The 576,716-nt window shown below is 42.3% G+C and overlaps 1 protein-coding gene and 1 long non-coding RNA gene across 11 annotated transcripts; one reads left to right on the top strand and one right to left on the bottom strand.

The window, feature by feature from the left end:
- Positions 1–106,378: 106,378 nt before the first annotated feature.
- LOC126365509 (protein unc-13 homolog 4B) lies at positions 106,379–557,366 on the bottom strand. 10 transcript variants are annotated; one of them, XM_050008152.1, is made up of 24 exons: positions 557,125–557,335; positions 194,525–194,828; positions 153,024–153,185; positions 152,873–152,939; positions 151,428–151,539; positions 151,188–151,232; positions 150,953–151,112; positions 144,219–144,398; positions 144,058–144,141; positions 142,092–142,313; positions 141,732–141,853; positions 132,908–133,060; positions 132,637–132,774; positions 132,128–132,179; positions 129,939–130,096; positions 125,643–125,859; positions 125,479–125,553; positions 124,971–125,078; positions 124,632–124,847; positions 124,219–124,428; positions 122,605–122,908; positions 108,960–109,083; positions 108,683–108,879; positions 106,379–106,716 (listed from the first exon to the last, which is right to left on the bottom strand). In XM_050008152.1, the coding sequence occupies exons 1-24, from the start codon at positions 557,283–557,285 to the stop codon at positions 106,625–106,627; spliced, it is 3,663 nt and encodes a 1,220-aa protein (XP_049864109.1). In that variant the 5' UTR covers positions 557,286–557,335; the 3' UTR covers positions 106,379–106,624. The 10 variants fall into 10 exon arrangements, with proteins under 10 accessions (XP_049864109.1, XP_049864108.1, XP_049864113.1 ...); XM_050008151.1 differs by lacking the exon at positions 557,125–557,335 and adding an exon at positions 357,302–358,309; XM_050008156.1 differs by lacking the exon at positions 557,125–557,335 and adding an exon at positions 299,597–299,673.
- Positions 123,191–134,229, top strand: LOC126365616 (uncharacterized). The gene is made up of 3 exons (XR_007566253.1): positions 123,191–124,011; positions 126,558–126,684; positions 133,997–134,229. It is a non-coding gene; the product is annotated as an uncharacterized LOC126365616 (long non-coding RNA).
- Positions 557,367–576,716: the final 19,350 nt, after the last annotated feature.

Below are 576,716 nucleotides of genomic sequence, written 5' to 3'. Positions count from 1 at the left end.
ACATCTAAAAAAATGCGACTGATAGGAAGTGCAAAATGGCTGAGCAGGAATGACTGGAGGACAAATGCAAGGATTTAGAAGTATATACAACTAGGGGAAAGATAAATGCCACCTACAGGAAAATTAAAGAGATCTTTGGAGAAAACAGAACCACCTATGTGAAAATCAGATGGAAAACCGGTCCTAAGCAAAGAAGGGAGAGCAGAAAGGTGAAAGGAGTATATAGAGGGTACACATAAGGGAAATGTACTTGAGGGCCATTGTGGTAAAGGAAGATGAGATGGGAGATATGATACTGCTTGCAGTATTTGACGGAGCATTGAAAGACCTAAATGAAAACAAGGCCCCGAGAGTAGACAACATTCCGCTAGAACTACTGATAGCCTTGGGAGAGCCAGCCGTGACATAACTCTTCCATTTGGTGAACAAGATGTATGATATAGGCTAAATACCCTCAGACTTCGAGAAGAAATAATAGACCCAAGTCCAAAAAAAAGCAGGTGAATATTACCGAAGTATGTTTAAGAAGTCACTGTTTCAAAATTCTAACACGAATTCTGTACAGAAAATGGAAAAGCCGAAAAGATACACCTACGTTTATAACAAATGTAGACTCAGTGAAAGCTTCTGACAATGTAGACTGGAATACTCTCCTTTAAATTCTAAAGGTGGCACGGGTAAAATGTAGGGAGCGAGAAGCTATTTAAAGTTTATACAGAAATTAAATGGCATTTGTAAGAGTCAAGGGGTGTGAAAGGGAAGCAGTGGTTGAGAAGGGAGTGAGACAGGGTTGTAGCCTGTCCCTCATGTTGTTCATTCTGTACATTGCGCAAGCAATAAAGGAAACCAAAGAAAAATTTGCAGTAGGAACTAAAGTATAGGAAGAAGAAATAAAAACTTAGAGATTTTCCTATGACATTGTAATACTGCCAGAGACAACAAAGGACTTGGAAGAGCAGTTGAACGGTATTGGCAGTATCTTGAAAGCAGAATATAATATGAACATGAACAAAAGCAAAACGAGGATAAGTGAATGTAGTCGAATTAAATGAGGGGTTTAGATTATGAAATGAGACACTTAAAGGTAGTAGACGAGTATTACTACTTGGGAAGCAAAATAAATGATGGTAGCCGAAGTAGAGGGGGTATAAAATGTAGATTGGCAATGACAAAAAAAGCGTTTCTGAAGAAGAGAAATTTGTTAACATTGAGTATAGTTCTAACTGTCAGGAAGTCTTTTCTCAAACGGCCTGTATGGAGTGTAGCCATATGTGGAAGTGAAACATGGACGATAAACAGTTTAAACCAAAATGGAGTAGAAGCTTTTGAAATGTGGTGCTAGAGAAGAACGCTGAAGATCAGAGCAGTTGATCACATAACTAATGAAGAAGTACTGAACAGAACTGATGAGAAAAGAAATTTGTGGGACAGCCTAACTGTTTGGTAGGAACTGTTTGGTAGGACACGTTCTGAGACATCAAGAGATCACCAATGTAGTACTGGAGGGAAGTGTGGGGGTAAAAATCGTAGAGAGTGATCAAGAGATCAATACAGTAAGCAGGTGCAGAAGGACTAAGATTTCAGTAGTTACTCAGAAAGGAAGAGGCTTGCCCAGGATAGATCTGAATGAAATCAGTCTTCGGATTGAAGGCCACAACAACAACAACAGCAAATGACTTAGGACTGGATTCTATTCTTATCACAAGAAACCTGGCAACCATGCAGGCTGCGACACTGAATTGGGAAGTTTGATAACAATGCAGATTGCGCCATTATCCCCTTGGTCCTCCAGTTTCATCTACATCTACATGACTACTCTGCAATTCACATTTAAGTGCTTGGCAGAGGGTTCATCGAACCACAATCATACTATCTCTCTACTATTCCACTCCCGAACAGCGAGCGGGAAAAACGAACACCTAAACCTTTCTGTTCGAGCTCTGATTTCTCTTATTTTATTTTGATGATCATTCCTACCTATGTAGGTTGGGCTCAACAAAATATTTTCGCATTCGGAAGAGAAAGTTGGTGACTGAAATTTCGTAAAAAGGTCTCGCCGCGACGAAAAACGTCTATGCTGTAATGACTTCCATCCCAACTCGTGTATCATATCTGCCACACTCTCTCCCCTATAACGCGATAATACAAAACGAGCTGCCCTTCTTTGCACCCTCTCGATGTCCTCCGTCAATCCCACCTGGTAAGGATCCCACACCGCGCAGCAATATTCTAACAGAGGACGAACGAGTGTAGTGTAAGCTGTCTCTTTAGTGGACTTGTTGCATCTTCTAAGTGTCCTGCCAATGAAACGCAACCTTTGGCTCGCCTTCCCGACAATATTATCTATGTGGTCCTTCCAACTGAAGTTGTTTGTAATTTTAACACCCAGGTACTTAGTTGAATTGACAGCCTTGAGAATTGTACTATTTATCGAGTAATCGAATTTCAACGGATTTCTTTTGGAATTCATGTGGATCATCTCACACTTTTCGTTATTTAGCGTCAACTGCCACCTGACACACCATACAGCAATCTTTTCTAAATCGCTTTGCAGCTGATACTGGTCTTCGGATGACCTTACTAGACGGTAAATTACAGCATCATCTGCGAACAACCTAAGAGAACTGCTCAGATTGTCACCCAGGTCATTTATATAGATCAGGAACAGCAGAGGTCCCAGGACGCTTCCCTGGGGAACACCTGATATCACTTCAGTTTTACTCGATGATTTGCCGTCTATTACTACGAACTGCGACCTTCCTGACAGGAAATCACGAATCCAGTCGCACAACTGAGACGATACCCCATAGCTCCGCAGCTTGGTTAGAAGTCGCTTGTGAGGAACGGTGTCAAAAGCTTTCCGGAAATCTAGAAATACGGAATCAACTTGAGATCCCCTGTCGATAGCGGCCATTACTTCGTGCGAATAAAGAGCTAGCTGCGTTGCGCAAGAGCGATGTTTTCTGAAGCCATGCTGATTACGTGTCAATAGATCGTTCCCTTCGAGGTGATTCATAATGTTTGAATACAGTATATGCTCCAAAACCCTACTGCAAACCGACGTCAATGATATAGGTCTGTAGTTAAATGGATTACTCCTACTACCCTTCTTGAACACTGGTGCGACCTGCGCAATTTTCCAATCTGTAGGTACAGATCTATCGGTGAGCGAGCGGTTGTATATGAGTGCTAAGTAGGGAGCTATAGTATCAGCGTAATCTGAAAGGAACCTAATCGGTATACAATCTGGACTTGAAGACTTGCCCGTATCAAGCGATTTGAGTTGCTTCGCAACCCCTAAGGTATCTACTTCTAAGAAACTCATGCTAGCAGATGTTCGTGTTTCAAATTCTGGAATATTCCATTCGTCTTCCCTGGTGAAGGAATTTCGGAAAACTGCGTTCAATAACTCCGCTTTAGCGGCGCAGTCGTCGATAACAGTACCATCGGCACTGCGCAGCGAAGGTATTCACTGCGTCTTGCCGCTTGTGTACTTTACATACGACCAGAATTTCTTCGGATTTTCTACCAAATTTCGAGACAATGTTTCGTTGTGGAACCTATTAAAGGCATCTCGCATCGAAGTACGTGCCAAATTTCGCGCGTCTGTAAATTTTAGCCCATCTTCAGGATTTCGCGTTCTTCTGAACTTCGCATGCTTTTTCCGTTGCCTCTGCAACAGCGTTCGGACCTTTTTTGTGTACCACGGGGGATCCGTTCCATCTCTTACCAATTTATGAGGTATGAATATCTCAATTGCTGTTGCTACTATATCTTTGAATTTGAGCCACATCTCGTCTACATTCGCATAGTCAGTTCGGAAGGAATGGAAATTGTCTTTTAGGAAGGCTTCTAGTGGCACTTTATCCGCTTTTTTAAATAAAATTATTTTGCGTTTGTTTCTGATGGATTTGGAAGAAATGGTATTGAGCCTAGCTACAATGACCTTGTGATCACTAATCCCTGTATCAGTCATGATGCTCTCTATCAGCTCTGGATTGTTTGTGGCCAAGAGGTCAAGTGTGTTTTCGCAACCATTTACAATTCGTGTGGGTTCGTGGACTAACTGCTCTAAATAATTTTCGGAGAATGCATTTAGGACAATCTCGGAAGACGTTTTGTGCCTACCACCGGTTTTGAACAAGTATTTTTGCCAACATACCGAGGGTAGGTTGAAGTCCCCACCAACTATAACCGTATGAGTGGGGTATTTATTTGTTACGAGACTCAAACTTTCTCTGAACTGTTCCGCAACTGTATCATCGGAGTCTGGGTGTCGGTAGGAGGAGCCAATTATTAACTTAATTCGGCTGTTAAGTATAACCTCCACCCACACCAATTCGCACAGAGTATCTACTTCGACTTCACTACAAGATAAACCACTACTGACAGACACCAACACTCCACCACCAATTCTGCCTAATCTATCTTTCCTGAACACCGTCTGAGACTTCGTAAAAATTTCTGCAGAACTTATTTCAGGCTTTAGCCAGCTTTCTGTACCTATAACGATATCAGCTTCTGTGCTTTCTATTAGCGCTTGAAGCTCAGGGACTTTTCCAGCGCAACTACAACAGTTTACAACTATAATTCCGACTGTTCCTTGATCCAAGCACGTCCTGTAATTGCCAAGCACCCTTTGACATTGCAGCCCATCCCGCACTTTCCCGAGGCCTTCTAACCTAAAAAACCGCCCAGTCCACGCCACACAGCCTCCGCTACCCGTGTAGCCGCCAGCTGAGTGTAGTGAACTCCTGACCTATTCAGCGGAACCCGAAACCCCACCACCCTATGGCGCAAGTCAAGGAATCTGCAGCCAATACGGTCGCAAAACCGTCTGAGCCTCTGATTCAGACCCTCCACCCGGCTCTGCACCAAAGGTCCGCAGTCGGTTCTGTCAACGATGCTGCAGATGGTGAGCTCTGCCTTCATCTCGTAAGCAAGACCGGCAGCCTTCACCAAATCAGATAGCCGCTGGAATCCAGAGAGAATTTCCTCAGATCCAAAGCGACACACGTCATTAGTGCCGACATGTGCCACCACCTGCAGCTGGCTGCACCCTGTGCTCTTCATGGCATCCGGAAGGACCCTTTCCACATCAGGAATGACTCCTCCCGGAATGCACACGGAGTGCACACTGGATTTCTTCCCCTCCTTAGCCGCCATATCCCTAAGGGGCCCCATTACGCGCCTAACATTGGAGCTCCCAACTACCAGTAAGCCCAACCTCTGCGATTGCCCGGACCTTGAAGGCTGAGAATGATCCTCTGAAACAGGGCAGGCAGCTGCATCTGGCTCAGCCAGAGACAGTGCCTGAAACCGGTTTGTCAGACGCACCGGGGAGGCTTTCTGATCAGCTTCCGGGGACGCCTTTCGCTGCCTGCCACGCCTTGGAACGACCTCCCAATCAACCACAGGCGAGGGCTCAGCCCCACTGCGGGCAGCAACCGGGGCAACCACAGCGGCAGACCGATCTGGGGACAGACGGGACGAGGTTGACATCCCCGTGATACCCGAGTCCGGCTCCCCACAGTGGTGCCCATTGGCAACAGCCTCAAGTTGCGCGACCGAAGTCAGCGCCGATTGCAGCTGTGAGCGAAGGGATGCCAAGTCAGCCCTCATCCGAACACAGCAATCGCAGTCCCTGTCCATTCTAATCGATGTTTAACAACAGTTACTGAAACACGAGTCGGTGCCTAGATAACGCAAGCGGAACACGCAAAGAATGTATCAACTAACTTGTACAAATGCCTAACGACTGCGCTACAATCTGCTGAATTTACGATTACAGTAACTAAAACTCGAAATTGCACCTCCTATACGAAGCTCACACGCAATTTCAATAAGAATCTACGAAGTAAACACTAAAGCGCGATGCTACAACTGTCAAATACTATAATACGCCCGAAATATATGAATTAAACAATGCAAGTACCCAAAAACACGCAAAGAAATTAATTAAACTATCTAACAAATAAGTAAGCTAGGGTTATACGACTTGCTGCTGCAGCTGCTTATCCAACGGCGGCAGGGCTGTGCAGTACACCCTGGTATGACATCTTTGATCGCTTTCTTGGATTCTGACATCACAGGACTGGCCAAAAGAAGTCTACTGATGTAAAACATAGACCTTAATTTGAGGAAGAAATTTCTGATTATGTATATTTGGATCAAAATGTTAAAAATTAGGAAGTCTGATAAGCTAAGGAATAGAGAAGTTCTCTGCAGATTCAGCAAATAAAAGCATATAAGGTAACACTGACAGAAGAAGTGACAGGAAGAGAAGACATTTCTCAAGGCATTGGGAAATTATGTCCATGGCACTAGAGGGAGCTGTAGAGGATAAAAGCTGTAGGGGATAACAGAGGACAGAATACATCCAAAAAATAACTGAGGATGTAGGGTGCAGGCATCTTGGATTCTGACATAATAGGTGTGTGGTAATATCCCCAGATCAACCATTTTGGACTCTGACCTCAGAGATCTATGCTAGCAATCCCTGCTTTGCCATATTAGATTTTAGACCAACAGAACAATGCTCGATTTTGAAGTTTTGAACTCCCCAAAAATTCACACATGACAAAAGCAGCTATCTTCCTCAGTAATGTAATATGAGTGGAGGGAAACTCTGTCAATTTTAAGTTTACCAGTAATGTTTGAATATCTCTCCACTTTATATGTAGGGAAATTGGCCTATAGTAGAGGAAGGAAGAGGGAGATAAATGTGGGAACAGTGTGACATCAACTATGATGCCATAGAGGAAGGGTGAGAAGGGCGGAGGAATATCTAGCAACAATGCAGACTGTGCCAAAACTGGTGCAGCTATGCAACTGAAAGTATAGGGGTTGAACAAAAATATAGAAACAGAACAAGAAATGCACATTTGAAACAAATGCAGATACTAGCGAAGCCTATTGGTTGCATGATAGTACTTTATCACGAAAGGCCCTGAGCAATTTGCAATATGTTGCAAGTGTCAGTTGTTGTCAGAAGAGTGTCCTGTGCAATTGTGAGCGCATTATGTCGGAGCTAAGTGAATTCGAACGTGGGCAAATTGCTGATGCTGGTACAGTTGGTGTTTCTTGAGGAACAAATCGAATTTTTATACCGCATACAGGGAAATTGAAATAAACAACACACGTAAGTCACAAGTTGACGGAAGAATGTGTTGAGTGACGTTAATTGAAGAGAATTGTTACGAAAAATAAGAGGACGATAACTCCAAAAGTCACTGCAACACTGACTGTCGAACTCGCGAGCCCTGTCAGCACCAAAACAACACGAGAAACTCCAGAAGCAGGGAATTGCAGGGCGAGCTGGAATTCCAAAACCACTCTTCAGTGATGCAAATGGCCGTAACGGCAAACGTGGTAACGAAGCCATAAAACTTGGAATATTAACCAATATAAGAACGTCATTTCGTAGGATGAGTCTTGTTTCACGCTGTTCCCAACTTCTGGCCGAGTTACGTCCCAAGAGATAAACATGACGGAAGTTCGGTGAAGATTATCGTGGTATTCCATCGACCTCATGGTTACTCTGGAAGACTGGAATACCGCGAAGTATTATGGAGTCATGCTGGCCGATCAGGTCTATGCCGTGTTACAATGTTTGTTACCCAATGGTGATGCTGTGTTTCAAGACGATAGGATCCCTTTTCACGCCCGCTCGCAACGTCCAGGACAGGGTTTTTGAGCACGAGAATGAACTGTCACAGCTGCCCTGGCCAGTCATCAGATATCAGTATTTCTGAGCCTCTGTGGGAATTTCTGAGCTTCAGAGGGAATAGTGCGTGATCGCTACCCATCTCCAGCATCTTTACCGGGTCTTGTCGTAGGACGAATGGTATATGATTTCCTTGAAAGCTTTACAGGGACTGTATTTATCCCTTCCGAGAAGGCTGGAAGCTGTTTTGGATGCCAACGAGTTTTCTAACCACATTAGGCGTAGTAATGTGTTGTGTTTTTGGCGTCTCCACATTTTTTTCCAACCCTGTAATTGTCAAAAACGGGTCATAAACCCTAACTAGGTGCGTTTATAGACCCCGTGCTTCAGAAACAGCAGTGACAAAACATTTCATGGAAACCCTGGGAATGGTTACGTGTAAATTTTCTGGTCATGTTATAGAGTTAGGAGACTTCAAATTACAAACCAGGGCTTGGGAGACACAAGTGGTTGGAGCATGTTGTAGGGATAGGTGTAGTGTGAAGTTGTTCTAAATGCTTTATCCGAAAGTAAATTTGAGCCGTTAACCAGAGAACCGACTCGACAGCTCGACAGGGTAACAAGGCAAAGGTCCTGAGTTCGAGTCTCGGTCCGGCACAGAGTTTTAATCTGTCAGGAAGTTTCATCTTAGACCTAGTTACAAATACCCCCGGATTTTTCGACTTAATTAACATAGTAGAGGGAATCAGTAATCATGAGGCCGTTATAGCATCAGAGAACCTACTTTCAAATAGGGTTGTAAATATAGGTAGAAGGTTAGCAGGTGTGAAACGAAACATGTCTCAAATTACCTGAGTCGTCAGCAAGTAACGTTCATACCTGAGTCTGTACATATTGAATATAAATGAATCATATTCAAGAAACACTAGAAGGATTCGAGATTACTTACGGGCGTAGCAACTATCTCCCCCCATACCTCCCTCCCCCCCCCTCCCTCTCCACCATTTACGACTGGAATGGGAAAGGGGAAAAGCGACTGTAGCATATATAAAGTACCGTACGCCACACATTATGACGTGAACTGCGAAGTATGGATGTAGACGCAGATCTAAACTGTGTTCAGCAGTTTGTAGCAGAGCCACCAATCGGATTTAAAGCGATGGAGTGCAGATTGGATAACTGAAAGTAAACCTATACTATTATCTTACTGTAACGTTTATTATTCAAACCGTAAAGTTGCTTCTCGATAATCAATGACCAGTTGATCACTTAGCTGAGAGAAAGATGCATTCTCGTTGGAATCCGTACAATTTGACAGAGGCTCAAAAATAGATTTTATCAATTACTGTAAGCAAATACTTACAAAATTCGACCGAAGACATCCAATATTTGTGAACGACACTGTAACATGACATTAATCTTGTATATTAGAGCCTAAAAGCAAGCAGCAATCAACTCTTTCTTAAAAGTTGAACCAAACCCAACAAAAATGATTCGTTCGTGAAGCACTTCCAAGAAAATGATCTATTGCTTCTTCACTTACACTGTACATGCAGCGACCAACGTTCTACATCAACTTATATTAATGTTTTTGATAACCGGAATCCTTCTTAATGTTTGCATTTACCGTGGAATGTCTGGTTTCTTTTTGTAGCATGTTTATCTGTAAACTGATTATTTTTAACAAAAGTTATAATTATTTAAAATAATATATACCTGCTTCAACAAGCAATTTCAAAAACTTGATGAAATTAAAAATTCTAAAAGAAACTTAATTTCAAAATAACATAATGAAACAGAAATTATAATTTTAAATTTTAATGAAGTCAGGAGTACTGTTTCTTATCTACACAGGTATATTTAATTTAAGGCTTTATGGGTGAAAGTTGAATTACAGTAACGGGTTCGGTATCGAGTCTGTTGCGATATTGATTTTTTATGAACACGTAAGCTGAAAACCCTGTCTCGTATATATATATATATATATACGAGGGTTGGAACTTAAATAGTGGCAACTATTTATTCACAACCAATACAAAAGAGTTACACGTTTACACCTGTTACTGTCATTCAGAGTACTCACCAGCGTTGTGTAGAACCCGTTTCCAGCGATGTTTGAAGGCGTAGCATACCGTTAGCAGAGCCTGTTCTGTTGATGGTGTGAATGGAGCGGGCTACTGCCTGTCGAATCTCTGGGACAGTTCTGAAGCGAATGCCACGAAGTGAATCCTTCATCTTCGGAATCAAATCAAAGTCACAAGGACTTAAGTCCGGGGAGTACGGTGGATGGTACAGTACTTCCCAGTCCCATCGACCGAACAGAGCAGCCACAGGTTGCGATGTATGCGTCCACGCATTGTCGTGCAAAATGATGAATGGGTTGCGCAGAAAGTGTCACCGCTTCTTTCGCAAATGTGGTCGTAGGTGACGCTCCAAAAATGAGCAGTAATACTGTGCATAGACGGTCTGCTGTGGAGGAACATAATGCGTTAGGATAAAACCATCACAGTCATACACGAGAATCATCATAACTTTCACCATACTGGGACTCTGACGCACGTTCGACTTTCGCGGCAATCCATAATGACGACATTCGTTTCAGTTTTGGCTTCGTGGCATTCGCTTCAGAACTATTCGACAGGCAGTAGATCATTCCATTCGTACCATCAACAGGACATGCTTTGCTAATGGTGTCTATGCCTTTCACATCGCACGCAACGGGTTCTATACAACGCTGAGGGACAGTAACAGATGCAAACATCTAACTGTTTCGTATCGGTTGTGAATAAATAGTTGCCACTATTTAAGTTCCAACCCTCGTATATAGCTACGAACGCTAAAAGTAACGGCCTTTGGTAACAGCTGAGTATATTCATGATTTAAACTGCACAGTATTTCCCCTAATGGCATTCACTGAAAGTTTTTCTTCCAACTATGGATTAGATTTCAGAGCAAGAAAAGTTTCTTGTTCTTCTGCTGGTACGAGCAATATACTCGTATTATGCCGCCGCCCCCCCCCCCCCCCCATACCACAACACCTGGACAGCTAAAACGATCATGTTCGACAGTGTTCCTGGGTACATCACGTGCTCCCACATCTCCTCATATATAGGCACGCAATCACCCATGAATATTGTCGATCGTTTTGCTGGTCCAGGTATTACGGTGCAGGGATGCACAATGTTCCATCGACGGACTGACCTCGAAATCTTTGAACTGTTTGTGGCACCATACTCCTTCGTCCTGTGCATCTCAGTGATGCATTCGGCCCTGGCATCTTTTTCGTGGATACACCGAACTGCGCACGCGGAGAAGCTCTTGGAACGAGATGGATCGGTCTGTCCGTTCCCCCGACTTAAATCCAATGGAGCGCAAATGGGACGCGTTGGGGAGATGTACTGCAGGACGTGCACGTGCATCAGCCACCATCCACCTGTCGTCAGGATGGACCGCCCTGCCACAACAACTCCTTGCCACCCTCTTGGCCAGCACTGGAGCACTGCCGTCCGTGGTGGTCACGCACCTTGTTAAGATCCGTGTTCCGCCTCTTGTAATGGTTGTTCCAATGTGCTGCTACCATTATCGAGTCATACGCAGTCGTTCCCTCATTGTTGGGTTTGCCGCCTGCGAAGTTCCATCTAATCTTTGGAAAAATAGACTCATTCGCTGTCGGTGTCGCATGCGCACCGACGATCCAAACTGGTTGGTGGAAGCGATAGTTATTTGTTGTTCTATTTCTTAAATGTAGTAGAGGTGCTAAATTTTATTATTTTTTGAAGGTTGTTTACCTGAATGTTATGAAAAAACGCACGTAAGTCTTGTAGAAAGCTTGAATGATCTCCGCGCAAGTGCAGCTGTCCGTCCACCGACCTGAGTTTAAAAGACGCTGCAGAAGAACAATTAACGCTGAATGACGTACAATAATTTGTCTGCCTCCACTCATCAAAGAAACCAGGAAAAACGACCGAAAAAGTCGCATCATTTTTCATAACAACATTATCTGTTACACAGCACATCAAATAATCGACAGCTGATGGAGAAAAAAAGACAGAAAATTTAACCCACACTTCATCATGTTACCGTAATTGATAAAGTGAGCATACGGAAGAACACCTATAGCGTTGACCTCACTGAGTTGCCAAAAAGAGGGTACCGGGTTGTAATGGGTTTCCACTGGTCGTGGAGGCACAACTGCCTCTTGCTGTCCGTCCAGTAGAACCCGTTTCCAAATTCGGTCGACTGTTGCCAGACACTAGTATTCCAGAATATTCGTTGCAAACTGGTTGGCGTGTACCCAGAACAGGTCTAAGGACATTCCTTTGCGATCAGGCTTCACTTTGGGAGATCCTCCAATACGATTAGCAACTTAAATTACAGTGGACATCAATTGATATTCTCTGTCGCGATGTCATTCACTTTATCAGATGGATGGATGCTACCCCCGACAGTATAACATGGAAATATACACTACTGGCCATTAAAATTGCTACACCTCGAAGATGACGTGCTACAGACGCGAAATTTAACCCACCGGAAGAAGATGCTGTGATATGCAAATTATTAGCATTTCAGAGCATTCACACAATGCTGGCGCCGGTGGCGACACCTACAACGTGCTGACATAAAGAAAGTTTCCAACAGATTTCTCATACACAAACAGCAGTTGACCGGCGTTGCCCGGTGAAACGTCATGATGCCTCGTGTAACGAGGAAAAATGCGTACTATCACGTTTCCTACATTGAAGAAGGTCGGATTGTAGCCTATCGCTATTGCGGTTTATCGTATCTCGACATTGCTGCTCGCGTTGGTAGAGATCGAATGACTGTTAGAAGAACATGGAATCGGTGGTTCAGGATGGTAATACGGAACGCCGTGCTGGATTCCAACGGCCTCGTATCACTAGTAGTCGAGATGACAGGCATCTTATCCGCATGGCTGTAACAGATCGTGCAGCCACGTCTCGTTTGCAAGACAACAACCATCTACAAGAACAGTTCGACGACGTTTGCAGCACCATGGACTATCAGCTCGGAGACCATGGCTGCGGTTACCCTTGACGCGGCATCACAGACAGGAGCGGTGCGATGGTGTACTCAGTGACGAACCTGAGTGCACGAATGGCAAAACGTCATTTTTTCGGATGAATCCAGGTTCTGTTTACAGCATCATGATGGTCGCATCCGTGTTAGGCGACATCGCGGTGAATCACCATTGAAAGCGTGTATTCTTCATCGCCATACCGGCGTATCACCCGGCGTGATTGTATGGGGTGCTATTAGTTACATTTCTCGGTCACCTCTTGTTCACATTGACGGCACTTTGAACAGTGGACCTTACATTTCAGATGTGTTACGACCCGTTGCTCTACCCTTCATTCGATCCCTGCGAAACCCTACATTTCAGCAGGATAATGCACGACCACATGTTGGAGGTCCTGTACGGGCCTTTCTGAATACAGAAAATGTTCGACTGCTGCCCAGGCCAGCACATTCTCCAGATCTCTCACCAATTGATAACGTCTGGTCAATGGTGGCCGAGCAACTGGCTCGTCACAATACGCCAATCACTACTCTTGATGAACTGTGGTACCGTGTTGAAGCTGCATGGGTAGCTGTACCTGTACACGCCATCCAAGCTCTGTTTGGCTCAACTCCCAAGTGTAAGGCCGTTATTACGGCCAGAGGGGGTTGTTCTGGGTACTGATTTCTCAGGATCTATGCACCCATGAAAATGTAATCACATGTCAGTTCTAGTATAATATATTTGTCCAATGAATACCCATTTATCATCTGCATTTCTTCTTGGTGCAGCAATTTTAATTGCCAGTAGTGTATATGCTCCAAGTAGTAACGATTATGTCAATGTTTTAATAAAATCATGACTGCCATATTTTCTAACCAAGAAAAATATCCTGAAGGTATCATGTAGTTCAGCAGTGAACTCCCAGCTCAGCTGCTTTTGGTTCTAATGCTTTTGTGAATAATGTTTTCTGAAAATGATATCTAGTTTGAGATCTTTCTTAATGCCAACGAGAACAGTTGTGTAACAGAAAAAGGAAATAGGACCAGACAAAGATGTTAGTTTGGCTACAAGTATCAATTGTACTATATTGATAAATAGCCCAACAACTAACTCAAAGAAGAAATATGTTCATTTAGAAGACTAGACTTCGGGAAGGAGTTTGATAGAGTTCCGTCCTGCCGTCTAATGACAAAAAAAAAAAAAAAACCGCACGGAATATCAGACCAACGTGTCCTTGGACTGAAGAGTTTTTAGGAAACAGAACATAATATGTCGTTCACGACGGAAAGAAATCTTGAGACGTAAAAGTAGCTTGGGGTGTACTCCAAGAGAGTGTCATTGGACCATTACTTCTCACGGTATACATAAATGACATAGTAGATGGCATCGGCAGTCGCATGAAGCATTTCGCGAATGATGCTGTTGTTAATAGAGAAGTCGCAATGTTGTAGAGGAATGCAAAAACACTTGCAGAATATCGACGCTTGATGCAGGGAGTGGAAAATGACGCTAAACGTTAACAAACGTAACGTATTGCGAATGTGTAAACAGAAACGTCTTTTATTGCATGACTGCACGGTTGCAGAACAATCACTGGAAGCAGTTACTTCCACAAAACATCCAGGAGTAATTTAAAGTGGAACGAGCAAATAAAATGAATTACTGGTAAGGCAGTTGCCAAACTGAGAATCATTTTAAGACTCCTCAGAAAACGCAGTCCATCGAAAAAGATACATTCGTTCGACCAGTATTTGAATATTGCTCGGTAGTATGGGATCCATACCAAATAAGATTGATACAGAAAGTAGAGAAGATCCAAAGACGAGCAGCACGCTTCGTTACTGACTCATTTTGTGTAAGTCCTAAAGTGACACGGAGATACTCAGCCAAATCTGGTGACATGCGCTGCAAGAGAGACGTTCTGCATCACGCTGTGGTTTACTGTTAAAGATCGAGAGCTTCCGTACCTAGAAGAATCAGCCAATATATTGCTTTCTCTTAAGTATATCTTGTGAAAAGACTATGGAGATAAAATTAGAGAGATTCTATGCCACACGAAGGCTTAGCAGCAGTCGTTCTTCCAGCCAAACAACCGCGACTGGAACAGGAAAAGGGCGAAGGAACGCCGGTATACCAAGCTCCACCCGCCTCACACCATAACGTGGCTTGCGGAGTGTAGATGTAGAGGTAGGTATCCTTTTAAGAGCGTTCCTAAGTTTGAACATTCAGCTTCGAAATTTATTTACGTACTTACAGTAGAACAGAGAAGTTAATGCGCGAGATAACAGTGACGACACTTCCAGTACGTTTATGTGAAGAAACTTCTGGTCCTAAATGACACGCCACAGCTCTGCTTGTCTGATTGTCCACTGGTTAGCCAGAACGGTTCTGATAAGAGATCAGAACGACCACACGCTCTTCACTTGCCCAGACATATTTTTATGAAGTTACATCGAAGCGTATTTTCTACGCCTGTACAAGAGTCAGTTGACAGGATTCGACTGTACAAATACACTGATCAGCCAGAAAATTACGACCACCTACCTAATAGCCGGTATGTCCAGCTCTGGAACGTATAACAGCGGTGACGCGTCGTGGCATGGAACATGGAAGGAGTGAGGTCTTGGTCGGTCGCTGGAGTTAGTTGGCACCACATCTGCACACATAAGTCACCTAATTCCCGTAAACTCCCGGGGGGCGGGGGGGGGGGGGGGGGGGGGGGGGGGCGCTGAGCTCTGACGCCACGTTCAATCACAACCCAGATGTGTTCGACTGGGTCCAGATCTGGCGTGTTGGTGGGCCAGCACATCAATTGGAACTCTCAATTGTTTTACTCGAACAACTCCATCGCTCTTATGGCCTTGTGATATGGCGCATTGTCTTGTTGAAAAATGCCACTGCAGTCGGAAAACATGATCGTCACGAAGGGGTGTATGTGGTGTGCAACCAGTGTCCGATACCCTTGGCCATCATGGTGCCTTGCAAGAGCTCCACTGGACCCATGGGTTTCCACACGAATGTTCTCCAGAACATAATGGAGCCGCCGCCAGCTTGTCTCCGTCCCGCAGTATAGGTGTCAAGGGTTGTTCCTCTGGAAGGCGACGTATTCCAGCCCTCACTTAGGCATGATGAAGAAGATATCGGGAGTCATCAAACCAAGCAACGCTCTGCCACTGCACCAACGCCCAGTGCTGATGGTCACGTGCCCATTTCAATCGCCGCTACCAATGTCGTGGTGTTAACATTGGCACATGTCTGGGTCGTCGGCTGTGGAGCCCCATCATTAGGAGTGTTGGGTGCTTTGTATGTTCAGACACTTTTGCACTCTGCCCAACATTAAAGTCTGATGTTAGTCCCGTCACAGTTCGCCGCCTGTCCTGTCTTGTCAGTCTGCCCAGCCTACGACGCCCGACATCTGTGACGAGGGGTAGCCGCCCAGTGCCACGACGCCTGGACGTGGTTTCACCGTGGTTTCGCCACTCGTCACAGCACTCTTCGAACATCCGACAACTCGTGCAGTTTCCTAAATGCTCGTGCCGAGCCTCCGGACCATCACAATCGGCCTTCGACTAAACATCCGATAGATCGCGGGCCTTTCCCATTCTGCACACAGACAGCACGCTCACTGATACCACACTCGCCGTGCGCTTGGCTGACGCTGCTTTCGCCAGGATGAATTTATATCGATTATAGGTTGGCGGTCACAGTGTTCTGGCTGATCAGTGTATTTGCCGCTTGTGAATAAATTCAACATAAACTTCACTTTCTGTTTCAATATAAGTTATCGCTCTAAAATTATAGTGATTTAAACTGTGTAAATACTACGTTGGTAAACAGGCCTCGCAAGGAGCAGTGTGTCGCGATCCGAACCGATAGAAGCCAGGGCGTCAAGTCGTTGACAGCGCTCCCAGCTCTGTACCTCCGATATGTGACCCAGCCAGGCTCGACCAGAGGAAAGTGCGTGTTGTAAGGTAGCACTAAGACTCCATGCAAACGGAAACAGGACTTTTTCCTACATAAGAGACACATTTACGAATTGTGTGCCATTAGATTCGTGAATTGGCTCAGAAATATCAGTAACATAATTCATGTGTGTATTTCGTATTTAACAGCGGTTGTTATTTTAGTTTCCGACGTGCCCATGAAGTGATTTTGTAAGAGGTCCATGATTAAAGTATTTGTTGCTAGTGCACTCGAGCAGATGTAATTTCGATGGATTATTTACGTGCTGGAGGTCCATGATTAAAGAATTTGTTGCTAGCGCACTCAAGCAGATGTAATTTCCATAGATTGTTCATGCACTGCCTGCGATATGTAAACTATAAGAGAATCTCAGACCAGAGAGCAGTGTTGTATGCAGTAAGAGCAGTGTCTGTAGCAGTTGTAGTGGTAGTAGCCATCAGTTGTGTGTGTGGAGTTGGCTGGGTCGGTCGTGGGGAGCGATGGCGGGGCCTGATCGATATAATACACTCCTGGAAATTGAAATAAGAACACCGTGAATTCATTGTCCCAGGAAGGGGAAACTTTATTGACACATTCCTGGGGTCAGATACGTCACACCATCACACTGACAGAACCACAGGCACATAGACACAGCAACAGAGCATGCGCAATCTCGGCACTAGTACAGTGTATATCCACCTTTCGCAGCAATGCAGGCTGCTATTCTCCCATGGAGATGATCGTAGAGATGCTGGATGTAGTCCTGTGGAACGGCTTGCCATGCCATTTCCACCTGGCGCCTCAGTTGGACCAGCGTTCGTGCTGGACGTGCAGACCGCGTGAGACGACGCTACATCCAGTCCCAAACATGCTCAATGGGGGACAGATCCGGAGATCTTGCTGGCCAGGGTAGTTGACTTACACCTTCTAGAGCACGTTGGGTGGCGCGGGATACATGCGGACGTGCATTGTCCTGTTGGAACAGCAAGTTCCTTGCCGGTCTAGGAATGGTAGAACGATGGGTTCGATGACGGTTTGGATGTACCGTGCACTATTCAGTGTCCCCTCGACGATCACCAGAAGTGTACGGCCAGTGTAGGAGATCGCTCCCCACACCATGATGCCGGGTGTTGGCCCTGTGTGCCTCGGTCGCATGCAGTCCTGATTGTGGCGCTCACCTGCACGGCGCCAAACACGCATAGGACCATCATTGGCACCGAGGCAGAAGCGACTCTCACCGCTGAAGACGACACGTCTCCATTCGTCCTTCCATTCACGCCTGCCGCGACACCACTGGAGGCGGACTGCACAATGTTGGGGCGTGAGCGGAAGACGGCCTAACGGTGTGCGGGACCGTAGCCCAGCTTCATGGAGACGGTTGCGAATGGTCCTCGCCGATACCCCAAGAGCAACAGTGTCCCTAATTTGCTGGGAAGTGGCGGTGCGGTCCCCTACGGCACTGCGTAGGATCCTACGGTCTTGGCGTGCATCCGTGCGTCGCTGCGGTCCGGTCCCAGGTCGACAGGCACGTGCACCTTCCGCCGACCACTGGCGACAACATCGATGTACTGTGGAGACCTCACGCCCCACGTGTTGAGCAATTCGGCGGTACGTCCACCCGGCCTCCCACATGCCCACTATACGCCCTCGCTCAAAGTCCGTCAACTGCACATACGGTTCACGTCCACGCTGTCGCAGCATGCTACCAGTGTTAAAGACTGCGATGGAGCTCCGTATGCCACGGCAAACTGGCTGACACTGACGGCGGCGGTGCACAAATGCTGCGCAGCTATCGCCATTCGACGGCCAACACCGCGGTTCCTGGTGTGTCCGCTGTGCCGTGCGTGTGATCATTGCTTGTACAGGCCTCTCGCAGTGTCCGGGAGCAAGTATGGTGGGTCTGACACACCGGTGTCAATGTGTTCTTTTTTCCATTTCCAGGAGTGTATAAGGAAAAAGCAGCCTCGCGCATATGTACTATTGTTATGTCAAGCCCCATATAAATGTTTTTAAAAAATCTCTTAATAATAATCTTTCTTATAAAAAATTAACTTTTGATAATCATTCATCTCAATTTAAAGAACTTACTAATTTCTCCAATCCATGGTCATCCCGATTATTGTAAAGAAAAATCAGTTGTTTCCTTTTATACATGACAAATCTATCGGCCAGCATTGCACAGGGCTGTGCCAGAAAAATTTCTTATAGGAGCAGATATTTTCGCGTTATCCGGCGACCTTATTGGGGTAAGAATTTTCAATTTATTGAGAATGATCTTTCAGGGCCATGACGCAGCACTGCTGACGTCCAAAATTTACCAGTTTAAATTCACAGTCAATTATTGAAAGGTTATAAGTGAGCCACAATTTTTTATTGAGAGATTACTCACATTTTCTTATTGATATGTTACGCAATTTATTTTTTGGGATGTTACGCTAATTGTAAATGTTATGGTTATATTTTTACTGTTGGGAGGTTTCGGAACTTTTACTGTTGGGAGGTTATACTAAATGTGAATATTATTCATAATATTTTTACTGTGGGGAGGTTACAACTTACGTGGTTTATTTAAAAATTAGCTTATACCCAAGTCATTACTACAGTTATACTATTTAAGGCTGATAAGAAGTAGTAACTGCGTCGTAGCGATACGTCACGCCACTCTGCGTCTATTTACGTCTCCTATCAACACAGCGAGCTCTTATCCATGTGCCGGCCCCGGAACACCGACCATAGCTTCGCTACTTCCGGTGTTTCGCTACTTCCGTCGCTTAGCATATTTTTATTTGTTTTTCGTTGCTGATGCGCCCTCTGTCTTTCTGCAAAACGTAAGAAAATACTCCTCGATTCTTCCACCATCAGTCAACATCATTGGTTGAAGGTGACACGCAGGGGTTTCGTAAGCGTTGCTGACATCAACTCAAAGGTTGATTTGAACACCGCGGTGCTTTATTTATGTAATTCTACTGGAGGTAGTATGCGTTGTCTTCCGTCTGCCTTTTGAACTGACATACACAGGAGGCAGCACAGTTTAACGTGAACTGCGAACTAGGCTGCAGGTGGCATTTTTCGCTTTAAAAAATCACTACCTGATGTGTAAGAAGCAATAATTCACAGACAACCAGAGTCATTAATTAATGCATTGTCCGAGAACTTCGACAATGTATCACAATAGTACCATTTGTTCGCACACATTAGAAATGGACGATTAGTTACATTAATTTCTTCATACTGACAAGGACAACGACGCTTCAGAAACGCTATTCAAACGAACTCCATAATTAAACAAGGAGGACACTTGAAAGATATAACCGAACCTGCAAAAAATATGATTTGGCCGAATATGAAAGTTTATGTGCCTGTAAAATTCATTTCATTTCTATTTTTCGTCTAAGACTCATCTATTCTTGGAGGTTGTTCTGTTCATTTAACGGCGCAAGAGTGAACATGAAGTATCACACCACAAGAATTCTTCGTTCAGCACAGTAAACATAAAAAATATATACAAATTCTGCATATCTGGCTGTAACTGATGCTAATGAAAATTACCGTTACTTAACCAGCAATATATATTTAAAATGAATAAGTAATTCCGGAGGGGCAAATCTGTAGATAAAAAATGATCCTATTTCGATATATATTATTCTTCCAAATTGGTCTGAGGCAAATCATTATTAACCTGGAAGCGATCTACATTTCTTGTTGCTGCTCTATTGCTAACACATTTAACAGAGAGACAACGTGGATAAATACAGCGAGCAGGTGCACAAGTGTTCGTTGTAATAATCTCATGGCAATTACAGACGCCATTTTACTCAATGATATCGTACAGATATTTTCTTTGCAGCTTCGGATATATGGCTGATTTAATGAGTTCTCCTCAGACAGATGGAAAAGAAGGTCTAAGTCATATTTTGTTTTTTCCATAGTTTCAACGAACCTACAGTGATCCATCGCAAACAGAGTAGTTTCCTCTTGACCATGGCATTATGGAAAACGCTCCATGTTTCGAGGAGATCTTGGCTTCCATAGCCATCTGATATAGTTTGCGTGCAGGCTTTCTACAGTGAAGAGCCAAAGAAACGTATAGGCATGCGTATTCAAATACAGAGACAACAGGCACAATACGGCGCTGCCAACGGTGACGCTTATATAAAACAACAAGTGTCTGGCGCATCTGTTAGATCTGTTACTGCTGCTACAATGGCAGATTACCGAGATTTAAGTGAGTTTGAAAGTGGTGGCGAAGGAGCGAAGGAACACAGCATCTCCGAGTAGAGATGAACCGGGGATTTTCCCCTACGACCATTTCACAGGTGTATACGTGAATATCAGGAATCCGTTAAAACATCAAATCTCCAACATCACTGCCGCCGGAAAAAGATCCTACGAGAACGGGACCAACGAGGACCGAAGAGAACCGTTCAACGTGACAAAACTGCAACCCTTCAGCAAATTGCTGCAGATTTCAGTGCTGAGCCATCAACAAGGGTCAGCATGCAAACAATTCAACGAAACGTCATCAATATAGGCTTTGGGAACTGAAGGCTCACTCGTGTACCCTTGATGACTGCATGACACAACGCTTTACGCCTCTCCTGGGCCCGTCAACACCGACATTGGACCTTTGATGATTGGAAACATGTTGCCTGGTCGGACGAGTCTCGTTTCAAATTGTATCGAACGGATGGATGTGTATGGGTATGGAGACAAGCCCATGAATCCATGGACCCTGCATGTCAGCAAGGTACTGTTCATTCTGGTAGAGGTTCTGTAATGGTGCGAGGCGTGTGCAGTTGGAGTGTTATGGGAACCCTGATACGCCTTGATACGACTCTGACAGCTGACACCCATGTAAGCATCCTAGCTGATCACCTGCACCCATTCGTGTCGATTGTGCATTCCGATGGACTTGGGAAATTCCTGTAGGACATTGTGACACCCTGCACGTCCAGAATTGCTACAGAGTGGCCACCAAACTCCCGAGACATGAACATTATTGAGCATGTCTAGGATGCCTTGCAACTTGCTGTACAGAAGAGGTCACCCCCTCGTACACTTACGGATTTATGGACAGCCCTGCAGGATTCATGGTGTCAGTTCCCTCCAGCATTTCTTCAAACATTAGTCGAGTCCACGCCACGCGGTATTGCGGCACTTCTGTGAGCTCGCGTGAACCCTACTGATAATAGGTGGGTGTGCCAGTTTCTTTGGCTCTTCATTGTATTAGAATTCTCCATGACGCACTTAGTATCCAATCGACCATCTTTATCTTCTTTAATTTAACGTATACAATTTAAATATATTGACGAGCAATCATATTAAAGGTAAGTGGCATGTCGGAGAAACAGCGTTCTTTACTTTGGAGTAAGAGCTGACCTGTCCCATTTAACTTCATAGCGTGCATTCTTATGTGTATAGTAAGCACCACATTGTATGAATATTGTGAATACTTACGGCTTATATACCGTAAGATTAGTCTGACAGTATTGCTACACGTTATCGCATTTAATTTTGTGATTAATATTTCGAATATTCAGCGATACATTATCAGAGGAACAACAATGTGTATAAGAAAGAGTTCTGTACCGTCCCGACTATAAATAGGTTTCTCATTTGTCGGGTAGCATACAAGATTGAGAAATTCTAGCTCTTGCTTCCACATTTGTTTTATTTTTCTTAAAGTTGTAAAAGGACGTTTCTGTACAAGTTGGAGATTAGTGTTTTGTGGTATACGAGACAATGCGAAACATATGCTACCGCTAAAAGATCGGTTATGCAGAACGAACTAGCAGTAAAACGTATTGCAGGAGAAGATTCGTTAAAATTCGCCGTGCCCTACCGCCTGTGTTGTAACGTAATTGGGAGGCGTCTCTGTCTTCTCATCAGCACAGCAACCGATGCAAGCAACGATATGTTTCATAGTCAATACGATGACTTCACTTACTTTCATGAAAAAGAAAACGAGTTCAATGTCAGTAGTTACTCTACTTGTCAAATAAACGTAATATATCATACTTATTGTTACTCCCGACGGAATTATTAAGTTTAATGAATGTCTTTCAGAATGATGCGCGTATGTCTTCAGTTGATTAATTTGCAGTAAATAACGTAGTAGCATCAATAAATTGAGTTGTATTTTTCAACAGACCTGATAATATGCAATATGTGTCGCGTCTGTGGTACATCATAAGTAATGTGTTTAGAAAATCTGCCAAGTGAATGTTATTATACCTATATTGAGCAGTGTAGTCACTTTCTTGTTGTCACTTTGATTATTTTCCAGTGAGCACAAGCCCAGAAAGCCACACGTGCTATCCGCGCAGGTTCTCGGTCTGCACTGTACAACTGTAAGCTTCCTTCTTCTGGGCACTTCAGACACCCTGTTGGATTACACCGTTTGCCAGATCACCCTTCCAGCACAGTCTCGATCATTCCGTCACAGACCGGGGAACAATATTTACACACGCCATAATACATGACCAACTCCATTGGGTCAGCCTGCTGTTTACTGTGTTCGTAATCACATACCTGCTCGAAGTATCATAAACTTTTTACTGTGTTCGTTGCCTCCATTCATCTCAGTATTGAACAGGTTGGAACTCTTATGTTTCTGAGGCGTACATTACAATTGGACGAATGGCGGTGTCGAAAATCTTTATTTTTCTTCTGTGTGACAAGAGTATTGAATCTGAGAATTTTTCGCTGACAGAATCATTTTGCACATATTTATTTTAAACTGAGGACGGTTTTGAATTCCCCACAGTTTTTCACATATGTTCTACAGCAACATGTTACCTCAGTTGTCATTAAGTGAAATTTAAAATCACGGATGCAAATTCATTCTCTGCTGAGAACTTCTGATACAGAATGTTCCAGCACTTTGTTTTTAAAACGCAGCACAGAGAAAGGAATGTGTGAGTTAGGTAGCGGCTATTAAACAAGCAGTGATCTGCCTCATTCATAGCCAAGCCCCAGATATATTTTTGTTTCTTTGTTGTTATTTCAATTCCCCACAAACGAGGGCAGGCTGGCAGCGGAACAAAACCGCTCTGCAGCTCAATATTAGTTGGGTGTCAGGACTCGTTTTGTGATTAATGTATTGCATTCGGAGGTACTCTGGGAAGAGAAGAATGTGCGAGAAGTGGATAAGTTGGTACAGGATGCGAGTTGGACAAAGTAGGCAGATGCGGAAGACGAGGCAAAGTGCAGGTCTTTCCAAAATTTTAAGGGTACTGTAGAATTTGGGGGAGGCGGGGGATCCAGGTAACGCCGGTGTAGGGGTGAATGAGGGGTTTATAGGCAAGGATAATGGTAGAATGATGCAGACTCCAGGGTTAGTCCTAAATACTTCACTGTGTTAGTCAGAGGGATGGATTTGTTGTAGACGGAGAGATGGAAATCTAGATGAAGGGCACGCTGAGTGGTGCGGCCAAAGATGATGGCTTGGCTTTTCTGTAGATTTGCTTGCAGACTCTTTATATTACACCACTCGACCAGGAGAGTCAAGATTTGTTAGAAGGCGGCGCGGGAGAGTTTAAGGGAGTGGTGAGAGGCTAGGTAGTCGGTGTCGTCAGCATATTACAGGAGGAAGAGTGAGTGCTGAGTTTGAGAATGCTGGAGTGCACAGGAAGTAATGGAGGGGGGACAGGACAGATAAAGCCTTGAGGCACACCTGCAGCGGGGTGAAATATTTGGGAGAGGGTGTGGTTGATTGTGACATATGTAGGATGATGGTGAAGGAAGGATGCTACAAGTCAGATACAGTGAACTGGGAGTACATAGGTCTGTAGCTTGAAGAGCAGTCCAGAATACCAAATCTGGTCGAAGACTTTTTGGGTTATCAAGGGAGACAAATATGGTGGATTTCCGTTTATTGAGTTGAAGGGGGATAAAGTACATAAGGTAAAAAAATTGGTCGTCTATTGCATAGTTTGACTGGTCGTAGCGAATGTTTGACAACTGATTTTGGTGTATGTGTCGTAGCTGGTGTTGTGGCTGGCGGTGCTGGGGCTGTTCTCGGTGATGGTGTGGCTGCTACTGTTACTGGTGATGCTGCTGGCAATGGTGTGATTGTTACTGTGATAGCTGGTGGTAATGGCGATGGTGCTGCGTCGTGCATGGTCGGTGGCACTCTTGGTGATGCTGGAGTGTTGTCGAAACGTCCTGTGATCGTTCGACGTATAGTTGTTGCCCATGTTATTGTCCAAGTAGCAGGCAGTGTCATGTAGGCTGTGGGTGTTGTTGTTGTGGCAGCAGTACGTGGTAATGTCCTCATTCTGATGGCTTGGTTGTAATAGTACAATCTGACGACGAAGGTAGTGTCCCTCCATGGCAGGAGAAGTAGACCTCTCGGCGTTAGTGTTGCGAAGATGGCTTGCGATGTATGTAGTGGCAGTGGCGATAGTCCGATGTCATAATAGAAAGGTTTTAACTGATTTCAAGTGTACAAGAATATCTTCTAACACTTCAGGGACTCCAACCCTTGCTGATATTTCTGACTGAAACAGCCATCATGCTTCCACCACATTTGAGAGTAAAAACCGTTTATATAAAGTTACAAGGCGAATCATAACCATTAAAAATGTGGTAAATGCATGTGAAAGGAATAATGTGTTACGAGAGTAATGGTCTGTAACATAGTAGTGTGCAGTGGTTTAAGAGGAAAAAATGTCAGCAGTGGTAGGCACAGAACCACTATCTCCTCCTCGTGTACAGAAGCTGAACATTGTAGCCACAAGCCAGTCAAAGGAGTTCGTGTGAGAACGTGCCGCCCGCATTTAGGAGATACGTGTTATGGGTCTGCCCAAACCCTAGTAGAACAGCGCCGCTCTGACCCAGCTGGCGCGCCCTCTGCCGCACTGGAGCTCTCTAGCAGCAGCGGTATTCTATCGAAATTTGCTACCTTTGTTGGATTCAAGTTTAACGTGCTGTGGTAAAACTGCTTGTTAATGTTTTCGCAAAAATTCTCGAGAATAAAGATGGAAAATGACAAAATAGTAGTAAACATAATACGATGGAACTTTACTGCCTGAACGAAAATAGTCAAACAATGTAAATAGTTCTGAATGTTTCAGCGAAATATTTCTAACAAATAGTTCGTGCAAATATCTATGAAACTCACTGTCTGAATTAGAATGGCAATGACATTTAAAACCTGCAGGGTACCCACGGGCAAACCTTACCTTGTATTGTAGTCATGTGACTTAGCAAACAGTTGAGGAATCTAAAGGTGTGACTGATTAACATGATCAAAGAGCACACTTCAAGAGTGTCAATATAGATGGAGCAAAACATAATAACCGCATGCTTAATAGCATGCTGCTCCACCTTTTTGCTCCGAATACAGCGTGACATGGCATTGACAAGTCCTTGACAGGTTGAAAGGAACTGAAATGTGTGACTTTTGAACAGTTAGACCAGTCTTCAACTTCTTTAGTCAAATACATTCAGATGAAAATGTTTACTATTGAATCTGACTGACCCTCATCACGCGAGAATATTGTAATTAAGTCACAGCCGAAGAAATTGCTGTGTTTCTAATTTGCACAAAAATTAGAATGCATCCTATAATGCATAGTATTATCCAATAAGAGCTGCCAAAGACCGATCCCTTGGTGCTTAGAACGAGCACTTGGTAGGACGCCTTTCAACTCTCTGAAAGTCTCAAGAACGTCTTCCACATTTGAATATCAGGATGTCAATAAATACTTTACGTATATGTCTCACAAAAGTGCGTATGTGGGATTGTCTTGCTTAGCACAGTGGACGCACAGAGATGAAGATCTGCAGTTCGTGATTTCAGTCATTCAGCTGCGGACCAGTGCTTTCCAGTGGTTAGGATCATTATGATTTACACCTAAAGGAATCGATGAATCACTTCACATATTCTCATTTCTAAAATCATAATTTGTAGCTCAGTAGAATTAGGGTGAAAGTCTTGTATCCGCAAGTGCGCTAAGTAGTTCTAGATGTAGCCCACTTTATGAGGGGCATATCAAGCTGCATATGTAATGAGCAATGACAAGTGTCCAAGGTTTGTGACTGAAGGCAATTTGATGGCACTGTACACCCATTTGGAAGCATTGCGGCATTGCGGCAAGTTAATTGTCAGCCATAGACATCAGATACACTATGTCATCAAAAGTTTCTGGACACATCCAAAAACATACGTTTTTCATATTAGGTGCATTGTGCTTCCACCTACTGCCAGGTACTCCATATCAGCGACCTCAGTAGTCATTATACATCATGTGATAGCAGAATGGGGCGCTCTGCGGAACTCACGGACTTCGAACGTGGTCAGGTGATTGGTTGTCACTTGTGCCATACGTCTGTACGCGAGATTTCCACACTGCTAAACATCCCTAGTTCCACTGTTTTGGATGTGATAGTGAAGCGGGAACGTGAAGGGACACGTACTACATAAAAGCGTACAGACCGACCACGTCTGTTGACTGACAGAGACCGCCGACAGTTGAAGAGGGTCGTAACGTGTAATAGCCAGATATCTATACAAACCATCACACAGGAATTCCAAATTGCATCAGGATCCACTGCAAGTACTATGACAGTTATGTGGGAGGTGGAAAAACTGGGATTTCATGGTCGAGCGGCTGCTCATAAGTCACACATTATGCCGGTAAATTCCAAACGACGCCTCGCTTGGTGATAGGAGCGTAAACATTGGACGATTGAACAGTGGGAAAACGTTGTGTGGAGTGACGAATCACGGTACACAATGTGGCGATCCGATGGCAGGATGTGGGCACGGCGAATTAATCTGCCAGCGTGTGCAATGCCAACAGTAAAATTCGGAGGCGGTGGTGTTATGGTGTGGTCGAGTTTTTCGTGGGGGAGGGGGGGAGGCTTGCATCTCTTGTTGTTTTGTGTGGCACTATCACAGCACACATCTACATTGATGTTTTAAACACCTTCTTGCTTCCCACTGTCGGAGAGCAATTCGGAGATGGCGATTGCACCTTTCAACACGATCGTGTACCTGTTCATAATGCACGGCCTGTGGCGGAGTAGTTACACGACAATAACATCCCTGTAATAGAATGGCCTGCACAGAGTCCTGACCTGAATCCTATAGAACACATTTGGGATGTTTTGGAACGCCGACTTCGTGCCAGGTTCCACCGACCGACATCGATACCTCTCCTCAGTGCAGCACTCGGTGAAGAATGGCCTGCTATTCCCCAAGAAACCTTCCAGCACTTGATTGAACGTATGCCTGCGAGAGTGGAAGCTGTCATCAAGGCTAAGGGTGGCCAACGCCATATAGAATTCCAGCATTACCGATGGAGGGCACCACGAACTTGTATGCCAATTTCAGGCAGGTGTCCCGGTACTTTTGATCACATAGTGTATTTGCACAAGATTTCTAAACCATTCCTGAAGATTTCAGGTGTGGTTCCCTCAAAATGGGCGTTTGTCTCGACTGTAATTAGACTTACATGTGACTCGCATTGCGTGATTCCGTTGAGGGACTAATAAATGCAGTGGACTGAAAATGCCAACTTATACTGTTATGTTATGGGTACTACATGAGACATCACTACATACAACAACATTTTACAGGAAAATTGTAATATATTACTCCAGGTTACAGCAACGTTGTAACAAACTACCCCATGTGACATCAAAATTATAACAGAATGCTCTAAGTTACAACAGCATTGTAATAAAATATTACATTACTACATTAAAAGTTTATTATAATGCCTCCATTACAGGAAAATTGGAACAAACACAAAGCATGTTCAGAATGTAAGTGTACTAAATTTTTATGTTTTTTAGAAAGATTGCACTTCAAAAAGTTACAAGATATTGTTGATACACATTGTGACTATTTTCCACATAATCACCATCCAGTTCAAGCTTCTCTCTGTCTCCTTGAATAACTCTCCTGTTATCTCCTTCCCCCTCTTCTTAACCTCTTCCTGCAATGGCTCATCAGTTGAAAATTTAATTCCAATCATGAGTATCTTCAGGGAGATGAAAGGATGAAGTCTGAAGGCGCCAAGTCAGAAAAAATATAAAATATGGCGAGGGGAGGGGGGGGGGGAAGTGGCTCAAAACATCCCAACTAAATGAGTCCAGGAGCACCTTGGTGATGTAGTCATGCAACAAACACACACCTGTCGTCAGCCTTCCCTCCTTCTGTTTTGAATGCTCCTTCTGAATATTTTTAGGGTCACACAATATCATTGATGACTGATGGTTTCCAAATGAGGTAGAAATTCAACCAAATGATGCCTTTTCAGTCTCAAAGCACTGAGGTCATGACTTTTCTTCCCAAAACTCTGGTTTTGAATTTTTTTACAGATGGAGAGTTACTGCGTGTTAACACTGACTCCAAGAAAGGTAGCAAATTTCGGTAGAACATCACTGCTGCATGAGAGCTCCAGTACAGAGAGCGCGCTTTTTGTGTCAGAGCGTTGGGACAGTATGCGGAGTGTGTATAGTTGTAGGGATGGTTGGATGTGTTTATAAAGGTGCGGCAGCATACCAGGGTGGTGACCAGAGCGAAAGAATACGGTTATTAGAATCTAGTTTGCAGACAGTAAAGTATAGGTAACGTGCATGAGGAGAGGTGGGAGTTTGATGAGATGGTAGAGGATTTATGTGAAAAAAGTAGGCAAATGGAGAAAGAAAAATGGTGTTCACGCCATTCGAGGATCTGGAACGACTTACAGAACTTTGGTGGCCCAAGTATCCGGGCTACATTTCACAGAAACAGATGGGTCAGAACAAGGTTCTGGAGGTGCTTAGTCCTCAATTTCGGCAGATTTTAGATTATTATGGGCTTTCTGTTGGATGGTTGGTAGGTGATCTATCCGTGTTAGTTGTGAGTCGATGGTTAGTCCAACATATATTACTGTTTTAGCTAACTGAATAGGACAGTCGTAAATAATAATGAAGAAGTCATGGAGACAGATGGTGCAAGGATTATTGCCTGCGTTTTGGAGCCATTGGTTACACCAAGAAGTGTACTGTTTGAGGTGGATGTGGAGGAATCGTTGTGATTTCTGGAGTGCTGGGTAGAGCGTGGGGAAAGCAGTGTCACCAGAATACTGAAAAAGATGAACTGGTGGGATCAGTTTGAGTCTATCAGTAATCTGGATGTGATAAAGGAAGGGAGAGAGGATGGAGGCTCGGAGCACTACTATAGTGGGCTAGAAGATATGGGAACTAGTATTGTTAATAGCGGCAAAGGGTGGGTAGTCAGATAGGAAGGCTGCAATAAATTGGACATAGTCACTTGTAAGTGCATATATTTGGAGTTTCGAAAGAAGACGGGAATGCCAGGCACGATACGCGAGGTCGAGGGAGACACAAATAGCAGATTTAAGGGAGTTGAGCTGGTGGCATAGGAGATGCGTGAGGTGCAGCAGCTGGTCATTAGAGGAGAAAATGAGACAAAAGTCAAACTGGTTAATGGGAAGGGAGTGACGTTGGTTCAGTTGTAGATGGGTTGGTCAGGAAAAGATAGATTCGAAGACCTTGTTGAACAGTGAGATGAGGCAGATATGACACTAGCAGAAGGTATCAGTAGGGGACTGATGCAATTTCAGCAAAAGTACAACCTGTGGAGAGGTTGCAAGGGTGACTAGAAAGCAGAGGCGGCAACTTTGAGGTGTCAGTAAGTAATGCAGTCATGACTGGAAGGAACTGTTGAGTCTTCTGTGGAGTACTTGTTTTGTGTCGTGTGTTGAAATTGGTATAGTTAATTCTACTTGTATTATGTTGTCCAAATACTGAAAGCTGAGAGCCAATGGTGGGACAGCAATGTTTGTGTATTTATTGATGGTAGCGAGGAGGAAGTATTCGAAATGAGGGTCATCAGGGATGGAGAAGGTATCAGAGAGATAGGACGCAAAGTGGGCAGTTTTACTCAGATTGTCAAGTGAAGATTGTTGTGGAGGAGAAAGACGTGAGGATTGGGGTTATTGCCAGTGAGTCAATGGAATGTTTTCCAATACTTGACAGAGTTAACAGGGAGTGTAGCGCTGAGTCTAGTGTGTGGCACCAGTCTCGACTTTTCTGTTTTTTATTTAATAAATTTCTGATGTGTCTCCGTATTTGCCGACGGCATGTGAGTGTATCCTGATCATGAGTCTGCAAGAAGGAACGATACAATCGACTGGATGCTCGATGAATGAGTAAGGACTGTGGATGGAGGGTGAGGCGGTGAAGATACGTGGACTTGGTAGAAATGGTTGCCGATATGGCGTCTGACAAGGTTTGCTGCAGGAAGAATGTGGCATGAGGGATATCGTCAGGTTGCTGGATGGTCAGGTGGTGGCTTTCAGTGTGGGCTTCTATGATTCTAGTTTCCAGATTAGTGGACTTGAAGAACTCTTGTTTGGAGATTGGGATGGGTGCAAGGAGATTAGGTAGTGAGTATATGATATCGAAGATATTACATGGGTGGTCACCTCCAATTGGATCGAGGACTTCCGTAGTGAAGCATCCAAGGCGGTTTGTAGACGCTAGAGTGGCTGAGAAGGGTGTGATAAGGCCATTTCATCCTATCCTGAGTCTGTATGGGTGAGAAACGTTGAAACTGCTCCTTGATATCACAGATACTGGCACTGGGACACATAGTCTTTCGAAAATAGGTCTGAGGACGCTGCTGGCCTAAGGAGTACCTCAACAACGTCATGCATAGAAGAGCATCGTTTTGTTGACAAATGGCATGATGATACTGTTGCATGAGAGATAGCACATGAGGGTGTAGGATGTCTGTGAAATAACTTTGTTCCATCAGAGTTCCCGCAAACACTATAATCTATGACGTGAAGTCATACTCGATGGCCAGCACATCATATCACAAGGAGTGACACTGATGCGCCTATCCAGAACATTGGTAGAATGGATTCTCTTCAAGGTCGCCTCCATACTCTTGGACAACCGTCATCTGGGATGGTCGAGAACTGTGCTTCACTATTGATCACAGCGTGACTACAGTAATCAGCAGTCCATACTTGCGGGTCATGGAACGACTGCAAATGCAACGGTTTGTGTTTCGGTGTAAACAGCACCCTAAACGTGGAATGGTAATTCCCTACTCCAGTTGATGCTTAAGTCCGAACAATAGCTGGAAGAAAAGATAGAAGAGGAGAAAAAAGAATTAAAAATAGGCCTAGGAGAAGAGATAGAACAGGCGCAAAAAGAATTAAAGAAAGGGCAAAAATTACTTGCTGATAAAATAGAAGTAACAAACGAGGAGACAGCAAAAATTAATGGTAAGTTTAAATATTTTGAGAACTGGAATAATTCTCATGAATCTAGAATAGAGGCTTGTGAGAAAAGAACTGAAATTGAGAGTAAAGAATGGGGTCAAAAATAAGATGACTGTAATCAAGAGGTTAAATCATAAGACTGATGATCAAGAAAGAGAAATAAATGATCTCATGCAAGGTCAAGGTACTTTTGTATTGTCCATTAGGGAGAAGTCATTAAATTAAGAAATGATTAGAGTAAAATAAACAAAATTTGCAAAGACGCCCACGAAAGGCAATACAAACAAGTTGTAGACTCAACGGACGAAAATGCAGTCCTTAGTCGTAAAGTATCACGAATAGAATCTATTTGAACTGGTAATACAAATACAACTCAAGGTCGTTTCAGAGAAATAGAACAGAAGGTAGAAAACTTATCTCAACTAAGTTGAGTAATAGTATAGATAATATGGAAGTTGCGTTAAAATAGAAACTCGAAGCGTGGGATGAACAGGAAAAACGTAAAGATGTTGTTCATTTTAATGAAATAGTCTGAAATGACAATGCTTACAATTTTCATAACTTTTCTAGCAAAGGTAGTACACATCTTGTTGTTTTCATTCGTCAGTTTGAGGGCGTCATATCTGACAACATTACAGAAGAGGAAAAATCAAATTTGTAGCCAGTCGTTTTGAAGGGGACGGAGTATCATGGTGAACAGAAGCCAGTAACACATGTGAAACACACCAAAAGTTTCTTAGAGCATTCTTAAACCAATACTGGTCCACAAGTACGCAAAAAAGTATAAGAACAGAAATATATGAAGAAGGAGTTCTTTCAGTACTACTGGAAAAAGAACCGATATTTATCTGATCCTTTGGTGAATCTGACCTAGTAGAAATAATAGTTCTTAAGTTTACAGTGTCTGTACAGGAGGAACTAATTCATGTCAACAAGAGTGAAGATAACAACCTGTTGTATTATTAGAACAGCTGGACGTGGCTTCAGGGAACAGACAAGTGCCGTAAGGCTGCCGTAAAAACAGGTGGCGTACAGACCGCCGCAACCACCACCCCAACAGGAATAGCATGTCGAACAATAATAGCGAGCAAGGTAGAAGGAAGGAAGAACAGTAGTCCATCTACAAGGGGAAAAGGTGGATTTCGAAGAGGATTTAGGAGCGGATTAGATCAGATTATATTAGATTAGTACTTGTTCCATAGATCATGAATACGACTAAGGATGTAACCGTAACGGTAGCAGGGAATATTATAGTAATAACGATCAGTTTCGAGGCAGAGCTCGTACTCCGGAGAGGGGAAGAAATCAAGGGGAGCCGATAAACGTGTAGGTGGTTCGAACATTGTCCAGTCGCTAACGGCCGATATAAGTGGACCAGTAATGAGATTCTTGGGCTATGAGGAGAGGGATAACATTAAAGATGCACTTACGGAAGAGGATAGGCCTGAGGTAGGGGAAACGTACCAACAAGCTGTTGTAATTGAAGTTTAAAACATTAAGACAGTTGCGATTCTGGACTCAGGTAACGAAGTTAGTGCAACCTCAAGTGACTCTTAGGAGAGAGTTAAAAAAAAAAAAAAAAAAAAAAAAAAAAAAAAAAAAAAGAAGCAAGTACCAGAGTTATCTGTGGGGCCCGAAGCAAGGTTATAAAGAAACAGATTTTATTGGAATTCGCAGTGCAGGAAAAGACATTCACATTAATGCCATTCTAGTGACCGCCCTGTATGTAAGTTTAAGCCTGGGAACAGATTGGTTATTTGCTAATAGAGCAATGCTAGGTTTTGCTGCAGGTGTAATGAAAATGAAAAAGGGACAGGAGGAAAATGTAATGTAATAATGTAATGTTGTAGGGAACCAGGGACCACAGTGTGATGAAAGTAATGCCAGAATACGAATACTCAGAGGGTGACACTCAAAACGCTTCCCTGAGGAACACCATTCTCCTGCACGTACAAATCAGATAGCACATTACCAACCCGCTACCGAAAGAGGCGGTGATAAAGAAAGGACCGAATGAACATGGGGAGACGGCCACGAAAGCCCCACTCATGGAGTTGATTGAGGATAAGGCGGCGCCAAGTAGTGTCATACGCCTTATTAATGTCAAAGAAGACACCTAGACAATGCTGGTTACGTAGGAATGCCTGCTGGATGGCGGCCTCAAGCAGGGTCAAGTTGTCTATAGTGGAACGACATCTCCGAAAGCCACACTGAGAGGGGCTAAGGAGCTGCCTGGTCTCGAGCAGCCAAACCAGGCGTCGGTTGACCATGCGTTCCAACGTCTTCCGAACACAGCTCGTCAAAGCAATACAGCGATAACTTCTGGGATGCGTTCGGTCCTTCCCTGGTTTGAGGAGGGGAATCAAAATCGCCTCCCTCCAAGAGTCAGGGTACGTGCCGGATAACCATATCATATTAAAAGAGTTCAGGAGAAGTTCCTTGGATGGCAGCAACAAGTGCCGCAGCATGCTGTACCGGATTTGATCATGACCAGGCGCAGTATCATGAGCCACAGACAGCGCAGAATCCAGTTCCCACATTGTGAAGGGGCAGTTGTAGAGTTCAGAATTTAGAGACCGGAAATCCAAGTGACCCCTCTCGATGGCAGTGCGGTAGCGGCAGAAATCTGGATCACAGTTAATAGTGGCGGTAGAGTCCGAAAATGCATGGCCAGTGTCTGGGCAATGTCTCTCGGCGCCGTGAGGAGACATCCCTGATGCAGCAATGAGGTGACAGGTAGTTGGCTGAGTTTCCCGGAAACCCTCCTGATGGCTTCCCATACTTTCGTAGAACTAGTGGAGCGAGAGATGGAGTTCAAGAACGATTGCCATGACCGTCGTTTGCTCTCTTTAATCACTCGCCGCGCTTTGGCCCTTGCCACCCGAAAGGCCGCAAGATTGTCAGCTGAGGGACGGCACTTGAAGCGGCGCAGAGCTGCACGGCGGGCTCGGATGGCTGAGCGGCACTCAGTGGTCCACCAAGGGACAGAACGCCTCTTGGGATGACCGGATGACCGTGGGATTGACAATTCAGCAGCATGGGAGATCACGGCTGTAACATGGTCTACCCATTCGTGGACGCTGGCACGGTGTTCCAAAACAGCCAGTTGGCTGAAAAGTGTCCAGTCAGCTTTGCAGAGGTGCCACCGGGGCAGCACTGGTAATGCCACAGCCTCATCCAGGAGGCGAATCCAAAGGGGTAGAGCCCCATAAGACATTATGAGCATTGAAGTCCCCCAGAAGAAGAAATAGGCGGGGGAGTTGGCTAATAAGATCTGTGAGAGCCTCAGAGTCCATTGCATCCTGAGGCGGTAAATAAACTGAACAGACTGTGAGCCTCCGACCCACAAAAATGTCAACTGCAACTGCTTGCAAGTCGGTGACGAGAGGGAGCTCAGATGAGGGGTGCATGTCACGGATAAACCGCAACACCACCCTTTGCCCTTTCCCCCGTCAGATCATCTTTTCGATATACGGTATAGCCCCGTAAACAAGGAGCATCAGTGGCCCGAAAATGTGTCTCTTGGAGACATAAGCACAAGGGGCACTCTCGTATAAGGAGTTGTAATTCGGCCACATGCGTCCTGAACCCATTCAGGTTCCACTGTAATATGGGAGCCAGTGATCAGGGTGGCTGAACTTTCACCCTGCCTCTGTGCTTTGGAGGAGAGCCCGTACTGGCCGGAGATTTATTCCTGGGGCGAGAAGATCGCCCCCGGTCGACATCAATGTCCATAAGGTCCGAAGACGACCCACGGGAGATGTCAGACAGTACGATGGCCTCGTCATCGGACCGACGCTGACTAGTCTCCTCAGGTGGCAAAACCTTCACCTTCTGCGGCCTTGTCTTGGGGGGCTTAGAATGCAGAGCCTTGGCAACAGTTGGAGCTTTACTCGCCTGGGCAGAAGGTGCCATATGGGGAGGGGCAGGAAGTACCCCAATGTCAGCAACCACGGCCTTGTCCGACGTAGCGGGGAGAGCCGCAGGTTGCAAAACAACCGCAGCAGCACAAGTGCACTGGCAAGCGCAGGTATTAGTGCTAACACTAGCAACCTCCGTTTGCGTAGCAACAGTGGCCATTTGTACCGGTTTTTTCAGAGCGGAAGCGAAAGATGTTGAAAACACAGGAGGTTGCATCGCATTAAAGAGCTTCTTGGCCTCGCCATAGGAGATGCGCTTAGATGTTTTAATCTCCTGTACCTTCCGTTCTTCGAGATAGATGGGGCAGACCCGGCTCCAAGCAGGGTGACTCCCAGAGCAATTCACGTACTTCACAGGCGATGAACAATCGGCTCCGTCATGGGCAGGCTGACCACATTTACCACAAGTGGCTATCCCATTGCACCCCATCGTAGTATGCCCAAAGCGCTGACATGTAAAACAGCGCATTGGGTTGGGGAAATATGGCCGTACTGGCAAACGTAAGAACCCCGCTTTAACATGCTCTGGGAGTCTCGGGCAACTGAATGTGAGAATAAACGAGTAAGATTTGACGAGGTCCCCAGCGACTCGTTTCATAATATGCTGCACGTCAACAATACCTTCGTCAGCCCACTCAGATTTTAACTCGTCTGTGGGGATATCCACCAAGTCTCTACACGTCACAACACCCTTACTATAATTCAAAGTGGAGTGGAGCTCGGTCTCGATAGCGTACTCTCCTAGACAGGTTGCCTTCCGAAGGGCAGCGACTTGACGGGAACTAGAAGTCTCAACTAACAGAGTCCCATGGCGCAGTCGCTTCACAGATTTCAGTGTTCCTGCAATTCCCTCAAGACCCTTGTGGATGTAAAAGGGAGAAACCCTCTCAAAGCTACCCTCCATCCTTTTAATAATCAAACACACATTCTGATTATCAGCATGAGCTCCGTTACTACAGTTTGTTAAATCTCTAGCAACACCAGGCGCTGGAGGACTCGCAGCGCGTAGTCGCTTTTTCGATGGGGTGTGTTTTCCTACCAGCGGCCCACCGAAGCCACTGGTAGGGGGTAATGTAGAGGTCGAAGGGTCCATTGCGGTCCCACGAGCAGCTAGGGAACTAAAGGTCCGCTCAGACAGAGCCCCGCGTGCCTGAGTAAGCCTTATACAACTGGGCTGCGGCAGGTGCCCCAGAGGTTGTCCGCTTGCGACTGTTCCACCCCAACAGCGATGCATCTTCTAGGCACGGAGCACACCGAAAGATTGAGGGGTTTTTATAGATGTTGGCCTTCCTCGCAATCCAGGCGGTGAAGCCAAGATTACCATTCCCCGCAGCTCACAACAATTCACCGCCGCGCCGTACGGTGGTCGCTGAAGCAGGTCCGGGGGTTACGGTGACAGGACACTGGCGGCGCAGACCAGTCCCCAGCTCAGGACCCCGGGGTCGCCAAGCCCGTACTCAGCAAGAGAATGCTGAGCCCCTGGGGGACTGTGGACAAGGAAATTAAAAACATGATTGCATGGAAAGTAATAGAGAGCTCCCAAAGTAATTATAGTAGCCCTCGCGTCATTGTAACAACGAACGATAACTCAGAATTACGCTCGATGCCAGGGCATTGAACAAAATAATACAGCCACAAATGGATCGGCGTGAAGTGTTGGAGGAATATGAGAGACTGTGGTAAACGATTACTGGTATTGAGAAAAAGCGCAGTATGACTTGCAGGGAAAGCGCTATTGCTGAATTGTTGCTTCTGCAGGTACAAATTAAAATTCATTAATGGCGGAACAGTTACTGTTCTTCAGGAAGGAGCCTGTGACAGAGGTCTAACAGGCGCTTTATACTAGTAAGAGGCGCTTTATCTGTTGATTAATATCGGAAAACAATGTAATGAAGGCAAAACGTCGTGGGCTTAATTTATGTAGCTGTATGTAGCTGTATGGCCATACATTTATTAGACAAGTGCTAGATAAATTCGGTAGTATGGAAGTACCCTGCCAGTCCGACCAATGAATGTAGACATATTTCGACCAACTGCATCTGCAGGTAAGATTTATATTTGACAGCCTGAGTCATTATCTCCAGATTACACGTATCTCCCAACAAGTGAGGTTATTTTGAAGTAGTCACAACAGGATACACCGGTACCTATGACGCAGACAAGGAGTATGTGCGATTAGAATTTTACGAGGGTCGTCCACAAAGTAAGTTCCGTTTGGTTATATAAAACAAACGTGTAAAGATACAGAAAAAAATATTTATTGTACAAAAATCTACAACTATTAAACTGCTTTGCTACATACCTTCCTAAATTTTGTAGGCACTTGTCATAGAGTGGGAAAAGTTTTTGTATGCCTTCTTCATAGAAGGTTGTCGCCTGTATGTTCTTTCAGTTCGTCATCATCGTTGAAGTATTGACCACCAAGGACAGATTTTAGGTGTAAGAAGAGATGAAAGTCGCTAGGAGCAAGGTCCGGGCTGTACGGAGGATGATCAAACGCGTTCCAGTGAAATTCCGGTGAGAGTTGCTTGGTCACATTCGCCGTGTGACGTCGGGCATTATCGTGGTTAAAAAAGCAGCTTTTGACAGTAATCCTCGGCGCTTGTTCTGTATTGCGCGGCGCAGTTTCTTAATGGTCTTGCAGTAACCATGTGCACTGATAGTTTGGCCTCGTGGTAAGAGATCAATCAGCAAAATGCCTTTTCTGTCGCAAAAAACGGTGCACATAACTTTTCGAGCTGTCAAGATTTGCTTAGGCTTAACCTACGTTGGGGATGAAGTGTGCCTCCGTCCCATTGATTACCGTTTTGTTTCAGGGATTCGTACGATACCCAACTTTCATTCCTCGTAACTATCCGAGAAAGAAAACCATCACCTTCTTCATTGTAGCGGTCAAAAACTGAAGTGCACTGCCCATCCTTTGTTTTTTGTGTTGTTCAGTAAGGGTACCCAACGTGAGCAAAGTTTTCGAAATTTTAGTTTTTCAGTAACAATTTCATGTATTATTGATCGTGAGATTTGCTGAACTTACAGTTGTGCTTAATATTCTCTTCAATTGTGTGAACCAGTTCGTTAGTAAAACCACAGACGGGCGTCCACCTCGTTCTTCATCGAGCATTTGATTACATCCTTCATTGAACAGTCTGACCCATCTTCTAACCATTGAATCACACATAGCATTTTGTCCGTAAACCTCGCAGATTTGCCGAGGAATTTCCTTTTGGTTTAACATTCTTTGCATTTAAAAAACGAATCACAGATCTGATTTCACACGCGGCAGCATTTTTAATTACAGCTGACATTATAAAGAAGCACTATAAAGCAGACGTTGGCAGCAGCGATCTGAAAATGGCGCACTTGTCATCTCCTTGAGTCAGAGTAACTGACGCGCATGCGCGGAACTGCGATCGTAGCACTGCCGCGGATAGAAATAGAAACGGAACTTACTTTGCGGACGACCTTCGTAATTTCATCAAAGATGAACGAAGATTAAACACATGCCAATAATAAGTAAAGGTGGAAAAATTTCGTCTGTAAAAGTATTTCAGCATATGGTAAATCGCTAAATTGGCGCATGTCCTAGCTTCAAATTGAACGTTCTCGTGATATACTTTGGCGTTACGGGAAGTAATATCGCAATACTGATGCAGCAAAATCAGTTAAAACAGAAACTGGGATACGATAAAGTCTAATACTAAACCTAAATGTGGTGATGGCTGTCTCTCGAGTAGGATCTCTCTGTAGTAGCAGTGTACTGACATTCAAAATCTGCATAGCTCTTACGGACAAACATTAAACTGCTGCAAATACTCTTCTCGGGTTTGCCGCCGGATTGTATTGTGTAACTCGCACAATATTTCGTCGATGCAACTGCTCGACATCATCAGGTGGTGGTAGCTGCTGTTATCACTGCTGCAAGGTGCTACGTGCCCCACCGAGCAAATTCAACATCAGCTCAGCAGAAAGGAAGGCTCTGCGAGACTTGAGAGCGGACAAAGAACTCGTCATTTTACCTGCCGACAAGGGGAACGCCACCGTCCTTCTCTCACGAGTTGAATACAACAGCAAGATGGAGGCGCTGCTCGACGATCCTGCCTATCGCAAGCTAAGGGAGGATCCCACTCGCAAAACCCAGAGAAAAACGTTAGATCTTCTCAAGAAGAGTTCCATTCCTTCTAAATTGACCAAAAGTCTACGCCAAAAGGCTGCAGTCCCCCCAAGACTCTACGGCCTACCCAAGATACACAAGGATGGAACACCACTTCGGCCAATTGTGAGCAACATTGGAGCTCCCACTTATTTTCTGGCCAAACATCTTGCTACACTGTTGGGTCCTCTCATAGGCAAGTGTGATCATCACATCCGGAATTCAGAGGACTTCATAGGACGCCTGAAGACACTTAAGCTACAAGCGTCGGATATTTTTGTTAGTTTTGACGTTATATCTTTGTTTACGAAAGTACCTCTGCAGGATTCGTTAGAGCTTATCAGTAACCAGTTTGAGAGAGACATGGTGGCATTATTTAAACATGTGCTTACCTCAACTTATTTCTTATTCAGTGACCAGTATTTTGAACAAGTGGACGGTGTTACCATGGGAAGTCCTCTGTCTCCAATGGTGGCCAACTATTTTATGGAAGACTTTGAGGAAAAAGCACTGCAGTCGGCAAGTCTCAAACCTTCTTGTTTCTGGCGGTATGTAGACGATACCTTTGTGGTGTGGCCCCACGGAATGGAGACATTACCTGTGTTTCTCCTTCATCTGAACTCGCTCCATCCGAACATTCAGTTCACCATGGAAGTGGAAAAGGATGGCATCTTACCATGCTTCGATGTCTTAGTCAGGAGAAGAGCGGATGGTACATTGGGACACAGCGTCTACCGCAAATCAACTCATACGGAGCTATATTTGCAGGCCACAAACTGCCATCACCCTGCGCAACGCGGTAGTGTCCTACGCTCTTTGGTGCATAGAGCACATGTAGTCTCAGATGTCGACAGTCTACCTGGTGAGCTGCAACACCTGAGAACGGTATTCCAACAGAATGGCTATTCCAATAGGCAGGTACGCCATGCATTCCGTTCCAAGCAAATTCGAAGCAGGGATGTAAATGAAAATGAGGAGGCACCCACTGCAACAGCGTTCTTGCCCTATTTTGGCGGCATGTCTTCGAGAATAGAAAGAATCCTCAAAAAGCGCGATATCAAGTGTGTATTTCGGCCACCAGCAAAATTGAGGAATTTATTGTGCTCGGTCAAAGACGATCTTGGCCTTAGGAAACGTGGCGTGTATAAAATCCCATGCCAATGTGGAAAATCTTACATTGGACAGACATGCCGAACCGTACAAGAACGTTGCGTCGAACACCATCGTCACACACGCCTGGGGCAACCCGATAAATCAGCGGTAGCGGAGCATTGCCTGGACACGGGACATCGTATGCTGTACGAACAGACGGAAATTTTATCCCCAGCGTCATCTTTCTGGGACTGTGTTGTCAAGGAGGCTATACATATCCGTACAGCGGACAATCTTACCAACAGGGATGCAGGTTTTCAACTAAGCGCCGCCTGGAATCCAGCACTGGCTGCCATTAAATCGAAAAAAGGGAAACAAGAACTTCCGATCCGTCAAGTGACGAAACGCGCAACTGAGGTTTAGTTCGGACTTTAACCACAGGAGCGTCCGGCAGCACAGTCTTTGCCCACAGCGCACGCGCGGATGGCCATTCTGCGGCTCCCAGCAGGGGGCACCAGGAGCGCCGCTTTCCTCCAACTACCAGCGTCTTCCCGCGCACGCGTATTGCCTGCTCCCGGCATGATAAATTCCGTCGCCGCCGTGCGATTATCATCAGTAGCACCTTGCAGCAGTGATAACAGCAGCTACCACCACCTGATGATGTCGAGCAGTTGCATTGACGAAATATTGTGCGAGTTACACAATACAATCCGGCGGCAAACCCGAGAAGAGTATTTGCAGCAGATCCGTCGGGAAAGCATGAAAAGTCACATTAAACTGCTGTGTATTCACATGTCTGTTGGGGTACATCCGTCCATTTATGCGTGATGCGCACCGTTATGGCTCAGTGCAACGAAGCCTCTATTATCACGGGACGCACTTACGTATTTTCTTGGAGCAATCGGGACGCAGCTTTATGGAACTAATGTTTCTTTTTCCGTTTTGAACTCGCGCAAAATAGCTGCCCTGCAAATTGAAAAACAGAGCCCCCCATTGATATAGAGATTTGACTCTTATTTGTCAACGCCGAAGCCTTAAACTTTTGTTGTTTCATTTTTTCGGAAATTCTAACTGTATTGACTGTGCCTTTGACATACAGTTTTTTTTTCATTGGATTGTTTGATAAGTTGGGTCGAATCTATTACAAACTCTCACGGTCGTCTATATAAGAGAACGGTGGGCAGTATGTGCCAGCGGGTAGTATGGGCCAGTTGGTATTTCAGCTATCCACTACCATGTAGGAGCACAGTACACAGTGTCATCTTTGCCGCTAGCGCCATTTCGCCATGTGCAGAGAGTTTGTTTGATTGCCTGTGTCATATCGTCTGTGAGTGATTATTGTTTGTTTGTGCTCCTACAAGCTGTTGTCAAAGGTACTTTTTAACATCGCTCTGCATTAGTACAGGTAAGAATATACTTATGAAACTAGAGCTGTTATTTAGTTTACTCTATTAATATAAGACAGTGACAGCTGCATTTCGTTTGCTCTTACAATGTTTCGCTTAGTACCATGTTTTCATATAATTGTGAATTGGGTAGTATGGACCATGCGACATTCACGTGGTATGGGCCACGGAACTCATTTCCTCTTTTTTTGTTTCTTTTTAGGATACTATGACAACATTTAAGAAAAAAAACCCTAAGCTTGCTTCCCAGGCAGACTCTACAATCACTGCTGGAGAAACCACCACTTCCTCCAATGCACTACACTAAAGCCAACATTCTGATTTTGCATGTGTTTTAACAGAGGTGTCGCCTCTTCCCTCCTGCAGCGAAAAGAGGCTGACATGTCGGAAAAGAAAGGCAGAGAGAAGCGAATTATTGACATCAACTCCAATAAAGAATATGCTGACAGATAAGAAAGATTCAGAAGAGCAAAAGGAAAAAGCACAACATAAAAAAGACAAATGAAATTTTGAAAACAAGAACAAAGAATGATCAATAAGAAGAATAAAAACGAACAAATCAAATTTTTTTTGTAATGACAGTCCTATACCAAGCACTTCTCAAGATGATGTAGATGCAAAATGTATTGTGTGTGGAGAAAGCTATTGGTGGGGGAAACTGGATTCAGTGCAACAAGTGTGAAGGCTGGGCACATGAGCTTTGTGCGGACACTGACGACTTATTTTTTTACTTTTATGATCACTGTAAACTAAATAAATCATAGAGTAAATGAGCAATAAAAGTTACACATTTTATATACACTCCTGGAAATGGAAAAAAGAACACATTGACACCGGTGTGTCAGACCCACCATACTTGCTCCGGACACTGCGAGAGGGCTGTACAAGCAATGATCACACGCACGGCACAGCGGACACACCAGGAACCGCGGTGTTGGCCGTCGAATGGCGCTAGCTGCGCAGCACTTGTGCACCGCCGCCGTCAGTGTTAGCGAGTTTGCCGTGGCATACGGAGATCCATCGCAGTCTTTAACACTGGTAGCTTGCCGCGACAGCGTGGACATGAACCGTATGTGCAGTTGACGGACTTTGAGCGAGGGCGTATAGTAGGCATGCGGGAGGCCGGGTGGACGTACCGCCGAATTGCTCAACACGTGGGGCGTGAGGTCTCCACAGTACATCGATGTGTCGCCAGTGGTCGGCAGAAGGTGCACGTGCCCGTCGACCTGGGACCGGACCGCAGCGACGCACGGATGCACGCCAAGACCGTAGGATCCTACGCAGTGCCGTAGGGGACCGCACCGCCACTTCCCAGCAAATTAGGGACACTGTTGCTCCTGGGGTATCGGCGAGGACCATTCGCAACCGTCTCCATGAAGCTGGGCTACGGTCCCGCACACCGTTAGGCCGTCTTCCGCTCACGCCCCAACATCGTGCAGCCCGCCTCCAGTGGTGTCGCAACAGGCGTGAATGGAGGGACGAATGGAGACGTGTCGTCTTCAGCGATGAGAGTCGCTTCTGCCTTGGTGCCAATGATGGTCGTATGCGTGTTTTGCGCCGTGCAGGTGAGCACCACAATCAGGACTACATACGACCGAGGCACACATGGCCAACACCCGGCATCATGGTGTGGGGAGTGATCTCCTACACTGGCCGTACACCTCTGGTGATCGTCGAGGGGACACTGAATAGTGCACGGTACATCCAAACCGTCATCGAACCCATCGTTCTACCATTCCTAGACCGGCAAGGGAACTTGCTGTTCCAACAGGACAATGCACATCCGCATGTATCCCGTGCCCTCCAACGCGCTCTAGAAGGTGTAAGTCAACTACCCTGGCCAGCAAGATCTCCGGATCTGTCCCCCATTGAGCATGTTTGGGACTGGATGAAGTGTCGTCTCACGCGGTCTGCACGTCCAGCAGGAACGCTGGTCCAACTGAGGCGCCAGGTGGAAATGGCATGGCAAGCCGTTCCACAGGACTACATCCAGCATCTCTACGATCGTCTCCATGGGAGAATAGCAGCCTGCATTGCTGCGAAAGGTGGATATACACTGTACTAGTGCCGACATTGTGCATGCTCTGTTGCCTGTGTCTATGTGCCTGTGGTTCTGGTTCTGTCAGTGTGATCATGTGATGTATCTGACCCCAGGAATGTGTCAATAAAGTTTCCCCTTCCTGGGACAATGAATTCACGGTCTTCTTATTTCATTTTCCAGGAGTGTAGTATTAACCAATATAACGTTGATTCAAAACAATGTTTTAATTTAGAAACATAATCTTTTTTTTGGCCCATATTACCTTCCAATTTTTAAGATGCCCAAATTGCAAGTTTAATTCTAATTACTTTTTGTGTTACGTTCCCTTCATTAAAACGTCTAGGGTACTTTCCATTGACCTAGAATCATGAAATTTGGCAAGAAGCAAGGTTTCACAGTACAATTAAAGGAAAAAAAATCTGAAAATTGTTAATTTGTAATTAATCACAGAAAAAATTTTCCATTACTAGTGTTTCATTCGTAATCTGTCAAAAAATCTCAGGAACTACAGTACTGATTTTGATCCGGTTTCCAGTAGTAGGTAGGTTGATTCACTAGGAAGAATTTTGTATATAATTTACAAATATTTCGTGCTAATTGGCTGAGCTACCATGAAATAAAGTCCACCGCCACTATGAAAACGATGCCTAGTGGCGGTAGGCGGGTAACTGTCTGACTACTGTGCTGACAGTATATGCCTAGTACGCTTGCGGTATCAGTAATATATCAAAGCAAAGTAATACTGCTAATTGATGCAGGATTCCACTTTCGTTGTTTGGGATGTGGTTCCGATATCCCACAAAACATACACTGAAGCATTACACAGGCCAATTCGACGTGTGCGTAACATCAATAACCCTGTGAGCGCTTGTACTATTTTCTTCTCTCGAGACTTCCAACAGATCTTACAAATAATCGCAACAGGTATGAGAGCAGACGAAGTCAACCCATCTGCAATTGCCATTTAGTGTAACAAGTTAATATAACTCCAACATTAATGAAATAAATGTGAAAATCAAGGTAGCGAATGCGAGGTAGCACAAAAAATTTAAACTTGAAATTAAATCATTTATGTAAGACTTGGAACTCCCAGGATATCTTAACAGTATCGGTACCGATAATAGGCAAAAACCCTCAAGATTTCTTATTTCTGGAATGAATGGACTGTCTATATAGGTAATTATTTTTGTATCGAATCCTTAATGCGTGAGCCCTACTTCCACTTATCCATACTTTTCAGTTTCTCAACAAATAGTACATAAGAGTTGCTGATCGCTATAGTAATCTATTCCTGAATCAATAACATTGAGTCCAGTCGGAGCCTTTAATATACACATCATATCGCTGGGTACACATTTTATGAAACTGTTTATCCCATGATAGCTACATGAGAAACCAGGCGTCAACACGCTATTGCTCTCAACAAAATCTTTATATCATGTACGACTGTATGTCTTCAGCATGACTCGTGCATGAAACCCCTGGTACAAATGTAGACATGATTTTTACAGCTTTTCTATACAATCTGTTAGTGGTTGTCATTGCTGCTGTCGGTTGAGTTTTACCCAGCATCGTAATCATCATCGTTGTACCATCGTATTTGCCTTTTGCTAAATCTTCCGTGTGTCAGAAAACTGTGAGTGAATGTGTACTGACCTTTTCGGGTTGTACAGTTTGATTAGCTGAACATTCCTTGGATAGGCAACTTAAAGTTCTGTGATAATTTTTTGAGTGGAACCTTGATTAATGAACACAACTGTGGACATTTCTTCGTCGTTTAATGCCAACAACTGATTGCTGCAAATAAAATAAATTTAGCTGGTAGAGCCCAAGGCCTCAGTTAGTAACAGCAGTAACCTATTTTCAAGCCGGCTATGTCTAGGTTTCCTGCTACGGCCTTGCAGATCAATAACTCTAGTACGAAGTAGTGGTTCGTCTAGCGCGACAGCATTAGTTACGAGATTACATTGAACCGCTTCAACTGTCTACATTTACATCCACACTCTGCCAACTACACAGTGCATGGAAGAGAGTATTTCCCACTGTACCAGTTACTAAGGCTTCTTCCTGCTCCATTTACGTATGCAACACAGGTAGAGTGATAGTTTAAGCGCCTCTGTACATCCCGTAACTAATCTAATCTTGTCTTGGCAATCACCACAGTAACGATACACAGGGAGTTGTGATATATTCCTAGATTCACCATTTGAAGCTGATTCTTGAAACTTTGTAAGTAGGCTTTCATGGGATAGTTTGTCTTATCTTCAAGTGTCTGCCAGTTCAGATTTTTCAACTTATTTCTCATGGACAATGGAGGTTGGAGATCATGCGCTAATGTGCTACAGCAGACTGTAAATATTGCACTAAAATCACGCCATTTCTCTTCGAATGGGTGCTGGTATGCTAACAAAATGATCGAAAACATATTTTGTAGTGCTTACTCCACAACAACTAGAAATCAGTGTCGAGCGCTGAAATGAGGCTTAGCCGCGCTACGACCAACTGAGAGGAGGGACGCAGCTGCCTGTTTCCGACTGTGCGTGCTCTGATGTGACGTCATCCCTGACAGCACTGTCGGGGCTACATTGCTCACGGCACATTTTCTTTGAACACTCCTTGGAAAGTATTGGGCGAATATAGAGTACGATGGGTTTTGGACGAGAAATTTTCATAGTGGCGCCATGGCCGACTGCGAATTCGTCGGCGCGGGTTCGATTCCTGCTGTTACCAACAGTTTTTTTTTTTAAATTTAGTTTCATTCCTCACAATGTTAAACTATTGCTTATACAGTGTAACCCTTTGATTGCTACGAATGTGCTCTCTACATTCTGTGCTGAGAGCAGCTTCATTGTTGCTGTACTGCTCGCCTAATGCTGCTACCTGTGCTGAGAGATAGCGTTACGGCCCCTATAAAATACTTGTCATCCAATTTTAAGAAAACTATTGCGTGAAAAATTTTGATTTTTGCACATCTTATAGATTGACACCCGAGCTCGATAAAGGACCTAATTTCTTTTCTTTGTGCATTATAGTTACCGTGCTACGTCAGATGAAGTAAAGCGTTTCACGAAATTTTCAAGAGGATGCAGAGCTGCAAGCGCACTGTGTAAACTGTGTGTATGGTTGGTTTTAGCCCTTGCATTGCTGGGCATGAAATGTAGATAAGATATCCAACTTTTTTATAAAAAATTGGGAGCAGAACGATATCTCATTTCGTCCTTGAGTTATTGGTTTCTATATCCGGCTGACGGTCATGTGCGATTAGCCCATTTCCATTCCTGTGCATCGGGAACTATGTGGTCATAACAATCGTCATATTTCATAAATGGTTCAAGATATCGAAGCTAGATTTTTTTTTTGCCAATGGATAACGCGGAAAGAGGCGCATATGTTATATGATGCTTTTTTATTCACCAGGATATGGAAGTACCTCGTCTATAGCAGCGAGAGGGTAGGCGGGATTGGACACATAAACAAGTCAGTAGTACCAATGTTCCATTACTCATACGGTATTAGTGAGTTTTAAGTATTGGTACATGTATGAGCCCTATAGCCCTTTGGTACCGGACACGGTAGCTCAGCGTGTTCGATCAGAGGGTTAACTGCTCTCTGTAATAATAATAAAAAAGAAACTGAGTTAATAAATCAACGTTGGACAAGAATATGCATCATGGGACGTCCGCCCCGAACAAATACAATGACCATTAACGGACAAAATGAGATAAGAAAAAGGTGGTCAAGCGCACCGACTGCCAGTTCGTTGGCTCGGCTTCGATTTCTTTTTCCTCATTTTATTTCACTCCTCGAAACGTTAAACAATTAACTATAAAATTTAAAAAGTAAGATTAAATTTAAGTAAGATTAATATATTCAATTTAGTTACGATTACCACCCTCGTAATTCAAACTGTAGTCACCACATTACTAAAATTTTGCACAAGTTGCCACTGCTCATGTTTGAAGCACACCTCTCACCATCTGTGCTGCCCTTCTCTGTTCACGTTCAGTATCCTCGGCTGGCCTCATTTGGGATGGGTCCCACACAAGAACAATGCTCTAAGATGGGTCCTATAATTCATGTAGAGGAGACAGGGTCCACAGGAGAGAAGAGTACTTGAGGCACCTTTGGCGTCTCTGGTACTTGACAAACGCATTTACAGAAATTTTCCAAGCGTTTAACAGGAGTCCGTCCATTTCCCAGATGCTTGCAATGTCATCTAACTCATCCCATGTTAGAAGACAGCGTTCACAGTGGGGTTGCATTGTGTCAGGAGCAGTGTTTTACGCAGTACTGCACAAATAACTTTAAAATAAGCTTACTGATTCTCTTTTAATTTTTGTATCTGTAAAGCCAAAAGTATCACTATTTTCCTTTAAGAAATGAAGCACTTAGCATGCAAAACGTGATTTCTATAAAGTCAACGGAGCAACTTGGTGGTAAAAGTTACTAATCTTCCGAAACTTTGAGCTTATAGTAGGCGTCAAACTTGAAAACAGCTTTAATTTACGTTAAATGGAGATAATGTACTCCATTGTTGAAAGAGAAAATTAAATGTAACACGACAGCTTGGTTATAATATGTGCTACATTAATCGTAAATCACAAACACCAATTTACTACAAAATTCATTATGCACAAAAGTCGTAACTTCCAAAAACGCTCAGAAATATGCGTTTATTAGCGTTGATATACATTGAAATTCGTGGTGGACAGTTCTTTTAAACGAGGGCACTATTGAAACTTCCTGGCAAAGTGCTCTACCAGCTGAGCTACCCAAACACGACTCTCGCCCGTCAAAAAAAAAAAAAAAAAAAAAAAAAAAAATGGCTCTGAGCACTATGGGACTCAACTGCTGTGGTCATTAGTCCCCTAGAACTTAGAACTACTTAAACCTAACTAACCTAAGGACATCACACACATCCATGCCCGACGCAGGATTCGAACCTGCGACCGTAGCAGTCGCACGGTTCCGGACTGCGCGCCTAGAACCGCGAGACCACTGCGGCCGGCTCTCGCCCCGTCCTCACAGCTTTACTTCCGCCGGAAGTTACATATGAGCTCACACTCCGCTGCAGAGTGAAAACCTCATTCTGCAAACATCCCCCAGGCTGTGACTAAGCAATGTCTCCACGCCGGAACGCTAGCTCAGCGTGTATGGTCAGCGAGCTGGTTGGCCTCTGTAATAAAAAACTGAGTGGCAGGATCAACAAAACCAACTTGAACGGATGTCATGTGACGTCCACAACGACCAAACACAACGATCAATAAAAAAAAATGGTAGGGCACTTTCCCGCGAAAGGCAAAGGTCCCAAGGTCGAGTCTCGGTCCGGCATACAGTTTTAATCTGCAAGGAAGTTTCATATCAGCGAACACTCCGCTGCAGAGTGAAAATCTCATTCTGGAGAGGATACTATTGCTAAAATTGTACAAAATAGGAATTTTGATTTACAGCTGATGGTATAGGACAAAATTCGAGAGACAATTCATAAATACAGCACACTAATTTTCAATGTCTTTTTACAGTCTTTCAGTACAGTCTGCCCCCTTCTCCATGACTGCATCCCAACGTCTCGGAAGCTGTAGTATTGCATCCAGGACACAATTTCTGTTCATCTGTCGAATGCCTCGGGTAAAGGTGGTAGCTAGCACTTGCAGAGAAAGGTGACGTCCACGCATACGATTTCTCAACTTCGGGAACAAGTAAAAGTCTGGAGGACTCACGTCCGGACCACAGGAAGGATGCGGTAACACTTCCCATCCGTATTCAAGCAGTTTTTGGGCTAAAACACTGCCGATATGCGGGCAAGCATTGTCGTAGACAGTGAGTGGCCCAGTCTCGAGCAACTGAGGTCGGGTTTTGTGCATTTTTCTGCGCAGTCTTGCATGAAGTTACGACAATACACTGCTGTGACACTTGTTCCACATGTTTCTCTATCTGTCATGATGATTCCTTGCTGATCATAAGCAAAAATCGTCATCATTTGCTTGAGCTTCGACTGAGCACATCGAAATTTTTGGGCGTGGAGAATCTGAACCTCTCCACTCACTGGACTGTGATTTCAACTCAGGTTTAAAGTCTCTATTCCACGTTTTATCAACAGCGACAGTTCGACACAAGAACGCTTGAGCTTCACGGTGGAAGCATTGTCTGAGCAAGGTTGCAATGTCCCGGCGTTTCTACTTCAATTCACCAGTCAAACATAGTGGGACCTATATCACAGAAATTTTTCTCTTCTTCAAATCATTTGTGAGAATACCGTAATTCCCGTGGCTACAGAGAGTTCCTCACACGCCGCATTCCGATCATCTTCAAGAGCATCTGCCCCAAGTTCCACACTTCGTTCATTTGTTGATGTTTTTGTCCTTCAAGGTCTTGCATTATTGTCGGTTTTCATTTGACCACCGCGAAAACAATTAACCCAACGTGAAACTGTACTATGGTCCACTTTAAACTCACCTCAATCCTCCATCAACGCACTATGGATTTCTGTCATGTTTTTTCCACGTAAATCTTTATGTACGACCTCCGGCCTTCAGCAGTCACAGAACCCGAGTCTCCTGCACGGTCCATTTCTAACTCTCGCCAATTTTATGTTAGAGTACACAACGAAAAAACAAAAACACATGCTTCTTCCTCAAGTTCCCAACTACATCTCACGTAATTTTCATTGTTGTTGCATCAAACAGTCCACAGTAATACCAACCTGTGCATTATTTATGAAATGTCCTTCGTATATTTTTAGTGGTACTCAACATACACAATACATCACAACACATGGACGAGTTTTGATACATAAAACGCGGAAAACGCATTCAAATTTTGCGTGAAGTTTTTGACCTTAGCTTTCGAGGCGAATTTATCTGGCATTTGATTTTATTAGTACACAAAGGAAAAGCCGAAAGGCACGGATATTGCACTTAATTGGTTTCGCGACGCCTTTTACACAAGCGTGCCAAAAATGAACATTGTTGCATCGTATACCTTCCTCAAGCGACTTAAAATGTGGAGCACAGCAGACCATAGCATCTGCATGGGACAGATGATAATGTATTCTCACTAAGCAATCAACCGTTATATATATATATATATATATATATATATATATATATATATATATATATATATATATATCATTTTTGTTGAGACGTAATTCTGCGAAATAAGGGAACTATCATTTTCCTTGCAGCCACATCAAATCAGTAAGTGAAAATGTTGCAAATGGAGTCAAAGTATAACTTTATTTTACTGAAGGTTGAAAATGGCTCCAGAACCCGTTGGAATGATCTAGGAATAGAAGAAACCAGCGTTGGCACTGGGATGAGCGAGGATATGAGCCGAGCCATTGTACCGAGGCAGTTGTCTTCAATTACCAAGCCATTACAACGTGTGACACGAGATCTAACGTGACGTAATCTGGACGAAGCCAGCACCCCCGCGAGAGCGCAGTGCCGTAAATTTTTCCTCGTACCAATTGACGACTAACAAGCAGGGAACCATGACGCACCCGGCGATAGCTGATCCATGCCCAAGGTTCTTTCCCGATAAAGTAGCAGCTTTGAAATGAACAGCAGCATCTTCGTGGAGATCGGTCTTCCGCTTTCTTCGCAAATCTAAGACAAATTATAGATATTTAAAGTGATGAAAACCGCTACGGCTGCGTCAAAAGGATTTATTAATCACGACTACTTTCATACCATTACAGCCACATCTTCAGATAATAAATTGCTGGCGTAAAGAAGATACTAAAATCGTAATTGCAACTATCGTAACTACCTTTTTGACGCCATCTTCGTGCAGGAATATAAAGGAGTACTATTACCTACCCTTATGGAGATTTTAAGGTCATTATGTACAGAAAGGTTCACATACTTCACTTGCTAAATCAATATTATGTTAATTGGATAGTTCCTGTTTTTAAGGTAGTTCTAATTACGATTTTTGTATCTTCTTTATGTCAACTCTTTGTTACCTGAAGCTATGACTATAATCTCATGAAACTTGTCATGACTAATAAATCATTTTCATAATTTGAAATATATCAACTCACCTTTGGTTGCCCCTATTACCAAGTGTTTTGTAACAGACGTGGGAAACCAACAAAAATATGGATCAGGAAATTTATTTCCATCCCACATCTACGCCAGGAGCTGAGCTCCTGATAGTGAAAGACCGCGCCGGACGGAGTGGCCGTGCGGTTCTAGGCGCTACAGTCTGGAGTCGAGCGACCGCTACGGTCGCAGGTTCGAATCTTGCCTCGGGCATGGATGTGTGTCAAGTCCTTAGGTTAGTTAGGTTTAAGTAGTTCTAAGTTCTTGGAGACTGATGACCTCAGAGGTTAAGTCGCATAGTGCTCAGAGCCATTTGAACCATTTTTTTGAAAGACGGCCTCTAACGGCCAGCGATCCTTTTAGGCCATTTGCCACAATGGTGACGGCCAGCAGCACAACAGAGGCCTATTTTGATACCCTGATACTTTTACGCTATCACTGACCAACTAGGAACGCGCCCTTGCGTATCAATACACTTATCAGTTATAGCAGTACTTTACACATATTAATTCAGCGAATGGTCATTTGCCTGTACATGATAGCCACAAATGTTAAATTCATTTTTTAAGAAAAGTGTATTACACAGCCGGACCATATTTATATAATTTTTTTCAGCGATCCAAAATAAAAGTTGACGCCTAAAGAGCGTCAAGATAAGAAAAAACTAGTATATTATATGCCCAAAAATGGGGTACACCTACAGAAATTAATCAACGAGCAGAAGACTTTTCTTGTTAGAAAATGTTTGGATGGCACATTTGGTACAAGAAATGGAAACAAAGTTCTTTTTTCTAGAAACTTTTGCAGTCTATGTAAGTTCAGGTTAGAAACCTGCTTTCTTTTTTGTAAATTCTGTTTCGAATGACTGAGCATTCGTGCATTGTTCTCTCTTGTTTGCCCCCAACTTGACTGGACTTTAGTCTAAAGTGAATGGGGTTCACCACACGTTATAACATTTTTTACAGTAGGTGCAATGTGATCGAAACATTAAACATCACTGCGTTCATCAAATCCGAAATCCTGTTTATTATCAAAGTGTTTGAGCACTTTGCTACAATTTATCCCTGAGGATGGCCAGATGCCTACAGATTTCTTGTTCGTTTTCGATCCCATATTCTTCTCATTGAAGGTGGTAAAGTGCAATTTATAACTGAAAGCATTTACTGCTAAAGTATTCTTCATTTTTTGATCTCTTTGTTTTTGTTCGTGTCATCCCGTGTACGGTTGTTCATTGACAATTGGCCATCACCTTGTGACCTTACTACTTATCAGTAGCTAATCCTGAAAATGTTGGTAACGTATGCAACATGAAACTTATCGGTTTGATTTGTATACTACAGGCCATTAAAATTGCTACATCACGAAGATGACGTGTTACAGACGCTAAATTTAACCGACAGGAAGAAGATGCTGTGATATGCAAATGATTAGCTTTTCAGAGCATTCACACAAGGTTGGCGCCGGTGGCGACACGTACAACGTGCTGACATGAGGAAAGTTTCCAACCGATTTCTCATACACAAACAGCAGTTGACCGGCCTTGTCTGGTGAAACGTTGTGTGATTCTTCGTGTAAGGGGGAGAATTGCGTACCATCACGTTTCCGACTTTGGTAAAGGTCGCATAATAGCCTAACGTGATTGCGGTTTATCGTATCGCGACATTGCTGCTCGCGTTGGTCGAGATCCAATGACAGTTAGCAGAATATGGAATCAGTGGGTTCAGGAGGGTAATACGGAACGCCGTGCTCGATCTCAACGGCCTCGTATCACTAGCAGTCGAGATGACAGGCATCTTATCCGCATGGCTGTAACGGATGGTGCAGCCACGTCTCGATACCTGAGTCAACAGATGGGAACGTTTTCAAGACAACAACCATTTGCACGAACAGTTCGACGACGTTTGTAGCAGCATGGACTATCAGCTCGGAGACCATGGCTGCGGTTACCCTTGACGCTGCATCACAGACAGGAGCGCCTGCGATGGTGTACTCAACGACGAACGTGGGTGCACGAATGGCAAAACGTCATTTTTGTGGATGAATCCAGGTTCTGTTTACAGCATCATGATGGTCGCATCTGTGTTTGGCGACATCGCGGTGAACGCACATTGGAAGCGTATATTCGTCATCGCCATACTGGCGTTCACCCGGTGTGATGGTATGGGGTGCCATTGGTTACACATCTCGGTCACCTCTTGTTAGCATTGACGGCACTTTGAACAGTGGACGTTACATTTCAGATGTATTACGACCCGTGGCTCTACCCTTCATTCGATCCCTGCGAAACTCTACATTTCAGCAGGATAATGCACGGCCGGAATGTTCGACTGCTGCACTGGCCAGCACATTCTCCAGATCTCTCACCAATTGAAAACGTCTGGTCAATGGTGGCCGATCAACTGGCTCGTCACAATACGCCAGTCACTACTCTTGATGAACTGTGGTATCGTGTTGAAGCTGCATGGGCAGCTGTACATGTAAACGCCATCCAAGCTCTGTTTGACTCAATGCCCAGGCGTATCAATGTCGTTATTACGGCCAGAGGTCGTTGTTCTGGGTACTGATTTCTCAGGATCTATGCACCCAAATTTCGTGAAATTGTAATCACATGTCAGTTCTAGTATAATATATTTGTCCAATGAATACCCGTTTATCATCTGCATTTCTTCTTGGTGTAGAAATTTTAATGACCACAGCGTATTTTACAAGAGGTGCAATGTGATCGAAATGTTAAAGATCACTGTGCTCATCAAACCCCAAACTCTGTTTACTCTTAAAGTGTTTGGGCACATCGTTACAATTTATCCCTTACGATGGCCAGATGCCTACAGATTTCTTGTTTGTTTTCGATCCCATATTCTTCTCATTGTAGGTGGCAGAGCGCAATTTATAACTGAAAGCATTAACTACTAAATTATTTTTCGTTTTCTTTGATCTCTTTGTTTTTGTTCGTGTCATCCAGTTACGGTTGTTCATTGACAACTGACCATCACCTTATGGCCCTGCTACTTATTAGTGGCGTATCCCTGAAAATGTTGGTAACGTATGCAACATGAAACTTACCGGTTTTATGTATATGTACATTTCTCACTCATCGTGGTTTTATGTGTGGGGTAACTCCACTCTGCATTTCTTGCAGATCTCCTTAGTAACGTCGTCGGAGAAAGCGTTTCGAACTTTTATCTGCACCAACAGAACTTTATAAGTGGACACGATGGAAAGTGCAGACAGACGACTTCATCGTTTCACATCCCTAATGAAGGTCTGTATTCTTTTCAGTCCGTAAATGATCGCTCCAGTGGTGACGATGTAGCCAATTTAACACCACTTCACAGAGGTTACACAGTTCTGGAAGTCCTGTGTGAAGCTCATTGTGATGCAGGAAACTTTGTTATTTCTTTCATAGAATTGGCTACAAGATGATCAGACGTAAATATAGTACTCACGTCAGACTTTAAGCTAAGAATACCAAGAAACTTCCCATATGCTGCCCTTAATTTTTCTGACGCCTCCTCGGGCAACACATCTGCATAGTTTGAGAACTTCTTTAGTCAAACATTTCAATAAACTTTAAGTCAGGCAGCAAATAAAATCTGATATTGAACTGCGTGACTGTAGTGCATAATATGCAAGCTACATAATCCAGATATCGTCCTTTACGGATGTTTCGATGCAGTTTTCCTTTCTTCCCTTCCTTGGAGTATCACATATCGTTTCGGCCTTGCACCATATTTTCTGAAGCCGCACTACCTCTTAGAGTGCACCTTTTCTTTCCGGTCGTCCAGTTCCTTACTACGAAGTGTAATGTCCAGGGGCTGTGACTGCACAATGTTAAATGTTACGTTCGTCAGTTAAAACAGTTCTTTAGACAGACACCAAGTAAGTTAAACTGCAAATCTCGCGACATTATGGGAAATCCACTTGCTTCAGTAATAGCAGCGGTGTCCCAATTTTGTAGATTTACGAAAAAGTACTCGTACTTATCTTCAGGTTCAACCCTTTGATGTGACACAGTTTTACCAAGCGACTTGAATAACTCTATGTTGCTAGTACAACTTTTGGAAACCTCTTCCGCACTGCTGTATCTAACAAGTTTGTTCTTTTCAAGGAATGGACCAAAATGTTAGAAAACCATTAACATTAGTAAAAAAAGACCCTCTACATGCACTCATTCACGATACTGACTGTTATAAAACTAAAATTTACCTTGTGAGCATAGCAGTATACAAATACAGTATTGCATGTGGAATTATTTCTCTAAATTTTGTCTGAACGCTGTTTGATGTTCCGCCATGACGGTCGCCACATCATGCGTTTGTGCGACCAATTAGTGTTTGCACTCAACTTCTTCAAGACTGTTTACTGCAACCTTCACTGTGGTGTTGCCGACCTATCATGTCTAACCTCGGTAAACCTTGCTAATCTTTCTCAAATCCATCCCGTATGTATGTCTCACCTAGTAAAATAACAACAACTGTCACTGTTTTCATCTGAGTCTCTATTTCCCAGAGCACAACACCATATACGCTTTGAATTAAATTGTGTTGAATGAGAGGAGTTAATCCGTTGAACACAAAGGCTGTAAACGAGTGGTTTCTCAATTTGTCCTCAAACTCAGCCAATAAATGAACGAACTCCATATAAAACTGCCTCGCTTGCTCGAGTCTCAGCTTTCCCTGTATCCTCGAAATGATAATACTTCGTTGTCCTAAAAAGGAGGCGACTGCTGTCAATCCCAGTTCTGTTCAAAAAAAAAAAAAAAATGGTTAAAATGGCTCTGAGCACTATGGGACTTAACTTCTGAGGTCATCAGTCCCCTAGAACTTAGAACTACTTAAACCTAACTAACCTAAGGACATCACACACATTAGTGCCCGAGGCAGGAATTTAACCTGCTACCTTGGCGGTCGCGCAGTTCCAGATTGTAGCGCCTAGAACCGCTCGTCCACCTCGGCCGGCCCCTGTTCTGTCTCACTCTTGATTGTGCTTTAAAATGCTTGCAAATTTCTGTTCATATAATTGCAAATAATTTCTACTTTTACCATATGCGCCGAGGGCTACCTATGCATGGGAACGAGATTCTGGTGTTTCATGCCTTGAAACTGCAGTGGTGTGCAAATTATTAACATCCAAATAACCTCGGTCTTTATTGTTTCAAGGTTGTCCTTTCCAAGCAACAAGTTCTCTGTCATTAAATTGCTAAGATACTGGGTAGTTCGATCATTTTCTACCTTTTCACTGAATGGCCGTGAGTTGAGACTACCGAAGGGCCATGTTTATGCGTTTCAAGAACTATTACGTCGAAGTGCCCATGCAGACGCGCCGCCTCTTGTGAAGCACATAAACTAGCATTCAGTTGAAACGACAAGAAATAGGGACTATGAAGTAGGTGTTATATTATGATTTAATTATTACTGATGAACTTATTACGTGTGTGTGTGACTTTGCGACTCGCATAACTCATTGAACATGCAATGCATGCATTGCGTTCCTAGAAGATACGCTCCTGTGATTTTTTTATGTCGACTGCTGGTCTGCTGTAGCGATCCCTATCACCTGAACGCCTTCCAAGTTGGCGAATCAGTGTAGGTGGAAATTCTTGACAGTTTAGGCACTTGGTGAATTCTTCTTCAAACTCTTGAAAACTTCCAATTCATTTACGGCTTCGTGCAGGTAATAAGTTGAATGTTCATTAAGTCTGTTGCCTCTGCAAATGTGTCTTCGTTACGTTGTCCCATTCGGCGTATCCACAATCCGTGACTCGTCCGATACAGGGGCGGAATATACCGAGTCTGCATTTGATTGATAGTACAGATCTTTCAATGACCACAGGACACAACACCCATTTTTGTCGTTTTACTGCAGATTCCCTTATGTACTATGCAACGTGAGTACACGAGTAGTGTCCCAGGTGACTCCTAAGTATTTGACAACTCCAATCCACTGGATCGGTTAAACCAAATAGCTTTTCGTCTGCATGCTTGATCGTTGACACTTTGTCAGGACCACAGCTTGGCCAATAGCAACATTCGTTTCCACACGCCGTTGGACTGTCCATGTTTCAAGATCTTGACATTCTTCTTGGAGCATATGGTATATTGCATGTCACCATATAGTTCTGCTGAAGAAGGATATGCATCTGCATAGATTTTCCCGCTAATTTTAATGACTTCGGGAGGTCGGCTGTGTGGACACAGCACAGCACTGGCCTAAGTACTGAATCCTGTGGCACTCGAACCTGAATTCCTCGTTCGATAATGTCGCCTCTCCTGCTACGTTATTCGTCGACGTGCAGCCACAAAACTTGATGTTTTACAGCCACATCCAACAATGAGTTACATAACACTGAAGTCAGATAAGAAAGAGTGGCCGGCCACGGTGGTCTCGCGGTTCTAGGCGCGCAGTCCGGAACCGTGCGACTGCTACGCTCGCAGGTTCGAATCCTGCCTCGGGCATGGATGTGTGATGTCCTTAAGTTAGTTAGGTTTAAGTAGTTCTAAGTTCTAGGGGACTAATGACCACAGCAGTTGAGTCCCATAGTGCTCAGAACCATTTGAACCATTTTAAGAAAGAGTGCCTACTTTCCTTTGTTAACTGAAAACCCGGTCGTTGGCACCCATTTTCCCAATTCTACCTCGCGCATCATTGTGTGAAACTCAGACTATACCGACGGTCTTGGCATTTATATGTAGCATATGTCGTGCGAAAAGTTTCACTTCACGCTGTAAATGCATCATATTACTACCTTCCTCTTTGCAAGGTCTTTCAAAAGCCATTAAAATATTACATAGCTCCATTTTTAAAGGATTACAGTCAGTTTGTGTATCATGATTAATAAAATTACGAATATTAATTTTACTACCACAAAAAATCGTCGCACCGCTTCATAATTGTCACTTACCAAAAATCTCGTTTCGTTATTCGTAACTATATAATACATTAGGGCTATTCACAGTGTCTAAAATTATAACATAGGGGCTACTGAACGTTAAAGAACAAAGCCCAAATTAATTGTCAACTACAAGGGAAGTCATCTGCAATTTTTTATATAGATACCAGAGTTGAAGAGGTCAATGAGAGAATGATTTGTACCCACAAGACGTCGATGGGCTTCCAAGAGCGTACTTCATCAAGTAGTGGGACTAGTGTGGCTTAAAGTAATAAAATACAGGTAGTTTGTAAATGTAAATTTAGATGACATTTTTAGCCTCATGTCGAAGCTAGGGTTGGAAACTGATGAGGTGTACGTAGCATGATTCTCTTAGTAGTGGCATGCTCTTGGCTTCCTCTGTCAGAATGGGCTACCTCTAATGCAAACAACTAAAAACTGTCCTTTGTCAAACATATGTTGCGATTTGCTAGAATTCCTTACCATACATGTGACTTTTAGTCTTCCTGCTGCTTTATTTTCCGAAAGTTAGCTGGGAAGCTTGGAAACTGATATATGTAAAAATATAAATGTTTGCAGTAACATTACATACTCAACAAATTTCTAGCCATGCTTGGAGACCATATAACATAAATTTTACCGCTCTCAAGTAGTAGTGAAAACAGTTTCTGGCACACTTAGTGCCAGTTGCGTACTTTCAGGGGCAAACTTGATTGATTTATGACCCCTTCCCTTTCACCTGTTGTTTTGCCACTTGATTTATGACCCTTGAGGATAACCTGTGCTTCTGAGAAACTCCACAACCCCCTCCTTCCCCCTCCCCTCCCCTCCCCTCCCCTTCATTCTCCACCTCGACCTTCCCCTCCATCTCCTCCCTCTGTGAATCCCCAACACTCCTCCCCTCCCCCTCGCCGATGCAAGCCCATTTTTTTATATCAAATTAATTGAACAATTAAATACATCAACAAAATAATTGACCCCTTCCCCTGTCGAAAATCCCCCAGCGCTCCTCCTATCACATAGTACCTCTTCCTTTGCCTTAAAGGAAATTGGTGAGAAAAGATTTCATGTGTGCTGGAGGAAGGATCTCATGACACAAAGTTCAAATCAATATCAATTACATGGCAATGGATATAATGTTTATTTATAAAAATCAATTCCCAGGGGTTAGTTCTCTTTATTTGGCAGAAAAAGCTCATCATTGTCTGTTGTTTTGGAAGATGTAGTTCTCGTAAAACTCATCGAAAAAATAGTAATTAAATACGTAGATAGATCACCTTTTTCCGGTCACGGAAGGAATACTATCATGAAATGGACGTCAACATAAGTCACCGCACGTAATTATACTGTTCCAGATCGCATTAAACATACCTGTCGGAAAAATAGTTTTCATCGCGATAGCGAAGTGCGCGCCAGCCACTGGGACACACCACACACAGACTGCTCCAGGCTAATGGCCACACGTGCTTTGAAACGCGGGCAGCGACGGCGGGAGTGCCGGTCCACCATCGGCACCAGTCTCTGGTCGCCTGTTACTTAATCACCGAACAAAACATCAGATGCCAGCACCCCTTTGGTACCGGACTCACTCCCTGTTTTGCTCCCAAACACTTACCTTCCAGATCAGGTCAGTGGAAGCAGCTGCTCTGTGTGCTCACCCTGCTATTCAGATACTGACTGAGTTCACAATACCACTGGCAGGGAACACCTCTCCACCCCTCCTCCCTCCAATCCGCTCCTCCCCTCCCCATCACATCAGGTAGTAGTAACCATTTGATGCTGCCACCTGGGAAATTCCTATCGAAACACATGCTCCCCCCCCCCACTCTCTCTCTCTCTCTCTCTCTCTCTCTCTCTCTCTCTCTCTCTCTCTCAAGTAGCTACTTCCTGTTTGTGTGTGAACCAGTGTCTTCAGTGCCTCTGTCTTTTACTTCAACCATCCTGTGTGTTGTAGCAGCAGCTAAATTTATACCATGTGATGTCCAGCTTTCTGTGAGAGCCAATGGATAGAAACATGTTAATGCCAGTTTACCACTTGACACAGACCTCAAAGTCATGGTAGAAAACAATGAGTGACAGTATATGAAGCTGTAGTCTTACACTGCTCGGATGTATTAGAGCAGAAAAATTATGTATCAAGCTGTCTATGAAAGAACAACACAGGAACCCTCTCTTGCAGGTTATAGTCTGTCGAATATGGCCTTCCTACAGTACAGGTGACAGAACTTTACATAGTTCTGCAGGTCTGTGCAAGCGACTTTGATCACTGGCCACCTAATCCAATGGACCAATACATGTGTATTTAATAGGATCACCACATTTGCTCGACGTCAACATCCAGATGGTACTTGTTTCGATGTGTAGGAAAAGAGAGATATGTATGGTTCTCTACTGGGTAACATTAGCTAAGTGTTTAGAGGTCATAGTTTTACTATGTTGGATGTTATAAAAATGATGAGGTGTGTGTGTGTGTGTGTGTGTGTGAGAGAGAGAGAGAGAGAGAGAGAGAGAGAGAGAGAGAGAGAGAGAGAGAGTGAGACTCTGCTGCCAATGAAGTCTCTCACACCATTACACCGCCATATTTCTAATGTAGTAATTGTAGGAATATGATAAAGATGATTGGGATATGTACAGGGTGATATTTATAGAGTGCAATTCGATATCAATGAATTATAGGTGTTATGCTTCTGAATTACTTAGTGCTATACACATATACTCTGAGTGATTAGGAATTTCCTCCTGTATGTTAGTGCGCCATTTTTTTTGGTTGTGATAGATCTCTGCACAGTCGGAGATGAGTGGGAGACTAGACAGCCTTCTAACTAATGGAACAATGCTGTCAGAACTTGATGGATATTCAAGGGAATTAGCAGGGGTCTGTGACTTGGTTGGGCACATCTCTCAATCGTGGAAATCAGGTAGATTCATATGCTACATATTGAATACTGGAAGATTCGTAAGAATACAGCAGGTACGAAAGGGAAGTTGAGAGGTGAGCTCTATACCGCACCTTCTAAGTAATGTGGGCAAACATATTACAACCTCTCACATACATCTTGCGAAGTGACTGCAGTGAGAAAATTAGGTGCTAATACAAAGACTATTACCGGGAGACAATCAGCAGCAGGAGTTCTGTCTATTGTTTTCTCGGTAAATAAGAGACAACATTCTTTTGTGAGGTCTGTGTGCCTATAAATGGATGGAGTGACATCTTATTAAGTAGACTAATTTTACATATACTTCTGTATGCTTACTTCACAAGCCATCTACGGTGCATGGTGGAGGGTATCCTGTAGCACTAGTGGTCATTCCTTTCCCTATCTCACCCACAAATAGAGAGAGGGAAAGAGATTGCTTATATGCCTCCTTATGACCTGCAAAGCCATGAATCCTGACAGTTGGTGGATGTTAAATCCTTGCAAATAGTATGTGTGTGATCGGTAGGATTTTTCGCCAGATACGTTTAGTGGAAACGTTGCAGTGGAGGAGAGTGCTTGTGTTCCCAAATGTCAGTGCATACAAGCTCTCAGGTATATTTAACACTATGATCTATTTGTGGTATAAATTTAATTCCTTGATTTGCATAATGCTTGCGTGTGATATTCAGGCACTGAAAATGTGTTTTATTTCAAAGAAGCAACAATATAAGGTGATGGTGAGTGTTTTAAGCAATCTATTTGACTGCTGTAAATTGTTAAACAATTACTTTGATAGGGCAGTGAAACTGGACTATTTCCTTTGCATAATACCTTAACAATTAACCCCCAATATCATACCTTTTATTTTTTTCTCCCTATTAATTTCTGTCAATGTTTTCTTTTCCTCATTAGTAATAAGAAATTTGTACACTGCCACACAATACCGCAAAGATAGGGTTTTAAAATTATCTTTATAGCAAAAGAACATTGTCTGGGGGATACTCAACTTCTGTTTCAATCTCACTTGAGAGTGCTTATGTTTTAGATCCCACACAAAAAGGGTATCTAATTTATACTTGTGTGTCAACAATGTGTGTATCAAACGTTATGTGTGATAAAAATGCAAGAATATATATATATATATATATATATATATATATATATATATATATATATATATATACTCCTGGAAATTGAAATAAGGACACTGTGAATTCATTGTCCCAGGAAGGGGGAACTTTATTGACACATTCCTGGGGTCAGATACATCACATGATCACACTGACAGAACCAGAACCACAGGCACATAGACACAGGCAACAGAGCATGCACAATGTCGGCACTAGTACAGTGTACATCCACCTTTCGCAGCAATGCAGGCTGCTAGTCTCCCATGGAGACGATCGTAGAGATGCTGGATGTAGTCCTGTGGAACGGCTTGCCATGCCATTTCCACCTGGCGCCTCAGTTGGACCAGCGTTCGTGCTGGACGTGCAGACCGCGTGAGACGACGCTTCATCCAGTCCCAAACATGCTCAATGGGGGACAGATCCGGAGATCTTGCTGGCCAGGGTAGTTGACTTACACCGCCTAGAGCACGTTGGGTGGCACGGGATACATGCGGACGTGCATTGTCCTGTTGGAACAGCAAGTTCCCTTGCATGTCTAGGAATGGTAGAGCGATGGGTTCGATGACGGTTTCGATGTACCGTGCACTATTCAGTGTCCCCTCGACGATCACCAGACGTGTACGGCCAGTGTAGGAGATCTCTCTCCACACCATGATGCCGGGTGTTGGCCCTGTGTGCCTCGGTCGTATGCAGTCCTGATTGTGGCGCTCACCTGCACGGCGCCAAACATGCATACCACCATCATTGGCACCAAGGCAGAAGCGACTCTCATCGCTGAAGACGACACATCTCCATTCGTCCCTTCATTCACGCCTGTCGCGACACCACTGGAGGCGGGCTGCACGATGTTGGGGCGTGAGCAGAAGACGGCCTAACGGTGTGCGGGACCGTAGCCCAGCTTCATGGAGACGGTTGCGAATGGTCCTCGCCGATACCCCAGGAGCAACAGTGTCCCTAATTTGCTGGGAAGTGGCGGTGCGGTCCCCTACGGCACTGCGTAGGATCCTACGGTCTTGGCGTGCATCCGTGCGTCGCTGCGGTCCGGTCCCAGGTCGACGGGCACGTGCACCTTCCACCGACCACTGGCGACACATCGATGTACTGTGGAGACCTCACGCCCCACGTGTTGAGCAATTCGGCGGTACGTCCACCCGGCCTCCCGCATGCCCACTATACGTCCTCGCTCAAAGTCCGTCAACTGCACATACGGTTCACGTCCACGCTTTCGCGGCATGCTACCGGTGTTAAAGACTGCGATGGAGCACCGTATGCCACGGCAAACAGGCTCACACTGGCGGCGGCGGTGCAAAATGCTGCGCAGCTAGCGCCATTCGACGGCCAACACCGCGGTTCCTGGTGTGTCCGCTGTGCCGTGCGTGTGATCATTGCTTGTACAGCCCTCTCGCAGTGTCCGGAGCAAGTATGGTGGGTCTGACACACCGGTGTCAATGTGTTCTTTTTTCCATTTCCAGGAGTATATATATATATATATATATATATACATATATATATATATATATATATGAAGTGTTATCATAGATGCAAGAATATTTTTAATGCTGGTTCACACACCAACAGGAGGTAGCTACTTGAGAAGGAGAGGGAGAGGGAGGGGGAGCAGTATGCGGATGCAGATGCAGAGGTGGAGGGGGAGGTGGAGGTGGAGGTGGAGGCTGAGGTGGAGGGGGAGGCAGATTGGGAGGGGGAGGCAGAGGGGGAGGCAGAGAGGGAGGCGGAGAAGGAGGGGGATGGCGAGCCAGATGCAAAGGCGGAGGCAGAGGGAGTGGTGGAGGGGGAGGTGGAGGGGAAGGCCGATGGGGACAGAGAGAGAGAGGCAGAGAGGGAGGGGGAGGGGGAGAGGGAGGGAGCATGTGTTTCGCAGGTATTTCCGAGGTGTCAGTATCAAATGGTTATTACCACCTGATGTGATGGGGAGGGGAGGAGGGAATTGGAGGGAGGAGGGACGTGTTCTCTGCCAGTGGTATTGTGAACTAACTCAGTCAGTATCTGCATAGCAGGGTGAGCACATAGAGCAGCTGTTTCCACTGACCTGGTTTGGAAGGTAAGTGTTTGGGAACAAAACAGGGAGTGTGTTTGGTTTCAAAGAGGTGCTGGCATCTGATGCTTTGTTTGGTGATTAAGTAAGAGGTGACAAGAGGCTGGTATTAATGGTGGACCGGCACTCCTGCCATTGCTGCTCACGATTCAAAGCACGTGTGGCCATTAGCCTGGCAGCAGTCTTTGCATGGAGTATTCCAGGGGCTGGCATGCACTTCGCTATAGGGATCAGAACTTTTGTTTCAGCAGATACGTTTAGTGCGATCTGGAACAGTATAATTGCATGTCGTGAATGTGTTGACGTCCATTTCATGTTGGTATTCATTGTGAGATCGGAAAAAGGTGCTCTTTCTACATATTTAATTACTGTTTTTTCGATGTACTTTACAAGAACTACATCTTCCAAAACAACAATGATGGGGTTTTTCTGCCAAATAAAGGGATCCAACCCCTGGGAGTTGAATATTATAAATAAAAAGTATATCCATTGCTATGTAATTGACATTGATTTGAACTTTGTGGCATGAGATCCTTCCTTTCCAGCACACATGGAATCTTTTCTCAATAATTTCCAGGTGGGTGAGGGGAGGAGGAGTGTGGGAGGAGAGGGGAGGGGGCTGGGAGATTTCGCAGAGTGGGAGAGGTTAATTAATTTATCGATTTAACTAACTGGACAATTTGATATCAAAATTGTATTGGAAAGTGGGTTGGTTAAGGATTTCACATACAGGTGGGGGAGGTGGAGGGAGAAGGATGGGAATGGGGGATTCTCAGAAGGATGGATTATCGCCAGTGGGTCATAAATCAATTAGCATAACCATAGGTTAAGGGCAGGGGTCATAAGTCAATCAAGTTTGCCCCTGAATGTATGCTACTTCATTGACGCCAATCTACTGCTGCATCTTCCGCATACAGATCTCTGCAATAGGTGCAGCAAATATGTTGGAAAGACGAAACTTATAGTGGCATAACGCATGCTGTATACATGATGCTTTAACAAAATACGAATTGCACCATAGATAATCATAAATGGCTAACACATCAAGGAACTCTGCCAGCTTAACTAGGTACAGGTTTGGTGTACCACAGGTTAGAAGCTGGGTCCAGTACATGCATCCAGACCTTGGACACTTCGAACATCTGAACATGCTTCAACGGCTGCCACTGGGTGAGACAGCTGCTTGGCTTACCAACAGTCAGTGGCAACTCTAAGAGGGCACCACTGTAAGACGTGTCAAAGGCTGAGCACACGATCCACCACTAAAGTCATTATCAATGTGCTCTCTTAGCTACTATACTTCTAGTTTCAATCTGCGTATAAACATGGGCAACAGTTCCATTTTATATGGTTGGCTGGCATTTAAACATTTCAGATTCACATATTTCACTGACTCACCCTTTAAACTCAACTGAAATTAGCAACATTGTCAAGGATTTTGCGAATACTCGAGTTCAAAAATTAAATTATTTGCAAATATTCCTGTTGAATATGAAAACTGAATGACTAACTAGCTGTACGTTTTAGATTTGTGTGTGCAATGATAGATGGAGATTGTACGAATGTGTACTTACAGAAACGCCTAAACAAAATTAATATCCAAAAACATTTGTCAATACTAGGGCTGGATTAGCTAAACATCACTCATGAATTAGGCCATAGGCCTATTTAAACTGGCCAACTGCTGTCTAAAAGGCAATATGAAAAGCTATGGCATCTATGATCTTAGGACAAGATGAAACCTGATGGTGTTGGTGCTTGTGTATTTAAGCAGCTTCTCATTTGGCCTCACAAGTGCTGAGTGGATCCTATACCAGACTTCCCAACCTCAGGAAAAAATCGGAGGAGGTACTGGGAACTAAACCCCAGTTCTTCCACACTAAAGGCAGTGATGATAACCATATTTTTATTGAAAATAGCACCATTTTAATGGGAAAATATTGATTCAACATCTGTTTATTATAATTTCCACCTGACAAAGGAACATACAATTTAAAGAAAAGCGAAAAGAAAGAAAATTTTACTGTTGAGAACATTCGAACCAGAGACTCATCTGTTACCAAACTATGGCATTATCCTTTCTTTCTATGACAGCACTGTATTTCATTAGCAAACTATATAAAACAGAATATAATCAAACTAAGGGTACCCTTCCTGTTGTAGTATGTAAGAATGTCGACCACACAAGAATATCAGAAAATAAATGCTGTCAGGGCCAAACACTCCACAGCAGGGACTCACGTATGTCTATTCAGAAAACAGTCTTGCTCAATTTCCCATTTCGAGATTCAGATCAGTGTCTAACAGAATCAACTTCTATTACCCGATACCACCCAGCTGCAGGGGGGAGCCGGGGGATACTTGAATAAACTGTTTCAGTAATTAACAGAGGTTTGATGATATCTGGAAATGTACTTCAATGGATTGGGTCATTCCTGTAAGAAAGTCCAAAAGTCAAGCACATCTTTGAGGCAGTCCCGAAAAGGGTAGTACACAGAAAGTCTTTTGATTCAGTCAGTCACATGTGTCTTTGATGAGGTAGAGTAGATCTTAACCAGGAGAAGGAACATTTTAAGCTCGTTCATGTGGGGCTGCACTTAGATATAGAAGGCAAGCATCTTCTGAATTAGAAGCCATACATTTACAAAAGCTCCACATTCCAGGTAATGTTCATCCATATGTGTCACATGACACTGCATGCTCATTGGGGGAGTCCGCTAGAGCAATGTTGTGCAGTCTATATCTTGTTATGATGATGTACCAGGTGGTGCAGATCTCCACTGTAAAATATCGTTGATAGATCACACACCATACTGCAGACCATGCCACTTCTGGGCGGCGTCTTTCAGTCACATCCTGAGGATGATTCATCACCAGCTGGCCGTACACGTCATGCACCATAGGTGCCCTGATACGGGGGACATTTGTGTGCACATAGCTATAATTGAGGTAGAATGTTTCGATATGGGAGAGTGAAGGTGCTATGTGAGCAAGTCCAATAAGGGGCAGGCAGTATGGAGTCGCCATTTCATCATTGAGGAGACTTTTGAAACTGTATCGGCAGTGGGTCCACATCTTGATCATGGTGTTGATGTTAAGAGCCATCACACATGCTCGAACATTGATGACTCCGAGTCATCCAGTGTGAGGTGGTAAGGTGAGAGCACTGTTTCATACCTTGAAGAGAAGTCTATTACCAACAAAGTAGCCAAAGCACTGGATCCGCTGTGCCATCACAGGAGTCATCAGTAGGATCTGCACCAAGAGGTATCTGGGATGCCATGTTGATGTTAATGAAGGCAATCCTTTGGACCATATCTAAAGCTCAGGTGGCATCGGACACCTATGTGGAGGGCTTGTAAAAGGCATTTAGAATTCAATACCATCAAACAGTGGACAACTTTTGTAAATATGATGCCCATACATCAAAGTGTATCCATCATCTGCAGTTGGCCACACTCCCCTCTGTCGATTTTCATGGCACAGGACTTGACCATGTTCAGTTGCTGCCTACCACATCATCATACTGCTGAATCTCCTCCTCAGAATGGGCGAAAAGGACTAGTCCATCTGCATAAGTGTGGCACTGGAATGTGTGTCCTCTCAGGATGATCCCCTAAAGATGTTCTTTCAGCCCACAAAGAAGCAACTCTGTTGCTATTGCATAGAGGATCATCAAGAGAGGACAGCCTGTTGAACCAAACGTAAGACAGGGACTTGTCCTTCCACCCTACCGTTAATCACCACCCTCAGTGAGGCACCATGGAGAATGCACATGGTAATGCAGGTAAAGGCAGCTAGGACAGCCATCCAATACATCATGACAGCCAGGAAATAATGGCTCACTTTATCAAATGTGTGATCAAAGCCAATTGAGACCAGGACACTGCGCTCCTAAAGGCTGACACAAGGGCGATCACATCACGATAGTCACTAAGGGTTGTCTGGATATTACTGTCTCCCCCTCCCCCCCCCCCCCCCCCCCCCCCACACACACAAATTTTTGTTCTTATGAAATAAATTGATGCAATACTTGCTTAAGACGAATCGCCGAAATTCTGGTGAAGATCTTGGAATGTAGGTTAAGGAGGGTGAGCGGGCAGTAATGTTCAATCCGTGTGCTGGTTAGGGCACTAGAGCAACGAGACCTCCTATGAAAACTGACGGAATGGCGACTGCTAATTTCAGCAATTCTTGGTATATCTCCTTCCACTGTGGGACCATCATACACACTTAAAGGTCCAGTAAAAGTCCACCAGAAAACTGTCTGATTTTGCTGATTTATTAACTTCCCCCTCGGCAAGAGCACCTGCAACATCATCCTTCGTGATCTCCTCTAAAAGGGATGCTGATGCCGTATCAAAGTGTGCCAATGTGGGTCTGTGGAAATGCCGCAAGGCCGCATCTTCGTGGTGCACCTCATAATATAGTCGGCAATAGTGATTGATGAACGAACTTCACAAAGAAAAAATCATGTCTGTGCGTAGTCGTCAAGAGTGGTAAAAGGAAATGGATCCTTTCATACTCATAACTCTAATGATACCTTCTCTATCTCCAATACATTAATATAGGTAACTAAAGTGCTACCAACTCCCGCCCTGCAACCGATGATGCTATGGTAGAAATGACATGCGAAAGTAACTACGATTCGTGAAATCGCATTCTATGGACGTACATGGTTACATAGTTCATTTACAGTAACACACGCATACGAGGCAGCTGCAGTACGACAACTACGGCAGTGGAAATAAAAATATCACAGTGACGAAGTCTGTAAATAACGTTGTATATTGGTGTCGTTATTTCGCTTACTTTTCTGTACGAGTAACTATGAGGTGATTTGCTACCATTACCAGAAAATTTGAAGTAAGTTCCTGATTTTTAATTTCTACATTTTTAATAAATGTGATTCAGATTTCTCTTCTTATACGGAAACTATGTTTGTTGTAGGCTATGCCTCAAAGAAGGACACAGATGAACTGAGAGACAAATAGTTAGATATAATTTTTTTGCGTAGGCATATTAATAGGAATAATGTGGGCATTAATAATGAAAACTCTATGGTTGTTTTGAATGATACATTTAAATGTACACTTAACGTAATTCCAAATAATATTGAAGGTTATAATTGCGGTTTGGCGAATGTACAGTCCAAATGTTGTAATGGAAATCACTTCGCATCGGTGATCACCGGTACTTTAGTGGTACAACGGTATTCATATTGTGTTTCCATAACAGAAAAGTTAATTTGCCGCCATTAATATAAAATTTATTTTTCAATGCCCCGTATCAAGTACTCACTTCAAATGATCGAACTTTTAAACAGAAACCAAAGAATTAATTTCAGAATACTCGTACCTAAAATGTATTAGCTGTGGTTCAGTTCTGAGGCTCAAATCTCTGACACAGGTTTGCTTGGGGGTGTGTTACTTGAAGATACAGGAAATTGTCACAGATCAAGTCCACCAACTTAAATGGTCGAATTTCGACCACAGACGATACCAGAATAACTGAAGTGTTTTTATCTAAAGTGAATTGCTGCATTTACCTTTCCCTAAAGTGTATTTGTCTGTTTCAGCATAAATTTGAGACGAGGCATCGTGGAACTCTTGATAAGGTGATGAGATTGGTCGGCCCTTGTGTGTAAATTTGAGCCTTCAACCATAGAGCCTGCCTTCATTATCTTTACATGATTCACGAAGTTCGATTACAATTTGTTGTGCGCATTTTTATGCACGCCAGTATTGCCGATTTACAACTTTATTAACGATACACGGTCTTGTATCACTCTTTTCAAAATTAAACAGTGATTGTCCACCCAAAGTCATCTTGAATACGTTCAGATAGTTAAACAAATAAATCTTGTAAGTTTCTCTGCCAAATTCTCTGTATGTATATTTGAGCCTTCAACCGTAGAGCCTCTGTGAGATTATAAAGTTGACCCTTTAATCAAATATGCAAAACACCATATTGTCAGGAAAGACGAATGGAATTCAACGTGAAACAACAACTTCTTACACGCCAGAACAGAATGGTGTTGCAGAACGCTTAAATCAGACAATCATTGAAAAAAGCAAGATCAATGTAAATAGATGCAGGTCTAAGTAAACAATTTTGGGCTGAAGCTGTAAAGGCAGCAATTTATTTGAAGAATCGATCTCCAACAAAAGCTGTTAAGAATGTCATTCCTCAGGAATTATGGGAGTGGTCGTCGGATAAATCGGAGTCATTAACGAATCTTTGGATGTCGAGCATTTATACATATACCAAAAGAAAAAAGGACGCAATTAGAAGACAAATCTAAGGAACTTATCTTTGTTGGATATTGCTAAGATTCTAAAGTATATCTTCAGATTGATCCAAATTCACCAAAGACAATTGTGAACGCCCGTGATGTGCAATTCATCGAAAACTCAAAGTGCACTTGTGGAAACAGTATTCCAAACAGTAACCCAATTGACGATAATCGTATAGATAGTCGTCAACTAGCGCCAGTACCTAACATCATTGAAGAAGCAACTGAAGTGACACCACCTGCCGGAGTTGACAGAAATGCAGTTTATCTTGAATTAGCACAAAGTGACACTGAGTAAACAGTCAATGGCAACGTACATAGCCACACGGAAGTTGCGCAACCAGAAATGCAACCAGAAATTAGAAAATCATCATGTGAACGAAAACCAAATACTAAATATTTTAATGATGATTTTGCTTGTCTTGCTTGTATTTCTGAACGAAATTCGTGTGAAGAAGCAATGAATTGTGATGACTGTGACAAATGGAAAGAAGCCTTAGATAATGAAAATAAATCTTTACTTGAAAATGAAACATGGATTCCGATTGATTTACCACCAGGCAGGAAGATAATTAATTCGAAATGGGTGTTCAAGGTGAAAGAAACGTCAAATGGTGAAACTGAACGTTATAAGGCTCGTTTTGTAGCAAAAGGTTATTCCCAAATACCAGGAATAGGCTTTGATGAAACGTTCTCGCCTGTTGTTCGTCATTCTTCACTTCGCATCCTCTTAGCTTTATCAGCTGAATTTGATCTTGACATTGAACATATGGATGTTCAAACTGCATTCCTAGATTGTGATATCGATGAAGAAGTTTACATTCGTCTACCTGACGGCTACGTCAAGAAGGGGGAGGAGATGAAGGTTTGCAAGCTGAAGAAGGCAATTTATGGTCTCAAACAGGCGCCACGCGTTTGGAATATGAAATTAGATGTGACATTACATAAAATGAACCTAAAGAAGTCAGAATATGATTCTTGCATTTACTTCAGAATTAAGAAAGAAGATATACTCATTACAGCTGTTTATGTTGACGAATTGATCATTTTCTCTAATACAAACAGTATGTGGAAGAAAGAATTGAAGAAAAGATTAATGAATCAGTTTAAGATGAGAGATCTTGGTGAACTTAGTTGGTGTCTTGGCATGAGAATAACAGGAAAACAGGAAAAAAGGGACGACTAGTATTGATCAAAGCAAATATGCAGCAAACATACTCATGAAAGTTGGTATGAAACATTGTAATCTGGTTGCATATCCATTCCTGGTTCAAAGCTGCAAAAATGTGAAAATATTTGACAGATGAGGAAAACCTTGTGTTGCATCGCATTCCTTATCAGCAAGCCGTAAGATCACTACTGTATTTATCCCAAAGCACAAGACCGGACATTGCATATGTTGTGGGGGTTCTAAGCACATTCAATTCTAATTATCGGAAAATCCACCGGGAAGCGGTCAAACGAATTATGCGATACATTAAAGGCACAGTCAATGTAGGACTAACTTTCCGAAAAAGTGGAACAACTGAAATTGAAGGTTTCTGTGATGCTGATTATGCATCAGACCTCCACCAGAGGCTATCAACGACCGGCTATATCTTCAAGTTAGCTGGGACAGCAGTTTCCTGGACTTCAAAACGACAACAAACCTTCGCTCTATCAACTACAGAAGCTGAGTATATGACTCTATCAGCAGCAGCGCAAGAAGCGGTATACCTTCAAGGATTGCTTCGTGAATTGTATGTTACGCATAGTGAAAAACCAGTAAGTGTATGTTGTGATAATAGAGGTGCCATTGCACTGAGTCACAATGGTGTGCATCACGCTCGGACAAAACACATTGACGTGATGCTCCACTATATTCGTGAGTTAGTTAAAACAGGAAAATTCAGTGAGAAACCTATAAATACCGATAAGCAGCAAGCTGATTTTTTGACAAAGGCAATACCTAAAGGTAAACATCAGTGGTGCTGTCAAACTGTGCGACTTTCAGAGTTCACGAATTGACATCTCGAGAACTTGTGGGGGTGTTGGGAACATTCATTTGTTGCTCTTTGATGTGTTATATGTATAGTAGTTTATGTTTTCTCCATGATCTTCGTTATGTACATCGCTGAATAAATGGTCTCTAAAAATGTGTGTTCCTGGCAATATGGTGTATTGCGTATTTGATTAAAAGGTCAACTTCACAATCTCACAGAGCACTAATTAGAGTCAATATCTAATAGATAATGTTGCAAAAGTTACGAAATGATTTTAAGAGTTTTAATACAGGACAGAAAAAACAACCCAATGAATAAGCAACTTTAATGGCTAATTTTAATAATTTGTCTATGCAGTACAGTATCCTGTGTGTCACAGCTGAAATCAGATTATTGTGATATTCCAAATGCTATTACAGTTTTGCCAAAAGAGAAAAAATAAATACACGGTACCACAAACGAAACAATTTAAAGACCAGTACTAATTCATTCTTGATGATTTGTTGCAGTGGCCGACAAGTAATGATATAGAAATAAATGATCAATTAAATTCGAAACAGAAACAAACCCTGAGCAAAACAGTCACTCCTGCTCTGTAGAATTGTGTCGATTCTGGTGAATCTGTTACAACAGATTAAAAACACTTTAAGTAAACATGATATGAATGTGTGTTTTCTGTTCTTTTGAACCTTTCTGAGATAACAGACACCATGCATTTTACAATCGATTCACCTCGATGGCTACTGAATCCACAACCTTTGGTGCAGATGCGCACTTACATTTGACCTCAAGTGGGAAATTAAAATTACTGAGCATGCAAGACATGAATAGGGACTGCAGATAGGTGTACTGGGTAGGAGTGTGAAACAGGTGGGGAACGTGCAGAGATGTCCACACATTTTCTATAAACACTGTGTCCTGGTGGCACAGTGGTTAGCTAGCTACCTAATAAGCAGGAGATCCCAGGTTCAGGTCCTAGTTCGGCATGCATTTTCACCCATTGCTGCTGATTCTGCCGTTGCAGCTGATGCCATTAGTTCCTTCCCTCCTCTTCCCTTTTATATTAGGTTGATTCATAATTTTGTTCATTTTGCTCATGCATTTCTTGTACAGTGCCTGCAAACCCAGCATCTACCATGCTTCCCAGGGTAACACAGTTGTCTAACTGACCCTATGGCATAGATGTCGACACCCTGACACACCACTGCATGTGTCAGCGTATGTTTGTGCCTGGCATTGGATGGAACAGCATGAACATGTGTTTACAAGCTATGGAAAGCAAGAAGGAAGATTTCAGACATCTTGTGCTGTTTTACTATCATGACTCAAGACCTGCCTCATAATGCTGGCAGATTTTCGCTGTATACGAGGATGATGCAGTAATAGCTCAAGCGTGTGAAAAGTGGTTTAGTCAGTTTTGAGCTGGGAATTCCGCCCTAACATAGAAACCTCGATCTGGACAGCCAACAGTTACGGACGTGGGGTGGCTTAATGACATGATAGTGAACGACACACGAATTCAATGCGGTTGTTGGCACTGGAGCTCAGTGTTGCTCATGCTATTGCAGGCAGGAACTTGAAGCTGAGTAATGTCAGTATTCGTGGTGTATCGGTTCCTCGTGAACTGAGTAAAGCAAATTGTATTCAGCATGTGTCCATCTGTGACTCGTTATTGAGATGCAGTCAGAGTGCTCCTTTTCTGGAGTGGCTGGTAGCTGGAGGTGAGAAGTGTACAAAAATGCCTGGAAGACTAAATCATGACACAACACGGGGCAGACACCAGTATCATTTCCTAAACCAGGGTTGCATGCAAGAAAGGTTCTACTGTGAATCTGGTGGGACAGCAAAGGTGTATTGTATTATGAACTTTGTCCGAATGAGACTACCAATTTCGAAAAATACTGTTCGCAGTTGGATCATCTCAAGGCAGCCGCTAATGATGAACCTCCGGATTTGGGACTTGTGTCAATTTTCACCTTGACAGTTTCGGACCACATATCTCTATGACGACCCATTGAAAGCTGCGTTCTTTTGAGTGAGATGTGTTACCACAAATGCCGCATTCATCATACATTGCCCCTTCCGACTTTCATCTATTCCATTCCCTGCAGAATTTCTTGAATGGCAAACGCCTGACCTCCTTGGAGACCTACAGACTGAGTCTCCAAAAGTTCATCAAGCTGGAAACCCCCACATTTTGGAGGGTGGATTTATAAGCTGCCAGAGAACTGGCAATATATTGTCGACAATAATGGTGTATACTGCAGGAAATAAATAGTTTATTTACGAAATCTATCCACCTTATTTAGTTATGTTGTAAATGAATTTGTATGCGAAATTGTAAGCAAACAGGCCAGCAACCACGCAGTCGAAGCTGTGTTGTGAGAGGTGTGTTCCCAGGCGGTGTGTGTGTGTGTGTGTGTGTGTGTGTGTGTGTGTGTGTGTTTGAGGTTTACGGGCGCTAAACAGCGTGGTCATCAGCGCCCAAATCCATAGAAACAGGAACACATGCGGTGAAGGGACGAAGACGGACACCGAACAAGGAGAACGGCTAAAAGACATAGGCCTGACGCAGTTCCAAATGCTCACATACAGAGGCAAAACAAACACTAAAAATGGAAAGGAAACACAAGGAAAAGAGAACAGAAACCGAAGGGAAACAAGGAGGTAATCGTGACTGGCGGACCTCTTACCTAAAACCTAGGTGAGCCAGTCACCCAGCAGCACATTAAAACCCTCTCCCTAAAATCCGAGGCAACAGATTGGACAGGACACAAAACCGTAAGACCTTAACCACAGTCGCTGCGTCGTCTTGCAAAATAGAGGGCAAATCCGGTGGCAAAGAAACCACCGCCCTCTGGTCAGAGAATAAAGGACAGTCAAGTAAAATGTGGCGGACAGTAATCTGGACGCCACAAGCACTGCGGATTGGGGGGTCCTCCCGCCGGAGTAAAAAACCATGCGTTAAGGGACTGTGCCCGATGCGGAGGCGAGTAAGGAGAACCTCATCCCGCCTGTATGACTGGTAGGACGTACGCCATGGTCGCGTAGTGGCCTTTACCAGACGCAGCTTATTGTCAGAAGTTCCCAGGCATTCTTCGTGATTGCACTCTAAAGAAAAGTTAATGAACTTATGAGACAACCCAGCATTTAAGTAAAGATTTACGAAAACGGTGTGGCCATATGACTGCACAGATTTTAGCATATAATAAGAAATATTTACTGTCAAAAGTTTAGTCTGAGGCGCAGCACTGACTGCAAACCCAATATGTAGTGATAGTATTAATCCCACTGTTCTTCCTATGCCGTCCGTTAATGCTATGACTAAATCTTAAACATGGCAAACGCCTGACCTTAATTTCAATCTATTCTAGTGCTATGACTTCCAGTGGTTTGTTACCGAGTAATGTACTGTACGAAATACCTGATACCTGCAACACCTATATTTCACATCATCTTGTTTAAAGAGAGCCTGCTCAAACACACGGTTCCAACATTGTATAACAGAAAAAAATACCCCTCACTCGATTGTGTTCATTAAGGCCGGCGAAGGTGTGTTGCTGCTGGCCTGGTCAGAGCAGCAAAAAATATGCTTCACAGCGGCATACATGCAAGGAGATGGAGCTGTATGGGTGACACAAATAGCTGAGAACTATCAAGCTTAGCCTCGAGATCGTCATGAAAAAACTTAGAAAACAGGTTTTTAGCCCATAGCAATTCTATTCGAAGAAAGGTAGTCTCCAATACTACTTCAAAAAGTATTTAAACAAAACGAAGCCAGTCTCATACGAGGAAATGCTAAGAAATCTGAATGCAAAATGGCCATTAAATATTCGTGTAAAGTTAATAAAAGAGCCGACAGACGATCTAGAACACTTTGTCGGCTCTGGATTCCAGTGACGTTATACGTGATGATGTGAAGGCTAATAAAAATAACAATAACGGCTACAATAGTGCGATGGCACCGACACCGCTGCATGTGCAGCAACACAGCAACAGCTGGCCGAATGGCTTCTGTGGACCCCTGTGACATCACAGCTGATGACGTGATGTGATCTGATCGCCCACAGAATCTGAACGGAAATAAGGTGTGGTCTCTCAAACCGCGTCAAAGGTTTCGATTTCCCTCTGCAACTTCAATTCTAGCGGAATGCTTCTAAACCTCCCCTTCCCTCCTTAAATCACCAATCCTGTTACGTTTTGCTGTAGGTTGCATCATTGCCGTCTTTCATTTTTGATTTTAGGGCCCAAAACTGCTACGGTCATAAGCGCCCGGTCTATGACTTAGGAAAAGCTAAAAAACGAAACTGGAAACCAGCAGCAATGGGAGCAAAACTAAAAAAAAGAGTGGAAACCAAAACAGAAGGAAAGCTTAAAAAAACCGCTATAGAAGTGGGGTTGTTTGTCCCCAAAAAGAGCTTCAAATTACTGACGTCATCTCACTGGCACTAATGAACTCGAGAACGCGATCGCCTGAGCGCGTGTCATGTGCTAAAATGGAAGATATGTCAGGCGACAGCTGTAGACGGGCACGTAACGGAGTAAAATAGGGACACTCAAGTAAAAGATGTCTCACTGTCCACGGCTGAGAGCAGTGGGGACAGAGTGGGGGAGGATCGCCGCTTAAAAGATGTCGATGGCTAAAAAGACAGTGCCCTATCCGGAGTCTAGTTAAAATTGCCTCCTCCCGACGACGAGTTCGGGAGGAAGAGGTCCAAGCAGAGGGAAGAGCTTTCACGTCCCGCAATTTATCATTGGGAAGTGTCGACCAATGTGCGTGCCATAAAAGAACAACACGACGACATAAAACACTCCGTAGATCGGCGAAGGGAATCACGCCAATAGCTGGCCGAAGAAGAGAGACTGCAGCCTTGGCCGCTATATCGGGCGCCTCATTTCCACAGATACCAACATGCCCTGGGATCCAGAGGAACGCCACAGAGACGCTCCTCAAGTGGAGACAGTCCTGAATCCGGTGGACCAGAGGGTGGACAGGGCAGAGACTTTGGAGACTGAGGAGAGAGCTGAGAGAGTCTGAGCAGATAACGTACTGTATCCACCGATGGCGACGGATGTATTGGACAGCTTGGAGAACAGAGTAAAGCTTCGCAATATAAACCGAACACTGGTCGGGAAGCCGAAATCGATTTGGGGTTTCGCCAACAATATAGGCACTCCCTACACCTAACGATGTTTTTGAGCCATCAGTGTAAATAAATGTGGCTTCCTTCATTTGTGCACATAGAGCAGCAAATGATTGACGATAAACAAGTGAAGGGGTACCATCCTTGGGAAATTGACAAAGGTCACGGAGCAGGCAGGTCCGGGGACGGAGCCAAGGCGGAGCTGTACCCCAAGTTGTCAAGAAGGTTTTAGGAAAGCGGAAGGAAAGAGAGTGGAGCAGTTGACGGAAGCGGACTCCCGGTGGTAGTAGGGAGGAAGGGCGGCCTGCATACCCTGCATACCCATGGGCCCGATTAGCAGGCATGGAAGACAGATGGCTAGCACAACGACTCAGGACAGCTGGCCGATTGGACAGCGGAGGTTCAGCAGTCTCAACATAAAGGCTTTCCACAGGGCTGGTGTAAAAAGCTCCAGACACTAAACGTAATCCACGGTGGTGGATAGAGTCGAGACGCCGAAGAATAGACGGACGAGCAGAGGAGTAAACTATGCTTCCATAGTCCAGTTTCGAGCGCACTAAGGCGCGATAGAGGCGGAGAAGGACCACTCTGTCAGCTCCCCAGGAGGTACCATTCAGGACACGGAGGGTGTTGAGGGATCGCAGACAGCGAGCCGAAAGATAGGAAACGTGGGAGGACCAGCACAGTTTTCTGTCAAACATAAGACCCAAGAATGTAGTGACGTCCGAAAACGGAAGACGTCGTTCAAGAAGGTGGGTCCGTTGAGAGCTGTAGTAGATCACAAATTCGCCCACAAAGTGGGAGCCGGAGACATCAGGAAGGAGACAGTCCATAATTGGATTGATGGCAATGGCAAACAGCACAACACTTAGCGCGGAGCCATGGGGTACCCCGTTTTCTTGGGAGAAAATACGGGAGAGAGTAGTGTTCACCCGCTCTGCCATAAATTCGCAAAGAAAGAGGGGCAGCTGACCTCGAAAGCTCCAAGAGATCAATGTGTGGAGGATGCCTGTCCTCCAACAGGTATCTTAAGCTCTCTCCAGATCAAAATATATCGCCACTGTTTGGCGTTTCCGGAGAAAATTGTTCATGATGTAAGTGCAGAGAGCAACAAGATGGTCAACTGCAGAACGATGCTTTCGGAAACCGCAGTGGGCAGGTGTTAAAAGACTGCGGGACTTCAGCCACCAGGCTAAACGGCAATTTACCATACGCTCCAAAACCTTACATACACTACTCGTGAGAGAAATGGGGCGATAGCTGGAGGGGAGATGTTTATGCTTTCCAGGTTTCGAAACAGGAACAACGATACCTTCCCGCCATCGTCTGGGAAAAGTACTGTCGGTCCAAATTCGATTATAAAGGCGAAGGAGGTAACGCAGACTATCGTACGATAAATGCACCAACATTTGTATGTGGATACCATCCGATCCTGGGGCGGAAGAGCGAGAAGAAGAGAGTGCATGTTGGAGTTCCCGCATGGACAAAACAGTATTGTAGCTTTCGCAATTTTGAGAGGAGAAGGCAAGAGGTTGCACTTCCGCTGCACGTTTCTTCGGGAAAAACGCTGGCGGGTAATTTGAAGAGCTCGGAATCTCAGCAAAGTGTTGACTCAATGAGTTAGAAATTGCGACGGGGTCCACTAATTTATCATGCGTAACAGTGATCCCAGAGACCGGGGAGAAACTAGGCGCTCCAGATAACTGCCGAATCCGACTCCAAACTTTCGAAGAGGGAGTGAAGGTGTTAAATGAGCTAGTAAAGAAGTCCAAGCTTGCCTTATTGCTATCGCGGATGACGCGACGGCGTCGCGCACGGAACTGCTTATAGCGGATACAGTTGGCCAAAGTAGGATGGTGTCAAAAACGCGAAGAGCACGTCGCCACTCACGTATTGCGTCACGGCATGCCTCGTTTCACCAAGGAACTGGGGGGCGCCGGGACAATTCGGAGGTGCGTGGTATTGAACGTTCCGCAGCTGTAAGAGAATCTCCAGTAATATGAGTGACCTCATAGTCGACGCTAGGAAAGTGACGGTCATTGAATGTCGCTAGAGACGAAAAAAGTGTCCAATCGGCTTGGGCAAACTTCCATCGTCTCTGGCGCATATATGGCAGTTGTGGCTGCAATCGGGGGACACATGGAAAGTGGTCACTCGAGTGTGTATCAGCAACAGCGAACCATTTGAAGCGCTGAGCTAGCGGAACAGTACCGACCCAAAGGTCCAAATGAGAGAAATTTGTCTTGGAGGCAGACAAAAACGTAGCGTCCCCAGTGTTGAGGCAAACAACATCCGCTTGGTGGAAGACGTCTAACAATAGTGAGCCGCGCGGAGAAGGATGTGGAGATCCCCTTAACGGGTGGTGGGCATTGAAGTCCCCAACCAGCAAATAGAGGGGCGGAAGCTGACCAAGAAGATGAAGGAGATCAGCTCGTGCCATTGGTGTGGACGATGGAATGTAGACAGTACAAAGAGAGAAGGTGTATCAAGAAAGGGAAAGACACACAGCGACAGCTTGGAAGGAAGTGTTTAAGGGGACTGGGTGATAATGGAGAGTATCATGGAGAAGAATCATGAGTCCTCCATGTGCTGGAGTGCCTTCAACAGAGGGGAGATCAAATTGGACTGACTGAAAATGGGGGAAAACAAAGCAGTCGTGGGGACACAGCTTTGTTTCCTGAAGACAGAAGATGACCGGCGAGTAGGATCGTAAGAGGATCGACAATTCATCTCGATTGGCTGGAGTGCCGTGGATATTCCAATGAATAATGGACACAGGGTGGACAGAAAATGGAAGAATGTGACCAAGGTTGCCCTTAACTCAACGACTGCTCAGAGCTTGCGATCGACAGCGTGGAACGGCATTCAGCCGAAGGCAAAAGATCCAGATCCATAGGTTGTTCGGGAGGAGCTCCTGCCACTAGCGATCGGCCGGTTGATCGGCCTCCAGCAATGCGCCTCGGCGTTACAGAGAGCGGTTACCACTAGGCAGTGCTGTAGAGGAGATACGCCGTGGCGGAGAAGGAGAGGAACTGGGTTTCTTATTAGCCTTTTTGGAAACAGAACGTCGAGATGAAGGAGGAACCGATGGTTGAGAAGTTGGGGTACGTAAAAAATCTTCACGAGTAGGCTCTCTTTTGGAAGTCCGGGTGTCTCATTTTGGGGCTCGAGATTTAGCAGAACCCGATGAAGGGTGAGCCATAGAGTGAGCAGGTGAGAGTGGGGAGGTTGAACGGGCGGTCTTCGCGCTGGCCGATCTGAGACCGTGGCACTAAAGGTGAGATCACAAGTCTGCATGGCTGCCTCCTTTGTTGGCGGAGGAGAGGCAAGGACAGTGCTGTATTTACCTGTGTAAGGCACAGTGGGCTTTCTACTGGCGAATAACTTTCGAGCAGCAAAGGTCGACACCTTTTCCTTCACTCTGATTTCCTGAATGAGCCGTTCGTCTTTAAAAATGGGGCAATCTCTAGAGAAAGCAGCATGGTCACCCATACAGTTGATGCAACGAGGAGATGGAGGTGGACAAGCACCCTCATGGGCATCCTTGTCACACGTAACACATTTGGCCGGATTGGAACAGGACTGGCTGGTATGATTGAACCGCTGACACCGATAGCAATGTGTAGGGTTTGGGATGTAAGGGCGAACGGAAATTATCTCATAGCCCGCTTTTATGTTCGATGGTAGTTGAACTCTGTCAAATGTCAAGAAGACAGTACGTGTTGGAACAAAGTTCGTGTCAACACTTTTAATGACTCTATGAACAGCCGTGACGCCCTGGTCACGCAGGTAGTTTTGAATTTCCTTGTCAGACAATCCGTCGAGGGAGCATTAATAAACGACCCCACGTGATGAATTTAAAGTGCAGTGCGCTTCCACCTGGACAGGGAAGGTGTGTAGCAGTGAAGTACGCAGCAATTTTTGTGCCTGGAGGGCACTGACTGTTTCTAACAACAATGTGCCATTTCGTAATCTGACACAGGACCTGCAGTTGCGACGACACCTTTCTGAATAATGAAAGGGTTGATCGTCGAGAAGTCGTGACCTTCGTCAGACCGAGAAACAACAAGGAACTGTGGCAACGATGGAAGAACTGTATGTGACTAAGACTCATTGAACTTATGCTTGTGAGCAGACATAGTCGATGATGAGGAAACCATTGCGGAAGTATCCCCCATGATTACCGGCGTCTCCAATGGCACGCTCCTCCCTTGTGGGGGCCCTCTCTGAGGGCACTCCCTCCTTAGGTGATTGTTCACACCTCAGGTCACACCTCCCGAGAAACCGACGGAGGGACCAATTGGCACTTTCTGAAGGTATCAGCTCAGGTAATCACCCCTCTCTGGGCCTGGTCGTTTCCAGGGGGTACGTACGTGTCCTACCTGTCTACCCGGGGCGGGGAATTACGCGTTGCCCCATCACCGGCTACACATGGGAGTGCGTGGTTCGGCCTTCAGACACGCACAGGGAGTAAAAAAGAGAAAGGGGAAAACAAAGAAAGGGGAAGGAAGGAAGAGAGACCTCAAACGCCACAGTGGAGAAAAGGGTGAAGAGAAGAGGCAAGGAAAAGAGAAGGACAAAGACTTGCCAGCAGAGAAAGCGAAGAAGAGAGACTGTTTTACAGTTTCGAGCGTCAGTCTCCGGACGGAGGCACAAAACCTACTTTTCTAGCATTTGTAGACTTAGAGAAAGCTTTTCACCATGTTGATTGGAATACTCTCCTTCAAATTCTGTAGGTGGGATGGGTAAAATACAGGAGGCAAAAGACTATTTGCAATTTGTACAGAAACCAGATGGCAGTTCTAGGAGTCGAGGGGTATGAAAGGGAAACAGTGGTTAGGAAGGGAGTGACGCAGGGTTGTAGCCTATACCTGACATTATTCGATCTGTATATTGAACAAGCAGTAAGGGAAAAAAGAAAAATTCGGAGTAGGTATTAAAGTCCATGGAGAAGAAATAAAAACTTTGTGGTTTGCTGATGACATTGTAATTCTGTCAGAGACAGAAAGGACCTGGAAGAGCAGTTGAATGGAATGGGCGTGGTCTTGAAAGGTGGATATAAGATGAACATCAACAAAAGCAAAATGAGGATAATGGAATTTAGTCGAATTACATCAGATGATGCTGTGGGAGCTAGATTAGGAAATGAGACACTTAAAGTAATAGATGAGTTTTGTTACTTGGGGAGCAAAATAACTGATGATTGTTGAAGTAGAGAGGATATAAAATATAGACTGGCAATGGCGAGGAAAGTATTTTTGAAAAAGAGAAATTCGTTAACATTGATTGTATATTTAAGTGTTAGGAAGTCTTTTGAGAAAGTATTTGTATGGATTGTAGCCATGTATAGAAGTGAAACATGGACGATAAATAGTTTGGACAAGAAGAGAATAGAAGCTTTTGAAATGCAGTGCTACAGAAGAATGCTGAAGATTACATGGGTATACTACATAACTAATGAGAAGGTATTGAATAGAATTGGGGAGAAGAGGAGTTTGTGGCACAACTTGACTAGAAGAAGGGATCGGTTGGTAGGGCATGTTCTGAGGCATCAAGGGATCACCAATTTAGTATTGGAGGGCAGCGTGGGCGGTAAAAATCGTATAGGGAGACCAAGAGATGAATACACTAAGCAGATTGTGAAGGATGTAAGTTGCAGTAGATACTGGGAGAAGCTTGCACAGAATAAAGTAGCATGGAGAGCATGAAACCAGTCTCTCCACTGAAGACCACAAAAACAACAATAATTAGTTACTTATGTTATCTAGGAACTAGCTGTGGTGGAGTAAGATTTGTATGTGAAAATGGTTTATTGTTTCCATGGTATGTATGACCAGTGTGGACATTTTTAGCAATACAAGCAGTTTATCTGAGTAATGCGTGACTACTATGATCCATGAAGAAGTAAGAGCAACAAGGTACATTGTCATTAGTGGCTACTATGACTATTTTCAGAAGTAATATGAATATGTTTGTACATAGCTGTATTAATCTAAGTTTTGCTGTGAGCATAATGCTGACTAAGGTACTATACAGCCATGACTACCAATGACATGAGCTTTTATGGTGAGCACTGAAGAGATTTTCATTATGTAAATGTTTTACATTGAAGCAATACTCTGAATGTATTTATTTTGCTCTTGTGGTAAGTTATATAAGACACTTGAAAGCCTATTTAAGGTATGGGAGTTCTGGATATGGATCATAATATATGTAATAAACAGTTCCCAAGTTTTCTATATACACATATTTTACCATAAAGACTGGTACACATGAACACTGCATGAAGTACAAAGGCAGACTGTATGAAACATGGTGGCTCGTCAAAACAGTTAATATTCCAAAGATTGTAATTTGTGTGGTCGATGTGACCTATCGACGTCATACAGCACCGCCATACAGCACCCCCCCCCCCCCATGCAGTACCGAGTACGGCCTATGAGACTAGAGGGAGGGTCATGTGGGTGTCAGCATTGGTGTGATTGGTGCGAGGTTGCAGGTGCACGACCAGAAGCTCCATCTCTGTCGGGATGGAGTGCAGAGGCGGCCGCTGGCCCAACTCGTAATCCAAAAACGAGCGCCGGGGTGGGAGGTGGGGGGGAAGGGGGGTAGCAGCATGGGAGAGTGGGAGAGGAGGCAGCATGTGAGCATTCCTTCCCCCGAATGCAGACTGAGCTGTCCGAAGAAATGAAAGCTCGAACCCATGACAGGTCGCACTCTTGTAGGAGGGACAAGCTGTGCACTATCTTGACACTGAGTTCCTCGGTGAGGGTCGGATCTGGGCTGTTGCTGAGTAGCACAAGCACACGATTATCTAAGAGCATGATCGACATGTCGTCAATTCGGTCAGGTGGTACGTTGCAGCGTAAAACGAATGACGGAGCGTCCACGTCTCTAGTACCTGAAATGTCTTCAAAAACTGTGAATTGGGATGATGATGACATGCCTGAGGAACCTGAAAACTGTGGTGGTGAATCGCTGGACAGAGAAAACCCAACTGTAGTTTGAACAGACTCATTAGCGGGTTTGTCATAAGTACATGTGCTCAGGCAGTCCGACTAGGACGGCCGAGGGATGTCGGAGTCTACAAAGGGAGGCTTGAGCCTGTGTAGAGAAATAGTTTGCGGGCGATCTTTTATCATAATGCCCCTCCGGAATACTTTGAAGGGGCCAAGATAAGGGGGTTTGTAAGGGTTGTCTGACAGAGTCGTCACTGAGCATGACATGTGACCAAGAGCTGAGTGCGGTCGGCATGTAAGTGTCTGGTGGGAAATGGCTGACAGGTGGGTGTAGCTGGGTGTTTCTAAAGTGTGCACACATCCTTCTGATAAAGGGGGAATCCCCGGAATCTTGGGGGAGAATTAGTTCTCCAGGTAAAACTGGGTTTTTGCCGAAAACGAATTCGGAAATCGTCCCATGTACATCTGGTTTAAATGTAGAACATAGGCCCAGCAACATCCAAGGAAGTGCCTTGTACCAGAGACAGTCGTGGCACCCGAGTGCAGTTTTAAGGGTGCGGTGCCATCATTCCACCAACCCGTTGCTTTGCAGGTGGTAGGCTGTCGAATGAATCTTTTTAACACCCAAAGATTACAGAGAATTGTAAAAAGTCCAGATTAAAACTGTCGGCCCTGGTCGGTTGTGATGGTGGACAGACAGCCGAACCTATTGATCTAAGAAGAAACAAGTCCTTTGTGCACAGTTTCTGCTGTGATGTTGGGTAAGGGAAGGGCTTTCACCCAATGAGACATTTGGTCTATTGTGGACAGGATATACCTGTGGCCCTCTGACGAAGGCAGGGGACCGTTAAGGTCGATATGTACACGACGGAAACGTCCCTTAGGGATGTCAAACTTGCCGAATGGTGTAGAGGTGTGACGTCCTATTTTGTTTCGTTGATAGGAAATGCAGCTGCTTGCCCATGTTTGACAATCCCGTTTCACATCTTTCCACACAAAATGCTCGGTGACGAGGCAAGTGGTGGCTTGGACGCCAGGGTGGGCGAGATTATGCAAGGAGTCAAAAACTGGTCGGCGCAGCATGGGCGGGTGCAAAGGCTGCAGAATGCCCATAGAAGAGTCGCACCACACTTCACCCAAAATGCTAGGACACTTAGCCTTGGTAAACACGAGTGAAGACTGCAGGTTCATGAGCAGAACCTGAGTGTCCTCGTACGAAGAGCCTGTAGAGCGGCATTGAAATGGCATTGATCCACGAGAGGAAATCAGCCTCGATGTTCTCCGTGCCTTTGATGTAGTCTACGTCTGTAGTAAATTGAGAGACCAGGTTGTAGTGGTGGAAACGTTGTTGGGGGGGGGGGGGGGGGGGGGGAGATCCTTTGGCAGGTCGCAAAAGGCATCTGCTAGTGGTTTGTGATCAGTAACAATGAAGAAAGGACGGCCCTTGATGTCAGTGCAGAAATGTTTGACGGCGTCGTACACCACCAGAAGCTCTCTATCAAAAGCGGAATATTTCTTCTGTTTTGTAGACAGTTTTTTGGAGAAGAAATGAAGTGCTGAAACTGTGTCGCCTTTGCTCTGTTGTGATACTGCCCCGACCGCGATGTCGCTGGCATCAGTGGTGATGAACAAATCGGCAGACGGATCAGGGTAGGTGGAGTATGACTACATGAGCTAAAGCTGTTTTAAGAGCCCTGAGACCTTCTAGCATTTGTTCAGTCCAACGGACTGGTTTAATACCCGAAGTTTGTTTGCTATGGAGCGGGTCCGTCAGCAGGGCATGCACTGTGATGGCATAAGGTAGATGACGGTGGTAGTAATTTATAGTACCTAGGAAAAGTCTTGAGTTCTTTGTACGTAACTGGGGGTAGCAATGACACGATAGCCTGCACACGGGATTTGGGAGGCTGTATTCCATCTGCGGAGACAGTATAACCCAGAAATGTCACAGAAGACTGACGCAATTGGAGTTTTTCTTTGTTACCTCGACACCGTTGGATGCTAAAGTCTGGAAGACCTGGGATAAATGATCTTCATGGTCTTCAATCGATTTGCTGAAAAAGAGTATGTCATCCAGGTATGCGAAGCAGAACTTGAATTGTCGTAAGATTGAGTCAATGAAATGTTGCCATGTTTGTGCTGCATTTTTTAAACAGAAAGGCATGAAGTTGTACTGCAACAAACCAAGTGGCGTGATGATTGCAGTCTTTGGAATGTCTTCCGACGCTATGGGAATCTGGTGATAAGCACATTTGCAGTCAATTACACTGAAGATTGTGGCGCCCAATAACATATGAGTGAAACCATTTATGTTTGGCACGGGGTAATTGTCCATGACAGTACCAGCATTTAAACGTCTGTAACCACCACACATTCGAAAAGAACCTTCATGTTTGGTGACTAGGGGAACTGGTGAAGACCAATTGCTATCCCAAGGCTGTAGAATGCCTGCCTCCTGAAGTTCGTTAATTTGCTGCTAGGCCACACGAAACTTAATGGGGTTGAGGAGTCTAACCTTGTGCCTAATAGCATCGCCAGCAGTGGTAATTATCTTGTGTGTCGTTCTATCAGTGACAGAAGACACTGAGAACTGCACACGAGGCTGAGTAATGATCTGACGTGGAGTTTTGGGAGGAGTGGGGTGCGATGAGGCGCAGCCGTTAGCGCAAGTGAGAAAAGGCAGCATGAAAGTCACATACCTATTATGAGAGCATGGCATGCGCTTGTTTGTAGAGGTCGGCTGTGTACAGCACGGAGTGGAGTAGGGCGCCCAGCGACTGTCTGTTGTTAACCTTGCCGTGGGTAACTAGCGCGGCCGAGAGAGGCGCTGGTGCTGCGTGAGGGACAGCGGCGGCTGCCGAATTGCTCGTCTGACTCGCGGGAGAGGGGGATTGTGTACCAATAAGCAGGGAGGCTGCGTGTGTAGTGGGCATGGTCTTGCTGCACAAGCGACTGTTATTAGAGACACTGTTGAAACACGAGGCACTGCGTGTAGTGGGCACTTGGGTGGTGCGGAGGTCACTGAACACGAATCATCACACATAATGAATGTTTTTGAAATAACCTGATGAGTGTTCAAACTGATGCTTGGTGATGAAGTTCGATCCGGAGAAGGAACTGCAGATTGCAGTTTCTTCAACAGCTAGATGCAGGCCACAGCAAGCTCGTGGTAAGTGTGAGCAATGCACTGTTTCAGCTCGTCATCCTCCCAGTGGAGGTGCATTGCTGAGTCATATTCTGAAAGTACGTTAGTGATGCAGGTCACAATCTTGCCCGCAAGCGTGGAACGCTCGTGAACTAAATCCCATGTTGCGGCAGAAATGGAACGAGGAGTATGGGTGCCGGAGCATGGTTTCAGAGTGTTAGATGGGTGGTGTAACACTGAACACTGGACTACGTTCAGGGAGAGCTTGTAAAAAACGTCCATACCAAGAATTGGTTCAGCGATGTAGAAGGTCCATGGGTAATGCAGAGTAGGGGATAGGTGCATCATCACATTCGCAGAACTGACAGTTTGTAACATTGATGTGTTGACAGCTCATAGGAGAGACTTTGTTGGTGAAAAGTCGGTAGGAGCCAATGATCAAGGTATGATAACACGCCAGCGCCAGTGTCAATTAAGTAGACAAATTGCCAGGAAATGTCTGTCACGTATAAACAACCACTCAGCTGAGGGGACGAGTCGGGAGAGTGTAATGTTAGGGGAAGTTCCCCGCATGACTTGGCATCACTTAGTTCCTGTGGTCGGCATTTGGGCAAGGTAACCTGCAGTTCTTGGCCTTAACCCCAAAAATCTTGTGGTACCAACAGTATGGATGAGATGGATGTGGCAGTGGTGGCCACTGTGGTAGTGGGGGAGGCTTGTCCTCGTTGATCTGTTCTGGGATGTAAACCGGGACACATGGAATGTGAGTGAGTCTTGAGTGCTTGGAAAGAGGAGAGAGTGAACGAGTACTGCGTGGCAGCGTTGAAGGAGTGGAAATTGAATGGGCTCTGCCCCTGCCTGCAAACGGCTGGTAAAGAAGAGGTGTAGTGTCACACAGTGATGGGGGATGAGCTGGTTGTTTCTGGTGCAGGAGTGCATACAGGTGATCTGCAATGCATAGGCGAGAACCAATAGACTCTAAAGAGTGCAACAGTAGGTGTATCTGTAGGTCGGTAGGTAACTAGGCAGACCATACTGCTCACAGAGTGACATCTGGCATCGTGTGTTCACTCACGAGTAACCTGAGGTGGCGCCAAAGTTATGATGGAGTGAGGTCCCCCATGTGCTCCTCGTATTGAATCTTGATTATCATTTCCTATGGCGAGCAGTGATATCGGTCCAATATAGTTTTCTTGGTGAACTCGTACTTCAGTGGCAGCAGAAGCCAAAGTAGGAGATCACAATTTAAATCCGAGTGGTCATGAAGGTGTGTGACCAAACATAGGAACTTGGAGTTGTCATCAGTCACTTGATGCAGTTCGAAGAGGTGCGAACCATGAAACTGGATTATCCTCAAGTGGGGGGGGGGGGGGGGGTAGCTTGGGTATGAGGCCTGAAGGTGGAGGCAAAAGTGGCTTCGGCGTATCTTGGAAAACCCGTGGTCGCACTGCACAAGAGTTGCTGGAATCCAGCATCACTGGAGCAGAAAAGTTACTAGCACACATGTTCGGAACAGCAGCTAGTTATAAGGCCTCTGAAGACGCCCGAAAACACAATGCAGCAAGCACGATCGGTACTGTGGGAATGAACAGGCGAGCAGCGTGTAATGAGGGCCCATAATGTTGACTGGAAATTGCAGGAATAGGACTGAGATTGTCCAACTCGGAAATGGTGCGGAAGTCCGGTGTGGCAGACGCAGATGGTACTGCGGAAGGAGAGAGCAGTTGTATGGATGGAATCGAGCCCCCGCCCCCTCCCCCCCCCCCCTTTGTGGGTGAAGGGGAGGGTTGGGGGGGGGGGTGGCCTGGAGCTTAATGTGGCAATAATGAGAGTTTTTCGCACACACTGGCTACGCACCCTTCATAGTAAGACCATAAAACACTGGTGACACCTGTTGGCAGTCGCACTGTCATAGTACAACATTGCTGGGTGAAGAGGCTAAGTTGGGTGCACTCGTACTCACATGTTCATGAAACTGGGTCGCCGATCCAGTGGTTTGTTGTGACGTATTGGATGCATAAAAATGTCTGTTACTGATTTGTGATAAAGGCAAGGTTGGCCCAACTTGGTAGTAGTTGACTGCACGTGTGTTTTGCCCTAATGGTGGCATTGCACATGGCACTACTGTAACCAATGTAATGGCGCATAGAGGATCAAAGCACATGTGCGAATTTTGGTTCCTTTGAACTTTTTACAAGCGATAGATCGTCACACTATTTAGTAGATTGTCCACTTCACTTTTTACTTCTTGTTGTGCATAATCTAGCAAAAACAAAGCCCAAGTCCATTGTTTGAGGTAACTGTGTAACACTCGGTCATTGGGGAGTTGCTGAAGTAGATGTTATCCTCGTCGAAGATCATAGATCATTGTCCATTAGCTGCGAAATAACCGATGGCAGAATGTTGTGTTGGCCTGGTCATAAGGGCTGGGCCCCCAAATCTTCATAAAGAATGTTCGGTGATGTAGCCATGGAATTGGATGTGAAACCCGTTTATTCTATACAACCAAAGTGAAAGTTGCAAAAGATGTAGAACTTTTCTTTCCTCCGGGGTCACCAATATGGGAGTTCTAGATACGGATCGTAATATATGTAATAAACAGTTCCCAAGTTTTCTATATACACATATATTTTTACCATAAAGGCTGACACATGAACACTGCATGAAGTACAAAGGCAGACTGAAATAAACACGGCGGCCCGTCAGAGCTGTTAATATTCCAAAGATTGTAATTTGTGTGGTCAATGTGACCTATTCATGCCACAAAGGTATTTTTCTGACAGCTTTATGTAGAATAAGAAACTAGTAGAGTGTAGTGGACAAATATTTTAGTGAAGTTGATGGTATGTACACTGTCCAGTGATGCTCCATGTTTTCTTTCCTTTGTCTTAGCTCATGTGTGATTTTAGCACTTTTTTTCTGTTGCATGCAGTTATTTCTTGCATGATTTAAGGTTTCCCTATGTCTGAATTTAAAATAGTGTACTGCCAGTATTGTAAAAGAAGTTGTTAAAGTTTTAAGTGAAAGTACAGAATTAGTTCTAATATTTCTTCTCGAAGTCCATAGAGACAAATTTGAACTGTTATTATACCATGGAACAAACTACAACGTGAAAATGGTATGTGGGCACTAGAGTGAAATCTATGGGAAACCATTTTGTGAGAGTGTACCTGCTGTGATGGGTTCATGAAAGTAAATATTTAACATGGACAGTGTCAAGTGTTTGGTATAAGTTGCTAGTTGCAAATGGACTACTTCGCCGACACTCAGAGAGAACAAACGTTTTGCTTATCTGAACTATCTATTATGAGCAGTTGACTACTTGTGGCCTATGGTGTGAGATGCTGGATGGCTATGGACTCTTCATAAGAGCACCATCTTCGCATTTCTCATACAGGAATATGTTAAACAATCTGTGGCTGCACTTAGCTGATTGCTTCAGCACATGTGCATGCCTTGTGGCAATCCTAACTAAATATCACAGACATGACTGTCCAGTTGATTATCATCCAAGTAGTACCACTACAGATTTTCAAGTGACTTAAAGTGCCAATGAATGTAAAGAGAAGGGATAAGTTGGACACTTATATATAGTGCGTGTTGTGAACATTTATGGTGAACTGGGATGATAAAGACAGTTGTGTTGCACTGCAATCACAGCACTTGTGTGGTTACAACATGACGGCAAATAGTAAACAAAAAACTCTACTACTTTAAAAAGGGTCCTGGCCCTTGACAGAAAATTTGACAGATCTCAAAGATAAGTACAAAAACATTTTAACTTTATATCCCTGTACTTGATGTCATGAGTGACTATTTTTTATTTTTATATCTAATGTTTTTCTTGCAGAACAACCATCTTGCATTGTCCTATTGTATCACTGATCCTATTGTGTAACTGTTTCATGATTCGTGAACTTGTTCATCACCTGAGGCCTACCTGAATGACATCTTGGTCATCCTACAATGCAAGATGCGGATCTGGACAGACAACTCCTTGCTTGGGTTCTAATCCCAGCACTGGTACCACTCATCATGCTGTGTTGTCACCCATCATACATGGTGTATGTGTCAACAATGGTTCTATGTTGAGACACAAGAAGTACTGTGATACAGAATCAATGAAGAATTTAAAACTGCAATCTTCATTACTTAATGAAAACCCTTATTTTTGTTAACAGATTATCATTATCAGAGAATAAGTATGTCAAGAAAATTGCACTCAAAAGAATAGGACAATGCAACTCCCAAACTAAGCAAAGGCAATTCTCATGTAAACAAAACTGCCCTTAGTTATTTATGAACTCACATATATGTAACGTGTAAACTCTGTACAATCTATTGGAAAGTAAGTTACTGAATTATTAGTGTGAATGTGTGTTAATAAGAAATGAATATGATGGTAATAGACAGCTGACAGGCACCACCTCACTACATGTTGAATGACATTGCCAAGGTAGGCAATAAATTGCATGATTGTCATTCAGGGGGACATTGTGCCTTTAGTGAGACATCTTGTCTCCTCGCACTCTTCTGTCATAGCTCCAGATGTTGATGCATGCTTTGATAGGCAGTGTAATATTTTCAGTGTGTGTGTGTGTATTTTATGTTAATATATCACTTAAACCCTGAAATTTTTATCTCTGAAGTAAATGCGTGCATCTGCCTTGTTCTAACCTGTATTTACCTGTTTCAGGATTAATTTGAGATGAAGCAATGCTGAAGTCTTGATAAGGTGATGCAACTGATAGGCTGCCATTGTAGCAGCCTATACGCAAATTTGCATGATCAATCATAGAACCTGCCTTTGTTATCTTTACCCAATCTACCAGTCTGATTACAATTTGTTGCACATATTTTTATATAATTCAATTCAGATAATTTTGCCACTGATGAAGTGAAGTTGTCTAAGGGGCTGTTGGTAGCAAAAATAGATGTCCTAGAGGAGGAGGATTGGGATACGTCATGTGTGAGTCAAACTTTTCTTATATTAAAAACAAAGATTCCAAGACTTACCAAGCGGTAAAGCGCCGGCAGACAGGCACATGAACAAAACACACAAACACACACACAGAATTACGAGCTTTCGCAACTGGCAGTTGCTTCGTCAGGAAAGAGGGAAGGAGAGGGAAAAATGAAAGGATGTGGGTTTTAAGGGAGAGGGTGTGTGTGTGTGTGTGTGTGTGTGTGTGTGTGTGTGTGTGTGTGTGTGTGTGTGTGTGTGTGTGTGTGTGTGTACACCTGTCCTTTTTTTCCCCTAAGGGAAGTCTTTCCGCTCCCGGGATTGGAATGACTCCTTACCCTCTCCCTTAAAACCCACATCCTTTCATTTTTCCCTCTCCTTCCCTCTTTCCTGACGAAGCAACTGCCAGTTGCGAAAGCTCGTAATTCTGTGTGTGTGTTTGTGTGTTTTGTTCATGTGCCTGTCTGCCGGCGCTTTCCCGCTTGGTAAGTCTTGGAATCTTTGTTTTTAATATATTTTTCCCATGTGGAAGTTTCTTTCTATTTTATTTACATCATCATTAATTTGAACCAAACTTTTCTTACTCATACATGGTCTAGCATCACAGTATTAATGACTCACCATGAAAATCAGCTATGCTAATTTTAAAATAAAACTTTTATTCATCTCATTGTCTTTCTCAGAATGTCTTATGTTTCCTTAAAATATTGCTGCTCTCATCATTCCATTAGTAAACATTTTTATTAATTACCTCTGAGTCAAAGACTGGTGCTCATCTTCCTGTTCAAACATCATGCCAAAACCGAACTGCAGTGATGCACAGTGGAACTAAGGAGGACAGTGTTCCAGCTGGGGGAAGGTGTCATCAGTGAAGTGCAGTCACAATGTTTGTCTATCTTAAGGAACAAATTGATACTACTGCAGACATTAACACTGAGGCTTAATTCGCACTACATTATATCGAGAGACACTGAGAAGTTACTTTATGTGAGCCGTCTACTGACATTGTGTGTGAGAGAGCCATTAGAAGAAAGTGATGTATTGGACACATGACATTGTTTACTGTGATGAAGTATTGTGCTTGTGCAAGAGAGATATGACAGGAGAGTGATACCATTCAATTCAGATAATTTTGCCACTGATGAGGTGAAGTTGTCTAAAGAGCTGTCCTAGAGGAGGAGGATTGCGATACATCATGTGTGAGCTATGGTCATACACAAACTGCTATTAAAACTGCATTATGTACAAAAGTAGAGCATCTCAAGAGAGCAGCGAGGGTGGAAATGGAAAAGTTGTTATTGGAATTAGAGGATCTATTTAATCCTCATGGTCCATTGCCAGCAATGCCCATAAGCCAACATAGAATTCCAATAGGAAACAAAGCACTGGTATATCGAAAACTGTACCATATACCTTAACATTTACTGCTAGTTATGGAGTACTTACTTCATTAACCACCAACAAGTTGATGGGATGATGAAAGATTGTACTAGTTCGTGGGGCACAGCTGCCATGGTCATACCCAAAACATAAAACATTAGCAGATAGTTCAAGAAAGTGTAGGTTCTGTTGCAACTATTGAAATGGTAAGAGATGCATACTTATTACCCAATATTATGCAGACCATCGATAACTTGGAGCAGTACCAATATCTCTCTAAAATAGATTTAAGAAATGGGTACCAGTAGCTGGAGATTGTTCCAGAGGATTAGCCAAAGATGACAAACTCATTTCCCCGGAGTCATTACCACTACTGAAGAATTTGGATTAAGAAATGCACCAGCAAGTCCTGTGTTGTGGTTGTTGGACAGGATACCAAAGGGTTTGAAACATCAACGATGTAAGTGTGCTCTCAAAGGGTATGAAGGAGCACAAGCAGTGGTTAAAGGAAACTTTACAGAGGTTGCGCGCTGCACATCTAACATTAAGCACTGAGAATTATCATTCTGCTCTGGAAGATATTGGTTATTTGGAGCATATAATTAGTTCAGATGAGGTGAAGACAGACCTGAGGCTAAGACAATAATTTTTGGGGTTGAGCAACAATTATAGGAAATGTTTGAAAGGGTTTACAGATATTTCAAGGCCATTTGTGCAATTGCTAAGGAAAGGAATGAAAATCGAATGGGCAAAGGAAAGTCCAACTATATTTGAGGGGTTGAAAGAAGCTTTGATTCAAGTCCTGTGTTGATTTATCTGACTATGAGGAAGAGTTTGTACTATCATGTGACACTTCCAGTCAGGCATTTGAGTGTGTTTAGAGTCAGGTAATAAATGGCAAAGAGCATCCTGTTGCATATCCTTTTTGGCAGTTGAATAGGTTAGCATGGAGACTAAGTGGGTTTAAACATGTTATTTATAAGCCAGAAAAGAATTCGGGGAATGATGATGTTCTAAACAGGAAGGTTACTATAGTACAAGCACTAGGTCACGGCCTCGTGGAGTGGCAGACAGAGCAAGTTAACGACATCAAATGCAAGTTATACACAACAAAGGCTTGTGCTTGGTGGACTGTTATGCAGGTAAGCTAAGCTGGGATCATGCGTAGTAATACCTGCTAACTTGAGAGAAGAGGCATTGAATGAACTGCATGACTATACGCTATCTGCACATTGGGGTCAAAGGATGGTGAATCTAAGGCTTGAAAAGTGGTACTGATGAAAACAAGGAAAGAAGATGTTGACTAGTACATAAAACATTGTGTACTCTGTGGACAATGAGCAGATATCAGCCATCAGCAAGTAGTACTACAAAGATTACCAGAGACAACTAAACCTTTTGGAATGGTTGAAATGGATATTGTAGGACCTTTCAAGAAGTGTGCACTCAAAGGTATGCCTCTGTCATAGCAACATAGAAACCAATAGGGCAGCTCAAAAACCACAGAATTTCCCATGTGTACTACTTTGGTTTCTGAGCTGCTATATCAGTTTCTATGTACCTAATTGTTGATGACCCTTTGAGTACACATTTCTCTGGCTTCAGGGCTGCCTTCTTGGCTTCAACATTTTTAAAAAATTTATATTTACATGTAATATCTACACCTGCATATAGTTACTTTTTTCTAGGTCATTTGTTTATCAACAAAATAGTGATAATATTTTTGTCATTCATACCAGTGTCCCCTCCAACACTACTTTCTCACTCATTCTGTAAGTTCACTTATTTTTTACATAAGACTCTTTGCCTAATTATTTGTAATGGTTTAACTGCTTATATATTCATACGTGACCTATGAGAAGTTAGTTTGTTAATTTTAAATAACATTGACATTTCACTTTTTGTTGAGGGTTTGTCATAGCCTGGTGGTGACATAATCTGTATTCAGTGTGGAAACTGTACACTATTTAACCAGTGGGTCATGGCCATCTGTTGCAGTTATAGTTGTGCTACCATGAGAACAGTCACCACCAGCCATAGGGGTAAATGCTACATCATTTCTGTATTTTCTTGTAACACCATACCTTTTGTACTGTCTATAACTCTGATATTACTACACATACAGGGCTTACATCTGAAGATGACTATTTTGAAGTTGAAAAAACTTATAACAAATAAATACCATTATGATCCAGACTGATATTTTAAACAAATTACAGCACCAGGTCAGTGTTCTCTTGTGGAAAATGCTGTCTAAATTTATGAATTTAAAAGGGTTATGGCAGAAGCTGCAGCAGCGGTATGCTGAAGACAAGTGGCAGAAAATGGTGGAATGAGCAACCATGATGGAATGAGTCAGCAAGGTAGTGGGAAGAAAGAACAAGGCTGTCACACTGTGATTCCAAGAAAGGACTGAATTAGCAAGGGGCACATAAGTAAAAGAAAAATGAGGGAAATAAGACAGTGGCTGAGAAGAGAAGAAAGCAGATGGAAGAATGTAAAAAGATGATTGAGGAAGATAGTAGAGGAAGTAAGAAAGTTCTGTATGGAAAGGTCAAAATTGAGATAAAAGGCTTGAGAGAGGATGCAACAATGATAGATAAAAATGGGAATGAGATTAATAACAAAGAGACACTGAAGATACACTATTGGCCATTAAAATTAGTACAGCAAGAAGAAATGCAGATGATAAATGGGTATACATTGGACAAATATATTTTACTAGAACTGATATGTGATTACATTTTCACACAATTTGGGTGCATAGATCCTGAGAAATCAGTACCCAGAACAACCACCTGTAGCCATAATAACGGCCTTGACACGCCTGGGCATTGAGTCAAACAGAGCTTGGATGGCGGGTACAGATACAGCTGCCCATGCAGCTACAACACAATGCCACAGTTTATCAAGAGTAGTGACTGGCGTATTGTTGCTCGGTTCGGCTTGGCCACCATTGACCAGACGTTTTCAATTGGTGAGAAATCTGGAGAATGTGCTGGCCAGGGCAGCAGTTGAACATTTTCTGTAACCAGAAAGGCCCGTACAGGACCTGAAACATGCGGTCATGCATTATCCTGCTGAAATGTAGGGTTTTGCAGGGATCAAATGAAGGGTAGAGCCACGGGTTGTAACACATCTGAAATGTAACGTCCACTGTTCAAAGTGCCGTCAATGCGAACAAGAGGTGACCGAGACGTGTAACCAATGGCACCCCATACCATCACACCAGGTGATACACCAGTATGAAGATGACAAATACATGCCTCCAATGTTCGTTCAATGCAATGTCGCCAAACACGGATGCAACCATCATGATGCTGTAAACAGAACCTGGACTCATCCGGGGGGGAAAAAAAAAAAGACGTTTAGCCATTCATGCACCCATGGAGTGAAAGAGGAACCTTGCAGAGCAGGACAGAAATATAAAGTCTAAGAGGGTGAAGGTAAGTGGAGAGAATGGAAAACAAGAAGATTACCAAGAATATACATGAAATGGAGATGTAAAGGAATGGAAACTGTGCAGCGTGGTGGTGGCGGTGGTGGTGGTGGTGGTGCAAGCAAGAAAGCACATTGCCATCCACACTGCTAGAAACGAATTTAAGCTCCAGGAAACAATTTTGAAGGAAAATGCTACCAGCATGTAACCCATGTGGAAACGGATGGATGCTGTAGTTTTCTACACACTTTGTGAATGAAGTTGCTCAGTTTTTAAGTGGTATTAATTCACTCCATCCAAGATTTCTACAACTGAGGGTGTTTCACTCACAGCCATGTAATAAAGCATAAAGACAGTAGTCATAAAAATATGTAACTGACAGAGGTCAGAGATGAATATTATGAATTTTCAACGAGAATTGGTTTCAAATCTGACAGGAATTGCTGCTGTCAGTGAACGCTGGTCTATCTCAAACTGTTCTTAAGTAAATTCTTACCTTGTGAATGTCACTACATACTGTAGTACAACCTGCATGTCTTCCATGAGCCAAATACAGAAACTGTGTAGTGGTTGACTGAGTTGTATAGATTGGATTGAGGACTCATAACTTCACATCTTTTCAAAATAGTGCAAGTTTTTGAGTGAAGCACAGAGATGTGCAAATTCTCCTTCCAGCCTGCCTGCCCCTATCTCCCACCACAACCATTAAAGTAGCTAAACCTGCCACAATAGAGACACGAGAGTACATATGTAGGCTCCTGAAGCACAATGGTTAAAGCAGGCCAACTTTGGTTTCTGCTAGCCTGTCAAGCTTCACAGGATGCGCTAAGCCTGCTGCACCTGCCAACAGGTTGCATTATCAATCCAATGTGACTAGCCAGTTATGTGTTTGTGTAGGTAGTTTCACTGCAAGTCATTTACCACAACAGTGTCTGCCACTGGTAGCTGAGTGGTCAGCGTGACGGAACGTTGTGCCTACCGGCCTGGGTTCAATTCCTGGGTGGGTTGGAGATTTTCTTGGCTTAGGGACTGGGTGTTGTGTTGCCGTTATCATCATCATTTCATCCCCATCGACATGCAAGTTTCTGAAGTGGCATCAACTCGAAAGACTTGCACCAATCAAAGGGTCTACCCAACGAGAGGCCCTAGCCACATGGCATTTCCATTTACCATAACAGTGGGAGCAAAAAAATGAACAAATCAAACTTAAAGGAGATTTAGGAGAAATTAAAAATTACAGAATATGTACCAGTCATGAAACTGAGCCAACAGGAGAAAAGTTCTCATGCATTTGAGGCAGCTTCATATAAATCTGTAGGTGTCTTGTAATGCAAATTGCGTAAAAAGTTAGTAAACAGTTGAGTATGTTAAGACATGTTTGTAAATTTCACTAGTGCGAGTATGTTAAGACATGTTTGTAAACTTCACTAGTAGTTTCCTAACTCCATAAATATTTTGAAAGAGGACAAAGACTAAGTGGCTGGCAAGGGTGTGGAAATGTGTGCTAAGGACTTGAGGCCATTTGACAGTATATGTGCTTTCAGAATTTAGGGCAAACATTGACTGAAATAGGAAAAAATATCACACAGTGTATACCAAGAACCACATTCTGATGGTATGCAAAATAGTGCAAAGAAAGCTTAGTATGAAAGAAAACTTTCAGACACATGCCTTTTAGATGAACGTTACATGAAAAACAAGCTTCATGTTAGCTAAAATGTGTAAGGGGAATTTAGAATAAACTATTCTGGCGTCTGAGAATGAATTCAGTGAACATGCAATACAAATCTTGGAAGAAGTTATTGAAATTGTTAGTAATAGGGCCATATTTGCCTGGAACACATTAATGTTACAGAAACTAGAATTCCAAAATCTTACTTTAGTTGATGTTGCCATATAATAGACATCTTCAGGATCTTAGGAGCAAAGGATCTCTATGAAATGGTTCTCCTCACTACAGAAAACATGCATTAGCAGTGTCCTGATGGTTCGAATTGAGAGTAGCTAGCGTAGTTAGTACTAGTCAAAAGAAGGTGAAGGTGCAGAGGAAACTGTTCATATGGAAATAAATAAATAAGCAAAAAAGGGAAAAGAGGCAAACTAAATCCACCATTCTGTGTTCTACAATGACACAAAATGAATTTCACCGAGTGTCGCCTTCTGATACTTGGGGTATTTTCACAAACTTCCAAACCCTACTTATAATACTACAGTGAAAGCATATAGAATAAACTGCTACCTAGTGTGGCATATAGCAGGAAGACAGGCTAGCAAGAAAAAGAAGCCTTTACCCTGCTTAGGTTGGGCATAGCTTGGCCTGGTTGGGAGCAAAGCAGTATACCCATTCTGCTGATAATGTGCGGCAGCTTGCCAACCTGACTTACAGGGAAGCATGGATAAGTTAAAAGTGGAATTTGTGCACCTCCAGTGCAGTAATAGCCCTCTAGAGTATTTAACCCACCATGCGTGAATGTGGTAGCAGCAAGAAGGGTCACACTATCATACTTGTTACTTGGAAAATTAACTGTATTGTACGCACCAGTGGTCAGGGTGTAGCATCTTTGACTATCAATCAAAACATCAGTGCCTCCAGATTTGATCCCAACCACTGCTTACGCTTTGAATAGAAATCATTAGTTATCATGGTCAAGCACTTCAGGTATAAGGAGTTACCCTCATTCAGCCAATGGCCTGTGGAAGAGTGGACACGCGTTTGGGATGCCCTACTGCACTTGGGGGTGAGATATTGCAACTAAAAGCAGAACAATTGGCAATGATCAACAGCATGATGTTGCAGAAGGCAACATAAATTGCTGCATTGAAGATGTTTTGTGTACATATAGGACCCATGGCCTGTAACTGAAAAAGTGGCATCATGATCTCTCCATTGGTGAAAGACTACAGATTAGTCTGCCAGTCAGATCTCTGGGAGGAAACTGCCAAGAGGTAGCTGCCCACGTGAAAAAGTATGAATAACCAACAAAAAGGTAACATTCTGCAAATAGGAGCACAGAATGTCAAAAGTTTTAATTTGATAGCAAAGCTAGAAAATCTGCTAAGACTTAATCTATATATATAGGGTAAATGGAAAGGAAATGATTTCTGGTCAGATAAATATAGGGCAACAAAAAATGGTTTAATGGGAGCATGATTCATTATGAATAGGAAGGTAGGGTAGACAGTGAGCTACTGCAAGCAGTTCTGCAATAGGGTTGTTATCATAATTAACAGCAAAACAACTTCAATAACAGTAGTTCAGATATAATTGGTAACATCACAAGCAGAAGATGAAGAGAGAAGGAGAAGCTATGAGGATATTGAATAGGTAATTTAGTATATGAAGGGAGATGATATTCTAATAACCATAGAGGACTGGAAAGTGGTTGTGGGGAAAGATTAGAACAACGAGTTACTGGAGAATATGGACTACTTAGTAGGAATGAGAAAAGATAAAAACTAATTAAGTTCTCTGATAAATTTCAACTTAAAATGGTAGATATACTGTTCAAAAATACTAAGATAAGGAGGTATACTTGGAAAAGACATACAGACAAGGGAAGATTCTGGATGGATTACATCATAGACAGAAGGCAATTTTGATATCAGTACTTGATTGTAAGACACAACCAGGAGAGGATATAGATTTGGACCACAATGAAGTATAATGAAGAATACACTAAAGTTTATGAGTCATCCAGAAGAATCAGTATGGGAATAGGAGGACTGATGAATGGTGAGATGCGTTTAGAGTTCTGTAAGGTTATAGCTTCAGTGATAATAGATACTACAACAGATATTTCAGTTGAAGAGGTATGAACATCTTTGAGAATGGCAATCACAGATGATGTGCATAAAAACAAGGAAGGTAACTGCAAAAATATCCTGGGCAGAAGAAGAAATACTTTAACTGATAAACAAAAAAAGGAAGAACAGAAATGTTCTGGAAAAGACAGGGACACACAAGTATGATCTCTGTTCAAAAAATTCTGAGACTGACTACAAAATTTTTATATACTTACCTCTCACCCATACTGCATGATCTCCTTCAAAATACTCACCTCCACAATTGATACACCACTTCCAGTTCCACTTACATTTCCAGAGGCAGTCTTGGTATGCCTCTTGCTGGATCACACGGAACACCGTCTGCAAATTTCTTTTTTCTAGTCTATCATAGCAAATTTTTGTATTTTCAACAGTGTTTTCAGCTTTGGAAACTTTAAAAAAAATCCACAGGTCTGGATAGAACGGATCATAAAGCAGCATAGTGATTTCGTTTTTTGTGCGATAGTCATGCATCAACAGTGATGAATGTGTAGGTGCTTTATCATGATACAAGAGCCATGAACTGTCTCACCACATTTAATGTTGTTTTCTTCTCACATTTTCTCACAGGCATTGCAATATGTCCCGATTGTAAATTGATTAACAGTTTGTCAGAGTAGCACAAATTCATGACGAACTAATTCCTCAAAGTCAAAGAAAACTATGCATGGCTTTGACATTTGACCTGACATGATGAGCTTTTTTTTGGCCTTTGAGAAACTTCCACGACTCATTGTGAATATTGAATCTTGGTCTCAACGTCATAACTGTAGCCCCAAGTCTCATCACCAATTATGATTCTCTTAAGGAACGTCTCGTTCTCATTTTCACAATCCAAAAGTTCTTCATGATTGGAAGGTGAAGGACATTATGATCTTGACTAGTGCCATGGAACCAACTTGTTGACAACACAATGCATTCCAAGATGCTGTGTCAGGATTTCATGACATGAGTCAACTGAAATGTTACATTCTTCTGCACTCTCTGAGAGTCAATCTTCGATTGGGTTGCACAATTTTGCTAACATTCCTGACATGAGCATCATAGGTAGGTGTCAATGGGCTTCCTGAACGAGGGTCATTTTTTACTTCCATCCAGCATTTCCAAGCCACGTGAACCATTTGTAATACTGAGTAAGGCTTAAGCACACATCACCATAGGCTTTCTGCATCATTTGGTGTGTCTCTGTAAAGGTTTTCCTAAGTTTCACACAAAATTTAATGCAGACGCATTGGTCCTTTAACTCTGCCATCTCAAAATTTGCAAACTGTGTGACACAGCACTGAACAATAACTAACAGACATATAACAATGAAGCTTCTGGCAGTTACACATTAAACACAGGCATGAGCAGTAATGACAACTGCATTTCATTCCCAACACACCATTGACACAAAATTATGTTCTGGAATTTTTTGATCAGATCTTGTATGTCATTTAGTAGTGCCATAATATGAAGTGCACAGTAGTGAAGGTGAAATGGCTGCAGGAAAAATGTGAGGAAATCAAAAGGAAATGGTTTTTGTAACTCATAACAAGCTTTGATGAAATTAAAAACCAGGGCATCAACATTAAACATGACAATGTAAATTCCGTTGTGAAAAGCAAAGGAGAGAGAGCATTGAAGGCCTCTATGTGGATGAGAAAGTGTCTGATAATGTAATGGAAAAAAATAAGTGAGAGTTGATATGAAAGACAGAGGATCCAGTATTAGAATGAGAATTTAACCCAGTTTTGAAAGACTTGCAATCAAATAAGGCAGAAGAAACATAACATTTCTTCAGAATTTCTAATATTATTGAAGTAATTGGCAACCGAATGAATATTCCATTTGGTATACAGAATCTATGAAACTGGAGACATAACATCATACTTTTGGAAAATTATCATCCACAGAGTCTCAAAGATAGCAAGGAGAAGTAAGTGTGAGAGCTACTGAACCGCTTTGGTGGTGGTATTTTCTTTTCTTTTTTTTTTTTTTTCTCTCTGTGTATGAAATATGTAGTGTTATTGAAACGAGTTTTACTTAAATTTATTATCCAGTTGGTTATACTGAACTTGTTTATTTCAGTGATGCTTTCAGTTTTACTAAAAGTTTGAGTAATGAAAAGTTTTGGCTGACTGAAAGTTCTACAACAATACATATGGAAAAACATTTTGAACTGATTGGCAGAATCTGAAATATTGCCAGTATCCATTCAAAAACACTCATTCCACTCATTCTGAGAACATACTTAGAAGCTAACTGACATTTAAAGCTCAGATGTTCACAATTTTCCAGTGCCAAGTTTACTCTTGGGCTTACCAGGTTATGAACATTGATACTGTGCTATACTGTACTATTTTCTGAATCAGTTGACAACTGTCACTGACTGATTATACCACTAATAATGATTTTGAATAATTTAACATAATGTTAAATAATTTTCAAGACAGAAGCCTTACCTATGTAAGGTATTACAAACACAGACACATAAGATGGTTTTATATACTTTGATAATTTACTAACCTTCTACATATTCCATGAACTAAATATCGGTTGGGACTTTTAGTCCAGTTAAATCCATCCTAGCTCATTTTAAAAACATTATGTAGATTGAGAATAACAAATACCTGTGTGCCAATCTTTAAATAGCCCACCTCAACCAAAAATCTCTAGTTTCCAGGATCCATTTGTCAAGTTAACATCTTGAGTCAATGTCTTCATCCCAATATTATACACACAACTTCTATATACCTAAAAGTTTGTGACCGACAAGCAATCATGTAACACTTATGTTGGGTTTAGCATTTGTACAGAAAGTAACTATTTTGGTAAGTATGAATTTGTCTCATGCACATTATTAACCATGTAACATCTTTGTAGTGGGAAGTGTCAAACAAGCTAGTGACTGACTTCTCAATAAAAGGTTCATGTAGATTAACACACATTCACCCACTGAGTGGTAATATTGCACAAAAGTTACTATTTCAATGTAGTATTCAATTCTGGTGATTTTATTGAAAACTATAGTGTGTTTACTATTAATGTTATATCTCTAATCCTGCATCTTATGGCACTGTCATGTTCAACAGTTTCTCACTGGGTCAAAACCAAGTTACTAGCACCACCAAAGTGGGCAGTCTTGTCCAAAAGAAATTTCCTAGCATCAAACATCAGAGATAATTTGAGGATAATATTTATGATAATGTGCATTTGGAGCACAACATGTATGGTAGCGAATCATGAAATGTGTGAAAACCAGAAAAGAAGAGAACTGAAGCATCCGGGGTGTGGTATCATATAAGGATGTTGAAAATTAGGTGAATTGACAGCATTAGGAATGAGGAGCCTACACACACAATCATTGAGGAAAGAAACACATGAGAAAGACTGGAAAGAAGAGGAGACAGGTTCATATGACGTGTTACCACATCAGGGAATAATTTCCACAATACCAAGAGCAGCTGTCAAGAGTAAAAATTGTAAGGGAAGAGTGGAACACATCCAACAAATGTGTGAGAACATATGGTGCAAGTGATATTCTGTGACAGAGACCTTGTTACAGGATAGGAATTTGTGGCAGTATGTGCTAAACCAGTAAAAAAAAAAAAAAATGAAAACAAATTTAAAGTACTGCTTGTACATGGTGATATATAATACCACAAACGATGTTTTTAAGTATCAGTTTCACAATATCAATAATTTTTAAGGTTGGGCTTCAACATACACATCTTTAAAAAATGCTGTAACATTTATTCTATCTAGTTATAAATATATATACATTGCAGTCTTTACAAAAGTTCTTAAATACATTCAAGGTACAAATTTGTACAAAATAAGACTTTCAATAAAGTCACAAAAAAGTTCATAAATGAACAAGTTTTTACAGTACATCAGTTTATCATGGCACCACCAAATGAAGTTATTTTATCACATGTAGCTACCACTTCAGCCCTAAAGATTTGGATGGATTATAATTTAGTTGTCAATTATCTTTGCCTTTTGCTTCTTAATAAAATCTTTTGCCAGTTTTTCTTGTCTGTTCTCCAAAGCTCTCAGAACTCTTGACTCTGAAAATAAATAAATAAATATTCTTTGTAAAAAGTTTCCAGAGTAATATACCAAATTTAGGAAGCAATAGATACTAGCATATAAATAGATACAGGCATTGCAGAGCTAAATTTTCATAAGCTGGTTTTAAAGAAATGAATGAACCACATCAGAATCAATTGCACCTGTTATTAAAAACTTTATATAACATCTTTGCTGTAAAATTTTTATGCACACTGTCAGAATGTTTCATACAACTAACATGTGTTCCTCGTAACTACACAAAACAGCTACAGTTTTAATTTTAATTAGTGATACATTTTATTTAAGTTATTTAAATATCTGACATTTAAGGGAGAAAGCTGTGACATTCCTGCCAGCAAGCAGCTACCACATAACTCGCTCTACATATACACAAGAGCACCCATACAATAATGTGTGTGTAAGTAGAAATTCCAATTCTTACACTGTTAAAAACCTGTGTAATGTCAACTTTTAAATCATTTTCTTGGAAGAATAATACCTGACTATACTGTTCATTTTTTTTCTTTTTTCTTCCTTTCTCTGAGAACTTGGGGGGATGGGAGGGGGTGTCCTGGCATCTACACCATCTGCAAGCGACCATACAGTGTACGGCTAGGGTCCCCTGTTCTAGTGCTTGTTATTTCCTTTCCTGTTCCACTTGCAAACAGAGTGAGGGAAAATTGACAATCTATATGCCTGCGTACAAACCCTAATTTCTCTTATTTTATCTTCACAGTGTTTACACGAAATGTGTGTTGGTGGCAGTAGAACTGTTCTGCAGTCAACTTCCGATACCAGTTTTCTAAATTTCCTCAATAGCGGCCCTTTGAAAGAACGTCACCTTCCCTCCATGGATTCCCATTTGAGTTCCTGACACATCTCTGTAATACTTGAATGTTGTTCAGACTTACCAATTGCAAAGTTAGCAGCCTGCCTCTAGTTTGCTTCAATTTCTTCCTTCAATCTGACCTGCTGTGAATCCAAACACTTGAGCACTACTCGAGAACAGGTCACACCAGTGTCCCATATGTGGTCTTCTTTACAACTGAACCACACTTTCCTAAATTTCTCCCAATAAACCAAAGACAACCATTTGCCTTCCCTACTACAATTCTTATATGCTCAATCCATTTCATATCACTTTGCAACTCTACACCTAGACTGTGTCAAGTAGCACATTACTAATACTTTGTTCGAACATTGCATGATTGTTTTTCCTTCTCATCTGCATTACTTACTTTTCTCTAAGTTTAGAGCTAGCTTCCATTCATGACACCAACTACAAATGTTGTCTAAGTCATGTAATATTCTCCTACAGTCACTCAGGAATGACACCCTATGTTGCCACTCTATGTGGCAATAAAAAATTTCAAAGTCCCTCTCTCTTACAAAAATCTCAAAAATCTGGAAGTCACATGTGGTTCAGATCTCTAAAATTTCTCTACTCATATTAAAATTACCTTTTAATTTTAATTAGTTCTCTAGTTATATTTTTATTTTTTACTGAATTAGGTGAAATTATCAAAATATGATAAATATCCCAACTTGAGAATTGGAAGGAACAAATGTTTGTGCATTGGTATATTGTTGTTGGCAGCAGTCCAGCCTGCATGCTGTCAAGTGACAATTAATTCATATAATACTATAAAGTGAAGTAATGAAGTTTAAAGAAAAAAGGAACATTAAAGTTTGACATGCCATTCATTACAAGGTAATTAGAGACTGGGCAAAAACTCAGGGTTTGAAATAAGTAGGAAGAAAATCTGTTACATCCTTTTCCAAGGAACAATTCCTATGTTTACCTGTTGTGTTAGAGGTGTCGTAAAAATAAGCTTATTACTCAACACAGTAAGAGAAATATGTTCGGAGGCATGCCTTTTAAAACAGATGTGCTTTTTTAACAGTAATTTTTATTATAAAATATTGAAAAACTAAAATAAAAGAGATCATTCTGTAGCCTACCAAATCGAGTTGGTCTGCTCAACTTGAGATGAATCTGCTCCAGTTCCTCAAGCCCTTTTGTCATGTCAGTACGTGGAACATCTGCAAATGCAATGTATGCTTCACCGATAAACTGATTTGCCCCAATGAAGTCTTGATCTTTAACCACAAAATGTACAATACCATTTTTGATTCCTTGTTGCTCTGGTGTTAAATTTCTGAAATACAAAATAATGTTCAGTAATATCAGAATATCTTAAGTATATACCTCTAACAAAAGTGCCATCATTTTACTTACATAGTAAATGTTTCATCATATAATGGAAAAACTGTTTTCTTGTGTGTTTTTGTTCTTGGCTTGGTTACATTACCAAATTTTTCCTCTGGCAGTAAGTGTATCTTTACATAAGGGTCACAGGAACCTGAAAGAAATTTTAACAGTTCGATATACTTATGAGATTATATTTGACAATAATACACAAGGAAAAAGTGTCAAATAATGTTTAATCAAATGAATACCAAAGGACTAAATCAAATGGCAGTATTTTGTTTCAGTTATGATAAAATTTTGAGGGAAAACTGAAATAAAAATATTCCTCAGTACCACAGACACCTACGCTGCCTGACAAAAAAGATGAAGTACCTATAGTCATGGTCTAATGTCAGTGTAACTTTGTTCATGTAAACACCAATTGTTATGTAAATGATTAGACTGCAGTTCTCTGTAACAGGCAGAACAGCAACCAGAGTGCATTAATGTTGTTCATGTTTAAGTGTTGTTTGGGTTATCATTGTAATGGAGATGAAGATGCATACTTATGTGATACAGCATTATCAGCAATTGTCAGAATTTGAAAAAGCCTCATTGTGGGTCTCCATTTGTCTCTCATCATGCTACTCATACTCAACATCAAGGTTCCTGCTGATGATGACAGGCCACAAGGGAGGATTGCTGTACTGTGCACCACATTCTGTAATGCTTTCACATGTGTACCAGCCATCCAAGAACTGCAATGGTCTCCCTGCAACATTCTGTGTCATTGCACATCATACTACGCAACCATACTATGGAATTACCATCCTATGCATAGACTGCCATTAACACCTCGACACAAAGATGCATTTAGAATCATGCCATGAGAGGAAAGCATGAACCATTGATGAATGGCATTGCATTATGCTCAGTGATGAATTACAGTTGTGCACTGCTCCAGATGAACACTGTTGATGGCTATCATAGTAACCTGGGAAAATAACCCATTCTTTTACTGTTTTGAAGAGGCACAGCAGTGTTACCCCTGGCATCATAGTGGGGGACACTGTTTATGACTTCAGGTGGTGACTGGTTGTGATAGAGCGAACTATGATGACACGTCTGTATGTCATGGATGTTCTGCATCATCTTAGTTCCATCTCATGTGACAGTATCATGGTGCCAGTTTTCAGCAAGACAATGCTTGTCCACATGAGATGTATTTGTACAAACTGTTTGTGTGATGCTGAGGTACTCCTATCATCTGCAATATCCCCAGCTCTATCCCCAATAGAACATATGTGGAACCAGTTCAGGTATCAACTCCATAACAGTGGAATTATCTATGACAAAGGCCAAATTGCAAAAGTTGTGGGCCAGTTTGCCTCAGGAGAAAATGCAAAGGCTTTATGATACCCTTCCCATCTGAATCAACACATGCATCCTGGCCAGAGGTGGTGCAGTGTCATATTGGAAAGTAGACTCACACTGCCAAGTTCATTGTGAATGCTGACAGTTCTCTGTAATCACTGAAATAACTCCTTAAGTTACACTTTGATTCCTCCCCTCATTCTGGTTGCTTTAATGTTTTTTCAGGCAAGGTATAACTATACCAAAGCAGCGTAATTGTTAATTATGCACTGGAAGCAGACATCATTATCAAGTGATCATCAAAGTCTGCCCTTCATGTCATCTTAGCAGATTCTTTTGCTTCTTGGTATGAAAGATAAGCCATCAATCTGATAACAGTTGCTGGACGAGGGCTGCTAGAGGGTACCAGAAGAAATATTGAATTTAATTGATGAAAGGAGAAAATATAAAAATGCAGTAAATGAAGCAGGCAAAAAGGAATACAAACGTCTCAAAAATGAGATCGACAGGAAATGCAAAATGGCTAAACAGGGATGGCTAGAGGACAAATGTAAGGATGTAGAAGCTTATCTCACTAGGGGTAAGATAGATACTGCCTACAGGAAAATTAGAGAGACCTTTGGAGAGAAGAGAACCACGTGTATGAATATCAAGAGCTCAGATGGCAGCCCAGTTCTAAGCAAAGAAGGGAAGGCAGAAAGGTGGAAGGAGTATATAGAAGGCTTATACAAGGGCGATGTACTTGAGGACAATATTATGGAAATAGAAGAGGATGTAGATGAAGACGAAATGGGAGATACGATACTGCGTGAAGAGTTTGACAGAGCACTGAAAGACCTGAGTCGAAACAAGGCCCCCGGAGTAGACAACATTCCATTAGAACTACTGACGGCCTTGGGAGAGCCAGTCATGACAAAACTCTACCAGCTGGTGAGCAAGATGTATGAGACAGGCGAAATACCCTCAGACTTCAAGAAGAATATAATAATTCCAATCCCAAAGAAAGCAGGTGCTGACAGATGTGAAAATTACCGAACTATCAGTTTAATAAGCCACGGCTGCAAAATACTAACGCGAATTCTTTACAGACGAATGGAAAAACTGGTAGATGCAGACCTCGGGGAGGATCAGTTTGGATTCCATCGAAATGTTGGAACACGTGAGGCAATACTGACCTTACAACTTATCTTAGAAGAAAGATTAAGAAAAGGCAAACCTACGTTTCTAGCATTTGTAGACTTAGAGAAAGCTTTTGACAATGTTGACTGGAATACTCTTTTTCAAATTCTAAAGGGGGCAGGGGTAAAATACAGGGAGCGAAAGGCTATTTATAATTTGTACAGAAACCAGATGGCAGTAATAAGAGTCGAGGGGCATGAAAGGGAAGCAGTGGTTGGGAAAGGAGTGAGACAGGGTTGTAGCCTCTCCCCGATGTTATTCAATCTGTATATTGAGCAAGCAGTAAAGGAAACAAAAGAAAAATTTGGAGTAGGTATTAAAATTCATGGAGACGAAGTAAAAACTTTGAGGTTCGCCGATGACATTGTAATTCTGTCAGAGACGGCAAAGGACTTGGAAGAGCAGTTGAACGGAATGGACAGTGTCTTGAAAGGAGGATATAAGATGAACATTAACAAAAGCAAAACGAGGATAATGGAATGTAGTCAAATTAAATCGGGTGATGCTGAGGGAATTAGATTAGGAAATGAGACACTTAAAGTAGTAAAGGAGTTTTGCTATTTGGGGAGCAAAATAACTGATGATGGTCGAAGTAGAAAGGATATAAAATGTAGACTGGCAATGGCAAGGAAAGCGTTTCTGAAGAAGAGAAATTTGTTAACATCGAATATAGAATTATGTATCAGGAAGTCGTTTCTGAAAGTATTTGTTTGGAGTGTAGCCATGTATGGAAGTGAAACATGGACGATAACTAGTTTGGACAAGAAGAGAATAGAAGCTTTCGAAATGTGGTGCTACAGAAGAATACTGAAGATAAGGTGGATAGATCACGTAACTAATGAGGAGGTATTGAATAGGATTGGGGAGAAGAGAAGTTTGTGGCACAACTTGACTAGAAGAAGGGATCGGTTGGTAGGACATGTTTTGAGGCATCAAGGGATCACAAATTTAGCATTGGAGGGCAGCGTGGAGGGTAAAAATCGTAGAGGGAGACCGAGAGATGAGTACACTAAGCAAATTCAGAAGGATGTAGGTTGCAGTAGGTACTGGGAGATGAAGCAGCTTGCACAGGCTAGAGTAGCATGGAGAGCTGCATCAAACCAGTCTCAGGACTGAAGACAACAACAACAACAACCCTCATCAACATCAGTTCCTTCTAGCTCCTCTGATTTCCTTCAATAAATTTCAGTGAAGAGGTTTTTTTTTAATCATAATATGTGCAATCCAATTGGCTCCTTTCTTTTATTTTCCTTAGTAGATTTCTTGTTTCTTCCACTCTTCTGAAAATTTCATTCTCTGCCTACTGACCTAATTTTAGTAATTCTTTTTCACAATCCAATTTCAAAACTTTGTAAATATATTTCCTCTTTCTTCCTTTTTATCCCTCTTAGTCATGTGTTACTGTACTCCAAATTTATTTTGCAAAACTTTTTCTCATAACAATTTCTATTATTATTGTCATCTCCAGATCCTTTCTGGGGGCTTCCTTTTTGTGGTGTGTTCATTTCTTTATTCCCCATAACTTGAGTCTTTAGCAAACAGGCTTTGTGAGTAAGTGAAACAGTTCATTTCAAGGGGTGTCTTTCCCTCTAGTGTTGTATACACTTATCAGTCAGAACATTATGCCACCTTTGGCATGGATAACAGTGGCAATGAATCATGGCATGGAAGCAATGAGGCCTTGGTAGGTCGCTGGAGGGAGTTGGCACCATATCTACACACACAAGCCACCTAATTCCTGTAAATTCTGGGAAGAGGAGCTATGAGCGCTGACGCCACAGTTAATTACATCCCAGATGTGTTTGAACGGGTTCAGATCTGGAAAGTTGGGGGGGGGGGGGGGGGGTCAGCACATCAACAGGAACTCACCACTGTGTTCCTCCATCACACTCTTGGCCTTGTGACATCGTACATTATCTTGCTGAAAAATGCCAATGCCTTTGGGAAACATGATGATCATGAAACGGTGTACATGGTCTGCGCTTTGGCCATTGTGGTGTCCTTTATGAGCTCCAATGGGTCATGCATGCCCATGTGGATGTTCCCCAGAGCATAATGGATCCACCACCTTGGCTCTGTTCCACATTAAAGGTGTTGAGGTGGTGTTCCCCTTGTTTTCAATTTAAAAAAAGGAGGAAAGTTAAATAGAAGTAAAGATTAGGGATGGATCTTGAGAAAGACAGAGGAAATGCTTTAGTGAAGATTTGAATCTCCATTACTACTAATTATGTAAAAATTCTCCACTTGGTTACTAAACAGTGCAACAAGTGAAATGTGCTTAAAATGTGAAACATGCTTAAAAATAAAACAAAAACAATTAGGAATGGATCACAAAATGTACTTTGCAAACTAAAATTTAATGGCGTGATATTCTTCTTTGAAGGACACAGTCTTACCTCCTAAGAGGTACCAGGGGATTTCACTGACAGACTATATCATAGGCATGAAACTAAACTCATAATGGTGGAACATAACATGTGAAGGACTGGTACCAAGTACACTTTTTGGTAAACTACCTAAATGATTTTTCAGTATCTTTAAAGAGTAAAAACAGTTAACATAAAGTAAACACACAGCTAATTAAGAAGCTAAGTTCAGCATATCTGCTCTTATAACTGTCTTAATATTTTCTGTGGAAGGTCCGAGTTCAGCTCTTGTGGCGCGCTGCTACAAGTGTCCCATGACAGAGGTCCACCCATCTTCCTCTGTTCATGTCATTTCCATTGTGCTCAAGGCTTCTATTCAGCATTGGCATGCTATGAACTGGCTTGTGCATGGTGCTTCCACTGTGTGAATGTTTCTGAAACTATTTCAGCATTCTGAAGGACAACCCTCACTTATTCAAAACCACAGCACTGTCACATACAGCTGTAGTTTTTACAGGTTCCTTGTGCTCGAAACACGTTTTCTGGTAATATGTTTTTGACCATTACTGAGATCAAGAAGCATGTAATTCGTGAGGGGCATTCAATAAGTAAGGTAACATTTTTTTCTGAAAGCAGATTGGTTGCATTCAGAATTGCAATACACCATATTATTTCCTACTCTTTTGGCTACAAAACACTATTTTTCAACATAATTCGCATTCAATGTGATGGCCTTAAGTTGCCTTATTGGGAGGGCCTGTATGTTCACATGGTATCTCTCTACTTTTGATGCCAGAGCCATCATCAGAGTCATGTGTACAGCTGGCTAGTCCTCAGGAGATCAGCCACGTTTGTGCAACATTGTTGTGATAACAGATGCCTTGCTCACTGACTCACCATGCTTTGTTCATTGCCAGTTCTCCACAGAATTCTGCAGGTGCCTCTGAATATCCGCGATGCTCTGGTTTTCCGTCAAAAGAAAACAACAGCTCTCCTTGGAATGCCCCTCTATTACATATGTCATTTTGAAGGCCCTGTATAGTGCCACCACCTATACAGGACCTGAATTGGAAATATTCCATTATGTTCCACAACAAAATATGCACTTTTTCCAACTAAGATTGGCTGAGAAAAAAACGTGTTGCATTACTTGTTGAACTCCCCTCATACTTCCTAATAATCAAAGTGGTACTTCAAATGTAGTTCCCTCTATAGTGCCACAATGCAAGACAAGATGTTTAGTGTTGAAAAATCTTCAGATGTGAAATTACTTGAACTCAAAGAAGAATGTGAATTTGTGGCAAATGTCAATGACAGCAACAGTCCTGTCAACATTTTTTTTCCATTTTTCCCCCTACATCAATGGTAAAGCTCATCAAGGCAGAAATTAAGAAGTATGTGAAACACTGTCCAGATAACATGACAAGCTCAAACAACATGACACCACAAGCATGTGGAGCTCATAAACTGGTGTAAACTAGTATTAGTTTTTCTTTGCTGTTGTAATTTATGTCCACCTAACAAAGAAACACACACTGTGTGTATACTGGGCTACAGATAACTGTTTTCACAACTTTTGTGGTCAGAAATAGATTCTTTGTTACTCTCTTTTGCCTGCACGTAAATGACAATGCCTCATACATACCAAGTAATGAACCTGGCAATGATCCCATGCATAAAATTAGAGATTACCTAAATCTTTTACTTTCACAATTTTCTGAGGCATTCTTTCCCAAGGAATGCCTTATCATTGATAAAGGTGTGTGTTGATTCAAGAGAAGAATTAATTTCCTTGTGTATAAAAAAAAGGACTTGACGATTATAGATCAAATTATTTGTTTTATGCAATCTGAAGACAAGATATGTTTTAGACATTGAAGTTTATACAGGGAAAGAGCAGGGAGACAATTCAGTCACTGTCTTGTTTCAGAGACTTTTCTCTGGCTGCATCAGCAAGGGACACACAATTTATATGGCCAGATATTACAGTTCACCAGCTCTTTCTGATTTTCTGTGGGAGAACAAGACGAAGACTGTGGGAATGTGCATACCTAATCATACAGGACTTCCTGAACAAAGAGTAGTCAACATGAAGCTGGATATAAGGAAGAAACAATTGTATCTAAAGTGGAAGGACACAAGGGATGGTATGTGTTTGTCAAGTCTTCACAAGATCACAAAAACAGAAGTAGTTGTTTTTAGCAAAACTAGGGTGACAAAGAAAATAAAATCTGATGCCATTCTGTTCTACAATCTCAATAATACAGATGTAGACAGGAATGAGCAACTCTTATCTCAATACCCTTTCAAGACAAGGCAAATTAAATGGTGGACAAAACTGTTTTTCCAACTTTTTGTATGGGCAGTAGTGAATGGTTTCATCTTATAACATAAAACAAGAAATAATCAGAACAAAGGCTGCCATTTAACAATTTTTCTTCTTCTGTTAGGTGAGCAAAGAAAGGGAGTGTACACCAACATACTGCTAGTACTGCAAAAGTGTGTAACTACAGTCTTCTAGGAAGGCATTTCTCAGACAGAATTTCTTCCACAGAAAAGAAGATGCACCCCACAAGAATGTGTAAAGTTTGTGAAGAAGAAACAAAACTTTCCAGTGGACAGTCTTCAACAAAATAAACATTATTGTGGTGCCCTGAGTATAGTGTTCCACTGTACATGCCAGAGCATTTCAAATTGTACCACAGAATAGCAAGTATTGTTAAGTATACCTACTAACAAGAAGCTGTGCAGAATTTTGTTGCCAACCATGTACTGAAATTTAAATTTTTTATACTACATTTGTAGTAAATATGCTTCATTTTTTACTAGATTAAAGAAGAACTTTTCTGTCTCCAAAAAATGTATCCATATTTGTACATACAGTTACAAGAATGAAATGATAGATACTTAAAGAGACGTCAAAAATGCCCAGGATTCTACGACGTCCATGCTACAAGGAGCCCTGAACTCTTAAGTGTTTATACAAGAGTGTATTTGCACACTATGCACCTTCTCATTAATAATAATAATTAAATACAAGGGTATGTGCTATTTAGCATTTTCTCACACTTGAAAAGATCGGCCCTAATCCATGGTCAGGCACCATCCAATGGGGGGTTGTGGGAGGAAAGACATGAGGTGCATTCCAGTGAGCAGAGATGGAGATCCCAACAGACGGAAGTGAGACACATGCCAACTGGCAATACCATGCATGTATGGGTGTCAGGAGGGAGACGTCTCTCATTGGCAAAGATCATGGGGTACATGGGTTGGCGATTGTGTAAGAAACCAGGAGTTGGCTCCAAAGTATGTGTAGAGGTGGAATTCCCACTTCTGTGAGGAGACTATCAATGGGACTAGTGCAAAAGGCAGAAACAGCCAGTCACACCCCACAATGGCGAACTGGGTGAAGCAGTTTCAAAGTGGAGGGAGCTGCTGAGCCATAAACCTGACCACCATAATCTAGTCTGGGCAAGACCAGAGCACACTAAAGATGGAGAAAAGTGGTATGGCCCACACCACAAGATGTGTTAGGCAGGAGGCAGAGAGCATTAAGACTGGACTGTGCTACAACATCAAGGAATGGGTCATCCAAATAAAGTTCTGGACAGGGGTGTACTGTGGGTCGATGACAAAATGCATAACCCTCATTTTGGAGGGTGAAAACTGGAAGCCATGGGATGTGGCCCATGCAGACGCCCATGGGACGGTGCCTTGGAGCCTGTGCTCAGCAGATGCTACCATGTGGGAGCTGCACCAGATTCAAAAATTGTCGATGTACAATGCCGGGGTAACCAGAGGCCCAACAGAGGTCACAAGCCCATTGATGGCAATGAGGAAGAGTGTGACACTTACTTAGCACAGAAGCCTGTGGGATACTGTTCTTCTGAATCAAAGGGGTTTTGAGTGAAGTGCCAACTTTAACCAGGAAGAGCCGGTGAGGTAAAAACTCGGGGATAAAAATCTGAAGGGGACCTAGGAAGCCCCAGTCATGGAGGGTAACTAAAATGTGATAGCACAAAGCCATGACTTATGCCTCAGACAAGTCAAAAAAGACCGCAACAAGGTGCCAGCAGTGAGTAAAAGCCGGTTGGATGGCTATTTCCAATCTGAGTAAATGGTCAGTTGGAGAGCGTCCTGTCTGGAACTAACACTGATACGGGGACAAAAGGCCCAGAGATTCAAGCACCCAACATAATCTGAAGCTAATAAACCTATCAAGCAGTTTACAAAGAACATTCATCAGGCTAATTGGGTGGTAATGGTCAAGAGATGTTGGGTTCTTCCTGGGCTTAAGGAGGGGGATAACTATACTCTCTCATCATTGTGATGGAACCCCTGAACCACATTCAGCCTATGGGGAACGTCCAAGTGTTGGCTCATCTGGTTGTGGATGGAATCCAGGCTTGGGGCCATGTCTTGCGAAGAGGTACAAGCCTGCAAGAATTCCCATTCAGTGAAGGGTTCATTATAGGGTGTGTAACAAAACAGTGGGGGTCTGTTCAACACTGCATTTCTGCTGGAGAAAGGAAGCAGAACAGGAAGAAGATGCCGATTCCATCACAAAGTGTGTTGTGAGGTGTTCTGCGAAAACCAGTGGATCAATGCATAGAACACCTTGAAGGTTAACACCCTAGACAGTTGACTGTCACTGGTGGCCCAGAAGACTACGTAGCTTGGACCAAACCTGTGATGAACAGGCATACATCCCCTGGGAGGAAACATAGAGCTCCCAGCATTCCTGTTTACTCTGCTTAATAAGGTAATGAGTCTTAGCATGGAGACACTTAAAAGCAAGGAGGTTGGTCTGTGGAGGGTGTCGCTTAGAATGCTGCAGCACCTGTCAGCAGTCCTGGACAGTGACTGCAACATTCTTGGTCCACCACAGTACTGGTCGATGACAATGGGGCCTGTGGAAAGGGGGATAGCAGTACCAGCAGCATCAAGAATAGTGGCAGAGATGCCTTGCACAACTGCATCAATGGAGTTCAAGAGGGAGGTGTTGAAGTGCACAGCAAACATATACAAAGGCCAATTGGTGGAATGCCCAGTGTGGGGGTCTGTCTGCCTGGGAGCAGCAGTGGAACAATAGAATCACTGGAAAGTGGCCACTGTCACAAAGGTCATCATGGGATGACCAATGTAGGGAAACCACGAGGGCAGGGGAGGATATTGTGAGAACGATAGCAGTAAAGGTGCTATGACTGGCACTTAAGTGGGTAGGGGAACCATCATTGATGAGACACAAATCATGGTCCATACTATGTTGATCAATTAGGAGACCCCTGCCTGTTGAAGTGACACTCTCCCACAGTGGGTAGTGGGCATTGAATTCCCAAAAGAGTAGAAATGCGGGCAGGAGTTGCTGGATTAAGGTAGACAGTGCAATGTAAGGAAATGACCTACCTGGAGGGAGGTAGACATTGCAAATGGTGAGTGCTGGAGTCATTTGCACTGTAATCACTATGGCTTCCAGGTTGGTACATAGGGGGATCCAGTCAGTAATAACATTGGAGCTAACCAGACACCACCAGATGCTACAGTTCTGACAGAACGCCTGATAACCATGAAATGCTTTTCTTGAAGTACAAGACAGAATGCAGAATAGGAGGATTTATGTTTTTTTCTTATTCTCTTTCAGAGGAGGAGGAGGACAGAGCAGAGGTGAGTACAGGATTCTGCAAGATCCAGAACTGAAAGAGCTGGTGACCTGGGGGCCCACAGATGGTGCGTCTTGTGGCCAAGTGGTGGTAGGAGTCATCCAGCTTGAGAGACGCCAGGAAGAGGGATCCTGTGGGGGAACTTTTTCACCGACAGCTGCCGAAGAAGGGGGCATTTCTTTGGCCGGCAGGGGGAGCGGCTCAAAACAGGAGGTTGTGGAAACTGCAGGGGAGGGGGAGGGGAGAGGGAGATGGGGCTGGGGTAAGGAAGAGGTAGGAGGAGGAAATTGAGTAACAGAGGCAAAAGTTGAAGATAGTGACACTGGATGGAGTCTCTCATACTTCTGGCGAGCCTCAGCATAAGACAGGTAATCCAGGGACTTGTATTCTTGGGTCTTCTTTTCTCTCTTTTAAGCCAGGCAATCCGGCAAGTGAGGAGAGTGGTAGTCAACACAATTGACACACACAGTTGGTGGAACACAGGGGCTTCTGTCATGGAGGGAGTGTCCACAGTTGCCACACAGAGGGTCCACCATACAGCTGAAGACATATACCCAAAACGCAAGCACCGCATTGATGGAGTGATGTATGGCTTCATGATACATCTGTAGCACATAACCTTCCCTTGACCTCCTCTGGGAAGCTTTCTCCCTCAAAAGCCAGAATGAAGGTGCCAGTATTGGTGTGGTTGTCTCCGTGACCCTTCTACACACATCAAACAAAATGAACACCAAGCTGTTCCAAATTAGCCCATAGTTCCTCATCAGTTTGCTGGATAAGGTTCCTATGGAGAATCGCTCCCTGGAGCATATTCAGAGCTTGGTGAGGAGTAATAGACACTGGGACATTGCCAAGACATTCACACACACAAATAGCTGCGGGTTGGGTGGCAGGAGAAGTTTTGATCAACAGGGAGTCCAATCACATCTTACTAAGAGACTCCACCATACTTGTCCTAAATATTTTCAACAAAAAGCAATGGCTTTATGGTGGTAAATGTGTACCCATCAGTCCTAGTACAGATGAGTTAATGGGGAAGTTTCATCCCAAGACATTAAGCCTGGCCCTCCCCCCATGATGTCGTCAAGGAAGAGAAGGTTGCCAGGTCATAAGAAGCAGCATTCAGTGACCACTCACCATTCAGAGAGATGGCTGTTTAAGAACTCCCAGATTTTTGCAGCTTGATACGCTTCAGGCACCAAGCATTCGCCCTGATACCACTCACTCTGACTAGGGACTCTTCCCATGGGCACCACCAGGCCACAGCAAGGGCCATCTGGCACGGCAGCCATTGCTCCAAGAAGACAAGAAACCATTCCTTGGCATGCATGGAGAGGGAACAGCTCAGGTATCAGTAGTGTGATGCATGTGTTGTCAGGCGGCTCAGGTGTATGAGTAAGTAACATCCCCACCACACAGACTAGCTACAAGTGCAGGTGGCCTAGCAGGGTGGAAGAAGGCTACAGAGAGAGGGGAAGAAAGGGGGAGAGGAATCCACACCATAGATGCTAGGGAAGGAGTTCTTCCGAAAATGGCTCACACTAAAAACAGGAAATTTTGAAATGGAGGTCAAACAAGTGAGGACATAAATGCCAAAAAGGATGAAAGGACAGACAGAAGGAACAAAATTGCAAGCAATACAGGAAACCAGGTTGATATAAATCAGAACATCAAGAGAGGGGAAGGAGGGGTGAATGGGGAAGGAGTGAGGATAGGGAGGGAGAGCAGGATGAAGGAAATACAGCCAAGGAAGGAAGAATTGGCTGCAATACCTGGGGGCCCTGTGTGCAAAAAGGGGGGGGGGGGGGGGGGGGGAAGGAAAGCAGTATAGTGTTAATTTATTGTTAATATAGTGTACATATCATATTTCTGATTTGCTTGTCAGTTGTTAATGTGTACACTGACGGTTCAACATTTCTAAAAGTTGTCCTCCTTGATTGTATCTATAGGATATGATGACTGAATGCACAAATATATTAAACAGGACTAGAACAATGCAACCTTTTCTCACATCTCTCTCAGTAACAATTTTATATATACCTTACTTCTGAATTTTCACCACTGCTCTCTATCATAGGTATATTTCTGTTATTAGTCTCTCTCTTCCACTACATTACTATTGCTTTCACATTTTAAATATTATTTTCTACTTTGGTACAATGAAATCCTTTCCTCAGTCTGTGAAACATACAGTAATCATTAATATCCATATTGACTTTTATAAGTTCATTAGTTATCAGACTCTTACATCCAATGACTTCTCTTGTTACTCTTCCTCTATGCAATCCATATTAATTTTGTAGTAAGTTGTCTTTATTTTATTTTGCACTGTTCCCCATACTATATAAGATATTTCTCTGTACTTCCGCCTCGACTGACATCTCTGCCCTTACTCTTTGCCTTTAAATATGTCTGCGTGTGTGTGTGTGTGTTTGTGTTTGTGTGGGCGCGCGCGCGAGTTTACACCTGTTCTTTTTTTCCCCTAAGGGAAGTCTTTACGCTCCCGGGATTGGAATGACTCCTTACCCTCTCCCTTAAAACCCACATCCTTTCGTCTTTCCCTCTCCTTCATGAAGGAGCAACCATCGGTTGCGAAAGCTAGTAATTCTGTGTGTGTGTTTGTGTGTTTTGTTCATGTGCCTGTCTGCCGGCGCTTTCCCGCTTGGTAAGTCTTGGAATCTTTGTTTTTAATATATTTTTCCCATGTGGAAGTTTCTTTCTATTTTATTTACATATTTCTTTGACAGTATGAGATATGAAACTAATATTTCTGCAGTCCTTGCACACATTTGAATTTGTTTTCTTTGCTATGGGGACCATGGTTGCCTTAAAATATGTTGTGGCCCTTTTCTAGCTGTCTTTCTTTTTCCAAACAGTTTAGTCTCCTTATTGTAGCTGCTCCTGAACCCTTCAATGCCTTTGCCTGGGATGTTATTTGTGACCATAATTGCCTCTCCCCTCACCTCCCTCCTCAGATTTTCTAGGGCTTTCCCAATTCTCCTTTTGAGATATTTTAGCCAATCCAATCCCTGTTAAATTATTCTTCTTCTATGTCATTGCATTCTTTCATGTAGGTTCAAACTTATTAGTGATTGATATTAGGTATTTCCTTACCATTTGAATCCATTGGTCGAAGGTTCCTGGCATTCATAATTTCTACTCTTAGTAAATCTTCCACAAACTGTGCTCTGATAGTAAGTAACCCAAAGTGTGGTGTCTCCATGGCATTTTGCTCTTCAAGCCTTTCTAAGTGGTAATGATGTATAAGTTCAGATGTCTCCATGCCATGTAATTTCAACATTGAATCTATTTGCTGAAGAACTGGGGAGGTGTTTCTCTCTGCTCCTTGTCTGAAGAAACCTATCAATATATTCAGTGTTTCATGCAGATTTGCAAAAAATGATGGCGGCCTCCTTTTCTGAAAAAATATGTAGATAATAAATCAACATTAGTAAAGGTAATATTACTTTCTTTACATTCTAATGGTATTTTATAAACCAAAAGCTCTCCCATAAGCAAAATGAATCAGTAAGTCTCTTTGAAAAGAAACTTTAAACTAAATCAAAATTTTGGATTATGTTAAATCTGACTTTTCTCTTACCTCTAAAAATACAAGTTCAACAAATATACAAGGATCAATATTTACAATTCAGGACATTGAAGATGCTTCATGAACTCAAATGGGAATTTCTGGAGGGAATGCAACATTCTTTTTGAGGAACACTACTACAAAATTTTAGGGAACCAGCATCTGAAGGTGACTGCAGCATGACTCTGTTGCCACAAACATACATTTTCAATAAGGACCACAAAGGTAAGATTTGAGAAATCAGTGTGCATATGGAAATATACAGACAGTCATTTTCCCCCACATGCTATTTGTGAGTGGAACAGGAAAAGAAATGAATAGTAGTGGTACAGGGCACTATCCACTATGCACTGTGCAGTGGCTTGCAGGGTATGTATGTAGATGTAAACTGTTTGCCCATGAAATTTCCTGGCAGATTAAAACTGTGTGTCGGACCGAGACTCGAACTTGGGACCTTTGCCTTTCACAGGCAAGTGCTCTACCACTGAGTTACCCAAGCATGACTCTCAAACCATCCTCACAGCTTTACTTCTGCCAGTACCTCATCTCCTACCTTCCTAACTTTACAGAAGCTCTCCTGCAAACCTTGCAGAACTAGCACCCCTGAAAGAAAGGATATTGCGGAGACATGGCTTAGCCACAGCCTGGGGTATGTTTCCAGAATGAGATTTTCACTCTGCAGTGGAGTGTGCGCTGATATGAAACTTCCTGGCAGATTAAAACTGTGTGTCGGACCGAGTGTGTCAAGTTCGAGTCTCAGTCAGACACACAGTTTTAATCTGCCAGGAAGTTTCATATCAGCACACAGTCTGCTGCAGAGTAAAAATCTCATTCTGTTCTGCCCATGTTTCTCCATTGGTTTACTCTCTTCTCCCACGCTCTGTCACTCACTTTCTTTCATCTGTACTGTTACATTTATCTTGCTTGTTAAGGTAAGTGAGCTGCCACTGTATTAAAACACATTTGAAGTCAGGAATATTCAGACCACAATAAACCAAACGAAATTGTGTCAGCTGATTGAAGACCACGCAAAAAAAATTAAAAATAAAAATAAAATATACTTATATAAGGCTTTGTCTTCAACAAACAATGTTTTGTAAGAATGGTAGTAAGAATATTTTCTAATACATGTTTCTTACCTCTAGATTATTCTCCACAATATCAAGCATAATGTGAGACACATTCTCCCACATAATTGCAAGGATTCTGTCAAAATTATCTTCATTTAATTGTGAATGAAGTGTAATTAGATTATCATCTAAGTATTTCATTAACCTGTCCAAAGTATTGCTGTCTTGATGTAAAAGTTCTGCACCTTCAAGTAAAAATCTGTGTATTGACGGTGTCATCTGGAAAAATGTTAAGTCACAGTAAGTTCAAAATTATTCCAATCAGAATGAACAAATCAAACCAAGCATTAATAAATAACGAGTTATTAAGTTTTATATCCTTCCACTCCACCTTTCAAGCTTACACACCATCTGTCTTGTTATCAGAGGTATTATGTTTTTATTATTTTTAGTGTAATATAAAGCTACTTATAATGCTGTACCTTTTCGGCAACTGTTTCCAGTAACTCCAGAATTTTATTCCTTACTGTTTCAACATCATTGTCAATCACTAACTGTAATGTTTCTCTGCAGTGTTCAGCTTCTGTTTGACTTCTGAAGTTTGCAAGGGATGTGATTATTTCCTCCATACCCAGTTCTGACACAAAAGGAACTATCGACTGTCTAACATAGTCAATGTTATTGATTGCCAGACACCACTGGAGAAAAAAAAAATAATTTTTTTTAGTGTTAATTATAAAAAGAGAGAAATATTTCATTGTAACACAATTAATCCCAGAGAATGGAAAGAATCTAAAACCTAGGTTACACGGAAAACTCACCTCATTTGTGACTTCAAATTTTGTTTCGTATACATTCCGAATTTCGCCAAGACCTTCAACTTTCTTGCCCATTTTGTCTGCATAATAGACTGAGCACTTACAAATATCCTATAAGGAAGGATAATAAATATTAATTTCGTACCACAGTAGTAATAAATCTATCAAGATGTTCTAAGTTTCAAAGTGAAATTAAAATTTTATCCATGCAGTTAAAAATAGAAAGCAAGGAAATAAATACAAAGATAATTAAACAATACAAGGAAAACTCATTGGATGTTTTTTAGTCTTCTTGCTGTGCCTGTCTAAAACTCAACGTGTCATATTTATGATGAGTAGCAATCTGTCATTTTCCTTATATTATCAAAGAGAATTAAAGAAATATAAAAGACAAATAGGTCAAAAGTTTTCTTTATTCTAAAATAATTTACTTTACAAAAACATACTCTAAACAGAAGAACGAAACAACTTAGGGCCCTTCCTTCCATGAATTCATATTTGGGGTACTTACATCAATTATTTTTGCAACAAAAGTGTAAGAACCTTCTACATCTGGCCAATTTAGCTGCTTCCAGAATATTTTTATCTGAAATCAAGAGATAATTTCATTTTATGTTTAAAAGAAAAAACCAGCAATACAAGGCAAATAAAGGGATTAGGTGTCTCAGTTTTTACCTGATAAAAAATTGCCAGAGTATCTACAGCAGATGAGCTGTATTTAACAGTGCTATCAACAGGTTCCAACTTATCTAGTTCCACTGCCTTATTTATCCTCTGTAACGCCTTGTATAAAGCTATATCAAGCCATTGAGCAACACCTCGATGGAACCACAGATGAAAGTTTTTTATTTCAAAATCATCAGCATCTGCAGGGCATAATCCTATGCCCATCCTGCAATAATATAATTATTAGTAGATTATATAAAACAGGTTTTTACAGTTCAATAATATGACTAAAATGTGGACACTATAATTATCTTTTTTTTTAATCATAACTTTCTTGCTAAGCCACTACACCACTAATCTTAATTACCAGCAATGGTAATTGTTAAAAGAATTCACAGATACTTCAATATGTTAGTATGGAAACAATAAACACACATGAGCAAAGGCTGTGGCTCCATTGTAGATTAATTATGCATGACATTTGACTGATTGAAATGTAAGGTGCAAATCAATATGCAACTAAGAATTATGATCATTTACTAAATGCCAATAAACACTTCTGCCTTCATAATAGCATGCAAGCAATCATTTTACATGTTTATGGCATATACCACATCTGGTAGGGATCTGTTACACTTTTTAGATCATTCTAACAAATTTATTTTTATAAATTTAAATTTTTATATTTCTGACAGATTACAAATATATTATTTGATAAACAAAGTAAAAACAAGAATGCATTGCAGTTCCTATGCAAATACTGACACCATCCAAATTGCAGCCATTCATTTCAAGGCACTGTTGCAGGTGAACAGAAAAATCATCCATTCACATTACAAGCAGAACAAGTGGAAGTTCTCAGGTAATTACTTCTGAAAGAGCTTCAAGAGTCTGTGGTTTTTCAATGTAAATTTGTGATTTCAGATAGCTCCACAATCAACAACTGGAAGAAGAAAGATGTGGAGGTTGATGCGGCCACTCCACATCCCCATGTAAAGAGATAAAGTGACCTGGAAAATGTTCCTTGAGAAAAGCCATGGGTGGGCTTCAGGTATGGGAAGTAGCCCTATCCAATGAAATCAAACATTATAAAGGTCAACCTGATATCTTCTCAATTCTGGCAAAAAAATTCTTTCAGCATCATGAACTAACACTGTTAGCTGACAGTCATGGTCATTTTCTCAGAAAAAATAGGATCCAGTGATACCAAATCAGGCTAATCCATACTAAACAGTTACTTTATCACTATACAGGGGCCTCTTGTGGAGTTCCCATTGATTATTTTCTAGCCAGAACTGGCAATTTTGTTTGTTCCCAGCACCCAATATGTGAAAATGAGCCTCCTCATTAATTATCAGAATATAATGATTTTCCAGTCGCAGTAAATAGTTATTTTACTTAAGTTGTCGAACCACCACAATTTTAAAGGATAAAAATGGAAGTCAAATGCAAAATGTGGTGTACTGACCTGTCTGAAATGCACAAAGTGTGAGCATGTTATACCGCTGAACACTTATGGCTGGCTTCCACAGCTTGTCAAACTTTCTCATTGTTTTCTGCCAATCTAACTGTCCAAACACCCTCCAAAGCTGTTCCAGCTCCCATTGCTCCTCTTATTCTGAACTTTTTGAACCACTTTATTATTGTTGGGTGAGATGGAACAACACTATTCAACCAACATTGAATTTATTACAAAATATTTGCTGCATCTGCACTACCAAATAACCAGTTGCAACAAAGGTGTCACAAACAAAGAAATATTCAACTGACCACAGCTTTATGGCTACTGAAATGGCAACTAATAATGAATATATATCAACAATTGCACATGTGCTAGTTTCCCCACCACTTAAGTGATGGAGAACTTTAAAATGTAACACTTCTCTGCTTGATCCTGTACCTCTGCAACGAAAAATTGGAAATTGTGATGTAAACTCCTTAATATGGCCTCAGTAAAATAGTAACCAAAGAGTATCATGCAAGTGTGTCATAGTAAGGCTGATGGAACTTGTGAAGAACCACTTGGCACAAAAGTATTAGAGGCTTGCCACATAGGAAGTTATCTAGTGTGACAACATTCCAAGAAATGATAGGGTGATTATAATTAAAGTTAAATTTTCAAAACACTGTAGAAATAACACCACTGGCCAGAATGATGTCAAACTGCAATGGAACATTATCGGAGAAGGGGGAAAACATGTGTAAAAAGGAAAAAAAAAGTGTGAAAATTGATCAATAGATGGCACTGTATGTGTCAGAAGATATAAATGAAAACACCTGTCATGCACATGACCCATTGAAATTTGTATAAACAGGCCAGGTACATGGCGTTCCTCCTTTTGCATATGTGATGTTCTCAATCAGATGACACACTGCTTGTAAAGCTGTATTACAAGAATAACAACTGCGCATATGTCGCTCTGCAGAATTTCTAGACACTTCAAGGGTTTGAGAAAAAGGCATTGGTGCAAAGACTGCTGTGGCTGCTGTGGGTCTGGAGAAAATGATTCAGAAAATTGAAAAGATGGGTTCTTTTGGTGTGAAACCTGGTAGAAGGTGGAAACAAACTGATTCAACGTCAGTGGAAGCAGTGGACACAGCAATGCAGGAGGAGACAAATGGTGGTGTGCAAATGTGTAGTGCACGGAGAATTGCCTGAACATTGCTGTACATTCAAAATTACCCATGTGCACGAGGTGCTTCCAGTTGACCTGCCAGAAAGAGAGAACTTTGCTTTAGAATTTCTTGCTCGCATGGAAGTGGACAATAATTGGCAGTGGAAGATTTTGTGCACAGACGAAACCCGCTTTCATCTGACAGGATACGGCAATACACAGAATTGTTGAATATGGGCAATGGAAAATCCACACACAAGTCAACCAGTACCACATCATCCTGAAAAAGTCATGGTATGGTGTAGGTTTAAGGCATCATTTATTATAGGGCCATATTTTTTCGAAGAGACAGGTGTTTCCAGTCCTGTTACCAGTACCGTCGCTATTAAGCACTATAAGGGCCCTTTGAGCAACCAAGTCATTCCAGCTCTCCAACAGTGTGGATGTGTGGATGGGACCATTTTTATGCAAAATGTCGCACCTCAGCACATTGCAAAACCAGTTAAGCAGCTGCCGAAACACCATTTCGGAAATGCTAGAATTATCAGCCGCCGTTTCCCTGCAGTCTGGCTATCCCAATCACCTGAACTTAACCCGTGTGACTTCTGGCTGTGGGGCTATCTAGAAGATGTTTTCAGTGTTCCAATTACAAACTTAGCTGCATTGAAGGCATGCATTGTGCACACATTCTGAATGTGACTCTGGAAGCACTTCAGTCAGTTGTGAAACAAGCTGTTTCTCAATTTCAACTTGTTGCGGAAAATGGTGAACAGCATATCGAACATGTTTTGTACCTGTCACAAGGAAACTGATAATCCAATTTGATTCTGACTGATGCTGCTTACTCAGTTTTTGGCCTCAGGACAAATAAAACCCAAAGTGATTGATGCTTCTATGCTTCTTATTCAGTTTTATACCTCTGGATAATTAAAAACTGATGTGAGTGATGCCTTTTATACATTTTTTTGTCCTCAGGACAATTATAAACCAATTTTTCCCAACCGATATGATACGACCTTGCTGTGGTGGATGGGCTTATGTAACTAACAGTATAGTTTGCTAAACTAACAGTATAGTTTTCTTAACATCGGACGTACACCTTAGGCATTGTGGTATGACCGATTTGTCATTTGTAGTCAATCACTATTAAATTATGATGCTTACAGCACCATCTATTGCTACATATTGAAACTATTTATTTTTATTCTGCCATACATTTTCCCCTTTATCCAATAATGTTCTGTTGCAATTTTACATCATTCTGAACAGTGGTGTTATTTCTACAGTGGTTTGAAAGTTTAATTATAATTGCCCTGTATATGGTGGTTGTGGATCTATACAATACAACAAATAGCTTACATTCACAAAAAGTAATACTGACTATCACTTCTCGGGAAGTGACCTGTTCCCATGTGTGGAAAACATAGCACCTCAGGTCATTATATAAAAGAGTGTGTATGTTCGAACAATGGAAAATCCAGGATGGAATGTGCGTATATTTAATCGTATGAACATTTGTGTAACAATGCTTGCAACAGATTAACATCTAAAGAAATAAATATTAGCATAATCTCTTATCTTTCCTTTTAGGGGATTCTAATTAAAGATGAAATTCTTTTTTCTGATTTTGTTTCGCACTGAAATTTCCCTTGAAATCATTTATTACGAAACTTCTGAAACAAGTACTTACACACAGAACCTTTGGAGAATCAAGTAGAGCTCAAACAATTTGGTGCCCATACTCAGAGGATCAGTATCACCTTCAACAACTTCCATGTTATCGCCAAATTTCAGTGGTTTTAAACACATGCACGCATTTTTAATAACTGGTCCAACTAGTTCTGAAACCTGTAGATAAAATAAAAATGTGCACTTCATAAAACAGTAGATTCTCTGTAAAGTTCTCTAAAGGAAAGAACAACTGCACAAATAAATGTTCCCATTTGAAAACAATCATGCACATTAAATATAGTGTTACTTATGTTTGTTGAAAAATATGTTTGGTTAGTTCACAAAAACTTCTACATGTAATATTACTACAGTTTAGTTCCATGTGTAAAATTTCTCATCCCTTAGCTTTCAGCCATGATATTATAGTGAACTTTCTCTTGAAGTAAGAGAACATTACCAGATTCAAAATCAAGTCAAAATAATATTTTTGTTTAAAAGGCCCTCTTACTAACCCTTAAAAACAATATAAAAAAAGCTTCAGCTTACATGGTAGTAGAAGGTAGGAATTAATAAATGCAGATCTTCCTTTTTGAAAGATTCAAATGAACAGTGCCAAAAAGATTAACTGGAAATACAATATATGAATCCAGATGAAGAGTGACTCAGTGGGACAAGAATAAAACTGGTAATTAACAACACTTAAAAAGTCTCAAATTAATGATAAGTAAATACCTGAAGTTATCAGTTCATTTATCATAAATCCTCAGTTAATGGAGGCAAATCACACTTATTAGCTAATTCAAATAACTTGACAGGAATTGTCACATCTACAACCACATCCATTCCGCACTTATTCCCATTTGGCAAATGGTGGCTGGTATTCTATTTACGTGCTTTTATTATAACAAGTAATTTACATGATATCTTACATCTTTGCTGATACCTTTTGATATTGTGACCTTGACTTTGTGGCCCTGATATGTTGTGTAATAAATATTTTACCTTTTTCACTGATTTAAGAGAGACATTTAAAAGGTGGTCTTATATTATTCATGACATCTCATTATACCTTTTCCCCATTATGGTGGTATGAGGAAATTCATTACTGCAGAAAATATAAGGGGCAGTCAAATGAAAACAGACAGATGGAAAAAAGGAACTGTTAATACATTTATGTCACTATGAGGTAAGATGGCCAATGTCTTAATGGAAAAATGTTTGCAGTTGTCTGCAGAATCATGATTTTATCCAATCCATGGTGCAACAAATATATTTCTTCAGTGCTCCAAAAATATGGAAATTGCGTGGGGAGGGGTTTAGGTTGTATGGAAGATGTGTGAGAGCTTCCCAGCAAGATGTATGCAGTGTAGTCTAAACCACCTGGGCTACAGCTGGGGAGTAATTTTCCAGCAACAGAATGACATCAGCATCTAAATTCCTTAATGTTTAAAACCAATTGGGTGCTTCATTTTTTGCAGCATCCACATATGCTATGCATGTCACAGATAGCTCATGAGCAGTGGGTGCTTGCTGTCAAAGAAAAAGCTCAACATGAATTTCCAGAAGCTGGCATACCTGTTTCGACTACACTGCAGAAATTTTGCTGTTAAGCCCTCACACATCCTCTATACAGTCCCAATCTCTCCACATGCGATTTCCATAATTTGAAGCCCTGAAGAAAGACATTTGTGGCCACTGTCGCTTGGGTACAATTATGATTCTGCAGACAACTGCAGACATTTTGGCTGGAAACTTGCTTTTGTTGAAGAGGTGTATGCCTGGGTGTAGTTATAGGCAACCGCAAACATTTTTCCATGAAGGTATCAACCGTTTTGTCTCACAGTGGATAAATGTAACAGTTATGGGAATTACTTTTGTAACAATAAACAGTTTACTTACTTTTCTCCATTTGTCTTGTTTTTATTTGTCTGCCACTTAAAAAAAGCCTAACATTATTTTCTATCTGCTGTGTGGGTCTCAACCACTGTAGAACAGTGGAAAATTCATAAGGAATTTAGCAGAGTACATACGCATCCAGCAACCAGTCTACTATATCTTTATTGAGTACATTAAATCTTCGGCAGCCAGAGCCTGTGGTCATGAGAGTAGCAATCTGTCCTTTTCATAATATTATAAAATCATTGTACAATTTTTGTTAATTAGAATTACATGCTAAAAACTTTCTGTGTTGCAATGTTTAGTACTTACTTTCGATTCATACAATTTGTACAGTGTCTTTGCATATGGTAGGTGGATTGTCCTGGAAATTAACAGAAGCCAAGATAAGAGAGATTAAACATAGACTGAATAACTGTTTAAAGTATATATACTCAATTCTCACATTAAATTCTCAGCTTTTCAAAAATGATATATCCAAAATGACTCTAAATAATGTTTGAATTATTAATAACTATCCATTAATGTCATAGCATTTTCCATACATGGAAACTTTTAAACCTAACCCAGGTTTGTTAACAGTATTATGATATTTGTATGTCCAACTATTTCAGTAACATTTATTTAACTTGTTAAAATGTCCACTATTTAAAAAATGGGGACAATATTATTCCCTGTGAAAATTCATTATTAATATGCAGTATTTGTACATAGCTTTTTTTTTTTTTTTTTTTGGATGCCAACATGCATACAAGTACACTGCAGTGAGAAGATTTTAGATTATCTACAACCAAAATAGAAATGATTCTGACTGTACTTACTGTTGGAAAATTTTATCATGGTATTCAATTGCTCTCTGAAGATCTGTCCTTACAAGCTGTACAATTTTAATTACATGGTTCAGTTGAGCTTCTTCTTCAGAATCATTTACCTTGTTATTGTCCATTATATGATTATACCTACAAAAATATTCAAGTTATGAAGTCTTGTGCTTATAATACAGAGAACTATTACTAAGCTATTTTTATAAATTTTCTTCATTCTGTCTGTTTCCTTTAGTTTGTGGGTAATGTCCTACTTGTAAGAGCTTACCAGTCACTAGCTCCCTGTGTAACAGCTTGTCTCAATGTCTCTTGTATATCACAATTTGGCTCATCTCCATCATAGTTCAGCCAACCATAAACAGACTGAGGAAAAAGCTCAAAACCCTCAGGAGGTTGTAATTCCTTTAACAATGAGAGAATGCTGAAAAATAGACAGTAACTGTAAGCTCAATAATTAAGCCAAATAGCAGTAACAGTAAAGCAGTCAAAATGTTTTTCATGGATAAAGAGAATTATTAACACCTTTGCAGTATAAAACAGTTTTGTAAATAGCGCAGAAAAATACTATAGATTAGTTTAAGTGAAGTAGCACCTCATGCTGAAAGACTAATACCATAAATGTAAACCAGGGCTGAGATTATGCAACAGTGATGAAACATCTTTGGTTTTTTAGAATATGATTCATTTAGCTTGTGCATCAAAGTACAAGATTTCCACTTTGAATGGGAAGGACAAAACTAGAAATTGTTACAAAATATAAAATAATAATAATAAACAAAATATATATCTGATTTATATGTGACAAGATAAAATTCTGTGTCAAAATGGAGAACTGAACCAATGGATAAGGCCTCAAAGGCAACACACCACTTCAACCCCGCTATTCAAATGAAAATCAATAGTTTATACCTTAATTCTATGGCACTAAACAACTGACAGCATTAAACCAATCAAGAATCAGATGTAACTACAGCATCAGTGCTGTAACCAAAAGTAAATACTGATATCTTGCTGTAACACACAAGGCACTGATTGTGGCAATCTGTCAATCTTACCACATATGTGTATAGCAAACATGTAATATTACTTTTGACTGACTGAATGCTTCACTACTACTTTTGTATTGATTGTTTACTGACTGTGACAAGATAATGTAGTATATTTGATTAAAACTCTTGCAGGGCTTGTATCACTGTCAGGGTTTTTTGACAAATGTTTTATTAAATTTTGAGTCATGCTTTCTACATTTTATAAAAGATATGATACATGTTCCCCAGTACAGATATGTGATCCTAACATTCCATGCTTGAAGAGTAACAGTTTCTGTGGGTTCTACATTCCTTTCGTTTTCTTACAGCACAATGTTGGCCAAGTGTTAACATTGTGAAAGTTGGGCAGCCAGTTGAACACCAAGGAACTGCTGGCTGTAAGCTGTGGAGGAGATATCACGCAGTAAAATCTTGTTGAATGTATGATCAGAAATCTGCATAATGGGATATGAATATCTGCTGAGTTTGTTCTAAAATGCTTCATTACTGAGGAAGAAATGTGAGTTTGATGTTACAAAACTTGTTGATGTCCAATACATGAAAGCAAATTTATTGTAAAGTTAAATCCTAGTGAATAAATCTTATTATGATTAAATAACAAAACCATAAATTAAAGATATCAACAGAAATCACTAGAAACATTTGATTCATTCAGCACATTTATAGTTTTTAATACACACGTAGAATTAGAACTGGATAACTAAACACTGTGGGCATGTCTCAGGATATCTAAGGAAAGCTCATTATTCAACATCAGAACAATAAACAAACTAATATGTGAACATCTGTTTTTTTTTTTCATTTTCTGAGCTGGAAATTTAAGCAATGACAGGCATAGTGTTCAGAAATCATATACTGAATGTGACGCTGTAATGAACTAAACTCTCATCCGAGATTTTGAAGCCCCATAAGAAGAGAGAGTTGAGGGGAACAGAGCTCTTTGTGTATAATTATACATGATCAATCCAGCATTCTGTATGTTCTGTCAGAGAGTAAAAGAATTGCATCAAAAAGGAGGATGACTGGTGATTTTTTTAAATAAAAAAGCAAATGCTGGGCAAATAAAACTAATTAAGAGCTCCAAGAGTGAGTTAAGTATCCTATCACCTTTCTTTTCTCTTTGGAGATTTAGGACATGTGTTTACATCTTCTATCTGCTCATACATATCTTGACACCCATAAGTAATGCAGAATTGACCAGCAGAGGACACAAGAAGTGGAACCAACTCATCTAAATGTGCCCAAGTCAACTCTTGGCAAAGTGAGTATGAAGAGGAAATGTGAAGGAATGACAACAGCAACACCATGAACACGCAGACCTCATGTACAATGAACAGGGCCTGCTGAGCACTGCAGAGGGTGGCTGTAAAAGAAATGTCACATGAAATCAGCAGGAAGAATCACTTGTGAGTTCCAAAGTGCTACCAGTACTCCAGGTAGCACATTGACTGTGTGTAGGAAGTTGAAAAAGAATAGAGTACAATTCTCAAGCAGTTCCTCATTAGCCACACATTTCTGTAGTCAGTGCTAAGCAATGCCTGAGGTATAAAAAGCAACACTGCTGGACAGTAGAGACTGGAAACAAGTGATCTGGAGTGATTAATACTGCTATAGCCTGTCGCAGTCGAATAGAAGAGTTTTGATTTGGCAGATGCCTGGAGAACATTACCTGCTGCCATATGTAGCACAAATAGCAAAATACAGAGGTGGTCATGTTTATTGTGGCTGAAGTGTGGTGCCCGTATAGCACTTAAGAGAATGTTACACCAAAAGATATGAACATATTTCAGAGTGTAGTGTTCCGTGTACAACAGAGGAACAGAGATAATAACTGTTTTTATCAGCATGGCATTGCACCCTGTTGAAGCAGTACCTGTGGGCAAGGGCTTGTGGACAATAACATTCTTGAAATGTACTAGCCTGCCCGGAGTGCCTGGTTTTGGCTCTTAACGGAGAATGGGCTGCCATTCCTCTACCGACATTCAGACGCTTAAAGTGACCACAGCAAAGTTCAGGTGATCATAAAGGTGAAGAGCGCACACACCCCATATTAATCCATTAATCAGTGTCCAGATATATTTTGACAGTGTAAGGCTTCTCAGTAAAGACGTTGTTTCAATGAAATCAACTACCCTTGAATGAGGTTATATTCCACAAAAAGTGAAAATGGAAGAGTAAATACAAATTGTATGAATTAATATTTGTAGTAAATATAAATAATTGTGTAAAGTGTTGTTAGCTAAAATCTTGAGGGAATGTACGTAGGTTATCACACCATCGATAGTTACAGAAAAACTTGAGTAAGAGCAAAGACATTGGCTTTTGCAAGCTTTCTCACTGATGTTGAAAGGGTTTGGGTATTGGTATAATGTCATTCTTGCCACAATCTTCCTACCCATTGTTTCAGCATTGCAGCCAGTTTCCTAAAGAAAGCTGAAACACTGCACCATGAGATCCTGGCAAGAATGATATGATATGAACACTCAATAACTTTTAGCATCAGGAATAATATTTATTTATAATTGTTTCATGGTCCACCTCTGTGGTGCAGTGGTAGCATTACTGCCTACCACACAAGGAGATCCGGGTTCAATTCCCAGCAGGGGACTGGGTGTTGTGTGTCCATCATCATTTTCATCATCATTGAAACGCAAGTCACCTAAGAGGCATCAACTAAAATGACTTGCATTAGGGTGGCAAAACCCTGAAGGGGATATCCTGGCCAATAAATGCCATATGATCATTTCATTTTTATTGTTTCATCAAAAAGTTTCTGTCTCTAATTTCATATTATTATTATTATTATTATTATTATTATTATTATTATTATTATTTCTTTCTTATCTCAGACGTTATGTCTGGTCAGAAGTAGAAAGTGACGTGGACCTTGATCAAGCGTGACTTCCTTTTAACTGTACTGTATATGTTATATTGCATTTAGGAACTTTCTGGTAATTGAACATGTATCAATAATTATGGATTTCTGTGGTTGTATATATAAGTTTGGATGTAGCTGTATTGCATTGATGTACTGGTGGATATTGTGTGGTATGACTCCTGTAGTTGATAGTATAATTGGTATAATGTCAACTTTATCCTGGTGCCACATATCCTTGACTTCCTCAGCCAGTTGGATGTATTTTTCAATTTTTTCTCCTGTTTTCTTTTGTATATTTGTTGTATTGGGTATGGATATTTCGATTAGCTGTGTTAATTTCTTCTTTTTATTGGTGAGTATGATGTCAGGTTTGTTATGTGGTGTTGTTTTATCTGTTATAATGGTTCTGTTTCAGTATAATTTGTATTCATCATTATACAGTACATTGTGTGGTGCATACTTGCATGTGGGCATGTGTTTTTTTTTTATTTTTTTTTTTTTTAGTTGTACCTCCACTTGTGATGTGATCTACTGTTTCTATTTGTTGTTTGCAAAGTCTGCATTTATCTGTTGTGGTATTGGGATCTTTAATAATATGCTTGCTGTAATATCAGGTGTTTATTGTTTGATCCTGTATTGCAATCATGAATCCTTCTGTCTCACTGTATATATTGCCTTTTCTTAGCCATGTGTTGGATGCGTCTTGATCGATGTGTGTCTGTGTTAGATGATACGGGTGCTTGCCATGTAGTGTTTTCTTTTTCCAATTTACTTTCTTCGTATCTGTTGATGTTATGTGATCTAAAGGGTTGTAGAAGTGGTTATGAAATTGCAGTGGTGTAGCCGATGTATTTATATGAGTGATTGCTTTGTGTATTTTGCTAGTTTCTGCTCGTTCTAGAAAGAATTTTCTTAAATTGTCAACCTGTCCACAATGTAGGTTTTTTTATGTTGCTAAATCCCCTTCCTCCTTCCTTTCTGCTTAATGTGAATCTTTCTGTTGCTGAATGTATGTGATGTATTCTACATTTGTGGCATTGTGATCGTGTAAGTGTATTGAGTGCTTCTAGGTCTGTGTTACTCCATTTCACTACTCCAAATGAGTAGGTCAATATTGGTTTTGTTTAGTTTCTTGCTGTCAATTCTGTTTTCAGTATTTTTGTTAGTCTTTGTCTATATTTTTTCTTTTAGTTCTTCTTTAATATTTGTATTATCTATTCCTATTTTTTGTCTGTATCCTAGATATTTATAGGCATCTGTTTTTTTTACATCACTTCTATGCAGTCGCTGTGGTTATCCAATATGTAATCTTCTTGTTTAGTGTGTTTTCCCTTGACTATGCTATTTTTCTTACATTTGTCTGTTCCAAAAGCCATATTTATATCATTGCTGAATACTTCTGTTATCTTTAGTAATTGGTTGAGTTGTCGATTTGTTGCTGCCAGTAGTTTTAGATCATCCATGTATGGCAAATGTTTGATTTTGTGTGGGTATGTTCCAGTAATATTTTATCCATAATTTGTATTATTTAGCATGTTGGATAGTGGGTTCAGAGCAAGGCAGAACCAGAAAGGACTTAATGAGTCTCCTTGGTATATTCCACAATTAATCTGTATTGGCTGTGATGTGATATTATTTGAATTTGTTTGGATATTAAGTGTGGTTTTCCAATTTTTCATTACTATGTTTAGGAACTGTATCAATTTAGGATCTACTTTGTATATTTCCAATATTTGTAGTAACCATGAGTGGGGTACACTATCAAAAGCTTTTCGGTAATCAATGTATGCATAGTGTAGTGACCTTTGTTTAGTTTTAGCTTGATATGTCACCTCTGCATCTATTATCAGTTGCTCTTTACATCCTCGTGCTTCTTTGCAACAGGCTTTTTGTTCTTCATTTATAATTTTGTTCTGTGTTGTATGTGTCATTAATTTCTGTGTAATGACTGAAGTTAATATTTTGTATATTGTTGGTAGGTATGTTATGGGGTGGTATTTAGCTGGGTTTGCTGTGTCTGCTTGATCTTTGGGTTTCATATAAGTTATTCCATGTGTAAGTATATCAGGGAATGTGTATGGGTCTGCAATGTAACTGTTAAATAATTTAGTTAGATGTGAATGTGTTGAGGTGAACTACTTTAGCCAGAAATTTGCTATTTTATCTTTTCTAGGGGCTTTCCAATTGTGAGTAGAATTAATTGCTTTGGTGACCTCATGTTGCAAAATTATCACTTCAGGCATTTGTGGTATCATCTTGTATGTGTCTGTTTCTGCTTCTATCCACGTGCATGCCTGTTATGTTGTACCGGGTTTGACCATATGTTGCTCCAGAAGTGTTCCATGTCTGTTATGTTTGGTGGATTGTCTATTTTAATGTGTGTGTTATCTATTGTCTGGTAAAATTTCTTTTGGTTTGTGTTGAATGTTTGGTTTTGTTTCCTTCTATTTTCACTTTTTTTGTATCTTCTAAGTCGTTTGGTCAATGCTTGTAATTTCTGCTTCTTTTCATCTAATTGCTCTATCACTTCTTGTTGTGACATTTTACCTAACCTTTTTCATTTTTTTTTCTCTGGCATTTGATGCCTTATAAATTGTGTTAGCAGTCCAATGTCTTTTCTCAGTTTTTCTATTCTGATCTGTAGCCTGTGTTGCCATGCTGGTTTTGTGGGTTTCTTCTGTGTGTTGGTTGGTTCTGATCTCTGCCTAGTGTGTATATTTAGTGTAGTGAGTGCTCCTATATAAACCAGTAGTTTTAACTCTTCCATCGTTGTGTTTTCATTTATTTTGTTGTGTATGATTGTGTTGATAGTTTTTATTGTTGTTATTTGGCAGTCTATGCAAGAATGGTCTGATGTCTGTATTTGTGTCTTTGTATTCTATATATGTCAGCTGAAATTTTTCTTCTATATCTAACATGTGTGTCACTTTGTATTCTATTTGTACTTGTTCTGGTGGCAGTCTTAAGATTTTGTTTTCCGCTGAGTGTTTAATTGATGTGTGTTGTTCTTTATTTGTTTGCTCTGGGATGTTTGAGTCCATTACTGTATTTTCTTTTTCTTCTGATTGCACATTATTTTGTTCCAGTATTTGTTGTACTTGTTGTTTGATGTTTTCTAATTCTGACTGGAGTGTCCTGTTATTTTTGATTATTACACGGATCTGATCAGCTAGTCGTTATTATGTTAAAAATTGTAATTCTGGGTATCTGGTAATAGCTGTTGTGTATACTTGTGATCTGTATCCAGTTGTGTTCGTTCCTAGGTTTGTTGCTTGGTAATAACAGAACATGAGGTGTCAATTAACTTAATCTGACCACCTCATCCTCTGTCTGTTTTCCTTCTAGGGTGGTTGCAGGAAGCATATCCTGCAAAACACCTCTATTTGGATTTAAATCATTTTCCAGTTGGCTAGCAGTGTCGTTACCATTGTGGGCGGGCATAGGGTTCAAGCGTCGTCCCCGACCATGACGGCGCTTGTCCGAGGCTTCTCTAGTTGTGTCCTGAACCAACTAATCACACTAAAAGTGGGGGGTTAGCCCTATTAGTGGTTTGTTCTTTTCGTCGCCTTTTACGACTGGCAGAACATACCGGAGGCCTATTCTTTTCCCGGGCCTCCACGGGGATGATTATTATTATTATTATTATTATTATTATTATATTATTCTGAACACCAGGTGGTTATAATCAAACTTTCCCTATTTAACACATTATAACACGGAAAATAATTACTGTATGAGTACCAAACCTGATAGCATTAATATCGGGGATTTGGGGAAGAGAAATAATGCGGAATCAACTCAACTGAAACACCTCTAATGTGTTGCTATGGTACATCATACCATTACATACCAGTATCGTTACTGCTACAAAAGGGACTCAGTAAGGCACCCATCATTATCCCGAAGAGTCTGAAAGCACAGGATTGCATTCTGCGCAGCAGAATGAAGCATGTCAGTAGGTATGGTAGCTATCTCTCTTGATAAGCTGCTCTTCAGATCAGCATGTGTGAATTTTCCTCTGGTAAACTCTGTCCTTCAGGTAGCCCAACAACCAGAAACCACAGAGAGTGAAATCAGGTGATCATGCTGGCCAAGCATTTGGAAACAATCAGCTAATAATTCAAACATCTCCAAATGTGTTTCAGAGAAGTAGATGAACTTCAAGAGCAATGTGCATTGGGGCCCCATCTTGGATGAAAACTGTAGGGTGGGTATGACATGCTGGTGAAGCTTATCACAACAACAATGGCCAGTCACAATGTACATCTTTCATCCTTGAGCACCAGTCTCTTCAAAATAGAAAGGGCCAATGATGAATGTAGCCATGAAGCCACACCATAGAGTGACACATTCAGCATTCTGAGGAACTTTGTGCACAGTGACTGGAGGTCAAGATCCCTACACTTGGCAATTCTGTGTGTTCATCTTTCCCATGAGAGAAATATGAGCTTCATCTGTCCATAGGATGGTCAAGGGCCAGCCCTCAACAACTTCAACCCTTGCAAGAAAGTGGAGAGTGAAGTCAACATGTTGTTGTGCATCCTGTGGTGCAAGCTGCTATATGATATGGATCTTGTAAGGATATTACTTGAGAATGGTTCAAAGGACCTTCCATATAGAGGACCACAGGATATTCACCTGTCATGACACAGCACCTGCACCGCCTGACAATCATGAATTGTGCACAGCATTGTCTGCCATAGCAACAGTGGTTACATCAACCATCTGTGGTGCAATTGGTCATCGACCTCTTTCCAGAGTGACTCCCAGTTCTCCAGTTGATTCAGACTACTACTTCAAGCTCTCCCGAAGTGCAGCTGCAGCATTACTGTTTTTTTGATGATAGAGCATCACTGATAATGCCGTGCTCCTTTTGTCCAACCTCATGTTCACGCATCAACAACTGCACTGAAACCAGTCAGGTGAGTGAGGCTATGAATCACTATGACTGTTCACAGCACCTGGTGGCCATAGTTGAACTGGACAGTGGCACCCTGATGCATGGAAATCATGCACCCCATACTGTTGACATTAATGCTATGAAGTTTGGTACTCTTACAGTAATTACTGTCTTATGTTATAAGGCATTAAATAGGAAAAGTTTAATTATAACAACCCGGTAGTATAGCTTCTGTAAATTACTACTGTAGTGATGATGTATTTACCTAAGAATAGAAGATAACTGATTTAATGTGTTCTTATCACTTGGAGTCAGCTTACGTATTTTTCTTACAGCATTGAGACAAGATGGTAATAACTTCTTTGTGGAATCCCAGAACAATTTGGCCTGGAGAAAACAAAAGAAACAAATTATATTATAAAATGTCAACACCACTTTCAAAATACCACCACCATCAACAATCAACAACAACATAGTTGTTTGTGCATAAAGTGCATGAAGAAATATTGAAAAACTTGAAACCTTATTTATGAGATTGAAGCTTGGATTGTAAAATTACAAATTCCAATCAATTAATTTTAATACATTGATTTGTTCATAATTTATTTTATGTCAAATAACTTACATTATCTCCTGTTATAATTTTGCCTTGGATTGGCTTCTGGAGCTTCTCTAGAACAACTGCAAATAATCTAAAGTTGAGGTGATGGTCAATGTGGACAGTTATAAACTCAGACCACTGAGCTAGTGCCACATCTGCAGGTGACAAGCCACACTGTACTACATGCTGGGTGAGAATAGTCTCCGCTTTCTCTTGGAATGCACCATTCCACTGATAGGGTTGAGTCTATAAATAATTTCAGTTGTGAGAATTAGTATTTTACCGAAACAAATTCTAATCAGAAGATAAATATACCACAGGACTAAAGAAAACTATTACAGTTCTAAGTAGTGTGGTCTACTCAATTTCTCTCTGCAGTCAGCAAATATATTCATAATTGACATACTAAATTAAAATACAGCATGTACATTTCTCTATGAAGTATAGTTTTCAGTTTACTTAAAGGTACAAAATGTAAATCTATATAAGCTTAACATTTAAAAATTGATTGCTGCCCCTACAGCACATAATTAGTTAGTACAGCACTGAAAAACACTAAATGCATATTAGTTGACTAATATCTAGCCTTGCACTAAAATTTTTCCAGATTATGGGATGCTGGAAGCGCTCTGGCAACCTGATATAAAATAATTAATTTCAGTTTGAATACATCTACAACTACACAAAGAACAAAATAACTAGACAGAGTACCACTGCTACGTCTTATACTTCACAAAACAAGTTTTAAGTTACATGATAGTTTCAAGAAATATGGTATGTGAGCAAAGCTACAGAAAGCCCAGAAATGCATACTGCCTGTCTTGTCCACCATATTGCAATTAGAAAAAAGGTATTTATCAGTCTGTATGTCATTAAAGGTAATTTATTTATTTTTTTGTTAGAAGCTTTATACCATTGACTCCAACAGTGTCTGAAGTTGTGAACTATCAGATCACCACAAGACTGAAATATTTCATTAGAAGATGCTCACATGTTTAGAATTCCTTCCTTCATGTAAGCTACAAATTTTAAAATATATCATTTTGTTCATGCAAATTGTAACAAATTTAATGTTCCATAAGTACTGTATGGTTTATATATCTTCAATCTGGATATACAGAAAGAAACTGAAAAGTATTTGCAACACTGTTGTCCAAAATCCACTCACTTTAACTTTGTGAATGTACTCCTGTTGTCAAAACAAATCACATACAGTATCCACAAGTGCAGATAATGTTCCAGAAAACTTGGTAGCAAGTCTGCAAAAATTTATTTTGGTTTAGACTAAAAAGTAGTTGCACTTACATATTTTGACATCAGCTTATACTTGGTGGATACTTGCTTAGATCATTTTTAATTTTTATCATCAGTAGTGGAATGTCTGAGCAAATAATGCCAATGTTAATTGAAAGGAGTCCACATTGTTTACAAACAAATGCTCACATAAAGGTTTGGTTAATATGACACCTAATGTTTTATTTCTAGTGCATCTCATGCAGCTGATAAAGCACAAGTGGAATGAAGCAGAATCAATTTTTGATCAGTCCGTCAGTGCCCAGGTCACACAACAGTTCTGAAATGATACACCAGAACAGTCATGATTGTTGTAAAACTTTTGTGTTGTAGTAATATTATGTGCCAGCCATACTGTAGGTGGACAAGAAATGAAGTTCAAGTCTTTGGTTGGCAGCCTTGAAGTGCTGCACTTCGACTTCTAATTAAGGAAGATATCACTGGCTAGTTTGTTCCACTACTTTTTTGATTTGTGGTTTCTTATAATAATTACATAACTACTTCAAATACAGAACAGTTACATAAGTGCCCCTAAAATACTTTACACAACAGTTTTCAGTAGAAGCTATTGCAGGTACTACTACTTATGACAAGGATTTAAACTTCCCTCAACACTTGAGCCATTGAGAAAAACTCCTCCACCTCACAGAATTCCTGCAGAACAAGCACATAACACATAACAAAAATTTGCACATACTCTTGATAACATTGCTCCATCTGCTTCATCCGATCTTAGAATATGTCGCTTTCCAAACAAAATGTTTAGAACTTTGATGATTTTCTGAAAATTACACATCCATTGTAAAAATATTTAGCAAAGCAACTTCTTATATTATCATTCTTTAATATGAAACCAACCTTTGCTTCTTCTAAATCGTGTAGCAGTAACAATCTTAATAAATGTCTGTGTTCCTGAAGTGCTACCATTGGATTCTTTTCAGCCCCAAAACTTAACTTAATTTTTATGTCACCCTGCTTTTTCCCTTTATTTTTCCTTTCCAAGCTGCACCAGTACATTTGTCCAGAGGAGGGAATATTCTGTAAGAACAAAAATTTAATCTTAGACACACAAAGTATTTATGATTTGTGTACCTTAATTTAAATACTTTTATGAAGTTTTTTAAAACAACAATATTAGCAATTTAAAATAACTGTTAACATTAGATTTTACTCAAAATGCTTTGCTAAATATCCATGCTTTATTCCTGAAAACAAAATAGTAGCTGTGATTACTTTCGCTCCAGTGAGATTATTACACATTCTTCACCTACAGCTATAGCTTGATTCCATTACTCAGTTATGATGGACTAAGTTTTCAAAATAGCTTTATGGAAACTGGTGGCTGGAGTTACATTGTCTGATATATCAAGACCATGTGGTGGGAAAAGGAGTTTGTGTTTGTGCAGTCTGTCTTTGCCCTGTATCACTTTGTACATTAAATTTTTAAGCATTATTCTAAATTTTAGAGCATGGCCTCAAAACAAGCAGGATCCATAATGTGAACACACCATATAAACTGACAGCTGGAGTAACAGTCTTGACTTAAGCCAACTCCTGAACTTGAGTGTTTCTCCCTGTGACTTATTTACCATCATCATGAAGCTCATTTTGAGCAGGAACTAAGATTTCTTGAAATCAAAAAGTAGGACATGGACTTTGTTGCAAGGTAGCAGTTTAACTTGCAACATTTCACCAATTACTGTCACCCCTTTTTTAATTAAGAGTAATAATTGCTGTATCATACCACTACCCACAGACTTATCCTTAAAGTGAGTAGCATCTCAGTAAAACATTCCCATCAACTTCAGAATTTTAGTTACTACAGTGTACAAATCATTCAGGATAACTACCACACTGCCTATTTCTGGGAGGACACCTTTCCCCAGTTTGAGCACAAGGAGAGAAAATCCATTAGATGACTTTTCAACTCTCATATTCTTGGAAATACAGATCATCTCTTGAGTTGTATGTTTATTTCATCAGTTGTGTTTCTGTTAACACCATTAGTGAAGTTATGCAAAACTTTTCCTGTCAGTAACACTGTAGTTGCTTTAAATGCTTTGCACATTAGTGTTTAAACATTCTAAAGTGTGGCATAGTGAGTGGATTTTTCTTTTTTCTCTCTTTTTTTTTTGCACATAATATTTTCAAATTTGTTATCAAATCTGTGAGGGAGATTCAAAATTATTATAAAGCTATGAGGTCTGTCTACATTTGGGCTAAGTGTCCCAGTAGAATCCCCTTGCATTGCATGCTGATGTTGGCAGTTCACTGACACTGGTCATAAGCAATCAGGTGTTACTGTACAGTAGACAATGAGAATCACAGAATCCAATGATTTCTTTTGGTGGAAGATACAAATTGACTACATTTGTTTTCAATATGGAGAGCACCAGAATAATTTTTACCAATCCATTGAGATTGGTTGCTAAACTTTATATTTATTTGGTGACTGGAAAAAAAACTACATATGTTGACAGACTGACCTGCAGCATAGCCCAAAGTCTAGGTTAGGTTGGACTGTGACAAACTTGCTTGTGATTTGTCAAAGCCAATGAATCTTGACATTAAAATATGATTGCTGTAATATTGATGTGTAAAATAGCCTGTGATACACAATAATCCTTGCAGTAACCAACTTTGATGTATTACTTTTGATTTTACTAACTTTATTTGCAAATAATATCAAAATCTGAATTAGCATTTTAACAGATTACCAGTACCCAACTTATACTTGTCATATTTGGTTCTCATTATTCACCACACATGTTGTTACCGTTGGCATGTAATGCAACAGCTGCTGGCACTGCAAGTGCACTTGTAACTACATTTGGCTTTCAAGTACCAGTAGTGTATTTCAATTCCTCACAGTGATATCCTCTGGAAATATTGAAAAATTGTGTAGGGATCATGATGCAATCTGCACAGCCCATTTGTTGCACAGACTCTCCAAGTGAATAAGCTGCATGGCGCTCAAACAAAATCTGAATACTCATTTACTCCCTAAGGGAATTGATTTTGAAAATGGAAAATCTTTATTAGTGGGGTCTACATTATGAGGAATTTTTCTTAAAAGTTTCATATTTTTAGGACTAATCATTTATGATGATTGATAACTCATTTATGCTGTTTGTTTATCCTTTATACATGTTTGGTGAAACATTTTTCTCACAGTTCTTAAGCAAGTGACCTTACAGATTGCACCTACTAAATTATTTCTTTTATCCATGTGTGTGATCAAAATGGAGGGGAGCTGAGAAAAAAAGTAAAAATAAATAAATAAAAAATAATAATAATTTTTAAAAAATAAAATAAAATAAAAATAGTCAGCTATAAAATCAGAATGTGGGAAAGACAGAGAGGGGGAGAGAGAGAGAGAGAGAGAGAGAGAGAGAGAGAGAGAGAGAGAGAGAGAGAGAGAGAGAAAGTTCCAATGGCAAACATGAGACTTGAGGGGTTGCAGTATTAATACACTTGCACTGTTCATAAGATTTGAAACCCACTTCCTTCCATCTATAACTGTATCTGTACAGATTTTAAATGGAAAACAGTCCAATAAAGAAGTAAAAGCAGTGAGAGGGATAATTTACAGACCTTCCAGAATATCCACTTCAGGAACAGAGGACATAGGATATAGGATATAGGATATACCAAACAAAACAAAACTTCTGTTGCCACACCATAAAGTGGTCCAATACAAGAGGACACTTGGTGATGATCATAGAGCTGAAGATTGTTACAATGTAGACTTAACTCAATTATCATATATACTGCTCAAGAAAACTGTTTTACACCTCTTGCAAACTATAACCGTACATAATCTAAGAAAATTCCATGGGATCAGGGAATAAAAGATTAGGCTTACAAAAATAAAATTAAATATAACTTAATACATTTGTTTGCGTAACCATATTCCACAGCAGCTTTTAACATCTGTTACTACAGGTTACCCATCTTAAGCTGACTTCAATCTAATTGAAAAGAATTACACCAGATGTGATTCACTTTTATTTACAAAGCATCTTCCATGGTTATTTGTGTTTCTTTACATAATCTCCTCATTCTGTTCTTTCTAGCAGTTGTTGGTGTGGACAGGCTCAGAGTGCAGAATGAATAACAGTTAAGAAAATCAATTTTAAATAGTGCAATGCAGAAAATACTGCAGAATATCAAAAACTGCCAAGTGGAGATGTGAAATGAAGCCTGCCAACACCAACCACTGCTAGCAAGAAGGGAAGGAGCAGATTGTGTAAAGCAACACCAACAACCACAAAGTTGCTTTGTAAATAAAAGTGAAATTCATCTGGTGTAATTCTTTTTAATTAGGTTGCAGTCAGCTCAAGATGGATAACATATAGTAACAGAAAAAATAACTTTATTGTGAACTGAAAAAGTATAGCAATAACCAAACTATAGGTAGGTTGTCTGACATTGCACTTATGTGAAATCAAATACTGCTGTTGAACAACATTCAATACAGTATTTTCAACTCTGTGCCTTGAACATGATTGGCTTCTCCTTGGTAAGTTTTCCACAAAGTAGTCAAGATGTTGCTGGTCCAGTCTGCCCAATCTTTAACAGTAACTGCCCGTGAAGGGGGTTCCTACAATGACGCACTGCAAGTGTCAATTGTTTGCAAGCACACTTAGTTGGGTACATGTCCGCAGGTACCACAGACTGCTCCAGCAGTTTATTCCTGCCACCTGGAGAAAGGTATTCATGAGAAGCCCACTGTGTATCCATGAATTATTGTGTTTAAATCAGGACTCACTGAAATTTTAGCTGTAGAGTTGGAAAATATACTGGAGAACCCTGTCCAGCATTACCCTTGAGCGTGGTGAGAAGCATCCAGCATCCATTCACAATACTGACGAGAAATATAACTGGTCCATAATAATGCACCCACGAGATTGCACACCAGTGACGTATTGATACCTGGTTGCCTCCACTTGCTGCTAGAGAAACTGTGTTGATTAGTATCCGACGCTTTATTAATGCAGACAGTATGGTCTGCCCAGATTATTTTTTGTTTTCCTGTCATCAATTTTTTTATTTTGTTCATAAATTGCAACACCTAAAATTTTCAGGTTGATTAAGACCATAGAAGCAAGGTCTTTTCTGAATGTACTTCAGACCAAAAAGCAGTTCTGGTAGCAGGAGTTCAGGGATTTTGTTAATCATGCCTTTTGCTTTTTTGTGGTGATAATTCCATAGAAATTTTTATTCCCAACAAATTTCTTTAATATAAATGAGAATTGAAATATCAATTATCATAGATATAGGTTTAAAATTTTATATTATAACAAAATATTTTCTTAAAAATATTTATCCCCTATTTTAACCACTTATGGACTCAATTTCCAAAAACAGTGAAACATATCCTTCTAAATTTTTAATGAAGAAGTCAACTACCAATTTTCATAGCTGTAGCTTTCAAAATGATTATTTTCTAAAAATGTTTCACCCACTACTTTAGGCCCCTAGTGGTTGAATTTCCAAAAATTCTGGAACACACAGATTTTTATTGTGCCTGAGAAACTAAATACCTATTGTTACAACTCTAACTTCAAAATTATCTTAATAGCAATGTATTTTCGAAAAATCCCTTATGTCACCCCCTTGGGAGTAAAATTTCGAGCAACCCCTCCTGAAACGATACCTGCAGTGTAATATCAAGATTTCAATTTTCTGTCCTTGGTTGTTTTGGCTGGATGGTGATGAGTCAGAGTGTGAGTGAGTGAGTGAATGAATGAATGAGTCAGGACATTGCCTTTTATATACAGAAACAATCCAACAACATTGACCCAGATTGCACTAGGTGTTCCCTTGCTCACATATTTCATATGCCATAGTGCTGAGGCTTATTTATTGTTATTTTTAATGAATACCTAGAGAACAAACTGATTGTGTGGGGATGGTGGCATACTGTATGCATCAAGAGCACACTCACTTGCCTCTTCAAATGATGACACCATAGTATATACCAGTTAGGAAGTAATTAACCTCACTGACAACCACTTTACTGTCAAGTGACTGATGACCTTACCAGTTAAGTCCCATAAGCTTTGACACACATTTGAACATTTTGTCAATTGACAATATTTACGCAACCTAAGCTTGAAATGATACTTTGTCCAAAAGCTGTATTCTACCTTTCACAATGAAGACAGCACAGACAATGTAAGTTTACTTTTAACACTATTATGCAGGTGACTGAACATAGAAATCTCCTGCACTGGACTCAGTACTGACAAACAACTTCTCAGACCACAAAATATGTATATGCAAGTCATGACGGCAGCACAAACACTTGTTTTGAGCTATTTAATTACGTGCAGCCAGGATGACAAATAAACAGATATTAAATAGAAAAGTTATCTGATTTCTCTGGATAATATTTATCCCCTAATTATCATCATCTTGTGCAAGGTAATTAGAAGTTACCAATATCCAGATGACCAAGCAAATCACATGAAATGCATACTTAGATGCTAGGATTGTATTCAGCAGTGTAGACAAATGTGGCACATTCAGTCCCACTTCATATTATGGCTTCTGACACGCAATGTAGTTGCACTCCAATTTTACATGATAGAGCATATTTACTTCTGTCCTTTAAACCACTGTGATATCTATTCATATTATAAAATTGTTTAGTGTTAGTAGTAGTAGTAGTAGTAGTAGTAGTAGTAGTAGAGAGGAGTGGAGGGGGGGGGGGGGGGGTTGCTGTAGCTGTAGCTGTAGCAGCAGAGTGATATGTTATTACATGGGAGCATTTATCTTTTTTATCTATTCACAGAAAATGAAAAAATTGGTAACAGCTTACATTTCCAACCAAATCCAGAAAAGGAAAGGGAACTCTTGCTGAATGGAATGATTCTGTGGCCAAGCTGCTTCAGTATATAATTTAAAGGCAAAAATCTGACGCGCAGTAACCTCAAGTTTCTTCATTTGTCTCCGTATATTTCAAGGTATAAACTGTTAATGAATATTTAATCCATAAAAGACTGCATCAAGAAGGTTGTGACAGCTGATAAATATAAATAAAACTGCTTTCTGTGTCAGTAATTTATTTTGCCACTATACATTTCACACTGTCACCTTTAAGAGTAGAATTTTTTAGTTCCATGGCTGGTTTTGGTGAAGAGCACAAATGCCTTTCCAAAGCAGAAGACCAAGTGCAAAGCATATTATGTTTTGCCTTTAGTGGATGATAAAACTATGTTTTTAGAAGTGGCAGTGTTAAAGTAAATAAAAAAACATGAATTTGTGAGTAAACTTTACTCTCACAAATTCATGTCTTTTTTATTTACTTTGATAGGGCCCTTCCTAAAAACACAATTTTACCAGCAGCAAAATATGCAACATAACTTGCCTTGCACTTTGTCTGCCTCTGTAGAAAGGCATCTGTGCTCATCACTAGCACCAGCTATGTAACTAAGCAATACTATACCTGAAGATGATTGAGAGATTCATCAAAATGCATAATGGATAAATTAATAAATGACTCAGGCAGAAAACTGTTTGATTTATATGAACTGCTGAACAATTTCACAGCACAGAACTTTATTTAATCTCAATTTGATACTCACCCTTAATGGAATCTGGACACTACCAACTAGTTCATTATCATGTTTCCCGGTTGATGCTGTCACTGCTATCTCCTTCATTAATTTACGTAGTCCTTTCACACCTTTCACTTCTCCAATCTTCATCATTTTCTCTCTAACTGTCTCTGCAGGATCAAAATCCCTATAAACAAAGGACATAAATTATTTTCTTGCTACGTAATTATGTGGCTGTAACATTGATAAGTAATAGACTTACCATACTTCTACAAATAAAATATCTTCAGATGGATTTTCTACTGGCCTGAAAAATAAAACAAGAAACATCAAGGTCCCATTTCTGCCAAAAAGACATCAGTTATATACTGTAACAGTTTCAAGAAAATAAAAAAAAGAAGACATTACAGATTACAAGTTTACATTAAGTTTTACTATGGGTTGGACATTTTGTTCTAATGCCATAATTTCTTTTTATTCTAAGAGTGCTATATCTACTTACAGAGAAAAATGCTCTTCCCAAACAGGTGACAGTGTTTCAGACTTCACTGAAGTATTGTAGCGGGCAGTGTTGGCTGAATTTAAGTACAATGTGCAAAATGGGTCACAGAGACCTACAACAAAAAAAAAAGTTTCGTTAACTGAGTCTTCTTGTTTTGTCTTCAACTTCTAGGTTTTATTAACTCTTCAACTGAATACTTTAGGTTACTGGAGGTCAGTGATACATTATAAAATCTTAATTAACAACCTGCGTTACTTTTATATTTGTGAAAGTGTTAATAAGACTATTACTATTACAGAATTAATTAAATGCATTGCAATGAAATGACTAGGTTGAAGGGGATGAAATCAATAAAAATTCCATAATGTGAAACAATATCAGTGTAAACCATTGTGGTACTATTAATATGCAGTTTTAATGAACCTGTAGAAACAACAGAACACATCAGTGACCATAAAAGTTTTAGCAAGACCTGATTGCCTATTAGCAAGACCTGGTTGACTAATGGTTGTGGTAAGAAGCAGGAATTTTGTTTCTGGGTCCCATACTGTCATAAATTTTCAAATGTTGCTAAGGGTTTATTACAATTGTGGCACTATTTAATAATCTTATTTTGTGATAAGGAGTAGTTTGTGTAGTTAAGTAATCTGAAGCATGAATGTTCAGTAAAATATTTTGGAACAGGTAAGAATACATCACAATTTGAATGCACTACTGCTCTTAATTGGTCTTACAGTATACTCCATACTAATTTGATTCTAACCAATGCATGTAAATTAACATGCTTTTATTTTTATTTGTGTGATGTAATTGTGGCATCTCCATTCATTTAGCATTTTTGTTTCCTCATTAAACTCGTTGAAATATTTATGGATTCAATATCTTCTCAAACACATTTCAGCATGAAGTACAGGAGAAGAAAAAGGAGATGACAAATGACAACTCAATGGTTGAAAAACCTGAATAATTTAGTGCCTATGAAGGCCTGCATGTAGTTGATTTGTATAAATCAGTTCAGAATTTCCATGGTGTATGTTATTCTTATATCAAACGAGCAAAAATTACTATTACTCTATAAATGAGAGTTATACAGACATCAAAAACAAGAAAATTAAAATTTTCAACAATAGTCTAAGAAAGAGATATTTCAATTCAATTACTGCCGTCGCACTAGGCAATATGCCTCATGACAGGATATTAGATCAAATCTACATTCATCATTCTCATTGAAGAGATGATTGAACACAATGGTATCTCACTATCACTTCCAGCATATTCATTCCTGAAACAGTAACCCAGTAATAGAAAATTGTGAGGAAGACATTGAGACAAGATAAATGATTACTCAGCCATATTCCTGATTCGATGATGATACATTCTGATGTTTATTATAGGACACATTTTCCTGATTTAGAGAGAGAAATGTTTGTTTCAGCAGTACTTACCATTTGCATCCTTTGGTGCTAAATCCTTAGCTTCAATTACTTCAACATTTAGTAAAATGTTTGGAGCCTGAAAGTATAAAAATATGATAAAGAACAGATCTTTTTAGACTATCAGATTTTATAGTTTATACATCTTTATGCATTTACTCACCTCTTTTGACTGTGCTCTCTCTAAAAGATTGGAGTGTCTCTCATTATCTAATTTGAAAGCTTCTTGCAAATAACTTAGCAGAGCATCTCTTTCATCACTTGTGACATCAGAACCCACAGTATGGAGCAGTTCATATAGGATTTCTGAGTAAAGTTCTTCTATCTAGTTAACAAAAAGTAAAGATCTTTGGTTAGACAAACATGAGTACTGTGGTAGTATACATATTGAAGAAAACACTCAACAAATTAAAATATATTGAAATGTTGAAATGCTAGTAAAATTAATTAAGAGTCCAATTTGCCATATTAGCTGTTATATTGTAATCGGTTAAAGACTGGTACAACCAGTTTCATAACATGTGGGTACATCCTCTAATGTATTTAAGGTCTAATTTCTCATGTTGTCTAAGTGGTTTAATGTGTGAGCCAGTGCAATGAAGAACACTAACTGACACAAGCAACAACAGTAATGAAGTGTAATACAATCAGTTGTCACTGATAATTAACATTCAGAGAACACAAGCTCTAGAGGCCCTACTTAAGAGGTGTGATCAAAAAGTGATGCGAATTTTTACATTTGTAAAAGATATATCAAAAAAATTTGCATTAACTTTTGCTTGAAAAATAGAATAAAGTGCAGCACCACATTCAAAATGTTGACCGTACCTTGCGGTGAATCTACCATGAGTAAGAGGAGAGTTTATGAGCGGTATAAACAGGTCAGAGAGGGCTGAAAAGATATTGAAGATGACGACTACCCTGAAGACCCTAGCGTATCAATTACTGACAACAGTGTGGAAGAAGTAAAGAAAATGGCACTGGAAAATCACCATTGTATATATATTTCTGATGTCAGCATATCCTTTGGCTCATGCCAAACAATTTCTCTCTCTCTCTCTCTCTCCCTCCCCCTTTTTTTTTTGCATGAAGTGTGTAGTAGAAAAGTTAGTTCCAAAAGTGTTCAATTTTGATCAGACACAACACCATGTGTATGTCGCTCAGGAATTGCTGAATGAAATCAACAATGATCCAGAACTTCTGAAGAAGGTTGTAACAGGTAACAAAACATGGATATATGGGTATGACATTGAAACTAAGGCCCAATTGTATCAATGGACACTGCCTGAAGAGCCAAAACTGGAAAAAATTCAACAAGTCTGATCAGAACTAACCCAGGAATATAGGTTGGGGAATGCCGTGCTCAATTCTATTTAGGTGATATGTGATGGCCTTTGCAGGTAAGATTGGAAGTAATTCAATGGTAACATGAATTTACAAATGTATCAAGTGTCCTACACTACCACACTTTACAACATAAATTTTGTTTGTTTCATGGGTACCATCTAAGCATAAGACAAGAATAGTGGCAGTAACAGTGAATAAAATAGAGCATGGCATTCCCCAACCTGTATTCCTAGTTTGGCCCATAGAAATGACTGTTTTGGGACTGACAATATCAGCTTTAGACTGTAAAATAAATGCTTAAAAATTTTCACAAAAGTGGAAGAAAAACAGTTCCTGGCTGTATTACTTCTGGATAAAATATTTATTATGGCTTAACTACCAAAACCACATAAATTATGGCATGTAAATTTTCTAAGGGAGATGGAAAATCTGTATCAAAGAACTGAGAAAGGGGGAATATAGTAGGGCTAGAATAGCTCAAGGCATTCATAAAACAAAAGACATGTTCACAACTTACAAAAGAACAGACAAGTATATCAAAAGCCACTAGCTTTACAGAGGCAAATGTGAAAGTGTTGTTTGAAGATTGGATTTTCCTTAAAGAAAATACAAGTTTGACCCACAAGACAGATACATTCTGGATGATACAGCAGCAACCATTGTGCAGAAGCCACGAAAAGTATTGGTTAGTATGGGCTGTAGAGCAGTTGGATAAGCCACATCTGTTGATAATTGTTGCTGTGTCCATGTTGCTTGTGTTTCCTAAGGTGCACTTTGAAAGACCATGTGCTACACAGTGTCTCACCTGTCTTTGTGGGTGGAGCCATAGTCTTAGTCTGGTTGAACAGCAAATTACTTGTACAAGTTGTTCTGCACTTTGTCAAACATTAAATGTTGGCACATGATTCTGGACATTCATGGAAGCCACACAATCTTAGCAGCATTATCATATTCTAAAGACAATGGTAATACTTTGCTGACTCTGCCATCTCACACAAGACATGCTACATTCCTCTTGATTTGAGAGCTCTGCTTATTTCAAGAAATTCCATAATAAAGGACAATATGATCTTCTGGAGGCACAGAGTTATTGATGATGTTGGCTGACTAGCTCACAGAGCATTCCCTCTTATCTCCACCAACCAAAAAGGGCATATGGTAGTGGATAACTGAACACAGATTTTTTGGACCTGAAGACTGTCAGCCGCCCATTTGTGTAACTGACATTTGCTAACTGAATCTAAAGGAAGGTCTGATTTGTCACATACTTCCACTTTTGATGTTTATGACCATGGAATAACTACAAGTCTCAATGTTTCTTAACCTAGTTAAGCAGTCAAAGGCAGTTGCAAAAGAACTGAGGCAATATACACAAAAGACATTCAGCTTCATTCCAAAACTCCTTTTCCAAGAGGAAAAACTAACAAAACTAAATCAATGATTCTGCCACACACCCATCAAAAACAGTCTTGAAGAAGAATCTTGGTTAGCAGAAGAAATTTTATTGAAGAAATACACTGAAGCACCAAAGAAATTGGTACAGGCATGTGCAGTCAAATACAGAGACATGTAAACAGGCAGAATACGGTTCTGCGGTTGGCAACCCCTACATAAGACAATGAGCGTCTGCCACAGTTGTTCGATTGGTTACTGCTGCTACAATGGCAAGTTATCAAGATTTAAGTGAGTTTGAAGATGGTATTATAGTTGGTGCACAAACGATGTGCGACAGCATCTCCGAGGTAGTGATGAAGTGGAGATTTTCCCATACAACCATTTCAAGAGTGTACCATGAATATCAGGAATCTGGGAAAACATTAAATCACCAACATAGCTGCAGATGGAAGAAGATCCTTCAAGAATGGGACCAATGATCACTGAAGAGATGAATGTTGAAAATTAGGTGGATCGATCAGGTAAGGAATGAGTTGGTTCTGCGCACAATTGGAGAGGAAAGGAATATGTGGAAAACACTGAGAAGGAGAAGGGACAGGATGATAGAGCATCTGTTAAGACATCAGGGAATGACTTCCATTGAACTAGAGGAAGCTGTAGAGGGCAAAAACTGTAGAGGAAGGCAGAGACTGGAATACATCCAGCAAATAACTGAGGATGTAGGTTGCAAGTGCTACTTGGAGATAAAGAGGTTGGCACAGGAGAGGAATTCATGGTGGGCTGCATCAAATCAGTCAGAAGACTGATGACAAAAAAGAAAAAGAAAAATTGTAAAGCACACAGAGGATGCAGGAGTTCTGAGCAAATACATTTGTTGTTTATGGTTAATGCTAAACATGCCATATTGATAAAACATGAATACAGTAATGATATACTGAAGAGCCAAAGCAACTGGTCGAACTGCTCTAATACCATGTAGGGACCCTGCAAGCACACAGAAGTGCCACAACATGACATGGCATGGATTCGACTAATGCCTGAAGTAGTGCTGGAGGGAACTGACATCATGAATCCTGCATGGCTGTCCATAAACCCATAACAGTACGAGGTGGTGGAGTTCACTTCTGAACAGCACATAGCAAGGCATCCCAGATATGCTTAATAATGTTCATGTCTGGTGAGTTTGGTGGACAGCACAAGTGTTTAAACTCTGAAAAATGTTCCTGGAGCCACTCTGTAGCAATTCCCAACGTGTGGGGTGTCACATTGTGCTCCTGGATTTGCCAACATCTGTCAGAATGTACAATGGACAAAATTTGCACGCTGACACTTATTGATGGTTCAAATGGCTCTGAGCACTATGGGACTCAACTGCTGTGGTCATCAGTCCCCTAGAACTTAGAACTACTTGAACCTAACTAACCTAAGGACATCACACACATCCATGCCCGAGGCATGATTCGAACCTGCGACCGTAGCAGTCGCACAGTTCCGGACTGTGCACCTAGAACCACGAGACCACCGCGGCCGGCCTTATTGATGGCCCAGCATTGAAATCTACAGCAATATGTGGAAAGGTTTCACTTCTGTCATGTTGGGCGATTCTCTTCAGTCGTTGTTGGTCTGGTTCTTACAGGATCTTTTTCCAGCTGCAGTGATTGGAGATTTGATATTTTACCAGATTACTCATATTCATAGTACACTCGTGAAATGGTCGTATAGGAAAATCTCCACTTCATCACTACCTCGGAGATGCTGTGTCCCATCGCTCAAGCGTCGACTATAATAGCACGTTCAGACTCGGTTATATTTTGATAATCTGCCATTTTAGCAGCAGTAATGGATCTAACAATGGTGCCAGACACTTCTTGTCTTATATAGGTGCTGCCAACTGCAGCACTCTATTCTACCTATTTACATATCTCTGTATTTCAATAAGCATGCCTACAAAAATTTCTTTGGCACTTCTATGCACATTCCAACATAACTTCATCAGTGGCTTTTAATCAAATGGTTGTGAATTAGGAATGTACTAACTTAAATTGTATTGATTAGAAGTACCAGTTATAATTACTATTAGTAAATGATTATTGTTGGAGAAGCCTATAGAAGAATTTTTTTGTTTTGTTTGGGGTCCCGCACCTTGGCCAGTAAAAACAGAATTCTTATGGGATCATTTTTTTGTTGTTGTTGATCCATCCATCATAAGCTAACTTTTCAAAACCTATACATGAACCATCTGCATAAACGTTGGACCTGGTGATTTAGTGATAGAGTGCATGCATGGAAATCAAGAAGTCATGGGATCAAATCTTGGTTGGACCAAGAATTTTTCAGCCTTCATTTTAACCTAGTATTCACCTCTCAACCATGTGTGGAATCAACTACAACATGTCGTTTAGATTGTGCATTAAACGTGGTCCCTTTCCATCACTAAATGAAAGGGGTAGTTTAGGAACATGCAAATGACTGAAGTGGCCTCCAGAGAAAAAAGAAAAAAAAAAATCTTCCACCAGGCCACTGAGCCAGACAGAAGTAATAACAATAATAATAATAATAATAATAATAATAATAATAATAGTATCATCATCAATATACATAATTAAGTTTGTACAGAACCCTTAGAGCATGAGTCCTACTTGTATGTGTCTGGTTTTTTGTTATGAATGTCCAAGTCACAATCCAGCTGAAACGGATTTTTGGAGCAACAAATATTAGTACTCACCGAACACTAACATTTTGTCACTGACTAAGTGTACTGATTACTGCATGTCAAATTATTCTGCTTCTTACCAGTGACTTTCTCCACAGATGGCAACTAAATGTACTGACACTGATGTCTTAATTGGCAGGAGCAGCATTTAAATTCTAGTACACACACATTGTGATTAGGTTCACTATGGTTTTCCTAAATTGATAGTACTTGTGCTCTGATTCTGATTACCTCATTATAGACAGGTTATGAAAGCCTTAAATAACATCCTTCCATCAAACTTATGTCCGACATACCCACTTGCTGGCTTAACCATTACGTATCTAGATGCCATATAGTGTACAGTTTCATCGTAGTGTAGGAGAATCTACTTACAGAAATTGAGACTAATGAGAGATGTTTGTCTTTTATGACTGGAATTTCTGTGAACTGTAATGCACTAGAGCAGCAGTTGTGGAGCAAATGGATAATATGATGGACTACCACATACAGAGTTTTAAAAATCTTTATGTTATGGAATATAATGAGAGATTAGGTAGGAATTTTATTCCTTACCTTTTCATCACAATAAAAAAGATTTAGTTGCAGAAAGATACCATATTGTGTTAGTATAATCCATCACTAGCTGTTATGAGCCCTGCATGTCCTTACGTAACTTTTTGAACAGATGCACTGGTACCACCTATGTGAAAAGGTGTTGGTGTTTACAAAAAAAGCTTATGCTAAAAATGAAAAGGACCCAGAAACTGGTGATTATATCCGGCACTGATTACTCAAAAGGACATGTTAGCAGCTACAAGATTATAGCCACGCTTCAAGAACTTGACAGCCACAGACAATACAGGATGTATATAAAAATCTGCACCTCTAGCACAGACTGTTTCTCAGTATCTTACGATTATAAAGGAAAGCAGTTATCGCACTTGTGAAATTTAGCAGTGCATGATTGAAAGAAGACTAGTCAATCTCATCATCTCTATTTTAAGAGATTCCAACTTCTATTGTTTTAAAGCTTCTTACCAGCCAGTGTTTTTGGATCCCTGTATATTCCCTTCCCCTGCAATATTCTCATTAGAACCTAAGTGCTATGTTAGACAGCAAGTGAAAGTACTCATTTGGGATAAGAGGCTGTTGTTTCTCTGCCCTTTTTAGAATACTGTATAATGATTCCTGTAGTGAAAGTATTGTACTATTCACAATAATAACTGTACATAAGATAAAGCCTGCATTGTGTGCAGATGTTTGCCACAAGACTATGACAGAATAAACACCTATAAAATGGTCGAGACTTTGCTGCCTTGGAAAGACAAGTTGGCCCTACTGTTTTCAGGATGACATCAAATGTGGAATTTCTGTTGCCATCACCACCACTGGAAGCTGAGAATAATCATATTTCTGGAAATATGAGTATTGATCTGATACGTAACTGGACGTATTGGTCAATCTGACAGCAAGATGGTTCAGTGGTTAATGCACTTGCGTAGCAGTCAGGAGGATGGTGGTTCAAATTATCATTCAGTCATCCAGATTAATGTTTCTTGTAGTTTTCTTAATTTCTGTAAGACAAATGCCATAACAGTTCTCTGAAAAGGACACTGCCAATATTATTTCCCAACATGAGCTTGATCTCTGTCTCACTGAAATCACTGATAAAGCATACCCTAATCTTTCACTGTTTTATGCTGTTAGGAACATACATTCATTATGAACACAAATATCTGAATAATGCAGTTCTCCATGACTGTTCTGTTGAAACAATGGTGACTGTGTTTAATGATTCCTAATCATACAATGCCCAGTCAGTTTCAATGATTGGCATTTAAATTCAATGGACTGAACAGCAGACTACTATACAGCAGTAATCCCATTGATAATAAAACAACCCTCAAATTCACAAATGGCAAGTGATTTCATTTCCCATGAAACAAGTCTCTATTAAAACATACAAAAGAAAATACTTAGACAATTTACAATTTCAACAGGGTCTTTCCCTTGGTGCTGTGGCATTGTACATCCAGAGAAGTGGTATGTGCTTGGGTCACTCAGATGAAGGAGTACTGCATCCAAATGTCAGATTTTCAGTCCCAATGAAACTGACAGTGTGACCTTTTCACAAACACTAACACATTAACATCTGTGAATATTGTAACATCTTGAGATAATGGCCTGAATGAAATCAAACTCTGCGGATATGTAGAATAGTGTACCTGTAATATACAGTTAAAATTGTGGTGAAATGGCATCCTCTTACTCCCAGCAGTGCCATACTCTTCAGTGAGAACCCTAGGATGTTATGGAAAGACAAAATCAGATGCCAATATGCCTGCATGGAGCAGAATCTCTCAGAGAAATGAGTTTGTCATACATCAATGTTTCATGTTGTATAGCACTCACTGCTATGACACTGATACATGTGTGTAACCAGTGGGCAGAAGAGCAAAAAACATAATGTCAAGCAGACATTGGACCTTACAATATGACCACCATATGTGATCACCATCCTGACTTCATGACAATGATGAACCATGCAGCTTCATCCACAGTGTAGTGAAATGCTGCAAGGGGGTGTGGAACTATCTCCACAGACAGTTCAATATTGTCTGCTAAAGGAGGCACTGGTGGCACACAAATGCCTTTGCTGGCTTGTTGACCAATTAGCTTTTATTCCGCTTCAGTCTAACTTAAAGTGATGGCAATACATGTCTTCTGTGATCACAATTTGGCTGCCTGAATTTGTTGAGTGGTGTGTCAGGCAGAAGCTAAGTGTGATGGTTTGGGTAAAACAAATACTTTTGTCTTCCATGCAGTTACGAGATATTTTAACAGCGACCACTGAGCTAGTGAGGCTTCATGCCAGAGATACTGTCCCTTCTTCAAAGAAATCAATATGCCATATTTCAGGAGAACAATGGACAGACTCATGTGGTGAGAAATGCAGAAACCTTTTTGAGGAGTACTGCTGGAGCTTACTCCTTCGGCCTGGATGTCCCCTTGACATGGCGACGTATACAGGATATGGTTGGTGAGCAACTCATTAGTCACAGTCTTTCATCAAGAACTCTTGCTTTGTAGGACATAATACAAACAATAAGAGGGCGATTCCACAGAAATGTGTGGCCTCACACTGTAATGGATACTCAAAATTGGAGATAATGGGTAGTTTTGTAATCCCAATCTTAATCCTAATAACATGTAAATTGTCTTTTATCTAATTTGTTGTATAAAGAGCATTTCTGTCACATGCATACTTCTTGGTGTTTTGATTTTCACAAATATTTGTATATTTCCTCTGCAAAGCTGGCAGATGCAGATGAAAATAGATTAGTAGATGGGAAGAGACTAAGTGTTATGAGTACCATAAAACACAGATAAATTGTTACTTTATAGCGGAGCAACGAGTCAAAATTGTGTGCCACACCGAAAGTCGAAGTTGACTCCCCGCTGTCCTCTTCTCCCACCCAAAGGAGTTTGGATGACATGAAGGGAAAGGAATGGCAAACTGGAGCTTTAAGTCGCTACTGATGTGTGATGGGATGATGGTAGTGCTAAACACTGTCTGTAAACAGCAGAGATCCAGCTATGAATCACAGTCCTGCACACAATTTCAAGTGGGCACAAATGATTGCATTCGAGAACTTAATTCTCTTATCTTGGAATAAACACTTCTGGCTTTAAGCAGCTTGCCAGCATTCAGACAGAAGCTTCTTAATCAACTTTTCATAAAATTCTTGTGTGCTATTATGAGTAATCGATAGGGGTACCGTTAGAACAAGAGGATGAAGATAAGGGGAGATGTAGTACTTTTATTATCACCCTCCTCCCTCCCTCCCTCTCTCTCTCTCTCTCTCTCTCTCTCTCTCTCTCTCTCTCTCTCTCTCTCTCTCTCTCTGTCTCTCTCTCTCTCTCTCTCTCTCTCTCTCTCTCAAACAAGGGCGTCCATGAGATAGATAGTAGGAGGGAAGGAGCCAAGACCTGGGAGTATGGAGAATTATTAGGAGTTCCATTTCTAACCTCATTAAAAATCTGCATAATACCTATTTCTTCAGTTATTTTCTTCAAAAAAGTAGCAACTCGCTACACTGTATTTTTTTCCTTTTACTAAAAGCTAGGGCGATGGGGGGAGCTGTACATGGCCTGCACTTGCCCCCGTGTATGGACTCCTCTCTCTCTAATCCACTAGTCAAGCCAGAATATCCAAATCACTTGTAGAACTTGAGTTAACAAGAGATTTCAAAGGACTTCAAGCAAAGCTTTTTTCACTTTTTGGCAGGTAACGAAATGTTTGTTTGACTTAGTCTCACTGCAGTATATCTGGAAGACATAGGAAGTTGGCGATACAGAGGAACTAACAAGGCAATTGATTGATGAAATATTTATGAATCTAGTGAAGGGGATGAGATATGAGTAAAGGATGTTTCAGCTACTATCAGTACTGCAATACACTGCATTATAAGACAGGCCGCTCTTTTCAGTGCCAGTCGATCACAGGATGGAAGAGGGAGTATGTTAGCAGCTTCCTCTGTTATTCCTTCAGATTCTTCTGTACTATGAAACAATTTCGTCCGCACCCCTCCACCCCAAAACATTACAGCTTTAACAAATCGTCAGAAAATCTGGTGTGGAATCATTGAAAGAGAGGAGGGTAATAATAAATTACTTCAAAAAATCAATACTAAGACAAATAGCTGATATTTTAATTCAGATTCAAAAAACTTTTGAGGAATAGGTCTTGAGGTTGAAATAATATGAGTTTGGGGAACATACCTTTACTTGTGGTACGTGACAGCACTGCAACTGTAAGCGCTTTTTAGTTTACGTCACCAATCGAGAAGTAGAAATAAAAATGCTGGTCCCACGACTTGAAGCAGCTGAGCTCGATTGGAAAATATCGAAACAACATCAGTCTATGTTATCTCCTGTTCCTTGTTATTTTTGCTGTGAATGTAGCCCACAATAAAGATCGCTGTTATTTCTCTGACACGGGCTACAGAAAGATGTGTCCGAAGTTTCAAACATTTTTTTGTAAATGCCACAGTTCGAGCTATCGGAGACATCAAAATCTTCGTTTCCACCGTGTTTGTTGATTTGTGAGCCTCGACGTTTAAACAGCGAATAATAATAATAATAATAATAATAATAATAATAAGATGATGATGATGATGAAGGCCGTAGTGATCAGTCAGGTATTTGGCTAGGGATTTAATTTAATTTGCTTGTAAGTTCTCTTTGTTTTTACTTCCATTAGCTGCAAATGAAGCATAAAAAGTTTAAATGATTTCAATAAAATTTTCTGTTGTCTTAAAGTTCAATTTTTTTGATCTAGCAAATGTCTAAACATAATCACGTGCTGATCTCTGTGTTTGACAAGTAGGCTGGTGGATACATTCATTTTTGCGTCATGTTTATCCACAATACTTAAGACGACACTGTTCAAAATCCAGAACAATTTTGTGCCTGAAAGGTTGACAGAACAGTTACAAGCTGTCAGCAGCTGCTAAAAGCTCGTTTCATTAAGTTTCGCTAATCTCTCTATATTAGACGCAAACGAAAAACATGGTTATCAAAGTATAAAACAAATTAATAATAAAAAGCTAATGGCTATTGAAGTCCGATTCGGCAAACTGGAATTAACTGTAGCCTCATAAATGGTGACAAAGTCTTCATAATTAGAACCGAATTCGAACACTGCATATTCCGAGAAGTGGGTCTGGCTATTAATGAATTAGTTGAGTAGCGAAAGTAATGTTTCCTATTTCTTTCTGTCCCTGGTCAGGCAAATGGTATATTTTCCAGCTTCTACTTATTACCAGGTCGTCATGAGAAGATACGCTCAAAAAGAAATAAATGGGGGGGGGGGGGGGGGAGGTAGTAAAGACTAAGAAATTAAATTACAAATCTCTTTTACGAACACACCTATAAGTACACTACATTAATGGTGTAGAGAAGTTACTTTTATTTGCTATTTCATTTCCTAGTATTTTACTACGCAGTTTTCTTTGTTTTTAAACTGATCCTGTCGAGATGACGTGGTAATAGGTCGGAAGCAGTAATGATGTCACTTGTGTGACCTTAGGCTGAAATATACAAGGTGGTTCCTTGATGATATTGCAAGCTTTCAGGGATGATGAAGGCTAAACGTATCAATTTGAGGTAAGGGACCCTAGACCCAAAGCTACCTAGTCTAAAGTTTTAAGAGAAAATTGTTCTGATACCTCTGACAGTGGAATACCTGTACGGTTGTTGCTAAGATTGAAGGGTACGCAACTTTGAGGTGGTAGTATGGACAAAAACATGAAACATATCTGTTCTTCTGAGAAAGTTTAGTAGCGGGACTTTGAATTTTGACGCGCTACACTCGTTCTCTCAGATATAAATTATACCGTCGCAGCGGTATGAGCGCTCGACGGCAGAGAAAATACTAAAATTGTAACCTTTTTTTTGTTTTCTATCCGTCTTTTGTCTCTTGAGAGCCGAAGCTTAATTCAGACGTAAAAACTTATTAGCTAGTCTCGGTCGGCTTGAGACGAAAAAACTCATTGATGTGCAGACGTGTTGTGAAAGTTTGTATGAAATTTGGAGGTTGAAAGCAGCAACGTAAAATATATTGCATTCAACACCAAGATGGTTTTAGTTTGTATACATTATTAATTCCTGGACAATGAATATTTATTGCAAGATTTCGGAGCAGCTAAGACTTTTCACGCAGAATTGAAGCAGGAGATTTTTGAAGACCTGGACGTCGCACGCGAGAAGACATGTTAACATGGTAAAGGATGAACTGTTATCTACGCCATTTCCCTCTGTTAGTCACATTTGTTATTCTCTGTTTTTTTTCCAAATAATTTTTTTTTGTGGAAATTGGTTTGACTTTCGCTCAGAAACGCCACAAGGACCAACCCAACAATAACTTTTATGTAATACGAAGTCCGATTTGCATTTCATTCTTTCCCTTTTTTCGCGGTCATTAACGATTTTAAAACCCCCTTTGTATTCACCATTTCTTCCCACATTTCCAACCTTTTCTTCTCTTTCTTTTTTATTAACCAATACAGTTTCCGTACCTTTTGATATATGCATTTAGAACCCGCTTATTTGCAGAACTTTTTTTTCTTGTTTTGGTCCACGCTACCGCCTCTGAAGATAGCCTACCCTGCAGTCTTAGCAACAACAGTATACCGGTACATGTGTTCCACTGTCAGAGGTATTAGAATGATTTTCGCTTACAATTTTCGACCTGGTCGTTTCCGGACCATCGTTCCTTGCCTTCAATTGATACATTTACCCTTCTCCATCGTCATTGACAATTTGTATCATCATCACGGGGCCACCCTGTGCAACACAAAAAATTACAGTAAGGTCACTGTGTTTCTCTAAGGCAGTACGCGTAGGCTTTGTAATGTCAGTCCCGTTGTCCCGCGACCACTCACAGCACGCGCTATTCCTTCCCACTCACTGTCATGGTTTCGAGGTATATGGTGGCCTGCCTCTTGAGGAATTCCTTCTTGACGCCCCTGAAGATGTTGCGGCGGCGAGGCGGCCGCACGGCCGGCAGCGCCGCGTCGGCCCCGACCAGCATGTCTCCGGCAGGCGGTCAGCCCAGCAGCGGCAGCGGCGGCTCCAGCAGCCGTAGTCGCCGCGCAGCAGCGGCGCCGGCACACTGGCCACGAGGGGGCATGCGCGCCGACCAACCCTGCCTGCCCTTCCCTCCTCTGCCCTTCCCTTCCCTTCCGGCGCCTTATTTATAGCTGCGCCCACTTTACGAAACAAGCGACGCGCTAAATTATTACTTTTTTCTTCCGGCGCCGAGAGGTGGCGAAAAACCAGCCCCCGAGTGTACACACGCGGCAGTGTATCGCTGCGGCCCCGCCGTGGAGCGGCCGGCGAGCCGCGATAGACTGAGCGCTCCTACACACACACACACTGCCGGCGACGGGTTTGCCAAATACTATTTCTGTTGGGGGGCCGGGCGTCGAGCGCTGCCCCGTGCTGGCAGCCACCAGACACTCGGTGCATCCGCTACCTGGGCCAAGGCTGGACACCGGCCGCAGTCCTCCGTCTCACATTCCGAGTACACGCCTGACCGGAAACTAAGCGTGACCGCCTCTCTGCCATGGATGCCTCTAAACCCCAATTAACTCTCATCCAGCTGGGGCTCGTAGATAACGGCTCTGACGATTAGCCACCCCAAAATCTATTAAAATATATTTTTGAACAACACGAGGGGGCGTTCAACAAGTAGCATCTACATCTACATCCATACTCCGCAAGCCACCTGACGGTGTGTGGCGGAGGGTACCCTGAGTACCTCTATCGGTTCTCCCTTCTATTCCAGTCTCGTATTGTTCGTGGAAAGAAGGATTGTCGGTATGCTTCTGTGTGGGCTCTAATCTCTCTGATTTTATCCTCATGGTCTCTTCGCGAGATATACGTAGGAGGGAGCAATATACTGATTGACTCTTCGGTGAAGGCATGTTCCCGAAACTTTAACAAAAGCCCGTACCGAGCTACTGAGCGTCTCTCCTGCAGAGTCTTCCACTGGAGTTCCTATTATCTTCGTAACGCTTTCGCGATTACTAAATGAACCTGTAACGAAGCGCGCTGCTCTCCGTTGGATCTTCTCTATCTCTTCTATCAACCCTATCTGGTACGGATCCCACACTGCTGAGCTGTATTCAAGCAGTGGGCGAACAAGCGTACTGTAACCTACTTCCTTTGTTTTCGGATTGCATTTCCTTAGGATTCTTCCAATGAATCTCAGTCTGGCGTCTGCTTTACCGACGATCAACTTTATATGATCATTCCATTTCAAATCACTCCTAATGCGTACTCTCAGATAATTTATGGGATTAACTGCTTCCAGTTGCTGACCTGCTATTTTGTAGCTAAATGATAAGGGATCTATCTTTCTATGTATTCGCAGCACATTACATTTGTCTACAGTGAGATTCAATTGCCATTCCCTGCAGCATGCGTCAATTCGCTGCAGATCCTCCTGCATTTTAGTACAATTTCCCATTCTTACAACCTCTGGATTCACCATAGCATCATCTGCAAAAAGCCTCAGTGAACTTCCGATGTCATCCACAAGACCATTTATGTATATTGTGAATAGCAACGGTCCCATGACACTCCCCTGCGGCACACCCGAAATCACTCTTACTTCGAAAGACACCTCTCCATTGAGAATGACTCATTTTATTCAGTATCTCAATACACCCCCACTCTTTTGGCTACAAAACCCCGTTCAAAAAGACGGTCTTATGTCACCTTACTATGAAAGCCTTATGCCCGCCTACTACCACTATACTGATCGACGTCGGAGCTGAAGTACTGCTGCATCATTAACCTCCCCAGGACTCACGTATTACTTCCTGAGGAGTGCATCCTTCGTGGAGTCAAAGAGGTGGAAGCGGGAAGGTGCGAGATCTGGGCCGTAGGGTAGATGAGGATGAACAGTCCAATGAAGTTTTATGAGCTCCCCTCGGGTGCGCAGACATTTATGAGGTCTTGTGTTGTCATAGAGGAGAAGCAACCCGTTTGCTTTTTTGTGGCGACGAACACACTAACATCGTTTCTCCAATTTCCTGAGAGCAGCACAATACACTTCAGTGTTGATCGTTACTCCATGAGGGAGGTCATCAAACAGAATAAACCCTTCAGAGTCCCTGAAGACCTTCGACATCACTTTACTGGTTGAGTGTACAGCTCTGAACTTTTTTTTTCTTTCTTTCTTTCTTCGGAGGAAAGGTAGTGTGGTGCCACCCCGTTTTGTTTCCTCTTCGGATGAGGAACCCACGTTTCATCGCCTGTAACGATGTTCGACAAAAAATGCCCAACGACTCATTACGGTTCTGTTTACTGCAATAACTCCGTAGACATTCTGCAAGTGCCTATGTAACTCTGCGATGCTCTGGTTTTCCTCCAAAAGAAACTCAGTGTCAGCTCTCTGCTTGGGACGCACCTCCTTCACATAGCAGATGTTCCACAACAAATTCCACATTTTTTCAACCGAAACTGGCCTAGAAAAAAATGTGTTGGCATTAAATATTGAACACCCCAGGTATACTACAGAATTTAAATTATCAGGAAGAATTTCGAATATTTACTACGTGGACTTAAATAAGGGCAGTCAACGTTTCTACAACTGTTGATACAGAGTTAAGTTTTTCGAACAGGTTATGCACTTACGGCGCCTTCAAATGCGCGTTAGGTCCATATAACAGTGGTTTAGGGGCGTGGCTTTTTACAGGCTCCCACGAGGCTAAAAAAAATATGACCTTAAGGGGTTTTACTACCACTCACAGGGTTTTCACGTTTCGCTGCTTACAACGCAGGACAATTAACAGAGTGACTGATCCTTCACTCTCGAATCCTTATCTCTGCATCTCTATTATGCTGTAATGCGTCATTAATACAGGCGTAATATTAATATTTTGATAGTAGCAACGATGTCTTTTTGTTCCTTGTAGTGGTAATTCTACCCCATGTACTAAAGATGTGATAAGTTTGTACAGTGCACATCTCCTTAGAGTGTACAGAAAGGCAGTGGAGTATTGCCACTTAGTGACAGTTTCAGCAACGGTTAGATTAAATAAGGGCGCAGAACATGTTTTCAAATGCTAAACAGTGCTTTGTTTGAAAACAATATTTGCTTGATAAAGTGCGTTCTTTCTGTTGTTTGAGGTACATTTTGACGGCATTTCAGCATGGGACTGTTCAAGCTGGTGGAGGCTCTGTAATTGTGTGGGGCGCGTGCAGTTGTAGTAGTATGGGACCGGTGATACATCCAGATACGACTCCGACAGGTGACAGGGACGTAAGCATCCTGTCTGATCACCTGCATCCATTCATATCCATTGTGCATTCCGACGGACTTGACAATTCCCGCAGGACAGTGTGACACTCCACACGTCCACAAATGGTACAGAGTGGTCCAAGGAACACGCTTCTGAATTTGAACAATTCCGTTGTCCACTAAACTCCCCAGACATGAACGTTATTGAGCATATTTGGGATGCCTTGCAACGTGCTGTTCAGAAGAGATCTCCACCCTTCGTTCTCTTACGGGTTTATGGTCAAGCCCTGCAGGATTCATGGTGTCGGTTCCCTCCAGCTCTACTTTAGACATTATTCGAGTCCATGCCACGTCGTGTTGCGGCACTTACGCGTGCTCGCGGGAGCCCCACAGGATATTAGGCAGGTGTACCAGTTTCTTTGGCTCTTCAGTGAATGACTCCACCAAGCAGCGGAAGTACTTTCCTCATTAACTTATCCATGACCGCACGAGTTCTATGGGAAACAGTGTGGTTTCTTTTCCTCAACCCTATTTCACGCTCTTTCTTTTCTCCTTGCTTTATCTCTTAGTTCCATAGTCTACTGCTTTCCTGTTCACTTCTTATACTTTTGCCAAGCGTTATTCTGTCTCCCCTCAGTGTCTATACTGTCGTTTGACGACATCACTAATTATTTAATTATTTCCCAAGTGATATTGATACGGCACCAACACCTCTACTGCTCTGCAGGCGTTCAGCATAATTTTCATCTGAAGTTACAACTCAATAAAGACCGCAATTTTAGGTACTGCAGGTTTTGGAATCGTTCTGGTGTCCAATGCTTCCAATGGAAAGATGTGCACCGACTGAAGTTTACATGTGTAATTTACTTTATCTGTCATATTCCCGTATTTGCTTATTTTTGCTGGTCATCGAGGAAAGGAGGTTAGGATTTTGCGTCGCGTCGACGGCGAAGCGATTAAAGAACCAGAACAAGCTCAGGCTCAGAAGGGTAGTGAAAGAAACTGGTCATGTCCTTTTCACGGAACCATCCCAGCATCGCGTTAACTGATTTCGAAAAGCCACGAAAAACATAAATCTGGATGAGTAGAGGAGGATTCGAAGCGGCATCCTGCGAATAAGAGTCCAATGGGCTAATATATAATAGGCCACCTCGCTCAGTTTCTCACTTCTCATCTCATCATATCCCATACAGCTCAATTGGAGAAAAGTCAGGAGATCGTTTTCGTCAGGGAAGTTGATGTATGCCTTCCAGAGCACGCTGTGTTTTACAGACAGTGTGTGGAGGAGCATTATCCTGTTGGAATAATATATCACTTTCCTGTTGCAAGAACTGGCCTAACAACATTCTTCATGTACCGAACGCGTCCCCTCCAGAAATACCAAACGTGAACGAAAGTTGTAGCTTATTGCACCCCAGACCATAAGGCCTGTGGTAAGGCCAGTGTGTGAATGCACTCGAGACAGCGATCACCAGGCCTATGACGTACAGACAAACGACCATCACGTGCGTGCAGGCAAAATCTGCAATCATCGCTGAAGACGCCGCCGCACCATTCTATCCTCCAAGCGACCCTCTGACGGCACCAGTCGAGTCGTGCACGTCGAAGCTGTGTCGGGAGTGGAAGAAGGGCTGGTGGCGTGCGTGTCCGTAGTCCCACTGCTAATAACAGGTTCGCAACAGTTCCTGTTGACACGTGTGGGCTCACAAGCCCTCTTATCTGTGCTGTGGTAGCTGTACGATCTGCTACTGGTGCACTTTGAAAACGACGATACTGGCGAGCGTCTGCAATGTGTGGACGTCGAGAACGTTGTCTACAGGTGGGAGAATGTTCACGTGACCGTTGATACCAGCATCACTGCACAACAGGCGCATCACGTCCAATGTGTGTTGTAATTCTCCGAATGGACCATCCCGCTACTCGGATGCTACAATTTGTCCCCTTTCAAACACGCTCAGTTGGCTACAGGAGGCGGAGTGCGCCTCTGTAGCGTGGTGACGCTACAGAGGCACACTCCGCTTCCTGTAGCCAACTGAGCGAGTTGCTTGCTTCACGCGTTTCTACCACACAGAGCCTTCTGGCTATGAGGAAGACACAGATGGCACTCTGACAGCTATGCCATTGCGCTATCTGTTGGCGGATAACGTTGAAATCATCATCTTTCTGTCCATTCTCCAACAGATCATGTATGCCGTCATCGGATCAAAATCAACATCGTCTTTCCAGGTGCAATAATTTTTTTTTCCGGTAGTTTATTTATTAAGAACACGCAAAAACCTGAAATCTCACTTTTGTTAATCAGTAAAGTGATCATACCTTCAACCTTTTTATTTCAAAGTGAAGCTGTTAATAAAATTCTCCTGGGTTTGGCTGTCTCAAACGCAGAACGATATTTATTGACTGGGACAACCGCCGTGAAAGCCTACGTTTACATCAAAGTGAAGCTCGTTATACCCAACGGTACAATCGTGCGTCTGCTGCGAAATATAACTGTATATCCAAAGTGTTTTCTGTTGCTGTATGCATACATATTAAATTATTAACGTCTCGTTGATCGGAGGAGAGCTACTATCGTTGTAGTGTGTGTGTGTGTGTGTGTGTGTGTGTGTGTGTGTGTGTGTGTGTGTGTGTGTTGGTATATTTCGACCATTTTTAATCATCCCAATTCGAGAAGGTAACTGTCAATTATACTAATGGTATCGTTATTGACGTAATATCACAGCAGCTTGATTTAGAACCTGAATGTGGGCCGGCGACCATGTACAAAATAATGGTTTCTGAAAGATTTATTCAGTGAGTTAAACAACAATCGCTACGTTGAGGCATCAATCAGGAGAAAAACGTGCTACATCGATTTACATAAAACTGATACAAGTTTAGTCCATCAGAGAATGACTGTTATAGCGCCACGTATACGTTCAAAATGTCCCACTTTACAAACTGTGCGGATGGAGTACGTACCGGTCGGGGCACTTTTCTTGCAGAATTATGGAGGTCGTTGAGAAGCTGTACTGAGATTTTGCTATCTTTTTCCCAGTGGACACGGTAAGACGTGAAAACATGCATACATTCTTTCCTTGTTCAGATCAGGAATGGAACAATAAAGAACAATTGATAATGAAGCAATGGCACGGAGTAACCGCACCATCCACTGAGCAATAGTTTGAAATGTGGTGGTGTTGTGGTCTTCATTCCGAAGACTGATTTGATGAAGCTGCCCATGCTACTCTATCGTGTGCAAGCCTCTGCATCTCCAAATAACTATTGCAATCTAAATCCATCTCAGTCTGCTTATTGTATTCATCTCTTGGCCACCCTCTACGATTTTTATCACCCACACTTCCCCCAATACAAATCCGGTGATCGCTTTGTGTCTCAGAATGTGTCCTATCAACCGATCCCTTCTTTTGGTCAAGCTGTGAAGTTGTGCCACAGTTCTCTTGTCTCTCCAATCCTATCCATTATCTCATTAGTAATGTGATCGTGATCGACCAATCTAATCTTCAGAATTCTTCTGTAGCACCACATTTCGAAAGCGCCTTTTTTTTTTTTTTTTTTTTTTTTTTTAATATCATACTGTTTATCGTCCATGTTTCGCTTCCATACATAGTTGCACCCCATACAATTACTTTCAGAAGAGACTGCCTGACACTCAGATCTATATTTGATATTAGCAAATTTACTTCAGAAACTCTTTTCTTGCCATTGCCAATCCAAATTTTACACCCTCTCTACTTTGACTATCAGTTATTTTGCTCCCAAAATAGCAACACTCATCTAATACTTTTAGTGTCAAGTTTCCTAATTCAGTTCCCTCAGCATTACCTGATTTAATTCGACTGCATTCCATTATCCTTGTTGTGCTTTTGTTGATGTTCATCTTATTTCCTGCTTTTAAGACACTGTCCATTCCGTTCAACTGCTCTTCTAAGACCTTCGCTGTCTCTGGCAGAACTACAGGGTCATCGGCAAATCTCAAAGTCTTTATTTCCTTTCCTTGACTTTTCATTCCTCTTCCAAATTTTTATGTCGTTTTCTTTACTGCCTGTTCAATGTACAGAACTTATCTGGCTTTTTTGCAAGTTGTCAATAGCTTTTCGATCCTTGTGTTTTACCTCCACTACCTTAGGAATTTCAAAGAGTTTTCCAGTCCATATTGTCGAAACTCTCACTAGGTCTACAAATGCTTTGGAAGTAGGTTTGCGTTTCCTTGACCTATCTTCCAAAATAAATCAATATTCTCACGCGTCTTCCTGCATTTCTTCAGAATCCTAACTGATCTTCCCCGAGGTCGATGTCTACCAGTTTTTCAATTCTTTTGGAAAGACTTCGTGTTAGTATTTTGCCTCCATGAATTATCAAACTGCTTTCTTTGAAATTGGAATTATTACATTCTTCTTGAAGTCTGAAGGTATTTAGTCTGTGTCGTGTATCTTGCCAACCATGTGAAAGAGTTTTGTCATGGCTGGTTCTCCCAAGGCTATCAGTAGTTCTGACGGAATGTCGTCTATTCCCGGGGCCTTGTTTTGATCGTGTGTTTCAGTGCTCTGTCCAGTTCTTCTCCCAATATCTTATCTGCCATCTGAGTTTCATCTACGTCCTCCACATTTCTACAATATGCTCTCCAGTACAACTTCCTTGTATGAACTATCTATATAGTCTTTCCAACTTCAATTTTTCCCTTTTGCTTAGGAATGGTTTCCCATTAATTTTCCTGTACGTGATATCTGTCTTACCCCTAATGATATGGCCGAGCGATTCTAGGAGCTACAGTCTGGAACCGCGCGACCGCTACGGTCACAGGTTCGAATCCTGCCTCGGGCATGGATATGTGTGTGATGTCCTTAGGTTAGTTAGGTTTAAGTAGTTCTAAGTTCTAGGGGACTCATGACAGATGTTTGGTCCCATAGTGCTCAGAGCCATTTTGAACCTAATGATATAAGCCTCCAAATTCTTAGATTTTTCCTCCAGCCAAACTCGCTTAGCCATTTTGCACTTCCTGCCAATTTAATTTTTTAGACGTTTGTATTCGTTTCGTCTGTTTCGTTTGCTGCAGTTTTATATTTTCACGTCTGATCAATTAAAAGTTTTGAAACATGGACATAAATGGATGAACGGAAGACAAGTCGACTATAACACTTGTCCGTTCTCGGTGATACTATGTAACACCAAGTGTCGTCTTATTGTAGGTACCCGATGTCAGTAGTGGCTAGTGAGTCTTATTTATGTTCCTCAAGAATAACTCTAAATTTTGCTGGGCGCTCTAAAGTATCATCCGATTTATTCATTATCAATTTCATAAATGAATACATTGTCACAGTAAAATGGGGAAGAGAGTTCGCTTGTAGCTCCAACCGTCTGAAATTCCAACCCGAAGCAACTTTTCTATTCTCGCGCACATAAAACCGTGTGCCCGACGGCGGCATAGTTTTGTTCATTCCCCGAATTCTCTCTGAAGGCGAAAGGGAAATAAAACGCTCTAGTGATGAATGCCAACTCTGCGTTCATAGTCACAGTTGCCTCGGCAGTAAACATCGCCGACACCAAATGCTCTGGCAGCTGCAACGCGAGATTGCCCGCACGTGGCACAAAATCAGTGACGTTACAAGCACCCGACTTGTCCGTTTTCAGTACAACTTTCCACATAGATCATCAAATGCAATTTAGATTACGATCTATATGAAACAGAATTAGCACATTAAAAACAGAATGAAGTATTTTTTTTAGGAAGATCCAAACTCTAAGTCATACAAATATGTGAATTCTGGCCATAGGGTTAAGAATTTTCATCAGAAGTCGGCCATCTAATTTCGAGAGAGAGAGAGAGAGAGAGAGAGAGAGAGAGAGACTGCCGCTGGCTGATCGGCATCTTAAATTTTACGTTTATGACATATTGGGTGGTGTAAAAAATTTCATTCAGTACACAATATCGACTTCAAAACGAAACAGGTCAACACTTTGATACACGCCTAAAGCATGAAATGATTTCAGCACTAACGTAGTTGTTGATGTGCACTCGAAGCGACGAATGAAAATTCGTACCAACGGCAGGATTCGAACCCGGGTCTCCTGCTCACTGGGTACGTGCACCAACCGCTACGCCACCATCCACAACTGCATGGACTACCCTCTTACTCCCTCCTCAATTCAAATTCCCATTCACGCCTCTGTCCACTTGATAGTCCCCCTAAACACTAACAACATTGCAGATTGTGCGCCCCTACTAGCATCTTGTTTCTGGTCTCCATTTTCATACTACGGGGAGAAACGTCTCTGATTTACTTAGTTCATTTAACTTACTACTCCTCTCCTCTGTCTTGGATTTATGGTTGTTACGTAGCACCTAAATCCATTGACAAGCTCTACCCTGAGTATTCTGTTATAGCAAACACAATGCGTTGCAAGAATCGAAGATTCTCAGACGGAAAGCACTTCGACCTGAGGAAGAGAGCTTTAGTTCCTGCAGTGATTCGTCATGATTCTTTCTAGTTTCTATCCGTTCACACAGGCAAGCTTTTGCATGACTCACCTAATGAAGCAATCCGTCTGCCGAGCTCCCTGACGCATAGGCGTACTCTTTGAAAAGGTTTGCGTTCAATGCCTGTCAATCATCTTTTATTACTTAGCTCACTGGTAATGTCAAGCTGGCTATTCGTCTAGTTTTCATCACACAATACTTCCGTAGTTAAATTCGAATTCAGTTTAAAAATTATTACATTCTTTCGTAATTACTGCATATTTAACTCTGTGTCATTAAAACACAATTTTGAAAGAGGCGTATTTCTAAGGGCAAACTACTATAAACTTCTTCCTTTTGATAATGAGGATGTAATTAAAACTGGAAACAGTTTGAAGTACCTGTATTACCGTAAATGTAAGACTTAAGCTGCATACTCATTAAAAGAAAGTCCAAATTATATGGAACTTTCAGGACATTCAGAACAGTGACATCTGTAATCGTCAATGTGAAGTGGGTTTAAGGACTGCGGTAAAAGAAAGTGTGACATCATATACACTGGCGAACTTTAGATAGCTGTATCCAGTCAAGCAAGAAATGGCAACATGACCACATTATGAAGTTTGAAAAGCCATTAGTGGTCATCCGTAGCCACGTGGTACACTGCACCGTGAAATTGCATGTCATTCAACACATTGTGGTACTAATGTGTCGCGTCAATGGAAGACGAGTGACAGAAAAATCAGCCGAAGAGTAAAATAAATTGAGGTAGTCTAAACTTGGCGGTAGTTCAGAATCACATTCGCCTCTTCGTATGGAGAGACCGATTGTTGGTAAGTCAGTAGTAGTACAACACAAAGCACTTCTGGGGATGTGGCACTTTGTGCGGCGATAGTTCGACAATGTCTGACGTGCTGCGGCCTGCGTGCAGCTATTTTGCGTAGGATGCACGAGTGGTGTGCTTTTTGGCATCAGATGACTGTTATAGATGTCCGCCCTCGATAGCTGAGTTGCCAGCGAGGCCTAATGCTGTGCAAATGGGCACGGGTTCGATTCCCGGCTGGGTCGGAGATTTTCTCCGCTCAGGGACTGGGTGTTGTGTTGTCTTCGTCATCATATCATCCCCATCGACGCGCAAGTCGCCGAAGTGGCGTCAACTAAAAGACTTGCACCAGACGACCGGTCTGCCCGACGAGAGGCCCTAGTCACGCGACCATTTCATTTCATTTCACTGTTATAGAGAAATCTCACTTTAGTTTGAACTGCACTGAGTGGCCTGCTGTTCAGATGAAGCTAGTCGCCAGGTATGTACCGTATCAACGGAACGCATGAAGATATAACGCGGGTCGTCACGGGTAACACGGAATACCACAGTTGCACCGATTTGCGGTTATTCATCAAGGCAACCGGTGTATCAAGGAAGTTGCAGAAAGTAAAGTTAGGCATTTCCTTCACCGCATTCCTGTAGATGTCGTTCGGTATGTCTGTGTGAATCGCAAGTTTCGAGAAACAGGCGAAGACTGCTACTATATACGACAGATGTTGGTCTTCGCTGGCACGTAGATGGCAACCGGTATATCTTCCATTAATCATGTCTGTAATTTCCTTTCCTACTTGCTAGTGACCCTCATATAGCAGCCAACATAGCTAAAATTTGACCTCGGTTAGACGCCGAGTTGAATGCGTCTGGAAACTTACATTAACAGCAGCGCGAGCTATTTCCACGAAATACATAATCCTGGTCTAGGAATAGATTTAATCGTTTCTAAGTATCATTGCGTTCTATTCAGTTAAATGAATGCGTCTCAATATGCATGTACCAAGACAAGGTTGTAATGAAGCATGAAAATTTTTAATCTCTTGGATAATATGGTAGAATTTCGGTGCAAAGAAAACCAAATATGGTAAAGGTGGTGCAGATACAGAGAAGCTTGAAGTGACAGATGCCTTTGCATTACTGAAAAAGTGGATCGTTTCTGCTATATGAAGATCCTGCAACGGATTTGTAAAATAACATCCGGTGCTTAGAAACGGCCGAAGATTTCTATATCTCGCAGGTGAAGACCCCGGAAACTTGCCGAAAACTGCCCACCTGTTGCTAATGCTAGAAAGCCTACAACACATACTTTACAAGCATTTCCACAGTTTTCAGACATTAACGTCAGCACCAAGCATTTGTGGAATGGCGACCAATCAGTGCTTGAGGGAACCCTGTTTCATCGTCAGATGAACGCAGGTCTCTCTACCCTTGTAACATGCACGCGTTCGAGCACGAATGTTCTGAAATCTTCCGTTTCTGGAAATTCGTGAACATGCTCTATACAATTCATGATATTTGTAACGCATGGGACAGCGTCAAGATATCAACAGCTCGTTGGTGCAAAAAAGTTGGTGCATCCTCGACTGAAAGCAGATGTCATGGTTACAGCAGTGAAAAATGTGCTGCTGCTCGCCTGACCAAGATTGTGAGACAAATTACTGGTTGTGCAGACGTAGACGACGAAAACACCCACGACTGGTTGATGATGTCTGTGAACCGAGGTTTGAGCAGCTACGTGAGGCAGATGTAGCGAACAATGTGTTCGGTAGAGGAAGCGCGCGAAGACGAGGCATCTTCGAAAGCGCAGTCACGAATCCCAAGGCACGGAAATGAGCGTATCTGTCATTAGAGTATGCAAACGCGCTCAGTTCGTTTGACTGTAGCGATTTTTTCGACTTTTCGGAAAATGAGAAGTGCAGTATCTAAGAAAATGAAGGAAAAACATAATCAGAAAATAATTATTTCCCCTAGAACTAAATGAAACTTAATGACAGAAATCGGCGTGTCTTTCGCGTAATATTATAATTAAGTCGAGAGTTTGCGAAGGGTGCGTTCAAATGTGAGCTGTGGCACTTTTTGTAAATACGATAGCAGTTTCTGGTAAAAAGTGTTTTTTTGGATTATCTGCGTTTTTGGTTATCCGCGTAGTCTCCACCTCACGTTAACCTGGATAACTGGGAGCTATCTCCACTTCCTCTTGCTCTGGGTCCGTGTTTATACAGTGAGGTAATGTAAGTCACGGGAGACCTCGTAACATCTTGTCGGACATCCTTTTTCCCGGCGCAGTGCATCAACTCGACATGGCATGAACGCAACACCCGTCCATAATGGCGAAAATGTTGCCGGAGGAAGATTTTGTGCACAAAGTGACCTCTCGATTACTTCCCATAAACATTCGATAGGATTAATGTCGGGCTATATAGGTTGCCAAATCATTCCCTCGAATTGGTTCAAATGGCTCTGAGCACTATGGGACCTAACTTCTGAGGTCATCAGTCCCTTAGAACTACTTAAACCTAACTAACCTAAGAACATCACACACATCCATGCCCGAGGCAGGATTCGAACCTGCGACCGTAGTGGTCGCGCGGCTTCATATTGTAGTGGCCATAACCGCTCGGCCGCCCCGGCCAGCATTCCCTCGAATTCTCCAGAATCTTCTTCAAAATCGTTGTGAACAATTATGGCCCGATTATATGGCTTCTTGTCACCCATAAAAATTCAATCATTGTTTGGTAACATGAAGTCCATGAAATGACCGAACACAACAATTTCAAGTAAATGTTCGATTTAGATGGACCAGAGGACGCATTCCGGTTCATGTAAAAAAATCCCCCACTATTATGGAGCCTCCAGCAGCTTGCACAGTGCCTTGTTGACAACTTATGTCCACGGCTTCTTGGGGCCTGCGCCACAGTCGAACCTATCACCGGCTCTTACCAACTGAAATCTGTACTCGTCTGGCCAGGCCACGGTTTCCCAGTCGTTTAGGATCAAATCGATAGTGTCACGAGCCCAGGAGCACTGTCCTAATGGATACGTTCGTCGTACGTTCCACATTGATTTCTGCGGTTATTTCACGCAATGTTGCTTGTCTGTTAGTACTGACAACGTCGCTGCCCTCGGTCGTTAAGTGAGGGCCGTCGGCCACTGCCCTGTCTGTGGTGAGAGGTAGTGTCAAAGTTGGCATTCTTGACACTGTCGATCTCGGAATATTGAATTCCCTGTTTCCGAAATGGACTGTCCCATGCTTCTAGTTCCAACTACCATTCCGCATTCAGAGTCTGGTAATTCCCGTCATGCGGTGAATCACTTCGGAAACCTTTTCACATGAAACACCAGACTACAACTGACAGCTCCGCGAATACCAAGCGCACGCGATACTACCGCTCTCGGTATACAGAATGCGCATGTCGCTACCCCGTGACTTCTGTCACCTCGGTGTTTTGTCGCCGTTGCTTAGCGGTGCGCGACGCTTATCGGTCCGCCAGACGCCACATAGCGGGTCAAGCACTGGGTCTATGTCCGGAGTGTTTCCCGGTCGTCCCTTTCAGCGCCGCCGGCCGTGTAAACAAGCCGCGGCACAGGAAGCGCGGAGAAAGGGACTGGGAAGTGAATAGCGGCCGCTGTTTGTAGCGGGCTGGCCGGTCACGGCCACACGTGGCGCGCCGTACACGTGTTTACGTTTGCGCTACTGTAGTCTCAGCACGCGGACGCGCCGCAAATATTTGGGACATCGATCATCTATCGGCTCAGCAACTCGTTTCAAGCAGTGTATACACGCGCTCAGCTTTCCACAATATAAAGTGACTTGATAGGGTGCAGAAAATCTTTCTTCCACAAGTTTATTTGCATTCTTTTAGCATAAACTGTGAAATACACATAGCTGCATATTTTTAGTCACGTTGTTGTTAGTGGTTCAGTCTACCGTAGGCATCGGCCAACGTGTGTACGGACGTCATTGTTGTTGTTTAACATCCACCCCTTCCCAACAAACAAAAAATAGGTCAGCGTTCTCCAAGCACCAATTAAGTTTCTACAGGTAGGTGCGTGACTTCACTTTTGTTATTCAAGTAGCTAGGTCAGATTTCTCGTGTGTTTCAACCGAAATCACGTAAATCCAAATCGGAGTGATGGACTCGTGGTAAGATCCGGATATTACGCATGAATTTTATCGGTAGTTGTAACTGGCGAGATATTTCAATCACTCAAAACGAATTTTGTGCGCTTTAACGTCGGAAAAAACTTCGTGACTCGTTTCATATTGGCCGCAACTACTTACTGCCGTCCTTTCGCCGCTTTTGAACTGTGTTGAGGCGGTACATCATGAAATGTAGACACCTATCAAAGGTAGATGAAAATGAAGAAGTAACAATGGAAACATCGTTTGTAGCGTACAAAATTAAGTACACGGTTGTAAGAAATGAATAATTTAACTCTGCGCGAGGGAGAGAGGCTCTCCAACACTCTACCAGGAGAAAAGAAGAAAAGATTTCATTGGCACACTGCAGCTACAAATCGTATGTAGAAAGTCTTTTGTTGTAGAAAATGTCGTATAAAATAAAAATATTTCTTGCTGTATCTGGCGGCATCGAAGCATTCGATGAGTCACGCTTGACATACGGCCTTCAGCACGAGCTGTGTAGTCATCAACGTGCTGCTTTTCCGAAGGGGAGGGGAGGGGGGCGAGGTGGAGGTACAGAGCCACTTGACCATTGTCGGACAAAATGACGTCGCTTGGTAATAAAACCTAATCACCGGTTCAACGTGTTTATTACTATTTGGAATGTTACGTGATTAGTACAGGTGGATGATTCGCAAACACAATATAGGCATATTTCCGAAGAAAATTTCAGCCTGATCAGGATGAAATTTCTTTGATGACATTTCCTGTACTTTCGGCGGGCCGTGACTCACTGGCCGATCCAACGCGACCACATCCAAAAAGTTTTCCACGGATGTGTTGCAGATACTGGTAGATGCGCTCGCTCCTGTACTTCTCAGAACAGATATTTGAATCGACGCACGAACAGCAGTTTTAGGACACTAGGGTGAAATTGAAGGTCATGAACGCTAGGAGATACTAGCTGTAAACTTACAGTGTTGCTATGCGTACAGGCAGATTTTTTCTTAAAATGCAGTCAATCTTAAATTCTAAGCCTGTATTTGGATTGGAGCATCCAAGTTTCATTTTGGTAGAGGGCGAAGAGGGTTTGAGAAAATATTTTTAAATGCCCTATCAAAATGAAGGAAAAGGGTGATTCAATGCATCTAACTAAGAGTAATGAAGCGACTGTTTTCTTTTTTGCATAAATTAATAGACAGATTTGTTGGATTGTGGGTGACTTTAATCATTAGCCACGAAAGCTGCCGTTCCATGCATACTTAAAAGCACTGTAAGCCTCTTACTACGTCTACATGGACACTCTGCAATTCACACTTAAGTGCCTGGCAGAGGGTTCATCAAACAACTTTCACACTATTTTTTTCCCGTTCCTTACTGCAATAGCGTGCGACCTTTGATCAATTTTATTACAGTGATCATTTCTCCCTATGAAGATGGGTGCCAACAAAATGGTTTCGCATTCAGAGGAGAATGATGGAAATTGAAATTTCGTGAAAAGATCTCGCCGCAACGAAAAACTCATTTGTTTTAATGATTGCAACACCAACTCGCGTATCATATCCGTTACTCTCTCTTCCCTGTTTTGTGGCAGTACAAAATGAGCTGCCCTTCTTAAACTTTTTCGAAGTCCTCCGTTAATCCCATCTGGTAATGATCCAATATTGCACTTCAGAATTCTAGCAGAGGATGGACAAGTTTAGTGTACGGCAGTCTATCTAGTTGACCTCTTGCATCATCTCACTGTACTGGTAATGGGAAGCAGCCTTTGATTCGCTTTCCCCTCAGAATATTATCTATGTGATCATTCCAATTAAAGCTGTTCCTGGTTGTACGTCCTAGGGACTTAGTTGTGTCAACAACCTTGAGATTTTTGTGGTTTATCATGTAACCGAAATGTAAAGGATTCCTTTCAGTACTTGTATGGATGCCCTCATATTTTTCCTTATTTCGGGTCAAGTGTCACTTTTCGCATCACACAGATACCTTACATAAATCATTTTACGATTGGTTTTGATCATCTGATGACTTTACAAAACAGTAAATGACAGCTTCATCCGAAAATAATCTAAGATAGATGCTCAGATTGTCTCCTAAACCTTTCATATAGGTTAGGAACAGCATAGAGCCTATTACACTTCCTTGTGGAACGCCATACATCATTTCTGTTTTACTCTATGACTTTCCGACAGGAAATCATGAATCTAGTTGCGCAACAGGGTACAGCTACACACCGTCGACTGTTTTACGCGGTTCCAGGAGTTTGGCGTACTAATTCCGCGGCTGAGATAATCTAACAACTAGGTTCTCTCGAGTATCGACCGGAGTCGCGTAAACTAAGCTCTTCACAAGCCACAAGAAGAAGTAGTCCATTAGTGAGTTACCTGTCTGGCGACAGAACTGGCCATGGAACAGGACCACCACGACCAAACTGAACTTCAATGTGGTTCCTGACACCGAGTGCAAAGTGTGCCGGCGCCCTGTCCTGTTGAAACCACCTAAGCTCACGGATTCTCAGCAGCACATCTCTAGGAACAGTGGGAGGGTATGCTGAAGGAATGTTTTTTACATAACTCCGTTCAGTGTAACAGAAAGAGGTAAGGTCCAATCACCAGGCCATACATTCACAACAACTTCTGTTGATAGGATCAACACAGCAGTGCTTGTGGATTTTCGCCACCTTCTACATGGCTATTTCTACTGTTAAACATGCCCTTTCTTGAGAACATTATCTCGTCTGTAAACAATACGAAAGCACTGAAAACAGGGTATTCTGTACACGCCACTCGAAATGGAAAGTCCACTGACTGCGATTTTTGCACTTCCTGTGGATAATGCAGGCGCAATTGTTCACATAAGACTCAAATTACTTAATTTGTTTGTGTTCAGAGTTCTTACAACACTCTGACTGCTAGAGACAGAATTGTTATCAAACGGTGTAAAACGTTTTCTTCCGTACCCGGTGTTCTAGCGCACCCACTATCTTCCATTCTAACACAGGAGGATCCAGTTTCTCGTTGGCGCCTGTGTACAGAAGCAAATGTACTGTGATGCTGTTGCGCATAGCGCCGTTGTCCCACTTTTCCATCGAATACAGTGAAATCATACAGAAGGTGCATATCAGCCAACACTTCTTAGTAGATCCATCCGAAGTATAGCAGTGTATCAGTGTAAACACACAAATAAAACTGCAAAAAAAAAAAAAAAAACAAAGTCGTAGACAGAAACAAGCAGTACTGAATATCTACTTGAGGGATATGAGATAAGGAGAACATTACTGTTCTCAACAGCACGCGCCGTGAGCGAATCGTAATGTCGACATTTGTACGGCTGTACACTGTTTTGAATCCACTACAGATACAGAGATAATTAGGGCACGAAACCAAACGAAATGCTGTAAGTTTGTGACGAGCCGCCAAATAGTGGTAGTCCTTAGTACCAAAATACTCAGAAGGTATTCGTGCAAAACTTCAGAATGTTTGTAAGCGGATTTCTGATTCAGCTTGTATGTACAGGGTGGCCAGAAATAGTCTGAAAAGCTTGTAATGGTGTTGTGGGTAGGTTGTGTTGATAACTGTTAAGAAAAAGAATCTGTAAGTGTCACCGTTTCCGAGATATTTAGCATTGAAGTTGGCCAATCAGACCGTTCCGCGCGCAAATTCAAGCGCCCCGCCAGGCATAATTAGTGTTTCTCATAGCGTAGATGATAGCGCACAAGGCTGCCCAGCGTTTGGCTCCGGTTCGATCCTTATTACCGCCCCACGCCCAATTTTTGTATCGCTCTCGTTTGGTTTCCTAAAACCAAACGAGGAACACGTTTGGCGACACAGCCTCTGACGGGACAGATGAATTTGAGCGTACAACGGTCTGTTTAGCTAATTTCAAAGCTAATTCACTCGGAAACGGCACCCCATCTCCGTGAACGAGGTCGCTAACGCACGCTTGTGCGATGGCGCTCGACCTAGGAACAGGCCGATTCGAATCGTGGCGGTGGAAAACATGTTCACTACCAGTATGTGGAAAAGAGGTGGTAGCGTGCAGTTCCAGATAACCAGTCTTTGCCTTAATGTGTTGGTATAAATACCAAATCTCTCCGCAGTGTCTCATGAAGTGAGAGCACGTGATCTGTCGACGATGATCCGTCTGTCGGATAGCGACGTTAAGATTGGGGTCCCCCTTGGCCCTATTCGCGAGGAGTAGACCTATGTGACGGCACCAGGTTTCACCCTTTCCCTTCTCTCATGATAATCGTCGCCGTCGCCATCATCGCCATCATCATCATCATCATCATCATCATCATCATCATCGATCATCATCATCTCGATCATCGATCATCGATCATCGATCATCGATCATCGATCATCGATCATCGATCATCGATCATCGATCATCGATCATCGATCATCGATCATCGATCATCGATCATCGATCATCGATCATCCAACACACACACACACACACACACACACACACACACACACACACACACACAATACAAACATATAGTATTACAAATAGTGTGTAATGGAGAATGTTGTAGCCGCGCGGAGTAGTTTAAGACGCCATGTCACGGACTGCGTGGCCCCTCCCGCCGGAGGTTCGAGTCCTCCCTCGGGCATGGGTGTGTGTGTTGTTCATAGCATAAATTAGTTTAAGTAGTGTGTAAGTCTAGGGACCGATGACTTCAGCAGTTTGGTCCCTTACGAATTCACACACATTACAACATTTGAGAATGTTGTAAATAAACTACCAACCAACCAACCCGGAAACGGCGCAACATGTCAAAATTTTTTCTTAACTTTCATCCAGACTGCTTCTCACCATATTCCCAGTATGATCAACTAGAGACGTTATTGTAGATCCTTTTAAATGTTTTACGGCAGGTCAAGTTCATTTACCTTGTATGAACATAAAGAATGCCTCTGAGCACTATGAGACTTAACTTCTGAGGTCATCAGTACCCTAGAACTTAGAACTACTTAAACCTAACTAACCTAAGGACATCACACACATCCATGCCCGAGGCAGGATTCGAACCTGCGACCGTAGCGGTCTCGCGGGTCCAGACTGTAGTGCCTAGAACCGCTCTGCAACTCCGGCAGGCCTGAACATAAAAATAGTGTTATGTATTCACTACTTGTTTTATTGTATTTTCATTTTGATGTTTTTCGTACCGAAAAACTGTCATCTGACTGATCAACGTGAAGCTGTGACAGCGCTGGTGCCTTACTCTGAACAAAGACACCAAAAACGCTGGTACTAAGCTGATTTATCTTTAAGATTTTGTACAAATCAGTTTGCACTTATTGAACGCTTGGGTTCTTTGGAACCTAATTTCGTGGCTATTCCAGCTTGCGGAGAGCAGAATAAACTCCACTGAAGCCTGGTAGAAGTGCGCCACAAGGGTAAGCTAGAGAGGTAGACGCGTGGCGGCCTGGCAAGCGGGTCCCTGTGTGAGCGGTGCAGACTCAGCCGAACCGCCCACGCTCGCGTCGCGTCAGCTTCTGCGTGTGCCGTGCATGCTCGCTGTCAGCCGAAGCAGAACATGACTAACGCCCAGCGGTGCACTCAAGTCTTCACACAAGGTCCGCAGCAACTGCTGTGTAACACAGCAATGCATCACGAACTAGACAAATGTATCGATGAACAGCACTCTTAACAACGCGGATACGTACCTACGTCTACATCAATCGTACTCGGCAAGCCACTCGATGGTGTGCGGCAGGGTATTTCTGGTTCCACTATGTGATTTCCCCCCCACACCTGCACCCCCAACCCCGCCGTTCCCATTCCCTGCTCCATTGGCGAATGGTGCTTGGGAAGAATGATTATCGGTAAACCTCTGTATTAGCTCCAATACCTCTGACTTTCTCGTTGTGGTCATTTCGCGAGTCGTATATGGGAGGAAGTAATATGTTGTCCGACTCTTCGCTGAAAGTACTCTCCCGAAATCTCGACGGTAAATTTTTCCGTGATGCACAGCGCCTCTCTTGCAGCGTCTGTCACTGGAGTTTGTTGAGCATCTCCGTAATCCTCTAGCACCGACTAAACGACCATGTGACGAAACGCACTGCTCTTCCTTAGGTCTTTTGCAACCCTTCAATTACTTTTACCCGAGAAGGATCCCATAGTGATGAGCAATACTCAAAATCGGTGGAAGAAGTGTTTTACAAGCCATTTCTTTTGTGGATGAGTTGCATTTCGTTAACATTCCTTCTATGAATCTCTGTCCAGAATCTACTTTTCCTACTTGTTTTATATGATCATTGCACTTAAGGTCGCTCCGGATGGTTACTAGTAGATATTTTACTGTAGATATTGTTTCCAGCAGTTTGTAAACAACACTGTGGTTGTACAGGTATAGTTTTGTTTTCACCGAACGGCAGAGTGGGAGGGTGTCAAGTGCCGTGGTCTACAGCGCTAAGGATCTCATGGAGGAACAGAGAGAGTTCAGCTTCGCAAGATATCTGCATGCAGAATCCAGGCCGATTTTTATAGAGGAGGTTTTCGTTCTCCAAAAAGTCAATTCTTCAGCACAAAACATGTTCCAAAATTCTACAACAGATTGACGTCAGCGACATAGGAGTATAATTATTTGGGTCTGTCCTGTGGCCGTTCTAGAAAGCGTGAATGACCTGTGTTTTCGCCGGTCGCTACGTACTCTTCATTGTTACAGCGAACTAAGATAAACTGCTGCTACTAGGATGCCAACTTTTCTCGCATAATCTCTGTTGAATTTCACACTTATCTCGTCTGGTCCTGATGCCTTTCTTCCACTAATCGATTGTAGTTGCTTTTCAACTCCACGATCGATTACTTCAACATCTGACATTTCGATGTTTGTTAGGTGATTGAAACGAGGGACCGTATTACGATCTTCCGCGGTGAAACAGTTTCCTAAGACCCAATTCAGTATTTCGGCCTTCTCATCTTCAGTTTCGGTGCTAGCACGGTCCCTGAGTGACTGAGTAGATGATCTCGACCAATTTACTGTTTTACGTAAGACCAAAACCTCTCAGGGCTTTTAATCACTCTGAGTGACAAAATTCTATTTTAGAAGTCACTGAACGCTTCTGTCGTTGCTCTCTTTACGCGTTTTATTAAATCACAGTGGGTCTTTCCCACCTCTAAAGGCCTTGCTCGGAACATACTCGTGCAAGACATATTAATCGATGCTTTTGAATGTTTTCCCATTTGTGTTATACATCTTGTCTCTCATTTGTCTTACCACAAGGATTTAAGGTAGCAACTAGGCGCAACTTGCCCTCACTAAATGCTGTACTGCGCCGGAGACTACAAAAATATAGTCAACGACTAGCTTAACGCCCACTGCTTTACTCGCGTAGACTGTACTGTCTGCAGAGTTTTTTTTTTTTAATTGAATTGTTGTGTTCACACATTGCAACACCTTCTAAACTTTTCACGCTAATTAAAGCCATAGAAGCATGGTCTTTTCCGAACGTACTTCTGACCAAGAATGAACCTGGTAGGTTGAATCCAAGGTTTCTGTTAACCATGACTTTTGCGTTATTGTGGTGATATTTAAATAGGAACTTTCATCTCTTAACACACATTTCTTTATATCCAACCGAGAAGTGATATTCCAATTTTCATAGCTTTAAAAAATTTAAGATAGCCAAATATTTTATTAAAAATTTTATTCACATATTTCACCTCGTTATGGGTTGTATTTCAAAACAGAGTGAAACAGGAATTCAAATGGTTCAAATGGCTCTGAGCACTATGGGACTTAACATCTAAGGTCATCAGTCCCCTAGAACTCAGAACTACTTAAACCCAACTAACCTAAGGACAGCACCCAACACCCAGCCATCATGAGGCAGAGAAAATCCCTGACCCCGCCGGGAATCGAACCCGGGAACCCGGGCATGGGAAGCGAGAACGCTACCGCACGACCAAAAAGGAATTTCATTATTTCTAACAGAGAAGACGAATACAAATTTTCATAAATGTAGCTTTACAATACTTTAGTAGTTCTTTCACAATGATTTATTTTAAAAATAACTTCCGTTATTAGACCCCCACATGGGTTAAATTTCCAAGAGAGCTGTAAACGTATTTCTTTAGTTCCGATCTAGAAACGAAATAACATTTTTGTAGGTGTCTGTTCAAAATTGTCTTAACAGTGACTAATTTACAAAAACTTCTCATCCCCTATTTCACCCTCTTAGGAGTAGGACCTTGAAAAACACATTCTTGAACGACGCCTACAGTATAAGAACAACACCATTTCCAAATTTCTGTCCTTGGAGGTTTTGGGGCTGGGCGATGATGAATCAATAAGTCGGGGCATTGCCTTTTATATATAGATACTGGTAAGTAATGATGAATGAACTTCTGATTCCTTATGGCACTTGAAGGTATTGACCGTAATACCGAGTTTCGAGTTGGTCTCCTCACGACGGAACGACAATTTAAGAACAGCTGCTGACAGGCGCAGCCACGGATGAGACACGTCTACGAAGACATGCCCCCACGCGGTGTGGTACGCAGCTCGCCTCACTCTTTGATAGCCCACCCTGATAGCAGCCTCGTCATCGTTCAGATCCAGCAGCGAGCCTGTGTCGTAAGTCATAACTGTCTACAAAAGTTCATGGTTGAATGTGAACTGATACTTGCAAGTCAAGTCACTTATATTTGTGTTCCACAATTTTATCAAATTTATATGGTCCCCAATAGAGACATGGATTTCTTACAAAGTTTAGTACCCTGTGTTAAAGTGTTTTACTTAAATTGATCCAATGTACACTATACGTTGCACTATCTACGTCTCATCCACAAGTAAAACCTTAGAACTCTCATCTAGGCTAGCTACGACGTATAAAATCTGTTAATGTGTCTTACGTTTTCGTAATACTAAGTGGTTGGAAACTAATTCGAGGCATTGGCGAGATAGCTAAGGAAAAGCTATCCATGCTGCCAAGCACATTTCGATATCAAATTTCAGTTTATCGCTGGGACTCGAACCAGACAAGTAAATGTCAGATGACATAATTTAATCTATGTTGATGGTGCTGACAGGACTGTAAATTTAGTGTATTCTGAATGTAGTTATTAAATCGAATAGGACCTCACTTTGTTCACCATCCATTCACCGCACCAAAATATATCCAATGTACTATCAGCAGTATAAGAGTTGCTATACGAGAAGTAATGAGTAAAAACTGCAACCAAGCAACTGAAAAATCAGATATTTAGAGAGAAATATGCGAGCTTCTAATATGAATTTAGGTACAAAACAATCTTTTAGAAAAGTGTTTTGAGCATATTTTTCTAGACGTACAACGGCGGTAAACCTCTTAAGTTAACTCAAATAGTACATCCCACTACACTATACCACACATTAAGTTTTCTTCCTGCCCCATGCAAGTACAAAGTGCGAGAAGAATGACTGCTTAGACATCTCTGCGCGTACTGTAAATAAGTTAGCCGGCCGGTGTGGCCGAGCGGTTCTAGGCGCTACACTCTGGAACCGCGCGACCACTACGGTCGCAGGTTCGAATCCTGCCTCGAGCATGGATGTTTGTGTTGTCCTTAGGTTAGTTAGGTTTAAGTAGTTCTAAGTTCTAGGGGACCTCGGATGACCTCAGATGTTAAGTCCCATAGTGATCAGAGCCATTTGAGCCATTTTCTGAAATAAGTTAATATAGGTCTTCGAGGCCAACGCGGGAGCGACATGCAGGAGAGTAGTGCATACCTAGACTCTTCTATTAATAATGTTTCTTGAAACCTTGGAAGTAAGATTTCGCATCATCTCCCTTCAAGTGGCTGCCAATTTCTCGGTATTTTCGTGATGCCCGTCAATTAGATGCTATTCTTTATAAGCATTCAGTCATATTTGGTAATCCTGAGCAGTATTGTAGAATGTGTCTCAACAGCGTTTTGTAAGCAGTCTATTTTCTTTACTGACTGAGTTTTCCCAACACCAAAGATCAAATCATGAACTGAAACTGCTTTACTCATTACACTGAGGTGGCAAAAGTTATGGGATAGCGATAAGCACATACACGGATGGCGGTAGTATCTCGTGCAAAAGGTTGTGCATTGGCGGAGTTGTAACTTGTACTCAGGTCATTCATGTAAAAAGGTTTACTACTTGGTTATGGCCGCAGTATGCGAATTAACAGATTGTGAACGCGGAATGGTAGTTGCACATAGGCGCATCAGGCATTCCATTTCGGAAATCGTTAAGGAATTCAACATTCCAAGAGCCACAGTGTCAAGAATGTGCCGAGAATGCCAAATTTCAGGCATGACCTCTCACCACGGACACCTTCACTTAACGACCGAGAGCAGCGGCGATTGTGTAGAGTTGTCAATGCTAACAAAGAAGCAATACTGCGTAAAATAACTGCAGAAATAAATGTTGGGCTACGAAGAACGTACCCGTTGGGACAGTACCGCGAAATTTGGCGTTAATGGGCTGTGGCAGCAGACGACCGACGCGAGTGCTTTTGCTAACAACACGACACCGCCTGCAGCGCCTCTCCTCGACGTCTGGAAAACCGTGACCTGGGCAGATGATTCCAGATTTAAGTTGGGAAGAGTTTATGGCAGGGTTCGAGTGTGGTGAAGTCCCCATGAAGCCATGGACACAAGTTGTCAACGCACTGTGGTGGCTCCATAATGGTGTGGACTGCTTTTACACTGAATGGAGTGGGTATTCTGGTCCAACTAAACCGATCATTGAGTGAAAATGATTACGTTCGGCTACTTGGAGACTATGTGCACCCATTCAATGACTTCATGTTCCTAAACATCGACGAAATTTTTATAGGTGACAATGCGCTATGTAACTGGGCCACAACATTGTTCGCGTTTGGTCTGAAGAACATTCTGAACAATGCGAGGGAATGGTTTGGCCACCCAGGTCGCCCGACGTGAATTCCATCGAAAATTTACGGGACATGATCGAGAGGTCAGTTCTTGCACAATATCTTGCACCGAAAACACTTTCCCAAGTATGGTTGACCATAGAGGTAACATCGCTTAATATTTCTGAAGGGGGGCTTGCAACGACTTGTTGAGTCCATGCTGCGTCGAGTTGCTGCACTGCACCAAGCAAAAGGACGTCCAGCACGATATTAAGAGGTATCCCATGACTTTTGTCCACCTCAATGTTTTGTTTGTCATTAATCCACTCCATATTCACAAAAATTGTTATACTCGACCATTTGTATGACTTCAGTGATTCCAAATGTGACTCACTGACGTTGTAGATCTAGCGTGCCATCAGTGAAAGAGAAAAAGAATTGAAGGATACGTTGAATGAAATGAACAGTGAGTACAGAAAATTGATTGAGAGTAGATCGATGAAAGACGAAAATAATGATCAGCAGCAGAAATGAGATGAACGATAAATTTGACACCAAAATTAGTAACAACGAAGTAGGTGAAGTGAAGTATTATTCGGCCTTGGATGCAAAGTAACACATGACGGACTAATCACGGAGGATGTAAAAAGCAGCCTAGCACTGGCAAAATGGCAATTCCTTGTCAAAACAAGTGCAGTAGCATGAAACATCGGCCTTAATTTGAGGAAGAAATTTGTCAGAATGTAAGTTTGGAGCACAACATTGTATCGTTACGGTAGGAAAATCAGAAAAGAATGGAATCGAAGCATCTGAGATTTGGTGCTACGGAAGAACATCGAAAATTAGGTGGATTGATAAGGGAATAAGGTTATTCCCAGAGAAGAAAGGAACATATGGAAAACATTGACAAGAAGGTGGGATAGGATGATAGGAATTGTGTTAAGACATCTGCAGATCATGTCCACTGCACTAGAGGGACGTATGAATGGTAAAAACTGAAGGGAAAAATAGAGACTGGAATACATCCAACAAATAATTGAGGACGCAGGGTGAAAGTGCTGTTCTGAGATGAAGTGGTTGGCACAAGATAGGAATTCGTGGAAGACTGCATCAAACCAGTGAGAAGACTGATGACTAAAAAACAGCACTCCTTCCTGCGTTTTGTAAACGCACAATTTGATTTTTCTGGACATTTAATGCAAATTTCCAATCTTTACACCACTTGAATGAGTGGATATATGTGCAAATATTTTTCTGCTAGTATTTCATTATAGGTAAGTGCATCACTTGCAACGTTCCTATAAGCATTGTTTGCCCGCTTACTGGTATAGAAAATGAAAAGCGAGGAACTCAACTCACTTCTCTGGGACTCACCGGAAGGAAGAAAGATTACGGTTTAATTTCCCGTCGGCAACGGAAGGATTGGGAAGGAAATTGGCCGTGCTCTTTCGAAGGAACCACCCCGACATTTGCCTTAAGCGACTTAGGGAAATCACGGATAACGTAATTCTGGATGGCCGTCCTCTCTAGTACTAATCCAGGGCCTTATTACTGTTCCACGAAGCTCTGTGAGACGTATGTCGAAAACAAATAACACGCTGCGTCCTCGCTACCAAGAAATTCTTTTGAAAAAGGTGCTGCGGTATTGAATCAAGTGCTGTTCTCCTTTTATTGAAATGAAAGGTAGGCAACAAGAAGCTAAGTTTTTAAAATGTGGTGCTACAGAAGAATGTTGAAGTACAGACGAATACGAGATTCGTCAAAAAATTCCGGAACATTCGTAATTTCGGGCCAATGGTGTTTTGGAGTGAAATGCGGTTGGCATCCTTGGACCCACCTGTGTTTGTGAAACTGCCAGAAGTTTCATTGCTTTATATTTGTTACTGTCCTGTGCTGTATTGACTAGAACGATGTGTCGCTCGACTAGCGAATTTTGATATGGCAGAGTTACAAGGACAACGATTCTGCATTAAATTATGCATGAATCTGAGGAAAGAAGCCTACGGTGATGACTGCTTAAGCCGTACTAGGTGTTACGAATGGTTCACACGATTTAAAAATAGGCGGACAAAAGTTGAAGATGACGCCTACCGACGACGCTCATGTCAGGAACGTCAACGAAATTGTGCATGCCAAGTGGAGACTGACTGTCCGAGGGATTGCAGAAGAATGTAACATTTCAGTTGGATGATGTCACGAAATGCTGATCTTGGAATGCATCGTGTGGCCACCAAGCTACGGCCATGGCTCATTAGTCAAGACAAGAAAGACCTTCGCTTCGCAACCTGTGAATAGCTTCTGGATAGCGCAAATGAGAACGAGATGTTCCTTAGAGGAATCGGAACTGCTAATGAGACGTGGGTCTTCGGTTACGATGCTTAAACCAAGGTTCAGTCTTCACAATGGGTCGGGGAAGGTTCTCCTAGACCAAAAAAATGCTCATCAAGTCAGCTCAAATGTCAAAGCCATGGTGATAGTTTTCTTTGATTTTGAGCGATTGGTTAATCATAAATTCGTGCCACACTGACGAACTGATAATCGATGGTACTATCAGGACATGCTGCGACGCCTATAAGAAAATGTGACAAGGAAACGGCCTGAAATGTGCGAGGATAATTCAATGCTCTTGCACCACGATAACGCATCAGCACATTTATCAGTGTTGGAGTGTGACTATTGCACAAAAAACGAAATCACTGTTCTGCCTCATCCTCTGTACTCTCCAGACCTGCCCCTTGCGTTGAAAGAACGAAGATTTGCAACGATAGACGCTATTAAAAAAAAAAAAATTCGCAGACGGCGGCTCTTCACCAGACCCAGCTAGAGGCGTACCAAGACTGCTTCCGGGAGGGTAAACTTCGTTGGGAGCGGTGTATCAATTGTGAAGGAAAGTATTTTTAAGGAGACTATGCACAATAAGTGAAAGGTAAGAGTATAAAAATTTTGTGGAATAAGTTCTGTAATTTTTTGAACAGACCTCGTACATCGAATAGAGATGAAATACAATTGACTAAAAGATTTGATTTTGGCTGCTCTTCCACTGAGCTAAGTATCTCGCAAATTGGATCATGGTTCTCCCCGTAAGGTACATCGGCAGCGTTGTCTGGAGAACCTCATATTCCATTAGAGCAACAAATCGGCAGGCAGTGTGGGCGTGGACGGACACGGAGGGTACTCACGTTCCAGCCCATGGCGTCCGAGATGAACTGCTGCTTGTCCGTCTCTTCGGGCTCAGAGTCCGAGTCCGTGGGCGGCGGCTGGGCGCCTCCCTCCGCCTCCGCCTCGCCATCGCCCTCGCCGGCAGCGGCGGCGGCGGCGGCGGCGTCCTCCCCCGCCTCCACGTCGGTGCCGTGGCCAGCGTCGGCGTCGCCATCGCCGGAGCCGCCGTGCAGGGCGCGCTCGTCCGCAGCCGCCTCCTGGTCCGCCTGCTCCTTCAGCAGCGAGCCGAACTTCTCGAAGAACCCGCCATCCAACTCCTGGATTCTGGAACACGCACAGAGCACTTCCATTAGATGACAGTTGGGGGTCCCGTGAACACACAGTGGCCGACGAAAACCAGTTAAGAAATGCGAAAAGCACGATCTGTTTACATTTCATCACTAGAATACCAACAGATCGGCAGTGGAGCATCACTGCACCAACCTTCAAAGAGAAAGGAAGCCCTGCTCAGTGTTCTGGTTAACGCCCTGTCAGATTACTATGACATGTGATGAAGATCTTTGAACGCTCTCTTGACAAAAGGATTCGCGAGATACCTCAGATCACAAAGAATCAAGCTGGATCTATGAATAATTGTAGCGCAACTGACGCAATCGATACTGCGCGGCTGTTCGTTGAATATACTGCGAAAAGAACAAGTCACTGTACAGTGCTTTTCTATACCTCGGAAAGGCTTTCGATCGGATACCAGATGTCGTGATGTGGTAAGCGCTTCGAGTCCATGGCATTCCAAGAGTACCTGCGCACGGTTTCTGTACGTAAAACCGAGGAGTTACGTCCAACTGGCTCCAGGAGTGTCAATTGTCTTTGGCATCACAGTATGAATCCACGAAGATTCAGCCGTATCACCACTGTTTATTCTTGTGACGGCCGTAGCAGTGGCTAACTATTGGAAAAATAAAATTTGACCTGGACACGGAAAAGTAAAGTATTCTTGTGACGGACACTGTCACACGCCGCGCGGGATTAGCCGAGCGGTCTTAGGGGCTGCAATCATGGACTGTGCTGCTGGTCCCCGCGGAGGTTCGAGTCCTCCCTCGAGCATGGGTGTGTGTTTTTGTCCGTAGGATAATTTAGGCTAGGTAGTGTGTAAGCTTAGGGACTGATGACCTTAGCAGTTAAGTCGCATAAGATTTCGAACATATTTGAACATTTTTGAACACTGTCACATTAGACCTGCACATGCCACTACCAGGGATACTTTTCTATCCTGATGTAATGTTGGCTGTTGAGAACAAGATTGATCTCCAACAACGAACACGTGCGATATAGCCTGCGACACAGCAGAGTGAAAACTCAGTAGGTGACATCAGGTCAAATAAATGGTTCAAATGGCTCTGAGCACTATGGCACTTAACATCTGAGGTCATCAGTCCCCTAGAACTTAGAACTACTTAAACCTAACTAACCTAAGGACATCACACGCATCCATGCCCGAGGCAAGATTCGAACCTGCGTCCGCAGCGGTCGCAGCGGTCGCGCGGTTCCAGACTCTAGCGCTTAGAACCGCTTGGCCACCCCGGCCGGCGACATCAGATTGGTTGGTTGGTTGCTTGCTTGCTTGCGGAAGGAGACCAGACAGCGTGGTCATCGGTCTCATTGGATTAGGGAAGGATGGGGAAGGAAGTCGGCCGTGCCCTTTCAGAGGAACCATCCCGGCATTTGCCTGGAGTGATTTAGGGAAATCACGGAATACCTAAATCAGGATGGCCGGACGCGGGATTCAACCGTCGTCCTCCCGAATGCGAGTCCAGTGTCTAACCACTGCGCTACCTCGCTCGGTCGCGACATCAGATCCGCGAGACGTTGCGACCATCAGCGTTGACAGAGAAGATCTATCATTAGTATCAAAATTTAAGTATCTTGCTTCTACAATCTCCGGCGATATGCAACTTGCAGACGAGGCCAACAAAAGTATGCTCCCAGCCACGATCAAGTTCCAAGTGAAAAAAGGCGCCACCTGCGATCGTCGGCTTAAGGACCATCTGAAGATCTACCGGACTGTCATTCTTCCTGTTGCTCTCTACGGCCTCGAGTGTTGACCAGCTACAAAAAGAGACAGAACGACGATCGGGGGTCACTGAGACTAAGATGCTTAGACGCACAGTTGCCATCACACGACTGGATCAAGTTCCGAACGACACCATCGGGCAATGTTTCAGGGTCGCACCGATCCAGAAGAAAATGCGAGAAACCCTTCTACAATGGTTTGGACATGTGCTGCGCTCAAGAGGGCGACACCATTGCAAAAGTAACATACACAGTTGAAGTTGTACGAGAGAGACTCGAGGGATGACAAAGACAGCGATGGGGTGACAATCTCCACAACGATCTAAAGGCTGTAAATCTTCCTTCAGACATGATCCACGATCGAACGAAATGAAGACAGCGAATCCACTCAACTGATCCCGGCACTATTCTGGGGGAAAGCTACAGGAGAAGAATATGGCATGCGCTCTCCATGCTGTCAGTGTACCTTTGCTTGGTGAGCTATACACAGCACTGCGAATTGTTACTTTTGACTGACGATATGGAAAAGTAGAAAAGTTAACTTCGAAGCGCTGCAGTAATTTACAGTGATGCGTTTAGTCAGTCAGATTGGTACTGAATGTAAGAATTTCTTCTTATTGCTTACAGACTTATCTTTATGAGACGGTTTTGTTTTTCCAGGAAACACTGCATAAAATGCAACCCCCAAAGGAATGTATGTAATAAAACATGGTTTTTCCGTATTTTTTAAATTTTTATCTCAAAACGTCTTATTTTCTGATAATCCCCGTATATTTTATTCGAAAAATCCAATGAAGATCTGTTCCGTAGAAGGTAGTGTTGTCAGGGCCAAGCTTACGTTTATTTTTTTTCCACAAATATTTCGTGTGGCCTGAGAAAGTGATAAAACACCATTTCTGTGCAAACTGTGGACTGCAGTCAACGGAAAAATTCTGAACCTGATGTCAGCCTTGAAGCAGCATATTTAGATTAACAAATATGGCTGGAAGATTATATCCTGGGGTCATATCTCTAGGGAGATGAGTCATGGGCCGCCCGCAGTGCATCCCAACACGGCCTACTTCAGTTCGTCTTCGTAAGTGGGTCACATAAACCTTCACATGGCTCACAAGACACCCTGCGTGTCTAGAAGACGTCAGAATACAGCAAAACATAAATGTAAGGCTAGTCGTTTTGCTCCTCGCGTTTTTTGCCTGTAGGAATGTCCTCTATGGAAACCGGTTGCCTTATTATTGCTTCACACTTGCTAGACAACTGGATCACAGCTTTTGTTATTGTGGTCTGCAGTCCGAGGACTGATTTGGTTCATCTCTCCATTCTAGTATATGCTGTGCAAGCTTCTCCAGAAATGCTTAGCCATTGCAATGTGCAACTGCTTGAACTTACTTACTGGTCAAACCTTGGAATCCTATATTTTTGTCCGTCACATTTCGCTCCGTTACCAGATGAATACGCCAGAATGCGTCCTATCAAATGATCACTTCTTTTAAATTTTGCCATAAAGCACGTGTCTCCCCAACTCGACTTATTACCTCTTCATTCGTTATTAAAACCAGTGGCAGATACAGAAAAACCTCAATGAATGGGCGCTAAAAATATCTTGAGCTGCTTTAAACTTACCGTAATAAAAAATAATCAAGTCACATGCAAATTTTAATAAAGTTTTATTTAAACTGAAAATACACATATACAAAAAATGTCATCTTACGATATAAGAAAGTTACAATTGTGGTTTTCTTTCTTCAATGATGAACTCTATGCGCCTATTTTTCCTGGCTCAGTTTTTTCGAGAACATTCGCTGCCAGAATGTTCACTTCCAGACTTATGGAGTGTGAAAAAATACCTACTGTGAAAGCGACAAGCGAATATGTAACTTACGACGTATAAGGGCGAGTTACCAGTGATGACGTCATCCGGAAATTTGTGTGTGTGAAACTTTTATTGTCGATTCCGTTCCTTTCTAGTGCATTCGATAGATGGCCTATGAAGGAACATACCTCCTAATATCGTGTCGAACCGCCTTTAGCCAGGTGTAAAACAGTTATACGTGGCTTGGAATCAATAAGTCGTTGGAAGACGGCTGCTTAAATACTGAGCCACACTGCCTCCATAGCTGTCCGTAATTGCGAAAGTGTTGCCAGTGCAGGACTTATAACTGCAGGGACTGACCTCTCCATTACGTCCCATAAACGTGTTTTGGGATTCATGTCGGGCGATTTGAGTGGCCAAATCATTCACTCCATTTGTCCTTCGGTGGACTACGTTGTCCGTGACGAGAGGTAATGCCTCGAATCTGGTAGTCTGGGCGCACTCTTGACCTGTGGATCTCGGAATGTTGAATTCCCTAACGATTTCAGAAATGGAACCACCCATGTGTCTAACTCCAACCGCCATTGTCCATTCAAAATCTCAATTCCCGTGAAGCGGCCGTAACCACGCTGGAAACCTCTTCACACGAATGACCTGAGCACAAATGACAGCTCTGCCAATGCAATGCTCTTATTTCATGTGCACACGATACTACCGCCACTTGTGTATGTGCACATAGCTATCCCATGACTTTTCTTTTCACCTCAGTGTAAGTACTGTACGAAATTCGAATGGGACTGAAAGACGAAATGGAAAGGCTAACGAAATTCAAAAATTCAAATGGCTCTGAGCACTATGGGAGTCAACATCTGAGGTCATCAGTCCCCTAGAACTTAGAACTACTTAAACCTAACCAACCTAAGGACATCACACACATCCATGCCCGAGGCAGGATTGGAACCTGCGACCGTAGCAATCGCGCGGTTCCGGACAGCAGCGCCTAGAGCCGCGTGGCCACCGCGGTCGGCTGTACTAAATTCGAATGGGACTGAAAGACGAAATGGAAAGGCTAGGAAGGTAACAAGCAAAAGTAACTTAATCTGTCTTTCTCTACCGACTTCCGCTCTGTAACATTATTTCGCGAAGGCTGCTGGCAACATTTTGGGAACGAAGAGCTGAAGATAACAGATCTATAGGCGAGAGTCAGGGCGGACACGTGGGAAATTTAACGTGGGCGGGAAACGGGCAGCAGGCACCAGGCGTCTGCCGCCCGCCGAGCTCGCCAGGAATCTGACGGATATGACGCACGCCACACTGTGTTCGCGTTATTTTTACTGTCCGCTGCACCACAACACGGGGAAGATGTGTGCGGTACCGCCTGCAGTGTTGCTTAAATATCCGAACGTGGCATCAAGGAGTTGCTGATCAGCGGCAGCGTGCATGTCTCAGGCGATTACTTCCGTCACTTTTATCTGTAGTATTTAAAAACAACACAGCAATTCTGTCTCTATTTCGAAATCATTCAATCGAAATCACATAAGTATCAAATGATAGCAGAACAGTGTCCAAATTGTATCAAAGTATCAACTTTTTTTTTAATTACTGAGGTTGGGAAAAATATGGAAACTAAAAACAATTCTACATCTACATTTATACTCCGCAAGCCACCCAACGGTGTATGGCGGAGGGCACTTTACATGCCACTGTCATTACCTCCCTCTTCTGTTCCAATCGCGTATGGTTCGCGGGAAGAATGACTGCCGGAAAGCCTCCGTGCGCGCTCGAATATCTCTAATTTTACATTCGTGATCTCCTCGGGAGGTATAAGTAGGGGGAAGCAATATATTCGATACTTCTTCCAGAAGCGCACCCTCTCGAAACCTGGACAGTAAGCTACACCGCGATGCAGAGTGCCTCTCTTGCAGAGTCTGCCACTTGAGTGTGCTAAACATTTCCGTAACGCTGTCACGCTTACCAAATAACCCTGTGACGAAACGCGCCGCTCTTCTTTGGATCTTCTCTATCTCCTCCGTCAACCCGATCCGGTACGGATCCCACACTGATGAGCAATACTCAAGTATAGGTCGAACGAGTGTTTTGTAAGCCACCTCCTTTGTTGATGGACTACATTTTCTAAGGACTCTCCCAATGAATCTCAAACTGGTAACCGCCTTACCAACAATTAATTTTATATGATCATTCCACTTCAAATCGTTCCGCACGCATACTCCCAGATATTTTACAGAAGTAACTGCTACCAGTGTTTGTTCCGCTATCATATAATCATACAATAAAGGATCCTTCTTTCTATGTGTTCGCAATACATTACATTTGTCTATGTTAAGGGTCAGTTTTCATTCCCTGCAACAAATGCCTATCCGCTGTAGATCTTCGTGCATTTTGCTACAATTTTCTATTGTTGCAACTTCTCTGTATACTACAGCATCATCCGCAAAAAGCCTCATGGAACTTCCGACACTATGTACTAGACTTAATACGGTGTAAGAAAGCGGATGTTTCAAACCAGCTTCCAGTCGTCTCCGAATCGATAGATACAGAGCCTGCATGGTTTTCAAGGCAATCTTTTACCATTCTTTCTGCAAATGATTCTGGTGGTCAGGGGTGATGCGGCAATTCATCCTCGTGTTCGCAGAACGAGTCCTGGACGACGCGAGTTGTGTGAACAGGAGGCTCGTCATCTTGGAGCGCTGCATCATCAATGGGGAACCAACAATGTACGATGTGGCGGACTTGATCAGCCAAAATTGTCACATAATCCTTGACAGTGATGCTACCTTGCAGAGTAACCTTGGGGCCCATGGAAAACCACAACATTACTGCCCAAATCTTCACCGAGCCCCAGCCATGCTTCACCCTGCGGACATGAACTCTGCCAATAATTGGAAACGGTGTGCAACAAGGCTCATCCGACCAAATGACTTTTTTCCACAGCTGCACAATCCAGGTTTTATGCTTCAGCAACACGTTTTCCTGTAGCGACCATTTGCATCACCGACAAGCGGTTTTGGAATTCCAAAAATGATTCAAATGGCTCTGAGCACTATGGGACTTAACATCTGTGGTCATCAGTCCCCTAGAACTTAGAACTACTTAAACCTAACTAACCTAAGGACAACACAGATATCCATGCCCGGGGCAGGATTCGAACCTGCGACCGTAGCGGGCACGCGGTTCCAGACTGAAGAGCCTAGAACCGCACGGCCACTCCGAGCGACTTAGGAATTCCAGTTCGACCTGCAATTCCCTGCTTATGCAGATCCCTTCATGCTGTTTTGGTGCTGACAGGGTTCGCGACTGCGGCCTTCAGTCCTGAAGTGACTTTTGCAGCCGTTCACCACTTTTCTTTCTTCAAAATCGTCATCAATGACCGTCTGTCACTGTCACTGAACTCTCACTTTCGTCCGTGTTGTGACTTGGAGGATGATCTTTTTCGGCTTTCTCTGTGTGCGGTATACATTTTCGATATGGTTCCTCTTGAAACAGTGAACACTTCGGCTACCTTGGTTACGGAAGTACCAACCATACGAGCGCCAACAATATGTGCACGATAGAATTCACTTAGCCCTGACATAAAGCACTTCCAAGTACACAGAACAGTGTACTTGCAACGTATTGAGGACATCGCAATGGCGCCCTTCGTGCTCATATACAACAGCGCACCCTGCAGGTTTGGCTATCATATGTATTTATATTCAAGCATGCATTTCTCGCAGTTTTTCCAAACTTTTCTCTAGCCCCCGTAGGTTAATCAACTAAAGAATGTAAAGTAGAAATACTTAGATACCTCAGAGACTGCCTAATGCAGAGCCTAATATAAAGTAAGTAGCAACGTCTTTTGAAAGTCCTGAGCAGCTGTTAGACTGAAGTCCCAGTTTTATCAAATGCGACGCCCTTACTTGGCTGGAGACGTCACGTTGCTCCTAGGGGGCTGAATGAGCAGTTTGCATCTAGAAGGTGCGCTGCTTTGTAAGATCAAACTGCCTGATGCTCTGGCACGTATTCAGCGCTAGGTTATTCCCCACACCTCAACCCTGCTTGCGCTGTTTTTCACGACGGCGCCCTGCTGCCCCTGCCGCAGGTAACACACGTAAAATGTGACTCTTCAACCGAAATACGCTCAGTCCTGAGCATTCACCAAGACCCGAAAGAGTAGTACGCTATCTAAATCCAGCCTATGGTATTTTTTTAATTACAGTCTTCGTATCACCCTACAATTCCTCGACTGCGTCACTCTCTTCTGCGTATTCATTAAACGCTTAGTCGTCAGAGCGAAGTTTTTCTTTCTACCACTCTCTCATCTGGCATGAAGTTACTTGTCGTCTTCAGTGTTATATATCCCCCACCAATCTTTCTCAATAATAAGAGATTTTTAGGGTACTTTCTTCGCATATTCTGTGCAACAAGCTTGCATTTCATACCTCATCTCCTCAATCTACTACATCATTACCATTTTTTCTGTGTACACAATTTCTCCTTATAATATCGTTTCTGTCTCATGTTTCACTCACATAGAGTGATACTATCCTAATTATTTGGTTCAGAAATCTCTTCCTTCATTCTGATCCTGCGTGTGTCATCACAAAATTTATTTTGTTGACAAAAACTGTGGGACGCTCCTTTATTGCCTCTCTTTTGTCTCCCATTTTGTGTAATTTTAGTTCCTATGTAGCAATACAGTCCGCTTCTGTTACTTGCAGACAAGTCCTCCGGTGAAAACGCAACTGAACTGTGCGTCGAGACATCAGCTGACATGACCCAGCCAGCTGTCGCTAGCCAACGCATATAGGAGACGCTGAACTAACTTTCGACTACTGACGACTGACGAAACTTTCTCAGAACTGGGATGTCCTCAGATATTGCACTACTTCGGTGTCCCTGAGACACATTGAGTACTTTACTTGTTATGGCAGCTAAAAGGGTTCCACAACAGTCCCAGAGTTTGTTAGTTATGCACCGCTATACCACATAATGTGCGTGGCTTTAATCGAGAACAGCTTGAAATTAGGTTCTTGGTATGGCCTCCGGAGGAGTAGCGGGAGAGGAGAAGGTGGCAGTGGCAAGATACCTCATTTTTTTTTAATGTCTGTATACTAAGTTTTTCTTGTCTGTTTGACTTGTCATGACTATAGCTTTATCAATACGTGTATGCAGAACATACTTCATTCCGACAGCTGTCATGTAAGTGTCTCTGTACACTCTCAGTCTTAAAGCCGATTTTGGAGACGACGGAGACACTAAAAATTTGTCAAATCAAAGCATCTCAAGTTTGATTATCCATTTCGAAATGGTCTTTAAGAGGGGTTGCCGTCTTTATGTAGGCCTGTACGCCATTCTACCATTAACTTCCCACCTTGTCTCGGTTACACTCAAGTATGTGAAATTACACAAAAAAGACCTCTAGAGATGTTCTTACCTTACAAGTGTTCATTAACTGTCAAAATTATTATACTATTTGCACGAAAATATTCATGTAGTTAACTGTACGTTGTTCCACAGTTATCCACAATCAGTGATGTTTACTCTCGCTTGTGCTAACGGACGTAACATGCCTTTAAGATCCAAATAACGATGAAATTCGAAGATGTTAGTCCGGCTGCTTAGCCAAGTGGTAATGAGCTTGCTTACTATGCATCGGACACGTGATCGATGCCCGGCCGGTAGAAGATTTTCTCCGACCGTGGACTGGGTGTTATGTTGTCGTTATCGTCGTCGTCATCATATCATCACTGAAGCGCAAGTCGCCCAGTCTGGCGTCACCTGAAATAAGACTTGCATCCGGCGGCCGAACGTCCCCGGACAGAGCCTCGCGGCCAAAAATGCCACCCCATCATTTCATTTCATTTCTAAAGATGCTTACCGATCGATGACGCACGCTCGCCGAGATGAATCCCGGACCACAGACTGATCTGGTATGCTGCCTTCGCAATTATGTACTTAATACAATAAACAAGTAAATTAATTAAACAAAATGCGAGTGTCTCTTGTCTGAGTCCTAGATTATCCACTAGAATATCGAAGATGAGTTATGCATATTTATTTGCTTCGTACGTATAAATCATCTTATGAATGAAATTAACAAGCATTGAAGTCTGAATAGTGACAAACAGTTCGCAGACTTCACGAAACGTTAGCTAACACGCCTATTTTATTTCACGGTACTGACTAGTTGTAAAATACGCTTGGAGGCGAAAACTATTGTTCTCAGCGACTGTCGTCGCTCATTCAACGGTGACATCGACAAATTCGAAAATTTCGTATGTAATTACATGATGAGTACAAAATCCAAACTAGTCTATTTCTGCATGTACTTGAGCAATAGAGTACTTCAAAAGACTTATTTCCGTGCGACACTGGTTGACCGCGTGCACATGTAACGCAGTATGAGCGCTTATGTTCAAAATGTCAATATGTAGTCAGCAACCCGTTCACGGCCGACTAGACAGTTTTTTTTTTTTTGCGGGCCTTGAGTCTGTTCTACTGAGCTGCGACAGTGACGTATGGCTAGGCGGCAGCCGGCAGCTCAGCTTGCGGATGTGTGGAGCTGACGTCACCAGAGGTATACGTCACGCAAAGCGCGTCGCCCTCGCACGGCCTCCCGGCTCTGGAGTCTTCACAGCTGACCAGCACCTGGCGTTCCGCGGTCTGAACTCTCGCTCGTGGCTCGTGTTATTTCCTAGCCGTCTGTCACTGGGACTTCGTGGGTGCTTTCAGTGTTCTCTTCCTCGTTTTTAACGTCCTCAATGGTATTACGGACACTTAAAATGAATTGCCTGGAACACATCCGCCTCTGTGACCGATATGACGAAATTAACTTGAAGAAGTAGCTTTCGGCCGTAGTGATAGCGTCGTTATAATACCGTACGCCGGTAATGTAAAGTAAGGGAACCGTAGGTAATAAAGTAACTAACAGCTAATACCAGCCTCCTCTTCCCGAGATTCTCACCACACGGTGGCGACTTCACTGAAAGATCGGGAAATCTCTGGGAAACCGAAATCAATGAAGAAGTTTGAAAAATCCTAGAATTTTGAAACACTGAAGAAAGTGGCAGGGGAGGGGGTGGGAGGGATGAACTATCCGGTGATGGAAAGAAGTATGCTAAATCAAACTTTGTTACGAATCTACCTGAGAGTCTGCTTCGGGAACCGTTGTGGAGTTGCAAAGTCAAGGTGAATATCTGTTTCCTATTGCATAACTGACTGCGACGGAGCATAAAGCACGCGCGAGAATTTATCAGAGAGTTCGTCATTCACAAAACAGCAAAATTGGGCTTTTTGATATGACACACACATTCATTTACGAATAAATAGACGAAGTTTAACACGCCCGAATGGAAAAAAATTCGGACTGCATATCTAGTAATTCTTAGTGTCTACTAAATTCACGGTAATTAAAAATGTATCCGCACTAACTGAATTACGAAATATTGTGACTGAACAGTTTATATAGAAAAACATTTTGCCGGCCGGAGTGGCCGAGCGGTTCTAGACGCTACAGCTGGAACCGCGCGACTGCTGCGGTCGCAGGTTCGAATCCTGCCTCGGGCATGGATGTGTGTGGTGTTCTTAGGTTAGTTAGGTTTAAGTAGTTCTAAGTTCTAGGGGACTGATGACCTGAGAAATCAAGTCCCATAGCGCTCAGAGCCATTTGTACCATTTTTGAAAAAACATTTTGAGTCTTACCTAGATTGAAATAATCATTCAAAACGTTTCATATACGACCAGAAAACTGATTGTGTAAAATTGGTCCTCCAATACAATAAAAAATTAACTCACAGAAATTTGAAATTTCAACCGAGAAAAGCTTAGTAACCACAAAGAAATCTTATGATACAACCGTCGCCATCCTGTAGCAACTGACAGCACTTCATCTGTCAGATGTAACTTACGAAGCGCTTATGCGCGAGTCAATATTCGATCAAATTTTCTTTGCACGAAGTGATTCTGAGAACCGCTTCAACTGCTTTTAGTTTAAATTCAGCACAAGTAATTGCTGGTTTTTCATTACATAGGTCATGTTCCAGAGATCTCCTCGCTTGTCACAATATGGTGAATAATCCGTTGTTATTGGTTACACCTTTCCCGTGACGAGACTTTGCACTTGGGTGGGGGAGTGACGGTTTCCGTCTCATCCTCGTTTCATGGTGTGCAAGTGCCTTGATGTTTTCACTGCTCCCGACCCACGTGCAAAAAGACCGGCTGACAGTTTACAATTAAGTTAACACTTCTCTCTAGTTGATTGTGTGTATGAAATCTTATGGGAATTAACTGCTAAGGTCATCAGTCCCTAAGCTTACACACTACTTAACCTAAATTAACCTAAGGACAAACACACGCACACACAATGCCCGAGGGAGGTCTCGAACCTCCGCCGGGACCAGCCGCACAGTTCATGACCGCAGCGCCTTTAGACCGCACGGCTAATCCCGCGCGGCTACTTGATTGTGCGGGTTCTGTCAGAGTAATTAGTGTGTCTATTTTTAATCTGCTGCATAGTATACGAACATTTATCCAACCCTGTGAATTATTAAAAATGACAACACGCGTTCTCCTTCGAGCACAGCGAAAGTAAGCAATTTACATCAGCTCACGTGCCTTAAATTTATCCCACAGCACTCTTTTGCTGAAGACCTTGTTAGAAAGAAAAACACCTGCCCACAATACATTTTCTCTTTCTCTGAGAGCTAGGGGTATAGGAGCGGCCTTTGCCTCCAGGGTGCTCGATGTCTGTTGTGCGTATTTGATATGGATTCCAAATATTGGAGCAACAGTTCAGAATTCGTTGCACTACCCTCGTGCACATGATTTCCTTTACAAATGCTCTGCAGTTTCTCATACGCACATAAAAGGAAAAGACTGAGGAAGAAGGTACATTACTTAAGATAACACTCAAAGGAAACAAAGGCAAACTGTTCTAAGTGCAATTATCTGTCACCACTGCGGAGTGGCTGATACGTGCCTGCCACCATCGACCGATGCACTCGCTAGACGTCTACATTCTGCCTGTACCCCGCAAATAAAGCGCTGATCTGATACTGCAGGGGTTTTCATGAATAACATTTCAAATGTTGTTAAAAAAACCTTCAACACGTTTAGAACAAACGATCGAAGCAGTCCACATTTTCGATGTTCTGCAGCATCACTGGATTACGCCTACGTGCATTTATTTCTAATCTGAGTTTGTATTTCCTGTCATTCGTTATACTACCCTAAGTTTCAATGGTTCGCTTTGTAGAACAGAAGATGTAGAACATCTTCTTAAGCCTCCGTTATTGCTTCGGACGTACACTACCGGTAGGATTCCAAAAGGCTTTTCTTTCACATTTTAAGAAATGTTAGGACAGGAGCCAGATAAGAAACTTCTTTAGAACAACACGTCATGAATCTTATCAGAAGTCTCTGCCTGGTGCTACGCAACGCGCTTTCTCGCGAATTCGCTCACACCCTACGGCTGCCTGGCAACAGCAAGAAAAGTGGGGACGAGAGACAGTGCTTTTTTCTGGATCACTCTAAAATAATCTGTCTGGAATGGTGATTTGGAGATTCTTGAGTAGCCGAAACAGTCATTCGTTCAACATTGTCACAAGTGGCGTTAAACCGGCAAGCATGAGCTTGTTCCCACAGAGCTCTGATTCCGGCGTGTGCAGCTTGCTGTACGCGTAGTAACAAAGTGCTCATGAGGCAAGGAATGAACGACGTGCAGTGGGCGTCTTCACTGTGTAATTCGCTTTAGCTTCGTTGCACACCACCGCCGTCAATTGTCTTCCGCGTCACGACAAGACTTTAATTGTGCCGTAACAGTTCTCAGTTTCGTTCCTAACCCCAAGTAGAATGATCACTCTTTTATATTCCCCATTAGATAGCATAGATCAGAGTAACAAGTTTTGGTTTTATCAACGTCGTTAGTCCCTTTTGTCTGTGTTTCTTTTATTTGCGGTGATTATTCGGTGGCAGTGGTTAATCAATGAATAGTTGCGAAACTTACAATTAAGAAAGTTTCATACAACGTAGTTATCAGGATTTCGTTGCCTCCACTCAATAACATCTTCTCCACAAGATTTCGTCATACTACAAAAATTAAACATAAATATGCCGCATATTCCATCCCCGTTAACTTTTTTATTTTCACTATGAGACTTGCACAATTATTTGAGTGGTCCTAGTGACTATGCAGAGGACATTTCATTCTTCATTTTAAGATTTTTTACATTAGGCTGAAGGTATACTAATGTAGTGAAAATGAAATACATTCTTTCATGTATTAAGTACTCTTGCATGGAAAAAAAATATCGTTCGTTTCCAGCATGGACGTGCAGCAATTTTTTTTCAATACATTGAAGATTCTTGAGAAATATACAGTTTTAGTATGGAAATGACAATTGTTCACTGCAGAACAGCTGCAGAATTACCCAAAGACTTTGCCATATTTCAGGTTTCATTTTGGTATACTTGAGAGTTTCATAGTTTCATTATTTGTTTAAAGTGAGTCAAAATCATATTTGTTTCTACCAGCTCGCTCTTAAAAATAACTAACAGATCAGTCGCTGATAAAGTGTTTTAATATCGTTTAAGTCACTGTAGATGTAATGGACTCAAGAGAGAGGAACAGCATTCACTACACGATTAAAAATTTAAGACACTACTACTCTTCCGCCACGGGATCCATTCTACACTACAACCATTTGCAACGATATTGTCAAGCATAAAAATCAAATTTGTGGGTATTTATTTTGCAATCGTCCAAGTACAGAAAACTCTAGATCTAATGAACAGATCCTGTTAAGAAATTTTAGCTAGATAGAAGTAAGTATCGTAGTGTGTGTTACTCAACAGAACGTGGAATTTGCTGATAATCCTAAATTAACCATTACTCAAGATTGAAATACTTTAGAAAGGGATTTTTTTCTCTACCAAGTATGAGTTTTCTTTCACGCTAAAACGTAGGGTGTTACACGAAGTCGAAGACTGTTAACCTGTTAACAAATAATTCGACTGCCGGGACAAAGAATGAGGAATTTTCATTCGGTAGTAAGGACATCTTTTGGATTTTTAAGTAATTAGGATTGCGACTGATTTGATGTTGCTGTTCATCTTTTCCTGCCATGAGCTGACCTCTTCATCTCTACGTAACTGTTATACCCAGCAGCCTCTATAGTCTCTTTTACAAATTCTACTTTCCATCTGAACAGCTATTTTCCGTGCCAGGTTAACTACTCTTGGATGCTGTAGTAGATGTCTTACTATCTTGCCCCCTTGCTCTCGCCACTATTTTCGAAAGACTTCTGTTCTCACTTCTCGTTTTATTATAGAGGGGGGGGGGGGGGGAGAGAGAGAGGAGGTGGATCTCAGAAAGGAGTAAGTTGAACATATCGTCCCACTGTAAGAGAACTGTGCAACAAGGGTGGCGCATCGTCAGAATTGAGTACATGTTCTCGGTTTCTTGCAGAGAGAGTTCTGCTGTGATAAGAACAGGTGCGTCATAGTGTGAGAGTGAAATGGCGTGGCGAATGTAAACATACTACAGAGCTGAAGTGCAGGAACAATACGATTCTTGCGAACAAAACGTCTAAATTTGGCACAAATTCACAGTGAAACTCTCGAGTTTATCCCAGCAGAGCCAAAATGTTTCGGGACAGGATTCATAAAAAAAAAGAGAAACGTTAAGATCGCGGTTTTAATGCCTCAGGTGTTCTATATAGTCTCCCGTGGTTGAGTGCAGCACACAGAATGTTCATACAGCCACGCGAAATTGTCAGAAAAACCATTATTTGAGATGTTGTTTAACTCGCGCGTCACATTGACTTTAATGTCGCCTGCGCTATCTGAACGTTGACCCTCTATGTGAATTTCTGCCCTTTGTGGTAGGATCGTACTGATAACGCCTAGTCTCGTCACCCGTCATGATTTTTCCAGAAAAGAGTTGTACACGTTTTGCATTTCAAACAAGCAGCATTAGGCGTCCACGTGTAGTTATTGTTCTGGAGTCAAGGTGTGCGGGACAAACTTTGCACACACTATTCTCTTCTTCGAAGCATTCTAGCAAGTGCCTTAGCACTTGATTTAGAGATGACGTGTCACTGCGATTTGCGAGAAAACAACAACAACACACTACGGTCGCACGTCCGGTGCTTAAACAATGCCTACTGATAACCGACTGGTCAAATCTTAGTCTGTTGTTTATAGTTGTTACTTCACGCTGCCACCATAGTTACAGCGCTGACATCGGTTACGCGCTAAGAATAGAATCACTCTTGGAACTTTTTGGAGGGACCAAATGGAATGTAGCTTCCAGCCATAGCGAAATGGACCCAATAATTAAAAAAAAAAAGAAAAAGTCCTCTCAGACATGGGTGACGGAGATCCGGAAGGAAGACCGTCGACGTCGACCCAGACAGAGTCCAGGAAATGGAGGAACTGTTTCGTAGCAGTCGCAGGTTTCCCGACGATGAGGACGCTCTCACAGAGGTTCTCGAACGGCTACGCGGCCAAGGATTTCTGTCGTTCTTGAACTGAACGATTGGTAAAAAGTCCCGATCGTTTTTTACAGATAGTTGGTGTCTACGCTGAAAAACACTGGCATTTATCTCTCTGAAGTGTTGTGCAGCATTCAATAGAAGTTACTTGGATTACCTTAATACTGTGTAATTTACCTTGTAAAGTCCCCTCGTACCACTTCATATCTTAGTTTATTCGTCTACTTCACGTTTAACGTTCTCAGATAGCACCACATTTTCACATGCTTCCAGTTTCTTCTCCTCTTTATTTCTGATGGCGCATGTTTCACTTCCACACACTGCGGTGCTTCTAGGGATTCCTTCCTGAGTTAAACAGCTGTATAAATGTGGATGCAAGTTTCTTTTGCCTCTGGAAATCTACTACTGACATTTACTTCGCTTCACCCATCTTGTCTGATATTGCTTCCTCGGTAAGAGTCATCACTTCCTCCACTTCCTTGTAGTCCCAAGTTTTGTGTTCAACAAGTCATTTTCCTTTCTACGAATTTTCGTCAGCTTCGTATTTGTCTATCTTTAAGAAAATCCCGCGATAAGTATGTCATCCACTCGTTCTTCTGAGTTATCCTTACATCCCACCACCTAGGTTAAGTCTTCTGCAAGCGTCAGAATGGACATATTCTCTATATACATTTCCGCAGCTGGTGCAACGGATTACTTTGATATTTTTTGTAATATATGCTCAAGTACAAGTTGAATAATTAATGCTTTTACTTAGTTCCCAAGATGGATATATAAAAATCCATGTAAAATGACGAAATTAGTTTCGCATTGTGACGTCAATAATAAATCCATCACTACACGTTGTAGGCTCATACTGTTAACTAGGCAGGCGACGTACGATTAACGTGACGGTAAGAGTAGCACCGACAGTTCCATAATACATTTGCTCAAAAATGGTGCTGGTCAACGACTATTCATCCCTTTAAATTCCGTGTTCGGAGAATGTGGTGTGGAGAGCATCAGAGGTACTTTAGTTTGTCACAGTCGCCACACGCAGCAACTGCTGTGCGGAATAAGCGTCCTGTTCTCCGCTGCTGCCAGAGCATGCGAGGCTGTACTGCAGAGACAACGTAAAGCTCGTTAGTGCTTTCCGAACGACTTGCGCAACGGCCGCCTCCATTGTGCTGAGTCCCGGTGCCGTGAGGCGTACACTCACCTGCAGGGAACGCGAGTCTTTCCGCTCTGTTCGAGCGGTCTGAAGCCTTGTGATCCTCCAACTCTTCATTCTCTGTTAGTTTTCAGCCTGATATACAAACACGTGACCATACTAGCGCCTAAAGAGCTGCGCTGTACGAGTGTGATGACAAACTGTTAATAGTCCTGCAGTTTAACATTTGTGTTGTACATGTATTTCCTGGAAATAGCGAGCCTACTGACTCTTGAATTCCACTGTTGTGTTTGTGGTAGCGGCTCTTTCATCTTCATCGGTATAATCTTAATAAATTGCGGTCCTTTTTAATGATTTAATGGTTCCCCTTCTTGGGTGCATGTTATGACCCTGTGTAGAAGGAAGTCTGAAAGGAAGTGCCTCCTCTCCCCAGGCTGGGCCTCTAAACGCCGCCTCAGCTGAATGCGGTTGTGAAGTTGATTGTACCCAGGAGAGGAGCCTTTGTTTCAGTAAGCACTTTTACTAGAAAGAGCAGAACCCCATCGTGTGTCATCGGCTTTGCTCTAGTCACTTTAGTAGGGCAAATAAGTGTCAAATTGTTGGGCTGAATGATTTTCAGTGCATAAATCTAAAACAGCGACCCTGCGAACAATGCAGATTATAACTGAGTTGAGAAAAGTATAATACGATTTATGAAATACTAACAATGTTTGCTACTATATTTAAGAGTGATGAAGAATTATATTTTTGATTAATAAGAATAATTAGTTACTTAACTTGTGACTCTTATGGGCATATGCATTACCGTACAATAGCAGATAACAGTATTATTTTTGTCTAATGTTTAATAAAAAATGGGTAGCATCCCTATAAACTTCAGAACGTACTATTTCGGTAGGGCAGCCGCAGCCTAATTCTTAGTTCCATTATAACCTCACAGCAAAAGCAGCTGAGTACCTTCGTGCTACCTCTGTGCTGGAACGTCACTACTTAAACATGTAGTCTGGTTGAGATTTTAGAAATTCTCTGTTTAACGTAGCAAGACAGAAGTAGGCTCCATCACGTCCTGTTACTCCACTAAACATAAAAATAGAGACAGTTACACGCCATCTGTTGTTACACTGTGAAGAGAAATGTTTACTGACTTACATTATATTCGGTGGCAATCTGTATTTAACTCCACATTAACGGGGATCATCATATTATGTTCATACACAGAGAACGTAAAATTTTCAGTATCTGAAACTAATATTATAGTTTCGCATGCGAATGTCGTCTGTTAACTAATGCTGGGTGGCAGCACCGAGAAAGCTACCGGTGACGACCAAGGCCACTCCACTTCTGTCGAACCAGCTACTCTGTCTTGTTGTTGATAATGAGCTCACTGTCACGCATGGATTTGTTTCACAGCTGTATGGTTGCTGTACTGTTTTTTTTTCATTAGTTGTACATCACTGTTAGGCAGTGCACTAGCAACAAAATACGCAACTTTTTCGGTAAGGCTATTACGTACAGAAACTTCAAATTTAATATCTGTATTTTGCTGTGCACCGGTTCTATAGTTCATTACTGTAATCAAAGTGTAGTAAGCAAATAGCCTATCAAATTAATTTTTTGCCAGCGCTGCTTAAAAAATTAAAACTGAAATCTTCAACAACTGACTCATTACTGCCTGATACGTAGCTCAACAATAAACAAAGCATTCTCATATTCTTTAAGTTCTCCAGCGTATGACGCAGGCTGTTACGTAAAATATGTGATATTCCGTAATAATTCACAATAACATATTCCTGATCAACAAAATCTGCTCGCTTTAATGTTTTTGCCTTGAATTCTTACACGTATGGTGAGGCCTCTTTCAACACTGACTAAAAATGGAAATTATGTTTTCCATAACTCACTTCCATTTAATTCGTCTATCCTTGGGGTCACGTGTACTTCAGACAGGCACAGAACATCTAAATCGCGGTTCTAATCTTTCAAGTTGCTCCTCAACCTTGTTTTTCAAACCATAAAAGTTATGGTCCAACTGTAACTTAACCGTAATCCAAAACGGCCTCTTAGCTCTAATAAGCACAGTAATATTGCCTTGTGCGATAGTTCCCGACACTCCCCACTTTCCACACATTATTATACACTGAACAGCCAAAGAAATTGGTACACCTGTGTGATATCGTGTAGGGCCCCCACGAGCACGCAGAAGTGCCGCAACACGACACTACTTCGACTAATGCCTGTAGTAGTGTTGGAGGGAACTGACACCATGAATCCAGCAGGACTGTTTATAAATCCGTAGGAGTACGAGTGGGTAGAGATTTTTTCTGAATAGCACGTTGCAAGGCATCCCAGATATCCTCAATAACGTTCATGTCTGGGACGTTTAGTGGCCAGCGGAAGTGTTTAAACTCAGAAGAGTGTTATTGGAGCCATTCTGGACGTGTGGTGTGCCGCATTGTCCAGCTGGACTTCTCCAAGTCCGTTGGAATGCAGGGAGATGAATAGATGCAGGTCATCAGACAGGATGCTTACGTACGTGTCACCTGTCAGAATCGTATCTGGTCTTATCAAGAGTCTCCTATCACTCCAACTGTACACGCTCCACACTATTCAGAGCGTCCAACAGCTTGAACAGTCCCCTGCTGACATGCAGCGTCCATGGATTCTTGAGGTTATCTCCATACCCGAACACGTACATCCGCTCGATACAGTTTGAAACTCCAGCCATCAACAGTCCAGTGTCAGTGTTGACGATCCCAGGCGAGGCGGAAAGCTTTGTGTCGTGCAATCATCAAGGGTACACGAGTGGTCCTTCGGCTCCAAAGGCCCATATCGATGATATTTCGTTGAATGGTTAGCACGCTGACACTTGCCGATGGCCCAGCATTAAAATCTACTGCAATCTGGGGAAGGATTGCACTTCTGTCACGTTGACCGATTCTCTTCAGTCGTCGTTGCTCCCATTCTTGCAGCATCTTTTTCCTGCCATAGCGATGCCGGAGATTTGATGTTCTACGGGATTTCTGATGTTCACGACACACTCCTGAAATGGTCGTACGGGAAAATCCCCACTTCATCGCTACCTTAGAGACGCTGTGTCCCATCGCTATTGCACCGTCTGTAACGCCCGTTCAGACTCACTTAAATCTTCATGACCTGCCACTGTAGCAGCAGTAATCGATCTGATAAAAGCGCCAGACACTTACTTATATATGCGTTGGCGACCGGAGTTCCGTATTCTGCCTATTTACATATCTCTGTATTTGAATATGCATGGCTATATCAGTTTCTTTGGCGCTTTAATGTACTTTCCTTAGAAGTTCAGCTAGTCTTCCCTGTCTTAGGTACTGATCAGCGATAGTAGATTCCCAGATTCCAATTGTGTACCAGTGTTTTTATGGGGCTTGGCTGTAGGCAACGGCAACCCATTCCTCTCTTTTATTACAAGAATCACAGCTGTGTCGGTCATGGCGCTGGAAAGCCTCAACAAAACACGTATGTCATCCAAACATGTATTATAGAATGCCTTAAGTAAGGCATTAGCAAGACAGCAACCTGCTCCTAATATTATGATCAATAAACATTTTCAGTCTAAATTTCTGTACAAGGACCCTATGTTCTTCATTATTTCAGTTAAACATTTTGTTTCACAATACATGTGACCTGGTATATTATACATCACTTTACTTGTAGTATCTGGCCTGCAGCGCTTCCATTACTGCTACCTAGCAGCAAAATTAATTGCTTGTTGTTTCCTTTTGCGCCTCTAATAGCCCTTCCTGATGCATCCCCATTGTTCGAAAGATGAGCGAGTCTCTTAGAAGTCAAACTGGTTGCTGTTCCCTCCCTACATCTTATTCTTGTGACGGTTTCTTATTTTCACAGACTCTCTCTCGACTTACCAACTTTTTAAAGATATATCATTTCTAGATCGGTCGGAAAAGTACAAAACTTCCTTTCCCCTTGGCATGATACTCTTAGTTCCATGGGAGTAGTATCCATTACTTCACTAGTCTCCACACCACAAGCAACACAGTGAAAGATCAACCCCCAACTCGCACATGTTACTCGCAGATATACGACTATACCCATATTTATCTCACATGTTGCTAATTTTTATAGTGAAGTGAAAATAAAAAGTAACATACCTCACGCACTACAACTCCTCCACTGTAAGAACTACTACAAAATTTGAGCAGCACTCATGCACCGAGCAAAGTGCTGCACAGAAAAGTGGCGATGCCTGCTAGTGGATGTACAGTCATCACTTCTGATGTCTGATATTCAATGGAAATTTATTTTGTAAAATCGGGAGCAAAAACTCAGAATCACCTTGTGAACGAAATTGCAAAATATATCTGGTGTGAGAAGGGTCACAGGTAATAATGTGGAATATATTATATATAGGAACTTATTGGACAACAGACTGTTAACGCAAATTCCGTGTAAGTTTGACGACAGTTTCTGACAATATTGCTTAGATGGTGCTGCCTTCAATGACATTTTTGTCGCTTTTGTAAACGGAATCCACCACTTAAATGTAGTTTTCTCAGTATTTAAAATAACGTTGTAACACTATCTGTAGCAAACAGAGTTGGTAGTAAAGATGTAATAAATTAAAAAATCCTGCCTGTGGCTGAAGTTTTACTGCATCAACAGCGAAAATGTAGTGAACGATAAACTTCTATCTTCATTTCACGGAGGTTGTCGGCGAGTCAAAGTTTCACAAAGACTGGAAATTATGTGTGAAGTTTGTTGAATGTCGCCGAATGCTGTCATCTTCAAATACCGAATGAACATTGACTGGATAATTTGCACGCACATTGAGTTGCTCCGCCTCACGGCATATACAATTTCTAACAGTAATACTTGAACTGTAGTAAATGTTTAAAGTCAGGTTATCGCTCTTAGCGAGTACATTGTGGCAGCACTTTAAATGTTTAATTTCGGTGAATAATTATATGAAATTTAGAAAATCAGATTCCTGTTGCCCCTGGAATCCTTTAGATAAGCGATCTGCAGGTGAGGCTACGCAGCTTGAACCGTTTAGTAATGTAGGTATACTCTGAGGTGACAAAAGCCATGGGATAGCGATATCCACAAATACAGATGGCGGCAGGTTTGCGTGCACAGGAGGGCAGTGCGTGGGGGAAGTTTGTCTTTTGTACTGAGATGATTCACGTGAAAAGTTTTCCAACGTGATTATGGTCGCAAGACGGGAATTAACAGACTTTGAACGCGGTATGGTGGTTGGAACTGGACGCACGGGAGGTTCCATTTTGGAAATCGTTAGGAAATTCAGAATTCCGCTATCTACAGTGTCTAGAGTGTGCCGAGGATACCGTACTTCAGGCATTACCTCTCAGCATTGACAACGCAGTGGCCGACGGCCTTCACTTAACAACACAGAGCAGCGGCGTTTGCGTATGGTTGTCAGTGCTAACAGACAAGCAACATTGCGTAAAATAACCGCACAAATCAATGTGGGACGTACGACAAACGTATCTTTTAAGACAGCGTAGAGAAATTTGGTGCCAATCGCCTCTAGCGTCTCTTATGGGTTCGTGGCCATATCCGTCGAATCCTAGTGGACTGGAAAACCGTGGTGTGTCAGATGAGTCCCGATTTCAGTTTGTAAGAGTTTGACGCAGACCCCAGTTCGTGAACAAGGCATTGTGGAAGGTGGCGGTGGCTTCATAATGGTGTGAGTTGTGTTTACATGGAGCTGACTAGGTCTTCTGGTTGAATGGTTATGTTCGGCTACCTGGAGACCATTTGCAGCCATTCATGGCCTTAATGTTCTCAAATAACGATGTAATCTTTATGGATGACAATGCGCCATGTCATCGTGCCACAGTTACTCGCGATTAGTGCGAAGAATATTCTGGACAATTCGAGCGCCCGACATGAATACCGTGGAACGTTTATGCGGGGTTTTCGAGAGCTCACTTCGTTCACAAAATCCCTTACCGGCAGCACTTTCCCAATTAAGGACGGCTATAGAGGCAGAATGGTTCAATATTTCTGAAGGGGACTTCCAACGACTTGTTGAGTCTATGCCACATATAGCAGCTGTACTACGGGGGTCATAAGGAGGTGCAGAACGATATTGGGAGGTATCCCATGACTTTTCACCTGTATGTATAGCGAGGAAAACCATGTAGCAGGGACTGAGCCCGTATTTCCATCATGACTGACCTGACCCACATACAATTCGTTGATATCTTTGTTGAACTGCAGCCTTTTCTTCCTTCAACTTCTGCACTGAAGTCTTTTTGTTACGTATCGAGATCGTGTGCTCCGTAGTGTTCCTTGCCCCAAAAACTAAAAGTTGGCGGTTCCTCCGCGCGGTGCCGCGGTCCTCAAGTGATCATAATAGCTCGGCTCGAGTTCCCCCCGCACGTAGGCTGACGTCACGGCCTGTAGTGGGCGGCGCGGCGCGGCGCACAGCTGACTCGAGAACGCGCAGTGGGGCGGCCGGCCGGCCGGCGCGTTCCTCTCAAGGACCCGGCCTCCGCGCACTGCGCCGCTCTCGCCTTATCGCCCACTCCTCGTGCCGCTTGCTTACGTAAAACCAGCCCCTACCCACTAGATGCCTTCTGGACCATTCTGCTCGCTTTCTGGTACCGTATGTTCACCGATTCAGCAATATTTTTCTAGGACGTGTTCTGTGAACAATTTGATTTAGATATTGGTTTGCTAAGACTGTGTTAAGCCAGCTGTTTAACGCACAATATTATCCGAATACTGAGAAGTGGGTACCGTGCTCATTCACAGAGAACATTTATCTGGTACACAAGGATGGTTTTCTGTCCAGATTAGGCCACTACATACGCCAAGAAGCGAATACGAAAATAGCGCACTTATGCGGTGACTTACCACTAAAAATAGACTACTGGCCATTAAAATTGCTACACCACGAAGATGACGTGCTACAGTCGCGAAATTCAACCGACAGGAGGAAGACGCTGTGATATGCAAATGATCAGCTTTTCAGAGCATTCACACAAGGTTGGCGCCGGTGGCGAAATCTACAACGTACTGACATGAGTAAAGTTTCCAACCGATTTCTCATACACAAACAGCAGTTGACCGGCGTTGGCTGGTGAAATGTTGTGATGCCTCGTGTAAGGAGGAGAAATGAGTACCATCACTTTTCCGACTTTGATAAAGGTACTATTGTAGCCTATCGCGATTGCGGTTTATCCAATCGCTATTGCGGTTTATCGTATCTCGACATTGCTGCTCGCGTTGCTAGAGATCCAATGACTGTTAGAAGAATATGGAATCGGTGGGTTCAGGAGGGTAATACGGAACGCCGAGCTGGATCCAATAGCCTCGTATCACTAGCAGTCGAGATGACAGACATCTTATCCGCATGGCTGTAACGGATCGTGCAGCCACGTCTCGATCCCTGAGTCAACAGATGGGGACGTTTGCCAGACAACAACCATCTTGCCGGCATGAGATGCCGTGCGGTTCTAGGCGCTACAGTCTGCAGCCGAGCGACCGCTACGGTCGCAGGTTCGAATCCTGCCTCGGACATGGATGTGTGTGATGTCCTTAGGTTAATTAGGTTTAATTAGTTCTAAGTTCTAGTCGACTGATGACCTCAGAAGTTAAGTCACATAGTGCTCAGACACATTTCAACCATTTGAACCAACCATCTGCACGAACAGTTCGACGACGTTTGCAGCAGCATGGACTATCAGCTCGGAGACCACGGTTGCGGTTACCCTTAACGCTGCATCACTGACAGGAGCTCCTGCGACCGACAGTGGACGAACCCGGGCGCACCAATGGCAAAACGTCATTTTTTCGGATGAATCCAGGTTCTGTCTACAGCATCATGATGGTCGCATCCGTGTTTGATGACATCGCGGTGAACGCACATTGGAGGCGTGTATTCGTCATCGCCATACTGGCGTGCCATGCGGTGTGATGGTATGGGGTGCCATTTGTTACACGTCTCGGTCACCTCTTGTTCGCACTGACGACACTTTGAACAGTGGGCGTTACATTTCAGATGTGTTACGACCCGTGGCTCTACCCTTCATTCTATCCCTGCGAAACCCTACCTTTCAGTAGGATAATGCATGACCGCATGTTGCAGGTCCTGCACGGGCCTTTCTGTATACTGAAAATGTTCGACTGCTGCCCTGGCCAGTCACTACTCTTGATGGGGTGTGGTATCGTGTAGAAGCTACATGGGCAGCTGTACCTGTACACGCCACCCAAGCTCGCTCTGACTCAATGCCCAGGCGTATCAAGGCCGTTATGAAGGCCAGAGGTGGTTGTTCTGGGTACTGGTTTCTCAGGAGCTATGCACCCAAATTGCGTGAAAATGTAATCACATGCGAGTTCTAGTATAATATATTTGTCTAATGAATAGCTGTTTATCATCTGCATTTCTTCTTGGTGTAGCAATTTTAATGGCCAGTAGCGTATTTTTAATAAAATCTTTATAATCTGGGCAACCACGCCTCCATAAATCAAGTTGAGAAATAAAACAGCTGGAACTGCAAAATCGTTTTATTTTTAGCCACTATGGGTTTCACAGCACTTAAAAGCTGCATCTTCAGGTGCAAACTTTAGTCAAGTTACGATATACTACATAACAAATTGCGGGAAGACCGTCTTCATAGTCATATTCATGGAATATATTATCCATCAGAAGGCATGTGTCCTAAAAGTAATTAATACTGTGGAGAACACGTTCGTAAAACCGATAGTCACAAGCCAGAGGTGAACACCCACTATGACATGCTATCTTGGTTAATGGTTTTTGGTCGGTGGACCGTCGCGTAGGTAGCAAATCATAGTGGGTGTTCACCTCTGCACGGTCAAATTCGGTTTTACGGCAGCATTCTCCACCGTTTCATATTACTTTTGGGACATACACCTTTTTGCAGATAATCTATTCCATGGGACTCACTATGAACACTGTCTTCGCATTATTTCTTAGATATATCATGACTTGAGTCTAGTTTGGACATGAAGATGCAGCTGTAAGCTCTTTGAAACCGGTAGTGCCTAAGCATAAAAGGATTTTACAGCTGAAGCGGTCTCATTTCTCAACACAATATTTTTATTACGTCAGACGATATGTTGAAACAGATACACAGAATATACTGGAACCTTTCCGCCCGACATTACTACCTCTGTACAGATTTCTTTTAATGATTTTTACGTTGTGATATTATGTTATTTGTTGTCCATTGGGAAGTAGCTGCAATCACTTGCGGTTTTCGTTTTTATATGAAACCGCCTTGGGATTAAAAATATGCAAGCATGTGTATGGTGACACGGATGGTTCTAAAACTGAACAGGTTTCATATGAAGAGCGTACTGGGCTGTACTAGCCAATTAAGCATCCTAACACAGCGCGTTTAAAAACAATCGGAGAAAATCGTCGGCAGCAGAAACAGAAAAGTAGAGAGAAGCGAGAAGCTTATCTCAAGAACTCTTACTAAATCCAGAAGGCGAACCTCATAAAACAGCAAATTCACATCTTCATGGAAATATCGCTATTAACTAGGTGTAAAAAAATCTTTACAGCTTAATGCCCGCGTTGTCATTTACGATTTTTTACGGTTAAAGACTTCGGTAGACATGCGTATAAGTCACGTGTGGGTCATGCCGAGTCGAATAAATACAACAGATAAGCCTCAACTTTACCAGCCCAGTCTTTTTTTCTACAAGTTGTAAATGATGTCATAAGTTCTGTTATTGTTGCTGTGAAAGACAGCTATTAGTTCTGTGCGGTTACTTTGCATTTCTTGGAGCTCTCTAGTAAATGCGGGAGGTATACATTTTAATTAATTGTCCTGCCTGATTGTGAACATTCATAATCAATACAACTTTCAAAATCTCATGCGTGACATAAGCAAGTACTTTCCTCCCCCCCACCCCCTGTCTTGCTACTGCTTTCAACACCGACTCAAAGGAAGGCCTCGGTGCTTGTTGGTGACGTCACGTCGGTTAGGCACGGCGAACGCCAGGTCTGTTGCAGGCAAAAACGCCTGGGCGTGCTTATCACTATAAATCTCTTATTTTTGGGCAAAATGTTTCATATTGTTTTGGATTCCGCAGTTTTATTTTGATGAAAGATTTTCTTACTATCGTAAAGCTACAAATGAAGATCATAGTTCTGTATTACTGAATCCTGTCGAAACAAACGTAGATCAATATGAGAAGATGCTTTGCCCCATTGCAAGCTTCGGAAATTTTATATTCAAGTAACTATATTTACTTGATCAATTTTGTTATCGAAACTTACCCCAACCCCGTTACAATTAACTCGTTTCTTTTATTTATTTATTTATTTATTTTCGTTTGACATCGTCACTGGAAATGTGAACTAATTTACATGTAAAATATGGCATTTTAGTCTTTGATCCCTATTTTTTTATTTTCAATGACCGGTTTCAGGCTAGCTGCCCATCTTAAGATCATATATTGCAGTTACAGAGTAACTTGTCAGTACAGAACTATCGGTTCACTGTCAGTGCTGTACTGACAAGTTACTCTGTAACTGCAATATATGATCTTAAGATGGCCAGCTAGCCTGAAACCGGTCATTGAAAATAAAAAACTAGCGAACGAAGACTAAAATGCCATATTTTAATTAAAGAACGATCGCGGAAATCCCATTAAGACAATCATGTCTAGTTTTGATGATTTTCATGTGTAAATGTCCAACTGTTGCCAGTCATTAGATTACAGACGTTTTCAACGAAAGGAATTCTGAACAGGAAACAAAATAACTTCATACATCGAAAGTACTGCAGAGCTTAAACTTTTTTAAACATGCACATTAGAAAAGATAAATATTCTCCTCTTGAAACTGAAAGGAGAAACTTTAAAAGATAAAAAAAAATTTTTTCGATAAAAGAAGAATCACTCTTTTGCCTGTTCTTCTGTCCCCCACCCCCTCCCCCGACGTGTACAATCGCAAGATGTTTCATTAACATTCAGTGCTCCTCACCCCATAGTCAAGCAAGATACCTAAAGAAGAGCACCAATATGTTCACAGTTCCTTGTAAAAGCAACCCAGTACAAAACCTAACTTCCTCGGATTTACGAATAATGTAAAGAAGCACGAATTCTGTTGCTGCTGGACCATGAAGTTGTTTTTGTATGTCAATCGTTAAAACAGGTGGGCATTTAAGTTCAGGAGTACACTATTTGTTAAGAGGTGTAGTGAATTACACAATTAATTGATTGCAGAAATCTCTCAGAACTGTGTGTTGCTCAACTACCGCCAATAGTTTCAAGTTTTCCTGTGTCAGAGAGGGAGACACCGCCATAATGAGTACGCCTGCAACAGACCTGCCGTTCGCCGTGCCTAGCTACGTGACGTCACTAACAAGCGGTGTTACTGCTGTTCACTGAGTTATGATGTTAAAACTACTCCACGCCCGGGTTCCCGGGTTCGATTCCCGGCATGGTCAGGGATTTTCTCTGCCTCGTGATGGCTGGGTGTTGTGTGCTGTCCTTAGGTTAGTTAGGTTTAAGTAGTTCTAAGTTCTAGGGGACTGATGACCATAGATGTTAAGTCCCATAGTGCTCAGAGCCATTTGAACCTTTTTTTTTTTTAAACTACTCACTCACTCTATTCCCTCTCCCCCCTCCCTCACCCCTAGTAACCAGAGACTCCAAAACCATTTTCTTTTAGCTTTTTGTAATCAAACCGCATATTGTTACTCAAGTACAGACGTAGTATTACTTATTCAGTGTAGAAAGAGTTACAACGCGTAGGCAGACAGGAGTAGCTGTTTCCACGGAAATTGTATGACTTCGAATTGATATTCACTTCTTACTGATAGCTTCGTGCGGTAGGCGATCGGCGCTCTACGCAGCCTGACCAGCGACGTAACTGGGCTAGGGCAGCAGGGGCGCCCAAATGAAAGGAACACGGAGAAATTAAAAGGGAGAAAAAACTACAAAATGAAGCATGCATCCAAGTATGTCCACGAAAGTCCAGAGTTTGTTGATGGGCAGCAACGGTATTCCGTACCCAACCTTTCCAATGCAAATAAATGAAGTTACGCGGAGGAGGAAGGCGGGGTCTGCCTTGGGGCGTTCGATGTTCAGACGGTGTCGTAACCGAGTTTGCGCTCATTACAGTTGACTCAAATAGTGTTGATGGTAAGAAACATTTTGTTACTACAGTGGCAAAAGAGCTGGATGTTGTAAAGTACTGTTCGAGGAAAAATATGCATCAGGTACGGACAGCCATGTTCGCTGCTATTGGAAAACTAAAAATTTGCTTCCAGGCATTGGCGATAAAGTCGAATGGAGTGTGGTAGCGTAAACGATGAGTCAGATGTATTCCGTACCCAACCTTTCCAATGCAAGAGCCTTGGAAGTGCCTTAAGATCTGTTTGTTTATACAATAAAATGCGATGCAGATCCTATTACGAACTGCAACGTAAGTGCGTTGGCATTTAATACTCGACTCCGTAGGTTGGCTGCACGCACGAAGAATGGGACGACACAGATCCCTTTCTGGTCGCAAATTGGTATCGCGTACGGTTTACTGAGAAATATTGGGAGTGCTTTAGTGGAAAAAGTAAGAGTGCCCCGACAGTATATGCCTTGCATTCCTGGTTCCAGATTCAACGCCGCATATTGATGAATTAGCATTAACGTTTTACGTCAGTAAAATGAACGGCCCTGAAGCTCTGTAAGTGCCGGAGGAGCTTTGGTACTACAAACCAAATTGCGACGATCTAATGACACAGTTTTGAGAGGTCTACATAGATTACGTATTTATGACTAACGGCATTCATTCAATGTGCACGTAGATTCTACGATTTTATGTTAATGTGATACATACCACTGTGGAACACATATTAGAATGTCAACAGACCTCAACAATCATTCTCAGCACACAGCCGTAGGCCATCCTTACAAAATGGCCTCTTGGTTAAGGAGGCCTCCAAGTCATGATATCACATTTAGGCTCCGTCCATAAGCAAAAGAGGAGTTATTAATGTGTAAATGTGCAAAAGAATGGTGTGTGTATATCAAAGATTTATCTTATGGATATAACATACATTCTTTCTTTCTCTTATAAGGTGGAGACAACAACAGACCCAGCAACCAAAATTACTTACAAATCATTCGTCAACTAATTTAACCTTGTTATCGATATCCTGAACATTGAAGCAAATGTCGCTTTTCGTCGGTGGTTTGTAGAACATCTTATACACTCCGTAAACACACAGTTTTATTTTTATACAATGTTGTGGGGCGGTTTTCAAATTTTAAGCCATCATCAGTCTGAGATTTAATGACGAAAAAAGCCTAAGAGCGTCATAAACTCCATACTTGACACATTACGGCTCTCTCTGTTACAGGATCAACACCGTCTTAAGGCTTATTTTAAGCCTTATTTTATTTTATTTTTAGGTTTAAGTCTAAGTTACTTTTTTATTTTTCTTACACAAGGAATTAAAATAAGGCAATAATAAATTGTTCTCTCTTAATTTCATTGCAGCGCAGAAGCCATAAAACGGATGTTACACAAATGATAGCTGATGAAGAACCTGGTCTTCCATATGATATCATTGAGAAACAAGACTGGATCTGTCTATCCCTGAGAATAACAATAAACCTGTAGAGTTCCTTTTTATACCAGTCGGTAAGCTTTCCATCGCCGGAAACATACTTACGACTAGTTTAATACAAATTATGTGAACTTTTGAAATTGGTAATTCCAGTGTCTAAGCGCCATTATTCAAAGCTAGATGACGTTTCTGCCGGAGTAACCAGATTACCCAGATGATTCTACGGTGAAGTAGCACTAATCTTAGTAAGGCCTCTGACTTTAGATGACTCACTCTACGTGTATTTGCGGTGAACGGTCTCAGCGAGAATTTCCACATGAGTCTACGACTCATATCACAAGCCGTTCCTCGTAAACAGTGATAAGAAAGTCTTTGCTCATCATCTGAGTCAGAAGTAAACGGGCTACAATGGGGCGCAATCCACAGGGCTTACGAAGGATAGAACACACACTCAGTGGAACTTGTGCTATTTATGCGCCAAGGGCCGGAAAGAAACCTTTGTATTTAAGAAGTGCGCAATCACAGATTAACATGGAGTACACCACTATATCATCATCTACTCCTGACATGATTGTTAGAGCTTTTCTATGATTTTCATTCTCTGATTCGTTAACTGAAGCCACTACGCACAAAACATGGGTTATGCCTACAACACTTCGCAGCTTGTAAGAAAGACTGACGTTAGAAGCAACTTCACAGGGAGCTATCAAAGTTAAATCGCATCGTTCAGTCTGATTAAAAAATGTACCTCTCTTCCTTCTGACCGTTTCAGTTTACTGTTTTGATCAGACTGGCCAAATTAGTTTTCGCTCTCCTTAAACGATCTTCACAGAATATACAGAAATAACGAATTTTCTCCAAAATTCTGAACCTCGCATATAGTGAAGATTGGTACTTACGAAGTGTTTCCTTGCTGATAGAGCAAACGTTCAGGCCTTATAGACCAGAGAAAATGTATCAGCTTTAGAGAGTCGTTTCAATACCAGGGTTCGGTGAGTCTAACGTCAAGAAGCCAAATAGGTTGTGGGAAATCTCTTTTAAGGAACTACAGTCATCCCCTAATCGTCGTTTGTAAGACGTAATCAAAAATGGTGCAAATGGCTCTGAGCACTATGGAACTTAACATCTGAGGTCACCAGTCCTTTAGAAATTAGAACTACTAAAACCAAATTAACCTAAGGGCACCACACACATCCACGCCCGAGGTAGGATTCGAACCTGCGACCGTAGCAGTCGCGTGGTTCCAGACTGAAGCGCCTAGAATCGTTCGGCCACTGCGGTCGGCAAGACGTAATCGTTTATTTTATTAAGTACGTAACTTCCAAGATTTTCTGGTATGGGAACACAACCAACAAACAAGCGCACATCATGAGTGGTTGGTGACAGGAAACTATACTAATGCACACAGGCAACGTATGTTAGGCGCTGAAAGTGTACTGCCGATAATCCCTAGTGAAATGTCATTGAACATATTGACAAAGGAACAAGAGCTTCTTTTACAGACCAAGAGATGGAAACTCTAGGGAAGCCGACACATTTTACTGTGCCAAGTATCCACGTAGGAGATAGCTAACGCACACCATTTACCCAAGATTGTTGCACGGTTGAAGTACAGCTCTGTGGGGGGAAGTGATATGTGAAGAATTACCACACCGCTATCGTTTTAATTCCTGCTGACTTAGGACCTTGCGTCGTTTTGAATCATCGGTGCTGCAGTGCTGTATGGTCGAGTCTCTTTTCCACGCTTATTTACGTCTCTCGGATGAAGCCTGTTTCAAAGACGGAATGCAGTCCAACGTAGGAAGTCTATGTGCTACAGTTGTGAAGAGCCACGGACAGAGATTTTGCAACAGACTTGTGAGTGAATATAATAGAAACTTAGTTAACAGGTCCGTATTTTTTTCTCTCAGATAAGTACACCATTGAAGACATCCTACTTGATATTCGTGCACATACGTGGTTCCAGCACGATGGGGCTCTAGCTTATTTTGCAAATCTTGTTTCGTCAGCGGTTCCCTGAAAGGTGAATAGTGATTGCAGGTCGTATTTCGTGACCAGCTCTTTCACCTGATCTGACAGAAATTGATTTTTCTTGTGGGATCATGTAAAAAGTCGTACGAGTCATGTGCTGAGAAATAAGGGGATTCCTGGCAAGAGTTATCGCTGCTCGTGATATTGTTTGAAAAAGACGTGGTTTGTTTGAAGGTACAACAGAACTTGACGTGACGATGTCATGCCTGTATGAAAGATGGCGGATGGAGTTACCTTCATTTAGCTATAATCTTTAACTCAGTCGTCTCCACATTAGACTTAGTTGTTTCAATTTGACAATTTGCCCTTTTACATCATGGTATGAGGGTTGTACCTTCGCATAAATACCTTGTATTTCTGAATGCAACTTAAATAACGTCGATGATGTTCATTTCTGCATTTCTCGGATCTGTTTTAAAATTTCTTGAGTTTTCCTCCCAGCAATAACTATCTAAGAGTCACTAGTGAATTGTACCTTTTTTCCCCTTCATCTTGGATGCGGCTCTACAAACGATAGTGCCCGGTTCCGCTGTGCGTATCAAGAGCAGCTTACTCTGTTTTACAGCACCACACGAGGAACTCCTTAAATTTGCAGTATCGTTCGAGTGTTTTTCTATTGTGTTTACATTAATGCTGCTATGACCTGCTCTCTTTCTTTAACGAATCGTACTAGAAGTGCACTCTTCAGACAATACCAGACTGTAAAGTGGAAGCGACTCTGAAGGTGGTTTATATGGACATGGAGACCTTAACAACGTCATGAAATTAGGGGAGCAGCATTAAAAGCAGGACTAGCTCTGAATACAAATCACGCTACAGCAACGTTCACTCCTGTGACGCTGGCATTTCTCATAAACAATGCAAAGTGGCGCTTAACTGTGTGATTCATTGCCATCTGTAAGGTGTAATTTTAAATCTCTTTCCTTTTCACCGACTAATGGTGTGGCTGTCACAGAAATTAGTTACAAGCTCTTGACGCTAATAAAATATTGGGGTGTTTTTTGGCACTACATTTAGACACGTATAATGGCAGCAGCAGGAAACGAGATGTTGCGCTCTTTCTCTCATTCATCCGGTGTGGAGAATCAGTGACGCGGCTCTCACTGCGCTAGGGAACTCTAGTGGCCCATTGTGTAATGAGTTTCCGGCCGTGGGCTTTCTATCTCTGTGTAGCTGCTGGTGCCTGCATTCACACGCACAGACAGCGCAGTTATGCCATTTGCATAAACGTGCACCGGTAAGTCGTAGCTATCTAACGTAAAATACAAACCAATGCACACATGTCATTTTACGGGTCTGTTATCTTCTGTCAATGATTGTGCTGTCGTTGCTCTAACTATATTCTGCGCTAGAGAAACGAATGAATAAATGGAATAATTCAAGTGTACCGAGTACATGACTGACTCAAGCAGCAAGAAAGTGACGAAGTCATTAAACATAATTTCAAAGGATGAAAGGATATCGACTGTCACAATATTATATCATAAATCATATAACAGGAAGAACGATCGCTTGAGGAAATGATGCTCTTCATCATCATGTCGTTCCTAAAAAATGGTTTATTTCTAATATACTTTCCTTTCACGTGGCAGAATACTGCCGAGTCTGTTCACTTTCTTGAGACCAGAGGCACCTGCGATTTGAATCATACCATATTACCAACGAAAATTCATAGTTTTTTTCATCGGACACTGTTTTCGGGCATCCTATGTGCTACCGAACACTTCCGTTACTTTCCGTCGGGTGTAACATAAAAATCGGAATTTTTAACGTTTTCTCAACAATCATGCAGAATTTTTTCATGTCCCAAGTAAAATAATAGCTTCCTCTCTTACTAAATATTTAGCAGCTCAATGGACTTGCAGATCCGTGTCTTCATAGTTTCCGGTTTCAACAGTAAATGATGAGCAATGGAGTGGAGTAATTTCGAGGAAATTGATTGTCACTGTATTCTCTTAAAGAGCCATCCTATGAGGAAAAAACGACGGCGATTTCTTATGTTCTCGAACATATCCCTGTAATTCGATGATTTCATTATGTCAGAAACATACGTGGGAACAGTCCTCTATTGTAGAAATTAAGTGGTCTGCAAAGAGAATAATTAGGTCCCATCAGATTCGAAGAAGTGAGCTTAAAGTCTTTCTGAGGAGGGACTCATTACTGGCGGAGTTTAGATATACTTGGGCAGGATGGGTGGGGAAGAGCGACAAGGCATTTTTTCCTACAATCCTATCATGCAGTTGAAGCCATTCGTTATAACATAGCTTCATCCATCAAACGATCTTTTTCGAAAGACTGCAATTGTGTCAATAATGATTTAAATAATAAATACTGAATCAGTTACTTTTTCCATGTCTCGCGTCGTGCTACACATGAAAAAACGTAGCCGCTGCAGAAATGTATTATTTACATCACTCAACGATACTTTGAGAAGCTAAATTTTGGATGGATGCACGAACATTTGAAACATTTTGCTTACGAGTGCAGACCCGTATGTTACCTAAGGCATCATCTCACTTGTTAGGCTCTAAGGAAACCTCATTTTCGTTAGTAAAATCACTTTGGTGGAAATTTGAGGAGCACTAAGAAGCACAACATTATGCGGAAGGGCAGCACTGTTTTTTGGTATTATTTATTTTTAAATTGCGAGCTATTCGACTTATACAAAACATCTTAGAATACTTCAGAATTTTGGCACAAAATTAACATTTATTTGTTGCAGCCTTCTTGACAGCTCTTCAGATATGGTAATACCGCAAAAGTTTAAAAACAACCAAATTTTTGTCGAATTCGTTAGTTACTGGCCGGCAAAAGCATGTCGAATATGTTCCTCACTTTCCAGAGTATCACACGCCACTAAAAGCGCAATTTTTTTTTTTTAACTGGGAACTATCCTACCAGAAATGTCAATAAGTAATACAAACAGATGACTGTTGCATCTGCTAAGTATCGGGGTGGGTGTCAGTTCTGTCTCCCAGGAAGCATCCTGATATTTCGTTTATATACAAAAGGACATGCAAACTGCAGGACTGAGAACCTTAGAATACCAGTGATCCTCAGCAAAATGGTGGATGACATCATAAAAGGCAAGTAAAGTCATAAAGATAAGGAGCCTCTCGGAGGTTGCTGTTAGTGGCGAAGGAAGTCTGGCTACGCCGTGTTCAAAGCAATGGGCGGAACAATTCCTGGCACTGTAACAGAATTTTTTTGTTCTGCTTTCCTTTCTCAGTCGCTTCCTGTATCACACGGTGAATTACAGTATTTCCCTCTCCTAAAATTTGCACTTTTCCAAGAAAAATATGACTTGAACGGATGCGTAAATGAAAGATGTTTTAAAACTCAGGTCCCGTAGTGGGCTTACGGAGATCTTTTGTAGGCATTGCATGGGTCGTTTGAAGTACAATCTCACCGTTTGTTATCTTGTTAGGCGATAACAGAGGAATACTGTAGCACAATTTCTATGTCGTATCAATGCGACGCGAGCGAGTAGATTATGATGTACGAGAGAGAGAGAGAGAGAGAGAGAGAGAGAGAGAGAGAGAGAGAGAGAGAGAGAGAGAGAGAGAGAGCGTATACTGTCTTTTTCCTTAAATACACACATTTTCATATTTACAGGCGTTCTTACTGCTCTTACAGTTCTACTTCAAAACAGATATATTTCATTCACAGGTCTGCCAAACCGCTATGACTTAACGCATTTAAATCTCATGACTGGACACATACATTGCGATTATATCAAGGCACTAGACCTGTTTTTGCCAGTTCAGAACAAATAAGATAGGAATTTTTCTCAACAGACTCTTCACAAATGGAAGAGGAATCGGTGGATAGTTCCTGATAAAGAAAGTGTATCGATGGTCTAGATAAGATCCCTAAGCTTTCCGGATTGTCTCATTACATATAAAACTGTTCATGGTGCACTTACATGCTCCCTTGGTCCTGTTTGAGAGGAAAGTTCTACAGGCTGGCTGCGTATATTAGTACCCTTCACTGTTAGGCAACTGTCACACATCGTCCAGGACCATAGTGCGGACTGCAGACAAGAAGTTTCTGGTTCCCTCGAACGACTGATGGTCGAAATGGGTGGAGTGCGTAGGAAAAAAAAAGGAAAAGAGAAATGGTGTACGTCGACATTACTGTGGGTAATGCTCAAAGTTTCGTGGATCACAGAACTGTTGTATAACAGCAAAAAATACCAAGGAAGGAGTATATCTTTTCTTTTTTTTGTACTTGAACAGCTAGTTTTTCGTATGATGTAAGGTTAAGATAATACAGCCATAATACAGGGCCACCAAAATGATTCATTTGTTTTCAAAGTTCTACATTTTCCTACGTATTACTTATGCAAATGTGATTGATGCATGAATAGAATAGTAAACTCACTGTCTTCGCTTTGTGCCCAACACATGGTTTTCCGAATGCAGTGCCTTGACGAAATGGCGACAAAGCCAGAAAGAGTTATTGTGTGTTGGAACATGCGTGATGTGTATCTGTTACAACAGGGCTGTGTGCTTTCAGAAGTGATTATGGAAAAGAACCGCCATGAAAACAGAGTACTGAGCGTTGGTACCGGCACTTTACGGACAGTGGATGTCTCTTTGGAGTACTGGTGGACCAAGTGTGCCAGATTTTACTCGTTTCAGTAAGCTGTGGGTGTAAAGTTTGTTTTATGTCGGAATGTGTCCTTTGTTAAGCCTGTGTAACTTCGTACAGAGGTACGACTTAGACTAATGTCCACTATAAATTGTCAAAACAAATTTTAGTGTAGCATTTCGAGTGTCGAGGTGGCTGTATGGCCACCTTCTGAAAGCCAAGAAATTAAAATGTGCTCGGCGCAACAGCGGAAATGGCGAGGGAAAGATTCGTGAGCAGTCAGAAATCAATCATACGTGGAAACCGCGAAACTTGCAGTACCACAGCAAATTGTGTCGAAGATTTAGCGACGGCGATCCGTGCAGCAATAGAACAGGAAGATAATTGACGGCGCCTTCGATTTAGGGAGAAGCAGCCTTCCATCTTGTGGAAAGGTTAATCGCCACAATGTGAGTTTGGTGAGTGTGGGGACAATGAATATCCTCGTGGGAGATTAACCAAAGGTTAGTGTTTTCTGTGTAATGTCACAAACGAAGCTGTATGAGCCGCTCTGGGGGAAGACTGAGGGTGCCTCTAGCCGTCGTATATTGCAATTGTGGTTGTTTCCACAACTGGCTGCTGATCCCGAGAATCTCACACCCCAGCAAGACTGGGTAACCGTTCATTGAAGCATCGATGTTCGGAGCTGTCCAAACGACGAAATCCGTACCGCTGGATTGGACTCAGATTAATGTTGAAGATGATGTAGTTCTGTCCCTTGGGTCCCAGGTCGCCTTCTGACTTTTTTCTTTGAGGATGCATTAAGGACTGATCACGTACCCCCAGTGCCATGAACAGAAACAATTCAGAGAACTCATCAATGCTGCAGTGATGACTGCTGACAGGCTGTTGCTACGTAAGGCATGGAGCGGACTTAACTACAACTTGGACGTGTGTCGTGTAGCCAGAGTGCCCTTTACAGAACATTTATAGAGCGCAAAATACGAACTGGGTATTTTACGGTTGTATTTCTGCTCCAATCATATTTGTGCACGTAACACTTGTCAAATTTAAAAGCAAGCAGAATGCCCAAGATTGGCAAAGTTTTACAGAAATTCGAAATATAGCGCGTACTTCAGTGCCGGAGGCTTTTAATAATTTCCACAACGAAACTGTCTCGGAATGTGACAGAAAACCCAGAGAGATTCTAGTCCTACATAAAGCACACCAATGGCAAGACGCAATCAATACCTTCAATGCGCGATAACAATGGTGAAGTCACTGATGACAGTGTCACTAAAGCAGTGTTATTAAACACGGTGTTCCGAAACTCCTTCACCAAAGAAGACGAAGTAAATATTCCTGAATTATAATCCAGAACAACTGCCAGGATGAGAAACATAGAAGCAGATATCCTCGGTGTGGCAGAGCAGCTTAAATCATTTAATAAAGGCAAGACGTCCGGTCGAGATTGTTTACCAGTCAGTTTCCTTTCAGAGTATGCTGATACAATAGCTCCATATGTAGCAATTGTATACAACCGCTCGCTCACAGAAATACCCGTACCGAGTGCTATCGACAGGGGATGACAAATTGATTCAGAATTTTTTAGAGTTTCAGAAGGCTTTCGACACCGTTCTTCACAAGCGTCTTCTAACTAAACTGCGTATCTATTGAATATCGCCTCAGTTGTGCGACTGGATTCGTTATTTCCTGTCAGAAAGGTCACAGTTCGTAGTAATAGACGGAAAACAATGTAATGTCCGACGTCCCCCAAAGAAGTGTTATAGGCCATCTATTGTTCCTGATATATTAACGACATAGGAGACAATCTGAGTAGCCGTCTTAGATTGTTTGTAGGTGATGCTGTCATCTACTTTCTTATAAAGTAATCACATGACCAAAACGAATTGCAAAATGATTTAGATAAGGTATCTGTATGGTGCGAAAAGTGGCAGATAACCCTGAAAAAAGAAAAGTGTGAAGTTATTCACATGAGTACTAAAAGAAATCCTCTAAACTACGATTACGCGATAAGTCACGCAAACCTAAAGACTGTGAATTCAAGTAAATACTTAGGGATTGCAATTATACATAACCTAAATTGGAACTGTCACGTAGATAATGTTGTGGGTAGAGCGAACCAAAGACTGCGATTCCTTGGCAGAACACTTAGAACGTGCAACAGGTCTACTAAAAGAGACTTCTTACTCTATTCTGGAGTACTGCTGTGTGGTGAGGGATTCGCTTCAAATGGGACTGACGGATGACACAGAAAAAGTACAAAGAAGGGAAGCTCGTTTTGTATTATTGTGAAATAGGGCAGATAGTGCCACAAATATGTTTCGTGAAGTGAAGTGGCAATCATTATAGCAAAAGCGTTTTTCGTTGCGACGGGATCTTCTCATGAAATTTCCATCACCAGTTTTCTCGTCCGATTGCGAAAACGTTCTGTTGGTACCCACCTACAGAGGAAGAAATGATCACTAAAAAAAAAAAAATAAGAGAAAAAAGGGCTCGCACAGAAAAATGTAAGTGCTCGTTTTCCCCGCACGCCCTTCGAGAGTGGAACGGTAGAGAGACAGCTTGAAGGTGATTATTGAACCCTATGCCAAGCACTTTATTGTGAATAGCAGACCCATCACACAGATGTAGGTGTAGAATACTTAAAAAAAAAAAAAACAGAGAACTCTGAAAACAAACTATTTACAGTCCCCCTGTATTACAATAGGATGAGGAGAAACTGAAGTCGACAGTGTCGATAAATAATTTAGTAGCCCTCTTTCGAAAATCACGATTTAGGTAAAGATGTATAAATCTTAGTAACCAACTTTGATTCCATCAGGAACCGTTGTGCTCAGTGACCGTGTATTGAAAGGAAGGAGAGACACACAGCCGTCAGTCGCACACTCATTAGTGCTTATTATACTTGCAAATTTAGAAAAACTAATGGGATTGCGACTGATTTCTGCGTGCCTCTTTCTCCAATCTTATTGACCATTAATTATTTCACATCTACGTTACACTCCGCAAACCACAATACAATGAATAACGGAGTTTTCTGGTCCACTCCTTTGTGTGTACTGGGTGAAGGACAAGTGACTGGGTACGTGGCACTCTCTTATCTTGCTCTCAAGATCCCTGAGCGAAGCATGTGATGTTTTTTTAAAGGAGGCTTCCTGTAATACCAACTATCTAAACTGACCCCTGAGACGTGTCACAAGAACAACGTCGCCTTCTTTCCAATGAGGCCCATTAAGTTTCCTGACCATCTTTGTCACTTTTTTCGTATGGCCGTAGTCATGTGTTATCGTCCTAGCAGGATCTCTTAATATTCGTCGATGACTGTTGCCATGCTTGATAACGACTCTAAACCCAAAGCTGGAGCATAGCTTCTCAGCTCGTAAAACAGATTTTCTAACCACAAATTGTCAGTTCCATCAAGCACGTAACTATTCTCAATGAACTATTTTTAGTCGCTGTAATATAAAATACTGCATCGACAAAATTTACATATTTTGAGATGACACAAACCTTCTCCCTTTCATTTTTACCTCATTATATTTCAAAACAGTAGCGTTCCACGTCCGTGGGCCTGTCCTTGTGGCATGACATAGGCGTTTACGGAGACATACAAGTGAGGAGAACTATAAAAAAAAAAAAAAAAAAAAAAAAATGTTTTAACAGGTCATTATAGCAAAGTAATAACATTAATTATTTACAGAAGAATGACACGATTGTCAGAAGCTGACCTGTAGGAAGTACAGTTTGGGTTCCGGAGAAATGTGAGCTGCACGTGAGGCAACAGTCGACTACGACTTGTAAGACTGAAGAAATAGATACCTACATTTACATATTTGGGAACAGCTTTTCTCAGTATTGTCTGAAATACACAATTCGAAATTCTTAAGTTGTCAGCGATAAACGTCATCTACAATTTGTACAGACACTAGATTACAGTTAAGAGTCAAAGGACGTGAGAAGAAAGCAGTAATTAAAAAAGGAGTGAGCCAGAAGTGCCGCCTTTCTCCGGCGTTACTTTACCTGTATACTGAACGAGCAGTGAGGGACACCATGGAGAAATTTGGAAAAAGAAGTAATGTTAAGGGAGAAAAATCTTGTGTGTTTACAGATGACATTGTCGTCCTGCTAGAAACAGAAAGGACTTGTAAGGTCGACTGAACGGAATTCATACGATAATGTTTCGAAAATACGTTACAGAAAGAGCATTAAGAAAACAATGTAGAACAGAATATAGTTCTCAGGTGGCGCTGAGACAATTATATTAAAGAATCAGGCAGTAAAAATAGTAGGCGAGTTTTGCTATTTGAGCAGCAAATAAAAATGACAACAGAAGGTTTAAAGAGAAATAAAGTGCCGACGAATAAAAGCAAGAGAAACCTTTCTGGGAAAAAAGTTACGTCGAAAAATTTGTGTTAGTAGATATTTCCTTAAAGTATTAGTCTTGAATGTTCATCTTTTCGTCTCTCTTAATCTATGTAGAATAAGACAAATACTCAGTGGACACATTTAAAAGACGAATTTATACATCTGACACATCAGGTTCAGTTCGGTTCGGTTCAAGTAGATTAACATAAACATTATGATGTCCGCCCCTGGTAACTGAGTGGTCAGCGCGGCCGAATGCTGTGCAAGGGGCACGGCTTCGATTCCCGGCTGGGTCGCAGATTTTCTCCGCTAAGGGACTGGGTGTTGTGTTTTGTATTTATCATTATCATTACATCCCCATCGACGCGCAGTTCGCTGCAGTGGCGTCAACTCCGAAGGCTTGCATCAGGCGAACGGTCTACCCGAAGGGAGGCCGTCGACTAATGGCAAGCAAACATTATGATACCGAATCGGTCGACTGAAAATAACTAGTATATATCGCTTTGTTCTTAGCTTCTTATTTCTAGGAAATAATATCTCTGTGGCGAGGAAGGAGTCAAAGGGAAAATAATTTTGCTTTCGAAACGCTACTGCTGTTTCTCAAACATTTTGTTTGCGTGTGGAGTTTGTGACATCGCAAAGGGACATTTAAACCATAACGGTTCTATCTTTTTTTGCGAATGGATTGTTGTATTTTTCATTCATTACTGTGTACAGGTTTCTTAGAAGACAAATCTAATCATTTTTCCTTCGGATATGTCAAAGTCACTGAAACACTTCCATGAAAATGGAATTCACCGGTAGATACTGCGGCTTAAAATGTCCGCGTAGGGCCAATTCAAAAACATTGCTCGTAGTCTGAGACTCTTACCAGGTAAGACTTGTAGATGAGATCCAAGAATGAGCGGTACGTTACGTCATCAGTATCTGTAGAAACCGCGAGAGCGTGGCGGGGATGGCCAGCCAGTGCAACGGCAGGCGCTGCAAGACAGGCGTCTCGCGTCACAGAGGTTTACTGATAAAATTTTGCGAATGCACGTCCCGAGGGGAGTCAAGAAACACATTACTTCATCCTTCACTTATCTTCTAAAATCACGACGAGTAAATGAAATTCCAACTCCTGAAAGGCTTACCGAGAGTCGTTCTTTTCACTCACCATTACGGAAAGTGGAAACGGAAGGCGGATGATAGTGTTATACTGTAAGGTGGCTTGTGAAGATATATTGATGGGTTCTTAAATATCTTTTTTACTTTCAAACCCAAGTGGATTGTTGCAGACAAACCTTATCAATGAATATACGTACTGCTAGCAGTAGTTATCCAAACTCCAGAATGAGATTTTCACTCTGCAGCGGAGTGTGCGCTGATATGAAACTTACTGGCAGATTAAAACTGTGTGCCCGACTGAGACTCGAACTCGGGACCTTTGCCTTTCGCGGGCACACAGTTTTAATCTGCCAGGAAGTTCCATATCAGCGCACACTCCGCTGCAGAGTGAAAATCTCATTCTGGAAACACCCCCTAGGCTGTGGCTAAGCCATTTCTCCACAGTATCCTTTCTTTCAGAAGTGCTAGTTCTGCAAGGTTCGCAGGAGAGCTTCTGTAAAGTTTGGAAGGTAGGAGACGAGATACTGGCAGAAGTAAAGCTTTGAGGACCGGGCGTGAGTCGTGAGTCGTGCGTCGGTAGCTCAGATGGTAGAGCACTTGCCCGCGAAAGGCAAAGGTCCCGAGTTCGAGCCTCAGTCGGGCACACAGTTTTAATCTGCCAGGAAGTTTCAGTTATCCAAACTGTTTCAAAGCTGTACGATACTCGTGTGTGAACCTCAAGAATGATTTACACTAGGTTCTTTAGTGGATTTACATGAAGTTCCTTATCGCAATGAATACTTTGTTTGATGGAAGATAATACACTGTAGGGCACGAATAATTGGAAACATACGAAAACTTCAACTTACTTACACATATGAACCCATTATCTTATTCCTAAGGTATAGATAGCTGACCTAATACACGATTCTTCGATTGTAAGTTTTCATAAATATGCACGACCAACATTTTAAACTTTTTACACTGATTATTTTTTCTTGTTAATCGATAATTTGTGACAGCAAAAAACTTTATGAGCTGTCTCAAAAATCTTTCTGGGTGTACTGCTGCGTTATCTCAATAAATAAAGAAATAAATACGTCGCTACCGGAAGCCTACGAATTTATATGGGTGAGTGGTGTTTATTCAGTTTAAAGATACCGTAGCCATTTGTCAATAATAATTTAGCAAATTACATATTTGTGTTATTCTTCTGTTCGTGCTTCTTGGTTCAAACTAACAACTATTTTATGATATGCAGAAAGAAATAACTGCGTTTCCTGACTCAAGTGGAAACCTAGATCCTTACTATAGAGCAAGAATAGAATTTGACCCTTCGTTTGAGGAGGATAACGGAAAATCACTTGCACCAGCGCCTTGTCAGGGAAACAATGACATTATTCTGAAGTTGTGTTATTGAAATATTTGTAAGCCCATGAAAATTAAGTTTACACACATTTTACGTTTTAAATCAAGGAGAAGGTATCAATTAGATATCCTTAGAAATAAAGCACTTTTTCATTTTTGTAACATTCATGATTGTTTCGTGCTGCACGCAGAAAGAATACAAGTCCGCCGACTTTCTATATTTCTGTTTTTAAATTTTATTTCCGATGCTTATCCGAAATGAAATCTAAAAATCGAAATATCGACTTTCAATGGCCGTTAATCCGTGAAATATACTTACTTCATTGTCATAACTGTTAAAAAAAGAAAAAAAAACCTCCAGCTCATACGCAGGCCCTCTGCTATGAAGAGCGAACAGTAGCCAAATGCTTCATTTCTTATGTGTCTATTGCTGTATTTTTTTGAAAGATGAGCCCCTTGTGTAGCCTTTCTTCTTCGAATTTAAAATGAGTTTCTTAAATTTACAGGTGATCTTTTAAGCTACATACATAAATGAATAACGTTTACGTGGACGTCTTTTTGTTTTATATATTTTGTTTGCCATGATGTTTTCCCTCAGTCAACTTAATTCAAATTGCAGGTTTCAGGAATAATTTTAGTTAATAATTGTGGGGGTACAATGGCACTGGCCGGCCGGTGTGGCCGTGCGGTTCTAGGCGCTAGTCTGGAACCGCGTGACCACTACGGTCGCAGGTTCGAATCCTGCCTCGGGCATGGATATGTGTGATGTCCTTAGGTTAGTTAGGTTTAAGTAGTTCTAGGGGACTGATGACCTCAGATATTAAGTCCTAGAGTGCTCAGAGCCATTTGAAGTTTGTTGTAAATAATCTACTACAGTTCAAAAGGAACGATGAGGTACTTAATTACATTACTAGAAGAAAAAATGACATTCATTACTCAACATTAAGGTTGTCTTAGTACTGAAGGAGATGCACAACGCTACAACAAAAATTTTTGACCTCTTGCCCAGTAATATAAAATGTCTAACAGGCAGCTTAGTAAAATTTGAAAATAAATTGAAAAACTTTCTCCTTGACAACTCCTATTCCGTAGAAGACTTTCTATGTTTGAAATGTGTAAAAGGTGGTAGGAAGAAATTGCTAACTCAATCTGTATATCTTGTTTTCATTTCGGGAGAAATAATATGGTGATTTTTAGAGCACAAATAAATTTGCAATATGAATGTAAATGACTCGTACATCATGATGATTTATAATTCCTAGGTATTTAGTTGAATTTACGACCTTTAGATTTGACTGATTTATCGTGCAACCGAAGTTTAGTTGATTCCTTTTAGCACTCATGTATATGACCTCGCACTTTTCGTTATTTAGGGTCAACTGCCAATTTTCACACCATTCAGACATTTTTTCCTAAATCGTTTTGCAATTTGTTTTTATCTTCTGATAACTTTATTAGTCGTAAACGACAGCGTCATCTGCAAACAAGCTAAGACGGCTGCTCAGATTGTCTCCCAAATCGTTTATATAGGTAGGGAACAGCAAAAGGGCCTATAACACTGCCTTGGGGAACGCAAGAAATCACTTCTGTTTTTCTCGATGACTTTCCGTCAGTTACTACGAACTGTGACCGCTCTGACAGGAAATCACAAATCCAGTCAGATAACTGACGATATTTCACAAGCACGCATTTTCACTGTCATCTGATCCCAGCTGCTTAAGTAATAGACACTGGGCGAATTTATTTGCTTGCATTAGCATCTTCTTTGGCTCCAGATTTCTGCTTTTTTGCCCTTGTTACCCCTAAAACAGCCAAAGCAAACTCCCGTTTTTGTTTCTGCGTAAAACGAACGGGATCTCGTAGAACATGAACACAATATACCAAATCAAAACAACAGGGCGGCGCTGCAAACACTTAGTGTAGTTGCCGGGACGTGTGAAGGGGTTGCCACGAAACTGGTCTGTCGGCTTGCCGGCCGATAAATTGGTGCGTAAATGGTAGTGGCCTTTATTACAAGACTGGACGCGTGTCATGTAGCGGCGTGCGGGCTGAGAGAGGCCCGGCCGCGTGGTGCTCAGTTTGACAGCCTCTCGCCGTGGCCCCCTGGCAGCGGTGGCGGAGCTAGGCGGCAGCCGGTTTGCGTCGTTGCCAAACGCGGCGTTGCTCTGCCGTTCGTAGCACTAGGCGCTCCTTACATAAACTCCATATCTGCACTGCTCTCACACGAGCCCGGTTCGCACCGCTGTGTGAATTTGTAGGTAGCTCGCGTGCTGTTAGCTCGCATTCGTATTTAATAAGCACTAACCAAGAAAGAGGCCACAGAATACATTCTAGCCATTGTTGACGCCTGAACTATGCAACAAGCTCCGAGGCACATGAAAAGCAGAGCGTATCAGTCAATACGTAATGCGTGTCGGATATTTGTGTTCGTATTAAATGTAGATGGCACCTCTATAGACTGTAACAAATGCAAAATTTCTAGGAATGAATATTGACTCTCAGCTGAAGTGGTGCGAACACACAAAGGTACTTGCAAACAGAATGTCATCAGCATGTTATGCCCTTAGAATTCTATCATCTGTGTGTAACATGCAGTGTCTTTTAGTTACATATTATTCATATGTACACTCAATTCTTAGCTATGGCATTCTTTTTTGGGGAACAAATCCACAAAATATGAACACAATTTTCAAATTCCAGAAAAGAGCCATAAGAATAATAACCAGAAATAGTAGTCGAGCTCATTGTAAAGATCTGTTCAAAACACTGGGAATTTTAACTGCTCCATGTGAACACATTTACCAGTCAGTTGTACACATCAAAAGTAACATTGGCAATTACTGCACAAACAGCTCTGTCCATGACCATGCAACAAGAGATAGACTCAACTTACATTTACCAAGAAAAAATAAACATAAAACTCAAAACAGCATTTTCTACCAAGGAATAAAACTGTACAATAAATTACCAAAAGAGATTAAAGAAATTTCAAAAATACACTTATTTAAGAAGGCAGCTAAAAAGTACCTGTTATGCAATACATTTTATACATTGAAGGATTACTTAGATAAAGCAGAGTAGGGGTTTGATAAAAAAAATGTTATACAAACAAATAATAATAATAATGATGATTATAAAACATCCAATATTCCACATAACACCTTCACTTTATTATTTTTCTTCTTTTTTCCTTTCTAGAGACACTCTCCCCTCAAGCTATGCATAGCACAATACTAACACCTCTTCCTCTTTCTGAGCTCAACATCTCACTCATTACGAAGGGATGCTGACTCAGTTTTTCAGGATAGCAAATGGGAACTTGCAGTACAGAAAATGGCCCAAGGATCACCTGTGTGTGTGTGTGTGTGTGTGTGTGTGTGTGTGTGTGTAGTGAGTGAAGTGTTATGAAACAATGTGTGTATAGTGTGTGTAGTGACTGATAGTGAAATATGAGTGAATAGTGTGGCATTACATTATTTAATGAGTTATTTGTAAATAAATTATTGTATACCAGGAGTAAAATCTAATGATTGTCTCTAACTAGAAGTCTGTAAATATATGTGTATACGAATTAGCTTATTGTAAATTGATCTAAGCTTGTAAATACATTGACATGTCCTATATCCTTGTAAAAAGAGATCTACGGATGAATAAAACTACTACTACTACTACTATTACCCGGCTGTCTGTATTGGTCGCGAGTTTTCATGAACTTTTAAAACTTGCAGGCTCATGAATTGTACGATAACCGCTAGGAAACAAATACTATTCTTACTATTAGACATATAAAGACCTAGTAAACAAACTACACTTCTCCCTTGTCAGTTCTCCACGGGTATCCGTTGCGCACTACAAACCATGCCGCATATCAATAAAAAAATAATGGTGAAGGACAAAACTGACATAGTCTCTCTAAATAGCATCAGGGTACGCTAACAGAGGCGTCATAGATCTTTAATTTCCTAGTCAAAAAGGTGGTGGCTTATATATATTATTCCGGTGAGAAATCAAACTACTGGCAAAAAATTTAAAGGTAATTTAGGCATCTGGTTACTTTACATACCGTGTGTAGCACTTTAAATGCAGAATTTTGTTTTAGTTCATGTAAATTGCCGGGCAGCTAGTTTTTTCAAAGATTCCAGCGAACAGTGTTTTTCTACGAAATATCACGTCGAAGGCCATGTATTGAAAATCTCATCGCTTGAGGAAGGGAAAGCGATAACTGTTACTGAAGAAGTTTCTTTAACTATCTGTCTAACGCGTTGTTACTCACTTAATGGAGCGGACGATGTGAAAGCACGATTTAAACTTCCTGGAGGAATTATAGCAGACGTCATTACATGTGCTGTCTTTTGCGGCGGTAGACGAAGAACGTAATTGTTCGTGTTACGTTAAATAGTGAATATTAATTGTCTGTTACGAATATCGAAGCCTCTGACTTACAACAGCACTATTGTTCACCAAATTGCAAGACGAAAGCGCAGCATTTTGCTACGTATGACGTGGTGGACGACGAATGTAAACATCTATGTTCGGTCTCGCAGGGACTGATTATTGTATGATTGAAATGCACATATGAATAGTGCCAATGGTCACTGGCATAAATGAAACAGCCTTAAGATCCGGACAGAAACACTGACATCTAAGAAAATGCCTTGTCACTGCACGTTGTCGTAAGCACATGGTTGACTGAGGACACACGAGAAAGCGAGTGCAAATATATCAGAACAGTCACACGCAACTCTTTTCGACAGAGTAACAATCACAGTGGGCAGGTAGGAAAGTGGCGGCATACAACAGTGTGTTTACAATGCGACGGCCACGCCGCTACTGACCACACCCGCACCGGAGAGCCGCTATTAATAGCGCGGACGCGGACCTGGGCCAGCGCGGCGCCTCACCTGATGTCGTGCTCCGTCACCTTCTTCTCCTCGGCCTTCCTGCGCTGCTCGTCCTGCAGCTTCTCGTACAGGTTCTTCCACATGGCCTCCTCCTCCATGGCGTGCGACTCGGCCGGAACACGGGACGCAAATGAGCGGCGCGGCCTGCGCTCGCGGCCAGCTGATTCAGCCCTCTGCTCCGCCAATGGCGCGCCGCGCACAGCTGGGAACCGCCGCGGCCGCGGCCCGATCTCCGCGCTACGTCAACTCACGCCCGCACTCCTATCTCGCAACGCAGTGCGTCACGCGCATCCGCGAGTGCTCACAGCAACAGGTGGGGGCGTCGGAATAGGAAGCGTTCCAGAAACACCACGTCGAAGAAATCTGGGACGGACACGGCACACTGAAGAACTCTGAGACCCGACAGTGGTAACTGTAGGCCGAGAAAACAATAGACAGGAGTGATAAATATGGCATTGTTGAGAATGTTGGTCTAAATACGGTGCTGTCAGGTTGTGGGGACGGTATTTCACTATCACCAAGTTGTACGTTCATCATATCCTGCGTTGTTTTCATTTGGGTTGTGAGAAAGGATGATTAGAGAGGAAGCAGTTATTCATCTTGTACAAGGAAGCGAGAGAACCATGGCGTTGTACTTCAAATGACTATAGCGACATTCATCTGAACTAAATTAAACAAACCACCGAAAACTGCTAACTGTATGGCAAGCTGAGAATCTGAAAATCGCTCTTCCCTTATATGAATTCACTGCTTTGACCACCGCGCCTCCTCATTCGATGTTTGGTTTGGACTCACGACAGTTTGGTCGTTACTTCCTTACAAGAAATATCTGTCATCAGAAAATGAAGTGAATTACGAAATTATTTCAGAATGACGGAAATAAGAAGAGTAAATTAAACAAGGTAGTAGATATTTACTAAAGCAGAGACTAAAAATATGCCAAATATTTCCAGCTGGAGTGGTTAAAAAGGGCTTGCTTGTTGACTAAAATACGCACTCCTCCCCAAGGATTCAGCTACCAGGGAGGGGGAGGGGGAATTATTACTCAAACGTACAAAGCGCTTAACATTCTTTGTTTCGTTGTCCGTTATAGATGAAAACTCTCTGGTGCAAGTGTAAACTACTCTCCTATCACCAGAGAAAGTGGTGTGACATCGCGTGAACGACACACACACTTTTGGGTCGTCGTTTCGGAGAAGAAAGCCATGGGTCTCGTTAATGTACTCGTAAGACTAGTTTAAAGGATGGACAGACCACTCACTTCACCATCTACAGGTTGTTATCCCTCACTTTCAACCATTCATCGTACCCCTGTATAACTATCCTGTGTGCCAACGAGTCAGAGCGTGAAGGCAATCATTGTGACTCGTTGTCAGTGCCGGCCGGAGTGGCCGTGTGGTTCTAGGCGCTACAGTCTGGAGCCGAGCGACCGCTACGGTCGCAGGTTTGAATCCTGCCTCGGGCATGGATGTGTGTGATGTCCTTAGCTTAGTTAGGTTTAATTAGTTCTAAGATCTAGGCGACTGATGACCTCAGAAGTCAAGTCGCATAGTGCTCAGAGCCATTTGAACCATTTCCTGTCAGTATCGATTATGCATGCTTCTTACAAGTGGCATCCGCTACTTCATTTCCCTTATTCCAACACAGAAGACAGGTAGCGAAGGCCGTGCAGGGTGGATTATGGTACTTTGTCTACTGGGTTTATATGTCCTGGAGAACTTGAAGTTCCGATATTCCTGCGAATATATGGTGATAACCAGGAACGGAATAGTCCCTTGCCGTACGTAAGGAAACATATTTGTGATCGCCTGAAGACATTTATTTGAACCAGTAGTCCACTTCCAGTAAACGATTCGCTTTGGTATTCCACTGTATTACATCCTTTCCACGTCGTTTGGTCCCACTGTGAGAAATGAACTACACTTTTGTGAGAACACTGAAACCTTTAACCTTAGCGATGCTTACTAAGGCAAAAGGATCAATTTTCCACTTAGTGTCTCTTCAAATTCTAATACGGACCTTGCAAGCGTTTGTGTTCGCCTCGCTTACTCTCACTACAGGCATACGTAACAAAAACCGCGCCAGCCTTTCAGTTTCCATCTACAAAGCGGTTTCATGGCTTTGAGTAGCTGCAACCTTCTCAATAATTATGAAGACACAAATTAAGATTATACAGCGTCGCCCACGTGATGTGAGCGTCAGCAATGTTTTGTAAACATAATTTCAAGTGGTGATAATACCCAAAACGGTTGCAGGTATTTTTCTGCACCAAAATACTTTTCAAGGGGAGTGTTGTTGTCACAAGCAAGTTTAACCACTTCCGAGGAATCATAGCTTAACTTAACTGAGACTGCATTTTAGTAGCAGGTTTTGCCCTCATATCTATTTTATAGAAACATTTCACTGAAAACTATGACCACCAATGAGTCGTCGATTCGAAGAAGGAAGCCATGGTCATGTTGACATTCTTTATCTCGTAATATTAGTTGAAAGGGTGGGCAGGTCGTTGACTTCACCATCTACAGATTATTTTCTCACACTTCCAGCCAGTCATCGTACCACTGAAGAATGACCTTGTGGCTCAGTGAGAGGGTCTACAAATTTTCGCTAACGTGTAAGGCTGTATGAAGGTACTACTGCGTGGTCGTCGAGTACGTCTGATGACTGAACGACTAAAGTGGACCTAACACAGTAAACAGTGGGCGTGATGAGCGTGTGAACCTAATGAAGGGTCCACCAGTGGCTGCCGTGAAACTCCTCATTCTCTACTGTGACCTTGGCGGTACAAGAGGCGTGAGCATGCGTGCAGAGAAACGTCTTCCCCTGCCCTCGACAAACCATGGTTTCTATAACAAAATCACGGCAAATGCAACTAGTGCTATAGCTTGTCGTCTTATAACCCGAGTTGGAAGTTGAATTCTGCCACAATATTAAAAATAATAATGTCAGTATAGTTGTTACTATAATATCTGTACCTTTTAAATAACGAAACTCTACCAGAAGTAATGCAGGTGTGGCCACTGAATAAGACTCGAGTACAGTCCGGCAATTGAGTCACAACACGCAAAATACCCCAAAAAGTGACAGAAGTTTTGGGAAATCTGCAGATTATCATAAGATGACGCACAGTAATGAGTCCTGAACGAAGGAGCAAGTACAACGTGGTTGCTGTGAAGGTATTATGTCCTAATCATTACTTGAGATTGTGAATTATCTTCGTGCAAAAGAAATCTGCTATCATTGGTTTCACGACGATTCCATTGTTTTAAAATTGAAAAACGGAAGCCGAATTCAAATTACTTTGTTGCTGACTTCGATGTTTTTTCGCCATCTATTTCTCAAAAGTTAAGGTATAACCCATAGTTAATGTGAGGATGACGGTGTGTAACAATTATGGTATTTTTTTTTCCTATATGCACTCGGTGCAGCTTTTTTCCTCGATAGGCTTGATGAAAAATTAAGACATGCTAATTTACTACCATACGCCGAACAGTGCCTTAGAAACTTCCTGATCGACTAAATGTGTGCTAGATCCGTGCTTTACTTATTGTTGCATCGAAAGCCGCAACATTTGTAGCGTTGTACTGTATTTTTCACCATGGAACAGAGTAGTTTGCCCTTAAACCTAGCGGATGTCTTTATTTATTTTGCTGGGACATTCTAATTCAGACACGGCCGCATCAGTGGCCTACTGTAATTAAGAGAAAGTAGCTTGCATGGTGCGGACGAGCTCGCGGGATCGGATCGACGCAGGGATGGCCTCTGTTCTATTCTGAGCAACCAGCTGAGGTGTCTCAGCCGGTCGGTGTGACAGAGGCAACACTTAACCACACGTTATCATCTTTTAGGCGCTAGACAATTCTTAAACTTCGGCAGATATTGCAGTAATTGAAACAGGATTACATTAAACAGCTTGTATAAAGAAAAACATGGTACCCTTTTTCTTACAGCATAGCACACACTAAAGAAATAGTGAGACAGATTAAGTGCTCAGAATCAAAAACAAGCCCTTTTCTTTTCGCTGCAGTTATATTACCTTAACTCATACGAGCATGCCCGGAAATGGCTTGGCTTTCTCGGTGTATCCATATTTACCTTTTCCCTCGATTTATAGCTTTTAACTTTCAGAGATATTCTGTTGTGATTCAGTTTCGTAATTACCCACTGTAATTCGTTTTGCAATCTCTCATTTCATCACACTCTTTATAGATGTTCTTCTCTTTTTCTTTATGATTTTTTGTGAGTCTGGATAGTCCTCTCCATTCTTCTGTTGTCGAAACAACTCTCATTTATGATGCTTTAATGTGGTCATCTTGTAGTTAGTTTGTAGTCCGGAATTCGCTTCCGTATAGCATAATCGGAACAGTCACTGCACTCTAAAATTCACCCCTGGTTTGTTTCCGTACATCTCGCAAGTACATATCTATCATTTTACACATAATTCAGCAACCCAACAGCTTTTTATTTGAAATTTTCTTATTTGTGAATTATCATACTGCATGTGCAATTAAAATAAAAAGAAGTGATCTGTTATTGACAATTTTTCGTTCCTTTAGTGTCTTTTACGCTAAACATATAACTTTTGTTTTCTTCTCGGATATTGTAAACCAGATTGTTCACAGATTTTGTTCAGAATACATCCTAATTTGTAAATCGTCTTTATTTTCCAAAAAGGTTGTAAGATACAAAACTTATAAAAATAATCGAATATAATGTAGGAATGACTTATTCTGAAGTTCAAATAGATTTGTTCCTCTATGTTGCATCATATTGTAAAGAGTGAGTCTCGTATGCATTTTATGAGTCCTTGTGATATTATATGCTTACAATGATAATTTAATATAGTGTACCATTGACGTACAACTTTCTACATTCGTCCTGACATCATATGTCGCCTGCCTTATTATGAGCACTAGGTACTGGAACCGCAGTAATAAAATAGTAGATTAGAAGTCAAATCTTCAAGCAGCCAAGATAACTATTGTACGGTATTTATTTTGATTACCGGTTGCAGCAAGTTACGTTGTTGTCTTCGGATCTTACGCAATACATCACAATGAATCTAAACCATGTGTACATTATGCCGTATCGCATCATAAAGAGACACTTCAAGAACACGAAAACCGTAGTATAAAGCAACCATTACTAAAATTCCATGCTTATTGTACCGACTATGCATGTTCTTGTTCCTACAATAAGTGAACAGTGAGTTTTCATTCAGCTATTGTGTGAACATGAGCACGTACACCGATGAGCCAAAACGTTATTATCTCCTGTTTAGGCCGGCCGCTGTGGCCGAGCGGTTCTATGTGCTTCAGTCCGTAACCGCGCTACTGCTGCGGTGGCAGGTTCGAATCCTGCCTCGGTCATGGATGTGTGTGATGTCCTTAGGTTAGTTAGGTTTAAGTAGTTCCAAGTTATAGGGGACTGATGACCACAGATGTTAAGTCCCATAGTGCTCAGTGCCACTCGAACCTCCTGTTTAATAGCATATTGTTTCACTTTTCAAACACAATATAACAGCGATTCTGCTTGGCATGGATTCTACAGGTCCCAGGCAGGATTCCAGAAGTTTGTGACACCAGATGTCTGCGCACAAGTGTAGCAAGTCCCTCGAATTGCGTGATGGTGGTTTGCGGGCATGTACCTGGCGCTCGATATGTGTTCCAATGGTGCTCAGGCGCATTTGATGGCCAAGACATCAGAGTAAGTTCACTATAACGCCCTTCAAAGGACTGTGGTACGATTCTGACACGGACAATTATCCTGCTGGTAGGTGTCATCGCTATAGGGAGAGAGACTTCAAGCAATGATGTGCACGTAGCTCGCTGCTGTAACGATGCCTTCCACTACCACCACAGATCCCACGATAGCTCAACTCCGTGTACCACACAGCACACTTATGCCCTCACCCGCCTGTTTCTGCGGCACGCCTGGATGACGGAGTGTAAGGACACAACCACCAACCTGGTGTAACAAGAAATGCGGTTAATTTGACAGGCGGAACGTTTCTATTGATCCACGGTGAAAACTCAGTCATGCTGTGCCCATTGCAATCATGACTGACGCTGGATCAAGACAGGAACACGTACGGGTCGTGTGATGTGGAGCTCCATGTTGTACAATGGCCTTTGAACGGTGCGCTCCGAAACAATTGTGCCTGCACCAGCAATGTAGTCCGTCGTCGGATCTGACAGAGATCGCTGCCTATCGTGGAGTACACAGTGCGGATCCTCCGATCTTTACGTTTTATAGTGAGACGTGGTCGTCCAAAACCATACGGCATACTCTTTATTTCACCATCCTTAAACCACTTTCCATATACGCTCACGACACGAGTATATCAACAGGCGACCAGCTTCGCCATTTCAGAGATTGTAGTTTCCAGCCGCAGCGCAACAACAAAACCGTTTACATTAGTGGATTTTAGCATTTGCTGCTCGTATCTTCGCTATGACTACCCATTCGTGTCACTTCCTCTTACAATCTTTCCTTACTGTGTCACGTGCACGCAACACCACCAGCAGGCATTCAACCTCGCGTTTGGCAGCGGTCGTAATGTTTTGGCTCACCAATGTGTAGTCGATGTAATAAGCATAGCATTTCATGCAGTAACTATTTTATACCTGACGTGTCGATACAGTAAAGTTTTCATGTTCTTGAAATGTCTTTTTACACTCTACAATGTGTACATGGTCGAGATCCATTAAAATGTGTTACATGGGATCCTAAGATTGCAACAACCGGTGATCAAAATAAATGCTGTATTATAGCGATCTTGGCTGTCTGAAGATTCTGCTTCTGATTTCATATTAATCTAGGTCACTCCCATATTTGAAGAATGTCAAGCACATATAAAAGTAAGGAAAGAGAATAAGTGTTTAACGACCCGTCAACATCGATGTCATTGGAGTCGGAGCACACACTCGGATTGTTTCAAGGATAGGCAAGGAAATCGACCGTGCCTTTTTCCCGGGATTTGGATAGAGTGATTTAGGGAAATAAGGGAAAACATAAATTTGGATGGGCGGACGCGCATTTGAACCGTTGTCCTCCCGAATGCAAGGCCAGTGTGCTAGCGGCATCTCGTCCAGTCTAGAATACATAATATCACTGTAACTAAGGTCTAGTGAAAACTTAAGGATTCCGGTAAATTGCGTCAGGTCAAAGGAGAACAACCGTTTTTTTTTTTTTATTGGGAAGAGATGTGCGTAAGCCTATATAGAGAGAGGAAAAGGCCTAAATAGTTTATGCACCACACCTCATCTGTCTCCAGACCGATTCTTCGTCAGCAGAGCACAAAAAATGCTGCACGAAGACATTTCTGTCGCCGAGATGTTGACTGTCAAGGGGCGGCGGTCTAGAAGTTTTGACGAGACGGCGGCGGCACTTGGAATTCGTGTCAGGCGCGGCGAAGCCCCGTGCCCGCCATGCGGAAGTCAGGGTGCTCGCTGCCCGGCGTATCGATTTGCCGCTTGACATTGACAGCTCTGCGCGAGCCAGTGTAGTGTCCACATCGCCTAGTCGTGTACCCTGCACATGAATTACATTACTTGTATACATGAGTGCTAAGAGTTTCTCAACCTAGAAACGACTTCATCGCGGCTCTGTAAAGCATCACAGATCGACACGCGCGTACTTGTGTCAGGCAACCGAGCGAGGTGGCGCAGTGGTTAGCACACTGGACTCGCATTCGAGAGGACGACGGTTCAGTCCCGCGTACGGCCATCCTGATTTAGGTTTTCCGTGATTTCCCTAAATCGCTCCAGGCAAATGCCGGGATGGTTCCTCTGAAAGGACACGGCCGACTTCCTTCCCTGTCCTTCCCTAATCCGATGAGACCGATGACCTCGCTGTTTGGTCTCTTCCCCCAAAAAACCAATGTGTCAGGCAGCATTATCAGCTCCTAACAAAGTTTGAAAAGGTTCTCGTTGTCGGTCTGCATTTAGTCATCTGGTCCAATCGGGCAATTACCAAAGTTGTGGGATACTCGAATGTGACAGTGACCCGATGCTGGAGTGCAGTGGAAATAGGAGGGCAGGCATAATCGTCGTCAGGGTTCCAATCTACCATGATTGACCGTCACAAGAGAGGGTTGCCATATTCTGCACCAGCACATCGTAACCCCTTCACAACTGCTCCTGTCGTTCGAGAACAACTAATGGAATCCCTATAACATTCTGTGTCATCCCGCATCAATGGTCGGACCTTAGCAGCAGCCGATCTAGGGTACTGCCATTCCATGCTCAGACAGCCGTTAACACCACAACAATAGCGGATGCCGTTGGAGTGACGCCGCAACCGTGTAACATGGACTGCTGCTGAATGGAGTTGTACTGTGTTCAGCACTGCCCCGGATGGCGAGTATGGTGGCGGCCTGGACGAATGCCTCATTCTCCCAGTGATTTTAGAGGCAATTCTGTGTTAGATCTGGCTTCGTGGAATGGGGTGACATCGGGTATGACTCCAGATCTCAGCTGACAGTGACCCAGGAAACTCTGGCGGTACAACGGCACATCACCGACATCCTGCGTCCTCATGTGTTACCTCTCATGCGACAGTATCGTGGTGTCATTTTTCAACAGGAAAATACTCGACAACACATGGCTCCTGTCTCTAAGACGGGTCTGAATGATGTTGAAGTACCCCTATGGCCAACTGTATTTCCAGACCTGTCCCCACTAGACAATGTGTTGGACTAGTCTGGAAGCCTACACCGTCTCAGTGCCTGTATTCGGGATATCAAGGACCAGTTACAACAAATGAAGGCCGACTTGCTTCAGGAGATGATGATGAAGTCCCATACTCCTTGACAGAGAGTAGGGGAACGGTGCCGGAGACCCGCACGGCGGTACTAGGCAAGGTCCTAGTGGAGGTGGTTTGCCATTGCCTTCCTCCGACCGTGATGGGAATGAATGATGATGGTGAAGACGACACAACAACACCCAGTCATCTCGACGCAGGTGAGACTCCCTGACCCCACAGGGAATCGAACCCGGGACTCCGTGCTCGGGAAGCGAGAACGCTACCGCGAGACCACAAGCTGCGGACTGCCTCAGGAGAGTATACAAATATTTTAAGACACACTTTGCAACCGAATTGGTGTATGCATCAAGGCCAGAGGGGGAGTAAAATTGTACTCACGACTGGGCTCGTATTGCCAAGTTCTTTAATTTGACTCGAGCTTGTAATCACTGAAGTAACATCACATACCCTCTCAACCCGCGGAGCTGCATTTCGTTTCCTCCTCTCCTTCTGGATGCTTCACTTTCTTTTTCCACCAGTGTAATTTCGTCTTTTACTGCGATGAAGGAATCGGTGGAAATCGAACGAGTTCGGGCCAGTGCGGATTGTTTGCAACCGTTGCCAACCTTAGCTACTATACAGCAGAACACGTCGTTACATTGTAGCAGGCATTACGAATGCAGTATTGATTCCAGTATGTTGCCTGTCCTGCCAGAAAGAGGCAGGGCTTGTTTCCCCTCCTCTCCACGGAGCATCCCATAAACCAGGTAGCCATCGCATGAGTAACAATCCTCGCGTCCCCGGCAAAATGGTCATGTTATATTGCGCGTATAGAAACAGCGCAATGGAGCAATCGGAACATCTTCAGGCGATTGTGACAATGTGCAACAAAACTTTGCGATAATTATGGAGTGGAACTTCGTTCAAATTCCTGTTCGACTGTCCTTACATATTGCAGGCATTTTCTTTGTTGTACCGTCTGCTATGTTGAATAAATAGTCTTTGATTTATGAGTAATACTTGTTCGTACAAGAAGACTCGTTAGAATTAATGGGTTGGGTTGTTTTGGAGAAGGAGACCGGACAGTGAGGTCATCGGTCTCATCGGATTAGGGAAGGACGGGGAAGGAAGTCGGCCGTGCCCTGTCAAAGGAACCATCCCAGCATTTGCCTGGATCGATTTAGGAAAATCACGGGAAACCTAAATCAGGTTGGCCGGACGAGGGATTGAACCGTCGTCCTCTCGAATGCGAGTCCAGTGTGCTAGCTACTACGCCACCTCGCTCAACTAGAATTAATGACGTTGTATAGATGTAGGCTGTAATTGCCCTACAACACAAGCAAGCAATGGAACATCACGGAAAGTAGTGCAAAAGATAACGTCTTAGCAGAAGTAGACTTGATTATGATTGAAGTGATCAGGCGATCTCGTTGCCATAAGTACTCATGTACTGTCGGAATGGTGCATTGGTTCTGAAGCAGAATAAAAGAAATGAAAGAACACACACCTCTCAGAAATTATTATATTTTACTGAACTTCAGTACAATGACTCGTTGATGAATTCCAGATACAAGTCCTTTACAAATCAGAGATAAGTCAGACACTTCAGCTGTTTACAATGAAGGTCAGTCCCGAAGTATTACTTTCGTAAAGAAAGTTGTGCCTACATTAGGTCGACTCTAGACTGATTTAGACTGGAGTCACACAACAACACACCAAGAACCCGCCTACCACTCCTTAAGAACTGGGCACAACTGCAGTCGGTCGGTCACTTTATCTTGATGACCCATGGCGCCGGTGGCGCCTCAGCTCAGAGGTGTGGCATCGTGCGGCTAGCGGCTGGTATAACCGTCTGCGTGGTATCGATAGTCTATAATACCACAATAATAACTAACGAGAGCTTAATCATCAGAGTTACCGGTAGAACTGCTCAATTAAACCCAGTTGCCTGGCAACTACCGTCCACAGAAGCTGCAAACAAAATATGCTCTCCGGGATGTAACATATTTTGAGATCATTTCGGTTTTTATTCCGATCGGACAGTCAACGGTTTTCAGAAGCGGTCCGTCTCGAGTACCTCGGCAACGAGAGTTGATCATCGGCTACTGTGGTGAGCGGAAGTAGTGTGTATACGTCTCCGCTGCTGCTGGCTGAGCTGCTTTGTAAACTAAAATGGATCACTGTGTACGGTGAAGTACTTTGCAGTTCGACTTTGGATTCGACCAACCTCGCCATAGAATTCCTAACTTCTGCGCCTGAGCTTTTGGTGAAATCGGTATTGGTGTGGACGAGACCTGTGGACTTCAGCATGATTTTGTTCCTAACACTTTCTACGCCACGGTTGTTGGCGAAGAGAAGTGTGCAAGAGTCATGCATTCAACGGGCGGAACTTACACCTTCGTGCTCAGCAACAACGAAGTGTAACGTGCAGATAAGCTGTACTGGTTTTGAGCTGAGGAATGTTAAGGTGTGTAATTTGCCTTTCGAACTTGACCATAATTTCTTACGGTCGGCCTTCTCTTCCTACGGAACTGTATACGGAACTACAAATCAGTGGGGCAGTAGTTCGCAGTTCGGAGTAGATAACGGAATTCCGACCGTGAAATTGATTTAGAGAACCATATTCCCTCATTTTCGTACGTTAAAAGATTCTGGGCACTGACTATGAAACGGCAACCGTGAACTTGTTCGGTTTGTTAACTCTACAGAACTCTTACTGGCCGAATGCACTAGCCCGCCATAAACCTGCGCCACTGACCGCGCCTCCTCGGCTAGCGGGAAACACGGCAGACGGCGCGGCTGCCCCCAGATACTCTGACGTCATACGAGGAAGTAGCGTTCCCGCACTGACTCATGCTGAGATTTCCTCAAGATCAAACCTGTCACCTAACTGTGTTTGGAGACTATAATCTGAATGTACGCCAAACATACGTCACGTCTAAAGCTTGCAGTAGCGCGAAAAGCAATGATACGCCTCTTTCTTCTGTTTCCGACACAAAGCAATCACTTCCGAATTGGATTTAAGAAGCAAGAGAGACTTAAAACAGCTCTTGGAGATCGATGTGGTTTATCAGACGACCCTTCAAAACAGACTGCAAAACATAGTACTGAATCTCTCGACGAAGATAAACTGTCCTCTTCCAACAATAAGAAAATTCGTATCGCACACGGCAGGCTTGCGGGCGTCAGAGAGAAGCGACAAGCAATAATAAACAATACGATCGAACACATTCGAACCCAAGACGCAACTCCTACAAAAGAAGTGACCGTCTGGTCGGATAAGGAAATGCGTGTTGATGAGATTGAGATTCAGCCTGCGACAGGGTGGAAATATCAAGATCGTGGTATGTTGGGCGATACAGCGATCACTTATGGGCAGAATGAAAACCTTTAATACAACCACTCTCAATAAAGTCCTGATGCTATCTGAACTGAAATTTAGACGCCTCGGAGATTTTATGTAGGAGATTTATCGTTTGAACTGACAAATGTGTGGTCCTTCTTCAAGAGGTTTCGACTGAAGATTTTTTTTGCGTATCTGGGTAAAAACAAGTCCTTAATCTCTGTAAAGAGGATAAAACTGAAACTGACATTTTAATTCGCGACGGTTACAGTGTCTTTTAATTGGCAGAGCCATCAAAGTGAATGTTAACGACGTTCAGGTTTTAAATCGTTATGCACCGTCCAGAGGCCAAAACTGTCAACGTCGAGTAGCCCTTTTTCGAACTGATATTGTAGGATTACTTGTGAATTACTGGCCGCGATTTCAACTGCGTCATATTAAATTGGGACCAACTACCAAACCCGAAAAACTGCACTGAACTAGAACACCTCGTACAGTGATAACGTCTAACACCTGGGAAAATACCTTTCAATGATGCACATTACATAATCCATAATATACAATCAACTGTGCTGATTCGGCAAGCAAGCTAGACAAGATGTATGTTTCACCAGAGTTTATTAGCAAAATCTCAAATTGTGACATTGCACCTATGGCTACCAATGTTACATTCATTATCACCGTCAGATTGTATGCCGGAGCAGAGATTATTGCACACCCAATGTAAATCCTCTTAACGACCAGGAAACTGATGGGACGATACAATGGAAATGATAGCAGATCCTTCAACGCAGCGCTCTGAAATTGTGGCTCTATTACGCAAAACCACAATTGCGATTTACCATTATTAGCTACTCAGGACATCTTAACGCTGACAACTGCTGTCAAATTAAAAAATAAATATAAAGCTGAAATTACGAGTATTAGACAACGTCACCTGAAAGGCATTATTCTTGGATCTAAACCGGAAGATGGAGCCGAAGATGAAAATGTACATCTCTATTATATTTTACGATCAGTGCGACGGCGCAATCTGAACAATTGTTACATATATGAGGGGACGATTAAAATGTTTCCTTTCGAAGGTCGTACAGTCTAGAATCGGTACGCCAGTCGGGCAAAATCGCCATGAGCATTGAGGCAATCATCGCACCGACGCACTAGGCTGAAGAAACCCGTTTGTTAATACGCCGTGTCCTGCTGCGTGAAGATGTCCGAACTGTCTGGTGCACACCTCCATTCGACAGGAACCGTTGACCCTCCAAGGCCTTTTGTGAGGGACCGAAGGCTTCATAATCGCATGGAGAGAGATCAGGACTAGAGGCCGGGTGTTCGAGTGTCTCCCACTTGAGTCCGCGTAACTTCCGCATTACGACATTTGCGGTATGGGGAGGCTGATCTCCCAGATCGACCGGCGTCTTGTATCGAATAGCGACCAGCACGGAACTGCGCGTACCATTCCACAACGGTGGTTTTCGACAGACAAGCTGCCCCATACACATTCTCCATTCTCCTATGGATGGTTGCCGTTGCATATCCTTCGGCAACCAGGGTTCAAATAGTTCAAATGGCTCTGAGCACTATGAGACTTAACATCTGAGGTCATCAGTCCCCTAGAACTTAGAACTACTTAAACCTAATTAACCTAAGGTCATCACACACATCCATGCCCGGCATTCGAACCTGCGACCGTAGACTGAAGCGCCTAGAACCGCTCGTCCAGACCGGCGGGCTGGCAACCAGGGAAATAACAGCAGCACGACGGTCCTGTTTGGACGCGTTTGGTAGCCGGCCGCGGTGGTCTCGCGGTTCTAGGCGCGCAGTCCGGAACCGTGCGACTGCTACGGTCGCAGGTTCGAATCCTGCCTCGGGCATGGATGTGTGTGATGTCCTTAGGTTAGTTAGGTTTAAGTAGTTCTAAGTTCTAGGGGACTGATGACCACAGCAGTTGAGTCCCATAGTGCTCAGAGCCATTTGAACGCGTTTGGTAAAAACGTCACCACAGTTCAAGTTTCCTCATTTACCGCACGCACATCGGAAAGACACGAACGCCACACTGATCCCTTGCCTTCATGTCGGTGATTATACTCCCGCATCTGAGCCGCGCTACCTTGCATATGCGCTGCAGCAGCGGACTCAAACGGAAACTTTTTGGTCGCCCCTTATACAATACGAAGTAATGTCTCACACACACGCCTACTTCCCTGATCTTTACCAACAAGTGACAAAACACAGATGAGGAGGTCATTCAGTTTCCAAGGCACAGACAGGAAAATCTTTCGGCTTTCCACAGAATTTCTCCAACATTTTGTCGTATTATCGGGTCATCGCTACTGGATTTGGAAATGACAAATTGCATCCTAACCAAATAGCCAAGGATCTGAAAGAGGAATTTATAGTTGTAATACTACATCTACATCTACATTTATACTCCAAAAGCCACCCAAAGGTGTGTGGCGGAGGTACTTAACGTACCACTGTCGTTACCTCCCTTTCCTGTTCCAGTCGCGTATGGTTCGCGGGAAGAACGACTGCCGGAAAGCCCCCGTTCGCGCTCGAATCTCTCTAATTTTACATTCGTGATCTCCTCGGGAGGTATAAGTAGGGGGAAGCAATATATTCGATACCTCATCCAGAAACGCACCCTCTCGAAACCTGGACAGCAAGTTACACCGCGATGCAAGGCGCCTCTCTTGCAGAGTCTGCCACTTGAGTTTGCTAAACATCTCCGTAACGCTACCACGCTTACAAAATAACCCTGTGACGAATCGCGCCACTCTTATTTGGATCTCCTCTATTGTCAACCCGACTTGGTACGGATCCCACACTGATGAGCAATACTCAAGTATAGCTCGAACGAGTGTTTTGTAAGCCACCTTCTTTGTTGATGTACTACATTTTCGAAGGACTCTCCCAATGAATCTCAACCTGGCACCCGCCTTACCTTTATATTCCTATTTACTTCCATATTCAGGGATGCACTGATTCCGTGTTCTGCGCTTACAGAGTCGAAAAGTTCGGGTCTTTTGTTATCAGTAGGTCCAAGATGTTATCTGCACGAGTCGGTTCTCTGTTTAGTTGCTTGAGATAATTTTCGGATAGTGCACTCAGTATAATGCCACTAGGTGCTTTGTCCCTACCACCCGTCCTAAACATCTGAGTGTCCCAGTCTATATCTGGTAAATTGAAATCTCCAGCTAATACTATAACATGCTGAGGAAATTTATGTGAAATGTAATCCAGATTTTCTCTCAGTTGTTCTGCCACTAATGCTGCTGAGTCGGGAGGTCGGTAAAAGGAGTCAATTATTAACCTAGCTCGTTTGTTGAGTATAATACTAAAAAAGGTAAACAGGAAAACGCCAGAAGGATGGAGCAAATGAAACTTACCACACTCCTCAGAGGTGACTTCAAAATGATAACGTAAGTGTTCTAACTAACGATGGAATCTGTTTTGGCTGAAAGTCTTGGGGACGTATCAGCACTGCGTCATGCCTGGCCAAAGTGTTACAACTGCAATCGTAAAATGCGTTTTAGACAGGTACGTGCCGAGTAAAACTGTGAGGGACGGGAAAAACCCACCGTGGTTCAACAACAAAATTAGGAAACTACTGCGAAAGCAAAGAGAGCTTCACTCCAAGTTTAAACGCAACCAAAACCTCTCAGACAAACAGAAGCTAAACGATATCAAAGTTAGCGTAAGGAGGGCTGTGCGTGAAGCGTTCAGTGAATTTGAAAGTAAAATTCTATGTACTAACTTGACAGAAAATCCTAGGAAGTTCTGGTCTTACGATAAATCAGTAAGTCGCTCGAAACAGCATATCCAGACACTCCGGGATGATGATGGCATTGAAACAGAGGATGGCACGCCTAAGGCGAAATACTAAACACCTTTTTCCAAAGCTGTTTCACAAAGGAAGGCCGCACTGCAGTTCCTTCTCTAAATCCTCGCACAAACGAAAAAATGGCTGACATCGAAATAAGTGTCCAAGGAATAGAAAAGCAACTGGAATCACTCAACAGAAGAAAGTCCACTGGACCTGACGGGATACCAAATCGACTCTACACAGAGTACGCGAAAGGACTTGCCCCCCTTCTAACAGCCGGGTACCGCAAGTATCTAGAGGAACGGAAGGTTCCAAATGATTGGAAAAGAGCACAGGTAGTCCCAGTCTTCAAGAAGGGTGGTCGAGCAGATGCGCAAAACTATAGACCTATATCTCTGACGTCGATCTGTTGTAGAATTTTAGAACATATTTTTTGCTCAAGTATCATGTCGTTTTTGGAAACCCAGAATCTATTCTGTAGGAATCAACATGGATTCCGGAATCAGCGATCGTGTGAGACCCAACTCGCTTTATTTGTTCATGAGACCCAGAAAATATTAGATACAGGCTCCCAGGTAGATGCTATTTTCCTTGACTTCCGGAAGGCGTTCGATACCGTTCCGCACTGTCGCCTGATAAACAAAGTAAGAGCCTACGGAATATCAGTCCATCTGTGTGGCTGGATTGAAAAGTTTTTAGCAAACAGAACACAGTATGTTGTTATCAATGGAGAGATGTCTACAGACGTTAAAGTAACCTCTGGCGTGCCACAGGGGAGTTATGAGACCATTGCTTTTCACAATATATATAAATGACCTAGTAGATAGTGTCGGAAGTTCCATGTGGCTTTTCGCGGATGATGCTGTAGTATACAGAGAAGTTGCAGCATTAGAAAATTGTAGCGAAATGCAGGAAGATCTGAAGCGGATAGGCACTTGGTGCAGGGAATGGCAACTGACCCTTAACACAGACAAATGTAATGTATTGCGGATGCATAGAAAGAAGGACCCTGTATTGTATGTTTATATGATAGCGGAACAAACACTGGTAGCAGTTACTTCTGTAAAATATCTGGGAGTATGGGTGCAGACTCTGCAAGAGAGGCGCTCTGCATCGCGGTGTAGCTTGCTGTCCAGGTTTCAAGAGGGTGTGTTGCTGGATGAGGTATCGAATATATTGCTTCCCCCTACTTATAGCTCCCGAGGAGATCACGAATGTAAAATTAGAGAGATTCGAGTGCGCACGGAGGCTTTCAGACAGTCGTTCTTCCCGCGAACCATACGCGACTGGAACAGAAAAGGGAGGTAATGACAGTGGTACCTATAGTGCCCTCCGTCACACACCGTTGGGTGGCTTGCGGAGTATAAATGTAAATGTAGATGTAGACACTAACCGGATGCAAATCAGGTTTCCTTTAAAAACAAACTGTAACGCTGTTGATCGTTAATTACCTTTGAGAATGGACGTGGTGAGCTGATGCTAGTCAAGGATGCCTCTAAGACGACAATTCGCCATTATCCATACCTCACTGCGTTTCAGCGAGGTCGTGTAATAGGGTTACGAGGAGATGGATGTTCCTTCTGCGTTACTGGAGAAAGACTTAACAGGAATGTAGCCACTGTACGTGACGGACGCAAGCTCTGGACAGCCACGTGGTAATACCGAGACGGAAGACCATCATGGTTAGCTATGGCGCATCGTACTGCATCTGCAGCAGCATTCTGAGCAGCAGTTGGCACCGCAGTAACACCACTGTTACAAATCGCTTACTTCAAGGTCAATTCCGAGCCAGACGCCTCGTAGCGTGGATTCCACTGACGCCAAACTACCGACATTTGCGACTTTAGTGGTGTCAAGCGGGAGCTCATTGGAGGGCGGGGTGTAGGTCTGTTGTTTTCTGATGAAAGCTGGTTCTGCCTGGGTGCCAGTGATGAACGTGGTTCAAATGGGTCTCAGCACTATGGGACTTAACATCTGAGGTCAACTAACTAACCTAAGGACATCACACACATCCATGCCCGAGGCAGGATTCGAACCTGCGACCGTAGGAGCAGCGCGCTTCTGAACTGAAGCACCTAGAAGCGCTCGGCCACCGCGGCCGGCGATGACCGTGTGTTGAGAACCTGCAGCCAAACTGTCTGCGTACCACACGCATTGGACCTACACCTAAGGTTACGGTCTAGGGTGTGATTTCGTATGAGAGCAGTAGCACTCCCGCGGTTATACCACACACCCTGCCTACAAATTTGTACGTCAGCTCGGCGATTCGACTTGTGCTGCCATCATGAACAGCATTCTAATCATTATTATTGAACATCATAACGCTCTTCCACATACCGCTGTTGTGACCCAGCATGCTCTACAGAGTGAAAACATCTTGTGTTGGCCTGCTCCATCACAGGATCTGTCTCCAATCGAGCACCTACGGGACGCCATCGGACGACAACTTCAGCGTTATCCGCAGACAGCATTAACCGTCTCTGTACTGACCGACAAGTGCATCAGGCACGAATCTCCATCCCGCAAACTGACATGCGGCACCTGTGCAACACAATGCATGCACATTTGATTGCTTGCATTAAACAGTCTGGGGGTTACAGCGGTTAATAATGTACCAGCATTCCACATTTGCAGTGGCTTATCTCGCACTTACATTATCTTGTGATCTTGTAATGTTAATCAGTTACATATATTACCCAGACAAATGTATTCCCGAAATTTCGTTACTCTACATTAATTATTTTTTGGTGTTGAGTCTTTTTTTTGTCAGTGTATATAATAGATCACAGAACAGCAGCGTACTGCGACTATTTGTCATGTATTGAAAACGAACACTGGAAAATCACGACATATGCCGCATATACGGAAAGATTTGGTAACATGCTAAAACTTATGACCTTAAATACTAGAAGAAGACGTAGAAGGAGGAGGTGGTGGTGGTGGAGGAGGAGGAGGAGAAGGAGGAGGAAGAGGAGGAAGAAGAGAACAAGAAGAAGAGAATGACGATGAACTACTGGTTGTATTAGTGAGAAAAAACAGGAACTTTACAATGTGTTGAATAATGAAGATATTTTTGGTGTGGCACTAGATGAGAATGTGGCTGTGATATGTTGATAAATTGTACAGTTACTATTAATAAATTATTTTTGAAAACAAAACCCAAATACACTGAGTAAACAACACAGTAGTGAAAACACAAACGCATCAAACTCGTTCTGTTTCGTAAAGCTCAATGTACCAGTATAAGCAACGCGGCCTAATACTACAATTTAAAAAAAAATACCAATATAACGTTCACTCCACAAGTACCCGGGAGATACGACGTTTAAATTCTCGACCAAGCATCTGTATTCAGGTTCTTCGAGGCTTTCCTAAATAATTCAAGGTGAACACGATGACTTTGCTTTAGAGAACGCCACGGCCGGTTTTCTGTCTCGTTTTTGCCCAGTCCGAGTCTGTGTTCCGTGTCTAATCGTCAGCGGGAGATTAAACCCTATTCTTTCTTCTCCCTAATTCGTTTGTCAAGCTTTCTGACACGCTAATACTCCTGAAACGTTAAGCGAACGGAAAAGCTAGTTCTAGACCTCTGGTCAATACAGAGCGTATTAACAAGCGGTATTGGAAAGGTATCGAAAATTTCTACAGACTCTTGTGAAGTAGACTTTTCTTAGAAGGTGCAGATAGGAAGAATATTTACAAAATAGGTTGTGACTAATCAGAAATATTACTTCAAGAGAGAGAACAGGAAATGAACGTTATAAAAGTAGAAACGACAAAACATAGAGGATAAAGAACATGAGTCTTCTACATGACGAGAGAGATATACAATAAAAAGAATATATCCACAGAGGCAAAGATAAGCCACTACAAGGCAACAGTGAGGAATGCAGTATTATATGCTGCTGAGACGATGACACTAGGAAGAAATGGGGCAGAACAACTAGAGAAAGAAGAGAGAAAAATACTGAGAAAAATACTAGGTCCCAAAAGAGGTGGAGAGAGGTGGATGCGAAGACCTAGGGAAGAATTGTACCGGAACATGAGAACAATATCCGGGGAAATAAGACTCAAAAGGGCAAGGTTTGCTGGGCATGTAGTTAGGATGAGTATGGACCGAATGACGAAGAGAGTGTGGGAAACAACAGGAAGGACAAGGGGAAAGACAGGGAGCAAGTGGGTTGTTGAACTGCGGAAGGACTGGTTGGAATTGGGGATCAAGGTCGAAGGAAAGGAAAATTGGAGGAACAAATATACACCGACAAATATGCCGGAGATCAATGACAGAGAAGAATACTGGAAAAGATTTGTCACCAGTGAAGCCGCCAGGAGAAACGGAAAGTGAAGATCTCGGAAGAAGAGCGGGAGAGAAGAAGAGAAAGAATGAAGAGGTTCTGGGAGAAGAAGAGGAAAATGCAGTCCACGATGGGGCTACCCGTGGTCCTACAGAGGCAGTCACACAAAAAGAAGAAGAAGAAACGAGAAATAAAATTGGAGAAATATCGGCACGAGACTTTTTACTGACGTACATATTGAGGTAAGCCCATTGATGGAGAAGCACAGGAAGCGCAGCACTGAAGGCATGGATCAGTAAATTGGACTAAGAAATTCAGAGCTCTCGTCCGGGAATCGTTAGTAAGGGTTCTCTGGCGGTTTCGTATCGCGGCATCACAAAACGCTACGTTGCTTCCGTCTGGAAAGCCGTGAGCAATCTACTTACCGCATCTCTTTAAAATGAAATGTGTTCTGACACTGGGCTAATCAGTACGTCGAATCGAGAACTGACTTGTGTACCCTTCGGGGTATACATTGAAAATAATTTAAAAAATTAGATTCACAAAAGATTATAGACAATTTAGCAGAATCTAAATGTAGCCTCAAGGAATAACTCTTGCCACAGTTAAATACAAAACCAAAAAATATACAGTCATTAATTTTCATGCATCAGTAAATGAAGACAACAGGAAGAACCCGAACAAAACAGAGGCGTTTTCGGATCTTGTGGAAACAGAAATAGGTAAAGTCACTGAGCAAAGTGTTGTAATACTATCAAGTGACTTCAATGCACAAGTAGGCAAAGAAAATAGATTAAAGTATAGTAGTCTATTAGGCACATAAAAGAACGAACGAAAATGGCATGAAGATGATTTATATTTATAAAATTTTTCACTTTAATTTATTGGAATTGGAAAACTTCCAATAAAAGCTAAAAGATGGATGTCAACAAATCCCTTGTTAGAAGAATTCTCGTTCGATCAAACGGCCATTTCTGAAAGCAATATTAAGGATATTGTGAATGTTAAAGTAAACAAAAATAGTGACTTCGATTATTATTACTATCCGTTTCAAATTATAATAAAACTTTTTATTCTATAAAGGCACAAATAGGACAAAGAAATAGAAGCAATGATGCAATTTCAAGATGAAATAACAGTAACTAAGACTGCCAACTGAAAGAGCTACCGGTGAATCTACACTGAGGCAAACAAAACACTTAGGGTAGCCAGAAATAAAAGGAAGCTGTGATGGAATGAAGAGTGTATAAAAGGGGCAATAGCAAGACCAGAAAATGGAGAAAATTGAAAATTCGAAAGATTACGAGCAGTTTAAACAACAAAGAAAAGAAATGTCTAATATGGATAATCGAAAGATCATCTCGAAAACAATAAGTTTTTGAAATGTAAGGAAAGTTAACAAAAGGAGTTCCTGAGATATTTAACACGACTTCAAGAATAAACTGAAGAGGTACCAAGCAACAAGTAATTAAAGCAAGATCAAAAGAGGGAGAACTCGATTAAAGAATTCTGAAAATTGTGAAATTCTTGCAAAGTGTTTTGTGAAACTGTAAAAATGTTCTAGTTTTTATGTAAACCAAAGTATACAGCCAACTACTAAGGAAATCAGAAAAACTATTAAAGGTCTGAAAGATTTAAAGCCAGTAGAGAAGATTCCATAATGGTTGGATATCCGAAGCTGTCACGAACAAAGATTATATTTGATCTGGAAATGGTTTTTAAGAAACATAGAAAACAGAAGTGATGAGAGGAGAATGAAAGTCGCCCAGCGCATCCTACACATCATAAATGAGCCAGAAGATGTCAATAACTACAGTTTTAAAACTGACTCATGATGAAATGATGAAATTGAACTGTAAAATGAGAGCAAAATTAATAAAGTTTAAGGTCTCCTACTTCTTGTATGTGAACACTTATGCAGGTCCAAAAATAATATATATCCACTGAAGGAAATAATGTTAATCATTAGAACAAATGAAGAAACATCTTCTGCTCTTTAATTTGAAACCTTACGCACTAACTAAACCTCTAAAAATTTCCTTCTGAGGTTAGAAGGTTTTCCTTCCAATCTACAACTTTCCTTCTTTCGAACAAAATCATTTGTCCCTATAAGACGCAAACTTCCTTCAGATAATTAAGATACTAAATAACTAATTAATCAATTCATGGCAGACTCCTTATGATGATTAAAGAGTTTTGTTCCTATCACATTCTGTAACTGAGAAGTTTAATCATATAAGAAAAAAAAGCTTGAAACAGTCTAGACTGAAAATCGAACGAATATTAAAGCGAATTAGGAGAAGTAGATCCTACTCAGAACGGATAGTTAATTTCGAATCCATAATCTGTACAGACAAACGAAATCTTAAGACACAGTTTTTACACTTACGAGTTCATGTAGTCATTTAACTGTGTAGGCAGTCTCAGAAGTAAAGTTCATAAGCTCTTTCAAACAGATACAACTCTAAGACAGGGTAATGGCTTTTCTGCTTGAACTATGTGTTAAAAAGGTAATAATGTGTAATGAAGAATTAAAAGTATAGCAAGTATCAGCAATAATATGGAGAAAAAGGAACTGTGTAACGAAACAAAATGCTTGAATTTGCAGGTGAACATGCTATACTACCTGATATTGAGGTAAACGTAAAAAATATAACTAAATTTCTTGGAATAGATAGTCAGAAGACTGGGTTTAAGAACCTCAGCAGAGAAAACGAAATTCCTCACTCACATTAAAAATGGGACAAAATGTTTTCAGGCAAAAAACAGAAAGTGCAAAAGTTGCAAGCATTTAGGAAAGATAAAGTAAAAAAATAGGATAGAAAAATCAGTCATGAATGCTAGGCTACACAAAATGGAAAGGGCTTATGGAATAACAAAAAATATATTCGACAATAATTGCATATCAAGAAATGCAAAGACACAAAATGCCTCTACGCAAATGAATTAGATGGTAAACAAACTGGAAACATTAGAGAGAAGAATCATATGGAAAATTGTACCTCTAATAAGAAGAAAAGGAGCCTGGAAATTAGAAGCAATGATGAAATATAGAAAAAGTAACAGAAGTTATGTGGAAAACACGTCAGGTACTTTTAATATCTTTATACAAGATGAGTGACAATACGCTTACAAAACTAATAATCAAATATTTTTGGGAAAAGAAATTAACAACAAGCTGGAGTCGGCAAATAAAAAAAGTGGAAAAATACGATATAAAAGCAGAAGAAGCAACATAAGCGTATATTTTCAGAAAGGAAGGGTTAAATTTAAAAAGATACAAGGGTAGAAGCAGTAAGAGAACAGAAGTGGTCTGAACAAAAGTAGGAGAGACTTGACGAATAGATGATAGACTATTGGAGGAAGAGAAAAGATCAAATAAGAAGGTGTTGAAATTGTCAGGTAGTTCTCAGTAGGAAAAAGTGAAAAGGGGTATGTAGATACTAGTTACCGTACTATAGGTAAGATCTTAAACCATAGCAAACGAGGGAGGGCATAATAGAATCATGATAAATTTCGACTGACGTTTGGTGCGAATGTAGCCGGCTGATTGTATCCTTAGTGCAGCGAGAGGTGCGCAGTAAAAGTTTTACTGGCGTTCCCGTCACATGCTTAGCTTCAATTACAATCATTTTTATCTTAAGATTTCTCTATTAAAATACTTCAACGATTACTGAAAGAGAGTATTCGACAACCGATTTCTTTAAAACTACAGAGGAAATGGGTAACACCTGAAGATTTATTTCTAAATTTAACCTCTAAAACTGAGCAAAACTCTTCCATGATTACTAAAACGAGTGCAAGTGCGCGGAACATACGTAAATATGGCATTTATATTATTTGTTGTACATGCACTGAGCTCTATAATAGTAATATATATTGACGGACGTGCATTTTAACGTTAGTGCAAAACTACGTCGAATTAAGGAATTGTTCAGCTGGACTGAAGTTGCATTCATGTTCTCATACCAGAAATTTACGTGTATTTAGTGGCAGTGAAGTAGTTAGAACTGTATGTAGAATATGTCTGTCAGTACTATGAGCGCTGATTTTAGCCACTGCTCAGGCAAAAGAGCTGAGTTACGCATGCGGTAGTGAGGAAGGGACTTGTAAGGGGGCGAAGAGCGTGCAGGGCGGTCGTTACCTGCGAAGTACGCCTCAGGTGACGCAAGCGTTAAGCGTTTGCAGCAGAAGAGCACATTACTCCCCCACTGTGCGATGTTTACACACGCGAACGCGATAAACGCAAGTTTCGCTCGTGTCAAGAAGCGCAAGGCGTAGCAGATTGCAGAGGGCAGGCCGTGGCCGGAAGCGCGGACGCACCAGAAAATGACAACACAGGCGGTTACCGGCAGGAGGCCTCGCAAAGGCGCCACACTACGAGCCGGTGCTCCAGGCACAGGGGCGGCGGCGGTGCTGGCGTCGCCTGCGCCAGCCCCATCGCTCTGCTGCCACCACCACTGCCGCACCTCCGACTGGCCGCATCGATCGCCGACACACTTACTGTCCTGCAGTCTCGGAACCTCCTATTCTCACTGTTATATAAAAACGTACCGACTCCCTTCCCACCGTAACAATGTACCGTCCATTTGCCATGTGCCACGCCTTCCTCAAAGGAAACGAAATGAGTTATTTGAAATAACTATTTAATTTAAAAAAATCAAATCTTCTGACTTTTTATTTCGCTGTACGGCTATTGATCGCCAAATTGTAATTAAAAATTGCCGGTGCATCCTAATTCTTGAGTGCACGCCGCAGAGTAAAAGCTCGTACACACGAACCAATTTATCGGCCGACCAACCGACCGACCAATTTCGTGGCAGCCTACACAAGTCCCGAGCAACTGCAGTCAGCGAATACAGCACCACCCTGTTGTGATTCCTTAACCTTAAGTTCATTGTGTTTGCTACCCCACCTCGATATTACTGCACTTGGTCTCCCGTGGTCGTTAATGGAAACGCGCGGTGATTTTGCAATAAACAAATACAACGGTGAAGAAGGAAAATGAGTGGCACTGTAAATGATTTCAACATACTTGTGCATATACTGTCAAGGGTTTCAATGTGTCCTCGTGAAATGTCCCAGACGGGCGATAAGCACACCGAAGCGCTTCACTCTCATGTGCAATAATATCGTGACCACTAATATTTTCTGCGACGTTATACTTAGATTTATACAGATTTAAAAACGGGAATTTGTCTTGGTTGTTTTAGAGGCAACAAGGCCAAGAAAGCCGACAGAAAATTTCGGGCAAAGAAGACGTTATTGCAAGGAAATAATTCACCCACGTTCTGTTGCTTAAATAGCTGGGATGTGATGGTTTTCGTAATTATCTAAGAGTGGATGAGTCATGCATTTCGGAGCTGCTGAACATCATAAAACCATTGTTAATGAAAAAGAATACACTCATGATAGAGAATGCGAGCTGGGAAGAGAGACTGTTAGCGCCTGGCAGATGTAAAGATGACCTCAGATTCAGTGCTGTTGCATCCCCCGTGACGTGATTTACGGATGACTGAGGAAATATATCATGGTAATGCAAAGTAAATAAAACTAAAGACCTTCATGCAAATATAATTAATTTATTTATGTATGTAGCATAAAAGATGACCTGTACGTTTAATCAACTCATTTCAAATTCGACGAAGAATGACAACACATGGTGATGGCGTACATAAACTAATAAATACAGGATCAGATACGTAAGAAATTAAGCATTTAGGAACTGTTGGACCGTAAAAATAATCCCACACTTTGCTCTTCACAGCAGACGTCTTGGATATAGGCTGGACTTCTTTAAAACTTACAATAATGAAGCATGTATATTTTGTCAATTGACGTCCATTGAAAGTCCATATTTCGGTTTTAGATTTCATTTGCGGTAAACATCGGAAATAAAACCTAAAAAACAGAAATATAGAAGATCGACGGCCCTTTATTCTCTCTACGTGCTGTTGTGAATTCGTTGAAAAATGAAAAAGTGCTTCATTTCTTGCGCGGCGCACATGTCCAGGAAACATCTGCTGTTTTTAAATTTCTCTAGAAAGTCTGTATTCAAAAGTTTCCTCCGTCTCGCAACCTGTCATGTGTATTAGAGCAGTATTTAATACCGCACGCAGTGATAGAAGCCGAAATTTTGTCGGGAAGTTGACGTTACATCAACGGTTTGTATGATGGACTGGGGGTAGAGGGGGAGGGGCAGGAGGACGTGTCGCCTGTTGAGTGGTCCTACCCGCCCTGCATCCCGACTACGAATGCCCGCTGGTCGGCCAAAACGCCTACGCACTCCACGTTGTCGGTCTGTCAGTCGGTCAGTCGGTCAGTTGGTGCACGTGTAGGGCAATCATGGATACAAACCGCCTCAGTTGGCGTCCATCGCCATTTGTTGGGCGAGAAGGCTCAGTGGCTATGAGTCTGCAGTCACATGCAAGATGAGCGAACCCATATCCCTGAGCTAGTATCCCAATCAACTTTTTCATTGCTTTTCAAACTTCAATCAGGATGGTCCCTCCAGTAAGGTTCTCTTGCCATTCCCATCTACTGATACGCCACTGACCGGTCCGCATTAAAGCCTTTCTTCCTTCTTTGACCATCCCGAGATTCCTACAATGAGCAATGAATTTGATGGTCCTGAGAGCGTGCAGTGCTGACTAGATTATTTGTAATTCCTGTTAAAGTAGAATGTGTTAATTTGTTGTCAGAAAAGAGTGTCCGTGTTGGTCTTGTTTATCACACAATCATTTTAAAATTGTGATTTAAAGCAGTGTTGTCAAGAAAGTCTCCCCAGTTACGTACGACAGTCGAACTGCAACAGTCAACGCTCGCAGGACGCGGCCAGCACGTATCGATCAGGAGGTGCCTTGACCTGCTGCAGTAAGGCGTGGCCGTCTCAGGTCACGAATGAGGCAGAAATGTTGACCCTCACTCGACGGCCAGAACGTTCACACGTAGACACCGCACGTGCTATAACTCTACAGTCTACATTTCAAAGTCGAGGGCATTCGTAAGGACTTGACAATATTTAACAATTTAGTTCCAGTTATAGCTTTTAGAAGCACCACTTGACTACAGTTGTTCTTTTCATAGAAATTCTTTCTCATCTAACAACGATGTAGTGTGCGTGTAGAAATTACAGAAAGAAATTTTAGTTTCGTATAAAATATGGAAATATATTGTTCAATCTTCGTGATCGTTTAATAGTAGAACAGAAAACAAGTCTTTAACCCCAGTTCGCATCGTAAGTCACAGTCAGCTGGTATTGGCATTTAAGACGCCAAGGTAATATGTCTGAATAATCGGAGCGACAGCATATACATAGAAACCGGAAAAATATATCGTTGTATTGGTCGATATGAGATTTGCTGAACTTCCTTCGTCGTGACGAATACAGTAGCGTATAACAGTGAATTAATTCAAAATTGATTATCACATGTCTCACTCATATATCACCCATATCGTAAAAGGTTGCTATTGGAAATTCCTGTTCCCCGTATTTATACGTGTTATGTCCTTTCGAATTTTGTCATGTGCTCTTATTTGGATTTTCGGAGTGTATGTTTCTGTGAAAAATGAAAATTATGTAGCATGCTTACTGTTGAAACAATAAAACTAAAAAAAATGTACGTATACTGTTCATCACTTTCGAGCGGACATGGTAGGCAGTGTGTGAGCGTCCGGGTGTGGGTGATGGTTAGGTTATAAGAACACGAAACACGTGTGTTCAGAGAGGATAACTTGGCCTTGTTGTCATAATTCTATCGCTAAGGGTACAAAAGAATTTACTGCGCCCGGGGGCTGCCGACAAACAGGCAGAGGGCATGTTGCCCTGTAGAGAAGCGAAACGGTACGACTAGATCGGGCGATGGCTGGCTAAGAAGAGAGAGAGTGGTCGGAACGCAGCCCCCCCCCCCCCCCCCCCAGTCTTCCCTGCGTCCCCACGTGACCATTCTCCTCCCCCTGATAGTCTGCCGGGGGTGGGGGGATGGAGGTACCTTAGACGAGCGTGCCTATCTAAGTGATGCTCTTCAAAGGTGCTACCCCCTACCCCACCAGTAGCTTCTACTATGAGAAGGTACCACGCCATCTGAGTACGGGTTGGTGGAGATATCCAGCCATGCCCGGTGCTCTGCCGGCCCACGCCCACCACAGTTCTGCAGAGAAAGCTTTCTACGACGTACAATGAACAAAAGTTAAAAAATTGAAAATGAAAGATTTTAAACCACGAATAAAATTCTCTTTCCAGTCTGTTTCTCTGTCCACCACAGTGGAGGTCACATTTCGTTCCTTTCCTGTTCCTTCCGTGGATGGTTCGTGAGAAGAACAGCTAACGGCAAGCCTACGTATGAATTCTAACTTCTCTGATTTTCCCATCGTCGTAATTTCACGATAAGTGAGTGCTGGAGAAAATAATACCTTGCTTGACCGTTCCCGGAACGTACGCTCTCCGAGTTTATAAGTAATCGCTTCAGTGACGCGCGACGCTCCTCTCGTAGCATATCCTGCTGGAATTTGATGAGCATCTCCGTAACTCTCACTTAATTAACCAGCGAACACAAGACGAATTGTATCTCCTCAATCTCTTCTCTTAATTGTGGCTGGTGAAAGCGAACTGCACACTAGTTCTCGAAACTATTGGGCGCGTGCGTCGTTAAACCACATATTTCGAGGATGAATAACATTTCCATAAGACGATTCGGAACGCTATTTTACTACAACTAACTTCATGTGGTCATTTCACTTGACATTACTTTGGACGGTTACTCCTACGTATTTTTCTATTGTTGCTACTTTCGGTGGTTTATCGCCAACAGGGTAATCGAATAGTAATGGAACTCTTAATATGAACCAGGTCCCCCCAATAATAATTATTTGCTTTTTGTTTTCTAAGCTTAGGGAACTCGATACTGTGGCCAGAAAGCATGTTTCAGGAGGAGTGGAATATCCGTGAACGTTGGGGCATTGATTTCTATATTTGTTTCAAAAATTAAACTAAGTTTTACATACGTTAAATTGTTGGTAATTTAACAGGGGGGTTAAATTCAGTTACTATTCGCTATTCTTCTGCTATGTACACGGTCCAGTCACATTAACACCTGTGATCAACATCAACGTGCAATAACCACTCACAGACGGCAGGTAGCAGCACTAGCGAAGGAGGAAAAATAAACCTGCCAGTGGGACACGGAACTGTCGTTGTCGTAATGCGGAATCGAAGCAATTTATCTGACGTCCACAAGGGCACTATTCTTTCGAAGGGTGGAAGCATTTCCACAAGTTTGTAAACTGCGTGTGTGCTACCGAGGTAAGAGTATAAAATGGCACTATCCGAAGCTGATGTCGAAGCAACTGTGGAGCACAGAGGGCCATAGACGACAGGGGCGAACGACGTCTGCGGAGATGTGTACGGGTGGGTAGATGTGCAATTGTTGAGAAATTGGCCGACTGTTGAGCAACCGGTCGCCCAGATGAACTGAGGGGCTACCAACATTGTCTCCTCAATAATCGTTCAGCGAACATTAGTACGTATGGGTCTCAGCAGTAGACCGCCTAGTTCATGCGCTTATGCTGACCACTGTTGATTGAGAACGAAAGCTGAAGATTGCACATCAGTACTGCAATTGGACGTCCAGTGACTGGTGACATGTCGCCTTTTCATATAAATCAAATTTTATGCTTCATCTGGCAGATGGCCTTTGGCGTGTATGGCGTGAAACATCTGAAAGCAAACACCCTGCAATAGTCATTGGAAGGATCTAGGCTGAGGGGGGTTGTTACGGTTTGGGGAATGTTTTTGTGACATTCCCTGTGTGATTTCATCATCCTGGAAGGCACATTGGATCGACACAAGTAGGCATCTACCCTTGGGGACCATGTTCACCCCCATATGCAGTTTATTCTTCCTTGGCATGATGGCATCTACCAGCCGGACGGTAGAACGTGTCATACAGTTCGCAGTGCACGTGCGTGGTTCGAAGAGCACCAGGATGAGTTTACCGTACTCCCAGGGTCATCAAACTCCACTGATTTACACCTAATCAAGACTCTGTGGGGCCACCTTCATCAGGCCGTGCGCGCCATTGTTCCCCAATCGAGAAACCCAGAGCGCCTAGCCACGGTATTGGGGGCGGCATGGCTCCACATCCCTGTCGACACTTACTAGAACCTCAACGGCTGCCTTCCTACACGTCTCGCAGCAGTCCGAGTGCAAAACGTGGTTATTCAGGCTTTTTACAGGTGTCACATCAATGTGATTGGCCAGTGCAACACGTGGAGGAATATTTCGTTATTCGTTTTGCAATTATGGCAGTTAAAACGCTTATTTGTGACCTCTGTTTAACGAATAAGTGTTGTAAAACTTAATACATATACAATAAGTTGCTTCAGACTCATATTCACAATGAGCTAGAAAGTTAAGCTTCAGTAATTTTTCTGGTTAAAATCATTTGGAATCTTTGAAATTACGAAAGGAATCACTTGATCATTTTCGTGTTAACGTATGATTAGGCCAAAATTTGGTTTGTAACATTATATGGAGGTATACTGGATTATAGTAACATCTTTTGCATATACCAAAACGATTTAACTAAAAAGCTTATAAAATATACTTGGGCAGAAGATTTTTTTGAATGTTTGGCAACGCTTCATAGAATGCGAGAAAGTCAAAAAATATGTTATTAAAATTTTAACAGAATTAAAAAGGAAAGTCAAAAAATATGTTATTAAAATTTTAACAGAATTAAAAAGGAAGCCATTTAAAAGTAATTACGTCGTTCAGTTTGACTGAAAAAACTAAACTGAAGTATTCAGAAAGGGAGGAGAAAACAAAAGGAAACTTCACAGATTGAGAGGGTATTTGATGTGGTTTCAGTGATAACAAATTCGAATCAAATTTACGAAAAACTTGACAAAGAAAGCTCAGTTGGCGTATGACGTTGCAGTCCCTCTGGCACGGAAGTATCCTCTGGTGCCACTCTCACTGTTCCATCGCGAATACATAAAGCCCACTTTGCCTTTCAATAGGCAAGCTGACCCTTGATATCCTGCATACTGGCACTGGGACAGGGTCGATGCCCGCGATCGTCCCTCACATCACTTGGGGATAGTCTGGGGATCTTGCTGACCACGGACGTATCTCAACATCATGCAGACACTTTATAAAGACACATGCCCTGTTTGGAGAGCATCGTCCTGTTGAGAAATGGCACCACGGTGCTGTCGCATGAGAGATTACACTTGAGGACGCAGGATATCCGTGACTCCGTTGTGCCGTCAGAGTTCTCTCAAAGTCGTGACCTGAAGTCGTAGCCAATAGCTCTCCATTTCGTGTTGCAGGGAGTAACACAGCTGTGTCTCCCCAATACACAGGAAGAAAGGGACCTCTCCCCACTCGACGGCATACTGGCAGAGATTATCCGGGAAAGTGCAGAACCGTGATTCATCGCTGAAACAGTTGACGCCATACATCAGCAGTCCATGCTCCCCGGGCACGGCATCACTGCAAACGCAGCCGTTTGTATTGTCATCTACATCTACATCTACATGGCTTCTTTGCAATTCACACTTAAGTGCCTGGCAGAGGGTTCATAGAACCATATTCATTCTATTTCTCTACCATTCCACTCTCGAATGGCGCGTGGGAAAAAGGAACACCTAAATCTTTCCGTTGGAGCTCCGATTTCTCTTATTTTATTATGATCATCATTTATCCCTGCGTAGGTGGGTGTCAACAACATATTTTCGCATTCGGAAGAGAAAGTTAGAAATTTCGTAAATAGATCTCGCCGCAAAGAAAAACGCCTTTGCTTTAATGACTGCCACCCCAACTCGCATATCATATCAGTGACACTCTCACCACTACTGCGAGACAACACGAAACGATCTGCCCTTCTTTGCACTTTTTCGATGTCGTCCGTCAATCCTACCTGGTAAGGAACCCACACCGCCCAGCAATATTCCAGCAGAGGACGGACAAGTGTAATGTAGGCTGTCTCTTAGTGGGTTTGTCGCATCTTCTAAGTGTTGTGCCAACAAAGCGCAGTCCTTTTTTCGCCTTCTCCGAAACATTTCTATATGGTCTTTCCAATACTGAGTTGTGGCGTTAACAGCACCTGCTAACTAGTCTCTGACCAATGGTGTGGGATGACACAGACTGGAGTTCTAGGAAGGCAGGCGCGGGTGTGAAGGGATTACGATGTCATTGATGCACAATAGGGGCGATCCTGCTTCGACGATGCCAGATGAGATCGGCCTCAACCATGCCAACGAGTGTGCCTCCCTCACGTTCCCATACAGTTCACCATCAGGGCAGTGTCACATCCGAGTGCCTTGCAAATCTGGACATTGCACGACTCGACCCGTCGCCCATAATGAGCCCCCTGTCAATCTCTCTGGTGTTGATAACGCTGTCTCAGTAGAGCGTGAGCATCTCCGTGTCCTTCACAATGCTGACTCAACACCTCATGCTGTTTACGCGTCTTATATACCTTACCAGGCTCGGTAACAAGAACAAACGCGAACAACACTTACGCAGTCTGGCGGTCGTTCTACCTGTTACAGAAAAATGCAATCCCAATCATATGCATATCCGTCGATTGTACGAAGTTACCTGTCGTCTGGGTATCAGGCAGTACATTACAGGATATAAAGCTACGACCTGAAAAATCTCATTACCTGAGGTTTAATATTTTCTTTTGTTTACATATTCTACTTGTCGTAGATGTAAACCATCGCTGCCTAACGAAGCGAGCAGAGATTGCTGAGTTTGTTGGCTGAAGACGTCTATAATTTAGGGATTGTTGGGAGATGTGAGTCCGGTTTTATGTATTCGCGAGGCAACAGTGAGATTGGCATCAATGAGGATATTGTGAATATATACTGATGTGGGTAACTGAAGTAAAGTGATGCTCATTACACAAAATCCTTTACCGTCTTGAAATATAAAATCAATATCACATATAACTTCTTCGCAAAATGCAAGAAGACACGGAACTCACCTACCTAAACGACATGGCGGTCGAACCAACATTGGAAAATCATAGGAACACATCGAAAAGTAAAGCAAACTTTAAATGTGTTTGAATTTTGAGGTGGTAATTTGTAGCTCTAAACCACTGGTGCAGAATGCATGATTCGTCAGTGTCTCTTCACCGTCGCGTCTACAATACAGTAGTTTTGTGAACTGCATCAGGTTTTGTGATACATTGAACCATGTTGTCTGCTGGTGGGAGCGGGCTACAATTTCTTCGTGCATTTAATCGATATACGTTACATTTATCTACTTTTAAGGTCAACTGCCAGTCTGTGCAGCAAACTTAGACTCTGTGCAGCTTTTCTTGCGTTTCTTTATAGTGTGCTGACGTTATCTACTAGACCAATTATTTTAAATTTAAACTGTAACGGTGTTCTAAAACTCATTTGGGGTACCAGAGAAGTCCCATTTATGACTGTCGATGTCGTCATGTTAAGAATGACGTGCTGATTTCTGTTTACCATTTCTCACAGTGTTCTTCAGAAACAGTATCTTGGTTTCAGAAGTGCGTGCGTGCGTGCGTGTGTGTGTGTGTGTGTGTGTGTGTGTGTGTGTGTGTGTGCGTGTGCGCGTGTAGAGGGCGCTCGACAGTTTGATATCCAACGTAAACAGAAAAAAATAATTTGCTAAGAAATAAAATTTTATCCATTTTCTTAAGATTACTGCAACCAGTAGCCTTTTGTTTTGTTCTTCAATTTTTTATTATTCCATTACCAGTTTCGAACAGCCTAGCGATTCGTCATCAGAGAGTAAAACTGGTAATGGAATAATAAAATAAATTGAATATCAAGAAAAAAGGCGACTGGTTGCAGTAATTGCAAGAAACTTTAATTAGCTAAGAAGTCTGGATTGATTTGTCTAGTCATATCAGCAGTAATACTAGTTGGTCTTCATCACTTAGTAAACATTTTGTGTCTCAGATTGCGCTGAAGTGCGTGTTCCCTTACGAATCGTAAGACTGTGTTGTTCTGGTGGTTGACTGGTTCTGAAGGGTAAAAGTGCAGTTGCAGTCGCTGAACGTGGTGAAGTACAGTGCACAGCTGTCGCAGTTGAGTAGTTCTGGAACACTACTGCTACTCTAGGGTACACACACTCGCTCTCTTTCTCTCTTCATCTATCTCTTCTCAGACACGTGCAAACACACACACGCACAAAAGCAAGTATACACACACACACACACACACACACGCACACACGAAACAAACACAAACACACACACGCACACACACACACACACGCAGGCACATCACTACCACCACCATCAGCAACAACATTCAAAAAACTTTTGATTTTAATCTAGCAAAGAAGTAAGCTTGCTCTAGAACTAAATATAAGGCAATAACCCTTGAACGCTAAGAATGAAATCATAAAATGTATCAATGAGTGAGTGTCTGGAATTCATAGATTTTCAGAGAGGATGCATGGTATTGTATAAACTGTATGTTTCGAGTTTTATTTTGCTGATGGCGATTTTCTTAAACAACTTGTTTAATTTTTTTGAGTTGTGTTACAAAAAAAAATCAATTACGTTGACTTCTTCTATGATCATTTACGACTCGATGAAGGTTGTTTATATAAAGAAACCACTAGTCACGTAATATTTTCAATGAATGGTTGCCACTTTCACAATGTTTACATACAATCCACGTTTTACGTATAATAATGGCTACAGAAGATAAGAAGTCAGCGGAGCAAATTCAGCACTCACTTACATGCGTGCACTAAAGCAGTCGAATAAAAGAAACTACGCTGGGGGGTTATAAGACTATATCCGGCCACCTCCACTCTGAATTTAGGTTGATTTGTGAGAGAGACCCGAATGCCGCACGCTCTTCCGGAAGGTTTCTTGAGCGGCCTGGAGGACAGAGCGGTCTGTGTGCTGGCTGGGCTGCGCTCCCGGATCCCGGCCAGCCTTGGGGTCACGCTGCGTTGAGCGGCCGGCCGCCTGCGGCTTCCGTTCTTGCTTTTCGTTTCTGCTCCTGCAGCCTTGAGGGCTGAACACTGTCTGCCAGGCCTGACTCAGAATCAGCTACTGTCCAGTACACAGGCTGATCCAAAGTTAAATTCACCTGCCGAATACCCAACCATCGCCTCAACGAGTAACTACCGTTTATCAAAGGTACATTACGAAGGAGTAGTTAGAAATGAATAAAATTCACCTTAGGTATAAGCTGTACTGACTAAAAGAGGCAGTAAAATATGCAGAACAGTAAAATAATCTTGCATATGAAAAAAAATCAGAATTTGCTGCACAGAATAGGAATTTGTTCAGAAAAACTTAGTGTCCTATCTGTTGGGCGAGTGGCTGCGAAGGAGATGCTAGCCAAAGAAGTAACATACATGTTCAATGGATAATATGTCTTCTGATTGGTCGTATTTAGGAAGAGCGACATCATGGTCAGAACTCTTGGAAATGAAGCGTATGAAAAGAGAGGGTAATGTTGGTATAAAGCTCTCACTGTGCGTTAATCGAAGAGTAGTGTCGTAAAACTACGGTAGGCTACCGTAAACATCCATAAGTAAGGAGGACTGCAGTAGTTTTCCGAGTAACTTTGGTCAGTAAAGACCGTGCCCGCATTACCTGTACGTTAGGTGTGTTGCATACCTACCGTGTATAATCTCATAACGATCGCTTTCTTTACGTATGCGATCAGTGTCTTAATCGATTCCTCTAAAAACATAACAGGATGATGTGAATCGCCTAGAAAGTGAGTGAAGGCCGGGTAATCCACGGAACATTTTTGTTCTACATAGGTAACCTCCTGTCTGTTACATAAGAATAAACAATATTCCTAGCAAAATTGAAATTGTAAAGGTTTAATTCAGGTTTTATTTGAAAAATGTTGAATTTTAAGGTGAAATAAAGGAATTTTGTAGTAAAAATAAAGAAAGCAATATAGATTTATCATGTATTGCTAGAAAATGCAATTTCCTAAACAAAAAAGTAAAATAAAAAACTCAAAATAAAAATATATCAAACATCGCTTCAATACTTCATTGAACTTTTATAGAACATGTTTCTGTTATTCACAAACAACTTTCGTATTTATCAATAAACCACTTCCTCTACAAGCCACAAGTGGCCCATCGGGACCACCCGACCGCCGTGTCATCCTCAGAGGAGGTTGCGGATAGGAGGGGCGTGGGGTCAGCACACCGCTCTCCTAGTCGTTATGATGGTATTCTTGACCGAAGCCGCTACTATTCGGTCGAGTAGCTCCTCAATTGGCATCACGAGGCTGAGTGCACCCCGAAAAATGGCAACAGTGCATGGCGGGCTGGATGGTTACCCATCCAAGTGCCGACCACGCCCTACAGCGCTTAACTTCGGTGATCTCACGGGATCCGGTGTAGCCACTGCGGCAAGGCCGTTGCCTCTCGTATTTCTCAATAGTAACAGAAAACTCTTACCTTTGATAATTATGAAGAACGTTCTATAGACACCTAAATAACAACAATAATGATATATATCTTTTTATGTTTGTGCGTGCAAATTGTACTTGCTTCAAAAGTAATTGCTTTGGTTATACAAGAGCGCAAAAGTTACACTAACAACTAATTTTTATTGTTTAGAAAATTCGATTTATATTCCGTAAAAAAATATACACTCGACTAACATTGAATGATGTGCCTTTATAATTATGTGCAAAACAAAAAAACGGACAGACAAAGACGTCGGCACCGCTTTTCTCTCTTACCCATTCATTTACGTTTCATTCCTTATTAATTCTACCAATACTACCGGTAATCCTATAATTTATTACGTTATTTATGTAGTTTACCAAAACACCGAACCGTCGTTTTGGTAGAGAGCATCTCTATCGGAGAGTAAAATTTCAGATTCTGTAACTTGCCTAGCGTGGTAAACGCAGTTGACTGAAGCCGCAATGTGAAGCAGCCGTGTTCATCGTGACACCTTTTACTGGGCCAGACGATCAGGTCTAGGATTCTCTTGTTGTGATTCACTATAACGCCTCACACAAAATAAGATTTAGCTCTACAGTCACCCATACGTATTCGGCCAACGGTAGCTCATACTGAAGCGGGACTGACGTTAAATGTCGATTCATTATCACGGTATTGTCCTGAAACGCCTATTGCAGCCGTTACCGTCTTCGTATAGACGTCAGTAGTACATGTACACGTATTCCGTGGTTCAACAGACGGCAGAATACCATGTTAGTAGAAACCGCTTCATACAGAGCAGTGCTGCTACGTTTCGGCCACAGTCGAGATCAAATTATGTAGTCGGTGGTTGTAAAACACATCACCCAGCTGAATTCCCGTAAGTTATGTAAATAAATTCCGTGGTGCTTTTCTGCAATGTAAATGAGATGCCTTCTCTACCACGTACGTATGTTATATAATCCACTGGACAATTAACAAATCGTCCGATTCTTTTTATTTCATGTCTACATGCACGTAACACTGCAATACCAATACGTACGTATTGTATGACTGTGGTATGAGCATAGGAACAGGTAGCTGCAACAATTCCTTTCGTTGTTACTTTGTAACATGGTCATATCAACGAGACGCGTTGATCTCAAGGACAACACATATCCTTTGCAGATGACATACCAGTATCAGCACTTTCCTATAGCTCTTTACAGCTAACAGTCATCCAGAGGGTACTATTTACCACAGGAACACGATATTACTTGTCAGTTCTAAATATTTTCATGTCATCTACTGGTTGTAATGATTTGTAGGTATCAAAGTAAAGAATTTTTCGTAAATAATAATGTATATATAGCAACTAAAATGTTCACAAATAAGATTAAAAGCAAGAATGAACTTTAAAAATTTAAGTGATAACAGAATCCTAGAGCACGTATCGAATCGTGATTATGAAGATGAAGTATTAACTAAGTTGATAAAACACACATTACTGGAAGAAAAAACGAGTCAGAAACAGGAGTTAAGCTACACTACACTAAATTTCCTTCTTCCTTTCCTTAACTTTGTGAACGTGTAATAACCGTTTAGTTGCTATATGTGTTTCCACTTGATGTAAGTCGTATTTTGATTCTGACCATCTGAACGTTTAGCATAACGTTTTGCTAACAATTATAAAATACAGTACACACTATTTAACTGATCAAAATAATTTCAGTACTGTATGAGAAATCAGTAACTCTTCAGTGACTCTCAGTCAATCAGGGTCACTTTCTACATGTCAGAGTGTCTTTGTGCCACTTAGCAGTTTTATTTCAAACGGCTGCTGTTCCATCTGCTTGCAGTATTTTGCACTAAAAGTAACAGTTTTATTTCCTCTGTGAATTCTAGTTGTCTTTCCAGCTTCTTACAAGCTCTTAGACTTACGATTGTCCTTTAATTGCGTTGGCTGTGAAACGAGCTTCTACTGACAATGATTTAAGATGAACAATGCCAGGTCGACACAAATATTTTGATATTTCAAAGTAAACTTACAGTTCTAAATTAACACTATTTATTTTTACTTCATAGTAACATCTGATCTCCTTCAGGGACGATGTAAATTTCCCAACAGTGTTAGATATAAGAAACATTTTTTGTTTTTGAAGACTGGTCTAAAGTTGTTCCGACTGACTGTGTGAGTTTGTACCAGCATTAAAGCTGAAAGTTTTCTCTGATAGGGCATATTTAGAATACATTTTCACTTTTCCAAGTACTCAGTAACTATAGATGTGAAATGATATAGTGTTTGTTGCAATGTGTAATTTTTTTGCGTAATATTCTTCAATCCTTAGAATCATTCTTATGTTTTCTTACGGTATTTGCTACATTCAGCAATAGTTTCATCCCTGTACCTGTGTTCTATCCAGTGCCTTCCATAATGTGTTATCAGCCGTCACCAAATAAGTGTCTCATGTCCCTTCATCTGTTATTGGTTTTTTATTAACAACTCCCTCGTCTCGGTTTCTTGCTTAGTCTTTCTTGTTACTTCTTGCTGGCAAGATTGTAATTGATGCCTTACTCCTTCATCAAATTCCTAACAGACGTTTATGGTGGAACTTGCTTGTGTTACTTAATTCATACAGGACTATCAGTGACGAATGACTGTCTACTGGTACGCAGGCATCGCTTATATCATCCTTCACTTGCATTACTCTCAAGTCACCGTTGCCGGAATTTAGCGAATCTATTTCTTTGTATTTTTGTAGAAGTTGAACAAAGTACCCCTTCTTCATACAACCCAATACATCTGGCAATATGAAACTACAGCTAATAGATTGCGCTTCAGTTTTCTCGACAGCGATTTTGGGTGTGTACTAACAAAAGTTGTTTCTGCTCTTTCAGCAGGATCGTTTCTCCACTATGTAGGAAGTTACACAAAAAAGAAAAAAAGGATATCTGGTGCCCGAGGCTCTGTTTGCTTATCAGTAGTTTTTGTTAATGATAAGTGATGGCCAGTAAATAAGCTACAGTGCGTGCAACATCGCCGCGGAGCGGTGCGTGCAGACGGGCGTGGGCAGAAGTGCGCATCTATGCCTCCTGTTATTGAAGTTGCTGTACATTATGCATCAGATTTAATAATTTTTGACATGGGTTGCCGACACTGTTATCTTTCTAAAGTAACCTAAGATCTTCGGTTCAGTCGTGAACACGTAACGGATAGGATTACTTTGATATTTATAATATTAGTGTGAATTATGGCAGATTTTTTCTTAAAGTTTTTTTTTAGAACGCACACAACACACACGCACACAACAGGTTACAGCTTACTAATGAAATTCGAAAAAAAAAAAACAATGGTTAATACGAAAAGTGCTGTTGATATCCCGTAACAGAAGATATAGACGAAAACCAATCCAGTTTACAGATTATAATAATTAGTAACATGCAAGTGATTTGCAGTGTTAGAGAGCTCCTGGGCATTCTCTTGGGACTTGCGTTTGTAATCTACTCAGTTATTTTCGTATGAGACAGTTAGTTTGTAGTGCTTGCCACAAGCAAAAAATATGGAAATCATTGCAGACAGAGCTTTGTGTGGAAACGATTCCACTACGTAACAATAATCATTCGATAATAATCGAGGGCATCGTTGCAGCTGAAGAGATTTTGATTTTTTGGTTAATTCTGCAGTGAAAGGTAAAGTCCTGGATACGCAATCGTGCAAAAGAAGACTAACTGCGAGCACAGAGAGTAAGAGGCTGTTTTTCCTGCGTGTATGATGGATAATGAACACATCAGTTTCAAACTAAAAAACAATCCGTTTTCTTTGAATTAAGTAATTCAAATCACTGTTTGACAAGTTGCTGCGGACGTCAATGCGAGATGCTTTTAATAGATTTCACAATAAAATATTGTCTCATAATATGGTAGAATACCCAAAGAGATTCTGGTCGTATGTAAAGTACACCAGTGGCAAAAACCAGTCAATACCGTCACTGCGCGATAACGATGGAAATGTTACCGATGATGGTGCCACTAAAGCGGGGTTACTAAATACAGTTTTCCGTAATTTCTTCACGAAATAAGACGAAGTAAATATTCCATAATTCGTAACCAGAACAGCTGCTAGCATGAGTGACATAAAAGTAGATATCTTATGTGTTGCGGAACAACTCAAATCACTTAAGAAAGGCAAGTCTTCCTGTCCAGATGGTATACCAATCTGGTTCCTTTCAGAGTATGCAGACACAATAGTGCATTTCATCGCAGTCATATACAACCGCTCACTTGACGAAAGGTCTATTCCTAAAGACTGGAAGGTAGCACAGGTCACACCAATATTGAAGAAAGGAAATAGGAATAACCCACTGAATTACATACCCATATCACTGACCTCAGTTTGCTGTAGGATTTTGGAGCATATACTGTACCCGAACATTATATTAATAAAATGACTTATTGATACATAGCAGCCGGCCGGAGTGGCCGTGCGGTTCTGGGCGCTACAGTCTGAAACCGAGCGGCCGCTACGGTCGCAGGTTCGAATCCTGCCTCGGGCATGGATGTGTGTGATGTCCTTAGGTTAGTTAGGTTTAATTAGTTCTAAGTTCTAGGCGACTGATGACCTCAGAAGTTAAGTCGCATAGTGCTCAGAGCCATTTGATACATAGCAAACATGGATTCAGAAAATATCGTTCTCGTACAACACAGCTAGCTCCTTATTTACATGAAGTAATGATTGCTGTCGACAAGGGATCTCAGATCGATTCCATATTCCTAGATTTCCAGAAGACTTTTGATACCGTTGCTCACAAGCGACAATTAATCAAATTGCATGCATATGGAGTATCGTCTCAGTTGTGTGACTGGATTCGTGATTTCCTCTCAGAGAGGTCACAGTTCGTAGTGATAGACGGTAAATCATCGAGTAGAACAGAAGCGATATCTGGCGTTCCGCAAGGTAGTGTCATACGCTCTCTGCTGTTCCTGATTTACATAAATGATCTAAGTGGTAATCTGAGCAGCCCCCTTAGACTGTTTGCAGATGACGCTGTAATTTATCGTCTAGTAAAATCATCAGACGATCAATTCGAATTACAAAATGATCTAGAGAGAATTTCTGTATGGTGTGAAAAGTGGAAATTAGCACTAAACAAAGAAAAGTGCGAGGTCATTCACATGCGTACTAAAAGATATCCGATAAATTTTGGGCATACGATAAATCGCACAAATCTAAGGGCTGTCAATTCGACTAAATACCTAGTATTTACAATTGCGAGCAACTTAAATCGGAAAGACCACATAGATAATAAATATGGGGAAGGCGAAACAAAGACTGCGCTTTGTTGGCAGAACACTTAGAAAATGCGACAAACCCACCAAAGAGACAGCCTATATCACACTTGTCCGTCCTCTGCTGGAATATGGTGGTGTGGGATCCTTACCAGGTAGGATTGACGGAGAGCATCGATAAAGTGCAAAGAAGGGCAGCTCGTTTGGTGCTATCACGCAATAGGGGTGAGAGTGTCACTGATATGATACACGAGTTGGGGTGGCAGTCATTGAAGCAAAGGCGGGTTTCACTGCGGCGAGATCTATTTACGAAATTTCAATCACCAACTTTCTCTTCCGAATGCGTAAATATTTTGTTGACACCCGACTACGTAGGGTTGGTTCAAATGGCTCTGAGCACTATGGGACTTAACAGCTGTGGTCATCAGTCCCCTAGAACTTAGAACTACTTAAACCTAACTAACCTAAGGACATCACACACATCCATGCCCGAGGCAGGATTCGAACCTGCGACCGTAGCAGTCGCACGGTTCCGGACTGCGCGCCTAGAACCGCGAGACCACCGCGGCCGGCGACTACGTAGGGAGAAATGATCATCATAATAAAATAAGAGAAATCAGAGCTCTAACGGAAAGATTTAGGTGTTCCTTTTTCCCACGCGCCATTCGAGAGTGGAATGGTAGAGAAGTGGTATGAAAAACGTTTGATGAACCCTCTGCCAGGCACTTAAGTGTGAATTGAAGAGTAACCATGCAGGTGTAGATCCCTTAGCAGCGAAAGAAGCGCGAGTTCTAACGAATGGCTTCAATGCGAGTCTGCACTATGCATTTTATTTGAATTGAAGGGAGAAAGGGAGGGAAGAAAGGAGAAGAGATAGAAGGAATTAATGATATCAGCTGCATCGAGAGTTTGTGTGAAATCAGCGGCGACGATAAATAATTATGCCAGACCAGGACTCGAACCTGGGTTACTAGGCAGTAGCTCTAACCACTGCACCACGTGGACACAATATTTATCGCAAATGCTCGGACTACCTCGGCACGCTTCCCGGCTGACCCACATTCCCACCTAGCGCCGTGTATCCTCAGTCTCTGACCACGTCAACCACGGCCGCTAATTTTAGATTCCGTAAATGTGCGTCTGCACTGAAGAACGGACACCACGCGTTCGTATAACACGCGTTTTGTGACCGCTGGTTACGCCCTCGCCAGTGGTGAGTGGATGATGTGAGCAGCGCTCTGCCCCCGCGGCCTGAGTCACAGTGAGACCGGCTTGCTCAACCGCCGACATCGGGTCGCCGTCCTCAAAGAGCCGTCCCCGCGGCTCACTTGGCCCACAGCCACCCTGTAATATCTGCCAGCGACGCCACGATCCCGCTCGTCTCGAATCAAAACAGCAGCGTGCTAGTTTTGGATAGTACTTTCAAACAAAACAAAGGCATTCACCGGACACAGCTCTTCTGTTAGCAGAGACATCGCCATGTGAAAGTCTTCACGCCACTGCAATGGGTCGAATGTGTCTGCACGGCTTTCTTATTCAAGAAATTCTCAGCTTGTCTCACAAATCTGCGTGGGCCACGTTATGAAATACGCCACATCACTAAAGGATTCGGTATTTACTCGTGAATGAGCCCCTGAATTAACAAGTCAGTAATTACCTGAGTTATCCACCAAGGAACAGACGTGGTCTCATCATTAGATTAAACGCCGAAGAACTTTAGGAGGCATTTAAAGGGGCAAAATGTATTTGGTATACTATGTGTAACGTTTTGTTTAGCACCTTCACTGTGAAAACAATAAGCAACCCGAGGACATGGAAACGTAGCGAACCTGATTACTCCAATGCGCTGTGTGCCAAGTATATTTAGGTCAGCAACTGGAAGCAGTTAATTCCATAAATTATCTGGGAGCAGGCACTAGGAGTGATTTAAAATGGAATGATCATATAAAGTTGATCGTCGGTAAAGCAGATGCCAGACTGAGATTCATTGGAAGAATCCTAAGGAAAAGCAATCCGACTGCTTGAATATTGCTCACCAGTGTGGGATCCGTACCAGATAGGGTTGACAGAAGAGATAGAGAAGATCCAACGGAGAGCAGCGCGCTTCGTTACAGGATCATTTAATACTCGCGAAAGTGTTACGGAGATGATAGATAAACTCCAGTGGAAGACTCTGCAGGAGAGACGCTCAGTAGCTCGGTACGGGCTTTTGTTGAAGTTTCGAGAACATACCTTCACCGAGGTGTCAAGCAGTATATTGCTCCCTCCTAAGTATACCTCGTGAAGAGACCATGAGGATAAAATCAGAGAGATTAGAGCCCACACAGGGACATACCGACAATCCTTCTTTCCACGAACAATACGACACTGGAATAGAAGGGAGAACCGATAGAGGTACTGAAGGTACCCTCCGCCACACATCGTCAGATGGCTTGCCGAGTATGGATGTAGATGTAGAATCATTTAAATTTGTTTTTCCCTCGCTCTTATTTTTACTGTTAAACAAAATGCATTAATTTAAATTACTCACTGTTTGCAAATGTCTATCATTCAACCTAACTGACGATAGTTGTGAATGTAATATGTATCTTCCTACTACTAACCAATATTGTATTACAGATACTTTGAAGATCTGTAATCGATGTAGTGTGCATTTTTATGGTATCGTTAGTGTTGATGACACGGAATTTCAGAAAATTGCTCAGAAAGAGTAATTTTATTGTGAGTTAAAATACAGATCCTCTGTGTTTGTAATGTAAACAGTTAACTGATTAGAAAACAGAGTAACTTAAACACCGCAGCCATTGTTGACAGTAGCGATTATCAGCGAAACATGGGACTGAGATCATTCGACCAACTGATACAAAATTGATCATAGTTCGCGTTAAGGTTTTTGATGGGTCTTACGTCCGGTCAGAACTTGATTAACACTTGCACTAACAGCGATAATCAGAGTAAAGGCGTCAGAGCACGAGAAATCGTAGGTAACTAATACTTAAACCGTCGGAAAACCACCAAAGTACGATGGTCTTCGTTACAGCAGATCCTGGACAAAATGGTTCATATGGCTCTGATTGCTATGGGACTTAACATCTGAGATCATCAGTCCCCTAGAACTTAGAACTACTTAAACTTAACTAACCCAAGGACATCACACACATCCATGCCCGAGGCAGGATTCGAACCTGCGACTGTGGGGTCGCGCGGTTCCGGACTGAAGCGCCTAGAACCGCTCGGCCACCGCGGACGGCAGATCCTGGACATCGCTCATATTCACTTTCTTCGCACAATCCTGCGTGCAGAATTAAAGAAATCTCAAGATAAATTCCCTGTGAATCTTAATATCCACTCTTGTAAAATAAGACATAAATTTGAAGACCGGCACATGTTTGTTGTCTGCCTTTACGATGATGAACGGAAGCACAGTTATCTCGGATAAAGTTGTGTATCAGAGCTTCACGGGACACGTTTTTCAACAAAAAGCTTCTTTTGAGCGAAGATTTCGACTCAGCATATCATAGGAGAAGCTGTTATCTAGCAAACACGCGCAGTTCTTTTAGACTAATTTCGTACAATGTTTGTCCTTTTAAGAAAGTGAAATAAGACACTATAACAGTATGCACATAGAAAACGAAAAGCAGTTTTTAGTTAACAGGTATGGGACAGACAGAACCGAATGCGTCAGGCTTCCATGTGACACTTAAGTGTAAACCATACATGCCCTTACAAAATTATTTTGATGCTAGTCGAACCGAGCTTACTGCAAGACAGTCGGGGTACGTGGTAAAATACAGAGAAAGAAGTTATATACTCGAATACAACTGTGTAATTAGGCTTTTCTCTTCCATCGTACTGCCGCACCGAACTTTTACAGAATACTGACAAAACTAACGAAATGAAAACGTTTCATGGGAATAGTTTGTTCATCCAGTCGTAGGAAACCAGTGTACTCGATATTCTATGTGTTAACAAATCGGCTTTAAAAGGTGTGAAAACTAAAACTATTAGTCACTGCTTTTCTGCTATCAGTCAAGAATACTTTAAGCGAAACTGTTATTTTTCTTTGTCCAAATACATGTGACAAGAAATCTTACTTGCCCCTGAAAGTTCTTTTAATATCACACTTGGACGTAGTGGTAAGCTGTTCCATCGATCGAGAGTTGCTCTCATCTCTAGATGTTAGATTATGAGTAGCAGTTACCATATCTTTGCATAGATGAAAGCAAGAGTGAATTCGCTACACACGTAAATGAGTGCGCTGAAGAATTATTAGGCCTGAAGGAGAGAATAATGGAAACTGTCGGCTTTTCGTATGCGACGACGTATCGTTTTCCAGAATGATCTATTTCTTGTTAGACAACACTGCCCTTCGAGTTCTGAAACACTCGTGGCGCTCAAGGCATGTCCCCCATCTACCGGCCGATGGCAGAACTACTCCAGATTGAAGCGGTGTTGGCAGGCGCGCTAATTCTGTATCGCGGTCGTCGCAACTTTTGCGTAGCCTGGTATGCAGGTTTCAGGAATTTATCTTGTCACCTAGGAATTTGATGTGACATGTATTATTAAAAGTTAATGTATCCTTGGTATAGTAGAACATGTCGCGCGAGAGAATTACACGACCAGAAATAAAACATCAGCTTAGGCTACATACGCGTTACTGACATGTCACGCTCAAGCTGATTGTTGATAACAGTAATTAACTGAAAACGTTACAAACAGAAGATAAGCATATTCACACGTAGGCTGGGAACGATAACCGCTAAGCAAGTGGGAGCTTAGATTTCTTCGTTTGGAACAATGCTTTCCGACGAATAGCAGTTAAGGAATGGTAATAATAATAAGTCCTTCAGTATGTACCGAACTGTCATGGTATTGCTTTTAGCTGGCTCAGTTGACTCAGCAGGGTGTCGTCGGACGTCTTGTATGTGCAGACAGCGTGATGTTGTAAAACGCTAACGGAGAAAAAATTCACGAAAGCGTTGGGAAAGAAGCAGACGATCCACTAGCGTATCTCATTAAAAAATAAGCGTACTAAGTCAGTTTACTTTGTATCTGACTCGTTCCATAGGATCTTCTACTCGTGACAAATGTAGGAGTATAGCTATGTGTTATCCCATATAACTTCTCAGAAACGCAAAGAATCATGGAAACGACTGTCGCCGCTATAGCGTCACACTTTTACGCTGACCAGTGGGATGCATTATTTGGTGGAAAAGATAAGTCGTTAGGCCAGAGAGATAATATAAGAACCGTAGCTATAAGTGGCTGGAAGCAATAACTTAACTGTTCTTTAACACCATTTAATGGCCCACTTTACAATATCTTTATATACTGCAAATCTCAGGTACGGTATCTGCAAAGCAGTTCCATGTAAAAGTAGGATGAAATTAAGATCGTGCGTTAAGTGACACAGAGCCGATGTAAGAGACCGGTCTCATGGTAACAGCTCTCGTTCGACGTAAGCCTCATTCAACTTTTCCATGGTTTTCCAAGTCTCGGGTTAGATTGTTCAACAAGAAAATGACGGACTTTTACTAGTTGGTGACTCAACTCCAACGGCATTTGTGTCGTCAGGAAGCGGGTTCCTCCACATTCGTTCGCTATGACGGCACAGGTTTCGGTATTGGAAGCTCGCACCGGATTTGAGCTTTTTCCTAAAGAAAGCAGATATTTGATAATGATTGATATTGACCTACGCTCGTAATGCGAGTAAGTAAATCCGTAAAGAATGGCGGTAAATTACAGGGGGGCTTCTTGTTGGTTTCACCGTTCGTCTTTAGCGTGCAATATTCAAGCTGTTTCTGTCCACGATACGCCAAGCATCTGATCATCGAGAGCCACTTCACCACTTCACTATTCTTCTTTACACGTGGAGACTCATCATAGGGCTTGGATCATTGCTTGCTAATAATTAAACTGCTGATTGCACTTGCTGCCTGAGGCGATATTGCTTTGATAAAGCGCAGCCTCTCTCTTTTTCGTACGTAACTGATCAACTTAATGTGTGAAAAGTTTATAGGGCCCTCGCCATAACCAATGTAAGACGGAAAGAGCAGTCGCATATGTGATGACAATGACTTCCTGTTAATAAAGCTTCAGATAATGACTAAATGCTGAAATCACCTCGTCTGCAAATTATTATAGCTCTGCGTCTCCTGAGATCGTGATCAAAGGCTGAAATTTATTATTTTTACAGAACGAGACAGAGATGGTATATTTAGTTTTCGTTCTTGGTACGTTATCGACAGTTCATTAAATATTTACAGCCAAAATAAACAGTAATTATAAGAAGAATCCTGAGACTATCAACTTAGTCATATTGAAGAACAGAAATAAACATCAGGCCGACGAAGTTCTAGATAATATAATATGAAGCTGACAAAAAAATCTAAGTAGATTATACTGTCAAAATGTCCATGAGACCGCAGCCGCAGCCCCATTTCCAACAACATAATGGGAACATGCCTTTCCTCCACGTGTTCAGCAAGGAAACACCCAGGACTGCAGTCCAGGAGCTCCAGGCGCTATTCATCGCGAAGAAGCTCACTCCGCCTGCGTCGTCACTGCGCCGCAGATGGTGACGTAAACAAACATTGGTGCAAGCAAAATAAGTTACCAACTTTCCGTACTAGTGTGTTGGTTGTTAGATGTGGGTGTGAGCCTTGCTACGGACCGCGAGACAAGGTTAGCTTGCTATCGCTATGGACCCTTTGTTGTTGTGAAAACTACTCTGAAAACGCACAGATTCGATCACTGAGCCGGACGGTGAAACACTGCTTATGTCATCCCCACGACCGCCCGGCAGTGTCCGAGTCACCTTGACAAGGAGGAGTTTGCAAATAAATGTTATTAGGAAGAAGAATCAACCTTTTCTTTCAAGAAAATTTCCCTGGAATAATGGAATGAGCTCGTTTAATTCAACCGCATGAAGTCCGTTTGTACAGATACTTCTAGAAGGAGCCTGACGCAAATGGTGACGTATCTGTGGGTTTTGAAATGGACTTACGAGTCTAAGCAGATGTAGCCATTAAAGAATTTATGCAACTGCGTGACTGCGTCAACTTTGTTGTTGAAAGCAATATGGTCGCCGCTGCTCTCTGTCGTTAACAGGGGGTGTATGACCAGAGACTGGTTTTGGTGACTATAGCCGCCTCCAGTCTCTCCCAATGCCAGAAACAAATAGCTCTGAGCACTATCGGACTTAACATATGAGATCATCAGTCCCCTGGAACTTAGAACTACTTAAATCTAACTAATCTAAAGACATAACACAAATCCATGCCCGAGGAAGGATTCGTACCTGCGACCGTAGCGGTCGCGCGGTTCCAGACTGAAGCGCCTAGAACCGCTCGACCACACCGGCCGGTGGCAGAAACAAGAGCAGGTCGTAGTTTAAATGGGGTCTCATTTGTGTGCCTTTACCTAACTAACAGCGTGCATAGTTCATCGCCGCACCAAGTAGAAGACAAGTTTTGGGCGTACTTAATTGAGTCATCTGGAAGACGGACCAACGGTTAGACATTGTTACTAAAATCAACAACGGAAGGTCGAACACCTAAGCTGTCCACGTGTACCACAGTTTGAGATGCTCCCAGTCTGGCAATGGCCCTCTTTCGAAGCGAAGTATGTAAATGACTCAGTGTTACTGGACTGCCTTCTTTGCACCCGTCGTCTTCTCTCGCTCTACAAGTGCGAACTACGGACTTGTTCTCAAACATGCAGCTGCCTGCTACGGCTGAACGCGTTGAAAGATTCTGCTCTACGTGTTGTGGTTTTGTGCAGCATTACTGTGCTCATAACATACTCAAATATTGTTCTGAATTTCAATTTTTACTATTTTTCCTAGTTGGTACGAATCAGTGTAGACGAAGTGACATCTTACGTATATAGCTGTGGGCAACATTTCAAAGAGTGCGATGCGATGTCCGCTTCTGAAACAAAGTGGTTGACATCGTTTGAAAAAGATTGTATTTCGTCTGTTGATTGGTGCATTAAGTACTTTATTTCACTGTACTTCTCTTAATCTTAGATGATCAAATGTTACCGTTGAATAACACAGTATATGACAGCAGAAGGTTATCCCGCTACAGCTTCTATGAATGGTAATAAAAGTGCTGATATCTCTTTTGTAGGCGTTCGTAGATGAAAAATCTCGAATTACTTGCACTGACTGAACAGTTATTATTACCCTGCACATTTTATTTTCTAATAACAGTCAGATTACGAGTAGTCCAGAGAATAACCTACACCGGACGCACGGTGTCATTAACGCAAAACTTAGCGGCTAAATAACAAAATTGCCACGAAGCGTGTTGATTTCGCAATTATCCAGCTGGCTTAAGCGTCGTGTTACTCCGATTGCCTACCTGCCAGGCGTCGTTCGCGTATCCGTAGCTCGAAGCGAAGTGCGAGAACCTTGAGTAAATTATCTGCGGTCAAGGGCAAAGGGGCAAAGGCCCCTCCGGAGGTGCTCAACGGAAAACGTACTACATCAGGCAGATGGTGAGAAACCTCAGAGGAAAAAAAGAATAAAAAGAACTCACGTGTACATCGCTGAGCGGAAAATTGGTAGAGACTTTTACAAATTCCACGGTAGAATACTCAATACTCAAGTTGTGCATACAACATGATTTCGCAGAACTAATCTTAAGCTCACGGATAATTGAATACATCTTTTCCTCTGACGTAAGGCGTAGTCCGAAGGATGTTTCAAACAAGACAGTTATTTAACGGTCAAGGTCCTTGCCTTTCTTCTGGGTCGACGTACACAGCGAGTTGTGGGGTTAATGTGAAGTTGTATGACAACGCAAGTTGGGCCTTGTAAATTGAAACCTTCATGCATAATATGGATTTGCAAAAATTACGTTGTATTGATTACCAAAATATATTTTAAGAGTCAAACGAAAACTTTTATTTTCATTCTCTTCCAATTTTGCAGAGCAAGTACTATGGAATTCTCGGATATTCACAGACAGACTCCAGTCGGGTTGAAGAGGAGCCATGAGATTATCAGTGGACAATATTTGAGAGAAGATCTCCGGCTGTAGTATTTACATTACATTCAAAGAGAAATTGACAAAACCTTGGTCGAAATCGACGGTAAACCAAATTACAATTTCTTGAGTCCAGTACAAACGAGACGTAAGATTTCGAACTTTAGTGATTATTTTTTACAGAGTACTCATGTTTGAAATACCTTCATTAGTTACAGTCGGAAACAATCCTCACATTAGCAAAACAGCCAAATTAAACGGAACAAAAACGTGTTTTTCTCACAAAATTCGGTTAGGTTTTTCATATAAGACAAAATGTTTTACAGTGTGTGGAATAAAATCTAAATAGCAGTGAAGCGCTAGAAAATCAAGACATGATGAAATAGAGCACGTTCAACCCCAAAAGACAAAGAATTTACTTGTTGAATTTTCTTAAAACTTAAAGCTCAGAGTCATATATGCGTGTAATGTAGCAGTACATACGCCAGCGACGAGACTCGGGTCTTGCATTCTAGCTTATCTCGAGGATCATTTGACTTGCTGACTCGTGGTCACTCGCGCGAATGACAACATACACTGAACTACTACACTGTTCAAACTAGTTTTATATTTGGTAATAATTGTAAATGCAGAGAATACTGCTCTGTGGGACAGGTTCCTCTCGTTGTAACACTTCAGATCTGTATCGTCCGGCGGACCGGGGGTAGTTCCATTAAGCTTTTTCTGATAAACAGTTAAGATGTAGATTAAAATTCCAGAATATAACATCAGTGGATGATCCACCCATAGGTAACTTTATCTTTTAAAGTTTAATGGAATATCAAGAAAAGACAGTGAAACACTAAGTGTAACTCCACGTTAAACAATCTACTCAAAAAATTTCTGAAGATTATGATACTGATAGTGCATTATTTTTCTTGTAAGATATGGGTTTATTAATACTCAACGGCAAAACTTAAGATATATTCTCAAGTAGAGAAAGAAGAAATGAAATCCACAAGAACATTGTTATAGATTTTGACAATTACTGAGTTATCCTGTGTGATTATCGGAGCGCACTCCGATACCACCACCGATGTGTTATGCTCAGGTCACATGCTGGACTAATCGTCCAGTGTGACGTCATCCTGACTGAACACGAGAACCAGTCATTGTACAGTCACTGTACAATCATTGTCGCATTCTATGCCACACAAAAAAGGAAAAAAAATCACGTGTGATGCATATCGTCTCACAGGCTGCTAAAACAATCATATGTAGAGTTAGTAAATCGTCAACAGTGTCAAATAAACAACAAACTTAATCTGCCTCGGCAAGGAAGTTTCCAACAGGATTAAATTAAAGAAGAGCTTTGGTCAAATAATCTGTCCACTCCTGTCTATGTTGCAACAGTGAAGTGTGCATGAAAGTGCCTGTTTGCTCACGGAGTAGAACAACAATTACTCGTGAAGGGAAATAACTGTCAGCTGCAAGTATTCAAAGATATCAGGCCACGCAGTACAATATAAAGATGTTCTCAACCCTCAGGTTGCTTTGAACGCCGTAGTGCTTTACTAGGCACGGTGCTTAGCAGAAAGACAATTGGTTGTGTCTGAACTTTCAACTGACTTAGACATCCAGACATAACGGGACCTATTGTTGAAGTTAGACTCCAAACAACGGTGCAGCTAGGTATTTTTCTAATTACAAACAAACCGTTATCGGAGGAGTACGAATTGACACAAGACAGAAAAAGGTATACTAGGACCGACCGAGGATTATTCCTGGACCTTAAGGTTCCTAGACCTAGTTTGCCTGTTGCCAGCTCAGTCGTCGAGCATTCTTGAAAGAATTACTTAGTGGCTGATCCATCGTCGGCGTGCTCTCCGTAGTGTATGTATATGCCGAGATAACTGCGTAATTATACATTTCCGAACTTACGTTGGTCATTTCTCCTTTCTGGCTGTATGAAAAACCCATACCTACACATCCTTCCCACTGAGTTTTCATGCATCATTCTAGATTTTAATATTTAATGAACAAAACCTGTGGATAATACGCTCAAAAGACTATTTACAACAAATATGCAAAAACTTATCCATTTAAAAATTTTGCGCCTGTTGTATGATGATAGCTTTGATTGAAATCAATTTGCCTATGAAGAAGGTAATATTTCAGGCGGCACCGATCTTTTGTTCAATACATTAATTCTTCTGACAATTTAAAAGACACATTGTCTTTTTAACTACGAACCTTCAGATCAGCAAATATAAAATCACATCAATGACTGGAGTTGTCAGCCGTAAAAGGTGAATGATAGATGCAGGTGTCCTTTGATCTAAGTCACTAATGTAACGACCGTTTTCAGTAATGTAATCGAGCACATTTGCCTAACATCGCCTTACAATCAGTATTATGCAGATAAAGTTGGGGAGAATGGCAGTCTACTAGCGCGCTGACTGAGCTGTTCAAGTAACAAGAAAGCTGTTAAAACAGTGTCGTAAAGGTATATGGAGTAGTGCAGTCGCAATCGCAGGAAGAGCTTCAGAAAGGATAAAAGAGCGCACTAAGGAGCGTTTAGTCGAGCAAGACGGTTCTGAGGTAGACTGCTTGTTCAGCTGGTCATTAGTTTGAGAACGAATCAAACTTGAGCTTACTGAAGTATCCTTTACGGCCTCCGTTGGATAATTAAAATTTTTTTTAAAAAAAGCAGCAGGATCGTAACGTATCGTTGTTTCTTGCTGTTTTTGGCGCATATTTCTAAGAGTGACTATTGTGTCGATTCGCTCTATCCATTACATTCACACATTAGCATTAAATACTGTACACGACTCTCGGAACTATTCAGTCTCAGAGGAAAAGTGTAGGTCTTATCAGATATCTGACATTGTAGCATCGAATTAGCGACATGTTGGTGATACACTTTCTAATAACATTCCTTCCTACGAAAGAAATAGAAATGTGTGCTGCTTCTTATAAAGATCCGTCAGCTTAGCGTAATAGGCAGGTGTGTTGGATGTGCAACAAGTACAGTACGACGGCGAGTAAAACATAAGCGAAAACTTTTAATGAATCTGTAGATGTAGGCATGTCAGTTTTTGTTGTTGTGGATCTTACGCGCTTTCGTTACACACACGATTTTCATTTAGGCAGAGCCATTCAGATTAATAAACGTTTTTCATAACAATTCTAGGGCAAGACGACGAAACACTCAGATTTATGGTGAGTCAAAGCTGCAAAACAACTTGCAGTTCTTCACAAAGCCGGTCTCTACCACAGGCTGAAGACATTCTGAAGAACTATGAAAACTCCATTATTTAGTTTGCCCTAAGCGAGCGACCGAACTTGCAAGCAAATAAATGAACCGTGACGCTTTACATAAATGCGACGTCGAACCAATATACAGGAAGGAAGTGATGTTGTTAGCATCAGCAATACGAAACATGGCAGACTCGATACTGTAACAGGTTGGAAATAATGATGCTTGGCAAAGATATATTAATCTTGCTCACCCTTAGAACTTTGCCGGTAAAAGTATTGGCATACTGTACGTCGTGGTCGGCTTTAACGTGGATTTATTGTTTCACATGTACATGAATAGATTGATAGTGTATTAGCGACTGGAAAAACCTTTATTTTATTTATTTTTTATGCAGCAAAGGTTCCTACGCGTCATTTTTATGGCCCTAATACAATAACACCGAGAAGTTCGTTTTAAGAGAATAAGCTGTTCTAAAAATTTGATTATGAATCGATGTTTATCAGCATTCACATTTTCATTATCATTAACTGCTACGTTTATTACTGGAAACTTTGAACATAGCTGCCAAGTTTCAGTGACCGTGTAAGAATTATATTAGAACAAAAAAGCCCTCGGTCACAAATATTAAGTCAAAATTGACCAGGTTTCTACGCTACTATGAGCATCGTCTTCAGAATTAAACTAACTGTTCTAAAACATATCATGTATATAATAATTAATAAAATTAAAGTTTGTATTGACTGGGAAGAGATGCAGTACTTACTAGTCATATTTTAAAAAATCTAAGCCGGAAAGGCTTGTTCACTCAAGTACGAGGAGCCCTTAGCGGCTCGACATCTTATTTACTACTATTCACGACGTCGCCTTTCCGGCTTAGATTTTTTAAAATGTGACTTGTAAGTACTGCATCTCTTCCCAGTCAATACAAACTTTAATTTTATTAATGTATTATATGCCTAATAAGTTTTAGAACAGTTAGCTTAATTCTGAAGACGACGCTCATAGTAGCGTCGAAACCTGGTCAATTTTGACTTAAGATTTGTGTCCGAGGGCTTATTTGTTCTAATACAGTTTATTACTGGTTTGATCCAGAGAAAAACGGTCAACTTGGAGCAAAATACGTTGACTTTTCTGTCAGATGTGACTTCCTAGATTGATTCACGATGACCACTCTTACTACGGATGCCCAGTGTCCGAGAATTGTGACGTGGGGTATAAGAGCGACGCAAATAAAATATAATTTATGGTTATGTCCTCTAGTTGTCCCATGACTAAAACACTGGTTAACTGCCACTTTTTAGCACTGTGGGTGATGCATCGTATCCGCAGTTCACACTGGGGCATCAGTACGTATTGAAAGTGCCCACGTGATGTTTTGTCACACACTGATACCCCATCACACTTCTTTCTGACTACAGCTTCATGTTCTGAACCTTGTACGAAACACTCGTCTTTACTAAGTTCACGCAGCGATGAGAAGTCGGGACGGGGAGGCACTGAGCGGTGCGGTACGTACTTGTTGAAGAGCCGGAAGAGCCGCTTGGGCGAGTGGTCCTCCCCGGTGCGTGGCGGAGCCATCTGTGTCACTGGTGCTGGGCTGACGGATCGCCGTGCGTCCGCCGCTGTCCTTGTGCCTCTGACTCTGCCACTGCGACTGCCACTGTGCGCGGACCGCCGCCACGCTGGACTTTATACTCGCACGAGCCGCGCACTCCGCGGGTGCAAACAGCCTCAGCGATACGTCACAGGCCACCCCTCAACGACCGAGTAAGGAAGTAGTGTGTTTGGTGAGAGTGGAGAGGGGCCATATTATCAAAACAATTTCATCACGGCTGCTTGCATGATACCAGTTTGTCTGTTCGCCAAGGTACAGAGCAGTAAGCTGAGTCTTGAAAGTCTCTTCGGGTTTGCCGCCGGATCCTAAAATCAATTTGACTCGATATTTTGCTACGGTTGCAGGTTGGAATCCTGCCTCGGACATGGATGTGTGTGACGTCCTTAGGTTAGTTAGGTTTAAGTAGTTCCAAGTTCTAGGGCACTGATGACCTCCGCTGCTGAGTCCCATAGTCGGCGATCCAACTGGTCGCCAACTTCAGGAAAATGCTACTTCTGCTGATGAGTCCCGCTGAAAACTGACGCCAGGTTGCAAATCGACGTCCTATATAGGCCACCGTTCAGTACACGGGGCATGCGCCGCCCATCACGGTTTCTGCCTTCCGAGACAGGGAGGTGGCGCCGCCCTTAGGAATTTTAACATTAAGAGTGTGATCCGTCTACCTTCTAAGATTAGGGCTCTGCTCGGCTCTGTGAAAGATAATCTGGGGCTTAGGAAGCCCGGTGCGTACAAAATTCCGTGTCAGTGTGGGAAGGCTTACATTGGCCGTTCGATTCGCACAGTGCATGACAGTGTGGTACATCGCCGTCATACGAGGCTACAACAGCCGGAAAAATCGGCGGTAGCAGAACACTGCCTAAATGAGGGACACAGTATGAAATTTGATGAAACTGTGATAGTTCCCAACATTTCCGGTTTTTGGAACAGTGTCTATAAAGAAGCGATTGAAATTAGGTTGGCTGATAATTTAATCAACACAGACAATGGGTTTCCTCTTAGGAAGACGTGGGATCCTGTATTATCTCGCATCAAAACCGAACGGTCTTCGGTGCGATATATCGTTGCCAGCAGTGTTTCACTAAGGACGGCGCCACCTCCCTGTCTTGGAAGGCAGAAACCAGTTGGATCGCCGAAATATCGAGTCAAGTTGATTTTAGGATCCGGCAGCAAATCCGAAGAGACTTTCAAGACTTATTACGCCGGGAAAGCCTACGTAATCACAGTAAGCTGCGTCGTACAGAACCAAAATGTTTCGCCAAAACCCACTGATCGACTAGTTATCGCTGTTTGTGTGTCCTCGGCCGTATTAAGGCATTACGGCAATCTGGAGAAAACTTAACGACGATCTAGAACTAGATGCTACGGAAAGAAGGCAGTAAGTACTAAGTTTCGGAAGGTATCCTTGCACATCTGGTGTCAATGACCTGTCTGCGCCTTTATTACTTAGAGCAGCGGTTCTTAAACTTTTTTGCTCAAGAGCCGATACTGATGTTTTGGCCTGTGGAATGCCACCTCAGGCCACTCAAATACTGGTCTTATCATTTACCAGCAACTCCTATAAATTAGAGTGTTATGAGCCCCCAATGGACTAGCTATTGTAAGGGCGTGATACGTTGGCCACCAACCCCCAAGTACTGATAGTTAAAAGCCTGCGCTATTTGGAGTACTTCGTCTCGACTGCTCCTCTTTCAGAATGCTGACCATCCCAGCGAGCCCAAAACTGTGACAGCGTAATTACCTGACGAAATGTTGTTGGATTATCAGTGAGACCGGATGATTAATTGATTAATACCAATAATTGTACTTTGCTTTAAATGGATAATGCAGTACGAGACACAACCACAAATGTTTACAAAATATTTTGAACGTCATTTTTTTCCTACTCACTGCTATGTATTAGAACAGCTTTAGTTTATTTAATGGTCCTTGCTACAAATAAGTACCACATTGAAGCAACAGCGGATGCGCTAATGCGCATTCACGAATCCGCGTGACTTCCATGTTAAAATTTATACCATAGCAGCTGATCGGTAAGGATCGTGCATGTCTTTAGGTTGCCAATACCAAAAAGCAAACATTGAAATATTCCCCCTCTCACATCCTCTGGCCCAGCAATTGCCGCGCTACTTACCCCTTTGTCCCTAAGGTAAGCAGCCAACTTCACTTAGCTGACTGCCGAATTCACGAACGTCAGTTAAAATTAAGCACATGCTAAAATATTACTGTCTATTATTTGTATTTGTTACTGAACAGGAAGACAAAACATTGTCAAGCTATCAACGTGAATTGACTCCTGTTAAATGCAGATTTTAGTTGCTAGATGCATGTTATTGTAAAATAGGGCACCACGAATATTTGATTCGGGCCGCGTATCTTTAATAATTACAGCCGAGATGCCAGAAACTAAGTAAAATATCTACATCTACATCTACATGATTACTCTGCAATTCACATTTAAGTGCTTGGCATAGGATTCATCGAACCACAATAATACTCTCTCTCTATCATTCCACTCCCGAACAGAGCGTGGGAAAAACGAACACCTAAACCTTTCTGTTCGAGCTCTCATTTTTCTTATTTTATTTTGATAATCATTCCTACCTATGTAGGTTGGGCTCAACAAAATATTTTCGCATTCGGAAGAGAAAGGTGGTGACTGAAATTTCGTAAATAGATCTCGCCGCGACGAAAAACGTCTTTGCTTTAATGACTTCCATCCCAACTCGCGTATAATATCTGCCACACTCTCTCCCCTATTACGTGATAATACAAAACGAGCTGCCCTTTTTTGCACCCTTTCGATGTCCTCCGTCAATCCCACCTGGTAAGGATCCCACACCGCGCATCAATGTTCTAACAGAGGGCCAACGAGTGTTGTGTAAGCTGTCTCTTTAGTGGACTTGTTGCATCTTCTAAGTGTCCTGCCAATGAAACACAACCTTTGGCTCGCCTTCCCGACAATATTATCTATCTGGTCCTTCCAACTGAAGTTGTTCGAAATTTTAACACCCAGGTACTTAGTTGAATTAATAGCCTTGAGAATTGTACTATTTATCGAGTAATCGAATTCCAGCGGATTTCTTTTGGAACTCATGTGGATCACCTAACACTTTTCGTTATTTAGCGTAAACTGCCACCTGCCACACCATACAGAAATCTTTTTTAAATCGCTTTGCAACTGATACTGGTCTTCGGATGACCTTACTAGACGGTAAATTACAGCATCATCTGCGAACAACCTAAGAGAAGTGCTCAGATTGTCACCTAGGTCATTTATATAGATCAGGAACAGCAGAGGTCCCAGGACGCTTCCCTGGGGAACACCTGATATCACTTCAGTTTTACTCGACGATTTGCCGTCTATTACTACGAACTGCGACCTTCCTGACAGGAAATCACGAATCCAGTCCCACAACTAAGACGATACCCCATAGGCCCGCAGCTTGATTCGAAGTCGCTTGTGAGGAACGGTGTCAAAAGCTTTCCGGAAATCTAGAAATACGGAATCAGCTTGAGATCCCCTGTCGATAGCGGCCATTACTTCGTGAAAATAAAGAGCTAGCTGCGTTGCACAAGAACGATGTTTTATAGAGACTAGAAGACTTTAATTCCTCAGACGACATTGTCACAACCCTAGTTCCTCTTCTTAATACTCTGTAGTTACTCAAAATACGAAGACTTACCATAACGGCTTCCATAGTTTGTAGTTATTGTTAAAATAAGACTAGGTTTCATAAATGATAGCAAATATACTGCAAACGCGTCACATTACATCTAAAAAGGTCTTTCTAGTTCTTACACTGAACAGGCAGGATCCCACACCTTTCGTTCCTGACACTACATACCAACGTCTGTATCGTGATTTAAAAATAACAAACCCAAAAAAGAAAAATAATTAAACTGAGTCCACAGTTATCCAGGAAAGCACAATACCTGTCTCCTGCTTCAGTTTTATTTCACCAATACGATGCCTGAATTTCAATAACAGCACATCATTCCCATGGATCAGTTCTTCTTAACATGCGTATCAAGCCTTTAGTCCAGACAGCGTCGATGGCTGCAGATCAAGGATTGCCAGTAACTGTTCACCGAAGACACTGTATTATAACGGGATTGTTAATTCGCCGCCTAGCACGGTGACACGCCATGCGTTATCTTCCAGATATCTTCTCGCGTACAGCCGAGAGCGGTAATAAAGTGAATACACTATGAGTTAATATCCTCTGTTAGGAACATAATAAGACTACAGTGTTGATCCCCATCCTTTCACCAGTGTGACATCTCTGCCTTCCACATGCATTCCAGCACAGTCGTGGACAGCCGCAGTCCTGACAATTCTCTTTGACCACAGTTGATAGAAATATTGAACTTCGAAACAGCAAACAGTACCACATACAGAATAACTTGAGTCAAAACCGTAGCATCAGAACATTGTCCCTTAGAAGGTATGCAGTATGTTTGTGCCTCTTCTACTAAAACCCATGGTTAATCCTAGGGGAGGGATTTTCTACGCGGGGTGCGACTGCTTATGGTCGCAGGTTCGAATCCTGCCTCGGGCATGGATGTGTGTGATGTCCTTACGTTAGTTAGGTTTAAGTAGTTCTAAGTTCTAGGGGACTGATGACCACAGCTGTTGAGTTCCATAGTGCTCAGAGCCATTTGAACCATTTTTCTACACGGGGCGATTTCACTATAATATGCTGCAAGAGACAGCTTCCGCAGGTGTATAACGGAATCTATCCTGCTCTACATCACCACCATCAGAATATAGAGTAAAAGATATTTTACCGAATTTTCAGATTTGATAAATTTCCCTTTCTTATTTCGGCAGGAAGTGCGTCTGGGTACCGCGAGAGTGACAGAAGATCCCTCAGTTGTAAGACTTTGGCGCTCTAATATGGAATATTGAGCTAAGGAACTTCATACCGCATCCAAAAATAGTCGTGTAAGTTCGTACACTGAATAGCTCTTGTGTATTTTCTGGGAGAGTCCCACACTTCTAGTTCCACGATTTTTATTGTCTGCGTAACACCAGATGAATGCTTTTGTTAAAAATTGTAACGACCAACGTATTTATCCCTCTTGTCCATCCGAGTTAGCACCCCGTCTCTACATAATTAGACGTATTAGGATTTTATAAATTCTTACGATTTCACCAACTGCGACATGGTCGCGTATATAAACAGTGATCCAATACTGTCAAACGTTTTTATTCCAGTCTTTGATCACAATGTGAGTTCTTTAGACGATGACCGGTTTCAGTCCGTAATGATCTGAGGATGGTTATTATGGACTGAAGCCTGTCATCGTCTAAAGAATTCATATTGTGATCAAAGACTGGAATAAAATACATCTTACGATTTCCTTTGAAGTTTTTCTTACAGAAGTGTCATTTTCATGTCCAAATATGGCCAAAAGGCTAAAAGTGCGAACTGGTGACGTTTTCCTGGTCACTGTCTAAGATAATTCCATGACTTCATTGTAGAAAGGCTGTGTTGCTTTTATAATTGACTAAACAACTCGTTCATGGAGCGAAAAATACTTTCGGGTGTAGCACAGCTGCCCGAGATAATTCTTTTAGAAGAATATTTTATGAGGAGCGACGAAGGTCTATAAAACATTTGAGCATCCAATATACAGTGACGTGAAAAAGTATGGAACAAAAATTGCTAAGAAAATAAAGGAATATTTAGTAGGCTGCGTCTAAGATATCTCTCAGGTATTCGAATAAAGCCAACCATCGCAGTGTAGTTTCAGTGTGGAAACAGAAATGGCCACGCCCAACAGTGCGTCACTTGCCTGCAGTACGTGACGCGTACACTTGGCTGCGCTGGACACGTTTCCTTTACTCTGCCGACTGGCAGTAAAAACCGTGACGTTTGAGCGGCTGGCGAGCCTCGCAGTTCAGCTGAAATTTTGTAGCTTCTGCGTCTTACAGCGTGGAAGAGGCCTCGCACTTGGGAATATAGATGAAAAACTTCATGTGAAACCTGTTGTCGCATATTTAAAAAAATACAAAAGTGCTCGCCTTTATAGTTCTGTGAATCTAACTCACATTCGTGGGACAAGGCTTTTCTTTGGTATGAAAATAGCGAAAGGGTCCACTCATTCTCGTGATGATAAGAGAGAAAATTCTTGAAGGTAAAGCAGCGGCTCATGTTTCGAAAGATGGTACCAGCTGACGGGAGGATGATGTGTTGGCGACAAGCCCTCGTTCAGCTATACCACAAAGCAGAAAAAGGCGAAGCGGTCGGCCATCAAAACGTAATTCCATCGGTCTCAATGCGAATTAGTATCGGATGTTTATAATTTTTAAATGCATATTTGAGTAAAGGCACCTGAGGGAAGTTAAACCACATACGGGTTTTGAAACTTGGGCCGTTGACACACGGAAAGGACTGACAATCGGTAACCTCAGGGTTTCACTGGACTGTTGGAGATAAGTTTCTCCTTGTGCAGGAAACAGTTAGTATATTATGATTCTACACGTTATGTGCTATCTTAAGTGCCTTTTAATAATAATAATAATTCTGCCTCATACAATGGTATCAGTTATTTAGCAGTGAGGGTATCGTAATTATTTTATACAGCTTGTCATAGTTTTTCGTGCTGTCGTATTTCTTGCTGTTGTACTAGACCTACTATAAAAACTTACTCTTCCAGTACCGTTTCTTAACTTCTTCACACGAATTGTCTCATTAGCCACATATCACGCACAGCCGCATACGAACCTGTTCCAGATTTCTCCATAAATTACGTTACTGAAGCTTTTGGCTCTAAGTTTGTTCTGCCTGTTATGTGCCAATCATATTTCATAAGGCCACCCAATCAGTTCTTTTCTTGTCAAGGGGAATGCAACACAGAATCTCCTACGCTCGCCTCTCATCATTTTGTCAATGTGTCCAGCCCCTCTCTAGTTGCTAATCAGCCACTAGTAGTCTTCAACTTCCATCTTTTCTCTTTCTCTTTGTTATTTATGTCCCTTCTTGTTCTGCCGGGCATGCATCTATTCATTGCTCGCTGGGAATCCCTGAATTTTTTTAACTGTTAACGCACTGAACGTCCATGTTTCACTACCTTATATTAGTACCGTCTCTGTGCACTGATTGCAGACTTGCAGTTTAACACGCGCTGGGCATGCACTTCTGAAATCTTTCGATTTTGCAAATGTACTCTAAGCTTGTTCTACCCTTCTTGTTCACTTTGGCCATCCGCTTTTTGTTTTCAGTTGTCGTAAGTATATAGATTCGGAAACAGTATATTTCATCATTAATATTTACTATATTCTTGTGGGCATAGTAATTGTTCATTGTTTGGGTCATCTTGTAATTAACCTTCAGGCCTATTGCCTTATTTGTTCTATTCTGTTCCTCCGTAAGTTGACGAAGTTCTTCTGAATTAGAAGAAAACAAAACAGAGACATGTGCAAATCGAAGGTGGTTCAGGTAAGGGCCGTCTATACATATTCCTTCTTCATTTCAGATGATAATCTGAGACCTCTTAGAATGCTACGGGAAATGTGATTACCTTGTTTCGCTCGCATCACAATTTGTGAACTTTTCACACTCTTGGTGTGATTTGGTGTATATTCCCAATAAAATGTTGTAAGTTGAGTATGTTGTTTGGTTTCAAACCTCTGTCAAACAGATTTTATTATTACAGAATCAAACGCTCTGTCGTGGTCTATAAACTCCGCACAAAGTGACAAACGGTATTCGTTACTTATTTCTGTGGTTTCGTTGACAGTATGTACCAGCTTCTAACTGTGGATCACAATAGAAAAGTGACTGACAGTTAGTCACGGAAGGGATCGGTGTTGTCTTTTCTGCGCTACCCACGCGGCGGCAGCAACAGCGCTGCCTTTCTCGGGACTGAGGCTGCTCACACGTTTCCCGACATTTCCCCCAGTTTGCCTCGCTGGATCGTAATAGCCCTGATACTTTTTCGTGTACATTTTCTGCTAGCTCCGTTTTGTCGAATATAAAAATCGGCACAGAGAAACAAAGGCACACCACGATGATAAATCCCAACAGTTAGCTTCGCAGTAGTGATTATTTTCCACGCCTGTGTGTGGTACCCGGCAGTTGGTGAAGCGGAGAGATTCAATAACGGTAAAAGTAAAGTCTATGACATCGTTCTCAGGGAAACTCTGAAGGGCAGGTTCAGCCGTCTTCGAACTGTTCGCGCACAATGACGGCTTTCCATCGTGAAGTGTAAGGATTGTATGTTAAAATGTATGTGGTAAGTGTAGGTTATTGTAAAAGGCGTGCGTCGTGTGGTATCATGTTTGTATATGATGAGAGAACTCAGAGGCTAAAGCTCGGTGCCGACACATAGGTCCACACGAATAAAACTGAAGCATAAGCTTGGAAGATAAAGGTAGAGGTCGGAGCATTTACTTGCAAGCAAAAGGAAAACGCGAAGGTTTTACTTCAGACTGTATGAATAACCTTAAACTTCCTGCCCTTTACTTCTAACATAAAAGCAAAAACTTCTGGTGATCTGCATTTTTCAGCAAACTTTGCTACCAAGCGAGCTGGTGCAGTGGTTATCACACAGGACTCGCATTCGGGAAGATGGTTCAAACCCACGTCCGGCCATCCTGATTTAGGTTTTCCGTGATTTCCCTAAGTCGTTTCTGGAAAATACCGGGACGGTTCCTTTGAAAGGGCACTGCTGGTTTCCTTCCCCTTCCTTCCCTAATCCGATGGGACCTATAACCTCGCTGTTTGCTCCCCTCCCTCATATCAACCAACCAACCTTTGTTGCGTAAGAATTTGATTTCGCTGTTTTGTTGACCGTAAGATTTCCTTTCGTTTTATTTGTTCTAAGGGAGCAGATGTGACTAGTCAGATAAGGAGCCCCCATCCGATTCAAATGAGAGCTCGGTTTGTGCACAAAGTACAATAGTGTTTTTAAGCAAGGCTGTGGAAACGTATCATGAATTACAAGAGAAATCACAACTTCCGGAAGCAAAGAGAAATAAACACGAACTAACTGTCCGTCTACAGGAAGTTCATATGACAGGCCACCATCCTTGAAGAAAGCAAAATGATTGCTGGAGCAGATAAGACGAAGGTGTTTATTACCATGGAATTATACACAGGCTGGTGCTACTGGAGAAAAAGAAATTGACAAGAGTGAAAATGGGAAGCAGAAGCTGCAATAATAAACTTCGGTAACGCACACATGAACTACGAAAAGAATGCCCAAGAGGCGAAAAGTGAAAATAGTTTTATGTATGCTGTTCTTTAGACTGTGTTACCAATAGCTTGAAATAGACGATAAACAGTTTTGTATGTTTTCATAAATAAAATAGTTCAAAACCTGAATTTTGTATTAGAGCTGTAATTTCTCTTTTATCGTGTCCTCTCCTAAGAATTTCCGTGTGTTACACGTTCCTCTTCATTATCGCTATCGTCACGAAAATAATATGCAATATCTTCAAAATCTTCATCCTGTACATGTTTTGCAACTCTTACGGCACAAAGCAGCAAACTACACTCCTGGAAATGGAAAAAAGAACACATTGACACTGGTGTGTCAGACTCACCATACTTGCTCCGGACACTGCGAGAGGGCTGTACAAGCAATGATCACACGCACGGCACAGCGGACACACCAGAAACCGCGGTGTTGGCCGTCGAATGGCGCTAGCTGCGCAGCATTTGTGCACCGCCGCCGTCAGTGTCAGCCAGTTTGCCATGGCATATGGAGCTCCATCGCAGTCTTTAACACTGGTAGCATGCCGCGACAGCGTGGGCGTGAACCGTATGTGCAGTTGACGGACTTTGAGCGAGGGCGTATAGTGGGCATGCGGGAGGCCGGGTGGACGTACCGCCGAATTGCTCAACACGTGGGGCGTGAGGTCTCCACAGTACATCGATGTTGTCGCCAGTGGTCGGCGGAAGGTGCACGTGCCCGTCGACCTGGGACCGGACCGCAGCGACGCACGGATGCACGTCAAGACCTTAGGATCCTACGCAGTGCCGTAGGGGACCGCACCGCCACTTCCCAGCAAATTAGGGACACTGTTGCTCCTGGGGTATCGGCGAGGACCATTCGCAACCGTCTCCATGAAGCTGGGCTACGGTCCCGCACACCGTTAGGCCGTCTTCCGCTCACGCCCCAACATCGTGCAGCCCGCCTCCAGTGGTGTCGCGACAGGCGTGAATGGAGGGACGAATGGAGACGTGTCGTCTTCAGCGATGAGAGTCGATTCTGCCTTGGTGCCAATGATGGTCGTATGCGTGTTTGGCGCCGTGCAGGTGAGCGCCACAATCAGGACTGCATACGACCGAGGCACACAGGGCCAACACCCGGCATCATGATGTGGGGAGCGATCTCCGACACTGGCCGTACACCTCTGGTGATCGTCGAGGGGACACTGAATAGTGCACGGTACATCCAAACCGTCATCGAACCCATCGTTCTACCATTCCTAGACCGGCAAGGGAACTTGCTGTTCCAACAGGACAATGCACGTCCGCATGTATCCCGTGCCACCCAACGTGCTCTAGAAGGTGTAAGTCAACTACCATGGCCAGCAAGATCTCCGGATCTGTCCCCCATTGAGCGTGTTTGGGACTGGATGAAGCGTCGTCTCACGCAGTCTGCACGTCCAGCACGAACGCTGGTCCAACTGAGGCGCCAGGTGGAAATGGCATGGCAAGCCGTTCCACAGGACTACATCCAGCATCTCTACGATCGTCTCCATCGGAGAATAGCAGCCTGCATTGCTGCGAAAGGTGGATATACACTGTACTAGTGCCGACATTGTGCATGCTCTGTTGCCTGTGTCTATGTGCCGGTGGTTCTGTCAGTGTGATCATGTGATGTATCTGACCCCAGGAATGTGTCAATAAAGTTTCCCCTTCCTGGGACAATGAATTCACGGTGTTCTTATTTCAATTCCCAGGAGTGTATAATTATTGAAACATTTGATAAGGAAACACTTCACACAAACTGCAAAACAGGAGAATGCCTCTTCAGTTGACCAAGCCAAACTCTGTCACGACCTTCTTTTTTTAAAAAATGCCTGTTGAATGATTTGTGACTCTCCTCCTTTGGATTACGATAGAATATCATCAACCAGGGTCCTAGGACATAGCTTTCATCGCCCAAAAGAACAGTGTTCAGTTAGCACTTCCCCGACACTTGAATTTCTCCGTAATTTGTGAAGTACTGTCCTGGGCTTGCTAGCCTCATTACTAGTGAACTGTTCGTTTACATTGTACTTAGCCTGCACATTTACACTGGCTTGATCCTTTCCATTCATGTATTCGTCGCCGTACTGCATAGGTTTTGGAATTCGTACGTACGTACAGTCAGTTACACCAATAGTACTAGCAAATTTTCACGTTTTAGCCACAAGTTTTTTGCCACGGTCACATCGTATAGGAACGACGGGAATTTTATCCGCAAGTCAGCTTTTTCCATTATCTTAGTAGAAAATCTCCTCTCTGTTTTACTAACTGTAATTTGACGAAACCCCATTTTTACCGATTTGCTGGACTGGAATTATAGATCAGTTGCAACAAATGATTTACAGTCACTTCGTTGAAAAGAACATTTCACTACGGTTGGGGCTAGATGGCACGGATCAGTACAAGACAATGGAATGTAGAGAAATTCAAATGTCTGGGAAGTGTTGAGTGAATTATAAGACACTGCTCTTTTGAGTGATGAGGGTTATGGCCTAGAGCCTTAGTAGTTGGTAACACGCTGTCGTAAACCATGAGAGAAGAGTCAGAGGCGAGTCACGAATCATCCACGAAGTTTTTTTTTTTTTTTATAAAAGACTGAGAGCGTTGTTTTGGTCAGTTGAAGAGCGGATTCGTATTTTGCAGTATCTGCGTAGAGTTACCTCATCAAATGTTTCAGTAATTACAGCTTGTTCCTTTGTAGTGCATAATGTTGCGAAATATCTGCAGGATGAAGATTCTGAGGATACTGTCAGGATTTCCATTACGATCTTTCATCTGCATCGGGTAAGGACATCTTTAATGGCCAAGTCACGTGTTGTCGTTTACAACAAATAAAGCGAAAGGAAATCTTGTGGGAAAAAAAGCAGCGGAGTCAGGTAGAGGTTTTTCATACAGTCTGAAGAAAAGGCTTCGCTTCTTCCGATTGCTTACAAGTATACGGTCCGACGTCCACTTTTTTCTTCCAAGCTTGTGCTTCAGTTTTATTCATACAGCCCAATGGAGCAAAGACTGGTGATCAGAGATCTTACGCCTTCTCCTCTCGGCAGAGGGAAAACAGCCAACAGCGTGTGGCGTAGCTAGGACAGTTACCCATCCAAGTACTCGCCTCGCCACACATTGTTTGATATCGGTGTTGCGACGAGAACCGCTATATTCAGCTAGATAAAGCCGTTGGCATGATAACAGTGAGCAGAACAGAAAGGTGCGATCAGTCTCATTCTATGGCTGATTTTTGCTATGTTAGCTGTCATGTAAACGATTACCTTAATTGTCAACCTCTTTTTTCTGAGCGATTAGTAAGAATTTTTTGTAAGAATCTTGTGGCCCACTGATAAAAAATCAATGGTCCTGTAGTTCTTCACATCTTCTCTCCTCGATTTCTTGTGGAGAAGAACAACTGATAGCATTACGTAAGGCAGAGTGATAATTAAAGGTTAGGGAAGTCATCTGACATGGGGAGCTGTCTGACACATAGGGGGTAACAAATACTGCAGAACTTCCATTGCCTTCGTAATCATTTGATTCCTCGTACACTTTGTCAGTCCATCCCGAATTTCATTTTCTTTGTTTGCGACTATGTGTTTTTCTAGCGGTTCAGGCGCTCAGTCCGGAACCACGCGACTGCTACGGTCGCAGGTTCGAATCATGCCTCGGGCATGGATGTGAGTGATGTCCTTAGGTTAGTTAGGTTTAAGTAGTTCTAAGTTCTAGGGGACTGATGACCACAGATGTTAAGTCCCATAGTGCTCAGAGCCATTTGACCCATTTTTGACTATGTGTTTTTGTGTAATTGCAGGTGTTTTTTCCTGTCTTGGGAAATGCCATTCATTCTGATTTAAATCGCACGACTCATAGATTACGACAGTGGTCAGGTTTTCTCGAAGCAACTTGGAATTGATACTGTTGCTCAAACTCAGTGATATCCATTATCTTTCCAATTCAGTCGTGGTGAACGCAAAATATGTCTCTAACGTTGCGGCCTTATTTTGTTCCATTCTGTGTCAGATGGCGATGTGTGGCCTGTTAGCAAAGACGACTCTCATCAGGAGGATGCGGCACTATAACATTTTAACGGACTGTCGTGCGCCAGCACTGACGTACAGTATGCTGGCCATCTGCAAATGCATAAATGATAATGGCTTTGTTACACGGCTTTTTAAAATGTTCTTTGTTAGTCGCTTTCGGTACTGTTACAGTTTCTCGAAACGGCAGATAAAAATGAAACATGTGCCGCGAAGTAGAGAAACATATATATCCGTAGGCATATACTCGTTTTCTGAATAAACTAGCTGCTGGTTGTAACCGTAGCGTAGATCTTCCAGTTAGTCCTCACCCTCAAGGCAGTTTTATCGTATTTATTTTCTTAGGTATGCATTTTACATAACTAAAGGGAAACAACTTTCCAACACCATCGGAGTATAATGCTATCGATATTTATGGATAAGTGGTCTACCGAAATTTCTAGGTAATTTTCTGATTCGTGGATTACGATAAACATTGCCCAATTGACTGTACAAAGCCCCGAAAGTAGATAAGGAATCTAGCTAATATGCCATCTTATGGTGTGTGTCGGAGGGTACTTTTGGTACCACTGCGTTTTCCCTCCTTCTCTGTTCCGTCCACGAATGGCGTGTGGGAAGAACGATTGTTAGTTAACCTCCGACCTGCTCAGACGCGGCGTACTTCCCAGCCTCGTGGTCGAATCCAGCACCTGTACATCAGTGCTACGGTGGACCACTGTACTATTCTCGTGGGAGTTCCATTTGCTTCCTGACGAACGGGTCGTTGAGTGAGACCGAGCGTGTGGACTGCTAGCGACTGGGTCTGCTCGCAGGCAGACGTGACGTCACGCGACACCCCGCGCCTGTCCCACTGACACGGATCAGCGGCCGGCAGTCACGGGTCGCGGCTGCGGAGGTGGAGGATACAGATAGCCACCGCCAGACGCATAGATAGCCGAGCGGCGGGCTGCGCCGTGGCGCAACCGCTGCCCCCGTTTCTCATTTGTTTTCCTCTAGAGTGCACGTGGAATTTTTGTGCTACAGTGTTAGTCAAAACATTGGCCTTGGAGAGCTCCAGAGTGAACGTGAACCACTGGTTAATCTTACATCTATATTGCCACATAATTTAACGTCTCTGTTATCTAACAGAATAATTGATTCTGCTTTCAACTCGTGCGAGCTGTGTATCGAAACAAACGCAAAAGTAATCACAAATAATTCATTAACTGATGATGGTCGTTCAGACCGTGCTATTGTTTGCGTAACTCTACAGGAATGTAAGTATTTTGGTGTTTTTATTTTAGTTTTTATTCGTGACAGCTTTGTTGTGAATTCCAACCAAAAGTTAATGTTGTCATTGCATTTTTTGGTGTGTGAAGCGTGCAAGCTGTCCGACATTCGCCAAAGGCTGTAGAATATGTACAGAGATGACACCACTGAATGTGCACAGGTGGATGAAGTCTAGGGAAGGGGATACCAGCATTATAGGTAAACAGCTCAAATGTAGATACCATCAACTGCGGTCACCGACAAAAGTCACAAGAAAATGGTCAAGCTGATTCGCATGGAGAGATGTTTCACAATACAAGAGCTACCTGCACATCTAAGCGTTGTCACAAAGACGCGCAGAAGATGGTGAAAACCTAGACCTGACGAAAAATGTGTACTACATGGGCAGCTCATCAGCTGAGTCCTCATTTGATGAAGAGAAGGATGGGAAATGTAGTCATATTTACTTCCAGCGTTCGAAGCTAATTAAAACTCGGTTTTCGATCTGGTGGTAGATGAAAAGACATTGACGTATTGTTACGGCCAGAAAACGTAGACAGTGGTCACGAAACTGAGCAATCAGTTCATAGAATGGCGTCAAACGTCTACTAAAATATCTAAGAAGAGCCGATGGCAAACACCGATTATCATGGTGGGTACGTCAATGCATGTCGTGAACGATTAACTCACTTTCTGCTCTCCTATGACGATTTTGAAAATGGCCAATGTACAGCTGGCAGATAACTGTTGTTTTGTGTCCTTCCGAACTTATTGTGCTTGATCTTGTATTTGTTGAAAACAAAACATAAAAGGTTGGAAGGGAGTACAACTGTTGCGTTTGTAGTAATTGCAGGGGATTGTGGACTTCCGAATTATAACGTTTTACATGCGCTCTCAAAAGTTACAACAAACGACATAATTAAAGACTGAAAGCACTGAATTCGCTTTCGCAATAAACAGTACAGACACCTAAGTTTGAATGCTTAAGTAACTTTCCGGGAAATATATCTGAATGACTTTAGTTAAAATATTATATCTGTCTCTAAGTAAATGTACCAGTAAACGAAGGGTACAAACTATCCTAGTTCTTCACATTTTCAGAATTAATCATTATTAAGTTGTATTTCTAATCAACGAATGATATTATTTTCCGACGCAAGAGAAAATAATTATTGCTACATACACGATGGATTAGTACCCACCATTCTCGGAAGACGTAAACGAGAAAGACAACAAGAGAGAAAAAGAAGAAGGAGAGAGAGGGAGAGAGAGAGGGGGGGGGAGGGAAAATGAAAAAGAGCTGGGGAAGGATGGAGGTAAGGAGGTAGGGAAGAAAGAGTGAGTGCGAGAGAAGAGAGATAGAGAGGACGGGAGGGAGGGGGAGAGAGATTAAAATCTACAGGCTACATTTGTACACTGTAGTGGACTACTTTGCTGACGGTATAAAGGAAATGGATTGGACATATATTAAAAAAGATGGACGGCCTTATGAAAACAATCTTTAAAGATACGTGGATGGGAAGAGGAGGTGAGGAATTAAGAGATTTCAGATACTTGATGATCTGATGGATGACAGCACATACTACAGCATAAAGAATAAATCAAAGGGTCGCACAAAATGGAGACGCAAAAGTCTTGCTAATATAGCAGAAAACTGATGATGATACAAATTTTCGATAATATTCTGGGCAGATGCGAACGGCTGCGGATTTAACTGCCTATACCTGCAGTAATAATCATTTTTTGCGTATTAGTGATTGGACTGTATGAAAATCGAAACATAATTTTTGTATATTTAATTAGCGTACAAGGTCCTATAAAGTGGCAGCTTCTGCTGCATTAAAATTTAATCATGATTTGTCTTCACAATCAAGCTTCGTGCAATTGAACTTAAGATGTCCATCCAAGGAACAAATAAAATCGGGTGCTAAATTTCTTTTCGTCAAAATATCATAAACATAAATAAAGAATAACATTGTGTGCCACAGAGAGAAATAGGCTTAAATTAGATATGTTTGGCATTCATAAACGTCCAGTTTTTAATTCACAGCAAAACTTTAAAGAGGATTGTACGAACATCAACATAATTCGTGCCAGGGGTAAGACAATTGTTAGATATCCGGGCCACCGAACAGGCTAAAGCGGGTCAAGATATTTCAAAGGCCGAAGATGCGGAACATAGATTTGCCGATGTTTTTGTGGATGCAGATTGCACGTAGCTTATCTGCACAGAGATCGTCTGGGCGTCTGAATTTTGAAGAAAAACTCCCCTACACTGTGATGTTCAGCAGCGGACTCTCAAGAACTAGCAAAAAACAAACAAACGCTTGTATTCATAATGTTTACAACATTTTCTACAGAATACTTCAATAAACGAAAGAACATGAAGAAAACGATTAATGAAACAATGGAAATAGCCAGCTGACACATAGTTTATGGAAACAGCGTTCATCACTGACTGATCATCAGTAAGTAATAATAAATGGTGGCTGATGGTTGAGCTAACAGAATCTGCAATGTCTGAAGGCAGGAGACACTAAGTGGAGATAGTCTATGTAATGTTCTCTCTCCTTTACTCACATGTTTATCAAAATAACAGCAACACTTATAGAAGCTTGCTCAGTGCAATATCTAACATCCATTGACCTGTGTCCATTGGTAATTAGCAGTGTGACTAATATACAGAATTTGTTCATTGTTCCCACCGTATTTTTTTACCATTTGTCATACACTACAGAAGGCTATTGAAATCAGTCCCGTCTGTAATGACAGAGATCGAAATCCGCACCATAACCTCTTTTCCAAAGCGGACCAAATGTTCGATAACTATAAAATCCGACGACTGAGTGAGCCGCAGTAGGTTCTGAAGGTCATCTTTATGCTCTCCAAAATAGCTCTCAATATTGCCGTTAGCATGCATTGTGGAGCTGTCATTAGAAGGACTTCGTCTTTGCTAAAAAAAAATACTTCTATGAAACTATATGGTTCCAGAGACCTTTTCAAGACTCAAACATGTACGATGTATATATGCAGACGAATGAAAATATGTTCCAAGGCAAGGATTCCCATACACGTCTCAGCCCACTTGGTATTCCTCCTAAACTCTAACAGCATGCAGAGGCTCTTCAACTGTATTGGAATAGAACCTCAGCATCGAACGATGTGGGAGATCCTGCCTGAAACTCGGGCATAGGTGCTTTAATCAAATGAAGCTCTATGGTTCCAGAGATCTTTTCGAGTCTCAGACATCTACGATGTACATAGGCAGACTAAGGCAACGAATGAAAATTTGTACCAAGGGCAAGATTCGAATCCGGATATCCCACTCACTAGGAAGATGCTCTAACCACTACGCCACCCTGGCACAGTGGCTTTGCACAACCGCACACTACCCTACCATGTCTCCCTCCTTAACCCAAATTCCCATTCACGTCTCAGCCCACTTGGTAGTTGTTAGCGTTTCCTAATGAGCAGGAGATCCTCGTTCGAAACCCGGTCTTAGCACAAAATTTCATTCGTCGCTTCAGTCTGTACTTATACTCATAGATGTTTGAGACTTCAAAAGGTCTCTGGAACCATACAGTTTCATTTGATTAAAGCACCTATGCCTGGATTTCAGGCAGGATCCCCCGTGGGATGAGGCATGAATGGGAATTTGGATTAACGAAGGAGGCGTGCTAGGGTAACCCGTGCTGTTGTGGCAGGGTAGTGTAGTGGTTAGCACGTGTGCCTAGTTACAGCAGTGGACCCAGGCTCGAATCCTGCCCTAGGTACAAATTTTCATTCGTCGCTTCAGTCTTCATATATTTACAAATACTTCTATACTTTAGGAAGAAATTTCTTACCTAAAATTCACCCGTAAGAATTGACTGTAATTTATCCATGTAAATGACGAATTGTTAACCTCAGACTTCCCGTTTTCCTCGAAAGAGTAACAGGAGGACGCATCGAAAATCATGAAACTGCGGTTCTCAATATCACCACTCAATGCTTTAACAGTGTAACAGTGTGAAGTAGCACAGCAACATGTAATGGGGCGTCCGCCAAACGTGGTTGCAAGCAGGCTTAGAGGTTCACATTATAACTGTCTGTGGAACACCATGAGCCTACATAGCACTGTAGCGAATTATGTGGTAACAAATTCTTCGACGTAATCAGTAGTCTGAGGTTTCTAAATCATCATACATGGTCAGCTTGTGGGCAATATCCGTGCTTGGTCGACACACCGGTTGCCATTACATCACAGTCAGGCGTTGTTCGCAGTTGGATGGCTGACCATCCGGGCCGCCATGTGCTGTTGATCTTCAGGGGAGCGTTCAGCCTCGTGCTAACAGTTGAGGAGCTGCGGCTGCAGATCACGAAAACTGACAACGGTCGGAAGAGCGGTGTGCTCATCCCACGCCTCTCCATCTGATGACGCCATTCGGCTGAGGAGGACACCGCGGTCTGTCGGCACCGTTGGGTCTTCCGAGCTCTTTAGTACGGAAGAGGTCACGTTTGTATACTTCGCGTCGGACAGACATTCCGGAAACAGATGACCGGAAATGCTGGTTGAGCAATCCAGTTAATTTTTTTCGGGCTAGGTTTACGGTTTTTTGGGACAATCCTTAGCACTATTCTAGGATTCTATGATTCTGGCTGTGGACGGCACGATTACGAAAACTGAGAAGAAATTTTCCATTTCATTTCTAAATTTGTTGTGGGTGCCATAGTCATAAATATTCATTTAGTAAATTATATTTATGGAATGCTGTAAAACGGGGACACCGTATCAACGAACTGGTAATTACATATTGATACTCTGTGACAGCAACTCTTGATAGCAACGATCGGTTTGGCGGTCATCCTCATCATTAGTGACACTGGCTATGTTGGACCGCAAAAAAAAAAAAAAAAAAAAAAAAAAAAAAAAAAAAAAAAAAAAAAAAAAAAAAAAGGAATATTGAAAAATTGGGACTTCGTACAGGTGCTGACGACCGCGCAGTTGAGCGCCATACAAACCAAACGTCATTATCATCATTATCGTTGGTTTGTCGGAGCTTTTATGCTCTCAGATATTCGTACTTCTTTATTTTTTTTAAATTTAATTTTTCATTTTGTAGTTTCCATTTTGTGCTACTGCAAGATGAGTGTGTTTCTGAAGTGAGCTTTGTGGTGAGATACATTTGAAATCAGGTCTACCTATTCTGTGCGTTACTCTTGTCTCAGAATACTGCGCTGCAAGGAGTAGGATCACTCATTCTCTTCAGAAAATAGGAAAATATATCTGGTTCTGAAACACACTTTTTATTTGGCACACGCACAACTTGTGTAAGTTTACTTTAATTTCTGGAATCAACATGATTTAAGTACAAGCGAAAAATTATCCCGTAGGGAATAATCCAAATGTTTTGGTTGGTCTACCTAACTTCATTCGTTTACCTTTGTATTTCTTCACTCTTTATAGTAATCATCCTATACCATATGAGTTCTTATTTAAAGAATCTTCACTCATTATGGTCTTAAAACAACAACGACCCATTTTTGTTTCAGGGCCAGTTATTGGCTGGCTCTGAGCACTATGGGACTTAACTTCTTAGGTCATCAGTCCCCAAGAACTTAGAACTACTTAAACCTAACTAACCTAAGGACATCACACACATGCATGCCCGAGGCAGGATTAGAACCTGCGACCATAGCGGTCGCGCGGTTCCAGACTGTAGCGCCTAGAACCGCTCGGCCACCCCGGCCAGCGGCCAGTTATTCTGACATCGTGTAACGTATAGTGTTACAGTGCACAATCGTAGATGTAAATAGGAAATCGTATATTATATCTGGAGATAAATCCTTAAGTGCTCGCATAATGAGAAAAAAATTCTCAGTACATCTGCAAACTTAAACTGACTCTTGCATACGCGATATCTGTCGTCACTATGCTGATTTGCAACAAATACATTGACGATTACCTTGGCACATCTCTCAGCAATGAAGCAGACTTTTTTGGTACCTTAAAAAGCATATAGCAACTACTATATCATGCACTGAAATCATCTTCCATAAAGGAACTCTTTCTGTGTAATTCATTTGGTCCTTCAGACTGATTGAATCAGTCCTTCTGGTCCCTAACCTTCTTTGAAATTTTAGTTACCGCAAGCTAAACAAGCTCGATCTGTGATACTTGTGAACTCAAGTTTAGAAGTCTCGCACGTTTGCCTGATACTGTTTTAAAGTCCAAAAATGTTGAAGTTACGGTTTGTATTGACCGCGATAACAAGAAACACCATTTTTTCACAGCAACTATTGATTCTTGCACGACAGTATGAAATGTTGCCACAGCAATTAAAGAACACAGGCAGAGAAATCTATGATAATCTCGCAAACAAATTAAGTGGTTATGTTTTCAGTTTTGTGTAGCCATTACCCGACAGAGAATAAGCTGTTTTGACATTGCTCGCCCTGAAGCTCCGTCTTACCTCACTAGTTTAATATTTCCCACGGGAAGTGGGATCGGTAGCTGACCAGAGGCCGAGTCTTGCAGATGAGATCTTTCATTGCACAAGAGCTGCTTTGTGCAGGGACTCACACACATGCGAGGGCCTTTCCCACCGAATCGCTCCTTCTGCCACTCCTCGCCATCCGCATCTATTCAGAACGCCTGAGCAGGGCTGGACAGAGCACCGCCTTGTGGCCGTGTGCCTTCTTGTACAGTTTCTCAGACATCAGAATGAAGCATTACTTCAATAGCGAACACTCTGTTACATAGAGGGTGACGTTTGAAAACACCCGAAGCGACTTACACGCCGCTGCAAGTAACTTAATATAAGACAAATGGTGCCACATACGTCAAGAAATAACCAAAAAGTGTATGGCTGATGTTGAACGTGTTACGTCACCAGATGACGTACCTCGCCGCAAGTGCAGCGGCTGGCTTGTCGATCCTACACTCGCCGGTAGGGGGCAGTGCTACATATCGATGTACAACTGTGCAAATTTCGAACACCTTTTGTAAAGGTGATCTGTTTTAAACAAAGAAGTTACAAAATTACTGTCCTCCCTGTAACCAAGCAAATGCTAATTTATAAAAGAGATCCGCTTCAGTTGTATTAATATTTATTCAAACACGGCCGATTTCGGGTTTTTAAAACCCATCTTCAGGTGTATGAAACAGTAGCATACAAAAGAGAGGAGGAAAGAAATATAATGCAACAGATGTGTAAAAACTGAAAGAATAGACTGCCGAAACCATTCGAATTGCTTCTTATATTTGGTAACACAGAACATGCGATTGGGCCAGTCACTTGAAATCAAGTGGCTGCCTACTTCTCTGTTCGGTTCGAGTGCAAAATAACTGTAAATTGTTTTATTTTCAGCCTTAACTTTCATAATTTAGAATATTATTTCTTTTCTATTTGTCTTGATGACAGGCAGGTAACAGGAGTATAATAGAAGTTGATTGAAATTTCTTTGTAGTACGTCTAGGTGTTAACGATATATTTTATGCCCGGGCAAGAATAGCTCGATAAAAATTGTACGCAATTTTCATTCTAACTTCAATGAAAACCGAACCTACGGCAGCCATGTTTTCAAACGCCGTAAAGTGGTGCCCGTCTCTGGCTCACTCTTAATGTCATGTTGCGAACTATGTTTTTGAGGGAGTACAGCTGCTGATGAACAATTACAAGATCTATCAACGAAAGTGGTTATCCATGGAAACCATAACTTATTATGACATTCGAAATATGGCATCTAAGATATCGTATGCATGTGAAACATCTGGAAGACCGTACGAAACATACCCAAGCATCCGCAAGAGACGAGCAAAATAACTGAAACGTGTTCGACGTAATATGTTCACTATATATACACTTCACGACCCCAGCAGGCAGCTGTGTCGCAAGAGGGCATCGAATTAAACTACTAAAGGCAGCCATTTGGCTATATTGTCATTAAGACCTCACTTCAACAAACATGAAAGTTTAACAGTTACATAATCTGTCATTCTAGAAGTGAAGTTCGTCCACTGACGATACCGACGACAAATTGTAGCATCGTAAGGCACACAAGACAATACACTGCAGACATGAGAAATTATTCCAATTAATCAAGTGTAGCTATATTTTCAGTTTGAAAACAAAAAAAAATAACTGATTGAGAACACCTTACTTAGATCTTTAATGAGTCAGAGAAGCATTAGTCGGTGAGCTCCAGATTGTGCTGGCGCGTAACTTTGAAAGCATAATCTTATCAAACCTGTAACGCAAAATCATCATTTATTAATGTTGCAATGGAAAGTGATAATTATTAGTCTTATAGTTTTTCCCAAACTTGAAATGTAATTCTATGAAAATCAAAGGAAGGATAATAATATGACTGCGTATCTAAAAATATATATTAATATCAGTGAACTCCATAGTATCTCTGATGGATGATAAAAAGCGACTATTATTGTTCTCTTCCCTTCCGTATCTTGAGCCAAGCATGTAAGCACCTGCTTTCGTCCACTAGCGTGATTTCATTAGTTGAATAATAATTAACTCGGATAATGAATTGTTTTATTTCAAGGAATTGGCACTGTATCCGTCTGATAAATATACAAGAATTTATTTGTTGCTTATAAGAATTTCAGAATTTGGTAGCATTACGTTGACTAAAACATTCGATCACATACCAACAGCCACAATCGAATCTTCTTAAAGTATAGATCATGTTGTAAAGGTAAATTACTTTTTATGCAGCAAATAATAACCAGATATTTCCTAAGCCAATGTTCATTCAACGCGACAATTTAAATTCTCGCGGGTAGTCAATTACTGACGTACTGCTAACTATATATTTTGTGCCAAAAAAGAATAGCTGGATAAAAATTGTGCACAATTATAATTCTAACTTCAATGAAAATAATTAGTTGAGGAATCAGTTTAAATTTTAGCGGTTCTCTAACTGAACCCAAATTAGGTACTTTGAACGAAACTGCTAATTATAACGTTTCCATCTTCCCATACCTTAGATACAAAGTCAAACTTTAATCAAAGAAAATTTTGTTTCCTACTATTCTATTTACGGAAAGGTTATAAACCTTAAGATTTCCCTTGTCTTCAGCAAATAATGTTTCCACTACTATTGCTATACATTTCTAACGGCAATTTGTGTAGACAAATGCTAAAATGAAAAAGGCAATTAAGACCATTAAATTTATCTGTAGATCTTGGTTCTGAGCTGTTATTGCCAATGTTTAGTCATTAGTATTTATTACAAAGCTTTCGGTTAAAAGTCAATGTATTCAGACGAATCATTTGGTAACCTCTTGATATTCTGGTACTGTACTACCAAATTGTGTTTGATTAATATTTAAATCGACTGTAAGTATGTAAGAGTCATATCAATGGTGAGTGTGATACGTCAAAAAATACCAACAAAAATTTAAGTCATAACGCTGAATCGGTACCCAGCTTTCGAAGTATGCAAGCCGCGCCGCAGAAAAGTTAGTTGGGTTGCCTAAGCCTCAGGCGTTCTTTACTTAATACTTCTTGAGGAGAGAGCAGTTCTTTGGATATTGATGGTGAATCTCACAACGGACTCTGATTACAACTGACTGTATTATAGTTGATTTTATCATTTATAATCAAAAATACGACGCGATTCTATATTTTGACCTATATGGCGGTGCCACTGCGTAAGTCCGTGTTACCGACTGACGTTTATAAAATACCATCTCTCATGACATTTTATAACGTCGAATATCGTCTCAAGCCTTTAACTGAGACACATAATGATAAAAGCCATATCAAGAAAAGTAAAGTGGGAGCAGGGATGTAAACTATGATGTGAGCCGTGAAACGCGATAACTTAGTTATAACAAGTCGGAAATGTGATAATGTTCTGCCATGTGAGACGTTTTAAAGATTACGCATATGACTAATAAGAGAATTAGTAGCTACCTATGACGGCATTATAATTCACAACCGAGGTCTTGGACGGGAGACGAAAGTGCCATACTAGGCATAGAGTTGCCGGGTTAAGAAGCCCATGTCTTCTAGCACCATTTCAGCCAAAAAAAAGTGCGAATATGATTCAATTATCACCTTAAATTAAAGAAATGAATTTACTTCGATACATCGAAAGCACGTTTTATTTACGTTCTTAATTCGCCTGCCAAGTGAAACCCATAGATAGCCTACCTTACTGCAAACAAAACGTCGTCTAAGTAAGAATTTTTGCAGCAACTAAAAATACATTAACTCAGTGTGACACTTCCGTCATAGTGCTTATAATGCACGAAGCTATACGCTGTGTTAATCGTGAAATCCTCTTAAAGCTATAGTACCTCAAATCGTGAAGATGACAATCAAAGAATGGTTCAAATGGCTCTGAGCACTATGAAACTTAATATCTGAGGTCATCAGTCCCCTAGAACGTAGAACTACTTAAACCTAACTAACCTAAGGACATCACACACATCGATGCCCGAGGCAGGAATCGAACCTGCGACCGTAGCAGTCGTGCGGCTCCGGACTAAAGCGCCTAGAACCGCTCGGCCCCCGTGGCCAGCGAAGATGGCAATTGAAAGCAATACTTATGATGTCACATAAAGCGCTGATCGGATATAGGAGCGCGGAATTCCGCGGATGGTGGTGGTATGATTAAAATTACTTTGGGTGCAATATAGCGTCACTCCGTAAAATGAAATGGAATGAGGGCCGATCTACCAAATTTTTAATAATATTCGAGGGAGCGCCCAGACAGGATTTGGTTACAGATGTCGGCCCAAAAAAATTCTTTGCAATCTGGTTTCTCTCCCTTCTCCTTGAACGACGGGCATGTTTCTTCCTTGTTTCCACTACTTTCTCCTATGTGTGTTCGATTTAGTACAATGGGTGTGCACCTTTGATGAGAAGTTCGTGCACCACGGAAGTACATCTGGGTTCTTTGAAACTATTTGTCGAAGAGAGGAGATATCGTTTTATTTACGCACCTTCCTGCTCTAGCTCTTGCTTCATCACAGTATTCTCCTTAAAGATCTCAGTGTTGGCTGAAAGTTCTATTTCTTCAAATACTGCATAAAAATATTTTTAGGTACTTCCACACGGAGTAAGACCATTTCCATTAAAACAGAACTATAGTTCCTTTTTCTAATTTCATTTTCATTTACAGACTGTTTAAAATTTCTTTTTGAGGAACACAAATTTGAGACAGGTAAATTCATAAGTAGTCATCACGTGTGGGCACAAACAGGTTAAGATAAAAACGACGACGTAGATATTGTTTTTTCCACTACGTATAGCAGTTTCGACAAAGCATTCACGTCCCGAAGACACAAAACATGCACAGCACTACGTAAACTACACATATACTAGTATGTTTGGTAGAGCTGTGGGATAAGCGGCCCTGTTCTTTCTGAAGAGTTCGATTAATTTTTGTGTTGACACCAGCGTCTCCTCATTTGTGTAGCCAGTTACGCACGTCGACACCAGCGTCGAAAAGAAACAAAAATATACATCTACTCCTTGTAAAAGCGTGTTTTAAAAAAAGTGTCACCTATTCCAACAGGCTGTACTGGTCAAAACTAGAAGAAAACTTCGTACAACGATACGTCCGGAAATCAATATCTGTTGACACATGGGCCAATCTGTTCTGCAATTCCCATCTGTTACGTAGAAGTAGACACTCTAGAGGCACTACTGCATGTGGTTAGCACGCATCCTGAAACATATCCATTCTTCGCACTGATTTACGCACGCCTTCGAGTGCTCTGGCTCCATTCGGTTTGCGTTACATGCGTTGGTCACACGTTCGATGGCTTACGCATACACCAATGCCTTTAAGTGTCCCCATAACAAAAAATCCAACGAAATAGGGTCCGGTAAAGGGGTGGCTATGATACTGCACGTCCTCGACCAATTTATCGCCAATCAAACCTTGTGGTGAGGTACAGTCAATCGACCCGTAGAGAAAGAGGTGGGGCCTCGTCGTATACAAGCGAAGGTCGTTGTCTTTGCACAAGGCTAACAGTGACGAACGGCTTGAGGATGTGTCAGGATGCATGCTAACTACACGCAGCACTGCCTCTGGTGTCTACTACTACGTTATATACAGATGGCAATGACAGGATGGATTGATCCGTATATCAAATGGTATTGGGTTCCGGACATACCATTATACGAAACTTGCTTCTCTTTTTGACCAATACTGCCTCCTGTGGGAATATGTGACAGCCTCTATAATCAGAAGCTCTGAAGTAAACAAATTAGCATGAGAACTGTAGATAGCATAACAAACAATAAAAAACAATGCAAACGTGTTTTATGAATTTACAGTGTATCACAGTGGAAATTTGCAATATAGCATGGTTAGTATACAGGTTTCGGCAAAACGGTCGTTATCATGAGCTCATTTGATATGTCTTTGCCAATAGCTACGGCACAACTTATCAAGTATAATTGTGCATGCGAGGATACTATCGACTGCACAGAATATTACTTCACGAGTTTTTGACTGCAATAAACTTTATTGCTTTGTACTCGCAGTTTCTCTCTCCTGATCTGAACAATTTATAGCCTGCAACGGCATGAGAAGCCGAAAATGGAGAGTAAGGAGTGAACATCCTTACACACACAAACTAAAGTCAGGGTATATCTTGTTGCTCCGCAATATCAGAGCCAGTAAAATGAGAAATAAATCGCTTTTAAGTGGAACTGTTGAAGGTACTTCATAAGTAAAAACCAGAAACGAGTCTGTCAGGGAAGTATTACATTTTTGCAGTTTTCATAAACCAGTTCTCGTCAGAAAAGAGTATATCAGTCTAGAAAGAAGGAATACGAGGGAGAGAAGCATGGGTAGTTACGAGCAGGTTGTCATAGCGATATGGTCGGTAATAAAACGTAGGGCTGTTAGTCGTAACTATCGAATTAAAATGCTGCCCTGCTGTTTCTAACGTGGCATTTCCACCTTTTTAAATCTCCCCGTAAGTCTATGCAACGTGCCCTCCAAAACAGAAATTCTCGAGGATGCAGAAAAACTGGGTAATCGAGGTATTGACTTCTCTCAAAAATTCAGAATGGTCCGTACTCTACATTGTTAAATACAAGACGTAAGAATGAAGAAGTAAGATTTTCATTCGTAGCAAGACGTAGTTGAGTGAAACATATTGAAGCAAGGAGATTTTTTTTTTCAATTTGATGCAGAGATGGGATGATTTAGATTACTTTTTTCCATTATATTGGTTCATTTTGGGCAGTGATGTACTTTTAGCGCCAACTTTCCTCGTGGAATAGATTAGTTTCATAAAATATTCATGTTACTTTACTTCCATAAAATGTATAAAATGAAGTAATAGCTTCTGGAGAGTTAAAGTCAACTGGAATTCATCTAAAGTAAGTCGTTTCCGACAGTTACGTGGATCCACAAGCAGTATAACTAACATTTAAAACCACAAATTAAAATACTGAAAGCGGCACAGTGGCATATTGGACTATTATCAGTTAAAAGCTTTTGAAGTAGGTGACGGTAAAGGCATAAACGGAAAAAGAGTGTGATAGTTTGGTAAGAATTACCTCTGAGGTAGATTTACCCAAGACGATTGCCGCGTTTTTCGAAAGCTAACCATTTGACAATGGGAGCAACAATTATCTCAGAACTTTCTAGATCACTTCGAAAAATATTCAACTTATTTTGATGCACCAGATTATCACTGTGAGTGAGACGTGGGCCGATCACTGCACGCCAAGAAAAGAAAAGACGGTCAAAGCAGTGGTTGGAAGCCAACAGCTGTGCATCATAAAGGGCAAATTTTGCTGTGACAGCTCAAGTCATTACGGCTACTTTTTCCTGCAATGCAAAAGGGATTCTTCTTATTCATTACTTTTTTTGGGTAAACAGTCTAACGATTCGTTTAATACGGTTCGCCACAACTTCTTCTCCTGTTCCAACCGCTTCATCTCGGAGAAGCACTTACACCCTAGTTCCTCAATTACTTGTTGGATGTATTCCAGTCTCTACCTTCTACACTTCACCCTAGTTCCCTGGAAGCTGTTTCCTGATACCTTAACACATCTCTTATTATACAGTCCTTTCTTTCAGTGCTGTCCACAAATTCCTTTTCTCTCCGAATCAGCGGTGGGCCTTGTATTCTTTTATCTTATCAGTCCACTTAATTTGCAGCGTCCTCGTGTAACACAACGTCTCAAACGCTTCGATTCTTAAATTAAGTTTATCCATTTTCACTTCTTTTACAGTTCTCTCTAATCTGACATTCACTTCCATTAAGTTTACTGCCTCAGATGTACGCTGTCAGAAATTCATTCCTCTAATTAAGACTTACGTTTGTTACTAGTAGACTTCCTTCATCTGGAAATATTTTCTATGCCTATACAAGTCTCCTTCTTGTAGCCGCCAGCCTATTCCATAAAAAAACGTAACCATGACTCACGGATTAGTTTTCGACTGACCGACTGCTGCCTACAAGGCGGAACGAGGAGCGATGTATGATCGTGTGACATGTGATCAGCGTGTAGCCAATACCTCCGGCCATTCTTGCCAGCAGATGAATCCTGACAACGCCCCTGCGTCTTCATTCAATCAGCTCGACATTTGGCCTCATGATGCTAGTAGACCCTGACTCAGACCTCCCTACCTCAGAAAAAATTGAGAAGGTACCAGGAACCAAACCCGGCTCCTGCACAGAAGGCAGCCCCTCTGAGCAGTCGGCTACTGAGGCGGCCTTAGCCTCTCGCGCTTTAGTTTGCTCCCATGGTAGCAAAGTCCTTTCACTTCGTTTACTACGCGCTCCGCAAGTTCGGTGTTTAGCTTATCGCTAACCTCATTTACGTTACCCCACACTACTTTTTGTTCTTTGGTTTATACTTAACCTACTTTCACAGAGGATATAACTGTCATTAGATAGTCTGATCAATGAATTTTTATTCCATGAATGGGACTCTCTTTGAATTCCTTGATTGCTTCTTCGATGTACAGGTTAAACTGCGGAGGAGAAAGGTTGAGCTATTGCCTAACGTCCCTTTTTAATCCAGTCACCGCTCTATTTTCCATATATTTCACCTCTTGGTTCTTGTAAATGCTGTATATCACCCCTCTTTCCGTATAGCTTATACCTATTAATCTTATAATTTCAAACTTTTTGCACTTTTTTGCCTTATCCCACGTTTTTGCTAGGTGGCACATCCTAGGAAAGTGACTTGATTTTTCTTTCGTCCTGCCACCATAATCAAGCGCAACATCAAAACTGCTTCACTGGTTCCTTTCCATTTTCTAAAGACAAGCTGATCGTCGTTTAACAGGGCCTCGGTTTAATTTGCATTTATGTGTATATTATTATTGTTATCAAATTCGATGCATGAGCTCTTAATGTGACGTTACGATAGTTCTTGCGTTTGTCTGTATTTGGTAGTTTAGGGGCTGTGTAGATGATGTTGTTTCGAAAGTTCAGTGGTATGCCCTCCCCGTCACAACTACTACTCACATTGTAGTGTTGATACCTTTCGATTTTTCTGTATGTTCAGTCTGCTCATACGACTATTTCCTTCTCGAGTTCTTCACGTTTTTCCTGTACTCATTACGCTTTTCATTATAAAAGACCAAACAATAGGTAGCAAATACTAAGCATGTTTTTTGGATCATTTGAATGAAAGGATACACGAGAAGTGACATAAATTGTAAATAAATAAATATTCACCTTTCACAGTGGTATTGGAACGAGGTTCGAGAACAAGAAAACTGATGGGTTTAAAGCGCTAACTATTTTTACATCTAACCTACTCTCCACACTGGTTACACTGTTATTTCGACCTGTTTCCACAGATAAGGCAGTTTCTGACTGGGAATCGTTTTGAGTCCAGTAGAGATGTTATTGACATCGTAGCTGGGTTTATTTATTGTCTTCCAGAATCACTCATCAGGGCTAGTATCTGTTTACTGGAAAATGCATTGACCTAACACGTGACCTTCAAGAGATAAATGCGAATTTTACCTAAAAGCAGATTTACTGCGACTGCGAGACATTTTCTGCTGGCCTACGTACTGCACTGACCAGGCAGACACTGGGCCGGGCCCGTGACGGCTGCGGGAGCGCCCTCGTGTTTCCGCTGCTTGGCTGCCCTGCGTGCTGACAGCCGCCTGACAGGGCTGGAGACACGTGTGTCATCAGTGTGCACGTGGCTCTGCTGAAACACGCCTTCCCCACAGAGCCAAACGTGGCGGGAGACTCCAAAAATAAACACTCCGATAATGAAGTTGCCCAAAAAACCCCAGGCAATTTTATTCGTACCTATAATTAAATCTAGAGCAAATATGAACAGTTTCAATCAAACGGCCGCAGATAAAATATATAACTTTGACATTACGAAGATTTTTAGATCTTTGGTAGTGAAATTGGCTTGTTTAGATGGGTTTCCATTGTCGAATTCTAATGCTGTTCTGTATTCGCTATAGTAACACATCTACAGGAGGTTACATATCCATCGGGTTGCAGTTCCTGCACGTGAGTCAAAGAAATTGCATAATTAGTTGCCAAACTCTGAATTTCGTAGCCTGATTTTTCTGGCCAGTGGAAAAGCATGACACCTCATATTCTGAACAGACTTATCACTACAGAATGCCGTATCTCAAACTGGAAATGGTTTGCTCTATGGGTCAATATACTAATAATTCTGTACACTTCCTGGTTGCTTAAAAGTATAAAACTGTAAACTACATATTTAACTTAGATATCTATTACTCGGTAACACGTATACCGGATGTCTTTCCATTGGGTCTTTTGCTCTGTTATTTCGGCAGATATTTGCGTTTTTACTTTTGCAAAGTGCAGCTGGTGTCAGCCCAAACAAATCCTGCCCATTACGTCTTTCATACGACGCAAAGCGTCGACGGAGAGCGTCGGTTTGTCTCCTACTACCTACAAAATGATTTTTAAAGTAGAATTTTAAGTGCCACACACAGAGCGATCCCGAATTGGTCTAGCGCAATATTTGTTCTATCGATATGTACACTGAAGCGCCAAGGAACTGGTATAGGCATCGTGTTCAGATACAGAGATATGTAAACAGGCAGAATACGGCGCTGCGGTTGGCAACGCCTGTATAAGACAACAAGTTGGTTGCGTTGTTTTGGGGAAGGAGACCAGACAGCGAGGTCATCTGTCTCATCGGATTCCTTTTGAAAGGAACCATCCCTGCACTTGTATGGAGCAATTTAGGAAAATCACGGAAAACATAAATCAGGATGGCCGGACGCGGTTTTTAGATCTGTTATTGCTGCTACAATGGCAGAGTATCAAGATTTAAGTGAGTTGAACGTCGTGTAATTGTCGGCACACAAGCGATGGGACACAGCATCTCCAAGGTATCGATGAAGTGAAGATTTTCCTGTACGACCATTTCACGAGTGTACAGTGAACATCAGGAATCCCGTAGAACATCAAATCTCCGACATCGCTGAGGCCGGGAGAAGATCCTGCAAGAACGGGACCGACGACAACTGAAGAGAATCGTTCAGCGTGGCAGAAGTGCAACCCTTCCTCAAATTGCTGCAGATTTCAACGCTGGGCCATCAACAAGTGTCAGCGTGTGAATCATTCAACGAAATATCATCGATCTGGGCTTTCGGAGCCGAAGGCCCACCGTGAGCCCTTGATGACTGCACGACACAAAGCTTTACCTCTCGCGTGGACCCGTCAACGTCGACATTGGACTGTTGATGATTGGAAACATATTGCCTGGTCGGACGAGTCTCGTTCCAAATTGTATCGAGCGGATGGAAGTGTACGGGTATGCAGACAGCCTCAGGAATCCATGGAGTCTGCATGTCAGCAAGAGACTGTTCAACCTGGTGGAGAATTTTTAATGGTGTGGGGCGTGTGCAGTTGGGAGTGATATGGGACCCCTGATACGCCTTGATACGACTCTGACAGGTGCCACGTACGTAAGCTTTCTGTCTGATCACCTGCATCCATTCATGTCCATTGTGCATTTCGACGGACTCAGGCAATTCCAGCAGGACAGTGCCACACCTCACACGTCCAGAATTTGCTACGGATTGGCTCCAAGAACAGTCTTTTGAGTTCAGACACTTCCGCTGGCCACCAAACTCCACAGACATGAACATTATTGAGCATATCTAGGGTGCCTTGCACCATGCTGTTCAGAAAGATCTCTACCCCCTTGTAGTCTTACGGATTTATGGACAGCCCTGCAGGATTCATGATGTCAATTCCCTCCAGCACTACTTCAGACATTATACTTACATGGATACGGTGTCTGTTCTTTCGGACATGTCGAAAGAACAGACACCACTGATGACCTGCAGCCGACTAGAACGAAATTAGAATTGTATTCATACCTTCACCTTCTAACGGGCGTTGATATATATCAACGGGGACAGGGGAAAATGTGTACCCCGACCGGGAATCGAACCCGGGATCTCCTGCTTACATGGCGGACGCTCTATCCATCTGAGCCAGCGAGGGCACGGAGGATAGCGCGACTGCAGGGACTATCTCGCGCAGGCCTCCCGCGAGACCCACATTATCACCTTGTATGTCCACACACTACATTCGTAGTGTCCCACCCCAACACACTCATTACTCGTGGAAGACATTCTTACCAAGTCCCGTAAGATTTCGGAGAATATGTGTGCATCCGCACAAAAGAAGAAGGTCATGGCCGGTGTTGCCAGAACTATGTACTTATATGGATATGGTGTCTGTTCTTTTGGACACACACACTCATGCTTGAGGGAGGATTCGAATCTCCGGAGGGAGGAACCGCGCAATCCGTGACATGGCGCCTCAAACCACGCTGCCACTCCGCGCGGTGAAACACCTTTAACCGTATCTGTATTGATCGACAGAGTGCAACAGCCATTGATCTCCATGCCACAGACTGACGTCCGGTACCTGTACAAGGCGCTGCAAGCAAATAAGCGCGCTTACAGTCAACATTTTGGCGGTTACACTGGTTATTAATGTACCAGCATTTCACATTTGCAATGACTTATCTCGCGCTTACATTAGCCTGCGATCTTGCAAAGCTTATTCCTTACATATGTTTCCTGGACAAATGTATTCCCGAAATTTCATTATTGTTCATTAATTAGTTTTTGATGTTGCGATTTTTTTTCTGGCAGCGTATATAGGAAGAGCAAAATAAGCTGGACTTAATTGTCTGAGTAACTCGGTACGCTCTGTTAAACACTCTGTCTCTAGTGGAAGACGGTAGGCGCTGGCAGTAGTACTGTGTTGTTGCAGCAGCAGTAGGAGATGGAGCAGAGTAGCGCGCTAGGCGGCGGCGGCGGCGGGGGCCGCGCCCACGGCACAAAGGCCCCTGCTGGCCGCTTCCGCCGCGCCGCGCCGGCGGGAATCACGGTCGCTGCGAGGGAGCCGTAGCCAGCCGGCTGGAGCCGCTGCTTCCCACTACGCCTCCTGAAGCCTTCACAACGCCGTCCGTATATTTCCGTTGCAGTTTTTTGCATTACACATAAGCTGCTCCTGTTCACTGACTCAACATTTATCACTCTGCATACCACCAGTATTTATCGTCACATAACACTCTTATTTTCACTGTTTTAGTACTGTGTTCTGACGATGTAAGCACATAATAATCCATAGGAGCACCTTGATAACGGCCTCAATTTGGCGAGGATCAGAATCCTCAAGTTTCTTCGCGCATGACTTTTGCAGTAGAAGCGACTCACTGATGATTAGATCCCGTAGAGCCATTACATTGCGAAGATGTCCACATTTACGTTTCACACACTGTTCCAAAGAGACCCAGACATTTACTATCGGATTAAAATCGAGAGGTCCAGGTACGTATGCATAGTGAACACGGCTTTTGTCATCTTGAAAGTTGGAAGCGTCTATAATATACTCATCATGAAGATCTATAAGAAAGGACAGTAACTGCCGGCCGTATTGGCCGAGTGGTTCAGGGCACTACAATGGATGTGTGTGTAGTCAGGTCAATTAGGTTTTCGTAATTCTGAGATCTAGGGGACTGATGACCACAGCAGTTAAGTCCCACAGTGCTAAGAGCCATTTGAATCATTTTTGTTGTTGACAGTAACTCCTCAGGTAGAATATTGAAATAAACATCTTGGTTCATGTTTACGGTAATCCAAATCAGTAGGCCCAATTTATGGTACGAAAGACATCCCAGAAACATCATACATCCATCACTGGACTGAACTACATCTTCAACACACCGCGGGTTAAACATCTCATTGGGTCATCGGTGTATTGAGCCGGCCGGGGTGGCCGAGCGGTTCTAGGCGCTACAGTGTGGAATCGTGCGACCGCTACAGTCGCAGGTTCGAATCCTGCCTTGGGCATGGATGTGTGTGATGTCCTTAGGTTAGTTGGGTTTAAGTAGTTCTAAGTTCTAGGGGACTGATAACCGCAGAAGTTAAGTCCCATAGTGCTCAGAGCCATTTGAACCATTTGGTATAGCTGACGCCTCACATCATCTGAAAAAAAAATGACAGAATAGTGGTTCGTTGTTCCACATGATACGCCTTCAGTTGGTTATGCTCCAGTCTCTGTTTTGTTTCGCTGCTTTCACAAACAATATGGCAGTGATGCAATCTTTTGCGATAGCAGAAACATGGAGAAACTTCATGTGGGCCACCAATGAAGCAGATAATTCCAAGGTGGAGGTGTCAATGATTTGCCAGGCCATGATGAAAACTCATTCCTGAACATTGGAAACCCTGATGATGGAGCTTTCGCTCAGAGATACGTATCGGAAATAAAAAAGTACGAAAACGACTTACAATTGACGGACTTTTATTCAAAAACTATACTTCTTATACTGCCTCTGTGTGTCAAGTGAGACCATTGCGAATTCGTTAAAATATATACTCAACGTCAAGTCTTTCTATATGAATGACGGGGCGTTCATATGTCGAAATCCCGGTGGTTGTCCAAGACGTCATACAGCTCCGTAAGTTGTCTGGATTCGCATTTAGTTGGGCTTCGAGTTTCCCCGAAGCATTTAACAGGAATCATATATACAGACTTCTGCAACAGAGGAAAATGTTCTCGAGATTCTATATTAGACACTATCTTCCAAAGGGAGAACACCGTTGCATATTATATCTATCGACAGCGGTTCAACAAACTATAACATCGCTGCCGGTGTGTTTGCGTCGGTTGTATACGAAAGACACTAGTACGCCGTTATCAGCTGCAAACTAGCCACATTTTTACTTCAAATGTCATAGTTTACATTATATCACGTCCTGGAGTACATACGAAAAGTACCTGCAAAACGCGCTAGTGATTCACACCTTACCGTTGAACTGTCAAACGTCTTACGTCCACTGGCCGCAGCGTCTCTACGGGTCAGTGAGAGTGTAAACGGTCAAGTACCGGGCAGTACTGAACAGAGATGCCCTCCATCCTTTAGCCGCCACACTGTTTTGTCGTTTCCTCGTTGCAAAAATGTTGGAATGTATGTGAATTCCTAAGGGACCAAACTGCGGAGGACATCGGTCCCTAGACTTACACACTACTTAAACTAACTTATGCTAAGAACAACACACACACACCGATGCCCGAGGGAGGATTCGAACCTCCGGCGGGAGGGGATCCTCGTTGCAAGATCAGCTTTCCCTGTCGAGGGTTCTCCGTGACCAGAGTAGCCTTTGTGTCACAGACTCTCGTCCCATTGAACATCGTGTGGTATGAGCGAGGCGTAGTTCAAATGCCGCGAAAATAAGTCCGCTAGATGTGCAGTAAATCAAGTGATCGAAGTACTCTACCCGTGAACGTAAAAAAATCTGAAGACTCCACTTTTCGTCAGTCTACAGTGCCTTTGTTCGGTGTCTTCAAGCGCCTTAAAACATGGAGCCATTGATAGAAATTCTAGAGTCACTGCTCTCGGGGAAGGGCTTAGCATCGCAGAATACAGACTCCTGTTAGTCGATGGCAGCACAGATCGAGAAGCAAAAGTGTACAACAGTTATCGGTAAACAAAATTTTTCCTTGCTCCACAAAATTCAGATTAGCTATTCCTCAAAGTAATACAGTATAAGGCGTAATGCTAGTCCCTATGTACGCTAAAACCATTTTCCCGTGTATCTGCATCGAAATTGAAGCCGGAGATACATAACAATGATGAAAACAACTGCCAGTAATGTATAAAAACGTCCTCAATTCGCAAAAATCATGAGAACATAAAAATTTCTTGTTGCTCTAGTGGACGATGCCTTAAGGGGGAGAGTTCAGAGACAATATTTTGAAACCTGCAATAGCTGTAATAACCCGAAGTAGCATTATTCTTAGATTTTTGGAACAGCATTTTCGTGGTACTGCCACGCTTCCTTGATCCTAGTATTCACGTTTCCGTGCAAAAGTATTACGTGTATTACACCTCGTACAAGAGTAATGAGTATCTCGAAATAAGCACGTGCGAACCTGGTATTATTCTTTCATTGGATCAGTCAATCCAGTGATTGCTGTTCTAGTTTATGTGTCATCCTGGATCACTGAACAAGCAACTTAACAATTCTACTTTCTTAGAAAACATATCACGTTAGAACAGGCACAAGCCCCCCATTGTCCTTTAAGTGACGCCTCTGTGTGAACAGAAGGCCTGTTAGGGCCGTTAGGACGTGGCATGACTAACTAAGAACAGAATGTGAACTGTTCAGTTGATGACAATAACCCTTTTCATTGTCTACGCCGAGGAGAAATGGACTCGCACCCTGAAAATGGCTACAGAAACTCATCTGCCAAACGGAGTTGGTAACCTCACTTGTAATTACAAAGCACCTGAAATTTTCTGCCATATCTAAAGAATACTTTGGCTGTTTAAGTAATTGCAACCAGTAACTAATAGTATCCTAACCTTTCTGTTATACCTGGATCATTCGACGTGGTAATGGTTTCGTAGTGTTAACCATGCTCTCCACAGAAGAGTTCTGAAGTGATTCTAGTAAGATAAAAAAGCGACAGTTTGCTAGTTGAATGAGAGATAAGTGAAGCAGTCAAGTGGCTCGTGGTGAATCGTTGTGAGGGGAATGGGACAGAGGGTCTCGAGAAAGGAAGAGAGGTACTGACCTTTTAAGGTGAGCGAGCTGTCATGAGAATATGTATGCATGACGTGAAGAGGCTAGCGAGATGTCGCAGAGCCGAGACACTGGAACGACAGTGGTTCAGAGCCCAGTCTTCATCCAGATGTACGTTTTCTGTGGTTACCGAAAACCGCCCACAGCCATTGCTGAGATAGTTTCTTTGAAAGAGCTCGGCTGATTTCCTTGTTCAAGCCGAGCTTGTGATTCGTCTCTAAATGACCTGATCGTCATTGGGACGTTAAATCTTCTTTTCTTCTTAATTCCATTCCAACAGAGTTGTAGAACCTGTTGTTACTAAATAGTGCATTACCTCTCAGTGTTCAGCGATTTTACCAGCGTTCCCGCTTTCCGCAGTTACTTATCTCATGCCCGATGCCACTGACTGCCGCCACCGTGACAGAGCAAAAAATGGCTCTGAGCACTATGGGGCTTAACATCTGAGGTCATCAGTCCCCTAGAACTTAGAACTACTTAAACCTAACTAACCTAAGGACATCACACACATCCAAGCCCGAGGCAGGATTCGAACCTGCGACCGTAGCAGTCGCGCGGTTCCAGACTGAAGCGCCTAGAACCGCTCGGCCATAGGTGACAGAGCAGCGGACGTCTCCCGACCAAGCTGAGAACAGGAAGACTACGACTGATGATGAGCTGAGGTACTTTTATTTCTTATTGTGGGCTACCTTGCGATGAATAACCGAGAGAAGTTAAAGTTATCGGCCGCAGATGAGCTGGCCTAGGATGCTTACATTTCTCAAGAAATGCACTAAAAATACTGTATTAGATCAAATTCACGTACCGGCTCTGAAAGTGCTTTTGGAAATTCGTACACAAACATAGGGGTACTGGCCGAGTCACAGACTGACACACAGTTTAAATATGGATGATTCACAACTTGTCGTGCGTCCTTGAGCAGACATGTATTTCGAGGTAGCTGTCGTTATGTTTAAGAATATACTGACATGACAAAAAATCATAGACAGCGATATGCACATATACAGATGGCGGTAGTATCGTGTAGACGAGATATGAAAGGGCGGTGCATAGGCGGACCTGTCATTTGCACTCGGGTTTTCGACATGATTATGGTCGCACAATGAGAGTTAACAGACTTTGAACGCGGAATGGTAGTTGGAGCTATGCGTATGGGACATTACATTTAGGAAACCGTTAGGGAATTCAATATTCCTAGATCCACAGTGTCAAGAGTGTGACGAGAATACCAAACCTCAGGTATTACCTCTACCGCGGACAACGCAGCGACCGACGGCCGTCAGATAAGGGCCGAGAGCAGTGGCGTTTGCGTACAGTTGTCAGTGCTAACAGATGAAATAACAACAGAAATCAATGTGGGATGTACGACGAACGTATTTGTTGAGGCAGCGCGGCAAAATTTGGCGTTAATGGGCTATGGCAGCAAACAACCGACGCTAGTGCCTATGCTTACAGCACGACATCGCCTCCAGCGCTTTTCCTGGACCTTAGGCGACTGGTAAACCGTGGCCTGGTCACATGAGTCCCGGTTTCAGATGGTGGTAGGGTCCGAGTGTCGCGCAGACCCCTTGAAGCCATGGTCCCAATGTGTGAACAAGGCTCTACACAAGCTGGTGCTGGGTCCCTGATGGCGTGAGCTGTGTTTACATGAAATGGACTGCGTCCTCTGTTCCAACCTAGCTGATAATTGACTATAAATCGTTATGTTCTGCTACTTGGAGACTATTTACAGCCATTTACGGACTTCATGTTCCCAAACAACGATGGAATTTTTATGGATGATGTAGCACCATGTCACTGGGTTACAATTGTTCGCGATTGGTTTTAAGAACAATCTGGACAATTCAAGAGAATGATTTGACCATCCAGGTCGCCCGTCATGAAACCCATCGAACATTTATGGAACGTAATCGAGAGATCACATCGCTCACAAACCTCTGCACCGACAGCACTTCCGCAATTATGGGTGCAATAGAGGCAGCATGGCTCAATATTTCTGCTGGAGGCTTCCGGCGACTTGTTGAGACAAGGCCGCGCAGAACGAGGTCCGATACGATATTAAAGGGTATCCCATGACTTTTGTCACTTCAGTGTGTATGCACGGCGGATTATGTCAGCAAACAGATGTTTAGTATCATCTCATGTTCTAAACCGAAGACTTAACTGCTATTGATCTGCCATTTGTTTCTGTGACCTGTTTTCCTCCCTTATTCGTTTTAGAGATAGCCTAACTTTTCGCTAGCGCCAGTGCTGAGAATTTTCTGACAGAAACCCACTAGCTACCTCTTCCTGATAATTCTGGCTAGGAATGGCAGTGAATCGACCAAGCCCGCGTAACCTCGGCAGTAGATTTTAAAGTGTACCCCTGTGACGACTTGGCCCTTGAGAGCGTAATCTGTTAGCACTATACCACGGCAGTCCCAAAAATCACTCGGCATCACATTTCCAAGTGATTGTTGGGTCTTCACTTTTGGCGATGGTGGTGAATCCATACGTTTCCACTGCTTATTTTGCACCTTAGTCTCGGGGTCATAGTGATAAACCTATCACTCGGCCACCATGATTGGGCGGCCAAAGAAGTCACCTGGATTGGCGTGTCACATCTGCAACATTTCCGCTGCTACCTCTGTTCAAGCGAGCTTTTTGAATTCCTGAGAGAGAGCGCCCCTAGTAACGTTTGTCATGGTTACAATATCGTGTAAAATGTTGAAAGCTGATCCAACAGTAAGTTTGACTTTTTGTAGTATTCCTCGATACGCCAATCTTCGAACACCAGGGCCTCCCTACTCTTGCAAATTCCTACTCTTCACAGGGAGAGGGCCGAGTGTGTGTCACTTCGTTCTTCGGCACTAAACTTCTTTAGTCGCACTGGAACCGTCTGCGCCACCGAACCGCTGTAAAATAACATGGTACTCCGTCGCTTCACAGTGCTACCAACCCAGCATGGATTGTTGCAGCGTTGCTCGCAATCCACTTCATCAATGGGCTGCACCTTTTTGTTTCGTCCTCTCCCCTCTCCCCCTCCCTCCATCCTCCACGCTCGCCCTAGCGGCATGCTACAGAAGTGTGGTGCGAGGATTTTGATGTGAATTGCAGAAATGTAGCTGCAGACAAACAAAAAAGTAAATTACTCCATTCTGTTTTTTGTAGGTGATAATTAAGATTTTATGACTACTCTCGTAGTGTCATTCTAAAGGGTGAACCATAGCTCAATCGACAAATTTTCAGACCTGGCAGTAAGGATCAAAACAAGAAAAAAACTACAGTAAACGTGAGCTCTAAAATGCATACATTAAAGCCCGTATCACACGACAGACTTTCTGGTCAAATCGATTACTCGCAGTGCGTGTGCCTTTTGTGCCTGCGTGTAAATCAGCAACCAACCAGGACATGAGTGTCTCCAAGACGTTAATGATCCATAGATGGTGCCGAGTAAGTAGCGTCACCACACTAGCACCTCACGAAATATGGAAAGCAAAGGGCTTTCAGTACAAGAAACGTGCCTCACAATATCGAAGATGAACAAGTGTCCATAGCTCTTAAGTTACGCATTTTAGAGCCTATGCTTCTTAAATTATTTTTCTTGTTTCGGACCATACTGCCTTCTCTCAAAGATGGCTAGTGGAGCTATGCACTGTTAAGTCTTACCGCTTGTAGATCTTATATTGCCGTGGCCAGATTTCCTTATTGACGTGCCAATATGTCTACGATAATGTTCATTCTTGAGACATGATAATACTCCGCTGGCAGCATTGTCCAGCATTACCTGTCTGCTAACGGCTCATTATTACTCTCTCATTCATCAATCTGGTCAGTCACAACAGAGAATCGTTATCCGATCTACGTCAAGAGAAGAAGAAAAACGATAAGCCTAACGCTGGGGTATTGTTTCTTCAGGGAATGCTACGACACTTAGTCCACAGCTAGTTCTTCTGCGCTTTGCTCGCATGGGAAAAGCCCGTGTCTTGCAGACAGCTGTACACTGGTGGGCGTGTGAATGAGCGGAAGGCACCGGTTTTCGCGGCTGCAGGTAGCGGTCACTGCTGATAACGCAGGCGTCGTCCGGAAGCGGGAGTCGAGGTGTTCGGTAAGGGGGTCAGCAGCGGCAGATAGGCGGGGTTCGCCGACCCCCCTCAGACAATGGCTGCGAGGTGCCGGCCGTGACGGAGGCGTGCAGCCGTGGAGCCATGCAGCCATGCAGCCGCCCAGGGCCCCGAGCCATTCCGCGAATCCACAAGCTCACGCACCGGTGGCGCGCTCTGGGTAGTCCCCCTGTGACGCCGCTGGACCGAGAGCACGGACAAAGCAGGTCCGCTGTCATTTAGCTCTGCTTTCCGGGAACAACTAGCGGCTCGGCACACAAGCTCTTTCCGCTACGAGCTGCTTCCTGTTCAAACTCTATCGTCCTCAGTGGCATTAGCAAGTGCCGTACTAAGAATTAAGATCCATATACGGTGATCCTAATAAATGAAGCCTTCCTCTTAAATATGCTGTTATCGAGAGGGATGAGACTCTGGAAAACACAATGCGGTACATGGGAGCAGTGGGTTTTAGTCTTTTTCCAGTCATGCTGACTGAGTTCCCCGAAATCAGTTCAGGAGAATGTCTTGAGCAAGGCCACTACTGAGTACTTCCACGATTCTTGTCTTCTCAGAAGTAATGTCCCCTCTCCAGTAAGTGGGACAGGCGACATTGTGTTAAAACTTCCCTCCTTTGGTCAAAATACTTACCATACCTCCGGTGGACAGTTACCACACTCCACTAATAACATTTAAGTTAAATTATTTGTACACATCTCGGGTGTCCGTACATAGGAAGTGGACGACAGGGTAATGCGTGAGGGGATTTGGCAGGATGATCCAAACAGAACAAAACTCACAGAAAAACATGTTGTGCATTGACCAGATTCGTATTACATTTGCATTTCACTGCATTCAAGGGGTCCCACAAATTTAACAAAATAAAAAAGTAAAAAAGTAGTTAACTGTATATCTGACATACCGACCGCTTCACAAGAGTACAACAACAATCGTGTTTACAGCAATGTTTACGAACATAAAAAAATGATAAATACACTTACACAAACGCATACGGCCATGTGTGCGTGTCTTCTCGTATGTACTTCCGCTAAGTACATTACGGACGGTGAACAGAACTGAAAGGCAGTCAAAGCCATCACAACATTGAGAAAAGAAAGAGACAGAGAAGAAAAGCATCGTGTAATGGAGAAACTATAGCCCGTATCCGAAATACTGCACTGTGCAAAATCCAGGAGCAAAAATTGTACGAGCGGTTATTTGGGGTAAAGAGAGATACAGATACCTAAGTGTCTCCTGGTAGTTACAGGCGCCGAAAGGTTGAATTGGACGGCACGAAAAAAAAAGGAGGGTAACAAAGCAGTCAGCAGTCAAGAACTATCGTCAGGGGTCGACATGCAGACACTCTGGGCTTTCCAGTTGGTCCCTACTGCAAAGACTGGACGAAGATAATAAACTAGAAGGATGACTCGCGCATGAGGGCTGTCCAGGGCTCGGATGGACGAGAAAGCGTGTCTATTTCTCTCACACATACAGCAAAGGTACACGTGCAGTAAGAAGAATATGGTCTTATAACACATTATCGAAGTTCTTGCGGCATCAATTCTGGATAAAACCTCGAGATTGCGCCGAAAAAAGTCCGAGAACGTTTTATAGAATACTGCCGTCAGGAAAGACTTCGATCTCAAGAAGATTATTGCTGATAAAACTGCATTAATACTAAGGAAGTGGGCACTATCATGTCACGGGGATCTAACGGAAAGGCTAAGCAATATCACACCCTGACTTGCATCCATTTATGAATGAAAATGAGTTAGGATCTAAAATGTTTTAACAAATAAGAACATAGCACGGAAGGACAACTACATCGCATACAAGACAACTCGTCTTTGCAGGAGATTAAGACCTACTACAGTGAGATATTTAGTTTGATAACCAGCTATGCGGCCATATTTTGGGAGGCAGACTCGATCCTGCACGATTTTTCATATCGGATACGACAGCCTTAGCTGTTACACAATCACTGTCATTTATGTATCACGATTTGCTGAATTTCGTGCTATGCCAATTCCAAATTTTACACAATTAACTCTGTGTGAGTGCATACAAATGTGAGTCCGTCATTTTAAGAGGAAAATGTGTGTGAAATCTTATGGGACTTAACTGCTTAGGTCATCAGTCCCTAAGCTTACACATTAGTTAACCTAAATTATCCTAAGGACAAACACACACACCCATGCCCGACGGAGGCCTCGAACCTCCGCTGGGAACAGCCGCACAGTCCATGACTGCAGCGCCTGAGACCGCTCGGCTAATCCTGCGCGGCCGTCATTCTAATATGCAGCAACGTTCCATATAAATGATAGACGCACGTTTGCATGCAGCCATACACGGTAATTGTGTAAAATTACTGCAGTAGAAGTTGCGCTTGAAAATGCTTGCCCGCTCTGTAAAACAGGGCAGGCGGTGATCTGTGGCAGATCTAACGACAGAATACAATGCTGGTGCAGACAAAAGTGTTTCGGAGCACACCATTCGGCGCATAATGCTGAACATAGGGAGCCGCAGCACACAACCCCTCATGTGTGCCCATGATGACCCAACGATGTCGTAAATTACGATTGCAGTGCGCACAGGATTATCGAGAGGGGACCTTGCCTGGTCCGATGAATCCATTTTGTAGTTACGCCAGCTCGATAGTCGTATTTCGATACACCGTCATCAAAGCGAACACCTGCAAAATGGTTCAAATGGTTCTAAGCACTATGGGACTTAACATCTGAGGTCATTAGTCCCCTAGACTTAGAATTACTTAAACCTAACTAACCTAGGAACATCACACATATCAATGCCTGAGGCAGGATTGGAACCTGCGACCGTAGGAACAGCGCGGTTCCAGTCTGAAGCGCCTAGAAAGCTCCGCCACAGCTGCCGGAACAGCTGCACGAAACATACAGAGCGCTACGGACGCAGGGTGGTAGGAACAGTACTCTAAGATGGATGCAGTTCATCTGGGCGTCCTTGGGACCTGTGGTAGTTAACCGAATACACTATGAGCAGCTGTCGACTATGTGAACATTGTTGTGGACCTTCTGCTTCCTTTCATGCTTGATGTCTTCCCGACAGGAATGGTATCTTCCAACAGGTTATCTGTCCGTGTGAAAAGGGCATTGGTTTGCGGAGCGTAACACTGAACGCATTCTGATGTCTTGCCACCAAATTCGCCTGATATGAACGACATGGAACTCATTTGGCACGGTATCAGCTGCTGTCTCCACGCTCACAAACCATCGGCCCATAATTTACGGGAATTGTGCGAACAGAGAGTAGGCATCTGATTCCACATACACGTACCTCCGCAAAGAAAGTACTTCACGATTTCATACCACCCCGAATCGCTGGTATGATGCGTTCCAAAAGTATGTCAAGACGATATGTAGGATGTGATCATAATGTTTTGGCTCATCAGTGTATTTTCCCTATCATAAGAAATTAAAATGAGCCACATGTATCCCAGTCGTGGCACGGATCAGTTCTGAAGCTCTGTATCAGTAGGACTTACATCGAACACCGAAACTACAGAATGAAATCTGTGACTGTGAGACATGGGGTCCCAGATTAAAACTGTATGCCGTACTGGGATTCAAAACTGTGGGTTTTGTCTTCTGCGGGCAAGTGCGCACCGACTGAGCTATTCAAGCACAACCCGCGGCCCGGCCTCATTGCTTGACTTCTGCCAGTACCTCGTCCCCTACCGTCCAGACTTCGCAGTTCTCCTGCATACTTTGCGGGACTAGAACTCCTCTACGAAAGTATACAGCGCAGACATGGCTAAGCCACAGCCAGGAACATTGTTTACTGGTTGATCTTTTACTCTGCAGCGGAACTCGAGCCTGGAACCTTACCCTTCCACGGCTGGGATCGAGCCCCTGCACGGCAAATAGTTTTGATCTGATAGTGAGTTATACATCAGAGAACACTCCGTTGCAGAGTGAACAGAGTGAAAATTCATTTTAGTATAGGAAGCAATAGTACGTTGTTAGTATTTAGTTCCAGGGAGCGACAGTCTCAAGTTCTTCCGAGACCAAAACTATACCGTTGAAATCTGTTAGTTGTAATACTGGAATAAATAAATAGTATTTTAAGGAAAACGCAGGCAGCGTTTCATTCAAGCATAGCAGGCTCCCGGTTATCCGGGTTAAAGCAGACTTGTAACACCACGGGTAACCGTAGAACACTTGCTTTCTTTTACCACAAGACTGCTGTTCACAAAATACGCTATATGTCACATTCGAAGGCCCACTCCATAATTCACACTTCACTGGCTGGGAAGGCCGAGTTTGAAATAACGACCTAACGACCCTGCATTGTCTTTCGACGGCAAAAGACGGGTCAGATGCATAATAGTGTATTGTAATTGAAAAGATCCTTCCTAGTTATAACAGAATCTTCAGGCTTCGACTTAAAAAATCGCCGGCTTTGGCACATATAATCCGTAAACCAGATGATTCGCACATCGATAATCGCGAGCTAGCTGCATATTCAGAGCCTTCAAGAACAATACAGCGCTACTGATCTACATGAATAGTTATGATCATAACTAGCTCGTTTTATGTTTATATTTTTCATTAGAATTAACAATAAGATATAAAAGCATCAAATATTTGTTTTCTTTTGAGCTTATATTCAGTTTCCTTTGTGATATTCTGCTTGTATGCGATACACGCAGGTTATATGTACATTAGGCCTATATGTACATTGTAATTGCCAAGTGCTTGTTAATACGCCATCACTTTATGCATACGAAAGAACTGGTTTATATTTCTCAGCAAAATGAACTACTACTCTAAACAAATGCAGAATTCTGACTGATGTAAAATACCTGAAACTATAATAACCTCTCAGCTTTCATCGTTACATTGTAGTAAGATTTTGGACTGCTTTGAAAAACAAAAGGTTGCCATCTGGCTCACGTTTGTCTTTCTCCTTGCCGCTGTTACGACTTTTGATGTCGATACTTTCGAGCGATAGTCCATCACACGTTTCGATACTCCCACTGCAGAACAGTTACAAATGGTGGCGCAGGGCAGTCCGCGCTTCCCCGAGTTGTGCATTTTATCGCCTCCGGAAAACTACGGAGGCCTGTGTCATATTCTCCTCCCAGCGATATTCCGGTGCTATGCTGTGAGAAGACAGCTTCTGATCTTATGTTTGTCAGTGTACTTAGCTATTTAGCATCTTGCATCTCTTTCCTGGCACTTGCGTTTGACGGATATGATCGTACAGCAGTTATGGTTACTCGACAATTCTCATTTCATGAGCCACAATTATTCCTAATTCTTGCTAGGGAGTTTCTTATTAGAGTGAAGGCAACAGAAACGAGCTGTTTTTCCTAACAACAATGGTCTCATCATTTCAGTATCGTGCATTGCACATGAAGCGGTGAAATGGTGAGTACGATAGAACCGCCGAGAGGGGCAGTGGTATAAACCGGCATCAACAACGCTGACGCTAGTGTTTAATCTCATATTGCTGATTAATGAAACTTTATGGTATGCTAATTACACAGAAAACTATTTTTGTCGTTATTACTTTCATCTGAAGCCGTGATTGTTAATTTCAGTACCATCAGATATAGCATATAGTTTTCATACATCTCTCTTGCGATTGCATTATTTAAATCCAAAGATATACAGGGTGTTATAAAAAGGTACGGCCAAACTTTCAGGAAACATTCCTCACACACAAAGAAAGAAAATATGTTATGTGGACATGTGTCCGGAAACACTTACTTTCCATGTTAGAGCTCATTTTATTACTTGTCTTCAAATCACATTAATCATGGAATGGAAACACACAGCAACAGAACGTACCAGCGTGACTTCAAACACTTTGTTACAGGAAATGTTCAAAATGTCCTCCGTTAGCGAGGATACATGCATCCACCCCCCGTCGCATGGAATCCCTGATGCGCTGATGCAGCCCTGGAGAATGGCGTATTGTATCACAGCCGTCCACAATACGAGCACGAAGAGTCTCTACATTTGGTATCGGGGTTGCGTAGACAAGAGCTTTCAAACGCCCCCATAAATGAAAGTCAAGAGGGTTGAGGTCAGGAGAGCGTGGAGGCCATGGAATTGGTCCGCCTCTACCAAACCATCGGTCACCGAATCTGTTGTTGAGAAGCGTACGAACACTTCGACAGAAATGTGCAGGAGCTCCATTGTGCATGAACCACATGTTGTGTCGTACTTGTAAAGGCACATGTTCTAGCAGCACTGGTAGAGTATCCCGTATGAAATCATGATAACGTGCTCCATTTAGCGTAGGTGGACGAAACTAAAATGAGCTCAAACATGGAAATTAATCGTTTCCGGACACATGTCCACACAGCATTTTTTTGTTTATTTGTGTGTGAGGGAAGTTTTCTGAAAGTTTGGCCGTACCTTTTTGTAACACCCTGTAGATGAATTTGTGCCAGGTGCGTGTTTGAAATTCTGTTCTTTATGTGAAATTAAAGGAAGTGCTGGGTCACTCTCGCATTTATCCCATGGGATAAGCAAACTCTTTTGATATAATTGAGGTACAAGTGTGTGGGCTGATTACTCCTTATAATGCACTGATAATTATAGTCTGAATTGTGACCAACTATTGTCAGACTGAGTATAAGACATCAACTGTACGGTGAAGCATAAAGCTACTAAGTTTAGAAAACAGATAAATAAGTTTCCTTTTCAGTTAGCTGCTACCTGACTTCTCCAAGTGAGCGATTGAGGGCCTAACTGTTGGATTTTTCCGAGAAGAGTGGAATCTCTTCACGCTGTGAATTGGCATTGCTTCACTAGTGATAGGAAAAACTTACGTCTTAGTTTGCAAACGATTTCGAAACATGGCCTTCGTCGTTATCCCAACGACGTTGACCTTCGATTGGACGACCTCATGATACGTGCTTTCCTTGAACTCAGTAAGAAATAAAACACTTCCAGACATGTGAGCATGCAGAACGAGAGTACTTAATGTCGATCTGTAACCAGATTACAGCAAAGAATTGTTGTGATTAGTGAAGGAGATTCAGTAATTGTATGGTACTGTCAGTCAAGATTTAAAAGGAAACGATGATACCCATGAGGTGGGAAACAAAATTCCCGTCTGACTTATTCTTGGATATAGTTCGTCTGTTTCGGACGTTTAGCTAACATGAGGTTTGAGTAGCAGAGCATATAAAGATCGTTCAGAGAAGACCTACTTCACTGGTCACTGGTTTGTTTAATCATTGCGAGAACGTTATGATTACGTTCAACAAACTGCACTGGCATACTTTACAGCAAAGGCTTACACCACAGAAAAATGTTAACCAGAATCTTTGATGATTTCAGTGTTATGGGCTGTAGATCGTGGCCTGAGACATGTTTCCTTGCTTAACGTTTCGTCTACTAATGCTGGAGACATCTCCAATTGTTATAACTGTTACATTATAAAAAGTGGTTTGTTGATTTTCAGACTTCAAGAAGCTCAGAAAGCTGATGTCGCAGTTGTTTGTCTTAAAATCTACTTACCTCTGAGGATGTCTGCAGCATTAGATGACTAAACGTTAAGCAAAGAATCTTGCGTCAGACCAAGGGCTACAGTCCACTAAACAGATCTCACTAATGTAAATACCGGCCTTAGAAGTACAGCATCCATAAGCAGTCGAAAAAATACAAGTATTATTTCTGCCTTACTATCATCCCAATAGGTACCAGGTAATAGCATAAGTCTTAAAGTAAGATAAATCCGGATCTGCACAGCGGAATATATGCAAAGGTTTCGTCTTAGCACAGTTCACGGGCGGCATTTCTTGATAGAGTAAGGACACCAATACAGAGGGCATTATGGAATGCTTATTGAGTACAAGTGCAGACAGCCCGGGTGACATCTTTTCATGACATCAAACACTCGAATTTAATTTTGAGCTTGTGTGTGCTTTAAAAATGTAAAAGATCTTGGGTTATTTTTTATATTGGTGTATAGTTGCTGTTAAATTTGTAATATCACTAATACTAATGATAATAATGTTCAAGAAGGGACGTACAACAAAACGAATGGAGTGGCAACTTATGCCCTTTAGGCTTGCCTCCTCCTTCCTGCAGCCGTTTTCTCCAAAGTAACCGCGAGCCGAACGTGATGTGTCTCGCAACGTGCCTGTCCTCGGTTTGTAATTCGTCGCGGTTTTCTCGAGAGGGAAAATGGTGGCTGCGTCTGATCTAAGCGCGGCAGTTTCTTTCAACTTTCGCAAACTCGGAACTTTCAGTCTTGTTTGTCCTGTGGCAGGTAAATTTTTGTTTCTGTCCGTAGCTCGAGAAAATCTGTGATAACAATAGGTATTTTCGTTTACTGCGGTTATGTTCTTGATTTTGCCACTAAAAGAAAAACACTGATTGATTTTTCTTCTTGATATTTGTTACTCTTTGACAGTAAAATAACGTAACAGGTATGGAAATATCTCCAAAAATAATGAGTGACAAGTCTCTTGAACACATATTGGAGCTTGTTTCAAACCAGTTATTCTGAGTGATATTTGGATTCGATAAGCCGTGACCATTGCCAAGCAATGTGGCGCATTGGTATTTTCAGGAAGACGGTGGTTCCAGTCACGGTCCACCTGTTCTGGTTTAGGTTTAGCGTCATTTCATTTAAAACTGCTTGACGCAAATGCTGTGATGGCGTTTTGGAAAGGGCTCTGAAGATTTTCTTCCCCAGTCTTCTGCATCGTCGTCGACGGGTCGTTAAACCCTCATCTTCTTTGCTTCTGTGATTATTAATGAAACGTTTCAATTTTTTATGAAGAGGAGAACATGCGTAGTGAGTGATAAGGATGATGAGGGATGGTTTGATGAAATTTTACAATGCCGCCGTAGTTCGCGTGATGAAAAGACTGACTATTTTATTTCGATACAAAGGAACATGAAGCTGTGCATATCCCAAAATTTAAATTCAAGTAGACTTTGAATACAGCAACCATAATTGGAACCAGTCACTTCGTAAAATTACAGATAGTAACATTAATTGGTAAGAAGTGAAACGATCGCTTAGGCTGAGCTGTAACTAGAGCAAGTATCTGCCTCCTGGAAACTGAGGCTTGTTTTCGAAAGAGACTGCTTACAACACACGCATTTGGCTTATACAGTACAACGCTCAGTTCGTGTGGAATCCACACCAAGTCGAACTGACACTAGGTATCGGCCGTATGTAAAGAGGAACGGCGCAAATGGTGGCAACCTTGCGTTATTCGTGAGAGAGTGAAATAAAGATCACTGAAAAACTTCATAGGGCACGTACTCGAAACATACATAGAAACGTCCAAAACTCATTTTCCAAGACGGTATCTACGAAAATGTTTTATCCATTTATATATCACTTAAGCAGAGAGCAAGATAATCAACGTAGGCTAACAGCAGCACGCGCAGAGACATCTAATGATTCTTACCATGCTTCTTCAGTGAGTAAAAAGCAAAGACATTCTTGAACAGGGTGTATCATAAGAACTGGAGCAGCGAACTGTAGTCTTGTGAAATTTTACGAGATGATCGGTGTTGTTTGCAAGAATTCGCAACGCACTTCTGAGAACTAGCGCAGTGCTGCATCCAAATGCGAGGACGACACACGTAGAACATCTCCTTTGCAGGGACGACTGTGCAAGGAACTGAAACGTGTAAAGTGCTGAAGCGGCGCCGTAGTTCTTCTTAGTCGCAAAGTCACTTCATTTCATTTCACTTCATTTCAAATACGTTAGAGCCGTGCTGAGTGGCCGCGCGGTTTGAGGCGTCATGTCACGGACTGCTCGGCCCCTCCCGCCGGAGGTTCGAGCCCTCTCTCGGGCATGGGTGTGTCTGTTGTTCTTAGCATAAGTTAGTTTAAGTAGTGTGTACGTCTAGGGGCCGATGACCTAAGCAGTTTGGTCCCTTCGGAATTCACTCTGACAAATACGTTAGCACTAACCAGTACAAAAATGGTTCAACTGGCTCTGAGCACTATGGGTAACCAGTACAGTATTTCATATTGAAGTCAGTAGTGACGCCTAACGACACATTCGGAATTGGCTCGCAAACTGCTAGGTTGCCGACCTTTGTTTACTGGAACGATTTTTGCTTCTGTTATAGTATACTTCCATCCGTGTCAGTTTTCGCTGTTAATTATGATACATTCTCTATATTTCAGGTGACTGAAGTGTTGTTATCGGCTGTGTGGAAGAGTTTCCTTAAAATTTATCATACCGGATGTACGTCGGCCCTCACGTTCAACGATTCAAAAATTTGTAGTTTCGTTTTAGTATATACAGTGCTCACTGGAACAATTTTTGTAGCAACATACCATATTTAAGGTCTCGTTTCAATATACAAGCAATCTTGAATGCAAATAATGAATGTAAATCTAATCTACATCACCACCCTGTAGTTCACAGTTGAGAGCTTGCCAGAGGATTCACAGCTTTATTTCCCGATCGTTCCAATTTCGAATAGCACGCGAGAAAATGAATGTCTAATTTTTTCTGTGCGAACTTCGAATTCTCTTATTTTATGACGATGGTCATTTCTTCATATGTAGCTGGGAGTCAACAAAGTGTTATCGTAATCGGAGGAGAAAAATGGTGATTGAAATTTTGTGAAAAATCTCGCTGCAACGAGAAACGCCTATGTTTTAATGAGTGCAGCCCGAGCTTGCGTACCGTGTCCGCGATATACAAAACGGGATGCCCTTCTTTGACCTTTCTCAATGTCCACAGTCAGTCGTTTCTGCTAAGGATTCCATTCCGTGCAGCAGTACTCTAGTAGACGGCAGACAACCATAGTGTAGACAGCCTCTTTAGTAGATGTATGCGTCTTCTAACTGCTCTACGTCCGAATAAAAAGTATGCTTTAATTCGCCTTTCTCATAACATTTTGTATGTGATGGTTCCAATGTAAGCTGTTCGTATTTGTAATTCCTATGTGTTAATTCAATTGATAGCATTTAGATTTGTGTCATTTATCGTGTAACCGATATTTCACGGACTCCTTTTAGTGCTCATATGGATGGCCTCACACGTTACATTATTTAGAGTCAACTGCCAGATGTTCCAGCATACAAATATCTTGTCTTAATCATTTTGGAATCGGTCTTGATCTTCTAATGACTTTACTAGACAATAAATGACAGCATAATCTGTAAACAATCTAAGAGGGCTGAGCAGATTGCCTCCTAAATCGTTTATAAAATTAGAGATCCTATAACACTTCCTTGCAGTATGCCGGATACCACTTCCGTTTTACTCGACGACTTCCCGTCAGTTAGTACGAACAGTAATATTTCTGACAGGAAATCGCGAGTCCAGCCCTACAATTGAGACGATAATCGATAGAATTAGGCATTAGCAGTACTTGTGAAGAACAGTGTCAAAAGCCTTCTGAAATCCCCTGTCGACAGCATTCATTTCTTCATGTGAATGGAGGTCCAGTTAAGTTTCACAAGAACGACATTTTCTGAATCCGAGTTGACTGTGTGTCAATGAATGATTTTCTTCGGGGTATTTTATAGTGTTCGAACACTGTATGTGTTCCGAAATCAGAGTCGGTGGTATGGGGCTATAATTTAGAGGATTACTTCTACTTGCTTTCTTGTGTTTTGGTTTAACCTGCGCTACTATCCTGTCCTTACGTACGGATCTTTCGTCGAGCGAGCGGTTGTATAATATATCTTCTTAAATATGAGGCTATTTCAGTAGTATACTATAAAAAAGTAATTGGTATACAGTCTGCAATGGAAGACTATAAGCAATAGCCTTTACATGTATGGTAATATTTGTCTTATTTTACCAGTACACTGGCCAACAAATTGAACTGATTGTGGTGCTTAAAAGTGTTCTAGTAGGCACTGTATGGGTTAAAGGAGAGCTTTAAACTGTCGTGTTGAGAAAAATGAGGTCCATCATAATCAGTTTTAAATAAACATTTTTGCAGCCGATGTCAACATTGTAGTCATCATCACGAAGTTTCTGAAACCCTAACACAGGTGATACACATAAACCTGAGCTACTTAGGCGGGTCGTAACTTCCCTCCGAAAGCTCGTACATCTACATCTACAACTACATCTACATCTATACTCCGCAAGCCACCCATCGGTGTGTGGCGGAGGGCACTTTAAGTGTCACTGTCATTACCTCCTTTTCCTGTTCCAGTCGCGTATGATTCGCGGGAAGAACGATTGCCGGAAAGCGACCGTGCGCACTCGAATCTCTCTAATTTTACATTCGAGATCTCCTCGGGAGGTATAAGTAGGAGGAAGCAATATATTCGATACCTCATCCAGCAACACACCCTCTCGAAACTTGGACAGTAAGCTACACTGCGATGCAGAGCGCCTCTATTGCAGAGTCTGCCACTTGAGTTTGCTAAACATCTCCGTAGCGCTATCACGGTTGCCAAATAACCCTGTGACGAAACGCGTCGCTCTTCTTTGGATCTTCCCTATCTCCTCTGTCAACCCGCCCTGGTACGGATCCCACACTGATGAGAAATACTCAAGCATAGGTCGAACTAGTGTTTTGTAAGCCACCTCCTTTGTTGATGGACTACATTTTCTAAAGACCTCCCAATGAATAGCAACCTTGCACCCGCCTTACCAACAATTAATTTTATATGATCATTCCACTTCAAATTGTTCCGCATGCATACTTCCAGATATTTTACAGAAGTAACTGCTACCAGTGTTTGTTCCGTTTTGATATAATCATACAGTAAAGGATCCTTCTTTCTATGTATTCGCTATACATTAGAAGCGGCAAAGTTGTTTTAATGATCTTAGTAGCTCGTCGTTGGCAAGTTGATGTTGTTTCTGCGCAAGAGGTCCTTTGTCCTGATAACACCACGCTTTCTCAGTTCGTGTTCGTTCCTAGCCCTGGAGGTATCGGTGTGTAGTTCCCGCTGTGTGACAATAATTAGCAAATTAGTGATTCGCTGTCTTTCGATTGCACAAACATGCTGTCTACACTTTGGGAGTGTGATTTCATTGTGGAAACATGTCGGAAGACAGACTCATTGGTTACAACACAACAGGCGTTCCGAAGAGAAAGCAGTGTGAGCGATGTTCCAACAAAGGCAAAAGTTTTATCATTTACAAGTATAAGGAAGCTGGAGACAACTGGTGTACTAAACAGTGACGGTGGTAAACACAGACGATCATTGAGTGCAGAGGTTACTGCTCTCCAAGAAAATCGTTTTGTCGATTGAGCCATGAGGCAGGCGTTTCATGTGGTACAAGTCAGAGAGCCGAGACTAAATCAGCATTGCGACCATAAACCGTGCACAAGATGCAGGCATCGTTTCAGGAATTTCTTATTCAACGTCCAGACATTCTCTCCATATCGTGGTTTAGAGATGCGATATGGTTCCACCTGGCAGATTACATCAACACACAAAACAGCAAATACTGGGCTTGTGTAAACCACCATATCATCCACGAAACATAACTGCACGAAGAAAAGGTTGGAGCTTGGCGCACAGTGACAGCTGCCAGGGTTGTTGGCCCCATTTTCTTTGAGACGACTGTAGACACTATTGTTTATTCGGGCATCTTCAATATACTCGTGGAAGAGCTGAATGCTGGATGATGTCGAACTTAACACGAAGGTTATTTCCAGCAAAGATGGAACAACATCTCATGCTTTCCTCCAACTTCTAACCAATTTCTTTGGTGATCGAGTAATCTCAAAACATTTGTGCCCCACCCCCCTGATCACCTGATCTAACTCTCACGGATTTTTTCCTTCTGGAGGTATCTACATCTACATGGATACTCTGCAAATACATTAAAGTGCTTGGCAGAGGGTTTATCGAACCACCTTCACAATTCACTATTATTCCAATCTCGTATAGCGCGCTGAAAGAAAGAACACCTATATCTTTCCGTATGAGCTCTTATTTCCCTTATTTTATCATGGTGATCGTTTCTCCCTATGTAGAGGGCGTCAACAAAATATTTTCGCATTCGGAGGAGAAAATTGGTGATTGGAATTTCGTGAGAAGATTCCCTTGCAACGAAAAACGCCTTTCATTTAATGATGTCCAGCCCAAATCCTGTATCATTTCTGTGACACTCTCTCCCATATTTCGCGATAATACAAAACGTGCTGCCCTTCTTTGAACTTTGTCGATGTACTCCATCAGTGCTATCTGGTGAGGATCCCACACCGCCAGCAGTATTCTGAAAGAGGACGGACAAGCGTAGTGTAGGCAGTCTCCTTAGTAGATCTGTTACATGTTCTAAGTGTTTTGCCAATTAAACGCAGTCTTTGGTTAGCCTTCCCCACAACGTTTTCTATCTGTTCCTTACAATTTAAGTTGTTCGTAATTGTAATACCTAGGTATTTAGTTGAATTTACGGCTTTTAGATTAGACTGATTTATCGTGTAACCGAAGATTAACGCGTTCCTTTTAGCACTCTTGTGGATGACCTCACACTTTTCGTTATTTAGGGTCAACTGCCAACTTTCGCACCATTGAGATATGTTTTATAAATCGTTTTGCAATTTGTTTTGATCTTCTGATGATTTTATTAGTCGATAAACGACAGTGTCATCTGCAAACAAACGAAGATTGTCTCCCAAATCGTTTATATAGAGAAGGAACAGGAAAGTGCCTATAACACTACCTTGGGGAACTCCAGAAATCACTTCCGTTTTACTCGATGACTTTCCGTTAGTTACTACGAACTGTGACCTCTCTGACAGGAAATCACAAATCCAGTCACGTAACTGAAACGATATTCCATAAGCAAGAAATTTCACTACAAGTCGCAGTGGCTAGCACACTGAACTCGCATTCGGGAGGACGACGGTTCAGTCCCGCGTCTGGTCATTCTGATTTAGGTTTTCCTTGATTTCCATAAATCGCTCCAGGCAAATTCCGGGATGGTTCCTTTGAAAGGGCACGGCTGAATTCCTTCCCCGTCTTTCCCTAATCCGATGAGACCGATGACCTCGCTGTTTTGTCTCCCCCGCTTGTGTGGTACAGTGTCAAAAGCCTTCCGAAAATCCAGAAATACTGAATCAATCTGAAATCCCTTGTCAATAACACTCAACAAAAAAAAAAAAAATGGCTCTGAGCACTATGGGACTTAACATCTATGGTCATCAGTCCCCTAGAACTTAGAACTACTTAAACCTAACTAACATAAGGACATCACACAACACCCAGCCATCACGAGGCAGAGAAAATCCCTGACCCCGCCGGGAATCGAACCCGGGAACCCGGGCGTGGGAAGCGAGAACGCTACCGCACGACCACGAGATGCGGACAACACTCAACAGTTCATGTGAGTAAAGAGCAAGTTGTGTTTCACAGGAACGATATTTCGTAAACCCATGTTGACTGTGTGTCAGCCGCGCGGGATTAGCCGAGCGGTCTTAGGCGCTACAGTCATGGACTGTGCGGCTGGTCCCGGCGGAGGTTCGAGTCCTCCCTCGGGCATGGGTGTGTGTGTTTGTCCTTAGGATAATTTAGGTTAAGTAGTGTGTAAGCTTAGGGACTGATGACGTTAGCAGTTAAGTCCCATAAGATTTCACAAACACAGTGTGTGTCAAGAGACAGTTTTCTTCAAGGAATCTTAACCTGATTGCATAAGAATAGACTACGGACATCTGCAGCGCTCCATTAGGCCACTGCACGAGAAATAAACAGCATTAGTGAAGGTAGAATTCATAAAGCGTCGCGGAATATGGTGAAACTAGTACAGTTGTGCGTCGATGCTGATGGAGGACACTTCCAACATTTGCTGCGAGGACTTTGTGTGTATGTATGTAATGTCCCTAATGTGTACTATCATCTCCCAAATTTACCAAAAGTGTCCCATTATTGGTTCAAATGTTACGACTCATTCAAGTAGTTCTGGTTTATATGGATCGTCCTGTACATAGTGCATTAAGGACCCCCTGGGATGCAGTGTACAGTGATTCGCGACGTGCTGATGTAGCCAGTGGTGAGGTGACTTGCGCACGCTGGGCAGGTAGGGCAGCGCCGGCTTACCTCCTGGAGGGCGCGACGCGGCGGCCGCGCCAGCGCAGCAGCGGCATCAGCACCTTGCGGATGGCGGGGTGCGCGCCCAGCCGCAGCTGCAGCCGGCCCTCCTTCCGCGTCCTGCTCCACACGCCCATTGCGCCGTCGCCGCGCTGTCTGCACGAGCCGTCGCGCTTCATCGCGTTATAATTCCGCCGGGTCACAGTCCACCAAAATACCCGAGACCCCACTTATCGCCGCGGAGGGTTCCGTCCGACAGCTGCAGATACAGTTGAGGCCACCGTTTCCCTAATACGGTCGCTTACATCACAACTGCGCGCTACTTCCACGCACCAGAGCTTCCGACAGCTGTGGATGTGGAACACAGACGGGTGTTTCCTTAAGTGGACGTCCACTGTCCGATGCTAACGAACAAACAATCGTCAGCGATAGCTGCATTCTAAAAGGCTTTGTTTTCATTAATTCGAATAATATCGATCTCCTGTCGACCAGTTATCGAGCAAGTATATTAGACTGACCGACTTGACTATATCGGTTTTCCATATTTTTTCTCGCAGTATTTTCACAGAATCTCAAGATCCCGCGCACTTGCACTGTTCCGTCCGTCCTCGTGCTTCACACTGTCTTTTCGCCGTAGATAAACAACCTCTTAAAATGACTTGTCACTTTAATCAAACGATGACTGTAGGAACTTGGTACACTCCGTATACTCTCCAAGGAAGAGGACTGGAGAACGCTACCAAAGTCGACACGAAATCCAGGATTCTATCAGAATCGACATCCCCTGCACCGATCAGCTTCAACAGGTGCACTGAGCATCGCGGAGTGCCAGATTTGCCGGCGCGGCAGGTGGCAAAGCACTGCTGGAAGCGAGCTGTCGCTGGGTGGGGCCCGGGCAGCCCGTGTTCGGCAGACCGGTGTGTGCCGTGGCCGACAGAACTGCAAGTGCGCCGCTGCTAGCGTACGAACGGCAGCCGGTTATCTGGTGCCGGTGCTGGCGCCGCGGCTACGGTAAAACGCCGCCCGCCACCCCTGTGCATTGCCCACGCGGCGTGAGGGGGGGGGGGGGGGGGGGGCAGTGGCAGCAGTACGCAACTCGCTCCCGGATTGGCCGCGGAAGCAGCGGTCGCTGCGGAGGGCCCCCTCCCTCCGCGGCGAGCGCGTAGCAGTCGGCTCTGGCTGCCAAACGCCGGGCCCTCCGTGATTAGGTCAAGCAGCGCGCGGAGTCTGCCGGCGGCGTTTGATGCGCGCCGGCTGCGAACTTGACCTCCCGGGGCGGCGCGGAGATAGCGCCGCGAGTCGACGACCGCGCGTCCGCAGACAGATAGCCGCCGCAGCCGCGCTTCCGCGTTCTCTTTTGTTCTCGCCCCCCTAGACATCGACTACTATTCCAATTATTTATTCAGTGGACCTGTGATGTGCTCATACAGCCTGACGCTCGAATACTACATACTCTGTCCGTCGTAAATTTGGCACGGAAGTAAACATTCTCCTGCGTATTCTTCCGCATTATTGGATTCCCTTCCTGTGTAACGCTAACCAGGCCCTGTCGAGTGCAATCGAGTAAGGGTATTACTATTGTAGCAGAGTTATAAAACTACCGTAGGCTACCGCAGAATATTATAAGTAAGCGCACACTACTGTAGTTTTACCAGCAGCTTTGCTCAGTTACGGTCGTACCGGCGTTACCTATGCGTTTGATGTGTTGCATATTTGTCCTGCATTACCTCGTTACGATCGCTTACCTGATCAGCGTCTTACTAGATTCCTCTGAAAATCGGAAGCAGTGAACCGTGTAGACACTGAATGAGAATATATATAAAGAGACTGGTAACCAACAGAACATTTTTGTTCTACATAGTTATCTTCCTATCTGCTACTTAAAAGTAAACAATATTTATAGCAAAAGTGAAATTTTCGATGTTTAATTTAGGTTTTATTCGAAAATTGTTGATTTGATGCGAAACAGAGTGATGTTGTAGTGCAAATAAAGAAAACAATACAGGTTTATCACATAGAGCTAGAAAAACCAATTTCCTCAATAAAAAGGTAAAGTAAAAAAAAACAACGAAACAAAAACATATAAAATATCGTTTCAGCAATTCGTCGATCTTAAATAAAACATGTTTCTTCATAAACAACTTACATATTTGTTAATAGTAATGTGGTACTTACATATAACTAATTCCTTTGATTGCATAGAAGCGCACAAATTAAGCGAGCATCTAATTTTTATAAGTTACAAAATTCAGTTTATGTTCCGTGAGGACATAAAATACACAATTGACTAACTCTGAATGATGTGCGGTTCTAATTGTGGGCAAAACACACAATCAAAGAAACCAAAAAACAATTCTTTTCCTAATTCCAACATTCTCTTTGACGACTGAGCCCCACTTGCTTGAAAAGTGAACTACAATCCTTGTCTGCACAAACAAAATTTTCTTAGATGTTTACACTTTATGTGCCGCTTATGTTCGGTTCAGTGCTGGAAGATGTTTCCAAATAGACTGTCCCAAGTAACTAACGCAAATTAATTACTTTTGAATACATTATGGGAGTAACAGTGATCAATGTGTTACAAATATTTACTATCAAAACAGTTTCGACCACAATTTATTTATTATGGTGACGGTTTAGACTACTACTGTGGACCAATGAGTAAGAACCTCCTTCTGCTGGAGAATCACTACTCCTTACTCATTGGTCTGAAGATGACCACAGTAGTGATCGAAACCTGTCACCATAATAAATAAATTGTGATCTAAACTGTTTTTGATAGAAAAAAAGCTAATGCAAATGTTTGCTTTTCGCTCACTGATTAATCATAGATCTTTTTTCTTCTTTTTTCACAATGAATGTTATTTAATTTTGTAGCCTTATTGTACACACAGTGAATATATGTCAAGCCATCATTCGAGTTTGACTCTAAGCCGTTATTCCAAAACCCGGTAACTACGACCTAAAATTTTACGTTGCAGATTTTAGTGCGTTGTAGAGTAGATGGCTCACCCATATTTAGTTTAATGATCAGCCAGCCTCATTTATCTCAGGCACTAAGGTTTCCGTTTGTTAACCATTACTCTTGTTTCATTTCGAGATTTAAGATCTCAAATTAAGTATATTTAAAGAGCGTTCTAAACCTTAAAGGCATCAATTATACAGAAAGTAGAGGATCCTAAACCGGTTTTTTATGATAAGTAACTAATGATCGCAATTATTATTTAACTTTCAACTAACGTAAGCATCGTACACTTTACAGCAACAATTACGCTCGTAACAAATGGTGAAATTGGTGGCCGCCAGTCTCAATGCATGCACTGCAATAGCTCATAAAATTGTGTCCTACTTTTTCGTAATCACTGTTGTGTGCTGTACAGTGAAGACAGGTAGTTGGGGCCTTTTCAACCAGATCCTCTTCAATTTCTGATTGAACTTCACCTACGTAATCTCACGCGAAAAAAAAAAATTCTGAGCGATAGAAATGGCAATTGTATTGGTCTTAGGACAAGACTTACCACTCGATTAAAGCAATATAGTCAGCTGTTGCTTAGGTGGTCATGAACACTATGTTAAACCGACATCCTATCGTTGATAACAAGAGGTACAGTCTCCATCAACTGTGGCAGCACACTAAACGCAGAAATGAAGCCCAGGTAACGTGCACCGTTCAAACACGATGGCAGAAAACGTGGTTGTGTTAATTGATCTTGAATAATAGTTTATAAACACCTACTGCTGATGATTTGAGAGAATTTGTCTATGAATTTCCACTAAAGAAGACACAACTACCGCGGCACTTTGTCGCACCAGTGCGGTTGAAAACACCTCAGTCGTGAATATTACAAACTGTCGGAAGTTCAGCACTGCGGTATGCGACGGACAATGCATTGACAGAATTGAAATCTAGCTTCAGAATTACGTGGCTCAGTCGCCTGTACACATGACCACATCACAGACGGTTATGCAATCTCAAAATAGCGCTATCAACGTCGATGTAGCAGACAACTGTACGAAAAATAAGCGGTCTGCTAAGAGGTGCTTCATACGCATTGCTCGTCCTAGGATATCGATTCCCTGGAATATCCGCTTTCGACCATTGGCTCTTCATTTCAAATGGCTCAGCTTAGGATCTTCTATAGTCTAAACAATATTAACTCTAAAGCCTTTTAAAGTGTGTGTATGTTTTAGGAACATGTAAATTCTTCCCACGTTAAACTACACTCGTGTACGTATTGCTTTTTTAACGTGTACACTAAAGACTACAGTGTTTAGCGTGCAGATTTCTGTCATCATAATCATCAAATCCTAGTGATGGAACAAATAATTTGACTGGTAATGCAAGAAATGTTAGTGTTGTGAAGTTCCCGATCAGCCTCAATTTTTGTCTTCCAAAAATGAATTTTTCTCGTTCTTGTGTGTGAAATAATGTTTATTTTTTTAAGCAAAATCAATATTTCCTTCTCCCTCACTTTCTATGGATAAATGTACATCTTCATGTATACTCTGCATTGAAGAAGCTACTTTTTGTTGAATCATACAGTGAAGTCTGTTCCTCTTATACGCACAGATGGAGCGTGGTAAGGATGAATGTGTTATTTGCTGATTTTGTCTGCCTCATCGCTATGGACTGGATGCGTAGGTGGCTGAACAGTATTTTTGAAGTGAAAGACAGGTATTGGAGTTATCCAAGAATGTATTTGTGAGATATGCGACACTTGTGAGATATGCGGCATCTGTCAGTTAACATTTGTGAACATTTCTGTTACACTCGCACGCCAATCAGTCAATCATATAACCATACGTACCACCTTTGTCCTATGGATTTTCCATACCAGATGACCTATGCTGACTCAATGTAAGGCATAATAACCTTTTAAAAATTTTAGTTAGGAAAAAGAACGTCCACACACTGTTGCGCTTAGTCAGGTTAAATCGATATCAGCCCTGCTAAATCATGTACAACAGGCAGTTTGCGTGAAGTTCATATTAACATCAGCTGTCCTGGATAAAGGATAGAAATGTCACGAGGACATATCACTGAAGAACGTAAGTGCTATGTTTTTAAGATTTTCGTCAACTGTGATAAATATGAAAAGAAAGAAGAAAACATCCCATCTACAGTAAACACGGTGGTCAAAAAGATTCCGCCCGTTCGTGAACGAATAACGTAAATTATCACAGGCATACGGTATCTGGTCTAAGGCATCCAGACATCCCAACGAAACGCACTGACCACTAGATGTCGCAAGAGGCACACCTGCCAGTATAAAAGGAGGCGGGGAGGACTTTGTTGTCAGTGTAGAAGCAGCAACTGCAGAATGGCTCAAGTCAGGAGAGCGCTGTGACTTCGAACATCGACTAGTCATTGGATGTCATCTGAGTAACTAATTCATCACGTGAGATTTAAACCCTTCTAAAGCTGAACACCAGGATGGCTGCGACTAGAATACAGATTTTAATAACGTTCGAATGCTAACTAAAGAGAGAAGGAAATTTTGAGGATCAGTCCATCGCTTTCAAGAACTAAAATAAGTCCAGTAGGAGCTATCGAAATAGGCTTCAAGCTTCGTGGCTTTGCGCCATCAAGCAAGTATCTACGCAGTCACAATGCTCGAGAAATTCAAAGAACTATCAGAAAGCCACCTATGTGGTGCGTCAACAATAATATTTTGCTAAACATTCGCACTTCCTCTCTCTCTCTCAGTACCAGCTGGCACTATCGCCACCAATGGCGATGGTCCTACCTCAGGAAGCTCGAAGAATTTTACCCAATAACTCCATTAATTCGGAAAAAAAGTGTTCGAAAACGTCTTTTGTAAATAAACGCGACATTGGTTTTCGACAGTGGCTGCCCAACAGGGAAGACCAGATGTCTCTTGAAGAAAAGCCGAGAAGAAAGGACGAAACTTCTAGTACTGAAGAAGAGGATTCAAGCGGAAGATGAGGTTGTTTAACCAAAAAAATTTACTTTCAATACAAGCTCTTGCTACAAGTGTTTCTTTCATCCATCTTCAGGCCTCCAACGAAAATCCGTCAATTACTGAGACCAGTTAAAGACGCAGTAGGTCTCAGAACACCTGGAGTCTACGAAATACCTTGTGAGTGTGGCCAGAAGTACAACGGACAAACAGTGCGCACTGCGGAACAACGCAGGAAAGAACATTAGAGGTGTTATCGCTTACGCTATCCAGCGAAGTCTGCGTTAGCTGAGCATGCGTTAGAAAACGGTCACCACATAAAATTTGACGATACCTCTTTCGTAGCTCGCATTAACGGCTCCTGGGACAGTTTAATAAAGGAAGCTATTGACATAAAAATTACCGCAAACACCCTGAATAGAGACGGTGGCTTGCAGCTCAGCGCTGCGTGGGATCCAGCGATCGCGGGGTTGAGGAGGGCACATCGAACGCCGACTCGAAACGTGCCCATATATGGCAATGTCACGGGCACCAGTGACGTCACAGCCGGCAGCTAGCGTATATAAGGGCGCACCAACAGTCCACTGGCAGTCATAACACTTGACAATGGCCAAGGAGTGCTTGGCCGAAAGCTCGTGTAGTTTTAAGCAATTGACGCGGTTAGAAACCCGAGAACATTTTATTCACTTTTGTCGCTACTTACTGGCGTTTATACATACTAAAATTGGTAAATATATTTAACAATCGAATAGCTCTGAGTTTATTGCGGCTGGTCTGAAACCTGGATACAATTGGAGGTCTGGCGTAAAAGATTAGCCAGAGAAGCTTTCTAGGCCACCTCGAAGGTGTAACATCTTAGATGTAACGCTGACAGTGACTACGATTAATCTCTCCATTATTTTGAACTTACTGGTATGTCGAAAATGTCTAAATGTCAGTAAATTAAACTTTCATCGCGGGCGCTAGTATATAATCATGATTATCTCTGTCATCATGTTCTGAGGACCAAGGACATCAAGAGAATAGGAACTTCCTTGTTCTCTTCAAAGAAAACGCAAAAGCTTGATTAAAATTTTGAATATGCGAACAATACTCAATACTGTCAAACTCAAATGAGTAATAGATATAATAGATCAACCTGAAATTCAAATTCTAGCACTAAAAGATGTCCACTATAGATAGAGTAAACATGGTGGTCCAGAAAATTACACAATTTATAAAGGATCGTTTGCTAGGTCCACTTTCAACGGATCACCTGCACGGCATTTTTGAGCCATGAAAAACTGCAGAAACCCTCTGATAAAGTCTATATTACCTTCTGAATAAATTATTTCCATCAAATCAGATAGCGCTGAATACGAAGCTCTATCTCTCACAAGCTTATGTCAATGGATTTACCTTCGAGAAACCTACGTATTCTTTGATCCTCCAGCCGAAACGATAAATAAAATTTAAGCCCATAGAGACTTCAATACAGAAATTGGTAAACAAAAGAAAATTAGAGGAACAGGATCGTGCTCCGTTACTATCGATCGTTACAGTTTGCATTATAAATAAGCGAGTCTGTTCGTCGTAGAAGAGCCACAACCTGTCTGAAGCAATAATAAATTGCAGGCTCCTATCCAAAAAGGCTTCCAGCTTTCAATTTCTCACAGTATTTTTATATGCCGATGACTGTGGCACTTAGGCTCGTACCAAAACAAGTGAAAGTTCTGTTCATAAGAGCTCAATCACACGTTACAGGACGCAATCTGTAGATGGCATTAATTCTCATTAGAGAATGAGTGAAATCTTTTACTGTGCAAATTAGTGTTCGCAGAGTTGAACATTTGCGACAAGTTAAGAAAAACTACTGTTTATCTATTTAGATGAATAATTTGATTCGTAAAAATTTAGAAAAGTGCTTTCCATTCTAAATAAATACTATTCTGCGTTCTTGGAACAAGTAATCCGAAACGTTGAACCAAACGACAGAATATGGCCGTGCATAATATATGACAGGGCCATTCCATATTTTCGTAGAAACGTTTCCTGGAACATTTTCTCCGCTGTATTTCGCTGCATCACGCGGAATGTTTTTAAGTTTGTTTAACCATTCTGACACACAATAACTATCACATGTTTCTTCCAGCTGTTTGTACTGCGCACATTTACAAATACGCCTTACGCAACGACGTTTCCATATGCGTGCAGCGCAGCAGAGGTCATTATCAAAAGGATAGACCACATGCTGGAACGATAGCACGAAGGACAATTTCTTCTTTTTCTTCGTCTGTGATATCTTCTTGCCTTACGCCATTCGGGTCGCTGCAAAGAATTTTCAAATACTAAATGTCGTGCAGCAATGATCTAACTACAAGAAGCGACGTGTTGATTTCAATCTATACTGCTGTTACTTAACTACTTTGACGTATATGTACATTGTAACATCAAGAAAACGAAGTCGGAGAATGTGTACAGCGGTGTACCAGCAGTAATGATTGAGCTAAAAACATATGAACAGGAGCCACTTTTAGTCTGTAGCTTATGTTCAACTCCATGAATACTGTGTAACATCCCAGACTGCTAAAGCAGTTACTTGCACGTAGACCCAGTAACGCCCTCTCTTGTGTGACAGGAAAGGTCAAATGAAAAGTGGACGAATGACGTGGAAACGTGTAAATCTGTAGACTCTCATGGGCTTTAAATCATCTAGGCTGTTAGGTCTCGTCATGTTCTTCGTTAGTTTATTCTTACACAATCGGCGTTTCGACCTTACACTGCGACCCTCTTCACGGTTTTCTAATGTTCCTAATTAGATGAACACTCGGCTAATCTTCAAGACGATCCCAACGGAAGGTCGAAACTTCCGACTGCGTAAGAAGAAACTGACGAGGAACATGACGAGGCGTAACGGGCGCCATTGAAATGAAGTGCCAACCATATTCCGTCGACGTTAAAGGTCACGATACGAGCATGCTTGTTGAGTTCAACTGGAGCAATTGGATCAGTCCTCCGAAAACAGATATTCCGTTCCGTGACATATCGCGTCATACAAGGAGAGTTGCTAAATGAATGATGCGTGAGAGGAACCAGTGGAAGGAAGCGGGACATAGAGAACATGGGGCGATTATTGAACGACGTATAGTTACTGCTAGGATTACTGTCGACATATCTACATGGCCGATATGAGCAGTACCCTTTTGCTCATGTTAACTATAAGCCGCAAGCTGCAGTGGGTATGGACCTGTTCGTGCACAATTAAATTTGTTTGCTACGGTATGGACCTATAGCGCACAACACACTTTGTCGATTTCCCTAGTTGAGGGACCACAACTGTCTTACAGTGATATGGGCTGGCGTTCTAAATGGTTCAAATGTAGTGTTTTCGCGTTACTACTACCACACTTCCCTCATGTAGTGATGACTGCACACCTGTTAGACGCCAGTCTTGTGATAGCAATTTCGCAGTCCGCTTTGTTCAGAGGCACAACGGACAAAGATCAAATGTGATGATTGAAGCGTACGAGCACTGAGTCCAACACGCAAACTCAACACTTACATACTGAGAGAAATCAGAACAGTAACCGTTGCATTTGGATGGTTTCGGTGTCCATCCTTCGGGCAAGTCCAGGTACCACAGTTCATCAGAGAAATGCTCCGACAGATACGGCTAGGAATGTATAAGTCTTCTTGGGAGAACCGTCAATACCACTACTTCTCTGGCTTGTACTTTCACCAGACATGTCACCCATTGATTATATCTGAGACATGCTTGTTTATTTTTATGAAATGAAAGATACGCAGCTGTTCAGCAGTCTTTTATTATTTGTGCCAGTTTTGATTTCAAACCATCATCACTGTATAAAGATACACGTCATGGCATATCATATCAGTGAGAAAATCCATACAAATACTGTCTTACCTGGACAGCTCAACATCTGAAGAGTAAAACAGCTATCCTGTAACAGCCTGCAAGAGATTTGTCTCTTATGTAAGGATACCTTATTATTTCTCTAGATGTTCAGAAGATCAGATAGGGCAGTATTTATTTGGATTACCTTATTTATATGTTATGAATCGCAAATAACATTACACCGTAATGACAGTTTGAAACCGAAATTAGTAATAATAATAATAAAATACTAATAATAATAATAAAAGAAACTTTAAGAGTTATCTATCGAGCATTTCATAAAATAATTAATAGCTTCATGGATAAAGGTTTCCCGAACATATTCACGCCGTGTTTGATTCAACTCCATGACGTTTAGAGACTGTGTCTGCAGTAAATGGGTGGGTGCACATTATATTGAATTGACGTGGTCAGATAACATGTACTCCGACAGCAATGGCGACATGAGGAACGGTGAGAGGTGATGGTATCCAATCGAGCACAAACCTTTATTGCCTCCAATCTTGGAACTGACTATGAAGCAAACGATATTGTTATATGATAGCCGTCATTCCGTCAACATTACTGAAACAGAAATTCTCCGGTAGTTCTTGTACCTCACCTTCTACGTCACGGTCTCTTCTACTTCTCACACTGAAAAAAATTTCCTATGCAAAGTAACAGTCGACATGACTGTACCTAAAGCATAAAGATCACATCGCCGTCTGGTTATGGGAATTCCAGATTTTGCTGCCCCGCGTTTTCCCTAAATGGCGTAAGGCGGATGCTAGGATGGTTAGTTGAAATGGACGCGGCCGATTTCCTTCTCCATTCTTCTCCTGTGCTCGCTTGTACTCTGGAGAACCTCTTCGTCGTGTAGCACTCATCTCACAATGCTCCCTCAGAACGTGGCGTCATTTTGACGTCACACGATGTATCGAATACGGAAAGACTTGTCTATCGACTTTCGTAATCGTACGGTTTACAACAAGTGAGGCGAACGTGACCTTCAAAACAAAAACATTCGCCTCGGTTTGAGAGAACTGGAGGTTGCTCTTTGTCTTTACTGTAGGGTACGTTAAACTCGAAGTTATGTTGTTTATAAATGTGTAAAGTTCCGCATTCATGTTGACCGGACTGTGGGTGAGGGGGAGAATGAAATGCTTACAATAATTAATTCCGAAACTTATTGAAAAATTTGTACTAACTCTTTTTTCCTACTACGTCTGCATCAGACTCCAATGCGAGGCGAGTTCCTGATTTTTAAAGAAAAAATCAAGCTGAAGGCTGTCAGTACTGAAACCATTTAACGTGAGGTATACAGTATATCCCACATCATTCGTTAACGTGTCTCATCCACGTAAGCTTATTTTTAAAAACTCTGGATACTACTTTCAGGAGGTGGTCTGTAATCGGAATGTTGGGAAGCCTTCCAGCAGATGAATTAAAGCGGCAGCTGATTTTACTTACGTTCTGTGAATAAATTCTCCTTCAAAACACCTGCACGTTGAGCATTTCTCCAAAATTCGCCGGTATTGGTAAAATTTTTTGTAAAAAATGACGAAAAAGTCATATTGGTGGTTAAATATATATTTTAACTGAAGACATTCTTGTTAAGAAGGAAGTGTCCTAAAAGAACTACGTCGTAAATTTGGTTTTATACTTCATATTGTAGATGGCTGAGACTGGCTTACCCGTCAGTTCTTTCGCATATGTATCAGTGTTTTCTATGCTTTTTATTCTGAGTGATAGTTTGTTTTACGAGGCGACCAACGTGTTTTGAATATTTACTTTCATTTGCTTCTTCCATGGTTAATTTGTAAATTATTGATAATGACTCAGAGTTCACTTTTATATGTACCTTAGAATAATCCCAGAGCGTGACGTTTAATTATGATTATTATCGTACCAGAGCGACGTGCTTCTATAAATCTTCGACAGTGCGTGCGGCGTCAAAGTGACGACACGTGTGCACCAAGTATTGCGAGCTGATACCCATGTGATAGACGCATCGAACGCTAACGAAAGCTGACACCAGTTCCTACCGCTATCATGACTTTAAAATGATAAAATGACGTCACGTTTGCAAGAAGTCTTGCGAAACGGCTATTACCCTCTTCGTCGACGGAACATTAAACTCTCAGATTCCCTGCTTTCATTTTTATGTTTGAAGGTGTAGTTAAACATGACTGCCTGACAATTATTGGTATCAATATCATTCGCAAATTGATCCACAGGCGTACATAGCTCTAATTTTCATTCGCACCAGTTCGATGGCCGTGCAAACTGCAACCTCCAAACTAATGCGTTTTGGTTCAAATGGCTCTGAGCTCTATGGGACTTAACATCTGAGGTCATCAGTCCCCTAGAACTTAGAACTACTTACACCTAACTAACCTAAGGACATCACACACACCCATGCCCGAGGCAGGATTCGAACCTGCGACCGTAGCAGTCACGCGGTTCCGGTCTGAAGCGCCTAGAACCGCTCGGCCACAGCGGCCGGCAATGCGTTTTGATTGCCCATGAATAAGCGTTGTTTTTCTTATGCAGGCAACAATAAATGGCAGCAGGCGAAAGCAGTACCTTTGATAGCTATTTTCTTGCTGTTATGTCACATTCGTAGATATCGTGAATCCTTCATTAGTTCCCTTGGTCAACGTTTAATCTTTTCCCGCAACGCTAGAGACGAAATTCTTGTCTTCGATTTGGACGGTGAACTGCAAGGACGTGCTTTCACTTCTCTGCTACTTCTTTGTCAGTGCTGCTGTCTTTTAAAACACTCTGAAGGGAGTGAGAAGTATACGATAGGCAGGACACGTTCCAATGACTCACTTCAAAAGGAAGTGCAATACATGAACTATTTTTCGCTTTTTCATTTTGTTTGATTACTTTCAGGCCGCTGATCCAGATGGGATACCAGTTCGATTTTACACAGAGTACGCGAAGGAACTTGCCCCCCTTCTTGCAGCGGTGTACCGTTGGTCTCTAGAAGAGCGAAGCGTTCCAAACGATTGGAAAAGGGCACAGGTCATCTCCGTTTTCAAGAAGGGACGTCGAACATGTGCAGAACTATGGACCTATATCTCTAACGTCGATCAGTTGTAGAATTTTGGAACACGTATTATGTTCGAGTATAACGTCTTTTCTGGAGACTAGAAATCTACTCTGTAGGAATCAGCATGGGTTTCGAAAAAGACGGTCGTGTGAAATCCAGCTCGCGCTATTCGTCTACGAGACTCAGAGGGCCTTAGACACGGGTTCACAGGTAGATGCCGTGTTTCTTGACTTCCGCAAGGCGTTTGACACAGTTCCCCACAATCGTTTAATGAACAAAGTAAGAGCATACGGACTATCAGATAAATTGTGTGATTGGATTGAGGAGTTCCTAGATAACAGAACGCAGCATGTCATTCTCAATGGAGAGAAGTCTTCCGAAGTAAGAGTGATTTCAGGTGTGCCGCAGGGAAGTGTCATAGGACCGTTGCTATTCACAATATACATAAATGACCTGGTGGATAACATCGGAAGTTCACTGAGGCTTTTTGCAGATGATGCTGTGGTGTATCGAGAGGTTGTAACAATGGAAAATTGTACTGAAATGCAGGAGGATCTGCAGCGAATTGACGCATGGTGCACGGAATGGCAATTGAATCTCAATGTAGACAAGTGTAATGTGATGCGAATACATAGAAAGACAGGTCCCTTATCATTTAGCTACAAAATAGCAGGTCAGCAACTGGAAGCAGTTAATTCCATAAATTATCTGTGAGTACGCATTCGGAGTGATTTAAAATGAAATGATCATATAAAGTTGATCGTCGGTAAAGCAGATGCCAGACTGAGATTCATTGGAAGAATCCTAAGGAAATGCAATCCGAAAACAAAGGAAGTAGGTTACAGTACGCTTGTTCGCCCACTGCTTGAATACTGCTCAACAGTGTGGGATCCGTACCAGGTAGGGTTGATAGAAGAGATAGAGAAGATCCAACGGAGAGTAGCGCGCTTCGTTACAGGATCATTTAGTAATCGCGAAAGCGTTACGGAGATGATAGATAAACTCCAGTGGAAGACTCTGCAGGAGAGACGCTCAGTATCTCGGTACGGGCTTTTGTTAAAGTTTCGAGAACATACCTTCACCGAAGAGTCAAGCAGTATATTGCTCCCTCCTACGTATATCTCGCGAAGAGACCATGAGGATAAAATCAGAGAGATTAGAGCCCACACAGAAGGATACCGACAATCCTTCTTTCCACGTACAATACGAGACTGGAATAGAAGGGAGAACCGATAGAGGTACTCAGGGTACCCATCGCCACACACCGTCAGGTGGCTTGCGGAGTATGGATGTAGATGTAGTAGATGTAGACTCTTCTTGACTAAATATTATCTGCGGAAAAAACTGTAGGTTTGATGTAATGTTTTTGAAACGTGCCTATCGGTCTTACCCGCTGTCGATTGAGACAGGCAAGGACATTAGCGCGTGGCTCCAGGCCAGAGGAACTCCAGCCGCTGCGGCGAGTGAAAAATCTGAAGCGAGTCCTGACGGACGCAGAGAGAGACGCGGCTGTAGTGAACCGAGGGGAGGCTGCGAACGGTCACCTGTGGACACCGGTGCTGTGTACACGCGCTTGGCGTGGGAGTGGGCGAGGCCAGGCGGTTCGCCGCTGTCAATGGAAGCGTATGTGGCAGACGGAGAGTCTGTCGGCGCAGTGCTCGTGGCTGTGGACCCGGGTTTGGTGCCGCGTTATGATAAGGCTGCGATGCGGCCTGGGAGTACGCCTTGCCCCGGCACTACGGTGAGAACTCCCGAACTTTGTAAAGGAGGTACTTGGTTCCGCCCAGCGCGCCGTAACAGTACTCTGTGTTTAAGTCTTAAATCCATTTTGAGCTGTGACGGAGAGGCAAGCGCGAAGCCGAGTGTGTGCTCTCTTTTCCCACGCTTAAGTAAATACTGTAATTTTGAAAGACATTGATATGACTCGGAGTTTCTATACTAAACTCAGTTCGGTACAGAGTGTCTTTCGTTAGGTGGCTTTGTGACAAACGAGCAGTGTAAATGATGCTGAATCTAAATGCATATTCCTGTTTGCTTTAGTGCTCTCTATGATTTGCCCATCTCCTGAAATTATCTCGTACAGTGAGGGGAGGCACTGACAGTTTGAAAAGATGACGTAAAACAGCGCCTTTCACTGTGTGTTAGCTGACTGAAAGTTTGGTGTGCCATATGTGAGTACCGCTTGGTTAATACCATCTTACACGTCTTGTAAATATTGGATTTGCTTGTACTGGTCAGTTGCTACCGTGTGTTGCTAAGAAATATTTGCTTATTCAGTAATTCACACTGCCAATTTGTCTTGGGCGTTCTCTCAGTAAAATCACGCCTTGTATAGTAAGCAAATTAGCTGCTGGGTAATAATGGTCACTTCATCTACATCTACCTGGATACTCGGCAAATCACATTTAAGCGCCTTGTTTAATTCTGTGTTATTTTTCTTTTAAATATGTAATCTATTTGTTTCTTTTCCTGGTCAGTTCAGGCCGCTATTGATTAACGAATATATGCGTATCAGCTGGTAGTTAATAATGGCCGCTTGTTTAGGGCCGTGTTATTTGCTTTATGTATTTAATCTGATTGGATTTAATGTGATTGTTAGAGAGTTACTGCCGCTTACTTAATGTTAGTGTTATCAATCAATGTTCAATACAGAATTCTAAGAAAATAATTTGTAAATAAACGTGGAGTTAGAAATGAGGCGGGTCTTTGGAATTAGTAGACTTGAATTCTTTGACAAGAGTGATTGCTTCGAACTTATTGGAGTCAACAAACTTTGTACAAGCCATTTAATTGAATCTGTTTTTCCTAAAGAAAGAGCACTAATTGTACTGTTTTTTGGAATTAAATACCCTGATGCTTTGTTTTATTCGAAATAAATATTTTTAGTAATATAACTGCGTCTTTTCCTGTATTACTCACGTAGCGATGTATATACTCTATGCTCTGGTGTTAAAATAAATTTCGAAAAGAGGTCAGTTGCTTTCCACTCTGTGACCACTGTGTCCAAGCAAACCGTTATCTCCCAGCTATTCGCACTTCAGCCGTGTTTTACAGGTTGCTACAGCTTTATCGTTCATTCATGCGTCTTAGATACACTTCTCCGTTCCGATTCTTGTTGCCACATATCGTGCACACAAAATATCATTTAGGACACTACGTTGTCAATGCATTGAAGTTTGAGGTCTCCAAATGCAGCGCGTGCATACAAATTTTTTACCTTTATTTCTAGAATGCTGTCGTTGTATATTGAAGAAAGACCATGTAAACTGCTGCTATGTATCAAACGCGTAAGTATTCCGTATGAAGTAGGAAAGTCTTTTGAAGCGGTGAACAAAATATCGGTATCATCTGTACGTAAGGTAAACAACAAATCGATCTGCGCACACTCTGTCCCTCTACGACTTGCAGCCAGTGCCAGCAGTCATGGTGGTAGAGAGAGCTTCGTCCGGTGCTGACAATGTGTCGAAGGCTAGTCATCGTTCCCTCACTATTCGCTCCCGGAGTACGCTTCAAGGGGGCTTCTCCGATATAGCGATAGAAGTAAGCAAGCACGAAAGCAGTAGAGAAAAACACCTCCCGGCGTGTGTTATGTCAGTGCGTTTTTGTGCCGGCTGCCAGGCAGGCCGCCGAGAGGATGGGTTTCTGCGGCTGGCGCTGCGGGAGACATGTGAAGCGGACCTCAAACAGGGCGTCCCCGCTGCTGGAGGGGCAGCGTGTGCAGGTGCACACTGGTACGCCCGTGGCCCAATCAGAGGGCGCCCCTAGCCACCACCGCTTCGGCATTCTATTGACCTTACGCTTAGTTGATTGTTCCATGTATTGACGTCTCACTAGTAGCTAGCTATCATAACACTCTTAAATTCTGAAGCTACGAAGGATACAATACAGGAAGCTTAACGTTGTCTATAACTTGTTCAGAAACCAGACTATTCTAATAGTCGAAGGACATGAGAGGAAGCCTTTGAGAAAGAAGGAAATCGGTTTGCATCCTATCCTCCCTGTTATTCCCTGTACACTGAGCAAACGGTAATGGAAACTAAGGAGAAATTTTGAATAGGAAATAATTTTCGCTGAGAAGAAGTAAAATCGTATATGGTTTCGATAAGATTCTAATTCTGCCAGAAACGGCGAACGACGTGGAAGATCAGTTGAACGAAATGGATGACGTCTTGCAAAAAGGCTATAACATTAACGTAAATAAAATAAACTCCAGGCTGCCTAGGTAGGACTTCAATTGTCACTAGAAAGGCAAAATACCTCACGAACATCACTGATACTCCCAGTGAACTACAGTTGAAACAAGGTCAAACTGAGAAAATTGACATATTCAAGTATCTGGGAGAATGATTGGAACCAAATCTATCAGAAGGAACATCACTGGTTCAAATGGCTCTGAGTACTATGGGACTTAAACCTAACTAACCTAAGGACATCACACACATCCATGCCCGAGGCAGGATTCAAACCTGCGACCCTAGCAGTTGCGCGGTTGGAACATCACTAACAACTCGGATTATTAAGTTACAATTAGCATATCGATTAATCAAGAACATTTATAATAAGAAATGCCTATCTCGTAATTACAAACTAAAACACTACCAAACAGTTACCCGCCCTGGGCCGGGGTGGCCGAGCGGTTCTAAGCGCTACATTTTGGAACCGCGCGACCGCTACGGTCGCAGGTTCGAATCATGCCTCGGGCATGAAAGTGTGTGACGTCCTTAGGTTAGTTAGGTTTAAGTAGTTCTAAGTTCTAGAGGACTGATTACCACAGATGTTAAGTCCCATTGTGCTCAGAGCCATTTGAACCATTTTTTACCCGCTCTGAAGTCTTATGCCACAGAATGCTTGCGTGTGAACTGGGAAAGCTTGACAGACATACTAGAGATTCAAGAGAAAAATTCTGGGACTGGTCAAAACAGATGGCGTGGCGAGTACAGAAGACAATCAAACCAGAAGCTGTACAATCATACCTAGTAAATCACAGATGTAACAAGGGAGAGACGTCTCGCTTTCTACGAACATATCACTAGAATGGACCAAACAAGACTGACCAACCGACTTCTCCACTACTGGAAGAGCAGGAAGACCGTGACACCATGGCACACAGAATTCAAGGAATACATCGAGGAACTGAACGTAACTGAAAGTGCCATTAGAAACCCAGCACTTCTCAGAAGGATACTAAAAGAAAAGAGGTTTCAGGACAGATCACCCGGTAAAAAGACCGGCGCCCTGTGGACAAAGGAGAAAAAGGAGAAACATAACCAGAGAATGCGGGATTACTGGGCAAACCTAAAGTCCCTCTCCAGACTGAGAAGTTGAATATCGTGGTCCTTAGCTGATCTATTCGAAAGAAGAAGAAGAAATATAATAAACCACATGTAATGGAGTGAAAATGAATTAAGTGAAGTGATGCTGAGGTAATTAGATAAGGAAATGAGACGCTGAAAATGGTTCAAATGGTTCTGAGCACTTCTGAGGCCATCAGTCCCTTAGAACTTAGAACTACTTAAGCCTAACTAAGCTAAGGACATCACACACATCCATGCCCGAGGCAGGATTCGAATCTGCGACCGTAGCGGTCGCGCGGTTCCAGACTGAAGCGCCTAGAACCGCTCGGCGACAACGGCCGAGCCGACGTTTCGTTGCGTGAAGTCTGTTTTCTTTCTGCGCCGTCAGAACTCATTCACACCCGCATATTATACTGTTTGACATCACTGAGTCGAAGTGGCACTACCAGATTGTAGATAGCGGAATACAGATGGCTACTATCACATATTTCGGCAATGGCGTTCCTTAATACGACAGTAATACAGCCAAGAGCTTTTTTTAAAAGAAATTCTACACAGCAATATCACTTTCTGATAATGAATCGATACCACAGTCACGAAAACATTTATCCAAATATTCACCTCGAGTGATTTATAGACTTTATATAATCCAGATAGGCGAACTAGAGTTATTAATATGATTTAATCAGGCTGTTTAATTATATGTCTACAGAAGGAAGTGCATTCAAATTGTCATATGTGATCGATACCGACTGCATATTATCGGTGAATGCCAAAAATGACGCCAGATTATCAGCATTGTGTGAAACTAGCCTTAAGCCATCCTCTCACGGGACGAGGCAGCTAACGTTGATATGGACGGGGACTTGACATACGGCCTCACGCAGGCAGCGATGTTGGCGCACGGCACGAGCTGGTTAACGTGATTTTGCGCTCTCAGCGCTATCCAGCGCTCGTTGTCCGCTTTATTTGGTTCGCAAATCACATTAGTTCTGTACGAAAATGGCCGCGCGTAAAATAACTGCGTTAACTCTGTTAGCGACTGTCGATGAAAAGAAGAGAAAATCGCGAAGAAGATTCTGGATTCATCTATGCCTTGAACAGCGAATTGCTGGCAGAGGGACACGACATAATGCTATATAACGATCTGTGATACATAATACTGGATATTATTCATTAACTCAAATGTCAACTGAAATTTCATCCCATTTTCGGTTTTCGGTTGAATGTAGTTAAGGTACAGTGTGTAATGTTATTTTGCGCAGTCATAGTGTCCATATTCTCGTCGTTGTATTGACTATCAACACTTTGAAATAACGCTCTTCACACATACACTTCAAGATAGATATTCGTTTCCCAGTTTCGTTCGAATGGAAAGGGAGATTTTTTCGAAACTGCACACATTCACTGAAAAAGATTTTTTTTGGCAGTATCTATATCTTCACAGATTCTTTCTTCTTTCACGGTCGACTATATGTACCTTGCTCGAAAAATTTGTGTGTGTGTGTGTGTGTGTGTGTGTGTGTGTGTGTGTGTGTGTGTGTGTGTGTGCGTGTGTGTGTGAGTATGAGTGTGTACTAGCTGGGGTACCCGCCTTCGCTCAGGGATTTGATAGTTGATATGAGACTGTGTGGTAGTTGGAATGAAGGGATAAACTTTAAAGAGGTAAAAAAATTGTTGAAAACATATTCTAACGATTTACAATACCTATTAAAGTATAAGAGGTAAAAAAAGGTTGAAAACATATTCTAACCATTTACAATACTTATTAAAGTATAAGAGGTAAAAAATTATTGAAAACATATTCTATTTACAATACTTGTTTATAAACAACCTTTATCATTTATACCCGGGGTATATATGTACGAATTTTTCGAATTTCCTACTCGAGAGAACGCTACGTATAGTTGACCGAGACAGAAGCAAGAGTCTCAGAGGCCGATGCTGCAACATTTTAAAGTTCGTCCTTGCGCTTTGTTAATTGCAATACTGTTGGCTAATTTGATTGAAAATGCCAGTCTTTTAAATTGGATTGGCAGTTCAGTAGGGAACACTGGTATTCTGGGTTCTGGGGATAAATAGTGCGCGTCCCTTGTTCTTTCCAGTCATAAGTTCGGCTTCGATGATATTATTCGATAGCTGTTTAACGATCATCCTTATTCCACTACATAGTTTTGGTGAGATGAGATTTCTGAGTACTATGATCCAATTTTAATTCGGAGGCAGTGGAAGGGCATTCCTGGTACTTGTAAAGAGTTTAGAAATTCTGTAGGGAAGTTGGCACTTTCTTCGACGTTTAGCACCGTGTCGATCGATTTGTATATTTTCTCTTCACCGGGAATTTTCTTTCGTATGTTACAGTTGATAACGTCTCCAACATTATTTTAGTTGCCAAAATTGCCGTTTCAAATAGCCAGTCCGGATTGGTATAGTTGTCAACAATGACTGCATAAATTTGGTCTACGAATTCGTTTTCAGCAGTGGCTATGTTGAAGAAATCGCTGTTGAGTTTAATGAGACCAGTCGTCTGGTCAGCAGGATATGTGCCTTCGCTTATATGTAACAGTTGTTGAGCAAAATGTCCTTTTGTTTCGTCTTTCGATAGTTCAGCTCTCATATTTTTTTGTTAGTCCAGTATTTTATTTGTGGCAAGAGATGTGATTTTCTTAAGCACGCATTGATCTCGTCTGCTGATGTTTTATTGGGGATAACTGGAAGGGTTTGTCGAAAATGACGTAAGAGTATGAGCAGAAATCCTCCCATCTCTTCAGAGTTTCCTCGCAAGTCTTCTAATTTCTGTGCATGGCTTCGCGTGATTTTTTTATGTGCCATTGTGCATTCGTCCCAGAAGATAATTTTAGCTTGCTTTAGAAGTTTTATATGATGCTCTTGAGATTTTACTTACCGGGAATTGTTCTTCGGCTATATTCAACAGTAGTTGTAGGGTGGAATGGGCAGTTCGTCATCTTTCCATAAGTTTGGCTGCAATGCCGGATGATGCCACAGCAAGTGCGGTGTGTTGTTTAGCGCATATTTACGGGAGCAATAGATTTATAAGGAACGTTTTCCCCGTGCCGCCTGGTGCGTCCAAGTAAATAATTCCGTTAGTATTGCTGTCGGTCCAGCCCATGATAAGGTTGTAAATTTCCTTTTGATTGTCACTGAGGAGTGGTTTGTTGTGAGCATGTGTTGAAGTAGTTCGTTGACGTTGTAGCTTTCTTTCTTTGTAATTTCGGAGTGCAGCACACTGATAACATCTTTGTGTAGTGCCTGTATCCCAAGCTGTACTGAGTCCCGGTTGTTTCCTGCTTAAGTGTTTCATTGAAGAAATTGTCGTTGTATTCGCTGGTCAGTTCAGGATGCGCTTGTCGGATTTGGTTCAGTATGTCATTACTCATACTCTCCTTGAAGGAGTCCCACAGCAGTTTTGGGTTCGATGGGTTACTTGTTGTTAGTATTATGACCAATAAGTCTCTCATTTGCTCAGCTGAGAGTGTGACTGAGGCTTCTTGTAGTGTTAACTCCCAGTGGTTGTCCCTTTCCAGCAATCCTACGCTTTGGCATGTTTCTCTGTACTTCTGCCACAGGTAACGTCAACAGTCTTGAGAACTGTGAAACTTGCTGGTCCCCACCTTTCGTGTAGCAAATCCAGAGATAGAAACATTAGGCTTTGTGAGGATGTTTGGTGTATACTCGGCCTAATGCGCTGGTTTTCATGATTCCTAGATGATCTACTCGAATTCCTTGTTTTCGTCGTTGAATGATTTCTCTTGTTGTGTTCCACGTATAATAGTTAGGGACGTCGATATATAGTAACGTTTTCTCAAATGGATCAGTTTCAGTTAAAGTTGGTAAAAAGTTGTTAATGTTGTGTTCTGAGACGGTTCGCTTGCAGTTTTTCTGGCGGTGTCTTATATACGGGTAGATATTACACAGTTGGTTCACGTTCATGCATGGGAAAACAGAAATTCGGATACGGTGCTTCATTATTGTTGATGTATGTTCCCATTTGGTACATGAGAACCTCGCCGTTTCTGTTTTATTGTTCGCTGTCTTTGGCTATCTGAAATACTGCCTTTGTTAACAGACTTACAAAAATATTTGATGGATTTCACTGAACTGCAGTATTCTACTTTTGTATCTTCTTGGAACATTTTTGAAAGTAGTATGTTACTTAGTACTGTCCATTGATTATCTATTTTCAGTTCATCGCTGCTGTGAAGCCACCGTTTCTGGTTGATCGTCTTATGTATATAGGATAGCCATCAACTCCGGTTTGTGTGTCGCCCAGGTATGTTTCTTTTTTTTTTTTCTTTGGTACATTTTCCGTCACTCATACATCTTGAATTGTAGATTAATGGCCCGAATGATCCTTGAATGATGCTTTCGCAACTATGTCGTACAATTCCGAATCTTCTTGTGGACTGGGAAATTCAGTTTGGATGCTTTTGGCGGTATCCATGGTATGAATTCTGTCGTGTAGCCGTATGAGAGAGTGTGTAAGTGAGGCATTCGATTATCTGCATCCAGCGGCCAATGGTTCCAAAGATGTGTTATTTTGTGATGTCCTCAATCAATCTCATTTGTTTTTGTCGGAAAACTCGGGCTATTCTGTCATTTCGATTCATGGGGCTTGTCTGTATCTGGCCACGAGGAGTTGCATGTGAATGTTATGAAGAGCTCAGGTCGTCCATATTGTCTTATGTAGGTCATGGGATCTTGAATGTATTCGTGCGTGTGTCTCGGAGTTCCCGTTTCTGATGTGGGTAATATTACCATTGTTCCAATGCCATCATGTTTCAGTCAATTATGATGGCGTCTCGAAGGTGGATGTATTCTTGCGTGCGTAGTCTCTTCTTATTTAGCCTTGTTTAAAGCATCCGTTCCACTTCTCATTCTGTATACACAGCTACCAGGAATTTTTGGAATGTTGAGAATGTGATTGTATGTTTCATTGTCTATGATCATCAAGTGGTGAGCGTATTGTCCTTGGAAGTTATTTTTTTTATTTGTTTCTACGCCTGTTTCAGATTGGATTTGTTTCACATTAAAATTATATTCGTCCACTGCGTGCAGAAATATTAATGGATATTGGATGGCAGCATATGAACCGTAATTACGATGGCGACTTCGTCAGGTGCATTAAACGGAGGTTCGTGTTCTCCAGGTGGTGTTTTGTCGGCTGCAATTATAGCTTCGTAGTCTTCAGAAATCATTCGGTCTAGTGGTGTTTTGAATATGTGAATCAGTTGACTGCATTTGTGTAAGATCCTCTGTACGTCTTTGACTACTTCTCGCCTCAATCCACTGATATTTGTGCATCGTTGATCAGTTTCTGTTTCTTCATTTCCTATTAAATATACTTTAAGGAATTTACGGTCTTCGTTGGATAGTGGTAGTAATAATTCCACATTGTGATAGTTTGTCCTTGGATGGAAGAAACAGAATCGATGTTATCTCTGTTGGTGTGTATCGAAGTGACACCGAAAGAAGTCATTTTGAAGCAGGAGTTGTACACTTTTATATTTTGAAGAAAGTGTTTTGAATCTGGTGTTCCCTGGGACATGTAATATAAAAGTATCTGCGGATGTAATTCCAATGGTGATAATCGAATTTTTCCATTCACGCAACAGAATCCTAGCCTTTCTCTACTGAATTTTTTCGCATTGCATATCTGACAGATGTTATCCATTTCTCCTATTACGACGTGTTTGTCTTTCGTCGCTTAGTAGTACAATGCTTCATTTGTTAGGTTGTACTGTTTGCTTGTCCTCGTCCCCTCTTCTCGTACGGTGATAATTTCACGGCTGTCTTGAGTTAGGAGTCTTTTATTATAAGATTGTGTCGCAATTCTTGGTTCTTCAATCTGTTCATTTCGTTGCTCTTCGGTTTCTCGGAACTTAAACGTGCTTCGCGCTTTTCGTCTATTTCGTTTTTCCGCTGTTCTTTTTGTTTTCGGTGTTTTGCTTCAGAAATGGAAAGATCTCTTTCACGTTTGGCCATTGTCTAAAATATAAATTAAATTGACAGTTTATTAACAAATACACTAAGTACACTTTGCACTCTTTTCACACTTTATTTTAGATTTATATCCAGTCATGTATCACTTTGACTACTCACACTTCATTGTTTGTTTTTATTCACTCACTGCACTACTTTTTACGTTCCTCCGTTCGTCTCTGATAAGAAGCTAACGCTCGAACCCACGACGGATCTTGCTTTATATAGCCTTACCAATGGGTAGCCCACCAGTGGCGAATTCCGTAACATACCGAAAAGGCTTCGAATGGTCCACAATGTTCCAGAACATTCTACAACAATAGAGAGTATTCTGGTAGGTTCTACAATGATCTGGAAAGTTCAGGGATGCTCCCGAATGTTCCAGACAATTCCCGAATATTCCAGAATATCCCGGAGTATTGAGGAACATTTCGGAACACTCTTGAATGTTGTGGAATGCTTTCTAATACTCTCGAATGTTCTAGAATAGTCTCGAATGTTCTGGAACGCTCTAGAAATTTCTAGAGGTGCGAAATTTCCCAGTCCTTGTATCTTCAAAAGCACGCCCTTCAGGTAAAAACGGGAACTTTATTCATGGATGGCGGATAGAGGGCTAGGACACCATACAACTGCCTAGACCGTACCGGGAAGCGTTTCTGAGTTTTAGCGACGCACACACTGTACACTTATTTTTATAATATACGTTGATTACAGTAAGTTTCACAATAGTGGAAACTTCAGGTGTGTAACTTGTGTTTACTTTCTGACATAGACTGTCTGCCATGATACAATTTCTTGCCACTAGGGAAACATTCCAGTTGTTGACCTTTGCAACAAGAATTGCACCAAGCAATTTTACTTATGATAAAAACATTGACTTTTGAGATAATATTTCCTTTAAACGAATAAGGAAGACTCAGAACCTTTTAGAAAACAAAACGTTAAAAAAATTGGAAGGAACTGGACATGAACTTGGTACTTTCCATTTCACACTCCACGATACTATCAACTAAAGTACAGCTGCAACACGGTAGCGAGGTATCCTTATATGTGTAAAGATTGGATCTACAATTGTCATTATATGATATTTAATTATGGCAAATTGCATCAAAACGAATTTTTAATAGATCATCATTGTGCCGTAGCACTGAAACCGTATACTTTCGTAGCACACAAGTTATGACACCGTAAACATCAAATACAAGAAGCCTCCATCAACCTGTATATAGTAACGTCACTTTATTAAAGCAAATTGTAGCTAAAATGACGCCTTTTCGAGAGGTCCTCAATTTGTTGGTACCTCAAAACTGCTTATATTCATACCATTTACTGCTTGATAAACAAAACATACCAAATATGTAGTAAGTAAATTCAGTATGGTGGCTCCTCAGTTCAGCTTGTGAGGTGAAAACGATGTCGCATCTCATTGACCACATTCCCCTCTACGAGGCAAAGATGTGACATGCCAGATTCTTCATTTCGCGCTCTGTAGTGTACTGGAACGCTGCAATCCACACTGTGACGTTTCCAGCTCCCCGTCCACGTTGGTTTTCACGTCCCGTGAGAGGACGGCCTCAGCAGTATCAAGTAGATGTTTCTACGCACGATTTCCCCCCGCCCCGGCTTGTGGAAACCGGCAGCTACAACTGCGGGCAGTGATCCTCGCGCGTCCCGGAACCGCTATCCCACTACGGGATGCCGGCCGAGCAGCGCCGACAATGGACAGCGGGTGGCTGGCCGGCGCCATTGTCTGGCGGCGCCATGCCACGCACCTCACGAGTTGTCGCGACGTCGCGTCACGTCACACCTGCGACTCGCCAGCTGGTTCCTGTCCGGCGTCCCCGTCCGCTCTGCTAGGCGACCGCCTGTCTTAGCGACGTACGCTTCTCGGCACGTTGCCGCCTGAGCCACTCACAAGACCTGAGCGACGGAAGATGGCGGGCCAACTCGAGCTAGTTTCGCGTAGAGGAGGGCATCAGCGATCGTAAGCGTGCGGCAGCATCAGTGATCAGTGACTACGCGTATTATAAAGAGCGTTGAGAAATTTACGCATCTATTTTTGCTTTGCGGGAGTGATAGGATATAAACTGCTGAGTGAGTTTAAAGCATCAAGGACGAAGGTGTGGAACACAAACGCCTAAAACTCGATAGCGTAGTTTAATATGCTTCGCACAATTACGTCCCGAGCAAGGTCTCAAGGGGTTGGAAAGTCTCGCCGTGATTTAATAGCTGTGTTACAAAACTACTACGTGGACAGAGACAGTTTTATCGCAGATTTAAGGAAAATCAAAGAACTGTTTATAAACAAAAGCTGGATGAGGGAAAAATGAGGGTAAGAAGGCGAATAAGAGAAACGTTCAATGACTTTGAAAGAAAAATTTTGCCAACCGATCCGACTAAAAATCCTCAGAGGTTTCGGTCCTACGTAAAATCAGTAAGCAGTTCGAAATTCCATCTACTCAGTAACTCAGTGACCACACTGGCACCGAAATACACTATTGGCCATTAAAATTGCTACACCAAGAAGAAATGCAGATGATAAACGGGTATTCATTGGACAAATACACTAGAACTGACATGTGATTACATTTTCACGCAATTTCGGTGCATAGATCCTGAGAAATCAGTGCCCAGAACAACCACCTCTCGCCGTAATAACGGCCTTGATACGCCTGGGCATTGAGTCAAATAAAGCTTGGATGGCGTGTACAGGTACAGCTGCCCATGCACCTTCAACACGATAACACAGTTCATCAAGAGCAGTGACTGGCGTATTGTGACGAGCCACTTGCTCGGCCACCATTGACCAGACGTTTTCAATTGGTGAGAGATCTGCAGAATGTGCTGGCCAGGGCAGCAGTCGAACATTTTCTGTATCCAGAAAGGCCCGTACAGGACCTGCAACATCCGGTCCTGCTTTATCCTGCTAAAATGTAGGGTTTCGCAGGCATCGAATGAAGAGCCACGGGTCGTAACACATCTGAAATGAAACTTCCACTGTTCACAGTGCCGTCAATGCGAATAAGAGGTGACCGAGACATGTAACCAATGGCACCCCATATCATCACGCCGGGTGATACGCCAGTAAGGCGATGACGAATACACGCTTTCCAATGTGCGTTCACCGCGATGTCGCCAAACACGGATGCGACCGTCATGATGCTGTAAACAGAGCCGGATACATCCGAAAAAAATGACATTTTGCCATTCGTGCACCCACGTTCGTCGTTGAGTACACCATCGCAGGCGCTCCTGTCCGTGATGCAGTGTCAAGGATAACCGCAGCCATGGTCTCCGACCTGATAGTCCATGCTGCTGCAAACGTCGTCGAACTGTTCGTGCAGATGATTGTTGTCTTGCAAACGTCCCCATCTGTTGACTCGGGGATCGAGACGTGGCTGCACGATCCTTTACAGCCATGCGCATAAGATGCCTGTCATCTCGATTGCTAGTGATATGAGGCCGTTGGGATCCAGCACGACGTTCCCTATTACCCTCCTGAACCCACCGATTCCATACTTTGCTAACAGTCAATGGATCTCGACCAACGCAAGCAGCAGTGTCGCGATACCATAAACCGCAGTCGCGATAGGCTACAATCCGACCTTTATCAAAGTCGGAAACGTGATGGTACGCATTTCTCCTCCTTACTCGTGGCACCACAACAACGTTTCGCCAGGCAAAGCCGGTCAACTGCTGTTTGTGTATGAGAAATCGGTTGGAAACTATCCTCATGTCAGCACGTTGTAGGTGTCGCCACGGGCGCCAACCTTGTGTGAATGCTCTGAAAAGCTAATCATTTGCATATGACAGCATCTTCTTCCTGTAGGTTAAATTTCGCGTCTGTAGCACGTCGTCTTCGTGGTTTAGCAGTTTTAATGGACAGTAGTGTACAATGTGACAGGGATGGCCGAAATACTGAAATTGTTCGACCGAGAAAGAAAGTAATGCGGTCGCATCTTTCACCATCGTACAGACGCCTACGTGTCAGATACTGAGATTAGCGATTGTGGTATAGAAAACCAACTACAATCGCATAGTCCTGGAAAGCTATCAGGACCGGATGACATATCTGTAAGATTCTACGAGAGTATGCAAAAGAACTTGCTACTCTTCTGACAGCAATTTTCGTCGCCCGCTGAAAAAGCGCAGGTGATTCCCGTTCCCAGGAAGAGACGTAGGACAGACACACATAACACAAGTCAACAGCCATGTTGTATCTGGGATGTGATACATCAACTAGTATGTATTTTGGTGTGTAGAATCCGAAAATACCTTTCAAAATTTTCTAGCACGTACCATTTTTGAAATTTTAAATGGTTTCTTATTTTTCGTATTCAATATTTCGATTTTTGCTTTTTGTTTTTGTTTTTTATTTGGAGAAGAGAGCTAGAAGATCTACAAATCGTTAGTAAATGGTTGGTGTGGTAATCCAGTGGTGTGAAAGAGATCCTCATTGAGTGCTTTCTGTGAAATTTAACGCAAACTTTTTGTGTTTAAAACTTAGACTAAGAAAAATGGCAACTAGAAATCTCATTGCTGTCTAAACTGCCCTGACAACTTTTGTTATGTGTGTGGAAAATTCACTCCAAAATCCCAAAGAAAACCAATCACTGATTTGGTTAAGAAGACATAAATTGTGTTTTGATTGTCCTGTTGGTGATCAAGATAAAAATTTTGCGCCTCATATTGCCTGCATAACCTGTACTACAACATTAACCGATTGGTTGAAAGGAAAACGCCGAGCCATGCCATTCGCTGTTTAGTTGGTGTGGTGTGAGCCTAATGACCATTATTCATACTATTACTCCCGTCTTACAAATATTTCTGGACATTCTAGCAAAACCAGACATAAAATAAAGTATCCAAATGTATCTTCAGTGCATTTGCTGTACCACATGATGAGGCGTTGCCAGTTCCTGGCAAGCCACGGAACCAGACACCATGTCAAGTGAATCAGAAAGTATTGAACATGTAGAAGAGTACTGCCCTCATTATAATGACACTTCGCCTCAGCTCTTTAATCAAAAGGAACACAACGATTTGGTTTGCGATCTAAAACTTTCGAAACAGCAAGCTGAACTCTTGGGATCGAGACTGCAACAACGGAACCTTCTAGCTCCAGGGACAAAAATTTCCTGTTTCAGATCAAGAGGTGCTTCCTTCGCTCAATATTTCGATATGCAGACTTCAGTGTGTGTATATAGAGATGTCAATGGTCTGATGATGCAGCTAGGTGTACATCATAGTCCACAGGAGTGGCGACTATTTGTTGACTCCAGTAAAATCAGCTTGAAAGCAGTACTACTGCATAATGGCAACGAATTTCCATCGGTACCTTAAGCTTACGCAGTAGACATGAAAGAAACTTATGAAAGCATGAGGAAAGCTAGAGGAAATCAAATTTAAGGACCATGAATGGCAACTTTGCTGTGATTTAAAAGTTGTTGCACTCCTTACAAGTTTAGAGGCTGGATTCACGAAATAGTGCTGCTTTTTGTGCCTTTGGGACAACCGTGAGACCAAGAACCACTACACAGTCAAGGAATAGCCTATAAGGAAGTCATATGATCCTGGAAACGTAAATGTGAGCAATACCCCATTGGTTGACTCCAATAAAATCATTTTGCCTCCCCTTTATATCACGTTGAGCCTTATCAAGAATTTTGTAAAAGCTCTGGATAAAGAAAGTGAGTCTTTAAGTCACTTAAAAGAAAAATTTCCCGAATTAAATCAGGCAAAGCTGAAAGAGGGTGATTTGTTGGACCACAAGTAAAAAATTGCTGAAAGATCCAAGCTTTGATACCACATTCACAGATATCGAATTAGCTGCTTGGCCTTCTTTTCAAGCAATTTTAAAGAGCTTTATGGTAACAGAAACGATAATAACTATGTTACCATTGTGAATGAACTGTTGGACAACTATAAGAACATGGGGTGTAGAATTAAAATTCATTTTTTACATTGTCGCCTTGATTTCTTCCTGGAAAATTTGGGAGTCGTAAGCAATGAGCATGGTGAACGCTTTCACCAAGACCTTCTTATCATGGAACATCGTTACCAAAGCTATTGGAATGCTTCGAAGATCGGTGACTTACTGCTGGGATCTTGTACGGAGAGTGATGAAATGGAAAACAAAGAAGTGCTCCGTAGTCACATTTTTCAAACCCCAAAGACGATTAAAGGTGAAAATATCTTAAAAACTAATTTGTACATTTTATTGTCATCATATCCATACATACATACAAAATAGTATTGATTTCAAATGTTCTGAAGGCGTATTTTTGTTTGACTTAATTGTGTCAACTTTCAGTATCACCACTTTTTATTCTGCTGTGTACCTAGGAAATGTGGCATCATAGAGAAAAACTGATTTTACCACTGCATTCAGCACCCCAAAATCAGGTAAAGCCACCCATTTACAAACGAGATGCAGAAAAAAGGTTTAAATTTGTTAACTAGTGTAATTATTGGCCTACATCACTGACGTCAATCTGTTGTCAAATTGTGGAATACACTTTACGCTCAAGTATCACGACGTTTTCAGAGAACAAAAATCTCCTCTATAAAAAGCAACATTGACATTGACTCCGTAAACAGAGCTCTTACGAAACTCAGCTCACTGTATTTCTCCATGAGAGCCTCCGGTCCAGGTTGATGCGTGTTCCTTGACTCTAGGACGGCATTTGACACCGTCGCCCTGCCATTTAGTGTAATAGGATCGTTAATGTTTACAGTATATATCAATAATCTACTAGATAAAAAATGGTTCAAATGGCTCTGAGCACTATGGGACTTAACTTATGAGGTCATCAGTCCCCTAGAACTTAGAACTACTTAAACCTAACTGACCTAAGGACATCACACACATCCATGCCCGAGGCAAGATTCGGACTTGCGACCGTAGCGATCGCGCTGTTCCAGACTGTAGCGCCTAGAACCGCTCGGCCACCACGGCCGGCAATCTAGTAGATGACGTCGCAAGCCGCACAAGGTATAAGCTGATGATGCGATTGTTTTTAAGAAGGTAGCAACGCCACAGGACTGTAGCGACTTCAGAGGACTGGTGAATGGTCCACGGACTGGGATTCGTAAATGAATGCAACAGACTGCGCATACATTGGAGAGGAAATCCGGTACTGTCCAACTGAACTATTATTGACAAACTGCTTGAAACAGTATCCGCCCTAAAATAATTAGGAGTAACAATCCGGAGCGACCTTAAGTGGAATGACCACATAAAACGAAGAGTAGGAAAAGAAGATGCCACGTTGAGATTGCCAGGAAGAATCTTAAAGAAATGAAATTCATCCAAAAACCTTTGTTCGACGGATTGTTGAGTACTGCTCATCAGTCTGGGACTCAACGAGATAGGACTGAGAGAACAGACACAGAAGATCCAACGAAGAGCGGTGCATTTCCAACAGGGTCGTTTAGTTAGAGCGACAGCGTTACAGAGATGCTCAACAAACTCCAACGGCAGGCGATACAAGAGAGACATTATCCATTACGGTTTACTATTAAAATTCTGAAAGTACGTAGGAAAACATATTGCTTCATCTCACATACTTCTCGCGAAATGACCGCTACGAGAAATTAAGAGATAATATAGAGGTTCACCGGAAACCATTCTGCATGCGCGCCATTCGCGACTGCAACAGGGAAGGTGGGATCAGTTAGTGGTACCAGTAGTACCCTCCACGATAGACCATCATGTGCTTGTAGAACATAGATGTAGATGTAGAATGGTGAAATAATCTCGAGATTTCACGGTAAATTGTTCTGGACACACTTGCTACTGGCCAGTATGCATCCGTTACCTGTTCCACCGTGCTTCAAAATTGATACATCTATTTGTGTGACGGGGCAGAAGGTGAGTTATTTGCAAAGACGATTTCTTTTTTCTTTTCTGGAGGGCGGCTAGCTGCTCTCCCTTCCCCATTGGATACACTCTTGGCCAGTTTATTTCTTTCGTCTCTTTACCTTTATATGAGTTTACTCCTATAGAGCAGCACTCCGTCTTCAGGCCACAAGTGCCCCATTGGGACCATCCGACCGCCGTGTCATCCTCAATTGAGGATGCGGATAGGAGGGGCGTGTGGTCAGCAAACCGCTCTCCCGGTCGGTATGATGGTTTTCTTTGACCGGAGCCGCTACTATTCGGTCGATTAGCTCCTCAATTGGCATCACGAGGCTGAGTGCACCCCGAAAAACGGCAACAGCGCATGGCGGCCTGGATGGCCACCCACCCAAGTGCCGGCCACGCCCGACAGCGCTTAACTGTGCTGATCTCACGGGAACCGGTGTATCCACCGGTGCAAGGCCGTTGCCTTTCTCCTACAAAGAGGTCTCATCTTTTTATACATTACACAAAACGCAGACTGTTGCCCCATTCTGATAACACAGGAAGAGAGAGACTGAAAACGAGGTACACTTCACTGTTGTTACAAATGATGCACTGCTTGCGTAGCTGATGCATTAAGACTTAAGTAACCTCCAAGTTGCGCTAAAATAAGAAATAAGGATCTTTTTCCTTTCCCTCTGCCGTTTGTGCAGTTTACGTGAAGACGCGTTAAACGCGTAGGGAGTTCCGCCAACGCAATTACTCTACTACGACTATTACTAGATGATGGTTGGAAGCGTTCTTCGGAGGACCCGATCCGTCTTCTGGACTGCTTTCAGAGATGGTGCGGGAAGTAGTACTTGTCCTAGAATTGACACCCATCAGATGAGTTGACAGCCAACAAACGAGAGAGCTTTTCCGCGACGAGTTGTTTAACTTCTAGTTACGGCTCAAGACGAAAAAAGATCCTCTGGAAAAAAAAGATGAATTGAAGAAACAATCAAAGAACAACTTCATATCTGTCGGTCTCGACCCATTATGATCCGCCAAATGTACGCATGAAGAACGAGTTTTCTGTTCCACCGTCTGATAAATATTATAACTACATTTAGTTTAATTCAGAAAAGATGAAGTAGTAAAGACTGAGTACTTGACTCCTGCTGCCGTCTCTCTGAGTTTTACAGTAGACTGTTGCATTGTCATATTAGATAATAATCCAGATATTTAACCATAAACACATGATGATGCCTCTAAATGCTGACGCGCACAAGTAACTTGCAATAACATTTACTTTTGTCAAGTAATGTGCCTGCATCAAAATCGCTCAGAACAATTACGTAATGGTCGCACGAGCATCATCTCATGTTTAACAGTTCCAAAGTTCGACAATTGTACTAAATGGCGTAATGTCACCTAAAGACGATATTTTGTTATCCACCTGACACTGCTCACAAAGCTTTTGACTTTTAACAAGTCTGATAGGTTTTTCCCTTAACTCATCTCGCAAAACACTGACGAATGCGAACAAGGCAGCTGAAAGAAGTTCAAGAAATTTCATTAGTGGAAAGAGGCACTGGGGATATCGTATATAGGTCGCGGAAAACAAGGCTGCTGTGGAAGTCAGACACAGACTGCTATTGTGGAGACACTTCACGCTGGTTCACGCCTTCCGGCGACGCGTCAGAGCGCCGACTTTTTCCGCTAGGTGCCCAGGGAAGAACCCGCGCTCCACAACACCGTGCTGTCCAACTGCCGTGAGTCATCACTTACGTTCGCCTCACATGGCTTTGATCCCGTTTTACAACAGCAAAGCGACAATATTCTACGTCCTATTTTGTTGCCCTTCGTGGCAAGACATCCTGGTCTTAGGTTTCATTAAGATAATGCCCACCTGCACACGGCGAGAATTTTTACTACTTGTCTTCATAAATGTCAAACCCTACCTTGGACAGCGAGGTCGCCGGATCTCTCCCCAATCGAGAACGTTGGGAGCATTATGGCCATCTCCCTCCAACAAATCCAGGATTTTGGATATCTAATGCCAGAATCGGACAGAGTTTGGCACGATATCCTTCAGGAGGACATGCAACAACTCTGTCAATCAGTGCCAAGCCGAATAACTGCTTGCACAAGGGGCAGAGGTGGACCAACACGTTGCTGACTTGCTGAATTTTTGAAGCTCTCTCTCTTAAATGAATTATCGTATTTTTCTACCATTCTAATCATTTGTGTGTCTACACATGTACATCGCATCTACCGATTTCCGTCCCATCTCGTTAACTGGTTCGTAGGGCGCCGTTTATTCTTTTGGCATGTAATCTACCATTCCTGGCAAAATTTAACTGAAAGATAGGTCCGTGCGTAAGATTATGCCATTGTTGTTTGGTTGCTGTACGTGTATTTATCAATATTCTAGTACTATTGTTGCCGTGTTGTGGCACGTTTGAAGATTATGAAGAGTTCTGCTTAAGCGTCAGAAAACGGAATGTCAAATGGAAAAAACATTTGCTTTACTTTGGATTTAATAGAGGGATGAAGGCAGCGGAGACAGCTCGGAACATCTGTGCCGTGTATTGGTCGAGTCCATCAAATAACTGACGTCAGGAAATGGTTTTCCAGTTTCAAGTAGTATCATTTTGACGCGAATTATTCACCACATTTATGGAGACAACGGTCTTTAGTGAAGAACTGCTGTACCGTTACTACAATGGTCCACGTCAGTGTGCCCAGTAATTGGCAATTGTGACGACTGCGACCATTTAACTTTTGTGCGGAGCTTTCATTCTGCGAGGAAGGTTCGAAAGTTGTATTAGGAATACTACGTGCTCTGATACAGAGCAACAAAATTAGATGAATAGTTATGCGTATATTTTTTGCATGAACGACGTAAGTCGCTCATAGGGCATTTCAAAGCAGTGTCATTATTGCTGACGATATGAGGTGCCTTTCTGTCAACTACATTAAAAAGATATTATTGGGTAAGCTCTAATACAAAACATACCCTCAAGCAGACGGTAATTTTCGAACACTAGAGATAATATTTTTTATCTGGTGACACAGAGGAAACCTTTGTCTATTACGAACAGCTATCCAGAAACGTGGCCATCGCCGTCGACTTTTGTTGCCAGCATCTGAGACGCCTTTCTCTAAGAGAACTGAAAAAGAAAAAGGCATCAAATGCTGCATCGCCAGTTCGACAAAAATAGCTATCCAACGGCTTGGTTAGGTCATTCCTAAACGAGTCAGCGTCTGCATCCACGCCACAGAAAGTGCAACGTCACACTGGTAAGTGGAGTCACATTGTCAGATTCTTAGCAAATGTGAGCAGATTTTGTTATCACTGAAATAACATTACATACCATTTTAACTCGTGAAGTTTCATTTCGCTTCCTTCTCCCCTTCTGGGTGCTTCGCCCTTTTTTCCCAGGCTCTGCATTACATGGAACTTAAGAACTTAGCATCATGAAAGCACATAGGTGCAGATTGGCTCCATGTTTAAGAGACAGTGCTTAAATAGTGGAGGGATGTATTACATGAAGCTTCTGCGTGATGAATCCACTGGATTGTGCCATTATAAGTCCGGCATATATATACTCATATGTTCTTGTTCTTGCTCAGCCTTCATTTGCACACTCCTTTATTAAGGTGTCACGTGACATTTCCATGGCCTAGCGCTTCCAATTTTCCCATCACTGAAGCAAATGTATATAATGACATGAATACAATAAAATATATAGCTCAAGATAATGGATGCAATACTTTCTTCACAAACAGCCTAGTTGAAGAAATCGAAAGTAAACTGAAGCAACCACGATTTCGATTGCATGCTAGAAAATAGGTGGAGAAATGTCAGAACTTGCCAATGTACCATTCCTCAGTAAAGTATCATAGTATCATACAAAACTGAAAACTATCCTTCCTTACAGACAGTAATCTGCAACATACACTCCTGGAAATTGAAATAAGAACACCGTGAATTCATTGTCCCAGGAAGGGGAAACTTTATTGACACATTCCTGGGGTCAGATACATCACATGATCACACTGACAGAACCACAGGCACATAGACATAGGCAACAGAGCATGGACAATGTCGGCACGAGTACAGTGTATATCCACCTTTCGCAGCAATGCAGGCTGCTATTCTCCCATGGAGACGATCGTAGAGATGCTGGATGTAGTCCTGTGGAACGGCTTGCCATGCCATTTCCACCTGGCGCCTCAGTTGGACCAGCGTTCGTGCTGGACGTGCAGACCGCGTGAGACGACGCTTCATCCAGTCCCAAACATGCTCAATGTGGTACAGATCCGGAGATCTTGCTGGCCAGGGTAGTTGACTTACACCTTCTAGAGCACGCTGGGTGGCACGGGATACATGCGGACGTGCATTGTCCTGTTGGAACAGCAAGTTCCATTGCCGGTCTAGGACGGTTTGGATGTACCGTGCATTATTCAGTGTCCCCTCGACGATCACCAGAGGTGTACGGCCAGTGTAGGAGATCGCCCCCCACACCATGATGCCGGGTGTTGGCCCTGTGTGCCTCGGTCGTATGCAGTCCTGATTGTGGCGCTCACCTGCACGGCGCCAAACACGCATACGACCATCATTGGCACCAAGGCAGAAGCGACTCTCATCGCTGAAGACGACACGTCTCCATTCGTCCCTCCATTCACGCCTGTCGCGACACCACTGGAGGCGGGCTGCACGATGTTGGGGCGTAAGCGGAAGACGGCCTAACGGTGTGCGGGACCGTAGCCCAGCTTCATGGAGACGGTTGCGAATGGTCCTCGCCGATACCCCAGGAGCAACAGTGTCCCTAATATGCTGGGAATTGGCGGTGCGGTCCCCTACGGCACTGCGTAGGATCCTACGGTCTTGGCGGGCATCCGTGCGTCGCTGCGGTCCGGTCACAGGTCGACGGGCACGTGCACCTTCCGCCGACCTCTGGCGACAACATCGATGTACTGTGGAGACCTCACGCCCCACGTGTTGAGCAATTCGGCGGTACGTCCACCCGGCCTCCCGCATGCCCACTATACGCCCTCGCTCAAAGTCCGTCAACTGCACATACGGTTCACGTCCACGCTGTCGCGGCATGCTACCAGTGTTAAAGACTGCGATGGAGCTCCGTATGCCACGGCAAACTGGCTGACACTGACGGCGGCGGTGCACAAATGCTGCGCAGCTAGCGCCATTCGACGGCTAACACCGCAGTTCCTGGTGTGTCCGCTGTGCCGTGCATGTGATCATTGCTTGTACAGCCCTCTCGCAGTGTCCGGAGCAAGTATGGTGGGTCTGACACACCGGTGTCAATGTTTTTTTTTCCATTTCCAGCAGTGTAGTTATTCACAACTGTGAATCCACTAGACTGTGGCATTAAAAGTCTAGCATACATACATAGACTCCTCACACGTTCTTGTTCTTGCTTCTACACAGGACAAACAGAAACAGGGAGGACCTTTGCAACCCTCTACGCTTTCTCTTTTTTTATTCATGGAACAACTACTACACTGTGTTTGTTTCGCTATAGCTGCTTCCCTCTTTATTATATTATATTGCCATAGCTCCACGAAAAAAATATCCCTCACATATGTTAGTACCTCATTCAATATTTGATTTAGTAGTAAATATTTAACTGTAAATGAATAAATTTGTCGTGAATAACAAGAGGCAGTGCACTGTAAATACCTTAAAACATGACAGTCTTTCCTTTTCATATACATTAAGGTAACTTATGCCTAATTGTTCGTCATTTTCGTCAGCACTGCGTTTTCAGCGTCTAGCTGCACACGGTCCAGAGGATAACGTTCCCGTGTGATCACCATCGGCTTATGCGTCCGTAATGGCTCGAAAACTAGTTATGGTACAATAAACTATATAAAAATTGTAAAGCGACTGTTAGAATGTGACCTTCATAAAACGCCAAGCAGGAGAAAGATACCAGCGAAATACAATGAAGAGCCAAAGAAACTGGTACACCTGCCTAGTATCGTGTAGGCAGGAGGGAATTGACATCAAGAATCCTGCAGGGCTGTCCATAAATCCGTAAAGTGTACGAGGAGGTGAATATCTATTCTGAACAGCACCTTGCAAGGCATGAGTTTGCTGGCCAGCGGAAGTGTTTATACGCAGAAGAGTGTTTCTGAAGCTACTCTGTAGCAATTCTGGACGTGTGGGATGTCGCACTGTCCTGTCGGTATTGCCCAATCCGTCGGGATGCACGATGGACATGAATGGATGCAGGTGATCAGACAGGATGCTTACGTACGAGTCACGTGTCAGAGTCGTATGTAGACGTATCAGGAGCCCCATATCACTAGCAACTGCACACGCCCCACACTTTTACAGAGCCTCCACCAACTTGAACAGTCCCCTGCTGAGATGCAGGGTCCATGGGTTCATGGGGTTGTCTCCATACCCGTACGCGTCCATACGCTCGATAAAATTTTAAACGGGACTCGTCTGACCTGGCAACATGTTTCCAGTCGTAAACAGTCCTTCAGCTCTGAAAGCCCATATCAATGATGTTTCGTTGACTGGTTCGCACGCTGACATTTGTTGGTGGCCGAGCACTGAAATCTGCAGTCATTTGTGCAAGGGTTGCACTTCTGTCACTTATAACGTTTCTCTTCAGTCGCTGTTGGTCCCATTATTGTATGATCTTTTTCTGGCCGTAGCGATGTCGATGATTTGATGTTTTATCGGTTTCCTGATATTCACGATACACTCGTGAAATGGTCGTACGGGAAAATCCCCATTTCATCGCTACCTCGGAGATGCTGTGTCCCAACGCTCTTGCGCCGACTGTAACACCACGTTCAAACTCACTTAAATCTTGACACCCTGCCACTGTAGCAGCAGTAACCGATTTAACAACTGCGAAGCTGTCAGGACGGGTTGTGAATCGCGCTTGGACAGCTCAGTCGGTAGAGCACTTCCCACGAAAGGCATGATCGAATCCTGCACTACCTGCACTACAGTTCTTTAGAACAGCGCACACCCCGCTACACAGTGAAAGATTCATGGTATAAAGAAGATAGTCATTCCGCGAACTGGACAACGTGAAGAGTGTTCCACAGCTGGCTGAGATGATGAGGCACGGTTTACAGCATCTGCTACGCGTTACTGGCGTCCATCAGTGAACCGAAGGCCAACTGCGAAGATCTGCCGTGTCGTGAGTACCATCACTGCTGCTGCTGTAGTCCAGCTCTACTGCTGCCATAACCTATAAAAGTGTAAGCTCCTTACGTTGCGCCGGTGTTGTTACCTGTTATTAATAATTGTTTTTTTCGTAATTTATGGAATCGAGCGAAAATTTGTAAGTCCTTCATTTACATTTTTAATATCAAGAAAGGCCGTACCAAAGTTTTTAGCTGAAAGGTAACGACACATTTATCTGTGAAAAATGAAGTAACTGTTTTGTGTATCACTATTTAGTAAGTGGAAAAAATGACTACGAAACCATTTCACAGAATTTATGTCAAAATGATGTCGCAGGGAAAAACTCTATGGAGGTTATTCCAGATTTATTACTGGCAATTACTGTCGCAATGCACATGACGTAAAACGAATGGATACTCACGTGGCTTCCTGATCACAGGGACGTTTAATGCTTAATCTATACACATAATTGGCAGTCGAATGAAAACGAGACGCATGGAAAAAGTAAGTAAACTGTTTTTAATGTCGAAAAAGTAATGGCCATGCCTGCTTATCCACGAAGACGCTTCACAGAAAAATGTTTGCGGTTGCCTACGGAATCATGATTGTACCCACCCGTGCATCTCTTCGTGCGAAGCAAATTGACGGCAACGAATGTCCTCTTTCAGGGTTCCAAAACTATGGAAATCGCACGTGGACGAAGCATGACGATTTCCCAGCGAAACTTCTGCAGCGTAGTCGAAACAACCTCGCGAACGTGTGGGCCCACCGTTGGTGCAAATCTCCATCTGGCCATCCAGGTTTAAGAGTTCACCTGCCACCCTCACACCGCTTTAACCTTAAGGCAAAGGGCGGGATTGTTCCTCTGAAATGTAGGCTGCCGATTTTCTCCAGTCCCATTCCTCTTCCGTCTGCTATGACCTAATCGTTCACGGGACGTTAAACCTTATTCCTCATTCTCCCTTACACTTAAGACAGTGACCTTGTTTTTAGAAACAACAGGGAAAACAAAACTTGGAGATCAGCCATCAGCAGTAAACAATGCAAAGCTATCTAATGGCGCATTTTATGGTTGTAACAGTGGTACTCCAGGCACTTAAATGTATTGCCGGAAATGGTGAAATGCTACGGTTACCACAGGCAGTTTAATAAAATTAGCTGGTAGGAGTGGGAACAAAGCAGTTACTAGTGTTTAAATTGCAGCAAATAGGTGATACTGGAGGGACAATGTGTGGAAATACTGACACTGAGGCAGCTGTGGAGTTAGTGTTGGGATGCAGCGAGATGGGGACCTTAGGAGAGGCCGCGCGGCCCGTCTCGCTATTTGCGTGCTGCCCTGTGCCCACCTCTGGGCGGCTACTGGCCTCGGAAGTTGGCGGCGCCGCGACGCTCAAAATAAAGGAGAGGTGCGAGCGACGAACCGCCACCTGCCTTGACGCTAATTGTGTGCCCGGGCAGACGGTCATCTTCCAGCTAATGACAGCTTATGTACGCATTTGACTTCCACCCACCATCTAATGGGTACTCTTCAGGTCACACTGCGGAACGCTGTGGCAACAACTTGTTGTGTCTGATAGAAAAGTGTTTGGTTTCTCCTTTTCTATGTTTCATTCCCAGCCCAAGTACGTAGAGCTTTTCATTGTATTATTTATTTATTTGTTCATTTATTTTCAGCCAAATCCCAGCGAGACGGATTGGGTGAATAGGTTTTTAACCTGGAATGCTTGGATGGGGATTGCAAATTTCGGCAGTCGCTTAATAAACAAGGGTCGCCTTTCTTTCTAAGTTCTTGATCGCAACCAAGGGGTTGCAACTACTGTCAATTTATTCTCAGAATAATACTGTCCCAGAGAAATGTACGTCGTGTGTGTGTGTGTGTGTGTGTGTGTGATTGTTTGAGTGTGTGTGTATGTGTGACTTGCACAACGGTAGCTGTTGCGTGCCTGTACTTCATGCACTATGCGGAAGACAATAGTGAGAGAAATAGTGTATTTACATTCAGAATAAAAGATTATAGTTGTTTCAGGCAGTGACACACAGCTCGACTTCCCTTTTTTAACAGCAAGACGCTTTCTTGTGAGTGGCCATATACATTTTCTTTCAATGTCAAACTAAAAAATGACGTCAGTGTCCGTTTGTCGCTATATCTTTTTTTTGGAAAATCTCATCTAGTGAAACGCGAAGCGACTGGAGAGAGAATAATGATTTACTTCCAACAGATATGATAAAATCATTCGAGCATTTTCCAAATGTCCCAATTGCCGATGTTGTTGCGCTAGAACCTAAGACTACAGTTTAAATTTTCCGGAATATTGTTTTATATGACAGTATTCTGAGCAACATATTCCATTACGCGGCCACGTACTTTCATACACTCCATATCAGGTGGACGTTTATTGAAAGCTATTTTTTCGTTGGATACGCCATTTTGTTTAATCATCTTCGTGTTCGCTTCCCATCATTTTCCACGCAAACAGCTATCACCTGCAACACAACACGAAATGCGCATACGCCGTAAGTGCACCTATATACCCCCCCCCCCCCCACTCAAGGGCAGAAATAAATTGCCTATTAAGCCGATTTACATCTTACGATGGGTCCGCAGGATACTGGAGGCGTGCTCGGGTAACGGAAGTGATTAAGGCAACCGATCTCGATAAGCGGGAAATACGGGTTCGAGTCCAGGTCCAACTCACATTTTTAATGCTGTCATTCCATTATACAGCTGAAGGTTGTCCTTATTAGCAGCTGCGATTACATTTAATGTAAACAGAAATATGACTACATAAAATTAAAAAATCATGGATCTCTACCACCTGTCTTAGTATCGGTACTGCACTGAAAATATCGGCGCAGCTGTGCAAATATTGACTGTTCTCGCTCTTTGACATAGCGTAGGAGGAGGGAGGGGTGGGGAGGGGGGGGCATGGAACCGGGCTGCTCAGAAGTGGGGTGCGGCAGTTAGCGGTCGGACTATAATTTCAAATTTATTTATATAAAAAAACTGTGTTGTATCGCTGACAGAGTGCTACTGCCTTTAGCGGCTGTATTTCGAAGATCCGAACGGTCTATGGCGCTACAGTCATGGACTGTGCGGCTGTTCCCGGTGGAGGTTCGAGTCCTCCCTCGGGCATTGGTGTGTGGTTGTCCTTAGGATAATTTAGGTTAAGTAGTGTGTAAGCGTAGGGACTGATAACCTTAGCAGTTAAGTCCCATAAGATTTCACACACATCTGAACAATTTTGTATTTCGAAGAATGCAATGGTAAGGCTCAAAGTCTCTCTTTATTTCTTAACTTTGGTAGCACAGTGGGGTCTCAGGTCCATTTGCCCTTCATTCGATTAATTTAATATGGGGCCTCCATTATTGCACGAGGAACCTTTCTCTTGCGCCAGATTTGTGATTCTATTATGGCGGCGCCTTCGATCTGTCTAGTGTCAGGCCTCATTACGTCGATTTTGTGTAGTAAGTTCTCGGTCTCCGTTCTGATTATTTGGTCTATCATTTGAATGTTCTATTCGTTGTGCATGATTTATATTTTTGTCCACCTTCGGACTTTGAGTACTGCGCGGAGACGTCTGTTGTGGGTTAGTTGTAGGTTCTTGAAATTGGATCTACAGGCTGTGTCCCAATTGGAACAGCCATACCTCATTAATATAATAATCGTTTGATATATCCTGAATTTTCGTTGATAAGCATATCAGTGCTACTAGGCATGTACGTGGGCTTTTGTCGAGTGCGACACCAAGATACCTAGTTTGCTGACTCTAGTCTATTTTTTGTCTAGTAGTGGTCGTCGATGAGTGAGGAGGACAACTTTTGTTTTCAGGGGGTTAATCTTAATCATTTTATTAGCTGCCCAGAGTTGAAAAATGTTTAACTGATGTTGAAGTCTTTTTGTGGCTGTGTTAGATTGCCTGCTACTAGACGTGAGCACTGTGTCGTCTGCAAACTGCGCTAAGAGTATGTTCTGTAGTTTTGGGAGGTCATTCACATATATGGTGAACAGTGTGGGCGAAAGTACCTTCGGGTTCTGTCTTGTTAGCCGATCTTGTTCATCTATCTGTACATAGAACCTTCCCTCCGTCAAAAGCTTTCTACGATTTTTATATAGGACTGCCGTAGATCTGTATTGTCTTTCAGTTTTGTGAGTAGTTTCTATCTCTATACTTTGTCGAACACTTTGTCCGTATCGAGGAATAAAAAAAAATGGTTCAAATGGCTCTGAGCACTATGGGACTTAACATCTGAGGTCAACAGACCGTAGCAGCAGCGCCTTTCCGGACTGAAGCGTCTACAACCGCTCGGTTATCACGGTCGACAGTGCTTAAGTACTTTTCTCCTTGTTGCTGGCACTTTTGTACTTGGTGTCGCTTTCTGGCGTAACTGCTCGTTACCATTTCTTTCATCCTAACTCTACGATATGTTTGTCTGGTGTAACTGATTGCAATCCGTTAGATAGTGGTAAGCCGTCTTAAGTGGACTCTGCCTGTCCACACGTAGACTAGCTGGACCTAATGAACATGGAAGTGCCTACTGAGGTCCTATTGACGAGAGACTATAATGAACTTAATATACGTAAAAGTACTCCCCAAACTTAAATCACAACAGCATAATTTATTTTTACACGAAGGTTCAAATGAATTGAATATATGTGTTTTCTTTGTTGAAACTTGTCTTGAATATGACGTTTTTTTTAGCTGTACGTACAAATCACACAAATATGTGATATAAATAACTCTCTGAAAACGACTCTTTCAAAATAACGGAAAGTGTAGAAGACACGCAAAAAATTATGTCCCTATCTTCTTTTGATAAGCGTTAACCAAATACTGGTACCCTTTGTGAAAGGTGTCTACTATTTTCTGCTTAGTTGCGAAAATAGGGTGGGGGGCGGCAAATTTAGAGCCCGTACCGGGTGACGGAAATCCACTCTACGTCACCGTTGTCGCTATATCTTGTTGGAAAAAACACATATCATTCACACACGACAGCTGCTGTACATAATAGTAACGCCCTCTTTTATTCTTCGCCCTCCAGCTTGCATAATGTACTGCTTGGTTCTGTATCGTATTTGTATTTTCTGGTGGTGTTAGTTATGCGATGACAGCGATACACAGCTGTATGGTTGGGTTTAGCTGAAGAAACAGTAGGCCAATATGCACGTCCTGTATGGGTTCACTGAATGCAATGGAAAAGCACCACAGCGACCCTTTTTCTGGAGCTGCTCCCAAAGCGACGGGGAACACATCCCAGTGCATTTGCATCTGTACATAAGTGTCTGTAAGAAACTGCATTGTTCTATATTGTAATGACAACATATTGCAAACATTATCACTGTTCTGAAAGAATTTCAGAGAAGCGAAGTTAATTGGGGTAACAAAGCGAATAAATCATAATTGCAACATCACTCTGCAACGAGCCACCGGAGACCGCGGATCCCATACCCCAAAACACTCTAAAAACATCCCTCAAGGATCTCTGACATTTTCCTGTGGATTTCAGATTCACCCTGCTCACGTACCCATTCGTAAACTGTAGTCGAAAGTTGAAGCTGAAGGAAGAGAAAACTAGCAGCAGCTTTGATAGCATTTAACAATGTAATTTTCACTTTCCTTCAGTATTTTGTAAAGCTGAGATTAGAGTAAAATCTGGAGTGAAAAAATAACATCTTCTTGATGTTGAAGCTCATTCTTGTACAAATAAATTTGTTTTTGGGTAGGTCCTGCCTTGAGCAATGGTTTTGTGTGTATTAAGTTCGTGTTACAAGGCAGTGGATGAAAGAGCACCCGTAAACCAGATTTTGCTAGAAGACGAACACATGTTCTACTAAATGGACATTTACAAGTTACGGTAATGCTGTAAACTGTTCGTGAATATAAGAACAGGAAATGAAAGGCTTAAAGACCTTACAGTAGCCTGCCTGATGAGTCGCCTTCGGTATATTTCTGATGGCAAAGACACATCTTTTTTTTTGTCTTCTCGAATCTTCGATAGCACACAGCAGGCTACGTTGTTATTGACGTAAGTGTTTTGGTTGTGTCCTCACTGTGCTGCTGACAATTGAGATCTCAAGCACTTAGCCACAAGTACTGTAGTCGGCCAAATCGCCGAGCTGCCAAGTCTTTAACTGCACGCCACAGTGTCGTTGGCACCTTCAGCTGACACTTCTGCACCGTCAGCGACTTCCGCATCTTTTCTCTGGCAGACGCGGCCACAGGAATAGCGATGCCGTGGCATTACGCCCATTCTCGAGGCATGGGGGACAGCGTCGGAATGCTACAAGCAGCAGGACAGCGGGAAAGCTCTCTGGAGCACACGCTAAGTGGAGCCAAGCAGCCAGCCATGATGACCGCTGCGGCGACTCCCCTGAGGGAAAGACACAGCTGCCCGTGTCATAGCACTCGCCAAGGATGACCTTCGCGTCACTGTAGCTCGAGGTCGACGAGCCGTTAGTGGAATCCCGTGCGTAAAAGCCCTGTTCAGTCGAAACGTGCTCTAATAGTATGAAACTGTGCCTTGCTACACTGCCTGATAATTGCGAAGCAAATAACTTGTGATATACCACGTTCTTATTTTTGCTCTGCTCAACATTTCCCAATACGTTCTATGCATTCAGTGTAGGGCTCAGATCGTGCACAGTGCGGGCCTCTACCGGTGACTTCATTCAGACGCATTGCTACAATCCGTTGACGAACGTGGAACTTTTGCTCCAGAACGATGGGAAGTATGTAATGCACAAATCTGCACGTTTCGTAGTTTACATGACTTACCGCTACAGTAACATTATAGTCGATAGCGCCATTTTTACACATTTTTATGTGAGCATGTAGGACCTGGGTCAGAGGTGCGGAGCTCTAGCAGTTGCATCTATGCAATTGCCTCAAAGCGCTTTGTGCCCAAAACTTGCTCTGTTTCTTACTAAGAAATAAAAGTAATCGAACAGTGTTTATTGTCTGCAATTTGTCAAAATACATATGTTATCTTCCATATTTCTGAATTAACAAAATAAATACAAACTTTATTATTTGGTTGGAGATTTTAATGTCCTTAAGGAACGGACCAGCAACTGTTTTGCGGAATGCGAAATTTATACTATTCCCTAAAGGATTTGTTGTTTAACAACATACTTTTAAACTGCAAAATTCCTTCTGTTTTTACGCTTATTCGAATATAGCTTTTTAGAAGTTCAACACAGCATATCTTACAGAACATTGAAAGTCCACTAAATCGCTGAGGTAATTTCAATATTTAATTGACATTTCTGAAATACATGGAATAAAAAATCTAAGGCGTAATCGATTTCAAACGTGACAAACATTAGGAACGCAACATTAGCTTGATTGTAGAATGATAGTTAAGTAATTCGGCCGCGTCCCTTTGAAGGAACCATTCTCGATTTTAAGCAAACCATGTGAATTCCATCTTGATGGGCGGTTGGGAAGATAATTGTCACTAGTATGCCAATGATGCTAGTGTCTTTACGACCGCCCCTTCTCAGTCCATAATGCAACAGCTTTTACGGTGACACAGGTTCTGCTGTTTGCTCTTTCGTAGTAAACGTACGTTAGTAAGTACGTTATTGGAAGCTTGTTTTAATTCTTAGCTTACCTACGTTCACGTCTGAAATTAAGAATTTGTGTTGGTTTACGGTAAAAACAGTGTGATGGATCTTGTAACACTCAGCTGATCATAATTACATGCCTTTTGCCTCGCGTTACAGGGTATTTTTAGTTAAGCTTTATGTGTGTCAGAGAGATGAAAGAAGTTTAATCTGTAGCGGTATCGAAATGGGCATGTATTGAAAGATACAAGGCCAGTAAAAACGTTTGTGTACAGACATGTTGCATAAATTACGATCATCACAAATGTGCAACAGATGGTAAATGTAAGCACGCACTCCCATCCCAGCTGCCCCATCCGTACGTTCAACACACGTCAGCCACGTGTTCAGTAGGTGATAACAAAACAAGAGGGCAGTCTCTACCAGCTTGCTCTAGATCGCGTCCATATGGGCAAGATAGTACGATAATGAAGTTCAGCTGTTCCGAATAAAAACGTTATTAAGAGTCAATGGCAGTTCGAGAAAAGGAAGAATAACTTACTGACAAATTAAAATGATATGCCGATGAAATTGCTTTGTAAAATAATAACGAAGTTTACTGGCATGCTGTCTGATCTGTAAGATGCCAGAGTTTGTTGGCTGTTTTTATGTGTTTACACCTCCACAACAAGTCAGCCAGAGCAGTGTTTAAACACTGGTGCCGAAATCGTATACACTGACCTCGAATTCGCGAGAAGCTGAGTTCAAATTCTCGTCCGACCATGCAGATTTACGTCTTCTGTAGCCTTCCTAACTCGTTTAAGTCTATTAATATGGTGGTGCCTTTGTAAAGAGCGCCATCGAATACCTTCGCCATCCTTGTCCAAGCCTAATTACTGCTAAAACTCTGATGATCTCGTTGTCTACAGGACGTAAATTCCTTCCTTCATTTTCCGACTTCCGTAACTGGCTGTTTCGGATGACGCTTCTGTAACTTGCGTCAGCTTTGTCTTGTCACGTTTTGTTACCTTTCGACATTGCTGCATAACTTAATAAATTTCAAATTAGTGAAGACTTCTATCCTGACTTACGCTACGCTAACTCGTCCTCCATAATACCGTTGAACATTCGTGTCACAGCGGTAGTTTGTGAGACAGGTGTTACTCAATTCTTAAATAACTGGTTGTGCTGTATCCAGTGTTCTTCTGGAACAGTCCCGTAATCCGTTCTGACCCTATAACTGCCAGGAACACGTCTGAATAGCGTTGAATAACGTTGAATTTGTGTTGACCCGAAAGTCCTAAACAATCTGTTTTATATATTCTAATCTTGGCGCGACTCTAACAATATTACCTACACTGTTCCCTCCAGTGCTAACTGAACTTCAGAGGGAATGCTTAACACATTTCTCACTGACCTGTCTCATCTTTTTGTGATTCCGTAGACTTCTTTCTCGTCTGTTCTTGCTTTTTATTTTTATTTTATTTTTTCCAAAGGAAGGGTCTACGCCTGGGTCTACCTACCTCTGCTACCTTCCCTTATTGAGCATCTTATGTTGTTCTGATTTTACTGTGACTTTCCCTGGTTTGATATCTTATCAAGTCACTATTTTCATTTCTGGTTCTGTTCACCGTGTTCGGCTTTCTTCTGTGTATTCTCAGTCTAAATTATGTGGTTAAAATACTGTTTCCTTTAATAGTTCTAAGTCTATATTATAAGAGGCAGTCAAATGAAAACGAAACATATGGAAAATGTAAGTAAACTTTTTATTATTCCAAAAGTAATCGTCACAACTATTATACACTGAGCTGGGATGCCTCCTAATATCGCATCGGATCTTCTTTAGCCCGGCGTAGTGCAGCAGCTGGATGTGGCATGGACTCAACGTGTCGTTGAAAGTCCCCTGCAGAAATACTGAGCCATGCTGCTTCTATAGTCACCCATAATCGCGAAGGCCGGTGCAGGATTTTGTGCACGACCTGACTTCTCGATTATATGCCATAAACGTTCAACGAGATTCGTTTCGGGAGATTTGCGTAGCCAAATCATTTGCTCGAACTGTGCACAATGTTCTTCAAAACAACTGCCAATAATTGTGGCCCGCTGACATGGCACATCGTCATCCATAAAATTTCCTTCGTTGTTTGAGAGTAAGAAGTCCATGAATGGCTACAAATGGTCTGCAAGAAGCCGAACATAACCATTTACAGTCAGTGATCGGTGCAGTTGGACCAGAGGACCCAGTCCATTCCGTGTAAATCCTGCCCATACAGCTATGGAACCACTACCAGCTTGCACAGTGTCTTGTCGAGAAGCTGGATGCATGACTTGATGGGGTCCGCGCCATTCTCGAGTCATACCATCAGCTCTTACCAGTATGACCACGAGCCCAGTAGAGAAGCTGTAGGCGATGTCATACTATTGCAAAAGACACTCGCGACAGTCGTCTGCAGCCGTAGCCCATTAACAACAAATTTCGCCACATTGTTCTAACGTATAAGTTCCTCGTAGGTCACAAATTGATTTCTGCTGCTATTTCGCGCAGAGTTGCTTGTCTATTAGCATTGACAACTATACGCTAACACCGCTTCTCTCAGTCGTTAAACGAAGGCCGTCGGCCACTCCGTTGTCTGAAATCTGGTATTCTCGGCACACTCCTTACACTGTGGATCTCGGAAAATTGAATTCCCTAACGATTTACGAAATGGAATATCCCATACGTCTAGCTCCAATTACCATATCGCGTTCAAAGTGTGTTAATACAGACTTAATCACGTCGAAACCTTTTCACATGAATCACCTGAGTACAAATGACAGATCCGCCAATGAATTGCTCTTTTATACCTTTTGTATGCGATACTACCGCCATAAGTATAAGTGCATATCGCTACCCAAGACTGTTGCTGCAGTCTTCGACTGTGCGGCTGGTCCCGGCGGAGGTTCGAGTCCTCCCTCGGGCATGGGTGTGTGTGTTTGTTCTTAGGATAATTCAGGTTAAGTAGTGTGTAAGCTTAGGGACTGATGACCTTAGCAGTTAAGTCCCATAAGATTTCAAACACATTTGAACATTTGAACAATATGGTGAATGCCTTCATGGAAAAAAGTTTGCAGTTGCCTACGGATCCATGACTGTACCCAGGCGTTCCCTTCTTCGCCCGACGTGGATCGACCGAAGCCAATCGACGGCCACGAATGTCTTTTTACAAGGCTCCAAAAACATGGAAATCGCATGGGGAGAGGCAAAACTGTATGAGGATGTATAAGGGCTTCCCAGCGAAACTTCTGCGGCGCACTTGACGCAACTTTGCCACATGTGAGCCCTATTATTTTTGAAATAATAAACAAACTCACTTATTACTTTTTCTATCTGTCTCTTATTCATTGGCGGACCCTCATATTTTCGAAAATAAAGGTCACCTCGTCTGTCAGTCTTATAAAGCCTTGACGTTTGATCACATTGAAATTTGATTCCTGTTCTGAAATGGTATTTCACTTCTTCCGTTACTTCATTTATGTAATTTATTTACTAATTTATTTATTTTGTTATTGTACACTACACAATTGGTGATGGTTTGCTAGTTACCTTACTGCCGCTCTTGAGCTTACGTATGCCAACAGTTCAAACTGGAAAGTAAATTGTAACAAATATGAAAAATTGATGTTGATGGGGACTTGATATGACGTATTACAGAAAAAATGCGATGATATTCTTGGGATCCCATGGCAACACTTTGTAGGTAAGGAATCCAATTGCTTGTCCAACATTGAGATTAGTGAACAAGGACGATAAGTTGAACCCTGTTTTCTCTTACAGTAGCTGTTACTTCAAACACGATTGCCGGCCGCTGATGACCTTGGATGTTACGTCCCATAGGCCATGGTGCTTAGAGCCATATGAACCAAACACGATCTTTGCCACATGATAGTAACTAGCTATAGCAAACTGTTTGAAGTGGGTCGGTGAATAACAGTATGCAACTCCGCCGTTCAGTAATCGATAACTGAGTAAGTGCTGTTTCGTAATGACACCGGACGCTGACTGTAGTGCATCCGGCAAATGTTTGCGTCCTCGGAAGGTGGTTCCTGTCCAGTGAGCCCCCGGCACGTGGCGCCCTGCATGCAGGGGTGGTCGGCCCCCCGCCTCGCTGAGTCATTCCCTGTCCGCATTTATTGATGGCTGCTGCCTGCACACACCGTCACTAAAGACTCACAACGGGCACTCTGTTAATCATATCGCCGATAATACCCTCACGGGACATTCAGCAAATTTATACAAATAAAAATCAGTTGCCGTGTATGAAAGATCATCATGTGAGAAGAGCTTGACCAATTTGGATGGTTTTTGTTTTGTTTTGTTCGTTGTTATCAGGACAAGGTACGCATGAAAGAAATTTTTTGGAAAATCAAACAGAAAATTTGGGAATTAACATCAGGTGCTGCATGTGTGAAATATCATCAGTTAAGAACGGCTCGACAGATTTGGTTGATTTTTGTCTTTATTATGTTCGTAAATGTCATGATAAGGTTTGTATGAAAGAAAATATTCGAAAAATCCATCGGAGAAGTCTGGAATTAAAATCACTTGTGAAAGATTATCACTTGAGAACGGCTTGATCGATAAGGTTGATTTTTTTGTAGTGTTCGCCACTGTCAGGGCATCTACATCTACATCTACATCCATACTCCGCAAGCCACCTGACGGTGTGTGGCGGAGGGTACCCTGAGTACCTCTATCGGTTCTCCCTTCTATTCCAGTACCGTATTGTTCGTGGAAAGAAGGATTGTCGGTATGCTTCTGTGTGGGCTCTAATCTCTCTGATTTTATCCTCATGGTCTCTTCGCGAGATATATGTAGGAGGGAGCAATATACTGCTTGACTCTTCGGTAAAGGTATGTTCTCGAAACTTTAACAAAAGCCCGTACCGAGCTACTGAGCGTCTCTCCTTCAGAGACTTCCACTGGAGTTTATCTATCATCTCCGTAATGCTTTCGCGATTACTAAATGATCCTGTAACGAAGCGCGCTGCTCTCCGTTGGATCTTCTCTATCTCTTCTATCAACCCTATCTGGTACGGATCCCACACTTTTGAGCAGTATTCAAGCAGTGGGCGAACAAGCGTACTGTAACCTACTTTCTTTGTTTTCGGATTGCATTTCCTTAGGATTCTTCCAATGAATCTCAGTCTGGCATCTGCTTTACCGACGATCAGCTTAATATGATCATTCCATTTTAAATCACTCCGAATGCGTACTCCCAGATAATTTATGGAATTAACTGCTTCCAGTTGCTGACCTGCAATTTTGTAGCTAAATGATAAGGGATCTATCTTTCTATGTATTCGCAGCACATTACACTTGTCTACATTGAGATTCAGTTGCCATTCCCTGCACCATGCGTCAATTCGCTGCAGATCCTCCTGCATTTCAGTACAATTTTTCATTGTTGCAACCTCTCGATACACCACAGCATCATCTGCAAAAAGCCTCAGTGAACTTCCGATGTCATCCACCAGGTCATTTATGCATATTGTGAATAGCAACGGTCCTATGACACTCCCCTGCGGCACACCTGAAATCACTCTTACTTCGGAAGACTTCTCTCCATTGAGAATGACATGCTGCGCTCTGTTATCTAGGAACTCCTCAATCCAATCACACAATTGGTCTGATAGTCCGTATGCTCTTACTTTGTTCATTAAACGACTGTGGGGAACTGTGTCAAACGCCTTGCGGAAGTCAAGAAACACGGCATCTACCTGTGAAGCCGTGTCTATGGCCCTCTGAGTCTCGTGGACGAATAGCGCGAGCTGGATTTCACACGACCGTCTCTTTCGAAACCCATGCTGATTCCTACAGAGTAGATTTATAGTCTCCAGAAAAGTAATTAAACTCGAACATAATACGTGTTCCAAAATTCTACAACTAATCGACGTTAGAGATATAGGTCTATAGTTCTGCACATCTGTTCGACGTTCCTTCTTGAAAACGGGGATGACCTGTGCCCTTTCCCAATCCTTTGGAACGCTTCGCTCTTCTAGAGACCTACGGTACACCGCTGCAAGAAGGGGGGCAAGTTCCTTCGCGTACTATGTGAAAAATCGAACTGGTATCCCATCAGGCCCAGCGGCCTTTCCTCTTTTGAGCGATTTTAATTGTTTCCCTATCCCTCTGTCGTCTATTTCGATATCTACCATTTTGTCATCTGTGCGACAGTCTAGAGAACGAACTACAGTGCAGTCTTCCTCTGTGAAACAGCTTTGGAAGAAGACATTTAGTATTTCGGCCTTTAGTCTGTCATCCTCTGTTTCAGTACCATTTTGGTCACAGAGTGTCTGGACATTTTGTTTTGATCTACCTGCTGCTTTGACATAGGACCAAAATTTCTTAGGATTTTCTGCCAAGTCGGTACATAGAACTTTACTATCGAATTCATTGAACGCCTCTCGCATAGCCCTCCTCACACTACATTTCGCTTCGCGTAATTTTTGTTTGTCTGCAAGGCTTTGGCTATGTTTATGTTTGCTGTGAAGTTCCCTTTGCTTCCGCAGCAGTTTTCTAACTCGGTTGTTGTACCACGGTGGCTCTTTTCCATCTCTTACGATCTTACTTGGCACATACTCATCTAACGCATATTGTATGATGGTTTTGAACTTTGTCCACTGATCCTCAACTCTATCTGTACTTGAGACAAAACTTTTGTGTTGAGCCATCAAGTACTCTGAAATCTGCTTTTTGTCACTTTTGCTAAACAGAAAAATCTTCCTACCTTTTTTAATATTTCTATTTACGGCTGAAATCATCGATGCAATAACCGCTTTATGATCGCTGATTCCCTGTTGTTCATTAACTGATTCAAATAGTTCGGGTCTGTTTGTCACCAGAAGGTCTAATATGTTATCGCCACTCTGTTTAACTGCTCAAGGTAGTTTTCAGATAAAGCACTTAAAAAAATTTCACTGGATTCTTTTTCCCTGGTTTGTGTGAGAGAAAATTTTTGGAAAATCACTCGGAAAAATCGGAAATTATAATCAATTTGAAAGATCATCACTTGATAATGTCTTGATCGATTTGGTTGATTTTTTTGTTGCATTTGTTATTGTGAGGGCAAGATTTGTATGAAAGAAATTTTTTGGAAAATCCAATGGGGAAGTCGGAAATGAAAATCGATTGTGAAGAACATCACTTGAGGACGACTCAGTTTTTTTTTTTTTTTTTTTGTGGTATACGCAATTGTGGATGGTAATGGTATTTTTGGTATGAAAAAGAAAATCTTTGCATTCAGTTTGACAGTTCTGCTCTCACCTGTTTTCACAGTAGTTACGTATTCATAATATATGAATTCATTTGTAAAACGTAAAAGCAAACGTTGTTACCGAAAATCTCGAAAAGTTCTTGACCTATTTACTATAAATTTGCACGCGACTCCCTAATGAACGTTCGGATGGACATGGGTTGTATACTTTGGAAATAGAGGCACATAAGCAACACATTTTTGTAGTATATTTAATATATGGATACATATGGAATATATAAAGTGGAAGCGTTGGTACCGCATATCTCGAAAAGTTTCTGGTCAATTTACATCCAATATTTTAATGAAATTATGGACAGACATAGGTTAATATATTTTTAAATATATTAGTATATAAATATATATGTGATACATAAAGGGGAAGAGTTGTTATCAAAAATCTCGAGAAGACCTTGCTTTATTTACTTCAAACCTTTACATGATACCCTACTGAACGTTCAGATGGAAATGGATGTGGAGAAGGGGGGGGGGGGGGAGGAGGTGATGGACAGAGTGAGGGGAGGGGGGAATAGGTTATGCACAGGGAGATGGAGAAGAGGAGTAGATGTATAGAGCCAGAGGTGGGATGAGTAGATGGTCAAAGATGAGGGGGGGGGGGGGGGAGACAAGGAATGTATATGCAATTCCTACACATTTAACAATGGCGAAGCATTGCCATGGTCGTTAGTTAATAAATTAATTCAAAGGCGCCACAGTGAACCAGATTTACTTACTGTCTAGAAAATACTGATTATTAACTTAGCAGAATTGAATTTTTGCAGTAATTTAATGCCGTAACCAGTCTGATAAAATATTAACGGAAGACTTATTTGAAACTCATTTGGATCTCGTTCAGCCGTCATATAAATAAGTATATTTTAATGAAGTTGCATCATTATCAAGTACGCCTCATGTACATTTATGCCCTGATAACAACAGTATTTATTTTCGTTCCATCTGCGGATGGGTAATGGTAAAAGCGACTGATTACATCTGTCAGTGAGTGCTGTTATCAGCTTAACTTTTCTTTCCCAGTCTCTGTGGGACTGAATAATATCCGTAGATTACGCACTAAAAATCTGTTTTTGGAATTTTCTAAGTTGGCTTTAGTGCCGTCCGTTTGATGAACTTTTACAGAATTTCTCTCCCCAAGGCTATTCTTTTGTGTACACAAGCGATGTCATCTGTTAGTTCGACTTGATAGGGCCCTCAAACTTCATCAGTCGTCGGCCTTGGTAACAGCGGGGTAAGCGCGGCTGATAGCTAACCGAAGGGCCAGGATTAAATCACCGGCTGGGTCGGAGATTTTCTCCGCCTAGAGACTGGGTGTTGTGTTGTCCTTACGTTTTTATTGTCGTAACTGACAAGTTACTGGTCCTGCACAATAAAATTTCAACTGGGTCTGTAAATTGTTTCCAAGACATGTTATCTTCCATAACATTTCAAAACAACGTACGGTCGGCTACAAAGTGAAACATTCGTTCTGGACCCGATGAATTCGACGTTTAAATCGGTAGCACTGTGCAGCATCCCGGCGACTAGTGTGTGTACTCTCGCTTCGGACCTCGGCGGAGGAAGCCGGAGTGAAGAAGGGAGTCGCCTCGGCAGGCAGCAGGCAGCAGGTTGCTGTCCCGTGGGTCACGCGCACGCAGCGCAGTTCCGGGCCGGAGCGGTGTGTGACGTCACAGGCCCGGAGGCAGTCGTCACGGTTGGCCGCGGTCACCTGTGTCAGGCAAGGGGAGCGGAACGCAGCCTGTCCTTTGTGCGTTCGTGTTTACTAGTGGCACCATTTAAATGGGTCGCCTGCATAGTGATTACAAGATCTCGTATCTTCCGCGAAATATTTATTCTGCAATTGTAAACGATATATTCCATCAACAATCTTAAAATATTTTATTGCCAATATGTATGTCGAAGGACAGAACATCGCCAGAATTTTAGTCTACTACTGAGGCATCTTCAGAGCGATTTGGCTCGCCTGTGTCCCGCAGCTGTCGGAGGTTGAAGTCTACCTGATTAAGTAGCGTTTCAATCGCGATAATCTGGAAGTGAAGTTCGATTACTGCTATGCTTTGAAATTTTCATCTGCAGTCTGCAGTCTAATTTCGCTATTTTACGGCAAATCAGAAAATTTGTCAGTTCTCTGTGCACTCATCTTAGTGTCTCACTTTGTCAAGCAATTTCCCGCGGGCACACTAAGGAATATCTGCTAATTTTTACCTTCCTCTGACAGTGACTCATTACAGAGGTAAAGTCATGCATCAAAGCTACGGCAGTGCAAGTACTAATTAGAAGTGTTGTTCTGGAATGACTTCGCTATTGACCAAAACTGAGTTAAACGAACCACGGGAAAACTGAATCAAGCCGACCATTCGGTATACGAAACCATACTGTCTGGGATACAAGTATTTTACCATGTGCGTCCCTCGGTTGCGTTTAGTCAGTTCAAGTGAGTGAACTGTTGTCCCCCTCACTTTCCCGGTAATCACAATTTGTCAGACGTAGTCATGTTTAATTACACCCAGTGAACTTGTTTGCTCTAAGCACTATGGGACTTAACATCTGAGGTCATCAGTCCTCTAGACTAATCTAAGGACATAACACAGATCCATGCCCGAGGCAGGATTCGAACCTGCGACCGTAGCAGCCTCGTGTTTCCGGACTGAAGCGAACTTGTTTTAAATGTCCAAATTTTCTCAAGCTCATCAGATACACTCAATGACAAAAAAGATGCACCGCCAAGGTATTATCAAAATGGGGTGGAAATTGCTTGATACACGTGTACAGACAAAAAAATGATTGCAATTTCAGATTTATTCGAGAGAAAGAGAGTAACAAATTGAGCAAGTCAATAACGTTTTGGTCCACTTCTGGCCCTTATGCAAACAGTTATTTAGCTTTGCATTGACCGATAGAGTTGTTGGATGTCCACCTGAGGAATATCGTGACAGATTTTGTCCAACTGACGTGTTAGATCGCCAAAATGCCGAGCTGGCTGGAGGGCCCTGCTCGCAATGTTCCAAACTTTCTCGCTTGGGGAGAGACCCGGCACATTGCTGGCAGAGGTAGGGTTTGGTAATCACGAAGATAAGCAGTAGAAACGCTCGTCGTGTGAGGGCGTGCATTATCTTGTTGAAATGTAACCCAAGGATAGTTGCCATGAAGAGCAACAAAACGGGGAGTAGAATATTGTTTACCACCACTCCTGGCTGTCGGGCCGTATGGCGGGCGCCGGCCGCGGTGGTCTCGCGGTTCTAGGCGCGCAGTCCGGAACCGTGCGACTGCTACGGTCGCAGGTTCGAATCCTGCCTCGGGCATGGATGTGTGTGATGTCCTTAGGTTAGTTAGGTTTAAGTAGTTCTAAGTTCTAGGGGACTAATGACCACAGCAGTTGAGTCCCATAGTACTCAGAGCCATTTGAACCATTCGTATGGCGGGCGACAGTCGAAATGGTATCCCACCGCTGTCTGGAGTGTCTTCAGACTCGCGTTCAGCCTGAAATCTCATTGACTGGAGCAGAATGGTCTTCAGTGAAGAATCCCGCTTCGAACTGAACCCCAATGACCAGGCCTATTAACCACTGCGCTATTCCACGCGGTGCAATGCTATATAGGGAGAACTCTGGGAAAAGCCAAGCCAGGTCTAGGTAAATAATGGAAACCATTTCGTGAATGCTGTTACCGAGTACTGCACCGATTATTAGTTATATCACCCGAAAAGAAGAACAGTTGTGTCACTCGGAAAAGAAAAATGTGCACTGAAGCGCCTAAGAAACTGGTGTAGGTATGCGTATTCAAATACAGAGATAGAATATGGCGCTGCGGTCGACGACGCCTATAAAGGACAAGTGTCTGGTGCGGTTCTTAGATCGGTTACAGCTGCTACACTTGAAGGTTACCAAGATTTACGTGAGTTTGAACGTGGTGTTATAGTCGGCGCACGAGCGATGCGACACAGCATCTCCGAGGTGGCGATCAAGTGAGGATTTCCCAGTACGACCATTTCATGGGTGTACCGAGAATAGCCGGAACGGCAACGTGACAGAAGTGCAAGCCTTCCGCAAATTGCTGCACATTGCTACGGCTGGAAAAGAATCCTGCAAGTACAGGACCAACGACTACTGAAGAGAATCGGCAACGTAACAGAAGTGCAACCCTTCCGCAGATTGCTGCACATTTAACTGCTGGGCCATCAACCAGTGGTTCGTACCATTCAACGAAACATCATCGATATGGGATTACGGAGCCGAAGGCCCACTCGTGTGTCCTTGATGACTGCACTACGCAAAGCTTTACGCTTCGCCTGGGCCCGTCAACACCGACACGGGGCTGTTGATGACTCGAAACATGTAGCCTGGTCGGACGAGTCTCGTTTCAAATTGTATCGAGCGGATGAACGTGCACGGTTATGGAGATAACATCATGAATCTATGAGCCCTGCATTTCAGCAGGGGACTGTTAAAGCTGACAGAGGCTTTGTAAAGGTGTGGGGCGTGTGCAGTTGGACTGATATGCGACCCCTGATACGTCTACATACGACTCTGAGAGGTGACACGTACGTAAGCATCCTGTATGATCACCTGCATCCATTCATGTTCATTGTGCACCCTGACGGACTTGGGCAATTCCAGTAGAACAATGCAACACACCACTCGTCCAGAATTGCTACACAGTGGCTCCAGGAGTTTAAACACTTCCGCTGGCCGCCAAACTCCCCAGACGTGAACATTACTGAGTATATGTGGGATGCCTTACAACGTGCTGTTCAGAAGAGATCTCCACTCCATCGTACTCTTAGGATTTATGGACAGCCCTGCAGGATTCATGGTGCCGATTCACTCCAGCAGTACTTCAGACGTTAGTCGAGTCCATGCCACGTCGTGCTGCTGCACTTGGGAGCGCTCTCGGGGCCCCTACATGATATTAGTCAATTGTACCAGTTTCTTTCGCTCGTCAATGTAAAACTCATTATCGAAATGCGAAAGATGTAAAGAAAGCCTCAGATATGTAGCCGCTTGTTGGCAATCTTCTTTTGTAGTTTAAGCAACAAATTATATTCTCCAATCACTTGGCTGGACAAAATATAAATACCTGACATCATCAACTGGAGAGTGATGACTGAATTAAATGTGAAGAAAGGTTTAGATATGAAGTTTTTATTACTTTGATAGCTTGTTGGTACACTGTATAACAAGCGACTACGTATTAGTTTTAACAAGTAGTGATTACGGAAACAAAGGTCCGGTTTATCGCACAGTATTATTTAATAACCTCTAAACTATAGATCAGGAGATGGCAACTTAGTCCTATCTACACTAGCGGTCTAGTGTACCTATATGCGATCAACACAATATAAGTATATCTGAAACTTTCTTTACACTGAATTTACTGATCGCTCTTCAGTCGACCGTGTCAAGTATGTGTAATATCTGAAATGCGAACACTTTGTCCACACACTGCCAGTTTTTTTGGGGAATCAATGTGACACGATTATGACGAGGTTTAAACGGGACCACATCACGAACAATAAGCGATAACCAGACTCCATATTCGTATGGTGACGGTAATGATGAGATAGCCATCACGTGATAATGACAATGATGAACGCTGACAGAACTGATGAGGTGAAAGTCACACGAGGGCTTGAAATCCAAGAACGCTGTCTAAATGTCGCCAACTTCTGTTAGAGCACTCATAACATTTAGGAGGACACTGGCCGCTCATGACTAACCACCCGCTAGTAAAACAAATTCCACACTGAGGCGCCACAATGGTACTACACTGGAATTCTAAAAGTGAGAAGTTGAATGAAAATTCTGAATATTTCATTTTGATATAAATTCCGATGGAGCCAGAAATAATAAGAAGCAAGTATTAGAGGTTATCGACCAAACATCACTGAAGACTTCGAATGTTCTAGGAAAGCATGTAGTGCTGGGGAAGATGTACATCCAAAGGCACTAGCGGATATAGATCGCGATAGAAAGCCGGAGGAGAAACAGATGCTGATACGACAACTGCTGAACTGAAGCATATGCGTGAAGTAGATCACGACGAGGGCGTCATCATCATAATGGTCAGCAGCATTGTCGTCATTATTATCACATCCATCTGTTGCATGAAGGCCCATCAAGTATTTTCCATGCGTAACTGTCTTCAGCTCTACAAACGAGTAACGAAACGACGTACCTGACATTACAATAATAAAATTCATTCTTTATCAGCAAATCAAACAATTTCTAATAGGCAGCGCGCCCGGGTTCCCGGGTTCGATTCCCGGCGGGGTCATGGATTTTCTCTATCTCGTGATGACTGGGTGTTGTGTGCTGTCCTTACGGTAGTTAGGTTGAAGTAGTTCTAAGTTCTAGGTGACTAATGACCATAGCTGTTAAGTCCCATAGTGCTCAGAGCCATTTTCTAATAGGCAGCATTGCTTGTCGGAACGTAACGCAAAGTAATCCACGCTGACACTGTGTATCTTAAATAGTAAAGTACTGTGGTTTCCAATCCAGATCCTTCGGTCATTCTGCGTCTTAACTCAACACATTGAAGTAATTATCTTTCGGCCAGTCATACTTTCTCTACAGGAATATCTTGCCTCTTCCTATTACAGCGAATACAGTGGATGAGACAACTGCCGGGCTGTTTTATTTAAGTTACTACGTATGTTGCACTAAGAGTAAAAAATAAACAACTGCACTGATTGTACAATTCATCTCCGTAGAGTGATCGATCAAAGGCATCTTTCAGCCACAATTACCTGGAATCCCAGCTGTGGACAGCTCTTCTCCCTGCTCAGAACTATCAATGAGCGCGAGCTCAGCTCGCCTGCGTCAGTCGTTGCAGCGACAGATTTCCTCTGGTATTTTGTGCGAAATGTATTGAAAGCCATATAAAGATGAGGAAATGAATAACGGGAAAGTGTTCTTTTCCAACCACGGCTATGTATTCGAGGTAACAAGGGGCTACACTGTCGGCATGCGGTATTCCAGTGGCTCTATGATGCGTAGCGCACAAGCTAACTTTAAAAAAAAGGAATAAAAAAATTATCAGCAGGAGGACGATAGATGACTTCGGGCTTTTAAAAAGAGAGCTGACCTAAAGCAACTGCTACGTCGATGATAGAGCAATTTTAGATGCCATTTTCGAGAATCCATTTGTGCCTGCCACTGAAGTGGACATAAACCTTAGATTGATGCCACCGGCGTTTTTACGCTGCTGGTTTCCATCACCACAAGCCTGCAAGAAAACAGACCACTACATCTCGCCTTCGAGATGTATGCACGGCGTTCTGCCACACAGCTGGCAAAAGACTTCTTGGTGATATAACGCAACCAAAAATATTCTTGTTTAGAAAAGAATGGCCAACTGTATGTCTTCTGTAGAGGTAACTCAGTAATTATACCGTAAAACGTACATGGAAGTTTTTTTATTAAGGAAATGTCCGACACTCATTACGATCTTGGAAATTTCCGTTGCTGCAGACAAAGATATTTTTTTCTTTATAACATTTATGGATACATAAACATGTTATATGACATGTTACATATGTTATATGAAATATGTTAAGTGAAATGAAAATAGATCGGTGGATGTAGTAAAATACCATGAGATGCTCACTTCAGCTAAAGATCTTTTTTCTATTTTAAAATTTCCATTCAGTAAACAAAAGTTTTTACCGTTGTTTTTCGGCGAAAGAGGGTCATGAAAATAATAATAATTGTTGCTGATGTTATTAAACGTATTTCGGGGCTGCATATTGCTACTTCTCATGTAATATCTACTATTTTGCTGACATTACGAGCTTTAAGCAACAAAGGCTGATACTGTATCAAATCGCTCGAATGAAAGACCTTGAATGAAAGTAGAATACACACTATTCCTCCCCCTGTACAGCTATCGAAATAAGATAGCAGTGTTTCATAGTATTATCCGGTGCAGACAATCGTCAAACAGAAGTCTTCACATTTTTACCATCATCATTTTTAAGCAGATGAATATTTGTGTTAGCGGATCGAAGACTGACGATGATGCAAGGTAAGAAGCGTAACAGGCAAACATACAAATGCTCAAAAGATTTTTGTGCTGTGCCGCAGGAGAATTTGCGCAATATGTGCAAACCATTATAATTTAGGACAGGGTAAAAAAATGACAGTTTTTGCATATGGAATAATGTGGTACCTCATAAATGAAAACGGAACAAAACCGTGTCGCTTGTTAATATAGACACAAAGAATGGAGTCACTAATATTCTATGAAAACGGTCGAATCATAGCGAGGAAGAATGATTACGTATTTTTTCGGGAAGTACAACTCACGATTGAATCTCCCAAAACGAAAAAAGTAGCCATCTTATCCAAAAGATCAATAAACTTAGGCAGTACCCAGACTAACAGAGATATTAGTAGAAGATAAGTTAATACACTGGTTCATGAGTTACGTGTTCTTCAAGACCCACAAAAAAGTTTTATGTGATGACAACATTACGTGGTTTAAACTGCACGTACTAGAAACAAGCGATACACGTGGCATTCAAGTATAAAACCGATTGGTGTGCTTACAGGAGTCAGAGTGTGTCACAGTCCTTGTGTACAACGGTTCTGAATGTGTGTTGCGTTCATTTGCTGGGCAGTGTTTGAGACGAAAGGAAACAGAATGATACAGTGAACACTTGTGGATAACAGTACGCGTAGCTGGATAATTAACAGATGAAAGGCAAGGTGTAAGAACGTAGGACTTCGCTCGTAATGTGAGTCCGCGGGTGTGGAAAAGTCTCCAGCAGGGTGAGAACATCCGACGGTGATACGGGGAAGGTCGATTATGTGCTACAGCTCTTCGGCACTCGTTTGAAAATTGCCTAACAGCCGTGACTGAAGTAATGCAATTGAAAGTTACAAATTCAAACAATTGTAGAACCATGTTACTCATTACAAAATATCCATTAATGTGATCCAATATTTATGTGTCGTGAGCCTTGACTCCAGTACTGGAGCAGCTGAAAATAAGACCTCGTTTATACAAGGTGAATATTTTACAGATGCTATGTTGAATTTTGAAAAATACCCTGTCGTGATACGTGGCGTGAGACAGTACACTGATGGGATGCAGTGGATACCTATCTTGTATTTATTGTAAAGCTTTCCTTGCACCACGTGTCTTGACTGTCACCGACGTGCACTCCCGTACCAGTATTAATTACAGAAGATGGAGATTTTGATGCTTCAACTCCGAGGTTATTAGAAGTATTGACAGTATGAGAGGGAATTACTTTTTGGTGCCGCCTTGTTTATCACCGTTATTAACTTCTCTGTAAACTGAAAAACTTTCAGCCTTTTGGTGGTGAGGAACTAGGAGATTTCAAATATTGTGTTTGCTCACATACTTTACAGAGCATGATGGTGTAGCATCCATGATCCGCCAGCGGCGATAAGTGATTCTCAAAATGCATTCCCTCAAAGAGACTCATAGAACATCTTTTCGTACAAAAGTTGTCAGACCTGTCTCACAATGAGCCCACTTTATTAAGGTTGTAGAACGATAGACCCGGACTTTATGGACAATCACAACAGCCTCAATAATGTTGCCAGCGGGCAGCGTTCATAGCTTCTAAGGCAACTCCTCATTATTTAAAGTCCTTTACTCTCTAAATATTTTGGTATGATATAGTGTATCTTAACGTGTCAGTCTGGTGCGCCTTTTTCTGCTTCTGGAGCATCGTATTTTAAACGAACATAGTTTTCCATAGAACTCCTCTCACGTTAGTTCCCCTTGGTACTATGTGAAACGCGGTAAGTAGCGATCGATAAATGCGATAGAATAGCTCACCTAAAAGTTTACTCTTTTCAGTTATGCGAGAGACAAACGTGAACTGTCAAATACCCGGAAAAGTCAGTCTCCTTTCTTGAATAGCTAGTGTGTCGCACTTCACAAAAAATACTTTGCGAGCGAAACTGCAGAGCAACTTCAATGTACTGTTTTATCAATACAATTCATGACTTAATTTTGATTATATGTGCCAGAGCACATAATTTACCAATCACACATTTAATTACCAATTTTCATTGATTTGTAAGAAATTCTTAACGCTGTAACACAGTGAGACTAAAATAATTTTTGTTCCCAAGAAAACATACAAAATTAGATATTTATCACCATAAATTCTTATTAAACATAAAACTAACATGTTTTAGACGATAGGTCAGTTAAATATTATCTACAAAAATGTCGGATTCGACTGTATTTCACGCTGAGTGGTCTTCTCTGTAGACGCTATTCTAAAGCTGCGTTTGTTTTGCCATGCATTGTTACGATAACAAAACTCCGACAACAGTGAGTTCGTTGTATCCAGCTCGGGTAGCCATTCCCAGAATTTAGGATTAACAGAGTAATCTGTGCAGCTGAATCACTCTGAACCTGTTATTTGGAGAAATCTTCCAAACAGGTTTATCACTGTGCCAAACCAGACTTTGTCATCAACGGACTGCCAATACTGGCTGTCACGTCAAGCGATACGGGAAACGCTGACACAAGATAAGCAGTTCCTGTTCACAATGAATACTGGCCTCACATGTTTGCTGTGATTCCACGGATACGTAACGTGGTAGGCTATCTCTACTGAATGGAGGAGAGAAAACGCAGATAGGGTGCTGATAACATCGCTGTTCAGAGTCGTAAATCCTCAGTCACACAAGCGCACACACACATATGAAAACTGTGAATCAGTTTTAGCCTGGATGCACTGAGACATACAACTTGAAAGACTGCGGAAAATCACAAAACTCCGACTTTACCATGAGTGTGTTCTGAGGAAAGAACGTTATATCTGTGGAGATCCATGTCATTCCACGAATCTAATTTTACATTTAATATCCCACTTACGATAAGGTGGTAAGAATGATTGTATCATAGCGCCGTACACCCAGTGATGTTAACGGCTTAAACATTTGAATGAATCGATGATCGACTACGTGAATTCTTTTATGCAAGCTAAAATAACCTTTCTTTCGTGTGGGGCACTATTAGAATATTTTTCAGTGTGAGGGATAGCAAACATCGATTAAAGGAATGTAAACAAGCAGTAATATCTAAAAAGAGAAGTAGCAATGAAGGGAACACATGCCATTCATAAAAGTACGTCATACAGTTCTAGTGCAGCAGAAGATTTGAACAGCGTAGAAAAGTATCACTGTGTCAGTTTTTTGTTACTTAATTTACATAGTATTTAATTTTAAAAAATGAGAACAAGATAGACTTTCAGATCTTAATAAATCGATGTACGGTAAATAATAACTTAATATCTGTAAGAATCTCGTTCTGACTGAATCAACACATTCTCAAGCCAGGAACGGTCCAAAAATAACTTTATACCACAGTTAACAAAGCGTATCTGGTAACGTAAGACAGATTGTTGTTTAGCGTAAATCGTGTGACGGCGGAGTTAGTAGCACACTATAGGACAGAATATGCAAGCAATATCTGTCATCCTTCTCGTCAGCTCTTTCTATTCATTTCTATAGACCATAAATGACTCTTACGTAGTGACGAACCTCATTTGCAATGGCGTCAGCGCTACGTGTAAAACTCAGACAGCGACGTACGGAAGACATCACATAGACAAGACATTCATATAAAAAATAGTCTATAAGAGGTAGTGGTAGTAATGTGGACTATGTCTAATTCACTAAAACTAAATGAGATCCTATTAGCAAACGGAGTCTTCTTAAATGGGCAACGTATTCTTTTCTACATTACCTATTCGGAGACGGTCAATCATACCTGTAGTCTGGTTATATGCCTTCCACAATTCATCATCTTTATAAGATGAAATAAACTTCCTAGTGTTCAGACGAGTCCTTACTCGTTAGTAGTAAAAAATTTAATTTCCTTGTCTCTTATTTTCTGTAATTATACCTTGAATAATTGTCCTTGGATATAGTCTTATAAGAATTAGTGTTCTTGCATGCTTGAACGATACTTCCATTTAACTTTTCTACTACAGATGGGTAGTGGTCATTAAACATTCGAGGTGTGTGATACATCACCAACAGTTCTATCTTTACACTATTCAATGTAGACATCTCTCACGGCTCTAATCTTCCTTTCCCATCCCGAGACAGATCGAATACACGACCACATAGCCCTTATAAATCACCAGCATTTGCGTTTGAAATACATCCATCGAATTTCTTAGAGTCCTCTCGTAAATTACATAATCAGAAAATGCAGACTATGAAGAACGAGTCGCACGAGTTTGAGGAAGAATTGTGTATTGATTCGTCTTGATAGGAAACGCGCTAGTGCCGTGCGACATACGCCTGTTACGCTGCAACCTTAGCGTCGTGCAGCATGAAGTGTTGCCTACCTGGCAGGGCCACTGCTAGCTACCCTCTATAACCTATACCGCGCAGCCTGGACATGATGACTATTCTTTAAACAGCAAACTGCTACACCTTTTGCACCAGAAGCAGAAGTGATATAATGTAGATTGTACAAACCTTTGCTATGCGACTGGAAGTAGATGGCATCCTATTACACAAAGGGTCACAAAGTTGCTCAATATTAATCTGAAGTCTGAAGCGTTCACGGATAATAGTCTAGATGTGTCTGATACGGTTTATGTCGGACCTCTGGTGCTTCATACTAAATGGCGAAACACTTCTACATTTCACAGCTTTACAGTCTGCTATTAGTTGTTTCACCGTATGCTAATTATTCAGCTATACCGAGTCGCCAACCATCGATGCCCACGTTCTTCCTTCAGGTGTGGCTCTAAAGAACCTCATGTTCTGCTGACAGTTTCACATCATTAGAATATAGCCGTTCACTTGCGACTAATCAGTAACGCCTATCAACATCAAAGAAATCACGCTATGTTGTTCATACTCTTTTGCAGTCCGTAAAGACTATCACTAACAACGTTTTCTCTGAATCTCCAGCGTCTGTTACGCATCTTATGAATTGCTTTGCGCGTCTTTCGTGTGACCAAAATGTTCTTATTTCCAATATACATAAAACTAGCTTAAAACAGTTCTGAACTGTTATTCAGGGTTGTAATCTCTGTTCCTGTATTAGCAGAAAGTGATGATTAATCGTGCCCATCTCCTCGTAAAACACAGTTCGATATTTATTTATATACAAACGTCTCTCCTCAGCTCTTTCATCATCAACAACATTTATTTAAAAAAGTTGCGCCTCAGTTTTTTCGTCGTCAGTAGCATTTGTTCCTTCTGAAAACACGAAATATGTAAATATGAAATTTTCACATGCGTAGTCACTACTTTTATAGCTACTACATTTCCGTCAAATCTCCGTTACCTTGGATCACGTTATTTGTTTCGTTTAACTGCCTGACCAACCAACATTCCGTCTATCACGACTCAGTATAGGTAAACCACAGCGATAACGCGTATAATACTTTAGTCTAGATTTTTCGTTCTACGATTGTGTCCCGATTTCCTATACAAATGTAGTCTGAGAATCCCTGTAGTGCAGACGGCACACTGAATATAATACAGGTTTGTGGATGGAAAAGACAGGCAATCACAAGAAACAAAATGTTATCTACGATTAAGTATAGTAGACAGAAGTACACCGTAAGTAGCAGTGACAAGTTTAATGCCCACAGATTGACGGAAAGCTGGTAAGATTTTACAAAAAACTGTTAAAGGATTACGTAATTTTGGGTCATATCATCTTATTGTTCCACAAAGTATTTGCCTTCGAAATGCACACACTTTTATATGCGTTCGAAGCAACTCCAGAAACATTTCTTTCTCACTCTCGTGTATGTACCAAATAAAAATGGGTTGGGGAAGGTTCAATAATATCTTTCATGTATTGACAATCGCAATTAGCGCATTGTTTGCTTAACTTACGGGAAAAAAGAAGTCATTAGGCGATAAATCAATGAATATTGTCGATGTGACATTAATTCGATGCCATCTTCTTCACATAATCAGTAGTTTAAAATATTGTGCAATATCGGGTGTCGTCATGATCAATAATAATGCCATGTTTTAGCTGTTTTTCCTGTTTTCATCTATGACTTGAAGGAAACAAATTGTTGTATATCATCCACCATCAGCTGTTCATCAATAAATTAAAATAATGATCGAGACATATCCCGCGTGGGGGGAAGGGGGAGGGGGGAGTAACGACTACCGCGGAAGTGCTCCACGAACTGTTCATTTTTGATAGTTTTGATTCATCTTGGAACACCTGAACTGCTGCTTAGTTTGAGGGTCGTACGGATATATCCTAAATTCGTCCCCAGTTACCATGTTGGTTACAGATTTTGCACTTCCGACATAGAGTTATTTGACCATTTCGCTAAGCCAGATATGACGAGGCTCAAAAAAAATGGTTCAAATGGCTGTGAGCACTATGCGACTTAAAATCTGAGGTCATCAGTCCCCTAGAACTTAGAAATACTTAAACCTAACTAACCTAAGGACATCACACACATCCATACCCGAGGCAGGATTCGAACCTGCGACCGTAGCGGTTGCGCGGGTCCAGACTGTAGCGCCTAGAACCGCTAGGCCACCACACTGGCCGGTAGACGAGGCTCAAAAACAGCCCTAGTCCATCTGGAAAAGATCTTTCTCATACTTGTAGGTGATTCTACTTCACGGAAATTCTCATGTTGATCTTCAAGCATGTTGCTCGCAGTGTCAATGTTTGTTGGGACAACAATAAAGTGTGGTCGACCTTAGCGAAATTCATTGCTGACGGAAGCCGACCACGACGAGATTCTGCAAACCAACTGCACCCAATATTTTCTTAAGGAAACTGATTACAGAGATGTACGAAATGACTCGAAGTAGCTTTACCATAATCTTAAAAATTGCCCAACGAAAACATTCAAATTAAAATTTTCATTGCTTCACAATGTTGTTTCTTTCTGTAAACAAACTACTCGCGGCTGATCCCGTCGGAGGTTCGAGTCCTCCCTCGGGCATGGTTGTGTGTGTTTGTCCGTAGGGTAATGTAGGTTAAGTAGTGTGTAAGCTTAGGGACTGATGACCTTAGCAGTTAAGTTCCATGAGATTTCACACACACAAACTACTCGGCCCATTACGGAAATGGCATTGTTTGAGCACTAACAAATTTTGAAACATTAGTAATGCAACATCTCATCACTGCCATTGAACTTAAAAGGCGATCTCCATAATACATCCACAAATATGACGCACCTATTTTTTCAGAAGAAATAAGGGTATACTAACTGTGCCACAATTGCAGTGAAGTACGTTTCAGTAGAAACTAACATGAAACTGTATAACTTCAGAAAGGCTGACTTCTTAATCATCATTAAACGCACGTGAAAATTAAGGGAAATTGATACATATCTTTGTAGTTCTCGACACATAATTGTAGTCTACATTTGACAAAGGGAAATTTACTCTCGAAAACATCTGTTTTATAGAGTGAAATTTTACTCTGCAGTGGAGTGTGCACTGATATGAAACTTCCTGGCAGATTAAAACTATGTGTCGTACCGAGACTCGAACTCGGCACCTTTTCCTCGTTTGGAAAGTAGGTGACGAGGTACTGGTGGAATTAGAGCTGCGAGGAAGGGTCCTGAGTCGTGATTGGGTAGCTCAGTCGGTTGGCCGGCACGGTAGCTGAGAGTGTTGGGCCAGAGGGTTTAGCCACCCTCTGTAATAAAAAAAACTGAGTGAATGGATCAACGATCAACCTGAACGGGTGTCATCAGACGTCCACCACGAACAAATCTAACGAAAAATATATTTAAAAAAGGTCGGTAGAGCAATTGTCTTCGAAAGGCAAAGGTCCCGCGTTCGAATCTCGGTCCGCCATATAGTTTTAATCTCCCAGGAAATTTCATATCTGTTTTATAGTTCTCTGCAATTTTATCCAATAAAGAACATATAATCATACTTTGAAGCAAGAGAGGAACATGGGCCAACGATATTTCGTTACAATGAGGCTATATTAATCGATCACTGACGACTCAGTTTTTGAATTATTTCGTTGCTTAACCATTTTGTCATGTGTTGTCATGGTTGAAATATGCAGCGTCGATAGGTTCTCATCAGCAAATACATGGAAAAATTAATGTACGACGTTCCGTTTGCCTCTCTTTGTACCTCGTTCTGACTCAATGATTTCATGAACACACATTAGGTGACATACTCTAGCGAGATGTTAAGTAGTATTAATCAGCCAGTTCGCCCTGTCAGGCAGGACGTGCAGGCGTCAGCTGAACCAAGGTGGTGGTGGCTGAACCCAGATCAACAACGGGCTGTACGTAATCTTGACGGCAAGATGAAGGGAGACGCAGTGTTGTCGTCGATGACTGGGAAGGAGGTAATTATACTGTAGAGTAAAAGCGTAATAAGGTGTCTACGTTCTGAGTTCACTCTCCCTTGCACAGTATCCTATGCACGGGTGTACAGTAAGTGCACAGGATAGCGCTTCCTAGTCCGTCGGTTGGCTGTCATGTGTGATTCAGGATTCACTGGCACCGCCAGTGAGTCACGGAGAATCCAGCGACGGCTGTGATGATAGGACATGCAGATGCTATTGTAGATTCGTTACAATAATTCTTCACACACAGCTCCATGGGATGTAATATAAACTGAGATAAATAAAACTACGACTTAGCGTTTTAGATATTTAACGATTGCAATTTTTTTACAGTGTCAGTAAACGAACATAAAATGAATATTAGTTCACGAGTTAACTTGACTGAATTCCTTGGTGCCGTAGAAAAAAGGAACAATAAGGAAAATCGATATTGAAAGTTTTCAGCATACTGTAGTACCCGATATGTAATTTAAAATCAAAGATGTTTCTAGCAATGTCAGAGACTTGTGTTGGCGTAGATCCCGCATCACGTCTAGACAGAAGTCAAATCAATCTTTTTCCGGTAACTTTGAGAGCGAGCACTTCCGAGCTGAACTCAGTGAAACGTTACGTCTACATATGATCACTGATTGTCCCTATTTGAAGACGTGTGGTTTTATCAGTTATGCGATATTCCTTTTTACAATGTTTTACAATGTTTCTTATACTTATTTTTAGACAAAATGTTTATTTTTTAACGGTGTCATTTACAAAGTTCTGTGACTTGTCTACGGACATGAGTGTATAACCAAAGACACTTACGTTAAGGCCTGTCATCTTCTTTTCCTAGAACAGTGACATTGTTACATTACCAACTTTGGACATTAATAGTTGTGTCGGTCATCGATGTTATAGGCCTACATCAATAGTAGAGGAATTTCTATGATGTTCGAGTAAAGTAGTCTAGTGTACAGCTCGCAGAAAGCTGGAGAATCTCTTCTGAAACATTTTTAGTTATTAGGTCATTTTGGATTGCTGATTTTTTAATTCTCGTTTTAGTATTTTTTGCAGTGTCTTATTTTGTTCATAAATATGTAGATGCTGCATGTCCATTGCAAGCATATAGCATTACTTGTTTTATCATTGTTCTTTTTGAAAGGATGATCTTTTTGTGAAGGGAGTTGAGAAAATAAGTAACGTATGTCCTCCCACGCAAAAATCACTGCGAAACAAGAGCGGCGCAGTGTCAAAAGAGAGTACATGTTCTGCGTTTCCCGCAGGCAAAGTTCTGCTGCGGTACGGATAACAGGAGCACCACAGTGTGGCAGTGAAATGACGCTGCTACTGGGAACGAAATATAAAAGTGAGGTGCGCGAGACACTACGGTTCTTGTGGGCAAAATGTCTAAATTCTACACAGATTCAAACACCGGCAGTATACGGACCAAATGCAGTGCCTCGTCCAATTGTAGTGAAATCGTATCAACAATTTGAACAACGCCGCACAGATGTGGGTGCCGCTAATCCATCATACAGTCCAGATCATCCTGCAAGCGATTTCCACCGTTTCAGCAATCTGAAAGAACATCTAAGTCGAAAGACAGTTTTTATCTATGAGGACAGCGGTTCTCCAACGGTTCCGTGACCAAAGAGAAGATTTCTATCGCCGAGGAACTGAAAGATTGGTAGAGGGTTCCTACCGTTGTTTACAAAGACTTGGTGACTGTGCTGTGAAACAGTGTTATGTGTCTGTGCCACTTAGAAGTGTAGTGCAGCATTCAACAAAAGTCCCTTGGTCTGTCATACTAATATGTCTATTATTTTTTGACGTTTCCTCATTTAAGGGATATTAGATAATCCACAGTACATACTATAATTAGCATCACATAGGAGGGCGACCCAATTTTCATTCGTTCTGCGCATTCCTCTCCGTTAATCACTGGCAGGCAATAGAATTCATTCTCTTTCCGAGAGGCTAGCAGCGAATTACTGCTACAGTATCATAATCACTCTCCTACTGGCTGCACTGTTGCTGCACTTCGCAACAACGCAATTTAATTCACAGAGCGACCGAATTAATCGTTCAACTGTCCATGTTATTTCCTTGTAGCTGTTTAGCGGTAAAGGTGTATCTGCAAATGTGTTTGTGTGATTTCCAAATATGTAAGTCAGATGAAGCCAATAAACGTGAAGCGTTTCACATGCAGATGAGGAGGAGTATTTACCGGCTTTTATAAATTTTTCAAACGTTAATATGAAAGCTGGCCTCCTATTGTTGACATTTTGAAGACACAAGAACGGACTGTGTCTGCAAGGGAACTGTGCAGCGAATTGTAAAGTTTCAGAGCTATAGAAACGTCAGGGAAGGTTGATTTCGTGTCGTAAGAAAGTGTAACACAAGTCGATATTTTTGACAAGGATGTTTTAAGGCACTCCGTATTTGAAATGTGCATAAATGGTGACTATCCGATGTGGCGAAAACTTGTTACAATTATGCATGAGAATACTGGCTTCAGAGGTAACACTTCGTCAACGTAAATAATTTTGAAAGACTCTGGTTTCAAATGCATTAAAAGTAACGATGAAAGAAAGTTTTTAATGGAAAGACGTGACATAACTGCAACACGAGCCACGTTCATGAGAAAGATGCACGAAATAAGGGAAGGTTCCTCAGCAGTGTATTACCCTTATGAAACTTGTGTGAATCAGAATCGTTCCAGGAAAAAGCGCTAAAAAATCAGTGATGGTATTGGCGGGTTTAAAGTTACCATAGGGAAAGGTTCTCAGATAATTATCCTGCATGCTGGCTCTTCTCGTTTTATTCCTGAGAGAAAATTTCCATTTTACTTGTAAGAGAAACAGCAGTGGCTACCGTTCGGAAATGATCGCTGTCTCTTTCGAGAAGTACTTGAATAATAATACAGTAGAGTCTCGATAGTTCGAGGTGAATGGGACCGGAACCACCTCGAACTATCGAAAACTAAGACAATCGAAATTTAAATGGGAAAAAGAAATATTGTGATATTGTAAGTAATACAGGTCAAAATATGAACTTTATTAAAATAAAAGTATTTGCACATGCATTTTTTATTGGCAGAATAGCAATAATTATTTATTTAGACAAGTAATAGTGAAGTGTCTTTTGTTTGGCGAAAATGCAACGTTTCCTCGCTGCAATGTCACGCCACCGTCATAGGAGCAGTAGGTCAGTTGGTGTCGCCTCAGGCTGTTGTTCCACGTAGCATATGGCGGCCTCGAGAGCAGAGTATCCGTCGGTGTGACTCACCATCGGTGCAGCCTCTGCCTCGTCATCCTCGTCACTCTGACACTGCGATGGAATGTTAACCATGTCACTTATAGAAGAGTCTGTCACCTCCAACTGTTCGTCCGAATTTAACCACTCGCCTACTTCCACCTCTTCTGCCTCTTCACACCCTGGCAATCTTCTGATTAAATTACACAATGGTTGATCGTCCTCATCTGCTAAATCTTCAGTTTCTGTGTCTGGCATACTTTCCTGTAGAATTTTCTTCCATGACTTAGAAATTATGTCTGACTTTATTTCGCTCCAAGATTCGCTAATCCAGTACACGACGTCCTTCAAAGTAACTTTCTTCAAACTTCCTACAATGCTTTCGTTGTCTTCGGAATGCAGGATTGACTGTAGCAATCGCCGTTGATACTTTTTTAGACATTCCAGAACGCTCTGATTCATGGGCTGAATGAGACAGGTAACGTTTGGTGGGAAAAACAAGGCGCGGATACCGTCGCACTGCAGTTCTCCTGCACTTGGATGTGAGGACGCACTGTCCATGAGCAAAATTGCTTTGCATGGCAGTCCCCTTTCTTTTAAAAAATTCTTGCAGTCAGTTACAAATGAGTTAAAAAACCAGTTCTTGAAGATTTCCTGATTTATCCAGGCATTATTCTGGTGTGTATAGACAACCGGAAGAGCTGAGATGGATACATTCTTGAATGCTCTTGGCTTGGCAGACTTCCCAATTACAACTAGTTTTAGTTTGTGGTTTCCGGCTGCATTTGAAGCTGCCATAACTGTGAGCCGCTCTTTGCTATTTTGTGCCCAGGAGCACTTTTTTCTTCACAAGAAGCAAGTGTTCTGGCTCGTAACATTTAAAAATTTTGCCCAGTTTCGTCACAGTTATATATTTGTTCATTATACAAATTGTCGTCAGTTATGATTTTTTTAAACTCAACGATAAATTTTGAAACGGCCTGAGCGTCACCAGAGAGTTTCTCTCCACATAAGTCTAGTTGACGCACTCCATGCCTCTTCTTCACTTGTCGAGCTAGCCCACACTAGCGGCGAAATTGTCATCTCCTTCCTGCAGCTGGTTTCTGAAAACAAAGCTTTTTCTTGCAAAATTGGGCCAGAAATCGGAGCACCCTTCTGTCTCTGTTGGATAAACCACATGAACAATGCCCCACTAGTTTTTTCAAAGTCTGACTTCTTTATACTTCTTCGACTGACAGATTCGTGTGAGCACTTCTGTCAAGAAAACTTCCAATTTAAATCAGTTTCTTCGCCAGTCAGCAATAGTAACTTCACAGACACCATATTCGAGAGCAATTTTTTTTTATTGTTTCTCCTTTGTCAAGTCGTCTTAGTGCTTCTCATTTTAGATGCAAAGGCACAAATTTCCTCTTTTTTGTTACAGCACTCATCTTTGTAAGGTGTACAACGGAACACACAGTCAACAAAAAAAACGACACACAACACTGTACAGTACAGGTACTGGGAACTACAGCAGCGTATGAACTCCCCAGTTTTGATCGGTAGCAGTCGGGGTATTTCGTGCCATACTAACAACAGATGTTCGTGCAACAGGGCAGCGCGCTAATCGTCGGTGTTGTTTGCATTTTTGTCTGCTTTGTCACTGAGCTGTACTCACGTCGTTTATTCTTTTCAACATATTTAACACATTCACACATTTAACATAATCGACACCAAATGGGTCAGTTTTAGGCCCCAAGCGAAACCCTCCATCCACAACAGTTTTCATGTGCAATGAACAGAATCGTATGTAGAGGGCCAAAATTAAATGGATTCCATACCTTCTGCGGCAATAACAAGCCCAGCATGGTCAGACGACCATATTGGCCTTGTTATTGCCAGAGAAAGTACGAAATACTGTTAATTTTGGCTGGTTGCATACGATTCTGCTGATTGCACATGAAAACTATTGTGGATGGCAAGAAGCTACGCTTGGGGCCAGAAAATTACCCATTTGGTGTTGAGACTGGTAGCATGTGCGTTAAAATGAATAAAAGACGTGGACTGAAATACAGCTGCTGGTTTTGTTATCAATGTTCAAGTACTTCGAATCCGGCTGCAGTCCCACATTCCTTGATGGCTTACCAGATACTTTCAACAGGTGGTTAACTTTGCTCCATAGTCCGTCATTGTAATGGACAATGCCGGTAAGCATTCCAGTGTTACAGCAGAAGTCAAGTCCAGACGCCAGGAAAGTGAATAATGTGCTCCGAATTCCGCACAGTGTAAACCAGACCCGCTCTGCTCGTTAATTTATACAAGTGATGCAACAAAACATACGAACTTGACTTACTTGCACGTGAATGTGGTGACAAGAGTTTTCCGTTTTTCCCCGTACCACTGCCAGTATAATTAGATTGAATTAATTTGGGCACAGGTCGAAGGCTATATGGCAGAAAAGAACAAAACATTCAAGACAAAAGACACTGAATCTGTTGTGCATGATGCAATAGAGGCAACTCCCGTCAATGTGGACAGACAGTGTGGGGCACGTGGAAAAGTTGTAGTAAGAAAACTTTGGTAGGGAGGTGAAGATGGATACAAGCCTTGAATCTATCATAGTAAATGCACACTGATATGGCTCAGAAACAGACACGGGTAGCAGTGACGATAGAACTACGATGTAGACTTTGGGACAAAGTAAGATAATAATAGTGCTTGGTTTTAAGGGTTACTGGTTTAAAAACATGTGTTTGTTTCTCAACATATCACTTGTATAAATACACTCCTGGAAATTGAAATAAGAACACCGTGAATTCATTGTCTCAGGAAGGGGAAACTTTATTGACACATTCCTGGGGTCAGATACATCACATGATCACACTGACAGAACCACAGGAACATAGACACAGGCAACAGAGCATGCACAATGTCGGCACTAGTACAGTGTATATCCACCTTTCACAGCAATGCAGGCTGCTATTCTCCCATGGAGACGATCGTAGAGATGCTGGATTTAGTCCTGTGGAACGGCTTTCCATGCCATTTCCACCTGGCCCCTCAGTTGGACCAGCGTTCGTGCTGGACGTGCAGACCGCGTGAGACGACGCTTCATCCAGTCCTAAACATGCTCAATGGGGGACAGATCCGGAGATCTTGCTGGCCAGGGTAGTTGACTTACACCTCCTAGAGCACGTTGGGTGGCACGGGATACATGCGGACGTGCATTGTCCTGTTGGAACAGCAAGTTCCCTTGCCGGTCTAGGAATGGTAGAACGATGGGTTCGATGACGGTTTGGATGTACCGTGCACTATTCAGTGTCCCCTCGACGATCACCAGAGGTGTACGGCCAGTGTAGGAGATCGCTCCCCACACCATGATGCCGGGTGTTGGCCCTGTGTGCCTCGGTCGTATGCAGTCCTGATTGTGGCGCTCACCTGCACGGCGCCAAACACGCATACGACCATCATTGGCACCAAGGCAGAAGCGACTCTCATCGCTGAAGACGACACGTCTCCATTCGTCCCTCCATTCACGCCTGTCGCGACACCACTGGAGGCGGGCTGCACGATGTTGGGGCTTGAGCGGAAGACGGCCTAACGGTGTGCGGGACCGTAGCACAGCTTCATGGAGACGGTTGCGAATGGTCCTCGCCGATACCCCAGGAGCAACAGTGTCCCTAATTTGCTGGGAAGTGGCGGTGCGGTCCCCTACGGCACTGCGTAGGATCCTACGGTCTTGGCGTGCATCCGTGCGTCGCTGCGGTCCGGTCCCAGGTCGACGGGCACGTGCACCTTCCGCCGACCACTGGCGACAACATCGATGTACTGTGGAGACCTCACGCCCCACGTGTTGAGCAATTCGGCGGTACGTCCACCCGGCCTCCCGCATGCCCACTATACACCCCCGCTCAAAGTCCGTCAACTGCACATACGGTTCACGTCCACGCTGTCGCGGCATGCTACCAGTGTTAAAGACTGCGATGGAGCTCCGTATGCCACGGCAAACTGGCTGACACTGACGGCGGCGGTGCACAAATGCTGCGCAACTAGCGCCATTCGACGGCCAACACCGCGGTTCCTGGTGTGTCCGCTGTGCCGTGCGTGTGATCATTGCTTGTACAGCACTCCCGCAGTGTCTGGAGCAAGTATGGTGGGTCTGACACACCGGAGTCAATGTGTTCTTTTTTCCATTTCCAGGAGTGTAGTATATGGGAACTTCCTATCTATTATTGACTGGGAATTTGTACTCTAAGAAACACGCAGGCATTCATTTTCATGAGAGGTAACTAGGTAGCTGTGACATATAATATTTCCCAGTGTGTACTAAGTTCTAATAACTCGCGAGAATGACGCCGGATGAATTTATTTCGATATGTAAACCCAGTCATTTTCAAGGGACGAATTGGAAAATGTCTCAAAATGACAGGGTGGTCTACCTGTCTCGACGTCGATAGTTTCAATGTTAGCGGGGAGCATTCCAAAGTGTTATTCGAAAAATATGGTTTTTTTATTTGCTTGTTCCATGGATCATATATGTGGTCTCTCACTGTAATGCCGACCGAGTTAGTTTGTACTCCTAACGCTCTTCGATAGCGAAAAATATGAAAACATACTGACCATTTACATTATAGACTTTCACCTTAGTCTCTGCTACCAATAATTATTTTTTATATGCAGTGATTTACATCTAAACACAAACACACTCACACACAGAGCCTACAAAATTACATTTTTTTAAATCTGTGGACCAGATGGAGTTTTCAATAAAATATAATGATATCAGTTTATGTCTGAAATTCATTTTTTTTGTATAGCATTTTTGCTTACAGTGCAGTTCAAATAGCACTAAAATGACAAATATTGTGTACAGTTTCGATGACATTGTCGTCAGACAAGAAAAGATTTGAGAAAAATTGTACTCGACGTCTTCATACAGTTTCGTCAGCTGTTCTCGCCTTCCGATGTGGAGCAGGGGACGCAACGTTTTTAGTACGTCTGTCATGGAGACGGTTGACTCTAATCGATTTTAAAATTTATTATTCTCCTCATAGATTTGAAGGTATAATACGATGTACCGCAAGCAAATGAAGCTGATTGTTGTCCGCAGCAACACGTTGTGGAAACGCGGACATTGGCTGTTCTCTCTACATTAATTAACGCTTAAGCAAAGGTCATCCGCTCCACGCTCCCTGCTTCTCTAGCTCCCCAAACAAACTTGATACTTTTATTTTCGTTTCCTAATACTGATTTCACGACTTCATTCGCTTTGAAGAATTACTCTTCAAGTATTACTCTGATGTAAAAGCCATCAGAATTCTACCATTGATTTTGGAATCTGATAGTGTCAGCTTCTTTCTTTTAGTTCTAAATCTTATCTTGCATTTATGCGTACAAACAGGGATAGCTGCCATGACGAAACCAAATGGAAAAGCTGTCAAAGTCGTTTTCCATATTCTTGCAGTTATCCAGAGATATGGTACAGAAACGTAGTGAAAAATCGGAAATAGCTGCTGGTCATATCTGATTAATCTTTTCTGGGAAATCTGAAGAGGAGTCGTTCGTTTACTGGAATTCTGTGCAACTTCCGCAGCCGAGATGCTATTGCTCTTAATAAAAATCACTGCCGTCTGTTTCTGTCCACGTGTGATGATCTGCTCAGTGTGCAGCGTGTCAGAGATATTACAAGATCTCACGCGTGGCGTTTGCAGCCCAAAAATACGGACATCTGAATAACAATAACTTTTCAAATTTCACGCTTGACTCTTTGACTTCGCCATGACATTTATGCACGCTGCTTTCAAATCGTGAGCAATTCCATGTTACTGCTACAAGTCACCACCGTATGTCACAGATCGTAACAGACGGTTCCTGTGCATCAAGTAGCGCGCCAGTTCAATGGCGGACAACAGTCTCTTAACGTTCCTTTGTTTGAGTAATTAAAGCATATACGAAACTTGAGTATTGTGAAATTTCTAGAGACACTGAAATGTCGTCAAAATAGTGGTATGTTTGCACGAAAAACCACTCCTGCGAAGCAGGGTTCCCTTTATTACCACATGATTGCTTACAAACGGTAAACACAGGTTGACAGATTTTGTCTTCCTATGTTTCTAAAGGCTTTCGACGCAACTACACTGTGGACTGAATATCAAGATTCCATCATTCGGAAATTCATCCCACACACGTTGTTAGCTGGACGAATATTTACTTTAGAATCGTGTTGGCTATACTGGATGACGAATGTTCAACAAACTGATTTAATATTGATCGTGCCTAAAGGTGGAATAATACGATTGCTAACATTCGCAACGTACTTTCACCGCCTGTTCTCAGAATATTTTCGGTATCAACTGAACCTAGTAGCAGGTGACACTCCCTTTTAGCCTTGATGACGGCAGCGATGCGTCGACGAGGCTACGAAAGCGTTGGATACCATCTTGATCCGTGACTGCTCAACCGCTGCATGGATATAATCCTGATCCATGATTTCTCAAGGCTGGAAACAGATCACGATGACTGGCTCGAGCTGGATCAAAGGCGGCGTTCCAGATTTGCTCAATAGGAAGGCAGTAAAGTCACCTTGAGATGAATACAAATACCCTCTTGTCTTTCTCACACCTTCCCGATACAGTTCGAGAGCTATAACTTCGTTCATTACCTTGCTGAGAATAAGGGTCGCTGTAGAGTACTGTCAGCAATGAAACGGGTACAAGTTACCGAAAAATAGTTTCCTGTAACATTTGGCGGAGGGAGACGATGGAAGACGTATCAGAAGCCTCATTTCATCCCATTTAAACATCCCTTGCACGAAAGTACCCCATCACGGGTGGCAATCCGTTAGCAAGAATAATGACTCTCCTTTGCCTGTTTCTGACATTGACGTACCCTGCCAGCGTCATGTACTAGTGTGTATGGGCTGTTCGTCAGTCGCTGCGATCTTTCTCGTTGCTTCAAGTGTCTAATGGAGAGCATTCTTAGGCAAATGCTGGTCCTCTGCGTCTTGTGATGGACTGTAATCAAAGATACATACGCGTAACGATGTATTTTGTTCAATACAACGCCGAAGCGGTTCCGTATAGCTCTTTAATTCCGCACATTGGTTATTTTACTTCTTGTGTATAATGGACTGTCTTCCACTCGCTAGTACTCGGAGGAGACAGTTCGTTGCTTTCGTGATATTAGTTTGGAATGAAGCTATTGTCGCAGTGTATTCAATGTAAAATGCAGTTGTAATTATTTTGGGTTTGGCGCCTTGTTCGCTTTGAATGTTTTTTCACTGAAAATTACTCCGAATAATTGCAATTGCTTTTCAATACCGTAAGCGTACGACGGCACATAAAATTGGAGGCAATTGTACAAAATAGTTGTCTTTCATTTGTTTGTCAGTTACTTAAATAATTCATTTTGAAATATCTGATGGCATCGAGAACTGTTTGTATAAATGCCTTTATTTTGTTTTTACTATTTTTATGATATACTTTCGTAAAGATCTAAGTAATACGTGTCTGTAGAATGTGCAGTATGAAATAAAATACATATGTAAACTCTTCCCTTAACGTTTGAAAGAAACTGCACTGGACAGACCCAAAGACATTATAAATTTTATTATTGTAAGAGTCGAACAGTTGCATTCTCATGCTGGCAGTGAATTAGTATGTTTTTCTTTAATTTGGCTGTTTGTTTTTGTTGTGTCCAGAGGAAAACACGTGACTGAGGTGATGGAGAAAGATAGCACACACACACACACACACACACACACACACACACACACACACACACACAGAGAGAGAGAGAGAGAGAGAGAGAGAGAGAGAGAGAGAGAGAGACGAAGGCTGCCACTAAAGTGATGACACACACTTCAACAATAGTCTAGCAAATCGACCAATAAACTTTGTAAATTGGAAATCCCAATGATTTTTCTTCATCTTTTTAAAGTGTGATCATTAAAAGTGATATCAGCAAAGTTTTCTTTCTTAATCATTATTAAAGCCATCACAAAGAAACAATATTATTTATTCCAATGAAACATAAAGGAAAATGCTCCAGTAATGCTCTTTGGCACTAAGGTTTATTTTATTTCGTTTCTCGAGTGCCTCCTGACAATACTTAATATTCAAAATCCATTACAGTCATGTCACAAAATCTTACTAACTGCACATTATATTTTAATATTGCTAGCAGTCTTATTTTGTGCGTGATTAATGGTACAGTTCGTACGAATTTCTGTATGAATGCTTTTCTAGTGATACGTAATATCTTATTACGTAAATGCAGTGCTGTAGGATACTAAATCACAGACCATACCTGTGTCACCCTTCCAGTTATCATACGAACAAAATAACTTTTTCCTCTAATTGCATTTCAAAATTATGCACACGAAGGTAAAAAAAAAAAAATTGTTCAAATGGCTCTGAGCACTATGGAACTTAACACTGATGGTCATCAGTCCCCTAGAACTTAGAACTACTTAAACCTAACTAACCTAAGGACATCACACAACACCCAGCCATCAAGAGGCAGAGAAAATCCCTGACCCCGCCGGGAATCGAACCCGAGAACCCGGGCGTGGGAAGCGAGAACGCTACCGCACGACCACGAGATGCGGACTCACACAAAGGTGAAGTATTCCTACTATGCGTACATGTAAAATTTTCGTTGTAACACGGGGTTTGGGGATCTGATACGCTCAGGCTCTTTACTCCTAATTAGGAAGGATACTTAAGTAGGAAATCTCAACGACCTAGTTGCAAGTGGTTGTTTCAGTCATAGGGGATTTTTGAAATGATTTGCGGCGATAAAATATTTGGCAAGCAGAAAGAACCTTTCAAGAATGCATATTTAAATAGAATTTAGAAAATCTCTTGAGTGGGTATGTAAGTGCAACTGCGTAAGAAAAAATATTCAGTGGCTATTCAGACGGTGGGCTCAGCGTCGTGGTTGGTACACTGGCCTCGCAATCGGTAGGATGACGGTTCAGACCACCGTCCGGCCATCCTGATTTAGGTTTTCCGTGATTTCCTTAAACCGCTTCAGAAGAATACTGGGATGGTTATTCTAAAGGACACGGCCGCTTTCCTTTTCCATCCTTCCATAATCCGAGCTTTTGCTCCATTCTGACGAGCTCGTTGTCAATGGGACGTGTCTGTCTGTTAATGAAACTTACATTATTTTTTGAACAGCCCTTCTCGATTAACTAACTAATGCTATTAAATTTTTGTAATTGTAGAACAGTGTTATTCGGAGATACCGTAAGGTTGTAGAAATAGTGTCCTGCCTAGTTTTATTAATTTGGAATGTGTAAGTGTATGCTCTATTGATAAATTTGCCATCCATGCCCCTGGAGCTCAACTGCGTCACCTGCAATCATTCCTTTAGTTTTGGGGAAGGGAATACTTCAAGAAGGAGAGTGAGAGAGAGAAATTTATGGAAACTCATCGCAGACTCCACTGTATATGCGCCTCACTGCTATTCCATTTCCATCGGTGTTGGTATTGGTTGCTGCACGATTTGTCAAAACTTCCTGCTGTTCCGATAAATATGACTGCAACAGTAAGTAATATATTACATCTGCTGGTATAGCAGCTTGTTCAGCTTGTTGCCTACCAGATGTAGCAGAAATACAAGAGTTCTGAATGATTAGTCTGGATGACGTATGCAGTAGTGATTCCCTGCCCATTAATTAGATCCGAGAATGAAGTGTTCCTACGTCATCTTCAGGTCTTGCGTCAGCAATCAGGACCAATAAGCAGATGGTTTTTCAGGAACTCAATTGACCTCTTGAGTCAAGCCTTCAGACCGTTAATGCGTCTAATGAAGTTTCCAAGAGCCAGTTTGCTGAGGTACGTTACAATGAACTTGAATATAGTGCGAATGTGGGTATCCTAGCGGTAAGCATTGTTTAAGATACCTATGGTATTTTAGTTAACTTCGATTACTATAATTAGAATATCTGTTATTACCGTGTACGAAACCTTTCCTACTTTCACATCTGAACCTGGTGTAAAATACATGATGTCCGATTTTGCGATCTTAAGCTGCTTGTAACATTCCAGAATTTTCAATAACATGTTTTATTAAAAAAGCTTTGGAGTAAGTAAAAACTGATGTTTTCATCAAAAACAGTCTTCAGTTTAAACACTATAGAAACAAAATCGCCGGTCGGAGAGGCGGAGTGCTTCTAGGCGCTACAGTCCGGAACCGCGCGACCGCTTCGGTCGCAGGTTCGAATCCTGCCTCGGACATGGATGTGTGTGATGTCCTTAGGTTAGTTAGGTTTAAGTAGTTCTAAGTTCTATGGAACTGATGACCTCAGAAGTTGAGTCCCATAGTGCTCAGAGCCATTTGAACCATTTTTGAATCAAAATCGCCCTTTGCGTTCTCTACAGAAACTAACTACAGCTAAGAAATGAACGGTACACGTCTCCTGAACAGTGGTAATTTACCTGTTTGTAAAAGATATCTGTCAGAAAGAAGAAATATGTATAATACCAGATCAAAGGTTATTTTTATCCCTGGACAGCTCTATTTTATGTCATAGATTACTCAAAGGATGGCGAATCTATATATGCGTCGTCGTAACTGGTGGAACATGCCGTAAAAGTCGAGGTCATTAGAGTGGAGCACGCCGTCAGTTATACAATGAGGAGTCAGGAATTCTATCGTGCCCCTGTGGAAAATCGCGTATGTCATCTCACAGGACACACACACACACACACACACACACACACACACACACAAAATGAGATCAAGTGCATTCATATCGTTTGTTATTTTCCCACTGGAAAATTCTTGCAAATACCCAGTACGCATTTTAATCACGTATTTCTAATTCTTCTTAAAACATGTTCTGCATCACCATAACCACCATGAATATTGTGTGTGGGACACTCCATTAAGTATCTGAAGATTATTTTGATATTTCTGCATAATATAGCACTAACTTAAGTATTTCATTTAAATTCGTGACACACCACACGCACTTATGTAACCATTTATACTGAGAAGCTGAAGTGATGAAATGACAACCATAGTTCGCATAGGAGCAGTGTCGACACGTGCGAATGAGATACACGTTTACACTTACGGGGCTCTAAATTGCTTAGGATATTGCACTTATTTTACGACTGTTAGTCTGTGATATCTATTTATTTCTACATTCTTTTCATTGAGGATGGCCGTTTCTACCGTTTTAAAAGTGCGAAAGACAGCCTGAATAAATATAAGTAAATGACAAAAGATGAATATCCATCGATACTTTTGCTGAAAATATCGTTTTATGAAAAAGAATCTATTAGCAGGCAGTGACATACCTCTGACAATCCGAATCAGACAATTGTGAGTGCCCAGAAGTGCATCTCGAACGTTGGTATCACTTCCATTAATTGTTGGTACTACCGGGAATTTATAATTAGTGCAACTACTCACAAAGACCCAGTGGGGGCTGTCATAATCGCACAGTAGCGAAACTTGGTAAATATTCTAATGCGCTAGTGGAACTGATTTACACTGGAAAAAATTTGTTTCAATTTTGGGCCACCAGGTGCAAATATGGCACAGTGAATGCAAGAAAGACGATCAGAACTGTTTCCATATGTAATGGACTATGAACGGTAGAAAATTTCAAATATGTGAGAAAGGCATAATGTTGATTTTATTATTACCCTCCGCTAACACAATGTGTTCAATATGAGCATCGGAAACGTCAACGAGCTGCTGAATAGTGCCACATTTGCACCTGATGGCCAAAATGGTAACTATTTTTCCCAGCGCAAATCGGTTCCGTATTAACGCATTAGCATATGTACCAGGTTTCGCTGCCATACGATGATTACAGCCCGCACTGGACCTCCTTGAGTAGCTGTACTTCAATTATAACGACCCGCTATTACGTGTGGTTGCTCGGTCTTCTGCAAGTTCTTGAGGTGCGCACTCTCTTGTGTGTGTTGTGTACGTGGCCGTGTACAGATAACCCTCAAGGTCTGCAGGTGTCGTGGTTTTCTACTTCCGACGACTCCAAAGCCCGCTGCCCGTGACCTTACTTTCCCAATCCTACAACATGAAGAGTCAAGGTTGCGACCGTGGATTTCAATGGTATCTCAGCTCTGGTTACTTCACTACAGCCAAATTTGTTTCCCTTTCTCGCTTCCTTATATAACTGTGACCAGGTCAAATTTTAGCAACTAAATATGGAGGTCCGTATTTAATTATACTGACCTAAAAATGCCAGGTATTTTAACTATAGCCGTGACTGCCCATATGGTTGCAGGAGGGCTAGTAGTGTGATTGACTCAGCATGGTGACACTTCTGTATCAGTCGTTTGAGACGTTATTAGCTATGTCGCATTCAGGGTCCACTTTTTCTGTGGGTGGAACTTTAAAATACATTTTGCTCTTATGCCTTCCTGTGGTCCATCCCACTTATAGGGACAACTGAACTGTGGGAATTCAAAGGATTTCTAATTATCGCTGTTCCAGTTTAATATGCTGCCATGCCCTCAGTATACTTCATAGAAGATAAAACTATCTTGACTGGGAAATCGCTAACAGATTTACCAATCCGTCGGGAACTCGAAGTTTGGTTTCAGATCACTGAGTCTCAAACAGACAATTGCTCTAGTATATGCAGTCAGTAACAAATGCCGCGGCAAACAAAGGACTCTCAGACTTACAATAAATTTTCCTGCTGGTAACATGATTAAGATTACAATTCAGTGGTACATTTCCTCCTTTTTCCTGTTATCTGATTACAATACTCAGTTAAAAAATAATGTGCAATGATCCGACTGGAACTTTAGAATAGCGAAATAGTGCAGTGCCTCATATCTCCATTTCACCATTACCATTTGATGTTTCTGTGGCTCCTTCACTCATTTCAAGCAAACAGCTGACTAATTTTTTAAGCAGCAAATTTTCTAGCAAATCCTGGTCCAGCTGAACTTCTACTCTTTAATAATCCCGATATATTCTGCACCTTAAACTCTAACATTTATTTTTTGGAGTCATAGACTTAATTAAATGACGTATTAGTCTCTTCTTTGGTGCTCAGCAGTCCCAGAAGAATTCACTTTGAAAAAAATCTGCTTTATTAATGCATTACAAAGCGAACCCACTGAAATTTCAGTCGAAATATAATGTTGAACAGGTATAAATGAAGGAAGGATGGAAGGTTACGTCACAAGGCGTGGAGCACAAGCTCGGACTGTAAGAATGCGTGCGGAAAAGTAATGGCTCCGAATTTTTATGTGAAAATTTTTAAAGTTATTTTTTTTAATGGGACAGACGTTATCAACAGTCTATGTCTTTATTCTTCATGTTTACATATTTACAGCCAACTGCCGAATTATAGCCTGTAACATGGCGTTGTGTCATGGAAGTATGTCAGTGTGTGAGAAACAGCATGCTGTAATCGAGTTTCGAATTCGAAGAGCTCTTTCTTTGTGGAGCACTGTCTCCTTCAGTACGACAAGGCCAGACCACAAACGAGTACAGCGACATCTGCAACAATCCGACGCCTCGGGTTCACTGTCCGCCATACAGTCCCGACTTGGCCTCATCCGACTTTCATCTGTTTCCAGAACTTAAAGAACACCTTCGAGGACTTCACTTTGACAGAGATGAAGCGGCGCGAGCAAAGGTGCGGTTGTGGCTCTGCCAAAAACGTCAAACATTCTACAGTGACGGTATCAACTAACTGGTCTCTCGTTTGGTAGAAAGATTTTGACGCTAAGGTTGCTATGTTGGCAAATAAATGTGTAGATACGAAGAATAAAGACGCAGAATGTTGCTAAAGTCTGTTTGATTTAAAACGTTTTAAGAATTTTCGTATGAAAAACTCAGAGGCTTTACTTTTTAGGATGGCATCGTGGGTGGGCAGGGAAAGTAGAGGTGTGCTTTTGAAATGAACCATTCCAACTTCGTCTTAAGGAATTTAGAGAAACCACAGAACGTAAATCTGGATAAATGGACAGAGATTTCAATCGACGTCCTCGCGAACACTAGTCCAGCGTCTTTTCGTGGATTACCTTTTTTGGCTGGTGGAGAAAGGGAGATTATTTTTAATTCTATATGGTAACTAAGAGAGACTTCGAAAGTGTTCGTCGAACTGTTAGTGGTCCGCGCAAGAGTATGTTCAGTTCTGGATTCTTCAGCGGCCGACCGTGTTTTACAAAACAGGAACAGACCATCTCGTCTTTATGCACGTGGTGCTCAATTCTGAATGGAATCATTCCATGGGCCCATTGTGGCGGGTGTTTGGTTTTCATGTGACTGTCTCATAATTAAATTAGAGGGAATGAGATGATGGAACAGTGCCTTTTAAAGGAAATGTTAATAAATGTGATAACCGGTGTTCTGTATTTCTGTAGGGTGAACCAAAACTCAACTAACAAAATTTCGGAGATTGTCCAGGGATATTTTCTGAGTATTTTGCTATCAGGGATCGTAGTCTCTATTGGCTCATCACAGAGAAATTGCACTTTGATTGATTTCTTACCCTTGTTTATTTTTGTATAGGTATTCCACTAAAATTATTTGCACAACAGTGCAAAAGTCGAAGACACGTCCAGTGTGTCTTGTTTGGAAACAAACCTCGTTCCAGTCACTCACGCTCCTTGCTGTTGACAGCAGTAACGTCCACTTACCTCTTCGCGCTCAAGCTTGCATTCTCTATTGCTCGGTTTTGTCTGGAATATGCTTCTCCAGCAATGTTAGTTGTACCTTAGCAGTGATACACAACACACTTTGTTAAGTCATGGGATAGGGATATGCACTCATACAGATGGCGGTGGTATCGCGTACACAAGGTATAAAAAGGCAGTGCATTTGCAGAGCTGTCATTTGTTCTCGGTGATTCTCGTGTAAAGATTTGCGACTTGATTATGGCTGCTCGACAGGAATTAACAGACTTTGAACGCGGATTGGTAGTTGGAGCTGGACGCATGGGAAATTCCATCTCATAAGTCTTTAGGGAATTCAATATTCTGATATCCACAGAGTCAAGAGCATGTCGAGAATACAAAATTTCGGGAACTCTCTGGGTCCACGGCCAACACAATGATCGACGGCCTTCACTTAACGACCGAGAGCAGCGGCGTCTACGCAGAGTTATCAGTGCTAACAGACGGGCATCACTGCGTGAAATAGCCGCAGAAATTAATGTCGGGCGTACGACGAACGTATACGTTATGACAGCGACGAAGTTTGGTGTTCATGGGGTATGGCAGCAGATGACTGACACGACTGCCTTTGCTAACAGGACGACATCGCCTGTCGCCTCTCCTGGGTTCGAAACCATATCGTTAGAGCCTGGACGACTAGAAAGCTGTGCTCTGGTCCGATGAGTCCCGATTTGAGTTGGTGAGAGCTGATGGCAGGGTTCGAGTGTGGCCCAAATCCCTCTCAGTCACGGACCCATGTTCTGAATAAGGCACTGTGAAAGCTGGTGATGGCTCCATAATGGTGTGGGCTGTGTTTACATGGAACCGAACGCATAATTGACTGAAAATGGTCATTTTCTGCTACTTGGAAAGCATTTGTATCCATTCATCGACTTCATGTTCCCAAACAACGATGGAATTTTATGGATGACAAAGCGCCACGTCACCGGGCCACGATTGTTCGCGACTGGTTTGAAGAATGTTCTGGAGAATTCGAGAGAATGATTTGGTCGCTCAGGTCAGTTCGTGTTCAAAACCCCGTACCGGCAACACTTTCGCAATTATGGACGGCTATAGAGGCAACATGGCTCAACATTTCTGCAAGGGACTAACCATTACTTGTTGAAGTCATTCCATGTCGAGCTGCGGCACTGTGCCGTGTGAAAGGAGGTCCGACACAACACTGGGAGGGGTATCCCATGACTTTTGATGCCTCACTGTATGTAGGTTTACTGACGAAGACTTGGCAGATATGCACCTCGTGTGTTCGGGTCAGAGAATGGAATGGAAGAGCTGTACGACGACCTTATTTTGAGCTGTTCCCGCACCGATAGCCACCACATTACAGCGTTTTGAATAGTATGACGAGTTTTGTGTTTCTCTCTTTTCTACCCTATTCTGCGTGCATGGAACACAGTTGATGATCAGTCACACTGATGGTAACGCACAAGCCGGTGGAACGAACAGACCGTTCTGGAGATTGATAACAGTGGAGTTTAAAAAGTGAACAGGCTACCAATAACAACTCGAGAGCATAGCAAGGTCGCCTTCAGCTTGTACTGGCAGTCCAGGGAGTAATCCAAATCACAAACGCAGAATAGACAAGGTTCAATAGCGTCTAACTGAAGGCTTCAAATAGCGCGAGACTTGATAGCAAGAGCCGGCCGAGGTATTTACCGGCACACTCGCATCAGCAGCTGACTCCGCATGACGAGCTTGCGGCTGCGGCACCACTTCGCACGGGAGCAGGCTGCGACCGGAATATGCAACATGTGTATCTCTGACGTGTTCTCCCTACCTGTACTCAGCGTGACAGGGGAATCCGAATCACTGGCGGATACTAAACTCTGTTCGTTTACATTGCACGTTACCGTGTCTCATATTCCTCGCTTTCTCGCCGTTGTACAAGTATTTTCTTAAAAACGGAGGTCATTAAGTTAATAAACAGAATAAGCCATAATTACATTGTTACTGTGTAACAAGCCACCGGAGACCAAGGGTCCCTTTTAAAATTTGCTCAGAAATTATCTCTGAACAACATCCGAAAACTTGTCTGTAGAGTTCAGGTTCACCCCGGCACATTACCGTTGAGCTGATTTTGGCGTAAGGAAGAAAAGTGTCTTTAGAGCATTATCAGTCTTCAGTTGCTGACTGACTAGTATGCATGTACACCATACACTATCTGATGAAATGTATCCGGGTACCTGTGAGTGGACATTAATATGGGGGGAGTCCACCCTTCACCTTTATGGCCACTTGAACTCTACTAGGCACACTTTCAATCGGCTGTCTGAATATCTGAGGAGGAATGGCACCCAATTCATCATGAAGAGCCGAAACCAAAGAAAGCAGTAGTATTGGAAGCTGAAGTCTGGAGTGAAGACAACGTCCTCGCTCATCCCAAAGGTGGACCACTGCGTTCAAGCTGCGACTCTGGGCAGGCCAGTTCATTTCAGGAATGTTACTGTCCCAGACCTTTGCCTCACAATGCTGCTTTGTGACAGGGTACAATGCCATTTTAATACTATCAGTCACTGGCTCTGAATTGTCCTCTTCTGTACGTAGTACACAGCGCCGTAAAATGCGTTCACATACTTCCGCAATTAGCGTTTTCTTAAGCGCAATAACGGACCCCACCCTGACCACTAGAAACGTCCTCAGACCGTAACATCACTTACTCCGTACTTCACTCTTGGCGATACACATGATGTCAGATAAAGGATCTCTGGATAATAGCCAAACCTAAACCCTTCTATTCGATTACCACAGAGTACATCGCGATACTCAAACCCCTAGTTTCAAGTCATCCACTGTCCAGTGACGTCGCTGCTTACACCACCTCAAGCATCGATTAGCACTGACTGCACAAATGTTCGGCTTAAGAATGACTACTCGACCACAGTAACCCGTCCTTTTAACTCCCTACACAGTGTAAGTGTGCTAGGGGTACTGCCCGCAGCACTTTGGTACTCACGAGTGATTCCTTTCGCAGATTTCAAGCCATCGTTTACAACAATCCTCCACAACGCTCGACGGTCCCTGCCCTCAGTACATAAGGTCTGCCAGATCTTCATTTAGCTGTGGCTGTTCCTTCGTGTTTCCGCTTCACAGTCACGTCACCAACAGTCAGCTTGGGCAGCTCTAGAAACTTTGAAATGTCCCTGATGGATTTATTACTAGATGACATCAGATGACTAGTGGACGTTCGAAGTCAGTGAGCTCTTCTGAACGGACACTTCTGCTGTCACTGCTTCTCTACTAGCAGCACAGTTCTCCCCGTCTCCTTTTATACTGGCGGGTCCACCTCTCGTGACATATAGTCGTAAATTCCGCACTACATAGCGGGGTTCGTATACATTTGATCAGATAATGTATACCACGCCTTCCCAGACTCTCACGTCTATAGCAATGCCCGTGCGGTGCTGCCGATGTCAATCGTGATCATTTCTCTCCAAATCAAACACCAACAGCGGACATAATTCTGAACATCACATACAGTCATATGATACCATCTGGTAGAGCCTGTTACATACTGACAGTTCTTGTCGATTGTACAGAGTACCATCTCTTGATTGAAGGTATCGTAATAGATGACAGAATTGTAATCTATTTCCTTCCATGATTTCAGCAACTACAAGCTATATCCGACTGATGATCATTCGTCAAATTTCAGGGAAACGAAAAATAGCAAAACCGATATGTACTTTATATTTCTACATTAGCTGACTTCGCGGTAACCTGTGCTTCATTAGTTAGTTTGGGAAATGAGCATTTCTGTTCGATACTAGAAGTTCTAAACGTGAGCATATTATACAGACGAACATTATATTGTTCGGCGAGGTCGTTCTCAGAAGGTGGGTTACAGAAGGAAAATACTTTTATTTATACTTTACAGCTCACAACCTTTATAAATAAGGCACCCTTCTCGTGATGAAATTTGAGCAAAGCATGAATTCTGTTACTGCATTTTTCTGAAAAGTAGACGTACTACAATTACTAATAAGTAAATGCAAACACTTGGAATGCTTCCACTAGCTAAAAGCTCGTATAAATTCTTCAATAGCATTGTCCCAAAATGATGAAATTAACAGTTTCTAATTTTTGTTCATGCTATAACGATTTTCACGCGTAGAGTTAGCGGTACAAAATCTAATGAAGACGTCATTCAACGCCGTTTTGAAATATTTACATTATTTTGGGAACATACATTCACTGGATTCATATTCTTCTATTCACTAAACCGACGAAATGATGGCAGATGCAAAAAACCTACAGAATAGTAACATCTATGTAAAAGCTTTTTGGCTTCATTTGTCACGTGTAGTTTATAGCTTCCTCTGAGAATTATTTCACGACTCTACATCACTATGAACGCACTGTTACTTGATGTCTGTCAGAATAAAACTTTGTCCGATGTGTTTCTGTAAACAGTTTCAATAGCAGTTTTTTGTCATCTCTCACAGTGCTGCTCCATTTGAAAGAGCGATACACCAACATTTTGTCCCGTTTAAACCCCCTTTATTCTGACAAAGCACAAAAGGAAGATGGCAATACTGATATCTTACCAATAGAGCACAAGAATCGTGTCGCCAATTTTCTTGGGCAAACGCGACTTTTCTATGAACGGATTAGCTCTCAGTGACAACTGCGTATTGCTAACACAGTATAGAAACCTCTGCTTATCATTAAGACATATTTACGCAAATACGTAGCGTTCTTATGAAGTTAGGAGCCGTAGGTCAAAAATGAAATACGAACAGCTGACAGTCTCCAAAGACAGTCGAACGGAATTCCTTCCTGCAGGACATCCATTACTGACTTGTCTCCATGGCTTCAATATGAAGTCGTGGTGGCGTTTAATGAAACTACTGAGATCCAAAGTGCGTTGGTAACAATCATTTGCATACCTGGTAACGTTTCAGTGAATTTTTTCCCCACTGCCTTCTTGTGAGTTTCGGCTGATGTCACAGATACGTCATCCTATCGTCAGGATGACGGTGACAAATGACTGCACGGTGTAACGTTGAGTTTATAGTGTTAGAAGAAGAGAGGAGAAGGAAAGGAGAGGATGAAACAGATGTTGGTGCATGCCAGTACCTCTCGAGAAGGACAACTGAAATGACATATTAGGCGATTGCTTTGTAATATTATCTCGTAAATCTGTGAACGGCCTTACAGCACCACAATGAACTTCGCTTATTTCTGTAACCTGCTGTCTTGCACTTCACAGTTACAGAACAATTTTCAAACGGAAAGTCGGTTTTTATAAAAGAAATGCATTTCTTCTCTGTTACTGTCTCGAGTTTGTGACAGGTGAGTGTTTCAGTAGCTTAGACAGGTTACCGATTACATAATGTTTCAAGACCAAGGGGGCTTCATAACCATCTCATTATGCGCTACATTGAACAAATCACGTAGACAATTGCCTCGAAGACGACAGAGAAGCTTATAACGACATTCGCCATTGATATAAAGGACTTTCCCATTGTTGACCGACGTGGTTTACTTTTTAACTGCCGCATCATATGCGATTTTGCCTATGCGTCGAATTAAGTGAACCTCAGTCATCCACCTCCACAGCTAATCCGTACCCGAACACTGGCTCGTCCAGGGAAAGTTTTCATTGAGAATCTTTAACCGACAATGAGAGAAGAGGTGAAACTGTGAAGCCGTTGATCAGCTGATTAAGAGGCAACATTCTGGTTTAAGTCCTGAAGCTGTACACATTGTCCCATCAAGGAAAAGGCCTTGTAAATGTGATTCATAAGTCGTTGACAAGACAAACATAGCACTTCTCACAACAAGTACTCATCAGAAGCATTTCTTAGCTATTAGCGCTCATCGTAGTCATTCATATGACATCAGTTCACACTTCACACCTGATCGGAGAGAAACAGAAACTCACGTTCACTAGAACTTTTCCCAAGAGAGCAACGCCGGAGACTCGTTATCTGAGAATGGTTCAGACACTGAGCCTCATTCACGTGTTCAGTTCTTGTGGATGTCAATATCTCCTTTAAACGCTCCCACTTCACACTTACAAAGCAAAGAAGTTGTAGTTTTATTGTGCATTAGAATTTTATGACATATCCCTAGAATGGAACAAGTACTCTCCAGGCAGTTGCCAAATAAAAGGTTAATCACAGATACCTTGTTATCACGTTTTTCTCGTCACACTAACCCAAGTAGAAACCACTTCATCCGTCCAGGTAGCTGTAAATTAGTCGGTTACAAGTGCCACTGCATTGTGTTAAACGTGTTATTTGCTTGTCTTTTGGAACCGAACGTCACCATGATACCAAATAAAAGCAGATATAATGTATATTCATTCACAGAAAACAAGTTACGGACAAGCAGTCTTTCTCAGAAGACAGATTAACACTACATCAAGTTTAAAAACTTTCTTTGGTGTCACAAATATAATTGCTATCAGTTGCACAATCTGTCGCACATACATGCGTTTATTATTTTATACACTTTTGGCCACACATCAAGTGCAAAGATCACGGTGCAATGGAAAGTCACATCATAAACTATTTGAAAGTAAGTTTGGCAATAGGAGTTAAGACTCAAGTGAACTTCCTAATCGACTGGATAAGACAGACAATATATCAACGAACACAAACGTCATTAATATGACGTATCTATGTCCTTTCCTTTATGTTCTTTCTCTTTCTCCTTTTCCTTTCTCTTCTGCTTTTGCTTCTTGGGGCGTTTATTACGTTATAAATACCTAATTGTATTATCAGACTATCTAAGAATATGTACCGAATATAATTACAAGAAACTAGTTTCCAGTTCAATTTGATGAGGTAACAATTTGCAGCAGCCGTAAGTCTTTAAATGCTGAACACCTACTATGACGTAGTGGAGGAGAAAAACCACAGTCAGAGCATGGCCAAGATTAATTTCCACAACTTCGGGTTTTAGACACAAATGTGATTCAGGAACAGTTTGCAGAAAAAAATCGGCGGTAGGCAAGACATGAATTATAACGGAAAATCGTTCAAGGCGAACGACAAATGGAAAGGCTGGAGTTAGACGTCTCATCTACATCAGCCACAGAGCGGGAGAAGGACGGGAGAAGAAAGTGGCTGTGGTGAAACTTTGCTGCTTTCGCCTGATTTTATTTAATACATTTTTGGGCTGTCTATATCTTCTGATTGCACAAGGAATTTAAGAACTCTCCTTCCGATGATGAAGATATTATTGGAGACGTGGTACTAGACAAGGATCCAGCGAGAATTCGGCTATGGCGTTTCTAAAGGAACCATCCCGGCTCTCAATTTAAGGAAGCCAAAGAAAATTCTGAACGCCTTTGCTGGGCTATAAATATTCTTTGTGAATGCACAGAACTGGCTCAAGATATGATGCAACTGAAAGAAAACAATCGAAGTAAATAAGGATTCGCGTTTCAGTCTCATTGACAGTGAAGATTATTCCTATAGATAAAACAGCAGCACTGAGATTCTGCATAAGATGATGAGCGGGTCTCGAAGGAAAGCTTTTCATCTGTCTTTCGAGATAGGAAATCAAACTGTTCTTCTTCACTGATTATTTGATCATACGGGGTAATATATTCAACAAGAGTTCCCTGTCAAAAACTATATGCGCTGTGTTTAGCAGTTAAGCGACGATATTTTTACGTAACCCACGAGATGATGGTATCCACTAAGATACCTTGTTTCTTAAATGATTTATAATTCATTCCACGTTTTTGGTAATAATACTTTTATTATTTTCAGTTTCATGTTTTTTAAACATTCATCGTTATGACTTGTGACAAATATTTAATACGTGTTGAGAAGAATAGCGAACGTGAAACACAAAGCTGTGGTATTGCCACTTTATAGCATCCCACTGAGGTTCAAATTTGCTCCCTGCTTGTTGATAATTCAGGAGTTTCGGTAGTTGTGTTGGAATTCTTATGGCAAACTGTGGTCCTCAAGAACTTATGAACTGTGTATTTGGTGGCGTCCCTCATATCTGACAGAAAAGAAATTCCTCAGAATACGCGTGCACTAAGAGTACTAACGGTAACCGAACAACAGCTGAGTCATATTTTGAGAATGAAAGAATTGGTAGCTACCTTATCGGATGACCAGATGAGATTCGCCGACCATTAAGGCATCCGAGACACTAGAGTCATCTCCGAATATAGCAATCCCTGATAGATGTGGTGTATTCTGGACAGTCGATTGACCTACAAGTGGGACAGTCTTTAACTTCTTTCAAAATGTTACTTATTTTGTGGAAAACAAGCCCAAAGACACAGACGTATACCCAATATTTGATCGATACAGCCCATGCGCATATCAAAAACCTAACTGGATTAATGCATGTGGGTTCACATATGACGCGGAAACATCAGTTCACTCTCCATATAGCTTTCACACCACAGAAAGTAGTAGAGGACATGACTGAAAACAAATTGAACGTGATAGACATCCTGTTCAAACATCTGGCTAAGTGGCGCCTTTCTAGCAAAGAGGTCCATAAGCCCGTTCCCAGTAGTAAAAACTACGTGGCTATTGAAGTGACAGACAGAGGATCAAAGCCGAGAACAGAGTTGTACGTCGAATATGGAGACGCAGACGTTGTAATCGTTCAACAGGCATTCCGGCTGGCAAGGGAGAATTTAAGTGACCACATTAATGTGAAACCAGATGAAAAGTCGTCTTAGTTCTTCTGCTTCACTACTGAACTGAGAGTGGAATAGCAAGCAAGATAACCCAGGAACCAACTAGTCCGAGGACGAGCGGTTCTAGGCGCTTCAGTCCGGAACCGCGCTGCTGCTAAGGTCGCAGGTTCGAATCCTGCCTCGGGCATGGATGTATGTGATGTCCTTAGGTTAGTTAAGTTTAACTAGTTTCTAAGTCTAGGGGACTGATGACCTCAGATGTTAAGTCCGATAGTGCTTAGAGCCATTTGAACCAACTAGTTCGAGGAGGACATCTGCAAATTTTGGAGTAACAGCATCGAAGCATGCTAATATTTGCACTAACCTCCTTGCAGCACAAGCTGTATCGGGATATCACACTATTTGGAGCTTCCATGGTACAGGGGAAAAAATAGTTCAGAAGCTGAATCAGGATTATACCATTTCATCTCTGGTTAAAGACCTCTAAAGAGGCGACTGCTATCACTGCAGCGTGCTACAGTCCAAAAATAAAAGAGAGTGTGTGTGATATGCGATTTTCGTATGGAGTGCAAAAATGGAAAAACTGAGCATTTCATCTTCACCCGAATTAAAATCGTCGCCCCTGACGAATGAAGCCTTCCATGAACACGTTAAACGAACAAACTATAGTGTGCAATTTGGAAGTCTGCAATGGACCAACGACCACCCATGTCGGAAACACTGAAATATCGATGAAATCGTGACGAAGCGTCCAAAGCTCTACAGCCAGTGACACTACCCGACAACGTGCCTGTAGCTCCAGCAGAGAATCTTCTCATGAGTCCATGCGGATGCTCTCACGAACCTCTATGTCCAACGCTGCCTTGCAGTTGGGCTGCAGAAAAGCGTAACTACGTGATGTTTTGTGGTTGTGCTGGTGACCGCAACTGTGTAAATATGTTCATAAACTCGATCGATGCATTAACATTCACCAAACCACCCTGAAAACGTTCACCAACCCATCCTGAAATAACTATTGGATAAAATATATTATTGAAATATGTTATCAGTAACAAATTGAAAAATAAACAAATTTCATACTATCAGATTTCTGATATTGCGCTTAATTAAATTATATGCAGACGGAAAAAATCCCAACACCAAGGAGTTGTGCGACACGAAAGAAAGTTGGTAGGTGTGTTTCTACATCTGAAAGATGATGGCTATTCAGATTTCTCATCAGTCGCATAAAAGTGGCGCTAGAAGCGCCGCTATGAAGATGCCTATCAGTTTTGCTTTAAACAGCCGTTGGAAGGGTTGTGCGCGTTAGTTGCCTTTGAGATTGGATTTCGTGAGTGATGTTAGTCAAGAATGCCTTTAAGGCGACAAAGAAGCGATCATCAATACGTCACTGAGTTTGAATGGTGACGTGTAATAGGGATATGAGAAGCTGGATGTTCGTTCTGTGATACCGCAGAAAGCCTTGGCAGGATGTAGCCACTGTTCATGACTGCTGGCAGAGGTGGTTACGAGAATGTACGGTCGCAAGAAGACAGGATTTCGGATGGCCACATGGCACTACCGAGAGGGAAGATTATCGTGTTCGGGGTATGGCTCTGGCGCATCGTATCGCATCGCATCTATAGCAGCAATTTGAGCCGCAGTAGTCACCACAGGGACACAAAAAACTGTTGCAAATCGGTTACTTCACGGACGGCTCAGAGTTAGACGCCCTGTAGCGAGTATTCCACTGACACCAAACCACCGCCATTTGCGACGTCATTGGTCGGCCGGGTGGAGATCAGTTGTTTTTTCTGACGAAAGCGTGTCCAGCTTCGGTGCCAGGGATGGCCGTGTTTTGGTTAGGAGGAGGGGAGATGAGGACCTGTACCCAACCTGTCCGCTCCCTAGACACACTTAATCTACACCTGGAGTTATGGTCTGGGATGTGATTTCTGTTACGGCAGGAGCACTCTCGTGGTTATACCACCCACCCTGGTGATTCGATCAGTTGCGATGCCATTCATAAACAGCATTCCAGGGGCTGTTTTCCAACATGATAACGCTCGCCCGCATACCGCTGTTCTAATCCAACGTACTCTGTAGAGTGTCGACATATTGTCTTGGCCTTTCGTCAGAGTATTTCTTGTTTTCTTTCTTTTTTGGCATTTTAGGACAGTTGAAAGAGCCCTGTAGAGTTAGAACCACCCGTCGGATATCGTTTTAACACACATGTTTCACCAAAATACCCTCACAACTCTTTGGGTATAAGACATGTCGTCGTCAAGAACAATTTTTTAACTCTGCCATCGGATTAACTTGGATTTGTTGGGAACGTTTCAGGAAAGTGCGGCGCGTCTGCAAGGGAATCGGCAATCAAGACCCAGTGTAAGCTGTTCTAGACTACTGATCTCGTGTTCGGAACCCTTATAAAGGAGGTATGACAGCAGACATTGAACGATTATAACGATGAGCCGATAGGATTGTAACACGTCAGTACAGGCCGTAATAACATTTAACTGAGAGTCTTAGTGAACTTTAAAGGAAATATTAGCAAGAAAGGCGACGCAGTTCTAAAGCATCAGTTGGTGAGCTTTCCTTATTTCATTAAATTATGCAAAAGCATAGCATGGTTAACAGCATCAAATACTTCTAACACATCAAAGAAATTCTCGTGTACTATCCTCAAATTTGTAGCCCTGCAAGAGTTTCGCAAGCAAAGGAATAAATTGCAATTTTTGTACTTCTTTCCTGAGGCCAATTTGCGATTTACGAGATAAATTATGTCTATCAAGATAGGTCATTAATTATTTGTACAACAGGTTATCAAAAACTGCTGAAACCTGCTGTAGGAAGAAAACTGATTTATAACTGTCTACGTTCTCTCTCTCCTTATCATGAAGCTGTTTCAGTGACGAGTATTTTAATATGGGGAAGAAATCGAGCCCGAAACAGACGTTGTATATGTGAATAAGTGCAGCGCTGGTATTGCTGCATTGACCTACATAAGCTATTTGATATTTCATGATACAGTAATCTAATTATTATCAATATTTCCTCTACGCTGTATGACGACCATCACTTTCCCATTCCTATATCTCTTTCATCATTTACCATCCAGACTCAAATTCGTAGGGAAATTACACTATCGTATCACTACCTAGACAAACTGCTTACGTATTATTCCAGCGTGCTGTTTTTGCCACTTATCCTTTCCCTGCCGATCAATTACTGATAGTGAAATTCTTCCGCTATTAGAGTTAACATTTTATGTCAGGAGAGAGCGTCAGTGCTCTGGCGGCAGTCAGCTGTGGAGATGAAGGCTGAGACCCACTAAACTCTTAGTTTGATGTAGTGATAGAATGACGTACGAGAACTGTACGCCACTTGAAAAGCAGGTCATATCAGTCACGGAAAAGCCTCACAGACCATTTTATAAGTGGCGAATGTCCTTGTACCCTTTTTGTCTTCGACAAGACAATTGTTTCCGTAATTTGTTCTGCATAGCACATAATGTGATGACTGAAACGACCTCGGTCTCGCAACTGAATATGCGATCAGTAACTTGCTCACGGCTGTTGTAACAGCTCGTAAGTCACAAACTCAAATCAGTAACACAGAAGAATTGCACTTCTTTTTATAAAAACCAACATCCATTTTGCAGTATAGTCAGCAAGCGCGAAATGAAAACTTTAATTACGATGACAGAAGATACCAGAAATGACTGACACTCAATGCGACACGAGACAATAGTGCAAACAACAGATGGTTGGTTAATATATCTAGGTACAAAGTATTTTCGTTATGCTTGTTTTTACCTCCTATGTTACTTCTTTTCTCTCATTATTAATTTATGACATTACGGACTTTCAATGAAAGTGATGAAGATTTGTAGATACATATTACGCTTATCTTCCTAGTTGTTTTTATTGTAGACTTCTTCCCAAATGTGCCGTTCAAGATTTTCCTTATTAGTTTTCATTGCAAGTGGACCCATATCTTCATGGTTGTGTGTACTAATTTGGGGGAAACAGAGTATTAAAAAATAATTTCATATTTTGAGAGGTTACTATAGACCAAATTAAGACAAAAACGTCCGGTGAAGTTGGACGCTGAAATGCTTATCTTACGAGCTATAGCACTTATTCTTCTTCGTTATGTTGAAACACATGTTTTCGGATGAATAAGTGTTCATATAATTGATGCATTTTAGAAGCCGATTTTGCTGGACGCCTTCTTCTTGTTTTGGTCCATACTACCATCTCTCAGAATTTGGAAACAAGGAGTTTGCAGTTGAAGTTTTACAATAGTGAGGATGAGCTCACAGGGTAAGGTATGCATTTTAGAGCCCATTCTCAGTGGACTTTTTTCCTCTCAAAATATGGAATATTTTTTAACACGATGTAACTCTGTCCTTATTCCTCTAGTGTTAATGTCCATATTTGTGATATGACAGACTTGAACAAATGCGGCCCTCATTCACTGTTGCCGAAAGCAGTTTGTTGATGAAGTTGCAGAACTAGCGTACCTTCACTTACAGTAAGATGGACTTCTGCTACAAATGCAGGATTCGTCGAGCTATATTTTCAGTACCCCGAAAGAAAAAAGTTACATCATCATAAATCCCGCTTTTGTAGGGTATTACAGTAAATAATTACAGAGAGTCTCTGAATAACTGACCGGTTTCCGAATAACCTTAAGAAGTAGCTAAAAGTGAAGTAAAAATATTCTTCTCGTGCGATGATTGCAATTGTACTTTCAGTTCCTGTAATTTAGTCATGTTATAAATGAACACATTATGGGCGAAACGTACGAATTCAGACACGATGAGAGTGCTTTGTCGTAAGGAGTGATGCGATGCGAAGCCATGCGCAAGCGGACAACCCGCTAGGGCAGCCTTGGCAGGCGTCCTTTGTCACGGCTGGTGAGCAAGCGACCTACCCACGCAATTAGCTCGTGGCGGTGGTACTTACTCGCTAATGTGGGCAGCACTTGTACAGCTGATAAGCCAACTATTACTTTCTGGCCGATAGTGTTACTTCTTAACGTGTGGTCGTGCAGTACCTCGCAACCACATTCTTCCTTTCCAGTCAGACGACTTTGGATCGCCTCTGTGTATCTGTTACATCCAGAACAAACGTATATCAGTTCTCCGCAAGCCAACTGACGATGTGTGGCCGAAGATACTTCTGGTACCACTAAATGATTCCCTCTTCCCTGTCCTATTCGCGAATGGATTGTCTGTAAACCTCCGTATTAACGTTAATTTCTCGAATTTTCTCATTGTGGTCATTTCGAGAGACATATGTGGGAGAAAATAATGTATTGTTCGACTCTTCCCGGATCATATTCTCTCTCGAAATCTCTCCGTGACCCACAACGCCTCTTTTGTTGCGCCTGTCACTGGTGTTTGTTGAACGTCTACATAACGCTTTCACGCCGACTGAACGATCCTGCGATGAAATGCGCCGCTCTTCGTTGGATCTTGTCTATCTCTTCTCTGATGAGGGTCCCAGAGTGACGAGCAATACTCAAGAGTCGTTGAACAAGTGTTTTGCAAACCACTTTTTTCGTGGCTGAATTACGTTTCCGTAAGATTCTTATTACGAACCTGTCTGACATCTACTTTTCCTACTACTTGTTTTACATGTTCATTCATTTAAGGTCGCTCTGGATACTTACTCCTAGATAGTTTGCGGTAGATACTGTTTCCAGCAATTTATCGTTCATAGTGTAGTTGTACGGTAGTGGATTTCTTCTCCTATGTATGCGCAGTGTGTTACATTTATCTGGATTGAGGATCAGCTGCCAAAGGCTGCACCATATATGAACCCTCTGTACGTCCTCATGCAAATTGTTATAGTCATCTAGAGTTACTACTTTCTTATAGATAACCTCACCACCTGGGAATACACACATGGTGTTTCCAATGTTTTCTACCAGATTATTTATTTATGTATTGTAAAAAGTGAGGACTACATCACACTTGCTCGAGTGCTCCTGTCAGTACCTTAACGTCTATCGATTTTGAGTAACGTCAACACAATACCATGTTCATGAGACGCGTTTATGATGTCAAATTTTGAGATCACGGAGCATGGTAAACGTGGCGCATTTTCATACCGACCTCAACGCATTCCTCACATCGAATGCTACAAAACTACAAATATGAAGTCTCGAAAAATTATAAAGAAAGATACTTAGACACATGTTTGTGATGTATCACTGGGATGCGCGGAGTAGTAATCACGACGTTTCACAGGGCTTTCCATATAAAGCACGAATATCAAGTTTAATAAACAAAGAAGTAAGCTTCACGCAGAATAATTAATTACACCAAGCGTAAAGCAATTGATAATTGTACTAAATTGTCAAGTGGTCTTGTAGCTGAGTCTAACCACATCAATGAGTGAAGTTTTCAATTCATTAACGTATAATAGACGGTGTTATAGGTGAAGGAACTTTTGACTTTGGAAAATCCACAGTGACGTTAAGCAATAACAAAATATTTATTACAGGTGGCAGAAATATTACAGTTATGGAAAGTGAAGTAGAGAACTTCTAAAAAGAATTTCAATTACTTATAACTCGCCTAATGTGTGACTGAACAATCATAAACGCTTTGTGATAAATATAAATTGTTTAGAATAGTGAAAAATTGCGGTTCCTTTTTTTAACTTCATTTAAATTAAATTTTTGCTGTCATACAGATACGACTTACATGAAAGAAAAATGTTAATTTTAGAAATGTGTGTATGTCGAATTGAAACAAGAATGCAGCAGAAGGCAGCACACATTCGCAAAGCCACATTTTTTTCATCACCGGTTATAGTTAGTGCATAATCTTAATGAAACGCAATTCATTCACGAAAGTAAAAGAAAGATGGTGGGAGAGGGGGGGGGGGGGGGGTGCGTGGTGAAGAAGCATGACAAGTACATTCCGCTGCACATCTCAAGGTGAATTGCGGAATACAGATGTAGACGTAGAGATGTCCTGTCATAGGAGTCCTTACCGTCACACAAATTTAGGCTAGTTACAGACTTAACGTGTTTACATAAAAAATTCCGCCCTTAATAGGTGATGCTTAATATAAAATAGATTACATTAATTTGTACATCAGTTATATGAGCCACTTGATGAAATACACTTACATTCGGCAACCGGTTATTCAGACGAATAGTCGCCAAGACAATGTTTTTGTTGTGGTCTTCAGTCCTGAGACTGGTTTGATGCAGCTCTCCATGCTACTCTATCCTGTGCAAGCTTCTTCATCTCCCAGTACCTATTGCAACCTACATCCTTCTGAATCTGCTTAGTGTATTCATTTCCTGGTTTCCCTCTACGATTTTTACCCTCCACGCTGCCCTCCAATGCAAAATTGGTGATCCCTTGATGCCTCAGAACATGTCCTACCAACCGATCCCTTCTTCTGGTCAAGTTGTGCCACAAACTTCTCTCCTCCCCAAACCAATTCAATACCTCCTCATTAGTTATGTGATCTACCCATCTAATCTTCAGCATTCTTCTGGAGCACCACATTTCGGAAGCTTCTATTCACTTCTTGTCCAAACTATTTATCGTCCATGTTTCACTTCCATACATGACTACACTCCATACAATTACTTTCAGAAATGACTTCCTGACACTTAAATCAGTATTCTATGTTAACAAATTTCTCTTCTTCAGAAACGCTTTCCTTGCCGTTGCCAGTCTACATTTTATATCCTCTCTACTTCGACCATCATCAGTTATTTTGCTCCCCAAATAGCAAAACTCCTTTACTACTTTAAGTGTCTCATTTCCTAATCTAATTCCCTCAGCATCACCCGACTTTATTCGACTACATTCCATGATCCTCGTTTTGCTTTTGTTGATGTTCATCTTATATCCTCCTTTCAAGACACTATCCATTCCGTTCAACTGCTCTTTCAAGTCCTTTGCTGTCTCTGACAGAATTACGATGTCATCGGCGAACCTCAAAGTTTTTATTTCTTCTCCATGGATTTTAATACCTACTCCGAATTTTTCTTTTGTTTCCTTTACTGCTTGCTTAATATACAGGTTGAATAACATCGGGGAGAGACTACAACCCTGTCTCACTACCTTCCCAACCACTGCTTCCCTTTCGTGTCCCTCGACTCTTATAACTGCCATCTGGTTTCGGTACAAATTGTAAATAGCCTTTCGCTCCCTGTATTTTACCCCTGCCACCTTCAGAATTTGAAAGAGAGTATTCCAGTCAACATTGTCAAAAGCTTTTAAGTCTACAAATGCTAGAAACGTAGGTTTGCGCTTCCTTAATCTATCTTCTAAGATAAGTCGTAGGGTCAGTATTGCCTCACGTTAACTTATGAATAAAACAAAATAATCACATGCTGGACCGTCCTCATGTAATGTTTACAGTACATGCTTAGAAAAATCATTTCTCTAGCGATGTGCGTTGCAGTAGACTGTGTGCCTTTGTTGAGTGCTTTAAAAATGTACAACCTGTTTTGGAATCTTAGGCGCTTGCAGACAGGCAACCCCCGATATGGCATGCCTACTGACAGGCGCTACAGAAGCAACGTGGCCTGCCTGCAGGCGCCTAAGAGTCCGACACGGATTTTCTGTGTATAGGTACATTTTCAAAGTGTTCACAGAGGTGGGCGATTGGCATGAGCCTACTGTCGAACTGAGAGGGGGGGGGGGGGGGAGGCCTTTGTCGTTTTATCCTCGCATGTGTCGATGTCGCATCCCTCTGCGTTCACGCCACAGGAGGGTGCGAAACGGGAGGTCTGAAAAGCGTATGCTCCACTTTCTCCTTTGGAATACGTTGACATTTCGTCGAATGGTTTTAGACGGTCCCTAGTGGTTCCACCCGCTTCACTAGAGCAAAAATTACGGTCACACTGCACTCCAAAGGTGAGTGTTCATGTTCAGTGGGATTTATGGCCCACAGTGTCCATTGAGAAGGTTGAATCGTCCGGGGGATGTCATCAGTCTTAAAGGTTCTCAAGCACGTCATCCTGTTGCTCGTCACGCTGAGATCTGTCGTTCTCGACCCCGAAATGCGTGGGAATCAACGCCCCATGAAAAGAGGTGGTTTTACCGACGCCACTTAATCACCGCCAAGGCCTTCTCGTGTCGATTCTGTGTGTCGTGCCTGTGTGAAATGTTCTCCTCGGCCACCCATAAAAAAACCGCATGATTCAATGCTGCTCGTTGTTCTGACCTCCATCGCAGAGGTGTCAAAAGAAGGGATGAAATGTGAATAAGACATTGTTGTCGTGTGTTTCTTCCTCGGTAGTATTGTGCAGAATTGTGGTGAAATTTGATGACAGTGTGAGATCATTAACTGACCTTGCACCTCACATTAACTTCTCAACTCTGATCCTTTTTCGCATGTGTCGCTACCTTGCTGTTTGAAACGTCACCGAGCCCGAGGGTGACGTTGCAGGGGCCACACTTTTGTACCATCACTTTTGTTGCGCAGTGTATTTGTTGTTCAAATGCACACGAAAAATGTGATATTTGCTAGCGGTGAATGTCAAACGATGTAGCGATACCGTTGAGGGGTGACTCCGAACCTTCTGTTCATAACCTGTTCAAACAAATAGGCTGTTGAAAAAAAATTAACCATTGAGCAAAAGGATGCGTATGTATCAAATAGGAATAACCTAGATATTTCTTAACCTGTAAGTACTTCGCTGGCAAATGTACTTGGTTTCATGCTTGATTCCGTATTCGCAAGTATCATTTATGTCGTCGGGAAACCGTGACACTAACGAAAAAAGGTCTTAATTACTGCTAATGGTTTTCACTTCTTTCCTTTGTACTCGCAATATTTTAACAGTGCGACAAGCAACTGTCTTCACAGCTGTAATTTTTTTACGCAAATGCGGTGTCCTTGCGATAACAAAGGTGTTCGCTGCCGTCACAACAACGTAGCGGAAGATGCTAAGCAAGACTTGGAGAATTCACCGGCGTGCCGTATCCTAATTAGCAATTAACAGAAGACGACGTTGTTGTGTTGTGTAATGACGAACCGACGTTGCCCAAGTCATCGGAAGCTGCGCCGTATCTGATGGAAAGATTATCTTCTACACAGGGAAATTGATGTTGCCCCTGTTCCACAGTCCACCTACTTCCGTCCCTGGTTTAACGGACCTCTGCAGTGGTAATTTTCCGGTTGAACGTGCCTCACGGTGGGTTGGAGCTAAAAGCAGAGTCAACACCAACTGACAAAAATGGGGCCCCCTGATACTACTCACAACCATTCTATTACTCTACATTTACGACGGGGCTGATTAGTAAGTGAAGGGGCTCTTCAATGGATGATGACACAAGTGAAGTTCAATTTACTCGTCCGATCCCTGACTCAATGATCCGTAGGTGGTTAACCTTGACCTCCCCGGTGGGTGGGTTATGTCAGGGTGGCGACCACGCAATCGGGCAGATCCACGAGCGGCGGACAGGAGAGGTACCCATAATAGTGGCTGTAACTGAATATCTTCAGTATGTGGCAGCGGACAAAGGACCTCGTAAGTTCGTCCAGGATCGTCGTCTGTGGAGAAGGGCCGAAAAGCGGACGTTCACTAACATGCGGGAACCTACGGGGAGACGATGCAGCCCTGACAGACTGCGCGCGTCAGTTACCCCAGGAGCTATCTTGTATTACCCACTCTCCCTTTCTCCGTTTGTAGAAAAACAGGTGTCCTGGGCAGCATAAGATGTACAGTAGAGGTTCCCGCAAACTTTCTCGACAGTTAAAAGTTAAACGCCATTACAGTAATCTTCCTATCACGAGTGGTACGTATACACAATGAGACAGCCGTTTGAGATGTCGGGTCACTCGATGGTCTGGGATTTACCAGCATCCGTGGTCATGACATCCTTTCGCAGACCGCACTATGTTTGGCCATAAAACTATCGGAAACCACCTGTAATGGTACTTGAATTACGTAAGCATTACGGCAACTCAACTTAACCTCTCGATACCAGCAAATACTGTGATTCTGTAAAGAAGTTGACATATTTCTGAGACAACATTCAGATTTGATTTCATTAATGTAGAGGCACTTTCATACATCGATATGTTTATATTGCAATGATATTATTCTTATGTGTATTCTTTCTTTTGTCACTATGATCTTTGACGTACTTGTAACACTTGATTTTTGGGCGCGCAAGTAGTTCGTTAGAGTGTCGGACCTTGAGAAAGTCAAGTCTTGGACATCATGTTGGAAAGACGCATATTGTAGTCAGCTTATAGAATGTGAACTTTAACAGTGAGGAAGATGTTTTCAAGTATGTTTTGTATTGCGAAGTGATGTTTTGTGTGTTACGTGATACTGCAACAAAAGCAATACAAAGGAAGTGTAACTTAAATTCGGAGTGCTGATTATTTTTTTACATCACCATTGTGCTAACTTTCAAAGGTCTAATCTTCAAGAATGGTTTGTGAAATACATCTATGAAACTTCTGAATATAGCTGAATAAAACCTACATTTTCGACGATTGAGCCATGATTTTACAACGAGACCAGCGTGGGAAACACGAAAATATGAGTGCCGAGTTTTTTCATTACTACATGAAATGACTTTATTAACTGTGCTCTAATGACACCTGCCACATAATAACTTTGTTGTTGCCCGAAAATGCAGTATTTAGCAGCGTGAGCAACACCACAATCATTATTAAATTTTGACCTTTGTTGTGGTATGATTGTTAGACACACAATGCCAAGAACCAGGGTAGCGTGCGTTACGCAGTAGAATAAGTCCTGCGGAGTTAATGCAAAAACACTCTCGTCATTGAGTTGTCCAATTTGTTATAAGGGCTCTTGGCGACGTGTGTATTTTAATGACAGGTAAGCATCGAGTAACTGCTGCGGAGGTTGTTTGACGTGTCGGGCATTACGTGGAAGTCGCTACTGTTACAGTTTCCCTTTCGGGTAGACTGGTCACCTACCTTGACATTACACGGCGATTACCCCTAAAACTGTTATACGCTACTCATTCCACATCATACCGTTTATCATGAATACGATCTCTGTACTTAGACGCTTACTTGTCTCAACATGCGAATATCACTCGGACGCATACCACATTTTTATCATTACATTTGCGATACTGGTTAATCATGTACCCCAGCTATAGTGCCCTCTGCTGCCCTGAGTTTTTTTGTATAAATACCAAATGCATTCTGATATTACAACCGCTTACTATGTACCTACATATTTAGTTTGACGTTGATGCTACATCAGAATATTTTATGGCTGGTATACATGGCTGGTATACATGGCTGTTAATCATGTAAGCACTTTTTGTCTTTCTTATGTAGCACCAGGCTTTTACAGATTTAGCGTTAGCAAACTGAAGTTAGTAGGTTTTTGTTTGCAACAGATTTGAAAATGGAAGTAGCCGAAACCGAGAATTGGGAAGTGTAAAAGTTCGTGTGATCAAGACAGACCTGTAAAATAAAATTTGAAGAAGGGTCAAACGCTTACAGGAAATGGTAGTAAACGGGAGTCACCATTTTTGCAACTTTCTGAGAAATTTTGACGATAATAATTACCTTTTAACCTAGTTCGCTTTTGTCTACTATACAGGCACACAGTAATAGAGCAAAAACTGTCTTCGCGGAAGGAAGTTGTACAGTACAATGCAACCGCCTAGGATCAACGGCAGAAATTGAAACGTTAAGTACAGCGCTATAGACAAATAGCTCCAACGGGACGCCGACCCGTCTTCGGATCCGAGTGGCATCCGCATGGTGAGACAAGTAAACATCTAAGCATACAGCACTGTACTACAAAACCAGTCGTTTCCAAGAGTGAGTTAGGTACTTGTCCCAGAGATTGTATTCATGGTAAACGGTGTGATGTGGAATGTGTTATCAGACATAGTACACATACAGTGTTGGTCCGTGTGATGTTACAAACTTCCAGGGTTGCTGGAGAAGGGTAAACTTATCAGTTTGAGGTTACGGACCCTTGTCCGGAAACGACCGGATCCAAAATTACGAGCGAAAATCGTTCTTATATCTCTGACAGTGAAATACATGTACCGGTACTGTTGTTGCTAAAATGATAGAATAAGCAACTTTAAGAGGTGGTAAAAATTAAGCAAAATTGGGCTCTTAAATGCATACTTTAAGAACTATGAGCACTTGTCCATCTTCGATTCTGTGAAACACATCTTTTCAAAGGTAGGATGGAACAAAATAAGAAAAAAAAATTCAGTAAATACGGGCTCCAAGATGCATATCTTAAGAGGATGGGCACTTCTTGAGTAGAAGAGATCTGTTTCACAGTGTCGAAGATGAACACGTAATCATAACTTTTTAAGGTATACATTTTAGAGTCTATGTTTACGAGACGTTTTTTTCTGGTTTTGGTCCATACTACCACCTCTGGAAGTTGCCTACCGTACAATTTTAGCAATAACTTCATCAGTACATGAATTCCACTGTCAGAGGTATCAAAACGATTTTCGCTTATAATTTTAGAATCAGTCGTTCCCGTACCAGGACCCCTTACCTAAAATTGATAAATTTACCTATCTCCATCATCCAAGGAAATTTGTAACATCAGCACGGAATCACCCTTATAATTATTTCTATTCAAGAATACCTATACGTCACAGCAGGAATTGTTATGGTATATCAGCTTTAACCATGTTTGAAAACAGTTTTTCTATCTGTCAGACAAATTAATTTCCTCAGGTAGATTGTCAAATGCTCTTATAGCTACATATTTCACTCTTTCCTGTTAGTCAGATTCCTGTTAGTTAGATTTATTGAAGGGCAATGCAGATTATTTTTCTTCTCAGCATTATTCTTATGAATATCTCTGTTATTTTCAAACAGTGGATTGTTGATACTAAAATTCAAAAGTGAATACACTGTGAGACTGTGGTTAATATTCTCAACCGCTTAAAGAGATACCTGCAAGATGTATGTGTCTCAGCCCCACACATAAATCTAATTAGTTTCTTTTGCACCATGAACACTTAGTGAGGTACGATTAAAAATAATGTCTTCATTAATATTAACACTAAATGCGTGCACATATCCTGTAAACTGATACGTTCCTCAGCACATCAATAAAAAAATCGTTTAAATGGCTATAGAATATGTAACTAGCAAACTAACTAACATCAGAACATTATGTCATGACACATCAGTGAAAGAAAGAACGCAACATATGTTAACTTACTAACTACTACAGTCCCTAAGTAGGAAATTTTTCTTATGGCAAAACTTGTTGCTGTTGTGGTCTTCAGTCTGAAGACTGCTTTCGTGCAGCTCTCCATACTACTCTATCTTATGCAGGCCTCTTAATCTCTAAATAACTAATGAAACCTAAATCCTTCTGATCCCTTGGTCTCCTACGATTTCTACCCACCACATCCCCCTCCAATATTAAACTAATGATCCCTCCATGTCTTTGCTTCCCAGTTCTATTCAGTACCTTCCCATTATTTCACGATCTACCCATATAATTTTCAGCATTATTCAGCTGCACCGCATTTCAAAAGTCTTTATTCTCTTCTTGCCTAAACTGTTTATCGTCAGTGTTTCACTTTCATACGTGTCCCCACTATATACAAATACTTTCAGAACAAACTTCCGAATACTTAAATCTACATTCGATGTTAACACATTTCTTTTCTTCAGAAACGCTTTTCTTAACATTGCCGGTCTACATTTTATATCCTCTCTGCTTCGGCCATCATCAGCTATTTTTCTGCCCAGATAGCAAAATTCATCTACTACTTTTAATGTCTCGTTTCCTAATCTAATTCCCTTCGCATTGCCTAATGTAATTCGACTATATTCCATTCTCCTTGTTTTGCTTTTGTTGGTATTCATATTATATCCTCCTTTCAAAACACTATACATTCCGTTCGACGGCTCTTCCAAGTCCTTTGCTGTCTCTGCCTCTGTCTCGTCGAGTTTTGAAGTTTTAATTTTTCTCCCTAGACTTCATTTCTTACTCTAAACTTTTCTTTGGTGTCCTTTACTGCTCCTTTCGAATGGGTACAGTCTTAACGAAGCGCTGTCCGTGCAGGCGGTGAGATTTGCGTGCTCCGGTGAGGCTGGTGGTTATGTAGGCGGTAGCATAGCTACTGGTAGCGTCACAGTTGCCGAACAGGTCCTGGCTGAGAGGCCAATAGCTACTGGTAGCGTCACGGTTGCCGAACAGGTCCTGGCTGAGAGGCCAATAGCTACTGGTAGCGTCACGGTTGCTGAATAGGTCCTGACTGAGAGGCCAATAGCTACTGGTAGCGTCACGCTTGCCGAACAGGTCCTGGCTGAGAGGCCAATACCTACGGGTAGCGTCACGGTTGCCGAACAGGTCCTGGCTGAGAGGCCAATAGCTACTGGTAGCGTCACGGTTGCCGAACAGGTCCTGGCTGAGAGGCCAGACGAAGAATGTCCTTTGACGACCCGTCATTCTCTGTCATCATTCTAATCCGCATCAGCCAAGGGGTGAGCGAAGTATCTCTTGGTCTCCTGCCGTCCTTAGTTATTCCTTCCCTAACTTTTCCTGACTAAGGTATGGTAACCCTGACAGAAGAGTCCCTGGTCCCACAGATTAGGCGCCGCTCCTACTGTTAACAACCCCCTCACGCAAAAACAAATTGTTAGTTATCTCTCACTTAGGCCTCGGAATGGTTTAAGAAACAATGCTCCACGACAATATGGCTAACGAAAATTGGACTTACGAATCGGTGCATGGATTGCTAGGAGTCTGTGAAACCTGGCTATATGCAAAGATTGCAAAACGAATTACAGTTTGAAAAAACTGAAAAACCACAAAGCGGTGGAAACTGATGGAATACCAGAGGAATTTCTGAAATATGCTGGTCATCAGTTTCATTAGAAATTGTTTCATCTTAAAATTTGGCAAAGTGAATGGAGGGAGTTAATCATTGTGCCTAATCACAAGAAAGGAGCTAAACGAAACTGCAAGACTAATAGAGGAATATCCCTACTAATCACAGCATATAGTCACATATAATATTGCAAAGCCTCGCCCTCTATACCGAGGACATAATAGGGGACTATCAAAATGGTTTTTGGAAAAATAGATCAACAACAGACAGTATATTCTGGATCAAGACCATCATTGAAAAAATGTGGGAATAAAAGAGCATCAGTTACTTGTTCATAGACTTCCAGGACGCCTACGATTCGCTACACACAGGAATGGTATGGTAAATTATAGCAGAATACGGAATCCCCAAGAAACTCCATATATATGGAGAAGGCGCGTACTGTGGATCGGTACTGGACTGTTTTGAGAACAAAATTGAGAACAAAATTGGACTGAAGCAAGGTGATGCTATATCTCCAGTTATCTTTAACCTTGTCGTGGAAAACGTGGTAAGAGAAACCAAACGAGCAACAAATGGAAACAGCACAGATGAACAACCAAATATACTGGCCTATACATATTACATAGATTTAATAGGAAATAACTATGGTGAAAATGAAACGCTGTTCGAGGAGCTAAATGAAACCGCCATGAAAATAGGTTTGAAAATTAATGAAGAAAAATCAGAACATATGATCAGACGAAGGGAAAATATGACTATATGATACGTGACAACCTTCACACAGAAATCTGCGCTTTCAAGAACACTCCCAATTTCAAATATATGGTTGTAAACGCAAATGACTGCAATAACAGACAAGTCGAATACCAAAGTAGACTACGGAACGCAAACGAAGTTTACTTTTCCCTCCAAAAACTTCTGTCATCCAGACTCTCGACAGGAAAACCAAGCTGTAGCTCTACAACACGGTCATAAGGTCGGTACCTTTATACGGAGCCGAAGCACGGAGCAGGACAAAAAAGAATAGCACCAACTCTCAATCTTCGAAAATAAAGTGTACAGAATGGACCGTGGCAGAATAGTCCGTCAGATTTACGGAAAGAAGACGGAAGGCTCAAGATTCCTTGGAAGACCAAGAAGCAAATGGCAAGACGAGATGACAGATTGCAGAGCGCTGGTTATCACTAAATGGGAGGAAGCGGCACAAAGACGGTAAGGACTGGAGGCAGATAGCGAGAGCGGCACGGGTTCGTGACATTCCAAGGAAGCGAACGGATTGTGAATGAGTGAGTATTCCTTTACTGATTGCTCAATGTACAGATATTTTATAATATTGCCTTAAAGTAGATCGAGGATAGCATCGGGGATAAGCTACAACACTGTCTTACTCCCTTCTTAATCACTGCTTCCCTTCCATGCCCCTCGACTCTTATAGCTGACATCTAGTCTCTTTATAAGCTGTAAATAGTCTTTCGCTTCCTGTATTTTACCCCTACTACCTTCAGAATTTCAAAGAGAATATTCAGGTCAACATTGTCAAAAGCTTTCTCTTATTTTACAAATGCTGTAAACGTAACTTACCTTTCGGTAACCTGCACTCTGAAGTATGTCGTAGGGTCAGTTTGCCTCGCGTGTTCCTACATTTCTCTGGAATACAAATTATGTTTCTAAACCTCACATTTGTTATCGAACCCATTCCTGCTTAGCCATTTAGCGCTTCCTGTCAGTCTCGTTTTTTAGACCTTTCTATTCCCTTTCGGCCTCTTCATTTACTGCATGTTTTCTCCTTTCATCAGTTAAATTCAGTACATCCTGTGTTATCCAGGGATTTCTACTAGGCCTTGTCTTTTTGCCTGTATGACACTATGCTACTTCCACTATTTCATACCTTAAAACTACCCATTCATGCAGTACTGTATTCCTTTCCCCTGCTCTTGTCGATCGTTGCCTAATGCTCCCTCTGAAGCTCTCAACAACATGTGGTTCTTTCAGTTTATCCACACCCCATCTCCTTAATTTCCTATATAGTCGCAACTTCTTCAGTTTTAATCTACAGTTCAGACTCCACATGTGCCCCTGGAAATGTGTTACAATTTAGGAACTGGTTCCGAAATCTCGGTATTACCATTATATAACTAATCCACATCTGCCCCTGGAAAAGTTTTACAATTTAAGAACTGGATCCGAAATCTCTGTCATATCATTATGTAACTAATCTGAAACCTTTCGGTGTCTCCAGGTCTTCCACGTATACACTATGTGATCAAAAGTATCCGGACACCACGAAAAACATACATTTTTCATATTTGGTGCGTTGTGCTGCCACCTCCTGCCAGGTACTTCATATCAGCGACCCCGGTAGTCATCAGACATCGTGCAAGAGCAAGACTGCGGCGCTCCGCGGAACTCACGGACTTTGAACGTGGTCAGGTGATCGGGTGTCACTTGTGTCATAGGTATGTACGCGAGATTTCCACACTCATAAACATCCCTAGGTCCACTGTTTCCGATGCGATAGCGAAGTGGAAACCTGAAGGAATATGTGCAGCACTGACAGAGGCCGCCGGCAGTTGAAGAGGTTCGTAATATTTAACAGGCAGACATCTATTCAGACCATAACACAGGAATTTCAAACTTCATCAGGATTCACTGCAAGTACTATGACAGTTAGCCAGGAGGTAAGAAAACTTGGATTTCACGGTCGAGCGGCAGCTCATAAGCCACACATCACGCAGGTATGTGCCAAACTACGCCTCTTTTGGTGTAAGGAAAAAATTTGTGTGGAGTGATGAATAACAATATGGCGATCCAATGTCAGGGTGTGGGTATGGCGAATACCCGGTGAACGTCATCTGCCACTGTGTGTAGTGCCAACAGTAAAATTCAGAGGTGGTGGTGTTAACGTATGGTCTTGTTTTTCATGGCGGGGGCTTGCACCCCTTTTTGTTTTGTGTGGTACTATCACAGCACAGGCCTACATTGATGTTTTAAGCACCTTCTTGCTTCTCAGTGTTGAAGAGCAATTCAGGGATGGCGATTGTATCTTTCAACACCCATTCATAATGCACGCCCTGTGGCGTAGTGGTTACACGACAATAACATCCGTGTAATGGATTGGCCTGTACAGAGGTCTGACCTGAATCCTACAGAACACCTTTGGGATGTTTTGGAACGCCGACTTCGTGCCGGGCCTCATCGACAGACATCGATACCTCTCCTCAGTGCAGCACCCCTTGAAGAATAGGCTAAGAAGCCTTCCAGCACCTGATTGGACGTATGCCTGCGAGAGTGGAAATTGTCATTAAGGGCAAGGGTAGACCAACACCATAATGAATTCCAGCATTACCAATGGAGGGCGCACGAACTTGTAAGTCGTATTGAGCTAGGTGTTCGGAAGCTTTTGATCACATAGTCTGGAACCGCGCGAGTGCTACAGTCGCAGGTTAGAATCCTGCCTCGGGCATGGATGTGTGTGATGTCCTTAGGTTAGTTAGGTTTAAATAGTTCTAAATTCTAGGGGACTCATAACCTCAGAAGTTAAGTCCCATAGTGCTCAGAGCCATTTTAACCATTTTGATTTGGAGTATTGCTTGAACAGTCTTCCAACAGGAGAGAAACGTAATTCAATGCCAGAAAAGACTATTACTCGTTGATCCTACTGATAAGGCGTTAGAAAACTAACAAAACGACTTGTCGTTATGTGCAATGAACACATCTCTAGTGGAAATGGATTGTCGCCTGGGGGAGTAGTAGCGGACGTCCAGATACTTGATCTATAAAAGATTGTTAAGCCTCTGGGCGATGTCTGAAGCGCATCGTAATGGAGGAGAGTACTAGTGCCCGTCAATGACGGTGTGTGTGGCCGATGTCGGAACGTTGCACTCGGGGACAGGGCGGACAGACGAGGCATCGGCGGGTCGCCACCGTCCTTGAGGGAAGGCAGTCGGTGGGAAGGCGCGGTTATGCCGCGTCCGTCACCTGCGGGAGCAGGAAGGAAGCGGTCAGAGCCGCTCTGCCTGTGTGCGGCTGCAGCTGCGGCTTTCCCTGTCAGGAAGACTTCGAGCTGCACTGTGTAGGCCGCCCCAGGTCCGAGATGCTCATAAGCAGTCAAGTGTCGAGGCAACTTTATCGATGGCCCGTCCCACTTTTACCGAGCGAGGTGGCGCAGTGGTTAGCACACTGGACTCGCATTCGGGAGGACGACGGTTCAATCTCGTCTCCGGCCATCCTGATTTAGGTTTTCCGTGATTTCCCTAAATCGTTTCAGGCAAATGCCGGGATGGTTCCTTTCAAAGGGCACGGCCGATTTCCTTCCCAATCCTTCCCTAACCCGAGCTTGCGCTCCGTCTCTAATGACCTCGTTGTCGACGGGACGTTAAACACTAACCACCACCACCACCGTCCCACTTTATGGTCTGTCCTCGTATCGGACATTCCATTCATAAGTCGACAATCAGGTCATTCTCGTATGGATAAAGGAACTTACTATTACTTTGTGTTCTGCCTTACGGCTGGTCTTGTCATGGGGAAAGCCCCGTCAGAGAGGTCCACCGCACGAGCGTCTAGGGAAGTGATTCTAGTGATGGTTTCCTGTTGCCTTCTACTGATGGTGATGAAACGATAATGAGGGCAACACAACACCCGGTTCCTAAGCGGAGAAAATCTCTGACCGAGCCGGGAATCGAACCCGGGCCCCTTGGCGTGACAGTCCGCCGCACCGACCACTCAGCTATCGGGACGGAATAAAGGAACTAATTGGTAGTAAGTTTTCAAAAGGGGCCGTCCAGAAATTTTGATGCAAAACATTCTCAGTACTGTAATGAGTCTACATAATGAGCCGGCAGTGAAGAAACCGTGGAGGAAAAAGGAAAGGCAGTAGAACTTCAGGAAGAAGAAATAAAAAATTCGAGGTTTGCCGATGACATTATAATTCGGTCAGAGACGGTTAAGTATTCAGAAGCTTAATTGAACGGAATGTACAGTGTCTTGAAGACAGGTGGTAAGATAGCACTCGAAGTAAAACTAGTGAGACAGAATTTAATGAGACAATAACTGAGGAAATTAGATTAGAAAATGAGACACTAAAAGTAGCGATAGCACGATGAAAACGAGCTTTTCGTCGAGGCCGCGGTGGTCCAAGGGATGCCGAAGTCCGCCGTGTCGTCCTTTGCCTTTCGACGTCGTGCGGATGTGGTATGGAGGGGCACGCAGACAGCACGCCGCCCTGCCGGCCGTTTTGCAGGCTTTACAGACCATACAGCCGCTACTACTCCATCAAGCAGCTTTCCAGTTGGCACCATGAGGCTGCGTACACCCCGCATCAATCCTACCACCAAGGAAAAGTCTTGGCACTACCAGGAATAGAATTCGGGTCTTTCGCATAGCAGCCATCTACGCTGACGACTGCGTTATGGAGGTGAACTAAATAGCACGATAAGCGTTCCTGAAAAACAGAAATTTGCTAACATCCACTATAAATTTAAATATCACATAGTCTTTACTGAAGATATTTGTTTGGAGTGTTGCGTTGTACGGAAGTGAAACGTGGATGTTAAACACGTTAGACAAGCACATAACAGAAACTTTTATAGTGTAGTGCAGCAGGAGAATGTCGAAGATTTGATGGCGACATCAGATAGCTATTGAAGAGTTGCTTAACCAAATGAGAAAAGAAAACAGAAATTTACAGCACAACTTGGGTAAAAGAAGTCTGCTATTGACAAGGCTCAACGAATCGCCAGTTAGATAATCGGGAGAAGTGAGTACGTGTGTTTGTGTTTGTGTGTGTGTGTGTGTGTGTGTGTGTGTGTGTGTGTGTGTGTGTGTGTGTCTGTTTGTGTATGTGTGTGTGTGGAGGAGGGGGCGGGGGATGGGAGAGACAGGAGTGTAAAAATTGTACAGGGAGAGCAACGTTTGAGCATAGAAAGCAGGTTCAGGTGGATGTAGGCTGCAGCAATTACCCAACAAAGAACAGGTTTGCACAGAATAAACTAGCGTAAAGAGTTGTAACAAACCTGGCTTCAGACTGAAGACCACGACAACACAATAACATCTACGTCTACGTGATTACTCTGCTATTCACAATAAAGCGCCTGGCAGAGGGTTCAATGAACCACCTTCAAACTGTCTCTCTACCGTTCCACCCTCGAACGGCGCGCGGGAGAAACGAGCACTTCAACTTTTCTGTGCGAGCCCTGATTTCTCTTATTTTGTAGTAATGATCATTTCTCCCTAAGTAGTTGAGTGCCAACAGAATGTTTTCGTATTAGAAGGAGAAAACTGGTGACTGAAATTTCATGAGAAGATCCCGTCGGAACGAAAAACGCCTTTGTTTTAATGTTGGTCACTTCAACTCACGTATCAAATCTGTGGCACTATCTCCACAAAACGAGCTGCCCTGCATTGAACTTTCTCGATGTCGTCCGTCAGACCTACCTGATGCGGATCTCACATAGCACAGCAATACCCCAGAATAGGGCGGACAAGCGTGGTGTAAGCAGACTGTTTAGTAGGCCTGTTGCACCTAAGTGTTCTGCCAATGAGTCGTAGTGTTTGGTTTGCACTATCCACAACATTATCTACGTGATCGTTCCAAATTAGGTTATCTGTAATTGTAATCCCTAAGTATTTAGTTGAATTTACAGCCTTAAGATTTGTGTGACTTATCGCGTAATCGGAATTTAGTGGATTTCTTTTAGTACTCATATGAATAACTTCACACTTTTCGTTATTCAGTGTCAACTGCCACTTTTCGCACCATAAGTCTTATCTAAATAATTTTCCAATTCGTTTCGGTCATCTGATGACTTAACAAGACGGTAAATGACCGCAAAGTATATAGTTGCAGATGACAAACTGTAAAGAAAAACACACACTATAAAAACGTAATGCAGCAGGAAAACCACACCTTGTGGTAAGAAGGTATGAATACAATATTTTATGTGCTCCTCAGAAACCTGTAATTACGATTTAGGAAATTAATATTTGTATGTATTGAAACAGTGAAGAACATTCCTTGTCTTTAACATCCATAGCAATAAAAAAACCACTGATGATGCTGCAACTGCAATGAAACATATCCGGGATAAAAAATGAAATTGTGTTTTGCTAAAGGCGGACCCCACTCAAAAATATACGTTAGTCAAGAGGGCTAGTCAGCTTGTCTCCTATGTCGTTAATATAGATCAGAAACAATAGAGAGCCTGTAACACTACCTTGGGGAACGCCAGAAATCACTTCTGTTTTACTGGATGACTTTCCGTCAATTACCACGAACTGTGACCTCTCTGACAGGAAATCACGAATCCAGTCGCACAACTGAGGCGCTATTCCATAGGCACGCAGTTTGGTTTGAAGCCGCTTGTTAGGAACGGTATCGAAAGCCTTCTGGAAATCTAAAAATATGGAATCAATTTATCATCCCCTGTTGACAACACTCATTACTTCATGAGTATAAAGGGCTAGTTGTGTTTCACAAGAACGAATGTTTTCTGAATGTGTGCTACGTGTCAATAAATCGTTTTCTTCGAGGTAGTTCATAATGTTCGAATACACTATATGTTCTAAAACCCTACTGCAAATCAACTTCAGTGATATGGGCCTGTAATTCAACGGATTACTCTTATTTCACTTTTTCGGTATTGGCGTGACTTGAGCAATTTTCCAGTCCTTAGGTACGGATCTTACTGTGAGCGAGCGGTTGTATATAATTGCTAAGTATGGATCTGTACCAGTCAGGTTCCTTTCAGAGTATGCTGATACAACAACAACAACAACAACAACAACAACAATGCGACCGATTAATTCACAGTGTTGCCAACATTCTAACTCCGTTGCAGAAGCCTTCTACGATTCCTTAACACAAGAACAGAACACTTGCGAGAGAAAGATCGGTACCGGTTTGCGAGCACTGGAGATGACTCAGTACGATTATGAAAAAGTTTCAAGCTACATGACAGCGGGGAGTGCGAGACACACTTATACGCTCAGTCATTCTCCGAGAGGAATTTTTGAAATCCATGGCATACATAAATCACACTCCCCTAACCGGAATTTGATCTGGCTTCTCAGGACTGTGGTGTTCCGTCCTAGCATTTACGATGAAGCGCCAAAGAAACTGGTATAGGCATGCGTATTCAAACAGAGAGATATGTAAACAGATTTGCGTGAGTTTGAAAGTGGTGTTCTAGTCGGCGCAGGAGTGGTTGGGCACAGCATCGCTGAGGCAGCAATGAAGCGAGGATTTTCCCGAACGACCATTTCACGAGTGTACCCTGAGTATCAGAAATTCAGTAAAACATCAAATCTCCGACATCGCTGCGGCCAGCAAAAGATCCTGCAAGAACGCGACCAACGACGACTGAAGAGAATTGTTTAGCGTGATAGAAGTGCAACCCTTCCGCGAATTGCGGAAGATTTCAATGCTGGGTAATCAACAAGTATCTGCGTGCGAACCAATCAACGAAACATCATCGATTTGGGCCTTCGGAGCCGAAGGGCCACTCGTATACCCTTGATGAGTGCAGGACACAAAGCTTTACGCCTCGCTTGTGCCGGTCAACACCGACATTGGATTGCTGAAGACTGGAAACATGTTGTCTGATCGGACGAGTCTCTTTCCAAATTATATCGAGCAGATGGACGTGTACAGGTATGGAGACAAAACTTCCTGAATCCATTGACCCTGATGTCAGCTGATGGAGGCTCTGTAATGGTGTGGGGCGTGATCAACTGGAGTGATATGTGACCCCTGAAGCGTCTATACACATTCTGACAGGTGACATGCATGTAAGCATCCTGTCTGATCACCTGCATCCTTTCATGTTCGTTGTGCATTCCGACGGACATGGGCAATTTCAGCAGGACAATGCGACACCCCACACGTTCTGAACTGTTACAGAGTGGCTCCAGAAACGCTCTTCTGAATTTAAACATTACCACTAGCCACCAAACTCCCCTGACATAAATATTACTCTATTAAACATATCGGGGATGCCTTGCAACGTGCTGTTCAGAAAAGATCTCGACCCTTCGTACTTCAGACATTAGTCGGGTCCATGCCACGTCGTGTTGAGGTACTCCTGCTTCCTCGCCGGGGCCCTACACGATATTACGCAAGAATACCAGTTTCTTTGGCTCTTCAGTGTATGTTAGAAGAGAAGAACCAGACAAGAAAAGAAATACCCATGCTTAACTAAATATGAATAGTGAGTTCATTTGCAGGGACTCGAATTGTTTCGCCGCGCGGAGTGGCCGTGCGGTTTGAGGCGCCATGTCAGAAACTGCGCGGCCTCTCCCGCCGGAGGTTAGAGTCCTCCCTCGGGCATGGGTGTGTGTGCGTGTGTGTTTTTCCTAGTTTAAGTTATTTTAAGTAATGTCTAAGTCTAGGGACCAATGACCTCAGCAGTTTGGTCCCTTAAGAATTCACACACATTTGAACATTTTTTGAATCGTTCCATGGAAATTGTTAAACACAATAGTAACCCTGAGAAAATATTAATTTCGGGGAACGAGGTTAGAGGTTAGTTATCTTAAGTTTATGGAATTCGGTACCTAATAAAATATTTTATGCGTAAACAGGTACTTCATACTATCATTTATTACAGAGCAGTATAATTGGTCACAGTGTAGTGCCGAACTTCTTGCGGGCACGATGATCAGAAATGATGTAGATCACGGCGTTACAGACTTACGCTGCTGTTCTGAATAAGTAATCAACGGCAGCATCTAAAGCATAAAAAATGGTGGGGAAACTCTGTACCATCCTGCTCACTGTTTTCGAAATGAGATCTATGGATCGCGGACACACATTGCGGCGGCTAAGAAGGGAGCGTATTGTGAAGTTATCCCCAACGAAGTTTATTTTATACTCAGTACGGATGCCACATTTCCATGCAGATTAACTTTGATAGAACCAAAGGCTCAGAAGAATTTCCAAAGCAGTGACTCAAGAAGTAGGAATACAGGCCTCAGGAGGAATCTTAGCTTTGCTGTTCCAGCAGGTAAATTGTTGTAGGTCCATATTCCTCAGAACACGAAGATCACTGAGAAACCTTTGTACCAAATACTTGAATACTGAGGAAACGTAATAATAAAATTATAACTTCAGACTCTTCCGAAGAAAGAATTAGGTTTTGAGTTCTCTAATGTCCCACCACTGCAGAGATATAAGGTACACTCGGTTAGTGACAGCAGTATTATATATGTGCCACACAGTTCGGCTGTAGCCACTCCAGGGGTCGCAGCCAATACGTCACACGGTGGCGGCAGATGCTCCTCAGTAGGAAAAAACCAGTTGACGCAGAGGGTGGATCGGCTATTTGGATCTCCTCGTTGCAGTCTTCGTTATGTCGCTTCTCGAGTGCGACTGCTACCTCGTTTCTCTAAACCTGGACGTTAATGTGGACCTCTGATTTGTATATTGTTGTGGTAGACTCTTCTCGCTTTTTTCATCGTTGCTAATTTGGACTCGCGTTACTTGAAGTCCTAAAGTTCGCTCTCTACGCCATTTTAAGGCATCGACTTAAAATCGATTGTGGTTTGCACACGTCCCGCGGTTTTCAGCTTATAGTCTGTGACAGACTACAACACGAAGATTTCTTTTATGCTACGAGTGCTGGGCCATTTTATCATTCTGTTAAGCACATGAAAATCTATGACATCATAATTACCACGGAGTGGCAGGTCATGCGTTATGCTCGCATTTGTAGCCATTGTATCGAACACTAATGTTGTGAACCCTTCTCCTGAATTCGCCTGCACGAAGAGTAGTGTGTGAAGTGTCTAGTCGTCCGCTGTGGCTGAGTATAATGAGTATTCATGCAATGTACAGTTGTATCAGTGCCTTATATGGATGATTATAGAATGTAAGGAAGGAAGTCGGGAAACTAAAGTGTTGGCAAAAAGTTTTTCCCATAGCATAAGACAAAATCAGCTGCCAAGCTTAACGTCCCCATCCAACGGACGGGTAGCCGTAAAAGAATCAAATGATCTCACCTCTTGAGATACGACAACAGTTTTTCATAGAGATTGGCTTCAAGTAGCTTATCCATGAAGTCCAAAATTCGCAGATTGCCTTCATAGCAGCCAGGAACGTAATTGCACGAACAGTATAATTGTAGTAGTTTCTGCGTTAAATTCTAAACTTTTAATGGATGCCCAAGCTTAATGTACTAGTCATTTTGTGCCTTTTATCATCACGTTGTTATGTAACGACTGTTGTAGAAAAGCTTCTGGTTTGCGCACAAAAGGTTATGCCTCAGTCAGAATAAAATTAAAATTTCCGTAGCATCAAAATTCTGTTTATTGAGATAAGGACCTCCACCAGCCGTATTCTTGTACCATGTTCGTTGATATTCTGATAGATACGTTGTTTTATCGTAGACTACTCCGTCTGAGCTGACGATAAAAAAACGGCTGAGAGAGACAGATGAATTATATGTTTGATGATATATCTTAATAGTGTGTTTCCTTAGATACATTTTACACACTCGGTTCGATAAGAGTCAAAATAAATAGAACATTTTTCGTCTATGTATGATTTTATAATTTTAAGTTACGAGTTTTTCTGAAAACGCGGGATACATTATTTCTCTCACTTGCTGCCATCAGATATTTTAATATTCGTAGAAGTTAGCAAATAAGGCTAGTCATAACTTACGACCGATAAACTTTTATTATTATTTGTACTTTTGCTTACCTCACATTTTTCGATCCTTGTGTTTTGTATGGCAATTTGTGGTCATTTGACATTTAAGTTTTAAGAAACGAAGTAACAAATCGCTGTATGAAGCACGGGCCAGATATACATGTAATTGCTTTTAATCAGGCGCCAGCAAATGAGTTATTTGACGTTGTGTTGCTGAGGAAGTTACATGTATTATTAAACGTGACCCATTTGAAATATACATTCTAATATCGAAACTCTCATTAAGTGGAGCACTTGTTTACCGCTGTACTGGCGCAGACCTAGGGCAACGATCTGCTGTTGCGAGGGCTGACCTGAAAAGCGAAGGGTCCTCACAAAATGTAACGCTAAGAGGATAAACGCCTACTGAGGATGAACGAATTGCATCCATTAACATATATTTCCAGCGTGGAGCTCCGCTGTTGCGAAATTTGGCAGTGGGGCAAGCATCCGCCTGCAGCTGTGTCCTACTTTCAGAAACGCCAGTCGGAAATCTCGGAGCAAAGATAGTTCCCCCGTTAGGAGCGCGCTTGCTGACTTTCAGCTACACGTAACACACGCCTACGAGTCGCCCTTGTGTTCGGCCGGAAGTCTGTAACTCAACTGCGCTCATCTCTGAAATCACTTGCATTAGCTGCAAGAAGTGATTTAATTTAATACTTCACTACTCGACCAGTTCTTGCTCGAGACGCATATTTTTGTTTCAGTAGATGCGGAATGACTCGTCAATCCGTCTCAGACAGCAAAACGGTAGACAAAGCATTTCTTGTTGATTTTCGATCCTTTTGTCCCTTATATGTCTGTAGAGAAAAAAAGGTAAATTTCAAATTAATTTTCCCCTCAGAAAAATATTATGCAGATACATTCTTATCACTAAGTCACTATTTTCTGTGATACTTTTCACTCAAAACTTTCGCTTGCAGATTCCTGTTGCTCTTATTACTATCCCAGCTTCATTTGTCCGTTTTATATGGAGAAAGAGTGACTCTACATCTATGAAAAAAAGTAATGTTTAACGAACATTGGTTCAGGCGTAGTTAATGCAAACTAACAACTAAAAGGCTGCACTGGGGTTCTGATATTTCCGAACAGTAAACCGAGTCTAAACAACTCTACAGAGGTAATGAAGCAGCTCGATTCTTATCCGCAGAGCTTCTTTTCAGACTGCCCTTAGCATCCACCGTAGCATTCATATAAGCGGTTTGGAATATTCAGTGATCGACTGAAATAGCTCTAAACCAGCGACTTCCACCAAATGTTTAGCACTTTGCTAATAATTCCATTCCTTTCGTAGAAATATATCACGGTAGTTTTCAAAGCATTCGTTATTTTGCATTAATCTCTCCATTAGTTCACATTTTCACAAATACGTTAATTACCTGCGCTTCTCACTACTGTAATCTGTGAAACGCTGAAACTATGTGTAAAAACTGCTTTATTCACAAACTATTGTCTGCTTCATCACTTCAAACTGGATAGGAAATACACAGTGTGGCGAATTTGGGAATGATTCTTTAAGAAAGGCTGATAGTTATTGAATCCAACGTGCGGTTCTGTCTCTCGTGTTAAACTTTTGCGCTGACGTCCATGAACTGTCTTACTTGCAGTACATATGCCTATGAGAAATATTACGTCACTTGGTTGTTTTCGTCACTCCGAAATGTGTCCATGACATGCCGTCAATTACAAACACTTAAAAGAATTTTTATAGGAGTCGGATGATATTATCACCAACGAAGAAGTCAAAAGCGAGCAAATGGAAGTACGCACTCTGACGGGGATTCTGGAGTGCAAATTGCTTCGTCATGAAGGAACAGAAAGAAAGAGACACAGAAACATGAAATGCTAAGAAAAGCTACAAAGCTGGCATAAAACATTCGACAACAAATCTAAATGGCTTGTAGAACAGAAATCTAAAGGTGAAAGTTTTAAGGAGCAAGATAACAGAGAAAATAGTGACACACCAATAAGAAAGTAATCAGAGGTGCGAAAACATTGGTGAGAGCACGCCTGTTACCCGTCAAATGCCTCGTCCACCTTTTTACATGAAGCACAGTACATGTTACGAATTCTGAGTGTAGTTTGATGGTAAGTTTATCTAAAACTACCTTCCTGAAGCTGTACAAGTGTTGGATCGGAACATCAAGAAGTACGACACTTGTAAATTTTTGAGACAACGTTATTCTTCTCTGATATTTATACAATTAGAGTTATTCTCTTAACCACTTTTTATTCGCCTGAATGCTCGTGCACGAACATACGTTTGTTGTGCGTATTGTTTAACAATAAGTAACACGATTCTTGGATTCTGTGGGGACTATAAGTGGATACTTGATACTCGCCCCAACTCGTCCCGAAGAACTCAGATTTCATATTTCACTGCAACAAGCCGTAGAAAATGTCAACCTAATATTTAATTTGACACAATACAATCTTATATGACAATAAACAGCTCAACATAAATTCAAAATAATGTAAGATTCCACAACAAAAGTAAGCGCAGACAAGTCAGACTATAAGGTTTATTTGTAAACACCATGTATCTTTAAAAAATCGAGATAGTTTGGAAAATCCAATAACAAATTTTGAATTAGTGTCATCAAAATACACAATATTTGTAGTAACTTCCGTGGCACTTCGATTTTTTTTTTCTTTTTAAAATTTTTTATCTGTGTTATCTGCCAGTACGCGTCTCACATATGGTGGACCAGAGGAGGGAATGGTCCCCCATGCAACAATTCTCCAATCCGGCGACTTAAAATTTAAATCGGATTGATAACCAGTAGTTCTATATGGAACAATTCTTTCTCTCTCTCTCTTTCTTTTAATTTTCTTTTTACCTCGCTGTATGTCCTCCTCTGGCATAGTACTGATTCTACTATATGTAGCAGTTCTCCATGTGCTTATAAGCTTTAACGTCCTTGCTATCTTTAAAATATATTTGGCCTTTTCTCTGTTTTTGCCTACAGGATTATAGATACTGCACACAACTACAAAAAGTTTTGCATCACCCCGGTTCCCAGAACTCCTGAAGACAGACGTTGACTGTGGATATTGTATCACAGACACAGTCCCTTTGTTCAGAGATGTCACTAATCCCGCCCAAACATGTAAACAAACATGCATGAGCAGCGCCTATTAGACGGACGGGGTCCGACAGCCGGTCAGTTCCAGTGGGTTTAGAAAACATCGTTCTTGTGAAACACAACTAGGTCTTTATTCGCATGAAGTGCTGAGTGCTATTGACAAGGCATTTCAGATCGATCCCGTATTTCTGGATGTTCAGAAGGCTTTTGACACTGTACCACACAGACGGCTTATAGTGAAATTGCCTGCTTATGGAATATCGTCTCAGTTATGTGACTGGATTTGTGACTTCCTGTCAGAGAGGTCACCATTCGTAGTAACTGACGGAAAGTCATAGAGTAAAACAGAAGTGATTTCTGGCATCCCCAAGGTAGTGTTATAGGCCCTTTGCTGTTCTTTATCTATATAAATGATTTGGGAAACAACTGAGCATCCGTCTTAGATTGTTTGCAGATGACGCTGTCTTTTATCAACTACTAAAGTCATCAGAAGATCGAAACAAACTTCAAAACGATTAGAAAAGATATCTGAATGGTGCGAAATTTGGCAGTTGACCGTAAATAACGAAAAGTGTGAAGTCATCTACATAAATGCTAAAAGGAATCCGTTAAACTTTGGTTACAAGATAAATCAGTCAAATATAAAGACCATAAATTCAACTAAATACCTAGGAATTACAATTACGAACAACTTAAATTGGAAGGAACACACAGAAAATGTTGTGGGGAAGGCTACCAGAGACTGCGTTTTATTGGCAGGACACTTAGCAAATGTAACAGATCTACTAAGTAGACTGCTTACACTACGCTTGTCCGTCCTATTTTAGAACACTGCTCCACGATGTGGAATCCTTACCAGATTGGACTGACCGAGTACATCGAAAAAGTTCAAAGAAGGGCAGCACGTTTTGTATTATCGAGAAATATAGGAGAGAGTGTCCCTGAAATGATAGAGGATTTCGGCTGGACTTCATGAAAAGAAAGGCGTTTTTCGTTGCAACGGGATCTTCTCACGAAATTCCGATCACCAACTTTCTCCTCCGAATGCGAAAATATTTTGTTGACACCGACCTAGATAGGAAGAAACGATCACGAAGATAAAATAAGGGAAATTAGAGCTCGAACGGAAAGATAAATGTGTTCATTCTTTCCGCGCGCTCTACGAGATTGGAATAATAGAGAATAGTGAAGGTGGTTCGAGGAACCCTCTGCCAGGCACTTAAATGTGATTTGCAGAGTATCCGAGTAGATGTAGATGTCATTCCACAAGGAAGGACGTACACGACTCTTGTTGTCTGTAGTTCAACCACGCATAGACTGTCAATACCGCGGTTAGATCGCGTCCGAACTGTTACTTTGTTCCCGGAAGAGTTGTCAACAAGGGAAGTATCTAGACGTCTCGGAGTGAACCAAAGTGAAGTTACACGGACATGGAGGAGATGCAGAGAGGCAGGAACTGACATGCTTCGCTCAGGCTCTACTACTTCAATGGATGACTGCTACCTACGGAGGAACCCTGACAGCAACGCCACCATGTTGAATAATGCTTTTCGTGCAACCACAGGGGTGTCGTGTTGCGGCTCCAACTGTGCGCAACTTCAGTCCCGACGTCCATGGCGAGGTCCATCTTTGCAACCACGACACAATGCAGTGCGGTATAGATGGGCCCAGCAACGTGCTGAATGGACCGCTCAGGATTGGCATCACGTTCTCTTCACCGATAAGTGTGGCATATGCCTTCAACCAGACAATCGTCGGAGACGTGTTTGGAGGCAACTTGGTCAGGCTGAAAGCCTTAGACACACTGTCCAGCGAGTGTAGTAAGGTGGAGGTTCTCTGCTGTTTTGGGGTGGCCTTATGTGGGGCCAACGTACGCCGCTGGTGGTCATGGGAGGCGCCGTAACGGCTGTACGAAACGTGAGTCCGACCGATAGTACAACAATACCAAACACGTCTCCGAGGATTGGTGAGGCATTCGTCTTCGTGGACAATTCGCGCCTTCATCGTGCGTATCTTGTGAATGAATTCCTTCAGGATATGGTCATCGCTCAACTACAGTGGCCAGCATGTTCTCCAGACATGAACCCTGTTAAACATGCCTGGGATAGATTGAAAAGGACTATTTATGGACGACGTGACTCACCAACTCCTCTGAGGGATCTACGCCGAATCGCCGTTGAGGAGTGGGACAGTCTGGACCCACAGTGCCTTGATGAACTTGTGGATAGTATGCCACGACGAATACAGGCACGTATCAATGCAAGAGGACATGCTACTGTGTATCAGAGGTACCTGTGTGTACAGCACTCTAGACCACCACCTCTGAACGTCTCGCTGTATTGTGGTATAACATGCAATATGTGGTTTTCATGAGCAATATAAAGGGCGGAAATGGTGTTTATGTTGATCTCTATTCAAATTTTCTGTACCGGTTCCAGAACTGTCTGAGCCGAGGTGATGCAAAACTTCTTTTATGTTAGTTTAAAGAACAACGATTAATCAGGCAGTATATATACATATATGTAAGTTTTGAAACTAAGTAGTAACAGTGTCACACGTTAGTAGATATTAGTAGATGTAGACACTCAAGGTAGTCTTACTGTGTGTGTGAAGAATATCTACAATATGTTCGACATCGGTGTTGATATCTGCCTAAGATGTCTAGTGCTGTCTTCCCCTACTATGATTAAGACGCTGGACTTAAACAAGAAATAAATGGGGTTTACAACTCGTGCTCAAACACACTGATTTAGGTTTTCGCCGTTACCATAAATCATTTGAGATGAATACCAAGTCGGTTTCCTCAAACTCGCCGCGGTCCATCTTCAGAACTAATCCTCCTCGTAGCGGTTAACGTCATCAGTTTCTTGTTAACCAACGATTCGTTTGTGCCTCACCGCCGGCCGATGTAGCCGAGCGGTTCTAGGCACTACAGTCTGGAACCGCGCGACCGCTACGGTGGCAGGTTCGAATCCTGCCTCGGGCATGGTTGTGTGTAATGTCCTTAGGGTAGTTAGGTCTAAGTAGTTCTAAGTTCTAGGGGACTGATGACCTCAGCAGTTAAGTCCCATAGTGCTAAGAGCCATTTGAACCATTTGTGCCTCACCATATTTAACAGTGAAAGCTATTTTAATATCTAGTATTGTAAAACAAATTTCAGTTTGCAATTTACAAGTGCTATTATTATTGTTTCTATATTATCCGTGCAAGTAATGAACAACAACAGATTTTTTACTGATTGATGTTTCATGAAAATACAGTAGTACTAACAATTCACTTTTACTCTTGTTCGCAGTTGAAGCTAATATGTTTGTAATTTCACCATGTTGTTATTTGTTCTTTTAGCTGTAATGGGAGACGTCTACTGAATTCAAACATAACTGAAAAAAAAGGAAACCAGAAATAAAAAGGCAATCATTTGTTCAAATGACTGTCAATATTTCCTCACAAATCCAAATTGTGCAATCCACAGAGAAAAATTATCCTTTTTTTTTAGAATAAGCAAGTGACTTCAAGATAAAAAAAAAAGCAGAGCTTTAGATACATAATATCTAGTGTTACTTTAACTTTCTCTGAGATTTGACTCTCTGCAACAAACTTGCACAAAGATGTAATGTGTGTTTCGTTCCATTGGTATAAACCTAAGAACGCCCAGAAGCGGCTCAGAGAGACACCGCTGCCGCAGCAACCTTGAGCGACCCACAAAGTGTCACTTCAGGGTTTAAGCGATGATTTGTTGTTGTTGAGGTCTTGAGCCCGAAGACTGGTTTTATGCGGCTCTCCACGCTAGTCTATCTTGTGCGAGCCTCTCCATCTCTGAATAACTACTGCACTCTACATCCATTTGACACTGCTCACTGTGTTCACGCCCCTGTCTCCCTCTACAATTTCCTCCCCACCCCCTCCTCCCACATTTCCCTCCATTAACGAAATAACTATTCCTTCATGCCGCAGGACGTATCTAATCAACTGGTCCCTTATTTTAGTCAAATTGTGCCTTAAGTTTCTTTTATCCCCAATTTGGTTAAGTATCTCCTCATGAGTTATTCGATCTATTTACCTAATCTTCAGCATCCTTTTGTAGTATCACATTGCAAAAGCTTGTGTTTCCTTCTTGTCCTGTTTATCGTCCACAGCTCATTTGCGTATGAAGCTACGCCCCAGATAAACACCTTCATAAAAGATTTCTTAACGCTTAAATTTTTATTCGATGTAAAACACATTCTCTTTTCCGAGAAATGCTTTTCTTGCTATTCCCAGTCTACATTTCATATGATCTCTACTTCAGCCATCATCAGTTGTTTTGCTGCCAAAACTCATTTACTACTTTCAATGCCCTTTTTTCTAGTCTAATGCACTCAGAATCGTTCGATTTAATTCTGCTATATTCCATTGCCCTGGTTTTAATTTTGTTGATGTTCATCTTATAACCTCTTTTCGAGACAATGTCCAAATCGTTTAACTACTCTTCTAAGTTCTTTGTTATGTCTGACAGAATTAGAATGCCACTGGCAAACCTTGGAAAAATGGTTCAAATGGCTCTGAGCACTATGCGGCTTAACTTCTGAGGTCATCAGTCGCCTAGAACTTAGAACTACTTATACCTAACTAACCTAAGGACATCACACACATCCATGCCCGTGGCAGGATTCGAACCTGTGACCGTAGCGAAACCTTGGAATTTTTATTTCTTCTCTCTGAACTTTAAATCCCTTTATTTTTGACTTTCTTTACTGCTTGCTCAATGTGTGGATTGAATAACATCGGGGATAGGCCGCAACCCTGTCACTCCCTCCTCACTGTGACATCTTCACATCTTTTGACTCTCATAACTGCAGTTTGGTTTAGTTGTAAATAGCCGTTCGCTGTCTGTATCTTATCTCTGTTTCCTTAAAATTTCCTCAAAGTGTAGTTCAATCAACATTGTCAAAAGGTGCCTGTAAACCTACAAATGTACGTTTTCATTTCATCACTCTATGTTCTAATGCGGAGGGCCAGTATCCGTCATGTGATCGAACATTTCTCGGGAACCGAAACTGATCTTTCTCAAGGTCGACTTCTACAAGGTTTCCCACTCTCCTGGAAATAATTCGTGTCAGTATTTTGCACACATGACATATTAAACTGATGGTTCGATACTGTTCACTTCTGCCAGCGCCTATTTTCTTTGGAATTGGAATTGTTACGTTCTTCCTGAAGTCTGATTTAGTACTCACAACTGTCAGCACCTGCGTCCTTTGGAGCTGCAGTTATTATGTTATTCTTGAAATCTTATTTAGAGACACAAAGATGTTCATCGTTTACCCATACAAAGCTAATGAAGTTTAGTCCGTTTACATCTGTGCCGATATCTGGCCTTAATTGCATACAAAAGTCAGTGAAGTTCAAAAACTTTTGAAACTGCTCCAGGAGTTTTAGATTTGGCGATATGCAGTATAGCGAAGGTGTAGAAAAGTTGTTCTGAAGAGAAAGCAGTCAAAGAAACATGCTGCAAAGAGACTACTAGTTGTGTAACGTTGACGTCCTGGTTTACGGTGACTTTATGATGGATGGACGTACGGAGCTTCACATGTTCGTTAGTGACAGTATTGCTATCGCCCACTGGCAGGGATATGAGGTGCTGCATTCACATGTGTGACTTTGCAGAGGACCAGTTTCTTCAAACTTCCTCTTCACTGACTACAATACCTTTGAGCTATGAGGAGCTCTGGTAGACAAAGTCCTTCCGTTAGAAGAACTGGTCAGTGAGGGCACCTAGAGAGTACGCTTGGTACGTTTGGAGCTATAAGTTTCAGCCACCAGATGCAACGAAAGGTTCTCTTAATCACAGACACCGCTTTTTCTCAGGAACGAGAGCTCTTGAATCAATTGTCAGAGAATGTGTGGTAGCCCTTAACTGTTGCCTTACTGAAGCAGAGAATTTCTGGCTTTGTAACTTCCTTTAACACTTATTTAAACGAGTTTTCATTATTACAGAAGTGCCTCAACGTAGTCATCACTGTTTTCGCGAATGACCTTGTGCCATAATCTCCTGTTCAGGATATATACCTTCACTTCCTCATTATGCTTATCTTTTGGATATGGTGTAGTTTCTCAGCGATCAAAATTAATTTCCATCTTGGTATCGTCTCGTAGGACCTTGACTTTCAGCTGTTGACATTTCTTTTCCAAACCGGAGCCACTTCTTTCCATAATGCAATGTATTTGTACTCGCTAGGATGGGAGAATACCATTATAGCCTTGTCACAAAAAAATCCTCCTTGACGATACTGTAAATCTCGCGGGCGCCTTACCTGGGGCAAGCTGACAGAATTTTTTTTAACGTGTTTAATTGATTGTGTGTGTCTCTTGTTGTTGTGGTCCTCAGCTTGAAGACTGCTTTTAAGCAGCGCTCCATGCTATTCTATCCCCCGCTAGCCTCTTCATCTCTTAATTTAACTACTGTAACCTACATCCTTTTGAACCTGCTTAGTGCATTCATCTCTTAACCTCCCTCTACAACCGACTTCTTGTACTCAAGTTGAGCAACAAATTTCTTTTTTCCGCAGTTCTGTTCAGTACCTCCTCGTGTTTGTTAGGCAAAAACTGATGTTGATATTAATCTAAATATGCTTTGTAGTCACTGAATACTGCCATGTCATTGAAATTTGTAGTGGGTTTGCGAATGTGTTGTTTATTTTACTGCTGTTTTCCGTAATTATTTAGACGGAAACAACGGAATGTTATATATGAGAGAAGTGTATGTTCTTTATCAGGCACTGTTACAGGTTTAAAAACAGATTTCTAGATTTCTTGGTAGTATTTCGTCGAACCTGAAACAGTGCACCTACAGAATATGAAGGATATCCCAAAAACTGAATCAGGATCCCGCTAATTACGAATCAACTAATTTGAAGAAACAAAGCAGTATCAAAGGCTAACTTCATATTTATCAGATCAGAAAAAAACGTCAAGCGTATATGTTGGTGTTGTAAGAAGTTGAGCTTTGAAAGAATTACTGTAGTCGAGTCGTCAGTCCTCTCTTAAGAAAGCGATATCTTAGCAAGGTGACTTATGTGCTCTGTATGATGTCAATCAGCTTCGTAATTGCGTCCGGTCGAGAGTAACAAGCTGACAAAGGTCAGACGACGTGCGCAGCATGCTTTGAAGCCCGATTATAGCGATGAAAACCCACCGGCAGTGGCCTACTGCAGAGCAGCTACGGAACTATATATATACAAGCATCACACATGCAGTTCAAACAAAATCACGGGCGACAATGCACATATTGTTTAATTCGTTCTTTGGGCAGAAGAGGTGCTCTCTACACTTTTTCTGTATTTAAAGTTGGTGAAAATGCAGATCAGCAGTCTAACAATTCACAAGCATTAGAGCATATTCGTATAGAAGCTGACAATTTATAACAGTTTTTTTCCGTTTCAGCAACTCTAACTTATGCAACAGTTGATTCCAGTAGCAAAATAATATTTTTGAGTGTGTATCGGAAACTGCCAAGTACGTATTACAAACTATATCGATAATCTCGTTGAAAGCAGGCGTGGCATGGTTCAAAATGGCTATGAGCACTACGGTCATCAGTCCCCTAGAACTTAGAACTACTTAAACCTAACTAACCTAAGGACATCACACACATCCATGCCCGAGGCAGGATTCGAACCTGTAACCCCAGCCGTCGCCGCGGCATGGTTCAGTCAAGTTCAAATTCTACGTTTCAGTGAGTTCCATAGCGCTCAGAGCTCTACGTTTCCGAAAACAGTGCTTAATAAAATGTCCACCGTTTAAGACATTGAACTTTAATATGGAAGATTCCGTTCTGAGGTAAAGCATCATTTACAAAGTTGTGTTGGCGTTAATGGTGATACGAAGTATTATTCAGTAAACTCACGTGATGTTGAGGCAATTCTGTAATAATGAAAACTCGTTTAGTACTAACTGAGATACCTATTTTATGATTCCACAGATTAACGATCGTAATAAAATTGTTCTGAAAGTCGTAAAAGACTTATCATTTGTGCAAATACCATAAAATTACAAAATGGAAAGGCTAAATTGAGATTAAGCCGTACTCTCCTTGAAGAGAAAGAGCGAGATGGTGTGGTGGGATGAGGATTTAAATTCTATAAGCCGCTTAATTCAAATGTTGGGGTGTTTCCTTTGAAACGGGCTGTCCGATTTCTTTCCCTATCCTTCTCCAGTTCCACTGGCGCTGCATCTCTGATGCCCTCGTCATTGGCGGAACGCTTAACTCTAATATTCCTTCCTTTCTTTTGTAGATGATCCAGTTTGATTAAAAAGACAGGGATGTGCATCTTATGGTACATGTCGAACAGTAATCCAACTGAGTGAGGTGGTGCAGTGCTAAGGCATGACTTGCGTTCGGAGAAGCGGGACTCAAATTCTCGTCTTGAAACTCTGAGATAGGTCTCACGTTGTTTTAATAACTTGTTCAAGTTTAAAGCTTGGTTGGCTCGATTGTTTAGAATTTCCTTCCTCATGTTTGTCCTATCCCATATTCTACTCCGGCTGCAATAACCTAATGTACGAATACAGTACCGTTGACCTCTGAGCCTACCATTACTGAGTCCATCAGGACAGAATTCAGTTTCTTGTTAAGATTTAGAATACTAGTTAAAAAGTAGTATCAGAATGGAACTCCTTATTAGAACAGAGTTTTCATTGACAGTCGACCCGATGCACGTCACGTCCTGTGTTCTATGTTAAAAAAAAAAAAAAAAAAAAAAAAAAACAGAGAAAATTACCGCCAGTCTGAAATACGCGTGGGAAATACACGCTCAAGTGAGGTCGTGGCGTGTCACGGGGATTTCTGCGTGTAGACTAGAGCTCGTAGATTAATTTTCGTCTTCATTCTCTCTTTTGTGCACTTGTGGGAATATGACTAATTTACGACGAGTCATTATTTCATCGTTATACAATTCGTGCAGACATGCTTGAGATACCAGTTTGGCAACTGAGTGCTACAGCACACAGAAATCGAGAACAGGGGCAACAAGCGTGTCAAACAACTCTTAAAAAATTTGGGAGCCAGTAGGTGCAAAATTCTGAAACTCTGTGTTACGTGTTCCATTTCTTCGAAGCAAGAGTAGGACAGACAAGACAAGGGTAACGAGCAGGCACAATCATAACTTCGTCAGGATCATAAACGGTACTTCGCATATGGGCAGAAATAGTATATAAATATGTAACGCTGAATTCTTTTTCTTTCTTCTGTCCCTGTATCATACACACACACGTTTCGGTGGCGATGGTGATCTGACAATCGTACAATAATTTGCTCTTCAGGCTTAATTAGTTACCCGAAAATAAAAGGGCAGTTATGAAAATTTGAACGTAGAGAAATAAAGGAAATTGTTATTTCTTTAAACTGTTATGATGTCATCTACTTATCTACTTGGGAGTGCGTCATTGATTACTTTTTTCTCGGTGCTTCCCTGCATTCTGGCGACATTTCTCCTAGTATGGACGATGAAAATCTTGTGAAGGACTTTCGCTGAGAGCAGAACGTTTGGGGTTAAGTTATGAGAAATAATTTACCAATGCAGAATATGCTGCTGCAGTTGGGTTTGTGGAAGTTGGGTCCAGGTGAGGATATTACAGGGACATACCATGAGTGTGGACTGAAGGGGAGGGGGGGAGGGGACCGAGAGAGGGCGTAAGAAGGTTAGAGAGAATACTGAGTGGACATTCTGTCTAGCTGAGATCTGTTTCCTGCCCTTCCAGGGAGAGCCGCGCAGCCACACGTCTCTGTAAGAGTTAAAACGCACATGGCACGATGGTCAGTGCGCGACCGCGCGGCTGAATGAAGGGGCGATTCCAGTCGGCACGTGAGCCCATAGCCGCGCTATGTAACGATGAGTGGTGGACGATAAGGCCAGCCGACTTCGCCGCCTTGTCAGCGCCCTAGTGCGGAACGGCGAAGCTTCGGAGGGAAATCGGGCGCAGTCAAGCTGGAAGTACCGTTTTGCATATCCCCTGAAGTAATTTAGGGAAAGCACGGAAACTTAAATCCAGACAGCGAGACGACAAATTGGACAATGTTTTCTTTACAGAATTCTGTAAGTGCGAAACGGGGTAGATAACATCCCAAAGTCTACCCTTACCACAGGGACAATAGTACCCAATCAATTACAGATTTATTACAAGCCATTGTGAGAAGCAACGAAAAGGCACTGGTGAATAACACCATTTACTTAGTCATCCTTCTATCTATCTCTCTTTTCCCCATTTTACATTCCGCAGCAAATGGCAAACTACGTGATGTAAGAAATCTACTCATACAAAATTAGAGGCGATGTAAAGAAACATTTTTTATCTTACAAAAATGTCACTGGTGCGTTTTCACGTTGGGAGGCCATAAAGGTTCTGGTGCTAGTGATGTTCAGAGATGGTAATCAAATTACCATGTGTTGAAAATTGTTTTACATATGTTGCTGAAAATGCCGTTCTTTTACATTAATACACAACTCTGTTCTAGATTAACCGGCGGTGTATCGTACACCGAACTCTTCGCCTCCCTCTCCTCCCCTCCTCCTCCACCCCACCCCCCTTCACCCGCAATAAAAAATCCCTATGAGGTGAGCAACGTCTTTAAAACCATCACGCGGCAGTTTAAACATCATCTCGGAACATCACTAGCGACTATACCTTCATGAACCCCTAGGCAGGGAAACGATGCATCAACGCCATTTATTTGTCGCAAAACATGTTTCTTTTTATCTCCTTTAGATACTCTACAATTTTATATGTAGTTTTCTTACATGCTATATGAGTCTTATATAACAATCTTCATCAGTAAGAGGGATTCATCGCCGGAGGGACTCATTGTTTCCAATTAGTGTATAACTTCTTCCATGTCGTCGTTTTCGTGTCTCGTTCGTTACTAAAGTCTTTAACTTTTTAGTTTCACTAGGAGTTTCCACTACGTGCTTGGCTTTTTCTTCCTTTCATTTTCTGTTCATTTATTCAGTGACATAAAACAACAGTATGGCTGCCTTACTTTACGTATTTGCAATATCCTCAGTGGGAGCTGGCTTCCTCTACAGCTACTGAGACTCAGATGTGATCCACTTCGAAGGATCTGTCAAGACACCTCTCACGACGTTGCAAAAATTAAGCTATTGAATTTATCGTACCATGCCTTATCGGATACTGTAATGTGTATGCCTATTTAAGTTAGAAGTTGGAAGTTTTGACACCTATTCATTGGTGATTGTTGAACAGACACTATCACTTCAAAAGTATCCGGATACCTATTATTGGATATTAATATGAGGTACGTCAAGCATTCGCCCTTATGACGGCCTGAATCAAGGAGAACACTTTCAGAGAGACGTCTGAGTTTCTGCCGAGGAGCAGCAATCCACTCTTCCTCATCTATGAGGTGAAGAGGGTCCGTATCTTCGTCCCTGTCTCCATATAAGCTGCCACATCGTTCAGTCTTTCCAGTCCCGTGCTGATGACATATTAGGCGCTGGTGGAGAATGAAATGAAGTATGCACTGTTGATTAGAAAGATCTTACGGCCATCTAGGAAGGTTGCTGACTGTAATTGCTCGATATTGCTGAAAGAATAAAGGAAATTTTAAAAATAAGTACGATCAGTCATCGTCCCCGAACTGTTCCTCTACTGTACGCAATACACAATGCTGTCAGATGTCTTCACATTCTTCTGCATTTAGCATTTTCTTAAGCGAAGTAAGGAGACCATGTCATAACCACGAAGAAACCGCCATCCGTAACACCACATTCTTCGTATTTCACTCTACGCCCAACAAACGATGGCAACTAGTGCTGTCCATTCACTTGCCAAACCCGAACCATTCTGTCGGATTGCCACAGGGTATAGTGTCATTCATCAGTCGAAATCATTCGTTCCTGGTCGTCCGTTGCCCAAAAGCGTCGCTCTTTACGCCACCTGAAACGTCACTCAGCACCGACTACAGAAATCTGTGGCTTATGAGCAACTTCTCGACTGTTGTACCCCATTCTTTATAACTGCCTATGCCCAGTTATTGTGCCAGTTGGACTTATGGCAGCACTTTCGAGCTCAAGAGTGATTCATTCCGCTAATTTCACGCAATTTTTTACAGTCACTCTCCATAAGCCTCCACGCACCTTGTCCATCAGTGCTTGAGATCTATCTTGTCTTGGTTCAGATGTGGAACTTTCTTCGCGTTTCCACTTCACCACCAACAGTCGACTTGGGCAGCTGTGGATGGGTTGAAATGTTCCTGATGGATCTGTTGCTCAAGTGACATCCAATGCCTATTCCACGTCATGACTGACCCATTCATCTGTCATGGCATCTCTGCTGACAACACAGTACTCCCCGATTCATTTTATACTGTAATACCTAGCCGTCAATTTTACACGGCATAGCAGTGTCCGAATACTTTTGATGAGATAGTGTATTAAAATACTAGGCTCGAATTCCCTCTCTTTCACCTAAGAGGTGAGGCGCTTGTGTATTTCTGTCGTGTGAACAATTGTAATTTGTCCGTCTGCACAACCAACCGGAAGTGGCCGCGCGATTAGGGGAGTCATGTCCGGATTGCGCTGTCCCTCCCGCCGGAGCTTCGAGTCCTCCCTCGGGTATGGGTGTGTGTATTGTCCTAAGCATAAGTTAGTGTGTAAATCTAGGGACCGATGACCTCAGCAGTTTGGTCCCTTAGGAATTCACACACATTTTGTCCTTGTGCAGTGTAGAGTTTTGTTTAAGTTTGAGCTGTTACGTATGACTATGGAACGAAAGGGAGTGACAGGGTGTAACACTGTGCGGGCATGTAACCGTTCGATCGCCACCAATTACATCGTGCCCTCTCTCCGTGTAAGCCGACGCCCCTTCGCACTTTTGCCAGTCTCGTGCTGATGTCGTGTTAGGCGCTAGTGGAACATGAAATGAAGTGTGCACTGGTGTTTTGAGAGGTCTTACGCCATCTAGAACCACTACGGTCGCAGGTTCTAATCCTGCCTCGGATGGATGTTTGTGAAATCCTTAGGTTAGTTAGGTTTAAATAGTTCAAAGTTCTAGGGGACTGATGACCTCAGATGTTAAGTCCCATAATGCTGAGAGCCATTTGAAACATTTTTGAGCCACCTAGAAATTTGTCTGGCTGTAATTACGAGATATTGTAATAGCTACCCATCATAAAGCAAGAAAGGAAATTATCAATAAAGAAAAAAACTGCGGAACGAGAGCAATGAACTGCTATGGCCAGAAACCTTAATACGTCAGTGTACACTCCACTGCAGTGTAGAATGCTCATTCTGGGAATGTCATACGACAATTTAGTAGCTTTATTGCAACTGTCTGCCTTACAATAACTCAAATAATCCTAAAAAAGCAGTTTTTTGTCTTCCGATAGTTTTTTATTATTTCATGCTTTATAACACAGTTTCATAATTCTTGAAAAATGTAAAACCGATTACTCGTTTTAAGTATTACAAAAGTAAAAGAACACCATCTATTACCGAAAACATTTTTTTTTGCTTTGTAATATTTAAAAATGAGGACGAGGGTCCGAGTTGTCAATTGCTTCTGTATTTCTCAACGGATCTGAAGCTGAGCGATAATATCTGGAATCGGATCTTGCAATAATAGCAAGCTATCTAGAAATAAGGATGGCGGATTAGGCCTTAGTGACGAATATCTCCAGCTTCTATCAAATAATGCTGACACTCGTAATTGCTAAAATAAAACAAAGTACGAAATTCCACAAAAAAGAGCGTGACGACACTTAGGCGTAAAGTATAACACAAGTGCGTATTCTCTGTAAAAAAGTCACTTAATGACCTGACTATTTCATTTCAGAATGAAAACGGAAGCATATGCTGCAAAATGCTTGATTAGTGAGCCATTGGTTCGGCAAGGCTGTCTCTCACATAGACTTGCTATTGCAGAACGATTTACATTTGAGGGAACAGCTACAAACCGATCCTGTGACTGTTGCCCCTATATTTTATTTTTTATTAAGAGAAGAGACGACGAACGCGCAGTTTTCTGCACTGCTATTGTTAATTCCTTGCTAACGAGCCAAGGAAAAAGAAGCCGAAAACAGTGGGAGCAGGTGAAAGCTTGCAACGAAGGCCACGCCTTGGAGCCCTCTGCAATGTCACAGGCTACTGCTGGAGCGCCAACTCGCCTCGCAGTGTGTTTAACCCCAACGTTGTGCAGGCATCGACATGCTGCATATGCTGGATAAGAAAAAAAGGATGCTAATAGTTTCTTCCCCACTTGATGCTCTTTTATAACTCTGTTCACTGGGAGCATCGGGACGGTTTTAAGCACACACGAAATTTGTGAACAATGCGAAGAAATATGCTAAGAACGATAGTGAAACAACAAAAATTATCAAGTTGTCAAGAAGATATCGAATCGTGCCGGACAACTTTCTGTTATGTTCTGTAATAGCCATAAAATAGAGACAGGCAACCGTTGAAAGTGAACAGAAGAATAATCTAGGGATAGTGAGTCACGCTGATACAGTACAGTTGTATCTTCGTGGTCTTGGACACGATCATAAGTCTCTACTGCGTCCCATATAAGTTTTACAAGTTCGTATTGGCTAGGCTGTTGTTATTAATTTTCCAGAGCAAAATTCTCGTTACTTCCTCTATTCTTTAGAGGTGTATTAACTATAGGAGGGAGGAGAAGTGAGGATGTAAATGATGTCGAAGCTGAACTTCGTAACAGTCATTATAAGCTGTGAAGGAATTTCAGTGAATTCAGTGTGTACCAGAATGCAATGTTCCGCATGCATAGTGAACCGCCACTACCCTGCAGATAACACTGTGTCTAAACAGGATTCGTGGCCTCCCATCGTTTACGCCACACCCACTACTATCATTTTCATACGAACACCACCCTAATTCGTGTGAACAGTCCAGATATTTCCAGCTTTCTGTGGGCCACTGAATGACATCACGAACACTTGGTTCAAATGGCTCTGAGCACTATGGGACTCAACTTCTGAGGTGATCAGTCCCCTAGAACTTAGAAATATTTAAACCTAACTAACCTAAGGACATCAGACACATCCATCCCGAGGCAGGACGAATCTGCAACCGTAGCGGTCGCGCGGTTCCAGACTGAAGCGCCTAGAACCGATCGGCCACTCCGGCCGGCTCATCACGAACACTTCCTATTTCGCTAAGGTGTTAGCACAAGTACTCTGGAAAGTCTTTACAGCCAGATTTCATGATTCCTAACGGGCACTTCGTTTCCTTGCCGAATATCGTCTGGTAGCTCTCATGCTTAGTTCTTTCGTTACATTCGCCGATATGGCTTGTTTCCGTCATTCGATCTGGTAACAATCGCGAGATAGCAGTGGTTGACGAATCAACGTCTTGAGGTAGGCCGTAGTGATGACCACAGGGCAACACGCAAACATTTTTTTAACTTCGCCTCATATTGTCTATTCCGTTGCGAAAAATTGGCTACAGTGCTGTTTCTCGTTTCTGATATGTTTAAGTTTGCAGATACGTTTGACAAATAATTTTACCAGTACTTATTACATCTTTTTTCAATCTGGGGTGCTGACCTGAGAGACTGCCACAGATACATTAGCGTCGGCTACATCTTTCATCTTTGCGGTAAAGCATGGTTAGTTGACAATCTTTCTCACCATCCATTTCTACGGAACAGTAATGAGTCATGTCGCCCTAAAAACATCGTAAACCACGCTACAGATTGTCTCGAAATAATTAACTATTTGATCATTTCAACTGAGAATATGTGACAAAATATTCAATTCTTAATTTCCGCAGCTACGGATAAAGTATTTGTCCGCTGCTACGTCGTAGAATCTCATCGATGAAGTCATGTATTCCTCTGCATTTGCGTAATATCACGAACAGTACCTTCTGAATGGGTATGTGAAGATGCCCTTGACGAGCATCATGTGTTCTTCGTTACACAAGCAGAGGAACTACGTTAATATTAGCTTTATGCAGGTGCCCTGACGTCAATTATAAGCAAGTCCTCCGCAAGTGCCAAGACCTCGACGTTCGGGTGTCCCCATATAGTGAGAGGCCTAGAGCTGAGTGCTGGCGTACCTGCAACGAGAAGAGCGTGTGAGTTCCGTTGGATGTAAGTTGTAATTTACATGGGAAGGTACCTGCGAAAACTGTGCAGTTAATTTCTCCTTTTAGTTCAGATATGTGATAATCATTAATTCATCCCTTGGTTATGTACCCTCCACAACTATAAACGGACCAATCTCTTGTGGTTATTTGCGATAGGTTCCGCACGGCACATGACAAGTTCTACGATTAGTAAACTGTCTATTTTCACACTGCATATTAAAAATCCATTGGATTTGCAGTATGGGACAAGATTTTTCTAAGTGGAAAAACAAGAAATATAGTTTGAGGTACGAAATCTGATACTGTGCCCTCTATAGTTGACGACGAGGAAAATCAAACGATCCGTGTCCGTATTACCGACGTAAGCAGGAACGAATGATTAAACATCAAAGTACTGAAAATCAAAATTTTGATAGTTGATGTGGTCAAGAGACAAGCCAGGACAGACGCCAATCAGCCAAGTACAAGTAGTCTGGGAAAAGGTTCAGCTGTAAATACCTGAGACATATGCGCTATAGAATCAAGAATAGGATTTCAAAGACAAAAATATGTTTTGACGACGCCATTACGTCTTTAACACATTTGGACATGGTATAAAACAGATCTGAAGATGGTCTACATTGGCGGAAACCGGTCATCGTCAAAGGAATTTACATTGTGATCACAGACTGGAATTTAAAAAAAAAACATTTGACAAAAAACAACATTCGTAATTATGTAACGTTAGGGATAATCACTCATTTTCTATTAAACTGATGCAAATCGTCCAAGGACATTTATTTCCGAAAATATGGTTTTCCCTACCTTCCATAATCGCTCTGAGTCTCGTACTCCGTACATCATGAAAGTGAATACTATTGACACTTTTGAAATGGCCGGCCACGGTGGTCTAGCGGTTCAGGCGCTCAGTCCGGAACCGCGCGACTGCTACGGTCGCAGGTTCGAATCCTGCCTCGGCCATGGATGTGTGTGATGTCCTTAGGTTAGTTAGGTTTAAGTAGTTCTACGTTCTAGGGGACTGATGACATCGGGCCTCAAGTCCCATAGTGCTCAGAGCCATTTGGACCATTTCCTATTAGCTATTCAACTGGCACAGTGTCAAACTCGGAGAAAACAGAGGGAAAAACATGTTCTTGGTTCAAATGGCTCTGAGCACTATCGGACTCAACTTCTGAGGTAATCAGTCCCCGAGAACATAGAACTACTTAAACCTAACTAACCTAAGGACATCACACACATCCATGCCCGAGGCAGGATTCGAACCTGCGACCGTAGTGGTCGCCCGGTTCCAGACTGTAGCGCCTAGAAGAGGTCGGCCACCCTCGCCAGCAAAGACATCTTCTTCTTTGTCACTATCCTGTGCTATGAAGGAACAGTGTTGCTCATCAGGCTTCCCCTTCTGATGAATGCGGCAGTGTGAACACTGACAGTGTCTGACTGCCAGTAATAATCGGGAACACCAGCTGACGATATCGGACAATTTCCCCGAAGAAATATTGTGGGATTTACGAATCGTGGTCCACCGCCATATCCGAAAACCCTATGTGAAGAAGCTGGTTGTTTGTGATATTCGACTCATGGAATCATCTTGAAACTCAGTTTCAGATGGCAGTTTACTTAAGATTAGCATACTCATCTACAATCTTGGGACACCGTGCACTTTTTGTGGCTACCTTCCACTACATGTTTCTTTCGCAGTAACTGTAATTCAACTGAATGCACACTGACTGTAGGTGCGTCCATGTTCATCCTCGTTCACTCGCTTTACTATGTGGATATCCATCAAATTAAGTTTATATTCGATGATAAGAAGTAATAATAATAATGTTCATATTGTTGTTGTTGTGGTCTTCAGTCCTAAGACTGGTTTGATGCAGCTCTCCATGCTACTCTATCCCGTGCAAGCTTCTTCATCTCGCAGTACCTACTGCAGCCTACATCCTTCTGAATCTGCTTAGTGTATTTATCTCTTAGTCTCCCTCTACGATTTTTACCCTCCATGCTGCCCTCCAGTACTAAATTGGTGATTCTTTGATGTCTCATAACATTTCCTACCAACCAATTCCTTCTTCTAGTCAAGTTGTGTCACAAACTCCTCTTCTCCCCAATTATATTCAATACCTCCTCATTATTTATGTGATCTACCCATCTAATCTTTAGCATTCTTCTGTAGCACCACATTTCGAAAGCTTCTATTCTCTTCTTGTCTAAACTATTTATCGTCCACGTTTCACTTCCATACAAGGCTACACTCCATACAAATGCTTTCAGAAAAGACTTCCTGACAGTTACACCTATACACGATGTTAACAAATTTCTCTTCTTCAGAAACGCTTTCCCTGCCATTGCCAGTCTACATTTTATATCCTCTCTACTGCGACCATCTTCAGTTATTTTGCTCTCCAAATAACAAAACTCCTTTACTACTTTAAGTGTATCATTTCCTAATCTAATTGCCTCAGCATCACCCGACTTAATTCGACCAAGAAATAATAATAATGGTCTTATTATGGGGAAAAGCAGTGGTCTCTTCCATGGAAGTAACCTGAAACTTTTCTTATCAAACTGATACTTACCATTGACTTTATGTGTGTCGCCTCAGGCAGCTATCAGTATACCTCAAGTGGAGGTTTCTGATACAAGAAGAGATGCTGACATATAATAACCCGTTCACATAAATTCCAACACAGACGATATTCGCAGACATAAATTAAATCAGCTTCATCACTACTGTTGTTCGTAGAGTACTATCAGTCTCCTCTTCCATCTAACAGTGTTCGACCCTGGAAACATTTAAAGTGCCTTTTCGTTTTTGAGAATTAGAAGTTGTAACGTGGCTAGGTCGGTTGGTTGGTTGGTTGATTTGGGGGAGGGGGACCAAACAGCGAGGTCATCGGTCCCTAACGTGGCTAGGTAACCTGACTCCACAGTACATGACCCTTCCGTAAATAATAATTAACCCGTTAATAATGTCGAATTTATCATTATCATGCATGAATAATTAAGATAGAAGGCAAGTCAGAAGAAAGAACATCGCATGTCACTTTTTTTTATACAAGGTGTTAAAAGTAGAGAGAAATCCAAATCGCTGTTCTTTTTAAAGTATTTAGCGCTTTATTGTTAGCGGCAGGCCTATTTTGGCTACAGTGCCATTTTCTAGCTGCCTTCGAATAGTACACGATTTCGTTTACCTTTGTTTCTATTCTTATGTATAACTATTTACAATACTGGGTGATTATACAACAGTATTTAAGTCTGACTGTTTTTGACGTCCATAAAACATCGATAGGTGGTGTCACTGTTTAAAAATTTGATTATATTTTACAGGTGCAATGAAAATTTGATTATGACAGCTATACTGCCACATCTGCATAGTTAAAGTTGTTGGACGCTACATTTTTTGTTGGCTATGGGCTTTTTGATCTGTTTACTCGTTTTTTTTTTTTACTTTTGACAGTTTTATTTGACAGGACATCAGCGAAGTTTTATGGGTACAATTTTGTTTTAATTTATTATTCTATGAGTTTATGTGTATTCGTACTAGTGATTTTATCTTTGCTGTTAATTTTATCGTTGCCTGTAAAATGTTTTGGCTGTGTATGTTTATCAGTTATCCATATTTTGGATGTCAATACAAGTTTTAACGTAGTGTTTGTGTTTAAGGTCAGTTTGTCCATTTTCTATTTATAAAAGTACACTCCTGGAAATGGAAAAAAGAACACATTGACACCGGTGTGTCAGACCCAACATACTTTCTCCGGACACTGCGAGAGGGCTGTAAAAGCAATGATCACACGCACTGCACAGCGGACACACGAGGAACCGCGGCGTTGGCCGTCGAATGGCGCTAGCTACGCAGCATTTGTGCACCGCCGCCGTCAGTGTCAGCCAGTTTGCCGTGGCATACGGAGCTCCATCGCAGTCTTTAACACTGGTAGCATGCCACGACAGCGTGGACGTGAACCGTATGTGCAGTTGACGGAGTTTGAGAGAGGGCGTATAGTGGGCATGCGGGAGGCCGGGTGGACGTACCGCCGAATTGCTCAACACGTGGGGCGTGAGGTCTCCACAGTACATCGATGTTGTCACCAGTGGTCGGCGGAAGGTGCACGTGCCCGTCGACCTGGGACGGCACCGCAGCGACGTACGGATGCACTCCAAGACCGTAGGATCCTACGCAGTGCCGTAGGGGGCCGCACCGCCACTTCCCAGCAAATTAGGGACACTGTTGCTCCTGGGGTATCGGCGAGGACCATTCGCAACCGTCTCCATGAAGCTGGGCTACGGTCCCGCACACCGTTAGGCCGTCTTCCGCTCACGCCCCAACATCGTGCAGCCCGCCTCCAGATGTGTCGCGACAGGCCTGAATGGAGGGACGAATGGAGACGTGTCGTCTTCAGCGATGAGAGTCGCTTCTGCCTTGGTGCCAATGATGGTCGTATGCGTGTTTGGCGCCGTGCAGGTGAGCGCCACAATCAGGACTGCATACAACCGAGGCACACAGGGCCGTACACCTCTGGTGATCGTCGAGGGGACACTGAATAGTGCACGGTACATCCAAACCGTCACCGAACCCATCGTTCTACCATTCCTAGACCGGCAAGGGAACTTGCTGTTCCAACAGGACAATGCACGTCCGCATGTACCCCGTGCCACCCAACGTGCTCTAGAAGGTGTAAGTCAACTACCCTGGCCAGCAAGATCTCCGGATCTGTCCCCCATTGAGTATGTTTGGGACTGGATGAAGCGTCGTCTCACGCGGTCTGCACGTCCACCACGAACGCTGGTCCAACTGAGGCGCCAGGTGGAAATGGCATGACAAGCCGTTCCACAGGACTATATCCAGCATCTCTACGATCGTCTCCATGGGAGAATAGCAGCCTGCATTGCTGCGAAAGGTGGATATACACTGTACTAGTGCCGACATTGTGCATGCTCTGTTGCCTGTGTCTATGTGCCTGTGGTTCTGTCCGTGTGATCATGTGATGTATCTGACCCTAGGAATGTGTCAATAAAGTTTCCCCTTCCTGGGACAATGAATTCACGGTGTTCTTATTTCAATTTCCGTGAGTGTAGTTATAAGTAGAGAGAAATCCAAATCGCTGCTATGTTTAAAGTATTTAGCGCTTTATTGTTGGTTTGGGGCAGGCCTATTTATGCTACAGTGCCATTTTCTAGCTGCCTTCGAATAGAACACGATTTTGTTAACCTTTGATTCTATTCTTATGCCTGCATATAAATTTCTATTTCTTCCAATACTCTCGTGGTCAGTCCCTTCGGTATTATGTGTATTATTTGCATTGCTCTTTCTATCTGGTCTACTTCGTGGTTTTCGTTTTTCATATGCCTGAAGAAAGTGGCTAGATTTCCGTCGCTATTTCTGGTTTATTCTCGATATCTAATTTCGAAATTTCTTCCTGTATATCCTACATAAAATTTATCGCATTCCTGACATTTGATTTTGTTTAAGCCTTCTTTTTGTGAACTGGTAATGATTTTTGCCTGAGAGAATTTGTGTTTTTTGATTATGTTTGCTTCGGTAGGTATTTTTCAGTAATGAATTTACTTTGTCGGATGTATTTTCTAGGTAAGCTGCAGATACGAGTAAGATTTTTTGTTTTACTCGTGATCCTTTTAGTAGTTTTATGTCTTTATTGATGTCACCGTGTGCTGGTTTGGTGTTTTTTATAAAGTTGGGTGATTATGTTTGGTTTATAGTCATTATGTAGTGATATATATTGTAGGATTGCTATTTCATTTTCTATCGCAGTATTTTGTAATGGTAGATTGGTCAGTCTGTTGATTATTGTACGGAAACATACGTATTTATGTGGCTTACGGTGACATGAAGACCCTAAAGTACATAAACGAGCGTATTTCTATAAAATTACGCGATACACATGAAAACAGAAAATCACAAAGTAGACCAGATAGAACGAGCAATATTTGTTATACAGAAATTCTCCTGGCCGAGCGGTTCTAGACGCTTCAGTTCGGAACCACGCTGCTGGTACGGTCGCAGATTCGAATCCTGCTTTGGGCATGGCTGTGTGTAATGTCCTTAGGTTAGTTAGGTTTAAGTAGTTCTAAGTATAGGGGACTGATGACCTCAGATGTTAAGTCCCACAGTGCTTAGAGCCATTTGAACCGGAAAGTCTGTCACCTCTGTTACTGACTTTCGGTCGCGTTTCCTATTTCGCACAGTGGTTGCACTTTCTTGCCTCTGTACTGAACAGTCCATGATACCAGAAAATTTTGTAACCGATGGCGAGCGACTACGTCTCCTTTTTTAGCGACAGCGCCGTTGTCGATGGTACCCGCCTGCAGGGCTGCGAATTGAGTAGCAAGTTCCGCCAGCTGTGCTTGAAGCGATGCCCACGGTGCAGCAGACAGTCGGCACGCTTGCAGATCGATACATTTCCACAACGCGGTCAGCTGCTTGTGCAAGCGCGTCCACCATCCGCGCACACAACTCTTTCTCAGAATGTCATGACTGACTCCGTCGCTGTTCGCCAGTGTCCGCAGACGACGTAACAATTGCGACGGTGTGCGATCGCGTACTTCTTCCGTCCACAGCAACTTCCCTAATATAATAGTTTCAGTCTGCGGCATGCACTCGATCAGTGCATTTTTACGTGCTGTATACCACTCTGTAGTTGGTGACGATGCTAGGATGTTCTGTACTTCGATGTCCATCTCCTTGCTAAGTGCTGCGATGACGTAACTTTATTTGGTGTCATCAGCAATAACACGTGCCAGCATAAACTGGCTCTCCAGATGCTCGAAGCAAAGTACCAGATTTTGTTACCAGAATGGAGGTGACTTCAGTGCAGTGTGGCTGTTTACGGTGTCGCTGGCTCCTCATCAGCATTTGTTGGTGCTGCCATTGGTAGAGTCTGGTATTCTACGCAAATCACGTAGGAAATATGCGTCGCGGCTGGCGTGGTTGGTACACGTTGACGTCGCGGCGTGAGGTGTTTATGCACACGCGTAGCGGACGCGGTTGCTTAAACTCGTCACGCGGAGCGGTTAAGTCTTGATCGCATCGCGCGGCACGGTTGTTTCTTACTAATCACGTTCTCTCCGGCGCGATAATCTTACGATCATGTCGGTGTCACCAATAAGTGATGATTCTTGTAACAAGACATTTATTTCCAGCATACACAAACGTGGGAAACCGATATCTCTGGATAAAACATATCAACCACGGAAAACCAAAGAATAAACAACACTAGCGGTCACACCAACACCGAATAACATGCATTACATCATCTCTCTTTGCGTCGCGATAATTTTTCACTACGTACACTGTCACTGCAAAATATTACCCTTAATACCGAAGGGACTAAACATGAATATCTTGGAAGAAACAGAAATTTAAATGCGCGCATAAAACTACCCACACAGCGTATTAAACAAAAAAATTGATCTTAAACCCAAACAGTATATTGACAATTTGACTGACATCCTAAATAAAGGTAACGCGTAAACATACTCAGCCAAAACATTTTACAAGTAAAGATAAATGGTTCAAATGGCTCTGAGCACTAAGGGACTTAACTGCAGAGATCATCAGTCCCCTAGAACTTAGAACTACTTAAACCTAACTAACCTAAGGACATCACACACATCCATGCCCGAGACAGGATTCGAACCTGCGACCGTAGCGGTCGCTCGGTTCCAGACTGTTGCTCATAGAACCGCTCGGCCACAACGGCCGGCCCAAGTAAAGATAAAAATTAACAGCAAAGACCAAAACACTAACACAAAGGAGCTCACAGACTAATAAATTAAAACGAAATTGTAAACATATAACATGGTTGTTGTTCTGTTAAATAAAGCTGTCAAAAGTACAAAAACGACCAAACAGATAAAGCACAAAGACAATAAGAAAATATAGTCTATAACAACATTAACGATCGAGATATGGCAGCATAGCGGCCATAATCAAATTTTTACGTCACCTGTAAGACATAACAATCGAATCTTTAGGGTCTGACAGCACCAATTGATGTTTTATGGACGTCAAAAACAGCTAGTGGCAAGTACTATTGTATCACCACCTAACATTGTCAGTACATATACATAAGAATAGAAACAAAGTTTAATGAACTAAGGTATTATTCGCAGGCAGCTAGAAAATGGCACTGTAGCCGAAATACGGCTATCGCAAACCAAACAACAAAGCACTAAGTGCTTTAAATATAGCAGCGATTTGAGTTTCTCTGCTTTTACAGTCTCTGCAAAACACATATCGCGCTGCTGGCCCCTTAGAACACAAATTATACAAGGTGATTCGTTTATGCAGTTCACCTCAAATATTCTGGAACTGTTTAAGATTACATTTTCACCCAGATGAATTGTAAGAAAGTCCTTAGTAAACGACGGGTAATATCTTGTCAAAGCTATATTAATTACAGAGGTACCAGAATGTACTAAGCATTTAGAAACGAAACTGGAGTAAGTTGTATTGGTAGTATCGTAGATCTGAAAGAGACGTTTTGTACCTCGTTTCCTTTTTCGAAATGCGACAAGAAATTTCAGAGAAATTACAACACTTGGAACTTAGGATCAAACTCTTCTGAACATCATCTCACTTACGCGGAAGTTGCGTTATCTCTCGGAACCGTAACGTCCGGATGGTGGGGTGCTTCGGTTTCACGCAGTTGTTGTTGTGGTCTTCAGTCCTGAGACTGGTTTGATGCAGCTCTCCATGCTACTCTATCCTGTGCAAGCTTCATCATCTCCCAGTACCTACTGCAACCTACACCCTTCTGAATCTGCTTAGTGTATTCATCTCTTGGTCTCCCTCTACGATTTTTACCCTCCACGCTGCCCTCCAATGCAAAATTGGTGATCCCTTGATGCCTCAGAACATGTCCCACCAACCGATCCCTTCTTCTGGTCAAGTTGTGTCACAAACTCCTCTTATCCCCAATCCTATTCAATACATCCTCATTAGTTACGTGATCCACCCATCTAATATTCAGCATTCTTCTGTAGCACCACATTTCGGAAGCTTCTATTCTTTTCTTGTCCAAACTATTTATCGTCCATGTTTCACTTCCATACATGGCTACACTCCATACAAATACTTTCAGAAAAGACTTCCTGACAGTTAAACCTATACTCAATGTTAACAAATTTCTCTTCTTCAGAAACGCTTTCCTTGCCATTGCCAGTCTACAATTTATATCCTCTCTACTTCGACCATCATCAGTTATTTTGCTCCCCAAATACCAAAACTCCTTTACTACTTTAAGTGTCTCATTTCCTAATCTAATTCCCTCAGCATCATACGACTTTATTCGACTACATTCCATTATCCTCGTTTTGCTTTTGTTGATGTTCATCTTATACCCTCCTTTCAAGACACTGTCCATTCCGTTCAACTGCTCTTTCAAGTCCTTTGCTGTCTCTGACAGAATTACGATGTCATCGGCAAACCTCAAAGTTTTTATTTCTTCTCCATGGATTTTAATACCTACTCCGAATTTTTCTTTTGTTTCCTTCACTGCTTGCTCAATATACAGATTGAATAACATCGGAGAGAGACTACAACCCTGTCTCACTCCCTTCCCAACCACTGCTTTCCTTTCATGTTCCTCGACTCTTATAACTGCCATCTGGTTTCTGTACAAATTGTAAATAGCCTTTCGCTCTCTGTATTTTACCCCTGCCACCTTTAGCATTTGAAAGAAAGTATTCCAGTCAACGTTGTCAAAAGCTTTCTCTAAGTCTACAAATGCTAGAAACGTAGGTTTGCCCTTCCTTAATCTAGCTTCTAAGATACGTCGTAGGGTCAGTATTGCCTCACGTGTTCCAACATTTCTACGGAATCCAAACTGATCTTTCCCGAGGTCGGCTTCTACTAGTTTTTCCATTCGTCTGTAAAGAATTCGCGTTAGTATTTTGCAGCTGTGACATATTAAACTGATAGTTCGGTAATTTTCACATCTGTCAACACCTGTTTTCTTTGAGATTAGAATTATTATATTCTTCTTGAAGGCTGATGGAATTTCGCCTGTCTCATACATCTTGCTCACCAGATGGTAGAGTTTTGTCAGGACTGGCTCTCCCAAGGCCGTCAGTAGTTCCAATGGAATGTTGTCTACTCCGGGGGCCTTGTTTCGACTCAGGTCTTTCAGTGCTCTGTCAAACTCTTCAAGCAGTATCGTATCTCCCGTTTCATCTTCACCTACATCCTCTTCCATTTCCATAATATTGCCCTCAAGTACATCGCCCTTGTATAGACCCTCTATATACTCCTTCCACCTTTCTGCTTTCCCTTCTTTGCTTAGAACTGGGTTTCCATCTGAGCTCTTGATGTTCATACAAGTGGTTCTCTTATCTCCAAAGGTCTCTTTAATTTTCCTATAGGCAGTATCTATCTTACCCCTAGTGAGATAAGCCTCTACATCCTTACATTTGTCCTCTAGCCATGCCTGCTTAGCCATTTTGCACTTCCTGTCGATCTCATTTTTGAGACGTTTGTATTCCTTTTTGTCTGCTTCATTTACTACGCAGATCGTCTTATTATAAATTTGAGATAGCTGAGAAAAGTTTAATTTAAAACTGACAATGGAAATATGTTAATATTGAATACAAATTTAAGAGTTAGGATTCCTTTCTAAAAATATTCGTGTAGTGCGTGGAGTGGAAGAAAGGTTAAACGCGAACGTTGAACGTCTGTGAAAGAACAAAACAGGGTTTGAAATTTGATGCTACAGAAGAATGATAAATATTAGGTAGGTAGATGGTATAAGTAATAGAACAGGAGAAAAATGAATTTTATGGCACAACTCGACAAAAAGAAATTCTCGGAGAATACGACACATCCTGCAGCATAAAGAAATACTCTATTTCGTAATGGAGGAGAATTTGGGAAAGGGTAAAAAAATTGTGGAAGGAGGTCAGTGCTTGAGTGCAGCAAGCAAGTTGAATTGACTATAGTCCGCAGCTTGTGGTCGTGCGGTAGCGTTCTCGCTTCCCACGCCCGGGTTCCCGGGTTCGATTCCCGGCGGGGTCAGGGATTTTCTCTGCCTCGTGATGACTGGGTGTTGTGTGATGACCTTAGGTTAATTAGGTTTAAGTAGTTCTAAGTTCTGGGGGACTGCTGACCATAGATGTTAAGTCCCATAGTGCTCAGAGCCATTTGAACCATTTTTGAAATGATTATAACTTCCAGTAATTATTCTGAAGTGAAGAAAGTTACACAGGATAGACTGGCGTGAAGAGCTGCATCAAACCAGTCTTCGAACAGAAGACCCCAACAACAACGCTAATTATATTTGGCCATCGTGGCTGAACGGGAAGATAAAGGACGTGGTACCTAAGGAGATTCGCCAGTTAACTACGGTAACATATAAGTTGACTCATACACAGAAGATTACAGCGACCGGCCACTTTTTACAATGCTTTTTATTTAAACAGCGCTGTTACAGAATTCGAGCCGATAGTTTCATCTTCAGACGGCTAATTCACGTTTTACATTACATTTCGTGTTTTGTTTCGCCACCTGTCGAAACTTCCCCGGTGTGACGATGCCCTACAACCAAAAGAAGATGTAAGACAACATCTTTTTAATTGTGATTGGGCCTTACACGATTTTAAGTGATGTAAACGAATTATTATTATTAAATGGCAGATGTCTCGGCTACTTATCCGCGGTATTACGTTCCATTGCTGGTTGCATATCATCTTGCAACATCCAAAACTGTATAATGCATTTTTTGTGTATATATAGTACTACCCTTTGGACGAGGTCTGGAAGACGTGCCAAGACCGTTCCAGAGGGAGGAAACTCGGTGGTGTCTACGGATCACATTTACTCGTTGTTTGCGGCGGCCAGCGGCGGTCACTTATCGGCGGCTGCTTCAAAATCTTCGCGTAACATTTCTCTGAGAGCCCTCGACATGGTCCCAAGTGTAGCGTACACCAACGTTCATCTCGCGTCACGACTGCCACATTTAGGGCAGATCCTACCAATACCGAAGGGTATCGCCGACCGCCTCAATGCTGCCGTTGGGTGCTATGTCAGCAGTGGGATATTATTTAAGATATGACACGTTAACCCTAACGTTCCGGAACGGTGGCCTCAAACTTACGAACGTGCGCACCAAAGCCTTGGCTCTTTATCTGCGAGCAGTGGTTCGGAATTGACAACAGCGGAAACACATCATTGCATCACCTCTGACAGAAGAACTTCTTCCGCCATTGTTCGAACCTCTGATAGCGGTGGGCGACATCTCACCTTCACTTTCTCACCAAGCCTCATTTTTTGTGGATTAGAGTCATGTTCACCCGGAAGTAACTTCCACGAGAACATCTACGGCTCAGATCTATCGCTATCTGATGAGTCACAACGGCCGCAACGGCATGGAAATGAAACATCCAACAAGAAATTGGCAGCATATCTGGCGCACATTGCTTACACCACTGTTGTCAACTGCAGTGCGAACTACGTGGTATATACTCATCAACCGTAAACACAAAAGCGGCTGTATGCCATTCATACGCTTGATTCTCCCCTATACTTAAGCTGTGATCTGTTGGACACGGAAGAACATGGTTCAGTGTGCGGCGCGGGAAAGGACGTTCGGATGCTGTCGCGTCGTATACTGACCTTCCTTCGGCGCACCACCGATACAGATATCACGTCGGATGCATTTTTTTTTACCGGACACGACGTTCTTTCCCAAACATAAGACGCATAGGTGAACTGGATCGGTGTACATGCGATGCAATGCATGTTTTCGCGAGATGTATTGTCTGTGATGGATTATTGGATAACCTATACCTACAACAACAACACGAGCTAATAGGTTGTCGTAAGAGATACAGAACTTTTGCCCGCATCTCGTGGTCGTGCGGTAGCGTTCTCGCTTCCCACGCCGGGATTCCCGGGTTCGATTCCCGGCGGGATCAGGGATTTTCTCTACCTCGTGATGGCTGGGTGTTGTGTGATGTTAGGTTTAAATAGTTCTAAGTTCTAGGGGACTGATGACGTCAGATGTTAAGTCCCATAGTGCTCAGAGCCATTTTTTTTTTTACGGAATGTTTTTTGACAGCTATCTAGGAAGCTTATTTCACAACCAGCCCGACATCTGGGGTGTCATTGGAATGAGACGATTCGTGAGACCGAACATTTAAAGACGAAAATCTACACGGTTAGGGCATGTTGACATACTGTACATTGCGGAGAGACTGCCGTTGATGCCATATGCGATTGGATAATGGTTGCGAATCCTACGAACAATGGTACACGGTTGCAACGTTCCGATAAATGGTCAACACCCAAAACAGGGGTGCCGTCCCATTGGCGGAGATAATTAAGTTTACCCAGCTGGATACGAGATTTAATAATGCATCACAGCGTGCCGCTGGGAACGTGATGCAGATGATTGTTTTCTTTTTATTCTCGCCCGCGACGAGAATTATCACTTGTCTTTCCTTCTCGTTGTATTAAAAAAAAGCAGTATAAATAAAAAACTACCTTACTTCTTAGCAAAAAAAAAAGTGAGAGGGAGAGAATGAGTATGTGTGTAGGGGGGAACTAAAATAAAAAACGGAGGGGAACACGGCAATTGCCATTTCCCAGAAAATGTGTAGAGTGGGAGAGGGCTACCCGTAGAAACTTGACAGTTTCTGAGAAAAACAAGCATCATCGGAATTTTCAAGGTGTAACGTGTCAGGCAAATCCAACACCTTCCATCAAAACCTTGACATGATAAGCAAATCCAGTAGTATGTCACATAGCTCCGAATAAATCGTGACATTAAATTAACCAAAGTAATGCGAGTAACGAGTAAGCAAATGGAATACCACAGACTAACACAGGAATGCCTAAATGCAAGTTGTACCTTCCCACCGTGAGACAGACGCAGTTCCGAGGAGGGAAACGAGAACAGAATCCGAGAGCAGAACCGTGTTAAGCTAGAAGGCCCTACGATCAGGGGCGGACTGGACACCCACTTCTCCAGCTAACCACTAGGACAACCCTAGCTGCCAGTTTTAGCGTGAGACTTTTTCGCGTCTCTGTTACATCAAGGACCACCCCTCAGCCCATATTAAAAGCTAGAGCCCTCCAGAAGAACAGTATAGATCTTACGATAACACTAAAGGACCACATCAGCTGCAAGTTTTAGCGTGAGACTTTTTCGCGTCTCTGTTACGTTGCAAACATTGAAAACATTGCCCCACCACGAAAAGTATAACGTTTCTCATTGTATAGACAGAATTGTTGTAGGCGGAGCTTAAGGTTAACATTGAGACCCTGATTGGTCAGATGAAAACACAGCCAGATAGTTTTTTTTAAAACCAGCTTCGGTAAATTGTAGTAAGGAGAAGTTAGGAGAGAGTAGTTGCTTCCGAGACAGCGAGGTGAGCGGAGCTGTGCTGCCCGCCGCCCCCCTGACGGACACCGATAAGGTAATGAACGCACGTGATGCCGCATAACAGCGCATAAAGCTTCACTCGGAACTGCTGAAGTCTCATCCGTTACCCCCTTTTTGCGTAATACTAGTGTCGTAGGCAATTAAAGCTCATGGTGTTCACATTTGCCACTTGAAGTAAAAACCTGAAACGCGATGATTTTTCTGTTATATACACTCCTGGAAATGGAAGAAAGAACACATTGACACCGGTGTGTCAGACCCACCATACTTGCTCCGGACACTGCGAGAGGGCTGTACAAGCAATGATCACACGCACGGCACAGCGGACACACCAGGAACCGCGGTGTTGGCCGTCGAATGGCGCTAGCTGCGCAGCATTTGTGCACCGCCGCCGTCAGTGTCAGCCAGTTTGCCGTGGCATACGGAGCTCCATCGCGGTCTTTAACACTGGTAGCATGCCGCGACAGCGTGGACGTGAACCGTATGTGCAGTTGACGGACTTTGAGCGAGGGCGTATAGTGGGCATGCGGGAGGCCAGGTGGACGTACCGCCGAATTGCTCAACACGTGGGGCGTGAGGTCTCCACAGTACCGTAGGATCCTATGCAGTGCCGTAGGGGACCGCACCGCCACTTCCCAGCAAATTAGGGACACTGTTGCTCCTGGGGTATCGGCGAGGACCATTCGCAACCGTCTCCATGAAGCTGGGCTACGGTCCCGCACACCGTTAGGCCGTCTTCCGCTCACGCCCCAACATCGTGCAGCCCGCCTCCAGTGGTGTCGCGACAGGCGTGAATGGAGGGACGAATGGAGACGTGTCGTCTTCAGCTATGAGAGTCGCTTCTGCCTTGGTGCCAATGACGGTCGTATGCGGGTTTGGCGCCGTGCAGGTGAGCGCCACAATCAGGACTGCATACGACTGAGGCACACAGGGCCAACACCCAGCATCATGGTGTGGGGAGCGATCTCCTACACTGGCCGTACACCTCTGGTGATCGTCGAGGGGACACTGAATAGTGCATGGTACATCCAAACCGTCATCGAACCCATCGTTCTACCATTCCTAGACCGGCAAGGGAACTTGCTGTTCCAACAGGACAATGCAGGTCCGCATGTATCCCGTGCCACCCAACGTGCTCTAGAAGGTGTAAGTCAACTACCCTGGCCAGCAAGATCTCCGGATCTGTCCCCCATTGAGCATGTTTGGGACTGGATGAAGCGTCGTCTCACGCGGTCTGCACGTCCAGCACGAACGCTGGTCCAACTGAGGCGCCAGGTGGAATTGGCATGGCAAGCCGTTCCACAGGACTACATCCAGCATCTCTACGATCGTCTCCATGGGAGAATAGCAGCCTGCATTGCTGCGAAAGGTGGATATACACTGTACGAGTGCCGACATTGTGCATGCTCTGTTGCCTGTGTCTATGTGCCTGTGGTTCTGTCAGTGTGATCATGTGATGTATCTGACCCCAGGAATGTGTCAATAAAGTTTCCCCTTCCTGGGACAATGAATTCACGCTGTTCTTATTTCAATTTCCAAGAGTGTAGTTATTGAGAAGCCACATCAGCCACTGTAATTTACGACAAGTTAGATAAGTAATTAAAGATAATTGAGAGTCCCTGTAGACCATTTTGATAGTTATCTCTTTTGTGAAACTTAATTTAAACCTAGATTATAGATGTGATATGGCATAGGTCATCCTTCGATCCATTGTAGAACTTGGAAACCCATTCAGGGAATATTCGTTCACATTTTTGTTGAACGCAGTTTTTTTTACCATCCTGTATTAAAAGATCTCCTTTTATCAATAGTACAATTTATAAACAATGTTTTGTGAGTAGAATAAAATTTCCAATGATAACTTAACTGCTTTTTCGACGTTATTTTACCAGCTAACTAAAAATAGGAAAGCCTTGAACCTCTTCCACTAAATTTAGTTAGCATTAAGATTCTTTTACAGGGAGTGCAGTGGAGCCAACGCTGAAATCATTAAGTATTTGGTTATATCATCGCTAGTCTCACTGAACTCTTCTGAATTCTACATGTCATGTGTGGTCTGGCGTCTCCTTACCAGCAACAGGTTCCAGGTTCAAACTAGTCAATTCCCTAAAAAAAAACACGCTCAGAGCGTCGTTGCGCGAAAGTGATAGCGGGACACGATATAGAACAAACAGACACCACGCAGAATGTTAGAGAGGTACTTTACGTGGCTTTTATGGAGTAAAGAGTTTCCAACGGGAGCAGAGGCAGAGTGGCTAGCGGCGCGGCTTCGCACTCTTTTTTGCGCCCTGTGTCCAAAACCCGATTATTATTTTTATTTTTGTTCCTAATTTATCTACCCATGTCCGCAGAAGATCACTCTATGAATGTTTTCCAGTGTATATTGAAATAACTTTGTCCTCATTCGTTTACTAATTACATGAAACTTCCTGGCAGATTAAAACTGTGTGCCCGACCGAGACTCGAACTCGGGACTTTTGCCTTTTCGCGGGCAAGTGCTTTACCAACTGAGCTACCGAAGCATGACTCACGCCCGGTACTCACAGCTTTACTTCTGCCAGTATCTCGTCTCCTACCTTCCAAGCTGTGGCTAAGCCAAGTCTCCGCAATATCCTTTCTTTCAGGAGTGCTAGCTAGTTCTTCTAGGTTCGCAGGAGAGCTTCTGTAAAGTTTGGAAGGTAGGAGACGAGATACTGGCAGAAATACAGCTGTGAGTACCGGGCGTCAGTCGTACTTCGGTAGCCCAGATGGTAGCTCAACGTGTTCGGTCAGAGGGTTAGCAGCCCTCTGTAATAAAGAAACTGGGTTAAACGATCAACAACGAACTTAAACGGATGTCTTACGACGTCCGCCCCGAGCAGATACAACGAACGAAAGCGGTCAAGTTGAGATTTAACAAACAAAAAAAAAAAAAAAAAAAAAAAAAAAAGTGGTAGAGCGCTTGCCTGCGAAAGGCAAAGGTCCCGAGTTCGAGTCTCGGTCGGGCACACAGTTTTAATCTGCCAAGAAGTTTCATATCAGCGTACACTCCGCTGCAGAATGAAAATCTCATTCTACTAATTATATGTTTGGTGAATGAATTAAAAAAGAACAATAAATGAATGAGGAAATTATTTGAAATTTTTTTTTGGCGAAATTCCTGTAGAGTATCTTGATTTATAGTTAATTGCAAGCGCCAATTTACAGTAAAGTACTTCGTTATATGTAGTCTATCGCGAAATTATTTCCAACACATGAGGTCTTCAGCAATGTTAACGACGTTTTTTCCTGAATAAGATTCATCCGAAGAAATGTCATTTTAGCAAACCTAACTTCGCATGATGCTGGTGGCGTTCGGAATTTCTATATTTCCAATATTTTTACGGTCGCTATCATCCTAGGGAATGCACCAAATCTTCCTGAAAATTAAACATAAGAATAAAATACATTAATTAATATAATATTTTGTATAAGAATGAAATATAAGAATACGAGAACTGAAAAATATTTTCTTAAGAAGAAGATGTTTTTAGAATTATCGAAACCTCGGTCAAGGGCTAATAAACCTTTGTTTTACAACTGGCTGGCTGATTTTTTTAACCTATTCAGATTTACACAGCTGCTGATTCGCAGTCATGTTAAAGATGTCGATACACACGCATATTACACATTAAACTTTTGACACTTTTTGAGAAACCCATTTGTAATTTTACAGTTTATATAACACCCTTGTATCCTCCAATTTTATGAGAAAGATTCGTTTGGTAACCTTCTACGGAAATGGACAGATAAATGAAATTAAAATAAAAAACAAAATAAATAAAAACAATAGCCTGGTTATGAACACGAGACGCAGTAATGATACACCGCTACGCTAGCCACTGCGTCAGTATTTCCAGACAGATCATCTTCCCCTAAAAGGCGTGTAAGTTACCTCAAAAACTTCGACGCTCGTTTTGTCCAAAGCTGTCGAGTACCTAAAAATAAAACCAAACATGTGTTCGCTTATTTTGACACCTCTTTCACTGAGGGAAGTTTCTAGAAAACTGGGTTATCGCACTTGTCGTGCTCTTCCCGTACGTTAGAATGACATCCGATCATGTCTTCATGGTGCTTCAGTTTTTTTTGTCAGGTGGTGTACACAAGCTCGGTGGAGTCATGTACTGCCAATTATGAATGATAGCTGCAAGAACATTTAAGTGCTGTCTTATGAACGAAGTGCCTGTCCTTCCAACTGAAAACCACCAGCAGGATAAAATCCTTTCGCTACGGTGCCAAGTAAAAACGTATTTCGCAATGGTGACACTAGAAATAATTTTGATGGTAAGACAGCTGAGTCATTGGTAGAATGTGCTTTTCCAGTGTTCGTGGAGACTGCGGTTTAACCATGGCATGTATCAGGAAAATACGTGTTACTCTGCTGCGATGTGGAGCTCATGGTAGTTTTCCGGACACACTGATAAACAAAATCAGGGGCATCTTGTAGATTCACTCGTGCACAACTTCGAAATTGCCGTAGTGGTCTTGGCAAACAAGGTATCTGCTCGGTGTCGTGCAAGGGTCATTAGCCCACATCAGATGCAAAACACTTTGGTGCGAATTTGCGACCACTTAGCAGATCACTGGCACAGGGCGATGTGTGTATATGACGAAAGCCAATCAGTAGGCGCACTCTCGTTTTGCTTGTACTATAGATGAAAGAGAGTTGTGTCTCATAGGAAATACTGGGATTTTCCTATTACAGCGTTTGGTGCTGTAATGTATTAGTGTGGTAGCTAGATTAGTTACTCTCATAGTTCTTTGAAAGTTAAGGTGGTTAATACGCCAGAATTTTTGTTAAAAATACCTGATGAAAAAGAAACATTTTATGTAACAAAAGTGTTGCTGGCAGCGGAAGTGTCAATTATAATATTTTTAAATTAATTACACAAAGTAAGTAACATCATTGATCTCGCTCCTCACCCTAAATGCATTTTTCGCTTCCAACACGACAGCAAATTTTCAGCTTCAGCTTCTCAACACCAGCTCTTAACCTTGTGTGGAGAGTATCATTCGTATTATTTTTCTATGTTAAGCAATATCAACCTCATGAGTTAGAGAGAAATATTTGTTGTGAAGTATGCCCAAGAAAGAGATCCAACCTGTTCATCTTCCTGTTCATTGTATTTTTTGGAACCTTAATTAAGTTTTTCTTCTAACAGGCAGAGATAAATATCCTCCCCTCCTAAAAGCAACGTCTGGAAAACGCTCATCGACAGAAATTTCATTCAAACTGTAAAGTAAAATTATATTAAGTGTCTCACCTGATGTTATTAGCGTTTCGCCCAGATTCTAATTCAGCTTCTTCTGACTGGAGGCTGAAGAGAGACACAGAAAACGATCTACTACTCCGGACACAGACGTAACCCAGACCAGCAGAATAGTTAATCACTAATGTAAGAGATTACTGTCATAAGAATGCCTCTAAAATGCTACAAAAGGCATTTCTTAAAATGGGTGCAGTTAATAAACCAGGTTGAATGACTGCAGCACTCCAAATTGATTATTATCTGACTAATCTTTTGTATTACTTCTGTTCTCTGATACACAAAAGCAACCGCTATACTATTAAAGCCAATCCTCAAATTCATTGAGAGAAAAGAAAGCCTACAGACGTGTTGAAATCGGCAATTCGTTGTCTGGTGCCATATCTACCGTTTCACCTTCTGCATCACTACTGCAACTAGCATCCTTCACCAGTCAATGACATGGCGTTCCTCCCAACCCATAAAGATGTCTATGAATTCCACACCTTTGTTAGCTATACGCAAGTCATCATACCATGCAATTCTTCCTCAGGGAACCAAGGACAATGCTGATGTATCAGCATATCCGTGCTTCCCTCCGCTTCTAGTATGTCCATTTTCTCAATAAATCATGTGTCCTAGCTCCAATATACATCCCAAAAAACAGTTCTGCAGGCAGTGTGGAGATGACATCAGAGTAAAATCGGAAATGTAACAAGTCCAGTCAACGAAAAAAAATTGGGGGACAAAATTCGTGTAGTCGCAAAATTTTGCACAGTGGTCAGGGGATGGCCATGAACAATGTACTAAAAATCTTTCACAGTGGGGTCTTAGCGTAGGGTGGGGGTACACTTGAAAGTCACTTTTTTTTAGTTTTTTAATAACTCGCTGCGGAATCTAGCGAAAATGTTTCCAAGTACAAAACTAAACTGCATGAAATTTCCTGCAGAAAATGTATTAACTGTTTCTCCAGGACTAATAGTTTCTGCATTTCAGTGGATGGAAGAATTGCAGACTTCAAAAATAGTGTTTTGATGGTATAAAATGACTGTTTACAGTCAAATGAAATGGTTTACGGGCAAATTTAAATACATGAAATAGTCTAAGAGCAGCAAAGCCATATTAAGGGATAAATTATATTCTGAGTGTGTGACAGGGTGGAGGGGTGGTGACTGGGGGAGGGGGAGGAGCAGTTCTAGGCATGGTAGGTTGCCCGACTGTTGTCAGGTATTTCCCCCCTTCATACGTCTGCAAACTGAAGAGCGAGCAGCTGATTTCCCACTCTATCTACCCCACAACGTGATACGGAACAACTACGGGGTGTTTCACAAAGTTATACCAACACTCTGCGACGCAGTGCTCATACTTGTTCGGGGGTGGTTCTTACCCACAGAGTCTGTTAACACTATACAAGATACAGTTACGACCATGTGAGTCACTAATAACCCTTACGCAAGAGTCCATATGGATAGACCCTATGTAAAACTCTGCACGCTGTACTACACTGGGGGCAATGAGTCTTAGTCATCCTGTACGACAGCTGTAGCGTTCTTCTGGGAAAAGCAAATTTCAGCACCACTAACGCTGAGCAGTTTTTGGTTTATAGACAGACTATACCTCCCCAGCAATTCCTGTCGACTTCTCTTGACAGAGCTCATGTTTATATAATAGAGTTATTTTCAATTGAGTACCTATTTGCAGTAGCTAAGCGACCTTTTATGTAAATGAGTTTCCTATAAACAAGCGGCAGAGAAGTGTTTAACCTGTAAATGTGATGTTGTGAGAGATGTACGTAGTGTTGGTGTGAAAGAGATAGGAGTGTTAAATGTTTCACCTTGCTGCTGGCTATCGTTGACAGCGTATTGTAAAGCTGTGTGACTGTTTTGTACACTTTCTGGTGAATTAATGAATGAGTAGGAAGTTACTGCACTTCTTTCACCATTAATTGTGTTATTGGTAGCCCGCATAAATCCCATCTACTCAGGAATTGCGGGCACTTTTAGAGTGGGATGCTCTGAGTTGAGGCACTTACCACACATCCACAGCATCCCTTACAAGGTGGTGTGAGTATGTCTGTTGGAATGTCCGAGTCTAGAACAGTGATCTGCTGTAATGCCTTGTTTCACTTGCGCTGAAGTATCTGAAGTTTCGTAACTCTTAGGTGACCTACTTGTCTTGCAGAGGGAGGCAATTTAACACTTTGGTACTCCTCAGATGTTGGGAACTGAAGCTGGGGTGACTCATTTGATACCCCTCACGCTATGAAAAGTATTCCAGCCATTGGTAGTGAAGACAATGAAATCGACGTTATGAAATACATATTGACAATACGTTACACTTGGGACAGGCTCTTCTGTGTGGTAGCCATTTGAGGGATCCAGCTGTCGAACTTTTTTACGTAACGGCTCACTTGACAACTGCTAATAAGTACTGGGTTAATAAACTGACAATAACAAAAAAAAGGGTTCAAATGGCTCCGAGCACTATGGGACTCAACTGCTGTGGTCATTAGTCCCCTATATCTTAGAACTACTTAAACGTAACTAACCTAAGGACATCACACACATCTATGCCCCAGGTAGCACTCGAACCTGCGACCGTAGCAGTCGCACGGTTCCGGACTGCGCGCCTAGAACCGCGAGACCACCGCGGCCGGCTGACAATAACACCCCTACATAAACAGGAACTAATTCACGTTATTTTCTCTACTCACATAATAAACTGGACTGGAAATGCTGCAAAGGTACAGTTTGTCTGTAAACTAACTCCGTGCATCTCTGTTGTTGAAGGAAGTTGCCTTTCCCGGAAGAACGCTGCAGCTGCCGTATAGGATGACAGAGAATCAATTTCCACAATTTCAGTGTAGAACAGTGAGCAGAATGTTACGCAGAGTATGTCCATTTGTATTTCTCGCGTTAATATTATCAATAGCTATTCCATGTAGTGTTAAAGGACTTTGTGGAAAGTAAACAGCCCGGGACATGTTTGCAACTGTGTCGCCAGCGATTCATAAGCTGCGCTGTGGTGGGTTGGTGTAACAATGTGAAACACTCTGTTGTTACTTCTAGATAGAGCAGATAACGTGTTATTAACACCTCACTTAGACAGTGAATTGGCACCACTTAGTTCCAGTGGGATGGATGTAGAGGAATGGTGGGCGAAGTTTAAGCAGCTTGTAAATCGTAGTCTGGAGAGTTATGTGCCTAGTAAGTGGAAAGATATACAATGGTTTAATAACGAAATTCGGCGGATACTGAGAAAGCAGAGGCTGTTGCACTCTCGGTTCAAAAGGGAACGCACAAATGACAACAAGCGAAGATCAACAGAAATTCGTGCGTCTGTGAAAAGAACTATGCGCGAAACATACAACAGTTACCACCGTCACACCTTACCAAAAGATCTGCCAGAGAACCCGAGAAAATTCTGAACGCATTCAAAATCGCTTCGCGGGTCTAGGGCTTCCATTCAGTCCCTTGTTGACCAGCCTAGTGTGGCAGTTGAAGATAGCAAAATGAAAGCCGAGGTTTTAAATTTCACTTTCAAGAAATCGTTCACTCAGGAGAATCGTATAAACATACCGTCATTTGAATATCGGACAGACTCCCGTATGGACGACGCAAAATGAGGTTCATTCAAATGAAACCTGGTCAGTGCGTCTACCTTTGTCTTACACGTAAGGTGGCACCACGTAACTGCGCTAATGGTGGCGCCATCTATAGGTAGAGAGACTGACGCGAGCGCACCGTTTGATGTTGCATAGCGTCAGTGTGGTTTCGCGCCGAAGAGAAGGTGGTCACACAAGTTATCGTCCACTACCGAACACACAGGTGAGTAAGCAGGAACAACGAGGATTTTTGGTGGCGGGGGGAGTTGGAGGCCGTGAAATGTATCGACGGATGAAGGCTGTGTACGGTGAGTACAGCCTGAGTCGTTCAAGTGTTGTGGAATGGCGCAAACGATTCCTTGAAGGGTGCGAGTCACTGGAAGACATGCACATCCTGCTTGAGTTCCTGGAACGGGGAACCACCATCGATGCCCAGTGTTATCAAGCCACTTTACAGAACCTTAGATGAGCCATCAAGTCGAAACGCCGAGGCATGGTGTCCAATGAAGTTATCCCCCTTCATGATAATGCCCGCCCACACACTGTCAATGCGGTGAAGACGACATTGCAGCAGTTTCGGTGGAAAACGCTGGAACATCCACCGCACACTTCCAAAGTTTCACCGTGTGACGTTCATGTGTTTGGACCTCTAAAATAAGCTATTCGCGAAAATCGATTGGCAGCGGACTACGAAGTGTGTGACTGGGTCCAGGCTTGGATCCGACAGCAGCCTACTAGCTTCTTCGAGGATGGAATCGACCGTCCAGTGTCGCAATGGAATAAATGTGCTAATAGTTTTGGCGACTATTTTTGAGTATGTGTACTGTACATAGCTACATTTTTCAGTTAATAATATCGTTACCGTTGCTTTATACTAGTGGCCGGGTTTCATTTGAATGCTCCTTATTATAACCACACCTGGCGTAGAGAAACAACTGAAAGATTCGAAAGCAAATAAATCACCAGGTCCGGATGGAATCCCATTTCGATTTTACAGATACTATCTCTACGGAATAGGCCCCTCACCTAGATTTCATTTATCGTGAATCCCTCGCCCATGACAAGGTCCCAAGAGACTGGAAAAAAGCGCGGGTGGCTCCAGTATACAAGAAGGGTAAAAGAGCGGACCCCAAAATTATAGACCAATACCCTAACTTCTGTTTGCTGCAGAACTCTTGAACATATTCTCAGTTCGAATGTAATAAACTTTCTTGAGAGTGAGAAGCTTATGTCTACGAATCAGCGTGGTTTCAGAAAGCATCACTCGTGCGAAACTCAGCTTACCCTTTTCTCACAAGATATGCTGCGAACAGTGGATGAAGGGTTACAGGCAGATTCCCTATTTCTAGATTTCAGGAAAGCATTTAACATAGTGCGTTACTGCAGGCTGATAACACAGGTACGAGCATAGGGAATAAGTAAATAGATATATAAGTGGCCCGAAGACTTTTTAAACAATAGAACCCAGTATGTTGTCCTCGACGGCGATTATTCATCAGAGACAAGGGTACCAACAGGGGTGCCCCGGGGAAGTGTGATAGGACCTCTTTTTTTCCCATATACATAAATCAATTGGCGGACAGGGTGGGCAGCAATCTGCTGTTATTTGCTGCTGATGCCGCCGTGTACGGTAAGGTGTTGAAGTGGAACGACTGTAGGAAGAAACGACTTAAACAAAATTTCTAGTTGGTGTGATGAATAACAGCTACCTCTAAATGTGGAAAAATGTAAGTCAATGAGGATGAGTAGGAAGATCGAACTTGTAAGGCTCGTATACAGTATTAGCAGTGTACTGCTTGACACACTCAAGTCGCTTAAATATGTGGGAGTAACGTTGCAAAGCGATATAAGGTAGACCGAACATTTGAGAACTGTGGTAAGGAAGGCAAATGGTCGATTTGGGTTTATTGGGAAAATTTTAGGAAAGAGTGGTTCATCTGTAAAGGAGACCGTATATAAGACGTTCGTGCGACCTATCTTGAGTACTGCTGGAGCGTTTGGGATTCGTACCAGGTCGGCTTGAGGGAAGACAGCGAAGCAATTCAGATGGGGACTGCCGAATTTGTTACCGGTAGTTTCGAACAACACGTAAGTGTTACGGAGATGCTTCGCGAACTCAGATGGGAAGGAAAACGTTCTTTTAGAGAAACACCTTGAGAAAATTTAGGGAACCGTCATTCAAAACTGACTGCCGAACGATTCTACTGCCACCAATATACACTATGTGATCAAAAGAATCCCGACACCCCTCAAAACATACTTCTTTCATATTAGGTGCATTGTGCTGCCACCTACTTCCAGGTACTCCGTATCAATGATCTCAGTAGTCATTAGACATCGTGAGAGAACAGAACGAGGCGCTCCGCGGGACTCACGGACTTCGAACGTGGTCAGGTGCATGGATGTCACTTGTCCCATACGTCTTATGCGAGATTTCCACACTACTAAACATCCCTAGGCCCACTGTTTCCGATGCGGTAGTGAAGTGGAATCGTGAAGGAACACGTGCAGCACAAAAGCGTACAGGCCGACATCGTCTGTTGACCGACAGAGACCGCTGACAGTTGAAGATGGTCGCAGACATCTATCCAGACCATCACACAGGAATTCCAAACTGCATCAGGATCCATTGCAAGAACTATGACTGTTAGGTGGGAGGTGAGAAAACTTGGATTTCATGGTCGAGCGGCTGCTCATAAACCACACATCGCGCCGGTAAATACCAAACAACGCTTTGCTTGGTGTAAGGAGCGTAAACATTGGGACTATTGAACAGTGGAAAAACGTTGTGTGGAGTGACGAATCACGGTACACAATGTGGCAATCCGATGGCAGGGTGTGGGTATGGCGAATGCCTGGTGAACGCCATCTCCCAACATGTGTAGTGCCAACAGTAAAATTCAGAGGCGGTGGTGTTATGATGTGGTGTGTTTTTCATAGAAGGAGTTTGCCCCCTTGTTGTTTTGCGTGGCACTATCACAGCACAGCCCTACATTGATGTTTTGAGCACCTTCTTGCTTCCCACTGTTGAAGAGCAATTCGAGGATGGCGATTGCATCTTTCAACACGATCGAGCACCTGTTCATAATGCTCGGCCTGTGGCGGAGTGGTTACACGACAATAACATCCCTGTAATGGAGTGACCTGCGCAGAGTACAGACCTGAATCCTATAGAACGCCTTTGGGATGTTTTGGAACGCCGACTTCGTGCCAGACCTCACCTGCCGACATCGATACTTCTCCTCGGTGCAGCACTCCGTGAAGAATGGAATGCCATTCCCCGAGAAACCTTCCAGTACTTGACTGAACGTATGCCTGCGAGAGTGGAAGCTGTCATCAAGGCTAAGGGTATTCCAGCATTACCGATGGAGGACGCCACGAACCTGTAAGTCATTTTCAGCGAGGTGTGCGGATACTTTTGATCACATAGTGTACATTGCGCGTAAGGACCATAAAGATAAGATACGAGAATTAAGGGCTCATACGAAGGCATTTAGACAGTCGTTTTTCCCTCGCTCTATTTGCTTTTGGAACAGGGAGGGAAATGACGAGTAGTAGTACAGGTATCCTCCGCCACGCACCGCACGGTGGCTTGCGGAGTATCTATGAAGATGTAATTGCTTGACTTTAAGTTGTATTTTTCTTTTTTTACTTTATTTCTCATATTCATGAGCATACTGAAGCTTACAAAAAAAATGAAAGAAGCCAATGCCATCGCGTAACTTTTACCCTAAACTTAGGAAGAAGCCCCAAAAAAGCTCCACTCCAGGCATTGTCCTCTTTCAGTAAAAACACCAGTAACAGCTACCAAAAACAGGAAAGGAGAATACAAGGAAGGAGCCTTTTCTTTTTTAAAAAAAAAATCTCCGTCGCACCAGCATGTTCTCGCAAAGACTGGTGACGCATCAGTTGATCATTGGTGCACGTCTTCTAGCAAGTGTGTATGAATAACCGTTGATGGGATCGAATCAGTAAAAAAGGAAGAAAGAACGATTGTCCGCTGTTCCTAGCAGGGATGATCCAGCTGCGAGGGAGGTTGCGGGAAGCACTCCGGAGAAAGTTCGAGAAATATTGTTGGTCTTACGATTCGTTAAGGTATTGCCAGAAATCGGGGGCTGATTTTTCACCGCCACTAAACAGGTAATGGACAGCTGCCCGCTAATCTAAGTGGCTGAGTGGTTTTCGTCCGCGGGAAATAGATCTTGTCTGGGGAGACAAACGTTTGTGTGGTGATGTTGTTAGGAGTCGTGCGTGTGATGAACGCCAGCATCAGTTAGATGAGAAGACAAACATCGCGCGCCTTGTCGCAGACAAGTCAATGATCGTCGTCGATGTACACGCCAGGCGTGGTACATTATGGTGATGCCACCAGATGCATGCGGTGAAGACGCGACTGTCATACCTGCTTCCCATTAACTGTCACTACTAGGTGGATTGGAGATCTAAGGCAAGAGAAGGGGCGTGCACTGCCCTCTATACAGCACTCCACCGGATGAAGATTTTCTTTTTTTTTTTTTTTTCAGTCACATTCGGTGGAAGTCACGGTTGCAGCGAGTCATACACTATATTGGCCTTCGGTAGATATGGAGGGAAAAGTGGGGTCCGAATGTAGCTGTACTCAAGGAAGAAATAGCTTCAATAGAAAAAGGGCGCTGGGACGTCTGTTTGCGGCAGTGGGGCAACGAGCGAGCTCGGAGTAAGGGTCTCATTAGTACGGTGGTGAGGTAAGTCGGAGTACGTCGCCACATCTTTACCTGCTTGCTTACAAAGAGAGCTGTAATGGGGTAGACAGAGAGGGGAATAAGCTGATCGCTCTCCAGTTTGCAGACCTATGAAGGAGGGGATTTCATGACAACAATCCAGTGACATATCTTCCCTCACGCTTTTATCACCCATTCTCCACCCCACCATCCTACGACAGCAGCACATAATTTATTTCTTAATATGGCTCTCCTGCACTTAGGCGTGCTACATGTATTTGATATTTGTTCTTAATCCGCTTCATTTAACAATAAGCATTAATTTTATACCATTAAGAAGCTATTGTAAATAATCATTACTTCATCTCCTGCAATGAGAAAAATATCAGTCCTAGTGAACTTTCTTGAAGGAAATTTGATGTAGTTTAATTTTGCACTGGGATACCTTTTCGCTGTAACCCTCGGTAAAATAACCTTTAAACGCATCCCTACCCCACGCTCACATCCCACTGGTGGGAAGTTTTAATGTGTTGTTCTTGGCCCTCCCCGTACCACTGTACAAAGATTTGCGACTACGCGAATTCTTTCCGCTATTCTAACATTTGTGATCTTCGTTGACTGAGCCAAAATGCGCGCTAAGAAGTGACGTCGCAGCATCTATTACTACTTTAGTTGTCAAAGCCGACGGCTGATTCCTCATGAACCTACTCGTCCGCTGAGTCCTATCATAGTTAAGCACCTCTGTGTGTGTGACACTAGCTTATCGACATTTCATCTTCATTGCCTTTGCTAGCAGTACCAATCCTGAAAAATATACAGCATCATCATAACGTACATCAATACACACTGAAGAAGATACTGCAAGATTATATCCACACCACACATCATCATCTCCACAGCTAACAGCCGCTATTGTTGCCGAGCAACGAGTATACTACTGAAATCGATCTTCAGATTCGTTGAGAGGAAAGGAAATCCACGGGCCTGCTGAAGGCAGATTTTCGCGTAAAGAGATCGCATACAAAATCATATTTGACGATTACCGACAATTCCAGTATTGGGAATGAGGATACATGTTTACTCGCAACCGCCGCCATGTCCAACGGCAACTAGACTGATGGAAAAAACTGCAACATCAAAAAGTACTTTGTGTAGAGTAAAGCAGTTTGTGGAATACATTTTTTTAGGTAAGATACGTAAGTGATTAATATTGCAAGATCACAGGTTAATGTACGCTCTAGATAAGCCATTGCAAATGTGAAATGCTGGTACACTAGTAACCGGTGTAGCCGCCAGAATGTTGAATGCAAGAATGAAAACGTGCATGCATTGTGTTGTATAGATGCCAGATGTCAGTTTGTGGGATGGAGTTCCACGCCCGTTGCACTTAGTCGGTCAATACACAGACGGTTTAAGCTGTTTCTGGGTGAAGTAATCGTTCCGTGAGGTCCCATATGTGCTTGATTGGAGACAAATCCGAAGACAGAGCAGGCCAAAGGATTATGTAGACACTCTATAGAGCATGTTGGGTTGCAACAGCGGTATGCAGGCGAGTGCTATCCTGGTGGAAAACACCCCCTGGAATGTTGTTCATGATTGGCAGCACAACAGGTCGAATCACCAGATTGACGTACAAATTTGCAGCCAAGGTGCTTGGGATAAGTATGTTGTTGTTGTTGTTGTCTCCAGTCCTAGACTGGTTTGATGCAGCTCTCCATGCAACTCTACCCTGTGCAAGCTTCTTCTTCTCCCAGTACTTACTGCAACCTACATCCTTCTGAATCTGCTTAGTGCATTCATCCCTTGGTCTCCCTCTACGATTTTTACCCTCCACGCTGCCCTCCAATACTAAACTGGTGATCCCTTGATGCCTCAGAACATGTCCTACCAACCGATCCCTTCTTCTGGTCAAGTTGAGCCACAAACTTCTCTTCTCCCCAATTCTATACAATACCTCCTCATTAGTTATGTGATCTACCCATCTAATCTTCAGCATTCTTCTGTAGCACCACATTTCGAAAGCTTCTTTTCTCTTCTTGTCCAAACTATTTATCGTCCATGTTTCACTTCCACACATGGCTACACTCCATACAAATACTTTCAGAAACGACTTCCTGTCACTTAAATCTATACTCGATGTTAAACAAATTTCTCTTCTTCAGAAACACTTTCCTTGCCACTGCCAGTCTACATTTTATATCCTCTCTACTTCGACCATCATCAGTTACTTTGCTCCCTAAATAGCAAAAGGATAAGTATACCAGACCATAACTCCAGGTTTAGATTCAGTGTGTATAGCACACAGAGAGGTTGGTTGCAGGTCCTCAACTGACCTCCTAACCAGCATATGGCCATCACTGGCACCAAGGAAGAACCAGATTTTATCAACAAACACAACGAACCTCCACCCTGACCTCCAATGAGCTCTTGCTTGACACCACCGAAGTCGGAAATCGCCGTGGTTTGGGATCAGTGGAACGCACGCTACAGAGTCGTTCTTGAAGTAACCGATTTATAATTGTTCACTGTATCACTGTAGTGCCAACTGCTGCACAAATTGCTGCTGCAGATGCAGTACGGTATGCCCGAGCCATGCGCTGATCACGATTGTCTTTCCTCTCGGGGGTGCCACGTGGCCGTCCAGTGGCCAGTCTTGTTGTAACCGTACATACATGTAAAAACCGCAGCCAGCAGTCATGTACAGTGGCTACACTCCTGGCAAGTCTTTCTGCAGTATAGCAGAAGGAACATCCAGCTCCTCGTAGCCCCATTACAAGACCTTATTCAAACTCAGTGACGTGTCGATAATGGCGTCTTTGTTGCCTTAAAGCATTCTTTATTAACATCAACTCACGATGCTCAATCTCAAACGTAACTAACACTCACGACCGTTGCAGCGCGTATTTAAAGTAAACCTGATTTGCGTCCTCATAGTGGCACTACTAGCACCACTGTTATGCGACTGGCGCGAAAGTTGAATAGGCAGCATCTTTCAGATGTAGAAACACGCCTACCAACTTTCGTTTATGTAGGACAACTCCCTCTTCGTGTTTCGATGCTTTTTCCCGTCAATGAACATGAATGGTGGTTATGATGAATTCTATGCGCCACCTCCACAGACGTCGCTCACTTGGAACGGCACCACCTGCACTGCCCCTTCTATCTGTGGAACGTTTGCCATCTTTAGAAATAGGGAAACCGTATTTTCTTACCACAGTTATCAAAGACCTTTTGTTTCATTTAAAATTACAGCCTACCATACTGACAGGGTATGGAAATATGTCTAGATTAGGTATTCTCTCTACCACCAACATTAACAAGGAAGTGTCGTAACTTGAAAGTAGACGACACAAATTCCAAAACGTCACGTATGAAGTCCAACTAGAGTTTCAAAAAGTAGCATAAGTCTTTGAGACCGCTGGGATCACGTGCAGCTGTTAAATGCGACAGGGTTCGATGCATTTTGTGCTACGGACAGCGACGGCGCCATTATGTACACTGAGGTGACAAAATTCATGGGATACCGACATGCACACATACAGATAGCAGCAGTATCGTGTACACAAGGTATGAAAGGGCAGTACTTTGGCGGAGCTGTCATTTTAACTCAGATGATCCACGTGAAAAAGTTTCCGACGTGATCGTGGCCACACGAAGGGAATCTACAGACTTTGAACGTGGAATGGTAGCTGCAGCTAGACGCATGGATATCCCATTTTGGAAATCGTTAGGGATTTCAATATTCTGAGATCCTCCATTTCAAGATTGTGTGGAGAATACCTAATTCTAGGCATTACCTCTCACTAAGGACACTGCTGTAGCCGGCGGCCTTTACTTAACGATCGAGAGAAAACAAAGGAAGTAGGTTACAGTACACTTGTTCGCCCACTGCTTGAATACTGCTCACCGGTGTGGGATCCGTACCAGATAGGGTTGATAGAAGAGATAGAGAAGATACAACGGAGAGCAGCGCGCTTCGTTACAGGATCATTTAGTAATCGCGAAAGCGTTACGGAGATGATAAATAAACTCCAGTGGAAAACTCTGCAAGAGAGACGCTCAGTAGCTCGGTATGTGCTTTTGTTGAAGTTTCGAGAACATACCTTCACCGAGGAGTCCCTCCTCCGTATATCTTGCAAAGAGACCATGAGGATAAAATCAGAGAGATTAGAGCCCACACAGAGACATACCGACAATCTTTCTTTCCACGAATAATAAGAGAATGGAATAGACGGGAGAGCCGATAGAGGCACTCAAAGTACCCTCCGCCACAGACCGTCAGGTGGCTCACGGAGTATGGCTGTAGATGTAGAGAGCAGCGGCGTTTCCGTAGAGCTGTCAGAGCTAACATACAGGCAACATGGCTTGAAATAACCGCAGTAATCAATTTTGGGCGTACGACGAAAGTGTCCGTCAGGACAGTGCGATGAAATTTGGTGTTAGTGGGCTATGGCAGCAGACGACCGTCGCGAGTGCCTTTGCTAACAGCACGACGTCGCGAGCAGCGCCTGTTCTGGGGTCGTGACCATATCGGTTTGACTGGAAAACCGTGGCCGGGCCAGATGAGTCCAGATTTCAGTTAATAAGAGCTGATGGTAGGGTTATAGTGTGGCCCAGACCCCACGAGCCAAGTTGTAAACAATGCACTGTGCAGGTTGGTGGTGGCCCGATAATAGTTTGGGCTGTGTTTACATGGAATATACTCGATCCTCTGGTCCAAATGAACAGATCATTGACTGGTAATGGTTACGTTCGGCTATCTGCAGCCGTTCATGGCTTTCCGGTTTCCAAGCAATGATGAAATTTTTATGGATGGCAGTTGGCCATATCACCGGGTTACAATTGTTGGCAAATGATTTGAAGAGCATTCTGGACAGTTCGAGCAAATGCTTTGGCCACCCAGGTCGGCCGACATGCATCCCATGAAACACTATGGGACGTACTCGAGAGGTGAGTCCGTGCACAAAATCCTGCACCGGCAACGCTTTCGCAGTTATGTACAGCTATACGTGCAGAATGGCTCAGTATTTCTGCAGGGGACTTCCAACGACTTGTTAAATTCATGCCACGTCGAATCACAGTACTAAGCCGGGCAAAAGGAGATCCGACACGACATTAGGAGGCATCCCATGAATTTTGTCACTACGGTGTACTAGCTGCGGGGCCCGTCAACAGCTCTGTCAATTTGAAAGTTCCCGAGGTCCTCATGGAGCATTGCGGCATGTGGCGCCCTTTAGCCATTGTCGATTAGTGGTGCTACATTCTCCCGACATTCCCTCCCCCCCTCCTCCTCCCCCCACCTTCTCCGCATTCGATACGTCATACGTCACTCGAGCAAGTGCTCCCAGCCTCAAAGTCATTCAATAAGTTGTTGCTACAATGTAGTAGATAAGATGTTTGTTGCGGTGCTTTACAACATCGTTATTTTCTAATAAGTAAGTGAATACGGAGGCACCAAATAATGTAGACCGAAAAGCAAGGGAAATAAGTAAACTGGTAGAAAGTCGAAGAAATACAGGAAACCTAGTTTCTGAGATTAAAACGAAATCTGCAATCTGCAATGCCATGACAGAGGTACACTCGGACAAAACAGAGGAATACAGCTCTTGGCACAATATTGTAGAGAATCTCATTCCGTAATACGAGGAGAAACTGTGCGTGAGAAGATTGTTACATAACACGATTTCTCATTTTTATAACTTTTTGGGAGTGAGGAGAAGTAAGTTTCATAAGATGTCACTATCTCACCTGACTATTTCCCGAAAGGAAGTGAGCCTAGCTCTTCAAGTTGCCTGGTTCATAAAACCTCTGGCAGCTAGCGATGTAACTAGTGACGTCACTAGTGTCCTTCGTCTAATAGTGGTCCTAAAGTGCAGGGAGGATTCACATTATAGCCATCGCAACATTTGATATCTTCAGATTGTAGTGGCAGATTCTTGTGAATGATATAGTAACGTTTTTGTTTTCCATGGTGGTATTTCAATTGCTATGGATTTATTCATCAATTGTCAGTTTTTACTTGTTGTTCACTTTTACTATTTGAGTTTCCGTTTTGCCATTTTTCATAACGAATGGAGCTGTGAACGCCAGAAAGTGGAGTAACAAGTGGAGAAATTGGAACATTTCCTACCTATTCTTCTGTTTGAGCGCAATAAAGGGGAGACAGCAGAGGAGGAAGCTAGAAACATTTGCGCCATGTATGGGGATAATACCATTTGACAGAGCACGGCAAAAAATGGTTCTCGTTTTAAGGAATATCGTTTGGACATTAGTGACTCTCCATGTTCAGGAAGACCTTCGGGATTTGATGAGGATCATTTAAACGCATTAATCCACAATGATCCACGTCAGTGTACTCGGGAACTGGCAAACGTGATGAACTGTGATCATTCGACCATCGTGCGATATTTGCATGTAGTGGGAAAGGCTCAAAAATCGGGTGTACGCTCTAAGGCAAAAAGCAGCGTATGGCCATACCTGCATCTGTGCTTGCTCGTCATCAGCTGACTCGTGGAAAACACTGACCATTCCTGTCCTTTATCGTTAATGGTGAGGAGAAACGTGATTATACAAATATAAGGAAAACAAAAAAACGGTTGAGCCCAGAAAAAGTAGCAACTCCTTGCAGAAATACCTGCGTGCTTCCACAAAAGATAATGTTATGCATCTGGTGGGATAGCGGCGGTGTGGCGTACTATGAATTGCTTCCCCCATGTGCAACCATCATTGCTGACATTTACTGTCAACAACTGAGTCGTCTTGTAGATGCAATCCAAGAACAACGACCAGGAAGCCTGTGAGCGGTGATGCTACCCCACGATAGCGCCCGCCCACATTCTACTACACCAAGAGAAAACTCGATGCAGGAGTTGGGTTGAGAAGTCATTCCGCACCCATCTTGTTCAGCTGATCTTGCGCCCTCAGATGTTCACCTTTTTCCGCTCTCTACCGAACAACCTTCAAGGAACTTCGTTTCCGGATGGAATATGGCTCGACTTTATTTGTTCGTCTCGAAAGGCAGGTGATTTCTACAGTCGCCGAAACGAAAACTTGCCTACTGTCTCAAAGACACATCGCTACCTGTGTGTTACATAACCTTCAAGTATCAAAGCGAAAATCGGACGCTATATTTCCGGCATCCGTTGTCCAGTAGAGCTCCATATCCGTCAGGTCCTGTATCGCTACAGTAGTTTACGGTGCGGCCACGCCGGTACGCGGTACCGTAGCTGTACTCTATTTGCTTTCTCTGTTGGCCCACATAACAACAGTAACGGCGACAAACAAGGAAGTCTGTCCAGCGTCTACTAGTCACACCATCATATCGCACCCTTGCTACAAAAGTGACTCAACTCAAAAATTTTCGTTTTTGGGATTGGTTCAAATGGTTCAAATGACTCTGAGCACTATGGGACTTAACTTCTGATATCATCAGTCCCCTAGAACTTAGAACTACTTAAACCTAACTAACCTAAGGACATCACACACATCCATGCCCGATGCTGGATTCGAACCTGCGACCGTAGTGGTACTGCGTTTCCAGACTGCAGCGCCTAGAAGCGCTCGGCCACTCAGGCCGGCTTTTGTGATTGTAATGTCACAGAGTTGAAGAAACGATTCCTGACTAGTCATCAAAAGTGCATGTCTGTAACTTCATAATTTGATCGTTAGAGGACAGTTATCTCACTTTAATTGTTTGGAATGGAAAATATAACAAAAAGAGCGTTCCATTATTAGTTGAGCAGTGAATTCCACAGCGAAATTATCGTTATTAAGAAGTTCAAAACAGTGTTATTTTGAATTGTGTCGTTCCTTCCGACTGGAGTCACAAAAAAGCCGCTTGATACTTCTATTTGTGTCTTAGTCGATTATGGTAAGCGTAGAACGGCTAAATAATATAGATTGCCCTCATTTTGAAGAATCATTTCAGGGAATTTCTAGTTACGTCAGTTTTAACGAATAAACTGAGGAGTCCAATTTCTGTGCTTTGGCCGTAAAAAAATCTTAATTTTCTCATGTAACAATCGTTAGTTCTTCAAGTAAACACGATACTTTTGACTATAGCACGAACTGTATTATTTGCGATGATGTATTGTTAATATTTTGAGTTGCTTCACTTTAGAAGAATCATTTTCTAACGTTCTCAATTGTATCGGTTTTCAAGAAGTGGATTAGGATGTTTTGAGTTGTATCACTTCTTAAGAATATACTCATATACTCTGGTGACTCAGAACCGACGTTTGTCACGTTCACAGTGTAAAAAAGCAGCGACGTCATCTACGAGTACTTCCAGCCTAATTACTGTAGACTCCCTGACTAACGAGTGTGACCTAGGAAAAACTAATCCGGTAGTTCAGTTATCTACATTAATCACAAACGTGGAAATAATGTTTTAAAGGCATTTGGCGCTCATTGGTTTACAGTACAATTTTGGGTACAAATATTTGAAAGATTGTAGTACTTTATCGATATTTATACAAGTCAAAGTTTTGGCATATTGCAAGCTATGATCCGTGTTCTTAGGTCTCTTCCAATAAGACTAAGGTGAAAAGTTCGCACCTTCAGAAAAACAATGCGCTTTTTTTTAGCATATCAGGAACTTATCTTTCTTTATAATCCCTTTTTAGATCAGGGTCTTTCCCCAGCGTTTTTCTGGTGAGTAGGCTCCATACCTTGCACTGCTATTCCTAATATCTGAAAATAAAACGGCACCCACCCGTCTTGCACAATTTTTTTCCAGAAGTTAACTGTTCTTTTAAAATGTTCCACGCTCTTTATTCTGATATGTCAGTAATATCAGCTCTTTCTCTCATATCTGATCGCCGTTCGTACGTCCTCATACCGTAGACTTTTTCGATGTTCCCATCTATGGTTGCAGTTTTGGGACGTGCTTCATGCAGATCAAGATGGAGATTAGCTGTTGTAAATGAAGGAGGAGACTCCTTATATACACTCGGCAACGTTGGGTAAATTTCAATTATCGATAAACCGTCCTAGACAATTTTGTGGCAGCTCTACTTCAGTTTACCCGGTTGAAGGTAGTTCACAAAAACGACTGCTTAAAGAAAACCGTATACTAGAAACTTATTCCAGATGTTAGGTTAATATTTGACTTTCTTTGTTGTGTCACATCTATGAGAATCATGAAAACAAAAATTAATTAATTATCAGCTTTCCTAGTCTTCTACTTGTAACCACGGTGCATGAAGCTGCGTAATGAAATAATTTACTTGCGTCATGATTGTAGATTTACAATAAATAGTGACCAGTTGCAAATAACTTCAACCATAACAGCAATAAAATTAGGTTGAATTCAGTGGCAAGTAAGAATTTTTTTTACAGCATCAACAATACACAACATTAAACGATATTTTAATGCTTTTTATGAAGTTGTATGTGCTCTGTTTGAAAATATTTGTAAAAATGGGAACTTTCTTATGTGAAAAAATACATTAGTAAACAATTATAGAATTAGTTTATGAAATTTATAACGTCACCATTATTAGACAAAAAGATTAAAAACGTGAATAATGCAGTAAACTATGATTAAACGAAGTACACATAGATGGTTCGTAAGCTTTACTTCTAACCTTATAGCTGCAGGTGATCATGGGAGAAAGTTATGACAGCCAATGAGAAATTTGTTGAACGTAGCGTAGATAAGGATAGCGGGTTCCGTACAGAAAACATTTAAACGGGGCCAACTTAAAGTCGGCTTGGGACTGCTAACGCAGCGCCCTGCGCCCGACAGCACATGTATTTTGGGACACAACTGCCGACGTAATGGATAAAACTGTTTTCTGAACACTTGAGCGCGCAGAATCTAGGATGAAGTTCGCCGCTAAGAGAGAGCTCTGTTATTTATCCGCACGTCAAGGCTACAGCTGAGTTCGCCGTTCACTTGTTCGTTTCAGCGAGTTAGTGGTTCTAGAGCCCAGTGCGGCCGTGGGCGCTGCAACGCCGTACCGTGGCGACCGCAGAAAATAAACGAGCTGTGTTTTCACGGTATGCAGCCCTCAACTGGGGCACAGCTGTTCTGCGCAACCGCCCTGCACTCTCTGCACGATACATCGTCCAGTGTCATATTTTTATTCAGAGGCACAGGCTACCCGCTTCGGGAACGACATATTATCGTTCTCGTTAGCAAATGCTGCACTGCCCATCACGTTGCGTTTTATAAGTTTTTGCAAGTTTATAACGTAGGCTACTCAAACGATCTGAATACAGTGAAATACTGTCTCCTATAGTCTTGCTGCAAATCATTATTGAATCCTGCTAAAAATAGGAAAGGCACAAAGCACATCTTTTTCTTACACTAGTCACGTAACAAAATACTGCATGGTCCGCCAGCGATTAGGTCACTGCAAGCTGAAACAATATTTACGGCTGTAAGACGGGATGTACGAGGTGCATTCAGTAAGTAATGCAACTTTTTTCTGAAAGCAGGTTGGTTTTATTCAGGATTCCAATACACCATGTTATCCCCAACTCTTTTGGCTACAAAACCTTATTTTTCAACGTATTTTGAGTTAAGTGCGACGGACTTACGCCTCCTTTCTGGAAGAGCCTGTATTCCCGATGGTATCTTATACTGGTCGACGTCGGAGCCAAAATCTTTCTGCATCAATAATCTCTCGATCATCCACGTATTGCTTCCCGCACAGTGCGTCCTTCATTGGGCCAAACAGATGGGAGTCGGAAGGTGCGAGATCCTTGCTTTGAGTGGATGAGGAAGAATAGTCCAATGAAGTTCTGTGAGCTCCTCCAACGACTCCCCGTACTTTTGTTCACTGCCAGGCCTTCGTAGAAATACTGCAAGCGCGTATGAATATCTGTGATGCTCTGGTTATCCGCAAAAAGAAAAAAAAAAAGAAAAAAAAAACTTCAACGACAGCTCTCTGCGTGGAACGCATCTCTGTTACAGACGCTTATTAGAAGGCTACGTATAACGCCGCCACGCATCGGCTATAGGAGCTGAAGCGGGAATATTCCACGATGTCCCACAACAAATTCCGTATTTTTTCGACGAAAATTAGCGAGAAAAAAATTCTGCCCATCGTACGTAGATTCCGATACTGAATCCAGCCGTTGTTTCATCTGGACAGATATGTAGGTTTTATGAGCAAATTACTCTTTTTTTCGACGAGTCTACGCACTGATCATTTTCTTATCTATTTTTCTTGTTTGTTCGAACAGTCTAAATGGTGCAGTGTTAACACAATGTACCAACATTCTGGAGGATTGATTGGGATTCAAGTACGCAACCGGTTATCTAGTTTTATGTTTTCTTAGATCGCCCACTGTAAATGCCGCAATGGCTTCTTCGAAAAGGGTACAGACGATTTCCTTCCCTACCTGTCCTCAGTGTCAGCTTGTGCTCCGTCGCACGTGATCTTGTCAGCGCCGGAACGCAAAACCCTCATCTCTCCTCCTACCTTCTTCCTTCTTCTAAAATAATTCAAACATCAGAAAATTACCGCAGAGACACCTAAATACTAATAAATGCATTGTAAATAATTCATATCACAGTCCCTTCCAGATGCAAGGTCGAACTTTCATCGCTGTACCTTGTCGGATGCTGTTACCAGACGTGTGAGCATTATTTTCCATTCGAGCTAAATCTCTCATTCACTGACGAAACTCTCAATTATTGGTGTTGTTTTGGTTAACAATGCTGATGCAAATGATATTCAGAGAAAAGTGTCATAAATTGATGAATCACGTAGACCGCAGATAGCGGTCGTCTGCCTCCAAATCAAAACATGTTCCAGCTTCAACTTATCATTCTAGCGCAGAAAACTCATAAGGATTTTTATTAAAAAACGGCATTCTACAATTCTAGCAGTGATTTTCGTAGTATTTCTATTTAGCTGAGGAAGCTTCTTGTCACAAATACTATATTAAGTTTGAACTTACAAACGCGCTTATTATTTTGCAGACAGTAACTCAAATTACGACAGTTTTGAATGATCGGTAACGACAATGCTGTTACTCAGCGGATACAAAATACAGGGTGTCCAGAAATTACACTGATCAGCCATAACATTATGACCACCTACCTAATAGCCGGTATGTCCACCTTTAGCACGGATAACAGCGGCGACGCGTCGTAGCACGGAAGTAATCAGCTCCTTGTAGGTCGCTGGAGGGAGCTGCCACTACATCTGCACACAGAAGTCACGTAACTACCGTAAATTCTGTGGAGGGGGACGATGAGCTCTGACGCCACGTTCAATAACGTCTCGGATTTGTTCGATCTGGTTCAGATCTGGCTAGCTAGGAGGCCAGCACATCAATTGGAACTTGCCACTTTGTTCGTCGAACCACTCCATCACACTTCTGGCCTTGTGATATGGCGGATTATCTTGTTGAAAAATGCCGCTGCCCTCGGGAAAAGTGATCGTCGTGAAAGGGTGTACGTGGTCTGGAACCAGTGTACGATACTCCTTGGGCGTCATGGCGCTTTTGCACGAACTCCACTGAACCCGTGACGGTGCACGTGAATGTTCCCTAGAGCATAATAAAACTGCCGCCAGTTTGTCTCCGTCACGCAGTACAGATGTCAAGGAACTGTTCCCTGGAAGACGACGGATTCGCGCCCTTCTATCATCATGATGAAGAAGTTATCGGGATTCATCAGACCATGAAACATTCTGTCACTGCGCCAACTTCCAATGCCGATGGTAATGTGCCCATTTCAGTCGTAGTTGCCGACGTCGTATTGTTAACAATGGCACATGCATGTACCGAGCGAGGTGGCGCAGTGGTTTGTACACTGGACTCGCATTCGGGAGGACGACGGTTCAATCCCGTCTCCGGCCATCCTGATTTAGGTTTTCCGTGATTTCCCTAAATCGCTTCAGGCAAATGCCGCGATGGTTCCTTTGAAAGGGCACGGCCGATTTCCTTCCCAATCCTTCCTTAACCCGAGCTTGCACTCCGTCTCTAATGACTTCGTTGTCGACGGGACGTTAAACACTAACCACCAGCACCACCACATGCATGTGTCATCGGTTGCAGATGCCCATCGTTAGGAGTGTTCGGTACACTGTGTGTTCAGACACACTTGTACTATGCCTAGCGTTAACGTCTAATGTTAGTTCCGCCACAGTTCGCCGCCTGTCCTGTTTTACCAGTCTGCCCAGCCTGCGACGTCCGACATCTGTAATGGTGGGTGGCCCCCAAACCCCCCGACGTCCGGACGTGGTTTCACATTGGCTTGACCACGTGTTGAAGACACTCACCAAAACACTTCTCGAACACCCGACAAGTCGTGCAGTTTCCGGAAAGCTCGTGCCGATGCTCCGAGCCATCACTATCTGTCCTTGGTCAGATTCAGATAGATCGCGCGCCATCCCCATTCTACACACGGACAGCACGCTCACAGATACTACATGAACCGTAGGTGTGTCTGACTTTTTAGAAAGGATTCGTTACTCCGATGAAGTAACATTTCATCTATCAGGCCAAACTGAACCCTCATAACATTCTCATATAGGTTTCACAACAACCTCATGTTGCAAGTAAATTGGATAGAGGACAGTCCCGTAGTTAAAGTTTGGTGCGGTCTGATACACATTGTATTATTGATCCATTCTTTTTCATCGAGTCTGCCGATAACGGTGGCTTTTACCGGGACATGTTACAAGACACTGCTGTGCCACAACTGCCGGCCGCTGTGATCGAGCGGTTCTAGGCGCTTCAGTCGGGAACCACGTGGCTGCTACGGTCGCAGGCTCGAATCCTGCCTCGGGCATGGATGTGTGTGATGTCCTTAGGTTAGCTAGGTTTAAGCAGTTCTAAGTTCTAGGGGACTGATGACCTCAGATGTTAAGTCCTATAGTGCTTAGAGCCATTTGAACCATTTTTGCCACAACTGGAACACTTACAACGTGATGTCACATTTTAGCAGGACGGGACACCACTCCACTGGTTCGTAAATGTCCTTACAATTCTGGATGAAATGTTTCCGGATAGGGGGATTGGGCGAGATGGTCCAGGTCGATGACCTCGCACCACTCGACTTCTTCCTGCGAGATTCTGCAAAGGATCTGATGTATCGAACAAAGGTTAGAGACCTATAGCACTTGAAGGAACGCTTTTGAATGCATTTGGACATGTCACCATGAAGATCTTGAATCGTTCGTGGTGAAAAATGGAATCTCGACTAGACATTATCCGTGCCACTAAGAGTTTACTCATTGGTTTGTATGAATGAGGAAACAAAATTTTGAGTTATCAAATGTTGAAAACCATTTGTTAATATCTACTATAGTTTTAAACGTATTAAAGTCTTATGTTGTGAAGATAAACTTATGGAGATCATGTAATTCCTATTCAGATATTATTACGGTCACGCTTTATCCTTATGAGAGGTGTTTTTGCGAGGTCTAAAGAGAATTTCTTAATGTATGGACGGAAAAACATACACACACACACTAGTATACTGTGGAGGTCACTCTGAAATCCAGCATTATTGCTTGCTAATGCCTAGGAGAACGTGGCTAAGCATTCTGTTTCTTCCACCTTCGCGATGAAGTGTCGAAATAATATGAATTGTAAGCCATTTGTGCACTGTACCGTATTTGCATTGTCATGTGTGACTATGAAATAAAAGAAACTGTTGAAAGCGGTATCAGTACATAGCCCACCACCGACCAGGCTCAACTCACTCGCCTGGTGGACAAATAATCATCTACTTAAGGTCTCACTCTACACTCTGCACTCTATACCAAAACACTTAAAGGTGTGGAGCTGACCAAAGAGCCTTTGAAGAGTAGGAGCTATTCGTATCATCTCATTTCCCTCAACGACCAAATTCTAATGAGGAAAATCCCTTAACAGCCTGGATTCGATTAGTCTTTTGTGTAACTCCTTCACAGATTACAATTTAACTACAGAACCGGCTCAAGTGAACTGTGCACCTTTGTACTGGTATGTATTTGCAAGTCTCTTACCTCTGAACAAATCTTTTCCATAAATAACGCTTAGTTAGTTTCCCATTTCTGGAAGAAATTTTTGTCTTTTGTTAGTTTCACTTTGCATTTCACGTGAAAAGTATGAAATGTGGGATAACATATCCGCACCGCCAGATCAACAGCCGTAACGGCTAATCTATTTTTATGTAAAATGTGTTCGCACTTGCGAATACTGACAACCATCAGACGTATCATGGAACGACGACAATAAATATTTGTGCCGGACTGAGACTCGAACCCTCATTTCCCACTTTACGTAAGCGTTGGCCTTAATCGGTTTGGCTATCCGTGCACCACTCACGGCAACACCCAAACTTCCAGATGTCATCGTTCATACGTCACAGTCTGCACTCTTGCGGTTTCTGTAATTTCCGTAAGGGGAGCAGGGGAAATTTTAATTGAAAGTCGCTACCTGGTATCGCCGGATAAATACGATATTGTAATGCATTTGTTATCAAGAAGTACGGTGCTATGTTTCTTCGGACAAGCAATTACATGTCGAAGGAACGTTGTATCGCACTTCTGAACAACACAAGTGCTGCAATATCGTATCGTCATCTATTTCAAGTAATATTTCAGTCATAAGTGTGATGATACTTCCATACTAAATTTGTTTACATTTCTTTTCGCGTATTTTCAAATTAGACGAACGTAGCAGCAACAACGAAAACTAATTTTCTTAGGTCATGGATGTTGTGACACTGATATTTAAAAAGTCCGTGCTTAACAATATGAGGACGATGTAGGCAGCATCGTCGAGTAGGTATCGCTAACGTAGTGCTGCAAGACCGGTTCTCCCACAGTATATCTCGAGGTCGTTGTCGTCACTGCTCGTGCACATGATGCAAACGCCTTCTGACGCGGTGGACTTTTAAACGGTCGATTATGCAGCACGCCCAAATTGCCCTACAAAGTCTGAGCCTACTTCCTTGTTAGTTCAGCGGAACTTTTCATTTCCTTTGTATGTTTGTCAACAGTATGAGATGGCTAACGAACTATGAGATTGACAGATGAGATCAATAGCGTAATGTGTTCGTGAGAGATGTAAGCTTAGTTGAAACACTGTTCCTTTACGAGTGTATGTGAACAGAGAAGTAAAATGAAATTTCATGACCTCTCCTCCGTTCCTACAGCCAAGAGCGCAGTAAACTTAAAAGGAAGGACTGGCACTCATTTTATCCCAAGTGGCAGATTCTCATACAAATATACTGTCTGAAAAGAAGGATGAGACTTCGCAGATTGAGACGCTGTGTTGTTATTTTAGTGTTTACAAACTTGTGTCAAATTTACAAATACTTGACAGTGTCAGCCCAATTATCAGTATGACTTAAAACACAAAGGAGTTACAGAGTGAACATCGATTGAAGTCAGCGGGGAAAGTTGAACATTTGTGCCAGACCGGGATTCGAACCCGCGTCTTCTGCCTACTTGTCAAATGCTCTGGCCACTAAGCCATCCGGACACAGTAGGACTAATGTAGTGTCCTTTGCCCATTACCCTCACTACTCGTGGAATGTCTCCCATTCCAGTAAAAGTTAGAGCCTATTGTGCATCTTCACCGAAGAGAAAATTAACCGTCTCGCCTAAATTGAATATATATGCGGCGTGTGTTCTTTCGGACAGAACAGACACACACACACACACACACAAACACACACACACACACACACACACACACACATATATATATATATATATATATATATATATATATATATATATATATGGCGTTGCACCCTACATGGAAGCAATTATTTGGTTGGGAAGGCTGTCATAAGGCCGTCGTATCCTCTCCTGAGACAAGATGGGCCACAATATTGTAGCTGGTGCTTCGTATCCTGGATACTGGAACTGGGACGGATTGACGTCCGAACTGGTCCCAGACACTTTGTATCGGGTGTATCGGGGACAGATATGAGGATCTTTCTGACCACGGAAGTACCTCAACATCTTAAAATGCGATGCATCATTTGTGGACGCACATTTTAAAGGCAAACGGTTCGTATAGACTGGTGCCATGTGTGGACGAGCAATGGCCTCTTGAAAAATGGCACTGCGATACCGTCGCACGAGAGATAACTCGTGAGGACGTAAGATGTCCACGACATACCACTATGGTGTCAGGATTCCCTCAGTCCCTACCAGCCGTAACCTGAAGTCATATCCTATGGCTTATCACGCAATGCCGCCAGGACTGACATCGCTGTGCCTCTCCTAAACATTGTAAGAAAGGGTTCCTCCGCAGGTCGGAGCCATACTAGGCAACGATGGTCTTCCGGGATAGTGCAAAACCGGTGGACACAGTGCGACGCCATTCATCAACAGTCCAAACTTCCCAGTCAATACATCACTCCAAACGGAAGCGTTTGTGTTGCGATGCCAACTGAAGCCTATCGGATGAGAAGGTAATTCCCTAGTCCAGCTGTTGTTGGTCTCCGATCAACGTTGCGGATATTTTTTGGAATATGTAAACCAGCATATCCAGCTCAAATTTCCAGTTTGTCCTGCATGAATTCACCGACTGAGTAATAACACTTCAGTGTCAGTACCTCATATAGCTTTCTTTTAAGTGGACCTAAATTCATCTGCATCAACTTGATCCCTTTCAATTTATTATTGATTTTCATTCCCTTATATTTCCTGGGAATACAGTCTGAGGCGGTGGGTGGACAGCATAAAATTTTCTTTGTTTCTCGTATCATTATTAGATTAGATTAGTTTAATACTTGTTCCATAGATCATGAATACGACACTTCGTAATGATGTGGAACGTGTCAGGTTAATAAAAGATGTCTGTACAAGATATTACATTACAAAAAATATTGCATGACACTAATGTTTAAGTTTTTTTCCTTAGTTTATATCTAAAAATTCACCCAATGAGTAGAAGGAGTTGTCATCTAGAAATTCTTTTAATTTATTTTTAAATGTTAGTTGGCTACCTGTCAGGCTTTTGATGCTGTTTGGTAGGTGACCAAAGACTTTTGTGGCAGCATAATTTACCCCTTCCTGTGCCAAAGTCAGATTTAACCCTGCATAGTGAAGATCATCCTTTCTCCTGGTGTTATAGCTATGCACACTGCTATTACTTTTGAACTGAGTTGGATTATTAACAACAAATTTCACAAGTGAGTATATATACTGTGAGGTTACTGTGAAGATCTCTAGACCCTTAAATAGATGTCTGCAGGATGACCGTGGGTGGACTCCAGCAATTATTCTGATTACACGTTTTTGAGCAATGAATACTTTTCTACTCAACGATGAATTACCCCAGAATATAATGCCATACGAAAGCAGTGAATGAAAGTAGGCATAGTAAGCTAATTTACTGAGATTCTTATCACCAAAATTTGCAATAACCCTAATAGCATACGTAGCTGAACTCAGACGTTTCAGCAGCCCATCAATGTGTTGCTTCCAGTTTAACCTCTCATCAATGGACACACCTAAAAATTATGAAAATTCTACCTTAGCTACAGACTTCTGTTCAAAGTCTGTGTTTGTTACTGGAGTTGTGCCATTTACTGTACGGAGCTGTATATACTGTGTTTTATCAAAATTTAAAGAGAGTCTGTTTGCTGAGAACCACTTAATAATTTTGTGAAAAACATCATTTACAATTACACCACTTAGTTCTTGGTTTTTGGATGTTATTACTATACTTGTATCATCAGCAAAAAGAACTAACTTTGCATCTTCATCGATGTGGAATGGTAAGTCATTAATGTATATCAAGAACAGTAAATGTGAATGGACAAAATGGTTTCCTTCCAAAAATTCATGTTCGGTATACAACAATATAATAATCTCATTTACCGTACGTATATGGACGGCAGAGTTAATTTTTTTAAGTTTTCTAAATAATGGTCTACATGGTTCTTTGTGATTTGCAGTGCACATGTTTCGAATGATTTTTTCTGTGTTTTTAGTATCCGCATTATGTTTGTCGAGTTACCCCTAAAAACAATACCATACCTAATAATGGATTCAAAGTAGCTGTTATATACTAATTTTCGTCTGTCTATCTCAGTTGGAGGTTGACAATATTTGCATTGAAAATACAAAGCTGCCCAGTTTATAGGCTAGATATTCTATGTGTGCCTGCCATCTCAAATTTTTATCTACATTTAAACCAAAAAATTCGACTGAGTCAACTTCTTCAATATCTTTGTCGTTGTGTACAATCTTAGTCTGCTCACATTTTAACTGTTTCGTTTTGAACTGCATCATGTGAGTCTTAGATACGTTTAGATTCCATACATTTAGCTGAAACCAAGTTTCTAAGGTTTCAACACTTGCCCACCGTCACATCCGAATGCGCCACAAATCTGGATAGGATAACGCTATCTCACACAGGTACGTGGCGTCTCCGCGTCCTTCACAGTGACCACTCAATACCTGATGCTTTTCACGCTCCTCGTGTACGCTTCCAGGACTGGTAACAACACGAGAAACGGTAATAAACTCTCGTAAACTAACACAAGGAAGATTACTTTTTTCTTTTCAGTTTCTATGTACAATGACTTCTTTAGAGACGGAGTACCAACTATGTTATGCAATTCTTTTAAATCTCAACCTTCAGCTTACTGAGATTTGCAAGAAGACTCGCCAAAAACTAGTCAAAGCCGTTGTTATATCATTTATGGGGTTATTCTGACATTTAGGGAGTTTGTTTCACTGCAACATCTTCGCTGCACCAGTGCTTGGAAGTTTTGTGTGGATAACTCTGTCATGCTCATGTGGAAGTTTATTGATGTGTGAAAAAAAACTTTGATAGTTTGTAAACAATTAGACACCAGTTTCATATTTGTATCTTACTTCTAGCCTGAGTTATCAATTTGTGTAATCAGGGAAGAACTTTTCGAACGCCCTGTACATCAACAAAGTTTGCCTGTGAAACATTACTATACGCCCTCTCTGGAAACTGCTTTGAACAGATAGTTCGTGCCCCACTCACGATGGAAGTGTGTTATATTTTATGGCACCAAATAGACATGACCTCTTTGGTTAGGTCCACATCGAAACCAGTACCAGTGACCATGACGCGGTTCGGTTGTGTCAATAATGATTACCAGAGTAAGAAGGGCAGCTAAATCCGGTACAAACTTATATATGTTCAACAAATTAGATAAAAAATCAGTAGTGTTATATCTCAAAGAGGAACTTGAAACGTTTATCACAGGACAGAAACTTATAGAGGAGCTACGGCTCAAGTTTAAATGAACAATTGGCCATGCTCTGGGTAGATGTGTATCCAGTAGAACAGTTCGTGGTGGGAGGCACCCTCCATAATATAGAATAATTGTAAAGGAACTTCTAAAGAAACAACTGCATAATAGGTGCAAATCAGTGCATGGGTCTATAGATAGAGAAATGGCTGTTAGGGGAGCACTGCGTGAAGCCTTCAATGGCTAACGTAGCAGAGTAGTGTCAAATGACCTGTCACGAAACCCACAGAAATTCTTGTCATATGTCAAGGCTATTAATGACACCAAAATTAGCATCCAGTCACTCGTGGACGAAACGGAAATGAAATTGAGGGAAGCAGACAAAAGTACAAATGTTTAACTCTGTTTTCAAATATTCCTTGACAAAGGAAAACCCGAGAGAGCTCCATCAGTTTAATCCTCGTACCACTGAAAAGATGGGTGAGGTAACTGTTAGTGTCAGTGTTTTTGACAAACAGCTGGATTCTTCAAGAATTGAACAAAGCTCCAGGGCCCGATGGAATCCCTATCACATTCTATACTGCATTTGAGGCTGAGTTAGCCCCTGTGTTAACTATATATGGTTAACTACATATGGTAGATCTCCCAAACAAAAAACCTAGAAGAAAGCAGAGGTCATACCCATTTATAAGAAGGGTAACAGAAGTGATCCACATAAATACCGACCAATATCATTGAATCGATTTGTTATAGAGTGCCGGTCGAAGTGGCCGTGCGGTTCTAGGCGCTACAGTCTGGAGCCGAGCGACCGCTGCGGTCGCAGTTTTGAATCCTGCCTCGGGCATGGATGTGTGTGATGTCCTTAGGTTAGTTAGGTATAATTAGTTCTAAATTCTAGGAGACTGATGACCTCAGAAGTTAAGTCGCATAGTGCTCAGAGCCATTTTGTTGTACAGTCTTCGAATATATTTCGGGTTCAAACATAGTGAAGTATCATCAAGTACCATGAAGTATCTCGAACAGAAAGACCTCCTCCATGCCAGCCAGGGTAGATTCCGAAAACATGGATCACGTGGAACCCAACTCGCACTTTTCTCGTTTGACTGAAAGCTTTGGATCAAGGCAGTCAAGTAGTTGTAGTATTTATTGATTTCTGAAAAACATTTGACTGTGTACCTCATCTACGCTTACTATTAAAACTTCGATCATATGGGCTATCAAGCGAAATCTGTGGCTATATTGACGGTTTTTTTGGTAGAAATGATGCAGAAAGTTATCTCAGATGCAGAGTCATCAACAGACGTAGAAGTAACTTAGTGAGTACCCCAGGGAAGTGTGTTGGGACTCTTACTGTTCATGTTGTATGTTAATCATCTTGAGGCCAACGTCAATAGTAACCTCAATTTTTTGCAGGTAATTCAGTTACCTATACTGAAGTACAATCTGAAAGAAGCTGCATAAACATCCTCTCAGATCTCTTTAAGATTTCGAAGTGGTGCAAAAATTGACAACTTGCCTTAAATGTTCGGAAATGTAAAGTTGTGCACTTCACAAAACGAAAAACACAGTATTCTCTGACTATAATTTCAGTGAGTCATAGATGGAATCGGTTTACTCATTGAAATGCTTGAGTGTAACACTTTGTAGGGAAATGAAATGGAACGATTACATAGGCTTTGCCGTGGGTAGAGCAGGTGGTAGACTTCGGAGTATTGATAGAATACTGGGCAAACGCAATGTCTAGATGTCCTGTCTGACTGACTCACTCATCATCGCCCTAACCGCTAGGGATAGAAAGTGGAAGTGTGGAGAGAGTGTGGATCTTATACTGTAGGCATTATTTAAGAAGAGATTCTCCAAATTACCACTCCTAAGGGGGTGAAGTAGGGGATGAAATGCTTTTTGAAAGTATGTCGTGTTAAGGGAATGCCAAAGCTAGAACTACGAATACAAGTATTTGGCCTCTGAGTAAGAAAGTTTCAGCGTCTTTGGAAATTCAATCACTAAGAGGGTAAAATAGGGGGTGAAAGACTTTTCGAAAATAAGTAATTACTAAAGAAATACTTAGTATTTTTAAGGGTACATCTATGAAATTGCTGTCTGACTTCTCGGTTAGAAATAAAAACAAAAATAAGTGTTTCAGCGTTTTTGGAAATAATGCAATAGGATATAAAAAATTTTAAGAAAATACTTCGTTATAGCTAAATTTAAGAAAATTGGTATTTCACTTATCGGTTAGATAAACAGAAATATTTGTTAGGGGATGAAAGCTGCTATAGAAATATTTCCACAGGAATGCAACAGGCGTGATTAAGAAACACTTGGACTCCAGCTATCAGACTCACGTCCGCACGTCTGACTTGGATTTGCTTGTGCTACGTTCTGAGGAAGAAACCTATAGGACCAGGGCGCGACGATTAGCAGCAGCAGAAGGCGTGTCTCACTCTTATCTAGGGGTGGGAGTGATTAATGAACAATTGCTGTACGCATATCATCCACAGCGCGTTAAGGCCTAAGGCACAGGATCATCACGGCAGACGGTGGTTCTGTCAATGGCTGTTGCTGAAGAGTGCATCAGATTCACCATTCACATCGAGGAATTTATTTACCGATGAGGCAGGGTTCACGAGAGATGGTGTTGTGAATTTCCATAAACAGCGTATACGGGTAAATGTAAATCCCCAAGTAATTCAGGAAACAGGGCATGAGCACCGATTCTCAGTCGACGTATGAGGACGTAATTGACGATAGATTAGTAGTGCTACCACAAAGGTTAACTGGTCGCATTATCTGGACTTTCTCCTTAATGTATTGCATGCCTTGCTGGGGGCTGTGTCATTTGCAACAACGAATACACATATCGTTCAAGCATGATGGCGAACCAGCATTCTTTCGTCACAGTATGCGCGAACGTCTGACGCGGACATTTCAGGATCGCTGGATTGGTCGGGCCGGGAGGGGGGCACACACTTTGGCCTACTCGTTCGCCAGACCTCAATCCCCCAGACTTTCGGTTATGGGGACACTTGAAAGAAAAGGTCTGCGCTGTGTGAATCAACGATGTGCGGACACTACAGGGTCGCGTCAGATATCCCGTCGGAGGTTCGAGTCCTCCCTCGGGCATGGGTGTGTGTGTTTTTCTTAGCATAAGTTAGTTTAAGTAGTGCATAAGACTAGAGACCGATGACCTCAGCAGTTTGGTCCCTCAGAAATTCACACACATCTGAACATATATATGGTATAGTGATAGTTGTAACAAACAGTTAATGATCCAGGCACTGACTGCACGTCTTTACAGACGGGCGTTACTAGAAACGAGATATCCGTTCATGCTAGCCACCGACTTGTCACGTTGCTTTCTGCAGAACATGAGTTCATTTTCCCATTAAGAAGTTACTGCCTAAGCGTGAAGATATTATCTACTCAGCTAACATGAACTTGTAAAACATTTGTTACTGCTGAAAAGATACTACTTATATCAGCGACATAATTACCATAGAACAGCCATTTTCGCTGGATAAAACTGAAGGACAGAAAGTTCGAATCCTGCCGTGGAGGTGACTAGACTTCCAATCTCTAAATCTCTTATTTGATGATGTCAGTCGCCGTTTTGGTGTGACACCAGTGCAAGACGATACCAATCTTTTAGCGTAGGACGTACATGATGTGGGACATGCACACAGCGTCAACATCACAAATGTATTTTCCGGCAAAATCAGTTAGTGAAAAACTTCGCGTGATTTGCAAAGTTAATGGACAGTTGAACTATGGAAGCACTGTAGACAGTTGTCACTCCAGTGCGTGTAAGAAACGAACTGATAGGGATCTTATGCAAACCAGTCGTCAGACGACCTAGTCAAATGGCGCAAATTACTTCCGTTTCATCTCGTGTGCCGATGTCAGTTTAGTTCAGTTATTTGCATGGTGGCTCATAATTGCGATCTCTTGTCGTGATGTGAAACGAGTCAGTAGTACAACTGTAGGCTTTCTCAGTATAAGATATGGCACCTTGCAAATTACTTACGTGATTGTCTTAAGGTATTTTTTTACAGTAGATACTCGTGTTAGTAGCCAGCAGAAGTGTTTTCATGGCAGTGCTGTTGCCCAAATGACACAACAAGAACGTCGCACGACATCACTTGCAGTGCTGAAGATACACCGCCACGGTCTGTCGAGCAACAAAAAGGCATCTTATGATGTGATCACCTAATGTACTCGAATTTATAGGGCTATAATGCGAAATACTGAGCGACTGATGTTTTCCCCATTGTGTTGTGACGATACTGAAATTCGATGTAGTTGATATTACAATTTTAAACTTATGTCCTGATTTATGTTGGACGCAGAAGCATTAGTTGACCTGACACTGCCCTATTCCCCTCCCCTATCAACTTTCTGGTGAACAAAATGTCGAATTTGCGTCGGATGAATCCAGCCATGAAGCCTACAGTGCTTTACGACGATACCAGTGCAAAGCATTCGCCCAAGGCTGAGCACTGTAATTGAACGGAAAGCAGATCCTACACTTCATTCATTACTAGAGGACTTCAAAAAGTAAGTTACACATGTAGTCCCACGCAAAGACTATTGCGCAACAGGACTGCCGTATTGTCAGAAGAGAGTACATATTCTGCGCCTAGTTTCCTGCAGACACAGTTCCGCTGCGATATGGATAACTGGCGCGTCGCAGTGCGGGAGTGAAATGGTGTGGTAACTGGAAACTTACTCCCAAGATGAAGTACGCAGGATAGTAAGATTCTTGTGGGAAAAAAGTTGAAATTGCACTCAAATTCACCTTGAAATTCTGGCGGCACGTGGACAAAATACACTGTCGCGTCCAGCCACAGTGAAACGCTGCCAACAATTTCACGAAGGCTGCACAGACTTGGTATTGATTGCGAAGGAAGGACACAGACATCCACCACAGACTATAATGTATAGGTGATAATGTGTAGGTGATCGAGGAACTGATTCGAAGCAATTGTAGGTTTTCGAAGGATGAGGGCGTTCACACGGTGGTTCTCGAATGACCCGGTGACTGAGAAGCTGATTTCTACTGTCGAGGAATTAATTTATTGGTAGAACACTGCGGCCGTTGTTTAGAGTAACATAGTGTCTATGTTGAAAAGTAGGGTCACGTATATATGTCACTTTGAAGTGTAGTGCTACATTCAGTAAACGTTATTTGACCTGCCATAATAATGCAAAACAGAACCTGCTTTTATTTAGGAAGCACCTTTTCCTGCTACCACAATTTTGGATAATCAATAATCAAATTACCGGATTCAGCTTTCGTACACCATATACAGCTCTTAGAACAAGCAATACAGACTACATTGCCGTCTGAACGATTACTGTCGCGGAAAGAAACAATAATTTGCTGGCGTGTGATCTACGCTGATCAGTTGCTTATCTTCGTCGGTATCTCTGATCAGTGCAGTTACTTCAAAATATTTTTCTTACTGTATCAGATGTTGAATTTTATTTTCATTGTCATTTTTTATGAAATAGTCATTTTATTTAGTATGTAAGTTAATGAAATTAGCGTCATATGATCGTAATATACGATGTAATAGGTATTTATTTTATTTAGTAATATACTGATTTCCTCCAAGTTCAGTCATTTTGTAACTTGTTTTGCTGTTTAACCATAGGCTTGCATCAAGAATTATTACTTTGTGTTCCTGAATAGTGACGTATCACATGTTGTACACCTTGTCTTGTCAATAAATAGCCGCTCTTTCCATAATATTGTGCAACGTTTTATGATATGTACATTGTCTGTAATACTCTCTTTCAAATTCTGAAGGTGGCAGGGGTAAAATACAGGGAGTGAAAGGCTATTTACAGTTTGTACAGAAACCAGATGGTAGTTATAAGAGTCGAGGGATATGAAAGGGAAGCTGTGGTTGGGAAGGGAGTGAGACAGGGTTGTAGCCTCTCCCCGATGTTATTCAATCTGTATATTGTGCAAGCAGTAAAGGAAACAAAAGAAAATTTGGCGTAGGTATTAAAATCCAGGGAGAAGAAATAAAAACTTTGAGGTTCGCCGATGACATCGTAATTCTGTCAGAGACAGCAAAGGACTTGAAAGAGCAGTTGAACGGAATGGATAGTGTCTTGAAAGGAGGATATAAGATGAACATCAACAAAAGCAAAACGAGGATCATGGAATGTAGTCGAATAAAGTCGGGTGATGCTGAGGGAATTAGATTAGGAAATGAGACACTTAAAGTAGTAAAGGAGTTTTGCTATTTGGGGAGCAAAATAACTGATGATGGTCGAAGTAGAGAGGATATAAAATGTAGACTGGCAATGGCAAGGAAAGTGTTTCTGAAGAAGAGAAATTTGTTAACATCGAGTATAGATTTAAGTGTCAGGAAGTCATTTCTGAAAGTATTTGTATAGAGTGTAGTCATGTATGGAAGTGAAACATGGACGATAAATAGTTTGGACAAGAAGAGAATAGAAGCTTCTGAAATGTGGTGCTCCAGAAGAATGCTGAAGATTAGAAGGGTAGATCACATAACTAATGAGGAGGTATTGAATAGGTTTGAGGAGGAGAGAAGTTTGTGGCACAACTTGACCAGAAGAAGGGATCGGTTGGTAGGACATGTTCTGAGGCATCAAGGGATCACCAATTTTGCATTGGAGGGCAGCGTGGAGGGTAAAAATCGTAGAGGGAAAACAGGAAATGAATACACTAAGCAGATTCAGAAGGATGTAGGTTGCAATAGGTACTGGGAGATGAAGAAGCTTACACAGGATAGATTAGCATGGAGACCTGCATCAAACCAGTCTCAGGACTGAAGACCACAACAACAACAAAAAATATTGACACAAATGTTTTATACCAAACGCTTTTGTAACAGCATTTGACACTGTTTCTCGACTTACTCATAAGAGTGTGTGACTGCAAAGCACTTTTCTACCCTACACTTGTATCACATCACAGGACCATTAACAGTTTTGACAGTGTATAGATCTGAGTGGTGTGATGTTGATTTAGACTGTTGTGTGACTGTGGTGCCTTGACAGTTTTACTCAATCACACTGTCTTATTACTGTGGCTGTGCTGTAACTATTTCATTCTGTTATTTGTTATTTGTATTTGTTTTTCGTAGCTCTATGTTATATTTTTTATTTTTATTTTATTCAATGTTTAAATCAATAATTAAGCCAGTAATTACGCAAAACTGAGATCGTATCAATGATTTCTTAATAAATAAACCAATCTCCCAGTAATGTGATCTACACTAACGACTTCGCGGGAGAATGCTCTGCCGATTGAGCTATCGGGAAACCATTCACAACTCGCTTTGCTTTTGCCAGTAAGTTTTTCGTAATTCTGCTACAGTGTGAAAATTCATTCTGGAGGCACAGAAGTTGTGTCTCTAAAAACACGCCTTTTTTATATAACTTGTGTGAAAACGACTGTTGCATCATGTGGCTATGGCAGTGCAATAGCTTGCCAGTCATGATGAGGTCCCATACTCCGAGGAGCGTAGGGGACGTTGCGGGAGACCCGCACCGCCGTACTAGTCAAGGTCCTAGCGGAGGTGGTTTCCCATTGCCTCCCTCCGACCGTAATGGGAATGAATGATGAAGACGACACAACACCCAGTCATCACGAGGCAGGAAAAAATCCATGACCCCACCGGAAATTGAACTCGGGACCCTGTGCGGAAAAAGCGAGAACGATACCGCAAGACCACGAGCTGTGGACAGCTTGTCAGTATGAATATAAATTTGTATGGATGGGTTTCAGGCAGTATCTCCCGTTTCGTTAAATGCTGAGGTGCTATTCCAATACAGTTGGAGGGGCTCTGCAGTGCTGTTCGAATTTAGGGGAATATCAAATGGGCTGAGTCGTCCAAGATAGTCTGTGCAGTTGCGCAAAGCCACAGTGGCGTAGTGGCGTAGTGGTTAGCGCATCTGCCCACTGAGCAGGAGACCCAGGTTCGATTTCTTGGTAAAAATTTTCATTCGATGCTTCAGTCTGACAATATATATCATACATGTTTGCGACTTGAAAAGATCTCTGAAACCGTATAACTTCATTTGAAATAGAAATTTGTTGGAAAGAAGTCATGAAAACTCTGTGACAAATGGGGTACTTCAGAGACGATACGCCGCAACAAAGGGTAGACCGCTGTAGTGGTGATATTCCCGCGCGCGGTGTGCCGGCAGACGCAGCGGGCGTGTTGGTGGGCTACTCACTGTGGGGAGGCGACGGCGGTGGCCGGCGTGGGCGGCGGCGACAGGGGGGCGTGTTGCGCGGCGGCCGCGCTGCGCGCCACGCAGTCGGGCTCCTCCGCGGGCGGCGTCAGCCACATGGACCACCAGCGGCTGCCCAGCTTGCGGCGCACCCACTCGCTCATGCTGCTGCTGCTGCTGCTGGTAGCGACGCGTTCGCGACTCGGCCGGCGACCGCGGACTGGAGTGCCGGCGGCTGCGGCCTGCGGTCTGCGGGCCGCCGCCTGCCCGCTATCGCCCGCGCCGTGGAGGTGGGGAGCGCCCACCGCGGGGAACCACGCGGTCACGCACGGCCCTCTCATCCCGCGCTCCCAGCGCTACAATGAATATCTACAGCGACATCCGCACACTACAAACCACTGTGAAGTGCACGGTGGAGGGTACTTCGCATCGTACCACTTACTAGAGCTTTCAGCCATTCCACGTACATATTTTGCGCAGGAAGATTGATTATTTAAATGCCTACGTGCTTGTTAACTAATCCAATCTTATCCTCAAGATCTCTACAGAAGAAACTACCGTAGACTACCATAAGTAAGCTCGCTCCAACTGAGCGAGGTGGCACACTGAGTTGGGGGTTGACCAAACATCGAGGTCATCGGTCTCATCGGATTAGGGAAGGACGGGGAAGGAAGTCGGCCGTGCCCTTTCAAAGGAACCATCCCGGCATTTGCCTGGAATGATTTAGGGAAATCACGGAAAACCTAAATCAGGATGGCCGGACGCGGGATTGAACCGTCGTCCACCCGAATGCGAGTCCAGTGTGCTAACCACTGCGCCACCTCGCTCGGTGGTTCACTGGTTAGCACTCTGGACTCGCATTCGGGTGGACGACGGTTCAATCACGCGTCCGGCCATCCTGATTTAGGTTTTCCGTGATTTTCCTAAATCGTTTCAGACAAATTCCGGGATGGCTCTTTTGAAAGAGCACAGTAGACTTCTTTCACATCATTCCGTAATCCAATGGGACCGATGACCTCGCTGTTTGTTATGGTCCCCTCCACTCCCCTCAACCAACCAACCAATTGCAGTCTACGATAGTGTTCCTAGTAACTCTGGTCGCTTAAGAACATACCCGCGTTACCTGTATACTGAGTGTGTTGCATACCTACCGAGCATTACCTCATAACGCTCGATTTCTTTACTTGTGTGATCATTGTCTAACTAGATTCCCCTAAATTCCGGAAGCGGTGAACCGTCCTGAAACTGAGATCTGTTACTTAAGAATAAACAGTATTTGTAGCAAAACTTAAAATTTCAAAGTTTAATTCAGGTTTTATTCGAAAGTTGTTGATTCGTAACGTGAAGCAGAGGGATACTGTAATAAAAATAATGAAAACTACACAATTTATTATATAAGGCTACAAAACGCTATTTTCTCAACAAAAAGGTAAAACAAAACAAAAACGCAAAAAATACAGTATATATCAAACATCGATTCAAAACTTCGTCGAACTTACATAAAACATGTTCTGTTATTCACAAGCCAGCCGTGGTGGTCTAGCGGTTCTAGGCGCTCAGTCCGGAACCGCGCGCGCGACTGCTACGGTCGCAGGTTCGAATCCTGCCTCGGGCATGGATGTGTGTGATGTCCTTCGGTTAGTTAGGTTTAAGTAGTTCTAAGTTCTAGGGGACTAATGACCTCAGAAGTTGAGTCCCATAGTGCTCAGAGCCATTTGAACCATTTTTTTGTTATTCATAAACAACTTTCAGATTTATCAGTAATAACTCGCAACTCTTCCCTTCGATCATCATGGAGAACTTTCTGTTGAGTACAAAATTACAACAATAATTATATACATTTTTTATGTTTGTGCATGTAAAATATACTTGCATCAAAAGTAATGGCTTTGGTTACTTAACACAGCAGAAGTTACACCATCAACTAATTATTATTACTTATAACATGTAATTTATTTTTCTGTAAGGATATAAAATTCAGAGTGGACTAATACTGAATGATGTTTAATTCTAAGTATGAGCAAAACAACCAACAAACAAAAAAGGGGGGAAGCCGTCGGCTCCCGTTTCTCTCTCATACATTAATTTATGTTTCTTTCCCAACCAGTCCTATTGCTAATGCTACCATTTACTACGTCATTTATGTAGTCTACCAGAAGCACCGAACTGTACTTTTCATAGAACGCAACTCTAGTAGGGGGTTGTAGTATATTCCTAGAGTCATCATTTAAACCCAGCTCATGGATGTTAGTAGACTTTCTTGGCATATTTTTGATCTATCTTCCATCGTCTGCCAGTTCACTTCCTTCAGTATCTGTGACACTCTCCCTCTGGTCAAACAAAACTGTGATCGTCCGTGTTACCCTTCTCTGTATACGTTCAATATCCCCTGTTGGTCCTATCTGGTACGGATTAGAAGCACTTGAGCAACGTTCTAGAACCGGTCACACGAGTGATTTGAGAGCAATCTCTTTTGTAGACGGATTGCACTACACCAGTATTTTACCAATAAACCGAAGTCTGCCACCGGCTTTGCCCACAACTGAGCTATGAGATGATTCCATTTCATATCCCTACATAGTGTTACACCCAGGTATTTCTATGGGTTCGTGATTCCAACAGTGATTCGCTGATAATGTAGTCATTGTACACAACTTTTTCTTATTTTGAGAAGTGCAAAATTTTAGATTTCTCAAGATTTGAAGCAAGTTGCCAGTCTTTGCACCACTTTGAGATATTAACAATATCTGACTGAATATTTTTGAACTTTTTTTCAGAAAGTACTTCATCATACATAACTGTATCATCTGCGTACGTCTGTCTCAAACGTCTTTAACACAAAGCATGAACAGCAAGGGTCACAACACGCATTCCAGGGGCAATAGCCCCCATACGATAGTTTGTAGGTTGGTCTAGACCTAGGAATATGGTGTATTTTTAAAATTTTGGAAGAAAAATAGTGACATGTAAGTAGCCATACAAAAAGTTCCATTTCCGACACTGAAAAATCTTCGTATTACCGACTCCTAACTGGTTTGTAGAGTGGTCTAGACCTAGGAATATGGTGTATTTTTAATATTTTGACAAAAGAATGGCGATGTGTAAGTAGCCATAAAAAAGTTCCATTCCCGACACTGTGAAAAATATTCGTATTACCGACTTCCAACTAATTTTCTCGAAAGAAAAACACCTCCCTACAGCTAGGGAGGGCGTGTGGTGCCCCTGCTGCCCCCAGGTACCGACTCCCTTAACCTGCGCACACCGGAAGTCACATCCATCACACTTTTGGCAATAAGCGTAGATGCAGTACAGAGTCAAATGCTTTTCGAAATCAAGAAACAGTCCAGTCACAAATTTTGCTTTGCCACCGGTATTCAGTTAACTCCTAACCACTACTTGTATTTGTTATTCCCAAATGCGAAAAATTTAGAACACGACGATGTCTTTCGCTACTTCATCGACTCTGAGCAGAATTCGAAGTCAAACCCACACCTGTACCCGTACTCTACAAACCACGGAACAGTAAGTCGTAGAGGGTACAGGGGATAGGCAAAATAATGTAAATACCTGTGCTTACTTGGGAATAGTTTATTAATAAGGAGTTGGACCCACATTTCCCCGTAATACAGCTGTGATTCCTCTTAGAATACTAGCATATAATGATTGTATAGTTTCCTGTGGAATGTTATGCCACTCTTCGATCAGAACCTTTTCTAACTCCTGTAGTGACAAGAGAGGCAGATATCAACTCCGGAGTCTGCACTCCAATACTGTCCACAAAGGTTCGATATTGTTCAAGTGCGGGGAAGTTGCTAGCCAGGGAAGACGCTGCAGTTCAGTTGCATGCTCCAGCCTATCTTGACTGTATGAGTGGGTGCATTATCGTCCGGAAATATCGTATCATTGTTGGGGAACAACATTTGAATCATGGGGTGCACCTGATCACCTAAAATGTTCGCATAATCATCGGCTGTAATACGGCCTTTTGAGAGTAATGATGGGACCAGCAGAATACCATGGTATGGCTGCCCACACCACCACACTTCCACCTCCATGCTTAACCGTTGAAATCAAGCAATCAGTATTCTAGGCTTCTTTTAACGTCCTCCAGAAGTAAGCCCGGCCCGATATTGGAAATAACGAAATCGTTGACTAGTCGGACCATATGACGTGTTTCCACTGATCAGCCATCCAGGATTTATGCTCCTGACATCGTGTTTTACGCTTCTTTGCGTTGGTTATCGTCACTAATGGTTTCGGTATAGCAGCTCGACCACGAATATCCGCTTTACGGAGTTTTCGGTGACAGTGTCGACAGATACAGGGTCTCGAAGATGGCTGTTGAGCTCTGCAATCACTTTAGCCGCCGTAGTTCTGTGTTCTTTGGACAGAATTCGTGTTAACGTACGATGATCTCTGTCATTTAGTTTTGAATTGCGCCCACTATTACGTTTAAACGATGATTTCTTTCCATGTTTTGTGTAGGCTTTCATGACTGTTGAAACAGTTGCTCTTGAAACATTGAATAAGTTGGCTGTCTCGGTTACGGATGCTCGAGCTTATCGGGCACTCACAATCTGCCGTCTATGGAACTCTGTTAGGTCTTGCATTGCACCCCGACCTCGTTCTCTGAATGCAAATAAGAAGTGTACACTACTCGTAAACAATCTGCACTGTTGCCTAGTCCGTACTGAACACGCATAGTCCAGCGTGATACGTGCCTTACCCGCGTTGTTGAGCATCAAACACAACAATCCCATTACTACTACTGTTCACATTATTTTGCCTATCCCCTGTATTTCCAAGCGCACTATACAGGGTGTTACAAAACGGTACGGCCAAACTTTCAGGAAACATTCCTCACACACAAAGAAAGAAAATATGTTATGTGGACATGTGTCCGGAAACGCTTACTTTCCACGGTAGAGCTCATTTTATTACTTCTCTTCAAATTACATTAATCATGAAATGGAAACACACAGCAACCGAACATACTAGCGTGACTTCAAACACTTTGTTACAGGAAATGTTCAAAATGTTCTCCGTTAGCGGGATACATGCATCCACCCTCCGTCGCATGGAATCCCTGATGCGCTGATGCAGCCCTGGAGAATGGCGTATTGTATCACAGCCGTCCACAATACGAGCACGAAGAGTCTCTACATTTGGTACCGGGGTTGCGTAGACAAAAGCTTTCAAATGCCCCCATAGATGAAAGTCAAGAGGGTTGAGGTCAGGAGAGCGTGGAGGCCATGGAATTGGTCCGCCTCTACCAATCCATCGGTCACCGAATCTGTTTTTGAGAAGCGAACGAAAACTTAGACTGAAATGTGCAGGAGCTCCATTGTGCATGAACCACATGTTGTGTCGTACTTGTAAAGGCACATGTTTTAGCAGCACAGGTAGAGTATCCCGTACGAAATCATGATAACGTGCTCCATTGAGCGTAGGTGGAAGAACATGGGGCCCAATCAAGAGATCACCAACAATGCCTACCCAAACGTTCACAGAAAATCTGTGTTGATGACGTGATTGCACAATTGCGTGCGGATTCTCATCAGCCCACACATGTTGATTGTGAAAATTTACAATCTGATCACGTTGGAATGAAGCCTCATCCGTAAAGAGAACATTTGCACTGAAATGAGTATTGACACATTGTTGGATGAACCATTCGCAGAAGTGTACCTGTGGATGCCAATCAGCTGCTGATAGTGCCTGCACACGCTGTACATGGTACGGAAGCAACTGGTTCTCCCGTAGCACTCTCCATAGAGTGACGTGGTCAACGTTACCTTGTAGAGCAGCAACTTCTCTGACGCTGACATTAGGGTTATCGTCAACTGCAACTATGAGTGAAACAAATCAATGACCATTCTTGCTGCCCCTCTTTTTATATGTTCAGTATCCTCTTTTCGTTCTGTTTGGTGCAGGTCCTATAATACTGAGCAATATTCTAGGTTTGTTTCCTAAGCATAGTCGCTTTCCACAGTACAGTAATGAAGAACCAAAGTTTGTTATCTGCTTCACCTATAGTTGAATCTATATGATCATATCCTTACCAGTGAGGGCTCCTGAAAAATTTTACCAACGTGCTACAATGTGGTGGCTTACAGTCTTTCTACTTACAAGGATAGTAATCGTAACTGAATTGAACATATTAATTTTGAGCAAACTGTTTAAATATATTTAAACTTTATAAGTACTCGTTTACCACTGCGAGGAATAAAATAATATGAAATTTAAAAATAATTGGTAACAGTGGGACTGGAACCCAAGTCGATTAATTTCCAATCATTGTACTAGAACGAGTGGCTTCAGTGCCATTGCGGCAACGGCTCCTCAAAAACGCTCATACTCTCTGCTTACACATTACACTACATGCAGTTTAAAGAAAACTACTGACCTAGTGCTGAGGGCAACGTGCCGGAAGGGATGACGTCACACCAGAGCTGTTTCCCTTCTCTGATTTGTGAATTGATCGTAGCGCGGCTAATCATCGTTTCAGCAGTCAACATTGGTTTCTAGTTACCACGGAGGAGCGCTACAAAACGTGTTTTCGTCCGTTTTATTTGCTTACGAGCATCCATTCAAAGAGAAATGGCATAATTTTAGTGAGATTTATGGCTCATGTTCAAACATAAATTGCATTATTATAGCGTGATATTTACGGTGTGCTGTAGCGCATTAGCACATGGTAACCGGCAGCCACTGATAGTTACAAACTTTTAAATTCAGATGTTTCTATCACTTGATTGATTCCAGTTATGACACGCTGATGTTGTAGTCATTTGATATTAAATTTCTGTGTTTTGTTAAGTGAATAGTTTAACGTTTCTCAACATTTACAGCAATTTCTCAATCTTTCCACTATTTTAAAATCCGATCAGCATTCGACTGATCCGACTACATATAAATCTGACGTCTTTCTTTTATATCTCTACAAGATTGGACTGGTTGCAGCGTGCACTGAGACTTTTAAGCAAGCTTTGTTCTCCTGCTTCAAGTGTGAACGGAATGAGAAAATGTGCCGACAAGTAGTGCAATGTGAGGGCACCCTCCGCCACGCGCTTTATAGTGCCTTGCAGAGTATAAATGTACAGGTACATGTGTCATAATTCTTACGTCACCTCAATACAGAAGGTAAGTCTAAAAAGTTCGTCGTATGGTATCCTAAAACAAAGAAAATGAAAAAAGGACTAAAATACCTTTATTTCCCATAAAAGAATCTCCAGTAATCACAGTATACTTCTGACAACGTTTAGAAAGGTCCTAGAAACTATCAATAAAGACTGTTTGGGAATTATCGTAATACTGGACAGATTTCGGATGTCGGTCCAAATATAATGCAAGTAGTTGTGAATAGCTACTGTTATAATCCCCACCCAAATTCGTTTAACATCCCATATGAGACACTTTGCAGAAAAGACGGATGTCGATCACTGGTATCAGTGAATTCTGTAGCAGTTTTCACCTGGCTTGCATTCTATTAGTCATTCACTTTGTGCCTCTCAGATCGAGATCAGATCTTCCGCTTAGACAAATCGCTGGAAGTAATAACGTCAGCAGTGCCAATTCGTCCGATAATAATCTAAAAGGCAGCCACCGATTTCCTGCCTCAATTCGTAAATACGTATTTTTCGCCTCTGTTGCAAACGTCTGTGTCAGTGTTTTGGGGATTTTGTAAGAAAACTCGACGTCTGTGCGTTATCTCATTGCATTGTGAGACAAATTTTCACACTCCTGGCGTTCGCGTCGTGGCAGCATACCAATCTGCTGCAGCTTAGTGCGTTCGGGGCAAAGTATTGCCTCTCGATATCGCCCCCCCCCCCCCCCCCCCCCACACACACACACACATACACACCAATGTACACATCTTTAACGCGTTCTCAGCATTTAGATATCGGTTTGACTCACACATCAAACATTTTACATCACTTCATATTACAAAAACGTCATCCTAAGGGCTGACAACTTTTTAAATCAGGGCAAGTGTAGCGATGATTAACGCGCTGTAGTCTTACTCAGGAGAAGGGTATTTGACTCCTCACATAAGCAGTCAGATTAGATCTTTCCGTGGTTCCTCTAAACTCTTTCGCAAAAATTCTTTAGAGATTACATAAATAAGTCCAACGGCAATTTAATTCCTCATATTTCTCCACAGCCACTCGAGTCTTATCATGTAAATAATATGTTCAACTATAAAGCTTCTGAGAACGAAATCTTTCGCGACACCACTTGTATGTAAGACATTCTCGATTTTCTTGCTGCGTCAATGGCTCCCGAACTGACGCGGCAAGGCAACCGAGAATGTTTTACATATAAAGCTTCTCTTCAAGGGAATGTTGCGAACAAACACTGCATGTTTAATCTGATGCGCCAGTTCCGCGTATAGCTACACATCCCTGGCTCCACAGTAATCGTCAAATATCTGCAGACTGTACATCATGCACTGTACTTGCTTTGAAGTTCTCTGTGTTTAAACCACTGTTTCGACAGGTACGGTGATATCCTCCATTTATTTCTGTTCCCTGTCAGCCTCTTGTCGCTAAATAGCAGCGGATGCACTTGATTTGTTACCTTAGAGGCTACTGGCATTTTCTGTGACCTGTTAAAAGCCTTTGACTATGTGAACCACAGCATTCTCTTAAGTTAATTAGAATATTATGATGTCACCGGCAATGCTGCGAAATGGTTTGAGTCTTATCTAACTAACAGGAAACAACGGGTATAGTTGCGAAATACCTGTGCAGTGAGCAGTCAGTATTTATCTGACTGGGAATTAATTATATGTGGTGTTCCTCAAGGTCCCATCTTGGGTCCATTGCTTTTTCTTGTGTACATTAATCACCCTGTTACATTGCCAGATGCTAAGTTTGTTTTGTTTGGAGATGAAACAAACTTTGCAATTAGAAGCAAATCAAGTACAGATTTAGAAATAGCTGCTAATTAAATTTTCACTGACGTTAATAAGTGGTTTAAAGCTAATTCACAGTCATTAAACTTTGAGAAAACCCACTATATGCAATTCAGAACCTATAAGAGATTTCCTTCCAGCATGAGTAAAACATATGAAGACATGCAGATCGAAGATTTCTGGGATTGCAACTCGATGATAAATTCAGTTGGGAAGGGCATACCACAGAATTGCTTAAGCGCCCAAACAAGTCTGTATTTGCCATGAGCATGATGTCAAATGTAGGATGTATAAACATAAGAAAACTTGCATACTTTGTTAACTTTCATTCTATTATGTCATATGGGAGCATATTCTGGGGCAATTCATCAAACCGAGAAAAAGTTTTTAGGGTGCTAAAGCGTGTGATAAGAATCATTTGTGGTGTAAATTCAAAAATATTTTGTAGAAGCCTGTTCAAGGAACTTTGTATTCTAACCACTGCTTCTCAGTATATTTATTGCTTAATGAAATTTGTTACAAGTAATACATCTCTATTTCCAACCAACGGCTCAATATATAGTATCAATACTAGGAATAAGAACAATCTACATAAAGACCTAAAAACACTTACCTTGGTCCAAAAAGGGGTCCAATATTCAGGAACACACATTCTCAGTTGCCAGCAACGATTAAAAACTTGGTTTCAGATGAAGCATAGTTTAAACAGAGTCTGAAAGACTTTTTGATAGGCAACTCCTTCTACTCCATAGATGAATATCTTAACAGAGACTGTTAAGCCAGCTTATGTAAAATTATCTGTTAGATTTCAGTTTTGACAACACTTAGTCACAACAGTCAAGATTAGGTATTTTGTATATGATAAATTATTAATAGTGCATAACAGTGCTTCATTCTAACTCTGTGCTATTTTGTAAATATTTGCTGTTCCAGTTTACTGCATTGTATTAACCTATTTCGACTATCTCCTGACAAATGATCAGGGTAGTAAGTATTATATTCAACTGTTTTATGTTTTTATGTTATACTTTCTGACATGTTCCACACCCACGAGAATCATCCAATTTTTTGGGTCTATGGAACGAAAACTGAATCTAATTTTGCTCCAACTCTTTCTTCGTCTATGCTTTTTAACATCTATTGATGCCTACATTGCAAAATGACATAGTTCTAGAGAAATTAAGTCTCCCCAGCGTATCATTTTTTTTTCTGATGAGTGTTAATCACTGTTTCCTTGAATTTTCTCTGATTTAGATACCTGTCTTCCAACTGTTAACACGTTTTCCATAAGATACTACTCTATGTGTTAGTATCATGATCTAAGTATAGCCACTACAACTAATATTCACGATAATAGGTTTCAAACAGACTAGTCTTTCCGTGACATCATCTTTTTTAGTTTCGTATACTCCAGTTTTTGTGTGATTCACGTTTCTCTTCCACTTACTGCTCTGGAAGATTTCATTTGTTGACGAAAACTTTCTTCACCTGCCTCAGACTGCCTTGCTATAGCACGCTGTATAATTTTCTTCCAAGTCGTCAAAATTTTTCACTTCTACTTTGCTCTCCTCTGTTTTCGTGTTTAGTAAGTCCCTGTTCTACCATCGACTATCTTCTGGCGTGTCGTAAAACATCTATTTTCATGGTAATAGTACACCGCAATCAACTGAAAACGGAAAACCGTGTGTTGTTCTTATCCAAGCCGTTCACTTCGATCTGATGGACTTCCCTAGTGAACCTAAACTCATTTCCTGTTATTCTAATAGCATAGTCGTATCCACTTCTTCGCTTTATGTTATTCGTTACCCCCACGAATTATACCACCAGACATGGCTTCATCTTTACTCGTTTCCGTGTCGTTGTTTGTGAGCCCTATCACCTACCCAATACAGATGGGACAACAGTTCCCATGGTGTCGCCACAGCTGCACTTTTGGAGTATGCAAGAAAATTTATCGCTCACTTTCTTCTCTGTTCCACTGTTCTAACACTGCTCTACTTTTAACACAAGCGTAATTTATTACTGTGTTACTCGACAAAAGGTTGCTTGGTGGAAAGCTTTTGCCTCTTGATCACAATGAAATCGATCTTCTCCTTTTCGTCATTCCAAAACTGACAACAGACCTAGGCAGCCTTCTTTAATCTTCACATACTGTAAATTAAAGTTCACCGCTGAGTATTTCCGTCTTTAGATGAAAGCAAATCTCAGGAAGTAATGTCGGAATTTCATATGATTTCACTAGTAGATAGACTGTTTCACGATGAAGGTTTGTGCATAAAACTTATTACCACTATGCAAAACACGTCCCCCGGCAGAAGATACTCAGTGCTACCCGTGCGAAGCCGGAGGAAGGCCGCTAGTTTGTTTATAAGAAAAAACGGGAACTCACATATTCAGTTCGGAGAGTCCTGGTGTACTGTAATGCTATGTGCCATGCACTTGATCTGGCAAACGTTTGACAAACAAATTGTTTTGGCATGAAACCAGAGAAGCCTCTGGCCAACTTCTATAAACGCCTGATGTACACGTTCTCAGGGAGTGCAAGCAGTGTCCATGTAGATCATTCGTTTATTACGAACTAACTTACAGGAACATCAGTAGCAAGTGTGTCGTGTTCTATCTGCGGTTTCCAGCTGCTTGGTAACATTTCAGAATCGTAGCGACCAAGACATTAGGAACTATGGCAAGATCCCAAAGCACAAAGTCCAAACACAAATCAATTTTCAAGAATGAAGTTGTTTGGATAGCCGTAAACACCCAGAAAATTTTTCTTATGGAGGTTTCTTTAACGAGGCTACGGGGAGAAACGTATTTCCCTCTCACTCTACGTGAGCCGGATATATATGTTTAGTTACTATGACGAAACAATGGATTTGTTTAACAACACGTCTAATGCTAACAAAATTCGGGTCAGGTACCAACTAAGCTTAATGTTAAAACCTTCCGCAGTTGTGAAAAGCTCGTGTTACCTCTCTTGACATGCTTTTATACCGCAATGAGAAAGTTCTGTAATTCGCTTAACCTCAAAGAAGTGAACCTGCGGCCTCGTTTAGCAGGTTGTCCAGCAAAGCATCCAAGTGCGGTGAGTCGCACATCGTGAAACAGGCTGCTGTAGCAACGCAGCGCAGTGCAAGTTGCAGAGCGGTGACGTCTCATCTACATTCGTACTATGACTGTTCGCTTTCCTGCCCCACTCGATAATCGAACGAAGGAGAAACGACTGCCTATAATCTTGTGTTCATCGTCCTTCCACGAAATGTTCGTTGGTAGCTGTAGATTCGTCCTTCAATCGGCTTCAAATGCGGATTGTTTTAATTTTTTCAGCAGTGTTTTACGAAAACAATGTCGTCTTCACTCTAAGGATTCTCGTTTGACTTCACGAAGCATCTCTGAAAACTGCGACGGGGCGATTAATAACGTGCAGTTGAAGACTTCACACGAATGTGAATATACAAATGTTCGTTAAAAAATGTTAGTGCACATTTGGGCTCTCAGATAAATCTCAGAGGATGATTTTCACACTTAGTGCATTAGTACACTGTTCCACATCCGCGCATTACTTATAGATTTTTAATTAATATTGCCGGCCGCTGTGACCGAGCGGTTCTAAGCACTTCAGTCCGGAACCGCGCTACTGCTACGGTTGCAGGTTCGAATCCTGCCTCGGGCATGGATGTGTGTGATGTCCTTAGGTTAGTTAGGTTTATGTAGTTCTAAGTCTAGGGGACTGATGACATCAGATGTTAAGTCCCATAGTGCTCAGAGCCACTTGAACCATTTTTTGAATTAATATTCACAGTTTATGCTAGGGAAAAAAATTAGGTGATTATTATAGCAAAATCATTTTTTCACGACGCAGTTCAATCACTATTTATTGACGTCGTCCTTTTCTTTCACACAATGAAATTAGCACTGGTGAGACGGTTCACAGTTTTACTTTAATATTAATTTGACTCCGAGCCCCCAATAGCAGTAATGTAGGTTGCTATAAACGAAAATTACTCAATCAATTCGAACAGAACCACAAGTCCCACTGTCCTCTTTGTTCTAGCAGTTTTGGCGCGAAATCACAGATTGCCACATATTCACTTACGCCGATGTATACCTCGTAATTCGTACTCACACAAATAATCGTAGCGCTTCCAGTTCACCAAATACATGCTTGCAATCTTGCGCTATTAAACAATACTCTTTGTCGGAATAAATCGGCGCGAAAAAAAATTCTTACTCAAACGACCACTTGGACCACCCTCAAGTGGGGCTCGCTCGCCAGCCACCCACCAAAATGACTGACCAACGACTGACTCTTGGCCAAGGTGGCCGCTCGCTTATATAGGCTCAGATGTCTACACCCTCTGGTTATGCAAGTACCAATCTCACCAGTTAAGACTACAAATTTTGACAAGTACATCCCTCAACAGAACTAAGTACACCATTGGAACTGCGCTAAAAGGAACATCTTATTCACTATTTTACATTAATTTCTAGGATTATTCTATCGCCCGTAAATCAAGTTTTAGTTTTTTGCAAAATTTCGTCACTTAGCGCAAATTTGTTTGTTTACATCTGTGCCACAATGTTTTAAAACAGAACTGCGTATAGCACTGTTTTTATACTTAATCTATAGCGATCTACACATTGCGCTGCTCAAAATCTTCATATCTATAATAATTAATTAATTATGGGCTATAAATGTTAATAATACTTCGCAAACAATGAAAACTATTGCAAGTTAAGTGTGTAGTATAACTTAACTAGTTTAAAATACGTGTGATGCCACCCAAAATATTATGCAGTACCATTCTTTACGTCATGAATTTTCTATTGAATTTTATAAACAATTTCCCATCAAACTTTGTTTATTAGTTTTTTCGAGCTTAATTATTTATGGATCTTAACATATGACTACGGCACTTGATCCGCTATCACGACACGTTTTTAATAAGCGCTCGCTCATCCGTGTAAGTTGTTATTTACTATTTTTATTAATCTTTCAGTATTCGTGATATTAAACAGGTTTTAAGTTAAATAATTTTTGCATCTCGTGACTTGAAATAAAGATTGATCTTTCAGAAGGTGCATATTGTTGACCACAATCCACTGCAGCATCGCTCTTCACCGTAAGTTGCATAGTTTTCGCGTAATGCGCATAAAACCAAACAATGCCCCAAGCTGCGGCCACGTGGCGGCTCGGCGGTGGAGGTATCCCACCGACCGTTACAAATATCGCGCGGGCGCGCCACGCTCTTCCGCGAATGAAGCACTATGTCGCGCGCTCGCTCTCCACAAAGCAATCCTTGCATACTAGACTTATTCATCTAGTAACAGGGGTTTCTACCGTCACAAAATACCCTCGTTTTGATCGAACTTACCGGTAACGAATTGACCAGTATTTCTCTCCGTTCTGCATTTCTTGGATGTCTTCCTTTAAACTGACCTGGTGGGAATCCCAAAGACTCGAGTAGTACTCAAGAATGTGTCCTATTAGTGGTCTACACGTGCTCTCCTTTATACGGGAAGTACACACTTCGCTAACATTCTCCTTGTAAACCAAAGTCGACGATTGGTGTTCCCTATACCGATATCACCTGCTCGTTCCACTTCATATCGCTTTGCAAACCTTGTGCCCAGATGTTTAATAGACGTGGCTGTGTCAAGCAGCACATCACTAATACTGTACTCGAACAGTATAGGATTGTTTTCCTGCTTACCTGTATTAACTTACATTCTTCTACTTTTAGGGCAAGCTGCCGTTCATCACACCAAACAGAAATTCTGCTTAAGTCATCCTGTATTCTCACAACGACCATACTTTGCGGTATACTGTACTCGTAAAAGTAACAATCTTTCGCAGATTTCTGCTCCTCCTTTCACCATGTCTTTTATGGATATTGAGAACAAGAGGGTTCCTACACAATGCCCTGGACCACTCCTGACGATATCCTAGTCTCTCAAGAACACTCGCCGTCCATGGCAAGGTGGTGGGTTTTATTACTTAAGAAATCTTCGAGCCACTCATATTTCTGCTTCAAAAAATGGTTCAAATGGCTCTGAGCACTATGGGACTCAACTGCTGTGGTCATCAGTCCCCTAGAACTTAGAACTACTTAAACCTAACTAACCTAAGGACATCACACACATCCATGCCCGAGGCAGGATTCGAACCTGCGACCGTAGCAGTCACACGGTTCCGGACTGCGCGACTAGAACTGCGAGACCACCGCGGCCCGCTCATATTTCTGGGAACCTATTACGTATGTTGTGACTTTCTCTAACAGTCTATACTGGGACACCGTCACACCGTGTCAAACGCTTTCCGGAAATCTAGGAATATGGAATGTGTCGCCTTCGTCCATGGTTCGTAGGATATCGTGCGAGAAAAGGCGCAAAGTTGAGTTTCGGACAAAAGACGCTTCCTAAATCTGTGCTAATTAGTGAACAGAAGCTTTTTCTTCTCAAAAAAATTATTACAGTGTATTAGAATATATTCAGGAATTCTACCGCAGACCTATGTTAACATTTCGTTGAAAGTCATTGAAAAGATAGAAACCTTTACCCATGTAGCCTGATACTAACCGCGCAGTGCCATATTATATAATCACTTTAATGGACTTCAAATGCAATACAAATATACTGCCATCTGCCTTTGTTGCTGGTACATTCATTCATTTACTCTTCTTTACCCTGTCTATCGCTCATTTCCACACCAGTGACATACAACACACTATAAAGGAGGAATCCAAATGCAGGTTGTGTAAGCAATCGAATAGCTATACATAGCTGCTCGTGCAGTGACAGCAGCCGCATCCCCCCTTGTCATAAAAACCAGATATGGAAGAGATTGCACTACACACTATTGGTGACACCAGTAGTCGGTGAGTTTCACAAGCTCTGAACGCAACCAAAACTGTCGTTAGCTAGTGGACTTCCCATGTTAAGTGAAATGTTTGAAACCAGTATTTATCTTAAGAAAATATATCACACACATCACTCTTTCTCCCCTCCCCCACTCAGATCTACTAGCACTATGACACTGAATCCAACCTGGGTTTTGCTCAAAAGAAAGTCAAGGCATTAACAACGTCGCGGGTATTCCACAAAATGACAGTAAATAGTGACGTAATAAGAGCTGATTACCAAAGAGACAGTGGTTACGCACCAACAACCGCTATAGTCGTTCCAGTGACCTATCAGCGTCAGCTAAGTACCAAATGGAATCGGATATATAACTTGGAGCTCACAGAAAAGTGTTTGTAGAATGTCGTTTCTACTTTATTGTTTAAAAGACTCTCACATCATACTAAATACATATCTCGAGTCAGTATTCTGAGTCGCAGATAATCATACTAACATATTATGACAAGCAATCTGTATGTGTGTTTTTGGTAGAACTGAAACAGCATTTCATGCATGAAAGCCAAAGTAATTATCACGATAATTGTACGTTCAACAGCGTATATCTCACACAGAGGCCACAGGATTAAGATTAGGGCATTTGCATATAAAGATCACTCCTCTGTCGCTTCTAACGTGCAATACATATTAAATAAAACCGATACTACAGAGCATCTGCCACATGCAATTTTGAGTTTCTGAGAACACTACATAGCAATTAGCTAATCAACTGACGACCCTAGTACCCTACAAACAGTAAGGTCAATAGCACATTATTCATAGTATTACGATAGCCAACCTATGTGTTTGTTGTCGTTGCGCGCTTGCGCTCGTGCTTGCGAGCGCGTGTGTGTATGTGTGTGTGTGTTTGTGTGACGAAATGGTATTCCCTGGCAGAAAACTCTACTTCCAGACAAATGCCTCTTTTTATGGACAACTGAGGACCTATGGGCCCAATGTTAAGGGTAGATACGATTCATACACATGCAATTACAACTCAACATATAAAAATGATACGGGGACCATGGGTTAGCAAATTAAATTAATATTAAATCTTTAATTTTCTTATTTAGTTTCATACACCAAAACAATATCTTTCATCATGGCGGGCGACACAGGCAAAGTCTCTAGGGCCTATTTCACGTGGTAATATACTGTAAGGCACCTGGGAATTGCTTTAGGTAGATCTACATCTACATCTACGTTTATACTCCGCAAGCAACCCAACGGTGTGTGGCGGAGGGCACTTTACTTGCCACTGTCATAACCTCCCTTTCTGTTCCAGTCGCGTATGGTTCGCGGGAAGAACGACTGTCGGAAAGCCTCCGTGCGCGCTTGAATCTCTCTAATTTTACATACGTGATCTCCTCGGGAGGTATAAGTAGGAGTAAGCAATATATTCGATACCTCATCCAGAAACGCACGTAACGAGTTGTGGGCAAGTGATCGGTAGAGAACAGCAACTGGGTTGGAGAGAGACTACAACCATATACAGGCTGAACGTTAATAAAACCGACAAACTGCAGGGATGGATTCCTGAATGGAAATGGAGGTTCAAATGGCTGTGAGCACTAGGCGACTTCACTTCTGAGCTCATCAGTCGCCTAGAACTTACAACTAATAAAACCTAACTAACATAAGAACATCACACACATCCATGCCCGAGGCAGGATTCGAACCTGCGACCGTAGTGGTCGCTCGACCCCCGACTGTAGCGCCTAGAACCGCTCGGCCACTCCGGCCGGCGGAAATTGAGGGGAAAAGGTCATCTGAACATGTGTCCGGAAATGCAGCGTTGCAGCCGTAGCCGGCGCTGACGAATGACAAGTTCCTCTGACCACGCGCCTTGTGTTACTTGTGTGTTGCAGGCTGTGTGATTGACACAGTATACTGTAAGCAATAGAATTGTCCGGTAACCATGTCTGGAACAAGCCGAGTTCGTGTATGGCCAAGCAGATGGAAACGGTCGAAAGGCAGCACGGCTGTACCACACACAGCCACCAACCACATCACACAGCATTTCCAGCCCTTTTTGGGCGTTTATATTATCATGAGTCCCTTCTGACAGACGAATCCGAGGGTATCCGGCTGATTGTGCGTATACCAGATTTAGAGGGCCAAGTTTTGCAGGATATTGAGGCGAACCCTAGTACAAGCTCCACACAAGTGTCCCGCCACCAAGGCGTCAGCCAAAGTACGATTATTTGTAACCTCCATGACAACCGCTACTATCCCTATCACTTGCAACGAGTTGAACATCTGTTGTAACGTGGATGCGATGCAAATCTGAACTGTATTCCAAGACGATTTGATGTCGTTTCATGCACACCGTCCATTCCCGGGCACATATTCATAGGACGTTTTTTCCTTCATTTCCAGTCAGGATTCCGTCCATGCAGTTTCTCCGTCTTTATAATGTTCACCCTGTGCAAACCCACCAGCTCGTGTAGCCATTAGTGTGTTGCTGCTGTTCTCAGGAATGTTCTTGGTTGACCAACTGTGGTTCGCATCGTGACGATGTCGGCGTTTCACCAGACATTGAGTCTGAAGTGGTAGTTGAGATAGAGTATGTGGTACGTCAAAGGGAAGTTCGCCTCGCGCAAAGACAGGGTGTCCAGAAAAGGACTCCCTGACTTCAAAATTAAATATCTCGAAAACAAAGATCGATAGAGGACTGCAGTAAACGGTATGTTTATCGTGAAAGCTGTAAGAAGTTTATACAGCAGTTTTAAATAATAGTTACAAAAGCTGCTAACAGATGGCGCTGTAATCGCCATACGTAATGCCTAGTATAAATAGTGATCCGAAGCCCAGAGCGATCAGTTCCACTATTGAAATGTGAAAGGAGGTCAGCGTACCGAAGGAAGAGATTAAAACCATGTACTCCATCGAACAACGCGTTTTTCTGGTGCTAGAGTACCACAGGTTAGAAGAGAGTCCTACGGCAACAAGGCGAAGTTTTCAAGTACGAGTTAATGTTCCAAAAGGACACGATGCGCATGTTTTCGTAAAATTTCAGCGAACAGGCAGCGTAACTGATGATCTATTGGGGCATGTTGGCCGCAAGCAAACCGCAGTTACGCCTGAAAATATCGCCACAATCAATTTCTGGAATTATTCAGCGAAATCCAATGCCATCCGTCCGTAGAATTGCATCTGAGACTGGTTTGAAGCGTTCCAGCACGCAGAAAATACTGAGAAGGCACCTACAGATGTTTCCATTCAAAAGTCAGACGCACCAGGTCATACCCGAACTGTGCAACAAAGGGTTGCCTTTGCCAATCAGATGCTCACAATGATTGACGTGAATGATTTGGTGTTGGGTGCATTTAGTTTACAGATGAAGCACACTTCCATCTGAATGGATACGTGAATAAGCAGAACTGTCGATTTTGGGGTTCCGAAAAGCCATATTGGTGTGAAGCTAAACCCCTGTATTCTCCTACAGTTACTGTGTGGGCTGCAGCATGCAGTAGAGGCATTATTGGCCCTTCTTTCATTCGAGAATTGGTCACTGGTGCACGTTGCGTTGCAATTTTGGAACAATTTGTCGCCACACAACAAGCGTTAGAGGATCGACCAGGTACTGAATGGTTTATGCAAGATGGAGCCCGACCACGTCGGACCGAACAAGTGTTTCGCTTTCTTGAGGAATACTTCGGGAATCGAGTCATTGCTTTGGAATATCTCAAATTTACTGGTGCAGGCATGGATTGGCCTCCATATTCGCCGGATTTGACTCCCTGTGACTTTTTTTTGTGGGGCACAGTGAAAGACATGGTCT

Source organism: Schistocerca gregaria, chromosome 1, assembly GCF_023897955.1.
Source record: "Schistocerca gregaria isolate iqSchGreg1 chromosome 1, iqSchGreg1.2, whole genome shotgun sequence".
Classification (NCBI taxonomy): Eukaryota; Metazoa; Arthropoda; class Insecta; order Orthoptera; family Acrididae; genus Schistocerca; species Schistocerca gregaria.
This window is presented reverse-complemented; position numbering and strand designations above follow the sequence as displayed.

Coding starts and splice junctions, on each gene's coding strand:
- LOC126365509 (XM_050008151.1), bottom strand. CDS start 357,471: ATGAAGCGCGACGGCTCGTGCAGACAGCGCGGCGACGGCGCAATGGGC. Junction 125,554..125,642: donor CTCTGGCAATTTTTTATCAG/GTAAAAACTGAG, acceptor TCTTGATTTCAG/ATAAAAATATTCTGGAAGCA. Junction 124,429..124,631: donor TGGAAACAGTTGCCGAAAAG/GTACAGCATTAT, acceptor ACATTTTTCCAG/ATGACACCGTCAATACACAG.